Genomic DNA, 557,761 nt, shown 5'->3' with positions numbered 1-557,761 from the left:
GGTATAGACATAAGACAGTTCTTTGGGAAACATAGTAGAACTAAATTATGAAATTTGTCTCTCAGTATGACCTCCTCTTTCTGAATATGTTCTCCTTCCCACAATCCCCACACTCTGGAATCTCATGCTACTAATTTATGATCAATTAATTTATACAGATGGATAACAATGTGTTTTCCTTCTTAAAAGCACCTAGGCCTTAAAAAATGCTATTTTGTTTAACTCAGGAAATGCATTGCAAATCGGGCCATTCAAAGCCATGGAGAAAAGATCATTTGCAGGACTTTTGGAGAAGGCCAGCTTTAGAGACTTTTGCTATAATCCCAGGCAGGTAGAAGGAAGTTTAAAGGAACAGGGAAGCTGTTCCTATTGGGGGGAGGGGTCCATAGTACGAACAGAAAGGATAAAAGTGCTGGATAATACCAATGGATGCAAATGGGAGGAAGGTAAACCAAGGTGATGGTGTTGGGAAAATGATCAGCTTTAGCTCTGGAGATTGGTAAATTTTGTCCTTAAACTTTTGAAGGACAAGGTCATCCCTTTCCAATTTCATGCTGCACAGCTTGGGTTTAATAAGAGTGTCCTCAATCCAGGTCTGGAGCAGATCCACGAGGCCTTCTGAGAAAAGGCCAGTCTTCTCTAGAAGTCAGTCGTATCTTCTTAGTCTTTAGTCCTGGCAATTTTCAACCACATAGGTGTTCTTTAGGTACTAACCATGAACATTTTTCAAAGCTTTTTACTGTGAGAAGTTTCAAATACACACAAAAGTAGAGAGAATAGTATAATGAACCCAATGTACCAGTTTCATCTAATTTCAACAGTCACAAACATCTGTTGGTCTCGTTTTCTCTATTATCATATAATACTCCCCTCACTCCCCTATTTAAGCTAAAGTGTTTTGAAGTAAATCCCAGAGTGCATGTCATTTTACCCATAAAGACTTCAGTAAAATCATGGCCATCTTAATAACCATAGTTATAAGGATGAGAAGAGAGAGATTATTATAGTCTACATTTATTATGTTCTACTGTGTTCAGAACTCTCTGCCAAACACTTAGCATCGTGTTATTTTAGGTCATCCTTTCACCATTCAGTCAATGAGGCATAATGGTCCCCACTTTTCTGATAGGGAAACTAAAGCTGCAAGAGGTGTAGTAAATTGATAAAGGTCGCACAGCTAGGAAGTGATGCTACTGGGATTCAAATTTTCTTTGCTTACTCTGTATCCTGTGCCCTTAACAACTGTATACAAATGTCTTACCACTGAAGCATACTTGTCCTCTGAAAATAGACCCATAAGGAACACCTTTGCATGGGTGAAAGAATTGCTTTGCATGAAACTATTTATCGTATTGCTTTGTGCCCTTGTATGAATTCCTTGTTGACTGAGAATGTTTGGGCCGAAGGAGTGTTGGCTTTGGAGTCATACAGCTTTAATTTGGACATAATTGTTTCACCACTTTCTGGTTGTGAGCCTTTAATAAGTCACTAGGGCTCTGGGTCTCCATTTTTTTTCATCAACTCCTGTGAAGATTAAATGAGACACTTGAAAGTTTTACAACAGTGCACTTTATGGAGACTGGAACCAAGAGTATTTTGGTACTCTGCCTCTACTTTGTCTTCCTTCCATCTCCCCATGACATCTCACTATGAATGTATTTTCGCTTCTCTTTCCACCACCTCTCTTCCATTCTATACAGTCAAGGCTATAGTTATATCCATATGTCCTATGTTTCGTCATTTAGCATTTTGGGGGGTTAATTTCTACTCTTTTTACTTCATCTCTTATAAATTTTAAAATACTCAAGGCTGGCTTTGCCTTATATTAATTTTGTGCATTATTCTTACTGCATTTTTAACATAAGCTACCTAAAACTTTCAGGAGTTGGCAGGGTATAAATGATCTATCTCATTATTTAGTGTCACATTCTCTATGGGATTATGAAGTAGTATGTGCTGCATGAGCCATGGCACATTTTTGTCATCACTGTGTTGTCAATTTCAATTAAGGCTGAGAACATCTGATGAATAGATGGGGTGGCCAGGGTAGGGAGGAGGGTCAGATAGGCTTATGGTCATTTTGATAGCCTGGCATATTCTTCAAATCAATTTACAAGGCTGTTTTAATTACCTTGGCAACTGTCCTTGGAGCCCTTTCCAAGTTCCTCACATTAAAAAGTCTTCTCATCAGCAACAACCAAAATTATCAATGATTAAAATGTCATAAACCTCCCAGTTCTCTGCTGGGCTCATCTTATAGATGGACTCTAAGGTTTTTATAGTCTGAGGTGTCAAGCTGATTCTCTTGTTGCCATTGGTAACAGTTGAGATCTCTTAAAAATACTGAATAAGCTCTTCAGGTCAATGTACCATATTCATATTGTGACTACTGAATGAATCAAATTGGATTAAAGAATTTTTTTATAGAGGAATAAAGGGGCTTCTTGTTGGAAATTGGTACATTATTACTCGGCACTGAGAGATAAATAAAGCGATCAGACATTTATCTTGTATGATTCAACCATGTATAGAATTAAATGTAATTTTGACTTAGTTGAGACCTAAGGAATATAAATGAAAACCAGTACATGCACACATATAAATATACACATATTTACGGATCTTCCTCAGGCTAAAAAATAGCCATATAAAAATTGTGATTTTAGGTTCCTTGAGGAAAGAACAAAACTGGATATGATAGTGGTCTTAAAATTATGAGGTAGAGATACGGAAAAATAAAGCAGAAATGGGGGAAATCCTTAGAATTTTTTCTGAGGCAAAAACAAAGTGGAAGTGGGTCAGGGTTGGCTTGGGAAATGTTGACAGGAGGTAAGTCTACTGGTCCATTTTGTTTCCAGGTTAGCCCTTTCCTACCTGGGCGTCATTTCCTGGCTTCCTAAAAGACCCAGAAAGATGAGATCTGGTGTGTGGTTGAGTGATAGAGATAAAGAGGTGGGGAAAGAGACGGTTTATCAGGTATCCATTGCTGCATCAAAAACCTCCTCAAATCTCAGGATTTTAAAGCAATGCTCATTGATTGCTTACAATTCTACGGGTCAGGAAATCCTGACAGGACTCCGCAGAGATGGCCAAGCTCACTTAAGCAGCTATGTTCATCTGGGGCTGGGAGAGGCTGTAAGTCCAAGATGGCCTCACTCACATGTTGGGAGCCTTGGTGGTGCCTGTCAGCTGGGTTGCTTTGGTTTTCCTCCACCTGACCTTTCTCTTCATGTGCTTTCTTTTTCCATTAGGATAGCTTGGAGTTCTTTATGTGGTCACTCAAGGTAGCAAGAAAGCAAAAGGGAAGCTTCCAAGCTTAAGACCTAGGCTTGGACCTGGCAGTGTCAAGTTTACTGCATTATATTGATCAAAGCCAGTCACAGGACCATCCCAGATGTAAGGGAGGGGCAACGGACTCCACCTGCTGCATAAGAGGTGTGGTGTGGGACAAGAGAGATTGGTTGTGGGCATCTTTGCCCTCTGTCTCCCACAGACGGCCACCCAGAACTGCATTCCAATGAATGCCTGCTGCCTTTGACTTCTGGTAAGGAGCACTGACAGATTTTCCAAATCTCACAGGGGTAGATACTGACATTCTGATCCATTTTCCTTTCATTGGGAAGATGGTGCAGGAGGAAGAGCACTGGTTTAACTTTGGACCTGGATTCTGATCCTTGCTTAGCCACTCATCAGATATATATATATAGCTTTGTGGCCACTTCATACCCTGTGAACAGTACTTTCCTCATCTCTAAGTTAGTAATAAATATTACTCACCTCCTACGGTAGTACTGAGATGTTACTGAAATAACTTACACAGCCTAACCCAGTGACTACCTTACTTAATCAAAGTGAGCACTCAGTAATATTCATCTACTTCCCTCTACACTTCATCTGGGAGAGTCATAACTGTGTGCTCATAAGGAGGGTGACCATAAAATTTATTGTCTAAATGAGGACACCTCTGCGTGTGCAACAAGGCATTATTAATACTTATGCCAGACAAGAGTCATATGTTGGGAGTATTCCCAGGCAAACTGGGTCACCCTGGTCATAAGGAACTGCTGGATGGGGCGAGGACAGTGTAGTAGCTGATGCCTTCAGTGAGAACTTTTCAGTCTATTTATATTTAATATTATTAAGTATACTTTAAAGGCATTATAAAGGAGATGAGAAAATTCATAAGAGGAAATCAGAATTCAGAGTTACTGTAGGACAATGTTGTCTATTACCCTGCATTTCTTTCTTGGTGATGGTATATCTTGTAGCAAATTTATCTTCTATGTGAAAGTTAAAAAAAAAAACAAAAATGATTTATAAGGGAATTAATCAAATCCACTTGAAAGCAATTTCTCCCTTTGTATCCTACTCCCCAAGCGTTTTTATCTCTAGATCCTGTTTCAATCTTAGCATTACTAAATGTATAATTCCAGGAAAGAATAATTGACCAGGGGAATTCATGTTATCAGAGTCTGGCACAGAGACAATTGTATTTCTGTACATCTTGAATGGGAATTGGTAAGCAATGCCAAAAATTCTCACCCTGTATAGAATTACTTAAAATATGTTTGATAAAGAAAAAAAAAACAGATCAATGATATTCTGAGAACCATTTTGTTTTGAGAGGTCTAAAGGAGTAGTAGGCTCTTGCATTCCATCTTAGAGATGTAGACGTGGCAGAGGAATAGAACAAGTTGAAACTGAATACAGATGACCAAGATTGCATGTTATCATAACTTCATGCCCAGATGGTTGTGATGTTAAATGTTAGGTCCATATCTCTCTTGACTATAATGAGTAGCAAGTCTTAATGTTGTTTTGTACTTGTACAGACTATGGTGTATTTAATTCTTCATTTTTTTCTGCAGTGCTATTTTCCAGCTCAAGGAAAATAAGAAATATTTAATTCCTTTGGTGGTAGATGCCGCAAATATATATTAAGCATGTGCTTAATATGTCAGGCTATCTCCAATGCATCCTCAAACAAACTAAACTATGTTTTTATAACAAAGTCTAAAAATTAATCAGTTGCGTTATCTTCTTCCTTAATAACACAAAGGTTTTAGTCTATTAAACATCTCTCCATGGGGCGTCTGGGTGGCTCAATTGGTTGGACACCCAATTCTTGATTTTGGCTCAGGTCATGATCTCATGGTTTGTGAGATTGAGCCCCAGTCAGCGAGGAGCCTGCTTGGGATTCTTTCTTTCCCTCTCTTCCTCTCTCCCTCCCTCTCTCCCTCCCCCTTTCAGCCCCTTCCCTGCTTACTCTTTCTCTCTCTAAAAAATAAACGTTAAAAAAAAGATTAAAAAAATAAACATTGCTCCAACATCTCCTTGACTACTGTTACTGTTTTCTTCCATGTTGTTGATGAGCACTACTTTGATTCCACACTGTATTTTTTCAAAAAAAGTTTATTTTTGAGAGAGAGAGAGGGAGACACACACACACACACACACACACACACACACACACGTAAGTGGGGGAGAGGTAGAGACAGAGGGAGAGAGAGAGAGAATCCCAAGTAGGCTTCACACTGTCAGCAGAGAGCCTGACTGGGGTCTCCATCTCATGAACCGTGAGATGATGACCTGAGCCAAAATCAAGAGTCAGACATTCAACTGACTGAGCACTCAGGTACCCCAATTCCACATTCTTTTTAAACATAAATTTAATTATTTATACCCCTTTATAGTTAATACTTGTTTGCATTTAAGGACACAGGGTACTAATTTGTTTATTCCTTAGCTCTGGGTTTATTTTTTTCCTACCCAAGTATAGCTTGTAGTATTTCTTTTGGCACAGGTCTGTGGATTAAAGATATTTTTAGTTTCAGGTTGGAAATATTTTCTTTTCCCCTCTGTCTCAAATGATGGGGTGACATAATATAAGATATTAGGATCTATATTCCATCAATATTTTGGAGATTTTTATCATCTCTGGGATTATTCAGTAATGTTTTGGTAAATATTTTCTGGATGTTGAGGAAAGAACCCTGATTTGTAGCCTTTGTCAATATAAATATTCCCACTGTGGTGATGTCAAGCTACTGCCATAGTGAGTGTCTGACAGGATTCCTGGAAATTTGACAACCAGCTTTTTGAGCTGGTACAGGCCGCTTCCGGCATGCCACAGCATCTATTGTGGCTGATTAGAATTTATGTCAGTGTGATTATCTTTCTATTCTAGGAAATCTTTTTCCTTGGGAGCTTTTAAGGCTTTCGTTTACTATTGATGTTCTGCAGTTTCAAATGATATTTTGGCATGAATTTACCTTTGTTTGTACTGCTTGGGACCCAGTATGTCTCTTCATTTAAGAAATCAAATCTTTCTTCTGCTCTTGAAAAATCTCGGTATAATGAGAATAGCCATTACCTGTTCCCTATTCTCTCTAGTCTCTCCATCTGGAATTCTGATTAGATATAATATGGAGCATCTAAATCTAGCTTCCATGGCTTTCGTTTATTGTTTAAATTTATTATCTTTCTTGTTTCATTTAGGGTTTTTCTTCAGACTATTCTTCTAACTTATGTTTTAAATGTTATTATTATTTTTTAATGCTTATTTATTTTTGAGAGAGTGAGAGAGAGCAAGAGAGGAAAAGCATGCGTGAGGAGCAGAGAGAGAGGGGGAGACAGAGGATCTGAAGTGGGCTCTGTGCTGGCAACGGAGATCCAGATGTGGGGCTCAAACTCATGAACATGAGATCATGACCTGAGCTGAGGTCAGATGCTTGACTGACTGCAGCACCCAGGGGCCGCAATTCTTCTAATTTATTCTCTTTTCACCAATAATTAATGTACTGCTTAACATATGTACTAAAATTTTATTTCAATTATTATACTTTCCTATAAATATCTTTTGTGGTGCCTGGGTGGCTCAGTTGGTTAAGTGTCCTATTACTGACTTTGGCTCAGGTCATGATCTCACAGTTTGTGATATTGAGCCCTGCTGTTGGGCTCTGTACTGACAGCGTGGAGCCTGGTGGGGATTTTTTCTCCTCCTCTCTCAGCCCCTCTCCTGCTAACATTCTTGCTCAATCTCTCAAAATAAATAAACTTAAAAAAAAACTTTTAAATAGTCCATTGATTGTTTTTTTTACAAATGTCCTTCATAAATTTCTGTTTTTATGTTCTGAAATACTTTTTGAAGCCATTTATTTATTTATTTATTTATTTATTTATTTATTTATTTGAAGCCTTTAATTATACTTATTTTGGAGTCACTACTTCTGTTCTTCTAGTGTGAATTCTTCTGTTTGTTAGGTCTGTGGGTTGTCTCTTGGCTATGGGATATAATAGTTAATAATTAGTGAGTGTTCATTCGGAAGTTTTGAGCACTTTATTTGTATTATCTCAATCATCTCAGTAAACTAGTAGATAGATACTGTTATTTCATTCTGTAGATAGTGATGCTGAAGGGTTGAGAAATTAAGTAACTTGCGTAAGGACGTGTAGATAGGAGAGGTAGGGCCAGGAAGAAGTCTAGATTTAGAGTACATACTTCTAATCATTATTCAGTGCAGCCTCTTTATGTGTCTTCCCCCCCAATAATCTTTCTCCTGAAGTATGAACATACATGTATAAAAGTACAAAACAACGCCATAATGGAATGGCTTTGTGAATTTTCACAAAATCGATACACTCACACCTAGATCAAAGAACAGTGTATGTCCAGTACCTTAGACTCTCCCTTTATATATTGTTAATGTGTTTTTATCTTGAATTATTAATTCTAATAGTTTGTCTCCAGATTGGTTTCTTTTCTTGTGTGCATATCATCATTTTATGTGTGAATAATTTTAGTTTTGTTTTTTCTCTTTCCATTTTGAATATTTTTCCTTTGCTTTATGGATAGGGACTCCTATACAATGTTGAATAGAAATAATGCTAGAAGACATCCTTATCTCATTCCCAGTCTAAGAGAGAAAGCTTTAAACGTTTCATTGTTAAATATGTGAATTATTTTAAATTTTTGGTGGATACTCTCTCTCAGATTAAGGATTTCACTTCTATGCCCAGTTTGGTAAGAGTTTTTATCATTAATGGGTTATATTAGATTTTTGTCATTGCTGTAATAAGTTGCTACAAACTTAGTGGCTTTAAAGGACATAAATTTGTTATTTTATAATTCCTTAGGTTAGAACTCTGCCAGGTTTTGGTATTAAGGTTATGCTGATATGAAAAAAAAAATGAACCTCTCTTTTCTTAGGGTATAGGTGAGTTTTTGTAAAATTGTTGCTATTTCTTTCTTAAATATTCAAGAAAAATTAACCAATGAAAATATCTGGGCCTGGAGATTTCTTTGTGGGAATGTATTATTAGATTTAATTTCTTTTACAGATCTAGATTGTTAGGATAATCTCTTTCTTCCTATGTCACTTTTGGTAGTGTTTTTCTAGAAATTTAATTATTTTATTTAAAACTTCAAATTTACTTGCTTAAACTTGTTCATAATAGTGTGTTCAGTTTTTTAAGTCTGTGTCTTTCATTCTTGATGATAGTAATTTGTAACTTTCCCATTTTTTTCTTGAGTAATCTTGTCAGAGATTTATCAGTTTTATTAATCTTTTCAAAGAACCAACATTTGGCTTTGCTTATTTTCTGTGTTATATATATGTTTTTCCATGTCCTTGATTAGGTTCTTATATTCATCATTCTCCTTTTTAAAAAATTTTTTTGATTTAATTTTGAGAGAGAGAGTATAAGCAGGGAGGGCCAGAGAGAGAGGGAGACACAGAATCCGAAGCAGGCTCCAGGTTCTAAGTTGTCAGCACAGAGCCCAATGCAGGGCTTGAACTCACAGACCGCAAAATCATGACCTGAGCTGAAGTCAGATGCTCAACCAACTAAGCCATCCAGGCACTCCTCATTCTCATTCTTCTATTCTCAGCTTGATTAAGCAATTGAATTTTAACCCTTTTCCCCTTAAGGGATGCATTTAAAATTACAGATTTTACGCAGCACAGCATTAGCTGAATTTCATATTATTAATATGTCATATTCTCATTATCGTTTTGTTAAATATATTTTATAAATATCATTATAATTTTTCTTTTATGCAGGTGTTATTTAGACGAGTAATGCTAAATTTACAAATATTTTGAGATTTTCTAAGTATTTCTTGTTATTGATTTACAGATTAATTTTACAGATATCCTCTGAATGATGTTAATTTTTTGAAATTTGTTGACTTGCTTTATGAGCTAGCTTTTTGTTCATTTGAGTAAATATTTTATTACACTCAAATATTTGTCTCATGTTTGAGTACAGCATTTGTTCTGGTTTCCTGTTGCTGTATAACAAACCATCCCAAACCTTAGCAATTTAGAACAGTATTATTTCTTCTGCACTTAAATCTTCAATTTGGGCAGAACTCAGTAGGTACAGTTTGTCTTGGTTCATATGGTATCAGCTGGGATGGCTTAAATGCTGCAGGCTAATTTATATTTATTATATTTAATTTGTTCATTTTATCTAAGAAGTTGATTTATTGGTGAAAAATGTATCCATATATTTTCTCCATTAAACTTTTGATATTAATGGTATCTGTGGTGATGGACTTCCATTAATTCCTGATACTGATTTTATGTCTCCTCTCTTTCTTTCTTGATCAAACTAGCTAGAGCTTTATCAATATTTTGAGATTTTCAAAGAATCAGATTTTGGTGCCATTGATTTTTTTCTATTTGCTTTATGTTTTTAACTTTATTGATTTTTGGTTTTTATCTTTATAATTTCTTTCCTTATAGTTGATTTGTTTTGGATGTAATTTTCTCTCTCTTATTCCTTAAGTTGGATCATTTAGTTTGAGACTTTTCTTCCTTTTTAATATTAGTATTTAATGCTAGAAATGTCTAAGCACTGCTTTATTTATTTATTTATTCATTTATTTATTTATTTATTTATTCTTTTTTTTAAATGAAATTTATTGTCAAATTGGTTTCAATTAGAAACCCAGTATAAGCACTGCTTTAGTTGCATCTCACAAATTTTGATATATTGCATTCTCATTGTAATCAATTAAAATATATCTTAATTTACTGTTTTGTTTGTTTTTGTTTTTATTTTAAGCTTTTTATTATAATTCTAGTTAGTTTATATATAGTGTTATATAAGTTTCACATGTACAATATAGTCATTCAGCACTTCCATACATCACCCTGTGCTCTTCAGGGCAAGTGCACTCTTTAATCCCTGTCACCTAACCTTGGTAACCTAACCACCTCCCCTCTGGTAGCCATCACTTTATTCTCTATAATTAAGAATCTGTTTCTTGATTTGTTTCTCATTTTTTTACCTTTGCTTGTTTTTTCTTCAGTTCCACATATGAGTGAAATTATATGTGTTTGTCTTTCTTTTTTTTTTTTTTTAAACGTTTATTTATTTTTGAGACAGAGAGAGACAGAGCATGAATGGGGAGAGGGTCAGAGAGAGAGGGAGACACAGAATCGGAAGCAGGCCCCAGGTTCCGAGCCATCAGCACAGAGCCCGATGCGGGGTCGAACTCGTGAACCACGAGATCATGACCTGAGCTGAAGTCGGACACTTAACCGACTGAGCCACCCAGGCGCCCCTGTGTTTGTCTTTCTCTGACCTACTTCATATTCTAATTTCCTTTGAGACTTCTTCCACTCATCAGTTTGTTAGGCATGTGTCGTTCAATTTCCAAATATTTGGAGATTTTCAGATGTCTTTTAGTAATTTATTTTTTTCTTCCAAGATTTTATTTAACTCAAGCTAGTTAACATATAGTGTAGTTCTGATTTCAGTGCTCATCATAACAAGTGCCCTCCTTAATACTCATCACCTGTTTAGTCCACACCCCTACCTCCCTCTATCAACCCTCAGTTTTTTCCCTATTATTAAGAATCTCTCATGACTTGTTTCCCTCTTTTTCCCCCCTTCCCATATATTCACCTGTTTTATTTCTTAAATTTCACATATGAGTGAAATCATATGGTATTTGTCTTTGACTGACTTATTAGCATAATACAGTCCGGCTCCAACCACATTTTTGCAAATAGCAAGATTTAATTCTTTGTGATGGCTGAGTACTATTCCATTGTATATGTATACCAGATCTTCTTTATCGATTTATTAGTGAATGGACATTTGGGCTAATTCCATAATTTGCTGTATGCTTCTATAAACATCGAGGTGCATGCACCCCTTTGAATCTGTGTTTTTGTATCCTTTGGGTAAGTACCTAGTTGTGCAATTGCTGGGTTGTAGAGTAGCTCTATTTTTAACTTTTTGAGGAAGCTCTGTGCTGTTTTCCACAGTGGCTGCACCAGTTTGCTTTCCCATCAACAGTGTATGAGAGTTCTCCTTTCTCCACATCCTCAACTAAGGGTTTATTAAAAAAAAACATAATTACAATACCATTATCATAATAGTTCCTTAGTATGACCAAACAACTACTTAATATTATTTGAGAAGATAGGAAGCACATACCTACCTATACATATATTAAATCTACACAATAATAATTGTACATAAAATATTAAATAATAAATATTATTGTTTATTATTAAATGTTATTAATAACGATTATATATTAAATTAATATAAATTATATATTAATTAATATTATTATATGTTAAATAATAAATAAATACTAAATCTACACAATAATAAATAATTATTTTTTGACAGCATGCAAGCAGGGGAGGGGCAGAGAGAGGGAACAGAAGATCTGAAGCAGTCTCTGTGCTGACAGGCTGACAGCAGCAAGTCCAACGTGGTGCTTGAACCCACGAACTGCGAGATCATGACCTGAGCTTAAGTTGGGCATTCAACTGACTGAGCCACCAGCCACCAAGGTACCCCTATTTTTAGAAACTTTTTTTTTTGCAGATCACCTTTTCTTTTCTCTTTTTTTTTTCTTCTTTTTTTAAATGTTTATTTATTCTTGAGAGAGAGAGACAGAACTCGAGGGGGGAGGGGCAGAGACAGAGAGGGAGACACAGAATCCAAAGCCGGCTCCAGGCTCTGAGCTATCAGTGCAGAGCCTGATGTGGGGCTCGAACTCATGAACCATGAGATCATGACCTGAGCTGAAGTCAGACACTTAATCGACTGAGCCACCCAGGTGCCCCTAAAAATTTTTAATAGATGTTTTCCTGTCTCTTTTTTTTTTCTCTCTCTCTCCCTCTGCCTCTCTCTCCTTCCTTATTTATTTCTTTCATCTTGTGCAGTTTGTTTGTTAAAGAAACAGGATCATTTGTATGTGTGTGTGTGTAGTTTTATACAGTCTGTACTTTGCTAAGTGCATCCCTGTGATTTCTCTAACAGTTCCAAGGTTCCTGTGTTTCCAGTAATGTAATGGGTGCGTGCAGATTCAGGCTTTATGTTTTATGTTTTGGGCAAAAATACTCCACTGGTGGAATTAAGTTCTGTCAGTATGAGTCACATGATGTATGGTGGTCTCTTTGTAATGTTTGCAGCCATTGGTGCTCAATGTATAGAGAGCATATAATTAATTAGAGTTGCCAACATGTGAATTTCTATTATTCTTTATTTTTTTAGTCAGAATTCTATCTACTATATGGTAACCCAGTGATAGTTTATATAGGAAATGCAGATAAATGCCTGATTCTTTCCCTTTACTTAGGAGTTTTCAAAATAATTTAATGCTTTACTCATTTCCTTGAATGATGTTCACTTTTATTTTGGTATAATTTCATACAAATGTAGTTATAATTTGCACTGACCCTCAAATTGTGCCATATTTGCCCATTGGCAGGTTTTTAAAGTTACACAAACCTTGTTTCATTACTGTGTAAAATAATTACATGGCTGTAAAATCAAAGCTACAAAATATGTTATATTTGACATAACTTATATCCCTTATATTTGACTCTAACTTATATCCCTCTCCCCTCCATCCATTTCCTTTCTTCCCCTATAGATGATCATTTATATTTTTATGGTTTTCTTTTTCATTTAAAAATTAATTAAAATATATAGTCTTTACCTCTCTCATTCCTTAATCAGTAACACACTGTACAAACCCTTCTTTTTCCAGTTAATGTATCCTAGTGATTATTCTATGAGAGATATTCCCCATTCACTTTTAGCTCCAGTGTACTCTATTGTATGGATGTACTGCAGGTTGTCCAACTGCTCCATTATTAATGCAGATTTGTATCTAGTTTTATGCTCTTTCAAATGTTTTTGCAATGAGTAGCACAGGGTATCTGTCTTTTTGTATTTTGTCCACTGTATCTTTGGGCTAGATTCCTGAAAGTACATGTACTTCTCCCAGATTTTGTCAGATTCCCCTCCACTGGCATTGTACCTTTTTTTTTTTTTTTTTAATTTGATAGAGAGAGAGAGAGAGAGAGAGAGAGAGAGAGAGAGAATGCAAATGGGAGAGAGGGGCAGAAGGAGAGAAAGAGAATCTTAAGTAGGCTCCACACTCAGCATGGAGCCCAATGTGGGGCTTGATCCCATGACCATTGAATCATGACCTGAGTCGAAATCAAGAGTTGGACGTTTTAACCGACTGAGCCACCCAGGTGCCCCAGCATTGTATCATTTTGAATTCTAGTTAGCAACATAGAGAGTGCTCGTTTTCCCACAGCCTCACCAACAGAATATGTTGTAGAGTATTTGGTTGTTGTCTGACTTAATATTTTTATTTTTGGTTTTCAGCAGTTTTACTATGATGGGTCTATATATGGATTTCTATATATATATGTGTCTTTTTTGAAGTTTGTTAATATGTCTTCAATCTATGGTGATGTCTTTCATTTATTTTGTAAAATCCTCAGCCATTGCCTTTTCAAATATTTCTATCATGTTCTCATTCTTTTCCCTCTTTGGGACTGCAATGGCATGTAAATTAGATTTTTACTATATTTTAGATATATTTGTAGTCATTTGTCTGTTATTATTTTTTTATCCTTTGTGGTTTACCCTGACCCATCATATAGTTCGCAAACAATTTCTTCTGCTTTTAAACACAGATGCAAAGTTCTTAATTTGAATTACTGCATTTTTCAGTTTTAAAAGTTCCATTTAATTATTTTTCATAAATTCCAGTTCTTTAATATTCTCCATATTGTCATCTATTTTCTTAAACATATTAATCACATTTATTTTAAACTCTGTGTTGTATAATTCCACTAAGTGGGTCCTCTGTGGGTCTATTTTTATTTCTAGGAATTCCTGGTCATTTTCAATTTAAAATTGAGTATTATATTTGAAAAATTATAGAGGCTCTTGATGATACTATCTTTCTCCAAAGAGGCCTCACACCATTTTCTGGTAGGCAGACAGGATCGATGCAGTCAGTATTCATTAACTTAGCAACTGTTCTTACAAGTTTAGGATGTGCTCCTTCTAAGGCTTTATGATGTTGGTTTGTCCCTGTCCCTGGGATAGAGCCATTTTAGGATCCCAGCTGAGAGTCCAGATGAGGTGTTTACTGGGGCCCTTACACTCTTTAGGCCTTGAATTCTTATTTTTGCTTCCTTAGCACTTGAGACTGCCCCAAATTCATTTTTTATTTTCAGCATCTTTATGTTCAGCTTCTTGATTTTTGCCCTATGCAGTGTAAGCATTCAACAAATGCCTTGGGTGGAATGCCATCATGTGTTAGACTTCTCTCCCTTCTCTTTCTTTAGGAACTTGGTTACTCAATTATTGGCTGCCTTAGGAGACCCAGGTTCTGATTTTTGTGTCTTTATACTGATGAATCTTCAGAAGCTCTATTTTTGTAGTTCTTTTGCCAGATTCAGACACCATGCAAAGTTTTTGCAAGTGCTTTGTTGGTAAAAGTGGCTTACTTGGGTTACCTTTCTGAGACCTTGGCTTCTCAAGTCCTAATTGCCTTGGTGGCTCTCTGAGCCTTCAAATAGGTTTTCTTTTTGGTATTGTATTTAGTTTTTCTAGTTGTTTTTGGAGGAAGGGTTGTTCTTCCATAACCTATTGTATCAAATCATATCACATCAATTATATCATATCATGAATACATCATCTATTATGTATTTTTTGTCACCTGAATTTTATAACGACATGAATATCTTCTATATTTTATAATTTCTATGTGTTCTTTGATGTAAATTATCTTCTTTTTTTGGGGGGGAATTATCTTCTATACACATTTATATGTATTTTGTGTGTGTGTGTTTACAGGGGGATCCTGTGTATTTTTTTAGTGCTGGAGGCCTCTCTGCAGGGCAATTTTATTTTTGCTTTGGCTAGAACTCCATTTTTGTATCAGTTTTCATATTGATTTCTGTGATTACATGTTTAGGTAGTTCATATTTGATCCTCACACATGCATATTACAAGATCTGATTTCTTTCAGGTTATTCTGTCTCTACCTATGGCTTGAGTTGGGTGACTGATTTATGCTGCAGTTTTGGGCTGGTGGGTTGAGATTTTCTGATCTTTTTTTCAATGAAAATGCATTGTTTTCCTTGTGTCTGGATTTAGTTGATGAAATTATAATGTGGATCATGTGAGCAGAATTGTGCAGTAAATCACCATGTCTTTAAAAAAGGACACTTGATGGGGCGCCTGGGTGGCGCAGTCGGTTAAGTGTCCGACTTCAGCCAGGTCACGATCTCGCGGTCCGTGAGTTCGAGCCCCGCATCAGGCTCTGGGCTGATGGCTCAGAACCTGGAGCCTGTTTCCGATTCTGTGTCTCCCTCTCTCTCTGCCCCTCCCCCGTTCATGCTCTGTCTCTCTCTGTCCCAAAAATAAATAAACGTTGAAAAAAAAATTAAAAAAAAAAAAAAGGACACTTGGTGAAGCAAATTTAGACCCATTATGTGGAAATACTGTTATTTATAGAAGGTAATAAACTATCAACATATTATCCACAAGAGATTTATAGACTGAAATTAGAAAACCTTGACAAAGTATTTATAGAAATCAGTGAAAGTGGGAAAGTTATTAATAAATCTAATATAATAATTCTAGCTTCAAGGCTAAAATATAGTAGTGGTGTTATTGTTGGAATGTAGAGAGAAGGGAAATGAATCTTAATATATTAATTATTATGTATAGGTACTTCATATATTTTATTTCATTTACTTCTCAAAACAATCTTATGAGGTAAATATTAGTTTCTTAATTTTGCTGGCAAGGAAACTGTGACCTACAGGAGCATCTCATTTAAGGTCACAGAATTCCTGTAGATGTAGCTTATGTCTAAATTAAATTAAACTTATTTCAGTTTGATCAGAATATATTGAGTGGAAACTGAGGTACAATGGTGGAAGAAGACAGACCGGCTCCCTGACCTTTATAAATGAATGAGATGCCCTTTTGGCTTCTTTTGAAACACCTGCTTTCCTCTGCCATTGCATATCTCATTCTGTACATAATAATCTTTTTAGATGTTTTCTCTTACTCTGGCTGTGAATTCCTTGAGTGTAGTGACAGAACCATACCCATCTTTGATCTCTAGTGTTAAATGAATGAACAGATAGTAATTGCTAAATCTAATGTTCAAATGGAGGTTAATTTTATATAAAAGTTGTTCACCTTAATCCACGGGGCCATAGAAAGGGGAGAATATGTTAAGAAAACCTGCTTAATGAAATATGCCAATAATATGCTCTTCAGTACATGAGCTATATGTCAGCAGGGTTAGAATGAGTAAGTTTGCACTTTGATTTTGGAAAGAGAGTTGGCTTTGATAATTTATACAAATAATTTCCCCCTTTCATATCACATATCATCTTTTTTTGAACAACAGGAAATAAAAATGACTGATAGTGATATAAATGGCCATCTTCAATTTCTTTTAAAATGTTTTGCCTTTAAATATATTTCTCTTATTATTTAAAGCATAATGATTTAACAATGACATAAATGGCTAACTTCTCCAATCTTTTAAAATAGTTTTGCTCATAAATACATCTTCTTTTATTATTGAAAACACAATTCTAATGGATGGTTGGTATAGTTTCCCTAGGATAGTTTGAAATTGCTTTATCAGGTTAATTTAGTAAGACTCAGTTTTTGACAGCTTCTTTAGAAAGCTATGGCAGTGGGTACACACAGGCAAAGCTGTTATAACATGGGAAGTGTGGAAAACCATGGTGGTTTACAAAAGACTGTGGTTTATTTAAATCTCATAAAGGAGTTTTGAGGTGAGTGGTCCAGGTGAGGACAGCTCAGCCCCACACAGCCACTTAAGGACACAGGTTTTCTTTCATCTTGTGGGTTCCTCTACATTCTAGGGCTTTGTCTTCATCTATATGGTCAATCTTAGGTACACCAGACTGGGAGGAGTGGATGACCAGGGCAAGTAATCCTTTCTCATAAATTAAGTGGAGCATAAGTTGCGCACTTTACTTCTGCTCATGTTAAATTGATGATGATTATATGGCTATACTGAGCTTCAAGGGTGATCAGGCAATATAGTGTTAATTGGGCAACGATTGCTTAAACCCTATTACTATAGAAGAACAGGAGAATGGACTTTGCAAGATAATTAGCAGTCTCCACTGCCAGTGGCAACACCAGAATTGGCAGGGCAGAAAATGAGTGTTGGGGGGTTGGGTGCCGGAAAATCTTTGGTATTTATTGTTCATAAATGAATTCATGTGGCTAAGCTGCTTTCATGAATTTGAGGTTTTACACATTTTAATATTGAGAAGATTTTGTTTAGTTAGTCCTGAAAAATCTCTATTCCAATATGGGGTAGCTAACACAACATAATTCCCGTGTCTTTTTTTATGAATCGGCCAGAAATACATTACTTGTCCGTTGCCCATGTGTCTGGTTAATTGGTTGTGGATTCCAAAGCACAGACACCAGGAGTTTTGCTTTACTGAGTGTTGAAACAATAGCAGACATAAATGACTTTCTGAGCCATGCAGGCTGGAGTTTGAATTTAATAGAAATTTATCAAGTGTTGCTCATTGAAGATGAAACTTTTGATATCAGCTGTTGTCAAACCATTCTTGCTTGGTCATTTTATGTTCTTTGACTGTTGTGTTCTTTTTTTTTTTTTTTTGCTTGATATGAGAAATTTCTTTAACAGAACTTTAACTGAGACATGTGAAGTAACCAATCTAGTCCAGGACTTAAAGTATTAGTTTTAAGAAGAAAACCATTTGTAAATTTTATTTAAAAGTCCTTAGAATCTTTTTGTCTAATAAGTTGCTGAGTAAATGTAAAAGTAGAAACTAAAATATATAAAGCATATAACCCTGCTTTAGAAAATATTTTAGGTGTTTAATCTTAAATGTGAATTGATGGAATAGAGCCCTTTTGAGCCCCTCATGAATCAAAAGTGGTGTTTATATTATGTCCTGTGTGGGCCAATTTATCTTTATTGAAAATATTGGCTTGTAGTGAAAAAATATGAAAAGTTGACTGTTTATCTAATATGGCAATTCAACTTGAATGGAACATTTTATGGGCCCTCCTCATTTATTTCTGCTCTCCTCTACTTCTAATCCCAGTTTGTGACATGATATGGGTTAAGGTATTTAGAATGCTGATAATGATGTTGTAGGACAGACTCGACAGTTTTTCTTTTTTTTTAATTTAAATTCAAGTTAGTTAGCATACAGTGTAGTCTTGGCTTCAGTAGAACCCACTGATTCATCTCTTACATATGACACCCAGTGCTCATCCTGAAAAGTGCCCTCCTTAATGCCCACCACCTATTTAACCCATCCCATCATCCATTTGCCCGCCAGCAACCCTCAGTTTGTTCTCTGTACTTAAGACAGACTGAACAGTTTTATGGTTGGTTCTAGAACAGTTAGCTATAAATTGGGGAGTGAATACTCACTTGTTTTTGTTTTTGAAACTATTCTGTCTCTACTAGTGCTTTGTTACTTAAAGTGTGGACTCTAGACAAATAGCGTCTGCACTACCTGGGATCTTGTTATAATGTAAAAGTTGAAACTCTACTTCAGACTTGTTGAATTAGACTCTGTGCTGTGATGTGCTGTGCACATCTCTAGATGACTCCCTATATATTTAAACTTGGGAAGCACTGTGCTAGAATATCAGTCATCTGATGAAGCCTAGTTATCTATCACTTAATGGGACTTTAATAAGACAACCTCAGATTTACAGTTCCATAGATAGCATATCTCAGTTGACTCTAGTCTCCTTGAGACTTTGGAAACATGGAACACATGGTCATCAGATAATTGCAGTATCTCCTTTTAACCTGGTTTAACAGTCTGAGCTGACAAAAATGGAGATGCAAACCATTAACAATACAGATATCTCACAAAGGAGTTTTGTCCAGAATATACAATAGATTCTATGACTGGATAATAAGAAGCTAAATAATCCAATAAAAATGGGCAAAATATTTGTATAGACACCTTACAAAGAAGATATTTGAATGCCACCCCTAAGCACATGGAAGATGCTAAATATCATTAACACAAAAAATACAAATTAAAGTCATAGTAAGATTGCTTTGCATGCCTACTCGAATGGCTAATTAAAAGGGCGACCAGTACTAAGTAAGTGTTGGAGAGGATGTGGAGCACACATACACTGCTATTGGTAGTGTAATATGGCGCAGCCGTCTTTGGAAAACAGTTTGGTAGTTTCTTATAATGTTCAATGCGTGACACAATAACTTCACTTCCAGGTATTTACTCATGGGAAAAGAAAATATATATCCAAACAAAGAATTGTATACAAATGTTCATAATGGTTTTATGCATATTAGCCCCAAACTGGAGAAAACCCGAATGTCCATCAATAGATAAATGCGTAAAGAAACTATGGTATATCCATACAGTGGAATATTACTCCACAATAAAAAGGAAGGAACTACTGATACATGCAACAACATCGATGAATCACGAAAGCTTTATGAGGAAGGAAGTTTTATCCCCAACCATTACATACTGTATGATTCCATTTATAAGAAATTGTAAAAAAAGGGAAATCTCACTTACAGTGGCAGAAAGCAGATAAATGCTTATGTGGGGCCAGGTGTTCAGAAGAGAGAGGGAGAGAGAGAATCCCAAGCAGGCTCCTGCACTATCAGTGCAGAGACCAACGTGGGGCCCAATCTCACAAACTTTGAGATTATGACCTAAGCTGAAATCAAGAGTTGGATACTCAACTGACTGAGCCACCCAGGCACTCCATTTTCTTATTATTTTCTTATGGAGTGCTGAGTCCTATTTTAATGGTGAGGGTTAAGCCACAACTTTCTGTATAGGAGGATAGGTGCATATAGATCATAGTCACCTGTCTGGGGAGCTAAATGCTCAAGTTATATATCATGCAGGATTCCTCATAGAAGTGCCCTTCTCTAGAACTTTCTAGATGATTTGAAAACAATATGCTTTTATTAAAGGCCTGTTGCATTTCTTAAAAATCTCCTATTGTGGACATAATTTACAAATCTATAAATTAACTTTTGTGTTCCTTATTTGGCTTCACCAGTCCCCACCCTTATACACTGCTTTGTAGAAGGCTTGTATTTCTCTTGCATTTCTTTGAAGAAGCTATTAATTTCTACATCTGCATGTTTGCTGTTCCTTCTGTTTGAAATACTTGTTCCTTTTTATCCATTTGAACTTACGCTGATCTTTCAAATTTCCATTTCTCTGGGAAGTTTTGGTAGCCAACTATAGGCAAAGTTAGTTGCCTTTATCTTTCTGTACTATAGCATCTTGTACATAGTTCCATTAGGAATCTTAACCAATGTCAGTAGTTTATTTAGATACCTGTTTCCCTTATTATACTATGAAGACATTGAGGGCAGGAAATGCTTTCTATTTCTGTTTCCCTATTGCCTAACAGAGGCACAGATGCAGATCTTGATAAACAAATCCATGTTGGTACTAATAAAATTAGTTTCAAGTCTTAGGGTGAAGCAAGTGTTGAATCTTTGAAAAAAATTGCTGTATTTTCTTCTAATAATAATGAAAGGTAAACAAAAATAATGAAAGGTATATAACCTATTCCCTTATTTCTCTGTTAGAAGCTGAGAGCAAAATTTTTGATGAACAATTGTACAGCTTCTTGATATTCCCTGGTTTGCTTGTATCTATCTTTGGTCCTATTTTAATCATCTTTGATCTTATTCTGCTTCTGTTTTTATTGTAAGCAATCCCAAATGTATTTTAAGATGTAAAGACCTGAATAAAAAACTGAACGCTATGAGGCTGGATTCAAGGGGAGGGGATGCCCTTAGAACATCTTGGGGCCAGGAAGGGAGCCAGTGCCCTTGATGTTTCTGGAGGAGGGGAGAACATTCAGTGTTCATTCATCAGAGGCAAAGAGGAATCTCCCTAAACATTTTGTTAAGTCCTTAACTGGGATCAGTTTAAGGAAAGGTATAGAGATTCTCTGATCTGTTGGGTGTATTAGTACATTATATAGTCAAATTTGGATAATGTGATTCTCATATTTTCCAGAAGGCTTTCAGTTCCAAAAAATTTAACAGTAATATATTTAAGCATCTTGGTTTTTTAAAACTGTAAGGCAATTTTACATTGGAAATACAATTGGCTTTCTAATTGCCAAGGGGAAGAAACACACTAGTGAATTAGAACCTGAAATCTTTATTCTTTAATCTTTATTTCCTTTGTTATACTCATTTGCCTATCCTCATCTCCTTGTTTTCTCTCCCACATGCTCCCTTTTCTATTAATCCGACTTACACATGCAGTTTTGGTTTTCAAATACTTTTCTTTGGAGTGAATCAGGAACACATGGGATTTTGCTCCCTGCCTCAGATATTTCCACGCACTGCCAGTAAGCCCCATGGAAACTTGAGCTTCTTGATTCTTCACTTACCTTTTAGTTTAGGAAATGTGTGGCTCAGAGGAGTCAGAGAAAGAAGGGCCTTCATCTTCAGGTTCTAAGATACTAATTCACTTATATAATGAATTCAAGTCTTTGAAAGTCTATGCCTGGGATCTCACTGCATCCTGAGCTCTGAAAAACCGAATTTGTGTCACCTGATTTATTCTTTCTTTCCACTCCTATGAAATTTTTCTACTTGTCCTACATAGTCCTAAAAAACACTTGTTTTGCTTAAATAATACACAAGAGAGTTACATAAATCTAGATTGGGTAAAAAGAGGAACAAAGAGGCCAAGAGGGTCTGCTAAGGTAACTAAGAAGCTACTTAGAGTCCACTATATCTTTATTATACAACTACCTGGACTTTGATGGAAGTTATCTATATGGCCACAGGTACAACTCTATCTTTACGGACTAGCATGACTTCTACTCCCTGGGACAGTCTGAAGATCTTCCTATGATTTAACTTATACTTTATATCCTATCCCAGGGGATGGTAAATTATAGCTCATGGGCCAAATTTTATGTTTTCATATGGTCCATTAATTAAGAATGGCTTTTACATTTTTAAATGGTTGACCAAAGAATTAAGAATAATATTTTGTGGAACCTAAAAAATTATGTGAAATTCTAATTTCAGTGTCCATAAATAAAATTTTATTGGAATATTCTTTTTTTGTATGAAGCTTATTTTCAAATTGGTTTCCATACAACACCCAGTATGAAATACTCTTTTACATACGGTCCACAGCTGCTTTCATAGGACATTGGCAGAGTTGAATAGTTGTGACAGAGACGATATGGTCCACAAGACCTAAGATATTTACTGTATGGCTCTTTACAGGAAATATTTGCTGAGTCTGGGACTAGACTTGTATTTCTCTTGGTTCGTGTACTCCCTTGTTACACCCTGGATGTATCCCACCCAGTCTGTTACACCCTGGATGTATAAGCTCATCCCTTCATTGCTTCCACTGGAACAAAAATCATTCCAATCAAGTCTTTATATATTTTTGAGGATGTTCACTGAATTTTGGGAGAGAGACGTAAGAAGGGATCACAGAACACACTGTATGTATATCTTGCTTCTTGCTTACTATGGCCCTTTCTCCTCTTTTTTCTTACTTTCCCCCTTCTCTATCTAGTATAACTAAGACTTCCTTGCAGGTTACTCCTGTACACTCTCAAGTTCCCTGCAGGTCTCAGCCTCTACCCTAGGCATGCTTGTGGAGGAATTGCTTCCAAACAAAGCTAGTGCTGTCACCGGAAAATAATTCTGGTGAACACAATTTTCGCTACTCATTACTATGGGAGAACAATATTTCTCTAGCGATTTAGCTGAGGCTCAGAGCCTTCTCTAGGTGCAAATGATTTTGCTCTTTAATGCTCTTAAACAGGATCTCAGTTGGATCATAAAGTCTCTGCACAGTGCACTTCATCCCTGCGTTCTTTCAGACATCAGACCTCTGGATGGTCTTTTGACTTTAATCCTCTTGTCTATATCAATGAAAGAAGAGATCAGAGGCTGTTCTTTCAGATGCTTTCAGCTACTTAAACCCGTAATTAGAGTAGTCGATTTTTATTATACAATGCTTAGCAATTTAGTTTTTAATCAAAACATCACACTCAGAACTTTAGTCAGAGTGGTGGATCAGTGATCTATTGTTACGTGGAAAGATTGCCTAGTGAGTAGCTGGGTTATTAAAATATACAGCGATGTCAGAAATTCTGGCAAGAGTCCTGATTGAGAGAGATTAGAGGATATTTATCAAATTCTTCAGAGGGCTACTCTTTGTTCTCTTGGTCACGGTTGTAAAAGCTTTAAAAAAGTTCTTGGTAGCATAGTTACAAATAGTAAAATATGTATGTGAAATATATAACATTTTCTCCTTTCAGCATATAGAAGCATGCAGAAGGAAAAGCAGCAAAAATATTTGCATATCGCTATATATTTCTGGTCAAGATACAGTTGTAAATTTTGTTTCAAACATGTTGGAATGATGGATACAAAATAAAAGACATAGATGGGCTCAAAATATAGAGGAACATTTCTATGGGCAGAAAATCAAAGCTTTGTTTGAGGTTCACACTGGGGATTTTCTGGGCTTTGGGTGAACATGTACATAGGGACTTTTCTGGGCTCCCTGTTTAATGTCCCCTGCTCTGGAAACGATACAGAAAGAGGCTATTGTGGGCTTATGAATAATAGGAATCTATGAGCTTGGGGAAGTTGGGATTCAGCCTCATCAATAGAAACTGAACAAGCCTCCCACTGGCTCAGAGACAGAACTGGATTTTTTTCTGTTTTCCCAGATCGCTCTGGGATAAGCACTTTGATTCAGCAATATAGGTCCACCTGGAATGGAGAGAGAAAGAGAGACAGATACAGGGAAAGAGAGAGAGAGAGAGAGAGAGAGAGAGAGAGAGAGAGAGAGAAAACCGAAGCTCCCACTTGGAGTCTGAGACTCAAAATTCTACAACAAATGAAGAAATTTTAAGCAAAGAATGAAACTAAAAGAAACCAACAAACAGGTTAAAAAAATTAGTCCAGGTAAAAACAGCAGACAACAAATTTCAAAGCTATAAAGCAGATTGATAATCTTCACTGTGTAAAGATAAAAGTTTATATTGTAAAAGTCACTGCACTGATGGTGGTGGTTAGGATTTGTTTGCTAAAGAAGATTCACAAGACCTCATATGAATTTTTTTCCACCCTACAGTTCACTGTGGGAAAATAATATAATATAGCAACAGCATTGAGATAAGGATATGCAAATCTAAGAGCAGCCTGGCAGCAAGGGGTCTGGAGAGGCCTGGTGCCAACTCTCACTGTACCCTGTCTAGCACACTTTATCTCCCAGATCAGTAACCACTGACGTGTGTGAACAGATCTCAGAACCAGGGAGCCTCAAATGGAGTCTCAGATGGGGCTTCTTTTACATTGCTGATCATATAAGAAAAAGAATGCAATACTACAAAGTTGACATTAGGCACAGAACCTTAGAATGGGCTCATTTAAGTGTTGGGCCCCAAAATCTAAGTTTCATAGCATCCTGGCAAATCACCTCCGTGGGTGGTATTATGTGGGGTGGCTCCAACAGTAGTCTTGGCAAGAGACTGCAAGAACTTGACATGGAAAAGGCATAGGGAATTGTGAAGAAGGGATCAGCATCAGAGTCTATAGAGGTTAAAGCATAGAGCTTCGCAACTAGAAACCTAAAAATACACAGATTTACATCATCTGCTGGAAGCAAAGAAGAGAAGACAAAGACGGATCTGAGATTTACAGTTTAGAAGGTGGTAATGACATGAATAGAAAAAGAGAACACAGAGGAAGTGCAGCTTTTCAAAGGAAGAGGATGCAGTCGATGTTGAACAGAGTGAGCTTGAGATTGTCTGGGTAAAAATATCTAGCAGGCCATTGAAAATGTGAATTAGAGATTGGAAAAGAAGTCTGAACTTGGGGGTTGCCCACACCAACATGAGTGTTGTGAGAGAGTGAGAGTATCGAGGGAGGGGTTGCAGAGAGATCAGATGTCTTTGGATGGAGTGACCTCCTCATTGGGTAGAGGTTAAAATGGAAAACTACTGCTGAGAGAACTGATTCGCTGTCTGGGTGTTCTTATTTGCTTTCTGACTACCAAACTTTTCTTTGGATGTCCCTTAACTTTAGCAGATTATTTGGAATGAAACTACTTTCTGTGCTACTTTATGATCCATTAGAAGTTATAGGTATTGCCCTGAAATGTAACATTTAAATAAATTATTTAAATTCATTCTGACTTTAAGCACTTATTTCTTAAGATGACATTCACTGTGTTTTTTAGTCTCTTTTCACGAAACTACAAAAATGTGTGAAGTGTATGCCCCTCCTCCTGACAGATAACCTTTAAATCTGTCTTTCTTCCCTAGTATTTATAATTACTGTACCTCAGAAGGGGTCAGAGCTCTAGAAAAGGAAGGAAAGAAAAACTCTTGAGAAACATGTAATTATAAGTTATAGTTATGCTCTTTTACTGTAATTACTGTTCCATTTTAGAGCTTCTATCTGTCCCTTCATGATTCCTTCTGACATTAGCAGGATCTAAGAAGTTTGGTACAAGTGTCTGGAAAAAATACTTCTCGAGAGCATTTGCTTAATTATCTGACCTCAAATGGCTGGTACAAGAAACCAGGATATTCAGGATGTTGATATCCATCTGATTACTCATCTTTCCTTCTTTAAGAAACCTAGTCATAATACATGTCATGCTTTTTCCCCTTTTATTACTCTAATGCCTTGATGATTTTTCTTTCATGAATTCCCCCAGTAATTATTTTCACTGAGTGTTTTGAGAAGCATATCCCCTTCCCAGATTTCTTAGAATTATTTGAAACATGGGAGAAGTACTTTTGCCAGAGAGTTTATTAGAAAAAAATATTATAAAACTGTGGGGGTGCCTGGGTGGCTCAGTCGGTTGAGCACCTGACTTGATTTCAGCTCAGGTCATGATTTCATGGTTTGTGAGTTAAGTCCTGCACTGGGCTTGCTGCTGTTAGCATGGAGCCTGACTCAGATCCTCTGTCTCCCTTTCTCTCTGCTCCTTCCCTGCTTGCGCTCCCTCTCTTAAAAATAAATAAAACATAAAAAAAAGAATAGGTAGGGGTGCCTGGATGGCTCAGTTGGTTGAGCATCCGACTCTTGATTTTGGCTCAGGTCATGATCCCAGAGGCGTGGGATTGAGCCCTGCATCAGGCTCTGCACTGAGCATGGAGCTTATTTGGGATTCTCTCTTTGTCTCCTTTGTCCCTCTCCCCCACTCGCCCTCTTTCTCCCTCGAATAATAGTAAAAAAAGAATACACGTAATTATTTACTAACACTGTTGAAGAAACAGGATACATGCTTTGTATGAAAGGTTAGGGGTAGTGGTTGTTGGCACATTTGTAGCATGGCTCTGAATACTGTTGGCTCTGATGGATTATGTAAGCTAAAACAATACTTCTCTGTTGTGTGTGTGTGTTGTGTGTGTGTGTTTTTAGATTCTATATATAAGTAAAATCATGTTATTTATCTTTCTCTGTCAGACAGAGAAAGATAAGTATCATACCCTCTACGTCCATCCTTGTTGTTACAAATGGCAAGACCTCATTCTTTTGTATGGTTGAGTCATATTCATACACACACACACACACCACATCTTCTTTATCCATTCATCTTTCGATGGACCCTTAGGCTGCTTCCAAATCTTGGTTATTGTAAATAATGCTACAACATGAAACATAGAGGTACATATATCTTTCTGAACTAGTGTTTTTGTTTTGTGGAATTAGTGGATCATATGGTATTTCTATTCTTAATTTTTTGAGGAACGTCCATACTGTTTTCTATAGTAATTGCACCAGTTTACTTTCCTACCACTGTATCACGAGGGCTCCTTTATCTCCATATCCTCACCAACACTTGTTATTTCTTGTCTTTTTGACCTTCTGACTGGTGTGAGATGATTAGAAAAAATAAACAAAACAAAATAGAAACATATAAATACAGAGGAAAAACTGATCAGCGTCAGAACGGGGGAGGAAATAGGTGGTGGGGATTGAGAAGTACAAACTTCTAGTTATAAAATAAGTCACAGAGATGACAAGTACAGCTTAAGGGATATAATCAATATCATTGTAATGTTGTGTGGTGACAGATAACAATTACACTTACTGTGATAAGCATTGCATAATGTATAGAATTGTCAAAGCACTTTGTTATCCACCTGAAACTATGTATGTATGTCATCTACAAATTTAAAAAACCCCAATGCTTCTTAAAAATCTAATGTGACTATGAATCACCAGGAACCTTGCTTACATGAAGCTGCTTATTTAAGAGGACTAGGATGTGATCTGAAATCCTGCATTTCTAACAGGTTCTCAAGTGATGCTCATGCTGCTGTTCCTGCACCACTCTTTGAGTAGCAAAGGGTTAGAATTTCAGTAATGTAAGTTATATCCATTGCACCAATATCCCTGTAGCCTTCTGATGGTTAATAGACTGAATTGTAATCATGCCCAACTGAATATCACACAAAATTCACTGACACTTAAAAGAAAACCCTACATCACAGTTGGTGCTCACGTGTCTACTTTAAGAGTTAGATACCCCCTGTACTGTCATTCTGGGGACAGATTAGGGGTAACTTCTATAACTCTTCTGGAATTCTGGGTGAGGAATAAGTTCTTATAGAGTAGCAAATTGAAGCTCTGGTGACGCGGAGAGCCCAGAAAAAACACAAAGGATAGAAGTGGAGAAGCTGCAGAAAGGAGATAGTGCTACTGAAGATATAAGTTCTTCCCAAATGTTGAACACTAGTGCTAAAATAAATGACTCTTGTTATTCAAGTGTAGAAGCATCCTTGGTACATAAAAGCCTTAACATTTATATTTTTAAACAGTGAGGATTTTCTTTGTTTCTTTTTTTGAGAGTGGGAGTTTTATTTTTCTCCCTATCTTTCAAGCTGATTTCTTAGGAAAAGCAATTCGCTTTATCTGTCTTTAAATAAACTAATTTCAGGGCTGAGAACAATTCAGATCTCTGAAAAGTTGAATATCCTGGAGTTCCTTTAATAATAGAAGAAAAAAAAAAACTACCCAGTGCTGGTAGGTACATAACAAAATTAGTGAGGTGTGATGTTTTATGGGATTTACAAAATTGAAGTTTTGAAAAGGTCTGCATTGGGAAAGGTTATATGCTTAAAACTAGTAATTCTCCTTTTAACTGGGCCCATGGGACAGTAATACTCCTTTTCTCTTTTGGCAGCATTGTAAGGGCAGGAAGAGGCTTTGAGGGTGAGGAAGAAGAAGGCAGTTCAGAGTAATAAATGTGAAGATAATTTTTTTGTATGAATAGGGTTGAGGGCAATTTTGAAGGTTGTAGTAGGCATATAAGCAGAAGGGATTAATTTAAACTGAGCACAGAGAAGAACCTTGGTGGGCAGTCCTGAATTATTTTCAATATTTCAAAAGAGCCTGAAAGAAATTCTTTGGTGATTAGGCAATAGAGACTTGTTATAATATCATGGCTCCTTAATTTTGGCTGGTATTATAGAATTTAAAGAGAGAACACTGGTTGGAGGCAGCTGGAAGTAGATTGGGATTTATTTGCCTTTGTTTAAAAATGAGATACATTATTAATTATAATATAATAGGATGAGTCTCAAAATAAGGGATTGATGCGCATTTGGAATAATGACAACACTTTTGAATATTGAAAAATTTACGTACTATTATTAAAAATCAAGTATATTGCCCCTTCGGAGCTATGTCTTGAACCGATTACCTTATTTGTCATTAGTCAGCAAATATTTAATGAGCATCTTCATATGCCAGACATTGAGCCGGGCATTTTGGGATACAGTAATGGAAAAGTCATGGTCATTCCTCATGAAACTTGTGGAAGAAAGGGAGAATATTAAAAAATAACCAGCTGTTAATACAAGCTATTCTAGAGTCTCCTGATGCTAAATAAAATGTTAATACATTTTATTTCCTTATTTATATATTTAAGATAAGAAATTCTGAGGAGAAATCAACAAATAGTTATCTGCGAGTAATATAAGCAGTGAATGACTCTTGGTGCCCATCTGATGCATGGACGCTAAATTGATAGAACCACCCAGGCACCCCAACTTTATTTTTTTTAATGTTTGTTGTTTATTGTTTAATGTTTATTGTTTAATGTTTATTTATTTTGAGAAAGAGAGAGAGAAAGAGAATGTATGAGCGGGGGAGGAGCAGAGAGAGAAGAGAGAGAATGCCGCTGTTAGCGCAGAGCCTTATGCGGGCCTCGATCCCACAAACTGTGAGATCATGATCTAAGCTGAAACCAAGAGTCGCACGCTTAATGGACTGAGCCACCCCGGTGCCCCAGAAGTGTTTTATTTCTTAAATAACTTGATGAATGCATGGACACAAACGAGTTCCTCTGTTGTTCCTCTTTATGCTTTACAAATGTTGTATAATTATTCCTTTGTATCTATTAAATATTTAATAAAAATAGTAAAAATTAAGTTGAGATTGGAGGCTATTATCTGCAGTACTAGGAACCTGGAGAAAACAATGGACATGAGAACTTTTGACAATTTAAAGGTCACAATTAAGCATTACATTTTGTTTCCATTGACAACACATTAAAAAGCGAACACTTCCATAGTATTTACCATGATGCTGAAGTTAAATCAAATTTGTTTTGTTGAATTTATGTCTGTTTCCAGAGATTTCCTACATAGTTGAAAACTTTATTGTAATAATTCAAGGACTGGGTTGTAAGCCCGAGTTGAATGTTGTGGGAAAATTCATTTGTTACAATGTTTGTGGCGGGAAAAATTGTATTTGTTCATTTTAATTTGTAAGTTTGCAATAGAAAGTTGGTTTTATGCATTGACTTTGTAATAATTAATTCACTAACCTTACTAATAAATTTGAATGAATCCAGCTATTTAAAAAAGCTATGAGGATTTTTCTCTGCATCAAGAAAATATCAAAAGACCTTTTACTTTTAAAACTTATTTTCCAAGTAAATAAGTAACATTGTAATTTAAAAACAGATACAGAATCTTGGTTTTCTGAGAGATTATCAACATTTAAATTTTAAGGTGAAGTTTTCCTGTGATCATTGAATGTTTAGGTATTCTTTGACTGAATATAAATAGATAAATATTACCCCTAGCTGAACTTTGGAAATATGGCTTAGAATTTTTTTTTTTTACAGATAACTGTACACACACACACACACACACACAGCACATGTGTGATTGGTGTTACAGAGAAAAATTAAAACCTGCAAAAAGATTGTGTCACATGGGACTTAATCTAGTCTGAGTACATCAAAATTAATTGTTTTGTTAGAGAGCAGGATGCGAAGTCACTGAAACACAAGTTAAAATTTAATTGGGAAACAGGCTGTTGAAAATAGGCTGAAGCAGGAAGCCAGGATGGGAACACCTGGGTTGTGCAAATGAAAAAAGGAGAGTGGGAAACCGTTTTGAGGTTAAATTGGCTTCTTCACAGCCAAGCCCATGCTGTGGCCTTTACTTGGATCATTCTTCCTCCTGTCACTCTACACCCTGTCCTTGCTCTCTGTGTGGATGACTTATTTTACTCTTCAGATCTCAGGTCTAGTGTCTTCTCATCAGAAATGCTATTACTTTACATAAACACCTGTCTCCACCAAATGACTCCCAGGACCTGTGTCGGAGTACTTACCACAATTTTCAATAATTTATTTGTTTGCTTATGTTGTGGTTGTCCGCCTCCCTTCCCCATTGCCCACATCCATTCTGTTTCCAATCTCTAAACGCCATGAGGAACCATTGTCTGTCCCAGTGCCTCCTAGCATGCCTGGTACACAGTAGCTACTTGGCAGCGATCTGGTTCCTCTTACCGTCTTCCGGTAGCAATACACATAAGTCATCTCTGACATGAGAATCAATCTGACTCTAAACATTTCTACATAGGAAGATCTGTAGGTCCTTTTATCCTTTCTCTCACCCACACAGTGTGCCCCATCTTATTTCAGGCTTTTCTATCAAGTTAACATATGACATATGGGTTTTTAGTGGAAGAGCATATTTACTATTAAAGAGCTTTTGTAAGTCACTGGCATTGTGCTTCACAGGCTCAGGAAGACTTCTGTCTCTTTCACCAGTGATATGACTAGAAGGCTAGAAGCTTTCTATCTGCAGTTATCTCAAAGGCTGGTGTGTCCCTATTCTACCATTGTAGAAAGCCTGGTTTAGCCTGGAGCTACTTTCAGTGTTAGTTCAGTGTCCCTTGAGGACTTATATTTCTATAATTAATTTTTAACTTATCATTAGGATGTGTGTTTATTATTCAGAAAGCACTCACTAAATGTAGATGAGTAGGGAGCTTTGTACAGGGGAATCACTCTTGGGACATAAAAATTGAAGGTGACATCATACTTGTATTTGAGTTGATTAAAAACTAGGTAGGAAGACCACATATTCATATATGGAATAATTAAAGGCAATTACAAGTTGTTTAAAACAGTGGAAAATTAGGAAAAATACAAATGCTTAATAATGGGTGAGTAGTAAACTGTGAGATTTCTACATTTTGAAATTTGACTTTAAATTATGTTAATAACATAGATATAATTATATCTATATTATATGTATTATAATATACATATATGTATATTATATGTATATGTAGATATGTATATGTATTATATGTGTATGTATATGTATATAATATATATATATATATTACATAGATATAATAACATAGATATAATTATATTTAAGGTTAAGTATGGAAAAAAGTCAGGATTCAAAACACCAAAAATTTAAATTTCAGGTTTTATTTCATTGCTTTTTCTCTGTAGCAATGAACACCACTTAACATGCTATATAGTTTTGCTTATTTATTTTTTTCTGTCCATTACAGTATAAGCACCATGGAGGAAGAGATTTTGTCAACTTTTTGGGCTATAGTTTTTATTGTATAGAAAACAGTGCCTGATATATAGTAGATATTCAGTAAATATTAAATGAATAAATGTGTGATTAGAATATGGAAGAGAATAATGGAATAATAGAACTATCAGTGATGGTTGTCTTTGGTGTGGGATTATGGGGAATGTTAACTTTCAAACTTATGTTTTCTTGTATAATAAATATGCATTAATTTTATAACAATACTCTTTCCCTACACACACATATATATGTATACACACCAATAAATATAAAAAGACTGGATGGAAACACAGCCAAAAAAAGTAGCTTTTTTAAAGTAGACTTTAAAGTAAATTTTTTAAAAATTTGCTTTCCACATAAAATACATTAAAATTTGTTAGTTTAAAAACTTTTAAAAAAGGGAAAAGTATTTCATTTGTGGTGGTAGTGGTTTGAATCAGAATACAGAGAAAAACACACAAATAATAAATATTTCACCTTCATGTTACTTGTACTCAATAATATGAAACTTCCTAAAAAATCAGGAAGACAGTTATGAGGCTTAAACTATATTTTGATTATTAGCAATAATGTGTACATTGGAGCTTTTACAGTGAAGGGGTTTAAATAATGTAGAGAGAAGGGAAACCAGAAGACATTTGATTTCTCTGGGATTCAAGAATTTTTACTTTGTTCTTACTGTGACCCTTTGGCACATAAATCCTTTCAAATACCAAATCTCTTAAAGTGGTTTGAAATAAATCCTTGGAAATTCAAGTTTTAACCCAGAATGGCCTTCCTAGCAAACAGTGATTAAAGAAAGAGTTCCCCTGATAATAAAACTGGAAACACCATGGGAAGGAGTGTCACAACATAAAGCAAGAAACCCTTTAATCAAGCTATCAAGGGTTTTGAATTGTGTAATTAATAGTTAAAATATAATGGTTAAAATATCATTAAAATATAATGGTTAAAATATAATGAAGAAGGTACTCTCTATCAGGACCATTTCAAATCTAACGGAGTTTAGCTGTGTTTTTCATATCAACTTAGATTAAAGAATAACATTTGAACGTTAATTGTAGTTAACTTGGCAGTTGTTCTAAGTGCATTCACTGCAAGGTGGAAAAACTCAGCTGTTTTTGCTAGGTGACTGGCAAACAGCATTCTATTTCTTGCCTCTTCAAAAAGAATCTTTTTAGATCTCTTAGGGATACCAAAAATGTTTTGGTCAGGTTACTTTCGTAATCCATGAGCGAAGAAGAACTTTAGTAGGCATAGTTGCCTACTCAACAATATAGTTGTTTCTGTCCATCTAAAGAATAAAACACAAACCACATATGCTTATAGGTACTGGGATATAACGTGGTGTGGATGTGCAAACAAGGAGATCATTTAGAGATAACCAGTGAGAAATTACAGGCATGACCCTTTCTATTTCTAAGGATAACAGGATAACTTTAAAGAGTTGTCTGTGAAAATCCTAATGTTCTCCAACAAGCAACATCCGGAGGGCGCCTGGGTGGCTCAGTTGGTTAAGCATCTGACTTCAGCTCAGGTCACCATCTCATGGTTTGTGAGTGCCTTTGAGCCTTGTGTTGGGCTTTCTGCTGTCACCACAGAGCTTGCTTCAGATCCTCAGTCCCCCTCTCTCTTTTCCCCTCCCTCACTGGTTCTCTCTCTCTCTCTCTCTCTCTCTCTCTCAAATAAATAAATTTAAAAAAACAACATCCATGTATTTTTTTCCATTTAAAATTTAAATAGAAAACAGCTTTCTTTTTTTGACATTCAGTCCCATAGAGAGGAAGAATTTCTTAATCCCTCAACCACAGTGCTTCTCCAACTTTAATATGCACCACCTGCCAGTTTTGCTAATGCAGAGTCTGATGCAGTAGGTGTGAGTGGGGCCCAATTCTGCATTTCCAACAAGCTCCTAGTTGGTACCAATGTTGTTGGTCAGTGCTCCACTGTACTTTGGTTCCCTGGGTCTCCCACCTCTCTTGTCTCTTCCCAAGTGATCCAAGACTATTAGAATATAAACTATTTAAGGAAAAAGATGGTTAAAAATTTTCTCTACACATCTAGGATTGTCTTGTCCTCCTCTCTCCAATCAGTAATGTTCAATTAATACCAACAGCCTGTGCCACCAGGAATAGTTAAAATATATCTGTTTTCCTTAGTGTGACTTGGGGCTACTTGCCCAGAATTTAGCACTATTCAGATGTATGTTATATACACGCAATATTCAACTCTCTAAAAGTGGTAGATTGGGAAAAGCATGGGCCTGGGAGACAAACACCATGTGGGTATGAAACCTGACTCAGTTATTTAGTACTTGTGATACCTTAAGTATGTAATGTCAGTTCTCTGAGCCTCAGTTTCTTTATCAGGAAAATGGTAAAGTTAACACCTACCTTGCAGGGTGGTTGTGAAAATTAAAGGAAAGGGTATATGTTCAGCATGTAGTCCAGGTTTTGGAATATAGCAGGCACAGAGTAAACACTAGTTTCTTTTTTCAACCCTTCTATTCTACTCTGTGGTCCTGAATCAGAGGAGTAAAATTTCTGCAGGTTTGGAAGTCATAGACAAGACAGAATTAAGCAATAAAGTCAGAGCAATGCATATACTTCTCTTATTAGCATCCACTTCAGATCTATATTTACCTTCCATGTTTTGAAATGGAAAGATATTTTATGCAAAATGACTTGTGTCATAAAATTACCACAGTTGATATTTTGAATATAAAAGTGAAGCTTATTTAGAGGGAAATCACGACTTTGTTAACTAGACTAAAAAATTTTCAAACCTGGGTCACAATTGGAACTAAAAGTTATTCTAATTTATGAAATATGGCAGAATTAAGTGTTTCCCAATTATGAAAATCATGCTGTATTAATTTGATTTCCTGAATAACAATATTACCACAAATGTAGTGGCTTAAAAAGCACAAATATATTATCTGCCAGTTTCTAGTTGTAGCTCAGCTAGCCCTCTGCAAGTCTGCAATGAAGGCATCAAACAGTCCTGGGACTCAAGTGAGGAAGTATCTGCTTCTAAGCTTGTGTATTTGTTGGAAGAATTAAGTTCCTTGATGTTGTTAGGGTGGAGGGATCCAGTTCCTTGCTGGTATTGACTGAGGTTACCTTCTGTTCCCTAAGACTGTCCTTAGATTCTTGCCACATGGGCCTTGCTTCTTCATGTCCACTTGCTTCTTCAGAGCAAGTAAAGGAGAGAACCTTCTTGCAAGATGGAGGTCATGATCCTGTGTAACATAATCATAATTGGAAAAACATTAGTTGCAAAAAAATGGAAAAGCAAACAAAACAAAGAGAAAGTTAATTTTTTTTTTTTTTAGATTTCTCATCCCCTTCAATGTCAAGCATTATGCACAAAAAGCCTCTACATTCACAAAAACAAACTAATAGAACATAAAAAGAAAATGCCCTGAAACTCATTTGGATATAAATTTGTCACCTGGAGCTTTGTTTAATTGGTCTAATTTTAGGAGTAACTTTATCAAAAATTTCTACTTTGCTTCTTTAATCTCATGATGCTCAGAGTACTGAAAACAAAACTTTTACCCATTCAGGAAATACCAATTTCTCTATTAACAACTGATTTGGAATATGTTTAAAGGTGGAATGATTTGGAATGTTTTAAAAGATAGTACCCTGTGCCAACTAATTTTCCAATTGCAGAAAAGAATGAAGGAGGGGACTTGTCATCATAGTTTGATTAAGAGGTTTGGAAAAATTCTGGGCTACCTTTTCCAACCCCAAATAAGAAAGTCTTCTGCATCTGTATCATTTGATGGTATTTTCCCAAATCACACTCTATGAGATAGCAATTCAACATCCAGATTTATTCATTAGATAAACCTACACATTTACAAAATTACATATATACAAAGGTATTTATTGCATCTCTGTTTTTAGTAGCAAAATCTCAAGTAGTGACTAATTAAATACTTAGATCTTTTGTTTAATTTTTTTAAGCTTATTTATTTTGAGAGAGAGAGAAACAGAGAGAGAAATTAAGCACAAGTCTGGTAGGGTTAGGAAGAGAGAGAGAGAGAATTCCAAGCAGACTCCATGCTGTCAGTGCAGAGCTCGACATAGGGCTCAAACTCAGGAATCATGAGATCTTGACCTGAGCCAAGATCAAGAGTTGGATGCTTAACCGACTGAACCACCCAGGCACCCCCTAAATGTTTGGATCCTTTCAATAGAATACTAGAGCTTTTAAAAAGATTAAGAAGACTCTTTATGGTGATACGGAATGATCTCTAGGATCATTTTTAGGTGAAAAAAGCAAGGCTCAGACTGTGTATATAGTACACTGCCATATGTGTAAAAAGGAAACAAAAAAAGGCAAGCACATTGCCTACATCGGAGTAGAGTGGCTCAGGTAGAACAGTGGGGCATAGGGACACGTGTGGGAGGGAGACTTCCCCCTGTGTACTCTGTTGTACTGTTTGAATTTTGAGTCATATGACTGTATTCTCTATTCAAAAATCAAATTAAAAAACAAAAGAATTGCATGTGTGTGTTGTCTTTGCTTTCCCTCCTCCCATTCATTCCTTGATACACCAAAGCTGACTTCTCTAGTATACCTTTAAAAACTTAATTAAATACTTAAAAAATTCTTTTGTTAAGGTCACCGGTGACTTCCATATTGCCATGTGCACTGGTCACTTTCCAGGGCTCATTTTGTCAAACTTCTGGGTAACATTAGACCTGGTTTACTATTTTTCCCTCTTGAAATATTTCCCCCCCTCGGGCTTCAGAACAATACTCTCTCTTGGCTTCCTTTGACTTCTTTATTCCATCTTGCTCTTTGCTAAAATGTTACAGTCCCTGCTAGTGGTCTTATGTCCTCCAACCTCCTCTGTCTTCTCTCCCTAGGAGAACCCATCTATATTCATTGTTTAAACATCATCTGTACAAAGGTAGTCTAGTTGGGTTTCTCCTAGTTTTTCTTGTCTCATTAGATTTCTTTATCTCTTTGTTACTTGAGTCATCACTTTTTCAGCCACCCATGGCATCACATCTTATCCATTAATAAGTTCTGTTGTTTCTACTTCCACAATATATCTCAAGATAGATCTCAAATATATCTCCCAATATCACCCACCTTCCCCATCTCCATCACCACCATTGTGGTCCAGCCAACTCTTCTTGAAGCTATTGCACAGAATTCTCTGAATCTTTTCCACAGTTTTTCCCATTTTTATTTTTGCTACCCTACACTCCCAACATCACTTTCCCACATAGCAGTCAGAGTACTTTTTCTTTCAAAGACTCAGATCAGATGACATCATACTTCTATGCAATGGCTCTTGCTGCATTTAGCAGCAAACAGCAAGGCCTACAATGTGTTGTGTAAACCAGGCCTTCCTGACTCTCCAAGTTCATTTCATCTGGTTTTCTCTCCTGTTGATCACATTGGCTTTCTCTGAGTTCCTAGAATATGATAGTTTCTTTCCTACCTCAGGATCGTAGTACATGCTGTTCATTCCTCTTGGGGAGTTCTTTCCTTGCCTTTCTCATGACCAATTCTTTATCTAACACACTTAGCTTAAATCCTTCTTCCTCAGAGAGGACTTTTCTGGCCAGCCCATATAGAAATGGTCTTCTACTATGCTATCATAGTATTTATGACATTACATCTAACCACTCTGTTTTTGGGTTCTTTTGAGGTTCTGTGGTGTTTTCCAGAAGGTTAAGGGTGATGATCATTTGACTATAGAAATGGGCAGAGGACAGACAATACTGTGCGCCTTGTTACCAGTAATGGATAAGAGAGTGTACATCATTTTCAAACTATATGTGCAATAAAAGAGGCAAGAACAAATTCAGGAAAGGACTAATGATTATTATCTTGGCTCAAGGGAATTAGCAGATGGGGGAATAATATCCTTTGAGAGAAACAAGCATCCATTTACCATCTTGCAATCCCAAAAGATACCTAATTATCTCAAGCAGCAGCATTCATTACAGTCTAAATATGGCGCATTGCATTGAATTTTGAGCACAGTTAGGACTGAAAGAGGTCTTTAGAGTGTATACAGTGTATCTTTTTCTAATAATCAAATCAAGAACTGGAGAAGTTAATTGATTTGCTCAAGGTCATCCCACCACTGAATGGACTTGCTGCCTTCTGCTCCAGGGAGGTTTCCACAATATTCTATTAATGCCCAAGATTTGAATTCCCAAAGGCAAAGCCCTGAGAAGTATAAGGGCCCAATGAAGCCTTAAAATATTTTTCCTAGATATCCCTGAAGTTATAGGAACATATCAGCTTCTTCTTGTTTATTTTCTTACATGCAGATTTTAACTCTCCTTTCAGAATGAAACAATCTTTAAAAATATCTGTAAGACAATCATTTAGAAATAGGAACTAGAGACCATTAAAAATGATAAAGATAAAAATCATCCACAAACTTGTCATCATCCCCCGAATAGTAGTATTTTGATATCATATTTCATCTTCTTAAGGATGGCTCAGAACAAGAGAACGGTCTTTAATCCTAAGTCTACCACTCTGCTACCAAGGAATGTCGAAGAGAAAAGTGGAGCTCAAGTTCTCAAGTTTTTCTGGAATCTAAGACAGAGTAAGACAACAAAGCAGGTACATATTTGGGTTTAACTACTTCCCCACCTGTTTTAAGACATCTTCAATGAGACCTTGAGTGTTTTCATTACATATAATGAAGTAGGTGAAAATCTTTTTTTTTTTTTTTTTTTAACTCTAGGTCTGAATATATGAAGCCCATTCTCAGTTATTCACCTCATTTGATTTTGGCTTCTTGAGACGGATGTGTGGGTAGGCTGCTATGGTTGTTCCTTTTGTTGTTGTTGCTGTTGTTATTTTTTCCCCAAGCACAAACACATTTTCTTTGCCTAGAATCCAGTTTAGGAGCTTGTATGGGAAGATGGCAGCTGAGAAGTGATGTTAGAGTGCGTGTGTGTGCTGTCCCAGGTGGTTCCCTGATGGATTAGACTTCCAAGGAAGGAAAAAAAATTCAGTTCATTGCAGCAGGTTCAAGATGCCAACATGTGTTGTTATTTCATCCCTGGGGAGTAAATTAAAGTGATACTGTTTCTTCGATATACCTTGGAACCAACAAAGAGAAAATAATGACTTGTAGTGTGTTAGTGTGGGTAAGTTGCTGGAGGTAGCAGGATCCACGCCCCCACCCCCAACCTGTGCTGAGGTCATTATATCAAAATCTTCAAACATTGAATTTGCTCCTCAGGGTGCCTGGGTAGCTGAGTCGGTTGGGCATCTGACTTCAGCTCAGGCCATGATCTCGTGGTTCGTGGGTTCGAGCCCCGTGTAGGGCTCTGTGCTGACAGCTCAGATCCTGGGGCCTACTTCAGATTCTGTGTCTTCCTCTCTCTTTCTGCCTCTCCCCTGCTTGCACTCTGTCTCTCTCTCTAAAAAATAAATAAATATTAGAAAAAAGGAAATGCTTCTTTCTCCTTACGGTCAAACAGAAGGCTTTTGAGTGTAAATTTTGTAATCAGATCTGATTATGATCTGTTCTTCGGTAAGTTATTTATCTGCCTGATCCCCAACTTCCCCTCAGTGTGTGATTATGAAAATAAAATGAGACAATAAGGCTAATGGTTTTGCACAAGGTCTCGGGCTTAACAAATAATCTCTTGGGTTTCTCCATGTGCTGGCGTTGAAGGAAGATTTCATGTAAATCCCTTTCCTTGTTTTCTCCATTTTGAAATTTTCTGTAACATTTTCTTTTAATGAAGAAACTCAAAGCGTAAATAACTTTCTCCCTGAAGGGAAGGTGTTTCTCAAACATGAACCTTATTTTTTGTTAGTTTTATTTTTTATAGCATCAATGTTTTATTTATGTGTACATTAATATATATATTCAAATACAGTATAACATTTTTCTATAGAAATTAGTTCTTTGTGTTTTATATATATATATATATATATATATATATATATATATATATATATATTTGTCATTTTTTTGTTGAAAACTACATACCTGGGGAGAAGGGGTCTCTTGGAAGGAAAGAAAATACATTTGATAAAAATTAAAAAAAAAACCCTAAACAAATATCTCCTGGCAGATGAGAGGAAGGACAGGGAGGAGGAAGTCAAGAAGAGGGAGGAATGGGATTTTGAGCATAAGTTATGAACTAGGACTGGAGAGTTGCTATGCTATTAAGATAAGGTTAACTCAGGGTTTAGCCACAAAACCATGGTGACTTTGTACAGCTTCTTTTGTTAAAAAATTTAATTTCAAGGAGTAATGATTAAATTTGTTTGTGATAAGAGCAAATGTGAACAATAAATCTGGTATTTGAGAAACTGAAAATCCTTCTTTAAAACCTGGCAGACTTTGAACATCAGCCAGCATCATCCTCTATAGTGAAACGCTTGTCCCTTCCAATGACTTTGGAGCCTTTAGCACTCTTCTCCCCCTCTCCATCACCCCCTGATGTGTCCCTTTGCTTAATCAGGAATGAAGCTGAACTTTTCTGCCACCCACTGCTTCTCAATGTATATGGATGGCTTTCTTTGAGTTGTGCCCAAAATAACATCTGATCTGAAAGCAACACTAGGAAATTCAGTCATCTATAAAAAGAAGAGTGAAAAATAAAAGCAAAGTCATGCCCCTTGAAAGTTCAGCTTCAGCTCTGGAAAATATAAAAAGGGGATTTGGGCAAGTCTATTTCTGGAAATCTGACTGCTCCAGCACAATGTGCTGAACAGTGAGGGGGATTCTTTTGTGGTTAACGTACACATGGAGAGCCTCGCTCCACTGTTATCAGCCTTTTAACCTGCTAGAGGGCAAAGCCAGTCTCAGCTGCCTGCCCTACACTGGGGCTAATCTATCACTTGAGAGTTCTTTCTAGTATAATTTACTATAGCACCCACTTTGGTGTCCCAGATCTGCTGGGTGTTGGCAGACAGGAATTTCGAATCCAAGACAATATACCCACACTGATTCTGGAGTTTCTTTTTTGTTGTCTGGTTTATTTCTCCTCCTCACTAACTAGTCTACCAAATACACTTCTCTCTGGAGGACATTCTCTGCATCAGGGCATCCGGATGTATGTTTTCCACATTCTAATGAGACTTTCTCTTAGGACTGTTGGAGAGAAATAGGACAAGTAATGCAGAATGGGCCTGCCAGTGCCTACTAATGTGAACATAAGCAGTAACGTGGATGGGTGCTGCTGCTGCTGCTTTTGCAATTACAGCCCCCTCCTTGGCTCCTGACTCCTGCCTTCTTCATACACCTAATATTGACAGCTGGGCGTGAGGCATCATCCAAAGCCTCTGGGGGCCCATCATATTCATCACAGGCAGACTCCAGTTCCTGACCAGTCCTTCTGCACTTTTCTTTAGTTTTTTTTTTTTTTAACTTTATTTATTTTGACAGAGAAAGAGAGAGTACAAGTGGGGAAGGGGCAGAGAGAGAGAGAAGAAGAGAGACTCCCAAGCAGGCTCTGCAGTGATAGTGCAGATCAGTGTAGGACTTGATTTCACGAAGTGTGAGATTGTGACCTGAGCTGAAATCAAGAGTCAGACCCTTAACCGACTGAGCCACCCAGGTGCCCCATGCACTTTTCTTATCTATAGCTATACTTAAGAATACGTTGAGAAAATAAGCCCTGGCAATTAGCTCAACTCAACAGAAAATAATAACCAAAAAATGCTTTCACTTGGAATTATCTGGCTGTTTCCAGGTGAAAGATTTCATTTTTGCTTTGGACCATCAGGGTAATTGCCTCATTTTCTCACTCTGCTTTGCGAGTGGCCTAAATGTTACTCTGAGCTTTAAATCCTTTATCTGGTTTGATTTTTTATTGAAACTATCTGTGTTTCAAATGTTTCTGCTCCTCCCCCTTTCCTTTATTACCTGTAACCAAGGAAACTGATACATACTAAAAGCTTTCAATTGTTTTCTTCATTCCTGGATGTTTTTAGTTTGTTTCTTTTTTCTTTTCTTTTTTTCTTTTCTTTTCTCTTCTCTTTTCTTTTCTTTTCTCTTTTCTTTTCTTTCTTCTTCCTTTTTTAATATTTATTTTTGAGAGAGAGAGAGAGAGAGAAAGAGAGAGAGAGAGCACACGAATTCAAGAGGGGCAGGAAGACAGAATCTGAAGCAGGCTCCAGGCTCTGAGCTGTCAGCACAGAGCCCATCGCAAGACTCAAACCCATGAGCCGGGAGATCATGACCTGAGCTGAACTCGGACATTTAACTGACTGAGCCACCCAGATACCCCTGTTAGGTTATCTCTTAAATATTTTCATTCTTCTCAGGATTTTATAGGAAACAGCACTCCTTTGAAGGGAGAAACCATTGGTTGAGATAAACCCAAGGTGCAGATGTGAGAATAGAAATAAACTTTGGCAGCTCATGAGGTTGCTTGGGACTTATGTTGCAGGGAAAGATTTATTTTTGGCAGTCTGTTTTATACTTTGGAGTGGATCGTTAGGGTGAAGCAGTGGGAGGCAAATGATCTTAATATCTCAGGTGAGCTTGGTTGACATCACTCACAGTAACAGAAAAAGTCATGGCTGGTTTTCCCCAAGTCCTTTGAGCATATGCCATACAATATGGTAACCACTAGCCACAAGTGGTTGTTTAAATTAAAATTAATTTAAATGAAATAAATTAAAAATTCAGTTCCTCAGTCACACTGACCACATGTCAACTGTGCCATAGTCACATGTGGCTAGGGGCTAGTATATTACACACATATATAGCACATATATAACACTGGGCAGAAAGTTCTATTGACAACACTCTTCTAGTCATGACTTTGCTTAAGTTGTTTCCCATCTAAGAATATCACCTTCCCATAATCCCTACCTCTGCAAAACCCACAGTCCTGCTAAAACTTGTCTTGTTCTTACCTCCGTCAAGCATTGAAAGACTACCCCATACTTCATTTTCCAGTTTTTAAATTTCTTGGGCAGTATTTGTAGGGTTTAGAACATAATAATATGCAGTCACTATTCTTATTATTTTTTGTGTTGTCCTAGATTTTTAACTAGAAGAAGAAGACCAAAGCGGGAGGCATCATAATCCCAGATTTTAGATTAATAATTCCTTAAAGACAAGAGTTATTTATTTATTTAATTTTTTACACACTCTTACATTTCATTTTTTTTTTCTTTGAAAGGAGCAAGTTGTGTGCAGGGGGGTAAATGTTTTATGGACAAGAAAAACAATTGCTCTAGAAGCAACTTATTCATCATTTTTATCTTCATCTTCCTCCTCTTCCTCCTCCACTTCATCTTCCTCCTCTTCCTTCTTTTTCTTGCTATTTTCAGCCATGATGACTCCTTCTTTTTTTTTTTTTGGCCACGTGAGGCTTTCCTTTCCTTGGTATGGAACAACATCCTTTTCCTGTCTGTCCTTCGGCTCCGCAGCCTTCTTTTCATGGGACTGCGTGTCATATGCATGGCTGTGATACCACATGTCTCTTCCTAGTTTCTTTGCAACATCACCAATGGACAGGCTGGGATGCACCCCTTTGATTTTTGGGTGATCCTCAGAACAGAACAGAACAAGAAAAGGGCCAAAGGAGGCATCTTGGGTGCGTTGGGGTCCTTGAACTTCTTTTTTGTTTCCCCTTTAGCAGGGATATAAGTTTTCATTTCTCTTTCATAACAGGCCTTGTCTACCTTTGCCATGTCTTCAAATTTTCCTGTCTTTTTGGCAGACATGGTCTTCCACCTCTCTGAGCACTCCTTAGAAAACTCCGAGAAGCCGACTGAAGCCTCTGGGTGCTTCTTTTTGCTCTCTTCTCAGCAAGTTTGTACAAAGAATGCATATCATGACATTTTGCCTCTCGGCTTCTTAGGATCTCCTCTGCCCATGTTTAATTATTTTCCCCAGCGAAGCACAGAGTCGCCCAGTGCCCCCATCTGGCTCTTGCTTGCCCTGGGGCTGTCTCTGTGGAACTCAATGTATTGCCAAGACCAAATATTTTTATACATTAGTATTTTTTTTATTTTATATATATTTAAAAAATTTACATCCAAGTTAGTTAGCAAGTAGCACGGTAATGATTTCAGGAGTAGAATCCAGTGATTCATCCCCTTACATATAACACCCAGTGCTCATCCCATTGAGTGTCCTCCTTAATGCTCCTTGCCCATTTAGCCCACCCCCCACCCACAACAACCCTCCAGCAACCCTCAGTTTGTTCTCTATATTTAAGAATCCAAGAATTATGTCTTATATGTACAGTTATTATAGTCCCTCAGTGCCCTGTATAACTTGAGACCATATTATTATCATTATTAACTTTTTAAAGTATAGTCTGAGACTAAGCTCAGGGATTTATATGCATCTTCTAGAATGTAGGCTGTTATAAAGCAATGTTCATAATTTATTTACTGTTGTATCTTCAGTGACTTGCACCTAGTAGGTACTCAATAAACTTAAAGAAGAGAGAATGATTTCATTTGATTTTCATGTGTGTGAAATTGGTATTCTCATTTTTATAAACTCAGAATTTGGAGTTCAGGGAAAGTTCAATAATTTGATGAAACACAGTGCTGATAAACAGTTATTTTGCACGCTGGTGCTTTGCGTGTGATCTTTCTCTCCACCTGGCATCTCATCTTTCTCTCCAGCAGGGTAACTTGGATTTCTTACATGGCAGCTCAAGGCTCCTTGAGGGAGTAAGGGGTTACCAAAAGTCTACTTCCTCATTATTCAATTGGTCGAATTGATGGAAAATCCAGCACAGATTCCTGGGACAATGGTCTGAGCATGCAGGCTTGGTTTGTGCAAATAGCAGGTAAGAGACTGCTAGAGAATATCCTTGGAGGCTAGCTACCACATAAGTAACCATCTCTATAGGGTCCCAGTTTCCTGGTAATAGGATTCTTTCAGTAATAATTCCTCACCTCAGAATATTCCTCTATGAGATTTGAAAGCCATTAAAAGCAAAGTTATAAGTTGTCAGAACATTCCTATTAACAGAAGTAATGTGGATTTTATTTCTAGAAATAAGCAGACTTCTGAAAAACCTAAGATGGACTCTTATTCTAGAAGGAGGCAAATATCATTGTCAGCACAATGCACAAGGAACTTGTGCTCTTATCTTTCATGGGGATGCTTATGTCTCCCAACGAGAGGCCTTTTGATTAGTGCTACTATCCTGGGATTCTGATAGCTAGAATTCTTGCCTCTAAGGTAAAGTCCCTCAAACTGTGAAGCTGAGACACTTGCATCTTCCTTCCAAAGTGAAAACAAGCAATTTCAGGAAAAGATGGAAAAGTCATTTTCCCTCAAAGGATCCTTTTGGCATCCTTCTGCAACCCACTCAGCAACTTCAGAGTTTTACAATCAAATAATGTCTGTTAGCACATAGTCATCTTTTATGGGGAGCTGGGCTTTTATAGTTGTGTGAGTTACTCATGTTGGAAGTAAGAAATAACACTTTAAAGAATACCTTCTGAATTTACTGGGGTGATATTCTAAACAATTACTTTGAAAGAGGAAAGTATAACACAGGCTCATGGATGTTTTTCTCCCTGTTGCAGTCAAAGAAGACTTAGAGAAATGTTGCTTTAGGGACCCAAAAGGAGCAGTGCACGTAAGAACATGGAAGACCATACAAAGTTTGACTTCATTTCAGTTTCTGTCAGCTAAATTGTATTTTGGGGAGCAATGAATTATTTGACGCAATTGGTATTTTTAACGGCTGCTCCCTCAACCCCTTTATAGGTTTTTTTCCCCCTCAAGTAGTCCAGTGAAAAAAGAAAACTACAAAAGCAACTGAGCAGAGCATACTTTCAGAAAACACGAAGTGAAGCAAAAGTAACTGAACCAGGCTCCGTCTGAAGTTTGGCTGTGTCAGTTGCTCAGAGATGCAGCGGGCATGGCTGTCTTTTCTGTAGGCTCTCTCTCTCTCTCTCTCTCTTTTAATTTTTTGATGTTTATTTTTGAGAGAGAGAGAGAGAGAGAGCACACAAGTGGGGGCAGAGAGAGAAGGAGACACAGAATTGGAAGCAGACTGTCAGCACAGAGCCCGAAGTGGGGCTCGAACTCATGAACTGTGAGATCGTGACCTGAGCCAAAGTCGAATGCTTAACCAACTGAGCCACCCAGGCGCCCCTTGATCCTTCACTCCAAAGTGGCTGGAAAGGTTTTATGGCCTTGATTGGAAAAATATAGACTCAAGAAACAACTCACCCCAAGTGGGCAAACGCTGATTCTGAATATGCATCATCCTGAGAGCAAATGAGTAGGCTCTCAGCCTGGAACTAGTAGGCTGGGATTTAGATACTAGCATTCTCTGGCCTTGCTCTGACATGATCCACTTTGCAGCAGAATTTAGAAATAAGACTCTAGACCCCAGTCCCTGGAGGTCTCAGAAAAATTTGGTTAAACCTCTGTTCCATTTACAATTGCTGTGTAGTGATCCATTCCAAACTTAGTGGTTTAAAATAACAGCTGTTTATTATGCCCCAAATTCTTTGGTTTGGCAATTCAATAAGGACATACTAGATATTTCTTTGCTTTGTGATGTCTGGGATTTCAGCTGGGAAAACTTACATGGCTGAGAGCTACAGAATCCATTTTCAAAGATGGCTTCTTTACTCGTGTCCTGATGTTGGTGCTGGTTGTTGGGCAGAAGCTTGGCTGGGTATGCTAAGTGAAGCTTCTGTATTCAGTCTTTTCATGGGGGTTGACTTCTTCACATTATGGAGGCCTTTGAGTAGTTGGACTTCTTATAGGATGGTTCAGAGCTTTAAATGTGAATGTCTCAGTGAACAAGGCAGAGGCCACATCATCTTTTATGGTCTAGCCTCAGAAGTCATAGAATGTCATTGCTGCTATAGTCTATTCATCAATGCGGTCATGGGTCCACTCAAATTCAAGGGGAAGGGAAATAAATGCCACCTCTTGATAAATTATTTGCAAGGTCACACTGTAGAAGAGAATGAAGAATGGGAGATTTTTTTTTTCCAGAAAATACAATCTTCCACATTGCTATTTCTCTGGGAACAAGGCTTAGGACTGAGTATTGTGACTTACCTCAAGAGTCAAATTCACCTACCAACTACTGAGATTCATACTCTGGACAGGTAATGGACCAAAGAGATCACACACCATGGACATGGAAGATTGTAAATACCTTCTGTTCTCATAAAAGAGGCACAAGAACACAGCCATTGAGTTTTGAGGAGGTTTGTAGCACATCTCTGGCTTGCTGATACAGCATATAAATTCAGTGTATATTGTTTAATTATCGTGTATATAGCAAATAACTACTAGAATATATAATTTTTAAATAATATTACTTAAATATCGACACACTTGTGTGTATCTATGTGTATGTTTATGTAGAGAAATCTAGAAATAAATCTAACAGAAAACATGTAATACTTTTACAAAGAAAAATATAAAAATTTGTTGAAATATAGAAGATTCCTTAATGAAGAGATAAATTTTTATAAGAGTTTCAAGATAGTTGATATGATGGCTTTCCTCAAATTGGCCTATATATTCAGTGGATTCTAATGAAAATCCCAGTAGGGATTTTTGGCTTTGTGGTTGTTTTTTGTTTCTTCTTGTTTTGCTTCACTTTTGTTTTGGTAACCTAATTCTCCTTTGCTTAAATTAGCTACTGGGTTCCTGTCAATTGCCATCAAAGAACCCTAAGTCATAAAATGGGTTAGTCTACCATCTGTTCTCCTTTTCCTCAAGTCTAACTGCTGATGGAGATGATATTTTGATGAAGGCACAAAAATATTTGAGTAGTAAACAGATTTTTTTGTTTGTTTTTACCATTCTACTTGTCAAGAATTAAGAACCTGGGTTCCAATGGCTCCAACTCAGTTTTGTCAGTATCTCTAAGGTTGGCTAACAATATAATTAAAGTCTTCCAAAATGACTTTTTTTTTTTCAGTTCATAATTATTCATCATTCACTTATTCTTACCCCCAGTTAATAATTGAGTGTCAGTTGTGAGAGAGGTGCTGAGGTAGGTGCTAGAGATAAAATGGGGAGAACAGGGGTGCCTGGGTGGCTCGGTCGGTTGAGCTTCCGACTTCAGCTCAGGTCATGATCTCGCGGTCTGTGAGTTCGGGCCCTGCGTTGGGCTCTGTGCTGACAGCTCAGAATCTGGAGCCTGTTTCAGAGTTTGTGTCTCCCTCTCTCGCTGCCCCTCCCCTGCTCATGCTCTGTCTCTCTTTCTCTCTCTGTCAAAAATAAATAAACATTAAAAAAAAATAAAATAAAAAATAAAAAAATGAGGAGAACAAACGAAATAGAATTTCTGCTCTCAGGGAGTTATTATTCTAGGTAGGGAGACAGTGTATAAATAAATAAAGCAAAATAATCCTAGACTGTGGCAATAGCTATGATGGAGATCAAATGAATGCTCTGTATCTTATTGGATGCAACCATATGGACAAGATGTTGGAAATTTTCAGTGTAAGCCTCTGTGTTTTACATTCTTAGAAGGGTGTAGAATTGTTTTGCAAACATTTGTCTTCCAACAGAATTCACAACAGATTATTATATATTGATTTTTATTGCTCAGATATCATGGCAAGCCTTTGCCTTTATCATATCCCAAATTACCAGTTTATTTTTTAAATGATTTTTAAGTTTATTTATTTATTATTGAGGGAGAGAGAGAGACAGAGAGCACAAGCTGGGGAAAGGCAGAGGGAGAGGGAGACACAGAATCCGAAGCAGGCTCTAGGCTCTGAGCTGTCAGCACAGAGCCCGACGCGGGGCTCGAACTCACAAGCCATGAGATCATGACCTGAGCCAAAGTCGGACGCTTAACTGACTGAGCCACCCAGGTGCCCCCCAAATTATCAGCTTATTAATATACTTAACTTATTGCATTAAGTGACAATTAAGTAAGATGGTATCTAAGCCTAATGTGCTGAGAAGATAACTCAGCCTTTGGGAGTATGTTAGATTAGAGAGAGTGATTCAGGAAACATAAATGTAATGATTTTGATGGAAAAGTATCTTTAGGAAAACAGAATAAACATTAAAAGGTAACTAATTGGGGGCGCCTGGTTGGCTCAGTCAGTTAAGCCTTTAACTTCATCTCAGGTCATGATCTCACAGTTTGTGGCTCAAGCTCCGTGTTGGGATCTGTGCTGACTGCTTAGAGCCTGTAGCCTGCTTCAGATTCTGTGTCTCCCTCTCGCTCTCTGCCCCTCCCCCACTCATGCTCTGTCTCTCTTGTCTCTCAAGAATGAATTAACTTAAAAAAAATAAAAGAAGCTAACTGATTTGTAGATAAATGTCATTATTAACTTGAATGAAGGTTTACAATATTTTAATGCTAATTTTTTTTACAACTAACTTCTTCATCTATCATTCAGCTCTATGATTCCCACCTCAGTCTCTGTCACTTTCTGTAATGAATTCCAGACAGCATGAACTTCTTCCTACTTCCTGAACAAAAAGACTACTTTCCTTTTTTGGCTTTGTCTCTGGTTCTTCCCTCCCAATATTTTCTTTCTTCATAGAATACCTTTTCTTTCTACTCTCATTTAAGAAGGGTTTCTCATAATTTTGGGTTAATTTGCCAGTAATTTTCCAGAACCACAAGTTATCTAGGTCAGAATTTGGTTTCTTCAATCTGGTTATGTCTCTTTATATTACTAAAACATCCCCAGTGAGCTACTGGCTGGGGTTATAGCAACAGAAAGTTTGTAGGGGGTAGATTAGTATGTGTAACTCTGCAACCACATGTTTTCAGACTTCTAGAGAGCACTTGAAGTATTTGAGGCAGCTGAAGGGTAGGCACTGAGTTTTGTTCCCTCTTCTTCCAGTGTTTCTGATGATTGGAGTCTTCACCGTCTGTGTCTTATATTTAATCAACCAATATTTATTGAACAGCACTCCATTCTACGCCCTGTGATAAAGGTGACAGGGACAAGGCTCTCACAGATTGGTTCCCTGAGAAGCTGACTCTGAGACAGATGTTGGTATATAAGAGGCACATTTGAGTGGGTTCTTAGGATCAACCCCTGTGGAAGGAAAGGGAAAGAGCTGGATGGGGTAGATGGAAAGGTTGAACCATGAAGAGGTCTCAGTGGAGGCCTCAGCCAACCATTTGGGGAGTTCTGGAGAATGACCCTTCAGAGCTGTCCTGCACTAGGGCAAGAAGGCTGGCTGTTACACATCTGCATCAGTGGTGATTCTCTCTAGTAGGGGGTGCAACTTTGGGCAAGGTGACTCTTATTTCAGTTTTCCACTTTTTTTAGTCCCAAAAGTGGCAGGCAGAAGAGGGATCATTGCCAGTAGCTGTCCCAGAAATCGAAGTACTAAGTCCTTTATTTTTAAAGAGATACCTGGGAAGCACATCACAGCATCCATCACTATTGGCGGCCAGAGAGTTAAGTGTCTACTGAGGGTGGCAGTTGAATAAACACCCAATTCCAATATTGTGTGATAAAGACAAGAATAAGTGTCTCACAAGAGGAGAATTTAATTAGTTTAAGGGAAGTTTGAAGAAGCAGTAGCATCTAAGTTCCGAGAGATCATTGGGAATTAGAGGGACAAAGATGAGGTGGTAGTAAGGAGAGAGATTGAAAAGTCAGGAGATGAGAAAATAAGGAATGCTTAGGGAACTATTTCCAAACCAAATTCTTGGAGCCAGGTTGGATATCCTAAAAGGAGTAAGGTATAAACTGAGACTAGCTAGGTGAAAGAGGTGTGTGTGTGTGTGTGTGTGTGTGTGTGTGTGTGTGTGAGTGAGTGTGTGTGTGTGTTGGGAGAGCAGGTGTTATGGATAGAAGAGCTTATGAGAAAGTTGGGAAGTAGAAAGGGAAGAAAGGCAGGGAGAGCTGGAGGAGGGGTGGGGATGAGTTGGAAGAGAAGGGGAGGGAGGAAAGGAGAAAGAATTGGGTAATTGTTGGCATTTTCAGCTTGGCTGGAGAGTGGAATTTGTGACCACGAAGATCCTTTGTGTGCTACATTAACAGGTTTAGACTTTATCTTGAGTGCAATGGGGAAGCTGTAAAAGATTATTAATAGAGGAATGACATCATCATTTTCGCTGTCACCTGTACTTTATCTCAGATGCCTCACATTATTATTTATTCTCTAAAGGCTTATGTATTGCACTACTTAGGTACAACTGGGTCTGAAATAGTTTCATTTTAACATCTTATCACATAATTACCACGTTTCATTAGTCAGATTGTGACATAGAATAAGGGATTTATTACTGGGTTAGACATTATGTAATTGTGGGAGCTGGTGGGATATGCTTTGCAAGCTGTTGCCTCTGCATCCGGTATAGTATTTGGCTGGAAGTCTTCATGGTTCAACCAGATTTACAATCAGGAAGGAAGACTGGATGCAAATGATAGCAAGAAGAGATGGGATCCCATGAAGATGAACTGGAACCCATGACTGTCTCTCATCACCTCCAATCTTGACAATGCGAGTAACCTGCATGAAAAGCTGGTGCCCTTCACCACGGAGCTGCACATGCATCTGGCCCAGGACCTGAAGAAGCTAAAGGAGGAGAACCAGTGGGAGCTGGAAGATCTGCAGATCTGGGAGCTACCCCATGCCAACCACACGGGTCAGAGGTCAGTGAAAGTGTGTGTGGTTGCTAGTGCCTGGTGCTCTACACCGACCTTCAGAGTGCAATAGCTACTGCTTCACCTCTGCCTTCCAAACCTTGTGTGAATTTCTTTTGTGGCCAATGCTAACCTAAAATCAAACAGAGAAGGGAATTCTAGAAAGCATTATTCCAGCTCTAGTTGTTAATACTGTACAAAACTGTCATACCTCATATTTTGGAGCACACTTAGAACTACTAAGCATTCTGCCAAACAGTACACACACACACACACATCATATATATGATCATATATCATATATGATCATATATATATATGAATGTATATATTTATGTATATATATGTATATATATTCATATATATGTATATATGTAAATATATATATTACAATATCCTCTGAAGGATTATTATCATCATTTTATAAATAGAAAAACAGAGATAGGTTGAATAAATTGCTGTTAGTAAGAAGCAAAACTGGCATTTGTATTTGCTCTAATTCCTATCTTATACTTTTACGTACTAAGCAAAACCTTCTCTGCCAAGGATTGTAGGAAGGTAGACAGATGCTAATTTTTTAAAACACTGTTTTTGTCAACATAGCATATTTTGATACATCTAGCTCTGAAATTAAGCTTGCCAGTGACCCTCACTGCCTGATACTAAGATTTCTCTGTGGTGCTCTGATAGGCATCTGGCATCCATCACTGCTGCCGTAGAGGCATTGAAGCTTAAGTGGCTTCCTGATATTCTGAGGCCTACAGAATATTCTAAACCATGGACATCCAGATTTGGCACATCCATATTATCATTGGCCGTATCCTGAAGTCCTTGAACGACTGCATCTTAAAATGGAGGCCTCCCCTGATTTGTTTTGCCAGCTGTTAACACCTCAGTACCACTGATGGAGGTCATTTTTATGATGGGGGAAATAGAATCTAGGGAAAGAGGACAGGAGTGATAGCTTTTTTTAGTACCCCATCCTAGGGCTTTATAACTTCAGTGTGTTTCTGCCACTTCCAGCTGTCAATTTCTGTATCTCTGCCTCTTTTCCCAAGCTAGGGAAGACCTCAGCCTGAGTGCATGGCAGGTCTTAGGTGGCTGGATATTAACTTCCTTAGGGAAAACCCTCAGCCAATGACTGCTGAGAGGTGGTATATAAATACTCCAGCTCCCTTAACTTAGCTCTAAAGATCTGAAGCATGTGATTTTATATGGTTTTCAGAATTTTCTTCCTTCCTTCCTTCCTTCCTTCCTTCCTTCCTTCCTTCCTTCCTTCCTTCCTTCCTTCCTTCCTTTCTTTTTTGGTTTTCTCGAGTTGTTTTTTTTTTTTTTTTTAATTTTCATCCAAATTATTTAGCATATAGTGCAACAATGATTTCAGGAGTAGATTCCTTAATGCACCTTACCCATTGAGCCCATCCCCCTTCCCACAACCCCTCCAGTAACCCTCTGTTTGTTCTCCATATTTAAGTCTCTTTTTGTCCCCCTCCCTGTTTTTATATTGTTTTTGCTTCCCTTACCTTATGCTCATCTGTTCTGTGTCTTAAAGTCCTCATATGAATGAAGTCATATATTTGTTTTTCTGACTAGTTTCACTTAGCATAATTCCCTCTAGTTCCATCCATTTAGTTGTGAATGGCAACATTTCATGCTTTCTGATTGCTGAGTAATACTCCATTGTATATATATATAGCACATCTTCTTTGTCCATTCATCCATCAGTGGACATTTGGGCTCTTTCCATACTTTGGCTATTGTTTATAGTGCTGCTATAAACATTGGGGTGCGTGTGTCCCTTCAAAACAGCATACCTCTATCCCTTGGATAAATACCTAGTAGTGCAATTGCAGGGTCATAGGGTAGTTCTCTTTAATTTTTTGAGGAACCTCCATACTGTTTTCCAGAGTGGCTGCACCAGCTTGCATTCCCACCAGCAGTGCAAAAGTGATCCTCTTTCTCTGCATCCTCGCCTGAGGATGCATATCTCGTTGCCTGAGTTGTTAATGTTAGCTATTCTGACAGGTATGAGGTGGTACCTCATTGTGGTTTTGATTTGTATTTCCCTGATGATGAGTGATGTTGAGCATTTTCTCGTGTGTCGGTTGGCCATCTGGATGTCTTCTTTGGAGAAGTGTCCATTCATGTCTTTTGCCCATTTCTTCACTGGATTATTTGTTTTTTGGGTGTTGAGTTTGGTAAGTTCTTTATAGATTTTGGATACTAACCCTTTATCTGATATGTCGTTTGCAAATATCTTCTCCCATTCTGTCAGTTGCCTTTTAGTTTTGCTGGTTGTTTTCTTGGCTGTGCAGAAGCTTTTTATCTTGATGAGGTCCCAGTAGTTCATTTTTGCTTTTGTTTCCCTTGCCTCTGGAGACGTGTTGAGTAAGAAGTTGCTGTGGCCGAGGTCAAAGAGGTTTTTGCCTGTGTTCTCCTCAAGGATTTTGATGGCTTCCTATCTTACATTTAGGTCTTTCATCTATTTTGAGTTTAGTTTTGTGTATGGTGTAAGAAAGTGGTCCAGGATCATTCTTCTGCATGTTGCTGTCCAGTTTTGCCAGCACCACTTGCTGAAGAGACTGTCTTTATTCCATTGGATAGTCTTTCCCGCTTTATCAAAGATTAGTTGGCCATACATTGGTGGGTCCATTTCTGGGTTCTGTATTATGTTCCATTGATCTGGGTGTCTGTTTTTGTGCCAGTACCATACTGTCTTGATGATTACAGCTTTGTAGTATAGCTTGAAGTCCAGGATTGTGATGCCTCCTGCTTTGGTTTTCTTTTTCAAGATTGCTTTGGCTATTCGGGGTCTTTTCAGGTTCCATACAAATTTTAGGATTGTTTGTTCTAGCTCTATGAAGAATGCTGGTGTTATTTTGATAGGGACTGCATTGAATATGTAGATTGCTTTGGGTAGTATTGACATTTTAACAACTTTTGCTCTTCCAATCTGGGAGCATGGAATCTTTTTCCATTTTTTTGTGTCTTCTTCAATTTCTTTCATAACTTTCTATAGTTTTCAGTGTATAGATTTTTCACCTCTTTGGTTAGATTTATTCCTAGGTATTTTATGGGTTTTGGTGCGATTGTAAATGGGATCGATTCCTTGATTTCTCTTTCTGTTGCTTTATTATTGGTGTATAGGAATGCAACCGATTTCTGTGCATTGATTTTATATCCTGCGACTTTGCTGAATTCATGGATCAGTTCTAACAGTTTTTTGGTGGAATCTTTTGGGTTTTCCTTATGGAGTGTCATGTCATCTGAAAAGAGTGAAAGTTTGCCCTCCTCCTGAACAATTTGGATGCCTTTTTTTCCTTTGTGTTGTCTTATTGCTGAGGCTAAGACTTCCAGTACTAGGTTGAATAACAGTGGTGAGAGTGGACATCCCTGTCTTGTTCCTGACTTTAGGGGGAAAGCTTTCAGTTTTTCCCCACTGAGGATGATATTAGCAGTGGGATCTTTCATATATGGCTTTAATAATCTTGAGGTATGGTCCTTCTATCCCTACTTTCTTGAGGGTTTTTTTTTTTTTTATCAAGAAAGGATGCTGTATTTTGTCAAATGCTTTCTCTGTATCTATTGAGAGGATCATGTGGTCTTGTCCTTTCTTTTATTGATGTGATGTATCGCATTGATTGTTTTGCAGATTTTGAACCAGCCCTGCAACCCAGGTATATGCCACTTGGTCATGGTGAATAATTCTTGTAATGTATTGTTGGATCTTGTTGGCTAGTATCTTGTTGAGGATTTTTGTATCCATATTCATCAGAGAAATTGGTCTGTAGTTTTCCTTTATAGTGGGGTCTTTGGTTTTGGGATCAAGGTAATGCTGGCTTCATAGAAAGAGTTTGGAAGTGTTCCTTCCATTTCTATTTTTTGGAACAGCTTCAAGAGGTGTTATTAACTCTTCCTTAAATGTTTGGTAGAAGTCCCCTGGAAAGCCATCTGGCCCTGGACTCGTTTTTTGGGAGATTTTTGATGACTAATTAGATTTCTTTACTGGTTATAGATCTGTTCAAATTTTCTATTTCTTCCTGTTTCAGTTTTGGTAGTTTATATGTTTCTAGGAATTTGTCCATTTCTTCCAGATTTCCCATTTTATTGGCATATAGTTGCTCATAATACTCTCTTATTGTTGTTTGTATTTCTGCTGTGTTGGTTGTGATTTCTTCTCTTTCATTCTTGATTTTATTTTTTGGGTCCTTTTTTCTTTTTGGTCAGACTGGCTAGGGATTTATCAATTTTGTTAATTCTTTCAAAGAACCAGCTTTTGGTTTCGTTGATCTACTGTTTTTTGGGTTTTTGTTTTGTGACTGTGTGATTTCTGCTCTAATCTTTATTATTTCCTGTCTTCTGCTGGTTTTGGGTTTCATTTGCTGTTCTTTTTCCAGCTCTTTAAAGTGTAAGGTTAGGTTGTGTTTCTGAGACCTTTCTTCCTTCTTTAGGAAGGCCTGGATTGCTATATGCTTCCTTCTTATGACCGCCTTTGCTGACTCCCAGAGGTTTGGGGCTGTGGTGTTATCATTTTCATTGGCTTCCAAGTACTTTTTAATTTCCTCTTTAACTTCTTGGTTAGCCCATTCATTCTTTAGTAGTATGGTCTTTAGTGTCCAAGTATTTGTTACCTTTCCAAATTTTTTCTTGTGGTTGATTTCGAGTTTCATAGCGCTGTGGTCTGAAAATATGCACGGTATGATCTTGATCTTTTTGTACTTTTTGAGGGCTGATTTATGTCCCAGTATGTTATCTATTCTGGGGAACATTCCATATGCACTGGAAAAGAATGTATATTCCACTGATTTAGGTTGAAATGTTCTGAATATATGTTAAGTCCATCTGGTCCTGTGTGTCATTCAAAACCCTGTTTCCTTGTTGATTTTCTGTTTAGATGATCTGTCCATTGTTGTAAGTGGGGTGTTGAAGTACCCTACTATTGTGGTATTATTATCAATGAGTTTCCTTATGTTTTTGATTAATTGATTTATATATTTGGATGCTTCCACATTTGGAGCAGAAATGTTTAGAATTGTTAGATCTTCTTGGTGGATAGACCCCTGAATTATGATATAATGCCCTTCTTCATCTTTTGTTACAGTCTTTATTTTAAAGTCTAGATTGTCTGATATAAGTGTGGCTACTCTGGCTTTCTTTTGGCTACCATTCGCATGACAGATGGTTCTCCATGCCCTTACTTCAATCTGAAGGTGTCTTTAGGTCTAAAGTGGGTCTCTTGTAAATAGCATATAGATGGATTTTGTTTCCTTATCCACTCTGTTACCCTGTGTCTTTTGATTGGAGCATTTTGTCCATTGATGTTTAGAGTGAGTACTGAAAGATATGAATTTATGCCATTATGTCACCTGTAGAGTCGGAGTTTCTGGTGGTGTTCCCTGGTCCTTTCTAGTCTTACCTGCTTTTGTTGTTTTTTTCATCTTTTCTCACCTCAAAATGTAAAATTTCTTGCAGGGCTGGTTTAGTGGTCATGAACTCCTTTAATTTTTGTTTGTCTGGGAAAATTTTTATCTCTCCTTCTATTTTGAATGACAGCCTTGCTGGATAAAGAATTCTTGGCTATACATTTTTCTGATTCAACATATTTAATATATCCTGCCATTCCTTTCTGGCCTGTCAGCTTTCTGTAGATAGGTCTTCTGTGAACCTGATCTGTCTTCCCTTGTAGGGTAAGGACTTTTTTCCCTTGCTGCTTTCATGATTCTCTCCTTGCCTGAGTGTTTTGTGAATTTGAATATAATATGCCTTGTTGATGGTTGGTTTTTGTTGAATCTAATGGGAGTCCTCTCTGCTTCTTGGATTTTGATGTTTGTGTCTTTTCCCAGGTTAGAAAATTTTCCACTATGACTTGCTCACATAAACCTTCTACCCCTTTTTCTCTCTTCATCTTCTTGGACCCCTATGATTCTGATGTTACTCCTTTTTAATGAGTCACTGAATTCTCTAATTCTTAAATCGTGCTTTTTTGCCTTAGTTTCCCTCTTTTTTTCTGCTTCATTGTTTTCCATAAGTTTATCCTCTATATTGCTGATATGCTGCTCTGTGTCATCTATCCTTGCCATCGTGGCATCCATTCAATATTGCAGCTTAGTTATAACATTTTTTTATTTCATCCTGACTAGGTTTTACTTCTTTTATCTCCACAGAAAGGGATTGTAATCTATTTTCAACCCCAGCCAGTACTCTTATTATCGTGATTCTAAATTCTAGTTCAGACATCTTTAAAAAATTTTTTTTATTTTTAATTTTTTTAATGTTTATTTTTGAGAGAGAGAGACCGAGCATGAGTGGGGGGAGGGGCAGAGAGAGGGAGACACAGAATCCGAAGCAGGCTCCAGGCTTTGAGCTGTCAGCACAGAGCCCGATGTGGGGCTCAAACTCATGAACTGTGAAATCATGACTTGAGCCAAAGTCAAATGCTTAACTGACTGAGCCATCCAGGCCCCCTTCTAGTTCAGACATCTTGCTTGTATCTGTGTTGATTATCCTTGGCTGTCATTTTTTCCTGTTCTTTCTTTTGGGGTGAATTCCTTCATTTCATCATTTGGAAGGAAGAAAAGAAATTAATAAGGTAAAAAAAAATTAAAATTAAAAAATTAACAACACACAAAATAATCAAATAAAGGATGCTAGATCCTAGGTGTGTTTTGGTCTCGTTGTTGAAAGGAGCTTGATAGATTAGAGAAGAAAGGGAATGTTAAGAAAAGAACAAAAAAGGAAAAAGAAATGAATACATTTGAAAATTTGAAAAAATGAATGCAATGAAATAGAATAAAATGAAATGATGGAAGTAAAACAATTTGAAAAATTTACAAAAAAGTAAAAAAATATAGTGGAAAAAATTAAAGAAAAATATTTTTCATAAATATAGGAAATAAAAATAAATTCTTTCTGTATTCAAGAATAAGAAAAGAAAAAAAAATTGAATAGACTGGCAAACAGACTGAAATATGATTGAAATTATATCAGTTTCCCTAGAAGTCAGACTGCAAAGCACTTTATCATCTGTAAACTAAGCAGGTGGAGAGACACGTGGTGTTCCTGAAGCATGAGGTTGGCCCAGTTGGGCGGGGCTTAGGGTATGGCTCCCTTCTCTGCTAGATGGTGCTGTTTAGCTTACTGGGGTGAATTGTTGTGGTGCATGTAGGTGTGTGTTCGCATGCGTGGGAGGGGTGAAAATGGTGTCACCTAGCTACCCAGTCTCTAGTATCAGAACTCTTCTCCCTGACCAGCAATCGCGCACCCCTTCTTTGTCTCTGGCTTTTGTCCACTCCCCGCTTTTACACTGTCTGTGACCAAGCCGTCAGGTTGCCAGGCAGCACCTCCCTCCTGAGTTTTATCTTAGATGTGTTTCCCAACCCGTCATTTTTTTTTTTTTAATTTTTTAACATTTATTTATTATTGAGAGACAGAGCATGAGCATGGGAGGGGCAGAGAGAGAGACACACACAGAATCTGAAGCAGGCTCCAGGCTCCAGCCGTCACCACAAAGAGCCTGACGTGGGGCTTGAACTCGCAAACCACAAAATCATGACCTGAGCTGAAGTCCGGGGCTCAACCAACTGAGCCACCCAGGGCCCCCCCCACCCCCCAGCCCCTCACTTCTGAGGGACTGTGGCTTTGACCTGCTCAGACCCTCTCTCACTGATCAATGGCCAGGTGCCCACCCACCTCTAGGAATGTTTGTGAGACTGTGCTACTGCTGATGCCGAGACTGCAGCTGGCTGCCAGCCCGCCCCAGAAAAAGTTCACGCAATCGTGTAACAGCAGCTTTTCAGGGATTATGGCAAATCACAACACACATCTGGCACCAGGCTTCCCCCTTAATGTCCTTGTCTAGCACCAGCTAATGTGGTTGTTCTCCTGGGTCCGCTGGGGTGGCCAGACAGCCTGTACCAAATGTCCTCCCAGCAGGGGAACCACCTCTCTCCGTGTGGCCCTCGGACCCCTTGGACCTCACTCTCTGCTCCTGGGGTTTTCCCTTCCCACCAGAGCACCAATGGGTATTGAACTGCAGAGTTTCAGACTCTGTTTATAGAGTGTTAATGAAATTTATTTAAAAAAATTTTTTTTCAACGTTTATTTATTTGTGGGACAGAGAGAGACAGAGCATGAACGGGGGAGGGGCAGAGAGAGAGGGAGACACAGAATCGGAAACAGGCTCCAGGCTCTGAGCCGTCAGCCCAGAGCCTGACGCGGGGCTCGAACTCACGGACCGCGAGATCGTGACCTGGCTGAAGTCGGACGCTTAACCGACTGCGCCACCCAGGCGCCCCATAGAGTGTTAATGAAATTTAAACCCCCTCCTTTCTCCTTTCTCCCTTTTTTGTTCAGTCCCTTGTGTACTCTTTCTTTTCTCTCTCACTGCTTTTGTTGGGGGGGGGGGGGTGGAATGCTTTCCTGTACTCTCCCCCCTCCCATCTCTGTCCTCTCTTCGCAAGCAAAAAGAGCTCCCTGCCCTCTGCAGCTTCTCTTTCTCCCAGTTCACCTCTCCTCACCGCATACCTGCCAAGTTCTGTGGTTCAGGTTGTGCAGATTGTTGTATTAATCCTCAAATTCATTTTCTAGGTGTGCGGGATGGTTTAGTGTTGCTTTGACTGCATTTCAGGGACAAGAGATGAAAAAAAACCCTTCCATGCTCTTCTGTCATCTTGGCCCCTCCCCCATAAGAGACTCTTAAATACAGAAAACAAACTGATGGTTGCAACAGGGGTGTTGCATGGGGGGATGGGCTAAATGGGTGATGGGCATTATGGAGGGCACTTGTTGGGATGGGCGCTGGGTGTTATATGTAAGGGATGAATCACTAAATTCTACTCTTGAAACCATTATTATGCTATATATTAACTAACAAGGATTTAAATTTAAAAAAGGAGTTCTAAAGATATTGCATATACAGGAAAGAAACAATTAAGAAAATTTTACATTTAAAAAATCTTTCACCAGCCCTCACCATCTACAGAAGAAGTACAAATTCCTTAGCATCAGACTCCAAACTTTCTTAGACTCCAAACTTTATCATCTGGTCATCCCCTGCCTATCCAAATTCATTTCATATTTGTTTCATTTTATACTTTGCACCTATCAGTTTAAAACTAGGTTAATTCCTCCAAACATATCATGGAGCTTCCTACCTGTATGACCTTATAAATTATGTGGCCTCTAGAATGCTCTTGCTATTTTTCTCCATATGATACATATGATCTCTGTATCATCTCTGTATGATAGTCTTTAAAATATGAATTAGGCATCATGCCTCTTTGAAGCCTTGTTGGCTGCCTCAATCATTTCTTCTGTTACTCGATAATCTTTGTGTTACTAAGCTTATCACTTTGAATTATGATTATGTTTGTCTGTCTCTTCCACAAAACCCTGAGTACCATGTGGGCATGGACAGTGTCCATAATTTCTGGTTCTTAGCACAGTGCTTGATGTATAATAGAATAGATAGTCAATACGTGCTTTCTTGGCTGAATTAATGTTATGGAAATGATGTAATTTTATTCAGAAGTGTCCTAGTGGAGATGGGGAAGTCTCACAAACTCACTTAGGCAGCTCTTAATAATAGCCAGGGCTGGAAGGTTTCCCTCCCTATTCTCAGAGGCCATGTGTAGTCAGATGGTCATGTACCTTGAGCAGGCTTCTGGAAGAGGGGTAGAGTGTGAAGGGATTCAGGGAGAAGTAGGAGGATGGGTGGTAATGGATGTGATCTCTTTCCAATATTACTCATGCTTTGAATACCCAAATTGTACTCCTGAAATCATGAATGTGATTGGTTTCACAGCCAAAGGGCTTGCTGTACAAGAATAAATATTACTGAGGTGTTACTCCCAAATGAAGGGGCTGAGACAGAGGAGACCCTGCAGAAGTCAATTTGGAAGTTATAGGAGTTTGGGGGTGTGTGTTTGAATTGAGCATGCTCTGAAAGAGGTTCCAGGCCTACTAAACTGAAATCTCTGAGGTGCAAAGAGTCACATCTAGATTACAATGCATTTTTATAGAGCTTATGGAAAGTTAAAATATTCCAAAGTGTCTAGGAAAAGGGAATAGCATTTAGTAAAGTAAAAGAAAGTTTCCTTCCTCCCCAATTCTTCCTTCAGAGGAAAGAGAAAGAGAAGTACTTTCCCTGTTTAACTATCTTAATATAAGCCTAATTAACAAACCTATATTTTTTATGGCTTAATGTCAGTTAAAACGCAAATACCCTCTCTATCAAGTTACATATTAAATATCCTAATAATGAAAACAGACAACTGACAAAGTGAAATCTAACCAGTTCTTGAAAGTAAAAATAAGGAATAATACTATTGTTGAAATGCTTGTTGATAGGTGTGTACTCTTCCTCATAGCCTCCTGGCCCACTTTTTACCCCATTCTTTCCAATGGCGACCAGCTTTGTGCTGGTGTGACCTCCCCTCAGGCATGTCACATACCTTCAACTTTCTGCCATGGAGTTTTCTGACCCTATTGCCTGGGAAGCTTGTGGGAATCCAGCAAGTATTTCTCTATGGGCAAACTGGAAGTGCAAGAGGGCTAGCATCCCATGGGCAATCCCTGACCAACAGGAAGTGGGATCCAGGAAATAGATGCTCCCTCTTTATCCCTGAGGTGTTAAACTCTGAGGCATGGTCTACAGAGCTTCTCAGAAGGTCCCAGCAGTGCCCACGACAGTGACTGAGCCAGGATGAACACTTCAACTGACTTTCTCCCTTTTCTGTTTCATTTTACTGGTTCTCCATTTCTGTTGTCCAAATCACATCCCCAAATAACTCTCTGCATGTGGGCCCTGTCTCAGAATCTGTTTTACTGCAGAAAGCCCAGGCTAAGATAACAAGCTGTATTGGACACATATAAAGCACTATCTTAGATTCTCTCAGAACCACAGGTCTATGGCCCTTTAGCCAATGGCTTGTGGGAAGCCAGTTGCCAACACCATCAGAACTTCTGCTAAAATGACTCCATGGCACCCACCATGGTGTGAGCCCAGGCCCGTCTTATTCATGGACCCTGGTTCCCATCTTTTTCACTGGACTCAGAACAGATTCCATCCACAGGGCATGGGACCTGGCTTCCACCCAAAATGTCAAAGGGACCAAATAATATAAACTGGAAGAGCAGAAGAGTTGATTTTCTATGGGGAAAGTTTGATCAAATGGGAGACAGGAGATGGGGATGAGGGGCCATCAGATAAATTCCTCGTCCTTTTTCCTTTTCGTGGGCGGTACCAAACATAGTTTTCTATGCAGCTTATTTAGAGAAGTTCATACAGCTGAGTGACTGTGGCTTATGAAGCAATAGATGGTATGGTGATGTATCACCTTATATTTACTTCCCATCTTTCTCTATCTCTCTGTTTGGGGATTACATCTCTCAATAAAGCACCAACACTTAAACCTTGTCTTAGGCTTGTTTTCTAGGGCACCTGGACTAAGACATAGGTCATTGAGGGCTTTTTCTAGGTTGCTGATAATACAGAATAACTGGGGGCAAGTAGAAATCAACTTTGAAAAAGGTTATACAACAGGAAGTAGACTTTGGAAAGGTCTCAGGATTACACTTCCTACTTACAGCTCAACACAGAAGACATTAGTTCCTTTGATATGGGATCAGTGATAATAGAGTTGAGAACTGTACCTACCTCAACTTTGCAGGGAAAAGGAATCCACCCATGCGTTTCCATTCCTGTGGTGCCTCATCCCTCCCTTAAACAAGGTAATAAGAATATCTGCTTGGTCTGGTTTTTGTTTCAGCCTTCACCTTTGTTACCAAGGGTGCACAAAATGCTTTGGAAATGGAAAGAGTATTTTCTGATTATGAAGAAAAGTATGTGTACCATCAAGAACTTGAAGATTTCAGAAATTTTTCAAGAAGTGAAAAAAATCCCCTGAAGTTCTTCAACCCATAAATAACCAGTTAGGTTTTGTGCATTTCTTTCTTAATTTTCAAAAGTGTATGCATGCTTATACATGTGTACACACAGGCTCACCTGTGTAATTTTCTTTCTGGAAATCTCCTCCCACTCTTCACCCACTGAAACTCTCTTTGGCCCTCAAGATAAGATCATCTGGAACCTCTTTTATGAAGGCTTCTCTGGTTTTCCATATAATATATTCTTCTTAGACATATCACATTTGGTTTATATTATGTTTATTTTTGTTCATCTGTATATATTTTCCCAAACTATATTATAAGCTTCTAGACTAGAGGACAGAGACCATATTTGATTCTTCTTTGAAATCTCACATTACCTAACAAGTATTGAATTAATATTTGATAAATGAACAAATATACAATTCACCCTATAGTTATTTTTCGCACCTTTATCATAGTATTATTTCTTACACATGATTATCATTTTATGACTTTCTCATTTGTTAATTATTTCATATGCGTGTGTCTCATTTCACCAATTAGATGGTGAAATTTCCAAAGGCAAGGACTTTGCTTATGTTTCTTTTATCATATTTATCACATTGTTGAATATAGAGCAGGTATATAGCAAACATTTTTTGAGTTTGCCCACTGATACAGTTTAGCCATCAGATGCTGCATATTTCCATCCCAAACAGTCCAAAAGCAAGTGAACTCTAGGTTTGGAAAATGATTGGAATGTATATCCATGATGTTCCACGGCAATCCATTAATAGGGCTTGTCCATGCATATCTGAGAATTGTTATAGCTTATTTCTGGTGATCAGTCACTCTGAGATACAGGACCAAATAAATAAATATATCTTTCTAGACATTCAGTAGCTCCAGAGAAGTCACCGTTTGAGAGAATGTACTTTTCATTGTTTAACGTTAGAAACTTGTGATATGGGGACATGCTGCTCTCATGAGACTGAAATTCACTTATGTGAGAGAAAATACTTAACAAATTCAAAATTTGAAGAACACATTATCAGCGATGCTGACATTATTGAAAATGAGATATGGCATGGGAAAGTAAATTCTGGAATGGGTACTGCTCTTCTCCCCCTGAATGGCATGAACATTTTTTAGGACATTCCCATGAGCTTTGAGTTAATCCAGGTTCCAGTCACAGCTTGTCCATTTGCTTCATGTGTAACCTTAGATAAGTCACTAAATCTCCTTAAGCCTCAGTTTTCTTCTCTATAATAGGGATAACAATTCTTCCTATTTTATAAGATTATTAGAAGGTAAAGACTAAGATAAAGGCAGCCTGTGCAAAAGATTTTTTTAGCAAGATGCCAGCCTATCACTATTATTTAATAAATATTGGAATTTATTATTTTTGTGACTTTTTGCTCAGACTGTTCCAAAAGGAAATTGGCATTCATTAGTATTAAATTATTTTCTCTTATCAAAGACAGTATGCATTTCTTTTTCCTCTTTCCTCCCATTTAGTTCCTGTTTATGCCTCTGCAGTAGCAGAGCAAAGGCAGCCATTCTTACCAAGGCTCTTAGGGTTGAAGAACAACAAATCCTCCTTCCATGCAGCAAATATTAATTAGTGACATTAGAAATAGAAGGGCTGTGAAGTAGATAGAAGTGCATGTGAAGTCAGTCAGCAAGGCCCCACTCTTTGTTGACAGGCATCATAGAATCATTAATTGTTCTAGTATGGGACAGGCTCCCAGCTTCTGAGCACAAGACTATTTATCTTAAAACTGGCAAAGCACCTTGATTAAATAGTATCATATAAAGACATGTGAAAATAAAATGTCATTAATAATTGTTATAAATAGTAATAAGAGCAATGCAACACACCCTCAATAACTTTCCATGAGAAAAAAAAAGAGAAATAGAGAACAAATTATATAAAAATAAAGTAATTTTCAGGTAAAGTAATTTCCGCAAGCACTTCCATTTAGTTAATAACAGCAAAGTAGACAAGCTAATAAATGCAGTATTATTAGGACAAGAGAATGCATACTGACTTTGATAAGAGAAAACGCTCAATTTAATACTAACGAATGCTGACTTCTTTCTTTTTTTTGACAGTCTGAGAAACTCTGGTCTCTGTGCTGCAATGAAGCTCATTGATTCCGTCTTCAAAGGCTTTTGGAAAAAAATATAGAAACCTTTGCCTCGTGGAGAAGACAATGCAGACGACTATTAGGAATTTTTTTTTTATTTCCCTGATTCCTGTTCTTTTAAAAAGAGGTATATGATACCTCTTGCTTCCCACTCCCTTAACAAATAATTGGCTGACCCTATTTTTCTTTTCTTTAATCTGCTTACATCTGCAGAGCATTCCAGAATTTGTTTGATTGGAAAGATCCTTTCACTCAAGGGATTTAATTAAAGAAAGAACAATGCTCACAGTCAGCAGTGCAGGAGCAGGTGATTCGTAATATAGCCTCAGTATAAATAAAACTGCCCAGAAGCCCTCATTGTAGGACGTGGGGGTTCTTCTTACCACTGCCTGAGAGAGATGTAGGTAGGTCAAGCTGATGATCAACTATTAGGTTTATACTTGAAGCCCGTTAGGTGGCCTCATCTGTTGATGTGTTTCCTAGGGAACGAGTCATGTGCCTAGGGAGAGAAACATGCCGCTTCTCTGAATGAAGAGATACTTTTAATCATTTGTCTTGTGGCAACTTTTTTTCATTTTTGCACAGTCTGCCTCTGGCAGTGATGGTTTCATGGCTCATGGTGGAAGACAGGGTTCTTTTCTCATCTTCATTCCCTGCCTTTAGGTAACATCGAGTTTTTGCCAAATTGACTATCCCTTTTCTAAAGTTGTGGTGCTCAAACCTTAGCATCCAGCAGAACCGTGGTGAGCTTTTTCAAAGCACACATCATGGAGATCCTTCCCACCCTTACTCAGTTAGGAGTTGGGAGTAGGCATGTGTGTTTTTTGGGGAAAGAAAGGTCTCCAGGTGGTTCCTGTGTATACCAAGATGAAGAACCTCTGTCGTAAGCCTTAGCTTAGGTCGATGTGCAGGAGCTTCAGCTGCGGCTGCATATTGAAATCACCTGGAGTCTTGAAAGCCCAACTGCTGCGATCTACCTCGAGAGATTCTGATTTAACTAGAAACTGGGCTTTGAGATTTTTTAAAAGCTCCCCAGGCGATTCCAGTATTCAGCCAAAGTTGTAGACTTCTTCTCTAGCTACATACCCAGCCTAGGCCAGAGGCATTTTGATCCTTCAAAGTGCCATATTTCCATCTGAATACCTACTAGCATGAATTTTTTCTTACCTATAATTAATAGCTCCCTTGATAAGACGCTTATACTGGGAGTGCTACATGTAAAGCTGCTATACATAAAGGATAACCTGTGTTCATTGGCTCATTCATTCAATCATTCATTCATACATTCATCAAATTTAGTGTCTACTGTGTGCTGCACTCTGTTCTAGGGTTTGTGGCAGTGGAAGAGAAATACATGGTCATTGCCTTTGTGGTGATTAATGGACAGAAATGGCTGGACCCCGTATTTCAGATTCTCTTCATCAGTAGGCTGCTGGGTTTGTTTATGTCCTCTTCTTTTGTCCTTCTCTTTCATGTCCCAGATGCTCCATTTTTATTAAACTTGTGCTTCCCTGAATCACATTTTCCTTCACTTCTGGGTCTTGTCCCTGTTGAGATCTCTGTGCCTGGATGTCCTTTCCTCTTCTTCCCTAACCAGCTAGCTATCCATCTTTTTCGGAAGGCTTCTGGGGTATGTGTCTCTCCTTCATTCCCTACAGTCCCTTGCACTGGGTAGGATTGGTCAAATGAGAAATCAATTATACAAAGAGAAGAAAATGTATTGTATTTGATGTCAAAATATGATGTATTTGATGTATTTGATGTCAAAATGTTAAGTGAATTCTTGGTGGACATTTGGAAAAACAAAGATGATGAGGGTAACATTACTGTGTGCTTACAATCTTGTGGCCATGCACATCAGATAAGTTAAGGGCAGCACTGGAGTTCAACCTAAGGATCAGAGAGTGTAATGAGGACTGAAACGTATAGGTTTCTCTCTCAGCTGCTCTTGTCCCTCCTTATTTTAGCGATGTTTAATGAAGAAAAAAACAAGTGCACACCCCTCTAATTAAAGGCTTAAAAAAGCAATGATCTACACGACCCTATCTAATTAAAGGAAGTAGTTTTAGAGGATTCTGTGGGGTACACTAAGGGATGAGTAAAAGAGAAATATTCTTGGGTGTTAAGTAAATGGTTGAATGGGGCATGTGAACTGGGAAATTTTAGAAATACCGCATATCTGTTGTCTTTTCTCCCAAAGTTGTTGTGACCAGGGTAAATAAACTAAATGTTTGTGAACTTGCATTGCCTCTGTTGTTCCAATTGGAGCCATGTTAGATGGGAGAAAACCATCATTACATTCTTTACCCCTGCTGCTGCTGAGGGTTGAGCTTCTCCCAAGGTGTTAAGTATTTGCTTTTCAAAAGTGCTTTTCATCCTCTATTCCAATTGTTGGTTTATTTCTTCTGCCTTCTACTTTAGAGGTAAATTCTTAGAGAGGTATGACCATGACCTTAACTTAATCTTGCTTATAGATACAAGAACTGGCATATAGTTGGTACTCAGAAATATACACTGGTTGATATGTTCCTATTTCTACAGTGTTCATTAAAAGTTTTGCCATTTTGAAATATCTTGAGTAAAGTAAGGAGAGCACTAGGCGAATTCAAAAACCTAAGCTTAGTTTCTTTATCACCACTTCTTAAAACTTTATTTTTAACCTCTAGAGACCAACTTCTAGAGGTCTTTATGATTTATACCTTTCTATTACTCAGGGACTTTCTGATTTTTTGGGGAAGACTATTCTTAGACTGCTGTTCAGTGCCTTGAGGGAGGTCCCTCAGGTTTTTCAAAAGACAAGTGTAGGTGAATTTCCACCCTGGAGAGGAAGTGGATGGTGGTGTAATAGGCAAGCTGACATTTCCTTCTTTGAACATATTCATTTGGCTGTGTGAGGGGGAAGGGGAGTCGTAACAGTGAGGTGCCTCTCAAATGACTTAAAAATAAGAGGAATAATATATAGACCCTGGAGAGTGAAATAATAACTTTGGATTATAGCACAGTTGGTCCCTTCAGAAATATGTAAAGACAATTTAATAAGATCGAATAGCCCTTAGGCTACTAGTCTTGACTGAAGGTATTTGCATATATAGGAAAAGAAGATAACAAAAAGAAGTAGCTAGTCAGTTTGGTTAATGTAGGAAAGGAAGGTCAGAGATTATAGGGACTCTATTCATGCCAACAATGGCTAGGGTAAGAAAAATCCTGTATTCTCGCAACTAACGTGAGCACTTGACATTAAATGCATGTATAATCCTATTGTGAAAATGGATATTTGGGACTATCGTTTGCCTGATAACAACCAAAGCAAGAATTATACAGTTAATTTCCCTACTTTAGTCCCATGCTTACCATATACACTTCTTTCTATAACTTGACTTTGCATGAAGCTTTTACAGGTTGGAAGCTAATGTGCTTATCACAACAGAATGGGTATTTTAGGCTGAATGAAAGTAATATACATAATTATAAATACAACTGGTGTCCTGTTTATCCATCCTTTTCTTTTGTTAATGTATACTGGATCCTCCTGGTGATCATTCTACTTTTGATATTTACCTTCCTTCACATTCTGTTTTCTGTATTCTGTACCAAGAAAGTATTTAATGTGATTATTCATGAAAATGAACTAAAACATTGCTGCAGAGACAAGTGCATAATTGCCATATATCTACTTCAGATTGTAAGAGTAGATCATCCAGTGCCTTTCAATAAGTTTGTGTACCTTCTCATGGGTCTCCATACTTTAATACATTAAAGGCTTCAGTTATGTCTCCTAGTTTATAAAGCTCTTATGTATTTATTATTTCATCTGACCCTCACACCAACCAAGTAATGTAGCTGGAACTGATTTCAATTTTTACATGAAGTTCTAAGATGTTCTTGTTTATTTACGGTCACAGGTCAATGTACTGGATAAGTGGAAATTGAAAAGAAACTTCTGTATCCAAGACCAATAAAATGTGTACATGTCAAATGATGTGTCAGATTGGGGAAATGCATAAAAATTCCACCCCCCCCCCCCATCAATCTCAATGAAGAATCCCACTAAATATTCTTTGTGGTCACTCTTCCCACTTTTGAAGAATCATACTCTCATCACAATATACAAAACAGAGTTTCTGGCTTTATTTTATTTGGTTCACCTTCAGTTACTTCCTTAAATATTTATATAACAAGGAGAAATCACTATTGAAACTTAGATATTTTTAGGAGGGAAGATCCTGGTAAAGGAAACCTTAGGTTTCTGCTGGCTTTTTGTGTTGACAAGAAAATAGATTGACCATTTGATATCTTTAACACATGATCAGTTTGGGATTCATCAAAGTAGATTTGGCAGTAAATTTAGAAATAGCCAGAGAGAACTGAATACACTAATAAATGGTAAGAAGAACTAGTATATTTTAAGGACATTTCAGTAGGGAGTGGGAAGAGACAGGGGAGAAGAGGAGTAGTAAGAAATTGGCTGGAGTCTGGGACATAAACTGGAACACAGCAGAAAGTAAACAGTCTGTAGTGGCAGAATCAATAGAAGCACCTTAAAAAAATTATTGCGTAATTTATTTTAACTTAAAAAAATTTTTTTTGCATTACTGTGATGCTTAAATACCTCCTTTCCTGTCTCCTCTGTAAACCTCCAGTAAGGTCAGCTCTGCACACAAATGCTCCTTGTGAGGGGTTTGTCTTTATAGAAACCAAGAGATGAGGCCAAGTTTCAAGTTTGGCTCAACGCAATGTTGGAAGAAAGTAACAATATGAGGATCATGGTGAAATTATTAATAAATTGAATACTTTATTTACAGCAGAAACAGATAGAGACTAGATGACCACAGGAACCCAGGCTCCCAGTCCATTTGCAGGTATCTTAAAGAGAGCATTGGATTTCCTACTGCTATGGCATGGGGTTTAATCCATTCTTATCTTCATTTTAAGGGGCAGTGTGACCCTAGCTGGCATCTGGATTACTTAAAAAAAAATCCTTCTAATGATTGGCTTATTTCCCCTATAATCTTATTTGATTCACATTTTATTACATTCTGGCCAAAGCCTGTACATTAAAAGTTTTATTAAGTTGGAACATAAAGGATTAATTTGTTCTGGATTATTGCCCATTTTAGTCAGTAAAGCCAATAGGAGGAAATGATTGATTTAAGAAATGAAGCTCTGAGACTTTCTCAGAAGTAGTTCATGTTAATTTAAACGCTCATTTCAATATAGTAGGCAGTTTTGAAATTTCTTCTAAGGATTGAAAATATCAGGTAAATTACATACTCCTCCTTGAAAACTGAAGCTAGTACATATTTTAATATTGGTGATGACCGTTCCTATTTAAAGAGCAGAAGCAGAAGTAGACATGTATGATTGATTATAAGCCATGAATTGACTAAATGTGCTTGTGAGAAATATCACATCCATGTGATGGTACTAATAGCTACTGTAACTAAACATTTACTATGTGCCAGGAGCTGGCTAAAAATTTTTACCATTTATATAATTTAATTTTCAAAAATCCACAGAACTAAGTATTATTATTCTTACAAAGTTTCAGAGAGGTTAATAAGTTGCCCAAGGCCACGGAGGTAGAAAATATTAAAGTCTGGACTTGACCTCAGGTCCGTTCCATTCCCAAACATGTATATACTAGCCAGTGTGTCCTGGCAATATCATGATCCAGGTGGACTGTTTTAACAAAGCTGTATCACTTGGCCTAAGATCCAAGGGGTTATTGCATGCCACTGAGTTTCATGATTTGAAATATACATCTACTTAGGAAATCAAATCGCCACCAACAACTTAGCCTTGGGAGAGCTGCTTATTTTATATAAAAGTCAATTTCCTCTTTCTACCTCTCATGGTCTATAAAGCCTAAACTATATACCACGATTCCAAGTGGTAGAAGATTCCTAGAAATCTTACCAGATTAGGTAATCTAGTCACCTCTTATTCTAAACCTCTCCTGATCTTTCTTCTAGTTTGTTTACTCACCATTATTTCCTGCTTCTTGTTCTGTAAACTTTTCTTATTAATCCACAAATATATATTGGGAGATTATCACATGCACTAGAGGGGATAATAAAGAAGCATGAGACTTTTGAGGTAGATCCAGAAATTTGAGTAGAACAAGAAAAAGTAAAGAAAGAAGATGGGAAGGGACAGGATAGGATGGAGAATAGAGGGAGTAATTCAACAGTGGTGCCTGACAGAGAAGGGACTTAGATTTTCTTGAATGAATACATGAATGAATGAGTGAATGAAGAGTCAAGTGAATGGACAGATGGTTGAGTGGATGGATGAGCAAATAGATGGATGTGTGAATAAATGAAAGAAAGGATGGATGGAGGGGCGCCTGGGTGGCTCAGTCAGTTAAGTGTCCAGCTTCAGTTCAGGCAGATCATAATCTCACGGTTCATGAGTTCGAGCCCTGCATCAGGCTCTGTGCTGACGGCTCAGAGCCTGGAGCCTGCTTCGAATTCTGTGTCTCCTCTCTCTCTGCCCCTCCCTGCTCATGCTCTGTCTCTGTCTTTCTCTCTCTCTCTCTCAAAAATAAATAAACATTAAAAAAATTAAAAGAAAGAATGGATGGAATAAGTTTATTTGAAAATAAGTTTGGAAATATGGATACAACAGAATCCCATCTTGCCTCTATGTCTGGGTCCTTTTATGGAGAATCTGCTAAAAATTTGGCAGTAGTTCCAGTCATCTTAGGAGGGTATGAAACAACAGATCCTGACTTATGTTTCTCCCTATTGTGTAGGTTTGAACAAGCCAGAAGACACCTGGGGACTAGTTGGTGGAATAAGCAGACTCTTCTGTGTTGGGTACCTCGCAGGAAAGGTTATAGAGATAAGCAAATGAAATTAAGTTTGTTTGATATAGAAGAGTCTGGTTGTTTAACTAAATCCTAAATACCACATAAATTCTGGTATTAAAGAAAAAGAGTGCTGAATAGAAAGAAGAAAGATGTTTACAGAAAAGCCCTGGTGATACCAAATGAGAGAATGGGGCAAGGATAGATAAACAGCTTAGCAAGGAATAAGCTTATGGCTTTGGAGCCCAAAATACAGAACGATGCCAAGCGGAGTCTTGCCTGTGCAGCACCAGCACTTTACATCTCCATCAGTAACAGAAGATTACCCCCCAGGGTGTTCTGTCAGTCTCCTGGGCCCCAAGAAATATGCAGAGCTTTTCTTTTCCTTTTTTTTTTTCTTTCCTTGCTTCTGAAAGACTGCTGCCCCAGTTTTAGAATGCATATTGCCTTTAGCCAGACCTGTGCAGATTTTTGAAATATTGGCCTTTTTTTATGTCATTGTCCGACTTTGAACAATCATTGCTAATTTAAGTATTGATTAAATACCATATGTTGTAATGAAAAGACACTTTTATGACCCCTGGCAAGTTACTCAGTCTTGGTTTTCCTACCTTTAGAATGAGGGTGGTGAGGCGAACTAATAATTTACCTTGAAGGATTATATCAGGTAACCTTTGTGAAAAATGTTTTAAACTTACTGTGCCCCCTTTTATGAAATTCTGTGGTCCCAGAAGATCATATTTATATTAAATCCTATATCTTGGAGGCTGGGCTGATCACATAGAGTTGCCCACTATTTCACTATGTAGAAGACAACAAATCATTTGCCAGAAAATTTTCTTTGTTTTGAGAAGGATGTAGTGTTTCCTCTTAGATATGTAATTGTAAGGACAGTAGGATTTCTTTGTAACAGGTCAAAGGCTGGAGGAGGTCATAAGTTCTAAGATCATGAAACCTCTATGAACCAAAGGTTCAAGGCCAAGACCATTTTATGATAACTTAAAGAATGGATTATGAAGATCTTTACTGAAGACCTGAGGTGGAACAAAATACATGATAGGAAGAGGGAACCTGAAACAGAGACCGAATTTCAGGGCTAAGACTTTGAGAGGTTGAATTTGGCATAGGTGTGGCCAGTTGTTAACCTCAAGTTATTAGAGTTGCCTCAGAATTTAGGATAGATAATCCTTCCTCATAGCAGGAGATGGAGTGGGGGGCAGCCAGAGTATGTCTTTTCTGTGTTTCCTTGAAAATTTAGAGGTGGAACAGGCATTAAAAGTAAGCAAAATGATTCTCTGATAATATGGCATGTGAAACCCAGATACTTCTCTTGGATATTAAAAAGAGAGGATTAAAAAAAAAAAAAAAAGAATCAAGCCTGAATCTGATTAGGCCTCTAGATCTATGGGAAACTTAGAAATTAATATAAATTTACAGGAAAGATAGAGGCATAAAAACATGTTATATGACAGCATGGGTAATGACCAGTAAAATGCAGACAGGGAGAAACTCTGCTGGGTGAACAACTTGCTTTCCATAATAAATAACTTGCAGGGAGAGGAGAGAGTGAAAAAGACATTGAAAGAGACCGAAGGACATAGTGACCTACTATTGACCTGTTAGAATATATGACACTCTTAGATCCTGGTTTGAACACACAGACTGAAAATGAGGAGGAGAGAGACAGAGACAGAGATGGAAAGGAATCTAAGTAGTGAGGAGATATTCAATAATATTAAGAAATTAATAATTTTTCTTGGGTTGACCTAGTATTATAATTTTTAGAAGGAGCTTTTATCATTTCATTCATAAATACTTGAAACTTACACATTTAAATATTTAGTAGTGAAATGATAAGAGAGTTTAAGTGAGTGTGCGCCTTATTGGCACCAGAAGCTAGTGTAGCAGGTCATGTGTATGACACCGAGAGTATTCTAGGGTACTCTAGAGAACTTCTTCCAGGTGGACGAAGGACGTGCTCCTTGGTTCTTTTCCTCAATACTCCTTTCTTTAGCAATATCAGAGTTTATTCCAATGCATGGTTTTCTGTGTTTCAGATATTGTTTAATTAATTTCACTTGTGCCTAAATATTTATAATATTTATATTATCTAATATTTATAATATATACTATTTATGATAATACTTTTTCTAGAATTGAGGTAACCTAGAGTTAATTAGGATGAGAAGGAACAAATATCATTGTTTATCATTATGTGGGAGATTAGATGTGTTAGATGCCAATGGCATGATTGTCACTATGGGTTTTGACTTGTATTGCACAAAGCTCTGCAGTGGCTTTTTGCATTGTTTACAGTGTTTCTGCAACAACGTGAGATGTATCGGTGGAATGCAGCTGGGACAACTTTGAATTTGGAAAAAGATCCATTCCTGTCAGGAGTGATTCACAGTTTTTCATTTTCTGGTGAGATTGTATTAGGCTCCCTATTTTAGCTCTGACGGAGAAAGGAAATGTTACATTTTCAGCCTTTTTTCCAGTTACTGTTCTCTAATGCAGACTTTGACCATTTGCTCTAATGGAAAAAGCAGTCCAACTCAGATTCATAGAATCCATCCATCTCTCCAACCATCCATCTATCCATTGATTTTTATTATATATTTACTTTTTACCTATATATCTTCTTTGTAATTCTTTGGGTATTTTATGTGACAAAATGATTTTTATTTGATATTTGTCACAATTATTGATCAGCAACTTAAAACATTTTGGGGGACACCTTCAGATTTCAATATAAAAAGGTCAGGAGTAACCTTATCTATCAGGAGTGAGAGTAATCTTAAATATTAACTTACTATATAATCTCAGATAATTATAATTTTTTGTGTTTAAGTTTCCAAATCTATAAATTATCTATAAAATACCATTCTATATGGTATCTGAAAAAAAACCTTTCCCATGAAAGATTCACTAATAATTTCATAGCATGTTCAAAAACTATTTAAAGAGATGGGATATCATTATATTAGAGGAAAAGAATGCAGTACTTTTCGAGAATAATCTGTAATTTGTTTTTTTTTTTTAGAATCTGTAATTTGTAATATACAGAGTAAAACATACTAAATGCAAACACACTGAAATTGTGTTTCTCTAATAATTAATTCTCTAATCAATCTCTGATTAATCTCTCAGTTTCCTATAATTAAAATACACTTATTTAAAAAAAATTTAAAGTTTATTTATTTTATTTTGAGAGAGGCAAAGAGAGTCGGGGAGAGGCAGAGAGAGGGGAAAAAGGGAGAATCCCAAGCAGGCTCTGTGCTGTCAATGCAGAGTCCAATGCAGGGCTTGATCCCACAAACTGAGATCATGACCTGAGTCGAAATCAAGAGTCGGATGCTTAACTGAATGAGACACCTAAGCATCCCTAACATACACTTATTTATGAACAGAAAAGAATGTTAAGAAAGGGATCATGATGATATAATGAGGTGACAAGTGTGAAAAGCCTAAAAAGCTAATGTATGTTGGATTTGTTTATAAGTGTTATTTTGTTTACCAAGTTGCTGAAGATCAGAGAAGAGTAATCCAATGGATAGATAAATTAGATAGATAATGGTGTCCTATTATAATGTTTCTATCTATATTAAATTCAGCAATCATCTATTAGGTGTATTCTATGCACAAGATACTAGGCTAAGTCCAACAAAGCTATATAAATGAAGGAAGGTAAATCAAAAGAATGAATTTAGCTTTCAGGTAGGTTATTTGACTTGAATTAAGCAGATTAATTGGAAAAAGTCCAGTTTGATAAGAAAATCCAATGGAATGTCAGTGCTGGAAGGGGATTTAGAGTGCATTTAGTCCAGCACTCACAGTTAACATCAAGGATAGTGAAGGCAGAAATACACATGCAGAGGGTAACACACTTCAGCCTGCATTTCATTGTCAACACTGAGCCAACATGGTTCCTTCTAACCACCAGAGTCTGAAAAGGTGAGCTTTTAACCTTCTGTCAACTGTAGCTGAGAATGGAATGGAAACAGGGTATGCAACAGATGTTACGTGAGCCAGTCTCAAGTACTAGCTTTCTTGATTCTGAAAAAAGAATTCATTAACCCCTTACTCCTTCCGCTGAGCTTGGTTCTAAAAGACTGCTTGAAAACAAACAAACTGCTGTCTAAAAACTATTTAGAAGAGGAGAGAAGAAGGGCCTAGCCACCTTCTTTGGATCCTAAAAGTTTTGTCACATGAAAGAGGAATTGAGCTGTAAATGCCAAAGAGAGGTCTAGAACCAGCAGGTAAGACAATGGGAAATAAGTTCCAATTCAAGCTAACTAAGAACTTTCTTCTAGTCAGAGGTATGCAAGTGGCATGGGCCTGCTAGGCAATGGAGTATATTCCTCAGTTCCTAGAAAATTTAGGGATAGGCAAGGAGACCGCTAAGGATTTACAAAAATGCCTGAAATTCACCATAAGTAACATCCTGCAGACTTCTTCCATCCTGCATAAGATGGTTTTCCACCATTTTAGTAATGAGAGAACTTTTAAAAAGCATCTCAGGATGCTTTTTTTTTTTTAAGATTATTTATTTTGAGAGAGAGAGGCAGAGAGAGAGGGAGAGAATCCCTTGAGGCTTAACTGACTGAGCCACCCAGGTGCCCCTCAGGATGCTTTTCAAATGCAGACAACAATCATAATATTTATTGACGGCTTTGTATGTGCCATTTACATGCATTATATCATTTAAACTTGAAAAAAATCCTATGAGCTAGGTACTATTACTTTATCTAATTTGTGGATGAAGAAAATGAAGCACAGGGAGGTTAAATGACGTGTCCTAGCCACACAACTAAATGATAGACATAAATACAGGGATTTTGATGCCTAAGCTTGCTCTCATAAACCATTGTACTATTCATGAGTGAATGAATTTCACTTCTCACCATTTCCACTGCTATTACCCTTGTGTCAGCCACCATTATCTCTTGCCTGGGTTATTGCAGTAAATGCCTAATGAGCCTTTCTTCCTCCGCCCCTTCCACCTTCAGTCTACTCCATCCAGCAGCCAGAGTGACACTGATAAAGTTGAAATCAGATCACGCCATTCCTCAACTTTAAAACCCTTTCAGTTGCTTTCTATTTTTCAGAATAAAGGCCAGTGTCTTCATGATGGGCTACCTAATCACCTGTCCTTTATACTCTGCCCTTTGCTCCAACTCCTCTCCCCCAGGACAGGCAATCTCCTAAGTGCTTTCTTCTTTCTCTGCCTGGAATGTTCTTCCCTAAATATTTAGATGGTTAGCTCCTTCACCCCCTTCATGCCTTTGTTCCAATACCACTTGTTTCAGCAAAGTCTTCCTTGACCATCCTGTTTAAATTTCAGTTATTCTACTTTACTACTAGCTTTCTCTGTGACTCTACCCAGCTTTATTTTTCTCCATACTACTTAGGTTGGTTTCCTGTGTCTCCCCTGACTAGCATGTCATGTCCACAATACCAGCCATTTTTGTCCATTTTGTTCACTGCTCAACCCTAATTCTCCAGCAAGAGAGCAGTGGAAGGGAAGAAGAGAATACTTATTGCCATGGCCTTTGGATTCCATCCTATGGGGTCGCCTCAAGTTAGCTGTGTTCCCTGAAGTCACTGCTTCTGTCAAGGCAGACCTCTATTACCAGACTCTCTCCCTATAACTTCCAGTAATGCCACCTTCCCTTTTGTACCTGTGGATTTATAATGTTTTGAGTCCAGCATTACTGCACTGCTCCTTGTGGTTTCCCTTCACTCTGCCCACACTTTTGTAATGTGTCCCTAACTGAAGACATCCTAATTTGAGCATGCCATCTGTTTCCTGCGAAGGCCCTGACTTATACAGTGTTTGATAAGTATTTTTGAATGAATGATTAAAAAACAGATTTTTAGGGGCAAAAGGGGGCTTTCGCAGGTTTATATTAAATTTTACACATATCTTCATATCATGTCCGATGAATGAGACTGTTGTAATTTTAACTCTTAAAGAAAGATTCAATGAATGTTCACATTGTACAGAATTTAGAACATTTCTGATTACTTTTAATGAATTTAAATATAAAGTTCTGAGCTACTTGGTGTGCAAAAATAGCTTTCTTGTCTTTTATTCTTCTAAATGTATTTTACATTCATAAAGATTTAATTTCTTAATAAGCTGCAGGGAGCTGAGTCTACAATAATTAATTTAAAGCAAAGCAAGGAAATACCACTTTTGACACTCAATCATTGATTGAAGATACCTTGTTAGAAGCTAAAAGACTAATAATTTGATTTAATTTAAACCAACATTTTTATGTTACTTGTTAGCATGAGACCTGTGGAATTTTATTTCAACCTAGACAAGAACAAGAAAAGAAATAAAAATTAGCAATAAAGAAGCCCTGTCCTCTTATGAGATTTTAAGAGCTTGAGAAGTGCTTGCTGATTAATGCTAATCACTGGCATATAGAAATAGTTTGAAAAGGTGGAATATAGATAGAGTTGACTCTTCTTTCTCATATTGAATCTTTGTTTAGGTAGTGACCATGTTATGATGGTACCTATTTAGATTACTAAAAGTTGCTATCACTTTATCTTTGCCTCCTAGAAAGTTCACTTAGATTACACAATATAGAAATAGGTGGTCCCTTCTTAAATTGGAGTGCTGTGGAGTGGCTGGTGAGGTGAGACAGAGTCTTCCTTTGAAAATTTGTGGAATGGGACCAGGCCATTGATAAGTTAAAAATCTGTCAAATTGGCAAGGTGTAATTTCTCAGAGTTCCACTATAGGGTCCATGGGTTGTCATCTTGATTTCTATTTCTCCTCATTTCTGTCTAGTTACTTAGATTGTGGGTGTGTGTGTGTATGTGTGTGTGTGTGTGTGTGTGTGTGTGTGTGTGTGTGTGTGTGTTCATATCTCATCTGCCTTTAAAATATATAGTAAAAAACGTATGTCATCAATGCATTATACCTTGGTTTGAAAGTCCAATGTTTTCGGCACCTGGGTGGGTGGCTCAGTTGGTTGAATGTCTGACTTTGGCTCAGTCCATCATCTCACTGTTCGTGGGTTTGAGCCTCGCATTGGGCTCTGTGCTGACAGATCAGAGACTGGAGACTGTTACAGATTCTGTGTCTCCCTCTCTCTCTGCCCCTCCCTCCCTATCTCGCTTGCTTTCTGTCTCAAAAATAAACATTAAAAAAAAAAGTCCAATGTTTTGCTTCTATCTGGCAACTTGATTTCAAGAGGAGTTAGACCTTAGCTTTTCAAAATAAATAAATACATAAATAATTTCAAATGGATTTAAGTTAATATTTTTATAGCTTATATATTAGACTGGATTGGTTAACTATTGTTAAATAACAAACAACTACAAAGTCTCAGTGGCCTACAATAGTGAACGTTATTTTTCTTCATGTACCTACAGGTCAGCTGGGAGTCAATTGATCTAGACTGGGACTGGCTGTCCAGCTTTGTTGATGTTGACTGGACTCATTCTTGTGTCTGTGGGTTGGCTTGGGGATCAGTTGATTAAGGTTGGCTGATTGGAGCAGTTTGGGTGAGTGACTCTGCTCCACATGTTGTTCATCCTCTCTTAGGGCTAGTGGGCAAGCCGAGGCATGAATTTCTCACAAAGGTGCCAGAAACACAAGAATGTAACTCAAGATATTTTAAGGCCTAGGCTAGAACTGTCTTGATTTTACTTCCATCTCATTCTTCTACTGGCCAAAGCAAGTCATATTTTTTAGTGTGAGTAACTGCAAAGTCAGATGGCAAAAGGTGTTGACACATGGGGATGGACATAAAGAATTGAGACTATGCAATATTCCACAAAGACCATCTAATCCAAGATCATTTAATGTAAATTAATTTTCTCAGTTTTCCATTTATTATATATATATGTATATACATATATGTATATACATATACACATATATGTGTATATACATATATATATATATATATATATAGAGAGAGAGAGAGAGAGAGAGAGAGAGAGAGAGAGAGAGAGAGGGAGAGAACGCATGAGCGGGGAAGAGGAGCAGAGGGAGGGAGAGAGAGAGAATCTCAAGCAAGTTCCACACTATGCACGGAGTCCAATGCAGGGCTCAATCCCGTGACCCTGGGACCATGACCTGAGCTGAAATCAGGAGTTGGATGCTTAATCAAGTGAACCATCCAGGTGCTCCAGTTTTCCATTTAAACCCAATGGTAGTGTTTCTTTGCAAAGTACTAGGGCTGGTTCATTCTACATGATGTTTCTTTAGAACTTCATTTAACAGCTGTATTCTAAAATTCAATCTACCTTATCTTAAGCAAATTAGGAAAAAGATCTTTAATTCTAAGGGTTGTTTTACTCCTTTGCAAAGAATTCTAATCAAAATGCTTGCTGTTTTTGATCTCGCTTTGGTAAGTGCAATTAAGACCTTGTAATTTGAGAAATATAGAAGTATAATAATTACAGAAACATTGAAGACAATATGCAAATAATTCAGTCCAAAGGCAACATATCCGTCTTTGCTATTTTACTGATTACATCATAAAAGTAAAAACAACTAAAATATCTTTTACTAGCGGTCCAGAATTTAGGCCTAGACCCACAAGGGCATTTCCCTAGTTGATGGTTATGTAAACTCTGAAAATAATCAGAGTCAATTGCCTGGTGAAAGAGTACAAGGGGTTGCGTATATGAGAGCAGGTTTATATTTCTATGAAGTCTTAGGCCCAAAAGCTTTGGTTATTTCTTTTATGGCAAAAACTTTTTGGCAGGTATAGAGGTCACACATATGTCTAGAACAATGTAAATATTTTTGTAAACCGGACAAAAAGTAAATATAGGTAATACAAATGTCTGCAAGAGATAGTTTATGATGGAACTTGATTTTGCAGCAGAGCCAAGGTTGTGCTTAACCTAGATTAAGGTGTGTTGAAGACTGGAGGGGAGGGCTTGCCAGGAATCTGGAGGAGTGTTAAGAGACCTTTTGAGAAAGAATTGTCCTGAAAATGTAGTGTGCATGTTGATACAATAACACCCCCCAAGCATTGGCAGGGAGAAGGTGACTTTACTCTCTTTGTGATTGGTTAAGTTCTGTAGTGTTACATCTGGCCTTCTTTCTCTTTATCTTTTGCGTATTTATTACAGGTTTTGGGTTTGTGGTTATCATGAGGTTCATATAAAACATCCCAAGTACATAGCAGTCTGTATTAAGTTGATGGTCTTTTAAGTTCTACCACGTTCTGGGGAAAAAAAAAGCAACTTCCTTTTTTTTCGTCACTCCCTCCTCCACATTTTATGTATATGCCGACATATTTTACATTTTCTTACTCACAATTTTTCTTATGTCTAATTATGGCCATTTCTTTTCAACTTAAAGAATTCCCTTTAAACATTTCTTGTAAGGCTAGTTTATTAGTGATAAACTCCTTTAACTTTTGTCTGAGAAACTCTTTATCCATCCTTCAATTCTAAATGATAACTTTGCTAAGTAGGATATTCTTGGTTGTAGGTGTTTTCCTTTCAGCACTTTGAATGTATCATGCCAGTCCCTACTGAACTGCAATGTTTCTGCTGAAAAAAAAAATTAGGGTTTCCCTTGTATGAAACTTTTTGCCTTCTTTCTTGCTGCTCTTAAAATTCTCTCTTTATCTTTAACTTTTGACATTTTAATTATAATGTGCTATGGTGTGGACTTCTTTGGGTTAATCTTGTTTGGCACTCTCTGTTTTTCTTGGACCTGGATGTCTATTTCCTTCCCCAGTTTAGAGAAGTTTTCAGTTATTATTTATATAAACAAACTTTCTGCCCCTTTCTGTCTCTTCTTTTTTTTCTTGGACCCCTACAATGTGAATATCCACTTGATATTTTTCAAGATATCCCTTAACCTATCCTCATTCTTTCTAAATTCTTTTGCTTTTCAGTACCCTGTTTTCCAGATTACAATACATTCTTCTTCATTCACTAATCTACTGTTAATTCCCTCTAGTGTATTTTTATTTAAGTTACTGTATTCGTCAATTCTGATTGGTTCTTTTTTATTGGTTCTATTTATCTTATTTTTTATTTTCTTTTTAAAAATTTTTAACGTTTATTTATTTTTTGAGAGACAGAAACAGAGCATTAGCAGGGGATGGGCAGAGAGAGAGGGAGTCACAGATTCCAAAGCAGGCTCCCCTGATGTGGGGCTCGAACTCACGAACCGCGAGATCATGCCCTGAGCCGAAGTCAGATGCTTAACCGACTGAGCCTCCCAGGTGCTCCTATTATCCATTTCTTTATTGAAGGTCTCACTGAATTCTTCCACTCTTCTCTCCTACCCAGTGAGTATCTTTGCAATCATTACTTTAAGTTCTTTTTTAAAATTAAACTAAATTTAATTTTTATTTCCTTTTATTTTATTTTAATTCCAGTATAGTTAACATGCAGTGTTATCATTACATTCTTTATCAAGCACATTGCTCATCTCTGTTTCATTTAGTTTTTTTTCTGAGGTTTTTGTCTTGTTCTTTCTTTTGAAGCATATTTCCCTGTCTTCCCATTTTGCTTGACTTTCTGTGTTTGTTTCTGTGGTTTAGATGGAACAACTACTTCTCCTAAACTTCAAAGAATGATCTTGTGTGTGGTCATCTATTATGTGGATGCTTGACTGGTGTGCTTCGTAACTTTTGCTGGTTGGCTGGAGTTGTGGCTGGTGTGGGCTGGGGGTCCCAGAGCTCTCCGTGTTAGTGGGCACCGTGTAGTAGGACAGCTAAGTCTACAGTGGGTGTAAGCCAGAGCGTCCCAAAGTTCTACACACATAGGATGCCCTTACAGGGCAGCTGGAGCTGTGGCTGGTGCAGGCCAGGAGGTCCCTGGGCTCTCTGTGCAGAGGGTGCCCTGGCAGAACAGCTGAGACTAAAGGGGTACAAGCCTGGAAGACCCAGGGCTCTATGCACAGAGGTCACCTTGACAGGCTAGCTGAAGCTGGAATAGAGTAAAGCAGGCTGTTCCAGGGTTCTCCATACAGAATGTGTTCTGGCGAGATGGCTGGAGCTGAGGCACAGTACAGGCTGAGAGATCCCGGGGCACTGTGCATGGGGTGCCTTGGCAGGCCAGCTAAAGCTAATGTGACTGTGGGCCACTCACATGGGTTGCAGCTGGGTTGGGTGTAAGCCGGGGTGTCCCAAGGTACTCAATGCATGGGGTGCCCTGGCCGGGTAAGTGGAGATGAAGCCAGTGTGGTGGGAGTGTTCTGGGGTGCTCTGCACAGGAGGCACCCTGGCAGTGTGGCTGGATCTGAAACAGACATCAGCCAAGAAATCCCAGAGTGCTCTGCACCGAGGGTGCCCTAATAAGCCAACAGAAGCCGAAGTAGTGTGGGCCTGGAATGTTCCGGGCTCCTTTGTGCCTCCATCATCTTGGCAAGAAGGCTGAAGCTGTAGTGAGCATTAACAGGTGGGTACCACCCGGTGGCTACCTGGTGGGATGGCTAGGGCTGGAGTGGGCTAGGGACCTGGGCTCCCTGAGGTGGCAGGCCCATTAAGGGGCATCCAGTCTGGGCTTTTAAGGTGGAGGGGGAGTATAGAACCTGTCAGCCCCTCCCACCCGAGAGCTTTTCATCTGGTAGAGTTCCAGGGCTGGCTCTTTTATATACTAATTGCTTTTCTTAAACTTGGCTTTTTTTTTTCCTGTGCCCAAGGAAAGAGGGAAGAATCTGTTCCTACTTCCTTAGTACTATCCCTCCCCACTGCAGTTTAAGGCGTGGGGGGCGTTTTTGCTACCACGTCTCCAGCTCTCTTGCTGTTCTATCTTTTCTTGTGCAGAAGCTCTTCAGTTAGCCCTCAGCAATTCCTCAGGAGGAACTGCTCTATAAATAGGGGTAATTTGGTATGTTCCCAGGAGGAGGTGAATTTGGGGTGATTTTAAACACCATAGGCAGATCATCCTTAGTTATTGCCTGCATCGATTGGCTTGACTTCTAGTAAGGAGGGAGAAGAAAAGAGAGAGGGGAAGGAGAAGACTACCAATGAAACTGAAAGTTACATTTCTCCAAAATTCTAAGTGGTATGGAAGGCATAGGTATTGACTCTTTTTAAATCTGTAGGAGGGAACATTTGTGCTTCATTCCTCAAGTTTCTGTCTCAGAATATAATGGGCTTGAGGGTTGAATGATCTTTTTTTTTTTCCTCATACCCCTTGAGGGAATGTAGAGTTAGGGGAGGTGGAGGGGCTAATCTTACGGGGAGAATTTGTTCAGTGGGGCTTATCTACTAGTGAGCAGTTTGCTTACATGTGATACACCTTCTCCAGTCTTACTTCCTGGCCTTTTTGTCTCCATGGGCTTAGCCTGCAAAGAGCCCACAGCCCACATTCTGAAGGTGCTATGAACTAGACCAGACACAAAAGGTGGGTCTAGATTTAGGATTAGCCGGGATGATTTCCTTAATTAGTCCACGGTTACAATCTCTTTGTTTTACTCTGGTTTCAGCAAGCAGTGGAAGGGACACACATGAGATCAGGATACCTGGTGGTGTACATCAAGGCAGCTCCCTGCCGCCTCCATAGTTCTCATGGAAACACACCAGAAGCTATGTCTCAGCAGCCTGTGCAGAGTGAAGAGTCCTCCAGGGCAGAAGAACACAAGGTAGGAGGAAGATGGGCAAGTCAAATTACCTAAAACGAATGTCTTGATGTCCTATATGTGCATACAATTCTCAGCTTATTTCATGCCATGTCGTTGGGGCAAGGCTTCTGTGAAGCAGTACTTGTGATTGGCTTCCCTCCTCATTCTCTAAGCTCTCTCTGTTCTGTGTGTAACTGGGTGTGCAAGGTAAGACTGTTTGTGTGAGTGATGTGGAGTCACGTTTTGCCTCTGTGTGAATGCCTGGAGCCTGCGAGGGCTAAGATCTAGGTTTAGAATGGGAAATAGGGAGGATCTGCTTCTCCCTCCTACGCTCACCAGTGGCACAGCATTTTGGATATTCCCATACAAATGAACTAGTAATTTATTTCTTATTTGTCTTGTGTGTGTTGTTGGCATTCTGAACTACTAACCAGGCGTAGTGGAGAGTAGCAAAGGTGAGGCTGTCTGTTTTATGCACTGCAGTAGAGAACATAGAATGCCACTGCTCCATTGAGTACACTGGGCGATCGGCAGGGGAGGGCACCAGCCATATTGGAAATTTGGCAGCTTCAGCAAAGCACAACATGAGCACAGCATGACTTCAGGCGACATTGATAAAAGATGTCATCAGAGGCAGCATCAGTGAAATTGCACTTTCACCAGGCTTCACAGAGATTGGAGGCTTGCTGATAGTGCCACATGGAGCCAGAGCTAAAGCCAGAGCAAAAGAGGAGGCAGTTGTAGCTGAGAGGCCTTGCTTTTCAATACTGGTGGGGCATCTCTAGGGGACATGCAGGAGTTCTTGGGGGAGGCTTTTAAGAGGATCTGGAAGGTATTCAATAATAGGTGAGGGAAGAATTAGAAAATGACTGTGTTTCTATAAATATGACTCTTTGTTACTCCCTAACTGGTAGGACCTGGGGAAACACTGGTGCTAAGGAGTTTGAACAGGTGTTTGGCATACCTTTTTCCTAATTCTAGTCATATCTAATATGATAGACAACGTGGGTGCTTAAAATAAATGCTTTGATTGGTTTTGTGATCCTAAATCTTTTATTTTCTTTTCATTGTTGTTGACCGTGAATGGGGAACTTTTACATTTATTTTTAGCATTTTGACAGCTTCTGTATTACTGATTACTAAATCCATCAAGTAAAATGATACTGATCTATGTCCTGTGTACATGTGACAGGAGATGACGATGGGCAGTGAATATGTATGATACAGAAGAAAGTGATGAAGGGACAAAGGGAGAAAGATTTAGCAATGATATAGGAGTATCAAGTTTTAATCCACATTACTTTCTAAACCTCACAAAGACTACTTTTTTTAAATGTGTATTTATTTTGAGAGAGAGACAGAGAATGTGAGCTGAGGAGGGACAGAGAGATAAAGGATCCAAAGCAGGCTCCAGGCTCTAGAGCTATCAGCATGGGCTCGAACTCAAGGCCCATGAGATCATGACCTGAACTGAAGTTGGACACTTAACTGACTAAGCCACCCATGTGCCCCAGCACTACTTTTTTGATTAACATTTCCAATTTGAATTCCTAGCACAGTGTATGACCGATACAATATAGAAAATCAGTTTTTTGATGATTAAATATTTATTGCATCTGTGAATTAATATCAAAAAGAAACATTCCACAAAAATTGTACTTTGGACACGGACTGAGAACAGGAAGTACAGGAAGTAGGATGATGAAAAAGCAAAGAAGAATTGAATTGAACACAAAGGGTTTTGAAGAGGGAGAGTGGCAGGAATCCATCACATTAAATCTTAGAGCCACCCTCAATTTAGCTGGTTTTCTTGGGTTTTGCTCTCTGTACAACATTGCCTCTTCAAACAGTAAGAAAATGTGCTTGTATTTTCTGAGAATATTTGTTGAAGGAAACTAAGGGCATAAGAAAGAATAGACTCTTGGCTGCATATGAACAATTTGTTCCAAAAAAATCAGATTTAAATGTTATTTTAGTGATAAAATGACAATTTCAAGGTCCACCTTACTGAGCCCCTAGCCTTTTATGCTAACTGACATCCCTGCTTCATGATAATGTCCCTGTCTCCTTTGATGAGGCCATCTGAACGGGAGCAGGGGGGCTGGGGGAGGTGGGAAAATGCTGAAATGGCAATGGCATCTACCCATTGTTGTCCCCATGTAGTCACATCAGAACAGCAAAGAACTGCCAACAGGTATGTTCAGAGTCATTGTATGAGTTCTGAGTATCAAAAACTAAAAAGATGTCTTTTCAGAATGGACAGTGGCATAAGCTCTCCAAAGGGAACAGAAACTATAGCCAGCCTGATGTATATTCTCAAGGTGAAAGCTGGGTGGTGCCTTTTCTTCCCTAAACATAGACCTTTGCTATAAAATAAAATGCCACAATCAATTTTTGGATTTCACTGCTACAGCATGTTCAGTTCTTTTAAATTAAATTGTGGTTAAAACCCCAAACAAAAATAAAATGAAAATAAAGGATTGATAAGGAAAAGAAAGAAGTTGTGAATGTCCCTGTCCTTGTGACTGGGCGTTGATAACAATGACAGTGCACTTTCAAGAAATGATAAAGGAGGTTTTGTCAATCTCAATGCACTCAAAAGACATCTTGTGTTTATTTGGGATGTGCTTATTTTTCACAAATTCTTGCCATAGGAGTTTTTTTCCTTTGAGAGTATTTTATGAAACTGCTCTAGTAGAGATATGTCTATGTTCTACTGGAATTATTTCATTGATGGTTTCCTGCTCTCCATTTTCTCTAAACTTTTTTTTTTTTGGACCTGTTGGATGGATTGATCTTTTAATTTCTTCTCTTTTCTCCCCTATTTTCTATTTCTTCATGTTTTTTTTTTTCTCTCTCACACACACATTATATATATCCCTGACCTTATCTTCCAACCCTTCTCTTGACTTCTTTATTTCTGCTGTCATGTTTTATATCTCTATGCTTTCTTTCTTATTCCTGGAATGTTCCTTTTTTTTTTATAGCATCCTGCTCTTATTCCATGAGTGCAATATATTCTTTTATGTCTCTGAGTATATTGGTGTGTGCATATATGGGTGAAAAGTTTCTTCACCCATCAGTCTTGTTGTTTCCTATTTATTTGTTTCAGTTCTTATCTTTTGGATTAGAATCTTTCTTCAGATGGCTGGCAATCCTTGTTTGCCAACTCTTATTTAAGAGTCAGGGATAAAAAATCCAATTTAGAAGCTGTGAGAACTTTTGTAGAAATTGTTGACTGTGAACTTCAATAGAGGATGATCAGGGTGGAAGTTTGTTAAGAAATCCATCATATCAATATCCTTGGTTCTCCCCTTTGGTCTGTTCAAATTCCATAGACAAAATTCTCATTTTCCTGCCTGAGAGCCTGGTGGGAAAAGTATTGGCTTTTTTTCCCACTCAGCATAATTCTCTTGAGTTCCACCAAGTTGTTATGTGTATCAATAGGTAATATAATTGGAATCATGAAATTGGCCTTTTTTACTCAGCATAATTCCATTGAGCTCCACCAAAGTGGTTGCATGTATCAATAGCTCACTCATGTTTATTTTTTTTTTAAAGTAAAGTTTATTTATTTATTTTGAGAGAGAGAAAGAGAAGCAGAGAGAGAGAGAAAGAATCCCAAGCAGGCTCCCGTGCTGTCAGTGCAGAGCCTGATGCAGGGCTCCATCCTATGAACCATGAGATCATGACTGAGCTGAAACTAAGAGTCAGATGTTCAACTGACTGAACCACCCAGGCGCCCCTCATTTCTGTTTATTAATGAGTGATATTCTGTGAAATGGATGTAGTATACTTTGTTTATCCACTCACTCACTGAAGCGCATTTAGGGTTGTTTCCAGGTTTTAGCTACTATGAATAAAGCTACTATAAACTTTAACGTATATGTTTTTGTACGAATGTAAGTTTTATTTTCCTCAGAGTGTCCAGGAATAGGATTGCTGAGTTGTATGGTAAGTGCATGTTTAGTTTCAAAAGAAACTGCCAAACCATTTTCCAGAGTGTGGTGCCATTTTGCATTCCCACCAGTGATGCGAGTGATCCAGTTTCTCTGCATATTCTCCAGCTTTAGACATTTGTTCACTTTTAATTAGGGTGTTTATTTTCTTATTGTTGAGTTGTTAGATTTTTAAAAATATTCTGGGTAGAAGATCTTTATCAGATTTATTTTGTAAATAGTTTCTCCCAGTCCGTGGTTTGTCTTTTCATTCTCTTAATAATATCTTTTACAGAGCAAAAGCTTTTGATTTTGATGAAGTATAATTTATCAATATTTTCACTTATTGATTGTACTTTTGGTATTTTATCTATGAATGATTATCTTATTCATGGTCACAAAGATTTTTTTCTGTTTTCTTCTAGAAGTTTTAGAGCTTTGGGTTTTATATGTATGTCTTTGACCCATTTTCAGTCACTTTTCATATATAGTACAAGGTATGGATCAAAGATTCTTTTTTATGAATATTGAATTGCTTCAGTACCATATGTTGAAAGGCTATTCTTTCTCCATGGAATTGCCTTGCATTGTTAAAAAATCAATTGGTCATAGTTTTGAAGGTATATAGACTGTCTATTCTGCTCTCTTGGTCTATGTATGCTTTTGCAAATGGCACAGCTTTATATTGGGACTTGAAATCAGATAGTGTGAATCTCTCAACTTCATGCTTCTTTTAAAAAATGGTTGTGCCTATTCTAGTATTTTACCTTTCCATACGTGTTTTATAATCATCTTGTTAATATCTACCAAAAATCTTGCTATGATTTTCATTGGGATTATAATGAATTTATAGGCCAATGTGAGAGAATTGACATCTTAACAATATTGAGTTCTAATCCATTTCGTATTTTTTGTTGCCATTGTAAGTGGTTGTGCCAATTATCAATTTGTTTTCTATAGCCCAGGTTATATTTTTCAGCTCTTAATCCTCAGGGGCTAGGATGTTGTCTAGCATAGACTAAGCACTCAGTAAATATTTGTTGACCATTGGCCTTAATGGTAGAAAATTTGGGTTCTATTCCTGGCTCTCCTTCACTTATTATGATAGCTTGAGTAAGACACACAATGCTCCTGAGCTCATTTTACCTTTTACTGTTACATACTAGATAGCATGTAAACATATTTGAGCTCTATTTATTCTGTGAGTCTACAACTGAGCCAATTTGACATAGTTGCTAAAACAGATCTTCCCCCCTCCTATTCTGGGTGGCTTATCTGAGGTAGGCAGGAGAATTAAGGCGAAAAAAATTAACTTACCAAAGTTTTTCTTAATGTACTCCATTGTTCAACTGAATTGAATACCCTTAGCATTAAATGTTTGAAACTTTATTTTTTTTATTGAAGTATAATTAACATACAGTGTTCTATTATAAATGTTCGAAAACTTAAAAAATGTGAATTTATTGAGATTGGTGGGTCGAGATGGAAGGAAAAAAAAAGTCATGGTGATACTTGCTCATACCTCCCTCCATTTCACAGTCTTGTAGGAGTATAATTTAGGGTGTGATATTCTCATAATCTGGGCATTTCTGCAAGGTGGATGTAACTGGCATTGAATGCTCTGATAATGATCACTCCTATGTGGTTGACTTAATTATACATAGTACTCTTTAAATTGAAAAGGAATCAGGTTGGCCTTATGGAATCATGCAAAATAGACAGTTGTGGCAACCAGAGCAATTCCACTTATATTCTCCCCTCCCTCATCCACCCCATCCATCAGCAGTGGTGCCTGTTTCATTACTTACTGGCCACTTATTGTCTGAGCTTGTTACAGCAGAGGAAGGGATTTCATTTTCATTGGCTTTTTACTCCCAAGACTAGTTCAGAGAAGTGGTGGCCTAATTATTATGGGCTTAAATATTTTATCTTACTTAGGGAGACAACATTTAATAATCTTGAATTTTAATCATTCTTGTGGTCAGGTCTTGCTGACCCATATGAAGTTATATCCTTTCGTGTACTCAAATGACTGCATTCTCAATTAAAACTTTTGAGTATAACTCTCATACTATTCCAAAGGGAAGGTAATTGCAATTGTATTTTTTTTTTAGAAAAAAAAGTAAAAAATTGTCATGTTCACTACTAGTATTCCTACTCTACTTCTGCAGTTAGAGTTGTGTATCTACCACTCAACAGAAACTGTTCTTGCAAAAGTTTTTTGTAGCTCCATTTTGTTCTTCCTTTACTCTTAGATTTGTCTGAGTTACTTAAAGCCTCTGACCACCATTGCTGTTGGTGTTTTCTCCTCCTTTGGCTTCCATAACACATCTTTATGTTAGTTCTTTTACCTCTCTGGTTACTGTTTTCTTCCTCCATTGAAAGTTTTGCCAGACGTGGAGTGGCTTTGCAGTTATGGAAGATGCAGCAGTGACCTGGAGTAACTGTCAATCAGAGACCGGTTGGGGGCAGTCGTGGCAGATGTCAGAGGCCCAAGTGACAATGAAGACCACCCCAATGCCTTGGCATTATGCAGCCCTTCTGGGACCAAGGGCACAAATGTAGAAGAAATAGAAAAGGACCTGAATTGACTGATGTTAATTTTTCATATCCAGAAGAATGAAAGTTCAAAATGGAAATTAAATTCAACTGTAGAAATAGTTATATCTTGGCAAATCTCAGTTTGTGGCCTGAGATTCAAGTTTACCAACATATAGCACTTTCAAATGGTTCTGTCTTATATGTCATTTGACCCTGATAATATTATGACGAAGACAAATAAATTACAGTTGCTTTCCATTCAGAGTTAACTGAATTCCATGCAATCCAATAGCATTAAGGCAAGAATTGGATTTCAGGGCCTCAGCTCCACAATGCCTTGCTCTTTCAACTAGATCACATAACCTTAGGAGTTGACTGGTTATTTAATAATTGCAGAAAAAAATTAATGATCCATCATCAATGAGACTAGTGTCAAGTCAGATCCAGAAGGAAAGAAGTGCTATTCAGTAGCAATAGAAACTATGTTTATATGAAATACTTATAAGTCAAACTAGTTGACACAGCCATCAATAGAACTGACTACTATGAGATATAAACTGAGCCATTCTACTTTGTCATTTTAGTGTCTAATAATGATTGCTTCAGACTTCAGAGTAGAGAAATAGCATTGTAGGGTTGGATTTAACCTCTTGCGAAGTTCTTTTATTTTGCAGGAAAGAAAACAAGGTTATGACTTTTTCAGGGTTGTATAGCCGGTTATAGTGATAGAAACAGTGAGCACCCAGGTTTAAGATTCATTAAGGTTTTCATTTTCCCTTGCACTATTTTACTTTGAGAAAACTAAAATGGTAGGATTTTTACTGTTTTGGATGAGCTGTAGAGGCTGAAGGAGTGTTAAGACATTCAAAGGAAGTCAGATTTTCTTCGTTCCGTGCTTCCTAGGCTAGATGTTCCTTCCTACCCATTACTAGAGTATTTCAGTAAGCCTATTAGAGGGTATTTGTGTTATCAAGGTAATAACCTTTCCTTGGAAAATATGAATATTTTTAGCTCCTGAAAGTAGAGTTTGTTTCAGAGAGTATTTGCTTAGGATGTGGTAGGTGGTGAATATAACTTTAGTCCATTAACTTCTATCTTTCATCATCATTTTCAAATAATTCTCTTTAAAAGACTTGAAGGTTTTGCAATTTTTGCCAGTCCTATGAGACACCCAGGTCTTAGACCCATGTGTTACTCTGCTGTGGGATGGTTATGTAAATTGCTGCACTTCCTCTTTGCTTATTACTCTTTATTTTTTTTCCTTTTCCTAGTGCTTTTCATGATTTTTTATCTCAACTTCAATTACCTCTTCCTGTTTCTCCTCATCACCACCCCTGACAAATTGGGGAGTAAGTATACTTTGTTCCAAACAAGGATACTGTCTTAATTTATCAACCATGTGGTCAATTAATTAGCCTAAATTCTTGAACACCTGTCAAGTCTTGCTGAGTTGGCAGGTTCTTTTCCTTCCTTATTTTCATTTTATGCTTTCTCTTTTTGACTAGTCATTTGGTTAAGTTCCAGTGATGAATAATGTGGTTTTGCTCCAGGTTAGAATGTTTTTAAATTGAAATCTGACCCTGTAGTCTCTTTCTGTGTCATATGAAAACAGATTTAACCACATTTAGTCTACCTTTACCTAATCTACATAATTTCCCAAGATTCGGTGTCAATTATTGAAGTGTTGTTAAGGGTTTGGATTCTGGCTGTTATTTCTGAAGCCTGGGCACTTATCAGCCCTAAATAAGGCTACTGCATTAGCCTCCTAACTGGTGTTTTAAGTCTTTTTATGTGTAAGGACTATATATATATCCCTAACCCTTCAAGTTTCATATACTCTGGCCGCATGAAGACACTTGATGTTCCCCAAGTATGTCTCGTGCCTTCTTTTGCTTATTCTATCTACATAAAATGCCCATATCCTTTTCTACCCATTGAACATTAGATGCCCAGCCATGTAACAAGGTTCAACTGAAAAGTCATCTCCTCTATGAAATTTTGCTAACTCCTGCTATCTTAGATTGGGTTTCTGAGAAGCAGAGCCCAAGGCAGGGATTTAGGTGCACTTGATTTTTTAGGTGGAAACTTTAAGTGAGTGAGGAAAGCAGGACAGAAAAAGAGAAAGCAAGGTTGTTATCTTAGGAAAAGTTTGCCTTGGCCTAGTCCACTGGTGGTGGGGTAGGTGCCTCTAGAGCATTAAACATACTACAAAGTTTTCCCTCCACAATGTTGGTGGGGCCAGCCAGTCTTTTGTACCCCTATATTGATTAGTCATTAACTATCGGCTGTCTTGGGGGTTAGTGAATATTTCCTGTGACTGCCATCAACAGAGGGTAACTCTCTTGAGTAAGGGGCATTTGTGAGCTCTTAATAGTCAACACTATCAGCACCCAGGACCCAGTAAATATGATATGGAGGTGCCCCAATAGCATCTAAAACATATTCTAAATTAGACTTTTCTCACCCCTCCTCTGTGCTTATACTTTATATAATTGTAGTTTGTGTATCTCTTATCAACTATCCCATTCTTCTTTAATCTTTGGAAAATTAGAAATATTCAAAGGCACCCAGAATAGTTTGTTCTTATGTGAATGCAGCATCCAGTGATTTCAACAGTAAAATTATAGCTCACCTTTAAAAAATGCCTTTGACAAGGGAAATAAAAGCAAACGTGAACTATTGGGACTTTATCAAAATAAAAAGCTTCTGCACTGTGGAGGGAAAAATTAACAAAACTAAAAGGCAGCCTATGAGATGGGAGAAGATATTTGCAAACAACATATCTGATAAAGGGTTAGTACCCAAAATCCATAAACAACTTATTCAACACCCAAAAAACAAATAACCCAGTTAAGAAGTGGGCAGAAGACATGAATAGACACTTTTCCAAAGAAGACATCCAGATAGCTAACAGACACATAAAAAGATGCTCGCATCACTCATCATCAGGGAAATACAAATAAAAATCATGATGAGATACCACCTCATACCTATCAGAATGGCTAAAATTAACAACACAAGAGACAACAGGTATTGGTGAGAATGCAGAGAAAGGGGAACCCTCTTGCACGGTTGGTGGGAATGCAACCTTGTGCAGCCACTCTGAAGAACAGTATGGAAGTTCCTCAAGAAACTAAAAATAGAACTACCCTATGATATAGCAATTGCACTATTAGGTATTTACCCAAAGGATATAAAAATACAGACTCAAAGGGGGCACATGCACCCCACTGTTTATAACAGCATTACCAATAATAGCCAAATTATGGAGAGAGCCCAACTGTCCATTGCCTGATGAATGGATAAAGAATATGTGGTGTGTGTGTGTGTGTGTGTGTGTGTGTGTGTGTGTGTGTGTGATGGAATGTTACTCAGCCATCAAAAAGAATGAAATCTTGCCATTTGCAATGACATGGGTGAAGCTAGAATGTATTTATGCTAAGCAAAATAAATCATCAGAGAAACACAAATACCATATGTAGATTTAAGATTTACATATGATTTAACCCATATGTAGAATTTAAGAAACAACAGATGAACATAAGGGAAGAGGTGGTAAGAGAAGAGAGGGAAACAAACCACAAGAGATTCTTAATGATAAAGAACAAACTATGGGTTGATGGAGAGAGGAGGGTGGGAGATGTGCTAGATAAATAATGGATACCACGGAGGGCACTTGTTGCAATGAGCCCTGGGTGTTGCATGAAAGTGATGAATCACTGAATTCTACTCCTGAAACCAATATTTCACTGTATGTTAACTACAATTTAAATTTAAAAATACCTTGGACTGTTTCAGTTTGTAATGCGAATATGAAAAAAAGGTAACCTTTTAAGGTTTATGACACTTGGGTTAAGGATATGAACTAGCAATTCATAAAAAATAATAGAAAAATCCTATAAGCATATGAAAAAACCAATAGCTTCATGATGATCATAGTATCATTGTATCATAAGTAATACAATAAAAATTAAGATACAAAAAACACTCAAAATTGGCATCTAGTACAAATGATCCGAGTACCTACTGTTGGTATGGATGTGGGTGAACAGATACTCTTATACATTATTTATGGGAGTTTACATTGGCACAGTCTTTTTTGTTGTTGTTGTTTTTTGTTTTTGTTTTTGTTTTGGAGGAGATATGTCTATCTAAATTATATCTAAATGTATGTCTAAAGTACACGACCTTTGATACAGTGATTTTAAATTTTGGACTTCAATCTAAAGAAATGATTGAAAGGTACCCAAAGAAAAGATTTTAATGAGTAAGATCTTCATTTCAGTACCACTTATAATAGTGAAAATTTACAAAAAATATGTCTAAAAATCAGTGATTGATTAATTTTAAAATACTTAAATGCTAAGAATCTAGCCTCTGAAATGATATAACTACGTTTATTGACATAGGAAGATACTCATGTTACATTGTTTAAAAAGCAGGTTATTAACAATAGAGAACTGCCTTCTATCATTTAGATATGACTCCCTGGCACTATAGCAGAACAACAGACTAGATAAAGGAAGAATATGGATATGTATCTTATATCAGCTATGTTATATTTGCCAATTATGTAACTGCTCTGATAATTAATATTATCAACAGCAAAACAGTAGTAGAAATAGTACTATTCACTTGGCAGAAATGTAAGAATTGGAAAAATGTTTTTAAATGCCTAGCATAATGCTTGGTGCTTAGCAAACTTTTAGTAAATGCTAAGAGCCATCACTACTCTTACCACAACTACCACCAATTCTATGCCTGTATCAATTAAAAAGGAGGCACACCTACATGTAGAACAATATGAAGGTGATTGTGGAATGAGGTCTATTTGATACATACACATTTTTTTCAAATTTTTTAAATTATTTATTTTTAAATTTACATCCAAGTTATTTAGCATATAGTGCAACAATGATCTCAGGAGTAGATTCCTTAGTTCCCCTTACCCATTTAGCCCATCCCTCCTCCCACAACCTCTTCAGTAACCCCCTGTGCATTCTCCATATTTCAGAGTCTCTTATGTTTTGTCCCCCTCCCTGTTTTTATATTATTTTTGCTTCCTTTCCCGTATGTTCATCTGTTTTGTATCTTGTAAGTCGTCATATGAGTGAAGTCATATGATATTTGTCTTTCTCTGACTGACAAATTTTGCTTAGCATAATACCCTCTAGTTCCATCCGTGTAGTTACAAATGGCAAGGTTTCATTCTTTTTGATTGCCGAGTAATACTCCATTGTATTTATACACCACATCTTCTTTATCCATTCATCCATCGGTGGACATTTGGGCTCTTTCCATACTTTGGCTATTGTTGATAGTGCTGCTATAAACATTGGGGTGCAGACACATACACATTTTCTTTGTAATGCATATCAGGTTAAATCAAAGACTCATGGAATGTTTATGGTAGAAGAGATCTTTAAAGTCAACTTGGCTAACACTCTCAAATTATGAACAAGACTCAGAAAGTTTGGAGGATTTCTGCAAGATCCCTCATTGTCAGAGCTAGGAGCAAATTCAGATCTTCAGATTCCCATCTGCATTCTGTCTGCTTTAACACAAATGCCTCCACAGAAAAAAAAGAAGCTCTCAAAGATGCACAATGAGGGGTGCTCAGGGCACTGGGACTCTTTCTCTATACAATTCCTGAACTCTTTTGTCCTGTGCACAATTGAATGTTTCTTATTTTCATTTGTCCAGGACTCCTTTCATCTCTTCTCTTTATTCTTTGGTGAATTCTTCCTTTTACTCTAATCCTGGAGGAGCCACCAGTAACATTATCCTGCACCTCCTGGCCACAAATAATTGGGGCTGTTCTAAGTCTGGCCATCCACGGCACCCCATCTCCCTTGTCACACCTCTAAGGCACATGAGCTAAGCAAGGTCAGTAAGAATCCTTCTATGAATTTTTAATTGGAGAGAGAGAAGCTCTCTCTTGACAGGAAAGAGAAGCTCCACCTTTCCTTCCAGAATGCTAAGTTGGGATGCCATATGCTTGCATTTGTCTGTGCCATGTTCTCCTCTTACTCTACCAAAAGGACAAGATCCAGATATGGTCGAATAGAATGAATGAGACACACAGAGAAGAAAATCCCAGAAATGGTGCAAGGAAGTCTAGATAGTACCATAGGAGTTAATGACATCCCTGAATGTAGTTACAATGAATACTTTTCCCATTCATGGACCAAGTTCTTTCTCTTGTTCCCTTTCCTTATTTTTTCCTCATTCTCTTTCTCCTCTCTCAGTTCTAAAATTGTGTTGAGTTGATGTTTTACCATTGAAAGCAACAAATCTGTTCACACCACATCGCTTATTCTGGCCTTCAGTAACTCCCATCTATGTTTTTAAGACATCACACCCATTCCCTTCTCTATCCTCAGTTATTAGCCAGAACAGAGGAGCCATCCTGCATCCCTAGATTTCCTCCTGGCTTTGTCTTTCAGTTGCTCATGCTGTGGTGAGATGAGCTATTTGGAGGTGAGACTGAAAGTCTATCAGAGGAGATGTCTCTGATTTTCATCTTTTCCTCGTGAACAGAAGTAGAGATTTTAGAGGTAAGTGAATGTAACCCTGTCATTTTACCAATGAGAAATCAATGTTTTGGAAGCATTTCCTGAGGTGAAATGTAGCGCTTGATTCAAGTATCTACAAATTTATGGTCCAGGGATTTTTCCTCACTGCAGCCTGTCCCTCCAACCTCACTGGGGTGATTTTCCTCTCCTGGAAACTTGTGAAAGATCCCTATTTCCTTGGTTCTGATGAGTGAAAGGAGAGCTTAGATCACGTTTGGAAAATGGACCCATCCCTCTACAGTAATAAATTTAACCTAATTGCATGAATGCTAAATTCTGTAAAATTAATGTGAATAAGTGTGGAGTCTTTCACAAAGTCTGTTGTAGTTTCCTATGTCAGTTTATCCAAAAATATTCAAAGATAGAATGTTCTGTGTCTTTTTACGATTCCAAAACTAACCATCTTTGTCAACTTCTGAATGGCTATAATAACATGACTATTTCTGATATCATTTCTAACATAAACATTAGTGTTGTGTTTAATTTTGCTTGTCATCAACAACCAATAAGACAGATCACAAGTCTGAAAAATGCATTAAAAATTTTTTTAATGTTTCTTTTTGAGAGTGAGGCAGACAGAGCATGAGCAGCAGAGGGGCAGAAAGGGAGACACAGAATCCGAAGCAGGCTCTAGGCTCTGAGCTGTCAGCATAGAGCCCACTGCAGGGCTTGAACTCACGAACCAGGAGATCGTGACTTGAGCCAAAGTCAGATGCTCACCTGACTGAGCCAGCCAGGTGCCCCCCAAAAAGTGTATTTTAAAAATAACAAAGTTAATTTGTTAACAGCATTAGAAGATTTCAAATCCACCACAAAATCTTTGTTAGGAGCCATACGGAGATGTACCTCACTATTTTCATTAACTTTTTTTTATTAAGTTATAATTGACATATGACAATATATTAGTTTGGGATATACAACATAATGATTCTATATTTGTATATACTGAAATGATAACCACAATGAGTATAGTTTCCTCCTGTCACTACATGGTTACATAACATGCAATATAATGTTATTGACAATAGTCACCATGTTGTACATTCTATCCCTAAAGACTTATTTTATGACTGAAAGTTTATATCTCCTACCCCCTTCTTCCATTTTCCCACTCCTCAAACTCTCCCACCCATAACCATCAAATTTGTTCTCTGCATCCATGAGTTTGGTTTTCTTTTCTTTTTGTTTTGTTTTTTAGATTCCACATATACATGAAATCACATGGTATTTTACTCAACATAGTATTCTCAAGGTCCATCCATGCTGTCACGTCTTTATCCATTCATCCATCAACAGACACTTAGGTTGTTTCTATATCTTGGCTGTTTTGAATAATGCTGCAGTGAACATAAAGGTGCATATACCTTTCCAAATTAGTGTTTTCAATTCCTTCAGATAAATACCCAGAAGTGGAATTGCTAGATCATATGGTAGTTCTACTTTTTAAAAAAAATTTTGTAATGTTTATTTATTTTTGAGACAGACAGAGCATGAACAGGAGAGGGGCATAGAGAGAGGGAAAACTAGAAGCAGGCTCCAGGATCTGAGCTGTCAGCACAGAGCCTGACGCAGGGCTCAAACTCACATACCGTGAGATCATGACCTGAGCCAAGGTTGGACGCTTAACAGACTGAGCTACCCAGGTGCCCCTCTACTTTTGTTTTTGTTTTTGTTTGTTTGTTTTTTTGTTTTTTAGAAACCTCCATACTGTTTTCCATAGTGGCTGCAGCAATTTACAATCCCATCAACAATGTATGAAGGTTCCCTTTCTTCCACATCCTTGCCAGCACTTGTTATTTCTTGTCTTTTTGGTAGTAGTAATTCAGACTGGTGTGAGGTGATATCATGTTGTGGTTTTTATTTGCATTTTCCTGATGATTAATGATGTTGAGCATCCTTTCATGTGTCTTTTGGCCATTTGCACTTTGGAAAAATGTTTATTCACATCCTCTGCCCATTAAACAATTTGTTTAAATGTTTATTTATGAGAGAGGGGGAGAGAGAGAGAGAGAGAGAGAGAGAGAGAGAGAGATTGAGAGCAGGGGAGAGGCAGAGAGACAGGGAGACACAGAATCAGAAGCAGGCCCCAGGCTCTGAGCTGACAGTACAGAGCCTGATGTGGGGCTCAAACTCATGAACTGTGAGATAATGACCTCAGCTGTAGTTGGATGTTTAACTGACTGAACCACGCAGGTGCCCATCCTCTGCCCATTTTTTAATCAATTGTTTGGTTTGTGTTATTGAGTTGTAGAAGTTCTTTATATATTTTAGTTATTAACCCCTTATTGGATTTATGATTTGTAAACATGTTCCTTCATTCAGTAGGTTGCCTTTCAGTTTCATACTGCTGTGGTCAGAAAAGATTCTTGGTATGATCTCAGTCATTTTAGATATATTGAGACTTGTTTTGTGACCTAACGTGTGATATATCCTGGAGAGTATTACATGTACACTTGAGAAGAATGCATATTCTTTTTTTTTTTTTTTGAACAAAATGGTCTGTAAGTGTCTGTTCAGTCCATCTGCTCTAACATGTCATTTAAGACTGATGTTTCCTTATTGATTTTCTGTCTAGATAATCTATTCATTGATGTAAGGGGGGTATTAAAGTTCTGTACTATTATTGCAGTGCTGCAGTTTCTTTCTTTTTTTTTTAATATATGAAATTTATTGTCAAATTGGTTTCCATACAACACCCAGTGCTCATCCCAAAAGGTGCCCTCCTCAATACCCATCACCCACTCTCCCCTCCCTCCCACCCCCCATCCACCCTCAGTTTGTTCTCAGTTTTTAACAGTCTCTTATGCTTTGGCTCTCTCCCACTCTAACCTCTTTTTTTTTTTTTTTCCTTCCCCTCCCCCATGGGTTTCTGTTAAGTTTCTCAGGATCCACATAAGAGTGAAAGCATATGGTATCTGTCTTTCTCTGTACGGCTTATTTCACTTAGCATCACACTCTCCAGTTCCATCCACGTTGCTACAAAAGGCCATATTTCATTTTTTTCTCATTGCCACGTAGTATTCCATTGTGTATATAAACCACAATTTCTTTATCCATTCATCAGTTGATGGACATTTAGGCTCTTTCCATAATTTGGCTATTGTTGAGAGTGCTGCTATAAACATTAGGGTACAAGTGCCCCTATGCATCAGTACTCCTGTATCCCTTGGGGAAATTCCTAGCAGTGCTATTGCTGGGTCATAGGGTAGGTCTATTTTTAATTTTCTGAGGAACCTCCACACTGCTTTCCAGAGCGGCTGCACCAATTTGCATTCCCACCAACAGTGCAAGAGGGTTCCCGTTTCTCCACATCCTCTCCAGCATCTATAGTCTCCTGATTTGTTCATTTTGGCCACTCTGACTGGCGTGAGGTGATATCTGAGTGTGGTTTTGATTTGTATTTCCCTGATAAGGAGCGATGTTGAACATCTTTTCATGTGCCTGTTGGCCATCCGGATGTCTTCTTTAGAGAAGTGTCTATTCATGTTTTCTGCCCATTTCTTCACTGGGTTATTTGTTTTTCGGGTGTGGAGTTTGGTGAGCTCTTTATAGATTTTGGATACTAGCCCTTTGTCCGACATGTCATTTGCAAATATCTTTTCCCAGTCTGTTGGTTGCCTTTTAGTTTTGTTGGTTGTTTCCTTTGCTGTGCAGAAGTTTTTATCTTCATAAGGTCCCAGTAATTCACTTTTGCTTTTAATTCCCTTGCCTTTGGGGATGTGTCGAGTAAGAGATTGCTACGGCTGAGGTCAGAGAGGTCTTTTCCTGCTTTCTCCTCTAAGGTTTTGATGGTTTCCTGTCTCACATTCAGGTCCTTTATCCATTTTGAGTTTATTTTTGTGAATGGTGTGAGAAAGTGGTCTAGTTTCAACCTTCTGCATGTTGCTGTCCAGTTCTCCCAGCACCATTTGTTAAAGAGACTGTCTTTTTTCCATTGAATGTTCTTTCCTGCTTTGTCAAAGATTAGTTGGCCATATGTTTGTGGGTCTAGTTCTGGGGTTTCTATTCTATTCCATTGGTCTATGTGTCTGTTTTTGTGCCAATACCATGCTGTCTTGATGATAACAGCTTTGTAGTAGAGGCTAAAGTCTGGGATTGTGATGCCTCCTGCTTTGGTCTTCTTCTTCAAAATTCCTTTGGCTATTCGGGGCCTTTTGTGGTTCCATATGAATTTTAGGATTGCTTGTTCTAGTTTCGAGAAGAATGCTGGTGCAATTTTGATTGGGATTGCATTGAATGTGTAGATAGCTTTGGGTAGTATTGACATTTTGACAATATTTATTCTTCCAATCCATGAGCAGGGAATGTCTTTCCATTTCTTTAAATCTTCTTCAATTACCTTCATAAGTTTTCTATAGTTTTCAGCATACAGATCTTTTACATCTTTGGTTAGATTTATTCCTAGGTATTTTATGCTTCTTGGTGCAATTGTGAATGGGATCAGTTTCTTTATTTGTCTTTCTGTTGCTTCATTGTTAGTGTATAAGAATGCAACTGATTTCTGTACATTGATTTTGTATCCTGTAACTTTGCTGAATTCATGTATCAGTTCTAGCAGACTTTTGGTGGAGTCTATCGGATTTTCCATGTATAATATCATGTCATCTGCAAAAAGCGAAAGCTTAACTTCATCTTTACCAATTTTGATGCCTTTGATTTCCTTTTGCTGTCTGATTGCTGATGCTAGAACTTCCAGCACTATGTTAAACAACAGCGGCGAGAGTGGGCATCCCTGTCATGTTCCTGATCTCAGGGAGAAAGCTCTCAGTTTTTCCCCGTTGAGGATGATGTTAGCTGTGGGCTTTTCATAAATGGCTTTTATGATCTTTAAGTATGTTCCTTCTATCCCGACTTTCTCAAGGGTTTTTATTAAGAAAGGGTGCTGGATTTTGTCAAAGGCCTTTTCTGCATCGATTGACAGGATCATATGGTTCTTCTCTTTTTTTTTGTTAATGTGATGTATCACGTTGATTGATTTGTGAATGTTGAACCAGCCCTGCATCCCAGGAATGAATCCCACTTGGTCATGGTGAATAATTCTTTTTATATGCCATTGAATTCGATTTGCTAGTATCTTATTGAGAATTTTTGCATCCATATTCATCAGGGATATTGGCCTGCAGTTCTCTTTTTTTACTGGGTCTCTGTCTGGTTTAGGAATCAAAGTAATACTGGCTTCATAGAATGAGTCTGGAAGTTTTCCTTCCCCTTCTATTTCTTGGAATAGCTTGAGAAGGATAGGTATTATCTCTGCTTTAAACGTCTGGTAGAACTCCCCTGGGAAGCCATCTGGTCCTGGGCTCTTATTTGTTGGGAGATTTTTGATAACCGATTCAATTTCTTCACTGGTTATGGGTCTGTTCAAGCTTTCTATTTCCTCCTGATTGAGTTTTGGAAGATTGTGGGTGTTTAGGAATTTGTCCATTTCTTCCAGGTTGTCCAATTTGTTGGCATATAATTTTTCATAGTATTCCCTGATAATTGTTTGTATCTCTGAGGGATTGGTTGTAATAATTCCATTTTCATTCATGATTTTATCTATTTAGGTCATCTCCCTTTTCTTTTTGAGAAGGCTGGCTAGAGGTTTGTCAATTTTGTTTATTTTTTCAAAAAACCAACTCTTGGTTTCGTTGATCTGCTCTACAGTTTTTTTAGATTCTATATTGTTTATTTCTGCTCTGATCTTTATTATTTCTCTTCTGCTGGGTTTAGGCTGCCTTTGCTGTTCTGCTTCTATTTCCTTTAGGTGTGCTGTTAGATTTTGTATTTGGGATTTTTCTTGTTTCTTGAGATAGGCCTGGATTGCAATGTATTTTCCTCTCAGGACTGCCTTTGCTGCGTCCCAAAGCGTTTGGATTGTTGTATTTTCATTTTTGTTTGTTTCCATATATTTAATTTCTTCTCTAATTGCCTGGTTGACCCACTCATTCATTAGTAGGGTGTTCTTTAACCTCCATGCTTTTGGAGGTTTTCCAGACTTTTTCCTGTGGTTGATTTCAAGCTTCATAGCATTGTGGTCTGAAAGTATGCATGGTATAATTTCAATTCTTGTCAACTTATGAAGGGCTGTTTTGTGACCCAGTATATGATCTATCTTGGAGAATGTTCCATGTGCACTAGAGAAGAAAGTATATTCTGTTGCTTTGGGATGCAGAGTTCTAAATATATCTGTCAAGTCCATCTGATCCAATGTATCATTCAGGGCCCTTGTTTCTTTATTGACCGTGTGTCTAGATGATCTATCCATTTCTGTAAGTGGGGTGTTAAAGTCCCCTGCAATTACCACATTCTTATCAATAAGGTTGCTTATGTTTATGAGTAATTGTTTTATATATTTGGGACCTCCGGTATTCGGCGCATAGACATTTATAATTGTTAGCTCTTCCTGATGGATAGATCCTGTAATTATTATATAATGCCCTTCTTCATCTCTTGTTACAGCCTTTAATTTAAAGTCTAGTTTGTCTGATATAAGTATGGCTACTCCAGCTTTCTTTTGGCTTCCAGTAGCATGATAAATAGTTCTCCATCCCTTCACTCTCAATCTAAAGGTGTCCTCAGGTCTAAAATGAGTCTCTTGTAGATAGCAAATAGATGGGTCTTGTTTTTTTATCCATTCTGATACCCTATGTCTTTTGGTTGGGGCATTTAATCCATTTACATTCAGTGTTGTTATAGAAAGATATGGGTTTAGAGTCATTGTGATGTCTGTATGTTTTAGGCTTGTAGTGATGTCTCTGGTACTTTGTCTCACAGGATCCTCCTTAGGATCTCTTGTAGGGCTGGTTTAGTGGTGATGAATTGCTTCAGTTTTTGTTTGTTTGGGAAGACCTTTATCTCTCCTTCTATTCTAAATGACAGACTTGCTGGATAAAGGATTCTCGGCTGCATATTTTTCCTGTTTAGCACACTGAAAATATCGTGCCAATCCTTTCTGGCCTGCCAAGTTTCAAAAGAGAGATCAGTCACGAGTCTTATAGGTCTCCCTTTATATGTGAGAGCACGTTTATCCCTTGCTGCTTTCAGAATTTTCTCTTTATCCTTGTATTTTGCCAGTTTCACTATGATATGTCGTGCAGAAGATCGATTCAAGTTACGTCTGAAGGGAGTTCTCTGTGCCTCTTGGATTTCAATGCCTTTTTCCTTCCCCAGTTCAGGGAAGTTCTCAGCTATTATTTCTTCAAGTACCCCTTCAGCACCTTTCCCTCTCTCTTCTTCCTCTGGGATACCAATTATGCGTATATTATTTCTTTTTAGTGTATCACTTAGTTCTCTAATTTTCCCCTCATACTCCTGGATTTTTTTTATCTCTCTTTCTCTCAGCTTCCTCTTTTTCCATAACTTTATCTTCTAGTTCACCTATTCTCTCCTCTGCCTCTTCAATCCGAGCTGTCGTCGTTTCCATTTTGCTTTGCATTTCGTTTAAAGCGCTTTTCAGCTCCTCATGACTGTTCCTTAGTCCCTTGATCTCTGTAGCAAGAGATTCTCTGCTGTCCTCTATACTGTTTTCAAGCGCAGCGATTAATTTTATGACTATTATTCTAAATTCACTTTCTGCTATATTATTTAAATCCTTTTTGATCAGTTCATTAGCTGTTGTTATTTCCTGGAGATTCTTCTGAGGGGAATTCTTCCGTTTGGTCATTTTGGATAGTCCCTGGAGTGGTGAGGACCTGCAGGGCACTTCCCCTGTGCTGTGGTGTATAACTGGAGTTGGTGGGCGGGGCCGCAGTCAGTCCTGATGTCTGCCCCCAGCCCACCGCTGGGGCCACAGCCAGACTGGTGTGTGCCTTCTCTTCCCCTCTCCTAGGGGCGGGATTCACTGTGGGGTGGCGTGGCCCGTCTGGGCTACTTGCACACTGCCAGGCTTGTGATGCTGGGGATCTGGCGTATTAGCTGGGGTGGGTAGGCAAGGTGCACGGGGGCAGGAGGGGCAGGCTTAGCTCGCTTCTCCTTAGGTGATCCACTTCAGGAGGGGCCCTGTGGCAGCGGGAGGGAGTCAGATCCGCTGCCGGAGGTTTGGCTCCGCAGAAGCACAGAGTTGGGTGTTTGCGCGGAGCGAGCAAGTTCCCTGGCAGGAACTGGTTCCCTTTGGGATTTTGGCTGGGGGATGGGCGGGGGAGATGGCGCTGGCGAGCGCCTTTGTTCCCCACCAAACTGAGCTCTGTCGTCCGGGGGCTCAGCAGCTCTCCCTCCCTTTGTCCTCCAGCCTTCCCGCTTCCTGAGCAGAGCTGTTAACTTATGACCTCCCAGACGCTAAGTCGCACTTGCTGTCGGAACACAGTCCGTCAGGCCCCTCCACTTTTGCCAGCCAGACTTGGGGGCTCTGCTTGGCCGGTGAGCCGCCCCTCCGCCCCGGCTCCCTCCCGCCAGGCCGTGGAGCGCGCACCGCCTCGCCGCCTTCCTACCCTCTTCCGTGGGCCTCTCGTCTCCGCTTGGCTCCGGAGACTCCGTTCTGGTAATCCTCTGGCGGTTTTCTGGGTTATTTAGGCAGGTGTAGGTGGAATCTAAGTGATCAGCAGGACGCGCGGTGAGCCCAGCGTCCTCCTACGCCGCCATCTTCCCTCTCTCCTCCCTCAGTGCTGCAGTTTCTTCCATTAGGTCTGTTAATATTTGCTTTACATATTTAGATGTTTCTATGTTATGTTGGGTACATAAATATTTACAAATCTTGTATCTTCTTGCTTGATTTACCCCTTTGTCATTATGTAATGCTCATCTTTGCTCTATCTATCTACCTACCTACCTATCTATGTAAGTAATCTCTACCCTTAACGTGGGGCTTGAATTCAAGATCCCAAGATTAAGAGTTGTATGCTCTACTGACTGAGGAAGGCAGGCACCCCTCTTTGTCTTTTATTATAGTGTTGGTTTTAAAATCTATTTTATATGATATAGATATCATTATCCCAGTTTTCTTTTGGTTTCTATTTGCATAAAACATCTTTTTTCATCCCTTTACTTTCAGTCTGTGTGTGTCCTTACATCTGAAGTGGGTCTCTTGCAGGCAGCATATTGATGAGTCTTGTTTTTTTAATCCTTTCAGCCACTAGATGGCTATATGATTTTTGATCGAAAAATTCAGTCCATTTACATTTAAAGTAATTACAGATAGATATGTACTTACAGTAAAACCTTGAGTTGCAAGTAACTTGTTCTGCGAGTGTTCCTCAAGACAAGCAAACATTTCTAGTAAATTTTAACTTGATAAATGAGTGATGTCTTGCAATGCCAGTAGTATGTGATGCTGAATGTCATGTGATCACAACTGAGCCAATGGTTCTTCTCTCTCTCTCTCACTGCAGGATTGTGGGTGATCATCTCCCAGGCTCAGAAGCTCAGTCTCAGGCTGTGGTGTTTGGCAGAGATCAGTGATTTCTCAGAATGTTGGAAGGTGCCTTCAATTGGCACTAGTGTATTTTTTGTCCCTTCAAAGCACCTATGGACAGTCTTGCTTTTCTATACAAAAGTAAGCTTAGGAATGCTTCACTTCATTCTAGGTCAGGCTGCCTGCAGATATAGGCCCTTTCCTCTGCTGCCTTATTGTCAGTTACATTAAACACAGTATATTACAAGAGTATTAATACTGTACTGTAGTCAACATCAGTATGAGCATAGACAATACAGATTCCACTGAGGCAATAGACAGCAATGATTCTGTTAGTGATAGTGAAAATCGATCTACACAATAACCCTCTTCTCTCTTGTCTCCCTCACACCAGCCACGAAGGTGTTCAAAGGTAAGTGCGGGTTAATTTGTTTATTTCTCTTTATATTTTGTATTTTCCATTATTTCGTATCATATCTAGTATGGTAATCATTTTTATATAAATATTTTTGGGTTGTGGAATGAATCATCTGAGTTTCCATTATTTCCTATGGGGAAATTCATTTTGATATGCCAGTGCTTTGGATTACAAGCATGTTTCCAGAACAAATTATGCTCACAGACCAAGGTTTTACTGTATTTCCATTTTGTTAATTGTTTTCTGGCTGTTTGGTAGTTTTTCTCCGTTCCTTTCTTCTCTTATTTGTGGTTTGATGTCTTTGTTTAGTGTTATGTTTAGATTCCACACTCATTATCTTTTGTGTATCTGTTATAGGTTTTTGCTTTGTGGTTACCATGAAGCTTACATATATCAGTCTATATATAGATACATCTGTATATCTGTATATATATATATCTACCTAGATAGATATATCTGATATATCTATATAGATATATAGATACATAAATCTATTTGAAGTTGATAGCAAGATAAGCTTGAACTCATTCTAAAACTCTATATATTTACTCCCACTTTCACATTTTATATATTTGATGCCACATTTTACATCTTTTTGTGTGTCCTTTAATTGTAATCATAGCTATTTTTACTATTTTGTCTTTTAATATTTATGCTAGCTTCATAAATGATTAGTCTACTACCTTTACTATATATTTACCTACACCAGTGAGATTTTTACTTTCATGTCTTCTCTTGTTACTAAGTAGTGCCCTTTGTTTTTGACTTAAAGAAATCAATCTAAATTAGCTAAATTTCTTGTAAAGCCAGTTTAGTGTGGTGAACTCTTGATTTTTGCTTGTCTGGAAAACTCTTCATCTCTCTTTCAATTCTGAATGATAACCTTGCCAAGTAGAGTATTCTTGGTTGGAAGTTTTTGTTTTCCATACTTTGACTACATTATGCCCCTCTTTTCTGGCCTGCAAAGTTTCTGCTGAAAAAGCAGCTGAAAGTTTAATGGGGGTTTCCTTGTATGTAACACATTGTTTTTCCTCTTGCTGCTTTTAAGCTTCTTTATCTTTCCCTTTTGGCCTTTTAATTATAATGTATCTTGATGTGCATCTCTTTGGGTTCACCTTATTTGGAACTTTTTGGGCTTTCTGGATCTGGATGTCTGTTTCCTTTCTCAGGTTAGGGAAATTTTTAGCTATTATTTCTTAAAATAAGTTATTTGTCCCTTTTTCTCTCTTCTTCTGGGACCTCTACAGTGCAAATTTTGTTCCACTTGATGTTGTTTCATCGTTGCTTAATTTTTCTTTATCTTTTTGCTGCTCTGTTTGGGTGAGTTCCATTTCCCTGTCTTCCATGTCACTGATCCTTTCTTCTGATTCATCTAGTCCACTGTTGAACCCCTTTAGTGTATTTTTTTTTTTTTTTTTTTTTTTAGTTCAGCTCTATGACCTGTGTTTGGTACTTTCTTATATTTTCTATTTCTTCATTGAAGTTTTCTCTGTGTTCATATATTCTTCTCCTAAGATCAGTGAGAGTCTTTGTGATTATTACTTTGAGCTCTTTGTCAGGTAAATTTCTTATCTCTCTTTCATTAAGGTCATTTCCTGGGGTTTTGCCTTGTTCTTTCATTTGGAATGTATTCCTCTGCTTCTTCATTTTCTTTGACTCTCTATGTTGGTGTCTATGTATTAGATAAAATAGCTATTTCTCTCAGACTTGAAGGAGTGGTTGCAAGAAGACTGAGGGTGTTTTAGTTTGCTGTCTGTGCAGCACCCTCAGTGGCAGCCTTCCAAGAACTGTCTCTCCAATTGTTTTACTTCTGTGGTTCAAGAAACAAAAGCCCTACTGGCTACCAGAACCAGATATTCAAGGGGTATCTCCTGTGTGGACTGTGTATACCCAAAAACTTAGGTGGGTCTTCAGGAAAGCACCAGTCCAGGGTGTGCCCTCTCATTGGATTTAGTGGGGCAGGGCAATGGGAGAGTACAGGAGTGAGACTAGCGGCACTAACAAGGTATAGGGAGAGTATAAAAATGGTGCTGATGGAGACAGTTCCAACAGACCTCTGCCCTTGTGGAAGATGCTTTATGATCCAATGCCAATGAATCTTTTTTCACATATGGTCTAGGCACTTTTTAAGCTGCTGCTTTACCCTGGGTCCCAGGGCAAGTGAGTCTGTATGTGAGCCCTTTAAGAGTGGAGTCTCAATTTTGTATAGCCTTCTTTGTCTCCTAGCATAAGCCCCATTGTTTTTAAAAGCCAGATGTCTTGAGGGCTCTTTGGTGGATGTCCCAAGAGTTGGGATGCCTGATGTAGGGCTCAAACTACTCACTCTTCAGGAATATGCTCTGTATATGTGAGGTCCCTCCTGCTTGTTGGAGATGGGGTTAATGGACAGACCATGTCTCTACATCTCCTGCTCATCTTGATGTGGCCTTTTTATCCTTTGTCATGCAGGAGCTGTTTAGCTAGTTTTCTGAAAGAATTGTTCTATATGTAGCTGTAGCTTTAGTGTGTCCATGGGAGGAAGTGAGTTCAGTGTCTTCCTATGCTGCCATCTTGAACCTGCCTCTAAGCCTCACTCTTGTAGCCAATATTTTACATATATTTGTTGACCTGGTGGAGACACATCAACAGCAGATTAACTGGCCACTCAAAGCTGGAAGGCAGTGTAGAAATTATTTTCTCATTCTTGGAAATAAATGGTTCTCTTATTCACATTTTTATGTACTGATTTCCAACATCATTAGCACTGTCTAATCTCATTCTTTTTCTAGTGCCCTTTTGGTTCCTTGCTTCATGAAGGGCAGGTCCAGTGGAAGAACTTTGGTGGGGAGGATAGGTAAGAGACTTAATCCTCTTTTTTTGTTAGCATGTCCATGTGGGCAGGGAAGCCAAGTCAAAAGCCTCCATGTGAATTCCTGGGAAGTTTCTGAGGCAGGGAACCAACAGCAAAATGACATTTTATTTCTTTCTAATGAAATTCTTTATTTTTTTAATCCCTAGAAAGGACAAAGATCATATCTTTGGTGTTTAGTTACAAACAACTTAGATGATTAGGCTTTCTACATTTTGGGAAAATACAGCTTTATGGTATGGGAAGAGTATTTACTTGGGAATGTGGAAACCTAGTCTGTCCTTAGATGCATATTAGCTGAATGACATAAGACAAGTTGATTCTCCAGGTTTTGGGATTAGAGTACCTCAAAGTTCATGTATTGGTATGATGTTTCATGATTATTCTATTATAGTTGGAAGTATGGGGCCCAGGCAAAGACATGACCCTGGATGTTTCTACACAGACTGAGCAGGCTAAAGAATTTTTCCATGTGGCTACTTCCTCCATCTTCCACTTCTTTCCACTTGCTCCATCTTGTTTAAAGAAAACAAAAACTCAATACGATCCTGGAAGTACCTATAAAACTATTTTCATGTGCTATTAGAGACAGTCTACTATTTTCATGATTTTTGATTGGAAAGATTATTTCTTTTTGAGACATTATTTTTCCATTTCCAACAGTGGAATTTTAAAATTCTGTTCCTTGAAACAGTGCTAATAAATGTTACTCATAAAGAAGTTCTGTAATGACATTTAATAAACATTTAATTATATAGATTTAATAAACAGTATATCATGTAGTCCCCTAGCACTTGATTGTTCTTTGGATCCTAAAAATTCACTAAAGTTCTGCTACAGAGATCCCTGATTAATTTTGTTTAACACAGCATGATAGGCAGAATAATTGTCTCCAAGGATGTCCATGTTCTAATCTCCAGAACCTGTGAAAACATTGTTATATGGCAAGAGGAAATTAAAGTTGCAGATGGAATTAAGGTTGCTAGCCAGTTGACCTTGAAATGAGGAGATTATCCTGGATTATCTGAATGGGGCCAATATAATCATAAATCTTTAAAGGTGGAGGATAGAAAGAGAAGAGTCAAATTTAGGTCAGAGAAAGAATTGACTGGCCATTGCTGGCTCTGAAGAGGGAAGGAGGTGACTTTCAAAAGCTAGAAAAGCCAAGAAAATGATACTACCCTAGATCCTCCAAAAAGAACACAACTCTATTGACACTTGATTTTAAGCCATAGAAACCCTATTTGAACTTCTTGCTGGCAGAATTGTTAAAATAATAAATATGTGTTGTTTTAAGCCACCAAGTTTGTAGTAATTTGTTACAGCAGCAATAAGATACTAATACACACAGTGTTTTACAAAATCATCTGACCATAGAACACCTACTAATATCTCTTAGATCTTGTATCCAAATTTGGGACAATACGTGGGAGGTATGCTGGTCTCAGCCCTTCTTTATTCCCTAAATTATCCCTATTCAATAGAACTTTCCACACTGATGGAAGTGGTTTGTATCTGTGCTATGGTAATCACTAGCTACTGGTAGTTACTGAGCACATGTATTGTGACTGGTACAACTGAGAAAATGAAATGAAATGAAATTTTATTTTAATTAATTTAAATTTAAATAATTCCATGTGACTACTGGCTAAAATATTGGACAATACAGCTTGAGATCAAAGTTTTCAGATTCAGTTGCCTATAGAGGCCAGTGTATATAAATAAAAAAAGCTTACCAAATGTAAACAATATAGCAGTAGAAGAATTATGGTGAATAGCACTGACTTTGGTTTCAGTGTTCCAGAGATCGACAACGGAATCTAGGAAGGGTGTTCTTCAGCGTGTGTGCCTTGGCTGTAAGGGAGAGAGCTACTCTGCTCCTGCCTGTGGTAACAATGAGGAAACAGATACTTATTACCAGAGAAGCAGGTAATCTGGGTTTTTATCTTAACTACTCTGATCTCTCAACGTTTCAGATAAAAGCAAACATAGCTATGGGGCACATCAGCCTGTAGAGTTCTAGTTTGGAAGCCCTGAAAGGAATGATACAGGAATTTTTCCTTTATTTTAATTCTGAGACCCTGGCCTAAGGAGAGATGTGTATATGAGCTGTTGAATAAAGTTGTATAGACTGGGGTACTGCACAAGAACACACATATTGTGAGTCACCATTGACACAGCACACATGAAGAATGTAAGTAATTACTCAGATGACTTTTTGTCAGATAGCAGTAAACCATTTTGTTCTAAAAAAACCCCAGCACATTATGACAATTTTCCAATAGATGGAAGTAAATTGCCTTGAAGACAAGAATGTTTTCTTTGTTTTTATATTGCTGTATTTGGGCTAGTGGCAAGTCTGATAAAGAGAGGTATGAGTTCAAGGGAGAATATCTAAGAAGGCTGCCTATCAGATAAAATTCAGCTTTATGAAACCATTGTTTGTAAACTCTGAGCTTTTTTTTTTTTTTCTTACACATTCATTAAAAGAAAAGATCTGTAACTTTCCCTAGAAGGTGCCCGACCAACTTATACCAGCTGGGTATTCCTGCTATGTTCTTCTCAGAGAGCACTCTATTTTGCATGTCACTGCTCTTCATTGCATTAACTTATTTAATTGATTTCTTTACTGTCCCAGTGCCTGCTAACACAGAAACCTCACATAGAATCTGCTCCATAGTTTCTTATTGAAGGAATATTTTTTCTCTTGTATATCCAGTACAGGTATCCTTTTTCTTTCTAGCTCTACCTGTTTTTTTTTTCTTCCTCAGTCCCTGTCTTTACCTCTCTCTGTCCCCGTTTGTGTCAGTTTCTCACTTTCTGCCTTCATCCATCTGTCCTCACTTCTCTCATTGTCTCTTCGTCGCCTGCTGAATTGCTTCTGTCTCCCTCTAGTTCACTTTTTCTATTCTCTTTCACTTCTCACCCTGCTCACTCTTGCCACCTCTGTCTTTGTCTGTTCCCCTAAGTGGGGCTTTAGAATCCAAAAAATTGAGACAGCAAAAGGTATGACACATCAACTTTAATTTCCCAGTTGTTTCCTTATCAAGCAGTTTCAGGCTTTTCTTCTTTTCAAGATGAGGAAATATGTTGGAGAATGAGTGACAGGTGCTTTCAAATACAAAAATGCTTCTGAAAAGCATCAGGGTTAGGCCACTTAAAAAGTCATTGACCTTCAGCAGCAGGAGTCTCCTTTCCTCTTCCTGCTCTCTCTTTCTTTTATCTTAGAAAATAGGCTGGAAGCATCAAAGTGGAATTTCCTGCGGCAGATGATAGTCAAACACCTGCCTCTTTTAGTTTCCATGGAGTCCACTCTTCTTGGGTCAGAAGAAGTGGTGAGCCCAGCATTCAGAGAGATGAGTCTACCTCTCACATCACACCAACAGCGTCAGGGAAGACAGTTGGGCCAAGAAGGTGTAAATGAAGAAAGGAAACTGGCTGTGCTTTGCTTTCTTTCAGCATTGCTTTCAGACACTCAGCTGTGAAGAGACTTTGCTTTAAATTGTTCTGGCCTGGGTTACATGGGCCAGTCACAGGTATTCAAGTGAAAGGCTTACTCACTTTCTCTTCAGAATGTTTCAGCAATTTTTTTTTTTCCATTTTCAATTAAGCACCTATTATTCTGTGATCCAATGTATACTTGCTGGACTCAGATGTATGGCTGGCAGTGACAATAATAATTAGAAGGTCCCAGAGTCCCTTTTCTCTGATGAAGTAGAGGGCAATCAGCTAGTCATACCAATTGAACTTGATAGTTTGTTTGCAGAAGGTGGGTGCACCAAAATCTTTTGCTTTTCCATATATTATAAAAGGAACTAGTTCAGGGGCCAGCTATAGGACTGCTTGTTTTAATCACAATTGAGTTCAGCAAGAGGGTTTCTCTGCTGGCCACTTGCTGAAACTGGTCTCAATGATTTCCTTCTAACCAGTCAAAAGGAATTCTTTCATATGAGTGAAATCATATATTTGTCTTTTTTTTTTCTGACTGGTTTATTTCATACATATATATATATACATATATATGTATATATATATATATATGTGAACACACACACACATGCACACATACACACACACACCACATCTTCTTTTTCCATTCATTTATTGGGCTGCTTCCATAACCTTGGGATTGTAACTAATGCTGCAATAGACATAGCGATGCATATATCTTTTTTACCCCATCACATATACATTTTTTACTATTGGAGAAACTAGACCTTATTTTTTTTACTCTTAAAACTTTTTTAAGTTTTTATTCAAATGCCAGTTAGTTAACATACAATGTAATACTAGTTTCAAGTATAAAATATAGTGATTCAACACTTCCATACAACATTCTGTGCTCAATACAAGTGCACTCCTTAATCCTTATCACCTATTTATGCCATTCTTTCCATCCACCTCCCCTCTGGTAACCATTAGTTTGTTCTCTGTAGTAAAGTGTCTGTTTCCTGGTTTGTCTGTCTCTTTTTTTCCATTTGCTCATTTGTTTCATCTCTTAAATTCCACATATGAGTGAAATCATATGGATTTGTCTTTCTCTGACTTATCTCACTTAGCATTATATTCTCTAGCTCCACCCATGTCATTGCACATGGCAAGATTTCATTCCTTTTGATGGATGAGTAATATTCCATTTCACACCCAATATTCCATATCACACCCATCGACTGATGAATGGATAAAGAAAAACAAAAGTAGGTTATTCATTTTTTGAGTGTTAAATTTTATAGATTCTTTATATATTTTGGGCACTAATCCTTTATCAGATATGTCGTTTGCAAATATCTTTTCCCATTTAGTAGGTTGTCTTTTAGTTTTGTTGATTATTTCCTTTGCTGTGCAGAAGCTTTTTATTTTGATTTGTCCCAATAGTTTATTTTTGCTTTTGCTTCCCTTGCCTCAGAAGACATACGTAGAAAAATGTTGCTATGGCTGATATCACAGACATTACTGCCTGTGCTCTCTTCAAGGATTTTTATGGTTTCAGGTCTCACATTTAAGTCCTTAATCCATTTTGGGTTTGTTTTTGTGTATGGAGGACTTTTTCTTTAATTAAAAGTTCTGTTTTGACTTACATTTGATTGAGCAAGGCTCGGGATTCAGTAGGTAAGTACATATGCTCTCCCTTGCTCTTTCTGCTTCAACCTCACTGGCCATTTGTATTCCCTGGAATTCCTCCCATTTGTTCATGGTGTTTATTTTTTGTGGAATGCTCCTTCTTATCTTCTTCGACTACTTCAGTTCTGCTTGTCCTTCAGTTCTCCTCAGGTGTCACTCCCTTCAATAAACCCTCACTGGTTTTCTGACTATTACAACATTATGATAGCATTCCAAGTATAGGATTTCACCCATATTGGAAATATACCTCTCCTTTATATGTCCTAGTTGTGATTTAATGTTTCTTTCTGTGATTATTTGATTAATGTCTGTCTTCCCTACCAATCTAAGCAATGGACTTAGTATATGGTAAGCATTCAATAAATATTTGTTGAGTGAGTAAATGGATGAATGAAAAACAGGACCATAGCCCTGCAGTGTCATTACAGTGAATCAACTTAGCCAGGGTCTTTGTGATTATTTAATAATCACAGGGAACAACTTAGCAAGTTGGTACAGGCCAGCCAGGCCCAGAAAGAGAGACATCCCTGCAGTGGGACATGGATACTCCAAGGGTTATTAGAGGTAACTCTCTGGGAGGCAAAGAAAATGGAGAGGCTCAGAGAAAGAAAGGTCAATGGCTCTGGTGAAACCATTTGAATTCCTACTCACTGATAGGAATAGTTCTAGTTAGCTGCCACTGCTTGAGGGCTTCTAAGCATCTAGAGTTTTGTATATCCAATGTAGATTTTGAAAAGAAAGGGATTACAGCAGCGTGGAGTGCAAACCTCCCTGAGAGAGGTTCATAGAAACAGTGAAAATGGATCAAAGGTTTCTTTCATTCTAAATGCAAGGGCTAATAAATGCAGATGAAATGTCTTAGAGATTTCGATGAAAGAATGATGCAAAATTACAATGAAATTGAAAAATATTCATAAGAGAGTTGGGGGTCAAGCGTCCAGAGGCAGCAAGAGTGTGCAGTAATTGTGGCCCCAATAGCTGCATATTAATCAGACTATTCCTGTAAATAAAGTATTGAATAGAGATGGAGTCTCTCTTTGCTGTTAACTATTTTCTGAATCTGGTTTTTCAGTCTTCCCGTGGACAGTGTGATCTTCCTAGTATCCTTTCTGGCAATGTTCCAATAAATTATTTTTCTGTTTGCCCAGAATCAATTCATACTGCTTGTAAATAAGAAATCTTGCCCTATGACAGTGACAGAAAAATCCAGGAAAAGGCTCTGTCTGGTGGACTCCATGAACAAACACCAGTCAAACCAAATGCAGTGTCCAAAGGTGGGAAATGGCCAAAGGTGGGAAAGTGGGAATGCTCTTGGCAGATCAGCAAGACCTCAGCATGCAGAAATTCCACAACAAACCCCTTGTGGTGCAAGGTTTCTTCTGTGGCATGATAATTTTTTTTGGAGATAAGTTTTCATGAGACCCACTAGAGTGTTGAAGTCCCAAAACTCCTGCTTCCCAAAGTTGAAAGTGATAATGAATTCAGTGGTTTTCAGTGGGGCAGTTTTACCCCCCCAAGGGACATTTGCCAGTGTCTACAGACATTTTTGATGTCACAACTAAGGAAGAGGGTTGATACTGACCTATAGTGAATAGAGACCAAGGTTGTTGCAGAACATTCTATAACACACAGGAAAGCTCCCTATGACAGAGAATTATCTAGGCAAATTATCCGGTCAGTGTGTCAGTATTGAGAAATCCTGGTCTAAATAATGTGCTTGAAACTCTCTTGCTGCTGATTTTTTTTTTTTTTTTTAGTTCTTCATTATGTTATTTTTTTTTTTTTTACAGAACTATTCACTTTATTTTTTTTGAAGCTTTTATTTATTTTATTAATTTATGTCCAAGTTAGTTAGGATATAGCAACAATGATTTCAGGAGTCAGTTCCTTAATGTCCCTTACCCATTTAGCCTATCCCCCCTCCCACAACCCCTCCAGTAACTCTCTGTTTGTTCTCCATATTTAAGAGTCTCTTATGTTTTGTCCCCCTCCCTGTTTTTGTATTATTTTTGCTTCCTTTCCTTGTGCTCATCTGTTTTGTGTCTTAAAGTCCTCATATGAGTGAAGTCATATGATATTTGTCTTTCGCTGACTGACTAATTTCACTTAGCTTAATACCCTCTAGTTCCATCCATGTAGTAGCAAATGGCAAGATTTCATTCTTTTTGATTGCTGAGTAGTATTTCGTTGTGTATATATACCACATATTCTTTTTCCATTCATCCATCGATGGACATTTGGGCTCTTTCCATATTTTGGCTATTATTGATAGTGCTGCTGTAAACATTGGGGTGCATGTGTCTCTTCGAAACAGCATACCTGTATCCCTTGGATAATACCTAGTAGTGCAGTTGCTGGGTCGTAGGGTAGTTCTCTTTTTAATTTTTTGAGGAACCTCCATACTGTTTTCCAGAGTGGCTGCACCAGCTTGCATTCCCACCAGCAGTGCAAAAGAGATCCTCTTTCTCTGCATCCTAGCCAGCATCTGTTGTTGCCTGAGTTGTTAATGTTAGCCATTCTGACAGGTGTGAGGTGGTATCTCATTGTGGTTTTGATTGTTTTTCCCTGATGATGAGTGATGTTGAGCATTTTTTCATGTGTAGGTTGGCCATCTGGATGTCTTCTTTGGAGAAGTGTCCATTCATGTCTTTTGTCCATTTCTTCACTAGATTATTTGTTTTTTGGGTGTTGAGTTTGGTAAGTTCTTTATAGAAATTGGATACTAACCCTTTATCTGATATGTCATTTGCAAATATCTTCTCCCATTCCGTTGGTTGCCTTTTAGTTTTTCTGATTGTTTCCTTCACTGTGCGGAAGCTTTTTATTTTGATGAGGCCCCAATAACTTATTTTTGCTTCTGTTGCTCTTGCCTCCAGAGACATGTAGAGTAAGAAGTTGCTGTGGCCAAAGTCAAAGAGGTTTCTGCCTGCTTTCTCCTCGAGGATTTTGATGGCTTCCTGTCTTACATTTAGGTCTTTCATCCATTTTGAAAACTCTCTTGCTTCTTAAGAAAATTTTGTATTGGAAGAAAAACCTTGTATTGGAAAATGTTAACTTTATATTTTGAGGTAGTATATAGGACTGCATTGTCCAGTAGAGTAGAAACTAGCTATTGAGCACCTGAAATAGGAATAGTCTGAATTGAGATATGCATATATGAAATATACCCTGGGTTTCTTAGTGTGGAAAAAATGTAGAGTATCTCATAATAATTTAAAACTATTGTTTATGTGTCAAAATTATAATTTTGAAATATTGAATATAGTAAGTTGTTAAATTAATTCTACCTACTTCATTTTACTTTTTTTCCCTGTCTGGTTACTAGAAAATTTAAGTTATATATGTGGCTCATCTTATATTTCCATTGGACAACACTACCTAGAAAAGGAGAAGCTAGTGAATTAGAGATTTGGAGAGAGAGATTCTGCTCATATTGAAAAGAACAAAAGCTAAAAAGAAATAATCTTTCATTTATTCTTTCATTTCTACACCCAGTAGACATTTTTGAACACATGTTATGTGCTAATGACTGCATATATTGAAAATAAGTATGTCTTCCTTTGTGAAGAACTCATAGTCTGTTGAAAAAGTGAGACAGTTAATAAAAAGGATTGCAGAAAAATTTGTATACTGCTGTGTATATATAGAGAAAAGTGTGATTAGCTACCTAGAGGAGTCAGGGGACATGCCTACAGAGAGGTGATGAAGTTTCATTAGGATCTTTCCTTCAACGTTTTTGAGTATTATCTGGAACTTACCACCTGGCATGTAATCTTCACCTCTCTCGGCTAGCTAACACCCTGCCTATCTTGAGCTGAATGACTGAACTCTCCTGGGAGAAGTATAGCCCAAAGTGATGCCTGGTGAGTTTGAACTTCTAAAGGTTTTGGTTTGTTGATCTGAATGGGTACTTCATAATATAGGTCTTCCCAGGGCTCTCCCATTCTATCTCCTGTAAATTACATGAAATACTGAAATAGAAGTACACAAATATGCTCATTAAGTGCAAGAATGACCATTCCAAAGGTCATTCAATTAAGTCCTGCTTGTAATTCTTTTTTGGATTTATAGGACAATGCAGTAACACACAGGCTTTATATTTTCTTCACTAAATGATGTAACTGTGGACTCTGTCCACTCTGGCCCTTTGCAGTTCATGTTCTTTTTGCACTTTCCACACTGCCTTTTGCATGGGTAACTCCTGTTATTCAGCCTTTAGGTTTCAGTTTCAATACCATTTCCTCTGGTGAGCCATCTGTGACAAGTGTCACTCTACAAGATTATGTGTTCCTTCTCCCAAAGCACTGTTGGTCTCTTTCTTGAAAGAGTCCTTCTCACAGTATACTTCAATGCCAGTTCAGTGTCTCATCTTCTTCATTAGACTGTGAGCCCTAATTGGCTGTTTCTGTATCTGGTTTGCTCACCGTTATGCTCTTAGCATTCAGCCCCAAGTATGACACATCATATGTTTAGGTTAGGTTGAACAGAAGCAGACACCAGGGTAAGGATTTGTGTGCAGATGATTTTATTAGAAAATGACCCCAGGAGAAAGAAAGTGGGGGGAACAAGACAGGGAAGGGGCAGAAGCCCAGCAAGGGTGTCATTTCAGCTGATGTCTCACCTGAGAGGAGTATGAGGCAAGCCTCATCCTGATCTCAGTGAGAACTCTGGAATCTTACACCTCCTATTTTCCCCAGCCCAAGTCAAGAGTTAGCTTTCCACTAGTCAATCATTGGAAATGAACACTCTTGGGGGACATAAACTCATAGACCCTTTTGGTTCTCTGCTCTTGCAGAAAAACAGGCCAAGTGCTTCTCAGAGCCCAAGGTCGTTTTATAAAGAGGATAGTAGGAGCAGGCAATTAAAAGCAAAGCACAGATATTGGAGAAGGGGTGTATAGAAATTGTAAAGGGAATCTGAGGAATCCAGAGGGAGCAGAAACAATGTCGGCTACATAGTAAATGCTAAAAAATTTTTGTTGGACTGATAACTTTAAAATCCTCTTTCAGGGGCGCCTGGGTGGCTCAGTTGGTTAAGCGATTGACTTCGGCTCAGGTCATGATCTCACAGTTGGTGAGTTCGAGTCCTGTGTCGGGCTCTGTGCTCACAGCTCTGAGCCTGGAGCCTGCTTCAGATTCTGGGTCTCCCTCTCTCTCTACCCCTCCCCTGCTCACGCTCTGTGTCTCTCTGTCTCTCAATAATAAATAAAAACATTTAAAAAAATCCTCTTTCAAATTGACTTGCAACAGCACAATTAATCCAAGCAGTTATGTGGATACTTATGCTTAATATAATTGACAAAAGTAGCAAATATGGGATTATGCCTTGCTAATTCTGGAACTGAAGAAATTTGTATGTCAATTTATATAGAATGAATGATCAGCAATTGATTGATCTACCTGAATATAGTTTTAAAAGAAACTTGGATGAACACATTAGTTATGAATCTACAATGTGGTTTTTGAGGGGGAAGTCAGGATCTTTCAAAAACCTTCGTCTGATATTTTAGCTGATTTTAAAGAAAGAAACTACAATGTTCATCTATAAATCTCCTCTTCATACAACAGTTACAGAACTATTTTGTTTGCCAAACCAGTAGCTGAAACCATTATGGAATTACTTATGGATATGACCAGTGTAGAAAATAACCCAGTATGATAATATTCATAATTATGATCATTGTAAAAAAAATAAGTGATATGCCATCTTACTCTGATCTCAAGGCTGAATAGAAAAACCTGCTGAATGAAATCTTTGATCAGTATTTCCTAATTTATATGGCAGCTGTAACGCTTCTCTTGAATTTATGTCATGGTGCTGCACCTCGTAGAGGGATCATTATGCATCATGGAAACAGTTCAGTGTCACTAGGATGGCTTCTGGTGGAGATTTACACTCCCAGAGTTTGTCTTTAAACCTGAGTGCATAACAAAATATAAATCAATTTACTACAGAAAAAAGAAAGCCATAAGGGAATGATCAATGTAGTGAAGATTATAGAATGAATGATTTCAGGTCAAATAAGTGATGTTTCCTATAGCAGGAATCTTATTTTTGCCTATTTTTAAAATATTTATTTATTTATGTTGAGAGAGAGCATGAAAATGGAGGAAGGAGAGAGAGAGAGGCAGAGAGAGAGAATCTCAAGCAGGCTCTGCACAATTAGTGCAGGGCCTGACGTGGGGCCCAAACCCACAAACTGAACCCTGAGATTATGACCTGAGCCAAAACCAAGCGTCAGTTGCTTAACTGACTGAGCCATCTAGATTCCCCAGGAATCTTATTTTTAATACTTTTCACAGATACTAGCACTGTGCATGATTATTTGCAGCTGTACTGACTTTAACTTTTCATTTTTTAACTGTAACAAAGTAAACTCTTTTCAGAAAATAGAAATTAAAATTGGGATAAATTAAGGGGAAAGTAATTCCATCTGGGCGGAATCACCAACATCACCTCAGGTTTTATCTTTACTTTTCTACTTCCTTGTTAATGAGTGAACAAACTATTTTATCAGAAGAGTGTTGGAGAACACATATTAATACATATTCCATATTTTCTGCAATGTTTCATTAATCTGGCTTTGGAGGAACATAGTGTACAATAATAAAAAAGGAACATTTACTCACTCCAGGTAAAATTAATGTTACAGTCTTATATGACAGAAATATTAAAGTTTGTATATTTATAGCAGTGAAGTAGTTCTTTAATTAAAAACGCAAGAAATTATGAAGTCAGGTAATATGAAAGAAGAGCATGTGTATAGAAAAGCAATCAATACATTTAAAAAATAATTCCAATCAATGAAACAAACTTTAGACTGTACACAGGTAAAGAATTAGAGAAATGGAAAAGAATTTTGAGTAATTCACTTTGAAAACAGCACAGAGAGATGGATATCAAATATTAAGCAGCAGTTGAGAGCTATGGAAATAAATTGAAAACTTTCAGCATACACTTACTAAGATTTCTGGAGGAAGAGAATGGAAAGAATGTTGAAGAAACAAAATTTGAAACATTAGTGACAGGAACAAAGGCAGAGAACTCAAGATGAAAGGACACTATAAGTAGGGGCTGGAATAAAAACACCTGCATCCTATAGTTGGTGTTGAAACAGCAGAATATCAAGAGAAAAAGAGATTCTTAAAAGCTACCACAGAGAAAGGACAGACTACCTAGAGTGTCAATGAATGAGACAACTAACTTTACATCATTAACAAAGAGATGCCAGAAACAATGGTGGCATCTCTTGAAAGCAGTGAGGGAAAATACCTGATAACTTAAAATTTTATATCAGCTTGATTATCATGAAAGAGGGAGGAGAGCATAAGCTAGACATTTGAGACATACAATAACTAGGAGAGTTTTCCAGCTACAGTCTCTCATTGAAAGAAATATTAAATTATTTTCTTCAGCAAGAAGGAAGTTAACCTCTGAGGAGAGTGAGATACAAGAAATTAAATATATGAGCACAGAAATTAAATATGAAATTTTGATAGTATTAATTAACTATTGGATATAACAACAATGCAGAACAAATACGTGTGAATAAAAAGGAAAAGGGTATTATTCTAGGAAGCAATGCAAGTATTACTATAGGAAGTAACAGGGGCACCTTGTTTTGTGAAAAATTAAAGGGTGTTGAGGTCAGCATCATTTTCAAAAGGAAGAAAGGAATCTTGAAGAGCTTCAAACTTAGAAAAACCAAGACCCAAATAAATATGTTAAACAATATAAGAGTACCCTGCATTTTTCTCCAGCAGAGAGAGAAAACAAGGAAGTATCCAAACATTTATTAAAGTAACAAAAAGCTACAAAAGAGAAAGTGAAAAATAGGGTGGTAAAAAAAGAGAGTAGCTTATAACACAATACCTACTGATTCCTCTGGTGACAGCTTTAGTTCTTCTCAGTTTTGTCTATCATAGAAATAAGAACATGTGATTTCACATATCAGCATGTTTTCAGTCATATTGGTAGCTCTTTCTGACTCTGGTCATTGCACTAAAGAAATGCTCTAGTATCTCTTTATGGTCCTACTCAAAGATGCACTGTCCATTTTTACTTCTCAGTGGAATCTGAAATTAAGACGAGAGGATTTGGTGGAGGCCTCATATTCTCCTTCATCCACCTTTCTTTTCCATCTCCACCTCTCCCCCTGGGATTTTCAATCAGTTTCCCAGGAAAGCGAGGCAAATTAAACCCCCTCTGAAGGTATATTCTTTGAATCCTAAATCAGATCACTTGAACTGTTAAGTACTGGTTCCTATATGGGAATATGGAACCATGTCTTCGTATTAGAGGTGAAAAGAGAGCAATATTGGACTTTACAGAAAGAAAATAAAAGTATATTAACTTGTTAATATGAAAGAACGATAAAACATACCTTATTTTCTGGATGATCAATAACTGAAATATTGAACAACCAGTTATTCAGCCAATTGCTCTAGGTACTATAGAGATGTATTTACCTGTGTATATGACTTTCATCTCATCATAGTATGTCATCTCATCATGAGACTTGATTGAAAAAAATAATAACCTCTTTTCAAACTAGCAAAATTTTAATTTATTACATTTTACTCATTGCAAGATTAAGCATATTTTGGCAGAAAATATGGAGAGAACAGAAAAGATTAATGAAGATACTGCTTGAGACAACCCCTATTAAAATTTTGGAATTTTTTTTCTTTCAGTCTTTTATTTAAGTACTTGAAAAAAATGTTGGCTCTCCCTTTTAGCTTAAAAACAAATTTAATCTTTAGTGGGTTTCTGTATTATACTTGGAATGCTCAGTGACAAGACTATGGCAAGCACTCAGTGAATGAAAGAATGGATGGATGGATGCATGCATAAATAAATGGAGTCATGGATCAGTGAATAGACTGTGAATGCAGTTCATCAGGGGAAAAATCATGTATTCACATTCAGGGCTCAATCCCAGAGACCCTAGTGCACCAAAGGATGAAATGCAAACAATTATGAAGGTGGGTTATGGTGGAATAATCTAAATACCAAGAAATAATAATGTCCACTTTACCCTGAAAATAATAACAACTAATCCCAAATACAAAATTCATGCTTTGGGGAAAAGAATAGAGTGATTTTCAGGTGAGTACTAATGTCATCTATGTCATCTTTATGCACCTCGGCCTTGGAATTACACATGACATGTGCAGGAAATGTAGCTGTAATTAGGAAGTTTCCCCATTCTGTAATATTACTGTTCATTTTACATTATAAAATGACACCATTACATATAATATAAAAGATATTTGAGTTAAGCTGGGCTTCTTAGATTCTTCTCTCCTCTAGCTTCCTCAAGATATAATTGACATATAAACTTGTGTAAATTTAACTTGTACAACATTGTTATTTGAAATACGTGTGTGTACACGTATTAAAGTTTAAAGTTTAAAGTTTATTGATTTATTTTGAAAGACACAGAGACAGTGCAAGCAGGGGAGGGACAGAGAGAGAGGGAGAGAGAGAAAATCCCAAGCAGGTTCTGGACTACCAGCTGTGGAGCCTCACATTGGGCTCGAACCCACAAACTATGAAATCATGACCTGAGCCGAAACTAAGAGTTGATGGCTTAACCAACCATCATCACCTCACATATTTACATTTTTTGGTATGTGAGGTGAGAACTTTTAAGCCTTACTCTCAGCACTTTTAAGTGTGTAATATAGTATAGTTAACTATAGTCACACTATAGTCACAATAATGTAATGGTGTACATTACATCCCCAGAATTTATTCATCTTATAACCGGAAGTTTGTACCCTTTGACCAACTTCACTCATTTCTAACCCCCTCCCACACATTCTCCCAATCCTGGTAACCACCAATCTGCTCTCTGCTTCAGTGAGTGTGGTATTTTAGATTCCACATATAAGTGAGATTATACAGTATTTGTCTTCTCTGATTTATTTCACTTAGCATGATGCACTCAGTTTTCATCCATATTGTTGCAAACGACAGGATTACCTTTTTTATGGCTGCATCTATTCCATTGTATACATATGACATATATTCTTTATTTATTCATCTGTTGATGGACACTTAGGTTGTTTCGATGTCTTGACTATTGTAAATAATGCTGCAGTGAACATGGGGGTGCAGGTATTTCTTTGAGATAGTGATTTCATGTCCACATATACTCAGAAGTGGGGTTGCTGGATCATATGGTAGCTCCATTTTTAATTTTCTGAGAAACCTCCATACTGTTTTCCATAGTGGCTGCACCAATTTACATTCCAACCCACAGTGCACAAATGTTTCCTTTTTTATACTTCCTTGCCTACACTTGCTATTTCTTATCTCTTTGATAATAACCATTGTAATTTGAATAAGGTGGTATCTCATTGTGGTTTTGATTTTCATTTCCCTGATTATGATTAATAATGTTTAGCATCTTTTTATGTACCTGTTATGCCATTTGAATATCTTCTTTGAAATAATATCTACTTGGATCCTTTGCCCATTTTTAAAACAGATTATTTGTGGGGCACCTGGGTGGTTCAGTGGGTTAAGCATACGACTTCAGCTCACATCATGATCTCGCAGGTTCATGAGTTTGAACCGTGCATCGGGCTCCATGCTGACAGCTCAGAGCCTGGAGCCTGCTTCAGATTCTGTTTCTTTCTCTCTCTCTTTGCCTTTCCCTTGCTTGCACTCTGTCTCTCTCAAAAATAAATAAACACTAAAAAAAAATTAAAGCAGATTATTTGTTTCTTTTTTGCCACTGAGTTGCATAAGTTCCTTATATAATACGGCTATCAATCCCTAATCAGATATATGCTTTGGAAATATTTTCTCCCATTCTGGAAGTTGCCTTTTCATTTTTTAAATTGTTTTTTGTTTTTGTTTTTGTTTTGTTTTACTGTGCAGAAGCTTTTTAGTTTGATGTAGTCCCACTTGTATAGTTTTGCCTTAGTTTGTATTTTTTGGTGTCATATCCAAAAAATTGCCAAAACCAATCTAAAGGAGCTTTCCCCCTGTTTTCTACCAGGAGTTTTATAGTTTCAGGTCTTAGGTTAAGTACTTAATCTGTTTGACTTTTTGAGAGATGGATTTTTTTTTATTGATTTCTTCTTTGACTCATTGATTGTTCAGGAATGTGTTAATTTCTTAAAAAAAAATTTTTTTTTAATGTTTATTTATTTTTGAGACAGAGAGAGACAGAGCATGAACAGGGAGGGTCAGAGAGAGAGGGAGACACAGAATCTGAAGCAGGCTCCAGGCTCTGAGCTGTCAGCACAGAGCCCGACGCGGGGCTCGAACTCACGGACCGTGAGATCATGACCTGAGCCGAAGTCGGATGCTTAACAGACTGAGCCACCCAGGCGCCCCTGTTATTTAATTTCTATAAATCCATGTATTTGTGAATTTTCCAGTTATCCTGTTATTGACATTTAGTTTCACACTACTGTACCCTGAAAACTTATTTGATATAATTTCTACTCTTTTGAATATGTTGAAACTTGTTTTGTGGTCTTTCATATGATCTATCCTAGCAAGTGTTCGATATGCTTGAGAAAAATGTGTATTCTGTTGCTGTTGGATAAAATGTTCTGTATATGTCTCCCAGCTTCACTTGGTCTATGGTGTTGTTCAAATCTACTGTTTCCTGATTGATTCTCTGTCTGGATGATCTGTCCATTGTTAAGACTGTGATATTAAAGTCTTCAACTATTATTGCAGTGTTGTTCATTTCTCCTTTTAGTTAGGCTAGTATTTGCTTTATATGTTTACATGTTCCAATGTTGGGGATATAAATATTTATAATCGTTATTTTTTTCTTGATGGATTGACCTTTCTGTAATTGTATAATGACCTTCTTTGTTCCTTTTGACCATTTTTAGCTTAAAGTCTGCTTTGTTGGATATAAGTATAGTTACCTCTACTTTTTTTTGATTACCATTTATTTGAAATATCTTTTTTTATCCCTTTATTCACAGTCTGTGGGTATCCTTAGAGTTGAAGTGAGTCTCTTGTAGGCAGCATATGGTTGAATTTTGTTCTTTTTATCCATTCAGCCATTCTTTCTTTTGATTGAATAATTTAATCCATTTATATTTAAAATAATTATTGATAGATAAGACTTACTATTGCCATTTTGTTCATTGTTTTCTCATTGCTTTGTAGGTCCTTTGTTTTTTGTTTCCTCTCTTGCTGTCTTCCTTTGTGATTTTATGATGTCTCATAGCAGTATGCTTTGACTCTTTAATCTTTTAAATATCTACTACAGGTTTGTCTTTTGTGGTTATCATGAGGCTTACATAAAATAGCTTATATTTATAATATCCTGTTTTAAGCTGATAACAACTTAGTCAATAGCATACAGAAACTTAATACTTTCTCCCCCCCCCCCATTAGGAGATTGATGTTACAATTTACATCTCTTTTTATATCAAGTAACAAATTATTGTAATAACAAATATTATTGTAATAACAAATAATAAAAAAATATTGTAGCTATGGTTAATTTTAATATTTGATTTTAACTTTTCAGCTAAAGTTGAGGTGATTTATATACCACCATTACAATATTAGAGAATCTGAGTTTGGCTATGTATTTATTATTCTCAATGAGTTTTACACATTTATGTTTTATGAAGGTAATTAGCATTATTTTATTTCCAATTGAAAATGATGCTTTAGTGTTTTCCTTTAGACAGGTCTAGTGGTAATGAACTCCCTCAGCTTTTGTTTGTGAAAATTTCTCTCTTTTTCATTTCTAAAGGACAGCTTTCTTGGGTATAGTGTTCTTGATTGACAGAATTTTGGTTTCAGCTTTTTTTTCCCCCCCAATGTTTTGAATATATCATCCAACTCTCTCCTGGCCTGCAAGATTTCCATTGAAAAAATGCTAATACTCATGAGGGTTTCCTTGTATGTGACTTGTCACTTTTCTCTTGCTGCTTTCATAATTCCTTCTCTTTGACTTCTGACAATTTAATTATAATGTATCTTGGTATAACCCTTTTTGGACTCATCCTATTTGGGGTCTTTGGGTCTCATGAATCTGGATGTCTGTCTCTGCATGTTTGGGAAGTTTTCAGCCATTATTGCTATAATAAACTTTTTGTCTCTTTCTCTTTCTCTTTTCCTTTATGCTAGGTAGTTAGCTAAGGACCCAGAACACTATTGGGAAACCTTAAAAAATGTGATCGAATAAGTGCGTATCTCTAGTATCATGCAATGATCTTCCTTTCTCCCTATTGTTGTTGCTATTAGAAAGAAAATTATGAAGATATGATTGACCTCTACATCAATATTGCTGATGACATACATTGAATGTAGGTAATATCAGTGTTGAATAAATCAAAATTAAAATTGACATGAGAAATTGGACTATGGACCAAAGTGATCCATATGAAATCTAATTTTAAAAACTTATTTTTGGAGGAAAATATCAATAGTACAGTAGAATACAAATATGGGCAAGGGTAGACTTGACAACAATTCATGTGAAAAACATGGATTTTATAAGCTGTCTGGTCACCACAAGCTGATTTTATGCTTTGATTGCTGGAAAAACAAATATGATAGGAAATAGAAATATTATATTACATTAGGAAGTATGCCTGAGACTTGTTTGTTTAAACTTAAAGAGAAACATCTGAGTTGCTGATGATGTGCAGTGTGAAATGATATAACGCCTCCCGAAGCAGTGAGTTATGTGCCACTGGCAGGGTTCAAGTCAAACCTGGAAGTTTATATAAGAAGGATAAAATTCGTTTAGTAGAAAGGCTGAACTATGTGACCTCAAGGAGTGCTTCAATTCTGAGGTTCTAAGATTTTAGTGGAAGTTCCTTGAACTTTAGTTCATGTTATCCATAAAATGAGAGGGCTTTCAGAGCAAGTAAGGTATATCTAATGAAGTTTTGTGCAAAAATATTGGACATGTTTAGACAAGTTCAAAATGAGCAAGATCCATGGTCTATCACAACGAAAAATTTTCTAAATTACGGTGTTATTTTAATTTTTATTGTCATGTAATTAATGTACTGGTTCTGGAGCTTTATACAGAGTGACATGGAATTTGTCAGTATAGTGACTCACTCAGTTCTTCTGTTTTAAAAGAGATAACAAAATTTTTATTTTATTTTTTCTCTAATTTGACAATATTTGAGTTTGCTCATGCCATCAGGCAACTAGGAACCCCAGCTTTCCAGTCCTCAGCTAGATCTTGAAAGAAAAACTGAAACCAAAGACATTAGGCTCTTCTAAAAAGGCTTTTTCAGACTGGTCCTATTAAATAAGCCTGGAATTCTCTAGAACAGGAATTCTCAAAATATGATCCATGGGCCCCTGGGGTACTCAAGGCCTTTTCAGGAAGTCAATGAGGTTAAAACTATTTTTTTAAATATTTTATTTTATTTGTTTGTTTATTTATTTTGAGAAAGAGAGAGTATGCATGTGAGCAAGGGGCAGAGAGAGAAGGAGAAAGAGCATCCCAAGCAGGTTCCGTACTGTCAGCATGGAGCCTGACATGGTGCTTGAACTTATGAACTGTGAGATCATGACCTGAGCCAAAACTAAGAGTTGGGTGCTTAACCAACTGGGCCACCCAGGTGCCCCTAAAACTATTTTTGTAATAATATAAGACAGTGTTTGCATTTTGCATTGCATTGATATTGTGCTGATAGTATAAAGTCTGTGGTGTATAAAACTAAGTACAAATCAAAGCAGTTTCACCAATGTATATTAATAATCATGTTTTCCTCATTGCTCCACACTCAGAAATGTCACTTTTACTTAAGAATGTCCTTTATGAAGCAGTAACATTGTTAATCTAATTAAATCACTCTAGAGTATACTTTCTAAATATTCAGGGTGACACAATGAGAGGTATGCATAAAGCAATTGTATACTTAGAGTTGTAAAGCTGTTTCATGGAACTTAGAAGTTCCATTTTCACTTGAAAAATCTATTAGCAGACAAAATATGGTTATCTAGACTTGGGTATTTGCAATTATTTTCTCAAAGTTTAATGAAGTAAGCTGTCACTCAAGTTTTCAAGTGAAAATTAGAATTTTAGAAAATTTGGAAAATGGCATTCTTTTTTCCAAGAGTTTTTGGTGAGATCAGTGGTGATATTAACAAATATTAGTTTTTGATATTGCATATTAAAATCTGTCAACATTTTGAAGATCTGCATAGCTCAGCGAACCAGTGTGTTCCAAATGACTGTGATGTTACAAAATCACTCATGTTAAAAGATCCATTCAGAGTACAAGAAACACCAACAGTGTAACATCACAGAGTATGTGAAGTTCATTGAAATTGTTTCAGATTCCTTACTGCAATTTCCATTTAAGTAACTAACTCTTGTTGAGTTTTGACATAGCATCAAATAAGAAAATCCACAAATATTTGAAAGGCTATTAAAATGCTCTTCTCTTTCCAACTACATAGTTTTGTGAGGCCTAATTTTCTTCATATACTTTGGTGCAAAAAATGCATGGCATTGGACAGTGCAGAAGCTGATATGAGAATACAGCTGTATTCTATGAGGCTGGACACTAAAGGGAAGTGCAACATGTAAAACATGCTACTCTTCTTCATTTTTTGTTTGTTTTGGGAAATACAATTATTTTTTTCATAAAATGTTATCTATGCCAACAAATAATGTATTTTAAAAGAATAAATATTTCCCAGTTTTAATTTCTAATACTACAAATATTGATAGGTCCAAAAACAAAAGTTTTTACATTTCCTTGATAATTTTAAGTGTAAAGAAATTAAGAATATGCTGGGGCTGCAAAAAGACGATTCTATCAGGACCTTCTTTTTAAAAAGTGACTCTATTTGCCATGACACACCCTTTTCTTGACTTTGCTCATGGCCTTAAAATAAGTTGCTAAAGTTTAGGTCTTGATCACTGTAAAAGCTTCACTAAGTTTCCTCCAAATCCATGAACTTCACTGCCCTGAGTAAACCCCCTTTGGGAAATTATAGCTTGTGCAGTTGAAAGTCCTCTCAGCCTGTCTTGGACGGGAAATAGTTCATTTCAGTGGTTGCATTTCGTATGGTGTGAAATGATCCCTACATCAGCCCCCTGCTGTGGGAGCCATTATCAACCTGGAAATGGAAAACAAAGCCAAAAATAGGGTACAAATGTGACCTACTAAGAAAAAAAAATTGAATGAAAACTCAAACTTGAATTATTATGGGATGGCTATCTTTAGAAAGACCTAAATTTAAAATGAATACATACAGATTTCCTTTAACACATACTTTCCTCTGGGCAGGTAAATGCTTGTGTCCTGCTCAATCACTAAATAGAGAATCTTAAACCTAATGAATAGAAGTCACAGTCAATTAATGAGCCATTAAAAATGGCTTCATGTTTCTAAAAATTCATGTTTCTAAAATTATAATGTAAGTCAAGGGGATAATATTATTTGATTTATAATAATTAGATTCACAGGAAACTTCTCTGGAAATCTCTTTACTAAATGATCTACAAATAGTGTGCATGTAAGAGCCATTGACAATGATTTTATTTTATTTAAAAATATTTTAATGTTTATTTATTTTTGAGAGAGAGAGACAGAGAGACAGAGTGCGAGCAGGGGAGGAGCAGAGAGATTGAGACTTAGAATCCAAAGCAGGCTTTAGGCTCTGAGCTGTCAGCAGAGAGCCCAATGTAGGGCTTGAACTCACGAGGTGTGAGATCATGACCTGAAGCTAAGTCAGGTGCTTTACCAACCGAGCCACCCAGCCACCCCAACAATGATTTTAAAATGAGGCTGCTCAGAATGGCTTTTGTGGCCATTGAAATGATTTCTCACATATTGGAAATTTCATTAAACTATAAATTATGGAGGAAATGTAATGCCTTTTTCTGAGAAATTACTTGAATACTCAGAAATATTATTAATGCTAATGACTGGCTAAAAGTCAAACTAATGAACCAAGTTGTGGCAAAAGTCTATGCTTATGATTAACATTCTATCAAATTTATTTTTAATTAATTCAGGTACTGCATACTGAAACTTCCTTATAAGTCATAAGCCCTAACTTTCAATTAAGGAGCTATTATTGTACAGCTACAAAATATATAACAATAGGTAGCATTGATTGAGTGCTTGCTATATATGCAAGGTACTACTTTAAGTACTATATGTTGTTTTATTTAATTCTTTCAGTGAACACTATGAAGCTTATACTATTGTTATAGTCTCTTTAAAGATAAAGAAGCAGACTCTTAAAGGCCCAGAAACACAAAGGCAATAAAGTATAGTTATGATTAGAACTCAAGCAAAAGATTTAAAAGTGAACTACCATAAGATCCATCAATCTCACTTGAATATATATCTGAAAGAAATGACATGACTATTTTGAAGAGATATCTGTACCCACATGTTTTTTACATTATTAGCAATAGCCAAGACATAGAAACAATCCAAGTGTCCAGCCATGGATGAATGGATAAAGAAAATGCGGTATATACTTATATTTAACAGAATAATATTTATCCATTAAAAAAGAAGGAAATCTTACCTTTTGCAACAATATGGATGAACTCTGAGGGCATTATGATAAGTGAAATAAGTTAGACACAGTAAGACAAATGCTGTATGATCTCACTTATATGTGGAATCTAAAAAGAGCTGAACTCATAGAAACAGACAGCAGATTGGTGATTACCAGGGGCTGGAGGTGGGAAATGGGGGGATGTTGGTCAAAGGGTAACAAACTTCCAGTTACAAGATGAATAATTCTGAGGATGTTAGAATTATAGTGTAGTGACTATAGTTAATAATACTGTATCATATGCTTGAAAGTTGCCAAGAGAGAAAATCTTAATGCTCCCATCACACAAATTCACAAAAATTTTGCATATGTGTGGTGATGGAGATGTTTACTAACTCTATTGAGATAATTGTTTCCCAATATTTCACAATATGTGTGTATATGAAATCATCACATTGTAAACCTTATACTTACAAAATGATATATGTCAATATGATCATGGGTTTACAAACATCACTTTGAGACCCTGCTACATTTTTTGACATATACCCAAAAGTGGAATTGCTGGATCACATGGTAATTCTTTGTGTAACTTTTTTTTTTTAATTTTTTTTAACGTTTATTTTATTTTTGAGACAGAGACAGAGCATGAACGGGGAAGGGGCAGAGAGAGAGGGAGACACAGAATCGGAAGCAGGCTCCAGGCTCTGAGCCATCAGCCCAGAGCCCGACGCGGGGCTTGAACTCACGGACCGTGAGATCGTGACCTGAGCTGAAGTCGGACGCTTAACCGACTGAGCCACCCAGGCGCCCTGTGTAACTTTTTTGAGGAGCTGCCATATTTTTTTTCCACAGTAACTATACCATGTTACATTCCTATCAGCAATGCACAAGTGTTCCAATTTCTCCACATCCTCACCAACACTTGTTATTTTCTGTCTGGTTGTGTTTTTATAATAGCCATCTAACATGTGAAGCAGCTTCATATTGTGGTTTTGATTTGCATTTCTCTAATAATTAGTGATATTGAGCATCATTTTCTGTGTTTATTGGCTATTTTATGTATCTTCTTTGGAGAGTGTCCCTTCAAGACCTGTCCCATTGTTGAACTGTTGGTTTTTGCTATTGTTGAGTTGTAGTTCTTTATGTATTCTGTATTGCTTCCCCAACTTTGCATCTGTTTTCTCTTTTTAATTACTCTCTCTGTAGGTTTTCGTTTCCAGAATCAGACATAGAAACAATAGCCTTAAATAGAGTGCTTAACCAGCCCAATGATTGTGTAAGATCAAATCCTATAATAAGTTTCTTATTATAAATGTCTCTTAGGAGGTCTGCTTCTCTGTTTATACCCTGACTAATATTAATAGTTCTTTACAAAAGCCCCATTAACAAAAGAAACACGATCATTGTGTTCCATATTATCCACAACACAATGACTTTGTCAGGTCAAACTCCTGGTAATTTATGGAGTCTGGACTCAGGTCTACTACCTCTGAGTCCGTGTTCTTTCAGCAGGACTATGTTGTCTTCTTTATTTTTTATTTATTTATTTTTTTTAAAGAATTTTTTTTTCAACGTTTATTTATTTTTGGGACAGAGAGAGACAGAGCATGAACGGGGGAGGGGCAGAGAGAGAGGGAGACACAGAATCGGAAACAGGCTCCAGGCTCTGAGCCATCAGCCCAGAGCCTGACGCGGGGCTCGAACTCACGGAACTCACGGACCGCGAGATCCTGACCTGGCTGAAGTCGGACGCTTAACCGACTGCGCCACCCAGGCGCCCCTATGTTGTCTTCTTTAAAGCAAGGAAAAACGTGAGTGTCTCAGCTCATTAAAGTGTCTCAGCCTTTCCTATAACATTTCCTTTCATGAAGTGTTAATAGTAATAACCACTTTTTCAATGACATGGTTTCTGAGTCAGTCACAAAGTATTTTCATTATCCTCCAGGTTACCCAGATGACCTGACTGTTGTCTAGGGCCATCCTAGCCATGTCAATCATGGCCAACGTGAAAGAAAATGAACACTTTTTCCTGCCACCATTATGAATAAACATATACATGATATTCCAGGTGTGATAGGCCAAAAATAACAGGGTCACCCTGTCTAGTTCTGGTCCCGAAAATAAATGAAACTTTAAACATTTCCTCTAAATTACTCACTCCCTAGCAAAATAACGATAACCCTTTTGCACAATTGATTTCTAAGGTTATGTGATATCTTTTGTGGATATAATAACTAGGTGAGAAAGTTGTTTTACTACTATAAATAGATTAATTTAAACTATATAACTGATAATTTCACAGGTTTCTTCCTTTAAGTTCATGTTGTAGGCATTTTTTTTGACAAGCTAATATTTCTGAAGTCTGACTTTTGCCAACTTTTTTATAAGCAAAGCTCTTTTCTAAGTACTTTGATGTCTGAGTCTTCCTCTCACATGAACATTCTTTTATGTTTCTTAGGATGGAAATATCTCTGATTGTTGGTGGGAGAGTTTAAAAAAGGGGGTGTTTTTCTCTTTGATTGACTCTACATAACACAAATTTGTAAGCAAACTTTATACCAGTATTCCTGGTAGCTTACTACATAACAAGACCCAGCTCAGGAAATTCATGTTCTAATTTGGATCATGGGGCTATGAGAAGGGAGGATGGAACAAAGCTGAAGTCTGGAATATATGCTTTATTTCATACCCTTCCTAGTATTAGAATGTAGTCTCTAGTGTCATAACTATTTGAGTTTAAACTTGAACTCTACAGCTTATTAGCCATAAACTTTCAAAAGTTTTATATAAATGTTCTGTCTTAGTTTCTTTGTCTCCTAGCTAGGGAAAACAACACTACCAACGTAATGCCACAGAAAAAATGAAATGAAATAATGCAAACATTGAGTTTAGCATAGAATCTGTCACATAATCAGTGCTCAGTAAATGTGAGCTATACTTGTTAAATCTTGTGGTATTTTGGAGATTATTTGAGCCTGTTGGAAAAGGGTGAAAAGTGGCCTGATTACTTAATGAAAAGAAGTGTTGACCATATCTCTGGTGCTAGGCATAAAAATTCAAGGGACCAAATTAAGTACATGCTTAATTCAGCTTGCTTTGGGGATGGGCATCTGAGAGGGTGTGTCATATAACAAACTCCTTTTGTGATATTGGAAAGTAAAATGCTGTGGAGAACAAGCATGAAATCACATAATATGTCTGAAGCAGGATCAAATTTGCGATGGTGAACAATCTGGTGAGTCAGAGGAGAATGAGTTTAGAATGAAAGCTGATTGGTGGGGGAAAAGGAGCGTCACAGGAAATATTTGAGATCAGTCTATCTTTGCCTTTATTGGATGATAGGAGAATGATTTATAAATTATCCAGTTGCCTTGTAATCAAAGCGATGCAGAGTGATCCTAGTTTGGAGAATCTTTGAATGGGTTGTGTAAATCCTCACATTAATTGGACATGGTAAGGAATTAATATTGAACAGTTGTCTTTTCTGATAGTGAAATGTTTGGCATTTATTACAAACTTATGCATTATATATTTGTCTTCTTGGTTTTGCAGGTGAGAAAACCAAAGCTCAGTGGAAGAAATGTGTTAATTATGGCTTTTTTTATGGCAGAAACTCAAAACCCAGTTGGAACTAGCTTAAGCAAAATGGGCAACTAATTGGCTTAAATACCCAAACCACAAAAAGGGCAGGAACAAGGCTGAGTCCCAGAGTTTTTTTGGAATAAGGGAAGGTAGTGATGCCAGGCCCTATTCTCCTACTGGCTCTTACTCTCCCTGCATTTTTCTGCATATCAACTTTATTCTTGCATATTGGCTTTTGCCATTATGGCTGGGAACATGGTCCTGGGCAGCTCTTTCCCTTACAGTTCTGCAATCCCACCCAAGAGACATAGACGATAAGTCTGATTAGTTTCATGTGGACTATGTGCCCATTCCTGGACCAATGAAAGTGGCAGGGGTTTGGGTACTAGATTGGTTGCTTCCACTACAGCCTCAAGTTTGGAGTCAGGAGAGAAGAGGTCCACCTCAGCTTCCCATAATAATTTACATTTAAAAAGGGGAGGACGAGGAAAACAAAACCAATAATTGAATGCTATGGGTAACTTGCCCATGATATTACAAATCTATAAATGATGAAGGTAGGATTGGAACCAGTTCTGTTTATGCCTTTGTCTCCAAAGCCTTTGCTATTTCCCTGTATGCCTCCATTGATCTAGTTAATGGCCAGCAATATATGACTTGTTTCAGGACCAGAGTAGAGGGGGGATAGAATATTCCATATTATGAGTTTTACCACCAAAAGTGATTTTATCTCCTTCCAACTTCTACAACACAGCATCTACATCACTTTATAATACCTGTCACTTCTGACTCCATGTTATTTATTCACATTACAGTGTGCATGAACTGGTACTGTACCATTTTCTCTCTTTTATTGAATAGAAAGCTCCTGGAGGAAAGGAAGCCCTGTGACATAGCACCTAGAATAGTTCTCTGCTCTTATTTAGTGCTTCATAAATATTCTGATAGTCTTCCCAAAACAGGTAAGATAGTATTTTCCAGTAGCCATCATTTCTTTGCTTTTAGTGACATGCTTGTTAAAGTATGAGTACACATAGAAAAGTGCACAAATCATAAGTATACAGTTCGATGTAGTCTCACAAATTGGGAAACACCCATGTCAGCAGCCTAGATAAAAACAAAAGAAAACAAAGCAAAACAGAGCTAGTAACCCCAAAAGACCCTTTCTGCCTATTGCAATCACTGCTTGCTCCAGGAATAATATAAGATGCTTGTTGTTCTTAACGATGTCTAACAAAGGTATCATATCTTTTAAATATGCTATGCAATGATATAAACTCCCTCTTCAATGCTCTCAGAAGGCCCCCATCATATAACCTTTTGATATTTTGCCTGAGTCTAAAGCTGTGGTATGGGGAAGAATCTAGCAAGAAATAAATCCTGCCATTTGCAACAAAGTGGATGGAACTAGGGTGTATTATGCTAAGTGAAAGAAGTCAGTCAGAGAAAGACAAATACCATATGATTTTGCTCGTATGTGGAATTTAAGAAACACAACAGATGAACATAGGGGAAGGGAAGGAAAAATAAGATGAAAACAGAGAAGGAAGCAAACCGTAAGAGACTTTTAAATGCAGAGAACAAGTTGAGGGTTGGTGGAGGGAAGGTGGGTGGGGAGATGGGCTATGTGGATGATGGGCATTATTAGGAGGGCAATTGTTGGGATGAATACTGGGTGTTATATGTAAGTGATGAATCACTGTGTTCTACTCCTGAAACCAATACTACACTGTATGTTAACTAACTTGAATTTAAATAAATAAAAATTTTTAAAAGTTTTTATTTTTATTTTGAGAGAGAGAGAGAAGGGGAGGGGCAGAGAGAGAAGGGGAGGGGCAGAGAGAGAGGGAGACAGCATTCCAAGCAGGCTCCATGCTGTCAGCACAGAGCCTGATGTGGGGCTCGAAACCACGAACTGTAAGATCATGACCTGAGCCGAAGAGTTGGACCTTTAACCAACTGAGCCACCCAGGTGCCCCAGAATTTAAATAAATAAATTAAAAAAAAAAAGAAAAGAAAAAAATCTAATGAAATGTTCAGCCAAGAATACACTTGTGAAAGGATGTTAAAGTTGTACAGATTATCTAGCTCCTGGAACAGGCTTGCACACAGAAAACCAAAGAGGTTTTCTGACCTCTTACTAAGATCTGTAGTGGCCCAATAGAAAGCAAGGCATCACTCCTATGTTTTATCTGATTGGATGGGGGTTTCCTCATTTGGTTTTTTGGTTTCTTCCTGTGATATTTAATTTTCTTTCTTCTTTTTCTTTTTTTTTTTTTTAGCAAATACTCTTTTTTCCTGTAATCTCCTTTATAAATTTTGTGGTACATGAGAAGGCTGCTTATGGGATCTCTAGTGTTTGTTGTACAAATATAGCATCTGGATCTTCTGTCTTCACCTTTATCTCTTTAGCAAGTTGTCCAAGCCTCACACTTTTTCATACCACTCTCCCTGGAAAGCTTGATTCATGTTTGTGTGTTCTGTGTGTTCCTCTTGTCATTAAGGTTCCAGTTAGAGAATTCTGCTTAGTCCATAGTTCTAATGTAAACAAAAGACCAAATATCTGATTTCTTTTCTGCATTTTACTTTTCCTTTAGGTTAGTCTGACCTTCAGGTCACTTAATATTCACCTGTTATATGGCTTTAAATTTTCTTCTAGATTATTTAATTTTCTATTATATATATATTAATATATATATATTTTTTTAATTTTAGAGAGTGAGAGAAAGAGAGAGCATGAGTGGGGGAGAAGGGTAGAGGGGGAGAGAGAGAGAGAGAGAGAGAGAGAGAGAGAGAGAGAAAGAAAGCGAGAATATCAATCAAGCAGGCTCTGCACTTAGCGCAGAGCTGAACGCAGGACGCAATCCCATGACCCTGGGATCATGACCTGAGCCAAAATCAAGAGTTGGATGCTCAACCAACTAAGCCACCTAGGCACTCCTGGACTATTTGATTTTTAAAAAATTAGTTTTATATTTGTTTAGCTCATGCATTTCATCTCATGTAAATTCACTAGTGAGGCTTTCAAATAATGTGAACTATGAACCCTAGAAAACATAAGTCAGATTCTGAAGACTAAAAAGATAGCTCCACACATTGTGTCCCATTCTCAGTTTGAGAACATGGAAACCCAAAGACATTAGACATGTTGTGTTGGGTTATTTGAGCAAAGCTTCCTTCCTGTGCAGTGGGCGTTATGTTGTGTTTTTATAAAATATCTAGAATGAAATTCTTTATTTTTGTATCATATTATCCCCAGATATATTCCCAGTTTTCTAAAAAAGTTTTATTTATTTATTTTGAGAGGGGGGGGGGGAGAGAGAGAGAGAGAGAGAGAGAGAGAGAATGCCAAGCAGACTCCACACTGTCAGCACAGACAGTGCACAGACAGAGCCTGAAGCAAGGCTTGAAATCATGAACCATGAGATCATGACCTGAGCTGAAATCAAGAGTTAGATGCTTTAACTGAGCCACCGAGGGACCCCTACTCCCAGTTTTCTTAATTAGTCTTTCACCTTAACCACTTCTTATTTTCCATTGATCTACAATTGTTACTAAGATTTAAAATATCAAAGCAGAGTGGGAGTCAGTAGCATATTGTTATTATGCTATGGTGCCACACAGATCTGGGTTCAACTGTAGGCCCCACCCTCACTAATTCTGTGGTCCTGGACAGTTTCTGTACCTGTTTAATCGTGATGATAATAGTAGTTACTATGACCTTGCACTTATGAATCCAAATTCAAGGGGCTGAGGTATACTCGTGTCAGTGTAGGCTCCCCAAGTCTGCATTGATATTTCCAATCCCAACTCAACAATCCATTTTATTTTCTGCCCTGAGGGCAGCCATGATTATCTTCTTTTTCTTAGCCTTGATTGACTTTGCCAGAAATGGAATAAAGGTGGCTCCTTGGGTCTGTGATAATTAGTAGTTCTTGGTTATAAACAATGATGTGTTGGTAGATGTTTAATAGTTGACTCGTTGGGGAAAAGTCTGTTTTGTAGTATTTGCTAATTTTGTTGGGGTAAATACTCCCACCATAGCCAATTTTTAGCTATCAACTTCACTACATAGATTGTGGAGATGGGAAGAAGCGTACACCATAGAATCTACCAAGCCCCTTGGAGCCAGCTACTGTATACCACTGGTTATGTATAAATCACTTGGATTTGGACTTGATCCATGCTTCTCTGATTCCATAAGCCATGGTCCACAGTCCCGGTGAAGAGCACACTGTCGAAGTTTAGACATAGGAACCAAAGATGAGACATTTCTCCTTGGCTGCTTGACCTGAATCTCTACTATTTGATACCTTGTGGGGTATACTTTCTAGAGTGCAGAGAAACTGGCCAATGAAGTGGAAGTCCTAATCAATAGTCTTAAATTTATAATTAACCTCGAAGTTTAAACTCTGTTATTATTATCTAGCATGTAGTATTTTTCAGCATTTGAGGTGTTACAGTTATGACAACCACATTAGTTATCAAATGCTGCATGACAACTCATCCCAAAGTTTGGCAGCTTAAAACAGCATTTACTGTCTCACAATTTCCATTGGCTGGGAACCAGGTGTAACTTATCTGGGTGCCTCTGCCTCAGCACCTGTCTTTAAGCTGCAGTCAGGTGTCAGCTGAAGCTACAGTCATCTCTGGCTGACCTGGAAGAGAATCAGCTTCCAAGCTTTCTCATGTGGTTGTTTGCAGTCCTCTGGTCTCCCCTAGATGTTGAATGAAGACCTTAATTCCTTACCATGTTGGCCTCACCAGAGAGCAGTTCACAACATGGCAGAGGCTTCATTCAGAGCAAGGAAGCAAAAGAGTCAGAGAGGCTTCCCAAGATGGAGGCCACAGTCGTTTTGTAATCCACCTTAGACAATGATGTCAGGTTGCGTTGGCCATATTCTACTCACTACAGAGTCACTAGGTTCAGCCCACACTCAGGGGGAGAAAATTACATTAGGGCAAAAAGGAAGTAGGGATCAAGGGGATGTTTATTATCCTACAACATTTTTTTTTTTAATTTCTGGTATCAAAACTTAAATACTGTGGAGCAATAATAGTGCACAGTATTTTATTTTATTTTATTTTATTTTATTTTATTTTATTTTATTCTATTTTATTTTGTTTTATTTATTTTTTAATATGAAATTTATTGTCAAATTGATTTCCATACAACACCCAGTGCTCATCCCAACAGTTGCCCTCCTCAATGCCCATCACTCACTTTCCCCTCCCTCCCACCCCCCATCAACCCTCAGTTTGTTCTCAGTTTTTAAGAGTCTCTTATGGTTTGGCTCTCTCCCACTCTAACCTCTTTTTTTTTTCCTTCCCCTCCCCCATGGTCTTCTGTTAAGTTTCTCTGGATCCACATAAGAGTGAAAACATATGGTATCTGTCTTTCTCTGTATGACTTATTTCACTTAGCATCACACTCTCCAGTTCCATCCACGTTGCTACAAAAGACCATATTTCATTCTTTCTCATTGCCAAGTAGTACTCCATTGTGTATATAAACCACAACTTCTTTATCCATTCATCAGTTGATGGACATTTAGGCTCTTTCCATAATTTGGCTATTGTTGAGAGTGCTGCTATAAACATTGGGGTACAAGTGCCCCTATGCATCAGCACTCCTGTATCCCTTGGGGGAAGTTCCTAGCAGTGCTATTGCTGGGTCATAGGGTAGATCTATTTTTAATTTTTTGAGGAACCTCCACGCTGTTTTCCAGAACGGCTGCACCAGTTTGCATTCCCACCAACAATGCAAGAGGGTTCCTGTTTCTCCACATCCTCTCCAGCATCTATAGTCTCCTGATTTGTTCATTTTGGCCACTCTGACTGGCGTGAGGTGATATCTGAGTGTGGTTTTGATTTGTATTTCCCTGATGAGGAGTGATGACTAGAGGCTTTAAAAAATAGTGGTAATCATTATTGCTGGGGCTCCAGGGGCAGAACAAGCATTTTTATTCAATACAGAAATCTTTCTATAAATATCCTCTTTAGATTTCTCCTTGTTCTTGAAGCAGGCAGCTGCTAAAAACTGTTAGCTTTCACAAAGTCCCATCACCACCTCCCTGTGTCCCATTGACTTTCTCCTCCCCAATTGCACGTCATATGCAATATACATCTCCAGAACAGCTGTGTGTGACCCTTGAGAAAATGGTGTGGTCTCTTTCCTAATGGCCTTTCTCATGATAACCAGGCATCAACTCCACTTTGGAACAGTGATGAATTATCACTATACAAAGGGTTGTCATCAAGAAATTGAAGTTTGGATTTTGATTCCTTCTTCCTTTAGTGCCTTTCTCTAAAACTCAGTTAAGGAGGAAGTGAAGAGGAAATCTATTCAGGGGACAGTCTTGGGAGTAAGAAAGTGCTCTGGAAATGCAATATTTATTCTAAGAATCAGCCTTAAATTATCCATTTTAGAAGGTCTGAGTTGTTCTCCCAATTCCCTTCTCCTTTTTACTAAGTCATCAGAGCTCAAAAAAATCAATAGTTTTCAATGTTCAAATCATAAAAAGTTATATTTAATATGAACATTTATTCCTTACTACCTACTGTTTTTGTATCTGTGTGATTTTTGAGCAAAGAAGTCTAAAACCTGTTTTGGGCAAAAATATTGATGTAAGTTAAGTAACAGCAGAGTTTGCTGGAAAAAAAAAAGGAAAGGAGATAGATTGTATCTTTTGAAAAGTTTTTTTTTTCCATTCTACAAAAAACACAGAGTGAAAGAAGAAATAAACAAATGTAGATTATCCAGATCATTTTTCCTCCCTATCTGGGTTGGGCATTTACATTAGCTTAGAGACTGGTTAGTAACCAGGCATTCTGGCTCTCAAATTTGAAGGCTATTATTTGTATTCTGTACTTAGGGAGTGTACACATTTGTTTTTAATTTAGTGTGTTTTGCCTCCTCACTTGGTTTTGGCTTGTTTTCCTGTCTACATAGCAGCAGGTGTTTGGGTGATAATAACATCTAAAATAATTCTAGGAAAATGTGCAAATTGGCTGCAGAGCAGCAGGAGCTATCACAAAATGCACCCCCCTCCTCCCATAATTTAGTTTAATCAGGTTGCAGCACCAAAGCTGTTATGTGCTTGAGACATCGTAGTTGTGTGTGTGTGTGTGTGTGTGTGTGTAATTATGTGGATGTTTTATCCATGGTAACAGGCATATATAAACGTTTTGAAGTGTGGGAGATACATTGCTGCAGTGTATAAATGCCCACTGCTAAGGATGACCTCATTACAACAAGAGTTAGGAACAAAGAATTTTTAATTCACAAAATTTGAGCTTTGAGATATGTATTCATTAATATTTATATCAATTAGCACTACACTCTGCTGAAAGGAGAAGAAAATCCATCAAATGATGGCTTAAATAATGGATTATTCTCTTCACACAGAGTCCAGAAATCATTCAGTGGGACTCTGATGCCATGAGGGTCTCATGCTTCTTCCACCTTCCCACTCTACCATCCTTTGCATGTGGATCCCCTTCTCATGGTCTCTGGATGGTGTCTGCACCCTCAAACATCAAGTCTATATCCTAGCCTGAACCAAAATGGGAGCAGAAAAAAGAGGCAGCACCTCTATCAGGAGAGAGAAAACTCAACATGAACTTTGTACCACATTTCCAATTATGTCTCATTGGCCAGAACTGGGTCACAGGATTACCCAGGGTTGCAAGAATGGCTGGGAAACCAAAATTTTGGGTTGGAAAAATTGACACCGCAAGAAAATCAGACTTTGGGTTGGCAAGGGAGAAGGAGAGAATGGATAATTACAGAGCCTCACAAAACCTATTTTCAGAAAATAAACTTTCTCATTTGTATATTATATGTGTATATGTATGTGCATATGTGTAAAGTGTGTGCATGTGTTTCCTGAGCATGTTTAGAAGTATGAGCTTTGGTGTCTTACAGAACTGAATTTCTATTCCTTTCTACTGCATGCTAGATGTGTGACATCAAGAAGTTATTTCACCTCTCTACATCTCCTATTCCTGAGATTACAATAGTACCTGCTTTATAGAATTTTTTGAGAACAAGAAAGATAATATGTGTAAAGCACTTGGCACAGTACTTAAAACATTATAAGATTTCAATAACATTTATTATTGTTTTTATTATCTTACAGTATTATGTTACTGCTATTCCTGTTAGCCTCTAAGTTTTCCAGACTGACAAGCATTTGAGAAGCTAGCCAGGAGCTAGGATAGGGACCTGCCCACATCTCTTAGGAAGGACATCCAGAGATGTGTGGTTCAGTTGCAGGAACATGAAGATGTGTCAGGTTCCTGTCTTAGAGAGAGAAACAAAAAAATACTCATGCATGTATCTGTTTGTTCCCCCTTTCTGTTGGCATCTGTCAAGTAGGTCATTGCAAGTGATGGCAAATATGAGAAGGGAACACTTGTGCAATGTGTGGTGAGGCAGGTCGCATGGTTTAAAAGACACATCCTTCACCACGGGGAAATCCACCCAGTCTGCTAGTGAAGATCTGCTGGTCTAGACTAGGGCTTATCCTGCAATTCCATTGTTCCCCAGGCAGGAACCATTTCTGTAGGTTTGCAGGGTAGTGGGACCAACAAAGTATAATTTGTGATGGAAGGAGAGTCATTAGTATATCTACCTGGCTACCACATTCAAAGCCCACATCTAAGAGCTTATAATGCAGATCTCCTGCTAGGATTACTTGATAAATTTATCCTTATGTGGACCTTTGGTTTGAGTATTTCTGTAGCAACTATGATAGAACCACAAGAAAACTGGTTTTCTTTAATCTAAATTAATTTTAATCTAAATTAAAACTTTGGTTTTAATTTAATCCAAATTAAATTTGGATCCCAATAAATGGAATATGTAGGCCATGTTCAGTTTAGCCAAGAAGTTCACATGATGCGAAGAAGGTAGTGGCCATGTTTGAGTGTTCTCTGTAGCGTATTTGATGGGCACCTGAAATCACCAGGTAGGTGTCTTTTTGTCTAGGCTCTATTATATGGGAACAAGTGAGAATCTCATCCCAGGAAGGTTTCTCCATGGATATTGAGCCCTAGTGTCCACAAGTACCAGAGTCTGGCTGAGATTCAGGGACATATAGAGAGGCCTTAGAAGAGCTGTGTATCAAAGGGCTTCTTCCTTCATTGCTATAGCCTTGTCATTGCCACCCCAAAGGGATATGTCCGCCCACCAATGCTAATATAATCCCCAGAAGTCTTTGATGCTCACATCCAACATGACATCTCTAGCACTTCAATTTTCATAACATCTAGGCCTGTGTTACAGACAAAAGCAGTGGGCCTAGAGGGAGCTCTGAACTCACTCTAGACTCCTTAATCCAATTGAAACGGTATCACAATACATTTTATTGTGCCATGACATCATCCTGAAGGCAGTGGACACTGACCAGGACTCTGCACACCATTCTCTGCCTCACATTCCTCATTCATATGAACCACTTCCATCCTGTTTACATAAGGCATTTATCTCATTTCAGTAATATAATTTTGACAGATGGAGTTTCGACTCTCAGCACAGGAGGAGATTTTGTCTCAAATTGGGTCCAGCATTTATTCTCCCAGCCACCCCCACACACTCCTCTGTGTTGGTTTGCACTGTCAGAATTCTCTGAATCCTGAGTTTGTTTTCTACTTTTTTTCTTTGCCTCTGAATCTTTACTCTTCTTCCATTCCTGGTATTATTCCTGACAAATGAAAGTATCTCTAAGTTATATGATGAATATGAAATACTGGGCCCATGTAGCAGCTTGAGAAAAAAATAATAAAAATGAATAAAGCTTCTACTAAATGACATGACAATCAATTTGGTATACACAGGAAATAATTCTGGAAGATAACTGTTATAACTTTTCTGACAGTATGTAGTCACGCTCTGATTGCTCAGCCCTGATTCTTGCTACCACATTGTCATTCTTTATCCTTCTTGTTTTCCTAGTTCCTTTGAGCAATGACAATCATATTGAAGGTAAAGAATAAAGAAGAGAAAAGAAATGCTAAAAAGGTGACGATCTGTCTGAATGTCAATGACCATTTCCAACCACCAGAGACACAGCCACTCTGACTGCACTTGAAATTCCAGACTCAGTGTGGCCTCTGGGTGATGCAACTGGGGCTGCCAATCTTTCTGTATCATAGAGAAGAAACTTTGGAACGAAGACTGCTTTTTTTCCAGTACCCAATGATCTGCTGGGTTTACTGGTGCTAGAGCTGGATTTACTGGAAACTCAGTAAATGGCCTAATCCATTTCATTTAACCATGTAGAGATAAGAGCTTTTATGATTTCAGGCCAATGAGAAGTATTTTAACATAGAATTGAATTTGATGGCAGAATAGTCCATATAATATATTATGTGTAAACCTAGTAGAAAGATTTATAAATTTGGTCTAAAACATAACATATATATTTTTTTAAGTATCAGTTCAATTTATTTCATCAAGAGTATTTTAATAATAAAGGGCCTTAGAAATCATTGCTATCACAGGAAATAACTGGAATTGATGATGTTGCTGAAAACCACATTCTTCGGCAAAACTGATCTTATGTCCATTCATTTATTCAGTTATTATTCTATAACCGTTTGCTTGCACAACCACTAAAACCTAAGTCCTATTAAATACTGGAATCTAATGAGGTGAAACTTTGGAAATGAAGGCATAGATGAAAGTATTTGCATGAAAGAATTCATGCCACAAGAAAAGCATTAAAGATAAGCAGAGAGAATGAGTACCTTTGAGAGTTTCCATGATTATTACCTTTAACTGGCATGACAACTACAGGTGGGTAAGACTTTTTCCACTTAATTTAGGTTGACTACCACCAATTGAATGAGTGTGTGTGTGTGTATGTGCACACACTTGCCTGTGTGTATGAATGCAGAGTGTGATAAAATGTTTGATCAGCCAGTGAAAGTCATATAATTACTATGATGTTGTCTTGAGTATTCCTATGAGATGTTTAAAAATAGAAATGATATCAGTGTGTTTGTTATTACTTCCTTTTAATTTGACTGAGACTGGCAGGGAATTGTTTTTCTGACTATAATCCCTAATGAATGATGTCTGGGAAGATGGTTGAGGTAGGGAAAACCAACAGGCCTTCTCTTCTAATTTCTTAAGAAAAAGTGTAAGTAATTATTTAATCTAGAAAGAAAGTTTTCACTGGCTTATTAATTAAAATAAAAAAATTGAAGAATATTTAAAATTAAAGAAGGGATTTCTATTTACCCCTTACTGAAGATGCAGGATTAAAACCTATCAGTAATATCTAGCTTGGTCTAATTCCTAACTTGGTACCATCCGACTAAACCGTAAGTATGGGAGGATTGCTTCTGATCCAAGCAAAGACTTTACTTGACCTTTTGCCAATCTGATGTCCCCTACTATTGTGGGTTGAATTGTATAAAACGATGTTGCAATATTAACCACCAGTACCTGTGAATGTGACCTTTTTTGAAAATAAGCTCTTTGCAGATGATTAAGTTAATACAAGGTCGGTAGGGTGGACCCCAATCCAATATGACTGATGTCCTTATAAAAAGGGAAAATTTGGGGCACCTGGGTGCAGACTTTAGGTCAGGTCATGATCTCATGGCTTGTGAGTTTGAGCCCTGCATTGGGCTCTCTGCTATCAGTGCAGACCATTTGGGATCCTCTGTCTTCCTGTGTCTCTGCCCCTTCCCTGCTTGCACATGTGCCGTCTCCTTCAAAACCAAATAAACATTTAAAAAAGGGAGGGTACATTTGGACACAGGGGTAGATACATACACAGGGAGAACACCAAATGAACATGAAGGCAAAGATAAAATAATGCAACAGCAAGCACAGGAAAGCCAAAGATTGGAAGGCCAAAGACCCCAGTGGCTTCACTGTGCTCTCTGCTTCAAGAAAGAGTAGAGGAGAGGCCTTTCAAAACTCTAGCCCCAGAGGTGCCTGGGTGGCTCAGCTGGTTAAACAACAGACTCTTGGTTTTGGTACAGGTCATGATCTCACATTCGAGCCCCACATTGGGCTTTGTGCTGACAGTGCGGAGCCTGCTTGGGATTATCTCTCTCTCTCCCTCTCTCTCTGTCTTTCTCTCTCTCAAAATAAATAAATAAACTTAAAAAAACCCTTTAGCCCCAAACTTGAGTGTATGGAACCAGTGTGGTGTGATGAGATGGAATAGATGATTCCAATGCCTAGTCTATAGATAAAATCCAGAAGTAATTAGGACTTAGAGGTGACTTCCAACACTGAGAATGCTTATCCTTCAGTGATACTCCCATGGAATTAAATTGAGTTGAATTAAATTAATAATATAACCCCTGTAATGATGTATGAAACATGTATAAAAGAGAAGGAAGATAACATTTTTTATTTTCCCATTTTCCTTTTTCATTTGTAGTGTAGAACTTACTTATGACTGAAGACAGATAATTGCTTTTCCCCCAAATTTCCTAAGATTTTTTTTTCTTTTTTTAAACGTTTAGTTATTTTTCAGAGACAGAGAGACAGAGTGCAAGCAGGGGAGGGGTAGAGAGTGAACGCAACACAGAATCCAAAGCAGGCTCCAGGCTCCGAGCTGTCAGCAAAGAGCCCAATGCGGGGCTCGAACTCACAAATTGTGAGATCATGACCTGAGCCTAAGTCAGTCGCTTAACCAACTGAGTCACCCAGGCACCCCCCACCCCCGCCCGCCCCACCAAGGGTATTTTCTTAATACTCAGATAACAATACTTCAAATGGATTTTGTATAGGATTTTAGAAAATAGTAGTGATCTGTTTTTCAGTGATAAAAGAGAATGTGAGAGTAGTGGAAGGAAAAGGTGGGGCTGTGCTAACCAATTTACATCATCTCTGAAAAAAATCGACAGAAGTGCCATGCGGCAGAATGTCAGACTAGTGGAGTATATATAACGTAGTGGAACATAAGAGTAACTAAACGATGAGTATGAGGGAAAAAAGTAAGTTCAGAATGAAAAGCCAGAATGAAAGAACATGTGGATAACCAATGGCATACATGAAAAAGAAATAAAAATGGTAAAAAATAACTTAGGTAGGAGACAGCAGCGTCTCACTCTATCCTAGGTAAATTTTAAAAAGCAAAAGCACTTTCCAAGGCATACTCTGGCTATTTCCTATCTTTCATGGCATAATTTTTTTCCTTCTCATCTTAAAGCTAAAGACAATTATCAAAGGAATCAAAATTTGGAGAGCTCCTACTTCTTTATTTTCCCATCACAAATTCAAAGGTGATAGAGTAGTATATGAAATATTCTCAAAGAAAGAATGTGATGCAGGAATGCCGTGCCCAGCTGAGGTGCTTTTACTATGTGAAGTATAGTCCAGCACATTTCCGGAAATTTGCCTTCTGAAAAGTTATCTTTAATCTTATCTATTAGCATTAAAGGATGATTTTCAGATTTTCAAAAGTTAGCTAAAAAGAAAAAGGAAATGATTGAATTTAGAAGTTTGTGGGAAATACATATATAGAGTATTGAAATCAGTTACTCCATTTAGAGATAGGTGAATAATTCCATGAGTTAGGTTATAAAACAAACGTGGCATAATTTAGAAGTGAAGATAGAAAGAAGAAATTTGCTTTTTTTAACTACACTAAAATTATACAAGGAAAAAGAACATGATCATACATAAAAAGGTTTAATAGGAATAGGAAAAAAAGAAAATGCACTTCTCTAGAAGAGCATAAAACAGATGTAACAAATAATATAAGCATTTTTTATTTGTGCATATAACACAGAGTCTTGGATTTTTTTTTTTGATTGAAGAGGCCCAGTGATTTTTTGCTCTTGGAATATGTACTGAAACCAATAGGCCAAAGGTATAATAAGGGAGTAAAAGCGGCAGGGTAAAATGAAAAAATATAGGTGAAACATAATCAATGACAATATGATACAAGGTATAAATGTTTCAGATACTATTTGTGCACTAATATATGCACAAAATAGCAGCAAAAATTGTGTGAAATATACAGAAAAGGAAAGTTAGAAGATTTTAACCTACCTTATCTGCTATAGATCTAATAGAAAAAATTAAAAACGTGGAAAAGTAAATATTACAACGAACAAAGTAAATGATATGTTACATAGCTCATTTTGGAAACCTGAGGCTTCTGAAAGTTTCTGTAGAGCAAATGTGATCTTCGGTCCCTAACCTGATAAAATATCACAGTGCAAGAGTTAAATCGGGGGGGGGGGGAACCCCTCACACTAAAATTAGTGGAAACACTAAAATATCTTCAATTAGATTTATTTTTACAAGTTTTGTGGTCTTCTCTGTGCTCGTTTTTCTGGTTTGGAGCTGGGTAAACATCTAAATATTTTAGAATTCCTATTATATTTTGTCCAGCTTTTCTAAGTATTTGCAGCACTACAGTCAATTTTCTACAGTAAGTCAATGCACCATATTAATTATAAGTCTTCAAGTTTTTTAAAGAAGTATATTTTATGGTATTTGCATCAAAATCTCAAAAGGAATTTTAAAAATTCAGTAAAAACTTCTAAATCACTTGAGAAATGAACAGGTAAAAAAAATCAAGAAAAGTGTATTAAGGGACAACACCAGGGGGATAAATACCTACTCGATATTAAAACCCATAGTAAATCAGTAACATTTAAGGCATTTTGATATTGGTAGAAAAATAAAAATATGAAATAATGGAGTATAAATACACCACAGAGGTGAGTAAATTTACTAAAAAATGGATAAGGATGTAAGCTATGATTATGATGTGTATTGCAGGTTTATCAATTGCAATAAATGTACCACTGTAGTGGGAGACTGTTGATAATGAGGGAGGCTGTAAACGGGTGGGGGCAGGGGGTATTTTGGGAATCTGCACCTTCCTCTCAAATTTGCTGTGAATCTAAAACTACTCTAAAATAATAGTCTTTAGAATTAAAAAATGTTTTAAGTGGATAGTGCAAGAAAAAATTATTAACTATGTCACACTGAAGTCATTGGTTAGCACTTTGAAATATAAAAAAAACATCACTTTATACTAATCACTAAAACAGCCTCCATTTGAATACGGGCAGTGATTGTCATGCGGGTGGGGCTCAAGGAGTGGGTGGTGAGGTGTGGAGCGAAGTATTCTTTGCAGAATCATGCTGCATTCTTTGCTGGGTGCAAGAAAAAGCAGTAGCTTTACAGCTATACTGAGAGTGGGGATTGTAATTTATCTGTTTCTGCTTATGTCCTGAAGAAGAATGAAATGTCTAGAAACACCAAATTAGAGGGTTAAATATAAAACATCAAATTAGGGAAGAAGTGGCAGAAAATAGAATAGTTTACTTACTTATGGAGGAATGATAATGTTTTCAATATCTAAGTAACAAGAAAAATGAAAACAATTTTGTAATATCCTTATGAAAAAATTATAAAGAAAGTGTACCATAAAATATTTATATCAGACACGACACGATTTATCTATAAAATATTAAGGATGCACACAAAGTTATGAACAAAATATCAAGACTTACACCAAAAATAAGCAAGCACGTGACATGGGCTGACAATTCAAAAGAGGAAATAAAATTGGAAAACGATAATGTGAGAAATTATTCATACTATCAATGATAAAAATGTACAATAGAGCAACATTAAATGAGCAAATTATTAAAAAAATGGTAACACCCTCTGCTGATAACTGTGGGGTAGAGTTGGTATGTATATTTCAGTTGGTACACCTCAGGGTGCCTGGATGGCTCAGTCAGTTGAGTGACCTACTCTTGATTTTGGCTCAGGTCATGATCCCAGGGCCATGAGATCAAGCCCTGCATTGGGCTCTGCACTGAGTGTGGAGTCTACTTGAGATTTTCTTTCTTTCTCTCTCAATCTCTCTCTCTCTCTTTCTCTCTCTATCCCTCTCCCCTGTGCTCGCTCTCTCTCTCTCAAAAAAAAGTTGGTAACCTTGATTTAAAATGGAAGTTACTGGATTGACAATCGGTATTTTCTGCTTCAATTACATTTCAAAAATATGACTATTATGACAGTTTATTATTGAAAATAAATTTGTAAGTGGACAATAAATTTATCAATAATTTTGTATCCAGTTGAGAGTGGGTTATAGCTTCATATGAAGTCTATATTAACATGTATAAAGTTTCTACAGAGCAAATGGTATGATAAACCAATGTCAAAAGAAGGTGGTCATAGTGGCACATAAAATTGTGGTTTATATTTGGCTTTTTGCATCTTTATAGCTGTGTATGTTTGGGTAAATTAATTTCTCTAAAAATAAGGACAAGGGTTGGCTCTATTATTACAGGAACCAGGGTAATGATCACGGAGATATTGGCATCAAATCCTGGAATCTGATGCCTCTTAGTTTATGGCTGGAATTGTCTGTGCAGTCACCTGAGATTAAATCTTAAGGTGGACCCTCCACCTCGAGGATAGATGGTTGTATTGTAACATCATCTTCCTGACTCTTCTGTTGTCTTAAATTAACTTTTCCCATTAACTGCCAAGGGGTTCATTAATTTGCTGCTGAATTTTAAAGACTTTGGTGGATATTCTAACAAGATTTCCAGCTAGAGAGTTAGTAGAACAAAAGCTTTATTCCCTGAGTTACCAAAGGTTTAGATCATAAGTGGAAGCTAATCAAAGATCTTCCTTTGCTCATGTGGCTTTCCATACATGACTCTGTACCCTTAGAAAAACTTGAGCAATCTCTATGGGTCTGAAGAAGTTTCTTGTTTGAAATATATCATATATCATATATGTGTGTGTGTGTGTGTGTGTGTGTGTGTGTGTGTGTATTGGTATTTTTATTTATTTTTTTTAAATTTACATCCAAGTTAGTTAGCATATCATGCAACAATGATTTCAGGGGTAAATTCCTTAATGCCCCTTACCCATTGAGCCCATCCCCCCTCCCACAACCCTTCCAGTAACCCTCTGTTTGTTCTCCATATTTAAGAGTCTCTTATGTTTTGTCCCCCTCCCTCTTTTTATATTATTTTTGCTTCCCTTACCTTATGCTCATCTGTTCTGTATCTTAAAGTCTGCATATGAGTGAAGTCATATGATATTTGTCTTTCTCGGACAGACTAATTTCGCTTAGCATAATACCCTCTAGTTCCATGCAAATAAGATTTCATTCTTTTTGATTGCTGAGTAATACTCTATTGTGTGTGTGTGTGTGTGTGTGTGTATATGTATATATGTATATTTATACATATATACATACATATATATGTATATGTATATATCACATCTTCTTTATCCTTTCATCCATCGATGAACATTTGGGCTCTTTCCATACTTTGGCTATGGTTGATAGTGCTGCTATAAACTTTGGGGAGCATGTGCCCCTTTGAAACAGCATATCTGTATCCCATGGATAAATACCTAGTAGTGCAGTTGCTAGGTCGTAGGGTAGTTCTACTTTTAATTTTTTGAGGAGCCTCCATACTGTTTTCTAGAGTGGCTGCAGGAGTTTGCATTGCCACCAGCAATGCAAAAGAGATCCTCTTTCTCCGAATCCTCGCCAACATGTATTGTTGCCTGAGTTGTTAATGTTAGCCATTCTGATAGGTGTGAGGTGGTATCTCATTGCAGTTTTGATTTGTATTTACCTGATGATGAGTGATATTGAGCATTTTTTCATGTACCAGTTGGCCATACGGATGTCTTCTTTGGAGAAATGTCTATTCATGTCTTTTGCCCATTTCTTCACGGGTTATTTGTTTTTTGGGTGTTGAGTTTGGTAAGTTCTTTATAGAAATTGGATACTAACCCTTTATCTGATATGTCGTTTGCAAGTATCTTCTCCCATTCTGTCAGTTGCCTTTTAGTTTTTCTGATTGTTTCCTTCACTGTGCAGAAGCTTTTTATTTTGATGAGTCCCAATAGTTCATTTTTGCTTTTGTTTCCCTTGCCTCTGGAGATGTGTTGAGTAAGAAGTTGTATCATATATTTTTAATCCTGAAAGTTTATAAAAGCTATTTCTTGGACAATTGGGAGTGACATTCTTTTTAGCGAGTATGAAATATTTTCTGTATTCTTTGCTTTCATCTCAAGTTAGACTACTCTCATGATCTCCTTTGTTGTTGATAACTTGGAAGATGGGTGCTCCATTATGACTGGCTAAAAGTCATTTGAAAAAGAACCCTCACCTAAACAACTTCTGCCACACAACTTTTTCTCACGTATTTGCTAGTGGAGTGAGAGATACTTCTAAGGTGATTAACTGGAAACCTTAGGAAATGAAGATGATTGACTTTAATGGGTTTCAGCAGAGCAGAAGTCCTAGAAGATATCTATTTTCCAAGTTTTGTATATTTTTTCAAAATCTATTGCCCTTCTCTTTGAAATAAAATAATGGAAGATGACTTTGTAACTATAGTTTTCTTCTCCCTCTCCCTAAAACATTTTTGGTGGCATTCCTGCAATAAAAATCCTTTTAACATATAATAGTAATAAAAACCTTTTTGACAAATCTATACCTCTTTCCATAGAGTGATGGTGATACCCAGCCATTACAAGCAATTAAATCTCTGATCTGAATGAACAAACTTGATGAAATGATTTTATATGCCAATGGGATATCACAATGCCACCTAGAAAACATATTCTTATATAAAAATATCTACGGGCACTTGGTTGAGAATGTTTGTAGAATAGCTTTCTAGAGATGGAAACCTCCATCAAATTGTATATGCACTTAAAATCTGAAAGATGGGGCATCTGGGTGGCTCGCTAGGTTAAGCGTCTGACTCTTAATTTCAGATAACATCTCTTATTTTAATTAATATTTAAAGTGTTTTCATATACAAAGAAATTAGCACTTTGTCCTTGGTTGCATATATTTTCTCCAGACTGTTCACTTGGTTTATAGCATTTTTTCTGGTACAAAAGTTTTCATTTTTATGGTGTCAGGTTTACCAACCTTTTTATCTTTACACTCTTTTTATCTTTATGGTACTAGGTTTGCATTGTATACTCCAGGCTTCATACATGGATTGGAAAGGAATTCTGTGCACAAAGCTTTTTATGAGTGTGTGTATGTGTGTTTGTTCTTCTGGTACTTTTATTATTTTATTTTTTAAGACTTAAATCGTTGATCTTCTGGGATTTATGTCTTAGTGTAAGGAGTGAGTTGGAATCCAGCTTATGTTTTTCATGCTTGTTGTTTTAGTATCATCTATTGCCCATTGGTATGAAATATTAACTTTATCATATACGAAACTCCTACCATATTTATGAATGATTTTGGTTTCTCTATTCTTTATTCTTGAGTTCTGTATTCCATCTCAAACACCAAGCTGCTTTAATTACTATAACGTGCTTTCATACCTGGTAGGTCTCATTTTTATTCATTATTGATAATATGTGTGTATATGGAAGGAAGGTGTGGGGACTTGGTGGAATTGAGCAGAATTTTGTAGTTCACTAAAGCTATAAATCCTGGAACCTCATTTTTTTTAAATACTGCTGTTGTCCCTAAACATCTTTTGTGTAGCACATTTCAGGCGTTGTTGTGTTTCTCCATTTTTTTTTCTTACAACATTATATGTGGATTATGCCTTTTAGACAAAATGAGTCTGAGATATTGAGACTGATATCAACTGCAAAACCTAGATCTCTGCTCTTAGACACAGATTTAAAAGGATAGTGCAAGCGAAGCTATATTTTAGCATTCGTCAGAGTATCAAGATTTTTCCTGTAGAGGAAACACTTAGGAATACCTGTATAAGAATTATATTAAGGATATAAGAATGGCATCGATATTGTATGTTTTTCATATTGAGTGACAGTGGCACTATGGTTTCACAGGACATTATGTGAACAATGAGCCAGCTGTATCCATGATATCAAGAGTCCCAAGGAAGCTTAATAATGAATGAACTTGTTCAAGTGGCCCTCAAATACATTCAGGTTTCTTGTTGATGTTTGCTGAAATCTTAATTTTCTTTTGTTGTTGTTGTTTTTTAAAATTATTTTATTTGAGTATAGTTGACACACATTAGTTTTAGGTGTACAACATAGTGATACAATTTCCCTATACATTTTGCTATACTTACCGCAAGTATAGTTACCATCTGTCACCATTCAACACTATTATAATATTATCGACTATATTCCTTATGTTGTGCCTTTTATTCCCGTGACTTATTTATTCCATAACTGGAACCCTATATCTCCCACTCCTTTTCACCCATTTTGCACATCTTTCCACCTCCTTTCCCTCTGGCAACCCTCAGTTTGTTCCCTGTATTTGTAGATCTGATTCTGCTTTTTGTCTGCTTATTCATTTGTTTTGGTGTTTAGGTTCCACATGTGAGTGAAATCATATGGTATTTGTTTTATTTTACTTAATGCCTTCTAGGTCCATCTATATTGTTGCAAAGGGGAAGATCTCATCCATTTTTGTTGCTGTGTAATATTCCATTATACAGATAGATGATAGATCGATAGATCAATCGATTGATAGAGAGGTAGAGAGATAGATAATAGATAGATAACAGATACACACATCACATCATCCTTATCCATTTATCTATCAGTGGACAACTAAGTTGCTTCCCTGTTTTGGCTAGTGTAAATAATGCTGCTATAAATATAGGGGTACATGTATGTATCTTTTCCATTTAGTGTTTTTGTTTTCTTTGGGTAAATACCCAGTAGTGGAATTATTGGATCATATGGTATTTCTATTTCTAATTTTTTGAGGAAACTCCAAATTGTCCTCCACACCGGCTGTACCAATTTGCCTTCTAGCCAACAGTGTACAAGAGTTCCTTTTTCTTCACATTCTCACCAACACTTGTTATTTCCTGTCTTTTTTATTTTAAAAAGGTGTGACACCTGACAGGTGTGAGGTGATATCTCATTGTTGTTTTGGTTTGCATTTCCCTGATGATGAGAGAAGTTGAGCATCTTTTCATGTGTCTTTTGGCTCTCTGTATGTCTTCTTTGCAGAAATGTCTATTTAGTTCTCTGCCCATTTTTAAACCATATTGTTTGTTTTTTGGTGTTGAGTTATATAAATTCTTTATATTTTGGATACTAACCCCTTATCAGATATATCATTTGCAAATAACTTCTTCCATTCAGTAGGTTGCCTTTTTGTCTTATTGATGGTTTTCTTTGCTGCAGAAGCTTTTTATTTTGATGTAGTCCTAATAGTTTGTATTTGCTTTTGTTTCCCTTAAGTCTTGACAATTTTCAAGGCCAGATTTGAAGTAGCTTTTTCCAGAAACATTCTCTGATTCTTTGGTTAGATATGTTCTTTTCCTCTTCTGTTTTCTTACCACCTAGCCTCTCATGTTATATATCTTTGTCTCTTTTGCCCTCTATTCTAGCATGTGTTTCCTTTCTTTGATTATAAGTAGCTTGAGCTCAGATCTACTTGAAGTCTTGTTTATAATACTCCCTCATTAAGTACTTTTATGATTTGATGGAATTTTAAAAGTTGTAAATGTTTGGGATTTTTTAAACAGTATTATAGGGGCACCTGGGTGGCTCAATTGGTTAAGCATCCGACTTCAGCTCAAGTCATGATCTCACTGTTTATGGGTTCGAGCCCTGCTTTGGGCTCTGTGCTGACAGCTCAGAGCCTGGAGCCTGCTTCAGATTCTGTGTCTCCCTCTCTCTCTTCCCCTACCCAACTCATGCTCTGTCTCTCTGTCTCTTTCTGAGAAATAAACATTTAATTCAAAGAAATATAACATTTTTAAAATCCTGAGTCTATTTCTCTATTTGAAAGTGAAGGGCAAGATAAAAGGCTCTGTCAGTGCTGACAAGGGTTTGGTAGTAAGAGATGAAGAATGTATATATGTCATATTTATTGAATATAATTTACAGTCAATAAAATGCTACATTTTAAATGTTCTAATGGGTTCTGATAAATTCATACATTCCTATAATCACACCTACATTCAATATACAGAACACTTTCTATCACCCTGCAATGGTCTCTTCTGCTCTTCCTATTGTGATCTACTTTTTGTCATTACAGATTCAATTTGCTTTTTCCAGAGTTTCACATAAATATAGTCACACAGTATGCTTCTTGCATTCAGCATAATGCTGTTGAGACTCATCCATGTTGCTGAATGTATTAGTATACCATTCCTTTTTATTGCTGAGTAGCACTGTGTTCGTCTCCTGTTAATGAACATTTGAATTGTTTCCAGTTTGAAACTATCATGAATAAACCTGCTGTAGACACTTGCATACAAACCTTTATGTAGATATATGCTTGTTTGTTTTTGTTTTCCTTCCTTACATTCTATCTGCCTATTTTATTTTCCACAGCTTCAGACAGCCATGCTTTGAAATGGGCAGATATGAATAAAATTAGTAATAAATGTGGTGGCAGTGCTTGTGGGCCTGCCTGCCTTTCCTGTTTCTATTATGGAGACACTGAGAGCAGTCATATTGAAGAAAAAAATTCTACTTCTGTTTCAGTTAGGATTTAATCCTTTCAACTAACCAAGCAGACAGTAGTTCCATTGAGAGAACAAAATAAATTGGAAGGGATGTAAGAGCTTGGATGTATAAGCAAGTAATTATCTGACTCAATCAGAGGGAGGGCCAACCTTAATGGGGTATTGCTTGCTAAATTAAACTGCAGGGAATCAAACATGTAAATCTAACTTGAGATGTAACCAACTTTCTAAGCCACAGAAAGTTCAGGCTGAGTTAGTGTTCCTTGTTCTCTCTTGCCATAGAACTCTTAGAAGAGCCTCTGGACAGATGGTATTAATATGGAACCGTCAGTCAATCCTCTGGTTGATTCTTTTTCATACCACAAGTGATTTGATGATGATTTGGAATATCAACAGTCAATGAATTCACACAGATGCTACATCTCAGTGGTTGAGAGAATATTTGAGCTAATCCTAGCCCAGCTTCTAACTTATGTTTTAATACCAGGAAAGGCACTGAATGCATGAAGCTCTCTTTGAGAGGAGGAAGGTAGAACTGAACATTTTAGCTGCTATGGCAACAGGTACCATTTACATCTTACGGTTTTGTTCTTGGGGAAAATCTACTCAGTAGCAGAAATGGGGACAGGATAGGAGGGGGAAATGGAACATGTGGTTCCAAGACCTTCTGGCCCAACCTCTGTGCAGAGGATTTAATAGCAATAAAGCCAGAATTCCCAGTGCAGGGAATTTCCATTCCCACCACTAATTATATCTGCATACTGAGATACAGCTGAGAAAATCTGAGGTATTCTAAACCACAGTGTCCTTATTCAATTTTCCCCTGATAGATAAAACATAGAAACTTATATTAAATATAAACACCAGGTATTTTACTCTCCTCCCAGTAGCAACATATTGAACTGTAAGAGATAATACCAGTCTTAATATACTTATCAATTTAAAAAACCTAGGCTTTGAGAGATGTGCTGTAATTCTTTGGTAATTATGTAACAATATAACTAGTTACATAAGAATTATTTTTTTCCCTTTATTTCCAAAGATTGTGTTTACAAAAATGAATGCTTTCTTACGTTGTCTTTCTCATGCCTTCCCTCCTTCACGTCTTTCCGCTGTATTCAAGTATGGTTTAATTTTAGGTCCAAAACTTCTTTCAGGTTTTGGGATAACTCTGATCTAATGCACATCATTTCACGTTCTTTAGATAAGAAACCTAGAAGTCTTGACTGTTGATAATTGTCTTCTAGTCCACCTCGCTGAGTCAGAACCCAGAAAGACTGAGGAGGCTAGAGATTGGATGTGCATGTAAGGTAGCAGAGAGCTACTGCTATGAATTTCAGGTGGCCTCAAAGAACTTCAAGTTAGATCCACTATCCTATGAAGTGGAAAACATGACAAATATTGGGAACACACTTTAGAATTTGGGTTGGTGTCAGTAAGATTTCTTATGGACACAGAAACTGTACAAAACATATACAAAAAAATTGATCCTGACTCTATTCATTGATGCATTCTTTCCTTCATTTATTCTCTTATTTAAGCATACATTTATTAACTTCTATGTTGTCTGCAGATATAATGATGAGCCATGTAAAAAAGGTGCCTGCTCCCAAAGAGTTGATGGTTTGATTATGAAAGAGGCATTAACCAAGTGAATAGCACATAGTTTTGTTTTATTGAAATCCTATGAAAGAAAATCTCAGAGAGATCTAAGAGTAGTATAAACCTAAAAAGTGACAAGTGACATTGAGATGGCATCTAAAGGGTGAATGGCCATGTGTCTTATTGAAACTTCCACATTCATATTAAAATTTTTATAAAAACTAGTCCAGTCTCTGCACACAGGTTGTAAAAAAAAAATAAACAATGATTCAATGGGGAAGAGACTAAAGAAAGATGACAGTACCTGACTTTTCACATAGCAATTTTATTAAGAGGGGATTCCAGCAGTTCTTAGAACCCTTAAGAAAGTACTCAAAGCTTAAAACTTTACACTGAATATAAGAAAGCCATTTGTATCATCTGAATAAGAAATCATTGAATAGGGATTTGGAAGTCTTGAAGATAAAGGATGAACGTTTGTCCTGTGCTGGGCTGTAAATCTGTTGATGGGATGATTAAGTCGTCAACAGGCTTCTTCCCAGGCTCCTCTTTGGTTCTTAAGTGAGCCTAGCATCTGTGATGTGTTACAGTCTAAAGGTCTGAGTGAAATGGAAAGACATCCAAACTTTAATGCTCAGAACACAGTTTCATACAAAAAACTGGAAGCCTTTTTCCTCTACTACAGACAAAAAGCAGGAACTCATCAGAAAAATGAGTAAGCACTATTAAGGACAAATTGTTTTTTGGAAATAAATATAGGATGACTATCACATGACTTGATGTGAAAGGTCTGAGATCAGGCCTGGTCTGTGAAATGTCTTTCTGATGCCACACAATGTGAAATCTCAGCAGAGACAAATGGACTCAGAAGAGGACACATGCTAAGAAACAACATTTGTCACATATTATCTGATTCATAATCTCACACTGACCATCTTTGGACTTATTTTGGGTAAGTGTCAAACACTTCCTATAAGATGAATCTACCTGGGGGCCAACATTCACATTAGGTGGGATTTAATATCATCATCACCAATGTCCCCTTACCCCAACACTTTGAAATGCTATGTGGTTGGTATCTAACACACTGTGTCGTATTCTTGTGTGGTGATATTGAAACGAACTTAAAACACAACAGAAACAACACAACAGAAAGCCTCAGTCCCTGAAGGATGCATATATTTTAAACATTGTAATAGTGGTCTCAAGTGATGTTGGATTTTGCCAAGGTACAGAAAGAACTAGTTAGGCAAGAAAAATAGTTTATTCTCTTCTATTTATGTAGGAAAGGCTATGGAGGAGATAATAGAAAAGAGGGTGACAGGTAAAGAGAATTAGGAGTTGCTGAGCACTACATTGTGGCACTCTGCTGATGTTTTGTATCTAGCATCTTATTTAATTATTTAAACACACATGATTATCCCCGCCCCCCACCCTCACTTCACCAATCCCCCAGAAACTGTTAGGAAACTGAGGACCAGAGATATTATGCAACTTTCTCAAAAGCCACACATCTAGAGGGGTACCTGGGATGGCTCAGTTGGTTAAGTGTCCAACTTCAGCTCAGGTCATGATTTCGCAGTTCATGAGTTTGAGCCCCGTGTCAGGCTCTATGCTGACAGCTTGGAGCCTGGAGCCTGGAGCCTGCTTCAGATTCTGTGTCTCCCCCTCTCTCTGCCCCTCCCCTGCTCACACTCTGTCTCTCTCTCAAAAATAAGTAAAAACATTTAAAAAATTAAAAAAACAGGCCACACATCTAGAAAATGGTAGAACTAGAATTAGAACCCAGGAATGTCAGACTTCAAGATCCGTGCTTTTCCAGAGCCTTTCAAGGAAGCAAGAGAGAATGTTTGGGGAAGATATTAAGATTCTGTATTCTAAGATTCGAAGACTCTGGGGAGAGATCAGAATGAACTTTTGAAAGCACAAAGCTGGGGGAGGAACGATATGACCCAGGAAGTCATGAGGCTGGTATTAAGTACAAGATGTTAGTGTAGAAATAGATAGAACTAGGAGCTATGAGCACTATTCAATGTACGCATCTTGCAATTTATTTTATATTACCACAAACAATCCAGAAGGAATGGTATTGAGAAGCTGAATGATCCAAGAGTTGAGCCAGAGAGACGGGATTCTGTTCTGGGCTCTTCCACTCACATGTGGAAGATTTCTTTATAAATAAACAGGAGCTAATAATACTGCAGTTATTGGGGTAAGTTTGAGATCAAAGCTAGTAACAATCAGCATAAGATGGACAGTAGAACCATCTGCATGACACTTGGAAATCATGTAAGCCAATCAGTGTGGTCAAAGGTTTGTGAATTCAGAGAGATAACTACAGAAAGCAGAAACCTAATTAACTGTATTATTTACTGGCAGTCCGGGTGTAGGGCTGTGTAGAAGAAAGGACAAAAATTATAAGTGCTTTCTTGTCCTGTCCAAAGAAGAGAACACTTTTTTTTTCAATATATGAAATTTATTGTCAAATTGGTTTCCATACAACACCCAGTGCTCATCCTAAAAGGTGCCCTCCTCAATACCCATCACCCACCCTCCCCTCCCTCCCACCCCCCATCAACCCTCAGTTTGTTCTCAGTTTTTAAGAGTCTCTTATGCTTTGGTTAAGAGAACACTTTTTTAGTCATTAGACTAAAAGCTGTTCAACTTTGGGTGAAAGAGCTTTTAAGGCCAGTGGATTCTTTTTTACCTTATGTCGTGCTCATCAACCCCCATGACCATGAAATGTTTGGCAGGGGGCGAGGGGTGTTTGTAGCTACTTTTATACTGAGAAGGGGTGTTAGGATGTCTGCTCAATTTAAGGGCATACTCCCCAATTCTTATTGTATCAGTTATCTGTTGCTGGATAGCAAATTATCCCCAAACTTATTGCATAAAACAATACATGCTTACTATATCACAGGGCAGGTCAGGAATCTGAGCACAGTTTTGCTGGGTCCTCTCTGCAGGGTCTCTTATAAGGCTGCAATAGAAATATAGGCAGAAGCAGCAAGGATCAATTTGGGGTTCAACTGAGGCAGGATCAGCTCCAAGCTCACTCTGTGGTTGTTGGTGAGATTCAGTTCTCTGTGGGCTGTTGGGCTGAAGGCCTCAGTTCCTTGCTGGGTGTTGGCCAGTGACTACCCTCAGTTCCTAGCCTTGAGGTGCTTTCCTAATTAAGTGAGAAGAACCTGAGAGAGAAAATAGCAGCAAGAGAGAAGTCACAGCCTTTTTTTTTTTAACCTAATAATGGAAGGGATAGCATATCATTTTTACAATGTTCTGTTTATTAGAAGAAAGTCACTAGATCCAGACCACACTTGTGGGGAGGGGATCCCACAAGGGCATGAACCTCAGGAGGGAGGGAGTCCTGGGAGCAAAGTCGGAAGCTGCCTACCACACTTAGCTATTGACAAACTGCTGTAGGAAAGCTAGGACTCCATCGTGACTGCTGAAAACTAGTGTAGATGACTTCTGAGGAAAAATCTGAAGTCCCCTGTCAAACTTCCTTTCTGTAAATGAAAAATTTAGCCACCTATTTTTCAGTAAATAAATCACAGCAAGTGAATCATCTCTTCTGATATCAGTTAGGGCCAAAGGAAAGCAACCACCCTGTAGCCTTGCTCTTCCTGTAGCCTCAGGCATGGCCCTTCTCTTTGAGCAGCCTACTTGTGAACAGGCCAAGTGAATAATGTAAACTGAGGTCCCTTGACGCGTGGTTTCCAAAGTATATTTACACTCCATGTGGGTCAACAACCTTGATATTTGGCAGAAGTCTCTGAGCAGATGATGGAAATATTTTACCTCACATTTAGGCCAACTCTCTTATGTTGATATTTCAATTTAAGAGTATAGGGATGAAGTGAGGGAAGAAAGGCAACAGTGAAAGGATGGGAGGAAAGGAAGGAAAAAGGAACAGAGACGTTTTTTATTAAGTCTCAAGCTTTATAAATAGTAAGGGCTTGGTTCTAAAGGAAAGCTCTAGTCGCAAACATAAGGACTTTGGGACCTCAGTAAAAAAAAATTCATGCTTAACCCAGAATAGTTCAAGTGAGACAAGAGTTGCATTTAACTTGTACCTGCTTCAGTGAGAGACTAAGGAAAGAAAGACTAAGAAAGGTCTCTGCTTGTCTTGAATGTTTGTGTGTGAATGCCTCACGGTTTTGGTTTGGGTAAAGGAATAAAAATCTTTTGTGTGTATTTCTGTTCTTTTTACCACCAGCAGCATCTGAGCTATTGATTGGGGGCAATTTGAAGATCTTAAGCCTAAGAAAAGAGGCCATTTCCTTTGACTTCCATTTCTTGGAAAATAAAGATGGTAATGCTAAGTACTTAGGCTATTGATTTTCTGGATAATTGATACTCTAAGGTATACAGTTCTCACAAGGTGCCTCAAAGAGGGCTACATTAAGTTAATAATGATTAAGAAGATTGTACAGAATGTGCTGAACAGAGATTCTACCCATCTCCAGGTTCCAGTTTGGAGCACAGATGCTGCACCCTCTCAAATCCTGTTTACAGCTCACTTTTGCTGCATAGTTGGGAGATCTGGAAGGACAAGAATAGACCTTTTGGAGCAGCTTGTTTAAATGTCATTTCAGTTATTTGCTTTGAGTTCTAAACATGTCATGTGAAGCCTTATAATGACCAATCTTTTATTCGTTCCCATGCAAATAATGGTCAGTGTTGAGATTATATGGCTTTTCAGTCACAGTTTTGCACCGGCCATCTTATGTTAGGCTCTGTCCTGGCTGCTGTGTGGGGAATGTGTATGTACTGAAAGACTGGCTGTCTTGGAACGCCTTCTAACCTGCAGGTAATAGACAAGCATAAAACTGGAGTATGAAGTAGAGCTAAGAACAGGATTCTGGAACCAATATAATTAGGTTTAAATCCTAGCTCATCCACTTATTAGGAGCGTGGCTTTGTGTGTGTTATTTAACTTCTCGTTTCCTCAATTATGAAATGAAGATAACAGCAGTAACGGCCTGATAGGATTATTGTTAGGACAAAATGAATTGATATACTATCAGACTCTGAGTATAGGTCCTGTTACCTGGTAAGTTTCTGCTAAATATTAGCTACTTTCATTTCTTTCGGTTTAGACTGCTTGTTCAGCCTTGCCTCAATATCCTCATCAATAAAATAAGCCTAATATTATAAGCTCTGACAATATAACAGGTTAACAAGGAGACTCAAATAAAAGTAGGTACACTTTTAAGGGAAGACAGAAATGTGTATGTTTATTAATAAGATTTGTTTTCCAAGTTCAAGTTCAGGACATGGTTAAGTATGTGTTTCTAAATGTCTAGGAAGGTCCGAGGGAGATCTAACAGCACTGTGAAGTTCTGCCAAGTGTGGTCTTTGAAATCTGAAAGGAAATCTGTACTTCTTTGTGATGAAAATTGCATAGTTTCTCGGTCTCTGCTTTCTTATTTGTGATAAATGGATAAGAAAGGATATACTATGGACTTGTTGGGAATATCAAAAGACAGCACATATTTAAGGTACCCAGCATATAGCAGGCAGTCAATAAAAGTCATCCTATGTTGATATGAAAAGAAGAGGGGAAGGTGAAACATGCAAGGAGGAACATGGAAGAAGGGTACTGAACCCTAACATGGACATTCGTTTATACAAACCCCAGTAATCCAACTCAAATCTCCCAGAGCAATGGACATCCTGGGTGCATGTAGGGGGCATACTCCCCAGTTCTGCTACTTTTCATTTCTACTCACTTTACATCTACCTACTGTATCTTGCTGCAGCCCCAGAATGTGGTTGAACACCAGAGTCAGCTTAAGTAAACGGCCAGAATCAGTCCTAGTGTCGGACAGAAGAGGGGATGCAATTCTCTCTGGTGGTTCTATAAGCTGAGTTTCTTTAGCTTATAGAAACATGAGCTTATAGGACATGAACTAATTGGATATTTACTATCCAAGCTGTTTCTCACTCTTGACTAGACTGTTCCCTTCCATGCCTCTATGAAGTATCATTTTCAATTTTGGTCACATCTGAGTAAAGTCCAAATGACCCATGGAATTTTTTTCTTAGCCTTACTTTTCTCCCTTTTCCTCATGATTGGAGGATCTTAAATTAGAAAATGTTTTAGAAGGTGCCTAGTCCAATTCAATTCACCCTTTACACCTTGCTTCCACACTGGGCTTGACCAGTGGTCATCTATTAACTCTTTGACCACTTTACCATATCCTTCAAAATGCCAATTGCTCTGCCATGGGCCTAACTCTCAAAAAAAGGGAATGTATCTCCATCCATGGTCACCTCTTATCATTAGGTTTCTGTGCTCATGAGTTATACTATAATCCTTTGAAACTTCATGAAGCAAGGAGGAGGAGGAAGAAAGAAGGATGCTCTGACCCAAGACAGATTGTTTTTCTATTTTTAAGAGTTGTGAGTGATTATGAACATCAATGGTAATTGAAAGGAAACAATAAATTAATAGCCAGAAGCATATTGATAGGTTAAGAGATTAATTCATTTAGTGGAAAGGTTAATTAATTGGATGTGTATGTGATAAAGACATCTGAAGGTGATATGTTAATTGACAGTCATATCACTGGTGGGGAGGAGAAGAGAGAAAAGTGTGTTATCAGAGAATATCACCTCGGTGTTTCTGATTGCACTCTCTCTGACTCTGTACTAATGAGGGTGAGAGAGTGAGATGTGGTTTCCTGAGGGTCTTTGAGGAGAGGAAGCAAGGACATTCGTGCTGCTCAGCAGATGCTCTCTCACTCTATACTGCAGCCATATTCTTCCCTTTCCCTGCTCTCTATGAAAATCTGCAGCAAAAAGTAAAGATATTCTAGAGTCCTTCCAGTACAGACATTAAAATAGATATATTGCACTTGTCATTAATTGTAGAAGAGAGACTTGGTCTCCATTAAAGGAATTTTAGGCAACAAAAGAAGTGTGTGGAGGCAGGAGTCAGTTTACAATATTCTTACACAGAAGACAAACCTTGTTAAGAAGATCATGTGCTAAAGATTTTGTTTTAGGAAAAAAAAGTAATAAATCAGTTGTGTCAGTGAAAAACATGGTTTTACTGTAAAGAGTAATTCTGATGATGTTTTTTAAATAAAAACACTCCTTTAAAAATATTATCAAAAAGTATCTTGATATATGTTATTCCATTTACTTCATATGGAATGGTATTTTGTAAATAGCATTATTTTGTGTCAGATTATTGCCTTTCACCTTGAAATCCACCTGTTATTGCCCTGCTTCATTGCCATTACAGATGCTGGACTGCATCTTGTAAATATTTCCCCTTTGCCAGTGAGGGTGTTGGGGAGACACTGTGGAAGAGAGGGCTTCTGGTTTCTGTGTGCTGCTTCTTGGTTGGCTCCTGTGATACACGAACACCCATAGTGTGCTGGACACTCAGCAAAGCTCACTGTCAGCTTGCCAGTTCTGGCACCAGCCTTGGTCCTCCTGTACCCAGCAGGGTTTCCTGTTTGCCCTGCATGTACTTCCTTGCCCCCTAGCCTGAGTCCAGCGACTATGGACATTTCTGATCTAGGCAATCAGGTAAACCTTGCGGCCATTCAGTGGGTGATGTCTACAACTCCAACAAAGTCTAGATTCTAGCTTTGGGGACCTCTTTTCCAAATTTGTTCCTCGTGGGAACTCTCCTTCTACCATAGGATATTCTTTAGCATTCTCTTTCATCTCTTCTTAGGAGGTAATCCTCCATCAACCATAATTCCTTATAGGAAGTATTTTCTCTTGTAATTACTGTGAGGTTTCTGTCTTTGAACTGGACCTGATACATACTTCAGGTAGGAAATGCTCTGCACATCTTCACTGAGCACACACCATTCCACTCCTTGTGTAAGGCGTTCTACTGCAACCATCTGTGACTCTGCTAAAGGCTCTGTCTTTGCTTTTGCTTGGGGCAAACCAGGCATACTGAAGAGTTAACATCTCTGGGAGCAGCCCTTGGCCATTGACAGATGGGAGCTGGGGAATGAATACGCCAACTTCTTCCTCCTCAAGTGGAGCAACTCACAGTCAGGTTCTATCCCAGAGCAACTTAGGGCTTTTGAGCCTCAGTTGCTCACAGTGATTATCTGCTCAATAACACATTTTTATGGGCTTCTGTCCCCTCCTTGTCTCATTTCCCCATCCCCCCCCCCCCCAGTGTTTCCTGAAGTCATCCCTCAAACTATTTCACTACAACTTTTATCTCAGGATATGCTTCTAGGAGAACTCAAATGGATACATCCCATTTCAGAGATGAGGGAATGAGTAGGAGAATGTAATTGTCTAAAGTCAAATAGTTGAGTAGAGGAATTAAAAACTCATTTCATCTCAGCCCAAATCTTATTTATATTTACTTCAGCAAGTATCTCTATAAAGATAATTTTAACCACATATTCGATAAATTCAGACCTATTAATCTAGTATAAATACATAAATGTATGCAAAGCAGCCTAAAATTGCTCTTATGGCTTATTTACACAGCTGGTTGTATTGAAATACAAAGCCCTGATTTCTAAACACAACTACTATCTGTAATTAAAACTAGGAAAAACATAAGACTGGTTTTTCTCAGGATACATTGTCTGTACTCTTGGGGGAAAAGCTTCTCTCTCAGACCATGGTTCACTAATCTTATAATTTTGACTTGATGTTGTCACCAAAACTATTCTTTGACCAAGGTAGGCTTGTAAAATTGAGATGCACCAGTGCTATCATAGGAATAACATTTTTCACATGGTTATCATTTGCTAAACTGTAGAAATAGAAAAGATGGCAATGTAAGGAGCCTATTCTAATTAGAAAGTGACATGTTCACAGTCAGAGAAAGACAAATTATCATATGACTTCACTCATATGAGGACTTTAAGATATAAAACAGATGAACATAAGGGAAGGGAAGCAAAAATAATATAAAAACAGGGAGAGGGACAAAACGGAAGAGACTCTTAAATATGGAGAACAACCAGAGGGTTACTGGAGGGGTTGTGGGAGAGGGGATGGGCTAAATGGGTAAGGGGCATTAAGGAATCGACTCCTGAAATCACTGTTGCACTATATGCTAACTTGGATGTAAATTAAAAAATAAATTAAAATTTAAAAATTATAATTATATATAAAAAAGTGACATGTTCACCTGTTAGTTTGGTTTTAAAATATAGGGGGATATTTGAAATAGATAGAAAATGAGTCCCCTAGAAGAAGGTTGATGTTGATACACATTTTATCAGATATCTAGTACATAACAACAACAACAACAATAATAATAATAATATAATAATAAACTATTATATTCAAACTCCTTCCTGCTTACAACCTACTTCAGCCCATGCTGGTTCCTTTGCTGCCTAGACTAGAGCAGGAATCTCAAGCTTTAGCAGGCTTTAGGATCATCACAGGTTATGGGGACCCACGCCCAGAGTTTCTGACTCTGTAGGTCTGGGGTGGGGCCTGAGAATTGACATTCCTAACTAGTTCCTGGTGATGCTGATGCTCCTGGTCAGGGGACCACATTTTGAGAACCACTGTTCTAGAGAAGTGTTTTTTCAACGCTGGGTGCACACTGGCATTATCTGGGGAGTTTTAACCATTACTGGCCTGTGGGTCCCACTGAAACTAAATCAGAATCTTTGAGGTCAGGGCCAGGAATCCGGTTTATAAAAGCTGCCCTGGTGATTCTAACGGGTAGTTGAGTCAAGAACCAATGTTTATCCAAGTGTTTCTAAAAAAGTGTAATGTGTGCACCTGAGGATCTTGATAAAATGCAGAGTCTAATTCGGTAGCTCTGGGAGGGGCTCTCAGATTTTGCATTTTTAACAAGCTCCCAGATGAAGCTGTTGCTGCTGCTCCAGGACCCATACTTCGAGAAAAAAGAGTTAGAAATGTTGTCTCCTTTATCCCCCTTCTGTGGATGTGGTTTTTCTGCAAGTCAACCACATGTCTACTAAATGATTCAGGTCTGGGCACACATAGTTTTGGGTACTAGAAGCTGGAGATACCAATTTGATTTTGCTCTACAGGTCCCCTGACTAGAGCATGGACTCTCATGACTCATTTTGGGCAATGGGTTACCATGGCAACTTACAGAAACCTGCGCTTCAACCTGGGGGCTCCTGAACATCACTGCCAATCCCAGCAAGGGACCCCGAAGACACTGGAGAGTGTTAGCTGTGTAGCTGCAGCCGCTCAGAGAGCTCTGTGTTCCTTGAGAGATGCGGCTGACTTTGAGGCTCTTTCTCAGTAGCAGTTAACACTGACCCCTGTGCTGAGTTCAGAAATAATTCTCCCGCAGGACAAATAAACCACAGTGAAGAATGAACTGCCAGCTGGAGTTCAGGAGCCTTAGAACTGGTGAATTTACCACTGAAAGCAAGAGTACCAAAGGGATAGAGTGCTCTTTACCCCACAGGAAATTTTTAAATAAGAATGGTCCCTTCAGGTTAGTATATTGGTTTCTTACAAAAACAAATAGCATGCACACACTTTTAAGTTCACTTCCTCCCATTTTATTCTCTGTTGTCCTCAAATATCACATATGTACGTTCTATTTTTATCAAGCCAACTGCAAAAACAAAGACCCAAAAATGACCCAAAACAGAGCCTTAAATTCAGTATTAATTTCCACCCCATTCCCAGCTTCTTATCTCCACAGGGGGGAAAGCCTAAGGCAGAAGGAAATAGTCTGAGGAGGCATAGTTTTGCCCATAGGAGACATCTTGCCCACCCAGCTGTTTTTTCCTAGAATCTAGTTTATTTCATTCCCTTGAACCACAGGTGCGGATGTGCTGGTCTCTGCCTCACTGGGCTGTCCTCATGTCTTTTGTGAGCTCTTTATTCAGGGCTCTGTTGAATTTCACAAGCCAAGGAACAGGTTCTTTCAGGACACAAGCTGCAGGGACTGACATTTAGCTTATTCCCTCTGGTGGGACCTACTCTCTCCACGGGATGACAAGGAGAACCTTTGAAGGCATCCGTGTGAAGGGGCAGACATTTCATCATCTCCGCTTCCAGCTAGAGGAGTTATGGGCAACAGGGCAAGGCCCCTTGCCACAGGGAAAGCTCTGAAGCTTTTGGCTGACAGGTTCAGGTCTTCTGTGTCCCAGGGTGGTGGGTGTGACAAATCTATGTGTCTGAGTTTTGAGGCAACAGTAAATTTCTGTAGAACAACTTTATGGGCAAGAAAAGAAAATCCATGTTTATGAAACATATTCATGTTAGTGAATAAATTTCCTGGATCTTTCTGTAATTGTAAAGCGTTTGAAATAAGGTTTTGATTACTAAAATTTGGATAAGAAATCAGAAGCCACACAGGTTGGGGCTCAGATGGGTAGGAGCAGGGATGGCACATTTTTCCCCCTGGTGCTTCCCCAATTACTTTTTTTAAAGGTCAATGTTGACTTGATTGTTAATACTGTAAGGAATGGATTGCAGGTGACATAGTGTAAAAGCTAGATTGTGGCCTCCGCAGAGGAAATGTCAAACGGGACTCATTTTTCAGAAGTTAGCCTGGGATTCTTAGGAGAGGGGACAAAGGAGGGACAGAAGATAAAGGGAAAGAGGGACTGGAGATGTCACGGGAGGGGAGAGTGGAGAAAAAGGGAGAGCTAGGAGGGAAGGTGGGGAAGAAGAGGTGGGGGAATTAAAAAGGAAGGTTGGTGTGCATGTGGTGGGGGGTGGGGAGATGAGAGGAGGCAGAGGAAGTAGCAGAAAGCCAGGGGAGACCAACTGACATTTACTTAGCATTCACTGTATGTCAGGCAGTGGGCTTTCACATAAATTACTTCAATGACTTCTTCACAAAGACTCTGCAAGTTAGATATATTTTAATACTCAGTTTTTAGATAAAGAAATGGAGGCTCAAAAGTGTTAAATAACTTGTCTGAGGTCACAGAGCAAGAAAAAATGGTTGGAAGTAAACATTTGTGTCCTTCCCAAACTCCTGCTCCTTTCTCAACACTGTATTTATTTGGAACATCGCCTTTGCATAAACTGAAAGAAACAGGCAAAGGAAAATCCTTTTGGAACAGTCTTTCATTGAAGCTGCACAGGTGCCAAGGCTGTTTTCAGTGGTGGTGGTGGCGTGGGGGGAAGACTACATTTGGAACATTACAGAATTCTACAGTAAAGGCGAGGTCTTATAAGGGTGACCTTAGAAAAGAAACTATACACCTGATGAGAAGCAGCCCTAGCAAGAACTGTTTGGAGCAAGATATTTTCATTGCTCTGGATAAAGTCATAATCTGGACATGAACAGTGCCATTTCACGCGGGAGCCATGCATAGCAATTATCATTCTCCAACCAAATAGTCGACTTGCTTCACATCCAAATAGGATCCCAGTATCTGGGAAGAACTGACTGATTTATGAGACTTCAAAAGGCATTTTCACTTTTTTATTCCTACTAGAAAATCCAAATAAAGTGAGAACAAAGACCTACAACAAATCAAGAGGTACCAACGCACGACACATAGTAGGTGCTCAGCCATTACTGGTTGAAGTAATGAAAGAGTGTTCAAAGCATTCTTGAAGAAAGGGATCAATTATTTTCATGGAAAAAATCATTGCTGTATTAGGAAATCTACAGAAATAGTATTGCACATAAATGTCGTTTTTAATTGGCTTGATTCTTGCTGGTCCACCTCCCACAGAACCAGGTCATCATAATCTACAGGATGATTACACCACTTAGGGCAATGTCTCTGGAGTTTGCTCTCTGGAACATCTATCTATATCAGAATCACTTAGGGATCAGGTCCCTAAAATCTATTTTATTAAAATCCCCTGGAGATATGCCATTCGAACTAAAGTTTGACTACTGATATAGGGGTTGACCAGGTCTTTCTTATATACAATTAAAGATTCAGGCCTATCTTTAACAGAATTTAATTTTTTTAAATGCTTATTTTTGAGAGAGAGAGAGAGAGACAGAGACAGAGACAGAGACAGAGACAGAGTGCAAGTGGGGGAGGAGCAGGAAGAGAGGGAGACACAGAATCTGAAGCAGGCTCCAGGCTCTGACCGTCAGCACAGAGCCCGATGTGAGGCTCAAACTCACGAACTGCGAGTTCATGACCTGAGCTGAGGTCAGACGCTTAACCGACTAAGCCACCCAGATGCCCCACTTTAACAGAATTTAGATGCTATGTATAAATTAGCTAAGACTCAGTTTGTACTGCTATAGATTCCAGACCAATAGTTCCCAATATTTAGTATATGTGTCACCCCGGGAGTTTACTAAGTGGGAGATTCCCAGGCCCCACCCAAAGGCACTAGGTTGAAACCAAATCTTCTAAAGTTTAACCAAGTACCCCCATGTGATTCTGATGCATGTACTCTGATATGCTCACACCTAGTACAGATTTCCAACTGGAAAACAATGTGCCTGTCACATAGTTATACAAGCTCCGAAAGGACACTTTGTTAGGACTTTTACCACATCTCAAGGCAATAAACTCCATTTGTAAGTGGCTTTAATTGCCAGAAACTTCTTACGTTGAATTACAATAAAGTCCTGTTAATCTGTCTGTCTGGTTCTCTTAATTAGAACTACACAGAAGACTTTAGTCCTCAATATTATTTTTAAGAAAATATATTTGACCAAGAAAATAAGTGTTTTTCTTCCTTCTGGATCCCTGTTTTGCCTCTTCAGCAGAGTGGGTAGGTGAGGAAAATAGACAGATCTGAACACGCATCCCTGATGAGAAGATACGGGCTTCTGCTACGTATGCTACAACGACGTTTCGAAAATCAAACACCTAGAACAACTTGGAATTCTCATTTCCTGGAGTAATATCACAATACACGGACACAAAACAAAACATGTCATTCTGAGCTGCCCAGGATGTGGGGCAGTTCTGTTTATCAGAATAATGAATAAGGAGTAAGGAGGGGCTCATTCAGATGAGGCAGGTGTCCTCCTGTTAGAAATCAGTGGGAACCCTCACGTATCCCGGGCACTCATTCATTTTTGTCCAGCTGCAGACATACAAGGGCAGGCATCTGGTTCTTACACCCGTGAAAGTCAGCTGTTAGGAGTAGATATGGAGAAGGGGACTGGCTGGCTGCCCATATTTTTATGGGCATGTTTCCAGGCATTTCACTGGGGCCTCCTCAGATCCTCACATTTGAACTAATTTGTCCCATGTGTATGCTTCCTTAAAAAACAGATATTTTATTATTCACAGACTTCAAAAAGAATTAGTTACTGGTAAAGTTTTAAAAAAGACAGCAAGAATAGCTTTGGACATGAAGGGAAGGGTACCCAGAGCGGCCATGGGGGTATTTGGTTTATCATTTAAAACGATGTGACTGGACAAGTTAAAAGAAGTCCGTGGCCCAATTATTCATTTACAAAATGGGGATAATAGTAAGTCACTTTTAGCATTGGCTATTATATGAGGAAACATAACATGTGTTCATTTCTCAACATCTGTTGGTACATAGTCACTACTCAAAACACAGAATGCCAGTCATTATTTGTCAGCATCAGTAATAGTAGTTGGTAGCCTGCCACACACTAACACCGGTTAGTTCTTTTTGAATGGTACTTAAAATGATTATCTAGGTCAGGATGAGCTAAAAGGAGAATACAAATGAATACAAACATAAATACATTAAATCTAGAAAATCGCCTTTGCCTAAATTTTCCATTCACGTAGGTAAGGAGAGATTGAATTTTGGCAGTGGAGAAGTAAAAGGCATTGTCTTGAGTAACTTGCCTGCTAAACATATACTGTTTCCCTTTTCCTTACATATTTCTTTCTGCTGCTGTAGCCAATTTTAGGGTACAAGACTCACACATCAGAAGTTTTAGTTTGTTTAGTTGTTTTTAATGATACAATTCTTGGATCGTTTATTCTTTGTGATGCGAAGTAAGAACACGGGGGACTACAGAACATAAATGCGATGTTTTCTAAGAATGTCTGGGATGATTTGGCCTTAAATGTTTTCAAACATCAAGATAAAAGTTGAGCGAAGGCGTTTAAATCATTACCAAGCCAGCATCTGAATTTGCATGTTGGCTGAGATGCAGGGAGCATTATAGGTTCTAGACCATCTCCGGCATCTGAGCTCTGTAATCTCTGTTACTACTTTTTTTTTTTTTTTTCTGTTTGCGAAATGAGAATGGAAACACCTGCTCCGCATAACTTATGGCATTGTTGAGAACTTTACAGAAACAACAATGAAAACGCTGATCCGATGTAAGCTGGCTTCACTCTCACAAGTCATTGCTCAGAAGTCTTGGCTCCATTTTGGAATTTTCACTGGTCTACAACCTCTCCTGCAAGAATAGCACAGAGGAAGGATACAGCCAAGGTTCTCTCCCTCATTTTGAGGCCAAAATGGCTTACAGGAGTTGTGATCTGATATTCCACACACCAAATTTGGGTTCCTGAACAACACTGAGTTTGATGCCTGAAGGAGAGACATTTATGCTAGCACAGTGGGGCAGCCTTAATTCAGGTCGTTGGTGTGAATCAGCGGAGACTAACTAGGTGGAGCCTTCCCTACCACCGTGCCAAAGCCCACATATTTGACACTCAGTCTATGTTTTTATTTCATTAATAAAATATGACCTCACTGCTCTTTTGTAATCCCGAAGCGTGAGGGTACATTTGTTGCAAACTGCATGCAGATAAAAGGCGGGTTCCTTTTGAAACTACATCCTCTTAATAAATAATTTTTGATCTACTATACATAATAACAGTAGTGCATTTCTTGTTAAAACGGCAAGCTTTTTCTTTTTTACCAAAATGAAAAGAAAACATTCATTTCTTTATAAATATTTTAAATAGTTTAAATACATATTTCATACCAAGGATATAAAAATAGCCTCTCTTTTTTTTTTTCCTGATAAATAAAGACATGTTCATTTACATGGCAAATAACGTGCAATAGCTAACCACTGGCCACCAGCTCTATTTGACTGATTGTCTAGATGACATGCAGTGATAATTGTCCCTTTGCCTTCACAGAAAGAAAAATAGATCAGCGGGAGCTGTGCACTCCCGAGGCCACCAGTGCTATGGATATTGTTCGGGAATGACAAACAGGCACTCAGGAAAACCTTCGCTGCACTTCACAAAAGTCACCTAGGACAAAACGAATCCACCAATTCTTTGTCTGGGACTTCTAGCTGCTCAGACCCTCGGGGTCTCTGGACTTTTAAAAAGTCGGTCACACAGACCAGGAAGTGAATACCTGTAGAGGAAACTGCTTCTGCTAGGTTTCTAGGGTCTGGCAAGTGTTTGCTACGGCACGGATGTGGCTGTGCCTCTGGCTGGCTTCTGACGGCGCTCTCCCGCGGGACCCCCCCGCTTTGCCCAGTCTTCACACCTGCCCGGGCAAAAAAGGCAAACTAAAGCTGTCATGCAGTGGTGGGTTTGAGACTGGCAGCTGCCGCACGTGCGAATATCATACGTTTATGGCTTTATTATCTTTCATTTCTGCTGTGCTTGTGACAACTTCCAGTGGAAAGTTCTCCAAGGGTTCAGTAGAGATTGAGGCCGCTCCTTCCCTGTCCCAAGATCCCGGCAGGTTTTCCAGACTGAAGGGGCTCGTGGCTCCCTGGCTGAAGCTGCCCTCCTCCGATCTGCTGGGGAGAACCAGGTGCAAAGAGGTTTCCGACGAAGAGCAGACGGAGGACGAGAGAGTCGCGGAGATGGACTGCAGAGGCGTCAGTGTGGAATCTGAATGTGGAGAGATGCACCTTAAAAATTGCAAGTGACCTTCCTGGACAACCTGGCAGTGGGCAGGTGAATAATCGAGGTTCGGAGAGTGGTAAAGTTCACTGTCTGCAGGATTTTGCTCATGAGCTCCAGTTCGCTGGGGGCTGCTCCCCACAGAGGAGGGATCCACACTCCAAATGTCTGAGGTGACATTACCGTGACAGAGTTGTGCTTGAGTATAAGCAGCTCCACCTGCTTGTAAGTGTAGGCAAGGCTGGTGCGCACTCCAGGTCGTCCTGGTCTGTAAGCTGTCCCTGGGGGGACACACAGAGGTGGTGTGCAGAGAGCAAAACCGCGACGGCGGCTGGGGTGACAGAACGTTTTCCAGAAGTTGCATCACATTCCTCATGTCCTTACCTAACTGGGAGACCTCCTGAGTCAATGTCGTCACCTGTGTGGACAAAGCAAAGCAGAAGGCAATAGTCAGAGGTGCGTGGTGGTGATTTCAGAGCAGCGAGGCAGGGAAATGAGATTTCTCAGTAGGAAGGTGTGAAAGGCCGCTCCACCGCCAACTCCAGCCAAGTCCAAGGGGTAGATGGAGAGGCTGGGCACCTGAGGTAAAGCCGTCCTTATTCTGAGGGGAATCCAGGGAGACATTCATAGTCAGGCCTTCTGAATCAGGGACTCTGGGGTTCTTGAACAAAATTAGAGACATGGGTCAAGTGTCTCTCGTATCTCTTAAATACAGGCAGTACCTCCTGCTTACTCTGAGTTAGTGGGATACACAGTGGTGCACACAAATCATCCTGGATGCCTCAGAAAACAGTATGGAGTGGTGGGGTTGTGTGTAAAGCACTCAATACACTACCTGTCCAGAGTAGATAGTAAATGATAGCGCTCACTTTTGTCACATGTAGTTGAGATCCATGGTTACTGTAGGTTCAGGGACAAACTGGCCTTCAGCGATGATGAAGGTGGTAAGCAAGAACCTACACCCCATTTGCCAGAGACAGAGTTTGCAAAAAGAGGGGAAACCACAGAATGGGAGACAGAAATAAGAACGACCTACAAGGCGGGTAGGTACAGATCAACACTGTGGGCAGCTTGGGGGCACGGGGGTCCATCAGTGAACGTTGAACCTTGTGGAATTATAACTCAGATTGTGTGGCATGTGTTTTATCCACTTTTCTAGGCAAGGCATTCAGCTTTTGTAAGATTTTCGAAGTAGACACAACTCTCAAACACTTAAGAACCACTGAAGAGTCTCCATGATTCATTTTACTCTTAAAACCAATAATAAAATTCGCTAGAGTTATTTGTTTTCTTACCGACCACATCACTTTTTTTAACCAAGGAAGCCCACCAGAAGATTGAATCTAGCTTTTTTTTTGGGGGGGGGGGGGGTTACATTCTTCAAAGTGAAGAAAACCTGGATTTCAGAAAGCAGGATACAAACATGTATTTTCTAATCTTTGGTGAGCTCTGTAACACTAACATGATGTTGTAATACTTTGCCTTGATTGCTTTAAGGCGATATTTTATAAAGGATCTTCTATGACTTGATTTACTATCATGAATCCTAAAACTCCAATATAAGCAGCTGAACCTACTGACTAAATATCATCAGAAAACAAAACAAAACAAAGAGAAGTGCAACTTCAGTGATGCCAAATCCAAGATTGCTGTTTTGTGCCAACTGTTTTCAACATTTACGTATACATTCCTAATTCATCCAGCAGCTTAATTCATTCCACTTCCTGCGAGTGCGTTCTGAAACTAATTCTCCCTGGCAGGCCCATCAGGAGGCAGTGCTGCTTGAATCAGGCATTTAAAAAAGGCCAGAAGGAGGTGTTTCCATGGTTCAGGCAACCAACTGGTAACACCTGCCTTGAAATTGCCAGGCCAAAAGTATTTCTGCCTTGCTGCTAGCATGGAACTCGAGGGACTCGATCGAATGCTTGTCCAGGCTTTTCAGCAGATCCGAAACTTCTGGTCATAAAAAGATACCTCTGAGCCTCCAATTTAAGGAGCAAAGTGGTGACCCTGAGAAGGGTGCTATGCATTTTGAAATCTTCACTGCAGGTTGTCTAATTTCGTAACCTGCCAAGCCTCAATTTTAAAGTGCATGGATCACACTTAAATCTGGATCTGGATCTTGGCACATGCAGACATGGGTTCCATCTTGAATTGATTAGCTCTTCTATCAAAATTTCAGAAGAGAAGGCTGACACTAAATGAGATGTTTGAAGGGATATATTAGCCGTCCATTTCTGTGGATTGTCTAAGTTTCATTCCTGTATCAAACTGACCAGGAGCATACTAGTTCCCGGTAAAAATGCTTTCAATAGGCCTTTTATTAGGATTGAATAAAGACACAGTCTTTGAAGAACCATTTTGCATTTTTGGCACACCAACAATTATGCCATTCAATAAATGTTTGTAAATTTATAATACAATATGATTTTGGGTACCCTTTTCTCTACTGGATCTATAAACAGTGCTAAGATAGGCATTGATACATTATTAGTTCTCTACCTGTAAAGTGAGGACACTGAGGTCCAGAGGTTAAATGACATTTTTAAGGTCCCTTATTTCATGAGGGACAGTCCTTGATCTAGAAATCAGGCCTTCTAAGTTTGGTGCTCTTTCTGTTATAGCATATTACCACATGGAAAAGGTGATATTGCTTAGGAGGTGAGAGAGTTTGCTAATGTGGTCAGAATCTGTGAAGAGCCCAGATGATACAAAAAGGCAGCTTCATGTGTCAAAGCTATCTGAAATGTCAATTCATCATCAAGTAAGTAATTGGCATCATCTCTAAGAAAGTCAGAGACTGATTAAGTACAGCAAAATCTCATATCAAATTATACAAATAAAACCACAAAAATGGCGTAAAGCAAGGGGAAATCTGGAGCCAGACAATGGTGCAACGGACAGATTTCTGGTTAACTATTTGTTCTAGATTTCAAAATAAATATTTTTCTATGGGCGAAATACCTTTCCAGGGCCACATTCTTGACATCTGACTTTTACTGTGCGTTTGCCACAACTTTAAGGTCATGAACTTTGAATGGGAATCCTGAGTCTTGACTGGCTCCAGGACTGTTAAAAAGCATTAACATTTCCAGAAAACAAAATTACCGTATCAGCTTGAACTCAAAGGAGCAAGGAACCTAAGGCAATAGAACTTTCTTTAGCTCTGGAGGGTAATAATCAATTTATATTAGGGAAGATTTCTGTCAGTGTCACTGAGGAAACCCCACTGCACCTTATTAAAGTTACATGAGGGAATTAATCCCTGTTGGGTAAGGGATCTCTCCCTTCACAAAGACAAAGGCAACTGTCACAAGGAGAGATGGCATCTCCTGGAGGTGGATACTCTGGTGACACTGAAGGTGACAACAGACTGTCACAGAAAGTGCAGAAAGATTCACTGTATTTTTATTTACTGTTTTCTGCTGGGTTTGCTAACTAAATTCATTCAGACACAGGGAAGACCTTATTTTCAATCAAATGTGGAAAGCAATGAATGCAGTGTCTCTACTGGTGAGGATCAATGCTTTTTTATAGCATGGTAAGAAGATGTGCATTTGGGGGCACCTGGGTAGGTCAGTCAGTTAAGTGTCTGACTTCGGCTCAGATCATGGTCGCACAGTTGGTGAGTTTGAGCCCCGCGTCAGGCTCTGTGCTGACAGCTCAGAGCCTGGAGCCTGCTTCGGTCGGATTCTATGTCTCCCTCTCTGTCTGCCCCTCGCCCACTCACACTGTGTCTTTCTCTCTCAAAAATAAATACACATTAAAAACATTTTAAGAAGATGTGCATTTGCTAAAGAGAAGGTTGTTGGGGCTCCTTTGTGAACAAGGCTCCATCCATTTAAGGAGATATGTCTTCAGAATACAACTTAAAAGCAGAGTACTACAGAAATAGGTCAGTGAAAACAAACAAAAGCCATCCAGATCAAATGCACCAAAGTTTTCCCACCTAACTCAATACTACTTAAATTCTTTAAATGTTTTCTGTTACTCATGTTAGAGGAGACAACCCCCTTTTGAGTGGATACCACAAAGCCCTTCACAAGCCCCATCTCATTGGCTGGTGGCTCCACGTCCTGAAGTCTCCCCCTTGCACACCATCGGACTGAACACAGGGAGCTTCTCAGCCCACTTCTCAGCATGCACAGAGTGCTCTTCTCTCTGACCGGGGGCTCTTCAGTTCTGCCCCTTTCAGCCTGGTGAGTTTCTTCTCTCCCTTCAAACTTCTTCTAACCCCTCATTTTCTCTGCAGAGCTGGCTCCCGACAGCTCACTTAACCTCACAAAGCAGCCTGAGTATCATGTGGGACTGTCTGCCCTCCACTGACACTATAAATTCCTTGAGAGTAGATAGAAACTGTTACTTATCTCAGTATCTCCTGGACTCAGGGCAATGCCCAGAATATGCCGTGTACTCAGTATGTCTTGGATGTCTAAATGAATGCACGTCCTGCCATTTTGAAGGACTTGGCTTTCATATCACCTTCAATTTTTATTCTGTTGTGTCTCATGATTTTACCAGAAATATCCTGGGAGAGAGCTGCCTACTACAAAATTATACTGGGAAATCTGTAACTAACCTTCTTTGTCCCAAGTAAATATGTTTAAAGTAGGTATTATGACTTAAAGGTTTTATATATAAATTCCTTGGGAATTCCTTAATTTTTAAGAGCAGGTGGCATTTCCACTGTTAAGAATCTCTTTGATCTTGTGTTCCCTTCATAATTATAGAAAGGGGTCTCTTTTGGCCAAGACTTCTGCTAGACTTTATTTACCTTAGTGCCTTGTCACTTGTCCCAGCAAGTGACTTGATTTCCATGGTAGCTTTAATTTCCTGGGGAAATTGTCCCTATGTACTGACTCCCATGTTTCATGATTATATGATGCCAAGTGACAAACTTAATAAAGTTATCCAGAGTCGTTTTATCAGTTGAAATTTGGTAAGCTTCTTTGCATCCCTGGTTGCTACCCTAGCCTATTTTAGATGTGGCCTTCTGATTATTTGTACTTATGCAGACAAAATAGATAAACAAACCATAACCTAATACACATTATTCTCTTACTTGTGTATTCAGTTGCATTTCCTTTCTCCATTTTCCCCCCTTCCTTCCTCCCCATTCTCCTAATTCTTCTGTGAATAAAAACCCATCAGTCCAGGATGTAAAACTGTTAGCCAAACCAGCTCACCATCACCATCTGCAGAGCCAATTGTTCACATCCAAGATTTCTCCATCCCTTCCAAAGTCCCAACTGCTAGAAAGAAGAAGTGTTGAAAACACCATCTGTGCTCCCAAGTGGTTCAGTCTGCTATCCAAAACTTTGGAGCATCTAAAGATCCTTCCCTCCTCTGTTGTCCCAGTAACATGTATTTAACCATCCAAATCATTAGGTGTTTAGCAGGTTTTTGGGCAGTGCCTTTGGTCTTGTTGAGCAGTACCTTCTGTCATGAATAGAAATACCCATGTGACAACAGACTTTGTCAACTATCCCTGACAATCCACACACTAGTCTTTCTATACTTCTAAGAAGGGAATCATTCATCACCACAATTTTTCTACTTTTGCCAGATCTAGGTTTTCTCAGAACTTCTATTGGCTTGGAAACTGTCATTGTTGCCCACATTTCCAGAGTATCTGGTTTTCCCCTCTTATGTTTAATTTGCTCCACTGATGTGATGCTACTTCTCATCCTCCTCTCAATCATATTTCCACAAATGCTTTGTTGTGAGGACTAAATAATAGAGTGAATGTTACAGTTTGGTCCCCATATAACTGATAATTGGTCAAGATCCCAGTATCTGCATTTGATGATGCAACACAGCTTAGTTGAAAACTTCTTCATGATAGGGAATACTAACCCAGGACTGACACTTAGCCCAAAGAAAATAAAAGCCAGTTATCTATATAACTGCTCTTCAGCCTCAGCATGGAGAGAGAAACCGCTCTGTTCATGCTTTTACATAACTAATTTGGAAGAAACGGAATCTCCAAGTTTTAGCATTGCCTTGCATGGATCTTTGCAGTAACTAATAGTAACAGCAATAACTAGCAATAACTAGAGTCTTTGAAAAATATTGATTAAGATCCTGCATTTCCAGTGTAAAGTTTGGGTAACTGCAGTCAAACGGGTTGAGAATTCTCTATAAAATACGTGTGAGTCAAGATACAACAATGTGCAGCTTCGTGCGGATCAGCATTGAATAAGGACCAATGCGGGGCTAGATGGGGGCAAGTATGACTAGTCTTTATTGTTTTTTTAATAATAGCTCCAGTCCCTGCATAAGTCCTGCCATTTAAAATCTTTGTTGATGCCTGAGTAATTTAATGAATATTAAGTTGCCTGGTTAATTTCTTAATATGAGTTTCTGGTATTTTCATTTGAACTTAAATAACGTTTTAAAAAAAATGTTTCTTATTTATTTTGAGAGAGTAGAGAGAGTGTGCATGAGCAGGGAAGGGGCAGAGAGAGAGAGGGAGAGAGAGAATCCCAAGCAGGCTCTGCGCTGTCCGTGCAGACCTGACGTGGGGCTCGACCTCATGAAACCATGAGATCATGACCTGCGCTAAAATCAAGAGTCGGGATGCTCAACTGACTGAGCCACCCAGGTGCCCCTTAAATAACTTTCACCAACCCCCCCCCAAATAGCACCGCAAGACACAGAAGTAAGTATCACTGTAACTCTAGCAGGTAAGAATGTTTTATATGATGTCAGTGTCTCATGGATGCCCCCACCACTTTAAAATGGGAGATTTTTAAGCCACTGTGTTATTACATAGTTGAAAAAATCCATCTGTGGTGCTGCTGACCTCCTGTCCCAGTAAGACTGCACACTGCCAGTTTTTACGGTTAGATTGTGTGCCTTTTGGTGTACACACAGATACGGTATTCTGGTGTGACTTTGGATTGTGCCTTTGGGGAACAGCAGTGTGAGTTTCCTAATGAAGACCAGAATGTGTATTTGCCAATACCTTTTATTTTATATGGAAGATAGCTAACTTTTGTCTTCTGTTATTCATGTTATTACATTTTTGACTCTTGGCTATTGGCATGGTATGATTCATGGCCTCTGAGTATAACTGGAACTTCAACTGATAGAAAAAAATGTCACTTCCATTTTTGTGCATTCAGTGAACAGATGGGGAATGCATCTGTTGATATAATCTTCTTAGCTTGAAGAGTTCTTGACCCGTCACTAAATTTTTGCCAAACATGTACACATTTTCCTGCTAGACACAGTTTTCCTAAATTCCGGGTACTAATTACACCAATCCTCTCCCCCTGCCACGAACACATATACATTTCTACAAACTCTGATTCAGGTAATTAAATGGTCTTTCATTGAATCTTTTGTTATGTTGCATATTTACCATGGGATTTAGACAAGTTCAATCAAACTCCAGAAGCAGGCAAAACAAAAAGGACGATGGGCATAATTTCATCCTTGTGTCTTTTGCTTCATAAAGCATTCAAAAACAAGTGACAGTCTTTTTATCTGTCAGCTAAAATAATAATCCTACTCGGCACTTGCATAAATTTCATCCGAATGAGGATCTCAATCCCATTACTAACAAAAGTTGTAAATCTTGTTCTACAGCTGGAGAGACTAGAATGTTGAGAGGTGATGTGGCTTATCTGAGGTCACACAGAAATAGTACCAAGGGGTTCACTTTTGCAGGTGCATCTGTTGCCTCTTAAATTATAATAAGAGAAGAATTACAAGCCTTGAAAGTGATTATGCCAATGGTTTCATTGAATTTCTGCAAGCTCAGGCCTTCGGACACAACTTTATTACTTTAGCTGTATTATTGTAATCCATTATTTATCAACTCTTTGATTGCTTTTCTCATCTATTTCCCTGCTTCCTGTGACGAAGTTTGATTAGTATCCAAATTGCTGTCTGGCTAAGGGATCCTCACTGCTAGTAAAGAACACCAAACAAAAGTCTGTCTCCTCTCAGAGTACCAACTGTATAGAACAGTGCTTATTAAGACTTAAAGTATATAGGAGTCACCTGGGGATCTTGACACCATGTATATTCAGATTCAGTACATGTGGGGTTCTGGGATTCTGCATTTCTAACAAGCCCCCAGTTGATGATAATGCTGCTGGTTTGTACTCCAAGAGGTCAGATCATGAGTTCTTATTATGGATTTAGTCCCTTTGGTTAACTCCAGACGTATTATAATTCTTTCAGTAAGAGCTGAGAATTTAGATGAAACAGCCTTTTCCAATTCCTCTGGCAAGTCGGTAATTGGCATTTACGATTTGTTTAGATCTTCTATAGTTTCTTCCATCAATATTTTGTAGTTTTTAGTGTATAAGTCTTGTGCTTACTTGGTTAAATTTATTCTTAGGTATTTTGTTCTTTTTGATGCTACTGTAAATGGGACTGTTTTCTTTTTCTTTTTTTCAATGTTTATTTTTGAGACGGGGCGGGGAGGGGCAGAGAGAGAGAGAGAGGCAGACAGAATCTGAAGCAGGCTCCAGGCTCCGAGCTGTCAGCACACAGCCTGACACAGGGCTCTAACTCGTGAACCATGAGATCATGACCTGAGCTGATGTCGGATGCTTAACCGACTGAGCCACTCAGGTGTCCCGGGACTGTTTTCCTTAATTTCTCTTTCATTATCAGTGTATAGAAATACAACTGACTTTTGTATGTTGACTTTGTATCCTGCAACTTTACTGAAATCATTTATTGGTTCTAACAGTTTTTGGTGGAATCTTGAGGGGTTAGGGTCTTTGTGATTATCAAAGCTGTTGTCTCTGTTCTGGGTGGTTCCCAGTAGTTGAGGATGTGCCAAGATCTGTCAGTGTCCCAAAGTGGAGGATCATAGACAGCATGTAGGTGCAGGTGGATTAGAAGCTGAGCAGCTGGGAAAGTATGCAGTCATTTCCCTTCCAGAGAGAAGCTAGAAGGGCATTTCTGCATGCTCCCTCTCTGCTGAACCTGGAAATACAACCATAGATACGTTCTTACAACCATTTAAAAACTACTTTACTTGCTCCTGTGGGACTTGTGAACTTAAGCTCGTTTGGCTTTCAGAGCTAGGTGTTTTGAGGGCCCTAGTTGGGGGCACTGCACAAGGTCCAAACTTTCCAATGCTAGGATTTAGGGGTTCCCTATTGATTGTATGGTAGTGTACCTGGGGTGGGGTTTATGGTTTTTGTGTCCCAGCCTTTCCTATCTGTTTCCATGTGGGGGTTTTCTCATTCACCTGATGTGTAGAAGTCATTTAGTTTGTTTTTATTATTTCTTATTTTTATATTTCTCCGATGGAATTATTCTGTGTACATTCAGTGTGTCTGTAGGAGGAGGGAAATTCAGAAGTTTATTATGCTGTCACTTTGGTGCATTTGTTACTTATTTTATGTAACTTATTTTATGTTGTAATCCCATGTATTTCTTATTCTTACCAATATTATCCCATCTTTGGCCAGTGGAAGACTCTTCATATTGGCTCCTGAGCTCTTTTGATATCATCCTAGGAGGGTGTGATAACTTTCTTGCTGTCTTGTACACTAAGGTGTTCTGGACTGATGTGTATTTCATGCCTCCAAAAGTGGAAACAGCTATTTCTCCAAGAGACTGTATTTATCCAAGAGCTTCTTTTAATGGGAAATTTTATTTGAGGCCATAATCAAGGCATATTCACTGTTATTGGGCTGGTAGTTGTTTATACTCCCTTTTTGTTGAAAGAGCTTGGAAATGTATGCATGTATATGATGCTACACAGGTTCATACTAATATTTCTAACTATTTCAGGACTATATTTGTATCTCCTTTACACTGTGAATTCTGGTTATTGAGGTACAGAAGATGACAGAATTAAGAGATCTCATAATTACTCATTTACTTTATCCCCCATTACATATTCAACAATTGCAATATATCAATACCAGTACCACCATTACAAATTATGATTACTGAAAACAGTTAAAAAACTGGAGGAGACATATTCTATTCTAATTCTCTTCCCACTCCCCTTTCAATGGTTCATCCATATTTACATTGTCAGAGCATACCTTTGACAACTTATACCTTCTCTTCTTTAACTTTCATTTAGACTTGGTACTATAAATAAGCACATATTTAATGCTGATGAACTTGTCCAATGACAATGCCTTTCAAATCATCTTGGTTTTTCTGAATCTTGTTCTTGAGGGCATTCTTCTGGAAATATATATGGGAACAATATTCCTTGAGTTCTTTCATGTTAACAGGTTGTACCTGATGGTTATTATTTTTTTTAATGTTTATTTATTTTTGTGAGACAGAGAGACAGAGTGTGAGTGGTGGAGGGGCAGAGAGACAGGGAGACAGTATCTGAAGCAGGTTCCAGGCACTGAGCTGTCAGCCCAAAGCCCAATGCGGGGCTCGAACTTATGAGCCATGAGATCATGACCTCAGCTGAAGTTGAACGCTTAACTGACAGAGCCACCCAGGAGCCCCCCGTGATGGTCGTTTTTGTTGGATATAAAATCTTAGTTTACACTTTCTTTTCCTAAGCATCTTGTATATTTTGTACGTTACTTCATCTTGCATAAAATGTTGCTGTCTAAAAGTCTAATGACGGTCTAGATTTTTCCCTTGCTAGTCCTTTATAAAAAGATCTTTTTTGTCTAAATAACTAATGAATTTTTTTTCTTACTTTAAAGTCTAGTAATTTCACTAGTATGTGAAATTGGCAGTAGGCGGTTTCAAAAATTTTTTTGTAATTTTAGGGGAGTTTATTGGATTATTGTTCTTAGTGTTTGTTTGGTTCCCTGAATTTGGCATTCTTATTCTGAGACTTACATTTTTTTGTTATGTTAGAGCTTCTTTGTTTATCTTAAATATTTGACACTTTCCTCCTAATCCTTTTTAGAAAAAATTCTCTTCATTTAGATAAGATGCTTTAAATTTTCCTCCCTTTTCACCACCAATTTGGCATTATTTGTTTATTTGTTCTTGTGTTGTTTCTAATTTAGGCAATTTCTACAATGATCTTTTTCTCACTTTTAATTTTTTAATGTTTATTTATTTATTTTAGGTGGGGGGGGGGGGAAGAGAGAACACGAGTGGGTGAAGGGCAGAGAGAGAGAGAGAGAGAGACAGAGAATCCCAAGCTGGCTCTGTACTGTTAGTGCAGAGCCCAGCATGGGTCTTGAACTCATGAATGAGATCATCATCTGAGCTGAAATCAAGAGCTGGACACTTAAATGGCTTAAGTACCCTATTTCTAATTTTCTACCCTAATTTCTAATTTCTAATTTTTTCTTAAATGTTTTTCTCTAACTCTTGAATTCTATTATTTATGAAATAGGAAAAAAGAGCTTGAAAGGATATAAAATTTTAAATTTCTTTAAAGCACAACATATGAAACCTGGAGACATGTTATTATTTACTAATATGGCTAACAGTTATTTGGATATCTGTTATTATATCAATGTCTGTATGTTTAAAATTGCTGATGATTAAAAAATAAAAACAAAATATTCAATATGCACACTAGAACCTCACTTAAAAAATACATCTATATGCATATAATTTCTTTAAAAATCCCCAAAATATTTTACCCTAAAAAGAACACTGATTTTTTCATTAATTGTTTCTCCTTTATCTCTGGTTGTTGTAAATTTCAATGACCAATTTTTAACTACTGCAAATCAGTGTCCAAAAAAAACATCAAAATGGTAAGTTCCTATCTGAATTAATGCAAGGGTTCTTCTTTTAACTCTCACAGCAATTGAGCACTGAACACGCCAGTGAGAAAGACTGATCCAGCAAGGTGTAGTATAAAGCATCATGGAACATGGTACCTAAAACTTGTTCAGAAGTCTAGAAAGGATTTTCTTTTAACCACTGGCAGATACCTTCCCCAAATTAAGCTTTTCTGATAATGGGGTTTCAAACAAAATACGTTTCCCTAGCAAACGTTTTAATGAATGCTATTTGAATAGAAACTCCTTTATTTCCAAGTCGGAGGAGATTTATTTTAGAAAGTAGGCTTGCAGATTATCAACTGAAGTAAGTGTAAGTCTGTCGTAACAGTATTTTGTTACCAGTTATCATATTTGATTTAAAAACACATTTAAAAAGTCAGTATATTACAAGTGGACTCCCCCCAGCCACCTCCTTTGTCTCTTCTTAACACTCTATCATTTTATTGGCTTTAAAATATACTTCTTTTCTTTTCTCTTCTCTTTATTTTCCTTTCTTTTCTTTTCTTTTCTTTTCTTTTCTTTTCTTTTCTTTCTTTTTCTGGATTTCAAAATGCCAACATGTGGAATAGTCATCAATGGGAAACATATATGGGAAAACATATATTTTCCTCTTGAATAAACATATAGTACATTTTATTAGTCTTTTTTTGAAAGCCCTTTCTAAAATTATCATACCTTAAAATGAGCTGTGCATGATTAAATCAAGTATTGCACTTACATACATATGGGTAATTTAAGAGACCAAAGACTCAAGTCTTGATGTGAGTTTCTGATATTTCAGAAGGAAATCTTTTCATTGCAGACCAAGGATGGTCTTCTTTGAAAGCTAACCCAATAAAAGAAAACTACTGAACTGGGATTCAGGTCTTGTTTCTAGGCCTTTCTATATCTCTTGCTGCATATGTGATGATCTCTGGGCCTCAATTTACTCATCTGTGATAAGAACATGTAACATGACAGGATTTCTAATGTCTCTTCAAACTCAGAAGTGAAATTCCATTTTTCTCTTCAATGTTTTAATGCCTGATGGTTAAAATAGATATAATGCATAATCCAGCATTTTTTTATGCATTCTCACCATAAATGTATGTCTACTGTGTGCCAATCATAGCAAAGAAAAAGGCAAATAAAGACTCTTGTCCTCATAGAACTGACATTCTAATGGGGGGGCGGGCGATAAAGACAATGACAAATGTAGATAAATAAACTATGTAGTATAATTGAGTTTTGATGGGCTATGAGAGAAAACAAATTTGGAAGTAAATTTGGGGAGTGGGGCTTCTATTTTAAAAAGACTGGTCAAGGAAGACTTCACTGAGAAATTGACATTTGCACATAGGCTTGCAAGAGGGAAGAGAGCTGTCCATGCAGATATCTTGGAGAAGAGCTTTTTGAACAGAGAGAACAAATTCAAGACCTCTAGGTGCTTTCATAAGCTAAAATATGTGGACAATGTCTGTTCTGGAAATGTCCTCTGTAGGACAGCTGGGGTCATTTGTGATTGCTTTAAGAAATTGGAACAGAGGAAAGGGAAGAGACAAAGGAAGTTAATCATGATGATTAAGGGTCTGTACTTCATGTCACATGAGTAAAGTTTCAAGGAAGAGAGAACATTTATAGAAGAGAAAAACATGCCACAGAATGGGGAGGAAGAAAGATATTAGCTACCTCCAAAATTTAAAGTATTTTCATTGAAAAAACATTTACATAGCTTTTTCTATTCAACTCAAGAGGGACAGAAGTAAGAAAAATTAATAAAAGTCTTTACAGAGAGTTATATGAGCTAAATATAGAGAATAGGTTTCTAAGAGCTAAAGTAATTGAGAAATGTGGTTGGTGGTCATCAGAAGCATTTGGAGAATTAAAAAAAAATACAGATACCCAGTGACAAGTCGAGAGGTTCTGAGATTTAGTTGGTCTATGCTTGGCCAAAGGAATAGTTATTTTAAAAGTAGTCATTATTTTATATATTAATTTGTAAAAATATCTGTAATCCTGTAAAAAACATTCCTTGAGAATTTGAAAGCACAAGTAGGTTTGGGAACCAATTTCTTTGAGGCATAGTGAGTTCTTACTACAGACAATACTCAGGCAAAATAACTTCTTGCCAATAACCTCAGAAAGAAAATTCTCATATAGGGTGAAAAGCCAGAATAGGTGGCCTCTGAGATAGCTCCCAAATTTCAGATTTTATGATTCTACCACAATATGAAAATACAATAATATCAAAGCTGAGGTTGCTTAAATATTTGTTTCAGAATAATTCTTCTACTCATTATTTATAAAAAATTGATTACTTCAAAATCTATCCTATCACATGGTCATATAAGCATAAAAAGGAAATGTGACTAATTTAGTACTGATTTATGATATTGTGTTTATTTATAATTGTGCACAAGTAAATGGGAAGTGTCAGTGTCCATTTCTCTAGGTGCTTAATTGTTCTCCAATAAAAAGACTTAAAAAAAACCCCAAACGTTCACAAGTTCATATGTGCTTATTTCCAAGTCCTTATTTGAGATACAGGATATTCTCTGTTGCACTTCAGTAAAGTTTCAGTATTTTAACAATAACAAAAATAGTGACAATTTTGAGGCAATTCACAGAATTCTTTGGAGACATAATCCAAGTTCTCAAGAGCCTTGGGGAAGGAAGAAATGTACATGTGAAAATAACGTAAATGTACATAAAAAGTAAATACTGAATGGCAAGTTTAGAAAGCAGGTGTTAAAGCTTAAAGAAGGGACTTAAGAATTGGGATTCATCATAGAAGAATCAAAAAAATTCATAGGGTATTGGAGGCAAAATCATAGCTCTTTTGAAAGATGTATGAGGTTCTCCTTTTTACACCGGGAAATTCATGGGGGCGCCCGGGTGGCTCAGTCAGTTGGGCGTCTGACTTCGGCTTATGGTGGATTTGAGCCCCGCATCGGGCTCTGTGCTGACAGCTCAGTGCCTGGAGCCTGCTTTGGATTCTGTGTCTCCCTCTCTCTCTGCCCCTCCCCGGCTCACACTCTCTTTCTCTCTCTCAAAAATAAATAAACATTAAAAAAAATTTTTTTAAAAAGGGGGAAATTCATGTATTGGGGGAGGATAGGAAAGAAAATTTCCCTGTAATCACTTCCGACTATAAGATTCTATTTAAAAAATTTGAATACTATTTGTAGCTGTTGGATTGGATCAATTATTGAACTTAATTTTCCTATTGATGAATGGAAAATGGCAGGGGGGCATATTCTTTTAAAAACATATCAACTTACAAATTATTTAGCAAGTATGGGAGGGGAATACCCATATCCATCTTTTTAAAAAATAACCAGTTATTCTGAAACTATTGGTTAGTAGTAAGTAAATAACTAGTTACTACTAACTGGCTAATTACTAGTAATAAGCAATCAATAACTAATTGTTTAAATTTCATTTGATTTTTTCTGTACTTGCTTGAATACATAGTAACTCATTTTACTGAATATTTCCCACTTGTATTTTTAGAACAGATTCACTTTCCAACCAGTTTTGCTCCTTGGAGGCTGACTTGTATGAACTCCATCAACAGGCTCATTGGTTCTTTGGTTTCTGGTTGGGTTTGGCCATTGTAGAACATTAGCAGATCAGAGGGGGGTAGGAGAGGGAGGTTGGGGTATGTGTTCCTCTGGCTGCTTCCCTGCAGGGTTGAGGTGGGTAGAAGATCCCAACAAAGATCACAGCTCCTTTCAGGTGGCTTTTCACCCACCTTCCTCTGACTCAAGATTCTATAACCAGTCTCTACTCTGGGCCCTTTAGACCTAGGTGTTGTACTGACCTTCTGTTATTATCCCCACGGTAGGAGCGACTGTTCTATCCTTTGTGTTTTCTCTATACTCAACTAACTTCTTTGTAAGTACTCCTTTTATTCAACCCTGCTCAAATTGCCCATTTGAAATATGGCATTGGTCTCCCTGGGGACCTTACCAATATGTCCATTTAGTCTCCCTATTCAAAATTAGAAGAGGTCTATATGTAAGTGATCACAGGCCTGGAGGACCGAAACAGCTAATATCCAAAACTACATGAATGCGAAATTCACACTTCACAGGAAAAGCTTTTGAGCGATTTACATATATTTTTTTCTTTTGGGAGATCCTCATTATTCTTTAGAGTATTTATTTATTTATTTATTTATGATCAGTAAACCTCTCACGAGAGATACAAATCTATCTATGCATACAGGCCTGAGAACTGAAAATAAGCAAAAAGTGTCCTGTAAATCATTAAATAGTTGGGTATATTCCAGTTTAGAAAGCTGTATCCATGAAATGAATCATTATTGTCAATAATACTTATGTTTTAAAATGAAAAATGCAGAATGGCTTTGCCAGCAGTTAAATGGATTTTGTTTTTCTACGTCAACAAGTGAATGTATAGCTTTTTTTTTTATTTTGCTTTTGAGAATTGATGGTCAAGAGTTAAATAGGATCATGATGAGGAAGGAAAGAGATTGTATAGTAGGATCTTGGAATAGTCTTGCAATTCTGTCAGTGTGTTTCAGTTGAACCAATTTTCAATGAAAAGATATGATAACAGTAATTCAGAGGATTAAGGAATACCCTTTACCATAGGGTATTACTCATGTAGGTTTCCTTGTGTGAATTATTAATAGAACTCTAAATCTTCATAGCCATTTAGAAAAGTAGTAAAGCAACTCTTAAGAACAACTTCCATTATTGTTGTTTTGTTTGACTGAAGCAGACTTTACTGATCTCATGATAGAAATTTGTACATGTCACCTGAAAGTCACAAAGAACAAAAGAAAAAATACATAAAATGGATATCACCAAAATTAATACTTTTGTGCTTCAAAGACCAGCATGTAGGGAACGAAAAGGCAACTTAAGTAATGGGAGAAGAAAACTGAAAATCATAACTTGTATCTAGAATATATAAAGAATTCTTACAACTCAGGAATAAAGAAACAGCCCAATTTTAAAGTGGTTCAAGGATCTGGACAGACGATTTTCCAAAGAATGAACACATGGAAAGATCCTCAATATTAATAGCTATCCAGGAAATTCAAACGAAAACTACAATGAAATACTGCTTCACACACACTAGTGTGGTTAGAATAACAAAGTCTTATAATAACAAATAAAAAATTGTTGGCAGGGAAATAGGAGCCTGGAACCTTCATATGTTGCTGAATGTAAAGTGCTGCTGCTGCTTTGGGAAACAGTCTGGCAGTTTCTCAGATGTTTTAAACACAGAGTTACCATACGATCCAGCAATTCCACTTAATTACCCGAGAGAAATTAAAACATGTCCGCGCAAAAACTTGTGTGAATGTTTTATGAATGTTCACAGCAACATTATTCATATTAGCTGAAAAGTGGTAACAACACAAATGCCCATCAGCTGATGAATGAATAGGCAAAAAGTGGTATATCCATACAATGGAATATTACGTGGGTGTAAAAAGAAATGAGGTATTGGTATGGCCACAACATGGGTGAGCCTTGAAAACCTCATACTAAATGAAAAAAGCTGGTCACAGAGGGCTATAATGTAAGATTCCACTTAAAGGGAATGTTCAGAACAGGCAAATATATGGGCAGAGAATGTAGATTAGTAGGGCTGAGGGTAGGGGATCTTCAGGCATCACGGGTGATGGCTATATGGTATAGGGCTTCTTTGTGGGGTAATGGTTTACAATGGTTGAAAATTGAGTATGGTGATGAATGCACAACTCTGTGAACATACTGAAAGCCTTCAGATTATACACTTTAAATGGATGAATTATATGATATGTTAATTATATCTCAATGAAGTTGTTTGTTTTTTAAACAAAATAAAATTCTAAAAGTGTCAATCAGAGAATTCCAGTCAAAATGCCCTTTGTTGAGCATGGATGATTTCACAAGTCACCTGCATTTTTTCATTTTGAAAATGAAGATTTGGCTATGATTATCTTTCCTGTAAGCTTCCATTCTGCCTAGTTTTATAATCATTTTGCTATTTATGTTTAGTGTAATATCAGGTAATGATTAAACATTGGTAAACTGGCATACTTAAGGTCTCTTAGCCCTTAAATCTTGAAGTCTCATAGAACAAGTGTTGTTTACATTAATACACTGACACTATTACATCAAACTATTTAGCTAAAATAAGATACACTGAAATATAAACAATATGCCCTTTCATTTTTCTATTTTAATTTTCTATTCTTTTCTTTTTTTTAATGTTTATTTTGAGAGAGAGAGGGAGAGAGAGCATGAGTGGGGGGAGGGGCAGAGAGCAAGAGGAGAAAGAGAATCCCAAGCAGGCTCCTTGCTGTCAGCACAGAGCCCAAAGTGGGACTCAATCTCACGAACTTTGAGATCACGACCTGAGCCAAAATCAAGAGTTGGCCACTTAAACGACCGAGACACCCAGGCGCCCCTATATTCGGTATTTTCATAGCAAGAGAAAAGTCTCAGGTAAAGAGTAGTCACTTTCATGATCAAATGTTTCCCTTAAGTCCATTCGTTTTCATTTTCTTCCATAAACATGGACTAATTAGTCTGCACTGGGCGGGGAAGAGTAGGGGGGCGGGGGTGCTAACTTGAGAGTTACCTTTTGTTGGATAGAAGTACAACCTTATATAAGGAGCGAATGAGTATTTGACCCCTTATTAACAGAAGACATCACGCTGAATGGTTTACATATGGTATTAGGTCCTCACAACAATCCTATATTGCAGATTTCATCATTACCATTTAATAGAGAAAAAATCTGAACTTAGGGAAGGTGAATGCTTTGCTGAAGTCAGAGAGTTAATTTTATGAATAGGGATAAGAATATTTTTCTTTCTCTAAAGCTCATTCTCTTTCTCTACTAGTGTGTTTTATGTCTTATGCCTGCTGTGGCAGAGCACGTAGGTTCCCTTGGTAGGTTTTGCCGCAATGTCTTTCTGGGTCAGGCAGATTTCAGAAATGAGAAAACATTCTAACCCTTACCTACAAACCTTTTCAGAAATGGAGCATTTGACTTACACAGCCCATGTCCCCCACGGTGACATTTTGTTGTTATTTTTAAACAATTTCCTTAGAATTGCACTATTTCTTTGTCCACTGTAGAGCAATGACAATGTTTTCAAAAGCGTTCTAATATTAGCAGCTGCCCTACATCTTTTAAACCCTTCACTGTTCTGTGAATGTAGGTTATTACCAACATTATTTCCTTTCTGATTTTTGTTCTGTATTTAGCCAGCTGATTATGAAATCTACACATCAATGAACAATGTCTTTATATCTTAAATGTCTGGGCAAATATCAGAATGGGGTTGTTGCTATGTTCTCAAACTTTACATAATGCTCGACATGCCTCGCATGTATTGGGGATTGCCCTTTTTATTAAAGAGTTATTATTATGCAGTGCATCCCATGTTCATTATCAATTCTTCTCTTGTTTACTCAGAACAAGGAAAAGAATAAATGAAGAATAAAGCAATCAAATGATCACATGGGTGAGTGGCAGGATACAGGGGAAGTGGAAAAATTAGGCTTGGATTTTAAAAGACAGATTTTTTTTGGCTACATAAACGACATTATAGGAGATAGGAGGAAAAAAACAAGTAGGTCGGAAGAAAAATAATTTTACACTTTGAAGCCAATTTATATTTTCATTCTGCCTGTCTTAGTGGGTTTTAACACACTACCCAAAGAGTCAAGACTATAAATTAAATTATGTGCAAAGGATAAGATTTTTCTAACTTAAGCTTCAGCCATGAAGAAATCAGATATTTTCCTATAAGGAAAAACTAATTCCTCAGGGAAGGATAATTGGACCATTGATATATTTTACCTTGCCCTTTTTATTTCAATATATGGCAAGATAAAAAGATTTATATCCTCTCACTAGAAAAGCAATCATAAATACCGAATCACATTGGGGAAATATTTTGTTTTCCAAGTGGTTATCTGTTTTAACGTATCTACCACTAGTTCACATGGTCAAAGGAAAATCGTAGAGGGTGTGGATTTACAGCTGTGATTTGGGAAACTATGTACATTCCAAAAGGTGAAGATGTAAACACATTTTTCCCCAGAATAATTACTGACTCTAGTATTTGAGCTAAGACATTGGTCAGTCAGTTCTTAAAACCATTAAATGATCTCACATATGAGGGAAAAGAATTCAAACAGTTAATATTAATTGGTGCTTTTAGCCAAGAATAATATTTGAAAAGAAATTGTTCAATAGAAAGTTTTCCAACAGGGTATTTAGGTTTGTTTTGTTGTATTTAACAAGATGTTATTTACGAGATCCAGTGTATGGCCAAGTCTTTGTGATTTAAGGAGTTTCAATCTGATTAGTTTTTCATTCCTATATTGTTAGTCTGCCCTTTGTCTCTCTTACATCTTGTTAGCAACAATCTTACTCCCAGAGAAAGTGAGCGCAGAAGGAGAGACAGCAGTAAATCATAAATCTTCACTAAGCTGAAGATACACAGGTTTAAGAGAAACCTCTGGGCTTTATGACAAACTACCCAGTTTTCCATTGTTGCAGATAATTGGAAACTGATATGATAACATGATTTCATTTTCCACAAATCTTCCCAGTGTCAATAACTATTGTATTTTTCGACGATCTCCTCAGGTAATCTTAGTCCTAGAAAGGGATTCTATTACACAATCTGTGCCCATCCATGTGCCCTTACCCTAGGTGTACCCGGAAGGTCCAGGTCTTCCTGCGTATTTTTGTCTGAAGAACCTTTCTAGTCTCCTCTGCAGCAAGGCCTGCATGAAGAGCAAGGGAGTCAATCTCTCAGGAACCACCCCCAATTCCATTTTTCCTTGCCTTATGGTGGAACAGTTTTGAATTGTCCTACATACTCTCTCAGTGGTCCCCAGCAGGATTGAGCCCCAGTTGCCCACAGAGTTAATTATCTTATTAACACGCCTTTCTTTCTGTGCTTCCCTTTCTCTTCTGCCTTACCTCTCTATCCTTTATGTTGCTTCCTGGGCCACCTCCCAAATAAACTATTTGCCTCCAAATTGTCTCGAATGTTTTTATTCGAGACAAAATTATTAAAATTTTTCGGAAGGGCACCAAAGTTAGGATAGTGATTCAGATATTGCCTTCTCTATTTATATGAGATGGCCAGAAAAGGCAAAAAGTAGGTAAGTGGTGACCTAGGGCTGGATGTGGGAACAGGGATTAATCATAAATGGCTACGAGAGGTCTTACTGCAGGGATGCAGGTAAAAGCATTCTAAAACTGATACGGTGACGGTAGAACTGTTCAATAAGGTTACTAAAATCATTGAATTGTACACTTGGAATGAGTGAGTTTTATGATATGCAAAATATATTTTCATAAAGTTCCTAAAAATTACCTTATTTCACATGAATAGATGGCAAGGTCCAGAGAGGTAAAGTGCTCAAAGTTACACAGCAAATATATGTCAGGGAAAAGAAGCGCATTTCAGGCCATTTGATTATTCTGAGAAATAGCATTCATCTTTGGATTAATCACCTTGCTTTAACTCATTAAAAATTAAAGTACATGAAAAAAGTGAAAAAGCACCAGTTATACCAAGTATCAATACATTTATGAAGCTAATTAGTATAATTATCATTTAGTTAGTGCTCACTTTATGCTAAATGATTTGCCTGCACTATCTCAATTTCACAATGGACCATAAGGTAGGCATAATCATTACCCTCTACTTACACGTGGGGAAATAGAGCATGAGAGAAAGTAAGGAACTTGTCAATGGTCACATAACTCACATGAGGCTTAGTGGGAATTCATCCATGGTGGTCTGACATCAGAGCATATGCCTGTAATTACTACATTATACTGCTTTTGCTGGTAACTAGGATTTATAGCTCTTACCACTCCAGCATGACCAAAGGAAGAGAAAGCTCCATACCTCACTGTTGAGTTTATTTATTTGCTGCTTGGTCTCCTCTGCTTTGATGAAGAGGACAGCAGCTCCAATCTCTGAGTCTGAAAAGTGTAACACACACAGAATGGGTCCTTTAGTACTAAACTTCATATGTGAGGATTAAGGCAGTTGAAATGGGTAAGGAAACCTAAGCTACTGCCTTTAACTCTTCCTGATGCCTGTGCACTGTAGGTTCTGTCTCCCTGGGATTGAACATGCTTCTAGTAATCCTCTGGATCCTGTCTGATACACGCCTTGAAACTGGGCACGTATCATGGTGGGGACCATGACCTCACTGATGGGATGTGTCCATGGCAAATCACCACCATGTTTCAAGATGACACATTTCCTCTTTTGTTTTTAAGTTTTTTTTAAATGTTTATTTATTCTTGAGAGAGAGAGAGACAGAGAGACAGAGAGACAGAGAATGAGCAGGAGAGGGGCAGAGAGAAAGGGAGACACAGAATTGAAAGCAGGCTCCAGCTCTGAGCTGTCAGCACAGAGCCCGACACGGGGCTCGAACTCACAAGCCATGAGATCATGACCTGAGCCGAAGTCGGACGCTCAACTGACTGAGCCACACAGGTGCCTGACATTTCCTCTTTTTTGACCATTCTCTAAAAATATATCAGAGCCAATGACTAAACCATAGAAAAGGGATGTTCTGTTCCTCCTCCTCTTTTTCTCCCCTAAATATTGATTCCTGTGTCCATTACAGCCTCCCCACCCCTACCCCGCCGCCACCCAACTTCTATTTCAGGTGCTAAACTCTACTGCAGATTTCCTATCTCTTCCTGAATTGCTCTAAAAGATAATTTCTCCCATTTTCTGGTTCTCTTATCTCCACTTTTTTTTTTTAAACCTTGTTCTTCCAAATACATTTATTTCTGTCAGGGACAAAAGTACAGATAAATCGTTGCTAGCTGGAGTAGAAAGGATATATATATATATATATATATATATATATACATACATACATATATATATATGTATATATATATATATATATATATATATAATTTTCATTTTGCAAAGTTAATCTATTAATTCAATGAATGATTAGAGAACATATATGGTAGGCTAAGCCTCCTTTAGAGGAGAGAACAATGAATAAAGAAAATCTAATTGACCCTCATGGAGTTTAGAATCTAGCAGGGAAAAGAGACATTTAAATGGCAATTAGGTAATAGGTTTGAATTTCACATTAAGGGTAATAGGAAGCCCTGTCAGTGTTTTACGCATAGGATCAGAGTTATAAGAATAAATTTGTATTTTTAAAAATGTTTACTCTGAATGGAGAGCAGTGTGAGACCAGGGAAGAGACTCTGGTAGCAAAGCAGGCAAGAGATGGATGTGGCAAGGAAAAATATGGTGGCAGTAAGGATACAAAATCTTAGAATTGAGGGATATTTACGAGATAGAGCTAAGAAAATCTGTTGCTTGAGGGCATGAGTATTGGGCTACATACTGGGAAGAGGAGAAGAGAAGGCTAAGGAGATGGTGGGAGCAGAAATAGGTGGATAGACATGGTGAGGTTCTGTGCATCATCTCCAGGTCTAGGTGAGTCAATAAGGAAAACGTCCGGTTGGGACCTTCCATCAACTTTCGCAGCAAATACATCAGTGTGGCTATATGCTTTCTGTGCCTCTTTCCCCAGAGTAATATCAGCACATGTAAGTCAACTGAATGAATGAATCAGGATTGCTCACTGACATCTGCACTCCTTTCCCTGTCTTCCATTCCCCCTACACACCTCCCCTCCCCCACCCCACAGCAAGGAGGCTTGCAAGGACCCTTCCGTTTCCCTAGACGATAATGAGGGCCAGGAAAGACTGCTGAGATGGAATACTGCAATTCCACCAAAAGGAGACACACACACACACCCAGGACCGTACATTCAAAAGTCTTTACTGGGCTTGGCTTTGTTCATGGAGGGATTCACTAATTAGTAATGGATCCTGACACAAGGATCTCAGAGCTGAGTGGGAAGGGGAGGACAGAGCTGGCAGGGGACTGCTGGCCTTTCATCTTACAGTTTTCTGGTAATTGTTTTGGATAGCCTATGCTTGTTCAATAGTCTCCCTTTATTAACTACAGGTGCGTCTTCTTTACAATTTCTTTGTCATTCCGGCCTTCATTATGTTGACAGATTACTTTTTATGGGCAATGAGCTCAAGAAGGCAAGGGAGAGAGAGGAATCTGGGTTGGGTTTGGGAGTACCCTTACATTAATCTACCATTGCTAGAGCACAGTGCTTCATATAGATCTCCCTCATTTCCAGCCTTCAAACATCCTTCTGAAGTTGTTTTATCCTTTGACAAAATGCAAATACAGGATCTCTCCTCAAGAAGTTGGATAAATATAACCTATGTTCCTATGGTATACAACCAACACAGCTTTTCTTCTTGGTAATGTTATTTTTGTGGATTAATCTGCATCTATCCTCAGAAAACATGGTCACCCTTTAATGAATAGCAGACATTTGAGTCTCCTAACACACCATTTACCTGGGCTGGTAAATGGCAGGGCATCTAGGCTGGACAGAGGAACAATTACAAATGATATCTTAATAACTTGGAGATGGCATAGGCTCAAATCAAATTTTTCCATGGCATGGGTAAAGTTCTAACATGTGGGAAATACTCAGAGAATGTGAAGGCAAAAAAGGGTCAATGCCAAACATTACAAGTTAAAAAGAAATACCACCCCTTGACAGAAGACTAAATATAGAGCTTACCTCCTAGAGGAGGAGAAACTCTGGGCTCTGGTCTGAGGCGTTCAGAGCCGAAGTCAAAAGTCTGGCTTTCCTCACTGCTGTTTCCATCTTCAATTCCATCAACGATCCTGTTTAAAATAAAGGAAATTGGCTAGTTGTGCATTTTTGCTTATAGGTTCCAGTATTTCTAGGAGACTTAAAAATATTGTATTGATTTCTAAATTCTGCAGTCTCTAAAGCTGTGCTCTCCAATATGGTAGCCATTAGCTTTGTATGGCTATTGAGCACCTGAAATGTGGCTCATGCAAGTTGAGCTGTGCTGTAAGCATAAAATGCACATTAGATTTTGAATATTTGAGTAAAAAATGCAAATGGTTTTATTAGTAAAATTTTACTATTATTTACACTTGAAATTAATTATTTGGGGCATAGTGAGTCAAATAAAATATATTATTAAAATTAACTTCACTTGTGTATGTGGGTTTTTTGTTTTGTTTGTTTTTTAAAAATGTGGCTACTAGAAAATTTAAAGTTACATATGTGCCTCACAATTTTAGCTCACATTATATTTCTATTGGACAGAAATGCTGTAGAATTTGCAAGCTTATTTATTCTTAGATTCAACACCTTAAGCTACTGAAGTCCTCTTCTCTGAATTCATATTAAATCACCACTTCATCCAGAATTAAAATCTTTTAACCTAATTATTATGGCATCACATTAAATAACCTTGACGACACCTTTACTCTGAACCTGGACAAAACTCTGAAGTAAGAGTTAAAGAATTTCATATAAACGACTATTAGGACTTTGGCTAGTCTTCTTTCCTTGCTAAATGCTATTTAATGCACTCATTATTTAAAAAATATAAGTCTTTTGTAGAAAACATAAATATAAAAGTAACAAAATTAGAAAATAAAAATCACCTGTAATGCACCACTACTGTTAGCATTTTGATGTATGTCCTCACAATCTTTTTCTATATATAAAAGGAAAAATGTTCTTCTTATAAGTTCAGGATAAACCTTTCTTTTTCAGTTCTGATATATTTCCCCCCTATTTAAAATTTCCTGTCTTTCTTCTTATTACAAATTTAGGAAGGAGAAGAGTAAGGCAATGTTTTCAAATTACCATCCTCAACTGAATTCCTGAACTTCTAAGTGTGTTTTGCTTATTTAAAAAAAAAAATCTCTCTCAATGGATGAATTGTGTTCTTCAAAAGAGTAGCTAAATATATTTAGAAATATCACTTGCTTCACAAGTAGAAAAATAGAATTTGAATACAGATTTCCAAACTTAATCTCTGAGATTTTGGACAAAATAGTATAGATAATATGAACTACTTTACAGGACTCTTGAGAAGACTAAATGAAATTACCTAGCAGAGGACATGGGACATAGGAAGCACTCAGTATTTTTTTTTTCTTGCTTCTATTTATTGTCAGCTATGATGTGATTTTTTACTGTTGCTTTTATGCTCCATAGACCACTTCTTTCACATTTCTGAGTCAGGATTTTTCAGCCTCTCAATCATCTTTAGTTAATCCTAAAGAGAATTTTTAAAATTAAAAATAGAGCTATGCTGTGTTACCTACGGAAGAGGCCAGAAATGAAAGTAAGCTTCAGTTATCCACAATGATAAAGAAAATAGTATTGAGAATGAACATCAACACTTAGGTAGAGCTAAATGGATGAAGGGAGTGAAGAAGGCCTTCTGAACATTCAATGGACCCTTTCAAGAATATAACTAAAACTATTGTCATACTGTACACACCTCCACGCAGAAGCAAAATTTACACACAAAATTCAGGAAAGCGGAAGAACCCAGGCTAGGAAGCTGTGTGGTTGAGAGGCCCAGAGGGCTGAATAATTTACTAACTAGGTACCAATTTGAATAAAAGGCAGCCATTTTTACCTAGGAAAGAATTATATGATGTGATTCTTACCTTGGACTGAGGTCTGGGGGTCCAGAACTATTCAAAGCTGAAAGTTGCAATTTCAAGTTTCTCTCTTTCCTTTTTCCATGGTTAGGGGGGTCAGTTTCCTGTTTGTTTTTTGGGGAATTTGAACTGGAGACTCTGATAGGTGAGTGAAACGGCACTGTTCCTGAGGCCAGCTGCTTCAAGCTCAAGCCTAGATAGCTTTTACTGCTTCCCACCTTCTTGCTGCGTGAAGAGGAGGATCCCCTTGTGTAGATGGGAGACAGGGAGGCTGTCTCTTCTTCCTCCCCTTCCTCCTCCTCTTCCTCATCTTCCACAATGGACGGGAGTCTTTTGTTGATGCTGCCATTTCCCTTGGGCTCTGACTAAATCAGTGATAACATAGATTAGTACAGATTGCAAAGGCCGCTTGAGAGGAATATCATTCATGCTGGTGGTCCTATCGAAACAACGTCAAATCTTTTAGAAACTTACGTCTCATGAAAACTTAAGACTTTGCAGATTTTGCTATTATTTATTCAGGTGTTCAATGTCTCGCCATTTCTGCTATTCCCCGGGTTTACCCTCTCTGCTATCCTGGTGTTGGTCGGCTAACACCTCTCTTGGTCTTCTTAAACTGTCCTGGTGGGAAGGGTGCATTTTACCAGCTTGGCATCTAGATTTTAATCAGTCTGTCATCGGTAATAGGATATGATGGCATGCTGTTAGGAGTAAGGACATTTTCAATTTTACTGGAAGGTCTTGGGCCTTGTTATTTTAAAGTTATGGGGTCTTCAGTGGAACTTTATATGGAGGTCAACCAGAAAAGTATATTATCTTTGAGAATAAAAACCTTTCCTATTTTGGATCAGATAGATGGAGTAAGATCCACGGCATCCACAGCTACTCTGCTTCCTGCTATCTTTACTTTCAGATGTCAGTTGGAAGGAAATGGAGCAAACCATTTGGCCTGCTCCCCTTGAGAACCTTGGGAAAGGAAGAAGTCTTGCTAAACCCCATCTTAGACTCTGGTTCCATCCATGTTGTTGGAAATGGCAAGATTTAATTCTTTTTGATGGCTCAGTAATATTCCATTGTGTGTGTGTGTGTGTGTGTGTGTGTGTGTATACACAAACCACATCTTCTTTATCCATTCATCAGTATATGGACATTTGGGCTCTTTCCATAATTTGGCTATTGTTGATAATGCTGCTATAAACACTGGGGTGCATGTGCCCCTTCTTATCTGGGGTTTGTATCCTTTAGATAAATATTTAGTCATGCAATTGTTGGACTGTAGGGTAGTTCTATTTTTAGGATGGAACTAGAGTGTATTATGCTAAGCAAAATAAGTCAGAGAAAGACAAAGGACAAATACCATATGATTTCACCTATATGTGGAATTTAAGAAACAAAACAGATGAACAGAGGAGAAGGGAAGGAAAAACAAAATAAGATAAAAACAGAGAGGAGGCAAACCATAAGAGTCTCTTAACTATAGAGAACAAAATGAGGGTTGCTGGAGGGGAGGTGGGTGGGGTGACAGGCTAAACAGGTGATGGGCATTAAGGAGGGCACTTGTTGAGATGAGCACTGGGTATTGTATGTAAGTGATGAATCCCTGAATTCTACTCCTGAAACCAATACCACACTATATGTTAACCAACTTGAATTTAAATAAAATTTTGGAAGAAAAAAAAACCCATCTTAGACTCTTGACTGGAGTCATTCAACCTTTTAGACTCAGAAGAAGTGAGGGAGAGGTTGGATAAAGACAACGAAGATGATGATGGAGCAGGGCAGAGAGAACAACAAAGGCTAAGCTAGTGGCCCTCAATGGAGTCACTAGAAGAGTGGGTGTTTCTTGCTCTGCCCCAGACATGGCTTCTCTGCTCCAAAGGCTCAATTCTTTTTTTTTTTTTTGGTGCCTCATTTTCTTTTGAGGATACAATTGTCTCTACTTGCTCATCAATAATTTCTAATAGAAATAAGATAATAAGCTGAAAAGATCTAAGTGTGCTATTTAAATCTCATGAGCTGTCATGGTTATTACTTCATATTAATAAACAGTTGGTTTATTGGTATCTATTGATTTTCCCGTAACCATTATAATGATACATACAACAAAAAATGAACTTGAACATGTGGTGACTTTAACAGGCAACAGCCCATCCAGTTTAAAACTGGCCAAGCTAAGCAAAATAGTTTACTCATGAAACTGTTTAGTAGCACTGTAGAATAGAAAAATTAGCTCACCCAGTTAAAGACACACGGGGCAAACTTATCAAAGAAATGAAGAACAATGAGTGAATTCTTTAATTGAACTTCTGTTTACATTTCCATTGGCAGTTTAATCATTCCTTTGGTTCAAGGAGGTTCCGCTGGTCCTGATGTAATTCTCTAATAATCTATAGTGTTTGTACTTCTACAAGTTTGTTCGGATTTCATACTTCCATTTTATTATGGAGACTTGGCACTTGGGGAAAGTTGCTTAAATACTGACCTTTGTGATCAAGGCAGCCAACATTACCTACACCAAGAATTAATTATTCCCCCTACCATTATTACAGACAGGACCCAAATATATTAGATTATTAAACACCCAGCCCCACATGCAGCGCCCATACAGGAGTTCCAGCTCCTTTCCTTGGGCTATCCATACAGAAATGCTTGCTTCCCTCGTGCAGCTGGATTCATCCATGTATACACTGCCATACATTTCAACCACAGATTTCTTCCTTGTCTTCTGACCCACCCCTTCTTCATTTCCTCCCAACAGATGCTTCCATGAGGGCAATGATGTTCTTTTCCCCATAGTCAAAGGAATCTCTAATTTAGCTCATGACATTCTATGGGATAGCCATTTCAAATGCACAGTGGACTAGATTCAGTCAAACCTGCCATGACTACAGGGGAAGCAGAATAAAGTCTAATGGTTGAATGCGTGAACTTTCGGTCACACAGTCCTAGAAGTCTGGAGACTTCTACCTGCAACGGTGGCCAAGTAACATCATTTAAATCCTTGTTTTCCTCATCTGTAAATTGGGAATGGTATGAGGATATAGATATTAGATAATGGAAGTTAAAACACTTAGCAATGTGCACTGAAAGTACTTAAAATAGATGCTTGCCCTCATGATGATGATGATGATGATAGTGAAGAAAATGGAAACATTTGCCTCAGGGCAGGTTCTACAGAGAGTGCTGGTTACCCCTTTTTATATAATCTCCCCTTCTTTGCTAGTTAACAGAATTCTTAGGAATGTACCTTGCCCAAAAATCACCTTTCTCAGCTTCCTTTGCCTCTTGGTTTGGCCATGAAGTTAAGTTCTGAGGTGATAGCAGGCAAGTGGACAGGTTAAAAGGAACTTACAGGAAGACTTCTGGAAAGAGGGAAGCCTCTATCCTACCCTTCAGTGTTTTTGTTTTGTTTTGTTTTTAGTTTCTAGTCTGGAATACTGATACAATGGATAGATCTCTAGCAGCCATCTTAGAGAATGAGGAGGTCTTAAAAAAGGAAACCATGTGTTGAGGATAATGAAACCAAAAGAAGAAAGCTCAGGACCCTGTTGACACAGTTATATCACCCACCTCTGGCCTTGTTCATGAGAGAGAAATAAATATCTTTTGCCTTGAAGCTGTTATGCTGGTGACTTTGATGCTGAAGCCTAAATTATACAGAAGATTTTTTTTTGAAAGTTACAGATGTTGTGTTCTTAGCAGGGATGTTCATTTTCACTGTGCTATGAAGGAGTGAGGAATTCAAATTGGAAAATCCAAAGGAAGGCAGAATTTCTCATGAGAAAGAGAATATAGGAGTGGTTGGGGACAAGGGGGTAAAGTAGTGAGGAAAGGCTGCCTGTTGAGAAGAGTTGAAACATAATGGCCATTTTGCCAACTCCTGAGGAGGGATTTTGTAGAGATGAGAAAGAAGACAACTAGTGCCAGAGAGAAACTCAGTTGAATGCTCTGAGATGTTTTAAGGGCTTTTAAGAAGTTTCCCAATAGTATTAAAAGTAAACCCTGTCTGTGCCCCAGCTATCTTCAGTAAATTATCAATGTCTTTTACGTGTGTTATATGATTGGATTGGTGTTTCTCTGTATGTACACGTGTCTGTGTGTATACACGTGTGTGAAAGGTGTTGGGTTCTGCTTCAAGGAGAATACAGAGCAAAAAAGGGAGCTATTTCTAGGTTCCTGTCACAGTATCATTGGTAGTAAAAGTCTAGGTAATAAATCTGATAAATCACTGTTTCTTGGGAAAGTTTTCTGTGAAATTGGAGGATTCTAAAAAGTTGGGATTATCTTAAGAGTTCAAGTGAAATCCGTTCCAGAATATCTGAGACATTTTTTTTTATACTATGGATAACCATGTTGTACCATCATCGGAAGCTTACAAGAAAACATTTGATTATTAACTTTAAACATAACAAATGTACTTCCGAGGTCAATTCCTCGGGATTTTTCTACTTTTGCCAGGTTCTGGTGACGACTGCTTTTCAACAACAATAAAACCCTTAAATAGATGAGTTTCAATACTTCTCCGCTCCAAACTCCAGAAAGTCAGTCAATACATTTCAGTGGGAAGCATTTTAGGGAAAGTAGAAAATAAACACATAAAACCCTGAAGTGGGAGACAGATTTACAGGAAATCCTACAGATTTTAGATAAAGATTCTGTTCTTTGGCAAAAGCCATACCTGTGAGACTGTAGATTTGTTCGATAATCTTGATATCACCTGAAAGAACAAACAAACAAATAGAAGTTGTAACAATCATTTAAACCTTCCCAGGTGCTTTGGGACTGAGTAAAATGTAGGAAGCAGGGGAGAGACCATGTGGGGGCGATTAATCCGCTTGGGTAGGCCAGAGAAGGAAAAAATACGTCCTAAAAGAGGCAGAAACTGCCTTCCTCATCCCAGCCTGTAGGAGCTCTACTGACCAGTGTGTGAACTAAGAAAAGGAAGGAGCAAATTGAATGTAACACCTAGGAAATAATGATCGAAATAGTGGCTGTGTTGGTTATAGTTTCCATCTTGATGCTTTATTTGCTCCCCTTTTGTTTTCCATCTCCCTTTTCCCTCTTTCCTGCCTTTCTGCTATATTCTTGCCGATTCTATGACTTTTCTCTCTGGCTCTGTGAAAACGGAAACCCATGGAATCTTTTCTTATTAAATCTCATTTCTTTGCAGTTACCCACCTCCCTTTCTTATTTGAATACAGGTGGGGGTGATGTCTCCTTTCTATCCCATGTCTTTCCTCACCATCAGGCTCCTTGTGGACTAGGATTAAGTTCACCGGGGAGTCCTGATCTCCTATTTGATCAAATTTAAATCCCATCAATTGTAAAAAGAAACAAGATGCTGCTAAACAAATTGTGACATGCCCATCAGTTATAAGACAAATCTCAATTTCAGAGATGCTAAAATGTGAAAAACAATATGTATTGTAGAATCACTTAAGCTGGGTTTCAGAATACATCTTACATAAAATCAAACTACAGGACTGTGGAGAAGTCCATCACAAAACACGCAGCTTTCCATGATGGACCCAGAAGCTTTGGAACTTATGATATATCTTGGAAACATGCTTCAGGTCTCATCCACACTGTTTTCTGCTCAAATACACTTCCTTCATCTGAAAGTGGTAATAGATGCTATAAATTAGCATAATTTTATTCACATGAAAAAAACTTCTACACTCAAAAATGATCTGCCTAGTAAGTGAGACATATTTAGTAATTCTCTCAACTCTCACTGTGGTTTTTTTCCCCCTAGATGATTAGGGAAATAGATGTGTTATTATTTATACAAATGCCGGCATCATTATTGCTGTGCAAATATATGTTTCATCAATGTTTAATATTATCAAAGAAGTCAACCCATTCTACATCTGCTTAGTTGCCTAAATATGCATTAATCAGAAGCATTGTAGACATAAGTTTTGTAATAATTCCCTGAGTGGTGACAAATAAAACAGCTGAATAATTAAAAATGTGAAAAATAAAATTACAGTGCTGTTGCTACGGTGGTAGACAGTTACAGCCCGGATGAGAGAAAGAACATCTCAGTGGGACTCAGGAAGCCTGAACATCTCCAGCTCAGAGATGCCATCTGAGGTGTAAGAAAAACTCCTAGTTCTCTAGTTTACTAGTAGTGTGAGCTCTGGCAAGTTGCTGAGTCCCAAGTTTATTTGTCTACGTCAGTGCTTCTCAGACTTTACTGTGCACACAAATCACCTGGGGATTTCACTATAAAACGCAGGTTTCGGTTCAGGAAGTCCGGAGTGAGGCTCGAGACTGTATTTCTAAGGAACTCCCAGGCAACGCTGATGTTACTGGCCCACGAGGCACACGCTGAGTAGCAAGATCTCATAACCGACATCACTGCTATTATTATCCTATCACCGATGAATTCATTAAGTGTTCACTCTGTGACAGGCACCCTGACAAATGCTCACAGCCATCATGTCCATTAATTTTTACTGTAATCCTATGAGATAACAAGTATACATCATATAACCAGCACTGCTGTGATAGGCTCTCTGAATGAAGTTATTTCATTTGCGTACAGCATTTGAATCACATGCATTTGAAAAGAGTTCTATGATATATTAGTTCTACTGACTAACCTTTCACACGGATCCAGATTCTGCCAATTGCGGAGAATATTAGTGTAATGGAAAGCCAGTGTTTTAAAGCTAGAAGTCACCCTAAAGAGTGGCTGCTACAATGGTTTGTAACCTGGCAGACAGTAGAATGCTTGAGAAGGATTCCTAAATAAATCAGATTCCAGAGCACCAACTCCAGAGAGTCTCTTCCAGTTGGTGGTAGGTGGGGCCGGGTCTTCGGCTCAGGGCTGAAACCACTGAGTTAGTCCAACTCCCCACCTAGACATGTGGAAGTGGCTGTCCAGGAAGATGAAGTGACTTGCCCGGTTCACGCATCAGGTTAGAGCTCTGGCAGAACCTCCCAGACGCCAGGTGCCCTGACTCTTGGTGTACCTAACGCAGAATCCAAACCTGTCTCAGGTGCCTCCCCGGCAGTTCATGCTGTTACCTGAGCTGAAAGACTAAATGCCTCACATATGGTGGAACTGAATGTAGCCCAAGGTTTGATGACTGCCACAAAGCAGGCCCCAAATCTTGTGATACTAAGTTACCCAAGCACCTCGTTAGCCTTTTCTGGGTTATAGATCTCTCCGGAAAGAAAATGAAGTCTAGTCATTCTATCCCAAGGGAAAAAAATGCACAGATACAAACCTTTGAATAAGTAATGTTTATCGATCTCCTTTTCTTGTTCCGGTAACTGGAAGACTCAAAGGTTTTGAAAGTTTTGAGGAAGACAGTTTTCTCCAATTTGAGTCCCTCCCACATGAACTTTCAGACAGGAGGAGAACGGCTGGTAATCTCTAATGGGGATGATTAAAAAATAAAAAGACCGAAGGAATAGAGGTTGGGATGATAAAATGTTGTAAATCAGACATAAAACAAGGAATGGAGTCCTGCGATGAAGTCAAGGCTGACGGTCAGCCCACTCAGACCCTAGAATTGTATCTTCACTTTGCCAGGACAGAAGAAGCCAAGTGTGGGCAAGAAGGACCTAGGACATGTCTTGGCACAACATTATCATGAATGAAAGTAAAGCTTGATAATCTTGTAGACTAGGAAAGAAACACATTCTCAGTGATGTGGAGTTGGTTTAAAAAGTTTCTGCACAGCTTCTCTTCTTTTATTCCCCTGTCCTAACCACTTAACTTACTCTATCACTCTATAAGTCCAGTGGGAACAAAGAGAGAAGACTCTTAACATCGAAAAACACCGCTCCTTGGTATGGAGAACCATAAGGAGGAAAAAAGTCTCTTATTACTCAGACAATCTGCTATGAAAAAGCAAAACAAATTCGCAATCGTCTTTAAAAGAAAAACAAAGTGTAAGGAAGGCCTCAAAATTATACTATTGAGCTTGAATTGCAAATGGAAATCAAACATGCTAAAATTAATGGTGGTTTTAGATGTGAAAAATGCCATTGTGTTCTTTAATGTTGTCTATTTTGCTGAATGAAGATATGCTACCTTGGCCATCCAGCTTACCTTTTCCTTAAGTTCCTAAGTTCCTCAGTAGTAAATCTTCCTGCTGTTAGGACTTTCTTTTAGCTGAGAGGGAAGCTTTTTGATTTCTTTCATCTATGTCTACCCACTGATTAAAGTGTCTCTGAATTCTGACACATGGTACCATGACAATGAAGTTTGGGGCCCAGCCTTCACTGGATGCTAATGCCCCACCCTCAGAAGCTGAGTGTATTCTCAGTAGTTTTTCAGTAGAGGAATTATCAATAAGCTTTCCTTACTCTCAAGATCTTTTCCAGAGACTGAACCACCAAGACGTCGACTGGTACGAGGTAGGAAGGAAGCAAATGTGAATGGAACCCACTACATAGGCCTAGGAATCCTAAACTGTAACCCAGTGGCCCAGTGGCCCAAGGGAGGCATTCTCCTGGTTTACTTGGTTTGCAGGTCAGAATTATAAGCCCCCATGTGAGTCTGAAACTGTCCTCTCAACTCGGGAATCTTCTAAGACACTCAAGTGTTCTGGTAGGACTGTTACCTACAGCTGATTGCTCAACTGGGAAATGAGATGTGAATTACAAGGCTCTTCTTTCTGAGTGATTCATGATATTCTCTGCTTTGTTAATAATGCCACATTGATTAAGTCACAAAGAAGACTGAAGGAACATGTGTCCTCATTCAGAAAAAGGAATCCTCACACGTTTTCTCTTGTTCTCTGGACGGCAACATTACCAGTACTGGTGGCTGTTTGGGATAAATAGAGCATGAATGAAGGACAGTCACATGTGACTCCGTAACTTTCATAGTTAAAATGCCCATTCTTATAAAACCATAAGTAATTGTCATATGATATGGGCACGTAGCAAATCAGTAGGTCTCCTTTTTATTTCTGATCTGCTTCTTTCTCTTGTAGATTCAAGTGGAGGTACCAAGAAGTCATGAATGCCACCAATGGCAGGAGGAAGACAGAAAGAGGAACTGGAAAGCTCTGGAGAAAAGACAGGCTTTGAATAAGGGGGCATTCATTTTCAACTAAAAAAAGGCTTGGGAGTTCACTACCATCTAATCTACAGAAGAAATTTTTGAAGCTGGTGTGAAACCCTAAGTGGGTAATACAGTGGCTAATATGTTTCCTTTGCTTGTTGTATAACTGAGAAACAGAAATGAGATTATAATGGAAAAACTGATGATTTTGAACTTTTCCAATTTCATCCTGAGCCTTGAGGTCGAGACAAACTATTAAGATTTAGAGGAGAATTCTTCTCCCCTAAGTAAATACTATCACTTCTGATGCAGAAAGCACAAGTCAAGTAACCAAGACTCGAATTTAGTGTTTATTGACTGCTACCACTGGAGAGTTCAATTATTGAGCCTATTGTATAAGAAGCACCAGGAAAACCTCTTCATTGCTGTGTGTTATGATAAAAGGTCTATGTGTCAGGGGTGATAGGACCCATTTCGGAGCTATGATAGCATAGTGGTTAAGAGCTGGGATTTTCCTAGTCTTTTTACTCATTAGCTATGCAACTTTGGGAAGCACATTAATCGGGATAAAATAGGTAAGGCTGAAGGAACAAATAATTTGCTGACTTTCAATGGCTTAACCCAAAAGAATTTTATTTCTCATTCTTCCTCTAAAAAATGATAATAATATTTAAAGTTGTTCTGAGAATTAAATGAGATATATATATGTAAACTGAACAAGTTTTCAAGACCCAATTGGCTACATCTGGGTGGCATTGTGTCACATTAAGATACATGTATAGCAACCAAAAGTACTGATGGCCCTTGAACAGCACTGGGTGTTGTTCAAGGGTCAGTGGACCCCCTCAGTGGAAAATTGTGTATAACTTTTGACTGGCCCCAATGTTAACTACTAATAGCCTACTATTGACCAGAAGCCTTACAAATATATAAACAGTTGATTAACACATATTGTGTGTGTTATACAGTATCATATATCATATTCTTACAAGAAAATAAGCTAGAGAAAAGAAAATATTATTAAGAAAATCATAAGAAAGAGAATATGCACTTACAGTACTGTATTTACAAAAAAAAATCCACATATAAGTGGATCTGTGCAGTTCAAACCTGTGTTGTTCAAGAGTCAAACTGCAATTTAAAAATAATCCTAATCTTTAGTGTGCTTTCAGAAACCTTAAAGGTGACACGTGTATTGATGAACTACAGTAAGGCTTTTTAAAATCACCCCTCCCTTTCCATTCCACTAGCAACAACAAAGGTGCCTCTCTCTCAGTTCTTTCACTAAAACCCTGGATCCCTTCTGCTCACTCTTCCCTTCCTGCTTCCTTCTGGCCATAAAGCCCAACATTCCTGCCAGAGCTGACCTCTGGGTGGTCCGTGCCATCCAGCCCTCTTGTTTCTGGAGAAAGAGAAAGCATTTAGAGGCTGCTGGGCAGTGTAAGTCTCTTACCACTTGGACTTCATGGTACACAAGGAATTCTCACATAAAGCTTATGGTGAAAAGAGCCCTCACACCGTTGCACTTGCTAAGTACTTGGTCCAGTGCCTGGCATAAAGAGTAATTAAATTCCTGTTAACAAATGTTAGTTATATTATTATTGGCATAGTGATTATGAAGAAAAGTTTTCTTTGAATTTGGTGAATGGGAAATAGAGCATTTTTAGCTATGGATATCCAAACATTCACACAGATGAGTTCGTCCAACTGAAACTAACAGATATGTAGATATATAATAAAGAGACCATGAACTTGTTAAACCTGAGTTTCCCCCCAGATGGATCTCCCAGCAGAGACCTGTCATCCCAGGCCACAAAGCTCTTCTTTGTACGGCACTAGGTACCATACTTTACATAAAGTAATAACTTGGTATTCTATTCTTTTCTCTCCCAACCCTTTTATCTGCTTCACTTAAATAAAATAAGGCACTTTCAAATTGTCCATAGGTATGAATACAGTGAAGACATTGATAATATATGCAAATTGACTCAAGCACAATTTTAACTTCCTATCTCTAAATTCTAAATTCAAATGTATGAACTACAAGGCTTTGGAATTAAAAGAAAACCCAAAGAGTCTCCAATACTTATGTAAGAACTTGGAAAATGCAGGATGATTTTTGAGGGAGAGAGAGTTGTTTATTAATATGTGGTTCACATCATTCTAGAAAGACAGAGGGGGAAAATACACACCATTATGTGAAGAAAACTCAAAATTTCTCAGCACTGACATAGAGTTTTAATGATTCCAGGCTTAAGGAGCTAGCTCTGTACCAACTCCATGATTTGGGAGTTCAGCAGTTAATCAGTGCTAAAAGAATTTGCAGTCGAAACTCATTATATTGAACTGAGATTCCGTGCCCCCCAAGGACCTGCTTCTGATTAGGGTACAATGGCTCCTGGTTAGCTTGTAAAATCAGCTACTATGTAATTGTAAGGAAACACAATAGCTGGTTTCATAAGATTTTCCGGATACACGCTGAGTACTTTGGTTCCAAACCAGGTCGGTGAAGGAAGATGCTCAGTTTGGCATGAGAAGTTTTCACATCATAACTCCTGACGGCACTTCTAAAGCTAATGCGAAATGCCTAATTTGCTACCTAGGAAGCTCACTGTCAATTATACACTGTAACAAAAAAGGTGACCGGCCCTATATGATGAAAACAGTGTTTGTAGCAGCAAACCGAGATGAGCTACTCTGCTTATTCGAACCACAGTGACTTGGTTAAGCTCACTTAGCCAGAGAAAATAAGAGGACTATAAAGGACGGTGATAGAGGGCAGCTTCTGAATGACCAAATGCATGCCTTTCTTAATTAAAGCACTCTTTGAAACGTAAGCATGAAGAATATTGTGTTTCAGAGCATTTACACTTTTGCTGAATATTCAACAATTTCTAGGTGAAGAAGAAAGTCTCACAGTTAGTAGATCAGGGCTGAACTTAGGTTACGGTTTTGTGGTACTCAAAGGTGATGTGTGGCCTGGGTGGCTCAGTCAATGAAGCTTCCGGCTTCGGCTCATGTCATGATCTTGTAGTTTGTGGGTTTGAGCCCCACATTAGGCTCTGTGCTGACAGCTCAGAGCCAGGAGCCTGCTTCGGATTCTGTGTCTCTCCCTCTGCCTTTCCCCTGCTCGCACTCTATCTCTCTCTCAAAAGTAAATATAAAAAAAAAAAGGTGATGTGTGGAGCACTGTAAGGAAGATATTACTGATCAATTATATATTGACTGAAAACAAGTCTTCGTGAGAATTCACAGTAGGCATACAAACCACTGAAATTTAGGAAGAAATGTGTCTGATTTGGTATTTTGTCTCCGCTAGTGGTGCTCAGGGAAGTCCCCAGAACAATAATTGTCATAGATCAAATATGCCTGATACATCTTGTTTCCTTCTCTGGGTCTCTCTCCTAACCACACTGTCATCCAAAGTCTGTGAAGAAATCATTCCCCAGTTATTTATACAGTGGTATGTCTTTTTTTATTTTTTTCTTATGTAAATTTGTATTTTGAGCCTGAGCTTTCATCACAGGATAGACTTTTCCTTAACCTGTTAAAATAAACAGTGAGGGACTTAGGGGAGAGATTCGTGGGGAGATGTGAGACAGTGGCCCTTTTCCTGAAATTACACCGTGTGGACAAGATTTTAGGGCTATCATGTGGCAACCTAGTCACAGAGTAGCCATGTGCAAGTTTGTAGGAAATCACAGTGGTATCCACTGTGTAACCGCTCTGCATAAACATGTGAACACTGAATAAAGCATATCCATTTAGAATGGGCATGACTTCTTAGAGTAGGGCATTCTAAACTTTGAGCTAAGTCAGTTACTTATGGGTTCATACAAAGACATCATTCTTTTACTTACCTACATGAAACCTATACATATAAGTCTCTTCAGAACATGGGGTGCCTGTGTAGCTCAGTCAGTTGGGCATCTGACTCTTGATTTTGGCTCAGGTCATGATCCAGGGTCATGGGATCAAGCCCCATGTCAGACTCTGCACTGAGCATGGAGCCTGCTTGGGATTCTCTCTCCTTCTCCCTTCACTCGTGCTTTCCCTCTCTCTCTAAAATAAGAAATTAAAAAAAAAAAAAGAAAGAACAAACTTTCCTCTCCATGTTTTAAGGTGATTGTGTCCATGATTGCAAAATATGCACCAGTGACTTTACTGGAAGATGATGCTTTCACAGTTATTTACACAAATTTGCACAGTTCTGGTCCTTCAAGTTTCTAATCTCCTGGATCAGGCTGTGCTTGTTAAGTCGTGTCTTTGGGGATGGCAGGAAACTGGCATGTGGGATTCTTTGAAGGAACAATTCTGGCCTTGGTTGTACTGTAAAGACATACTACATTTAGGTAATAAAGATGCTTCCAAAATAGGTCACTTGGAGGATGGGCAGCGCAAGGCGGGGAGGGGAGAGTGGGGAAAAGAAAAATAAGTCATTTGGAGTCCCACAGTGGGAGTCATATATTTCCTATTAGTTTCCATTAGGTCTTTAGAAGGTGTAACTTCTACTTGAAACTGGCTCTAAATCATTGCCTTTAAGCCTCTCCTCTGGTCACCGTTCCCTTTCTGCTAATTAATTCAGAATTTCTATTTTTTTAATGTTTCTTTAGTTTGAGAGACAGAGAACATGGGTGCACGCATGAGCACTAGTGGGGAAGGGGCAGAAAGAGAGGGAGAGAGAGAATTCCAAGCAGGCTCTGCGCTGTCAGTGTGGACCCTGATGCGGGATGTCATGAACCGTGAGATCATGACCTGAGCTGAAACCAGGAGTCGGATGTTTAACTGACTGAGCCACCTCGTCCCTTGTTCAGAATTTCTAAATAAACATTAACTTTTCCTTGGAGAAGTAACATTAAACATTACCACGGTAACATTACCACAGAATTACTGGTAAACTGAAGGTCTTCAATTATTATTTATTTAGAAAAATTGAAGAAAATTTTAAGGTATGAATACCCTCCTATTTATCAACAAATTTGGAATAAAAAAATAATGGAGGGGAGCCTGGGTGGCTCAGTGGGCTAATCAGCTGACTTCTGATTTCAGCTCAGGTCATGATCTCATAGTTGTAAGATCAAGCCCTGCATCAGGCTCTGTGCTGAGCATGGGGCCTGCTTAAGATTTTCTCTCTCTCCCTATCCCTCTGCCCCTCCCTGCTTATGCTTTCTGTCTCTCAAGAAAAATAACAATTATAAGGTAATACTAGAAGGGCCTATGGCTCAGACTGGTGAGTTGTTCACCAGCCGGTTAACTGTTCACCAGGACTTACGCATCCTGTTAGTCGCACCACTTGATGGGATTTCCCAGACTGCTTGCACTTAGTGTGAACCACATGACTCATTCTGGCCAATGGAGTGTGAGCAGAAGAGATCCATGTCATTTGTGGGTCTGGCCCCTGAGTCATACAAGGGCAGCCTCTATTCTCTGTCTCTTAAACTGATTGGCTGGCTGGATACAAAAAGCCTAGTGAGTTCCAGATGACTCTGAGGCCTGGGTGGTGGGGGGTGATGGGGCCACCAAATAGAGGAAGACTGGCTGCCCGAGTCATCAAGTGAGAAGCTGCCACCTGTACACAGATACGAATGAGGTTTACTGCATAACCCATTTATTCTACTTATCGTATGAAGTCACGGAAACTTGGCGTTATTTGTTACAGCATTTAGCCTGACTCAACTGATGGTTTCTTAGTGATCATCCAGGCCGGGGATGAGGAACTGGAGGCCCACAGAAAGACAGCAACTTGTTCCAAGTCATATAACTTCTATGTGTATTGAGTCTGATACCTAGCATTCGTGGGTTCTTTTTGACAGAATGCTGTTTGGGTTTTTTGCTTTTTTCCTCAAATATAATGCTAACATTCTGTCCTGTCAAGATGAAAGTGTGATTAATAAGAGAAAAAAATATATAAACAGTACAACCTGGAATAGAACCATGATGCGTTAGCCCTAGTCAGACTTGGGACTGTTTACAAATCCTGGCAAAATGCAGTGACACAGATCGGTGACCATATGCTCTGCTTTTAAAGAACTTAATCTTCCGGGTGGAACATATAAGTGGGATTACCACATCACTAAAAGCTTAGCATCTTGCAGATGTTCATCGAAGAATTTTTGCTTAATCATTTTCCTCAATGACATGGGAACCAAATCCTTTAAACCCCAATTCATTTCACAGAACGGTATCTCCACGGATCCCTCCGCCCTCCTAGAGTTACCATGAGTACCACACGCTGGCCTTCCAATTCATAATCTTGAGGCACTTCACTCCCCCCCTCCCCCCACTTGGCATCTCGTTTGCTTCCTATTTCTGACTCCTTGGCTACTGTTTCCTTCAGTCAAAGCCGCCACTCTTTTGGCATCCCAGAATGCTGGGTTTAAATGGTGAGCAAATAGATGCCTACAATGTGATGAGACCGGAGGCCTCCAGATCTGCCTGCCGAGCACAGTCTGTGCCGCGGTGTAAGCAGACTGTCTCCACCATATGTCATCGTCTCTGCTGTCTACACCCTTTTGGGGAACTTCATGGGAAAAGCGTTATTAGAAATGTTTATCCTAGGATTTTGTAATTTGCTTTTAATTTTAATTTAATTTCTACCAACTTAGCTCATTTAGAGCAGTTTTAATCATACCACCCACTGACTCGGTGTTGTATCTGTCGAGTTTATGTTTGGGATTAAAGGGCTAACTGAAGAGATGTCTTACATGCCCAAGGATGATCTTTGAAAGATCCCACACGGTGAAATATATACTGTAGTAAAACATTCAGGATTATTCTAACAAAACCCAGGAGATCAAATGTTCTTGAATAGAAAAACAGAATAAAATTATGTTTTCAAAAAATCCTAACATACACACTGGTAAAATATTTGAAGACTGACTGAGAAATGTTAAAAATATTGCTGCTTTCATCTATATTCTTAGTCCTCCTCCATAACTGTCTGTATGTGCACATAAAGGAAGGATGGAGAACATTTTGTTTCAATTGCTAAGAAGGCCTCCAACTTTTTTTTTTTAACGTTTATTTATTTTTAGAGAGAGAAAGAATGAATGTGTGTGTGGGGTGGGGGGAGGGGAAAACAGAGAGAGGGAGCGAATCCCAAGCAGGCTCCACACCTCCATCAGTATAGAGTGTGATGTGGGGCTCAAACCCATGAACCAGAAGATCAAGACCTGAGTCAAATCAAGAGTCGGACACTTAATCGACTGAGCCACCCAGATGCCCAGCTAAGAAGGCGTCCAACTTCTTACAACAATGAAATGGAGTCTGAAAAGAGTTGAAAAACTATTTTGTACATCTGAAATGACAGTGCACGTCTGAAACTTCAGATTTACTTTCCAACATGGAACAAGGGAAGGATGAAGAACGATTATATGCAGAGAAGACTGAAAAGCATGTACTTGAATGGGAAGACATTCTCTCAGAGCTAGTTGGTGACCAGGGGTTATTTAATAAATAGATGGATTTAGGAGCACATGACAGCACACATACTAAGGGAAAGGACAAGTTGGATGGCCAAGCTACAATACTTGTGCTGTCTTACTCATTCTCTTATTAATGAGAGATCTTTCCGGAAACAGGCACAGGGGGTTTTTGATGAGACATGACAAGTAATAGCATTAAGGTTAAGAAGATTAAAGTGAATGTTATTCTGGAAATTCAGGATAGCTTCTGCTCTAAGTCAGGGTGCCTAAAGGAGACCAACCCTTTTTAGGAGAATTATGTTTTGATTTATGGTAGAGTGCTTTGGTGGACAAATGTACTAGGCTGGGATTCAGAATACCAGAATTGGACTCAATTTTATACTGTTTGATTCTTTTACTAATTCTGTAATCTCAGGCTGTGCACTGCTTGGATGCCCGGTTCCTTCATCTGTTAAGCAAGGATTCAGGGGTGATGCAAAGATTAAAATTTAAATTAAAGGAGGTATTGGAAACAAACTCCCTTGCTTATAATACTTAAAAAAATCAACATCTTTTCTTGGTCAGAAGATGTGCTACTAAATATGCAATTGACAAAAGAAAACCTGATGAGATACATTTTGATATTTTTACTGAATCTTATTTGAAACGCATACTCAGAATGGTTGAGGGAAGACTTCATCCCAAAGTAAGAGTCTACTTTGTGCAAAAGGGAATATTCTAATACATTTAGGTATACAATTCACTTAAGTTATATACCTAACCAATGACTAGATTTTTCGTTCTGTGAATGAATACATTTTCTTTTCCCCTCCCTTTAAGTCACTTGTCATCACAGGAAAAAAACGGAGTTTTAATAGATGGTACTTAAGATCCCTTCCAATTCTAACATTTTATTGTTCTGTGGATATGGAAATATATATGAGTGAATGAATTAAATTCCAATAAGCATTCATCAAGCACATACTTTGTACCATGAGTTTTACAAGGAAAATGATTACAAAGATAAATAAACATAGTCATGGTTCAGAGAACTTATATGTATACAACTGAGTCTTCCACTTATAATTTGGTTGAATCCTTTAATGATTTATTTTGTAAAAGCTTTCTCATTAAAGTACAGCATATGGAAAGAACATGCACGAATAGAAAGTGTACCGTTCAAAGAATTATAGAAAAGTTCTGTGGCTCATTTTCTCTTATGTGTAAATCTTATTTTCCTATGGAAACATGTTTCCCATGAATCCACCATTAATAAATAGAGCTGGCATTCACTGCTCATAGAATTAAGGGACAGAGGAAAAACATATCCTTTGTTTTGATGGATCAGCTTACACTAAGTTTCCACTGGGTTTAGGCTTCAGGTGGTTTGGGACTGCAATTGCAGTGCCTGGCCTCCCTTGCTTCCTTGCTGAAGGACTCTGGGCCAGTTTCTACCTCTCTCGTCTTTAACTAGTCTTCTTATCTAGTACATGAACTCAGCAACTTATGTCCAAGAATTTTATGAGAGTAACGTAAGGCAATGTTCGTAAAGTGCTTAGCCTACAGCTTGGTTCACAGGAGTGATTATGCCGTCAGCAGTGTCAACATCAACTTCACATCACAGAGCCTTGTCATGAGGGTGGGCTCTGTGACCACAGTCTACCGGAGAATTCAGGCGCAGACTCTGTACTTCCACAGATGGCTTAGACAACCGTTCAAAATGCAGTGTGGAATGGAGGATCCTGAGTAACAGTGGGGCAGGGTTGAGTATTCCTAGTGGATGCAGCCTAGGTAACTTTTCATTTTCAAGGAATGTGCAGAAGTTCAGTCCTGCCTCTGTGTGTGTGTGTGTGTGTGTGTGTGTGTGTGTGTGCATGTGCAAATCTGACACGTTTTATTACAGGCTGAACATCTGCTGCTCCCTGCAGGATGGGAACAACCAAGGAAGTAGGGAAAGAAACACTTTTCTGTCTTGTTTATGGGATGACAGGTGGCCTTTTTATCCTCTGACTTTCCCAACTCAGCTAACCCCTGCTTCCCCCAAAGAGCTTAAAAATCTAACTTGCAAACACGAGTTCAACTTGCAAACACGAGTTGAAATACCCAGATGTCCTCAAACTGTGGTTGATCTCTTTGCAGGGTATGCCTCATGCTGTTCGATTGACAAATGGCTACACAGGAGAGAATCCAGAGGAGATGAAACAAGAGCCCATTCAGCGTCCTTTAAAGCCTTTTGTGTGTTCTTTGCTTGTTTTTATTTTTAATTTATATTTAAATAAGATTTGACTTCTAAGAAAATATTGCTGAGATATGTTTGTACAACCTATAATGATGTGATTACCCACAGTTCATACAATCACTGACTTTGCTTCCTTTGTCCAACAACTACCTCTGGCCACCCCCCATTTTTCTGGATCCTTCTTATCTCAACTCTTCAGTCTATGGGTTGCCATGGAAAACACCATGTTACTTCAATGTGCTCTCCTTCCATCCCTGATGCCTCATGCAAATACTCCCCCACACAATAACTGATGAAACCTGGGCAGGCACTTGACATGAGCTGAACCACTCATTCTTTTTTAGGAATCTAGCATCAACTAAGAGAGTCCCAGTTTAATCTGCTCCCCACTCAAATTGAAGAGTTGCTACCTGTGACCATTTCTTGCCATTTGGATAAAGAAAGAGGGCATGATGACTGAAGGAGAAAGAAATGGAGAGGAAAAGGAAAGTAAGAGATGTGGAGAAAATCATAATGTGATTATAAGAATTTCTGAGATCCAGATGTGTGTGCACATCTGTGTGTGTATGGGGGGCGGTGTGTGCAGGTATGTATGTATATTTTATTTAATCCCATTAGCTACTTGGAATACTTAAAATAAATCTCTGCTTCTAGTGATTGATTCAAGTTGAGTTTTTATTGCCTACAGTCAATGTCCTTATTCTGAATTGCCCTAAAACTTACCAGAATTCTCAGGCTGGCCCTTTTGCCAATGCCCCACACTAGCTCTGTCCTAAAATAAGAATTTAAAAAAGAATCAGTCTGTGGTTTGAGAAGAGGTAAGAATAACCTTTCTTCAGTTTTCATTTCTCTGAGGCAGGGGACTAGGCAGGAGAAAGAGAACTTCAAGGTTGGAAAGGAATGTAAACTTGGAGTCCCGTGGAGTCCATTCCACCCTGAGATCTTTCGGGGGAAACAGATGGGGACAAGACTGATAATAATGGAGGGAACGAAGCAGTGAGCCTAGGTAATCACTTAAAAAGAGGACATCGGGTCTTTTTGCTGCAATCAGAGCAAGTAAGGTGTTCACTAAGTGCCATAAGTTCAACAGCAATCTTCATTTACTGAAAGCCATGAACATAAACACAATGCTGGGCTCTGGGGATACCACCCAAAACACAATCGTTTCCATCAAGGTAATATGTTTGCCACCAAAACTTCTGAATCCATTGGGAGAATGGTATGAGAAGAGTTTCAGAACACAGAAAACATACTGGATGCAAGTAAAACTTCCAGGCCATTATTTACCGAGCTTTTCCTAGCATATCTGACACCATATCTTAAGCGCCATGAAAGTGTATGCTGGGTAACACACTTGGCTACAAGATATTTTTTGTTGGGAGAGTATTTTAAAATACACAACTGAGAAACAAAACATGTCTTGCTCCCAGGATCATAAGGAAAGCTGACATGATCAAATGACACGTGAGCCCTTCATTATGCAATTTTCTAAGAACAATTATCTCAAAAAGGTGCAGAATTAATTATGTTCTCTTATTACACAAGACTGAGCTAGCAGATGCACACCTACACACAGGCTACTCTCGAGGAGCTAAGTAGGTGGGCTGTCAGATAGGATTTTTTAAATTATTACTATTCGGTAAATCATTTTTAAGAAAATTGCTTCCAAGCAGCCCCATCTTATTCCAGTCTGAAATGGGGACTAAATTTAAACCAACTCCCTCCTTTGGAAACAGCTCCTTTTTCAGTACAATCTCGAATTAAATTGTAATATAGTCACATAGGCGGCAAGAAAGAGATGTTGGCAAATCCCAGACTCCACTTGAAAGATCTATTCAGGCTTGTTTGTATCTAAGGGAGGACGCACAGAGTCAGACCTCCTGGATGCAGTACAGCTTAATTACATATGAGATGGTCCAGTGGACACATCTCAATAATGCTTGGGAATTAGATGCTTTTTCCAATGTTATTTGTATTTAAGACAGGGGCTGTCTTCTGAGAACTTTAAACAAAATAAAGATTCACCTTGGCAGATGAAAGACGTGGGGTCCAGACCCAGATGGAAATATAAATTCACATTCAGATGCCACTGAAACTAACGCTAACTAAGGAACATGAGCTTTACTTGACCAGATTCCACCACACACATCAGAGACCCTCTACATCACAGTTTCCCATGAAGTGCAACAGATCCACGTGTTAGATTTTGATGAAGCATTTCACAAAATAGATGAGCTGCTTTACTAGACCCTGGCATTTTCCACGTGGAAATTCATTTCACTCAAAAAGTTTGTAGCTTCATTCCCCAGGCAATAAATGTGAGCTGAATAACAGTCCAGAGTGATTTAATGGTTAAAAGTATTGATTCTCTACTTTCTGGGGGTATTAGTGTTGTAACAGTCCACCTATTTGTACAGAAAATGCGCGTGTTAGCTTAGATTTGAAGGCAGATCCTTTTTCATTTAAATACAACTTACTATCCCAAACCCCACCTGGAGGATTACATTACCTATACTGCAAGAGTTTTGTTTTTCCTTGTTATTTGGCTTAAATTCGTCCTACGGCTTTTGAAAATCTCTTGCTTTGAACTTGGGGGAGGCGAAAAATTCCATTTCCAATTTACCTATTCTTTCAATTTGTTCTTTTAAATCTTACTATTGATACTTCCTTCGGCTTTGTAACTTCTTAGAAATACAATTCTGAATTCCCTTAACTTTTTGTTCCGTTTTATTTTTTAAGTAAGCTCGAGGCCCAATGTGGGGCTTGAACTCGTGGCCCTGAGATCAAGTCATATGGTCTACAGACTGAGCCAGCCAGGGGCCCCTCTTAACTTTTCATTTTAAATTCCATTTACTGGCTAATTGGTTGATGCTTTTAGGACTTTATTAATTTTCTCAAAATTTCACAGAAGTTCCAGATCGCAAAGTAAACTTTTTGATGTTCATGCATTCAGTCATTGAATATATATTAAATGTTAATTCCACATTAGGCTCTGACTTAGGCACTGGAGATATAGAATAAAACAACGCCTGCATAAAGCAGACATTCTGGTAGGAAGAAGTGAACATGAACAAGAAAATATACATATTAAAATAACTGAAGATCTTGCTAACTACTATGAAAATGATAAACAAGATTCTTTGCCAGAGGATAACCTGGAGAGGCAAACTCCAGAGCAGGTGGTCGGTCAGGTAAGGCAAGAGGAATACCATTGCAGGAAGAAAGAACAAATGTAAAGGCCCCAAGAGGCAGGCAGGAGCCTGGCACATGAAAGGAAGGAAAAACAGGCCAGTTTGCTAGGGCGTAAGGCTGGACACAAGATGCCATCGGATGAATCTGAAAGGCAGGCAAGTGCTGGAATGCCTAGAAACTTCAAAGTTACGGTGGGGAGCCTGGATATTCTTAATAGTCCATGAGGATCCATTGAAATATTTTAAGCAATGGAACGACATGATCCAATTTATAATCTGAGAAGATTGCTTCTGTGGCCTTGAGGTGAGAGAGTGGTGAGGAAGTAAGAATGGAGGCAAGAGAAACATTCATTATATCGCTTCTCATTTATCATGGTCAGATATCCTTCCGCACCTACCATACCTACACACACACACACACACACACACACACACATGCCTGCAACCCCCAGGGATGGAAAGTTGACCCTTCCATCAGCAGGAAACTTTTGCCTTAAATTCATTCCATTCTGTTTATTCCATTCCATTATGTTTATTTATATATGTCTTAACTATTGCCTATGACCACTCTGGAACTTCTGAAGCAAATTATGACTATATATGCATTTGTTTCACTTGAGGGTCACTTGAGACTTTGAAGTATTCTGTTTTATAACTACACTATTTAAGCATGGTTCTTGGTCTACCCAGAGAGAATATGTCAGTTGTGGGGAACTAGGATGTTATAACGTTGAGGCTTGAGGCAGCTATGATAGGTCAGCACCTCAAACCACCCACGTATGATCCCATCAGAGTGGAAAGAAGCTGCTGAAAGTACATGCTCCTCACGGGCTCCCTTGTCTCCACCTCGGGAGCCTTCTCTGAACTCTGGGGTAACCTGTTGTGCTGCATGGGAGATGGGCATTCGAAGACCTTCACCTCGAGGTCACTGACCCTCAAGAAACTGGGGGAAATACCCCTTCCTAACGAGGCGGGAAGCCTGAAGGAAGAGACTTCATTTTTTTATGCTGATCAGATTACATGACAATAATGAAAAACTGAGGAAAAAACACACTGAAAACGTAATAGGTTTCATCACCGACAAGCCCCTCAGTAAGAAGGTATCATCCTTTTTCAACAACCACTGTGGTTTGTTGCTCCACAACCACAACGCCACCACCAAGTTAATGTGGACCATGTGAGAAGCACTTAGGTATTTGATATGTAGCCATCGAGCCCTGATTTTCGGTGCATTAGCGTGAGTAATTTTTGAAAGCACATATTTTAGATACACGTCTGTCATTTCATCACAAATTCAAAATTCTTATATTAAGGCACTAAATTTCACAACCAACAATACCTGAGTGTGCTAAAATCAATTTTATAGAGTTTACCGTGAGAAGCAGTGAAGCAAATTTCTCATAATCTGCATAGACAGGAATAACTAAATTAATCTCTGTCCATATTGGAGCCATCCAGAAGATATAAATAAGGCAAATATAGAAAAACTGGGTGCATAAAATGCATAATTAGGTCCAAACCATGCTAGTTAGCCTTTTCACAAACTTAGAGTATATTTTACAGATTTCAATTAATTTTACTATGAGAACTGGATGAGCGGTCATTCGAAAGTTACATCATTTATCATAGTTCTAGGAGTTATATCTTGCATCCATATCCCCTTCTAAATTTTGACTATTTCTTAAAATGCTTTTATGGCCTTTATTTCAAAATGGGTTGACCATCAGTCTTCTCTTTACCCAGATGTTCCATGTCACCTAACAGGGTAGTAGGTACAGGGACAAAAGGTGAACCCAGAAGGCAAAATCAGAAAGGTGACAGACAACCAAAGAGTGGGAGTTAAACTAATATGGATCAGCAATAACGGGGAATCTGGAGATGAAGAGAGAGCAAGAAGAGTGATGACAGCAGCAAGAAAGGGCCGAAGGATATATAGACACATTACATTTATATCGTTTGCATTTCCCTTCTGCAAATGTTCCTTCCTCTACAACCCACTGGTCAACCTTCCACAGAGGCTTCAACCCACTAAAAATCCTGTGGGATTCGATATTTTTATTTGTGTGAACATGTAAGGAAAGGGGCTGGGTTTCACACTGGTCTGACAGCAGAGTTGCAAAGCAAAGCAAGAATCCAAAATCTTGGGTTACCATCAGAATACGAACTTGCCTAGAAGTTGTAGTATCTTTAGAAAGAGCAGAAGACTTTTCCCCAGGGTATGGAATTATGGGGAAGGGTGGTCCAAATTTAACTAGCCTTCAGAAGGCATAGCATCCCAAAATCTATACAGAGAGAGAGAGAGACAGACAGACAGAGGGAAGTTTTGAGTGATAAATGATTAGGAAAAACAAAGCAATAAGGGTTTTGGAGGTAAGCTTCAGTTCCCCTTTGCCTTTAAAATGCAGCTGATAAGGGACCCTCTGAAAAGAAGCAATACTTATGACTTAACGAAATGGCTTATATTGAACTAACCCTCTAGTAAAAAGTAAAGCTGGACAAAATACACAAAACAACTGTTTGAAAGCACTGGAGAACAATCCGCTGAGGGAAGACTTGAAGGGTTGTGGTCCCTGAGAAAAGAGGAACACACAGGTGCATGCTCTGCATTTACCCAAGTATCTTCTTGAGGGAATTTGCTATTTCATTGTGAGGTGGAAGAGAGTAGAATAGAAAGGAGTGGTCTTACTGGCTAAGGAGACAGAAGATGGAGTTCAGGTGAACAAACCACCTGGGATTTGAGGTGTGAAATCCCAGAGAATAGGTAACTGCCTCAGTGTGGCCCTGGAGGCATGAGCCTAACATGAGCCTGCACAGGGCAGCGCTCCAGGAGACTCAGGACAAAACAGCAACCGGGAGGTTAATGGCAGAGTAGAGGTCTCGGCCACCACACAGTCTGGAGGAGAGGGAGGGTGGAGTTCAAGCCCCACCTGGGGAGGCGCTGGTAAACATCTAAGGCTTTTAGTTGAGATCCCGGAAAAACCATGTCTTAGAGCCCTGGAGGTTGGGTGAAGCTGAAACAGAGCAACCTAACAAGCCGAAGAGGAGCTCTGGACAGAATGGGAGTGATCTTGATCTGCCTGCCAGAAGAAAACCTAGGCCTGTTTGGAGGAAAATAGTAGAAACAATTTTCATAAGTGACATCTATATTCAAACAAAAGTATGTCATCTGGTAAAAAGAAGGAACCGAATGACCACAACGAAACAAAACAACGCAAGAGAAAGAACAGTGCATGAAAATAATCCCAAAGGCAATTCAGGTATTGGAGTTCAAAAATCCCTATGATTACTGTTCCAGAAAATAGGGAAAAAAAGGATAAAAAATTCAATCAAAGATATGGTATATGGATCTTTAAAAAGGAATCAAATAAAAGGAAGGCAGGGGTTGAGATCCAATATTTTCTACTTTACTATGCTGAGGCATGTTGGCTATTACTCTCTGCCCTCATTTCTTCTTTCCTCTTCAATTGCTTCCTCTAGCACACCTCCACTTTTCAAAAATAGTTGTCACGTTAGGCTGTCGTAGCGACTACAAAAGACACCTGTTGTTTTAAAAGTCCATCTGTTGAATTGGAAGATATGGAAGTGTCTTCAATAAGAGACAATATAACCAACAGTTAGTGTATAGATTTTACAGTGACAGATATCTGTGCTCAGGCTCTGTCCCTACAAGTTCATGAGGTTATAAACATGTTACTTAGCCATTCTGAATCTGTTTTCTGCTCCATAAAAATTGATGGATACTTACCTTAAAAAGTCACCACAAGCACTAAATGAGAGGCTTTATCTAGGCAGAGGGCAGAGCACAAATAAGTTCCCCCCAAATATTGATACCTCCTTTGCTGTTTGCTACCGTTAACAGAGAGAAGCACACATTCAAAACTGGTTAATCTTGAACTTCGGAATGGTGTGCCATCTACATATTGACTGTCATTTGAGATCCTCAACCAAGATGAAGTAATACACAATTTGTATTCTTTCTCTGTCTTCCAAAGTGAGGAATATTAATGCCTAACAAAATGCCTGCACAATATGGGTTAGTCAAAACAATAGTTCCTCAGGAAAAAAAAGAGTATTGCAAATATCTGGGACAAAACTCAAGGCAGCAGATTAAGCCTTTGTTGTTACAGAATGCTATGCATGCTCTGGCTTGCCTTTCAATAATCATTCCTATTAAATCATTTGTGTCTCTGACACATCTAATGAAGTCATGTTCGTGATCAGCTTAATCACAGGATGTAGCATAGTACCTATTTTGTTAGGAAAGCTGTTTGTATAAACTGAAACATGCAGCAAATACATAATTTCATAAAATACTCATTATGCTTTCAGTGTGACAATCTTTGGCTTGAATCCTTTTATGCATATTTAGTCATTTTAAGATAGACTGTTTTGGGTACTGGTTAACAAAAAGATTATTTTTGAGCAAACTCCATAACAAGCAAGTGGAACGGTAAACAATTACTAACATAGCAAACCCTGAGCCATTTTTCTAGCTGAATCTTGACATCCGGGAGAAATCACACATCGGTAGCTAAATCTTATGTATCACTGAAACGGATTCTAGTCAGAAGCACGTGAAAATAAACAGGAAAGACGCTGAATTAAGGGAGGTCATCTACAAATAATACTTTCCTAGAGCATTGATAACAAACTGCAGGCTTGACTTCTGGCTAATGATTTCATTGTTCGACTAGTGGTCGAATAATCATACTTTATTCATTCAGAGACTTTTACAAGTGAAGTCATGACATATACTTTTTACTGTTATAAATGATCTCCAGGCTCCATGTTTTAGGTCTTGGCACTAATTAGAAGTGAGACTTACATCACTCTCGTGACCTTCTCGAAGGTTGTATGTGAGGTCATGCTGAATATCTTCCACGAATTTGTGAGCATATTCTGGGTAAAGGTCTAGCACTTCAAAGAGTCCTTTGAGGATGATGCACTGAAGATCACAGTAAGTTAAAGCCTTCACATCTGCGTTGGTCTTGATCACTTGGTCCTTAATTGATAGATTTGCTCCAATTAAGTCTCCTTTCCCTTGAAACAGTGAAAAAAGAGACAGGTTAATTTTAAAGAAAAGCAAGCTGAGACTGGCGACCTCATCTGACTTACAGGCATCACTTGGCTGAGATGACACCACAAGGGAAACAGAAGCCTTCATCTCAGCGGTGTTGAGATTCGGGGCCTGGTAATTCTTTGTGGTCGGAGGTTTTCTGCACAGTAGAATGTTTAGCAGCAGCTCATATCCCCGACCCCCAGTGGTGACAACCCAAAACACCTTCAGATATTGCCAAATGTCCCCTGGCAGGCAAAACTGTTCCCAGCGAGAACAGTAGTCTAGGGGGTAAGGGCTAGGAGAGCCAGAGTTAGGAACTGTTAGGTCACAGATGGGCTCCAGACAGTCCCTCAGCATCCCATAATTGACTTTAGACAGAGAAGTTGACATCTGTGTCACAGTTGCCTCAACTCTTCAAGGGACATAGTAATGGCTCTGATTTTTTTGAGTGCAAAAAGGCTCGAAACGAGACCATCGAACGTATATTACTACTAATTTTCATTCTAACACAGTAAGGTGGGATTCATCATCAGCTTTCTAACATACTCAGGTTGTTTCATCTACCTCTAAACATGTCTACAAGACAGGAGGGCGAGGAAGGTGAGCGTGCCCTGCCTCCCTCTGCTCAGAACTGGGAGGCAGACATCAAGTATTGCGCGTCATGGACGGTGAAATCTACTACATAAAAATGTGAAACATAAGCTGCAGTTCTAATACTCTGTGACAGTGTGAAAGCCCAATTTTCCCATCAAAAAAGAAAGCGAATAAATAAAAGCTATGAGCTTTTCGCTTGTGCCACTGCAGGGAGAGAGACGTATCACCATTTGGTGGCCTGTGCCCACCCCACACCCAGCACCCCTGATGCTCTGCGTGTAACACCTCAGCCTATCAGTCTTTGGCTGGATTCACCTGCCTGGAACTAGCTGGCTTCCTTGCGTTTATGATTAGATAATATTGGCCAATGTATTTGAATCTTTAAAATCTTTCAACTGATTTGAATCAGTTTCGCTTAGCAGGAAGGTGAGCATAAATGTAAAGAGCTAACAAAAAAACCCTGATTACAGCTTCAGATTTTAGACACAGCCATTATCAGCATCCCTGTGAGAAACATGAAAGAAAATCCATTCAGTTCTCACACAAACTTAGGTTAAATGCTGAAATAATATGACCTAAGTTCACAGAGGATACTGGCATTAGATTCATGGCTACAACTTAGGAGTTTCTTTGCTTTGTCCTTCTGCATGGGCTTTAAATTTCATTATTTTTTTTAATGGCCGCCTGTTCCATTTCAGAGGGAATCAACAACCAACAACTGATCGACAGAAAACCACCAAGCAAATAGTATCTTTGGAATGGTATACAACAAATTGCCCTGTCCTCCATTCAATTAAGTTTTTAACTTCTACATTTTCATTCCTTTATCGTGCCCAGCATTTCAGGAAGCAAAGCCTCTGACTTGTATCAGACTTCAATAAAATTCTGTTTTATTGAATTTCACAGGAGAAAAAACATGCCAAATTAACCATGAACACCTGAAATGTTCATAAATATGTAACAGATAAAAATTGAACATCTGGAAATTATTGGATTACATCTAAATATTATCTCTGAATTAACATTAAATTTAAACTTTGAAATTGAGCCTAGTTGGCCAAAGAAAAAACAGGGCTAAAATCTATACTTACAGATGCTAAGGGAGTAAACAGCCACATGGTGCTAGAGAAGTCAAGTTGGATTTAAATGTTGTCACCAATAACGCTAACCTTGGAAATTGTTTCTTACATATTTTATTAGAAATCTAAATTAGTGCTCGAAAACTCAAAGTTGGGCACAGATGTAAATATATAGCCCAGATGCTCTGAATACAGCAAATTTTGAAATTTGTATATCTCAGGAGAATTTATCATGATGCAGTGTCTTGCCACAAAGAAGATTTACATTTTTCTGTGAAGCAACTGCTGTTTGGAGTGACTTTATTTATTTAAACATTAAAAAAAATGTTTATTTATTTTTGAGAGCGAGAGATAGAGTGCTAGTGGGAAAGGGAAAGAGAGAGAGGGAGACACAGAATCCGAAGCAGGCTCCGGGCCCTGAGCTGTCGGCACAGAGCCTGACACGGGGCTCGAGCTCGCGAACCGCGACAGCGTGACCTGAGACAAAGACGCTTCACTGACTGAGCCACCCAGAAACCCCTACAATGACTTGAGAGTTATCAGACTTTCCTACCTAGGGTGACTGTAGCATGGCTATTTAAGCCACAATGACCCCAGCTATAAAACACCACCAACATCTTGCCAAACTTGGCATCCTAGAAAGAATTCCAGTTTATTTATTCATCGAGTGAATATTTATGCAACACTGACATGTGTTGTGGACACTGTTGAGCCCTGGCAAGGTGAGCACTGGTAAATTACAACATGGTTTGCATCCTTGCTGATTGTACGGTCTTATGAATTTCTCACTACCGTGCATTAGGACCTTCATCTAAGTTGCCTAATTACTCTAAGTCCTGGTATCCTTATTTCTAAAAGAAGAGCAAGATCTCTATGGTCCCTTACTACTTCCATTTTTCAGAATTCTATTATTGATATTTGCTAGCCAGTTATTCTTCCACAGGGGGTGGGGGTAGCTGATGAGATGTATCTGCAAACCGTCCAGGTTAGAGCAATAACATGTTTAATTATAATTAGGCAGACTAACACCATCCGTGCAGAACACATTTATCAGTGCTTTGTCATTTTCTTTTAAACAACAATGAAGAAATTGCTGGAAAAACACAATTACCAGGACATGAAATGAAGGTGTGCAAAGCAAACAATTTCTACCCCCATAACAAATCCTTGCCTCTAAGTCAACTGCCTCCCCAGGCATCAGATTAAGAAATGCCTTCATGTATTGATTGGACAACTGAGGTGCTTGAATAAGTTATGGCTTGACAGCTGTTTGGTGATACTTCCTCCCTACAACATTATATATTAATTCATTTTGTTGGCAGAGTGAACATGTATTAAATATCTACAGATCAAATGTGAAGCCATGTGCTTAAGTGTATCAAAGTCAGTATTGATTTTAATTGGCCCTATAAGACAGTATTACCACAGGGAAACTAAAATACTCAATCTCCACCGAAATAATGTTAATCACAGGGATAAAATATTAATAATTCGTTATCCTTGTTTGGGTTTAGTCCCAATACCACACAGGAGTATTTAGAATGGTCATGTGGCAATTTGCACTTAAATCATTTTTGATGTTGTGGAAACGAATATGTGAAAATGCTAATCATGAAAATCATAATTTATGGAGGAAATCGGGGCCAAGAGCAAAAGGCAACGGATTAAATCTTTCAGCTGTGAGTAGAATGTTTTAAATAAGAAAATCCAGTTGAATTATGTATTACAAACAATGCTAATTACCTAGAAGCCATCAAATTTGTACCTATTATGTTCTAATGTTATGGCGGTTGCCTTCATATTCCATTCCTAGTATCGTTGCTAGTTACCAAATGTAAAAATTCAGCACAATTATGGGGAAAAACCACATCATATGTATTTAAACATCATGCATTATTTTGGCTTACAAGCATATGAAGCCATATAGTTCTGGAAAATAACTATATGCCCTTTTAAAAGCAGGCTATGTCAATAGGCAGGCTACAAAACTTACATAGTCCTAAGAAAGCCCATGGAAAGGTATGTTATGATTACAGTTAAGTTTTTGAAGCAAATTCAGAAATAATTATCAGTTGTAATTTAGAGCCATGAAATAATAGAATGATTGGCCTTTAACTTCACAGAGTTGAGAGTGAGCAGGAATGTTAAGTGTCTTCTTAAAAACACACAAACACAGAGAGCCTCACTCTAACACTGATGATGAACTGGCCAAGTTGAAAATAAACCCAGTCGCTCTTCTGTCAGTACTTTTCTGTTCAGGAGAAAAACATAAGAGGGTGAGTCAAGAGTTGAGCCAAAGCTCTGAAAGGCAAGCCCTACCTTTTCCCTGGTACATGGCCGACTGAGTAAACATGAAGCAATGGGAAGCACCTGTTTATTTCACTATTCCCTAGCCTCCACTCTTCACCTTTAATTGGAGATAATCACAACAACCTAACGGGGCAGTAGGATTTAAATTGGATAATGGATATAAAACACCCGGCTCATATTAGGGAGTCTCTAAATTTTAGTTCTCCTTTCCTTTTCCAAAGTATAATCTGTCTTGAAGCTTACAAACTAGAATCCAGTGATGGCAGGCTTATAGGGATGAGATAGAAAAATAGGCGTTGCTTAGACGTGGAAAAGAGCGCCGGAGATAGAGTCAAAAAACCTAGGTTAGCTTTGACTTTGGAAAAAACAGAAAACACCACTCTTATCTGTCTCTTTGTGTTAGGAAGGCTTAAGCAAGACCCGATATGTAAAAATATGTTATAAACGGTTAAGTTGTTTCTAAATCTTAGCTCTTGAATATATTCAATATAAATTAGCCCCTTTTTATGAACACAGTGGCGTACTACATTGGTGTTCAAAATATATTTAGATCACAACCTGATACGTTCGTAAGCCCCAATAAATATTTGAATAAACAAAAACCGAGTGATTTTAAAAGAAGTACACATAAAATTGTGGGTAGGAATTTTTCTATATTCACTCTACATGACACCTTTTGTCAGCTGACCTTTATATTTCAATGAACACCAATTAGGTCTTAAAAGTTGGGAGTCAGTTTTGTGGTACAAAATCTTCACAAACTATCTTGTGAATTTTCTTTGAGGAAGTTAAAAAAAATAAAAAAGAGGCCTCTGGCCACCTTGACAATATTGGGTTAGTGACTGCAATGAGAGCTCATCTTCAGTGCATAATCACTTTTGTGTTATTTCTAGCACAGATGGAGCCATTTTCATGTTCTTCTCTGACTTTGTTCTCCACAAAAATACAAAAATGCCCCTTTAAAATTGACCAGCTATTTCACTAAGAGGCAGCAGGCATCACGACTAATAATCTGGCTTTAGGAATCAGAAAGAACTGCGTTCATTTTCTTATGTTATTTGGGACAAATTAAGTTAACATACTATTTAGTCATTTGTAAAATGGGGTTAATATTCATTCTGCTGGATTTAAACAAATTTTTTTCATGTTTATTTATTTTGGGGAGAGAGAGCGCAAGAGAAAGTGGGCGAGGGGTAGAGAGTGAGAGAGGGAGACGAAGGATCTGAAGCGGGCTCTGCCCTGACCGCAAAGAGCCTGCTCTGGGGCTCAATCTCACTAACAGTGAGATCATAGCCTGAGCCAAAGTCAGACACTTAAACAACTGAGCCACCCAGGTGCCCCTGGATTTGTTTTTAATCCAGCACTATGAATCCAGATAGAGAGTGAGCACGCATATGTGAGCAGAGGAGGGGCAAAGAGAGTGACGCTCCACCGACTGAGCCACCCAGGTGCCCCAATACTGCTGGATTTTTAACAAGAATGAAATGATATGTTGAATGTGGAAACTCAGTATGTGGCAGAACAATAATAATACATAGTTGGCAAATTAAATCCATTCAAATTTGCCTGATTCCATATATTCATCCAGAATTTTCTTACAATAGCAGTACCTCCCTCCCCCCTTTTTTTCTTTTTAACTTATGCTCTAGGGTAAAATTTCATGAAGATTTTCAACTCCGACGTACCAAGAATAGCCAGCACCATGCTGTCTTTAAGAACTTCCATGGAGCCTGAGCATACAAAGTAGATGGCCTGCAAAGCATCTCCTTGACGCAGCAGATACTCCCCCGGAGCACAGAAAGAGGTTTTGATGTGTAGAGACAGAGACCTGAGGCAGCCCCGGCTGGCACACTCAAAAAGGGACAACTGTAAGATCTCCTTGTTCAAATGCATAGTGATGTCAGAACGCAGCTCATCTGGAAAGTCTTTCAAAAGCTGTCAAGATGAAAGAAGAAATCAAGTTGGGGTAAGTCTAGTCTAATTGATTTACTCTGCAAGACAAGGGGGTGTTCTTCCCACTGTTTGACCAATAAGAGTATAGAAGAGGAACTATATGTATGTGATAGTCCTGGAGAGATTTTTTTTTAGTGACTGTGACCCCAGTTAGGTGCTAATTAAAAATTAGCTGATAATAAGGCCGGGGAAGTAGAATACATTAATAAAAGATTCTGGAACGAAAACGTATGGCATACTGTGACATGCTTCTCACAAAGACTCCTATTCAGGACAGAAGATATGGAATTTGGGCCCACTGGTGTTTCCTCTAGATTATGATCACACGAAGAGAAAAGAAACCAAATAATTACTTAAAAGTATGGATTACTAGCTTGATTGGGAGGGAGCGGTTGTAGCACGTTTGTTTGATTTATAGGATACCTTTCTTACAGTGGTGGTCTGGAGTATTCCTGGGAGTCTACAGATAACACGTGTGCTGGAAGATATTTTCGGTTTTACTTTGTTGGTTCTAAAGGCACACATTAACTTAGTTAATCTCAATTCCGAGATGACACCATTTAGTAGTCATAAGAATTGGTTCCTCCGAAGAGGGCCAATGAGGATGAAAGTTAGGCAATCCAATTGACCAGAATAGCAAATTAACATAAAACACTGGTCAATCCAAAGTGGCGTAATGAAAACATAAGCCAAAGCAGATGAAAGAAGATAGACGGGTTTCACGAGGGATTAAAAAATAGGGATGAGGAAGTTGGTAGATGTGTACTTCACTTCCAAGACCTGAATCTGAGCACCTTGCTTTTACCTAAGAATATGTGCTTTCTGCCTGAAAACCTCAGCATGAGAAATGAACATTACCTCATTTGAATCTATTCCATTGTTGACTGACCAGGTTGTTTGGAAATATTCGAGCATCCTCTGCTTGAGCTGCTGGGGCAGGTGATGGACTCGTATAAAGTCCTTCAGATCCTTAGTTCTAGTGTGATAGAGGGACCATCTGGAATACATCCTCTGTATGATCGCGGTCACGTTTCCAAACACCAAGGCGTGCATCAAGGCTAGAGAAGACAACACAGCATACAGTGGGAGAGAACTATGACGGAGGGGCTCACCCGTTAAGTCTAAATTTAAGTTTATAGATCCTGAATTCAGCTGAGTATGTTTATGTGGCCATGTTGATACAGCTGTTTTGGTACAAGCATTTTGGTACAGCCACTTCACCATAGAGTGCATCTTAATGTCGTCATTTTGATCAGAGTTAAAATTGATCAGAATAAAAATATCTGCCGAAAATCCTCAGTAGTAGGCAAAATTGACCCACACTTAATCCGTTACCTGCCATTCTGGCCAGGACAAACTTTTATTTTGTACTTTTCGCATCTACATTTTTAACAGGTAAAGTTTAATAGCCATGATAAAATAATTTTAATATAATTTCATAAAATAAACTATAAAGTTATAGGTCAGTGGTTATCATAACAAATACATTTTCAAAATTAGTCTAAGTGGTTAGCCCTAGTCTTTTCCCCTAAGCCATCACTTAAAATTAGTTTTATGATATTAAGTGTGACACATTTTTATTAATAAAGGTATGCAGAAAGTGGCTAGAAATGTAACAGGATTTTCTGAGCAATCTGAAGCTGAGATTAATATGGCTCCAATCGCCAACCCCACTTTGGCTCTGTGGTTACTCCGTGGTTAAATTTTAAGGGAGATATCAAAAAATCTGAGATCATTAGAGAAACAAATACATTCACAGAGGAAAACTGGTATTCTGCCTAGTGTTATGTTGCCATCCTGAGAAGAACCAGGTGGTACATATACATAGGACTCCTGTTTTGATGAGCTTTCTCAGATTATATTTAATCCCCAATTTCTTTTTTTTAAATATGAAATTTATTCTCACATTGGTTTCCATACAACACCCAGTGCTCATCCCAACAGGTGCCCTCCTCAATACCCATCACCCACCCTCCCCTCCCTCCCACCCCCCATCAACCCTTAGTTTATTCTCAGTTTTTAAGAGTCTCTTATGCTTTGGCTCCCTCCCTCCTGAACTTTTTTTTTCCTTCCCCTCCCCCATGGTCTTCTGTTAAGTTTCTCAAGATCCACATAAGAGTGAAAATATATGATATCTGTCTTTCTCTGTATGACTTATTTCACTTAGCATCGCACTCTCCAGTTCCATCCACGTTGCTACAAAAGGCCGTATCTCATTCTTTCTCATTGCCACGTAGTATTCCGCTGTGTATATAAACCACAATTTCTTTATCCATTCATCAGTTGATGGACATTTAGGCTCTTTCCATAATTTGGCCATTGTTGAAAGTGCTGCTATAAACATTGGGGTACAAGTGCCCCTATGCATCAGCACTCCTGTATCCCTTGGGCAAATTCCTAGCAGTGCTATTGCTGGGTCATAGGGTAGGTCTATTTTTAATTTTCTGAGGAACCTCCACACTGTTTTCCAGAGTGGCTGCACAAATTTGCACTCCCAACAGTGCAAGAGGGTTCCTGTTTCTCCACATCCTCTCCAGCATCTATAGTCTCCTGATTTCTTCATTTTAGCCACTCTGACTGGTGTGAGGTGATATCTCAGTGTGGTTTCGTTAATCCCCAATTTCTTACTGAACCGTCCCCTTTCTGAAACCACCACCCAATTATAATAAGATAGAAAACTTTGTTCACACGAATTCAACAGTTGGTGGGGATTGGAGATGGGTCTTCTACCAGAAAAAAAGGGATTTCTAGGAGTTGCCCAATGTAGGGAGCGGTCAGGAATCTTAAAATCAGAAAATTCAGGACAGGAATTTGCACTAAATAGTCATCAACCAAACAGAACTGGAATGGCCCCTGCAGATGCCATCAGATAGTCCAAGAAGGTCTTCGACCCACCTGGGGCTGTGACATTGGAAGACGTGAGGGCTGGGTATAGTTACATTTATGGGCAGATCAAGTCTCAGATATTCAGATTTCAGCCCAGCAGTTTTCGGTTAAAAAAAAAAAAGACTACAAGTCTAGTAGTTTGTCTATTAGGAGCTCTCGAAGTGTCCCTGTACCAAAATCTCAATGTCCAAGGAGCTCTGTTAAAGTTTCTTACATCAAAATGGATACATTTATGCAAAAACACCAACATGTTACTGCATCTATCTTCCTGAATCTCCATCCTATTTCAGGATAGCCCCAAATAAAATTCTTTCCTCTACATTTGTCAGAAATTATGGATCACTGGCATACTAATTTCGATCTAATCTAACATTGGAATTAAAATTCTTTTAGGTTATATATCATCATTTCTCTATGAAAGATAGGATCACCATGCCTATAAAGACAGCTGGGAATAATAAGGAAACACTCAATATTTTGGAAAAGTTACTAGAATAGGGTTAAACTTAGGGCCTACATACAGGAGGAATATAATGTTGCAGAGAGAATATGGACTTCAGAATCAAACACATAGGGATATGAAACCTGACTTTGGCACTTCCTAATTGTGAACTTGGGAAGATACATAATTCCCATACGTGGATGCAGTTCCCTTATATATAAATGGGCATAGTTGTCCCTTATTCATAGGGCTTTTTTGAGATTTAAAGAGTTAATATATATATTATATAAATATAAGTATGACATTTATTATTATTTAAATATAAAATTATATTAAATATAAATCTACATTTTTTAAAGTGCTTAATGTTTTGTGTGAAAAACGGGTGCTCATTTTATGTTCATTTTCCCCATGATAGTGAAAAGCATAATCATGAATTTTCAACACGCTCCGTGGCGTAAAATATGGGGGGAAAGACTCAGGCAAGGTTTTCCAGCAACCTCGTAAATATTTAAGAGTGGTTGTTAGTGGGAATGACTTCTTGATGAAAGAAATTCAAGAAATATTTAGTAAGTTCCTGCTCCATACAAATGTAGGCAAGTGTATATTCTCCCCAAGTTTTCAAAAATGAAACGTTTTCCAACAGGTCAAAACTATCCTAAGAAAAATGTGCATTACCTAATAACTTACTGTTGAATGGCTCTTGGTAAATTCCAAATTGAGATCCATTCTTCTGTAGGAGCACAGTGGCTCTGAGGTCAAATATTTTGTTTGGAAGAAGAGCCCTCTATTTATGATAAACACTCAGCAAAGAAGAGAAGCGATTCTGCTCCAAGTCAAAGAAATTAAACACCAATTTCAGGCTCAGTTAATATACTTATGGGCTCGGTGTGTGGAAGGCCCTACCGTCTGTAAAAGTATGTAATGGTCTTTCATCGAGATTAAACTGAGTACTGAGAACAATTCTATTTCATTTATTTTAACACTGCCTTCCTTAATTACGTGTATGATTTTAACTTTGCTTTGCTTAATTATAATGTGTGTAGAGCACTTAAAGTAAGAGAAGTGATATGTTCAGACCGTTTAGCATCCTGATTGTACATCATCAATAAAACGAATTACTGGATTAATTGTAGCATTCTCAGTGTTGTTGGAAAGTCCCAGTCTATGTCCGAGTCACCATAATTTCAAAGTCTCATTTCAGCATAGGCAAATACTTCTAATTTAAGTAGTTAAAAAAATAAAACCCCAACTTCCATAATTTTTCAGTTTCCAAAGGTATTTTGCCTCTCTGTCACCGGTTATCATTTTCACACCGGTGAAGCATATATATAACTATCAGGCCGAATCATTCCGTCTGCTATGAAAGTTTGACTCAAAAATGGCAATATCCAGGTCAGTTTGGAAGTTATCATTCACTTTTCCTTTTACTCCTAGCAAATCTGACGTATATAATTCTTAAAGTAGCATGCTGGGGCTGCTGCTGAGTGTGTGGGAGGCTCTTTTGCTTTGTGTAGGCATTTTGTATAGAATGCATTTTGTAAAATCTCGCCTTAATATCAGGTCTTGGAGGAAGCTCGATAATTGGGATCTCAGAAGAAAGTAAACAGACCTTCGGTGAAAGAGTCCTCCGAAAGGGCTGCCTGGCTTTCTCTCTCTTTGTATCCTTTTTCTTCCTTATTCTTCTCCTTTCCCTTCCCCCTTTTCTTCCCTTCCCCTCCCTTCCCCTTCCTTCTTTTTTTTCTCGCTCCCTACTTCTTTCTCTGGATTTTGGGCAACATTGCTCTCCTGAGGTATACCATCGTTGCTGAGTTCTTTAGCCAACCACTTCGCGTTGCCTTCAGAGTCTACAGAGGGACTGTTTGCTCCTGATATAAAAGGAGACCAGAGCTCAGGCTCTGGGTAATCTTAGCTGTCCTCCTCCTCTCTCCCACCTACTCACTGACCTGGAATTTTCCACTCCTGTCAGAGTACACTGGGTTGTGGATGGCAGATGGCAGAGAAAACAGAGTGAGAACAATTTCCTAAATGACAAATTCAAATGGCAGTGTAGACGTCTTTAAAAAAGCCTGAATTTGTGAACACCATAGCCCATATGGGTCCAATAAAATTATGTCAGGAAAATATATATATAGGATGAGAGGACCCAAGGAAAGCCTTAACTGTTACGAATTTCACTTTACCTTTTTCGGGACAACGACGCCTCATTTAAACCGGACATGTCCTCAGTGGTGAGTCACCTTCGCTAGGAAGCTTTATCTAACCTCTGAGCTTGAGCCGATGGACCCATCAACTGGAACCTATTCGTTAGGTGACTACTGGACAGCCATTACTAAGTGTGACAGAAGAACTTTTAAAGTGTGGGAACGTGTTCTAATATATTTTGTTTGGTGGCAAACACAATATGCAGAATAGATAGAAATGTTGCCAAAAAGAGGGCTATATATATGTAAAAAGACTGCAAAGACTGTCTTTTGGCGATGGGATTTTATGTAATTCTAATTTTTCCGTGGATTTTTCAGTCTTTTCTAAATGTGCATTATAATAGGAAAAATTAAAGTGGGAAAAGAAAGAACATCATCTGCCCAAGTTCCTATTTCCATTACTAAACTGTGAACTCCTCGAAGGAAAGTATCATGACTTAGTCATTTTTGTTTCGCCAGCATATAGCACAGTGCCTGGCATAACTTAAGTGTGCCATAAATATTTATGGCACTGAATGAACCTCTGGTCGTTTGATACTTCCTGTAAAAAGTTTTGTAATCATAAGCAATTAGCTTAGAAAATGAACTCTGAAGCATTTAGCCCCAAACCCATCCCTTCACCCCCACCCCACTCCCCAAAGGGAATCTTTTAAAATTATTTATTTTAGGTCTCGTGATTTTTACCAATATTTTAGACAACAAAATTTTGCTTCTATTGCTTGGCTCATCATGTTGAGATAAGACCTAAAAACAACCTGCCGTGAAAGGTGAGAACTCAGCTCACTGCTACCTACCTTCCCATCCCACACTTGGTGGTTATTATTTTTAGCTCATGTATTATGATTTTACAAGGCAAAATTAATATCAATGACACATCAAGAAAATTACACAAATATTTAATGTACAGCTCACTATACTGAACCACCCCCCAGATGAATATATAGGATGTTATCAGCACCCCAGGCCTCCCTTGTGTCCCCTTCACAGACACTAACCAGCCTCATTACCACAGGTAACCACAGTTGTGAATTCTGTTGTAATCTATAAGCTTTGCTTAGTTTTCATTTCTTTCTCTTTTTTTAATTTTTTAACATTTATTTATTTTTGAGAGACAGAGAGAGACGGAGAACGAGCAGGGGAGGAACAGAGAGAGAGGGAGACACAGAATCTGAAGCAGGCTCCAGTCATTATAGAGCCCAGTGCGGGGCTTGAACCCACGAACCCTGAGATCATGATCTGAGCCGAAGTCAGTTGCTTAACCGACTGAGCCATCCAGGCGCCCCTCTCTCTTTTTTTAGGTTTATTTATTTATTTCATGTGTGTGAGAGAGAGTGCACGCTCACACCCTCAGCGTGAGCGAGATCAGGGGCTCAATCTCACGAACTGAGAGATCATGACCTGAGCCAAAATCAAGAATCGGACTCTTAGCTGACTGAGCCACCCCGGAGCCCCATGTTGTCATTGTTTTTAAGTATCTCATTCTGGCGAATATAAATGCTATCTAATCTTGATCTTAATTTACAAGGCTTTGATAAATGACGTTGAACACCTTTTTTATATTTTTATTGTCTATTTGGCATGGGAATCTGTTTGTGAAGTACTTCTTTTTTATTTTTTATTTTTTAATTTTTTTAACGTTTATTTTTGAGACAGAGAGAGACAGAGCATGAATGGGGGGAGGGTCAGAGAGAGAGGGAGACACAGAATCAGAAGCAGGCTCCAGGTTCTGAGCTGTCAGCACAGAGCCTGACGTGGGGCTCGAACCCACGGACCGCGAGATCACGACCTGAGCCAAAGTTGGACGCTTAACCGACTGAGCCATCCAGGCGCCCCTGCGAAGTACTTCTTAAAGGTTTTATGCCTTTTTGGGTTGTCTTCTCATACTGGTTTGTATACAGTCTTTATATATAATAGGTACGAGCCTTTTATCAGGTAAGTGTTTGCAAATACTTTCTCCTATCCTATGGATTGCCTCTTCACACTCTTAAATAATGTCTTGGAAAATACAAATTCTGTAGTTCAATTTACCCATTTTTTTCTTTATGGTTAGGGCTCCAGCGGGAATTAATTTTAATGCAGTTTTAAGAGGAGTCCAGGTTGTTTTTCAACATGCAGGTATACATTTGACCCTGCAACATGTGTTGAAAGAATCGTTTCCCCTTCGTACGGCATGTCCCCTGTGTCATAGAATGTCCATACGAGTGTGGGCCTATTTCTGTCCTCTTCCATTCCACTGGCCTATTTGTTCCTGGGCTAACATGTGCTTTCTTAATTGTTGGAACGTTACAGTACATCTTGATAACTGTTGCACAAATCTTCCAATTTTGTTCTTCTTTACAATTGCTTTGGCTAGTTTTAGCTCTGCATTTCCACTAACCCGTAGAAAGAGCTTGTCATTTTTCAAACACACACACACATATCCACCAACACACATGGACACACATCTACTAGAATTTTCACTGGCATTGCACTGTATCCTTAGATTAATTTGGGTAAAACTGGCATCTTTATAATATTGAGTCTTAAAACCATCATCATTGTATATCCTTCTGCTACTCCCCTTGTAAATTTTCTCACTAATGCTTTGTAGTTTTCTGTATAGTAGAGTTACACATTTTAAAAGAGATTTTCCTACATATTTGATACTTTTATAATCATTTTTTAAATGTTTATTTATTTTTGAGAGAGAGAGAGAGAGAGAGAGAGAGAGTAAGTGGGAGGGCGATACAGAATCGGAAGCAGGTTCCAGGCTCTGAGCTGTCAGCACAGAGCCCGATGCAGGGCTTGAACTCACAGACCGCAAGAACATGACCTGAGCCAGTCAGGCGCCCCTGTAATCATTTCTTACATTTAATTTTCTAGTTGTTTGGCACTAGCGTATAGAAATACTATTAATTTTTGCATATTGAACTTGTACCCATCAGCCTTACGACATTCACTTATTAACTGTAATAGTTGTTTGAAGCTTCTAAGGTTACTTTTGTTTTGGGTGTTCTCAAAATCCTCAAATCTCAAGATTGTCCGCATATGTTTTTTTTTCCTTTTCTCATTAGTATTGCTGGACGTCTTTGATAGTTTTTAATCGTCTTCCCATAAATCAGTGGTTAGCACACACTGTAATTACTGATGCTCACACGGAAGCTTCCCCTTCCTTCCTCCTCCTCACTCAGCCAGTGAATGTCTCTGCCCTAGACATTTATCTGGGGTTTGGGCAGTCACCTGCAACATTTAAGATTGCTGCCGCCTGCTTTTGTAGTAAATATTGCATCCCTGTCATTAGTAGTGTCATCAGCCTTGGGTGGAGATTCCTAATAAGATGCCTCAGACTTGATTCCTTAGGAATATATACCTAAAATTTAAAAAAAAATAATTTTTTTTGAATATTTGTAGAAATCATGTGAATAAAATCAACTCATAGGATATAATAACATGGATATTGTGTTAGAAGTTTGCTAGGTCTCAGTGAATCTTGGCAACGGACTCACTAAAACTCTACTTCTTTATGTCTAAATGAAGGTGTTAGTAACTTCTATCTCATGGTGTTAGGAGAATTAAATGAGCATCATGTTGGGGAGCCTGGGTGGCTCAGTCGGTTGAGCGTCCGACTTCAGCTCAGGTCACAATCTCGCGGTCCGTGAATTCGAGCCCCGCATGGGGCTCTGGGCTGATGGCTCAGAGCCTGGAGCCTGCTTCCGATTCTGTGTCTCCCTCTCTCTCTGCCCCTCCCCCGTTCATGCTCTGTCTCTCTCTGTCTCAAAAATAAATAAACGTTAAAAAAAAATTAAATAAATGAGCAACATGTTCCATATTATGAGCTCTTATGATTAGCTCTCAAGGTCTTACCAATAGTTAGTTAAATAGAAAATACTAAAATGCAGACATCCTTTCTTCTAGCCTAAGGTAATTGTCACAGTAATACAGAGTTGTTTCCCACAAACACAAATTTGGGAAGCTTTAACTAATAAATTCAAGTTACTTAGATGCCGTCTGCCATTCAACAGCAGTGGTTTCCCAAGTGCTGTCCAAGTCACCCAAATGCTTAAAAGCCACTGACAAATGAGCACCGGTTTTGCACCAGGATGATGTGATCAATGAGCATTTAACAAGTGACAAAGTAACATCATCTGATTACTTCCCATATCTTTTGGCCCTGTGACCAGCATTGCTTTCTACTTACAGGGAACAGCAGGGAATAATTTATGCCATTTCCGATTCAGGACCACTCACAGTATTTTATGTGGATCAATAGAGAATAAAAGCTCAATTATCTACACAGATTCTTCAAACGTCAAATCAGTAGGTTAATCCTTGAACATTTGAGCATTTCCCCACCTTTCCATCAGGAGTAGAAGAAACACGGGCAAATATTAAATAAGTATAAGCTGTGTATATTGGCAAAATGCCTGTAACTTTGCTAAGCTGAGAGATGGGCAATCAAGGAGACTCGCAATTATAGAAGTCATAATACTGGGTATAAAACAGCCACCACGGCGTCTGGCACATTGTAGCTCTTCGGAAAATGAGAATTCCTGTTCTCTGCTCCCTAGGCTGTTGCTGCTGTACATCAGCCAAGACTGTTAGAATTGCTGCAGTCCCAGGATGCCCCTTCAGCAGCTCTGTCACCAGCACAGCCTTTCCAAGAAATTCCAAGAAATTCTCCCGAATTTCTGGTTTTCTCACTGCTTTGGAACTTCCTAACGGATTCGGCACTGAGAGCTTTACTGCCTGGTGTTAGTACAGCTCTTTCCACATCTTTCAGCCTATCTCTTCCAGACTGGATCATAAGTTCCTTGAGGGAAGGCTTGGCTTTATACTTTGATTTCGCCATAAGCTGGATGAGTCATTTCTTAAAGCCCTGCACAGCCATTTGACATCTCCCACGCAAGGAACCTGTTAGGAACCATCCTCTATTATAAGGCTCAAAAATGCTAAGGGATAGCTGGGATTAAGGCCATTAAAAGAACATGGTAAAACAGGCTTTTGGGGAGAACTGTGATGGGGCAGAAAATACTGATACCCTGCTTTAAGAATTCCAGTCTAAGAAGAATGTTTACTCGATCCAGGTAAATATCCACATCTCCTACGACTCCATGAGAGAAGTCTTGTGATTTGGTAAGTTTCCAAATATGTATTTATATAGGAAGGAAACATTTATCTGGGTTCAAACCTTGCCTCTTTTCCTTACTGATCGTATGGCATTGGGAAAGTTACTTTATTTCTCCAAGCTTTCGATATATCATCTGAAAAATGTGGATAATAACAGTGTTGATCCTGTATCAGGCGGTTTAGACAAGGGAAATGAACCTAAATATTTCAACAGAGGAAATTCACTGTAGAGAACTGGTTTTCCTGGGGCTAGAGAGCTAAACGAGCAAACAGAGATTATAGAGGTAACGTGGCTATACTAACTGCAGGAAGGAGCTTCTGTCCTCGGAGATGGAAAAACGAAAGGAAGAAGGGGGCTTAGCAGAACACGAAGGCCCCAAAGAGGAGCGGTGAGGAGCCGTAAGACACGAAGGCCCGACTTTGGATGTGGGGGCGCTCCCAACTGATGCCGGAATCTCCAAGAAGATACAATGGGTCTGGTTCTGGGAGTGACTGAGGAGGCTGAACACGAGGACCACTTCTGCGGCTTGAGGTACATCATACGCCTGAGAAGCAAGCAGTCCCCTGTCTCCACCTCCTGCTTTCCAGTCTCCCTCTGGCGCCCCTACCGGCAGGCGCAACTGAAGTCGGCTGGCAAAGAAAAGTGAGGTTTGCAGCATCCAAACTCCAGCGTGACAAAGCATAACACGGAAGGCGGGTTTGGAGCTCAGGGACAATAGTGTAATAATTTGTCTGTTTGTTAAATGGGACAGGAATCGTGCCCAACCTATAGACAATGACTCAGGATGTTGTACTGAAGCATTTAGCACAGAAAATGGAATATGAAAACAAGTTTAAAATGTTAAATATTTATTATTTATTGGGTGTGTTTCTTTGTTTTTGTTTTTATTTTTAACTAAGTGATCTAGCAAGCATCCTTAATTCACTATGTTAGTATTAATAAAATTTGATAACACCGTGTTCGAGACTGTCAAATGGGGTTTCAAACATACACCTGCAATTCAAACTCCTATAAGTTACATGAAAACAAAGTTCCTGCCCTTTCAAAATTGGTCATCAAGTTAAAGGTTACTTCTTCATCTGTCCAGAAAATGGAATTCTTTGACATCACAGACTTTCATTGCTAATCTCTATGTATATTAAAGTGTTTGTCACCGATTTTCTAATTAGCGCTTTTTGACTCTTCCCATTTAAATGCGTTTTAGGACAGAACAAACGTAACAGAAATCCTGTGGCAGATATTCGTTCCCTGTCTTGCTATGAAGAAGAGTTTCCCTTACCGCCGATCAGCATGGTGCAGATGGAGAAGATCTTTTCCGCATCTGTATTAGCAGAGACATTCCCAAACCCAACACTGGTGAGGCTGCTCAGAGTGAAGTACAGAGCGGCAATATAGGCACTTCGGATGGACGGGCCCCCCAAGGTATTGTTGCCGTAGTATGGAGACTCTAGTCTCTTTCCCAACTCATGGAGCCAACCTGCAATGGAAGAAAGAATGAGAACTTAAAGCCACAGAGTAGAGTCCCAGGATTAGCACCTGGGGAGGGAGGGAATGACAAATGAACATTGAGGGACATACTGATTTGTTCAGGAAAAAGAAGAAAGAAAAATTAAAAGGGAGTTCAAGGCAAGAAATAAGATTCCATTGCTACGAAAGCAAAAATATCACTTTTATGCAAGCTGTTCTATATAAGACACACAGCAGAGAAGTGTGCATCCGAGAGCAGATGGGTGGTCAAAGCTAAACAGGTTACCTTCATGCAGGAGACTCTACCCACAGACACGGAAACTGGGATTGCTACGGTCGGTAACAGTGTGGTGTATTTCTCTAGTGGTTAAGCTCCTTTCTTCCTTCCTCACTTGGAGTCTCAAGAGACAAATGGGCTTAATAGGTATTTTTAAACCCTATGTGATGACACATAGCAACAACCACAAGGAGCTAGACTTCACATAGACGAGATGGGCTTTATTTCCACCCAGCACGACCTTGCCCCGTTTTATCCACTTGGGCTGACATCTAGTTGGCTTAGGAGTCTCAGCTCATGCTACCTCCTCAGGAAACCTCCTCTGCAGCCCCATCCTGCCATGTGGGGGTGCAGGGGGAAAACCGCACAACTAAGAGGTACCTGTAATAGAACTGGATGTCCCCTGCAGCTGTTTTATAATACTGCTCTATATGTGAGCCCAAACTGATCAAATTAAGAGCTTTAAGTACATGCAGTTTATTGTATGTCAACTATGCTGTCATAAAGCTGTAAAAAAAGCTACATTAATAAAGATGAGAAACAGCAAGCATGACATTCACGATAATAGAATGGAAACAACACAAACACTACGTTAAAATCCTTCATTGGAAACATTTATCCTTTAAGATTTTGTATTTCAAAATTCTCTCTTTCTCTTTCTTTGTAGGTGACTATGTTACAAACCACTGTGACAATTCAGCTGAACCCATAAGGTTCATAAGACTTCTGTTAAAAGATGTTATTCACGGACCGCTACTTTCTTGTAAACGCTTCATTTAATGGCTGCCCAAGAAGGGATGAGAGTCATCACACTTTTTAAGTAGTAATAATGCTGTCATTATCAACTAAAGTTATAGGTTATGGAACTGTGCTAGGTAATTAAAATGCATATTTTAAACAACTGGGAATTCCTCGAGACCAAGGAGAATTGTTTTGTGGCAAGTATTATATCTTATTCATCCTGTGTCTTCAGAAAAGTGTTTCTCAACCTTTAGCTTGCCTCAGAAACATCTAGAGGGCTTGTTAAACAGGGATAGCAAGTCGTATCCCTGAAAGTTTTTTAAAACTGCTGTGCCCTCTGCCACCTCCACTAACCGCATCAAAGTTTCTGTTGCCAAGACCAGGTACTGGTATTTTTTAAAAGCTCCCAGTAGAATGTAATGTGAAGATAGAACTTAGAACCGCTATTCCAGATCTTAGCAAAGCACTAACAATAGTCAAGTTTAATAAATGCTATTTTAAAAAGTGAATGAATTAATGAATGTATCAATTGTTCTTGCACTCTATCGTAGTATGAGATAATGTGACAGTCTTGAGACGATAACACAACATATGTGCATTTGTAAATTTGTACTAGGATAAGAACATATGTTTGGACGATAGAGAATAATAATGAAACGTAAGTTATACGCTATAAAAGGTGATGCTGTTAGTAAGTTATGACCAGGTACTCTGTCTGGAAAGGCTTTGCGAAGGAAATACGCTCTAGTGATGCAGTTCAGGGCAGGCTGGCACACAGGAATGTGCCACTTGGGCATGGGAATTAGTTGAGCTGAAGGCAATCAGGGCCTGACGGACTCAAAAGAAGCTTTTTACTCCCCCCTCAACAGCCTAAAAGAATTTAGATAGGGGGCCTGTACCAAGAAGAGAGCTATTACCAGGGATAACTTTTTACATCAGAAAGATTTATCTTCATGGCATGGCAAACATTTGTTTACTGAACATTTGCTCTTCTCATCTTCCAATGAACAGTCTTTCTTCCCTTTGAAGCCCCCTTGGCCTTAGCTCAGGATGGCCTCGAAGCCTCAATTGCCCGACTGTCTTTGACCCTCTCATGTCTATGTGAAACTCCTACAGGTACTACATTAAATTTGTTTTTCTTCGGTTTTACTGTCTCACATCAGTATAATTATTAGGGCAGCCAAAGAACCTAAAAAAGAAGAGAAAAATAACGTTCCTCCCCAACACTAGATTCAACACAGATTTAAATGTGGGCTCCTCCATTTATAGGCTGTAACAACGACTAACTTCTCTGAGCTCCACTTTTCTCACTTGGAAAAACAGGGATACTAAGTTGTGGAGCTGTGATGGATTAAAGGAGGTGCCACATATGAAAATGCCAACCATTGTTACTGGCTGAGGTTTAGTGTATCTCTTTTCTCTCTCTTGCTTCTCTTACTTTCATGGGAACAAGAAAGCACAGAAGTCCAGGAAGGTAAGAGAAAATAAGAGCCCAGCACTGAACTGTAATGGGAGAGGAAGGTGGTGACTCCATGTATTCAGTAAAAACTACTGTAGGGATTAGCATTTCCTAACTAATAGAAATAAGAGGGAGAAAATCCAGATGACAGCAGCTCTTAAAACTGGGGAAGTTACGAGGTGCCTGGGTGGCTCAGTCGGTTAAGTGCCCAACTCTTGGTTTTGGCTCAGGTCATGATCACATGGTTTCAGTTTGGCCGCAGGTTGGGCTCTGCCCTAGCAGCGTGGAACGTGCTTGGGATTCTCTCTCCCTCTCGCTCTGCCCCTTCCCTGCTCATGCTGTCTCTCTCAAATAAATAAATAAACGTAAAAAAAGTGGCGGAGTTATATGCCCATTTGTGAATCTGAAGAAAGACGCGATTCTTTGGCCAGAACAAAGTACATGTGGAGACTGTGGGCCACTCTGTACTCATTTTGTCATTTCATGGCTTCCTGAAGCCCTTTCATACATATCAGATTAAAAAAATCTGTTCTAGAATTTTAAGCGAGGGGGAGGATGCAGTGATCAAGGGTGATTTGATAGAACATAGCTTAATCTTGAATGGAAAAAGATTTAGAAATAACGGCAACTTATCCAAGATTAATTGATGAGATATCACAAAAGCAAATCACATGTGCATTTAAAAAATATTACTGGTATATTTATATGCACCGTAGGAACAGAGTGCAGCCACAAAGGCATAATCAGGAAGCAGAGAGAACATCTGAATTTATTGTCATATTCAGGATGTCGATTTCTGCAGGATAGTGCCCCCATAGGCATTTGATCCAGACGCCGTCAAATATGGAGAACCACAGGATGCTGAATGGCTGGTGGGCTTGGTATTTCTCAAGTGTCTTCCCACTTGTGCTCTAAAAGGGATGCTGTATTATTTCTTCTGGACAAAGAACTGATTAGAGGGGCTTGTCCTTTTGTTCCGTATTGGTCATTCCTGCTAATTACTGGGAAGCTGAAAACTGTCCTCTTACCCAGAAAGTAAATATTGCATGACCTAATTTCTGTTTTAGCTGATGCACAGAGGAAGAGAAAAACCCAGAAACAACTGAGCTACTTACTACTTCCTCTTGCCTGAATCAGCTGCACCATCAGACCATGAAGAAACAACTGGACCCACCTATTGATCTTCAATTAAGGTATTCATTACCTTACGGAACCCAGTTTTCTCACTTAAAAAAAAAAAAAGCAAACAAACCCAGTCAATATATTTGGTTGAACTTCTTAATTGGAACAAAAGTGAAATCCTGAAGAATTCTCTGAAGCAAATCAGTTTTCATACGGATTGATTTCTGTAATCAAATAGGATGAAAGTTTGTATCAGGACATACAGATTATATTAGATTATATCCTCATCCAGGGCCTGTTCATTTACAATGTGTGAAGCTATCTCAGAAGTGATTCAGGGCGCAAAACACAGAGGAACAACAGACCTACTTTTGTTGATACCTCTTTTCCGTCTAGCCAACTGTTCTGTCTATTTTCAGAAACATCTTGTTTTTTAAGAAAGGTTGCTACTAAACTGTGTTACAGCTGACGGAGCAAAAGCAATAATGATGATGACAAAACCTGGTAACACGCAAAGGAGGTAACACCCACAAATCCTGGGATTGGCTCTGTGGGCTAAATAAAACTTTTTCACAGAACAGCTCGTCCAAAATGAGAGCACATGTTCACTGTAACAAGACAACATGTCACTGTACTGTATAGAAGAAACAGTTTAACCAATTTGGAAGCCAATCTTTTTTTATGCTGAAGAAACTCATCTCTAAAGGAAGGGATGTCCTAGAACAGTCTGTCTGCTTCTGCTCATTTTTTTTTCCTAAGGAACATTTTGAGGAAAGACACATACACAACATAAAGTAGAATCTAAATATACCAATACATTGCAATTTGATAAAGACAAAAGATATCATGAAATAATCCTATCATTACTAAAATTGATTAGATAAATAAAAGAGTAGGTTTATGAAACAAAGATAAATTTTAAGATAGAATGACTCCTTTTTTTGAGAGAGAGAGAGAGAGAGAGAGAGAGAGAGAAGGTGAGTGGTGGAGGGGCAGAGAGCACAGAGCCTGGTGCAGGACTGATCTCACCACAGTGAGATCATAACCTGAGCCAGAATCCAGAGTTGGAAGCTTCACCAACCGAGCCACCCAGGGGCCTCAAGATAGAATGACTCTTAATGACCACGCCCAGAAGAGCATGGAACTTAGCACAATTCAATCCATATATTTTTCATTGCATACTTACCATGGGCCCAGTATTTTGCTTAATTACACACTTCTAACACTGAATGGGAATTTCTGATTAGTTTGCTCTTTAGGCTCCCTACAATAATTTACTTACTTTTCCTATGCATATTGTGTGCACAGTTTATACAAGTGTGACCTGCTTTATACAACATATGCAGTCTTAAAAAGTTTAGTTTAGATTAGCATTTGGTAAGTGAGCAGATAGTTCAGATTTAATAAAAGGAATGGGAGCATGTTATTTAAGGAAAGCCTATGGTGAATTTCTTTGGTCGTATAAAATACCTTAGTAATATGCAAAAGTATCCGGTAAAATATAAGCTTATTAAATCATATTTATATGTGTGTGTTAAGATGTGTTTGTATAGACAGAGAAAAGAGAGAGAGGATTAGCACATGCATAATCACACCTATAATCCCAAATGGTGTTTTACTTAATTTGGAACGCATGAACCATGTTGCATTAGGGTGTGGCGAGAAGCAAGAAGGGAAACCATGCCAGGGGTTTTCTTGTTACTAGGTTGGCACACGCTTTACATTCTACCGAGGGCTTCCTGGGCTCCAGACACTCCAGTAAGGCAGTCCATCTCCCATCTCACTTACAGGCACTAATTGTATGGAATAGGTACGCTTATCATCCACATTTTGATCCATTATTTCATTAATCATTATAACCATTTAGAAATCATCATCCTCATTTTAAAGACGAGAAAACTAAGGCTCCGAATGATTAAATAGCTTGCTCAGTACGGCAGTATCAGGGTTAGAATCCAGATCTGTGTGCTGTCAGAGCCCAGGTTCTTGACCACTATGTACAGTGGTCACGTAATATACATATACCCATTTAATATACATATAAGCCCAAGAATACTACTGTTGTAGTGTGGCTGAATGTCTTTACAAGCGAGATGCCATTTGTTATTATGGTGTACATACGTGGCAAGAAAGAAGTAGTCTTAGGCCTCCCCAGAAGCAGACCCTGAGGCATGGCTTTAACTATAAGTCATTTATTTAGGTGTTAGGTCCAGCACACATATTTAGGAGACAGTAGGGAAGGGACACAGAGAGTGGAGGAAGCCAATGAAGCATGCCCAATCAAGCAAGCTATCACTATAGGCAACTGGAGCTGAAGCCCACTGGGGAACCCCGGGGAGGAGTGGAGAACACATCCCCTGTCAGAGCAGGGGAGTATTAACCATCATTGATTGAGGGTGGCTCTAAGGGAGCATGACTTCCCCATCGTGGTCATGACTGTAGCAAAGGAGGCTTCTACATCTCAAGACAGTGCCTCAGGCATAGATACAGATCCTAAGGATAGGAGTCATACAGAGTGAGGGGGCACGGTGGAGTACCAACAACATTTGCGACAGCAGCCAACACTTACTAAATGCCAAGTATTTTGCTAGGCTTTCACATAACACTATTTTCATACAACTATCACAACTACTCTGCCTTTTTTTTTTTTTTCTTAAACTGATAGAGTCCAACAGAGAAGGTCAGAAGTTTTCTCCTGTCTTTAGGGACTTTTAGAACTGAGAGGTAAATCCATGCCTTTCTAACTAAACATCCATCATCCTTCCCCTATAGTACACTGCTTATAAAGAAGTAATCATTTTAAATGATCTTTTTAATTGCACTTGTTGAAACCGTTATTAAATAAGTTTGCATTTCCAGCGGCCTCTTTTGCTTAGCGTGGGGGATTGTGTCCCAGAGGCACACATCATATCAGAGAAAATAGAAGAATTATCCAAACATAATCCACAATGTAGACATGGGATGACATGGTATTTAGAACCTGAATATTACTTCAACAGGGATCAAGAGGTTTCTAATGTAAATTCCAAGCATAGAAAATACTATGGTTAACATTGGCTTCCCCTCCCTCCATACTTAATCCTTTTGTACTTCATTCAGCTGAGAGGTAGGAAAACACTGCGAGTCCTAAGGTGGGAGGTGTCTGGCTGGGAGAGGCAAAACAGTGGGAGACGATGATTGTGGGGCACAGCCTGAGAACTTCTCTGGTTGCTTAGCCTCTCCCCAGGGGCTAATGTGTGGGTCCGCCCAGCTGCAGGGGTGATTGAGAGATATCAAAAAGGGTGTCAGAAGTCTGAGTGCCTTACATGTGTCTATGTGGGTTTGTGGGGGTGGTGATGGTGTGGCAACAGAAAGACAAAGATTTGTGTGAGGTATTGTATTTACTGTTATACACTCTAAAAGAGTTGTTAGTCTGAAACAGAATATCACAAAAAAAACCTTGAGATTTCATCTCCATTGTCTCTCTCTCTCTCTCTCTCTCTTTATTTATTTTGAGAGACACAGAGAGAGTGCAGGTGGGAGAGGGACAGAGAGTGAATCCCAAGCAGGCTCCTCATGCACAGACTGATGTGGGGCTCGAACACAGGAAATCGTGGGATCATGACCTAGGCCAAAATCAAGAGTCGCTCACTCAACCAAATGAGCCACCCAGGCGTCCCTTCACTATCTCTTAAAATATCTACATATTTATCTCCATTCCTTAAGGTTCAACTAGGGCCTGCCACTACAGTTTTCTGTTTTGTTTGGTTTTTGATTTAAACAAACTTTTTATTTTGGGATAATTTCGACTAATACCAAAGTTGCAAAGAGTACAAACAATCCCCTTTGTATCCTTCACCCAGCTTCTCCTAATGTTAGCATCTTAATGTTTATCAAACTATGAAATTAACATTGGCACATTATTACTAACTAAACTATGGACTTTCTATATTTTAATGTAAGAATACAGTTAAGGAGGAGTTCAGAGGCTTAGATTCCAGAACTCACTCTCTACCTTCCACTCCATCCCCATATTTCAGGGTGTGACTGTGGATAAGACTAGAAAGGCACCAGGCTACACTGGTATTTGATATTGATTGATTTGTTGATTCCACTAAGGAAAAGGTCATTAGTAAATTTGGGGTCCTGTCCGAATTTGACCAGGAACTCCATTACTTGGAGTTTCCACAGATCTCACATTTTGGTTCTCATAAACTAAGAGGTGTCTTACATTTCTGAAATGGTGTAACCTACTTTTGAGGTGAAAGTCGGAAGCAAAAAAGATTAATCATAAAAGAGTGGAGATTGGACCTAGAGTCAGGAAATGGAGGTCGTAATCTTGGCCTTGCCGTTAATTAAGTTGATGTCTGATCCTTTATGCACCAATAGCCTTTCTAGTCTTCCATTTTTCCATCTTGAAGATGAGGTGATTGGATTGAGTAATCTCTTTTCCTGTAATCTTTTAGTAATCTTTCTCAGATCGAAGACTTGATGAAACAAGATCCTGTGACGTTTCCTCACGAATGGTTGATTTTCCGAAAGTAAAATGCTTGTGTAATAACCCATGATCTTGTAATTCATCCTTTATTTGTTTTTAATTATTTGAGTGATGACCCATCAGCAAATGTTGATGGGATAAGGATGGAAGGTGTTCACATCTTGATGCATGTATCATTTCTGCTCTATTTCCAGCGCTGAACAATTACTCAGAAGCAATATTATGTGATATTGGTACCGTCAGGAAAAAAAATGCACCACTTGTGCTAAACCAGCCTGGAGTTTGCCAGTTCTCTAAAGTCTACTTAAATATGAAGTATTAGTATACTAAGGTACAGCATTCCACATAAGCAATGAATGTAAAGATTACATACTACGATAAACTACCAAAATAGACCATCATCACATGCAGCAAAGAAACAAAACCCAAACTGGGGCACCTGGGTGGCTCAGTCCGCTAAGTGTCCAACTTCAGCTCAGGTCATGATCTCACAGCTTGTGAGTTCAAGCCCCTCCTCGGGCTCTGTGCTGACAGCTCAGAGCCTGGAGCCTGCTTCGAATTCTGTGTCTCCCTCTCTCTCTGCCCCTCCCCTGCTCACACTCTGTCTCTCTCTGTCTCAAAAATAAATAAACAAAAAAATTCAACAAAACAAACCAAAACCAAACCCAAACCAACCAAACAAAAAGACTCCAGAAAGAACAAGAAATGTAAAACAACCTGAAGTCACAGTTGGGCATCTACGATAGAGCTTTCTGACTGATCCTAAGAAGAGGCAGTATAGGCCATCTGTTTCCAACCAGCTGGGACACTTCCAAATGCCTCTCAAATCTTGGCTAAAAATAGAGGAAATTCTAACAAAGATTAGGCTCATGGCTAAGTTAACAGAACATAAACAATAAACTATTTACCTTTAACTGTCCTATATAAAATGCTCATACAATTCACAGTTCACAATTCAGATCTGCCTCAACATGAGCATTTTTTCCTGAGGAATTATTGGTACGTTTTTCAGGGCTTAATGAGTTTGTGAGACAAACATTCATGGCTGAACTCATTTACAAAGGCAACTTGTCACTCAGGAAGAAAATTCTAATCCAAAGCACTCCTCCTTTGTGCCAAGGGACAAAAACCTAGCTCAAGAAAATAATTTAGGATAAAAATAATTGAATCCAGCCAAATTATTTTACTTTATTGGTAAGCTCAAGTTTATTTTCATTACCTGCCCCCAATTTCCTTCTTATTCTCTCCTTTCTCTCAAAGATTTAGAATTGCTGCAAACCTAGGGAAGAAAAATGAATTGACACATCCCACATTTGCAAACCATTTCTCAGGGGTAGTACTTGCCTGGCAGTCATTTAAATTAGAAGGATAGGCTTTGACATCCATTAAAAAGGAATCTCAAGTTTCTCTGGTTTGCAGAACTTCAAAATAAAGTTCTAATTACATTTCTTCCAAATGCATTAAAGGAGATATGTTTTCTAACATCTCAATTATAAAAGTAACTCAAATAAATTAAGCCTCATAATATGCTGGAATGTTGCATTCAAATACAGTAAACCTTGTTTTGCGAGCATAATTTGTTCAGGAAACATACTTGTAATCCAAAGCACTTGCATATCAAAGCGAATATCAGGAACCATTGGCTCAGTCGTGATCATGTGACATTCGGTGTCACTTACTACTCGTGTTGCAAGACATCGCTCGTTTATCAAGTTAAAATTTATTAGAAATGTCTGCTTGTCTTGTGGAACACTTGCAGAACAAGTTACTCACAATCCAAGGTTTTACTGTGCTTCATTAAAGAGTCCTCTGGATTTTATATACCGTCACTTGGTATTGAAACTGTTCCAAAGGCAGATTCTTCAAGTTTCTAGGAAGTGCTCAAGTCTCCAAAATGAAACACCAACTTAGAGGTGTCGGCTTTTGTTCTCCATTTGAAGAGCTGATTCTGACTCATATGTCCAGTAATGCATTTAAAAACGTATAACTAACTTTGTTTGATGGCTTGATGGGGAATGGAATACATGGTGGGAATCTGCATGAGTGTTCCAAAATAAGTTTTTAGCCAGCACGTGGCTGAGTGGTTGGAGGTGAAGTAAACACAGGGTGATAGGGGTGTGCCCAAGACACCCAGAGGTGGCATGCAGAGTTTTACAAATGCGAAGTAGAATAGAGGACACAGGGCAATGAATCGAGGAACAAGATATATGGGAGGAATGCAGAAGAGAAACAGGACAACAGAGAAATGTGTCAGACCAGGTAGTGTAGTAAACCTGGGTGACCCAGCAGGCAAGCAACGCAGCATAGGAAAGTACTACTTAGTTGTGTGATGTTGGCTAAGTTACTCATCCTCTTCGGGCCCACTGTCCTTCTTGCTACAATGGAGAACATGACAGTACCTCACCTCATAGGCTGTTGTGACATCAAGTGACCCAATTCACATAAAGGGCTTAGTAGAATGCTAAACACAACAAGCACTAGTAAAGAGCTATTCTTGTTGCTGCTGTGGTTTGAAAGGAATGAAGGTTTTCTGTCTTACTGAAAGTAATACAGACTTCTAAAATCCTTCATTACTGAACACTGGTATAAAACACGAACCCAGCATCTCATTTCCATCAGTAGAAAATAATGAACACAATAGAAATAACACACACAATCACATCATTCTTGCAGATCGGAGATTTTGCGCCATTGGTATTACAAATGCCACTTCTCATCGTGAGGTACTGAAAATACAAAATGGATAGGACGTAGGCTCAGAATACTTTGTCATCGATCTGCTTTGCTGTTACTTGGCTTGTTACGGTACAAAGAGTGTGTTGTAGTACTCTTGTTTGTGCCTTTGTAGCTGAAGACCACAAACTGATCGCCCAAGGCACAGAATAGTTTATATATTATTTAATTTAATCTTATATCGTGTAACAATCTCTTCCAATTCTAAGAGCCAAGGGTTATAATCTGAAATGTTGATATTAAAGTGTTAGGCTAAATCAAACATGATCAAGAGTAGACACGTGTTAAGGCTAAGGACCAGCTTTTCGGTCTGGGTTTGTCTGAATTTTTAGTCTTTACACCTGTTAATATGCCATAGTACCTCCTGATCCTTCTTGTTGGTCGAAGTTTGGATATTAACACACTCTTGATTCACTTAATCTCTTTCACACGAATGGCTGTTCCAGTTGACTTTTCTCTGTAATTGCTGTTCACTTCCACCTGGTCCCTATCACTTGCTTATAGTCACCATTATCAAGGACATGTGGTCTGGAGACGTGGCGTCATTTTTATTTTGAGCATGGAAACTTTTGTGACACTCTTCACCTCCCCACCACCCCTACCAGAAGCCCTAGCTATTATTCCAAAGGCAGTTGGCGGGAATTGATGTGTTCATGGTCAGTGTATGCAAAAGCCTGGGGAATGTGAAAGCTTTTTGGAACCATAGACTGAACTCTCAGCAAGTCCCCAAGGCTTCATTTTCCAGGAATAGAACTCTTTGGTTACATTCTCTTGTGGACTTTGCAAGAGACTTTATATAGGTCAGACCCATGCTGTGGAGAAATTAAAGACCACAGAGCTTTTGTTTTTCTTCTGAAAACCCACTTTCCTACATAGGTTTTTAGACCTTATTAAAAATATTAAATAAGCTAAGCTTTGAATCAGGCTTTAACCATTCCATTCACCAGCATCTAACTTTTAATTTCACCCACAGACACCAACTCTGTATGCATATTCATTATTTGGCGACCATAATGCCTTTTTAATGGATTTAAAGCAATGGAAGCAGGGGCAAAAGATGGTTTAGTTTCCAGCCTGGCACACAAAAGTTGGTTTAACTCATATTGTAATCAAAGTACATACAGTACATAGCTTATTTGCACATTTGCTTAAATCTTACCCTAACAATTTGCAGGAAAAATGTGTTTATGCTTTCATTGGATGGTATCTTCTGAAATACTTACAGTCCAGTTTCTGGGAAACAGGTTTCAAATGCCATGGGACAGGTTTTGTAGAGGTTAGGGAGAAAGCTGTCCCACTCTGGGCATATGACAGAGGCAGCAAGAGGCACACAGTAATGACAACAGGGAAGTCCAAGGTACCAGAACACCCTGAGAAAACATGGCAGGAAGCAGCAGCAGCAAGCCTGGGCAGAGCTGAAGGAGCAGGCAGGGCCTCTCAGAAAGAAACTAAGCAGCCAGGGCTCTAGTGAGCCCAGGCTATGGTCGAGGCAGGATTTGGCTCCCAGTTCTAACTGCTGAGGACCCAGGAACACATGAGTTATACCCTGTAGTCAGAGCCCTGATTCTAAGACTAGGATTGAGCCCAATCTGCCTCCCCTGGTTCCCCACTCTTCCAAAATATGGCAGCATTTCTAGTGTTTAAAAATCCAGTTGTCCAATAGCTAAATTATGGAAAGAGCCTAAATGTCCATCAACTGATGAATGGATAAAGAAATTGTGGTTTAAATACACAACGGAATACTACTTGGCAAGGAGAAAGAATGAAATATGGCCTTTTGTAGCAACGTGGATGGAACTGGAGAGTGTTACGCTAAGTGAAATAAGTCATAACAGAGAAAGACAGATGCCATATGTTTTCATTCTTATGTGGATCCTGAGAAACTTAACAGAAGACCATGGGGGAGGGGAAGGGGGGAAAAGAGAGAGGGAGGGAGGCAAACCATAAGAGACTCTTAAAAACTGAGAACAAACTGAAGGTTGATGGGGGGTGGAAGGGAGGGGAGGGTGGGTGATGGGCATTGAGGAGGGCACCTGTTGGGATGAGCACTGGGTGTTGTATGGAAACCAATGTGACAATAAATTTCGTATACAAAAATAAATAAAATTTAAAAAAATCCAGTTGTCAAGGCCTCAGCTACAACTTCACCCGCTTTAGGAGGTTGCCTTTTTCAAGGTCATATGACGTCACTCCCTATGCTTGGTTTCCCTTTTCCAAACATCCTGCAGATTGTTAATGTCTGTCTTTCGGGTTTTGTCTCAGACTTGAATGTAGTCAGTTTTTGTTTTGGAGGTTTGTTTGTTTGTTTGTTTGTTTTGCTCAGCAACTGCACCCTCATGAAAACACTTGGTTCCTGAACTCTCTGTTCTCACATCCAGTTCCCAGCCAAGAGTATATTCAGATTAATTCTCTTTCTTTACCTCCCATCACTCCTGAAGAGAAGCTTTTCTTGACCCAGGAAACTAAAATATTACTTTCATTATTTCCACCTGTTCAGTAGTCTCTCAATAGCCCCTAAGTCATTAATTCACTAATTCACTCACTTGGCAAATAGGTAGTGACCATGCATAGTGTTTGAGATGCTGCGTGAGATGCAAAGGTCAGGGAGTTGGGTCATCATTGCCTTGCAGTCTACTAGGAAACTCTAATAATAGCGGATGTTTGCTCGAACTAAGTGCCCCTTCCTGGAGCAATCAGAAATGGTTTAAAGGAGGAAGAGTATTCAAATTGTACTGCACAGAATGAGTAGGATTTAGAAGAACAGAGATGTAGGGAAAGTGCAGAGGCACCAGGCCAGGAACACTTAATGCACATATGGAGAAAAGGAATTTACGCAATTTGGCTGGAGTGAAGGGTACGAGCCAGAAAGTCATGTAGAGTACGTTTAACCTGCAAGTTTACAAACTTAAAAATATCCTTCTTTTCTTCCGAGAAATAAAAAATCAGCAAAAGCAATCCACCAAAAGAGAAGCTGGGTTTAAACTGCTACATCGAGGACTAATATTTCACATAATGGATAATACTGTGGCAAGAATGTTAAGCCTCTGAGTAAATCAACAGGAAAAACTGTCAAATCATTCTCCCCCTATGGATATGCATGTGTGTGTCTGTGTGTGTGAGAGAGAGAGAGAAAGACGAAGAAATCACAAATAATATGGGGATGAAGTTAATATAATTCTTTGCTAGAGTCGGAGGAGGAGTTCACCTTTATTTTGAGAATATTTATAATGCAAAAAGATAATGCACATCCTTAAAATCTAGAAATAACTTCTGAAGAAACAATAAGGCAATAGGTACTGTGGCTTTGAGAAAGTGCTGGAGAAACCTTTTGGGATTCATCTCAGGGTCATTCGCTCTGACAAAACTCAATACATGTAGAAGGAGAAACACTTTTCAGTCTTCAGAGAGGCTCATACTGAAGAGTTCAGGTTGTTGGCATTCAAGCCTTACACGGGTATCTAGATTATAATTTCTAATCATTACGAATCATCATCACTATGATGCAACACTTAACAAACACTTTTAAGGATCTTGCAAAACTCTCGCACCTCCAGTGATTTCATTTAGGTCTTATTTTTCTCCCCTCTCATTTTGCAGTAATCTATGTAATCAATTTTTCATCTCCATCCCTTAGCCCTGTTTCCCACCCCTCGCCACTGGAGGCCTGACTGCATTTTAATCTCATCTGATTATCTGCCTGCAGTTCCCATTAGACCGCTGCTTCTTGAGGGTAGGAATTATCGTCTGTCTCACACACTTGATTTCCAAGCCTAGCTCAGGGTGTGGCACCTAATATGCACTCAACACATATTTATTAAGCGATAAAGCATATCTTTCTCAATCATAAAGACCACAGAATAGATACACTTGTCATGAATACAAAACAGGCTTTGGGTTGGCAGAATGGCTTCGACGGCAGACCCATGACTACTTAACAATCTGACTTCAGGGAAGCAGGCTCTCTAAACTCCAGCTTCCCCAACTAAAAAAGGAACTAAAAATGCCTTCGTGTTTGTTGAGAGGCTTGAGGAAGATAATTTTATCACATCTGTCATGGTGCCTGAGGTATGATCACTGCTTAACATGCTGAATCCTGTTCACCTGTTTTTGCAGTCTTCCATCATTTTGCCAGAAATAACTAGATTATTCCAGAACGAACTTGCTCTCTAAATTGAAAGATGAGTTGACAATTAATTTTCATCTTATATCATGTATATAACTAAAAATGGACATATGCCAGTGGGGAAATTTGGGCGTTAGAATAAAGTGATCCATTAATATAGACAGATAATAAAATAAACTGAGGCATCACCATCACTTAGCAAAACCATATGACTCCTGATTGATTCCACTAAAGTGTCTAAACATTTGAAGGATATTTTGACCCACTGTTTGGATTTGACATTCGGTGCCTCTCTCCATCTAGATGCCATCCCTGTTCTACCTCATGTTCTTTGCTCCTTGTTGAAAGAAACAAACATATTTTAATTATGCTATCCGGTAAGCATGGTTAGTAGAAATGGAACAAAAGCAGTTGATGACATTTAAACCTGAGCATGTTCAAACTGGCTAGTTCCCAAAACAAAATAACTTGATTGAAAATAAACATTTTTTAGGAACACTGAAGACAGCAAACATTGATTGGGGACAAATTAGACATGGTAGAAATAATGAAAAAAATATAATTCACAATAACTAAAGCGGCACAAAGTAAAATTGTTATTGACCAATGAATGATGGAAGAATAAAATATTTTAAAAAAATTTTTAATGTTTATTTATTTTTGAGAGAGAGAGAGAGAGAGAGAGAGAGAGAGAGAGAGAGAATTAGAGTGCAAGCAGGAGAGGCAGAGAGAGAAGGAGACCCAGAATCTGAAGCAGGCTCCGGGCTCTGAGCAGTCAGTGCAGAGGCAGATGCGGGTGCGGGGCTCGAACCCACAAACTGTGAGATCATGACTTGAGCTGAAGTTGGACACTTAACTGACTGAGCCACCCAGGCGCCCCAGGAATAAAATCTTAATAAAAATTAGTTCTCTAAAACTTGCATTGAGAAAACCGGACTTGCTAGAAATGTCACAAAAGAAAACTCATTCCGTCTGATGTGGAATTTGACAAAAACCTGATTGATGAATTAAATCTTTGGTATAAAGTTTACGTAGAAAAGAACTTACCTTGGTAAAAATAATTTCAGTCGAAATTTTAAAAAGGAAATGGAAAGAAATTATTTGACATTGCTGTATAGGTATTCATTAAATTAAATTAAATTTAAATTAAAGTAAATTTAATTTAATTAAAATTAAATTTTAATTTAAAATTAAATTTGTGCCAGAAGTTCTAGCAAGTACCTTCTAGATGAGAATCAGAAATGCTGCTCTTTTAGTGAAAATGTCTGTATTACTAAATATACAGTGGAAATGTGCTTAGGGGTCAAGAAACACAAACAAACATCCACAAGGTTAGTAAAAATGTGAGGTTCAAAATAGTAGGATCAGAACATCTGCCCTCATCAAAATCAATTCAATATTTGGTCAAATAAAGATCTTTTAATTATTTGATTGGTACCTCAATGCAATTATTGACTCATAGAAAATAGAGACTTTCCCTAATATAATTCCATTGAGCTTGCCACCCAAAGATGGAATCTTTCCCTCCCAAAGAATGAAAAGTATTTAATTCACCAATTTTAAAGAATGCAAAATTCTCTAGGTTGGCAGTGGCAGTGAATTGCTGTTTGTCCCCCTCCCCCCTCTCTCTGTCACACACACACCCAATATGGCCATGACAATTGTAAAGAATGACTACTGGGGCGCCTGGGTGCCTCAGCTGGTCAAGCTCGGGCTCTTGGTTTTGGCTCAGGCTATGATCTCACGGTTCGTCAGTTCAAGCCCTGCTTTGGGCTCTGTGCTGACAATATGGAGCGTACTTGGGATTCTCTCTCTCCTTCTCTCTCTGTCCCTCCTCCACTCACGCTTGCTCTCTCCCTCTCTCTCAAAATAACTAAATAAACTTAAAAAAAAAAAAGAATGACTACTATAACATGACTTGCTTACACCATTCATCAAGCATGTTGTGTACAGAAAAATAGAGTCACATATGTTTACTTGTTAACAAAATAAATACTGGATTATTCATTTAAGAAGATCTGACTCTTCAGAATCCTATTACATCATGGTATTATTTTTGGATTTTCGCAAATATATTTGCATTGCTATGGACAAACAGTTTCTGTATGAAACGTATAAAACACTGTATTGGAGACAGGAATCATGTCTCCTCAGTTATGACATGTCTTTTTTTTAATGTTTATTTATTTTTGAGAGAAAGAGGGAGAGATACTGACAGGAAGCGAGTGGGGGAGGAGCAGAAAGAGAGGGAGACAGAATCTGAAGTAGGATCCAGGCTCTGAGTTGTCAGCACAGAGCAGGACGCGGGGCTCGAACCCATGAGCCGTGAGATCATGACCTGAGCCGGAGTCGGACACTCAACCTACTGAGCCACCCAGGCGCCCCAATTATGATATGTTTTTAAATCATGCTAATTTACTCTTTAAAGTCATTTCATCAGTTATTTCCTAGTGGGTCAGAGTCACCACCTATTCTAAGATACACCATTTCAGCCACAGAATAGCTTTGCAACCTATAAACCTAAAGCAATATATTTTAAAAATTAATGGGATTAGCTAGCACTAAAAACATGATTTTATGAGCAAATGATAAAATTAGAAATACCACCCTTCTGTGCATCACACTCAAAAAAGCCAACCTTGACAGAATTCCATTTCAGGCTAGAAATTCTGCTAAAAATAAGCCTGTAATCTCTGACCATCAGCAGCAGATTTTCAGTAAAGACTGCAGGCAGTTTGGGTGCTGGCTTCAACATTGAAAATCAAGTACATGAAGTTCCTTGAGAATAAAATCACCTGCCATGGTCATGACCTTAATAAAATATCATGTGTCAATAATAGAAATAATGGTAGCTGAAACAACAGCAGTAGCCAGGGCAGCCAACAGCCATTCACACGAACTGAGCATTCCATAATTACTTTATATCATTTAACCTTCATTATAACCTGGTGAAATAGCTAATTCTCTTTCCGTTTTACACTTGAGGAGATAGTGCTTTAGACAGGTAAGTGACATACGCAAACCAACACAGTCAATGACTAGAGGATCCCGGTTTTGAAGTCTGAATCTAGAACTTACGATCTTTTTTTTTTTTTTTTTTTTTTTTTTAAGTAGGCTTCACCCCCAACAGCACGGAGCCCAACGAGTGGTGTGAACTCGCGACCCTGAGATCAAGACCTGAACTAAGATCAATACGCTTAACCGACTGGACCACCTAGGTGCCCCTATAACTCACATTCTTAAAAAGCATCATATAACATCTTATCCTTTGGCATCAAATAAAGGTTCACAGGAAGCTGTCCAGCCAAAGGTTAATTTTCGCTGTCTTCAAAAGAGAAAATGGATATAGATTTTGAAAGCTGCATAAAACTTCATGGACATTAACTTTTCTTTCTGTCTTTAGTATTTCAATGGAGTGAATCTTCTGGTATCCAATCTCTGCCAGTCTAAATTTTTGAGTAGAGGACAGGGGCATGGACAAATATACAGGGAAACAAATCTACCACTTGTACAGAGACTTCATAAATCATTTCTATCTTGAACAGGTTCTGGTCTCTGAGTTTCTGAGGAATTAAATTTAGGATTTGTCTTTTTTCCTGACTAATGTCAGTGGAAAAAAACAAAACCAATAGATTCCTATCCAAGTAAACGACATGTCAGCAAGGAGGTTTTAACAGTAGCCTCTGTAGGGTCTTAGACTACGAAGCACATTTCAATTATTTTTTCTGTTTGTGGCTAGTTAGAGAAACCCTAACTACAAAGCAAACACCCACACATACACGCGTGACAAGAAAGGAGAAAAGAGGTATACACATTTTTATACCAGATGTCTAATTGGTTTAGATAAAATGTTTAGTTATCTCTTATGTCCTATCGTCTATCTATAACTCACAGTCATGTTTGTTAAAATCTCAAATGGAACTAGTGCTTAGTGGAAATTCTTTATAGAATCAATACCACTTTATAGAAATAATCACACAATTAGGATACCCAACAGAAGGAAACTTTTCATTAGTGCAAGCGTATAAAGCATGAGACCAATCTCCTAAAAATAGCGTGTGTATTCCCTTTCATGCAAATACATGTACAGCTGGACCAAACAGTTTGACAAACATCACAAAGAGTATTGTCTGCATTTCTCCCTTTTGAGTTTGGAATACAATTCCTAAAATGGTCTATCAATCAGGTCACACCTTCTCTGGTCTCGTCTGTCTTAGAGATCCCATCTGTACATCTTGGCCAAGACTCCAACCCATTATTTTGGTCTTATCTCTTTTCTTACTCACTGTGTGTCTGAAAAAGCAAATCGGTGACCTATGGACTGGATCGGGCCCACATTTATTTGCACTATGCTTACCCTGTGCTTTTCAAGTTCTGAATCATTTGCCAGTGTTTAAATGCCAAAAAATCCCCACTCTCAAATTCTCTGGAAAAATCAGATATTGGAGCTGGAGTTTTCTCATGGCTGATTCTTTCACATAGGCCTTGTATGTTCCACCTTTTTCAGAATTTAATTTCAGCAAACTTTAGTTTAATACCTGGCCTTCTTCACCCATGTATTCTATGCTCCATTCTGTTGTTGGCATTTTATTTTATTCAAGAATGTTCTACCCCGCACAAACTCATCCACGAACTGTTCCTCAAATGCATTGTGAGATTTCATACTTCCATGAATTTATTCACGCTATGCCTCTCACCTAAATGTTCTCTAAATGTTCCCCACCAAAATAGTCTTCACCTTTTGAAGCCCACCTCCAATGCCATCTTCACAGAGATTCAGTTAAAATTACTTCTACTTCTTTCTAAACTTTTTAGGAAGTTTTTGCCTGTGCAAATGTACAACAAAGCAGCATTTAAAAAAATAATTTTTGTGTAGTTTTGTGTCTACCTCTTGACTTTCTAAGAGAGTACACTTCTATCAGGCAGGGCTTCTAATTTCCAATTCTTTGTATTGCTTGCAGCTCATAGCATTGTCCTTCTTTGGGCCTCAACAAATATTTATATTTTATAGTAAATACTGAAAACCTCGTAGAGTTTAAATGCAACAATCTCCAAGACTCAGTTCTTTTTCTATCCTATTTTTCTCTATATCTATAGTGTCTTAGGAAAATAATCAGCAGTACATTAAACTGTCAACTATTCCAAAAGAATATGATTAATATAGTAGCTGGAAAGAAATAATTCTATATTAAGCACATTTGATGATGTCTTCTCTAGACAGCAGCGTAATTTACTTTCCCAGTAACTGAACAATTCTGTCTGAAGGATTGGAGATTCGAAGGCTTATGTTTAAATGATTTTCCCCTATAAAGGCACTATAAGTAGGAATCGGGTCTTCAGCAATTAACCTTATGGCTTCTTAGGGTTAGATTACGACCGTTCTTATACTTCAAAGAAAACATTCAATGAAATCATGCTGGCATTGAGGTTAGATTCTTTGGGGCAGAAATTGATACCATAGCTCTGGTAAGATTATGAACTCGGCTAATGTGTAAGCTTTTCTGATATAAACACCCAGAAATGCTGGTAATATATATATTCTTCCAGAAGGAGAAGTGACATCTCCATATGCAAAAATGAGGAGAAGCAAATTTGAAAGCTGACAGGGAGAGAGGGATAGGCAGCCTAGCCAGAGGTACTGATGTCAGTGGGTTTGAGTTTCATACCCATGCGGGCCCAGGAGAGAACACTTAAATCCTACAAACGCTGGAACTGCCACCTGGCATACAACCTTGGCGCGTGCATGGAGAATGGTAGAAATAATTTACCCAACAGTTTACAGGGATGACAAGGAAGTTGGAGTCTGAAAAAAGTAGTCTCTTGAGAGAAACTTTTAAAATTCAGACTTGTGCCTGGCATACATTTGTGTCTGAACATACACTAGCCATGAGGTGCCTTGAATGTAAGAAATTTTTAAGAATTTGATCCTAGGGGAAGAGATAATCTTACTGTCCTTGGCAAAAGCAAACAAAATAACAACCAAAATTCTGTATATTCCCATACCTCAATCTGTACAGAATTTCTACAGAAAGAAGCCCTATGGAAGATGAGCTGACAATAAAAATGAAAAAAATTACATGAGAAAATAGTTCACCTTTTGCAAGAATTAGGTGATAAGAAAACTAACACACAATGGATGTGAATTAATTAAATAAAGATGGGGGGCGGTGGGCCTGGATGGCTCAGTTGGTTAAGCATCTGGAGGACTCTTGGTTTTGGCTCAGGTCATGATCTTGTGGTTCATGACCCAAGTCCTGTATCAGGCTCCATGCTGAGAGTGTGGAGCCTGCTTGGGATTCTCTCTCTCCCTCTCTCTCTGCCTCTCCTCTGCTCGTGCTCTCTCTTTCTCAAAATAAATCAACTTTAAAATTAAATTAAAATAAAATAAAATAAAATAAAATAAAATAAAAATGGGGAAATACAATTAAGATAATATATTTAAAATGCATAAATTCAATTCAGAAATTTGATCTAATGGACATAAAATAAGGAACCAGGAACTATTAAAAGGAAAATAGACACCGTGGAAAATGAACAGAGATCTGAAAGAGCACCAAATAAAATTTCTGTGTATATTTGATAGAAAATAGTTAATATTTATAATATATGTATAATTAAATTCAGAATCTTGACCCAGTTGACATATATAAAACCTCGCAAAATTATATGCAGAAAAACACATGCATGTTCTATCCAAACACACAAAAAATATATTCAAATTGAGCTTCAGCAAATACTGAACAATCAATGTCGTAGACACCACATTCTGTGGCAATGAATGCATGCAATTTGAAATCAATAACACTTAACTTCAGAGGTCACATATACAGTGGATAATAATTTTTAAAGACTTTAACATTTCAAAATATAGACCATCAAATAAGTTATTTAGGAAAGAAGAGAACTTGCAAATTAATAAGCTAAGTGTCTCATTCCCAAAGAGGAGACTGTAGTAGCCAAAAAGGAAAAAAAAAGTGGTGGTGGGGGAGACAATATGTTCTACTTTACTTACTGAGGGAAATGGAAATTGGAACAAGACACTACTTCTAACCCCACTCCTCCCTGCCCCCAAGTTTTCTCAAATTTAAAACCATTGGTAATAATTGTTGGTGAAGATCTGGGGAAAGAACACAAATATCACCACTACCAAATAAGATAATGGAAAAATGTATTATTACTAACATCCACCACTACCTGCTCCTTAATTATCTGCTGTTATTACTACTACTGCTTCTACTATTACTACTGTGACTTCTATTTGTGTTTATTTATATGGAAGCTAACAAGATGAAGTAATACATTGTTTTACTAATACACTTGGGTAGTAAAAAATAGCATCTAAGAAAAGCTTATGCATCCACTTTAGTAAGGAGGGAGCAGACGGGAGTTAGGGGGTCATGGGGTTTTGGCTTTATCTGTAATATTGTATTATTTTAAAAATACAAGTGAAGCAAATATGGTAAAAGATTAAAGGTATAATTTCCAGTGGTGTCTACGACATTTGTTCTAAATTTTTTGGATGTTAAAAAGTATTTTATTTCGGGGCGCCTGGGTGGCGCAGTCGGTTAAGCGGCCAACTTCAGCCAGGTCACGATCTCGCGGTCTGGGAGTTCGAGCCCCGCGTCAGGCTCTGGGCTGATGGCTCAGAGCCTGGAGCCTGTTTCCGATTCTGTGTCTCCCTCTCTCTCTGCCCCTCCCCCGTTCATGCTCTGTCTCTCTCTGTCCCAAAAATAAATAAACGTTGAAAAAAAAATTTTTTTTAAAAAGTATTTTACTTAAAAAAGAAATTTCCAGGACACCTCAAACTTTTCAAGCTTTGGTTTCTCTTTTGTGAATGGGGTTGAAAATATCTGCCTCATGAAAATGCAACAAAAAATCGGATGAGATAACGTACACAAATATATTAAGCACTGGACCATGTGTGTAGTTTGTACTAAATAAATGTAAGCTAGATATTAATTTGATGTCAGTCAAGTTTTAAAAAAAATGTAAAGAAAAAACATTTACAAATAATTCCACTACTTACTGAATTTATTTCTAGTCCATGTGTGCGTATTTCACTTTTTATCCCAAACAGGAATCGTATAATACATAGAAATCTGTATCCTGAGTTCTTCACTTGAAATAACCTGACCTTTTCCCCAGGTTACTACATTTTCATTAAAACCAGGTTTACTAGTCTATTATTTCTTACATTTCTCCATACTTCCTTTTTTCCTGTCTTTTTCTGCAGGTTCCATGGTGTGTGTGATTTACAAGGTATGCGTACTATTTTCAGTTCTATTTGCAGGTGGCATTTACTTTTTCAGAAGCCCATCTCAGCTATACTTTTCTACTTAAGGGTTAATATCAGCAATTTGCCATTGTAGTACCTCCTTTCCGTGGCCTTCATCTCTAAGATGGGAAACTTTCTCCTAATCTCGGATGAAACAGAAAAGCCACTGAGCCTGGCAGAGCTGCATCCTGCTTTAAAGCGATGTGTGCACACCAACTCCTCCATCTCCTTACAGACCTGCGCTCTCAGAATCAGAGGGCAAAGTGTGAGTGTGGAAAAAGGGGCTTCCTTGTGTAGGTCTCTCAAAAAGCTCACGTGGTCTGTGCGTTTTGTTTTAAAATCCAAACCTATTTATGTGTCAGTTAGTGGAAATTCTTCCTGTTTCTTGTACTAGGACATCAGTGGTTGACCCTAACTTTCAGTGATGGTTAAGATGTTTAAGATGTCTTTATCCTGGTCTTCACATAAAAGTTACTGGGAAGACGGGAGAGGCCTCAGCAAGGGTTGCTATTCAGAAGAACTGTTATCCGGATCCAATCGTCTTAAATTTATTTATTTATTTATTTATTTATTTACTTACTTACTTACTTACTGGGGAGGGGCAGAGAGAGGGATAACGAGAATCCTAAGCATGGAGTTCAGCATAGGGGCTCGATCTCACAACTGTGAGATCATGACCTGAGCCAAAATCAAGAGTCAGATGCTCAACCAACTGAGCCACCCAGGTGCCTGCCCCTCAATCTTCTCAAATTTAGTGATGAGGGCAACCCAAAGACAGGTAAAAAAAATACTAATTTAAGGAAAATACTGACAACCTGATTCTTTTCCATTGAAATCACAGGTTATTTTCTATTACTCCTTAAAAATACTATCTTTACCCTTCAGCTCTGGAAATGCAAAAATATTATACGTGGACTTGAGGAAAGGAATATATAGACTAAAATGTAATTTCAAAAACACACACATCAGGTCAACCCTACCGTCTCTTTGGAGCAAGGGCTAGAAACCACAAAAACCAGTTCACATATCTTTGGAAGTAGAAATATGTATTTCTATCTTCAGAAATACCTTAGAGTAGAAAAATCTCTGTCGAACGTCTTTTGTATCCCTCTTCTTTGCATAAAAAAGAAGTAAGCTGATGTTCTGAAGATTTTGGAGATCACCTGTTCTGACCATCTCATTTTACCAAGAAGAAATATGAAGACTGGAGCCCGGACTGGACTCTTAATTTCATGACTCCCAGTCCACTCTTCTTCCCAGTACATTATGAGAAGCAAGCAACTAAGTAAAATTAGAGGTTTAGAATATTTCTCTCTCGGGCTCCTCCTTCCACTAACATCCTGTGATCTATGAACCAAGGTTGGCTGGAATGAAATAGTTACTCAACTGGAGCCAACGCCATTGTGTAAGGCTGCTGAGTGCAGGGGTTACGAGAAATGCTGGTCGATGTTAGAGCCTGTATTGAGAAGGGCCTCACCAGCTGGGCTAATCAGAACGCCGTCCAAATGACCGAAGTTGTAAGATATTAGGAAGTTAGCTTTGCATCTGACTATCCCTTAGAGATTAAGTCAGAAATGAAATTTTGAACCCTCTAATCACAACCTATTTATGTATCCAATCTAGACAGTGGTAGTGCTTTCTCTCAATTTAAGAAATCATTACATTTCTGTAAAGTTGCACGTAAAGTGAAATTGTTTATTGAGTTTGTCTGCATCACAAAATTGACAGTGCGTGGCTGTGGCTAAACTTCTCCCATGGTTAAGAACCTTCAGAAGAAACGGATTAAAGGAGAGGATTGTTGCAGCATGTATATTATTGTACAAAATACAATTACACTCAAATGGTACAAAACCTGGAAAGAACAGAAAGATGAAAAAATGTTCTACTAACGAGTTAGGGCAGCTCTGACTGAGTCTCATGAACGGTGAAAGATAGGTCAACAGACTGAGGTATTGTTTCTTCAACACACCCAAGTTGCAGGTGCAAGGCAGTTTTCTTAAAGGAATTGTAACTAAATCTTCTCCAAGTTGAAAACAATCTTAGAGATTATCTAGCACTGGGGCATTTTCGTTTGTTTTGTTTATCAGCTACCCATGGGAAAGCATCATGGAATATACAGACTATAACTTTATGCAATCTATTTATATGCAGGTATGAATTTATGATCAGAGAGCTATAGTTTCCATTCACTTTCCAAAAGGGTTTATGACTCAAAAGAATTGAGACTTGCTAAGAAGCAGTTTTGTATTTCATTTCCGCAGAGGTAATTGGGACAGATATGGTTTGATAAAATTCATAGGTCATACAGTTAATTAGCAGCAGGGCTGTGGTTAGAACCGAGGATCCCAACTTTCAAGTTAAGAATTGTTCCATTATACCACATTCTTTTACAAAATATATTTCTGAGGGCCATAATTTAAAGTTTGGTGTGACTTTGTAGACTGTCACATATCAATAATAACATATATTAGTAATCTATAAAATATATCTTTTCTGTAACATCTAGTGAAGTTAGAGTATTTAATAAAATAGATAATTTTTCTCAAATCAAGTGGCCAAAAAGAGTATAGGCATTAGGTAAGTCGGAGAGAAATTTATTATCTCTTTAGATAATATGATTATCTTCCTAAAAACTCAAATTAATTAAAACTTAGATACATATTGACATATCTATACAATATTATTTCCAAGTCACTAGATTTTATTATACCAATAATAACTGGAACAAAATTAATTGAAAATGGAAACCACCCACGTAAGCGCAAAAATGTAAAATAGTTAGAAATAAACTTAATAAGAAATATGTGCAACTCCTATGAAGGAAACTACATAGTTTCTTAGTTATGTAAGAAAAATTTTTTAAGTAAATGGAGATTGAGTACCCTACCTTGGATGACAAAAATATCTCTAAAAGCATTACTTTCCCTAAATTAATTTGTGAAATTAACTCCAATTAAAATGCCATTTGGATTTTTTGGAAGGGGGATTTTTTCTGATATTGATCTAAATGAGTAAATGAGCCAAAGTGGCCTCATTCTACTTGCTGTACCAAAATTTAAACAGCACAATAATTCAATTCTACAATACTGGTATAAAATTAGACTGTCAATGAAAGAAAAATGAAACCTAGTAACAGCCATAAGTATGCATAATAATTGAGTATGATTAAATGCCAAATTTAATTAGTGTGAATAAATGGATTATTCAATAAATAATACTGAGAAACTATTTGGACACTTAGAATATACATACATACAAAACAAAAAGGAAAAGAGAAAAGAAAAGAAAAGGAAAGATCAGATGCAAGCCTCAATCCGCTATATTAAACTCCCCCTGATCACCTTTCTTTTCTTTAGATGCTCACATTACCTTTTGGGCTACCCTAAAATTCGTGGCTCCAGCTTTGAACTAATTTAAGAACAGAAACATCTGGGACTGGGGGAGCCAGAAACACATTACTGTCCCTGATCTTAACAACCACACAACTCAGAAAAGTGCTATAGGCTAGAAAGGAAGAAGTCAGAGGTAGGGATATTTCCAGTGATTAAGTTATAGGCTCCTTTGGTAGGAGCTTAGAAAGTCAATGAGTGGTCAGCAAAGCATCACCTCAAAACAAAGCCTCCTTTGAGAAAATACTCAAAGGAGATTCCCTCTTCCAAAGTCTAGGTCCAGGGTAGGGCTCAAGCTAGTCGAGAACCAAGCATATTCCTCCAGGACTGAGAGGCCAAAATGGGACTAGGAAGCAGCTCATTGGAGGGTTTCAGATCCAATGAGAGCTATAAGCAGTACCAACCCAAATTTATCTCCAGCTAGAAAATAGAAGCATGTTTGAACCATTTACTAATTCAGGAAACCCAGAAAAAGAATCAGGATAGGGAAAGAAAAAGAGTTGAAATGATTAGCCATCTCTGGTATTCCTGTAAGAGTGAAACCATTGCTTATCATAGTCTTATTGTAAGAACTCAAAAATGTATTAAGAACTGACTTATTCACTGCCACAGCACACGAATTTCAAGACCCTAAATGAGGAATATGGCCTCTAATACCTACATATTTGAACAGATATGTAATATTGTGATTTATAATAATAAATATGTATTTGGAGAATTTTGTTCTTTAATCGTATACCTGATGAGATGCTATAAGGAAAGACAGACCTGGTGTACCTTATTTCCAAACACTGAATAAAGACTGACTTCAGAACTTCTTCCTGTTTCAATCTGAGTGCGATGATCTACTGATATGAGACAGAAGCCCTGGTTTGTGGTCTACTCATTTATTCCTGCATTTACCCAAATATATGTATTACGCACGGGTTCTCTAGATACCCACACCAAGACCAGTATCGTGGGAAGAACACAAAGACAAAAGTTTGTGACATAGACTATGTGCATAATGTCTCTCTGGAAAGAGGGAGACATACATTTATACATATATACATATGCATGTATGCATGTATGTGTGTTTATGTGTATGTTACTAACACAATGACCTGTCATAATTCTACCGCACTTTTCAGTTTGCAAACTCTTTTTATGTACGTTAGTTTTCTTGAGCTCACCTACCTGATGGGGGATAGAAGCAGAAAAATGTTCAGCTTTAGCCCAGAAAGCTGACCTATAGCCTGCATAGTTTTGATAAGGATCAGAGCTGGTTGCTACATTTGTTTTTTTTTTTTTTTTAGTTTATTTATTTATTTTTGACAGCGAGCAAGCATGAGTGGGAAAGGAGCACAGAGAGGGAAACAGAGAACCCAAAGCAGGCTTCGTGCTGTGGCGCAGAGCCCCGACATGGACGTGGGCCTCAAACTCAGGATGAGCTGTGAGATCATGACCTGAGCCGAAGTTGGAAGCTTAACTGACTGAGCCACCCAGGTGCCCGTGGGTGCTACCTTCTTAAAGGTCCCTTGACTGCTTGTACATCTCACGTATAGTTAATACTGAGCTGAATGATAAGCACCAAACCACTCTGAAGAAAGTAGTTTTATAAGAAGAAATTCAAAGAAACATTTATGATCCAATACTCCTTGAATTTCCCCTCCCCTTTGAGCACTAAGCGTATAATCACCAGCCTCATACAGCAGAAGTGCAGCTCTTTCTGTCTACGGGTCCTGTTCCCGGGCTACTTAAATAAACTAACTTGCACTGGAAAATGTCTCATTGTTGACCATTGTGCTCAACGATCCCACATACAACTAACTCTCTGAGGTAGGTATTTTGTATTATTTCCATTTTATAGATGAGGAGAATTTCTCATTCTTGTAGATTTACTGTGAAATGACACATGAGGTATCCCATATTTTTAAAAAGATGAAAATCATTATTATTCCTCCTCCTATGACAGAGTTTAGTAACTTTGACTAAGGTGTATTTTTTTTAAGCTCTGAATTCATAGAATGTTAACAGAATATTAATAATGTGTAGTACAAAAAGGAAGGGTTATGAGGTAAAATAAATTTATGCAACATTTGGGTTAAATAAAGTTTAATCGGTTTCTCTGGGATTTCTCTGAGTTCATTCTGTGCTAATTGACCTTGTCAGTCCTTCAGAATGGGATGGAGTGGCTTCATGTCTCAAACTTTATGACAATAGAACCATTTATTGCTCAGAGTATATGGTCTGACCCGTGAATGTATTTGGAAACTCTGGTACGAGCATATTATGAGTATATTTCAGCTTCAGCATTTTCTAACTGTGAAGTGTGTCCTCTTACTGAGAAACCCTGGCAACCTGAAGTCATATTAACCCCCAGTCGGTCACCTGAAACCCAGAGGTTCCCTATCAAAGGATTGAGAACATTATGCAATTAAAATCTAATTTTGTGCCGCTTGCTCTCTAAATACCCAAATATTTTTAAACACACAAGGTCAGACTGCAGAGATCATTTGACTTGAGAATTGGACATTCTTTATTTCCTCAATTTTCATAAGCATGATTTACCATTAGACTTAGAAAATACGAGGGAAATCTGAATTTTAGGAATAAACTACTGTAACATTGTGTGTCAACTATACTCAAAAAAAAAAAAAAAGAATAAACCTTTTGCTCTTTATGGCAAAAAAGTAAATTAAAATTTTTTTTTCAGAAGAGTGAAATCTTGCTCTGAAAACATGAAAGCATTTCTGTCTTCTAGAAACCTTTATCAAAATAGAATAGAGCATTGGCAACATTTTAAAAACTGATGGCGTTCAATTTTAGTTTCTCATAACTACTAGTAATATAAATTGTTTCTGATGATAGTTAAAGCACTGTGTTGTATTGCTTCAGCATTGAGGTTAATTCCTTCTCAATGGACCTCCCTGGTCCATTAGGAATGGCCTAGGTCTAAATAAATTCACAGATGTGATGAGGATTGAAAAAGGATAGGAATGTGGAAAAGGACAGAAAGGACAGAAAGGACTGAGTTGTTACTGGTTTAGGACTGTTTATAAACCAGGGGTATTAAAGTCACAGAAATTCCTGAGACTTTAAAACCTGGCTACTCGATGTGTGGTGGGGAGACCAGCAGCCCGGACTTCACACGTGGGCTAGGTCTCAGGCTCTGCCTTAGACTTACGGAATTAGAATTTGTATTTTATTTCTTTTTTAAAAATGTTTATTTTTGAGAGCCAGCGTGAGTGGGAGAGGAGCCTAGAGAGAGGGGGGACAGAGGATCTGAAGCAGGCTCTGTGCTGACAGCAAACAGCCCAATGCAGGTTCACGAACTATGAGATCATGACCTGAGCCAAAGTCGGACACTTAACAGACTGAGCCACCCAGGCAGCCCTAGAATCTGTAGTTTAATACAATCCTCAGATGATTTAAGTGTGCACGAAAGTTTAAGATCTTGTGTTTAGTGGCTCAGTCAGTTAAGCGGCCGACTTCGGCTCAGGTCACTATCTCGCGGTCCGTGAGGTCGAGCCCCGCGTCGGGCTCTGTGCTGACAGCTCAGAGCCTGGAGCCTTCTTCAGATTCTGTGTCTCCCTCTCTCTGACCCTCCCCCATTCATGCTCTGTCTCTCTCTGTCTCAAAAATAAATAAACGTTAAAAAAAAAAAAAGATCCTGTGTTTAAAAACAGCAACAACAAGCAGCCCGGGTTTCCCTCACCAGGGTCCATTTTAATGTCTGGAAACATTCATTTTAGTAAAGCTTTTTCTCCCTTTCTCTATTTCATGTATTCCCAAGAACAAGAATCTACAGATAAGGGTTATCTAAAAAAGTTTTTATAATCCTTTATACAAAACCTGAAAATGTAGAGTTTGTCAATTCTACGTCCTTGAGGAAAAATTGGTATAGTTATTGAAATAACCAGCTCCCGATATCATAAGACCATTTTTTTCTTTCCAACTGCATGAGGCTTGGCTTGTAAATTTTAAGCAGTTAATAACCAGAGAGCCTTTCAAATGAATCAGCTTTTATGATGTTTCATCCAACAAGGATCAGGAGATTTAGGATTAAAATTGTCAATGAAAATTTGAAAATGATATCTCACTTATCTCACTTAATCCTTTTCTTCCCATTCTAGATTTCGGGGCTTTTATTTTTTTCCTTTTTTTTTTTGGTCTCTGGTACAGATACACTTTTAGGCATCCACAATGGATAAACGTACTCCAGCCAAAGGATTAAAAGATAAAAAAGCTTCTCCCTATTACAGTATACTCTCATCTCTAACCTTTGTAGCAGACCATCTATTTTCAAGTTCAGCATGTCGTAGCTTTGGAAATAGAGATAGCTTTGAGAAAGAATATGAGGATGCATTTCAGCTACAAATGGGAGCTACTGACCAAGAAGCAGTCTAGCCGAGGAGGCAGAGCTCGGGAAGCAGGCTGCCACTGTGATGTTTATGTGAGCATCACAGACTGTATTGTAGTAAGCAAGAAGCATTGATAATTACCACATCTCCATTTTTCAGCTAATTCCATTTGACATGACCATGTCTGAGAAGGGTATGATGATTCATTGAAGCGTTTTATTCTAGTTAAAAAAAAAAGTTTTTTTTTACGTTTATTTATTTTTGAGGGAGAGAGAGACAGAGTGTGAGCCGGGGGAGGGGCAGAGAGAGGGGGAGACACAGAATCCGAAGCAGGCTCCAGGCTCCGAGCTGTCAGCACCGAGCCCGTCGCGGGGCTCGAACACACTAACCGCGAGATCATGACCGGAGCTGAAGTTGGTCGCTTAACCGACTGAACCACCCAGGTGGCCCCACTTAAGTATTTTAATAAATGTTTTTGTAAATCGCACTGTTTGGTTTTAGATGTGAGGGTACAGATGTTATTGTACAAGACATTTTTCTTCTCTCTCTTTTTTTTTTTTGGCGGTCTAAAATCTTCAGTGAGGGGGTATACTCCATAGCGCATAGTAATGGAGAGATACAGAGATACACCAGGGTAAGGTGGGGAGGTCCTCCTTACCCCCAGCACTCAGCATTTGAGCATGTGACCTAACCTTGTGGATTGGATTCTCCCTTCAGGGACTGTGGATCAGAAGCAAACAGAAGGTTAGGGCTCTCTCATAGCATCTACAAAGACAGAAGCATGTCTAGGCCATCTTTGCAACATGTCAGCAGCAGCTGTGCTTCCTGCACTGGGACACGTGGAGCTGCCTTGGATCATGTTCTTTCCAAGTCTTGTTCTCTCTCTAAGTCTGCAGGTCCTGCTAATGAATTCCTTTTCTGATTTTGCTTGCCGCTAAGAATCACGACTGTGACAGAAATATCGCCTCTTCGTTAGACTTGAATCGTATTGCTATCAACTCTGCATAGCTCATCGAGGTAAGTTTGAGCAATGGCTGCAGTCTGAGAACAGCCCCAAGTAAGCAGTAAGAGTGGAGGACGTGGTTATAAATGGTGGTAGTTATCAGCTGCAAGAACCTACTAAGAACCAGACTATGTTACGTATGTCCACTTCAGTAACTCTAAAACTTAAAACCACTGAGGGCTAGTACTACCACACCCATTTTACAGATGAGGACACTAAAGTTTCTTGTATAAAAAGTCACTGAAGTCATCTTGGCCAAAATCACATGCCTAGTATATCCCTGAAGCAAGATTCAAATCCAAATCCTTCTAACTTAAATCAGACTGATTATATTCTATTCCGTATCCTTAATGGAGCTCTTTAAGGACTAATTCAATGTCATTAATTGAACTTTACAACTGATACTTAAAATCATATATCCCTACCTTAATTGGGATGTACATAAATACTCGGGTCTTCTCACACATTTTTGGCTGGGAATTTATTTAAGTCTTCTTATGGTAAATAAGTAAAGACCCCCCCCCCCCCCCCACCAAAGAGATCATTCTGAAATCTTTCTTGGCAGCCAAAACAAAAATTTTAATTTAAAAAGCAACTTGGACTCAGTTGTGATAGGTCTCTTTAATGTATTGTTGAATCTTGTGCTTGAAGCACCGTGTCTAAGTTCCATAAAAGTGTTCTTTATCCCAACAAGCTTATAGGGTAGATGTTAAACTTGTCACCTGTATTAGCCTTGAAAGGGAAATCTGTGTGTGTGCAATTATGAGGCTATGTGAAAGTTACTAATTTTTCTGAGACTGACTCAAATATAAGGTGTGGGCTTTTTTAGTTTGAAGATAGGCAAAAGCACACAATTTGTTGTTCAGCACTACAAAACTACAGCTACACTTTAAGGGCAATACTTTTTAAGCCATTTCTTAATACCTTCCCCATATAAAATCGTAAGTATCACTAGTCACAGCTCATGGTACTTTCTTTATTAGAAGGAACTGTCATAATAAAATGAGAATGATGGCTATAATAGCTACTATTTATTGAGAATTTATTAAGTGCCAGGCACAGTATAAAATGCTTCACATAGATTTCCTAATTTAATACTGGCAATCTTAATGAGGGAGGCACTACTATTATTGCCCTTTTATAGGTATCGAAAATGAAGCAAGCAGAGCAAAACATCTCCCCCTATTCTCTGGATCACTGCTTCAGAGAATTTTATGCTTCTCTGTGGCCTTAGGATGAAGTCCAAACTCTAAAGCTTAGCATGAATGGTCTATAAAGATCTGGTCCCCGACTACCTGCCTCTTTAGCCTCATCATTTTACTACCCCATTCATCTTTTATGCTGGTTTTTAGTGAACTGTTTCATATAACCACGTTCCTGCTCCCACCCATGCCCGTACCTCAGCATCTACAGAGACAAGACCTACTCATCCCTTCAAACTAGTTCCTCTTGGAAAAGCCTTTGCTGATATTCCAGCTAGATCTAGCTGCCTCTCCTCTGTGCATGTTCCAGTTACAGAACTATCACACTGTCATATATCTATTGAACTATTTGTCTCTTTTTCCTACTGGACTTCAAGTTCCATGACATTAAGTATAATATTTGTTTTGGTTTTCTCCAGTGTCTTACCCGGGACAAAGCAAGCATGCAGTGGGCACTCAAAAATATTTTTTGAATGCACAACCAAATCTTAAGTGATCACCCTATTCATTCTTCTCTCAATCTCACTGCCTGAAAATATTTGCTACACAGCCATTTCCTATAATTTCATAATATTCAAAAGTATTAGAAGGAGTTCTACATAAGGAGTTAGAGTATCTAGGTTCTTGTCCCATGACGGTCATTTAGTAAATGAATGACCTTGAAGGTTGATTCATTCCACATTTCCCCCCCCCCCCGACATTTGCCATGTTCCAGGAACTATATACCACAGGGACACCACAGTGAACACAGCAGACCATACCCTTCCAGCACGGAGCCTGCATAGCCTAGAGCAGGATTTCTCACGAAGTCTAAAATGCCATGAACCAATAAGCCAAACCTCAAATCCCTTAAAATACAGTAAAGAAGCACATAAAAGTAAAAATAACAGCAGGCAAATCAGTTCAAAATCAGCCTCTGGTATAATTAGTCCATGAGTATTAATTCCACCTTCTAAAAATAGATATAGATAAGTGATATTACAATCTTTTAAAAATATTAACTGTGCTTTGATCTGATACAAAATACCGGAACTCTCTCTAACTCTAAGTAGTAGACCTGCCAAGGACAAAAAGTGGAAAAAATCATTTCAAGGCAATTAACAGTGACTAGAAAGGAAGTTCTATTTTATCCCTTGGGAAGACGAATCTGTTCTATACATCTAATGCTAGTCACAACATAAAGAACGTGTCTCTAATCAAACTTTATTTGTGTGAAGAATTTTTGATTCATGGTAACTGGACCAAAAAAGGTAAAACATAATATTAGTGTACAAATTACATAGTAAAAACTAAATGAGCCTAGACTCTCAGCTGCTTCATTAAAAGATTAGGTAGCGAAGGTCATAATTATTTAATTTGTGTCCAAATCTCAGCTGGAGAATGTTTTGAATGAACAATGAGGTAAGTAATTTTAAGGGAAGGGAAAGTCCTTGTAGCCAAGCCTAGAAACTTGATATTGACAGGCAGAGTTAGCATACTCCCTTTCAGATTGTCTTCCAAGAGGTGTTTGGACAGGAAATCTAATTTTCTAAAGATACAGATTCAGTAATCCTTACTATAACTGAGTAAAACATATCAATTCTTTGACAGACTGTGCCTCCTGACACATCCTTTTTCTTCAAACTCTTTGACATTGGATGGTTGCTGCTGATGGTTTATGTGGACACTGAATTATGACAAAAATAAGCACACAATACTGGGTTTGTTCTTCCATTAAAGTCATCAACGTGGAAACTGAAATAGACTTTCGAGTTATATGGTGAGGTTTCTCATGCTCTAGGTGAGGAAACGGAGGCCCACAGAGGTGAATGAAATTACTGTAAATCTCACAATTGGTTAGTGGTAGAGCCATGATAACAGGAGAGTTCTGTGGCCCCAGCCCAACGTTCTTCTCATCACTGTGTTACGTATTATGCTCTCTTTGTGGGTTGACTTCCAGCTCACAAGCTCCCATTCATTACACTGAACCACAGCACCAAGTTTAAGAGTACAAGTGGTAGGGGGCAATACTGAAGTCGTTCAGATGGTTGGCTTCTTTTTCTTGGAAAATCATTACCTCTGTGTGTTTGTGGGAAGAAAAACAACAGCTAGTTTGTACTTCTGTAGCAGAACTGGTGTGCTGGAAAGGACACAAAAAAGCTTTCCTCATCTAACTAAATTTGAGAGCGTGAATAAGCTGAATTTCCCCATCTGGAGCCTCTCAGACTAGACTAGCCTTACAAATTAATATGAGTGTATAGGTCTGGGGCCCGAAGGAAATTAGGTCAGGCCCAGAAAGGAATCAGGTGGCTGACCACAAGCAAGAATTTTAATATGGATTCAAAACAAAGGGCAGAGATCTAATGCGGCAATTCACTGAATACCATTAGGACTATATCAGAGCGTGTGATGAGGGAGCCTTCAGGACAAGAAAATAGAAAGGGAAACAACACTAAAGGACAGAAAATGTCTTAATCCAAGTATAATCCAGACTTTGATTCTTCTTTTAATCAACTCTTCTCTTTCCTCACCATGCTGTCTTCTCCTCTCCCTCTCTCCCTCTCTCTCTCATCTCACCTCATATTGTCTTCATGTAGGATATTTTTGCTTTCACTCTGCCATTCTAGCTCTCCCTTTACTTCATTTCTGAGAATTGAGATCCATAGCAAGGCACAGAAGAAGTACTTTGATAAGGAGAATAAAACCAGTCTGAGATGAACATTATCAGAACACAGTCCTTGCTTTGGTGTAGTTTAGGGTCAAAATTGAGACGTGTATGTAGGAGCATTTTTAGAAGACTTTAAGGAGAGTCTGTTTTCTTAGCGTCTCCAGCTCGTTCTCCAAAGATATACTTTGGAGGCTTTGTATACTGCCATGCAGCGAGAGGACGGCATTATGAGAGCCAACCCAGGGATGTTCCAGATGCATCCTGCCATTAAGTGCTGGTGTGAAAAGTTAGAGCATTTTTCTCTCTCAGGAATCTCTTGTGGCTTCATCCCTGTGCAAAGGTCTGTGCTTCCAAAAGTTCAAGATTGATTTTTTGGAGACAAGAAGTGAAGAATTTTCTAGCCAACCAAGAAACAGATTCTTTTGACGAAATGTCAGATTAAGAAAAAAAAGAATTCTACATGGGGTACCATGACAATTCTCTAAAGGCAATGACTATGAGAATAATGCAGATATTTTTGGATAGAGGGTTATAGCCCTCGGAAGTTTCATTTTCTGTACAGTTCTTGTGGTTAGCATAAATTTAAAAATGTGTTCATGTGCAGAACATTTCAGATTCATTTATGCAGAATTATGTAGCACACGGAAAAGTCTCCCTTAAATTCCCATGTATAATGGGGACACAAAATTCTACAAATTATATCTGTAAACATCCAGTCCCCTCTATCATTACACATTCTCAAAGTATACTAGATATGGAAAGTGTGTTATTATAATACACTCACTCTCTGTCTCACTGCAATGATTGGCCATAGGCCAGTTGCCCAGGGATTCAATGGTATTAGCCCTGCATTGGATATGTCAGACAAGATCACACATTACTTACCTATCTTCTACAGCCTTGCTGGTCATTTTAAACATTTAGTCCCTTGAAAGCTTAACCCATTACTCTCTCTCTTTCTCTGTCTGTCTCTCTCTCTATATATGCATACACACACACACACACACATATACATATATATGGATTTTCCAGAAAACTTTCTCAAAAGAAATCACTTGTATCATAGACCCTGTCCCCCCACACCCTTCCCCTCCCAGTCCCTAAAAAATATTAGACAAATCGACAGTCAGAGGACATAATTATGGAATCATCTTTCACTTCCTCCAAATTCTAGACAAACTTCCTTTTCACTTAAAAATGGAAAATGTGACAAACATAAGCCCTTACCAACTTCCCACTTCAGAAGGCTGTTGTCTTCCCTCTCCATTTTTCCAATGACATACCAGATACACGCCATCCAGTGTGCAAGGAGTGCAAACATGGACATGAGCAGAGTCAGGACGATTGTGCTGTGCTGGGAATAGCGGTCCAACTTCTGCAGGAGACGCAAGAGACGCAGCAGCCGGACGGTCTTCAGGAGATGCACGAGAGACACCTGTGGGAGGAGACCGAGCGGCACCGCGTGGCTCATGGGTTCACTCCGCATCATAGCGGTTGCTTTAACTTACAGCCATTCTGGAAAGTTCTTGAAGTCAAGCATAATCATGACTCCAACGCGATGGTCATTTTTATGACCTTGCCAATGTCGTTTCTCGACATAATGCTATCAAGAGGTGATAGGATAAAGGATGATTAGACAGTTTACTTTCCTTGAATTGGTACTTATTTTCCTTAAGGTTTATCTTTTTTTCTCAACCTATTTGACTGAATATGATTTTGTATATTCTGATACACAACTGAAACACATTATGGTCTCAGGATTGAACATAAGGTGTCTCCACTTCTTACACACATTTTCTTTCAATTCCATGTCCCTTCCTCCATGCAGGAGTGACATCATAACAATAATTTAGACACACTGAACCCTGTGAAGTGGTAATAAAGGTAACTTTAAAAAAAAATAGTGATTAGATGTACCAAACTTGAGTAAGATTTACTCACAAATGCCAGTAATACCTCCTGTCTCATGTGCTGCACTCTCTTCTTTGTAACATCATCGACTGACAGAAAAAACTCACGCCTGAAGCATATACTTTCTGAGCTCTCTGTCAAACACACAGGCTGAGGGAACCAAAATCAAATGGAACACCGTTTTTGAAAACTCTCCTAGGTCTTGTCTTTGGACACACTAAAACAATACACTTGTGGCCAAGGACTTATTTTCCTGACTTCAGTGCCCAACACAAACATGTGCACCACTGGTGTCCACAAGAGTGGTCATTGTCACTATTAACAACAGATGTGGTGCCCTAATGCATACTCTTTCACACCCTCGAATAGCCTCAAGGAGCATTCTAAAATAGAAACGGCAAATAAAGTATGACCTCATCCGTAAATAGAGTTTAACAAAGTACTTGACCTTTTCTAATTTGGAGGCCGGAGGAAGGAACTATAAATACAAGGGAAGAAAGTGGTTTGTATGACTATACCTAAGAACAGTATTTGCTCTAAGGACTCAATCATAAACACGGTCGGCATCTTCTGGAAGTTTGCCTTTATAATTATCTGGAGTCAGTTGACATCTAGCTCCTTCCTCCATGATCTATTTCCCCTTCTGTCGAAGAAAATTGTACCTGGAACAGTGCTTGACACATAGTAAGTGCTCCGTAAATACGTGTTAAATGAGAGGATGGTTAATAAGATGGAAAACGCTCTAAACTCAATATAATAGAAATTCAATAAAAACCTTTTCAATTGTAATCTCACGAATTATTCTATACTGAAATATAATAAAATCATAAGGTCAGCTGAGGAACTTGCCAGCTACCTGTGCTTTGATTTCTTTTTCTCATTCTTCTGTGTCAAATCTTATTTTCCTCCCTTTCACAGCCCAGTCCTCATCTGTCATTTCTCCAGCTGACTGTAAACCAGATGATTTCCTGCCAGGACTTTGCAATATCTGCCTCCTGGCTTAGAAGAATTACTGGGGGTGGAGTTTATTTTATAGGAGAAGAGTTTGATAGATGCATGACAATTTGGTACTTGAAATGAAACCTCAAAAAGTCCCAAAAGGAGGAAGACAAGTTGATTAACATGTATTGAGGTCTTTCTGGGTGTTTGACACTCAGCAAGGTATAGTATAGAAATGCTTTTCAGGCTGCTGAGAACCTTGTAGGGATTTTTATGCTTATTTTGCTTATTTTGCCTATTTTGATGTCAATTTCCCCCAAGGAAGTCACTCAGATGGTAAGTGATTAAGACTGGGATTTCTACTTTGCCTTTTTCACTCTGTCATATTTTCTATGTCTCATGCATAACTTTGTCTCTCAGAGTGCCTTTCATAGTGACTTACACACACTAAATTTTATTAAAGAAATGTGGGAAGTATATATAAAACATTTACCATCAGCAATTATGGGCAGAGTCAAAACTAAAGCATCCAATACATTTCTGATGGTTGTAATGAGTTTTTGAATACCATCTACAGAGATGTGCTAACTGGATGTATTTTAGATCTGGAAAACCAACATCTGTGTTTGCTTATTTATTTCTACCTTTCTTTTTACAAGTTTGTGCAGTATAACAATAGCATAGCTTATAAACTTTTCCTCATAACTTATGTTGTCTTGGGAAGTAAATATAATACTTTGAACAAATAGAATATTTCATCATGACTAACTTATTTGGGGCAGAGCAAATTTATATGCCAACTGGTTAATGATCATACGCTCACTCCTGTGAGACACAGAAAAATTATCATTGATAAGAGACAGATTCCATTCTTTCTTCCTCTTTTGTCTTTCTTTCTAACATAGATGTTTATTTATAACTTGCATTTATTAGGTATTCATGACAGGTTTCATGAGACAGAATGAAGAAAGGGAGCAGGAATGTAGTGAAAGTGTACAAGTACTTAAAATTCATCAAAATATGAGAATTAGACTTTAAAAAAATCCTTTGTGTTAATTTTAGACAATGAGCATGTTAATGGCAGATAAACATGTATTTTAAAATTTTGTATATTTTACAATACAATTATATAATATATATTTTAAATTATCCTATTTGTTCAGTGCCCAAAGAGAAATGGAACGTAAAAAAAATTATTAGTATTTAGTCACAAAGCAGCAAGTTAATTTAGAGAGGGGTCTATCAAACATGATTCATTTAACAATTCTCCAGGAGAATGTGGAAAATTTTTCTTAGTATTTTGTGAATTATATACTTCTTTTGAAATTTTTTTGGATGCAGTCTTGCAAATACCTTGTTTTAAGTCATTACATGTTCATTATAGTACACTTATCTAGTCAAATTCAATTTTCAAAAGCACTTTTAAAAGCCTGGATAACAATTCTCTGTAGCACTGATTGATATTATATACTAAATTTTTCCCCAGAGGTTTCCTTTCAGTTGACTTATAAACCTCTTAAAGATGTTGATACCCTCAACTTTCCATCTTAAGGAAAAAATGGTAAGGAAAAGAAAAGAAAAATGCTATTGTATAGACAATTACCAAATGCACAAATTTGTACTGAATAGTCAGGATTACAGTTCAGTCTTCATCCCAAAGTCAATAATGACTGTATTTGAAACACTGATCATTTTAATACTGAAAACTAAGCTTTTAAATTCCTGATAGAGAATCTCAAGGTCTTGTCAACTGAGTAAGAAATAGGCTTCATTTGAACTAATGTTTAGTAAATTTTTGCCTGCTAAAATTGGTTACTCTAGCAGCAAATTGCATTACTGGCCCCAAAATGCTATTATACCTCCCTAAAAGTCTCTCTATTTATAAGGGAGCACTTAATGCTTTTACGAACATCAATCGTTAAATAGTAAAAATAGCTACTACAATGAGTGGACACACTTTCTTTCCTGTGATGAGACATGAGGATAAAGGGAAGAAAAGAGATGTTACAAACATCAGTAAAAATCCAAAAGAGATCTCAAGTTCAAGTGGCCATTGTATCATTGTGTCATTTCTTCCCCATCCAACATTTTTACAAAGACTTCTAAGAAGTGGTTGAATTCTTTTAACTTCGGTACTACTCGGTATCTTGATTGGTCTTTTGTTTTGCTAATGAAGAACTCAAGAGGTAGAGAGTAAAGGTCATAAAACCAGAAGAAATCTCAAACTCTCCACTAAACTTCTGAGGCAAAATACCTGCCAAAGTAATACAAAGTAATGCTCATTACTTTTGGTTTCCTTACCAAAGGATTTCTTCTGTGAGCGAGTATTGATGATAAATGCTTTGGGTATATCCTGGTTCTAGATATTTAAATAACTAAAACAGGTCATGTAAATTCCAAAAGGAAGTAACTTCCTCAAGTGGAGAATTTGGCCTGCGTACCATTGGTCACTTTGGTGTCTTTATTCAGGAGGCCACAAAGTCCTGGACATACAAACTGCTACAAACACTTAAAACCTGAATGCGTGGAAAATAAACACAGGATTAAAAATAACCTTCAAAGTCATGTGGAAGGGAGCTCTTTACTCACCACTGTGACGTTGAAAGCATACAGGAGATCAAAAGGCAGGGCAGCAATTAAGTCAATGATGAACCAGGTTGTAACATAGTGGATGCAAATTGATCTTGCTTCAAAGATAACTTGGCCAGACTTGCTGACATAGGTTGTTCGGAAATTTAAAATAATATCTGCTTGAGAAAAAAAGATAAGAGAAAAAGAAGGAAGGAACAGAGAGAAGAAGAAGGAAAGACGAGGAAAGAAGGAAGGATGAAAGAAAACAAGCATGCAGCAGGGGGGGGGGGAGGAAAAAATTGTATAAAATTACATAAAATTAGACAAACGATAACCTCTCAATGTATTTCTGACTGATAATATCTGAAATACTCCTCTTGACAAATCCAGTTCAATTCAACAAACAGGTATTGAAGGGTGAAGAAAATAATATTTTCTGAGCGCTGAATACACTCCAGACATCGGACCACATGTACCAAAAGTAACATGAATAAAAATAACAATAATAACAATAGTCATCATTACTAAATGCTCACTAGTACCAGGCACTGTTCTGAGAACGTAGCAGAGGTTATTTCACTTACTCCTCAGAACATGTTCTTAAGTAGATGATATTATCTCCATGCTAAAGAGGCAAAAACCAAGTCTCAATGAGGAAAAGTAACGTATCCGTGATCATAATGTCAATGGCATCAAAGAGGATTTTACACACAGATAATTTTTAGTCTCTGTTCTTTTCTTAAATACAGGGGCGCCTGGGTGGCTCAGTCGGTTAGGAGGCCGACTTCAGCTCAGGTCCTGATCTTGCAGTCCATGAGTTCGAGCCCCGCGTCGGGCTCTGGGCTGACAGCTCAGAGCCTGGAGCCTGCTTCATATTCTGTGTCTCTCTCTCTGACCCTCCCCTGTCCATGCTCTGTCTCTCTCTGTCTCAAAAATAAATAAACGTTAAAAAAAAAATACAATTCTATTTTATTTTGTGAACAAAGTTTAACTAATCTCTCTGTGGACACAGAATTCATCTCTGCCCTAAAGGCACTTATATTAACAAAACACTGGAAGTTACTTTGTTTGGATTTCTAGGTTAAATTTTCTCATTCCATTTTAATGGATGATGTAATCATTTTCAACTTTTCCCTGCATCATTCTTTTATTATATTTTTATTTTATATTCTATTTAATATTTATATTTACTTTAAATTTATATTATATTTTATTATTTATTGAACTTTTTACAATCCATGAGGCCCTCAAGGGCACTGGTCAAATGACAGCCATAGCCACAAGGATCGTCTTAGGCTCACTTCTGCTTCTATGACTAAACATCTCTGTGTCTGTTGTATTAGTCTCTGGGTTACATATCATTAAAGCACTGGAAAACATTACCTTTCCCTTCGTTTGTTTTTCAGTTGACTACAGCCAGGCCATTGGGAATTTCAGGATTGCTGCATACATGTAAGGGTGATAATGGTTGAGCATTTTATGGACTAGTGAATCCAATGTAAACATATCTCTCTGTGAAACTTTGTTCTTGGGAGGTGCCATGAGCCACTGACTCAACGATTAAAGGAGGGAATGTGGGAAGTAAATATGCAGGTCAAAGAGAACAGGAATTGGGAGAGTTATGAAGCAAATGTAAAGCTCTGAGCTACATGGTTATTGGGTGAATTGGAATACTCTTTATAGCTAATTTAAACCCTTGAAAATAAGTAGAATAGTGTTATATGATGATAAAAACTTGATATCATGATCATGATGATGACAACGATAAAACATACAATAATGTGCACCTTGTATGTCATTTTTACTTTTCATTTCATGTTCACATTTGTGGTAGGCAGAGTTCAAAGATGACCCTCGCTTTCATATGGTCTTCTCTCCTTAAGTGAGGGTAGAGCCTGTGAGCATTATCAGATATCATGCCATGATGCTGTTGTAGTATATGGCTAAAGGGAGATTAACCTCAGTGGCCTGACCTGATCAGGTAAGCCTTGCACAAGCCAGTTTTCTTCAGCTGGTGGTAAGGGACTGGAAGAAAGCAACCGCCACATTGTGGAAGGGCCATGTGGCAGGGAATGGCGGCCAGTCTCCAACTGCTGAGAGTGGCCCCTTGCTGACATCTAGCAACAAATGGGGACTTGTGTCCTATAACCCTAAGGAAGCAAATTCTTCCCACAGCCACATGAGTTTGCAAGAGGACCTACGCTCCAGAAAGAAACACAGTTTAGCTGACATCTTGAGCTCAGTCTTGTGAGGTTGAGCAGAGAATTCAGCTAGGCCAGACCTAGATTTCCCACCCACAGAAACTGAGATAATCAATAGCTGTTGTTTCAAGCTGCCAAGTTGGTAGTAATTTAAAGTGAGGCAATACAAAAACAAATACAACATTTATTCTGCATTAGGTTCTCATTATAGCCTTGCAAGGAGAGATAATATAGGAATTACAACAACAGATTACTACTACATTTTTATAGATACTACCTTAGCATGGACCCAGTACTGTTTGGGGTCCTTTAAAATCATAATCTCATGGACTCCTTACAACAATACTAAGAGGTAGGCCCCTTCAATATCCTTTTTTATAGATGAGGAAACTGAGGCCCAAAGGAACGCAAACAACTTGTCCAGAGTCACATACATGGTGTAACTGAAGCATAGGATTACACTTCTTTAGCTAGTTAGTGAAAGAACACGACCCCAATCCAAGTCTCCTAATTTCCAATTCAGTGCTTTGGCTTTTGGTCCCTTAACAGAGGCCAGTCACATCTCAGGTCTGGAAGCAAGTTCTAGGTGACTTAAAAAGAAAACAATAATTTTTCCAGTCTTTTGTGAATGATCTAACTTTTTAAAATGGCATTATTAAAAGTCATATGTTTGTTGAAAAATAAAAATACTAAAAAACTTTTATTGCTAATACTGAGAATATGAAAGTAAGGAGCAGTGGCTAAACCATTCAAAAAGGATGAAAACAATGCCAAGGTGATTTCTATGCAGAGTAAAAGTGCTACCATGGCAAAGTATCAATGCATCATTTAAGCATGGCCACCAAGAAGGAGCAGGAGCACAGCGGAATACCATCAGGCTGTTAAGGTAGCATGTGAACTTCTCATTCTTTCTCTTAACTTTCTGGGCTCATGTATTTGTTTATTAGCAAATCAATTTAACAGGTCAGGCCACCGGCTGTTGAAATCAAGCAGAGATTTCAACTTGATGGTTTCTAAAAGAAAGCGCAGGTTAGGCATTTGGGTTTTCATCTCATGAGTAAGAAACCCAGAGTTGTTTACCAAGCCCTTGAGTGATCTGTGGTTTCCATAACTCAGGCTGAGATAAGTCTGCATGTTCATTGTAAGACTGGAGGGACAAATTCCTTGCATATTTACCAACTGATCACCAGTTCTACCACAAATTTCACAGAAAACTCACTGCCACCATCCAGGATGCCACCCTCCACATTCCTGGGGCACTCCATGAATGGCTGAATGAGTGAAATGATTGGTCTTTGGTTGGTTGACACAGCAGACATTTTTGAAACTGTGTAGTAAATTATGTGTTTGACTCAAAAATAAAAGAGGTGCAGACTTCTGAACAGAAAAGATATTTTTGTGGATGAGTCATTACAGAATATCAGTTTAGCTTTTAAAAAAGCTTTAAAAAAATAATTTGTTACTCATTTGAGTTAATTGGGTGAAAAGAAGATATGCTAATTTTAGGTTTTAAAAAGAAGTAATTATGAGACTTTTATATTTAAATACTAATAATAGTAAAAGAATATAAAAGGGACTTTTTTAGAATCTATTTTTTACAAATCTATTTTTGAAATACATGAATTCTTTAGGTTTATTTTCAGAGAGAAAAAAACCTAAATATATATTATATTCTAAGATTTCTAGGACTATGGTCCTATCGTGCAAAGGCTCTAGGTTTATTCAATGATCAGTATTATTTTTGGATAGTTGATTTATAAGAAACCTACTTTTGTCATATGCATAAAAATAGGCATAATTCTGGTGTATTATAATTTACAAAACATTTCCAGGCATTCATTAGTTCATGTGACAAAACCAACTCTTTCAGGTGTACTATTTTTACCAAAGACTCAGGAGATTTAAGAAACTTATTTAAAGCCATGAAGATAGTAAGCAACAGAAAAACGGGACATCTATTGACAGTTGATTCCATTGTCTTTCCATTATCTTAAAAACTTACCACACTTCCAAATATATTTTGGAGGGAATAACAATAGGTTGGTGCAGGGGAGTGATTTTTTTCTTTTTTCTTTTTTAAAATTTTTAATTTTTTGAGAGAGAAAGAGGACAAGCAGGGGAGGGTCAGAGAGAGAGGGAGACACAGAATCTGAAGCAGGCTCCAGGCTCTAAGCTGTCAGCAAAGAGCCCAATGTGGGGCTTGAACTCATGAATTGTGAGATCATGACCTGAGCTGAAGTCAGATGCTTAACCGACTGAGCCACCCAGGAGCCCCAGAGAAATGCATTTCTGATCAGTGGAAATGCCCTTAGATCTAACTCCATATCAGCACCACCCAGGTAAAAGAATGTTAAATAAGAGTCACAGAATTGAAAATAAGGAAATTAGTTGTCTCTTGATCTGTCTAGGGACAATGGAGAATACTGTTTTCTCTCTACTGATAAGAATATGGTATTGGTGTTCGAGGACCAGGAGAATCCAACGCTCGTAAATATTCCCTTAAATGGAAGGGTAGAGATGGCTAGACTGTACTCTAAGAGTCAGGGAAGCACGGAATGAATTCGATTCTGATGAGGAGGACAAGAGCGCTCCTTCCAGATCTGGTGTCCCTCGGTAGAGAGTCACGGAGGCAAAGTGGAGCTTGGCCAACACTAGCTGCAGCTTGTCTCACTTCCCTTAATGGTTTTGTCTCTTTGGCAATTAAATCAGTGACTCATTCAAATGTTACAGTAAGAATGAGGTCTCCTCCAGACAATCCACAACCTACCTGAAAGACAACAGTAGAGTTTCTATTCTGACACATCTTGAAAACATAAGTGTAATGTGTCTTTGACTTTATGTTGAAAAATACATGAAAGCATACTCAGTAATATCCAATTTTTTACATGTAATTTTCTCATTAATTCCATTTATTATTAATACGTGCAACTGTCTATAAATACACACACACACACATACACAGTTTGAACCAGGAAAAGTATTCTAAAAACCATAACAAATTAATTCATAATTCACCACCTCAAAACCTTAAAGTCTCATGTGTTTGTGCATGCATAAATAATCCCTTGTAATACATGGTGCCAGTATCAGGTGTAATGAGTAAATAAGCAGGGCAATAGAGAATGATCATACATATTGTATGTGGCTTATAGAATTTCCCAAAAATTGGTCGTAATATACACCACCAAAATGAGGTGAAATATAAATGAATTCTCTGATGATTCAGATGGCACTTAATTCCTTTCAGGATAACCAATTTGCCTTGTTGTATTTCAGTTCTACATAGCATGATTACAATAAAGACAAATAATGGAGAGATGGCTGTGTACATATGCGGTTTTCATATTGTTAAGGCCTCCAAAAATAAGTATTTCATTTAGCTTTTACACTAAAGGGCTATGTATGTGGCTAAAAAGGCAGGAAGGTTGAATCCATTTTTTCCAGTTGGATTTCTTCAAGAACTGTGTAATTAGAAAGTAAAAAAAAAGGGGGGAGATGAACTTGATATGGCACAAATTAGATTTCTTTTCTTTACTGGTACACATGCCAGATGGGAAATAATTTAGAAATCATATTGGCTTACTTGTTAAAAAGTAAATTAAAACATAATGGTGTGCATGCAAGCATAACTACCACATACAAATAATTAATATCTTCATTTAGCCATTTCTTTAAAAATTAATCAATGTAGTACAGCGTGGGTGGAAGGATATTTAACTAAACCAGCTGCCGACTCATATTCTAAAGGAACCCTGTCTTTTTCATTGCTTGTGAGGCACTCTGAACACAGTATGATGTCACAGCAAACTGAGCTAGAAGGTGTGGGAAGATGAACTGAGAGCTAATTAATAAAGAAGTTTGAGGGACTAATAATCCTAAGAATGTAATTGATTGCCCATGTTAGCGGAGGAGATTTTCATAACTATTCGAGACTTGCACATTCGTCAGTATTTGTTCCTCTTGCTTACTTTATTTTTTAAAATTTATTTATTTAATTTCAAGTTAGTTAACATACAGTGTAGTATTGGTTTCCAGAGTAGAACCCAGTGATTCATCACTTACATATAATACCCAGTGCTCATCTCAACAAGTGCCGTCCTTAATGCCCATCACTCATTTAGCCCATCCTTCCCACCCACCTTCCTCCAGCAACCCTCAGTTTGTTTACTGCATTTAAGAGTCTCTTATGGTTTGCCTCTCTCTGTTTTTATCTTATTTTTCCTTAATGTTTATAAAAGTGCTATCAACAATAGCCAAATTATAGAAAGAGCCCAAATGTCCATTGACTAATGAATGGATGAAGATGTGGTATATATAAACAATGAAATACTATTCAGCAGTCAAAAAGAATGAAATCTTGCCATCTGCAACAACGTGGATGGAACTAGAGTGTATCATGCTAAGCAAAATAAGTCAGTCAGAGAAAGACAAATATCATATGATTTCACTCTTTTGTGGAATAGTCTTGCTTACTTTAAATGAGAGATCTGTGGAAAAGAAAAAGCAGCTGACTCAGCAAGAAGTAACGTTTAAGAGCAACTGCCTGAAGAAGAAGGCAAGCAGGCACATCAAGGGGTGTTTGATGCTGGTATTAGCTTCTGTTTTGTACCAGTGGCCAGCATTATCATGGTGGGTCCCTATAGTGGTTTTGACCCTCAACATAAACATCACTTGGACCCATAGAGAAGGGAAGGGGCCTAAAAGTCACTTTCCTCTAATAGCTGCCTTTCTCCTTATTACTCCCTTTCCTTGGTTCTAGTTTTGTCCTTAGTAGCAACACAGAATACATTGTTCTCTCCCACCCAAAACCCCTTTCTATAAATATTAGACATCAGTCATCAAGTTCTCTCTGTGGCCCAGGCTGAGTATCTCCATTTTGTTAAATGGTCTCTTACTGATCTCAGTCCTGATGCTTTTCTCTAGCTTGGTGATTTTCACAACAAAATCTCATGGAAGACAGGATTTGGGCGTTCACTTTCTCCTTTCCTCCCTTCCTCTTTTCCAGCTGAGCTTTTACTCATTTTTAAGTGATGAGGCACACATGTCCATTTTTATTTTGAAAAGGAATTTCAAGTCCTTAACACAAAAAAGAAAATTAAAGAAATCTATTCAAGTATTTAAATACTGTCCTTTTGGAAGGAAGGTACTGAAAGGGTAGAAGAATATACCAAAATATGCCACTTTGGCATAAGAACGATTTTGAGCTGAAGGCAATTGAGAAGCAAAAGAGAAAAGCTCCCTGCACTCCCCCCATTTGCCTAAAAGCAGGGCATAAAGGTGTCGCTTCTCAAAGGTGTTGCTCCTCTCCTGTCTACCAGGAAGGACAAAAGTTCATCCCCAGATCGTAGCCTGGCTGGTGTGGTGGACAGTGGGAAATACGTTTACTGCCACCAGTGTTTCCAGAATTCTCATTACTCCACTATCTTACCAACCCTTGATGTTATTAGACCTTAAAGTTTTTGCCAATTGCGTGGGAATACAATGCTACAGATAACACATTTAGAATTGGTTCCATTTCTAGTAATGCAGACTTAGTAAGTTGTTGGCAAATCTTTGAAAAAAACTTACATTACTATTAGTTGAAGTAAACTATTGTCAACTCATATCTCCACTCATTCTTCACACAGACTGCTCCCGAATGACTGCTCCTATTCTTTATTGAGAGGGCTAAGGGTGCCTGGCTGGCTGGGTCAGTTAGGCATCCGACTTCTGCTCAGGTCATGATCCCACAGCTCATGAGTTCGAGCCCCACAACATCGGGCTCTGTGCTGACAGCTCAGAGCCTGGAGCCTGCTTCAGATTCTGTGTTTCCCTCTCTCTCTGCCCCTCCCCCACTCATTCATGTTCTCCCTCTCTCTCTCTCTCCCCCTCTCTCAAAAAATAAACAAACATTAAAAAAAAGTTCATTTGTAAAAAAGAGAGAGAGCTAAAGCGTGGCTGTCCCTTTTAGCTATGCAACATCCTTAAGCACTATAAAAAATAACCCGATTGATGATCCGTTGTGCTCTGCCCTGTGCTGTGCCCTTGGCATGTAAAGATGGACAAGGAATGCAAAAGAAGCATGGCTTTGCCTGGGAGCCACAGACTCTCATTTTTACAACTTGTTGTCCTTCATCTTTCAGTACATAAGTAAGCCCCATCTGTGACTATGCTGGCAGGTGCAAAGAGACAGCACGCACTCCCAATACGTGTCTATTAAACCCACCATTTACTGTCTCTAAACTAATGATTTTATTATATTGGCTTTGTCCATTGCTTTCATTTTATTGTATAAAGTTTACCACTTCAAAAGACTTCCACCTCACATGTACAATTGGTATGTGTAAAGCCTACCAATTTTGGCTCCCGATAAATGATTCACACTGTTTCAGTGCTATGTAACTCTAAATTAGATACTGAACTTTGAACTTACTGGATCATTTTTTAATAAAAATAATTTAATGATTAAAAATAAATCTACTGAAAGACCATGACTCACACATATGTCACTTAATTGTAGAAATCCTTTTGGCATACTTATTCTGTCCTTAGTTATAGTTGCCAGGTGGTAAAATTTCTAAATTTAAAGTACAGTAGAGGGGTGCCTGGGTGGCTCAGTCGGTGAAGCATCTGACTTCGGCTTAGGTCATGATCTCATGGTTTGTGAGTTCAAGCCTGCGTCGGGCTCTGTGCTGACAGCTCAGAACCTGGAGCCTGCTTCGGATTCTGGGTCTCCCTCTCTCTCTGCCCCTGCCCTGTTCGCACTCCGTCTCAGTCTCTCAAAAAGTGAATAAATGTTTAAAAAATTTTTTTTTAAAATAAAGTAAAATAGAAACTAGAAGGATTATCGTATCTATAAATACCCAGTTGTGAAATTTTAAGGAACCCTAAACACTCGAGCTTATTAATTTCATATGAAATAAATATTGATTACCTAAGTAATAAAACCTAGAATTGATGAAACTTGAGATAAACACAAAATGTGTTGATATGATTAATGTTTGCCCCAAAGTGAAACCCAGCACATATATACTCATTAGAGAGAAAAATGTTAGATTAAATAAGGGTTTTATAGTTACATATTATTTTACATTTTAATTGGGACTTTCACGATCACTTTTATATTTGAGGAAAATAATATCTTTACTTACTATTTATGGTAGTTTTCACTGCTGTTTAGCAAATATTTCTGGTTCTCTACCTCCTGGTATGATTATCTTTCCCTACCACCTGAAGAGACCGTATGTCTCTGTGATTTGCTTTGGCTGTAATTATAAGCCGAAGTAGCCTGAAACACTTTTGGGCAAAATTTTGAGAGCTAGTGTGTAATTCCTCACATTTTCTTTTCCCTGCTTTGATGATCATGGAAATATGAGGGAAGATAGGATCTCTGTCAGCCTGGGTTTCTGAGCAACCACAGGGGGCAAAGATCACGGCTGACCCACAATGGACACATAGCGTGAGGGAGACATAAACCTTGTGTTATATCCCACTGAGATTTTGAGGTTACTTGTTACCACAGCCCATCCTGATACGTATTCCTAAAGGCTATCGAGCAGAGTGGCTAAGAGTGAGAATCTGGAGTCCCATCTCGTGGGTTGTAACCCACTGAGCAGGTATCAGCTGCATTTAACTTGCCCATGGTTACCCAACTAGAAAGTGGGGGAGCGGGGATTCATACACGTCTGTATAAATACCTGTCTCTATTCATACCTGTCAGTCTGTATAAAACCACAAAGCATTTTTTATTATAATTCTTCCCCTTCTTGAAGCCTAAGAACAGAATTCTTATGGTGAGATATATGAACTACTTCTTGAGCTCTAGGTAATTCTTAGAGTCATAAGGAGATAATATGTAGTATTTTGACTGTAGGTTGCCATTTATAAAATTATTCAGCATATTTAAAAAATGTTTTAATTTGGGAGTTTATTATTTTTGAGAGAGCACAAGTGTGGGGGTGGGGGCAGACAGAGGGGGACAGAGGACCCAAAGCAGTCTCTGCACTGACAGGTTGACAGCAGCAAGCCCTATGTGGGGCTCTGACTCACGAAACATGAGATCATGACCTGAGCTAAAGTCGGACGCTCAACCGAATGAGCCACCCAGGTGCCCCCAAAATGCACTGGTCTTAAGTGGACAAGGTAATGAATTTTCGCAAAGTTGACCATCTTGGTCATCACCAATGGATAGAGCTATAACTAGGACCAGAACACCAGAAGCCTCCTTTATGATCTTGTCCAGTGATCAACTCCTGAAAGATCACTATTGTCCTTATTACCATTGATTATTTTTGCTTAATTAGGAACTTTATATAAATGGATCATACAGTATGTATTCTTGTGTATGGATTCTTTCACTACACATTGCATATGTGATTTTTATCAACTTGGTATCACATTCACTGTTTTTTATTGCCATATAAAATTATATTTTATATATATATTTTATTATATATATAATATATATAATATATATTATATACATATATAAATACATATTTCATTGTATGACTATATAGAAATTCATTTCTTAATTTTATCGTTGGTGAAAATCTGGGTTGTTTCCAATTTGTTACAGTTAATGCTCTTAGAAATACACACACACACGCACACACACACAAACATCATACCTTTCTTTGTATAGTTATAGGTAGACTTGTTGAGTCTACAAGCAGAATTGCTGGGTCATAAAGTAATTACATAAGTTACTTTAGCAGATGCTGGCAGAGTCTAATAAAGATCGTACTAATTTGCGTTCCTACACACAGTGTATGAAATTTCACGTTGTTCCATATCTTCCTACAACCCTTGGTAATTTGTCTTCTCATTTATTTTAATTTTTTGCACTCATTTTGGTGGTGGTGAAATTATTTTTGTTTTCCCAATGATCCCATGCATGTGCTAACTGCATACTTGGATACCCTCTTTCATGAAGTGTCAGTTCAGGACTTTTGTCTAATGAAATAGGTTTCCCTCCTTTTTCTTTTACAGATTTGTAGGAATTGTTAGTATACATTCTGATTATGAGTTGTGTTCTGTTTAAGTAATTGATGCCTATGCCAAGATTACTACGCTATTCTACCATGATGTCTTCTGGGAGTTTTATTTTTTGACTTTTACGTTTTCTCTACAGTCCATATGCTGCAAGTGATTCTGTGTGTCGTGTGACGCAGGAGTCAAGATTTATATTTTCCCAGGAGGGAATCTGATTGATCTAGCACCAGTTTAGAAAACATTACCATTTCCCCCAAAGTATTCTAGTCACGGTTTTGTCATAAATCAGGTGATCATATATGTACAGATCTGTTTCTGGTCCCTACATTTGTTCCAGCGGCCTGTCAGATACCAGCTTTTCCAGCACAGAAGAAATGGATATGCGTAAGCTCTATCAAAGTATTCTCAAATGCATTTAAAATGTGACTAATACGTTTGACGTTTAAAGCACAAGTTGATTAGTCACAAATCTGAAGAATTATATTTAAAAAACTAAAAAAAAAAACCCTAAATGGAAAAAACATTCAGTATTTGAAATAATGGAGGCATGCTTAAGAGAAAAATAGATTCTCACTTTAGCACATTATGATTTCATAGCTATTTTTATGAGTGTGATCTGTAGAAATTGCTCATATATTTGTGTTATGCCATAATTGCATTTCTACTTGTGGTTTCTATAATTTAGTCTACTTTTAGTCTTGTGAACAGTAAAATCATAAAAAGATCAATAGTGTCAAACCACACTTATCTGATTTCGGCAAGATATGAGTAGGATCAAGCAATAATGACAAAGTTGGGGCACAGAGTGGTTCTTTGCTCTAGTTGTATTATAATCCAGGTCACTGAAATCAAAAGGAAAGTTGGGAAGTAAGATGGTATATGTTTTATTAACTCTCCCTCAGGGTTGTTTGAGTAGAGAAAGTGGCCCAAAGACAAATCAAGTCAGCATCACCAAGCATGGTGGGTTACCAAAACCAAGAAGGAAAATCACAAGGCAAACAGAAATTGCATCCAAAAAATCACATGTGGAACTCAAAAAGAGACCAGAGCTAGAGTGGGCAGGAGGAAGTCTGGAGCCAGTTAATACCCAGGTGCACTTATCGTCAGAGTGGAACATGCCCTTTAGGAGGTTAAATCTATCCTTTGGAAATGTACAAAATCAAAGGCCACCAATTGGAGCTACAGTCTTAAAAGAAACAAAGTTTCTCATTATTTTTTTGGTTCATATTTCACATTAAAAGTTTTTCATTGTTGTTAGGTTGTTGTTGTTTTTTAATAGTTTTTACAAGTTTATCCTTTAAACTTATTGCAGAGTATTTCTGGAGGGGAGCTAGAAACTGCTCCTGTCTCTGTTTATATAAATAAAATATAGTGTCTAGCGTTTCTGTATCTGTTTATATAAATAAAATTTAGTGTTCTCAGGGATATTCTACAGACAGTAAAACATAACTCTCAAAACCTACCAACTCTGTGTTTTTCTACTTATTACATTTTCTACATATTTTAATTACCTAGTTCTACTTATTTTCTATTTAGAGCGTGGTGGTTTTTGATGTAAAGATGAATAAAATTTTACAAAGACACATCCATTTGTTAAAAATCATCTGCTCATGTATTCAGGAAAGGTCTTGTCCTCAAATTAACCTTTCAGTATTTACTGCTGTTTTTCTAGCAATATGGATCAAAGAACATTGTCTTTGTCAGGGTTAAAGTCAGCAGGTGCTACAAAATTCAGTTTACTCAGGATTGAACATTGCCACAAATTAGAAGTCTAAGGTTTTATTCCAAGAAGTTGTTTTCTAAGGCATCACTCAAACAGCTGAGTACTCCAAATGTGGTTATTTGGCTGTCACTACTACATTACTTGACTTGGGTTTGGTTTTGATGAGTTCTATACTCAAGCTAATGTCGCGTGCTTTTTTAGCATTTGAATGTCCATTAGTGCTGATGCTATTCTGAATATGTATTTAAGTGTAAGCAGTAATGTCTCCTTTGCTATTTGAGAGATTCAAACATAACTGTTTCTCAATGTGCTTCAAGATTACTATTGACCATGCATTCTGCATATTTCAGTTGTTATCAGACTACTCATATGTGCGGTCAGTTCAGATTTTCAATCTGCTATGAAAATAAATCTCTTAGTGATAAGGATTCACTTGTATTATCTTAGTAAAGATGTCCAAGATAGAGGCTGATCTGATCAAATATCATCCTCCAATACCTATTCACTATTCTTCCTCTTTTCCTTTAGGTAGTACCTGTAATGAGCGTGTAAATTACTTCATTTGCTTATCTATAAGCCTCACCGCTTGTGAAGAACTGTTTTGGTGTCTTAAAATACATTCAAGACTTGAAATACATTCAAACCACGTAACGGCACAGCTCTTAATAAATGACTGTGGAGAAAGAGCATATTTATTTATTTTGCAGGTAGAAGATTTGCATATTATGTTGATATTAGGTTGTGAAGTCAGTGAGTAAAGAGTAATTCATATGGAATCAAACTATACCCAAAAGAACTTTAGTCACTCATAAAGTTATCATCTCTAGTTAAGTCCATTCTGTCACCTTTTTCTTTGACATTAAAAGAGATTGTGGCATCTTTTTTTTTTTTTTTCTAAATTTTTTTTTTCAACGTTTATTTATTTTTGGGACAGAGAGAGAGACAGAGCATGAACGGGGGAGGGGCAGAGAGAGAGGGAGACACAGAATCGGAAACAGGCTCCAGGCTCTGAACCATCAGCCCAGAGCCCCAGATGCGGGGCTCGAACTCACAGACCGCGAGATCGTGACCTGGCCGAAGTCGGACGCCCAACCAACTGCGCCACCCAGGCGCCCCTAGAGATTGTGGCATCTTAAGTTAAGTAGCAGGTGAAACAGCTGACCTGCATCCAGTGGTCATGTTGTAACTTCTTCAAAATACTAAAATCACATTCAAATCAATAAAACCCCCACTGTACAGGAGAAACAAAGGAAATAAGACCTATCTCACATCTTATCTTCTCCTAAACTGAATGATGGTGGTAGAGGGAGGGCACTTGGGTAGCTCAGTCGGTTAAGCATCTGAACTCTTGATTTCAGCTCAGGTCATGATCTCACAGTCTGTGAGATGGAGCCCTGAGTTGGGGGACTGCTTGGGATTCTCTCTCTCCCTCTCTTTCTGCCCCTCCCCTACTGTCTCAAAATCAATAAGTGAACATTAAAAAAAAATAAACTGAATGATGAGGAAAACTACCTTTGCTATTTAAAACAGTACTTGTTTTCCTTCTCTTTCTCTCAATCTAACAGCCATGTAGTGCAACTCTAGTATATCATGCAAAATACAACAAGAAAAGATGGCTGTTCACCAAAATTCATACTCCTTTTAATCCAGGGTAACAACTGCAGCTGGGTAATAACACCCACCCGCTTTGCCACTAGTGTGGTTGCAAGTGAGGCTCTTACAAGTGGAAACACTGTATGCAAATTTTATGCTTTGCACATAAAATTATGCATATCTGCTTTCTATGCTCTTTGTTTTTCTGTTCCTGCTGGTTGGAATGAAGAACAGAATGACCTTAGAAGCCACCCACTAAAGATCGTAGAGCCATTGTCAGTCTCAGTCCTTAAACGACTGCATAAGACAAGCACTTGCCCCTCTTCTCTCTACCAGCCTTCCGGACACTCCCCAGAACGTTAGGTGAGACAGAAATAACTCTCTACATCTCAGAAGCCACTGAATTTTTGTTGCAGCTCTTGTTATAAGAGCTTATTAAATCTAACTAATACACAAAGCAAAGCCCACTGTTCTGATTCCTCCATCAACTTAGTAATTTAACATTTCCCATGAAATAGTGCTTTAGTAGCTGGTCTTGACAGGGCAATCAAAATGTGACTTTTTATCATTATGGCAAGGAACTCTCCCAGTGCTCCAGCGTCTACTAAGGATGGCAGCACCCCTAAGTCCCTAAGTGGTTTTTCTTTTGCCCTCTTTAGCCAAAAATTGGTCAGCCTCATTTCAGCATAAACCCTTCTTGCAACAGCTCTTGGGCATTCAACCTCCTGGTGTTGCTTGCTAAAGCCAAGGCATTAGTATGATCCATTGAGTTCATCCCAGCGGCCAGATGTAGCACAGGACAACTTTAATTTCAGATAAAGAATGAATTTTTTTTTAGTATAAATATGTCCCAAAGAAAGAAAAAGTCCTTTTATTGCTACAACCATCCTTGGACTAGTAAGCCTTTCAAGGGACATCCAGATGATCTGAAATTGACCACTCTTCCCCATGTCCCTGACATATGTGCACAAATCACAGGAACCTTAAAAACGCGTGTGTGTGCACGCACGCACACACACTCACCACCAGATGGATCTGGATGTGTAATTGCAGTATGCTGAAGTAACGTATTTCAGTACCACAAAACATGACATATCACCTCCTCATGTGCCTCTCTGCCACGAACATCTGTTGTTCCCATTCCTTGAGAAATTATATCTTTGTTGGCTGCTACAGCTATTAACTTTCCTGCAGTTTCTTCCTGTTTCATCAAATTTATACAGCTTACATTCTAGATCCTTATTTCTCTCATCAATGTGTGCATAGCAAGGAACATTCCATCTACATTTTCCCATCAACTTTTATGGTTTTACATTCTCACACCCTGTCTCGTACACTCATGGAATGACCTCATTAGGTTTTCACACTTTTTTTAAGAGTTGCAAATATTAGACATCACCCCTTTGTTCACTATTGGTCTCCCCAAAAGATGAGTGAGAAGAATTGCTTCTTGTTCGGTATTCCAGGCTTTTGTTCACTCCAGATTATTTTGAGTTTTTCTACACTTTCTATAATACCTTTTGGATGATGCAGTGTAAATAAAATTGTTTTGAAGGTTCCAAAGGAATACCACCAAAATTACTGGTTTCCATGGAAACTGCAACAATAATTCTGCTATGGGCACAACATTAGCAAGTTTAAAAAATGGGTACTTTTTGGGGCGCCTGGGTGGCTCAGTAGGTTAAGCGTCTGACTTTGGCTCAGGTCATGATCTTGCAGTCCATCAGTTCGAGTCCCACATTGGGCTCTGTGCTGACAGCTCAAGCCTGGAGCCTGCTTCGGATTCTGTGTCTCTCTCTCTCTCTGCTCCTCCCCTACTGGTGCTCTGTCTCTCTCTCTCTCAAAAATAAATAAACATTAAAAAACTTCTAAAAAAATGTGTACTTTTTTGATATTTTATTGTTTAAAATTATAATCGTAGTTTGGTTAAATGTGGTGATATGATAATCTATCATGACTCTTCGGGATGAACACTGGCTTTTAAAAAATATAATCGGGTTCTAATTTCAGCTCTCCCCCTTACTAGCAGCATCTCCTTTGAAAAGTTTTGTTTTTACCATTTCTAAGTTCTAATTTCTATTTAAGGAAAACAGAAATAATCATGATTGCCCCTCATTTATTTATTCAACCAATATTTATGGACCGCCTAATATGTACATGTGTTGGCTGGATACTGGGAGTACGAATATGACTAGGGCTCTGTTCATGCACTCAAAGAAACTGTAATTTAGGAGGGAATATAGGTGAGTTCACAGGAAATTATAAAGCTACATCATGAGCGCTCTGGGGGAATAGCTATACTCAAAGAATAGCTGACTTGGAAGATGAAGACTTGGAAGGTGAAGTTTGCTACAGACAGGTGGGAGATCACATAAGGTGTGTCCTGAAGGGTGAATACGAGTTAGCAACACAAAGGAGAAAGAGGATGGAGGCTGCCCGGTATGCATTGATTTAGAGTTCAAGAAGAGAAAGTGTTTGAAGGGTTTTAAGCAGGGAGATGACATGATCAGATATACATTATATTACAATAACAACAACAGGAAAGCCTGGGTGGTTCAGTCAGTTAAGCGTCAGACTCTTGATTTTGTCTCAGGTCAAGATCTCATGGTTCCTGAAATCGAGCCCTGCGTTGGGCTCTGCACTGACAGTGTGGAGCCTGCTTGGGATTCTCTCTCTCTCTCTCTCTCTCTCTCTGCCCCTCTCCTGCTTGAGCATGCTCTCTCTCTCAAAATAAATAAATAAACATTAAAACAACAACAACAAAAACCTGACTCTAGAGTAGTGAATAGATTCCAAAGAGTGTAGGCAAGGAAAGTTAGTGGGGCTGTAGTAATCCAATCAGAACTGATGGTAACTGGAACTAACGTAAGGGCAGTGAAGAGTAAGAAGAGACAGTGTATCAGCAGATGGTGAGGAGGTGGGCCACACAGGATTCTGAGTTTGATTTTATTGGGGGACTAAGGGAGAGGGAGGAATCTGTGAAAAGCCCTATGTTAATGGCTCATGGGGTCATATTCACAGACACGGTAAAATCCAGGAAGGAAAGAGGTGAGTACTGTAAGAAAAGAAGACAATTCAATTTCCAATCTGTGGTACTCAAAGAAGTCATGCTTCATTGGAGAGATAGTCTGTAGACAGCTGAATACACATGCATGAGGTTTTAGAAGCAATCAGGTTCAAAAGATTGATTTGGAAACCACCGACACTGAACTAATAGGAGATGATGCAAACACCCCATGGTGAGAGAGTGACATAGACGAGACGGAACAGAGAGCCAAGGGCAAATCCAGGGAAACAATGCCACTTAAAAATACAGGCAAAGCGGGAAGAGCTCATGAAGGAGATTGAGTAGAAATCTGGAGGAAGGAGAAGGAAAACTAGATCACAGTATGCCATGGAACCCGAAGCAAGAGAAGAAGCGATCACTAGCATCAGATAGGAAAGAGTCAGAAAAAAAGACTATCAAGCTCCATTTGACAAAAAGGCAACAGGCAACTGGAGAACTCTTCTCTGGCTTTGTTAAAATCATTGAATGAAATAATAAATTGAAAAATATTTTATCTTGAGTCTACTCTGCAAATATAAGTTTGGTCTTAAACCAAAAAGATGGAGGACTGCCTTTGGAAAAGAAGGCTATTGTTCCAACTCAATGAGCTACATTTCGTATTTTATCTGCACTACGGTAGTAGGTAAACGTTACTCTGTTAACTATGGGTCAGACACTTATTACCTGGAGGAACTAGAGAACTAAACATCCAGTCCGTGTCCTCTGGGCACTCCTAGTTTATTTATGGTATGTGCGTGGAGTGGGGGAGAAATAGACCATTATGATATAGGGCTGAAGAGTGGGGAAGGGAAAGCATGTAAAGAATGCATGAGGGAAACCTACCCCAGACCATGGTGATAGGGTTAGAAGAGTTAAAAAGAAGATTTTGTAGAAGACATCAAAGATGATACCTCAAGGAGGCAGATTTTATTGGATAAAGAAGAGCTAAGAAGATGTCTAGCCATTTTTTATTTTCTGAGAGTAGCAACTACAAAAGATAGGAAAATACAAAGAATGTAAGGAATGGCACAGTTGAAGAACTACTGGTGGTCTCAAAAGGCTGCAGCCACAGGAGAAAGGAGAAAGTGATGATACAAAAAGGGTAAGAGGCCAGAGGCTCCCAGGTGGCTCAGTCGGTTAAGAGTCTGACTTCGGCTCAGGTCATGATCTCGAGTTCCTGAGTTTGAGCCCCGCATTGGGCTCTGTGCTGACAGGTCAGAGCCTGGAGCCTGCTTTGGATTCTGTGTCTCCTTCTCTCTCTCTGCCGCTCTCTTGATCATGCTCTCTCTCTCTCTCTCAAAAATAAACTAAAAAGAAAAAAGGATAAGAATTCAGACTCTAGAGGGTCTTCTATACTATGCTGAGGAAATGCCATATGCAATCACCTCAGTGACATCATGATTGGTCCTCAACAAATATGTAATGAATTGAAGAATACATAGTGAATTACATCTGGGCCCAGGTGGCCATAATTTTTTATGTTATCTAAAATATTCAAATAATTTCTCAGTATATTTGGTTTTAAAAAATTATTTATGTATTTATCTTAAACCTAATGGGGTAATTGGAGAGATTATACCAACGGCAAATGTTAAATGCATGGGTTGACATGGGAAATAAAAACCACATAAATAATGCCACTTTTACTTAGAGAATATGATTTTTTTCATATTGCAAGAAAGCATACTTGAAAAAGTGGGAAAAGGAGAGAATGACATAGCAGAGTTCATGTTTGATAAGTGGCAAATGGAAAGAAAAAAATCCCTCATTACTTTGCAATAGGTTTCTAAATCAAGAACTCACAATTTTCTCCTGGGTTTCTAAATTTAGTAATATTCCATTTTTAATTTCCTTGCCTTGTTCAAAACAAGCACTATTGTTTCATATTTTATGAGCACGTGCTCCTCATAAGTCTATTTACGGTAATAGGTAAGTCACAGGGCAGCATCATTCTCGGAGTGTGCTAAGACAATTTTCCTCCAAATCTACCATCTCACAAATATTTCAGATGTAAACACAATGGATTCAGGTACATCATGTAATATATATCTACTTTCCATATATATCTAATCTCCTAAGGAAAACCAAAGCAAAAATAAGCAACAATGATGCAATATTAATAACACTATTTTATCTGAATTACTCCATTAAATGAAATGACTGTTTAGGAGTAAAACAAATTCAGAAAGTGACATGCATCTATAACTTTCTACAATAGCTATTACTATAAAAAAATATTAGCATGAACAAATTGCATTTCAACTTGAGCTTTACTGCCCAATAACTGCTCTAAGGGTAATGTGATTTTAAAAAATGAAACGTTGAAAATATGTTATAAGCTGTATATATTAATATTTTTTGGCCCAGTAATTCCACTCCTTAAAATAATTCTAAATGTATGAGTGGGGTCTTTTGCATTTGATGTTCTCTTTGCTTGTAATGTGCTTCCTCGAGGCATACAGTTGACTATTTCCTTGCTTCCCCTCTATCTTTATTTAAATGCCATGTTCTTAATTCACATCCCTGACCACTTCATTTAGGATTGCAGCCCATTTCTCCCCCTTCTCACCTTTTCTACTCTTTATGTAACTCACCACTATCCGACATGTTATATATTTTACTTATTTGTTTTGTTTCCTGTTTATCTCTATTGGAATATACATCCTATGAAGGCAAAGATCTTTGTTTTGCTGTTCTATCTCTAGCAACTAAAACACTGCATGGCAAACAAGCATTCAATATAAATGTGTTCAATTAATGAATAAATACATTGTTCACAGAGATGTTCATTATAATTTTTTAAGTAGCAAAAAAAAATCATCTCAAATGTGTAACAACTAAGACATGGTTATTAAGTAAACAAACTAGTTCATTTACATGATGGAATATTATGCACCTATTAAATGTTTGTAAATATTTATGAAACGCAGATAAATCCTTACATTAAAATCTTAGGTGGAAAAAAAAGTCACCAAAATTTGTGTAGACTATGATCACAACCACATGAAAATAAAAGAGAGAAAACAGCAACCAGAAAGATTGAATGCAGAAGCAGTGGTCTTGCTGGGATGGGTGTGACTGAGGACCATTTCTTTTCTCCACGGTTTCTATTTTGAAGCTTATGTAATTAGCATGGTCTATCCACAGAGGAGAAATGAAACTAATCAAAGAAAATGCTTGAAAATGTAATCTGTTGGTTTGTCAGAACATTGTCATTGAGTATTTCAATGATTTCAGTCACAGTGAAGAATGGTGGGAATATTTCTAAAAATCTTTGTGTCTAACAGGAAAAGATAGTGAATAAAGTGCGTTTTAAAATCAAACGTAAACCTATTATTCTAGCCTAAGGAAAACATTAATTGCTATTTTTGGCCCAATCCAATGAAGAAGCACTGTTTCCTAGTTTCACATAGTTCAGGAAAATACAGTGGCCACATATCCTGGGTATCTGCTCGATATTTGATTTATTATAGTACTTCATCTTCCCATGGGGAATTTTGACAAGCCTACAGAAGCAACAGGGAAACTGACAGTTTATTTGCAAAAATAAATGCAATTTTAGTCTTTGCTTTAGTCTAGTTCCCGAGTAGGTACTTTTAAGTCAACGAATTTGGGAGCCCTTAATAACAATAAGGAAAAAAAGTACCTAACTTTTTCAGTGCACTCTCTTTTTTTCCAAAGGCATTCTGACAAATAAAATCTCTTCACTTTTGAGATAAGATACTGAGTATGTTACACTTCTGTGGCAATCTGAAGTGGCACACTCGTTTTCTGTTTTTTTGTTTTTTGTTTTTTGCTGTTGTTGTTTCATTATTGCTGTATCCTCAGGCTTAAATTTATTCATCAGAAATTAGCTGGTCTGCAGCCAAGTGAGTCCTGATTCATTTCTAGTCAATGGTTAAACACATTCCATTTATTCACTACCCCAAACGTATTATCTGGGAATGGAGAGACTGGGATACTCTTACAGTTGGGTTAAAAATGCCCACATGAGACAAAGGTCCACTGTGAGCCATGGCTATGAATACCGTCTTGAGTTCCTCTTATTAAGAGATGCTATTACTTACGGTGCCTGGGTGACTCAGTTGGCTTTGGCTGAGGTCATGTTCTCACAGCTCATGGGTTTGAGCCCCATGTCCGGCTCTGTGCTGACAGCTTAGAACCTGGAGTCTGCTTCAGATTCTCTGTCTCCTTATCTCTCTACCCCTCCCTTGCTTGCACTCTCTCTTTCTCTCTCATAAATAAGGAAACATTAAAAAAAATCTTTTCTAAAAGAGACGCTATTACTCAATCCAAGATAAGTGTGAAGGGTGAGGATGTGGGGGTGTAGGCTTCCATTGCTACCCTATGTTTGAAAGGAAGAAGGAGAACAGGAGAAAGAAAGTACGTAAGTGGCAGGAGAGGAAGAAGGGAGCAGATGGAGGGAGAGAGGAAAGGAGGGAGGGCCTTAAATGCTAAGAGATAAATGAATGCTAACTCAAGCCTTCTAAATATGTAGTCTAGGAATACCAGAATGCCCAAACCATTCAGTGGTAAAATTTGAGTTCCCTCATCACCATGGAACTTCAACTTTATTCACTGAGAGAAATCTTTCCCTTCAGGGGCCTCCTGGCTGGTTTAGTTGGTTGAGCCATCGGACTGTTGACTTTCGGCTCGGGTCATGATCACACAATTATGGGATCGAGCCCTGCATTGGCTTCTGTGCAGACAGCACAGAGCCTGCTTGGGATTCTCTCTCTGCCCCCTCTCTGCCCCTCTCCTGTACGTGCATGTGCTCTATCTATCTATCTAATCTCTCAAAATAAATAAATAGACATTAAAGAAATCTTTCCCTTCAGTATCCAAGTCTGTATCTTTAATATCAGTGACCTCACTAAATGGGAAAATGACATACCTCTGTTTGTAATTTTCAGGAGATAACTCTAAGTTGGGGTTTGCTTGTACAATGAAATAACAATCAAATGTTTATGGTTTTCCAGGTTCCACTGAGATTTAAATATTTTACTCTAACAGAAAAAGATACCCAAGAATACTGAAACAAAGTATTTCTTGTGAGTCTTGAGTTTCTGTCGGAGAGTAACAAACTGCAGTCAAATGGTATAAGAACATTACTCTTCAGTTCCATGTTAAATGGGAAAGGCATATCAATAAAGATTATACACAACAAAGAGAGGCTTTGGGAAGAAGTCTGATAAAACAAACGGGTATCTAGAGGTGCTTGAGTGGCTCAGTCAGTTAAGCACCCAACTCGTGATTTCGGATCAGGTCATCATCTCGTGGTGGTGAGATTGAGCCCCATGTCGAGCCCTGGGTCAGGCTCCTAGGCGTGGAGTCTGCTTAAGATTCTCTCTCTCCCTTTCTCTCTGTCCCTCCCCTGCTTTTTCTTTTTGTCTCTCAAAAAAGTACCCATAATTATCATTAGAAATTAAACACAGATCCAGTAAAATTATGAATCTGTTGAATAGAGAGAAGTCTTAGTCACTTTAAAGCTAGTGATTAAGCCTTCAGCTAATGACTTCCTTCTAGACTGTTACTGGAAGCACAGCTAGAGCCTTTCAGGCCTCATCAGAGCAGGGCAGGAAAAGGGAGGAGGAGCTGAAATGCAGATCAGCTTATTTCCTTGTTCGGACAAGTGCTGATGGAAGATTGGATGGAACACGCACCTGGAATGATGGCCTCTAATATTATTAGTGGTCATTTCAGTGCACGCCAGACAAGGGATGCTTGACTTAGGTAGACGTAAGAGACCTTCTCTAGGCTTTTCTAAAAGGATGCTAAGGCAAGTCTGTAGAAATCACTATAAAAGCCTTAGATCTTTTAAGCAGTAAATGACTCCCCAGACACTCGTGTTCTCGAAAGCTAAGGGATGTGGAATGTTCTGGTCTACCTTATTCCCATGATTAGCTGAATTTTCAGTTTGTATTAAATAAAGAATGCTTGTTTTCCAAAAAAAAAAAAAAATAGTGGATATTAAAACAAACTGAAGAGATAGGGGCTTGGTGACATTATTGAACAATACTTATCAGTAATGATTAAACAGCAAGTAAACTTATTTCTTGATACAATAACCTCACTAAATCCTCATAAGAATGCTAATACCCATTTTACAAGTGGGTTTAGAGTTTTAGTCCTAGCTTGGTCAGTAATCAGCTAGATCTTGGATAAACTGTTTACTGTTTTCGCTCTTTTCCCTCCTATGTGTAAACAGATATACCCGATTTAATTATGTCACAGGGTTATAATAAAAATTTAGTGATAGGAAGAAATAAAGATTCTGCGATAGCAAAATTTGGTGACATGTAAGTGAGTAGAAGCATTAGTTAATAAAGTATTACAAAAGAGAAAGAGAAAAATAAAATAATCAGAAATGTTGAAAATATAAATATATGATTATAAGACATATTACATATAGAGCAAATCTGTTCATTTGGAGTAAAATTATTTGTAGGTAAGTTACTTGTGATCGAACAGCATTAAAACCAAATGATGGTAGTGCTGATTAAAGTCTAACCTACATATTTCTTTCTTAAAATTAAAAATTTTTTTAAGTTCATTATTTATTTTTGAAAGAGGGACAAACAAAGCATGGGGGGAGCAGAGAGAGAGGGAGACACAGAATCTGAACCAGGAACCAGGCTCTGAGCTGTCAGCACAGAGCCCGACATGGGTCTCAAACCCACAAACTGTGAGAGCATGCCCTAAGCCGAAGTCCGACACTTAACCGACTGAGCCACCCAGGCGCCCCTAATCTACATATTTCTAAAATGGTTCCTATGTGTGATTCTGTGCCTATTGAGAACCTGTGAAATAGAACTACCTAAATCAACACAGAATATAACTTTAAAAATAGAACACTGAGGGGGGGGCCTGGGTGGCTCAGTCAGTTGAGCGTCCGACTTCGGCTCAGGTCATGATCTCGCACTCTGTGAGTTCGAGGCCCGTGTGGGGCTCTGTGCTGACCGCTCAGAGCCTGGAGCCTGCTTCGGATTCTGTGTCTCCCTCTCTCTCTGCCCCTCCCCTGTTCATGCTCTGTCTCTCTCTGTCTCAAAAATAAATAAACGTTAAAAAAAATTTAAAAAAATTAAAAAAAAACAGAACACTGAGGAAAAACTTTTGAATATGTATGGAGTGTTTGGGTTGTCATAATAACTGACGGCATTGGTGGTGAGCAGTGGGTAAGGATGCTAGACGTTCAGGCCTGGCCAGTATGGTCTGCATACTGCATGATTGCCCTTTATCCCACATGACTCTCAACCGTCCTTTTATGACTAAGGTGAATGTAGAGTAAACAGAAAGTACAATTGTATCCCATGTTTCCTCTGACCTTGAGCTTTCTGAGGATTCTTAGAGAAACCAAGCCAATCAGAGTTGCAGCTTTATGGCATAGCCTACGATGCTCAGTCTTTGTGATTATGACAGCAGATATGTGTGGTATGTGCAAACCACTTCCTAGATAGGCTCACAGTGGAATGACAGGATAGAAGAAAGAGGATTCTGTTCCCCTGGAAAGGAGTTATCATTGAACCTCTGAAATGGCCCAATTTTTCAAAAATTTTATACCAATATAACTATCAATAACAAAATATCCAAGTAACAGTGGCCCCAGTAATAGGAACGTTATTATATCACTCAACAAGGAGTCCACATCTTCTTCCCTATGCACCTCCTTGTGATTATAGATGGCTACATAATTACAGTACATCATACCCTTCCATCTACACATCCTGGGGGAAGGAAAGGAATAGTGACACAAATATGTCCCCTCACATGTCTCTCTTCTTTTTTCAGGGGGAAAATAATACCCAAAAGGCCCCACAGAAATAATCTCTTTATATTCTATTGGCTAGAACTGGTCACGTATTTACCCCTATGTCTGGAACTGGGTAAGGGGACAGGAACTACCACTGGCTCGGAATACTCACAACTCATCCCCTGGGTCTGGGATACTGCTGCCTGCACAAAACTGGGTTCTTTAGGTTTTTGATAAGGAAAAGGGTTACGTGATTATCAGACCTAATGGCGTATCACAATGTTTGCCACCAAGATTTCAGAGATTAAAACTATTAATTTCTGCATTCATGAAAGAAAGAGAAGGAAGTTGGTACTTCTTTCTCTCACCTTCTGCCTCATTGCTATAAATAAAGGAAAACAAGTAGAGTAGAATTTTTCAGAAAATGGAACCATATTGGTTACAAACTCTTAAGAAACCTGATCCAACGACAAGGAAACCTGAGTGTGCCACCAGGATTTGGGCATACCACTAGGGCTCAGTAGGCACCCCCCTCCCCATAAATTAAGAAAGATTGGATTAGATAAATTACTAGTAGGTCACTTCTCGTTGCAAGTTTCCATGAGGCTTTGAATCAGCAGCTAAATTATACATGATGGTTTTAAAACTAAAATTAATTTTATAACCACTTTGTAACTTATAGCCAAACCTTGTGCCCTACTGATCCTGAAGAATTAATGTGGTTTACAAAGCAATTTACTTTAAGGTAAAGAGAGTAGTTAGGAGAGATTCAAGCTCATCATTCATATTTGTAGTTTGACTAGCATAATCACACTCAGATACTTATAGTGAATTTATCAGGGAAGAATGTTTTCAAGTCAGTCTTCCCAAAAGAGTGTTACCAAGTGGTCTGGGAAGGAATGGGTTCCGAGGTAAAAATAACTTTAGGAGGTGCTGGGTTAATCATGGTTAAACAGATTTCTTTATCACTGAATTTCTCAGAAATGTATAAAGTTAATGTGCATGATGAATCACCAAAAGAGATATATTATCTTTCAAGTTCCATTTTGACGATATATTCTTCTTTCATGAACACTTAATTTTCCCCATGTAGAAAATAATCACATCACCTTACTTGTATAGAGGGGTTCAAATAACAAAATATTTTGAAAGCATCATGTTTTGCAATATGAAAGCCTTTCCTCCCCAAAATTCTTTTTAAACTACTTTTTAACAGTTCTGACCAGGGTGATTATAAGATACTAATTTAACAGCACTTATCTACAAAAAAAAAAAAATAAACATGTTTAAAAATACATATAGAATTGTCACGCATACCAATTTAACAACTATTAAATGATACAAACACTGCCTTATTAGTACTGTGAAAGTACAGTATTATAGGCAATGCACGCTTTTATTCCTACTGTTTTGATTTATTTCTCGGTGATCATTTTCACATCACCTTTGTGAAATATTTCATACAATAAAGGCTCGGGGAAACATACTTGGAGAAATTTTCAACTACTTTTCCAAATCTGTTATAATAAATTATAGACACATTTAAACTCATTTAAAAGAAGAAAAAGCAGGAAGACGGCAACAGTAAAGCGCAGTAAAGTTTTTACTGCTTATAAAAATAAGTCAGTCAAGAAGGGATTCCAGGCTGGCAACATTCTAAAACTGTTAGCAGGCCAAAATCTCAAATTGTAATCTTTGTAGAAGGTGAACTGCATAGAGTGAATTTTTATTTCTTTATCATGCTGCTGGTAAGTGAGGGGTATTGCCTACCCAGAGGAACATCTTACTGCCTGGAGCACAGCAGAAATGTGAGTCACAAAAAACACAGCAGACTTAGGGGCAACGGTCAGAGGGCAAGCCAGACTCCATTGGTTTAGTAGAAGAAAGAAGCCTTTAAAAAAAAACAACCAACCAATTCAACCCCCCAAAATTGTACAAAATATCTTTCTTACAGGTGTCAGTTCTGAGTATGAACACATCACCATCTGCCAGTGAGCATATAGTACCAGAAGTGGCTTCTAAGCCCTTGGAATTTCAAATATCCTAGAACAAGGAACAGTGGAACGTTCAAGATATAACCGTGTCCCTATGGCAGAGTTGTAAATAATAATAACATTAATAATAATGATATGAAATGTTTGTTAAGTAGATACTCAGATGTAATAGACATTTGAGTACTCAAGTTCTTGAGAACATTGAATGGGGTCATAGGGAGTTTTTTTAGAGCGTTAATTTACACATGTATTATGGGCAGGTAGGAGAAGACAGGGAAGTTTGGGAAAGTAAAAGGATATCAAACCACAGTGGATTGGCAACTGGACACACCCAATTTGTTTGCAAGCTGGAATGTTGTTATTTTCCATTTAACAGTGAGTTTTACATCCCTTTAGGTTACACCTTTCTAATGAGGAATGGTTTAAGTTAAAAAAAAAAAAAATTAAAGGTATGTTTTCTTGACTTTGTAGTCTTGCCAAACTACCTACGTAGACAACATTGCCATCTAGTGGCCTAACCATACCACAGCCACCACTTTTAGGTTGGGAGCAGGGGTCCTGACATAGCTTTGAGGGGGTGCTCAACAGATGCAATGTTAATAGTGGTACCCAAGCCACACCAAGAGCGTATAAACTCATCCAGAGAAAACATACTAACGGTTAGAGAACCCACTCTGGCCCCAAAACTTTACCAGCTAGCTCCACAGAGAAAAGGACCACCACCATTGAAATAAGTGTTTGATCTGCCTCATTTATTTTCTTCCTTTGAACTTTTAAGATTCATTTCTCATCCTTTGTTCACCTACCTGCTTGAAAATATTTTCCAAACATTCTTTCATCTTTATAAAAAGGATATTGCCCTATATCACCACGACCACGTAAAGAATCAAGTATCAGGTTGCCAATGATGGTCAAGAACTCAAGAGGGATGAATGAAAGGGACAAGGGACATTTCTGTACTATCTTTGCAATTTCCTGTGAATCTAAAAAAAGGAAAAAAAAACACAATAAAACACCTCTGCAGGGGGTCGGTCTAAGCCTTTAATGGAAATATAGAATTTGTCTTAGAAAGTATAAGAAAGAGCTAGGCTTAGGTCTAAATTGATTAAGATTTAAGGGACAGGGAAACAGGAAGAGGCTTACAAGAGTGGGGTAGAGACAGCTTCAACTGAGGTTGCCAATATTCTGGAGATAAATATTCTTAGCAAGCATCCCTTGGGGACTTTTTTTTAAGTTAAAATCAGATACTCCCTGCTTCTCCCAATTGACTGGAAGGCTTGTATAATCCTTTGCTTCCACAACCAGGCCACCTACGGCAACAACCACCAACATGCCAAAAAGGCATGAAAAGGTATGGAGAACCATGCCCAGGACTGGACCATTATCAGATCACCATTGATGGGTTCTTGCCAAGCCCCATCTTTGACCCTGCACAATTAAGATCAGGATGGATATGAGAGTACCAACAAAATAGCCATTAAGTCTTTGTTAGCCCATAGTTGATGAAACAAGGATAGAAACACAAGAAGTGGGTTTAGATCTGTTTGACTAAAGGAACGGTGGGAAAGCTGGAAGAGGCAATTTTCAGAAATCCAAATATGTGCTTCTCCAAAATTTGCATCAAAGTCTTAGTCATGCCCATGCAAATGGATCTTAGTTCAAATTCATGTCAGGAAAATCTGGAACACACTTACTTCCTCTATGCAAATCTCCTAGGAAAGCAGCCGTTGGGTCTTACCTATGATAAAAAGGATCTCCACTGCAATGTCACTGACTGTTGTGCTCCGCGTCGTGGACAGATCATCGTTGCCAATAAAGCAAACGTTGTAAGGTACAGTCACGGCAACATAAAACGTCGCCAATAGAATAAGCCAGTCCCAGCCAGCTTTAAAAGTGCTAAAATGCAAAAGTATGAATTTGGACTTTTTTGCATCAGAAACTTTATACTCCGGAAACGCTGGTTTATCTACAAAAACATTCTGTGGATAAAGACAAAAAGGAGAGAAGGGAGACACAACATTAGAAGCAAGGATCACACAGCCTTAAACACACTTCTGTGAGGAGCATGATTCATACACACAATGCCAATGTCTCTTACAAGTGACTTTTGGGAGGTGGTGATGCAAAAAGTAGAGATGTACACACTAAAATTGAGCGGAGATCTTGGTTATAAGTAACAGGAATGTGCAGAATTTAGTCATGAATGTTAAGCGAGTAATCCAGATTTTGTTCACGAAGAACAAAAAGATCATCACCTAAAACGTCACCTACAAACATCCACAGTTGCAAGTATAATCTTACATACACTGGAAACACAAACATACATTTGTATTCCTATTGTCATGGAGACATTCCACACACTTATAGTTTTGAGACAGTGGTCATCATCCAAAGGATATGTTTGACCTGAAATTCTTCTAATAATACCAAAGCTACCATTATTTTCCCAGAGAGGATAGAAATATATGATCATCATTCTATGGTTAACGCGACTTACATTTCTTCCAAAATATAACCAGGTGGTGCTAACTACATGCATTTTGCATTGTGGTTTTTGGTGAAGTTTCAAGCTGGGAACCTGCATCTCACACCCTTGACTGGCATGGATGCATCATGACACTAGCTAGCCCTTGGTAAGACGGCAAAGTGAGAAACAGTTACTTAAGAGTCATTCAGGTCATAGGAGGAGAAAGGCAGTGTTCGCTGTGCAGCTGATTAAATGCAGAACTGCTGGAGTTCTATAACTGCAAAAGCACGTCACTTTGAAAGCAGTCCAAATTGATGAACAATTCTTACTGTTAGGAGACAAAAGGAGGCCCAACAATAGCGTGTGTGGAAATTTGACAAGCCTACGGCCAGGTACTTGCAGACCTTGCTTTGACCTCAATTAATGAGAAACACAAGATCGGTAATGGAAACTTAAATTTGAAAGTTAAGTTGAATGAAGTGAACAGTTAAAAGTTTTAGAATACATGTTACTTGCAGGTCATGGTATGTTTTCTTGTTTCAGCCAATGGGGAAAGAACAAGTTGATGGGGTACGTTCAGGAATTCCTGAAATACTAGAGGATTCAAGAAAGGTCAGAGCCATCAGGAATGTGTAGCTCTTTAGTGGCGAATGTCAGTGACCAAATATTTTTGCTGCCTTAATATTAATGCACCCCCTATCTTATATCTCTCCTCGGTAGGCATTCCCACCCAACACAGGCTTCTACTTCCTATTACTATTCTCACTCAGCTCACACAGGCACCTCATAATGCCAGGATTTCATGGTAACGGACTGCTATACCACTTCTACATGGCCCTTTGATGCCCATCTGTCATTACATCTACGTTCCATTCAGTTCCCTGGTATTTGACCTGCCTCCTTCACCTCATTCTCTGGTTTCTAGAAACAAGTTTAAGGGTGGGCTTTGGCATAAAACTGGGAAGAGGAGAGTGAAGTATACCTGTTGGGCTTCTTATTAAGGTGTAGGCAAGTGCATAGGAGAAGGGAGAGTTAGGGTTGGTAAGTATTAACTACGTGAAGGTTGATAAGTACTTCTGTTTATAGAAGGACATGATGGATTCCCATATAATTTTTTTTTTTCAAATATAAAACAGTAACAGAGAAGCCATGGGGGAAGACCTCAATTTCTATCTGAGGAAGTCTTTTGCTACCGTATTACAGAGATTAAAATTTTAACTTGTTTGAAGTTGAGGCCAGCTCTAGGAGTGAGGGTTGGGAAAACTCAGGAAGTATTTTCTTTGGATTACGCTGATTACATGAAGCATTAGTGAGGCCGATACAAAAAGTCAGCTATGTGTTACTTACTTTCACAAGTCAGAAAATAAGTGACACTATTTCATCTTTATAGGTTATTTAAAACACATTTCTTAAGATTATTTTAAAAGATAAAAATTCATTACATCTCAGATTAGGATTAAATTGTGAAGGGTTTGTCTTTTTTTTTTTTTTTTTAAACTCAGATCCCACAAACATCGTGACACAGGAACCTGAGTGAAAAAAATAGAGGCTCTTGTCCTCCCACCACCAGATTTGTAAACTTTTATCAAAAACCTTTTGAGGGGCACCTGGGTGGCTCTGTCGGTTAAGCGTCTGACTTCGGCTTAGGTCATGATCTCACGGTTCGTGAGTTCCAGCTCCGCGTCAGGCTCTGTGCTGATGGCTCAGAGCCTGGAGCCTGCTTCGGATTCTGTGTCTCCCTCTCTCTCTGCTCCTCCCCCTACTCATGCTCTGTCTCTCTCTCTCCTTCAAAAATAAATTTAAAAAAATATTAAAAAAAAACCCTTTTGAGTGGAAGAAAATGTCTTACAATTGGAAAGTATGTTTTTAGCAAGTACGAGGAAGAGAGACTTCTTATTTATAACCCTGACACACCGAGTTTGCCTAAGGAAAAATGCAACCAACTATTCTGAATTTCAGTTCTAAGTTATTTATTAATTTTGAAGCATGTTCTTTAGTATCAATGGTGGGTTTTTTTGCTGTTTAACCTCTACCCTATGAATTATTGAAACACAATGGCTAATGGCTAAAACCTAACTAAAGTAACTGCTCCCTAAACCATTCCTGTCACCTTTCTTTGAAACTAACTTTTGAATGATAGGAAAATGTTTCTGTAGTTGCTGCACTAAGTCCCAGGCCTTCAAGGACCATTGTTACCGAGCCGGTAATATTTGGGCATTTAAAAGACTTTGCTTTCAAGCTCCCAGGGTTCTCATCAGATCTTTACATTTCTTTGCGCTGGAAACAGTTGCATCATCAATTGTCATTTAAATGAGTAACAAATCAAAACAAAAGCAGAAATTAAGTCCCTTTTCCGAGATGTACCAGGCAGTTAGAGCCAGGAATGAAAGGTGTTACATCCTGATTCACAAACGTTGCTTAATGGCCTGATGAGTTCATTTGCCTAGGGTTGAATCATACATTCCTATTCCACAGAACTGTATCACAGAGCCGCAGGGCAGGGGGCAAAGGCATAGGGCTTTGAGTCAGAAGATTCACAGCAGGGTCCCATATCCTGCTTCTACTTTTGAGATCTCGAATAAGTTCTTTTGCATCATAAAAATGGAACTAATAAAAATCATACCTAGTATTGGCTTGTTGTACAAATCAAATAATATGATGTCAGTAACAGGAATTTGTAAATAGCAAAGTTATAAAAATACTGAGAATTTGTGTTTGTGTGTGAATTATAATCAGAATTCCCCCCAAATGGATTGTTCCGCTGATAAACTATCCAGATCATTTTTTCCTCTTCTTCCTTCTCTCTTCTTACTGTCTTTTAGCCATTCTATTCTGTCCTCCTTGAAAGAGATGGTGAACAGGGCCGGTCCTGATTCTACACATTAGAAGTAAGATACTACCTGTATTGCTGAAGTCGCTGTGTTGATTAGACATCCTTAATTACTAGGTATTATTTTAATGCTCCCCCTCATGTTTGTATTTCTTAGATGATTGGCAATTTAGCAAATTAGCGAAGCAGTGAGAATTATGATTTTTTAAATCCGATTTTTAAGTACTGTTCTGTACTTTGTTGGATCTAAAGGGAAAAACAGGATGTTCAGCAAACACATTTTGAAGCTTAGTTATACTTGCTGTGTTTAAATGATTCTCAACTAAAGGCTACATGACAGTATCTCTGGCTAGTATTTGTTTAGGAGCTTTGTTGGTTGATATGCATACAATCAAGCCCAGATGTGGCTACCTTTGTTTCTTCCTAGAACTTGTTTACTGTCACTAAGGCTGGCTTGGTAACTGAAGGCGAATGTAAATAGGAAACAGTGGAAGGATCCATAGATCAAGTGGTGTCCACCCTTTCAAGTCTATCCCCGGACTCTCTGGAAATCAATGACATCGGGGCACAGGGATCCCCAGAAAAATCTTTATACTAAGTCAGGCCAAAATAAACAGCGTGTGACTCTTAATGGTGATGCCTGGCAGATCATCACCAGCATGGGTGGTGGTCCTAGAGCACAGATGGACCAAAGCAGTTTGTTGTGGTGTCCAGAGAGAAATCACACTGAAGCAGGACTCGGTTTGCAGCACTTTCTTGTCAGATCTCCCACTCCCCTTAGCTCAGGCATCTTTCTTTGTTCACTACAGAGAAACGGATACTTTATATTATCAGATGCATGACTATTTTGCCAACACATGTGTATTAGGGAGTCTGGAGGTTTCTATGGAAAAAGTAAGATGCCAAAGAATTCCCTGTGTCCCTAACTCCCAGACCTTCTGGATCTTAGGTCGATTCCAAGACAGCTCTGCTTGTTTGATGTAATGTTTCTAATGCCATTGGTAAGTTAGACCCTAAGTATTTGTACCTGCTACCCAGAGTCCCATCACCCCTCCACCCAAAGATTTATGTTCTGAAGAATCCACAATGCAAATTAATGATATTACCATCATTTGCAAAATTACCTTTGAACATCCATAACTAAACAGACATAGTTCTGGGTTTCTCAGTGAAATCTCTCAGTGCTAAGAATCAGTTATGAAATCAGTGTGAAATCCTGGAACTCATGTAAAACTCTGCACAGGATCATCTTTTTAAGGCACAGTTCTTCGTTGCGGCTTTTGACAGATAAGCAGCACCAGGTTTCAGAAAGTAGCCCTTCTGTCATTTACTAAGAGTGCAACTTTCGACAAAACTGTATGATATAAAGCATAGAATTTCACATCCAATGTTCCACTGTGTGAAATTTCCAACTCTGTTTTGTAGAAGATGTAAATTTTTAAATGGAGTAATGACTTTGACTTGCTCATGGTCCTTCTGGATAAAAGCATTAAGTGAAATTAGATAAAGTGCAGAATAAATGGAACTAAAATTAAATCAGAGAAATTTTAACCAACAAACTATGAATGTGTAATAGGACTTGCTGCATCATCTTGTTCATAAAATGTAACCAGTATGTCCCCATTCGTAGCGTCCCTAGTACTGTATTGTACTGGCCACGGTAATATTCTAATCTCTATGCTGTGATAACACTGTGATTAAGCACTTTTATAACAGAAATGCTTCACGACTGCTGACCTTTCCTAGTTTATTCTTCATAGGAAAGCACAAGCCAAAGTGCAAAAAAATCTAGGAAAGCCAATAAATAATTGCAGCCTTTCTTTGGTGAATCAAATATCGTACCAGGGGAAACTCTAGCATTCAGAATGTACACACAAACCACTTACATTATTTATTTTCAGTTTGTTCTTTTCTCTTCTTTGCAGGTGCCCAGAGATGTGATAAAGGACCGCTCGACTCCGTCTCCGGGCTGAGTCAAAGTGGGTCCCTGCCCTTGATCTTCCTTTGGCTTTGTCTGGGGGAAAATAAAACTCATTAAACACCAACGAAAGCATCATTTCATCCCAAGAAAGTCAGGTTTTGACAGTTCCCTTTCAAGACACACAGTACATGTTTCTCAACACTTAAAATTATCTGCTGGCTCCTAATGACAGTTAATTTTGGTCCTTTACAATTTATATATTTTTGTCATCATATTAACTGCATTAATTTTTGAATTACAGCAAAACATACAAGAGCACTGAGAAAATTTCAAACAGTTCAGAAAAACATTAAGCCAAAAATAAAAAAAATTTTACTCCTATTTTCCTGCTGTTCTACATTCATATCCCTAATTCTGCTCCCAATGTTTTTTCTTGACATTTTTCCAGAAAAATATCTAATATATGTCCTATATCCACATTTATACTCATTTTACTTTGCATAAATGGAAGTTTACAATAAAAACGGTTTACAAATTCTTTTTTCAACATCAAAGTAACTTGCAAATCATTCTAGATGTGCACATTATAGTTCTCTCACATTCTTTTTAATAGCTAAGAGCATGCCGTATTAAGGATACAGCTAGATTTATTTATATTACTATTTCCCTATCATGCACACTTAGGTTTAGTCAGGATTTTTTTAAAAATCTGTGTAGATAATCTTGCAATTAAATTCCTAAACACATAGGGCCTTGCTCTGGTGTGCCAGGATATTTTGTAGATAAATTACTAGGTGTGGGTATGTACATTTTAAATATTGGTATACATATTCCAAATTTCATTCTAGCAATTTAGGCTCCCAGCAACAGTGAATGGACGTGCCTGCTTCACCAGACACACATCAAAATTATGAAATCTATCAGTTGGTATCAAAATGCCAAGTGGAATTACAATGCTAACTACCAAAGGGACCAGATTAGAGATTTATGACAGTTAATAAGCCAAGTTCCTTCTCAGTGAAGAAATCTAATCAATAGCTGTGATTTTCTAAATAGAGCAACATCAATTTTACAGTCGTAAAAAGGGGGCCCTCAAAGGGAAATATAAACAAAACAAAACAAAACAAAAAGCCTATCTGTCTTGATCTTGGCTCTGAAAGGAAGAAAAGTTTTCCTTGAAAAGTTTTAGTCACAGTTTAATCCTTGTGCAGGATTGGGGTTGAAAATCATTCTACTTATGAGATCTAAAATCTCCCAAGCAAAGAAATGAATTTAAAATGTCCCTGGGTTATTGGCTCCTGAATCACACACACACACACACACACACACACACAAATAGAATAGGGAGCAACTTATTTTTTAAAAAAATATATATATATGCGGGGACTCCTGGATAGCTCAGTAGGTTGAGTGTCCAACTCTTGGTTTCGTCTCAGTTTATGATCTCACAGTCCGTGAGATCGAGCCCCATATTGGGCTCTGTACCGCCTGCTTAGGATTCTCTCTTTCCCTTTTTACTCTGCCTGCCCCCTGCTCATGCTCTCTCACTCTCTCTCTCAAAATAAATGGATAAGTATTAAAAAATATATACAAAGAATTCATGATAGCAATATTTGTAATGTTCACATATACACAAATACATAAATAGATGCATATATATGTAATATAGACATGTGTTTGTGCATATAACTAAAATATGCCAAATGTCCATAAACAAAATAATGTATGAACAAACTGTGGCAGAGGTATGACACAGGATATACAAATTCTATTAATGGACATATGTGGGAATAAATGTGAAATGACTGAAATAGTGCCTACCTGTTACCATAGAAATGTCTCAAAAACATAATAATGAGTTCAAAAGGAAGAAATACAAAATAGACAACATGGCAATATTTTCATAATATTCATATACATGCAAAACTAAATAACATATATTTAGGGGAATGTATGTGCTGTACTAAACTACACATAATCAACACACATACATGTGCGTTGGAGTTGCATCCAGGAACCAAATTTACATATATCTTATATATTTAATATATATCAATATATAACATAATATATAACATTATGTATATTTAATATATCTATTAAATATATTTATGCATATTTAATAGAGCTATTAAATATATTTATGCATATTTATCATATAATAGATCATATATTAAATATCTAATATATTATATATTATTATGGGTATATAATATATAGATTATATATTAATATATTATTAATTAATTATATAGTGTTTAATACATACATTAAATACATTAAATATTATATATAATATATTCTATATTAAACATTATATGTAATATATTAAATATTATATGTAATATACTCTATATTTAATATATATTAATATATGCATTAAATATAAACAATATATATTATATAATATAAATAAACATATATTTATATATATAGTATTTTTTAATAAAAAATATTTCACAACAACAAAAGAACAAGACTAAAGTGGTAAAGCTGTGTTACCTGACCCAATGCTCTGGAGAGGTGGTTGGCTCGGGAGGGTGGGGACATCAATTGCTTAAGAAACGTGACTTAGGGTTAAAATCTGAAAGAGGACTAGTTGTTAATAAGACAAGATGAGGGGTAGCAGAGGGAGGAACATTTCCGACAGAGAAAATAAAAGGTGTGAGGGCCTTGGGCACAAAAGAGCTCAGCATCTCTGAAAAACTGAAAGAAGTCCAGGAGAGTCAGGATACAGAGGACAGGAGGAAAAGAAGTAAAAGGGGAGGCAGGCAGAACAGACGGATCGCCCATCACCCAGGGCCTCTGAGGCCACAGTAGAATTTTGGTTTTTACTCCAAAGGCAATGGTAAAAGTATCAATCAGGGAATAGCTTAGGCTTGAATAAGAAAATGACTCTCTTTCTGTGTGTGTGTGTGTTTCTGTCTCACTGTCTTTTCCTTTCCTGGAACACAGTGCAGGATGGCAATGAAAAGTGGTGGAACAGCTCTACCATCCTTTATAAGTGGCCTCCATGTCTGAGTCCAAGGAGCCCCCCTGGGGGAGGAGGAAAAGGAGGTAAAGTAGAGGGCATAAAGCATCCTGTCAGGAGCCAGAGGTCACTCACATCACTTTTACTCATACAACATTAGCCACATGTGGCTACAAAGAGGCTAGAAAATATAGCCACTAGCTGAGCAGCCTTGTCCCCTGTTGAATCTCCACTGTAAGTTGGAGAGGGTTCTATTACTAATGGATGAGTTCTGGGGGATAATTAACAGTTCAGGCACATGAACCCATAGCAAAGTTTTAAGCATTCAAATGACATCAGAAAATTTGAGTTTTCAAAACAGCACATTAACTTGCAGTGTGGAAACTGATAGAAAGCATCCACAGAGGTCATTAGGAATCACTCAGGTAGCCATTTTGGTAGGTCAACTGAAACAGGTGGTAGCAGTAGAGGTAGGACAAAGCTGACACTTGAAATATTTAGAAAAGTTGCATGGCTTTGTCACTTGATGGATTATGAAATTACTTTGTAATAGAGTTCAACGTGGCAGAAGAAAATCTAGGCCCTCCAAAATGTAGTAGGCCAACCGTGAGGCTAAAAAGAGTTTGAAAAAGAGAAATACAAAAAGGAGGGAAAGGATAATTGTGGTGTCAGAGAATCTGAGGGAAAAGAATGTTCCAAGGAAGAGAGAGGGGCCAGAGGGTCTTCACATCTCACTTTGAGTGATTGTCCTTAGGTGGAAGAGACATCCCATTCCTCTCTTTTATCAGGAGGCAAGGAGGACATTGATTGTGTATACATGGAGGGGGACATTAGGTTTGAAGACAGGAAGATGAAGTAGCTCCTGTCTGAGAGGTCCTTCCTTCCTTCCTTCCTTCCTTCCTTCCTTCCTTCCTATCTCATTGACTTTGGAGGTGAAGTCAAATGTTAACAATGATGGGTAATTAGTAGGAGCTAGTAGTTTGAAGACAAGAAGGAATGAGTGAAATGTTTGTTGTAGAGGATGGACTGTCAAGACCAGCAGGGAAAGTGATAGATTTCTTGGGGAATTTGACTGCCCCATTTGAGGCTGCTAAAAATAAATTTGGAGGGATTCCCGTCCTCCCTAATGTAGGTATTATACCAGCAGTTCGTAGCCACTTGTGTTCAGGCCAAAGAAAAGGTATTGTTGGTTCTCATGTTGAGTTTGCAGCTTTGTCAGATGGATATAGAGAAAATTTGGAGGTACAAGAGAGTTTAAGGGTACATGCACAAGGGACTTTAAAATGATGAACCATGAAAGCCAAGGTAGAAGGAAAATGAAAACGGTCGTGAACCAACAAAAGGAAGAAGATGAAGATTTCACTGACCTGGAAGTGATCATCAGTTCAAAAAAGTCAATGAGTAATATGTGAGGGGACGAGGTGCTATGTCCGTAAGCAGCACGATTAAAGAAGCAATTTCAGTTTTTGAGCAATACCGAGTGAGGATCATTTCCAGGAAGAAAATTAAAAGTTATGCTTATACTCCAGTGAGTTAGGAATTCTCAACAAAACACTGTGTATTCATAATATTGCCTTAGCTCCTCTCATGTTCTAGGCATCAGGCTAGGAATGCTGTCTTGGTTCTCATAAAGCATCAGTTTTTGCATTTACTGCAAAGCAAATGAAAGGTCACTGAAATCTTGTAACTTGCCCAATTTCAAAATGGGCAGAGGGTGGACGGATATTTGAATCCTTAATGATCTTACTTGAAATCTTGTGTGCTTTCCACCTCACCATGGATCATGGTTAACTAAGCAGTAGCCTCTGATTACATGTTTGCACTTATCCGTGTTATCCTGTTGAGTCAAAATAGATCTATCTCCTACATAACCCTTATTTTCTCTGCTTTATTCCTACCATTTCACTCTTTTCCTTGCATCAAAAGCGACATACACTGGAAAACACACATCCCCCGTTCTCAGTTTTGAGCTCCATTTCTTTCCCACTTCCCTTCACATCCCCTCTTTTACACTGTAAAATACTTTTACAATATATTTGTTTATATTAGAGCCTTAATGTGTTCTCCTGTTCTGACTACTCAGAGCCTGGAGCCTGCTTCAGATTCTGTGTCTCCCTCTCTCTCTCTGCCCCTCCCCCACTCATGCTCTGTCTCGCACTTTCTCAAAATTAAATAAACATTAAAAAAAAAAAAGAAATTTGTAAATGAACTTACAGACTTTTGGAAATGAATGAATGTTGTTTTAAAAAATAAACAATACTACCAAGAATATTTAATGTCTAAACCTAATGGATGTCACTGAAGATGGATCCGAGGAAAATTAACACTTAAAGTGCGTGTGTTCTAAAAGTTATCATATATAAATTTCCAGTACATAAAACAAAATAGATATTTAAAATGTAAAACATGTAGAGGTTTTCTTCAAGCCACAAAATATAATTATTTACAAAGAGAAAGCCGAATAAAGTAAACTAGAATAATATAGAAATGAAAGTAGAAATACATGAAATAGAAAACAAAAGTTAAAGGGCTCTTGGGTGGCTCAGTCAGTTAAGTGTCCGACTCTTGGTTTCAGCTCAGGTCATGATCTCATGATTTGTGAGTTCGAGCCCCGCATCAAGCTCTGATTTCCCTCTCCCTCTCTCTCTGCCCCTCCCTTGCTTGATCTCTCTGAAAAATAAATAAATAAACATTAAAAAATTAAAAAAAAAACAAAGTCAAAAATATATGATCAATAAAACCAAAGGAAGATAAAAGAATTAAGCTCCTGGCAACTGTATGCAGAGAAAAAAAAAAAACAGAGACAATACAAATAATATTAACAATTTTTAACAGTGCAAGGATTTAGAAGAGTTTAAAAATTGTAACATTACTTTGTGCAAAATGTTATCAGCATAGTCTTCTAGATTAAACAAATACTTTGAAGGAAAGGTAGCAAAATCACCACAACGGGCTCCCAAAATAATAATCACCTTGGATAGACCAGTAACTTTGGAAAGAAGTTGACAAAGAGACCCTCTAACCCAGACTGCTTGTCACTCTCCACTAATGCTTAATTCAGACAGTTTTAAAGGTCAGCATTATTAAACTTTAAAGGAAAAAATAATTCTTTTAAAGCTCTGGAAAGCAAAAAAGCCTGCAAACTTCTGAATTTAATCTACAAGTCTGGAAAACTCTGACCCCAATACTAGATGGGCATAATACAAAAACATACGTATAAATAAGTATAAGTTTGAATATAAATCCAAAGATCCTAAATAGAACATTAGTAAACTGAATACAGAAGTGTATTAAAAGAAAATGAACCATGCTTATGTGGCATTTATACAACCATGGGTCCAACTTGGGGATCTTTATTCAGCAGATTTATAAAAAAGAAAAGGCATAGTATCATCTCAATAAATAAACATTTCTAAAAACATAACAAATATTCTCATTATTTTAAGAAAAACTTTATAATAAGCATGCAGCAGGAGGAATCTTCTTTAACTTGATAGAGAATCTGTCAGTAACCAAGGGAAACCTCATATTTAATGGAATGACAGAAGTTTCACTTGGAAAATACAGAAAAAAATTAAAAATATGCTTGTTTGTTTTCATTATCAAGGGTTTCCTGCATTTTCTTCCAAATTTTTATTGTGTTTATTTTTTACAAACTCAATTGCAATTATATAGTACATGCACTTTTTTCCTTGAATATTAAAAACTAGTATATGTACATTTTATAAAATTTAGAAATGCAAAACAGCATGAAGCAGGAAATGTATGTCTTTCATAACACCTTCTTCCAGAAATAATTTAAATTTTGGCAATTTTATTCTTTGATTTTGTTCTAGGCTTTTTTTTATTTTAATATTACTGAACTCATATTACATAAACCAATCTCAAACATAATTAACACAAGAATAATCATAGATCCTAGAAATGAAGAGGGCTGAGGGGAAAATATCTTGTCAGTGGACACAGGCTGGATTTTTAGCTTTCTTGACCCAATTAAGAAAAAAAAAAGTGTTTAACTCAGTTCATTAAATATGAATGTTACAATCTGATGGTGACTGGAGGCGCATGGGTTAATTAGGTAATGGGGATTAAGGAATGCACTTGTGATGAGCACAGGGTGATTTATCATTACACATTACACATAATGGAAGTGTTACATTACGATATTGTACACCTGAAACCAATATAACACTGAATGTTAACTAGGTGGAATTAAAATTAAAAACTTAATGTAAAATATGTAAAAATATGAATTTTAAATATACCTATAATCATTTTTATTTTTATTTTTATTTTTTAAATGTTTATTTATTTATTTGGAGAGAGACAGTGTGAGTGGCAGCGGGCAGAGAGTGAGAATCCCAAGCAGACTCTGTGCTGTCAGCACAGGGCCCGACGCGGGGCTCAAACTCAGGAACCGTGACCTCACGACCTGAGCCGAAATCAAGAGTCAGACACATAACCTGAGCCACGCAGGCGCCCCTAAAATCATTTTTAAAAGATTTGCAATGCAAATGGTTACTGGCCACTAATTCAGCCTTGCTTCTGTGATGGGAAGTGAGAAAGTCAGAGATGCTGCTGACAGAGTCGTCCTGAATGCAGCGAGCACTGCCCTGCCCAGAGGCCCCCTCAAAACGAAAAGACGGACCTGCGGCTGCTGGGAGTGCCTTCCCAGAGGCCTCACCTCAGTCCTCAGACCACTCGGGAGATGCTCCCAGCCGTAGAAAGTGACCTTGACCAAACTGACCCTCTTTCCCAGAGGAGCTTGCATCCAATGACCGGTCAATATGGGACTGAAATGGGAGGCCCCCCTTGCCCACCTCAAAGGCCACTGTTTTCAGCCGGTGGTGAACTTGGGAGTCTACACAATACCTTGTTGCAGCTGCCCTGCTGGCCAACTCCCCCCCTCTGCTCTGCCCTCCCTTCTCTTCCTTTACTCAAGCACTGTTCCTAAGAGGACTCCCTGGTAAAAATCCTGCACTGTCCTTCTCAGGGCTGCTGCCTAGAGATCCCGACCTACATCAGCAGTGTTACCACTTGACCACTGGTCGCGGAGGCAGGATAAACACAACTAGTTGGTGTGTAAGTAGTGATCGGACACGGTGAGAGTCACTGTCTGAACTGTGGAGTAAGGACGTGACCCAGGACAAATATTTACTGATACACAGAAATGACTAGAAGTGAAAGAAGAAAAATGCAGCGAATTGCTATTCGGCCTGGTTTACTCCAGGAACTGAAGAATCCTCGACTAACATATAACTAGTCCCAACCGATTATGGAAAACACAAACTTGTAACTTCCATATTTTTTACTTTATAATTTTGAATCCTTTCTATTGGCTGGGATACATCTTCAAGTCATTTCTTTCAAGAGACACCATATATTTTATTATGGTTTTCCAGATGATGAACTGTACAATCCTCTACTGTGAATTTTCTTACTCTGAGAGTCACAAAAGCCTGCTGATCTCTGGGTCTATCGAAGCCATGGGACACCAGGACAGGGTGGTAAGAGCAGAGCAAACCAAGTGTAGACGATAAGAGGAAGTGTTGTCTATAGACAATCTGAAACTAACAATAAACCCAACTACGTTTGATCAGCTTTTGATCACCATGTGCAGGCATTTCTAAGTAATTTCGGGGACACAAACACTGTCTTCCTCACAAAAATCTTTTGTTGGTCTTGGTTCAAAACAGCTGCTGTGGTTATTGTTGAATTTTAACACTATATATATGCTTCAAAATTAGCACATTTATAGTAGAAATTATGGGCTGAGAGAAAATATTTTGAAATCACTGACAAAAGACTGATACATATCTAGAATATGTAAAGAACTCTCAAAACTCAACATCATGAAAGCTGAAGAATCTAATCAGAACATGAACAAAACACATAAAAATACATTTCACTCGGGGTACCTGGGTGGCTCAGTCAGTTAAGCCTCCAACTATGGCTCAGGTCATGATCTTGCAGTTTGTGAGTTCAAGCCCCACATCAGGCTCTGTGCTGACAGCTCAGAGCCTGGAGCCTTCTTCAGATTCTGTGTCTCCCTCTCTCTCTCTGCCCTTCCCCTGTTCTCTCTCTCTCAAAAATAAACTAACATGAAAAACATTAAAAAAAAAAAGGACATTTCACTAGAGGATGTAAGAATGTCAAATAATCATATGAAAAAGTATGAACATCACTAGCCATTAAGTAAAAACAAACTGAGCCTAAAGTGAGATATCATTCTACTAGAAAAGCTGAAATGAAAAATCGTGACAACACCAATTGCTGGTGAGGACGTGGAGAAATTACATGTTTCACACATTGTTGATGGAAATGTAATATGATACAGTCACTCTGAAAAATAGTTTGGCAGTTTCTTGAAAAACAAAAATAACAACTAAATCTATACTTAACCACACAAGCCAGCAATTGCATTCCTGGGCAATTATCCCAGAGAAATGAAAACTATGTCCACACAAAGGCCTGTGCAAAATTGCTCACAGAGGCTTTATTTAAGAACAGTCAAGAAGTGAATTTTTAAATAAATTGTGGTATATCCACCATCAGTGAATTTTTAAATAAATTGTGGTATATCCGTAACATGGAATACCACTCAGGTATAAAAAGGACGAAACTATTGATATATGCAGCAACTTGCATGGGTCTCCAGGGCATTATATTCAGTGAATAAAACTAAGCTTGAAAGGTTACAAATATATGTTTCTATGATCCTAAATGTGACAGATGAAGGACAGCTTAGCAGGAGTCAGGGGTTAGGAATGATGGAGGGTAGGGGGTGAGTATGACTATATAAGGGTAACAAAGGAGAGATATTTGTAGTCATAAAGTAGTTATCCATCTTGAGTATGGTGGTGGTCACACAAATCTACCCAAGTGATAAAATGGCATAAATTAATACGCACATATTGTACCAATGCCAATTCCTTGGATTTGATATTATAGTATACTTATATAAGATATAGCTATTGTGAACAGTTGGGACCTCTTTTTCTTTTTCTACTATCTTTGCAAATTCCTGTGAATCTATAACTATTTCAAAATAAGAGTCAAAACATTATTTTTCAGAGTGTGTCTAGGTATTGGTCTGATTTTACTGATTCTGAGTGCAGCATATTGAGGCCTTTTAATTGCTTTCAATACTTGAGAATCTAAGCTGCATGAAAGCCTGGAGCTGGTGTTTTACGCTCAGTGATGCTGGACCATCCTAAGAGTTTGTCACTTTGGAAAATGAGTCCTTTGTCAAAACATATTATTTCCATCTATTATAAAACTGTTACAAGGAACCCATTTTGTTAGATGACACTTTACTGTCATATGCCAGAAAATTTATCACTAACAGCATGCAAATTTACACATCTATAAGGCAAATGTGTGTATTTTTACATGTGTCACCCTTGCACATCCTGTGTCTTACTGTTGTATTACCAATATTTAAATTGGCATCTGGCACATAATAGGTATTTAATTTTTTTAATGAACAAAATAAAAATACTTCCCCATTATATAATAGTATGGCATTATATACTTGAATATCTAGTGACTACTAGGAATTTGGCTAGATGCTATGCTTATTAAATAATCATTGTCACCATCAGTGTTTTCATCTCTTATCTTTTTTAGTCTATTTTCCACAGAAATCCTCAAAAGACTGCTGTGCATAAAACATGATTCTGTACTCTACAAAATCACGTATCCCACTTCTGATGTAATTATTTTCAGTTTATTTTATTTACATATTGAAATAAACATTTTATTAGGTACCTCATATATTACACAAGAGAACAGACAAATCAAAAGTGTGCAGCTGGGTTTATTACTTAAACAAGTATGAATACATGTATGGTCTTGTGTAACTCCACCCAATCCACTCCTCCAGTTTCTTTTGAGGAAAATTCAAGGCATCATGTCCGTCTGTCCACCTCTCCGTCTATACACACTCTATCTCTCTACATACATGTATACATAGATATATAATAAAAAGTTTTAAAAACAAATCACAATATATATCACATAAATATATAACCACATTCTTTAATATCATCAAATATCTAGTCATTGAGGAACTGGGGCTTTTAATTGGGATCCTTAGATTTCCAGAGTTAAGAGGAAGTGTCACAGGATGGAAATGTGTTTGTATGGGACAGAAGAAGAACAGAAAATGCACTAGGTCAGGAAGCCCCATTTCTTTGTGTCTATTTTATAAAACTGAACCTTGGAATATTTTATTCAATGAGAGAACTCTATCATTTAAAGAAAATGAAAATTACTAAATAGGTAATCTTAGGTCAAAACAAAAAACTACTATTCTTTCTGCTTTTCTCAAACTAGAAATAAAGGTACACGTAGTAGAGAAGTATACTGGATAATGCAGTCGGTGCTTGGGCTTTCCACAGTTGCTCGTCTGGAAGATGTATTATCAGGTTGTTTGCAAATCTTGCTACTCATTACTTAGCACATGGATTCAGGGAAGTCAGTTACTAACTGTTGTTAGAGTTACTTAATCAGATTCTTTATTCATTTAGTTGATAATATTCACTTCAATTGTTCTGTGTGAGGCATTTAAGTCACTGATTGTGGGAAGTTTAGGAAGAGCCTTTATACAAGAATTGGCTAAAAAGACAAAGGAGAATTGTTCCAGAATTCAATGGCAGAACTTGATTTCCTTTGAAAAGACTTCTGATTGAGTTAGAAGACATCAGAATAATGCCAGAGGATTATTACAAGAACAAGTAGCTTTCCCTTGAGAGTGAAAGCAGAAATAACTAATTTTTTTTAAAGTCTGAGAAGTCCAAGCAGTGAAACAGCAGGATATAAAGTGAGGGATTAATACAAACTAATATTAAGAATTCCAAAAAACAACTTATTTTAAGTAACCTCTATACCCAACGTGGGGCTTGAATTCATGACCCCAAGAACAAGAGTCACAACTGAGCCAGGCAGGCACCCCAAGAATTCAGAAAATTTTGAAGTACTAACAATCACGATAGATACTAAATGTGAAGATCAGGTTTAGTTTAAATAGCCATAAAAAGCAATCAAATTCATTTATGTAACTTACATCAAATTACAAAATGACTTGAGAATTACTTACTTTGATATTTGTTAGAGCAAATTTATATGTATCTATTTAAAAAAATTTTTTAAGGCTTATTTAGTTTTGAAAGAGAAAGAGTCAGAGTGCTAGCGAGGGAGGGGCAGAGAGAGGGAGACACAGAATCTGAAGCAGACTCCAGGCTCTGAGCTGTCAGCACAAAGTCCGATGTGGGGGTCAAACCCACAAACCACGAGATCTGACCTGAGCCAAAGTTAGACACTTAACTGACTGAGCCACCCTGGCACCCTTATATTTATCCATTTTTAAATATTAATATTTTCCAGGTAAATAACTGCTGTATGGGGTTTATTATAATCTCCTTTCTACTTTTTTGTTTGGATTTAAATTTTTCTTTTTCCTTTTAAAAAAATTTTTTTTAATGTTTATTATTTTTGACAGAGAGACAGACAGACAGACAGAACATCAGCAGGAGAGGGACAGAGAGAGACGGAGACACAGAATCCAAAGCAGGCTCCAGGCTCTGAGCTGCCAGCAAAGAACCCAACACGGGGCTTGAACTCATGAGCCATGAGATCATGACTTGAGCCAAAGTCAGTCGCTTAACGGATTGAGCAACCCAGGCGCCCCCCCAAAATTTTCATAATAAAACATTTTTTAAAGACATCCAAGTTTGTGATTATAGATCTATGGAGGTACCAAACCATTAACCATTTTAAATCTTAGAAAGGGACCAATCCCTCCATTTGAAAATTAAGATATGTAAATTTTAAAATCAGAAAAAATATCCACCAAAAAGTTGACAGAGGAAGAACGGCAAATGGAAGAGTAAATATTTCTATTTTTAAAAAATTCATGCTTCTTAATAACACTGGTGGAAACAAATATTCTGAAAATATCAGAGAAATTGAAAATGCCTTGATGAGTGATTCTTTGAATTCATGACTGTCTTTCAGTGATAAATTCAAATAACTGGACCAAAGCTAGAGTAATTATCCTTTAATGAGCACTAATAATTTCACTAAAAGAGTTCCACGTACACAAATCAGAAATAACAAACATACCGATCTGCCATAGGACCATGCATTTCTACTTTTTACTCCATTTCTTCCAGTTAAGTTGAGTGTTGCCAGGTTAGTAGAAAACAGACAGAGAAAGCTTCTGGCTCAGTTTATTGGGGGTCATGCTAAAGAATTTAATTTTAACTCTTAAATGAAATATCGGAGTAATCTAGAAGGGAAAGATGTGACTTGACTTTTGCTTTTGGATTCAAAGTGAAGTATGCACTGAAGGAATATTTTAGAGGCAGGAAGAGCAAACAAATGGTGTCTAGCCATAAAAACTAAAGGATTGGTAGGAACATTCTCTAATTATTTACTCTTCTAGGACATAATTCAAACAATATTTATCAAGGAAATAAGGAAATTAGCAGTACCACACTAAAGAAAGAAAGTCCTTGCATATTCTAAATATAATAAGTATTATATATAATATGGTATAAGAATTCTCCCATTCATGATTTATTTATTTTTAACCCTTAGTTACATGTTGGTTAGAAGTTTCTTTTATGGAAATTCTGATCACACAAAATAATGCATGAATCAAGCAAGATAATGTGTTTTCTTCAATTTTTTCCTCACCAAAATTGTAATTACTCAGTTGTCCTAATCACTGCAATTACGCACACACACACACACACACACACACCACGCACATACATATACATATACATATACATATACATATACATATACATACATACACACACACACACACACACACACACAGAAGATTTATCAAGACATTGACTCATGCAGTTTCTGGAATCTTTCATAGATGAGGTAGCCCTAGAAACAACTTTTTAGTGCTTCTTTGGGTGTTCTGTAAAATAATTCAAGTCAAGATATTGTTATTGAAAAGTTGCCGATGGATGAATTCTAGTTACAGTGTGTGGAATTTGGAGTGGGTAGTCGGGGGGCTGTGTGGTTTAAAAGACCCCCCAAATCATTGTGGAACATAAAACTGATGGGAAAGGATTCAGGATTAAACATAAAATAGATTAAACACAAAATAGATTAAAACACAAAGTTGTAAATATTAGGCACCAGCAACATTAGATAATGCTTCTAGAAAAGAAAGGATCCCGTGTGGATCTAGGAGCAGACAAAGGTGGATTACCAGGCAAGAGGCAAATGCAAGCCAAGGCTTACGGGTAGCAATAACATGGCAAATTCAGGAAAGAATAGAGCAATCAGCATAGGAGAATAGTAATTTTCAAAATTCTCTCTAAATCTTGAAGCATTTTTTGGAAACATCAGAAGGCTTAGAACAAATGTGTTTGATTATTACAAGCAGTGTTTAGAAATTTTCGAAAACTTTTCCAGAAAAAGATAACAGATAGAAAAACTGGGAGAGAGAGGTAAAAACAGAAAGAATTAACATTAACTGAACATCTATTGAGTTTCAGTTAATAATTCCACAATATAAACTATATTAATATAAATTTCATGTTAACCCTAGAAGGTAGGTTTGATCTCCTCTATTTAGTTAGCAGATGAAAAGACTGAGGTGAGAGAGCTCATGTACCTCGCTCAGCATTGTAAATGGGAATAAGTTGACCTAGCATCCATTTGGAGGTCTATATGTCGCTAAAACCCCCGTACCTTCCACTAAACCTACTGTATTAAAGAGAATGATGACAAACACCACTCCTTATAAACTGAGAAGCGATCAGTTCCCCTGATCCTGATGGAGGAAATATGGAAAGGAGAAGGAGACAGTAGACACTGGGGTGAAATGGAATGGTTTCCCAGAGAGTGGTACATTGTCTATAAATATAGCCACCTAATGGATCCTCACATTCTTATTCATACATGACTCTCTTCCTGTCAAAACACAGAGTCTGTTTCCTCTCCTCTTGAATTTGGGCTGGTCCTGTGACCAACAGAATATGGCGGAAGACATGGTGTATGACTTCTGGAATGACATAGCTTCCATATTTGCTGAGCCAGCCTTTATGCAATGTAGCAAGAGCTCAACTACTCAATAATGAGATAGAAAGATAGAGAGAAGGATAGGGAGAGAGGGATAAAGGGAAAAGGATAGAAGAAGAGGGAGAAGGAAAGAAAGTGAGAGAAACCTACACAACCCTGCCACTCTCTCCTCTTCAGTTAAGGCACCAGGTATGTTAACTTCTTAGGACCTGTCAGCCTCACCCGAGTTTCAAGACGATAGCAGCTACATGAGTGACTTCAGCAAATATCATTTGGAACAGAAGAACCACACAGTCTATCCAAAGAATCATGGCTAACAATAAACTGTTGTTATTTTCATGTGTATGTGTATTTTTAGTGTAACTGATACTCTTAGTTTGGGGATCCTGGAGTGGAGAAAACAAATCATCAGGAAAAGATAGAGCAATAGGGTAATATCACCTTAGTCAATCTTTATTCAGATCCGTGAGCCTATATATGACATTTAAAAATACCACTATTAAAATATAAATACTCCTTGGAAAAGATACTTAGCTGCTCAGCAAGGATTCAATGACAGCCAATAGAGCATAACATATGGCACAGGATAGAGGGAAAGATTCTATTTAAGCCTGACCTAGAAAAGGGAATAAGAAAGGTACAAGACACTTCGTGATTTTGCAAAGGCTTGGCCCTGTCCCTGTCTAGTTAATACCACTACCATCATTTTCACAATGACCATCCATCATGATCATTTATTGTGATTATGACTGACTTACAAATACCTGCTTCATGCAAGTATCATCCTAGATCAAGTTTAATTTTATGTTTCTCTAATTCTCAGAGTGACACTTAGGTAGACATTGGCCCATTTTAAAGATAGTGGCACTAAACTGCAATAGGTTTAGATAACTTGCGCAAATCCCTGTAACTTACAAAAGGCAGCATGACAATTACTACTTAGTTCTGCCCAATTCCAAAGCCTTTGCCATCTGCCTTTATCAGTTTCTCATAATTTGCAGACACTTTTTTCTTGAGGTCCGCCAACCCCCCCAAATTAAAAAAAATTTTTTTTAATGTTTATTTATTTTTTGAGAAAGAGAGAGAGGCAGAGACAGAGCATGAGCAGGGTAGGGGCAGAGAGAGAGAGGGGGAGACAGAGAATCCGAAGCAGGCTCCAGGCTCTGAGCTGACAGCACAGAGCCCGATGCAGGGCTTGAACTCACAAACCATGAGATCATGACCTGAGCTGAAGTTGGATGCTTAACTGACTGAGCCACCCAGGTGCCCCCGCCAATTGTTTTAAACAAGTGTTGGTAATTGATTTTGAAAAATAATCAAGTTCTATAGGAAACTGGGCCATATTTAGAGTTGTAGAATACATTAAAAATTACTGAAGATGAGAAACAAGCTTATAGGAATTCTGATGTAGAAATCAATTAAAAGTAAAAAAAATAATGATTGAAAAAGTTTTGCCTTTATAATTTGTAGCAGTAACATTATCACAATGACAGTGGGTGGTGAAGTGATCCAATATTTTTCTCACTGGTATTCCCCAGTGTCCTACATTAAAATTCCTTAGCGCTTTTTTTGTTCCAGTCCTTCTCAGGTTTACAGAAGGCAAAGCAACATCTTGACCATCTTTTGAATCACTGAAGGAATAAAATAGAATATCTGTGAAGAATTCAGGCCAGCAAGAACTGGCCAGGAGTGAAAGCGTAGGAATAAAGGAGGAAGAAGGAAGAACAGAAGATGTTGGAAAAAATATGCCAACTCCTCGTCTACAAGATCAACAAATAGATTTACCCTACTCATTCTATTTTAAAACATCTATTTATTTTGTGCCAGCCACTCAGCTGGGGAGACAAAGATAAATAATTCACATTTCTTGACCTTAAGGAAAAGTAAGCAATCTGATTTAGCCAGACAAAAGGTGTGCTGGGAGGTGTGAAGGCAATCCAGCTAATTCACAGAGGTCCCAAGGTAAGGCCCAATTCACTTTCTGTTCTGAGATGCAAACTCAGTCATTGCTACTACGCATGCGATCTCCAGTTGAAGAATAGGGTCACTACTATAATCTTCTTGTTACAACCATAGCATAAAATTGATAACATGATATGCAAGAGCTGGAGGAAGACAGAGAGAGCCCTTTATGGAAGATTCCTCTATTTCCTTTTTTTTAACGTTTATTTATTTTTGACAGAGACAGAGACAGAATGCGAGTGGGTTAGGGGCAGAGAGAGAGGGAGACACAGAATCTGAAGCAGGCTCCAGGCTCTGAGCTGTCAGCACAGAGCCCGACGCGGGGCTCGAACTCACAAGCTGTGAGATCACGACCTGAGCTGAAGTTCGGACGCTCAACCGACTGAGCCACCCAGGCGCCCCAGAAGATTCCTCTATTTCTAAGTGAACGTCTTCCTTAGAAAATCTATGATGTGCCACTCAAAAATACTGAGTAACAAATTAATTTACATCAACACAAAAATACAACTATTAAAAAAACTTACAGTATTAATATGATCTCTCAGCTTTGCCTTCATGATGGCTTGATTATAGAATGATGGCTTGATTGCTTATACCAATGCTTCTCAACTGGGTGAGATTTTGACAATGTCTGGAGACAGTTTGGGTTGTCAAAACTGGCGGAGGGTCGTTACTGGTATCTAGTAGGTAGGAACCAGGGCTACTGTTAAAATCCCGTAGTACACAGGACAGCCCTCCACAGCAAACAATTATTTGACCCCAAAATGTCAATAGTGCCAGGGTTGAAAAACCTACCTACCCATATGCCCATTTTACATGAACTTTAAAACCTTTTCATATAATTCAGTCACAAAATGATGCAACCATCCATACACAAAAGATGAACTAAAAAAATGTTTAGGCTTATTTATTTTTTCAAAATAGGGAAATAAAGAAGTCAAATGACTTGGAGTCAATAAATGACTTAATTCTTTCTAAATCTTTGGGCATTGCTTTAATAGTCAGTGTGACATTAAATATTCAATTCAGAGACAGTCAATTCTCAATTGGTCCATATTTCTTCAGTCATGCCCATCAATTCACCAAATAATGATCTAAGCGTCAGGTAACTTCAGAGATTTTCTTTTGAAACAATTCTCACAAACACACTGGCCAACTAGAAGATATTCTTCTGATTTTTCCTTAAAAGAAAAATGACAGTGTCTCACTTGAGTCCAGATTTTGAATTTGTAATAATCTCAGTACAATCTAAGATAAATGGCCCTGGGTCTCTAGTCTTGATTCTACGATTCACTAATTAAATTAAGATCATAAAGTTAGTTCATATACATCAGGGAACATACTTCCAGTGCACAAAGAACTATTATTGAGGCATGCTAAAGCATTCCAGATGGGTCAAAATAGTAGCAAACTACCAATCGGCTATTAACACATATTCTTTTTTAGTCATCAAATAGATCCCCAAATGATCTCTGTGTGTTAACATTTGATAGTTCTGCCTCTTATTAACATGTGTCAGATGCCAGAAAACGCCTAGGTGCCTGTAAGCTTTATGAGACAAGAACTGGCAACAATAGAAGCTTAATAAAAGAAACTCTTGGAGAAGAAAGAAGCTGACCAGGGTTCGTAGAGCTATCACAGATTCCCATTTCTCATTATTTTGGTTATTCTAACCACATCATTATAGTTGGGTGTGTCCAACAATTTCCTAGGCTTTTAACGTTGTCAGTTTGACTCTAGGGTCTCCTCAAACTCCTTAAATAGACCTGCCTCTCCCTCTTATCATTTGAGTTAGAAACCGAATCCTCATTTTCTTTACCATTTCTTTTCTTTTAAGTTTTTAAAATGTTTATTTATTTTTGAGAGAGACAGAGACAGAGACAGAGTGTGAGTAGGGGAGGGGCAGAGAGAGAGAGTGAGGCACAGAATCCGAAGCAGGCTCCAGGCTCTGAGCTGTCAGCACAGAGCTCAACACGGGGCTGGAACTCACAAACTGCGAGATCATGACCTGGGCCAAAGTCCGACACTTCTTGACCAGCCAGGTGCCCCTTCTTTACCATTTCTGGTACGAACACCTCATTACCTAGTTTTAACAATGTACAATTCTGTGCCGTTGTTTAATGATTCTAGAATGGGACCACTTCCAGGACCCTATGAAGGAGCTCTCTTCCTTCTTCTCTCTCCTCCGGACCAGAAACACGGCCCTATTAATCGTCCTAACATGACCCACACTTCTTAAGGCTACAAAAGTTCCTGTGATTTGATAGTTAAAGTATTACACAAGATATAAAGCACAACAATCTCATTAGCTCTTAGCTAACACATATTAAGTGCTGAATGTATAATGACTGAAATAAGACCCATGTCAATGAGACTTTCCAGGATATCATGTCTAGTAATTCTAAGTGCCATAACTGGAAGGTATTCAGATCCCCTATTCCAATGCTATTTCTAGTATAAAATAATTTAGTTTTGGGATGCATCATTTGTTAATTTTAATTGACTAGATCAGGAATCTGCAAACTTTGGCCTACCAACCAGTCATCGGTTTTTGTAAATCAAACTTTATTGGAACAGAGCCACACTCATTTGTTTACATATTGTCCATGATTGCTTTTGTGCTATAATGAAAGAATTAAGTGGTTTTGAAGGGGACTATATATGGCTCACAGGGCCTAAAATATTTATTATCAAGCCTTTTACAGAAAAAAATTTGCTGATACTTGATCTAGATCAAATGAGAAAGAGCAAATGAGAATGAAAATGGGAACTAGCCATTTTCCCAAATATATTCATACTTGAGAGCTAACTCATTAGAAAAGGAGAAAGTATAATGGCCTAGCTTTAACAAAACTTTTAAAAATTAAACTTTGCATAATTGATCCTAGGTTTATGTATGTAGGTGGTTTAAAGGAAAAAAAAAAGCACACCAGCAAGTACATTTGAAGTTCAAATATTTCCCAATTCTATTCATTTCACCATTATGTAACATCAAACACTCCATAAAATGTAGGGTTTATGAGAATCAAACCATTTAAAGACTGGCATTGAAATGCAAATTCCCATTAACTTCAGTATGGATACTAAAGTCTATTTTTGCCTTTCTTCTTCCTGAATAAGACCATAAGGTAACAAGGGACCTTTGGAAACTCCATATGACCATCTACAGTCTAATACATGACACTCCTCAATAAGTGCGTCTTCACTTAGCCACAGAGCTATTTACGGGGTTTTTCCAATTGAATCCGTGGGAGCGTCAGAAGCAAAAAAGTATACACTTCAACTTCAGGAACTTAGGCCAGAATAAGAATTTTTCTGGCTGGTAATACTGCATGTGGCAAATGCATTGAGTGTCCTTTTCCTCTGGCGAGGAAGATTTGGAAAATAGAGTCTCAGTTCAGTCTATGAAGAGGGTCCGTGACCCAGCATACTATAAGATTTGCCGTCATGTAGTATAGTTACAGAATTACAGATTCTAGCAAGAAGCTTAAAGAAATTACCTAATTATTTTATTTTTAATTTTTTTAATGTTTATTTATTTTTGAGAGAGAGAGAGAGAGAGAGAGAGAGAGCACGAGTGGGGGAGGGACAGAGAAAGAGGGACACACAGAATCTGAGCAGGCTCCAGTCTCTGAGCTGTCAGCGCAGAGCCCAACGCTAGGCTCGAACCCACGAACCACGAGATCACGACCTGAGCCAAAGTCGGATGCTCAACCGACTGAGCCACCCAGACTCCCGAGTCTAATTATTTTATACTGTAGCTTGAGAAACTGCAATTAGGAAAAGCAAAATGCCTGGCCTAAGGTCACACTGCTAGCTAGTGGCAGAGAGAGGACTTAAACCTGTAACTCCTGAGATCTCTTTACTATATCATAAAGTTATCCAGCTGACCTGCACCGATAAAATTATGAAACAGAGGAAAGCTGTCCTCAACCATAAACAATGTCAAACTCCCTTCTGATTGCTTGACTTGACAGGAGGCACCCAGCAATGAATGGGCTTTCATATATTCATATATTCATTCATCTCTAAAAACAGGTAGAAATAGTACCTTCTCATTTGCCTTTGGTGATAATTCAATGACATAAACGCATGTCGTGCTTAGAATAGCCTGACACATGGTAACCACTCAATCAACACTGACTCTCATGATTACTATTATTATTATTATTATTGGATATGAGAGGCAAACAAGGTAAGTATTTGAAAGATTAGAGGAAGGAGCGAACACTTAACAAAGGAATTAAGAGTGGGATAAATTGTGACACCCAACAGTGAGGGATACAGAGAGGGGGGAAGATGGCATTCTGGGTGATACAAAATGTAATGGTTGAAAAGAGCAAAGGGCACACAGTAGACCGATCTGACCAGAGTGAAGAGGCAAATGGTAGTAAGGTCTTAACTGCCAGGATTTTTTTTCACAAGTACTGGGCATGGGCAAATCAGCCAGGCTGTGTTCCTCCTAAAATGCAATTTTAAAAAATTTATTTTTTTCATTTTGGATTCATAGGTCCTTTATTTGTGAAACAACTATAAATCTACTGTTTTATTTAGGACATTTACTAAAAACAATTTTATATGAAGGCATAACCATGTGATGTTTATGACGTATTTATAAAATTACTCCATTAAGAAATAGATTGTAACAACTGAGCCCTTTGAACGCAAGAACAGCAATCTATCTTCCAATATGGATGTGTTGATCTGTGGGTTACTACTCCCACTTCAAAAGACTCTTCTCCTCCTGATGGTTTTCATCTTCTCCAGACTTGCTAACCCTTTTCTCATAGCCTCTCTTCGGAGACTTCAGAAAAGCCACGCGGTTATGATTCCTAAGTTACAAGAATCCATAAATAACACAAAAGTGACATTCTTTATATTGACATTTCATGATGTTTTCCATCCATCCCTGGATAGGACTTAGCAACATTTTGTAGAAGGTAAGAATTCTGAACCTAGGCAGATAATTATTTCTGTGAGTTGCTTTATGTTAAAGAAGACATTATGTTTTAACAAGTCAAAATCTTCTAACCAATGAAAGTGGCACAATTAACTAGCTTTATAACAATCATTTATATAGAGTAACACTGGAATTTTACTCAGGTAAAGAATAAGCACCAGGAAAATTCTTTCATCCCATAATGCCTTAAAAGTCAGTATGTTGGCTGTTCGTGCACCCATGCAGTCCAAAATATGTTGTTGTTGCTGCTGCTTTTCAAATCCATGCCTACTATGTAGCAGGCACTGTACTAGAAGCTAGAAAACAATGAACATTTCTGAGGTACAAAGTCCACATACTTTCCTCCCAGGAAGTTCCTGAATATAGAAATCTAGGGGCACCTGCATGGCTCAGTCGGTTAAGCATCTGACTTTGGCTCAGGTCATGATCTCGAAGATCGTGAGTTTGAGCCCCACGTCGGGCTCTGTGCTGACAGCTCAGAGCCTGGAGCCTGCTTTGGAGTCTGGTCTCCCCCACCTTTCTCTGCCCCTCCCCCACTTCAGCTCTGTCTTTTCCTAAAATAAATAAACATTAAAAAAATTAAAAGAGAAAAGAAAGTCTAAAAAGCTTTTTAAAGCAATAAGCAAGAGAACACAGAGATTATGGGTGAGAGAAGACATTTAATTCAGCCCACCAAAAAATGGAGCCCCATACCAAAGCAAATCGCCATATTCCATCTCTACTGTGACTATGGATGCCAGATTTCCATGCAGTTTCTAGTTCAACTATTATACTCAGTGCTTCCAATAAGACTGTGACCGCTCATTACAAGAATCTGGGTGTTGGTTTATGCTCCATCATCTTATGCAAATTATATTTCTGAAACTGTCATCTCCTTTGAGAAGCCTTCCCCTCCCTTCCTCTTTCATTCCCACTCAGAAATAATCACATTACTTTCTCAAAAAACTTTTCCTACAGCTCTGCTTTACTATATAATGTATTTTAGTTATTTGTGTCACTCCCCAATAGACAGTGGTTTATGCAAAGGCAAAAGTTTTCCTTTTTCATCCTTGTGTCTCTAGATGTTTGATGAATTTTTGCTGAATAGGTAAGACAACGAATCCAGGGGTAGCATTTTGGCTAAATCTTAAGCTTTTAAACAGTACACATATGAAGCTGTGCTTTCTGACTTTATGAAACACCATTCAACCTCCAAATAATTTTTACACAGTCAAATTTGATAAGCCCTTCAAGACAGCTTTTCCCTCTCCCTCAATAATTTACATAAAAAGAGAGGTTCACTCTCATTTTGAGTGGGCACTCCTCTCTTAGCTACAGGGAAACCCTGGTGTCTCACACAACAGTGGCCCTTGAGGTTGGGTCCTCTGAGAAAGAAAACAGAACAACACTAACAGATTGAAAAAGTTTGGAAACCACTGAGCTCAGGTTATGTAGAATCAAAAGACAACCAAGCTTGCCAAATCTAAAAGAGAGATCAGAAAATCAGCATTTGGCTAGTATGAAATTTTAATCTTGTCACATTTGGATTCCACTTGAACCCTGAAGACCTGTGATTTGCTGTTATTTCCAGTTTGGGCACTGTTGCTTATATTAGTAATTTTTGCTTGTAAGCATGATTAGAGTTTACATTAAGGCAGTCTGTCCTGGTCCGTTGAAAACGGATTTAATTTAATCCTTAGCTTCATTGGAATGGAAGGCACATGTGGTGTGTGTGTGTGTGTGTGTGTGTGTGTGTGTGTGTAAGAGAAGGAGAGGGAGAGGGAAAGGGAGAGGGGAGGAGGGGGAAGGGGAGGAGGAGAGGGAGAGAGATTGGGTTGAGTTCCCCAGGTAGCTGACTAAAGCAGAGAATTGCATTTAGGCAGATCATTAGGGAGTGTCCTCAGGGTCAACATCTGTTGGGGAAGGGAACAAAGCAAGACTGGACTGGGAGAAAGCAGGGTTGTGCTACAGTCTCAACAGAGTAATTTCCGGAGAGTTCTGGAGCTGGGAGTATCCTTCAGAATTGCCCCACGTAAGAGGAGAGGACTAGACCTTCAGACTCACTCTCCCCTTACCATTGACCAGTCATTGGATGACGGTTGCCTGGGAAGGGGTGTCACCCTGGATAGGTCCTCTTTTCAACTCAGGTAATCCCTGTAGGGAGCTAACAGCTCAGCACTGTGGCTTCCAGAAGCTGCAAACACTTCAGTCCTGCAGGGGGCATCTGGTGTCACAGCAGAAGGTCCATGACAATTCAATAGCATGAAAGATTACATGTATCATTTCAAATAAGTGTTTTCTGTACAAATCTTGTGTTTGGGAGATGGCAGTAGGAAAGATCACTGAGAACCAGCAAATCAATGACTTGAATCTTCCATTTTTCCTCATCTATAAAACAGAGTTGATAGTGCTGTTACTCCATAGAGAGATACTTAAAGGTGTTTTGTTTCTTTTTAGTGTTTGATTTGGTTCTGTTTTCATCAGCTCTCACTGGTCCTTTGAAGTCAAAAACATCTTTCACTTTCTATTTATGAAATTAAAGACTCTATTTTTCATAGAAAGAGGTGGGGCAAATTTGTTAGTGTCATTTCTTGTGAAACCACTTTTGGGTTTTAGTTATCAAAGAATTAAAACTAAAAATGATCATTTATGCCTTTCTCAACAAAGTGCTTAGACTCCAACCCCCTTCTTGGGGATGGTGTGGCTGATTTCTACCTAGAGTTGGAAGAGACTTGAAAGGAAGAAGAATGTGTGATGTTAGCGGTTAGCACAGCGTTTTGAGGTTTGCTGATAATTTGCTCCTGCAAGATTCCCTTGAGATGAAACACTTACTTGATCACTTAGCGGCCAGTGCAGGACCACTCCTCCCCGTTGAAATATGAATGGAAAGCTTCATCATGGGCTGTCATGTATCACAACTGAAGCTGAAAACCCGCTATGATCAAAATCTTGAGCTTCTTGTAGAAACAAAGGCAACACTCAGAGGTCTCATTGTGTGTAAGCCTGATATGGACTGAATGCTTGTGTCCTCCCAAATTCATATGTTGAAGTCCTAACCCCCAATGTGATGCTGTTAGGAGGTGAGGTCTTTGGTAGGTGCTTAGGTTTAGATGAGGTCATGAGAGGGAAGCCCCCATGATGGGGAGAGACCAGAGCTCTCCCATCTCTGTACCTTCCATTTGAAATCACGGTGAGAAGCAGCCACGTGTGAGCCCCCAAGTGCAGGCTATCACCAAAACCTGATCATACTGGCACCTTGATCTCAGATTTTCCAGCCTCCAGAACTATGGGAATTAAATGTCTACTCTTTAAGCCGCCCAGTCTAGGGTATTTTGTTAGAGCAGCCCAAGCAGACTGAAATAGGGCTCGTTGGAATTTCTGAAAACATTCAGATTCTTTGATCATTTGGAAAAACTCCTGCTACAGGGGAATTGAATTGAATGTGGCATTCTAGTTTTCACCCAAATATAAACATTGTGATGGAATCAGCAAAGGTTTTATTTTCTTGAGTTCACAGACCTTGAAATATCCTTCTCCCAAAAGGTAACTGATCAGACTCTAATCAGGCAAGGGGTCACTCAGGCCGTAGGTAAGGTAGGAGAGATGTTGATTTGAAGTTGTTACATGCAGATTAGTGTAAAGCCTGCTAGTATGAGGCCACACAAATTCTAATTATCATTTGAGGGAATATTCCTTGTTTTTATGTCTAGAAAATCTATAGGCTTCACTGGATGGCCTTCAATACTATAGAAGCACTTTTTCCCCTGGTGGATCCAGGAAACACTTGAAAAATGGACTTTTCACTAAAAACTGAAGGACTTAAATGATCTATGATATTTCATCCTGAGACTATTGCACCTCCTGGTAGGCAAAATGAAGCAAAGGAGGCACCTCTTCTCATCCTACAGACTGCTTTACTTTATTGGTAAGGAAGATGGAGCAACAATTCTGGCCCTGGGGCTCCTCATCCAGTGCTCTCCCCACTAACTGGTCTATCTTTGTGCAGCCCTGATATTGCCTGTTCTTTAGAATAAAGTGTCCCCTTCTGGCTTTGGAGTCAGACCTGTGTTGGGCACCTTAGCCAAGGCTGAAATCACCCACCATTATGCCTGCTGGCATCCAGCAGGGACTCGGACATGGGCTCTCCATGTAAGGACAGCTTTGGAATGTCATTCTTCCCTTTTGGGTAATACGTTGCTTTTTCTTTATATGAAGAGCCATCTCATCCCCTTAAGTACCTGACAGGGAGAAAAGGGAAGTGCTTTTTGCTTTCCTTTGTTTTGTTTAGGTTTCCCCAAAGATCTCGGGAAATTTCTCATCATTTACCAATCCATTCGGGCATGTCTGGATGAGAGCTGATGGTGCAGAATGTTGACTAACAACTTCCGAGTGCACCTGGTACAGTTAATTGAACATGCATATTCCTCTTAAAAAAAAGATCAAAGTTACACATGCATGTGGTTGTCAGTAGTTCAAAAGTTCTTAGAAAACCAGAATTTTCCAAATCCTCCCATCCCATTTTTCCTGAATCAGAAACAAAACTTTTCATGCCTTTTGGCTATCTTGTTTTAAGGAATCACTTCTAATACCTATACTGCCACTTTCTCGATTTTCCAATCTGGGCACTTTTGGATTGTTTCTCGCTATAAAAGATGAGAATTTAATTCTTATACATCCTGTCCCCCAAGCACGCACAACCTCATTCTACGCCCCTTCCTCCCAGTATGGTTACATTGTTACTTGGGTTAGGTCAATCTTCAGTGTTCACGATATTGTGATAGTTGAGTCATTTGTTGTATGATAAATATTTTGTTTTCTTTTCTACACAAGTTTTTGCTTTCTTCGGAGTTAATAATTAACTGGATTTTTTTTTTTTGGCTTGGTTTTCTATATATATCACGAATAAAAATCCAAACTCTTCACCAAGTATGTGTATTTTCCCTCAGTAAATTTTAATGCAGCAAGTGGAATATCAACTAATCTTGAAGGCTTCTCCCAGAGCCTTCTGCTTACTCTTATCTGGACAGGATGGCTTACTCAACCTAGGGCACAGGTCTCATCCTGAGTTATCATCCTAAAGATAATATACACTCTCTCAAATTACATCTGCATTTGCTAGATCTCATGTCTTCATTTTTCCTCATTGTCTTCATTTTGGTTTTTTCACAGCCTCTAGTAGATTCCTGAGAAAAGGTCCATGGAAGTGTAGTAGATTTTTAGAGACTTTCATGTCTGAGAAAAAATATATGTTCATTTTTTACGCTTGACTTTATTGGCAATTGGCTGGGTATAGATTCCAGGTTATTGATTAGCAGGCTTCTCTAGCCCCTGGTAACCATCATTCTGTCCTTTGCTGTTCTCAGTTTACCTACTTCCATATCTCCTGTAATTGGGATCATGCAGTATTTGTGCTTCTGTGACTACCTTATTCCATTCAGCATAATGTTCTCAAGGCTCATCCATGTTGTCGCATGTGGCAAAAGTCCCTTATTTTTAAAGACTGAGTAATATGCCATTGTATGCATGCGCCACATTTTTCTTCTTATCCATTCATCCATCAGTTGACATTTACGTTGTTTCTATATCTTGGCTATTAAGGATAGTGCAGCACTGAACACAGGAGTGCTAATATCCCTTTGAGATCCTGATTTCATTTCTTTTGGATATGTATCCAGAAGTAGAAATGCTGGATCATATGGTAGTTTTATTTTTAATTTCAGTGGAACCTCCATTCTGGTTTCCAGGAGGCGGTATTTTGTATTCCCACCAACAGTGCACAACAGCTCCAATTTTTAAGGCAATGCTATACTGTTTTGTAGTTTCCAGGATTTCTTTTCCGAAGTCCAAAGTCATTCTGGTTTCTGATCCCTTGTATGCTTTTTTCCTTTTTTTTCTGGAAGTCAAAAAAATCATCTTGTTGTTTGCAGTGTTATGAAATTTCAGTGTGGAAACTCACGTCCTTTAGTTCTAGAAACCTGTACTCATTGATTAATAGACTCCTTCCCTCTAGTTTCATTTTTGCCCTATTCCTCTCTCTCTCTCTCTCTCTCTCCCTCTCTCTCTTTCTTTGATACTGTTTTTAATCTGTGCTGTTCAATATCACAGCTGCTAGACACCTAGGGCTTCTCACATTTGCATTTAAATTAATTGAGATTTAATAGATTTTTAAAATTCAGTACCTCAGTCTCACTAGCCTCCTTTCAAGTGTTTGATAGGCACAGATACTTAGCATATATACTGTATCAGCACACATATAGAACATTTCTATCATCACAGAAAACTTTAGGACGGTGTAGTCCTAGATGGTCCTCTAATCTTACCTCTCTTTTCTATTTTCCCCATCTTTGTCAGTCTGCTCTAATTTCCGAAAGATTCCTTAACTTAATCTTCCAATATTCCTACTGAAGTTAAAAAAAAACCATCATTATTTTTTAATTTCCAAAGTTTTTTTTTATTTGGATGTTTCCTTTCTTTTCCTACATCACCTGTATTTATCTCATGGATTTAGTATCTATTCTTACATGTCTAGAGATATTATATGTCAAGCTTTGTTATAGCTAAAGGGTTTCTTCTTACTCAAGGTAGATTTTTCCTCTGTGTTCATATTGGTTCATATCCTTTATATTAAAAGATTTCAGTAGAAGTCTAGGCAGTTTTTGATATCTGCTCCTATTTAAGAGTGGACATGATAAATCTGAATGGAAGGTCTAAACTTATGGGTAAGGTGTGTCAAATTTGCTCTTTGTTGTAGGGTTATATGGATGAGCCATTTCCATGAGCAAGTTCTGCTATCAACAGATTCAGAACTTTCCTCTGAATATGCTGACCAGATTATTTTGAAAAGATTCTTCCAAACTCTTATCAACAGAGTATAGACTTTGCTGCTAGCATTCCGGGACCCAAGTTGAGAAAGAGAAGTGAGATCTCAGTACTTGGGATATACACGTTTACCTCCTCCTTTTTTAGTACTGCCCCTGTATCCCCAAATGTGCCTGGTTTTCTTCAGTTCAGAGACCTCTGCTCTCACCCTCACAAAAAGATAAGTGTCAAGTTTTCAGCAAGGGTCGGGAGGTGTGCTGTGACTTCCCAACCAAAAGATCTATTTCGCAGCAGTTGGGAGTGCCCATGGTTGAAGAGGGTTACTTGCCCATGATCATGCACTATTTTGGGGAAAAGTTTGTCTACAATGATTGGTTAGTGTGAATGGCCAGGTGTCTTATGCAACTCAGGAAAGTTCTGAAAGGTCATCCTATTACTATATCAGAACCCAAAGTCTTCCACTCCATCCTGCTTTCTCTCCTTCTTACACAGATATTGATCCCACTAATACTTGCTTCCCAAGGAACTTAATGGTGTGGGAGGGGCAGTTGTCTGGTTGCACAAATTAAGGAAAGAAATCTGTGGATTTAGCTGCTTCTTAAAAATGCTTTCAGGTGCACCTGGATGGCTCAGTTGGTTAAGCATCAAACTCTTGGTCTCAGCTGGGGTCGTGGTCTGGCAATTCATGGGATAGTAGCCCCCCCTCGGGCTCTGCACTAACAGTGCAGAGCCTGCTTGGGGTTCTCTCTCTCCCTTGGGATTCTCCCTTCCCCCACTCAGGCTCTCCCTCCCCTCCCTGGCTCTCTCTCTCAAAATAAAAAAAAAAAACTTACAAATTACTTTTGTGTTTTAGCTTTACCATCCTTGTCACTTTCAAAGGGAGGTATTCTTGAGCTTCTGGAAGGTGCTACAGTGGAAATCACACTGTTTCTAAGCTTTCTGCTCTACTGGTTAGGATTTAGGTTTCCCAGATCCATTCAGTCAGTTCACACTCTACAATTCACTTTTCAGTAGATTTTGTTGCTATCATTTTTGACCCATAGGTTTATGTCTTTTTAAAAAATATATATTTTCATTGTCATTTTAGTGACATTTTGGAAATATGTGCCCTTAATCTGCCAGTTTCTTGATGTAGACTTCACTCTGTATCTGGAGCTTCTGACATTTTTATTTGCAGGTCATAGTGTATGCACTATGTTCATCATTAGAGCTTTCTGGTTGCACTAATCCCAGAAAGGAGAGTTAATAGGTAAGGGATTGTATATCTTGAAAGCTGATATAGTCTTAAATGATGGGAAACTATCAGAATGAAGTTCAGTATGGAAGGAGTTATTACAGATTTTGCAATTATAAGATGCTATAAATGACTGAGTATAGATTGAAAAATAGACATTATCTCCAGAATCATGGTGGCTTGTGACTGGAATGACAGTCATAACTATCTTTAACAGCCATCCTGATGGGGTAGAATACATCAAATGCAGGCACTCAAAAGCTATCCTTTTATTAAACTCAGTAGTGATAAGATATAATATGCATTAGTATGTACTGTTCTAGACTCAAAAGGAGTAGAATGAACTTTGAGAGGGCTTAATGGAAAATGGCAAAAATGATTACAGGGTTGTAGATAGGGGGAACCTGAGTGGTAAGCAGAAAACCACGCAGTTTATTCAGAAGAGAAGATGAGTGATTTTCTAATGGCCCTAAAACCTATAAAGCAATACTCAGTCGTTTTCGCATTTTTAAGTGCTTTTTCTGAGAAAATTTAATGGGATAACTGGTGGGTAAAAGTACCTTCCTGATAGCAGGCCATTCAATGTTAGTTGTCTTCCTTCTTAAAGGATCCAAGCATGATAAAATGGTCTTTAACTTCAACAAAAAGGAATGAAGTTTTACATAAGAATTTCATAGAAGTGAACATTATTATAGAATGGGGTTATTGCTTTGAAAACATGTATTGAAATTTACATAGAAAAAGGAATGGATGGATTATATCAGTGAATGTGTGCAAGACAATTTTCTCTGCATAATGAACCTAGGAATGATGTATTTCTTCAATTTTTTTCTGTATTCTCTTCATTTTTCTCATAAAAGACTATGTGACATTTTCATTATGGATACAGTGGTTATATATTCCTTTATACCATGATGTAGAGAACTTATAATGTGGACATTGTAGGAGATCAAACTCTGAAACTAAATAAGGCTTGGATTTGAGCCCTGGCCTTGCTGCTTACCAGCTTTATGACCTTGGGCACATTATTTAACTTTAAACACATTGAGGATAATATCGCCTACACCATTGGGCTGTGGATAGGATTAAGTTTATAAATATATGAAAAACATTTAGAAGAACAATTGGCTTATGGTAAACATTCAATAATGTTAGATATCATTTTTATTCCAAAAAACATCTAAGGTGCTTACAAAAATATAGATTAGGAATATTTAGAAAAATAATGAGAAGAATTTAGGCAAGAAAAGAATGAAATGGAGCTCAAAAGAGCTAAAAATTTAATATTATTAATGGGGGGGAGGGAGAGGAGAGTGGGAGATGGGCTAAATGGGTGATGGGCAATTGAGGAGTGCACTTGGGTTGAACACTGGATGTTACATGTAAGTGATGATGAATCACTAAATTCTATTACTGAAACTAATATTACACTGCATGTTAACTAACTTGAATTTAAATAAATAAATTAAAATTATATTAATTTGTTGATTATCAAATATTATTATGAAATTTCTAGCTCCTACAAGAAAGCTTTCTCCAGGATTCTCATAAGGAGTGGATTATTTTTTTAGCACAAAATGTAAAAAAGTTAATCTCCACTCTTATATACATTTACAACTAAATTCTAAATATTTAAAAACAATTTTTTTAACATTTATTCATTTTTGAAAGGCAGAGAGAGACAGAGCGCGAATGGGGGAGGGGCAGAGAGAGAGGGAGACACAGAAACAGAAGCAGCTCCAGGCTCTGAGCTGTTAGCACAGAGCCCGATGTGGGGCTTGAACTCACGGACCGACCGCGAGTTCATGACCTGAGCAGAAGTCAGCTGCTTAACCAACTGAGCCACCCAGGGGCCCCTAAATTCTAAATATCAATGAGTTCCCAAGGGTCCAGAGTTTCTTATGGTAACTATGTTTTTTTGTTTTCTAAACTACAGAACTGCATGACAAAAATGCCCCAATGCAGGAATCTACATTTCCCCCAGGGAGTTATAGGTAAAGAAATCAATAGCTCAAGAAAGTTGTACTGCTTTTGAAGTTAACTGTGCGTTTCCATATTCTGTATCCATCACCTTACCCTGTAGTGAGTCTTCCTGAAATTGATGAATGTGTCCCATATTATACTCATTTAAGTATTGTTTTCCTTACGTTATCAAACTTATAGAACATTTGTACATATTTTTAAAACATTTACTTCCAAGTAACTCATTTATTTGTATTGAGACCATTTTAACAACACCTGCACATTGATTACATTTCCTAATCTGCATGTTAAAATAGTATACTATTTTTACTTAAAACGTGTTTGGATGTCCTTTAGAATCAATGTGCACTACCAGCAATATTCATGACTTCTACTGCTTTTTGGGAAACATTAGATTAAAATACTAAACTTTGACATACATATTCACATTAAAGTTTATTTTTAAATGTGTAGCAAATAATACCTAATAGAAAAGTAAAAGTTATATTCTTTTGTTAAACGAAAAAACAAAAAGGGGAATTTTGAGGGACACATCATCCACTAAGATCAAGCCATGCCTACTTAGTTACAATGGTTAAGCTGCTTTACTAGGATAATGCATTTTACCCACAAATTTCAGCCACTGTTAACAGATCAAAATTATCTAAGGTAATAAACTGAATGAATCACCCCTATTTTTTTAAATTGTTTATTTAGCATCATCATAGCTGTCTTTTAATGAGTCTTTTATTTTTTAAGTTTTTATGTAAATTCCAGTTTGTTACCATACATTAATAATTCGTTTCAGGTATACAAAATGTGATTAAACATTACCACACAACACCCAATGCTCATCACAAGTGCACTCCTTAGTCCTTAACACCTTTTTAACCCATCCCTCTCCCCTCCTGGAACCATCAGTTTGTTCCCTGTTAACTGTTAAAGGCCAGTTCCTCGGTTTGCCTCTCTTTCTCTCTTTCCCCCCACCCCTTTGCTCTTTTGTTTTGTTTCTTAAATTCTGCATGTGAGTGAAATCACATGGTATTTGTCTTTCTCTGATTGACTTATTTCAGTTAGCATACCACTGCCAAGCTCTGTCCGTGTCATTCTAATGGCAAGATTTCATTCTTTTTCCTATGGCTTAATGAAAGTCTCAATAAGTAAAAGAACCAGTTGTGTCCTGTGCTCATTTTGCCAGTATTGTAGGCTTGAAAGTCTATCTGTTTTTAATTTGAATTTTCCTGATTAGTAATTAGGCTGAGTCTTTTGATATATTTATGACCAATTCATGGTTCATCTTCTTTGACTTATTTATGCCTACTGACATTTTTTTATATTGAGTTGTATTTTTATTTATTTGTAGGAATCCCTTACATATTCTTAATGTTAATTATTAGTCATCTTTTAGAGGATTACAAGTATCTTCTCCACTTTTTTTTTAATGTTTATTCATTTTTGAGACAGAGAGAGAGACAGTGTGTGTGAGCAGGGGAGAGGCAGAGAGAGGGGGAGACCGAGGATCTGAAGCAGGCTCTGCACTGAGAGCAGTGAGACCAATGTGGGCTCAAACTCATAAACCCTGAGAACATGACCTAAGCTGAAGTCGGGCGCTCAACTGACTGAGCCATCCGGGTGCCCCATCTTCTCCAAATTTTTGAAGGATGGGCCTACAGTTGGTCCATAAACCTAGGGCAGGGCTTGCATTGTACCCCAATTGGACATCTCTGCCTCCCAGAGATGTCTGAGTAACTGACCCTTGTTTTTGTCTGGCAATTCCAAGTTCAGGAGGGTATTTTGACTAAGGCTGTGTAACCCAGGGGAGCCAAGAGTGGTAAGAGAGGGCTGTATTCAGTCTGAGGGTGCTATACTCCACAGTAGTCTGATTTATACTGTATAATATATTACATGAAGAACGAGACTTCTGCTTCCTTAAATGAGGTGGATTTCTCCACACACATCCAGATTATATGTCAAAGTGCTCTTGTCTCATGTATGGAGGACTGGTTTGAGAGACACAGTTGAGCTTCCAGAATGTTTGATCTATTAATCACTAATATCTTTTTATCTGCAATGGTGCCCACTGGTCTGACCCTTTTGCAGCATTCCTGGAAGCTTTCATCATATTCTGTCATTGAAAAGTAATTCAAGTCCTCTGCTAAGGATCTTGAGTGATCTAACTTCCTCCTCTATCTTTTATTTTATTTTAGTAAAAAATTTTTTTTAATGTTTATTTATTTTTGAGAGAGAGACAGAGACAGAGACAGAGCACGAGTGGGGGAGGAGCAGAGAGAGAGGGAGACACAGAATCCGAAGCAGGCTCCAGGCTCTGAGCTGTCAGCACAGAGCCCGATGTGCGGCTCGAACTCAGGAACCATGAGATCATGACCTAAGCCAAAGCCAGACGCTCAACCGACTGAGCCACCCAGATGCCCTCCTCCTCTATCTTTTAAATAAATGACCCTAGTTTCACTTACCCAAGTGGTTTCTATGTATGGAGCTCCCAATGGTATTTGTCAATTCAGTAATCATTCATCTTCTTGTTAAGAGTTCCAAACTTAATGTAGTCAAATATGTTATATTTTTAGTATCAAGTTTAAGAAAACCTTTGGGGCGCCTGGGTGGCTCAGTCGGTTAAGCGCCTAACTTCGGCTCAGGTCATAGTCTTATGGTTTGTGGGGTTGAGCCCCATGTTGGGCTCTGTGCTGACAGCTCAGAGCCTGGAGTCTGCTTCAGATTCTGTGTCTCCCCCTCTCTCTGTCCCTCCCCTGTTCATCCTCTGTCTCTCTCTCTCTTTTTCTCTCTCTCAAAAACATTAAAAAAAAAAAAAACTATTACACCCAAGTCAATAGAGATATTTCTTTCTTTAAAAAATGTGCTTAATTCTCTTTGAATTGATTTCTGTCTATCATATGAGTTAGGAATCCAAATACATTTTTACTTAAAAATGGATGCTTAATATTTCCAGGAGCATTTTATTAAATAGCCCACCTTTTTGACATTACTGTACTATGCAAGCTCTATCATGTCAGATTTTCACATATGTATATGTATGGTTCTAGACTCACTATTGTGTTCCATTGGTTCATTTTTTAATTGATGTTTGTCTACAACACTATATTATACTATAAATTTAGTATAAATACTGATGTGTGTGTCCCTATTTGGTTCATCTTTGTCAGAACTGTCAGCTCTTTTTGCAATTCTGTTATTTCATACAAATTTTAAAGTCACCTTGTTGGATTATTCTACAAGCATACATACATACATACATGCATACAAAAATAAGAAAAAGAAAAGAAAAACCTAAAGAAAAAGAAAAGAAAATCTTGTTGAGATTCAGGATTTTCATTGGAATTTCAGTGGATCTATTAATTAAGGGTTAACTGATATTTTTGTGATATTAAAACTTCATATCTATTGATGCATTCAATAAATTTATTGAATTTATTTATTTAGACATTCTTTAATGTCTTCTAATAAAGACAATTTTTTTTTCCTAAAGTTCATGCACATTTTTTTGCTAGGAATCTTTTGTTTGCTATTACGTATAGATTTTTTTTTAATTACATTTATTTATAATTTATTGCTCATGTTCAGCAATGTAATTGACTTTGAATATTTTTCATGTGATTGTCAATTTTGCTAAACTCATTAATAAAATATCGGTAATTTCTCTGTAGATCATGTTGGCCTTTTTCTGTAACCAATTATATCATTTGAAAATGTGGCAATTTTGTTGGTTTCATAACAATCCTTACTTTTATATTGTTTTCTCTTCTTATGGCACTGGTAAAGACTGGTAGTGCTTTGCTAAATGGAAACAGCAACAACCATGTGTTTATTTATCTTGATCCTGATTTTTAGAGGAAATACTTTGAGTGTTTCAATTGATTATTATATTGACTTTTTTTTTTTTATTTTGCCATGAGCTCTACAAAAATGTTTTTAATGTGCACTGTGGTGCAACTCCTGAACTTACTGAGATGATCCTATTTCCTCCTATAATCAGTTAATATAGATTTATTAATAGACTTTCTAGCATTGAACCTTTCTTTGCTGTGATAAATTCAATTTGCTCAGAATGCATTGTTCCTTCTTCCCATTGCTGGATTCAGTTTGTTTCTATTTTTTGTTTAGAACCTACATCTACATTTATGATATGATATTTTTGTGATATTAGCTTGTCATTTTCTTTCCCGTGCTTTGCAAGCTATCCTTAGCTGATGTTAGTGTGAAGGCTATACAATTTCTCTAGCCTCCGAAATAATTTAAGATTGAGTTTATATGTTTCTTAAACATTTCGGAATACTCAACCATAAAAATCACTTGAGTTTAATATTTGTGGGGAAAATTTTTAAGCAAGTGATTTGGTATGTTTAATGATTATAGGATAATTCAAATTTTCTTTCTTTTCCTGAGTCCATTTTTAAAAATACTGTTCCACAAACTTTCCATTGCACTTAATTTTGAAAAATTGTTGGCATAAAGTTTTTATTGTATTATCTCCTTAATTTTGGATGTATCTGTTGTCATTTCCTCTTTCCATTTCTAATACTAAAGTTTCTAATAGAAAAGTTCTGTTGTTAGGGAATGATCTATGTTTTGGGCTGAGGTTTCGATATCTTATCTCCGTTTTTTTCAAGAGTTCAAGTGGATAAAACATTCTGGGTTGGCACTGATTCTTATCAACACTTTGAAGATAGTGTCCCACTCTCTTCAGGCTTTTCTTGTTGTTGAAAGGACAGCTGTTAGTCAAGTTGGCTCTCCTCTGCAGATAAAGTCATTTCTTGAAGCCTGCTTTTAAGATCTCCTTGTTGCATCTAGTATTCTTTAGTTTTACACCAACATTTCAAGGTTTGGTTTCTTTACATTTATCCTGTTCAGATTTTTTGGACTTCCTAAATCTGAATATTGAGTTGTATTAATTTTGAAAAATCCTCAATAGTTTATTCCCCATCATTCTATTCTTCTTTTCTAAAATTCTACATATTTTAGATCTTTTTACTCTAACCACTATTTCTCTTGACTTTTTTTTCATGTGTAATACATTGGATTTTTTTCTCTTCTAGATTTTCTTTTCTTCTCTCTTCTTTTTTTTTCTTTTTTTCTTTTTTTAAGTAAGCTCTACGCCCAACGTGGGACTTGAACTCACGATCAAGAGTCTCATGCTCTACCAACTAAGCCAGGCATGAGCTCCTGGATTTTTTTTTCTCCTCTAATTCACTGATTCTTTCATATTTTGTGACTAACCTGCTATCCATCCTTTTCATCGATGTTATTTTTTATTATCATCTTTCTCATTTATAAAATTTCTATTTGGTTCTTCAAATAGTCTTTGATAGTCTTTGTCACTCCATCATATTTTATAGCCCTTTTGAATTTTCTCTAAATAAATTAAGCATACTTATCTGATAATTTCAATATCTACAGCCTTGAAGATTTCATTTTGTGATGTCTTTTTTTTTTTTCTGGTGACTTTTGCTCATGATAGTTTATACCATGGCATTGATGACTTTTCATGGTAAGCTCATATTCCTTTAGAACTTTGTCTCTGAGGATTCTCTTTTTTTTTTTAAGTTTATTTATTTATTTTGAGAGAGAGCACACGTGCACATGCACAGAGGGTAGGGAGAGAGAGAGAGAGAGAGAGAGAATCAAAAGTAGGCTCCATGCTGTCAGCACAGAGCCCTACCCCAGGATCGATCTCACGAACCATGAGATCATGATCTGAGTCAAAATCAAGAGTCAGATGCTTAACTGTGGGAGCCACCCAGGTTCCCCCTGACGATTCTGTTACAACTGCAATGAGAAATACCCAATCAGAGAAGATTTGTGTGCCTAGTAACAGACCAGAATCACTTAAAAAAATTTTTTTTAGTATTTATTTATTTTTGGGAGACAGAGAGACACAGTGCAAGAGGGGAAGGGCAGAGAGAGAAGGAGACAGAATCTGAAGCAAGCTCCAGGCTCTGAGCTGTCTGCACAGAGCCTGAGGTGGGGCTGGAACCCATGAAGTGCAGGATCATGACCTGGGCCAAAGTGAGACGCTTAACTGACTGAACCACCCAGGCGCCGTGACCAGGATCAATCTTTAACTGATCTTTAATCTTTAACATTTCAATTAAATATTTAGGTAGTTTTACTCCATTTCCAAAGGATATTACAAATTCAGCCTCACATCTAAATGAGTGTGAGATTCACTCAGATATCACCTCACGCCAGTCAGGGTGGCTAAAATGAACAAATCAAGAGACTATAGATGCTGGAGAGGATGTGGGGAAACGGGAACCCTCTTGCACTGTTGATGGGAATGCAAACTGGTACAGCCACTCTGGAAAACAGTGTGGAGGTTCTTCAAAAAATTAAAAATAGACCTACCTTATGACCCAGCAATAGCACTGCTAGGAATTTACCCAAGGGATGCAGGAGTACTGATGCATAGGGGCACTTGTACCCCAATGTTTATAGCAGCACTCTCAACAATAGCCAAATTATGGAAAGAGCCTAAATGTCCATCAACTGATGAATGGATAAAGAAATTGTGGTTTATATACACAATGGAGTACTATGTGGCAATGAGAAAGAATGAAATATGGCCCTTTGTAGCAACATGGATGGAACTGGAGACTGTTATGCTAAGTGAAATAAGCCGTACAGAGAAAGACAGATACCATATGTTTTCACTCTTATGTGGATCCTGAGAAACTTAACAGGATCCCATGTGGGAGGGGAAGGAAAAAAAAAAGGGAGGTTAGAGTGGGAGAGAGCCAAAGCATAAGAGACTCTTAAAAACTGAGAACAAACTGAGGGTGGATGGGGGATGGGAGGGAGGGGAGGGTGGGTGATGGGTATTGAGGAGGGCACCTTTTGGGATGAACACTGGGTGTTGTATGGAAACCAATTTGACAATAAATTTCATATATTGAAAAAAAAAATAAATGAGTGTGAGATTGTGATTAGGAATTCTTATGAAAAATGTTGTTTTTCTATTTTCATGCTCTACCTAGATCCAAGGTTTAAACAAACAAGTCTTCTTCTTTGAGGTCTTTCACCATGCCACCACCCCAGGTGATAATGTCAATTTCATCTTTTGGTTGTCCTAGATTTATGGTGGTATCTGCAATCTGACCTTCCACTGTGCTCAGGACCTAGGCTTTGTCTCTTTTCTCTCGCCAGCTCCAACGCACCGTATTGGTTCATTTCTTCCTTTTGTTCCTCAAATCTAATTCTTTCTCTTACAATGGCACCAGCACAGCCATATTGTAATTTTTTTTCTTTAATGCAGCGATTTTAGGTATTCTGTATTAGGGTTTCCTTTCTGCACCTCTAGTTCATCAATGCTTCTTAATTTTACAGATTTTTTTTTTATAATCATAAGAACTCAACCACCCACCACAATGGGTGGATTGTTTTCATTTCAAAAATATGTGGAAGATACACTATTTCAACTTAATGGTTTAACTCTACAAGAGAAAGTTGAGGTCTTCAGTTATCTATTTGTTATAAAAATAATAATTCCTTCCTCAACAGAAGGTGTGGAAAATACATCTGGTTTGCTTGTGACTACCGCCTTCTATTCTCCTATTCACTATGGCCTTGGCAGAGTTCAATAACTGATTATAGCATCCTTCCCGTGAGACAAGATGTCGACTCAAAATGCTTTTCAACATAAAATTCTAGGTAGTTATTGCCAACCATATGGCATTAGGTCATAGAGTAACTCTTATTTGCTATCCTTGTCTAGATAATCTGATTCATTGGGTATTTTTTCTCATGACTACCATTGTTATCCTCACAAATTAACAGCTTATCTTTTAGTTCTAACAGTGATATGTGATTGTACAAGTCACTATGAGAAGACTCAGCATATACATGCATTCATTAACATAGGTAATGGATACAACTCCTGTCCACAAATCTAGAAATGGCTGCACAGAATAAAATGGCCAGGTAGCAGTGCTTCTGCAGATGTTGACACGCATTCTTGGCTTTCAAGTTCTCATGTAGTCCCACGGCTGCCAATGAACTCATCTAACTGAGGAGAAAATTTTGTGAAGCCTTTAAGATACTCCCTTCACCATGTTCCTGTTTTTTGGTTATATGAGAATTTTTGGATACCCTATGGTCCTTTTCTACTCACTGATTTCCACCATATTCCCAGGAACTTTGCAGTTAGACTAGATCATTGAGAATCAATTTTCCAGGGCACTATATCCACAGCAAATAAGCTTTGGGCTTATGTGAAGTTCTATTCCTTCACAGAAGGTAATGACAGAATATTACTCAAAAAGTCATGATCCAATGGTATGATTTGGTTCTCTGTCCTTATGTTGTAATGTATGTAAATAAGTTGTTAAATAATTTGTTAACTTTGTTAAGTAAGCTGTTAAATAAGTTGTTAAATAGTTTGTAATTTCAGCAATCTATCATTTAGGTCTTGCAGAAATTCTATTGCAAGGTGAAATACAGCTGGAATTCCATTTGGCCTCCATGATTTAATTACTTCTCTCAGCTCACACTATGGCACCTTAACATGTTAGAGAGTAGGTACTTGAAAAATAACCCCAAATCATGATACTCAAACATTCTAATGGTTACTTCTTAATACTGTGCTCCAATGTGACTCAGGGCTCTGTCATATCCCCCCTTTCTGTCCTGGGTATTGCACTTTCCTTTTGATGCTCTTATGTTTCTTAGTGATCACATTACTCTAAATCACTTTCTTAAGAGATGGACACTCACAGATGTTTATCTCCTACTGTATTATAATATGTGGACTTTCACATTCCATCTAGTAGTCAAATTTACCCATCTTTTCCCTAAGGCTATATTAATAAATGATATATTTTGTATCAGATATATCTGGAATATCCCATTTCTCATTTTTATAAAGGAAATAAAGGAATCACTGATTTTCTTCATTAGCCATTGAAAGTTGCTATTTTCCTTTTCAATACCTTTACTGTCTCTGCCCTTTTCTGCTACTTTATTTTACCCTGTCATCTATGACCTCCCATATGCTTAAAAAAATCCCCACTCACCCCCTAAATCTCAGGTTTTGGCTGGAGTTCCCCTAGCTCAAAAACTCTTTCAATAAATACATTTAAAAAATTATTCTAACCTGATTCCAAATAGCCACCAGTTCATTTTTAATGAATGCCATGCATTCTTTCATGTATTTGTTACACCCTAACCTAAATTCTAGTGAAATTCACTCAAAAGTGAATCAGACGTGGTCTCTGCCTTCACACAGCTCATAGTCTAGAAGGGGAAAAGCAGCATATGAAAAGACAAAGGCATAAACTAATGTGCTCATAAGCACCATTTATAACTTCCAAAGTTTCTCATCAATATAATCCGCCACTTTAGCAACTTTCTAGTTAATATATATTCATCTCACCTCCCATCTTGCATCAACATTAATACGAATGTCTGCTATGAAGTGCTAATACTTAGGCAAAAAATTTGATTCTCCACATCGAGTCCGTACATATTTTTCTCAAGAGCTGAAAGATGTATTTTTAAAGTAGATTAAACAAAATTGAGTTACCATATAATTTCAAGAAATTGAGGCAATTATATGAACATTTCAGTAGACATTCATCTAGGGAAACTTCTATGTTGTCTCTAAGCCAAATCAATCCCCATAAAATGTGTCAAATAAATACATTCAAAGCCTCATGGAATGTGGGGGAAGCCCAGGGTGGAGACAAGGATTGCCCAGTGGGGTTCTCAGACATCCTCCTTGTCTGCAAACAAGCTGGCTGGGATGGACAGCCGATTTTCACTGAGTGAGAGGCAGAAACTAACCTCAAACCCTCTGAAACTGGGGATCCAGTCTCTCCTCTTCAGGGCACCCAATGTTTCTCAGCACTTCTCTGAAAAGCTGACACCTAAGTTCTTGGCACTCAACAGCCTGTTCTTTCTCACACTTGGCAAAGCCATCACCACACTAACCTATATAAAAAGAAATGCAAAAATGCAAAATGGGAAACCACGCCCACACCGCCACCCGCTGAAGCACAAACCCACAGGGTCCTGCCTGTCCTAAGTTCGCCTCCTCATCAGATACTGACGTCAGAGACACAGGTACTTGCACACCTTTCTGTGCATGGTTTCCAGCCTGTCCCAAATAATTGTACCACATCATTCATGACAGTGTCGTGACAGTGTCATGACAGCTATAATTCCTGAATAGGGAACTTTCCCTATTACCAACATCCAGGTGAATCCTGTGGGATATAGAGAATATGGCTAAGAATATAGATATCCAACCAAGAGGTCAAGTCATATGGCTTTTTAAATTCTCAGCCTGAATTTGTTAATCTTCTTTTCTTTTTAATTTTTTTTTAACGTTTATTTATTTTTGAGACAGAGAGAGACAGAGCATGAACAGGGGAGGGGCAGAGAGAGAGGGAGACACAGAATCTGAAACAGGCTCCAGGCTCTGAGCGGTCAGCACAGAGCCTGACGCGGGGCTCGAACTCACGGACCGTGAGATCATGACCTGAGCCGAAGTTGGACACTTAACCGACCGAGCCACCCAGGCGCCCCTGTTAATCTTCTTAATACATATTTGTCTAGCATTTCAATTAGTGGATCATTCAATGCAAAAAGCTTTTAAGTGTTAAATGCATCCCCCCAAGATGGTTAAAATCATGCCTCCATTCTTGAAGTAATAAAACTCTAAACACCTTTTATCAAAATCAGACTAATAAGATATTAATTTCATAAAGATTTGTGCAAGGATGACAAGCTACTGACCGATAGAAAAAAATTCAGTCCACAGATATGTTTTAATTGGCTGCAGAATACTTAAAGGTTTTCTTTAAATGGAATGACTTGGTGAAGCATATCATGTGTATTATGCTTCAGTCTCCACCATGGTCTATCACAGGATTTCACTCATCCTATTATCCATGGTCTCTAAAGGCAACTTACTTTATAAATCCCAGCTTTCACTATTTGCCTTTAGAAGATTATTTACAAAAAGGATGATAATGAGAATGTATAGAAAACCCCAAGTTATTTTTTTCTTTTAATATAGATAATATGATAAAACATAGATGAGATTAAGATTCTTCAATCACTTCAAGCATCTGCCTGGGCTCTTCATTCCTATTCCATCACACAGTTGATGGAAAGAGTTGGTGTAGATCTCATGGATGGCAGAAATCTGTCCTCAGAAAAAGGATCAATTTTTACAATAGTTCTCTCATTAGACAACTGCTCTCTATTAGAAGTTTTACATAGGTTTCTTCCATCATGCAAACAAACAAACAAAATCAGGCAGAATATTTCAGAAAGTGAAGGGAACATTATTATGATGTTCCACATTGAAAATTAAAATATACATGTATACACACATATATTTTTTAAATGACTACAGTTATCTTTAAAATATTGACCAAATTGAAATTTCCAGAAACTGAAAGACAAATAGAAGAATCAATAAGAACAGTAAATTAGCCAACAGCAGAGATTCTATTTGAAGTGAGAGGGCCATTCAATACCAGCAGTAAGAACACATTTTGAGAGGGAACTGACTTGGGTAAACACATGTCAAGGCATCTTTGACTTACGTCAAGCCCAAGAGAGCTAAACAATATTTTCCTCAGAATGTACACCTGAGAGATGCAGCTTTGATAGCTATATGATGATTTTGAAAAAGCGAGAATGCTATGTTGTTTCCTGTCTCTGAATAATCAAACTTGCTAAACTGGACATTATTTATACATTCATTTATCCATCCATCCATCCATCCATCCATCCATCCAATACTTCTTGAGAACTTGCTGAGTGTTAGACACTCTCACTATACATGCTGGGGATATGGCCCTAAAGGAGTGAGGCAGAGCCCATTCCCTGAAAAAATGGAGGACAGAACAATTGCAACAGAAACTAGCTTTCGAAAAAGGTTTTTGCAGATCACAGTAAATGCTATGAAGACGATGACCAAGCTGATGGAAGAGAGTGGCTGGAGGCGGCCACCTTCAGGCCAGGCAGTCACAGAAGGCCTTTCTAGGAAATGTATATGACACAAGGCTTCTCAAATTCTGATGTACGGGTGAATCGCCTGAGGATCTTGTTAAAATGCAGATTCTGATTCAGAGGGTGCTGTAGGTGCCTGGGATCCTGCATTTCTCATGAACTCCCAGGTGATGCTGATGGGTCAGGTGCTCGGACCTCACACTGAACAGTAAGGGCTCTAAATAAGAAATGAGAATGGTAAAAAAAAAAGGGGGCAGGGGCTTTCTGTCTCAATGACAATTACATATAGGGGTTTGGGGAAGGAACTGCCACAAGCCCAGTCTCTGGTCCATCTCATTTCCAAGTTTCTATCGTATGTTTCATAGGAGGCCCCAGGGCATGGTGGAAAGATACCTGCTCTGAGACCAGGCAGTCCTGGGCTTCAATCCTGTCTCTACCTCCTCACAGCACTGAGGTTCTGGACAGGTCACTTGCTTTCACTGTTTTTAAGTTTCACTCTTCTCCATTCTAATAAGATCCTTGGATAATCTGTCTAGCTTATAGAAAATCATCAATAAATGACAGACACTCTAGATTGGCTGATCCAACCTCACTTCCAAGCCCCCTTTTAAAGGCTATTTCTACTCTAAAGGCGTGAAAACTTTAAAAACCTTGATCTCCCTGCCTTTCTTGCTAGAGATGAGCTATGTGAGGGCCATGTGAAAGAGTTACAGTCAATGACATCTTGAGGAAATCCCTGCACATTCCTTCCTGCCCACAAAGGCAAAGCCTCAAAGGGAGAAGCCTTTGCCCTCTGTCTTTCTCTATCCTTTCTGTCTCAACAGAGGCTCTAAAGGCTCGTTAGGCATGTTACAACCATGAGGTGACAAGAATGGACAAGGAATGAGATGCCTGATTGGCTCAGTCGGAAGAGTGGATGACTCTTGATCTTGGGGTCATGAGTTCAAGCCCCGTGTTGGGTGCAGAGGTTACTTAAAAGAATAAAACAGAAAAAAGAAAAGAATGAGAATGACAAGCAGTACATTAAGACAGCAGAACAGAAGGGCAAAAAAGAGCCTGGGTGCCTACCAGTATTGCTGTCACCATTCCAAACATGGGCTGCTCAGCTCCAGACCCTTCACAATATGAGAAAATAAAGCCCTTAGTGGCCAAGCTTATGTTGTTAGGTTTTCAGGTTCTTGTAGCTAAATGCAATTGATATTTAATTGTGTCGTGCAGCTATTCATTAGTTTTATTTATTCTGAAGCCACTTGTTAAGAGGAAAAGGTAGATGCAATATAAAACTTGTCAATGTACTTAATACTGCCACCCTGCGGCAGCCTGCGGAAAGTTAGGCTACCAAGGACGCCATTGCATTTGAATACTTGTTTGTATTACCACCGAAGATAATGTGAGGAGTTTCACATGTCAACCCCTAAATTCTCAAGACAAATTTGAAGTGCCAACTTTTTAGAAATTACAATTAAAATCCTCCAGTTCTGGGATAACTGATGATGTTGTTGCTACATAATGAATAGGCCAGCGTCAACCATCATTTCAAATCATATCTGGGGCATCCTACAAGAAATAAACAAAAATAACTGCCTTGGGCCCTGTGCCTGGAAAAATAAGGCACATATGATTATAGTCAACTGGTTTGAATAGAAAACCAGATTAGTACAATGAATGAACTGCTGTGAAATGAAATCTGGAAAACTGAGACACATGCAGCTGAGTATAGGGGAAAGGAACTTTTTCTTTCTTTCTTTTTTTTAATGTTTATTTATTTTTGAGAGAGAGAGAGAGACACCGCGCAAGTGGGGGAGGGGCAGAGAGACAGAGAGAGAGAGAGAGAGAGAGAGAGAGAGAGAGAATCCAAAGCAGGCTTCAGGCTCTGAGCTGTCAGCACAGAGCCCCATGAGGGGCTCAAACCCACAAACCATGAGATCACAACCTGAGCTGAAGTCGGACGCTTAACCGACTGAGCCACCTAGGTGTCCCTAGAGGAAAGGAACTTTTAAAAGAAGCTGAAGGTCCTTTCATAAATTAGTTAATCAGCAAGTATGTCCTCTGTGTCTCCTATGTGCAAGGCAGTATAGGTCTTTCAAAGACTCTGAAGCAGTATGCCAACTTCAAGGCCCTTCACAGCTCGGGCAAGACAAGCCAGACGAATGAAGCCAGCAACAAGCACAGAGCGGTCCAAGGGAAGGACCCCCACTATGAGCTCAGGTGATTCAGGTAAACTGATGACAAAGAAAAGGGATGGGATTCTCATGGTGAACAGGAGTGACAAAGATGATCCAAGTGAGGGAAAATCTGAGAACTGGGCGTGGAGAAGAAAGAGGGTGAACTGTATTAGTTGAGCGTGAACAGACCAGCTTGGTTTGTCCAGAGCCTTCAAAGTTAGCGTGGAACAGTAGTTGGAAAGGGGGTTGTGGGAGTATTATAAGTTGGTTCTTGAGTAATTCGAGTGTAAGACCTGCTTTCCTAAGAGCACATGTGTTTAGAGTAAAAAGTGGCGGTGCCGCTCCCCTGCTTCCTCACGTGGTCTTTCTTCTGTGCATTGCACGCCCCTCATGTGTCCCTATGACCAAATCTCCACTTCTTACGAGTTTACCACCAGTCAGACTGGATCAGGACCCACTCTAATGGCTTCATTTCACCTTAACTACCTCTTTAAAGGCCCTATCCTCAAATGCAGTCACATGCTGAGGTGGTGAGGGAAGGGTTTCAACACATGATCTGAGGGGCACACAATTCAGCCCCTACCTGTCCCCAAGCCAGAAACTGGAAATTTATCAGTCTTCCTTTGACGTCACCTTCCTCTGCCAAGTCCTACTTTTCTGTGAACTCTATTTCCACACCATCTAAACTCCTTAGAAAGACATCATAAAATGTTAACTAACTGAAATTTAAATAAAAACTTGGAAAAAAAAAGAAGACATAATAAAATCTTTAAGAGCTAAGCTCTGCCCATCCATGTAAAGATAAACTTTAACTCCCTGACTTTTATAGTCTACTTCCCCAAAAAAGGTCAACTATTTGCTAGTCCACCTCCTGAAATTAACAACCCCTCCTTTCAGTGCATCGAACTCCATTCATCTCTCAAGATTTGCTTCAGTATTAACTTCCCCTTGAAGATCTTGTTGACTCTGCTCCAATTCTTGCTGGCTCCTATCTCTTTCCCTTGTCCAGAAAGAATTTACCATTTCTGCCACTCTATCACTCAATATACCATATCACAAATACTGGATCTATGTCCTTCTTAAGATCACAAGCTCTTGGGAGAGGGAAAAAAACTCTAAATAAAAGAATGCATACTCCGGAGTTTGATTATATGAATGTAAATCTTAGTTCTACTAAGCTTTTTTTACTATGTCAATTTATCAAGTTACTTAAATACACTGGTAACTGGGAATAAGAATAATACCTAATTCATATGGTTATAGGAAATACAGGCAGTTTCTGTTAGTATGATGTAGAGACTCAATAACAGCTAGCTATTAAAATAAAACAGAGAGAATGTGGCAATGGCCACATCTTTTGTTGAGTTCATTCCAGATGCTCTGTCCTGTGCGATTTGTATGTATTACTTCTTATAAACCTTGATAAAATTGATTTGCGTATTGGGACTCACAACACGGGACCCAGTGGCCTGACATGTAAACCTACATCAGCCTGCACTTACGGGAAATACCTGTCAAGGAACCCTAACAAACACTATGCACAATCCTCCAAATCAGCTTTAGCTAGCTAACCTTACACTAAAAAGTAGGACCTTGCTAGCCTCATAAGGAAATCCCCTACCTCCTAGGCCATCATGCCCTGTTTCCATGTTGCCCCTTCTAACTCTCTATAAAACTTGCTCAAAATCCCTCGGGAATAGCACTCCACTGCTTGTGAAGCACTGTATACTCTCAATCCATGGAGTGCTCCCCTTTGAATAAAGGGCATCAAACTCATTACTAAATTGTAATATTTTTGTCATTGGACAATCTGAATCAAATGTAGACATGTATGATTACCCCATTTTATAGAAGAGAGTACAGTCTGTGACAGGATAAGCCCCTAGTCTATACCAAACATGCGGTAGAACCAGGATTTGAGCTAAAGTATAGATGATCCAAAGCATCCGGTCTCCATTTTGACATCCCCAAACAATAGTTGAAATCTGAAGACAGAGTGGGTACTCACTAAGTATTTGTTGAACTACTTAATCCACTATTAATTCACTTTTAAATTGTATTAAAGTATTACTTACTGAGAGTGAAAGATCAGTAATGCACTCAGTAATATTAGACATGGATAGGAGTTAGTGGTTTACACACTATTTTTAGAATGGAAGTAAAATGTGTCAAAAAAAAAAAAAAAGGAGGATATTGGGTAGTAAAAAACACCAGATTTCTGCTGACGTCCCTTACACCCTCCCTCCCTCCCTTTCCTGCCCTCTCTTCTGCCTCTTCCCCCCTGCCCCCCTCACCCTGACACACAACCCAGATCACTGGCTGAAAGCTACAGAGTGCACAAACAGAACATTGCGTTTTATGCTAATCTCCCATCAATGCTGTTTATTGTATCCCATACCTTGCTAGCCTTTTCAATAAAATATGCTTTACCTCATTTCACATAAACCCCCAAACAACATAGATATTAATGATTCAAGTAGTTTTTAAAAATAGAAGTGCACATATACCTCTTATAAAGTCCATCATCTGAGCCTGGGTAGGAAATTAACACAAATCTTCTTTCTATAAGTCAGTGAACTTCAGTGATACATTTGTATGAGATGCAATCTTGGGTCAAGTCAGGCTACATGCTCACTTACAGTTTTCTCGTGCTATGATACAATACTGCTCCGATTCCACAGTGACATTTTAATGATTTTCAAACACTTATCTCAAAGTTCTAAAAATACCATATGATAAGATGTGCTTTTCCTACAAGACATGCCATCAACTGGTGAATTTAATGTACTTTCCTCTATTAAGTGCAAGTAAAAAAAAAAAAGAAATATACATCTATTTTTTATGATCATTTTATAGCCATGCTGGCTAACAATAGTTAGTTGGCCTCTATAAAAATACTACATACTTTTGTGGGACATTTATATTAAGGCATTAACAGAAAAAAATGTTAAGTTTTCAGTACCTATTTAGAAATAGTACATAACTTCCTATGAAGTAATAATCACTTGAGGAAGAAGATATAAAGCTACAAAAAATTTAGGGATTTTTTTCAAAATACTTCAAAATTCATAAATCATATTTTGCATTATCTAATTAATGTTAAAAGTGTTTCATTGATATTTTTTGCTTTACACTTTGCAAGAGATAGAAAATGATTGTATATGTTCCCTGAACAAAATTGGTCTATTACTGAACAGAGATGAACATATTCATTTTTTATTTTTTTATTTTATTTTTTTATTTTTTATTTTTTTTAATATGAAATTTATTGTCAAATTGGTTTCCATACAACACCCAGTGCTCATTCCAACAGGTGCATATTTATTTAAATGTAAATGTAAAACTCATTTTTAAGATGGGAGTTTGAATTAGTAAAATTGTTACTGGTTCCAGAGTATTCAAGTTCATGCCCTCCTCCACCCCCAAATGTCAGGTACAGTCTTTCATGTGCAAGCACTTCCGTTAGTGTAACACACTTGGCCTTTCCTGCTCCTTCACTCACTTCTTCCCAGAGGAAGAGGAGGAATTTAATCGGATTGAGTTTGGAAGGACACATAGGTATGCATAGGGTGGCCCCTTCCTCTTTAAGAAGCAGCTGTATTTGGGGAGCATCTGTTCTGCTCTGGTCCTCCAACCTTGAAATTATAACTTGGGGAGCTCTGCCTTTGCCTTTTTATAGCTCTGTTTGTGATCGAGGGGTGACTTTCCCTAAATCTGGAGCTCACAAGAGGAAGCCCACTTGCTGTAGATATACGTCACATTCTCTGTTATCAGTTTTATCAGAAATCAAGGTGATATGCTGATCTCCCATCTGCCTTATTCTTATTTCCTTCTGAGTTGGCCCAGTACTTGGGTGGAAAAAGGAGTGTTTTAATTGAGCTCTTTCAAATCCCAAGTGAGTAAGTATATTTTGCTCCTTTGGTCAATTTCAGTCTTCCAAAATAGGGATTTCTCCCCTATCTACAGACATGACAGGACTAAGACAAAGGTGACGAGTTAAATTTTATAAAACCATTACACATGATTCTCCTGCTCAAAGCAAGTCAGGATGATTAAATTACTCCCTTTAAAGCAAAAAAAAAAAAAAAAAAAAAAAGTAGTCATATATTACTCTTTAGTTTTACACTTCTATCTACACACATATATAAAGGTATATGATATACACACATATATATTTAAGATGTGAATAATAATTTTATTCAAATAATCCCTATTGCGGCATAATAGAAAATATGTATTTGGTTTTTACCTCCTGCAACTGGCAAACAACTCTATAACCCTTGGAATCCCTGGGATGATGAGTATCTTTTATATGCTAATGATTGATTGGTGGCTGGGAGTCCCTACATGCTTCCATGGTGAAAGACCCAAAATCAGAGAGTTGGAACTTTCACCCCACCCCTAACCTTCTGGAAGAGGAGAGGGGCTGGGGACTGAGTTAATCACCAATGGCCAGTGATGTAATCAATCATGTCTACATAATGAAACCTCCATAAAAACTCCTGGACAGTGGGGTGTGGAAAGCTTCTGAGCTGGTAAACACACTGAGGTTCTGGGAGTGTGGCACACCCAGACAGAGCATGGCTGCTCCACCTCCCTCCTCCCCATGCCCTGCCCCATGCATCTCTTCCATTTTGTTTTTCCTGAATTGTATCCTTTGTAACCATATAAATAAAGTGTTTCCCTGAGTGCTGTGAGTTGTTCTAACAAATTATTAAATTTGAAAAGGAGGAATGTCGGGGAATCCCCAACTTTATAGCCAAATTGAACAGACGTGTACAGGTCCCCTGGGCACCCAATATTTGTGACTGGCATCTGAAGTGAGGACAGTCTTGTGGGAATGAGCCCATAAGCGTGTGGAGACTGACACTAACTCTGTAGTCATCACAGAGCTGAATTAAATGATAGGACACCCAGTTGGTGGCCAGAAAGTTGTAGAACTGGTTCTTGGTGGGGAGAAAACCCACATATTTGGTGTCTCAGTGTTGTGAGCAAATATAGTTCATACTCACCTTCTTTATTCCTATAACACACACAAAAAAAACCCTAAAAACAAAATCTATGCATACTGACTCCCACGTTTTCTTTTTTCTCGCTGGACAGGCATTACACTTGCTGTAATATCCGAGTAACTTTAATTGTAAGACTGCTCTTTCCTTGTGTATGTAAATATGCCACACTGTTCAGTCATGCAAATACATAGGAAAATAGTTGTGCATTTGCAAACATTTCAGATGATGGAAGTGGGGGAAGAGGCACCACACCACGATAGTTCTCCATTTGGGTTGTCATTTCAAGAGACTTTTATATGTTTAAAACACTCACATATGTGTTTTAAACGAGTTGAAATAAAAGAGTTCATTCTGAGCAAGTCATAATTCTTGAAATGTCAGATAGTCGGTTCTCATAAAGAACTTCACACATAGGAAGTCCCTTGCAATGACAATTGTTTATTCTCTGGTCACCAAAGTATGTAATCCTACCCCTGTTTAAATGAAATAATATCAACATTTTTTTCAGTGCCAGTTTTTGTCAGCTTGCACGAATTTTAAGGAATTTCTTAACAACTATAAACCAGAAGGTAAAAGGAAAGCAATATAAAATCGTAGAATCCTTCAAAGATCATTGAAAAGCTTGTCTGTGCCTTAAAACAAATCATGATAGTGTTATGTACGATAAGATACAGAAACACATTTGTCTGCAGCAATCCACTCTAGCAACCACTAAACACTGGATTCTTAATTTTGCACGTGAAATTTTCACGTCTAAATTTTGAGCAACTGCACTTTAGATGAAACTGAGAGAGGGATTTTTAATCACATCATTTTAACTTCACTCATTGCTACCGATTAATATTTTTCCCTAATAAAATAATGTGGTGTGACTCTTTATATTCTAAGCTGTTTTTCCATCTTTATCTTATTTGCATAGGAATATGAACTTCTGGTTCCTGTCAAATGAGTCTTTATTACAAAGACGAGGATGTAAATTCATGTGAGTCTCTGTGATTTTGGAATAGGCACCAAGCGCTAACTGCTAACAGTTATGAATATTTATCAGTTGCTGTTATTAAAAAGACAATTTTTTTTCCTCCTAGAGATTCTGAGTAAACAATTTCAAAATGTTACTCCATCTGTCAATGTTTTCTGAAAACAGTACCAACCTTCTTTTTTATCTTCTGGAGTAATCTTCACTTTTGTATCTGTTATGTCTTTGAATGAGGCCAGAAAAAGTACCACATCTCCTTTCTCATTCTTTATAGGAACAATATCCAACAGGCACCAAAATGGAGACCCTGCAACAGTAATAAAAATACAAATCAACCACTGCCTCATGTTTTTTCTATGAAAATCTCAATCATTAGTGGTGCAGTTAATAAAGTCCTTACTGTTTTCTTCTATCCCACACCTCCCCTCCAAAATCTTAAAAATGTCAGTTTTCAGATTCCATAAATGTCTAGCCCATATGCATATCTCTTCATTCCCAAATGAAATGCTTTCTTTGAAAATAAGGCTGTATTTTAAACAAAACCACTTGTCTGTGCTGAGATATTTCTGCTTATGTAATTCAAAATGTATTTCTTTTTTGAACTTGTTGATGTTGAAGCATTCCGCTTTATGAAACATTGCCCCTTCCCACCCCCAACACACACGGGTTGCTAAAATAAAGACCTTTGTTTGGTATGAGATTGCTAGAGGTTTATTTAGTCAATTTAAAAATCAATGATTGTCCACCAGAACGGCTAAAGCTGTTAAAAAATAAAAGATGAAAAATACCAAGTTTGGGGGGAAATGCATAGTCACTTAAACTCTCCTACATTGTTGGCTGGTTGCAAATTAGTATCTATACTGTAAAAATTGTACAACAGCATTAAGATATATTCCCACAATACAAAATTACGCAGCAATGTGAATAAGAGTTTTACAATAACTGACAATCAGATGGATGAATATCCCTAACATCATAATGAGCAGAATGCATATATATTAAGTACAAAAACAGGCAAAACTCATCTACAGTGTTAAACTCATCTACAGTCAGGATGGTGGTCTGGGAGATGGTGACTAGAAAGAAGGGGACACAGGTGGGGCACCTGGGTGGCTCAGTAATTTAGGAGTCCGACTTTGGCTCAGGTCATGATCTCATAGTTCGAGGCACGCGAGCGGTGCTGACAGCTCAGAGCCTGGAACCTGCTTCTGTATCTCACTCTCTCTCTGCCCCTCCCCCCTTCAAAAATAAGTAAACCTTGAAATAGAAAAACTAAAAAAAAAAAAAAAAAAAGAAGGGGACACAGGTCCTAGAGATCTGGCATGCTGGTCATGTTCTGCTTTATGATCTTTCTGTTGCTTCCATCGGAGTGTTTAGTTTTTGCAAACCCATCAAACTCCATGTATGCATGTGTATTTTTCAGTAGGTGTATATTACTTCAAAAGCGTATTTTAAAAAGCGATAAGTTCAATTCTATTTTTCCAGCAAAAGAACCCTGAGAAATAATATTAGCAGCTTCAAGTTCAAACCTAAGGCTCATATTTTGAAATGTTTTTATATATATTAAAATATACATTTTAAGACTATATTAAAGTTCTCATACTAGATTTCCTCCTAAAAAACATTTCTGGGCAAAAAAAAATTGAAAGTGGCAAAAAAGTTATTATGTGCTTAAACACAAAACTATTAATCTATTCACACATATTTTTTCCATCATTTTTCTTTTGATGAGCAAAAAAATCCCTCAATACTGTGAATTTCCATCTTATATGGGAGTTGATTTCACAGTTGGGTATAAGACAAAAATAACAGTCAGAAATACCCTCGATATTTTAAGTTGTTTTGTATATACTGTATTAGATCTCACAGTTTCCAACACAGCTGATGTATCCATCCAGCCTTGGAATCTATCCCAGATAAAGGAGCTGATACAGGGGCCATCTGACAAAAAGATCACATTTTGTTTTAGCTGCTACTGTACTTTTTGAAAAGTGTGGTTGAATACACATGCAATAAACCTGAGTACGATGTGCTTCCACTATATAAAGGATGCATGGAATATGTACCTGTCCCAATGGATCCTCCTAAATAGCTTCAGCATCATAAGTCAGAAGTTCCTCCCTGTCCTTCGGACTCAGATCTATAGTTTCCTTTCATTCGTCTTCCCAAATATCTATGCCACAGCAATTCTATTTCAATACCACATCACCAGGCTCCCGGAGAACGGGATCTAACCATACCTCCAACATTAACTAGCTCCGGACCATGGGGGAGTCAATTAACTTCTCTTCTCCAATTAACTTGGTTCCCTCAATTGTAATATCCTCATATCCTTCACTCCAGTGATGCGTAGAGTAACCCAAACACCATGAGACAATATATCAACTCTATTGTCTACAACTAATGGGGAAACCTCATCAATGAGCCGTAGTCCTGGCCAAACACTACTATCCCCATTATCCCAGGATGGCCCTTAATTCAATTTTTTTCTATAGCCACCATTTCCAGTTGGGAGCGGTTTGTGCTAATGCTGTAGCTATGGTAGGAACAAAAAGAATCATCAGGGCAAGCTGTCAACCAGACCCTGGACATATTAATAGTGGGGACCTGGGAAAGAATATGAATCTGATAGTCGGATCACATTTTTAAAGCATCTCTGTCACTTGTCTTGCAAAAAACATCACCCAAATCAGAACAGAAGCTATTATTTTTCCCGAAAATACATTTTATCTATGCACTCAGACAAGCCTCATTATTGTCTCCACAGAGCCTTTGCACAGGTGCACCAAAGTATTTTAGAGAGAGGCGAAAGCATATCAGGTGAGAGCCAAGCAAAGAGCTGCCAAATGTCAATATTCTCGAATCAGCACAGCAGTCATTTTACATGGTGTTCTGGGAGTGTTGAAAGAGCACTTTGAGATTTATCTTTTAAGTGAGATGTAATCTTTGACATTTTATAAATTCAGTAAAAGTCCATTAACACGGGTCCTTTTAAATTCAGATTTTTGTAATAATTTGGCTTGGACTAGGCTGACGTCTGCCTTCCCATTGCATATATGACAAAAAAATGTGTAGAGGTGTGTATCTCAGAGATACTGCAGGTTTGGTTCCAGACCACCCCAAAAAAGTAAATATCACAATAAAGTGGGTTAAATGAATTGTTTTAGATTCCCAGGGCGTATACAAGTTATGCTTACGCTATACAGTAGTCTATTAAGTGTGCAATAGCACGGTGTTTAAAAATGCAAAGTACACGTTTTAATTAAAAATACTTAATTTCTTTCAAATACGCTAACCATCATCTGAAGGCTCAATGAGTTGTAATCCTTTTGCTGGAGGGTATTTGCCTTGATGTTGATGGCTGCTGACTGCTCAAGGGAGGGTGGTTGCTGCAAGTTGGAGTGGCTGTGGCAATTTCTTAAAAAAAGAAAACAATGAGTTTGCCATATCAATTGAGTCTTCCTTTCATGAACGATTTCTCTGTAGCACGTGATGCTATTTGATAGCACTTTACCCGCAGAACTTCTTTCAAAATTGGAGTCAATCCCCTCAAGCCCTACTACAGCTCTATCAACTAAGTTTATGTGATACTCTAAATCTTTTGTCGTTATTTCAGCAATATTCCCAGCATCTGCACCAGGAGTAGATTCATCTCAAGAAACACTTTCTTTGCTCATCCTAAGAAGCAAGTCCTCATCTGTTCAAGTTTTATCATGAGATTGCAGCCATTCAGTCACAGCTTCAGGCTCCACTTGTAATTCTAATTCTCTTGCTATTTCCACCATATCTGCAGTGACTTCCCCACTGAAGTCTGGAACCTATCAAAGGCACCCATGAAAATTGGAATCAACTTCTTCCAAACTCCTGTTAATAGCGATATTTTGGGGGTGCCTGAGTGGCTCAGTCAGGCATCCGACTTCAGCTCAGGTCATGATCCCACAGCTCGTGAGTTCAAGCCCCACATCGGGCTCTGTGCTGACAGCTCAGAGCCTGGAGCCTGCTTCGAACTCTGTGTCTCCCTCTCTGTCTACCCCTTCCCCACTTGCACTCTCTTTCTCTCTCAAAGATAAATAAACATTAAAAACACGTATTAAAATAGTGATGTTTTGACCTCTTCCATGAAACACAAATGTTCTTAAAGGCATCTAAAATGGTGAATTCTTTCCAGGAGGTTTTCAATTTACTCTTTCCAGGTGCATCAGAAGAATCACTATCTATGGCAGCTATAGTTTTATAAAATGGGTTTCTTAAATAATAAGACTTAAGTCAAAATTGCTCCTTGATACATGGGCTGCAGAATGGACATTGTGTTAGCAGGCATGAAAACTACATTAATCTCACTGTACATTTCCATCAGAGTTCTTAGATGAACAGCTGCATCACTAATGACCAGTAATATTTTGAAAGGAATCCTTTTTCGGGGCGCCTGGGTGGCACAGTCGGTTAAGCGTCCGACTTCAGCCAGGTCACGATCTCGCGGTCCGTGAGTTCGAGCCCCGCGTCGGGCTCTGGGCTGATGGCTCGGAGCCTGGAGCCTGTTTCCAATTCTGTGTCTCCCTCTCTCTCTGCCCCTCCCCCGTTCATGCTCTGTCTCTCTCTGTCCCAAAAAAAATAAATAAATGTTGAAAAAAAAAAAAAAGAAAGGAATCCTTTGTACCAACCGTGGGTTTAAAATTAAAACAGATTATAAACATCGGTTGTAAACAGATGTGCTATCATCCAGGCTTTGTGGTTCCATGTACAGAGCACAGGCAGAGTAGACCTAGCATAATTCTCAAGAGCCCTAGGATTTTTGAAATGGTCGATGAGCACTGGTTTCAACTAAAAGTCACCTGCTACATTAACCCCTAACAAGAGAGTCAGTCTATCTTTTGAAGCTCTGAAACCAGCCATTGACCTTTCCTCACCAGCTATGAAAATCCTAGATGGCACCTTTTTCCAATGGAAGGCTGTGTCACCTACGTTGAACATGTGTCATTTAGTGGAGCCACCTTCATCTTCTGGGTCACTTGCTGCAGCTTCTCCATCAGCACATGCTTCTTCACCTTGCCGCCTTCTGTTATGGAGAAGGCTTCTTCCCTTAAACCTCATGAACCAATCTCCACTGGCTTCAAACTCTTCTGCAGTTTCCTCACCTCTCAGCGTTCATAGACTTGAAGAGAGTTAGGGTCTTGTTCTTGTTTAGATTTTGGCTTAAGGGAATGCTGTGGTTGCTTTGATCTTCTATTGAGACCACTTGAACTTTCTCCATATCAGCAATGAGGCTGTTTCTCTTTCTTATGATTCTTGTGTTCACTGGAGCAGCACTTTTAATTTTCTTGAAGAACCTCTGTGCATTCCCAACTTGGCTATTTGGCACAAGAACCCTAGGTTTTGGCCTGTTTTGACTTTCAACATGCCTTCCTCACTCGGCTTAACCATTTCTAGCTTTTGATTGAAAGTGAGAGATGTGCAACTTTTCCTTTCACATGAACACTTGGAGGCCACTGCAGGGTTATTAATTGGCCTGATTTCAATATTGCTGTGTCTCAGGGAATAGTGGGGCCCAAGGAATGAGAGAGAGATGGGGAAGAGCCCGTTGGTAGAGCAGTCAAAACACACACATTTATTGATTTAAGTTGGCTGTCTTCTATGGGCACAGTTGGTGGTGCCCCCAAACAATTAGAATAGTAATAACAAAGCTCACTGATCACAGATCACCATAACAACTACAATAATAATGAAAATGTCGGAAATAGCGAGAGAATTACCAAAATGTGACACACACACACACCAAGTGAGCAAATGTTGGGAAAACAGCTCCAATAGACTTGCTCTATGCAGGGTTGCTACAAACCTTCAATTTGTGAAAAACACAGCACAATAAAGTAAAGCACGATAAAAGGAGGTATGCCTATATGAGGGAAACAGTATAAGGGAGATATAGGCCTATTTCCTTCCTCCTTCCTTTCCCTTCTTCCTTTCTTCTTTCAATTGCTCTTTCAGATTGATCCACACCGATTGCCTTATAAATACGATGTTAGCTGGGGCGCCTGGGTGGCTCAGTTGATCAAGCATCTGACTTTGGCTCAGGTCACCATCTCATGGTTTGTGAGTTCGAGCCCCACAACGGGCTCTCTGCTGTCAACACAGAGCCTCCTTCAGATCCTCTGTCCCCCTCCCTCTCTACCCATGACCTGCTTGCATGCTCTCTCTCTCTCTCTCTCAAAAATAAATACTTAAATAAATGAAGAAGTAGCATGGGAGGAGGAACTATAAAAAAAAATGACGTTAGCCACGCCTAACATTAGAAAGCAAAACATTTTCCACTTGCTTCTTCCACAAAAAGAGGACAGATGCAAAGCCTTGCCAAGCAAATTCAAAGCAAGAACCCCCACACTTAATTTGCTCACTTATCCATCCTTTCCCTGCTTTCCTAAATCTCTCTACCAGGACCTCTGTCCTAGCTCTGTGACAAAATCTCTATCCTTGCATGACTATCATAATTCAAAGCTATTCCCCAAGGTCGGCCCCTTCCTCTTTTACCCATGGGCACAGTAATGATCGTGCAACATCTTTCAGTCAGCAGTAAGTTGGGCCCAGTGAAATAAATCTCTCTTAGGGTTAAGGTGGGAGGCAGCACACCCTTCAGCCTAAAACCCAGAGATGCGAAGGATTCTTAAAAACAGGGTAGAGGGCAGAAATGTTATGTCAATTTTAAGTTCTTCTGTGTATAGCAGCAGTAATTATCATGTGGGTTGGTGAGTGTTAAAACAGATGAGGTTCTGCCAGGATTTAAGTTAATAACACCTTTGACTTCCATGGATAAATACAATTCATGGGGAGAAAAGAGGGTTTATACCCTATATGGTAAAATGTATTTTCGGAATTGCATAAATAATTACACAGAGCTTAATTCCGGTGGAATGTCCCATGTCTCCCATTTTGGCACTTCCTTTTTCTCAGTTGGGACACAAGTGTATTGGAGAATTTGACTTGCTAGTATTTACAATTTTAAGAAGACTGATGTGTTTTCTACACAGCCCCCAAAGATTCTACTTGGCAAGAAGTAAAAACGAATGATAAGGTTTCCGGTATGAATTCAAGGCTCAATAACTTAATATAAGGAGGTACAGATATAAAGCAAATTGAGTTGTGAGTTGTTCCCTTCTCTGTAATGTCTATGCTGTCATGATGAGCTTACAAATTGCCTTTCCCCATGGAAGGTCAGTAGCAGAAAGTGGGATGTGGACCCTCTGCATATCCTCACGTTTCTTAAGTAAGACGTTGCTTGGATTTCAACGAGAAATATGTGTGATGTTTAGCTTTTAAAATTATTACTACAATCCTATAATATCCTAAATGTTAACAGCATCAATGTCATGTGACTGAAACATTTTCAGGTGCTCTTCATATTTCGCATCAACTCTGTTGAGCCTTATTCCTAACAACCATTGTCTCAGTGCTACTTACTCGATGATGGGGTGACAGGTTTGACACTTTTTTTAGAAATTAGTCCATGGGGTGAAAGACCTAAATATGAGTCTGGAAACCATCGAAATCCTAGAGGAGAACACAGGAAGCAACTTCTTTGACATTCGCCGCAGCACCTTCTTACTAGACACATCGCCATAGGCAAGGGAAACTAAAGCAAAAATGAACTATTGGGGCTTCATCAAGCTAAAAACCTTCGGGAGTGCCTGGGTGGTTCAGTTGGTTAAGCATCCAACTTCAGCTCAGGTCATGATCTCATGGTTTGTGAGTTCAAGCTGTGCACTTGAGGCACCTGGCTGGCTCAGTTGGTGGAGCATGTGACTTTTGATCTCAAGAGTCATGAGTTCAATGACTACTTTGGGCATAGAGATTGCTTAAAAATAAATAAATAAGGGGCACCTGGGTGGCTCAGTCAGTTAAGCATCTGACTTCGGCTCAGGTCATGATCTCATAGTTCATGAGTTCAAGCCCCATGTCAGGTTCTGTGCTGACAGCTCAGAGCCTGGAGCCTGCTTCGGATTCTGTGTCTCCCTCTCTCTCTGCCCCTCCCTAACCTGTGCTCTGTCTCTCTCTGTCTCTCAAAAAATAAATAAATGTAAAAACAAAACTTTTAAAAAAGACAAAAATCTTCTGCACAGCGAAGGAAACAATCAACAAAAGTAAAAGGCAACTGGTGGAATAGGAGAAGATATATTTCCAAATGACATATCTGACAAAAGGTTAGTATCCAAAATCTATAAAGAACTTATCAACCTCAACATCCAAAAAAACAAATACCCAATTAAGAAATGAGCAGAGTACACAAACAGACACTTTTCCAAAGAAGACATACAGGGGCACCTGGGTGGCTCAGTCGGTTAGACGTCTGACTTCAGCTCAGGTCTGATCTCACAGTCTGTGAGCTCGAGCCTTGCGTCGGGCTCTGTGCTGACAGCTCAGAGCCTGGAGCCTGCTTCAGATTCTGTGTCTCCCTCTCTCTCTGCCCCTCCCCCACTCTCACTCTGTCTCTCTCTCTCTCTCTCTCTCTCTCTCTCAAAAATAAACATTAAAAAAAGGGGGGGAGGTACCCAGGTGGCTCAGTCGGTTAAGCATCTGACTTCGGCTCAGGTCATGATCTCACGGCTGGTGGGTTCAAGCCCCGCATCAGGTTCTGAGCTGACAGCTTGGAGTCCGGAGCCTGCTTTGGATTCTGTGTCTCCCTTTCCCTCTGCCCCTCCCCCATTCATACTCTGTCTCTCTCTGTCTCTCAAAAACTGAATAGAAAGTTAAAAAAAATTAAAAAAAAAGAAGACGTACATATGGTTAACAGACACATGAAAAGATGCTCAACATCGCTCATCATCAGGGAAATACTGATCAAAACCACGACGAGATACCACCTCCTACCTGTCAGAATGGCTAAAATTAACAACACAGGAAACAACAGGTGTCAGCGAGGATGCAGAGAAAGGAGAACCCTCTTGCACTGTTGGTGGGAATGCAAACTGGAGCAGCCACTCTGGAGAACAGTATGCAGGTTCCTCAAAATAATAAAAATAGAACTACCCTACAATCCAGCTATTGCACTACTAAGTACTTACCCAAAGGATACAAAAATACAGATTCAAAGGGGTGCATGCACCAATGTTTATAGTAGCAGCAGCAGCAATAGCCAAACTATGGAGAGAGCCCAAATGTCCACTGACTGATGAATGGATAAAGGTGTGGTATACACACACACACACACACACACACACACACACACACACTGGAATATTACTCAGCCATCAAAAAGAATAAAATCTTCCCATTTGCAACAATGTGCATAGAGTTAGAATGCCAAATGAAGTAAGTCAATCAGAAAGGCAAATACCATATGATTTCACTCATATGTGGAATTTAAGAAACAGAAGAGATGAACATATGGGAGGAGGAAAAAAGAGGAGAGAGAGAAACAAACCAAAAGAGACTCTTAATGATGGAGAAAAACTGAGAGTTGATGGAGGGAGGTGGGTGTGGGATGGGCTGGATGGGTGATGGGTATTAAGGGAGGCTGGGGCACCTGGATGGCTCAGTTGGTTGAGTGTCTGACTTCGGCTCAGGTCATGATCTCGCAGCTCGTGAGTTCGAGCCCCATGTCGGGCTCTGTGCTGACTGAGCCTGGAGGCTGCAGTGGATTCTGTGTCTCCCTCTCTTTCTGCCCCTCCCCCGATTATGCTCTGTCTGTCTGTCTGTCTGTCTCTCTCTCAAAAATAAATAAAAGCATTATAAAAATTCTCCTTCTCCCTCTCTGTGCCCCTTCCCTCTTCAAAAAAATAAATAAAAACTTTTTTAGAAAAGGAGGGCATTTGTTGTGATGAGCACTGAGTATTGTATGTAAGTGATGACTCACTGATTTCAACTCCATTAAAAGAAAAGAAAAGAAGGAAGAAAGGAAGAAAGAAATTAGTCCAGGGGGTACATATATTGTGGTTGGGGTGGGAGAGGGGCTGTGGATGGGTAAACAAGGCTACTGCTGATGGTGATGGGTGATGGGACACTTATATCTGTAGCAGAACGGGTGCAGCAGTAATGGGAGTACCAACGGAGTCTATCATTGAGCTCTTACCTGCCCTTCCTCTTTACTACACTTGCTACTGCCTTGTTCCAGCTTTAATCATCTCTCACCCACTCTTCAAAAGGGTTCTTCCTGTCTTTAGGTTTCCTCCCATGCTGCTTCCAGTAAGTTGTGAAAATATAGGGTATCAATTGAAAACACCCAATGGCTTTTCACTGCTTACTTAAAATATTAGCATAACATTCCAGATTCTTTTTTTTTTTTTTAACGTTTATTTATTTTTGAGACAGAGAGAGACAGAGCATGAAAGGGGGTGGGTCAGAGAGAGGGAGAAACAGAATCTGAAACAGGCTCCAGGCTCTAAGCTGTCAGCACAGAGCCCGACACGGGGCTTGAACTCACGGACTGCGAGATCATGACCTGAGCTGAAGTCAGCCGCTTAACCGACTGAGCCACCCAGGCGCCCCAACATTCCAGATTCTGTACCAATATGGAAGATCTATTTTCAAGGGACTAGGGAAAAAAAAAAAAAACAACAGGGATGGGATGGATAGTGTGAAGAGGTGAACTCAAGGGAGGGGTCACATTAAAAGGAAGTCCTCTGAAGTACCCAGAGCTGCATGAAGGACAAGCCCGACAGCAGGCTCACCAGCTCTTCTTGGCATTTGCTCTACACCAAGGGATGAAAGCAAGGATTCTTTGGTGAAATATCTGGTAAAGGCTTTACCCTACCTGCAGGGCACAATCCTCTGAGGGCCATCCGCCTCTAGTGCAGCCCATACGTGTTTCAAGTCTTTGTTGTGTCCCCTCTGGATTTGCCTGCATGGACACCCTTCCTCCATATGCCCCAGGATCTTGGTGACGCAAAGTAAAGGGCACTGGGGCCCTTATACCTCGTGTAACAGCTGAGGGTAGAGTGGAGCTGGTGGGAGATGAATAGAACCAGCTGGAGACCCCGTGAGCTGGGCAGGAGCTAAATGGTACCTTTCATTTCAATATTTAATGAAAAAGGAAGTTCCAGAAAAGTGTTTTAAGTTTGTTTCTGTATAGAAAAAAAAAAGACTGGTAAAATTCACCCAAAACATTAATAGTGGTGGATTGTGGAACTATAGTTGCTTCTTTTTTCCTTTCTTCTCGGGATCCTTATTTGCGGTTTTTCTAGAATTCAGCATAAAGGAATATATAGTGGGATTCTGGCAACTCTAGAAGTAAGAAATGGAAGAAGTTCAAGACTGGGCAATCAGAGTGATGAGATCTTATTTCTGGGGAGCTCGCTTTTTACATAGTCCCATGATTTAAGTTTTGATAGCTGGGGCACCTGGGTGGCTCAGTTGGTTGAGTCTGACTTCGGCTCAGGTCACAATCTCACAGTTCATGGTTTTGAGCCCTGCATCGGGCTCTGTGCTGACAGCTTGGAGCCTGGGTCCTGCTTCAGATTCTCTGTCTCCGTCTCTGTCTCTCCCTCTCTCTGCCCCTCCCCAGCTTGTGCTCTCTCTCTCTCAAAAATAAACACATTAAAATAAAAAGTTTTAACAGACATCCCAAGGATAGCTGAAAAAGTAAGATGGGGGGGTGGGCAGAAGAAAAAGAAAGAGAGAAACGAAGGCAATCAAATCAAGCAATGCTTAACTGCCTTGAATGTGCCAAGTTTTGGGGTTTTTCCCCCCCTTTCCATTTTGTTCCAAGTTCCTTTTCTCCTTAAATAAAAACCGTATTCCTCTCCCAGGGGTACGTATAGCTCTCTTTAGGAAATCTCTAGTCATTAGGAAAAAGAAGAGCTTGGAAACTTGAGATCTAAAAAAATACACCCAACATGTGCTTTTATCAATAGTTGTACCAACCTTGCTCAACAAATCATTGAGTATATCATTGATCAGTAGAGCTCTTACTTGCTTTAAGAAAACCAAACTGCTTCTGGCGATAAACATAGATAATTGCTACCTAGAACTGAAAAGATTTTCCACATATGGTTAAACACAAATTCAGCAGGGAGAAGTGTAGAGGGGGAGCCAGGTCAAATGGGTACTGCCTAATGAAAAAGAGAGGTAAAGGGGTCCTGATGATGTAAACAATACAATGCATACAGCAAGAGCTTAGTAGTAGCTGTCACTTATTACGGTCCCATCATGTGTCAGACACTATGCCACATGCTTTACATGTATTAAACCTGAACTTCTCACCAATCAACCTGACCAGTATTTTACCAAACTGAACTACATTTTACAAATGTGGACATTGAGATATGCGGTATTTTCTTCAAGATCCCGCAGCTGTTAAGCGCCAAAGGGATGAATTTAAACACAAGTCTGAGTTTGATTTTCTAATTTTGCTTTATATAATATTCTGGGAATGATCTTATTCTATAAGCAGTGCTTCGGGGATTGAGTTTCGCTGCCGTTTAATTTTTCTTCCCATGCCCTGGGACATCATGGAACAGATGCTTTCTTCAATGCCATATCGTAAGAGAAAAAAAATGAAAACCTTAGGATGATCGACAAATTTCTCTGTCAGCCAAGGTTAAGAGTGGAACTTCTTTTTGAAACAAGATTCGACTACTTCCGTTTAAGACTGGCCCCGCATCCTTCATGACATACACGTGGCTCTAACTCTTCAACGTGCTTCCATATCTAATGAGAGACTGGGATCCGAAAACCACCACTGGGGCTGCTTTCAGTCCCCGTGTTGAGACGGAGACAATGTACTCAAAAAAGCTTCCCGATTCAAGTTTTTAAGGGTAGCAACCTAAGTTGCTAATGTATGTAGCACCATATCCTCTCCTCATTCATAAAGCGTTTGCCTGACACATCCTCCCAATGTTGTTGTTTCTTGCTTTCTTAGGAAGCTTCAGAAATGGCGATCTCCGTACCATGGCAGCCCTAGGTAGGACACACAATGACATCCCCTGGACTCGTCTCTTCTAAGACTAGAACAAACAAAGAGCACACAGGTACTCAGCCGAAATCAACGCTGGGCCGTGGCTCTCTGTATCAATAATCCTCTGGGGGAAAGAAGGCCAAATGTGAAGGATGATTGTTCGTGAGCACAAAAATGTCTGATCCAACAGGCTTCGCTTCCTGACTGCTACTTGTAAGCTACTTCCTTCTGAGAACAAGACACTGAAGCAGACTTGCTCCCTTGATACCTGACTTTAAGAAAAGCAATTTAAGATTTATTCAAACTTGTTGTTCAGTGAAAAAGAACTTGCTTTAAATGAGAATTTGAGGATCAAGTGAACTCTAATTGCACAAGGCTTTAGTTGGAGGAATCTATGGTCTTTTGGGGGCAATGGGAATGATTGTTGGGGTCAATAATAATCATAATGTCCACATGGATTCAGTATGGGTAAAGGGGTCTGGGACTCTAGGCCTTCTTATTTAGGACCTGAAAGAAAATATTTGGAGATAAATTGCAAGCAATTGGAAATAAAGATAGTCACTTATTCAACAAATATTTATTGAGTGCCCTCCATGGCTGAAAACTGTTTTAAGTGTTTGGATACAACACAACAGTAAACAAGACAGAACAGATCTCTGTCCTATGCCTCAAGAGAACTTATACTCTGGTCTGGAGAGAAAACCAATGATAAACCATCGTCTACTTTATTGGAAGATTTCAAATGCTACAAGAACAGCAATAAGAGCAAAAGAAGGATAAAGAATGTGCGAAAGGGAGGATAATAATTTTAGGGAATTGTTCCTGAAAGTGCTAGTTAATATTGCTTTTGAATATTAATGACTATTTGTGTGCTATATTGAAGGTCCTCTTAGAAGCAAATGATGAGAAGGCCATGACGCAGGTCTCAGGTCAAGCAAAGGAGAAAGGGGAGGAAGAAGAATTGGACAAGAGCACCGTAGACCGCAGCGCAGCTGTGAGGAAAGTTCACCAAGGTGATCAGGGACTCACCCAGCCAAGGTGCCCATCAGGGCAGTTCCGTATCTCCCAGGAACAGAACTGGTCACCATCCAGTTTGCACCTGACTGTTTCCCTCGGTCATTGGGTGGAAGCTGCCCATAGAAAGTTTGGCCTCTGTGCCAACACAGTGAAACAATTTCAGAGCACAGCAGCTGGGGTCATTGGCCAGTTACTATCCTGTAATCAGACATATGAGATGCACGTTCTCATGGCTGCCGCAATTAGTTGAGTAGATTATCTCACATTTTTGGCAGAACAGCATCCATGCCCTTCCTCTTGTCACTAAAAACCTCCGTATTCGACCAGAAACCAAAACACCCCTCTGCATGTGGCCCTGGTAGAACCATCAAAACCCCGTGCTCTGACTCACCCTCACAGGAGGGAGGGGCAAAGCGTCCACACTGGACCAATCAGTCTTTCTCTACTGGTAGTTTTGATCATGAACAGAGATCAAGATCAAAAATGGAGGAAGCAGATTCATTGAACAATGAAGGCCAGAAAAGTCTTTCCAGTCACTCCTGCTACCTAGACCTTACAGAACAGTACTGCTTCCTGCCTGTTTCAAAAGCTGGTTGCTCACTCCTTTCTTTGCTTCTATAAGTTGTAATATATATTGCTAATAAATGAGTATTTTTGCATAAGACAACCAGAATCAATCTGTGTTGCTTATGAGGAACCCTAATTACAAAAATGATATATTTAGAAAACGAGTCAAGGTATAGTGGAAAGAATGCAGAGTTTAGATGACCTCGCATGTGATCGAGTCCTAGATTCTTCATTTACTCACTGAGTATACCCAGATATAATTTTTACACCTGTCTGCACCACATGTGCATCTTGGACATATGACCACATCTCATGGTTAAGAGCTTTGAAGAGGCCAAAATATGCAAAAGCATTGTATACTTTTTTGACTAGTTCTATAAATTAAGGACTTTACCTGTACATGTAATGCTTTCATTCTTTATTAAAAAAACAATCAAGCTTACCTATGGCTCAACATTAATACTTGTTAAAGCAAGGTGATGGTACAGGGTGGGTACTGGTTATAAATATCTCTGTGCATATATATGGAACATTTCATTTTTTTTTTTAATTAAGGAAACGCTTATTACTTTGGAAAATGGAGAATTAGTCAGCATTTATTTGAACATCTAAGCTAGTATTAAGTTGTAACATACAGTCAGCTTAGATTGCTGGGGTTGACAAAAGATCTTTTGGATGATGAGATGGAACTCTTTACTGGAAAGCTGAAAATCCTGAGTTCAGAGCAGTTGAGTAAACCATTCAGAATGATTAATGTTAATTGTCACAAGAGGAGGGCCTAGCCCTCAAGTCATATGACTTTTAGTTTCATGGGCTTTGTGCTAAAACACAGTGCATTTCTCCAAACATTAAAAGAAATCTCCAAAGGAATAATGATCACATGAGTGGATAATCTAGTTTTGATACCTTAAAAGAAAAAAATCATACTTGCATATCTTATTGATATTGATAAAAGAACCCAGGACACAACAAATTTCAGCATTGATCAGGGTTGTTCTGTTTCGTTTTGTTTTGAAGTAGATTTGGGATTAGAATCTGTGTTTAAAAGATTGGGCAAGTAAGGTAAAATGATGGAAAGTACATTCTAGGGGAGAAAGCAGAAATTTTGGGATGAGAATTTGGAAACAAGGAAAGAGAAATGGAAAAGGAGTGGTTAAGGATCTCATGACAATTCTCCAGTGTATAAATACATGGTTGCAGTTTTAGGTGTCGTTTTAGCACTTTCCAAGAACATGCAGACAACAAACATACTGAACGTTTCTTCCATTGTGCAAACTCGCCTCTTAGCAAAGGCTCATGAACACAGCGCCAGATTGCCCTGAGTCACAACTTGGCAGGCACGTTGAAGTAAAACAGTTAGAAGCTTCCTCAACGTACTGCTCCTCCCCTAAAATGGAGCCGATACCTCATCAGAACTTGAGGGCAAACCCCAGTGCCCAGGGGAGCACTGCCCTACCCTTCACGCTCAGGTGAGGTATTCGCACCGGCAAGCCTGTCCCAAGACAGACACTGTTTTGTGAAAAGTGAATTCACGCGTAACCTCTTCTCACTAGTTTCCATACGTTTGTAGGCATTTTCCTCCAACAACAAAAAAAGTACATGTAGTTAAAACATGACAATTCAGAACTCTTCTAAACTACAGAGGGCTCCAATTTGATATTCAACCTGAAAGATTTGGTACATTCATCTTCAGAGGTCAACAAACTTTTTCTGTAAAGGGCCGGATAGTAAATATTTTTGCAGTTCATAGAGTCTCTGTCTTAACTATTCTACTCTGCTATTGTAGTGCCCAAACAGTAATAAACTGTACATAAGAAAATGAGCATGGCCATTTTCTAATAAAATGTCCTTTACAAAACAAGCATTCTGCCAGATATGATCCACAATCCACACTTCGCCAACCCCTTATGAAGAAGCCTGCAAATTACTGTGTTCTGGGAGTTAAGTCTTCATGCGCTGGGAGTTTTGACCACACTGTGTATTACCAGAGTATTTAAGCACTTTTTGTTAAAGCGAGAATCAGGTAGAATCAAGGCTGTGAATGTCATACTGGTACATTCTAAAAGGAGATTAACCAGACAACCTTTCGTAAATAGAGGGTAGTCATTCCCGTCCTCTTTTGATAATGAAAATACACGTAATTATCCTTCACCTGAAAAATAAGCTTAATGACCTTCGAGGGATCTCTGACAAGGCATGTCTTACAATTCCATTAACAGAAACTACAGTGGGGATTATGAAATGGAGTAGAAACTTTGTGAGTTGCATCACAAAAGCAAAATATATGCCAATCAGGAGGTAAAGGAGTCAAATGGAGACTGTGGTCAAAGAGTGAGGCCAAAGCAACTAGGAGCTTAAATATGTGAGAAACTTCTACTCTGGCAATATCTTTTATGGGGGAGAGAGAAACAGGTAGTTTTCTAAATCATTAGAGATCTTATATGCGAAACAACTTCGAGCAAAAGGAAAATTTTTTTTTAAACCACAAGACACCTTCACAGTTCAATGTTTTCCCTTTTAATGGTACCTTCTCTTAGTAGCACTGTTAACAAAATTTCTTTTGCTGGTTGACTTCTGCTGTAATTTCTGAAACACAGTGCTTTTTTTTTTTTTTAAGATCATTTAGGGGACTCAAACTTGAAGAATTCTGGGGAAGTGAAGACTTGAAAAATCGCTGTCCTTATCATAGATGAAATCAGTTCCCCAGTTATAGCTTGGTTATAGTGCCCATCCCTGGAGATGTTCCAAGCCATAAGATATTTTTTCACTTTATGTCATTTTTTTAAAAATTTTTTTAATGTTTATTTATTTTTGAGACACAGAGAAACAGAGCATGAACGGGGGAGGGTCAGAGAGAGAGGGAGAGACAGAATCCGAAGCAGGTTCCAGGCTCTGAGCTGTCAGCACAGAGCCCGACGCGGGGCTCGGGGCTCGAACTCACAGACCATGAGATCATGACCAGAGCTGAAGTCAGATGCTTAACCGACTGAGCCACCCAGGCGCCCCTCACTTTATGTCATTTTTAGTAACGATGGTTCTTGGATCTGATCATCAGTGCCCTATGGATTAGTAAATATTAGAAAAACAAACACACTGAAACAAAAAGCCATACGCCAGCCTTCCCTTCCCTCTCATCTCAAAACATACACCCTCAACAAAGTATAAAAGGCCAACTTGGATGGATTCGATTGCAAATACACATTTTAAAGTCATTCTTAACACTTCCTTCTTTCTCTCCCCCACCCACACCCAACCCAAAGAGACCACCACACCCTGTCAATTCCAGTAGATAAGCCTTTGAAATTGGTTTTAAAGCTTTTCACTCTTGCATCTTTATTAGCCACATTGTAGACTCAACCAGGGCTTCAGCAGAAAACTCCAGAATGTCACTCCCTCTATCTCTGCAAGATAGAGAATGAGAAGAGGTTCTCCAAATACGAAAAAAAGAGAATCATCCTAACAAGGGAACCAATGTCTAGAAACAGAAAGCAAAGGGGACGGCGAGGTCAGAGATCTGAGAACCCTTGGAAGGAGAGGTGATCACGAAGCTGACACAGAAGAGCAAAATGCGTCTGGAGTAGTAGCGTGTGCGGCTAGACTCAGTGTCTCAAGGCTCTTCTGGTAGGGGAGCCATCCAGGGCTCCATCTGAAACAGTAAAACAAACATTTTGACTCAGTCAGCAAGTACTGAAGCATTTCTTACGTGCCAACAACTGTTCTAGGCACTGCGGACACCATGATTAATTAATACGGCACCAGAAAAACGAAAAAGAAGCCACCCTCGACCATGCACAACCTCATGAGAGAGATACATGGATAAAGGGAAGGCTGTAACAAAGGGTGCGTTAGGCCGTTTGGTCTGCTATAACAAAGCGCCACAGACCAGGTGGCTGCAGGCTGCCAGGAATTTATTCCTCACAGCTTTGGAGGCTGGAAGTCTGAGACCGGGGTACCCGCGCGGTCAGATTACAGTGAGTCCTCTTCCGGGTCACAGGCTGCCAAATTCTTACTATGTCCACACATGGTGGGAACACAATAGGCTAGCTCCCTGGCCTCTTCTTTAAAAACAAAAACAAAAATAAAAATTTTCAGTTTATTTATTGATTTTGAGAAAGAGAGAGAGAACATGTGGGGGAGGACAGACAGAGAGAGAGGGAGAGAGAATCCCAAGCAGGCTCAGCATTACCAGTGCAGAGCCCTACGCTGGGCTCGAACTCACAATCAAGAGATCATGACCTGAGCCGAAATCAAGAGTCGGAGGCTTAACCGACTAAGCCATCCAGGGGCCCCTCTGGCCTCTTCTTATAAGGGCACCTGGGTGGCTCAGTTGGTTAAACATCCAACTTCAACTCAGGTCATGATCTTACGGTTCATGAGTTTAAGCCCCGCGTCGAGCTCTGTGCTGACAGCTCGTAGCCTGGAGCCCGCTTCGGATTCTGTGTCTCCCTCTCTCTCTGCCCCTCCCCCACTAGAACTCTCGTCTCTCTCTCAAAAATAAATAAACCTTAACATTTTTTTTTCTTTTTTTAAATAAGGGCACCAACCCATTCATGAGGGCTCCACCCTCATGACCTAATCACCCCCAAAGGCCCCCACTTCCTAACACCATCACATTGAAGGAAACAAACATTCTCAGCTTGTTGCAGGATGGTACCTACCATGAAGGACAGAAGCATGATGCGAAACGAAGGTCCCAGTTGGCAAAGGCCTCCCAGATGAGACAGGCTTGAACTGAACCATGACAAATTTATTGGCCTAATGGAGGGCACGGGCAGGGTGGCAGCACCATTCCCTGCAGGGCGAGGGTCCAGTAAGAAGGCACAAGGCGAGTTCAAACATGGGGCATTTTTCAAAAACTATGACATGATGAAGCAAGGCTCTGCTGGAGTAGGGATGATGAGGAATGAGGGGGGAAGGGAGGGCAGAAAAGAGAAAGGATGAGTCTGAAGAGGGAAACCGCTGACAAGAGCTAGCTCACGAGCGCCTCCACATGCCAGGCTAAACAGGTTGCATTTACCAGGGCTTTGTCACAAGAGAGCAGCGGGGCAGATGTGCACCATAGAAAGACGACATGGCGGCAGGGAGGGGAACCGACTGTAGATCGGGCAGCTGGTTGAGTGGACCTCTTGCAACTCAGGCCCCTGGCAAACTCTTGCAAATCATGGCAGTCTGAACTGAGGCAATGGCAGGAAGAATGACTTCATCGGGGCACAAAGGTCCATGTGGATGCCCCCGAGATTTGAATTTCTGGTACCTGTTAGTGTGCGAATTTGGTGAGTGTCATGGAGTGCAGGCTCATCACTGAGAAATAAAACACAGGTCTATTTTTATGTAATTGTAACTAGTCAATATTATATCATCACTCATGGTAAGAGGATGGCATGTCTAGAATGGCATACATTCTCATGTGAGTGTTGTAATTCTACAACTTGGAGGACATACGGCGTCTTGGCTAAGACATCACAGAATCTTTGCGGGATCCCTTTGAAGACGGTTAGATAGTTAGATGTCCATGGCTTTTCTAGTGAGGTGATGGGGGGATGAGAAACCGGGCCACAGGCCAGGGCCCAAACATTGGATTCAGACATCTAAGTGGGAGGTTCTGAGGGCCCGGCACGCTGGGAAATGAGAGCAGACAGGTTCTTCTTGTGAGGGAAACATGCCATGGTAAGAAGGGATGTTTGTTGAAAGGCTATAATGTTCAGAACCGGCCTCATGGGCATACAAACAGTACAGTCGCCTAGGCCGTGCACTCAGGAGAGCCCCGGGCTTTGATTAAATGATCCACGGTTGCTATCTTGAAATTTTTAGTAGATCTCTTTAAAGGCAAGGTACTCTACAAATTAGAGTCCTAATAATGGGTGTGAGCAATGGTTACCTCGTAATGGGTTACCTAATAATGGGTGTGAGCTTGTCCTAATAATGGGTGTGAGCAATGGTTACCTCGTTTGGTCCTTCATCAGACCTCTCTCCCTCAGAAAAGGTCAAGCTGAGGCTCAGACTAGCCAAGTCACTTAGCTAGTACTTAGGGAGTACTTACTTAGGGAGTGTATACAGCAAAGATTCTACCCCAAGCCCTTCTGGTTCTAGCTACTGCTCTGGTTATACTAGCCGGTCCTTGGCCTGGGCACAGTAAATATCGTGGGAAGATCCTTCCTTACCAAGGCTTGATTCTCCAAGCTCCATATCTCCTTCTCACCACAGAAAGAGAACCTTTAAAACAACAGGTTTTTCTCATTTCAAAGGGAACTTGTTTAGCTCCAAAGATTCTCAGACACTGCTGGTGGTTACATTTCAATTCTGGCTCATAAAGATGGAATATGAATAGCCACAGGTACAAAAATGAGTAACTTAATAGGTTCTTTCCTTGACTGTTTGCCGGTTCTTCCCGGACATACAGCACCTAGGAAGCCCCTCTCTCCCTCATAGACCAGGAGCTGGTGAAGGCTCCCTAAGTAGGAGGCTGAGGTCTGCCATGCCCGTGAGCATGACCAAGTGTCTGTGAGTGCAGCGATCAGGAGTCTTGGACCCTGGCCCTTCCACTTAATTTCTCTGGGAATGAGTTTCTTTAACTGTGAAGTGTGGCATTAATAGGATTTGCCGCAAAGGATTGATGACAGGTATAAACAGAGGTAACAACATGAGCAAACAGCGAGCACGGGGCTTGGCCCGCAGTGAACGCTCCGTTAGTTGTTAGTACTGTATGAAGTCAGGAAGGCTGACTGTGAACAAGTGGATGTGCAGGGACTAGCAAGGCAGCAACCGTGACCGCTCAACCTGGACAGGACAGGCAGACCTACGCAGGTCCCGATGAAGGCACTGATGCCTGATCTGCACCTCTGTCTCACTTTGCTCCGATCATCCTGGCTGGGCAGCCCGGGGTTAGCCCGTCAAGTACAGACAGAAGACTCCTGCTCATTGACTAAACCATGCAACCTGAACCATGGGCATGGTTCCACTTAGAGTAGCGTGTTCGGCTATGTGGGAAAGAGCCCAGGAGAGCTGCCTAGGCTTACAAGGACGAAGCCCGAATACGAATAAGTGAAAAGATAAACTGCCTGGCAGCCTCCCCCTTAGGCTGCGTGTGCTTGTCCTCTCTGAGTTCTCTGCCCTTCCCTTCCGGCTGCCATCCCTGAAGGTTGTTTACTGTATTTGCATTTCTGAGCCTCGCTTCTTGAATGCAAAAGACACAGGAGGGAAATATAAAATACTAATCTTCTATCAAGACTGAACAGGCATATTGGAGAATCATCATAAAATCATAAAAGCATCATAAAATGCTTTCTATTTTGGGGCGTGCCAAGTCTGAAGTAAAGGCTCAGAGGAATCAGACTGGAAAGTAACGGAAAGTTAGCAGCAACAGTCTGACCCGCAGGTCCCTAATACACTTAGCTGTGGGAAGCACGGTCCCTATTTGTGGCCCTTCAGACATTACGAAAACTGTAAATTTTATAAGCGTCAGAATTAAATGTCCTCTTGCCTCCTGCTGCTCTCCCTCTCTCTTTCGACAAACACATTGCAACAAATCTAGACCTGAAGTCTGTAAAAGATGGTTGCACATTTTTTTTCATCACTCTTTCTATCAAGAGTTGGGATTCAGGTCCCCTTCTCCCGAATGTGGGTAGACTTGCAGCTGCCCCAACCACAGTACTGACATGGTATGGAAGTTGCACAGGTGACATCCTAAACTAGGTCACAAAAGGTCTCACAGCATCTGCCTGGTTCGCAGAACACTAGACTACCTGGAGGCCTCCAGAAGGCTATGTGTAGGCACTTCAGGCCACCGTCCCAGTCAATCCCAGACTTCTAACAGGCCAGACATGCGAGTGAAGCCGTCTCAGGTCCCCCAATCTGAACATCCAAGCATCTCCCATCTGAACACCACCTACCAACCAACGTCTGCCAACCCTGAAAGGAAGAAGAATCGTTCTGCCAAGCCCAGCCTGGATTCCTGACCCACAGTACTGTAAGCTGAGACAGCCACTATTTTAAGCCACTAAATTCTGAGGTGGCTGTTGCACAGCCATGGTTAACTGGGACACTAGATACACTGTGCTGTGCCTCCTTGACTCCACGAGCCTGGGAGGAAGAATATGCTTGTATCCATTTCACAGGGAAAAAGCTTCCCAGCTCCTACGTTCACTAGCTTTTCAGTAGACTTGAGTCCCCATTGGGCTCTTCACCGATACTTCTAAAACTCACAAAGGGGAGGTCTCCATCATCTAGTCCTCTTGCCTTCCAAGAATGCAAGACTCTAAGCTCTGCGTCATCCTCCAGGCTCACCGTGAAGCTTTTAGTGGTTGCCAAAGGACCATCCCAAGGAAGGCTAATGCCCTGGGCTCAGGCAGTCTCAACAGCCTGAGGAGATCCTATGAAAGGATGGCACCTCCTTTGTGCTCCCTTTCTCATGGACTCTGGTCTGAGTCCATGGGAGGGCTGGCAGGAAAAATGCTCTGGCTTCACTCAGAATTTGCTTTTCCTTTTGCCCCAGATCTCACTCCACCTTAAGATAAAGTTTCTTGTATTGCCTGTAATCTCAAGGCTGGTTCTGTAACTCTTGTCGAAATAGGTTCCTGGCTTACCTCACTGTTCTCTCCATGTGGTGGAAATCTAAAGCTACTGTGAGTGACGCCCAGTCTGGGAACGCCCACAGCCACAAAAGACAGGCGCTTAGACGCTACACTTTCCATTAAAGAGCATTTTCTTGTTTTTCACTTATTACATGGATGGGAATGACACCTCTTGCTCTGAAATTTGGATCTTACACGAAACCATTCTATTTGCAACGCTGCAAGCCCATTTCTTAATAGTACTGGGGAAGTAACTAGGCTACACATTTAAAATGGTAATTTTGGGGGGCACCTGGGTAGTTCAGTCGGTTGAGCAACCGACTTCAGCTCAGGTCAGGATCTCACGGTTCGTGGGTTTGAACCCCACATGGGGCTCGCTGCTGTCAGCCTGTCAGTGCAAAGCCCACTTTGGATCCTCTGTCTCCCTCTCTCTGCCCCTCCCCTGCTTGCGCTCTCCCCAAAATAAATAGATATTTAAAAAAAATTTTTTTAAATGAAATGCTAGTTTTGGGGCACATGGGTGGCTCTGTCAGTTAAGTGTCTGACTTTGGCTCAGGTCACGAACTCACGGTCCATTAGTTCGAGCCTTGTGTCAGGCTCTGTGCTAACAGCTCAGAGCTTGAGCCTGCTTCTGATTCTGTGTCTCCCTCTCTCTCTGCCCTTCCCCCACTCACTCTCTGTCTCTCTCTCTTTCTCAAAAATAAATAAACATACATACATACATAAAATGTTGATTTTGAGACTCATGTGACATTCTATCACCCCAGGGCTTTGTCTCTTTTCCTGTATGGAGCTTCAATTCTCAAATACCTACAGGGCATAATCAACTATTCTAAAAATCATCTGCAGAGTCATTTGAAAAACTGAGTGTAACTGAACTCACTAAAAATATCTTACATATAAACTCAGTGTTAGAAGGAAAGCGATGGTCCTTACTATGACTATCTGCCATGAGCAGATCACTGTAAATAAAAAAGAGATTTCACGAAGAAATCTGCTTCCTTTTGTCTTTGACCATGAGCTGACCTCCTAAGACTGAGTATGCATATGCCTGGTTCAGACTGTTTATGTGTACACAGAAGTAAACGCAGTGCTTGCTCAACTAGTGGGATGCATACTCTTGGTAGAACAGATTATTTTAGCTAGTTCATATAAATATCTTACATTTTAATACCTATTAGCTTTAATGCATATTGAAACAAATATCCGGCCTATCTTCAGACATTTTGAGGGAAAGGAGTTAAGACACCACCTAATATCTCCCATTTCTCTAGCTCTCCCCGTTCTCTTACCTTCTCTTCCTGTCCCCCTGACCTCTCCCTCTCTTCTTCCCCCCCATTGCTACTTACGAGAAGCCTACCCCCACTCACCACCACTTCGTATTTACTGAACAATTTAAGTTTTCCGCTTCTGATTTTCATCTGAATATATATCTAGCAGCTGAGTAAACAAAGGATTCCCCAACACATAGAAGGCATCCTCCCTAAACAAACAGTAAATTGTAAATAAGTTGTTTTTGTTGTTACAAATATATATGTTTAAAGTTCAAACCACAGAAAGTTGAAAATCGAACTATATTTAAAAAGAAAAAAAAAAGCCTTGATTTTTCTAAGCATTTGTCCATGTCATGACAAGCTGAGGACTGTCTATCATGAAACACACATAAGACACGTCTGTGTTCACGCTATTTTTCTGCATCATACTTTCCTTATCTGTAAATGTGAGAAAATTCATACTTACTTGAATTCTTACTGGGAAAACTAGATAGCATTCATTGGTTGGCACACCATAATCAATTAGATTTATTATTATAGATTTCACAGTATACTTTTTTCCTTAAGTTTCAAGACTTGAAATTACAATATTTTCATTGCATATTTATTTATGGTTACCTTTCACTTGAGGCTAGTGATCCTGGTTTTCCATTTAGAGTAGTGATTTAGCTTTCTTTTGCTTGCAATTTGACTTTTAAAAAAAGTGAGTCAACTTAAAAACATGAAGCAGGCCCGCCTGGGTGGCTCAGTCAGTCGAGCATCTGACTCTCGACTTCATGATCCCAGGGTTGTGAGATCAAGCCCAGTGTAGCTTTCTGCACTGAGCATGGAGCCTGCTTGAGATTCTCGCTCTCTCTCCCTCTGCCCCTCTGCCCCATTCACGCTCTCTCTCTCCCTAAAGTAAAAAAGTAAAAAATAAAGAAAAACATTAAGCAATAGTTCAGAAGGTACGTGGAAACAGACGGCAAATCTTGAAGGTGACCTGGGAATGAGTTTATTTGTGAGTGAGAAGAGTTATGCAAAACTATCAGATTTGGGATTCCCTTTTATAACAAATACTTGTATTTCTCTCTTCTCTATTTAAAAGTGAAAAAATCATAATTAATATTATACAGGTTGTTTTCAGAAAAGCAATACTGTATGTTATTACCAGTAAGCTTACAGAAAAATCAGAGTGAAGCCATCTCTGATAAACTAGTATGCATCTCAACACGAAATGCTCAGGCATGACTGGCTTCAAGAGAAGATGCACTGTGGCAGCTGGATAATTGGACCCGTGTACAGAATCTCCCGGAATGTAAGAACTCTGCGTGCAGAGCCCGGGCACATGTGCTTGCTGCACCCAGGACAAGTCCTGTGAGTCAGTGATGAGATTTTTCAGAAATGGGTGAAATTCTGAACAAGATGAAATTGAATCATTCCTCACTGCACTATGGTTTTATTCTCGGAAATTCAGTGGGAAATTAAAGCCTTCCCCAAAACAGTGTGTGTTAAGTTCTAAGTTCAGATAATTACAAACCAGTGCTTTACTTCCCGGAAAAGCTGATGGGGCATTACAAAGTCAGGCAGTACTCGGTACTGTATTGTTAACTGTGGCTGCTCTGGGGTATAGATCTGTCCAACTTACTCATCTTGCGTAGCTAAAACTTTCTACTCAGCGAACAACTCCCTTTTTCCTCCTCCCCTTAACCCTCAGAAACCACCATTTTTTCTCTGCTTCTATGAGTCTGATTATTTTAGATACCTAATAAAAATGGAATCCTGCAGTCCTTCTACGACTGGTTTATTTCACTTTGCATAATGTTAAGAGAATAGATCTCACGTTAAGTGTTCTTACCACAAACAAACAAACAAACAAACCATAAAAGAACACAAGGAAATTTTGGGAAATTTTGCAAAGTATGAAACTTTGCAAAGTATGAAAATACTTGCAATTCTTCAATTGCAAGACAATCCCGTTTATTATAGTACATTTAGGGTCCTTGACTCCTGCCCATTAAATGACAAAACAACTTCTTGAGTCAAATATCCCCAGAGATTTGCAAAATGCCCCTGGGAGGTGGTACCCATCCCCGTTTCTACAGAGAGCCAGTGGCTTAAGAGCAAGGACCTTGAAGTCCAAGAACGTTTATGTATCTTGGCTTCTTTATTTACTAGTTTACGATCTTGGGCAAGTCACTTAAATTGTGATATACCTAATGTAAATGTAGCCAGGTGTTTTTGGTGGATATGTTAGAATCCTAACTTGGAATATGACCTTATTTGGAGATAGAGTCTTTACAGAGGTAACAAGTTAAAGTGGGATCATGAAGGTGGGCACTAATCAGATATGATAAGCATTCTTATAAAAGTGGGGAAATCTTGACATAGCCACTCACAGAAGGAAACGCTATGTGAGGACGAAAGTAAAGATCAGGATGATGCTTCTACAAGCTAAGAAACACTAATGATTGCCAGCAAACCACCAGAAGCTAGGACAGAGGCATGGAACAAATTCTTCCTGACAACTCTCAGCAGAACCAACTCAGCTGACCCCTTGATAGTGGGCTCCTGGCGCCCAGAATGGTGAGACAATACATTTCTTTGGTCTAAGCCACTTGTGTGTGGTACTTTGTTAGGTCAGTCCTAGCAAACTAACACATCACGATACTGTATCTGCAAAATTAACTGTTATTTTCATTTTCTTCTTAAATGTGTGCTCTCCTCCCACATTTTTCTTCCTGGGATCTATTTCGTATGGAAATGGGCTTGATACAATGGAGTATTACTCAGCCATTAAAAAGAATGAAATCTGGTCATTTGCAACAACATGGAAATAGCTAGAGAGTGTAATGCTAAGGGAAATAAATCAGTCTGAGAAAGACAAATATCATATGATTTCACTTACATGTGGAATTAAGAACAAACAAAACAAATGAGCAAAGGGAAAAGAGAGAGAGAAAGAAAAGCTAAGAAGCAGACTCTTAACTCTACAGAGCAAACCGATGGTCACCAGAGGAGAAGTGGATGGGGAGATAGGTGAGATAGGTGATGGGAATTAAGGAGTGCACTTGTCTTGGAATGAGCACTGGGTGATAATATGGAATTGCTGTGTTACCATATCGTAAACCTGAAATATAACACTTTATGTTAACTATGCCAGAATTAAAATTTTAAGAAATAAAATCAATCAATGAATAAAAGAAAATGGGCTTAAAAAGATAAGATTTCTGTGGAGAGGATATGCTAAGATTAACATCTAACAGTTGGGGCCCATAGAGCCAAGCATGATGGTCTTCTATGACAGTGAAGAAACAACTTTCTACCATTAAAAAACTTGACCCAGAATCTAGAATCTGGAAGATGGCAATATGAGATGACATCTTAGCCTGTCCCTTCTCAGCTTGTGGATCATGAGAACAAGTAGGGGAAGCCAGAGATAATCTCTCCACTCAGAGGTTTCACAGCTTTGAAGACAAAAGAAGCTGCATTGGATTGTTTTTTTGGAAACATTGAAGATATTGGAGACCTTTTCCCTTCTCTATTTCGGACTGGAGAGAAACTGCTCGTCAGACTACCTCTTTATCAACATGGAGGTGGCTGCCTACTTTTGAGGAAATGTGAGAGCATAAAGGATGCTCCAGTTCATTTCCCCGGAGACTCCCTTTGCTTCTATGTGTGAAGGATGGGTGTGCTCACCTTGCGAGAGCATCAGACAGATGGGCCATGCATGAATCAGTGGTCAACAAGAGGTCAGGGGTCCTTTCCTCACTATGCCTTTGGTTCAGATATTCCCCTCACACCCCAGCCATACAAATGGCAATTTAGGAAGAAAAAAGAAGGAGAAGAAAACTCTCAGAGATTGGGCTTATATCCCCAAAGCAACTGTACATGGTCTAAAGAGATTGTTTAAACAGCTACGTGAAAAAGCAATGGTGGTGAAGAGTTGTTGGTCTTTGAAACATCCCCAATCCTTTCACAAAATTAAAGTAACTAAGGTAGCAAAATCAGAAATACACCCACAAAATCATGGCAAAACTGTATAACAGTGTGCCCCCCGGAACCTCAGAATACAGAGTGATGGGGCAATACCCCCAGTAATTAAGTTTTATTCCATTTTGAGTTGACTTTTGTGTATGGTACAAGATTGTGGTCCGTTTTCATCCTTTTGTATGTGGATATCCAGTTTTTCCGACACCATTTATTAAAGTGACTATCTTCCCTCACTACATTTTTGGCTCCTTTGTGACAGATTAGTTGACTTAGAAGCTAGATCGTTGCAGGAGTAGCAACTGCAAGGTAAAAACAGGACAGGAAAAGGAGAATTCTCACAGGCCTAGGAGCTTGGAACCTCTTAAATCTTCAACAGGTTATCCATTTCCAAAAGAAGAAATGCTCTGAGAGTGGAGGGCTCTGGAGATCTGAAAACAACTAAAACTAGAAAGGAGGGGCGCCTGGTTGGCTCAGTCAGTGGAATATGTGACTTTTGATCTTGGTGTTGTGAGTTTCAGCCCCATGTTGGGTGTAGAGATTATTTAAAAATAAAATCTTAGGGGCGCCTGGGTGGCTCAGTCGGTTAAGCATCTGACTTTCCCAGGTCATGGTCTCACAGTTCGTGAGTCCGAGCCCCGTGTCAGGCTCTGTGCTGACAGCTTGGAACCTGGAACCTGCTTCGGATTCTGTGTCTCCCTCTCTCTCTCTCTGCTCCTCCCCCAGCTCATGCTCATACTCTGTATCTGTCAAAATAAATAAACTTTAAAAAAATTTTTTTAAAATCTTGCAAAAAGAAACTAGAAAGGAGCTCCATTTCGGGTGAGTGCAGGTGGGCTACACAAAGATAGGATGGTGTTGGGGCTGCCTGAGCCTTCAACGCTCCGAGAAAATCTTTCTCGGAAGCTGCTAGAACCAGAACTCAACTTGGTCAGAGCATGAAGATCAGGGTAAAGAAGGGAAATGTTTCAAATACTAGTGTAGGAGAGGCCACCCTAGGAGAGGGAACCTACCTCAGAAAGTTGCAAAAATGTAGCTATACTAAGAAGTGATTCATAAAATAACTTTCTGGTGATGGCAGAAGGAACCTTAGAGTTCGACAAGGTATACACAGTCCTACAGGACACACAGTGTGCAGAACAGTGTGCAAAGTATGCTGTGCGTAAGAAAAAGAGAGAACCACATAGATATTAGTATCACTCATATAGAAGAAATGAGAGGATGAACACAGAATTAATAAAATGATTACACTCAGTTAGGGTAGCCATACCTCTGTTTGCCCAGAACAGTTCTGGTTAATGCCTTTTGATATCAACAAAACTGGAGGGTGGCTCAGCAGGTTAAGCATCCAACTTCGACTCAGGTCAGGATCCCGGAGCTCATGAGTTAGAGCACCACATCAGGTTCTGTACTGACAGCTCAGAGCCTGGAGCCTACTTTGGATTCTGTGTCTCCCTCTCTCTGCTCCTCCTCTGCTTGCACTCTCTCTCTTTCTCTCTCTCAAAAACATTAAAAAAAAAAAAACCCACAAAAGTGGAGGAGTCTGCTTTTTGAAAAGGCATCTATTTCTGATATATGGGTAGACCCTTGACTACCTAGAGGGAGGACAAGTGAGGAGAAATGTCAACTCCGTCTGAATGTGAAAGTGTAAAATATTACTATCTCTATTTTAGACAAAGACAAGTTTACATATTATGCTTTTTTACGTCTGACTTTTACTTAGGTATTTTACTTGAAATAAGTCAAATTCCAAATACAATCATACACAATATGACAATGCAGTAATGAACAATTTCTAGAAGTGGATGATTAGTGCTTTACGGTAATTATACAATCACTTCATTTTTTTGAAAATAGATGATTTTACTAAAGTATGGTTGACACATAATGCCTTATTAGTTTCAGATGTAGACTAATTTGACAATTCTACATTTTGTTATGTGCACCATAACTGTAGATTTATGTTATGTTTACCTGTGAAACTATTTGTCTTCCTAATTACTACTTAATTAAAAAAAACTTATTCTTTCTGTATATTGGTCTCCTCATCTGCAATATGATAATATAAGAGTATCTATTTTTTAAAAAGTTCTAGGATTAAATAGGCTAATATAAGTAAAAGTTAAGTATGTGAGAAAGTTCTTAGCACGTACTAAATATTGTTTAAGTGTTAGCCATTATTATTCTTCTAGCTGTCATAATTATTGACCTTTTAAAAGACTATATTCTCTTTGATGACTATATTTTCAGAGAGCTGTGTGTGTACATATACTTCTACGTATGTCTGTTTTCTATTTTTTTGAAGTTTATTTATTTATTTTGAGAGAGGGAGAATGCACATAGGAAGAGAGGAGAGAGAAGGAATCCCAAGCAGGCTCCGTGATGTGGTGCTCAAATCCATGAGCCGTGAGATCATGATCTGAGCCGAAGTCAGATGTTGAGCCAACTGAGCCACCCAGACACCCCTCTAGATATGTCTATTTTCTATCAGTTACCTAGAAGAAACCACAATAACCCAGAGAGAAGGGAGCAAAATGTTGGAGCAGAGATAAGGAAAGGGATCAGATGAAACCTATTCTTCTCCATCCCTTTATGGTTTTATTTTATTTTTATTTAGGCTGAATTACTCTGCATTGCAGGATGAATTCTGGAGAATGCTGTGTCCCACACTTTTCTCTAGTCAGGAGAGGACAATACACCCTTCAAGGAGGACCAGTCTAGTGGGTAGACAGTAAGGTTTTCCTAAAGAGGACTAGAGCATTCAACCTTCATGCTTTATGAAGCATACTTCATAAAGTATGAAAGAAGGATCTTTAATGGAGGGGGGGGAGTAGAGAGAGGTAGGAGGCAGACTTACAGACTCAAGACATGACTAGGAGCTGGGGTTCTGACAGGTGGGTAATGTCAGTAAGAACTTCCTCTTTTTATTTTCCTCTGAACTCAGTAAATAGGCACATTTGCTATAGGATCGTAGTGTGTCTTCCTTTACGATAAGTCCCATGAGATGCCCTAAAACCTTGAGAGTATTCTGATGCACATCACCAGCCTCCGGTCAGGTTATTATAGGCCTGAGCAGGAAGAGAAAAGGCAGTGTTGTCCCATGAGGTCAGTGCAACACTGAGGGGCCAGTAAGCAAAGAAGCTCAGTCACAGATGGTCAAAATGTATCAGGCCAGAATAAGAAACAAGCACTACTTTCGAAAGTAAGTTAAAAGAAAGGAGCTTTGGAGGAGAGAAGGAGGACCCTTGAGGGCATAGCTTATTTTTAAAAATCAGAAATCCAGACAGTCTCTGAAGTATCCATAGGTCCCTCTAATGTTCCATTTCAATTCCATTCAGCAAGCATTTACTGAGGAATGAACATTTGATGGACACTGCTCTGAGCTCAAGCTCTACACGCTGGAGATGCAGAGTAAACTAATGCACAGATTGTGCCTTCAACGGTTCACTGTTGTGTGTGCAGACAGATTCTTCTAAAAATAGCGAAAATACAGCACGATTATCATAGGAGAGGCAGCAATTTTCAACCACTTGTAACTGGATCAATTTGTTTGCTCACAACGTCAGACAATTTTCCATATTGAATGGCATAGAGGCAACTGATGCTTTTAATGATTTCCATCCAAAGAGGTCCAAGGCTGCAGACATCCTATAAAACATTGAACTCAGGAAATTCCCACCCTGTGCTCCATAATTTCCACTTTTCTGGCCTCTCAAATCTCCATTTTTGGGGCTTCTCCTCCTTGGCCTGAACTTTCCTCAGTGCTGCTACATTCAGAACTTTAGAGGTGGCTGAAAAAGGGAGACACCCAGATGGATTTGGAGTCATCTATCCAAGGTGCCTATCCTGAGAAGGACAAGTCTGCTGTCAGCAGATATTTTAGAAAAAAGATATCCCTTTTCTCTTTGTTCCACCAGATGGTGGTTTTATCACTCCCTACCAGTCTGCATTCTCAGTGGCATCTTCCACTTTTTTTTTTTAATCTCAGGCTCTCTTCAATGATTGTGCTATAATTAGAACCGGAGTCCTTTCATTTTATCATATTTGCTACGTAGGCCTTATCTATTGACACTAGGAAGGACACAATGGTCTGAACTATGTTCCTAATACCAAAGCATTGGATATTCTGTGCCTCCCAGGATGGTACTCTCCAATATTTCATGCCCGCCGTGAATCCAAAATTCACACGCGCAAAGAATATCTTCCAAAGACAAACCCGTTATAAAAGAAGATGAAGTTCCCATGTTTAGGCCCTCACTTCTCTGCCTGACAATGACCCCAATACTAAGTGTTGAGAGCAAAATATAGAGGCCTGAAATGCTCCTTATCATCTGCCATGCACAGGACAGCCTTCCACAACAAATGATTACCGACCCAAAATGTCAACGCCACCAAGGTTGAGAAACCCTGCGTTAGAACGCAATTTAGACGTTGTAACAAAACGACCCCCAAGTGAAATGATTCAAATAAGATGGGCATGTACGAGCTTCTGTCTGGGGTGGGGGAGGATGGCTCCTTTCATCCTGTTACTCTGCGCTCCTCTATGATGTTGACCTTTGCAAACAGTGGAAGCTGGCTTTCCAGCTTTGCCTTAACGTTCTGACCCACATGCATTGCTTTGCTGGGGCTGCCCTAACAAAGTGCCACAGACAGGGTGGCTTCAACAGAAATTTATTTTCTCATGGTCTGGAAGCTGAAAACGGAGATCAGGTGCTGACAGCATTGTTTTATTGAGGCCTCTCTCATTGGCCTGCAGACAGTGGCCTTCTCTCTGTGTGTTTGCATCACCTTTCCTGTATGCCCGTATCCTTGGTATCTCTTGTTCTTATAAGGGCACCAATCGTATTGGATTAGGGCCCCACCCTTACAATCTCATTTGACCGTAATCACCTCGTTAAAGGCCCCATCTCCAAATACAGTCCCATTGGGGGTTAGGGCTTCAACATATGAATTCTGAGGATACATCATTTAGTCTGTAACATCATGGGAAAGGAGAAGAAAAATTAGAGGGCACACAATTGTATTTCTTTAGGGATTTTTCCTAAAGGTTGCACAAATCATTCTCTTGCGTATTACTGGCCCAAAACTTTGTCACATGTCCAGCCCAACTGCAAAAGAGGCTGGGAAATCTATTCTCTACCTTGGCAACCATGTGCCCAGATAAATCTCAGAAGGCTATGTTACTTTAGGGAAGACTACTAAAGAAAGAGATAAAATTTTAGAAACTGAAAAATGGCAATTTGTTCTAATTTTGATTTAGCATTTCCCCAAAATAATGCCTCTTGGATTCATCCCAACCACCAGGGCCCATGAGATAATGATACTGATTCCTACATAGGACCCAAGCACTGCAGATACTACACCCATCCCTAGCGATCTTCTTTTATTTAGAGAAGAGTCACAAAACTGCAACCACAAGAAAATGCTTCATATTTCCTCAGTGGCAGTTTTGAGCCAGGCAAATTTACTCCCACCTTGAATTATACCATGTGTCTCTTAGTTTGTCTTTAAAAAGGTAGCGAGAGGGGCGCCTGGGTGGCTCAGTCGGTTAAGCGTCCGACTTCGGCTCAGGTCACGATCTCGCGGTCTGTGAGTTCGAGCCCCACGTTGGGCTCTGTGCTGATGGCTCAGAAACTGGAGCCTGCTTCAGACTCTGTGTCTCCCTCTCTTTCTGCCCCTCCCCTGTACATGCTCTGTCTCTCTCTGCCTCAAAAATAAATAAAAACATTTAAAAAACATTTTTTTTAAATAAAAAAATAAAAAGGTAGTGAGAAAGGCTCTGGGGCCAGTGAACTGGAAGAGAAAAATGCCTATGCTGATGTGCTTTAAATTAACTTCCTTTTCTGCCAGTGAACACCGGATCTCTGTCCTTAATGACTGTGGTTGAGATGTGGTTCTGAAAGGCATACAATTTGGAAAACATCCCCGGATAAGATCATCTATTTATACTATATTAACAACTACTGTATCTACTATGTATTTTAAGAATGACCATAGTAAAACTGTAACACACTTTATTTTAACTTATATTCACTCAGTTAATATATTAACATTGAGCAGTCATAATTCTAATGCTAAGTTTTCAAGCAGTTTACGCTGCTAATGGCTAAAACAAGGCTATTGCCCGAGTCACTAGCAGAACTTCAGTAACAGCCTATATTTACATGAAATACCATTAAGCCTTAATGGGAGTTATGAAGTAATTACTGAGTTGGGAGAGGGTGACCCTTCACAACTGCCCAATGAGCACCAGTCTAAGAAAGGCACTCACCGTTCTTCTTGTAGAACATAATTTCTCCTTTGAATTCTGTTTTCTCCTCCAGCGACTTTTCTATTTGAAGCATCAGCTGCTCGTTGGTTTCGACTCCAAATAAGAATTTGCAGCTGCAACTCTTCTGCATGACTTCAGTCCGGGCGAATCCAGCCAGCTCACAGAAGCCATCAGAACAGTAGACTATGGGGAACCCCTTGGCCACCTGGGCGTTCGCGAGGATGAAGTTGCTGTCTGTAGAATGACAAGAGGACATTCAGCCACTACACGAGCACGAGGAACTGTTTCATAAATCACAGTTTCAGTAACAAATGAAGAGGACACGGGTTTAGCTTAACCGTGCCTAAAATGCATGTCCTGGTGTGCCAGGGCGGGAAAGAGACTGTCCAAAACAAAATGGCAATGACCAGCAGAAGTATTAAGCTCTGACGCTGGCTTGCATTTTGAAACACACTACAGAGGGAAGTCAGGATTCATTGGTCTGCTTCGAGGCACGTACTCTCTAGTTAGCAGTCATGTAGGGCACTTTTGGGTGTGGCTTTGGGCTCAAATCCTCAACCTGCCACTCGATGTATTGATAAACTTGAACAAGTTATTCACACGCTAAACTTCAGTTTCTTGACATTTCATTTCCCGAAAAGCAGACCCTGAAGGAGGATGTGAGTGTAAGTCACTTATTTGCCAGGTGATTTCAGGAAGGAAGCAATTGGAGAATTGAGAGAGGGAAGGGAGGAAAGGTAATAAAGAGTAGGAGAAAAGGGTTTTACTGCCATGGCAGCTGAGGCTCAATCATACAGACCCTGCAAGTGACAGAGGACCACAACTTGGAATTTTCCCACTAAAGGGAGAGAAAGGTGTGTTGTAGGGATTAATGGGAAATGCACCTAAAGTGCTTAGTGAAATGTCTGGCACAATTAAGTATTCAATAAAAGCTGTTGAGTATTACACACACCTTTATGGTTATGATGTTAACAAATAGGAATTAAAGGACAATCAAAAATAACAAAGTGTTAAGTGCTTGAAGATAACTCCTGGAGGACAGTGTGAGAGGCAATATTCAAGGAAGATTCCTGCCGGATGAATTTTGAGACTTTTTGAGGTTTCGATAGGATACTTATAAGCAAAAAGATGCAAATTAAAGATGGGCTGTAAGATAAGGCATTTTATAAAATCTGATGGTTGGTGACTCTAGGTTCAGAATGAATTAGAAACTATTATTAAATCATTCATTCATTTTCTCATGAAACCAATATTGGACAGTATATCAGACAATATTAGAGGCTGGGATTCTTTAAAATAATACAAGAAAAAATGGAAAGAATTCCAGCATAATGTCTTAAATGAAAAAAATCAAGATTCAATATAATATGCTATCAGATGAACTATTTGTCTGAAAATATAGAAACAGAAACAAGTATATGTATATCTACATGTGAAATGTTTGTGCGTACCGAAACCTCAATGGAATGACTTGGTAACCGTAGATGTCTTTAGAGAGAGTAACTTTGGGCAAAAGTGGTAGGCACACTTATTTTTACCATATACCCACTCTACCCTTTGATTTTTATACACTATGCTTTATATATTGCCGATTCAAAAACCACTATGTTTAAACAAGGTTTGCAACAGACAGCCTATCTTGCATGCCTTGAGAAGGCAGGAACCCCAGCTACTTCTCAATGGCCAGCGGGACAAGCACTGAAGATCTATTCCATGGGCTTCCTCGTGGCCTTTTAAACATAGTCCACTATCAGCTGGCAGAACCAAATCCACTCTATCCAGCTTTGCTCCAATCAGCCCCTAAGCCCAGAGTACAAATTCTAGTGCTAACATCTGCATCCTGCCTGGGCTGGGCTGGCTCCTCTACCCTCCCACTCACCCTCCCCGCTGTGGAGAAAAGCCAGAGCTAAAGACCTGCGCTTTTGAAGCCATGGGAGTGAATTAAATTATCCCAGACTAAAATTTAATTCTCTCATACCTTGCAAAAGCATTTATCGACCATGTACTACATGTTGGACTTTGTTCCAGGTGTAGAGATAAAAAGTTTATTGGATGCAGTCTCCACCCTTAAAGATCAGTTAATGAACCTGCAGGAGTTCCCAGCTAGGTCCAGAGGTGGGCACCCTCCTACCAGGCTATGGTCTTCACCTTACCAACTCTACACAGCTCCTGGTCACTCTCTAACCATAGTGTCTCTTTCTGTCTCCATTAGAGAACTTTGGCTGAGAGATTGTTTAGAAAATGTAAATATAGGGGCACCTGGGTGGCTCAGTCGGTTAAGCATCTGACTTGGGCTCAGGTCATGTTTTCATGGTTCATGGGTTTGAGGCCCATATCAAGCCCCACATCAGGCTCTGTGCTGACAGTGTGGAGCCTGCTTGGGATTCTTGCTCTCTTCTCTCTCTCTCTCTCTCTCTCTCTGTCCTTCCACCACTCATCCTTTCTCTCTCTCTCTCTCAAAATAAATAAACTTTAAAAAAAGAAATTATGTTAAATTAAAAAAATGTAAATACACAGCATTGCCAAAGCACTCAAACATCCTAAAACAGCTTTTAATGCACTTTCAGAAGCCATTTTTCAGTTGCGCTGACATGTTTATTGACTTTCTACTGACTTTCTACATGTTTATTGACTGGATTCTACTGCATGGCAAATCTTAGGAGGAGGTGATGCTGGGTGTTAAAAGACGAAGAAGGTATAATCTATAGCTCTAGATTATAACAATTTAATTGAAGAAATGCGTGAATACCAATAACATTAAAACAGAGCCTATGATTAGTACCAAATCAATGGTACTCAGATAATAAGTACTACCAGAGTTGAGAGATTAAAGATTCTAAGCTTTGAAAATGGTTAGCTTGGAATAAGAAATAGGCAGAAATGATTTATCAAAAGTCTTGCAAGTTCAGAAGGAGACGCCTGGATAAAATGGCCTCAGGATGGAGAAAGAGTAATTGAAGACACAGAGAGAATAAACAACACTACATTTTATCCTAACGTCCGGTTTCCCTGTTATTTAAAGGGCTACAATAGCTTTCTTCTGTTAGTATTTGATGAGGGAGCATAGGGCAGCTGAGGGCAGAACACAGGCTGGCACACCACCCCCACCCAAGCGGGATCTGTGTGATATTCCTCCGACGCTCCTGGCTACCCAAGAACAAGGGAAAGGGGGTTTAAGTGCTTGCCATGGTGATGTGGGAAACCAAGGCAAATGCAAAATTAAATTCCCTTACTGCCTAGAGCCCACTGACAACTCCTTGAAACCAGCAGAGTGACCTCCCTCTAGGAGCTCATCTGCCTTGATGATGATGACACTTTGCTAGGGGCAAAAGGGAATCTTGACTTCACGTTATCCTGACCATGCCCCCGCCCCAGGAACCTGTAAGTCTAATTTAACCTAGCAACATTCCTTTGGAAACTTCCTTTATCTCAACTCCCCCAAGATATACGCTGGCAATCATACTCCGAGCTTATGACCCCCACCCCATATTCATCCGAAGGGACTCATGACTGAGGTCTTATTAAATGGTAGTAAGTGGCATTTCCTTAGCAATAGCTAGCCCCTCAAGATCCTGGAAACCTTGCTTCCAGAACACTCTCTCCCTGACGCTCTGCCAGCCTGAGAGTATGTAATGAGTGGCCTGCCACAATCCAGTGCATGCAGCAGCTCTTCTGCCCACGGGTCCTGACCCAGGCTTTAATAAAATCACCTTTTTGCCCCAGGGATGTCTTCCAGAATTCTTTCTCGGCCATCAGATCCGAACCACCACATCATCACCCCAAAACTTCATCAGTATCTATCTGCTATACCCTTTCTCATCTTTCCATTTCCAGCCCTTCTAGAGATCTATTGTGGTTGTGTCTTGCGCATGGCATGTATTTAAATCTTTTAAAAGTACAATATGAGGATACTTTGATCAACCCAAGATTAATAAATTTACTTTTTATCATTATTACTATCTTACTTTTTTTTTTTTTACCAACCTAATTTGTGCTTTTCTTCACTGTGTTCTTTTGACTTTTCCATTCTTACAGATTAAGAAATGTAACTTACCTAAAAAATTACATAACAATATTTAACATCAGCAATGAACACCCATAGATCATACATCCAGCAAAAACCCCTGTGGGTACCGCACAGACTGTATTTCCCTCCTTCCCCAAAGAAGAAACCCCAAATTTGAATTTTTGTAATACCCATTCCCATTCATACAGTTTTTACCGCTTACGTATGTATCCTCAGACAACATACTCCAATTTTTTTCTGACTTTATGGCATACATTATAGTATTTCATTCTACATATTTCTTAGTGACTTGGTTCTTTTATTAATTTCCTTAGCATCCTTACAATTGTTTATGTAAGAAAAGACCAGTTTCGCAAGCTACAATAAGCTTTTGAAAAAGGCTGCTAAAGGCTTCACCAAATTGCCTGTGTGTTTCAATTAAGGATTAGAGTGTGTTTGGGGTATTGAATTCTTCCTGCAAATATACTGCAAAAACAAAGCAAAAAAATAGTCATGTATTTGGCCTTTTCTGTTTATATTTAGCACTTGTCCTCGATATGTAATTGCATTTCAATTCCAAAGAGAATTTAGTGGCAGTCAGTGCCTCATAAAGCTTAGCGTACTAGCTACATGAATAGTCCTTCTGTTTGGGAAAGAGTAGCTCCTTTTACCCTGCTATCTACTTGGAAACATATGCTTTTCTGAATGCCAGTCCTGGAATTTCCAAAGAAACATGGCATTTACTTTAGAATTCTGTAAAACAAAGCCATTGCCATAATAATTATGAATCCATCATGGATATACCACTATCCCTACATATGCTAAGAGTATTTAACCTTTTGAGGAATCAATTATGCATATGTGATATGCATCTAAATGCCACACAGCTTTTTCCTGCTTGTTTCTAGGTCATCCTTTTGTGCACATTCAGTTTTGAAGCCAGTAAACAGTAGGATCTAAATGTGTTTCTACTTTAGACAGTTGATTATTTTTCTAAATGCTTCCTTAGCAAAAAGCTTTCGTAGATCATCAGAGGGAATCTCAATATTGGGAAAGACCCAGGTCCTTTGGGCTGACTTCTTTTTTTTTTTTTTTTTAATTTTTTTTTTCAACGTTTATTTATTTTTGGGACAGAGAGAGACAGAGCATGAACGGGAGGGGCAGAGAGAGAGGGAGACACAGAATCGGAAACAGGCTCCAGGCTCTGAGCCATCAGCCCAGAGCCCGACGCAGGGCTCGAACTCACGGACCGCGAGATCTTGACCTGGCTGAAGTTGGACGCTTAACCGACTGCGCCACCCAGGCGCCTCTGGGCTGACTTCTAATACACAGCACCACTTTCCCACTCGAATGGTGAGGTACTACTCATTGTCAACTTCTAGGCACTAAGGGAATGGAAGAAGAAATGGAAAGGTATCGAAGAAAAAAAAGAAGAGAAGGCAAATGTCAATCCACATCTAACTCATTTCATCCTTGTACTGGTCCCACTTCTCCTGTGAGAACACTGAAGCCTGGAGAACTTTAGCTTCCTGCCCAAGGTGGGAAGCTAAGGATTAAAACTGGTTCTCAATGATAGACTCCATTCAATACATCTTGTATTCCCTCTGTAAAGAAGTGACTTGTTCTCTACTTCCAGCCAGAATGGGTTAATTCTAGAAAAACAATTCTAGAAAATAGGGTAAAGTTAATTCTAGAAAATGGGTTTTTCTAGAAAATTTTTACCTTTTCTGCTCAGAAACAGCCCAAATCAGCAGCCGAAACGCTGCTGAACAGCCCAAATCAGCAGCGTTTTCTCTACAGAGATCATTTATTAGAAGTTCATTAACATGTATCAATTCATAAACCAACCAACCAACCAACCAACAAATAAATAAATAATATCAAGTTCAGCTTTGAAAATAAGTTCATTGATGACCTCTCTTAAACCAGTCGGAGTCTCTCAGCAACCTCTGTGTCACCTCATTACCTCCAGAAAGTCAAGATTTCAAAAGTATCACAGCAACTTTCTTGATTCCAAAATATTTTGCACACACCCACTCCAGAGGCTTGAAGGCGGCAAAGAAAGGTAGCTACAATTCAAAAGATCAGGGTTCTGATCTCCTCATGCCCTTTCCGTGTAGATCAGAGTACTTCTAAAATTCTTCCATTAAAATATCCCTCCTTTGGCTGAAGCCATAAATTTGCATTCCAAGGGACCTGGAAGCAGAGACCTAAGCTCAATATTGCTTTGAAATCTCATGTTTGGCAAAAATCTATCAGAATTTTGTATTCTCCTGCGTTGTCTGTTCATGTTCGAGTGTTTCTGATTTGTTTTCATATGGGCCTGCCCAATTTTTAACTCAGCTGGAACTTCAGGAAGGTGTGCTCTTTGCTTTCTGCGACTTAGCACACTACTTAGCATGTACCACATAGCACACCTCAACATAGCACCTCGGTTATGCAACACCGAGGCATAAGGATCACGACGCAAGGTAGACGAGTGCATGATCAAGGGGATTAGGCAGATCCAAATCCATCTGTCCCCTGGAATCATTCAAACCAAAGGGGTCAGTGACACACACTAACTTGGCCTCAAGGAGGAATCCATATTCCTCTGGCTCTTTCTGCCAATCACATAGAAATTGAGATTTTTGATGGTCCAGATCTTTATTTCTGAAACGTGCCTCTGGTATCGGTCCTCTCCTAAAACCAAACCTTGCACCATGTGAACAAGTATTCATAAAAACATACTCTGCGGCCACAGTAGACGGGCAAATTTGAATCCTCTAGCGCTCACATTCTTGCAGAAAATAAGAAACGAACACGAACTTTTAATCTTCTTTTAGGAGCCGCCCATGTTTTCTGAGTAACATTCACATACAGGTCCAAGAAAGATAATGTCCGTACCCCTTGCGATATTGATCACGGTCATCTCCAGAGAATACTTTATTCAGGCAGATAGAATGTGAATGTCTCTGACTTTAAAATATTTAGGCCATCTCTGTACTTTATATTGATTTTGGGGAACTTCATTGTATCATTTCCAAGTATGATGGCATCTTTATTAGATAGATGATACTGGCTGCAAGCTAAAATCCTCAGTGTGCCTTGTACCCAAATTTAGGAGGTTGTTTGGATTTGAGGACTTTTCTAACCTTATAAAAAAAAAGGCAGATAAAAAAATTTGCCAAGAGGGATTCTCATAGTCCTCACGATTTACGCCTCACCTAGTGCCAGGCTTCAAATGGTCATACTGACAGTTTTTAACAAACTGTATAAATTATCACTCCAGACAGACAAAAATTAGAAGAAAACTGTCACAAAGCAAAGCTCCGAGCGGGAATTCTACGGCTGAAGTTGTAATAGAAAGCAGTAAACTGTATCAGTGTTTGAGAATATCTTGCTCCTTTCAGTCCAATAAACAAACACAGAGACAAATACAAACAAGTGTGCTTCTCCATTTTGCCGCTGGGAGTGCGGTCCGAGGCCAGCAATATCAGACTCAGCTGAGAACTTCTGGGAAATGTGGACTCTTAAGACTGCCCCCACCCCCCTAACTCAGAATCTGTATTTTACCAATATTCATATGCATATTAAAGGGTGAGAAACTTCTTTAGAATATCACTGGAAAGATCTACAATGGTGGCTCAGGATAACAACAAGAAAAAAAAAGCTTTTCATCGTATACCTTTTTACGTTTTGAATTTTGTCCCATATGCACGTAACACCTATTCAAAAAATTTTCTTCTTAAAGTTTATTTCACCATTCACCTAAATGGCTGAATAAAAATAACTTGGATAAACACAAATAGCAATCTTGATGAAGTTAAAAGTATAAGCAAATTTTTAAGTTCCCAATAAAGATAAAAGCTCATTGAGACAAATGCATGTTAAGCAAATTTAGTACACTCTTTTTTTTAATGTTTATTTATTTTGAGAGAGAGAGAGAGCAAGCAAGTAAGGGAGGTGCAGAGAGAGGGAGGGAGAGAAAAATCTCAAGCAGGCTCTGCACTGTCAGCACGGAGCCAGATGTGGGGCTCCAACCCGGGAAAGGTGAGATCATGACCTGAGCCGAAACCAAGAGTCAGACACTTAACCAACTGAGCCACCCAGGCGTCCCAAGTACACTCTTTATCATTACCTGGTAATAGTGAAATCACTTAGTTTTGCAAATTCCACTTTTTCAGGGGTGTGAGCTTCAGTGTTGAGCTAATTCTTCTCAGGCATACTATTCGTAAGAGTTTAGGAAACATGGGGCACTTGGGTGGCTCAAGTGGTTGAGCATCCGACTTTTTAAAAAAATATTTTAGTGCTTTTCTTTATTTTTGAGAGAGACAGAGACAGAGCATGAGCAAGGGAGAGGCAGAGAGAGAGGGCGACACAGAATCTGAAGCAGGTTCCAGGCTCTGAGCTGTCAGTGCAGAGCCAAAGTCAGGACTCGATCCCACAAACCAAGAGATCCTAACCTGAGCCAAAGTCGGACATTTAACCAACTGAGCCACCCAGGCGCCTGGAGAGTCTGACTCTTGATTTCAGCTCTGGTCATGCATGTTCCCAAGGGCTCTGTGTTGACCTTGGAGCCTGCTTGTGATCCTCTCTCTCTCTCTCTCTCTCTCTCTCTCTCTCTCTCTCTTTCTCTCTCCTTCTCCAGCTTGTGCTTTCTCTCTCTCTAAAATAAAAAACTAAGTTAAATTAAAAAAAAAAGAGCTCAGGAAATGAGTTTAATCTTGAAAAAGAATGATTTTCACTTATGACAGGGTGACAGTACCTATCGAAAATAAAATGAATGAGGGAAAAACTTCAGAAATCTCAAAGATAATAATAAAATGTGTTTCATACTTTATCCACAATCAACTTCCTATAAACACTTTTGAAATAATACTAAAATATGCCCTACTTTTCTGTAGCTCTTGTCTTCTAGAGTTAACCTTTTAGACAAAATGGTCTTTTCACATCATCTGTTTACTTAAAAAAAAATAGTATTTATACTTGTCATAGAGGATGTACACGTCAAAGGATAAGGCCTTGGTTTATTTATTAATGTAGTCACAACCTCTAGAACAGTATCTGGGATTTTATTAGATGCTCAACGATTATTAAACAAATGAGTGGAATAAACTTGTTAACCTATAAATTTTTATTAACGCACCCCAAGTGAAGACAATGTTTTTTAGCTCTATTATTTTCACATTTAGCAGAGATCCTTTATAACTAGGATCTTTGTTTTAAAGAGAAAATAAAGATGACGATAAAGATAAAACAAAGATAAATATCTGGTTTTAAAGATAAACCCTAATGCTGTGGGAAACAAAGGCAGAAGGAAATGGCAGATAAAATTAAATTTCCTTAAACCTGCAGCCCAGTGACAAATACTTAGGGCAGGCCTAGAAAAACGTGTCTCCAGGAACTCCTTGCTGTCTTAATGCTAATTCTTTGCTAGAGGGAAAAACAACCTTGGCTTGACAATAGCATCCTGGGAGTCTTCTTTAGCATATGAAAATCTCACCGGAAACTTCCCCTGGACTTTACCACACCCCCAACCCCATAGTATAAAACCAGTCTCTCCTCATGGTCCCCAGGGCAGCTATTCCTGCCCACGGGTACTCTCCCAGTGTTTGAATAAAATCACCTTTTTGCACCAAAGACATTGTCAGGAATTCCTTCTTGGTCGTCAGCTCCAAACCCCCCATCACCCCAAAAACCTCATCACCTAATAGCTCATCCCGTTTTTCATCCTGACATGTTACTTTTAATAAAGTCTTTGTTAAGCAGAAATAGAAAACTTTATTTTCTATTAGAAAATCAATTAAGTAGAAACAGGTTAAATAATGTTAAACAATGCCCTTTCTCCAAAATACAAAGTGAAAAAATTATGAGGCACTTCTTAGTAAAGAAAACTACCGTATGAACAGCACGAATCAAGCATTTTGGACTCGTTAGGGATTATTTAGGGTCATTAAGAAGCTACTTTGTAATTTTGTGATCCAGGATGCTACATCTTGGCCACTACCTTAGTGGGCCTAGTGAAGAGAAGTAGGTAGGATGTAAATATCTCTTCATTTGCATAGCTGTATCCCTTCATTTGCATATTTATAATTCCTGTCCCACCCTAATTCCCTCCCCTAAATTAAATATGAACCATGGGTGAGCCCTCCTGGGAAAGACCAGTTTTTTTTTTTTTCCTGCTTTTGCAAAGAGCAGGGGAAGAGAAAGCTTAGTGTTCACTTTACGGTTTCCCCCGTTCCAACATACACGACTGGATGATACTACAATGCAACTCCCCGAGAGGAACGGGAAGTCAGAGTTAGATGAAAAAGGGCAGGGAAGGTTTTGTGCCTTGGCAATCGTAGGGCCTGGATTTTCTGGCCCAGGTCTCATTTAGTATAATATTATTCTCTTAAATAAATGTAACTTACCAAGTATGTAACTAACTGTGGTTTAAATTTTATACCTTCGTAAAAGTTTTCTTAGCAGTTTATTTAAAGACTAAGACCACGCGACAATATTTTTGCTCTGACAGACTTATTTATTTCGGTATCTTATTTGTCCTACTGAAAGGCAGATTACATGGAACCTAGCAAATGAAACCAGCCATGTTCTATGAATACCCAGATTCCCGAAATATTTAATGTAACGTGTCCCCTGGTTATCCTCTAGCACAACCTAGAGTTCCATGCAATTATGGTTAACTCAAAGAATATTGCCTTTTAATTTCAAACAGACTGGAACAGGATCTTTAGTTCAAACATACTTTTAAAAAGTGATTAATTCAACCAAAATGTATTATATTTTTACACTTAAATTTGATTTTTAAAATTTGACTTGAAGACAACCTATATAAATTAGTGTGCACAGTGCCGCAGAATGGACTGACTTTTCTCTCCCCATTTATGCTTTGCTTACATTCTGTGGAAGCTAATGCAATTCAAATGTTTTTCATAATTTGGTAGCATTTTCCAGAACCTCATCTGTCCACTGCATAATCTTCTCTGCTTCGCAGTACTCATGTTAGATTAAACAGAAAAGATGAGTGGTTTTGCAAGAGATAATTGTAAGTTAAATAGCAGGAAACACAAGAATAAACTAATTTGATAGTTACAGATATTCCATGGCTGTAATATTAGTGTTTTTATTCTAGTGTCTTTATAATAAGGCAGAGAGAGTGCAAAACTGTAATTAAGGTGATACTGCTCGAGACTGGACTGAGAATTTGTAGGGGAGGTGAAGGCCCAGGAACAATGGCAAAAATGGACAAACCAACACCAAACGTGTTGTTCAACCAAAGGTGAATGTTGCCTCTGCATTGGAAAACAGGACTAGAAAGGAGGCAGCCAAATAACCTAGACAGGCAGAAATAAAGCAGAGAATAGCTACTGTTTAGTAAGCAGCTGTGATGTGCCAGGCGCTCAGGTCAGCATTTTGCATGTTACTTACAGCATCTTACTGTGTCATTATAGATGTAGGGACTTTGGCTCAGAAAGGCTGAATAACCTAACAACGTTCCACAGCAAGTTAAAATATCCTTAGGGCTACAATAGTCCTAATCTCAGCAGATGACAGGCAGAGGGAGGAGAGCTAGGATCTCAATAGGGGTTCCTTGTCACCAAGTCAAGTGCTTCTCCAAGTACAGTCCTGGTCCACCTCCACTGGGTTTTCTTGTTTGCTTATTAAGGTTGCAGTTTCTCCAGGCCTCTCCTCAGGTCTGTTAAATTAGAATCTCCAAGCTATGGGAGCCTGGAATCTCCACTTTAAACCAAATCACTAGGTAGTACATGTTACACAAAAAATGTCTTAATGGAAGGAGATCCTGATTATATACCCTAGCCCCAATTTGGGAAGGTGGTATCCCCTTTGTAGATGAGAACATACTCCATTTCTAAGGTGTGGGAAGATTCCATCCTAGATAATAACCCCTTTGATTTTTGTGGTTTTCTATAATTCCTAGAGAGACTTTCAATAATTAGCTCAGTGCACAGGACTGTAGAAGCTCAAAGTTTGGGGGGATTATGAAAGCCAATATATAATCTAATGCCCAATCTATAATCCTTTCATCCTCCTCTACACTATTTTGTCTTGTGGTTGCACAATACCCTAGTGACAGGGACTCACTATTATTTTCTATCATTGTAGCTTTTTTTTTTCCTGTAGGACTGAGTATTACCACTGTTAATGATATTTCAACACATTAATTTATTTATGATTTGTTAGTCCTCACACCCAAGCCCTGTATGCACAAAACCACAAACAGACACTAAACTGTAAACTCCATAAAGAAATGGTCTGTCTTGTTGTATATCCTATCCTCAAACATGAGAGTGTGTATTTTTTTTCCTATGGAATATTATCTAAGGCATATGCACACACACACACACACACACACACACACACTCGCATTTCATCCCTCCGTGAATGGTATCAGTACGTCTGAGTTCTGCTGTTTTGACACTATGGTGGCCACCTAACTGTCAACAGAGAAAACTGTTTTTTCATAAGGAAACTAATTTCTATTGATGTTTAGATTTCAGGTGAAGCACCTTTTAGACCTAAGTCATGAAGAGGTATCAATATGGAGTTTAACATATCCAGTGGACAATTTACACTTTAAATGAACATGGTCTACATGCCAGATATCTTAGAATTGGATTCTAGCTCTCTCAGTAATAAGCTGTGTGATTGTACCCAAGCCATCTCCCCTTTCTGGGCCTGACGTATCTTATATAGAAAGTGAGGGAGTTTATGTTCAAGACCTTTCCAGCTCAGACATATGGTGGTTCAATAAATTATAGTCATAGAAATACGTGTCAACATAGACTAGAACTTAATGACTGTAATGAAGGATTTAAAACACTACATACAATTTTAACCTTATGAATCACAGATGGAGGGATGGAAGGAAGGAGAGAAGGAAGGAAGGGAGGAAGGGAGTAAGGGAGGGAGGAAGGAAGGAAGGAAGGAAGGAAGGAAGGAAGGAAGGAAGACAGGCAGAGAAGGTGGGAGGAAATTTGAGTCAGATGGAAACAAATGCTATGAAAGCAAAATACAGCAAAGTGGGAAAATTAGTAATGGTGAGGAAGAACTTTTTTCATTAGTGTAATTAGCATTATCAGGAAAATCTTCCCTGATAAAGTAACATTTGAAGAGACACCTTAGGGAAATGAGGGGTGATCCATGTAGATACATAAAGGAAGTATCTCCAGGAAGAAGAAAGAACACATTCAAAGGCATGAAGATGGGAGCATGCTTGGTATGTTTGTGGAATAGCAAATACAGTCCATAGGGATGGAACATAGTGATCAAAGGGAACCTTGGTGGAGATGAGGTCACAAAGGCAGTGTGGGAGAGCCTTCCAGATCATTCAAGGATACTAAGACTTGGTAAGGGCTCTAGATTTTGTTGAGTGTAATGAGACGGCTTGGGTTCAAGTCAAGAGGTTACTACCCTGACTTCTATAATGAAAGGCCCACTCTGGCTATTTTGTTTAGAATAGACTGTAGGAGAACATGGGCCAGACTGAGAAGACAAGTCAGAGGCTATCCCAAGAATCCATCTAAAAAGAGGTGATTCTACCAGGGTGGTAGCAATGGAGATGGTGAGAAGTGGCCAGACCTGGCATCTTTAGAAGGAGTAACTGAAAGCATTCACCAGTGGATTCAATTGCAACGGGAAAGGAAAAAAAGGAATCAAGAAATGATGCCAGCGGTTTTGTTAGAAACTAGAAGGGTAGAAGTACATTTTATGAGATGGGAAAAAAAGGAGCCCTGCAGATACGAGAGATTTCAAGAGTTTGGTCTTACATACGCTAAATTTAAGAAGCCTATTACGCATCCCAGAGATGGAAGCAGGCAGTTGAATAAATGAGTCTGAAGTTTAAGGATGATATCAATGCCGAAGATATAAATATGGACTTGGAAAGAATTAGATCATTTAGGAAGTGAGTATAAATGGAGCAAAGATGAGGTCTGAATACTAAGTACAGGAGATATCAACATTTAAAGGTTAGAGAAACCATCAAACAAGAGGGAGAAAGAGTGGCCAGTAAGGAAGAAGGAGAACCAAGAAGGAGGTCATGAAACCAGGGGAAACTAATCACAGGTTTCCAAGTCAGTGCTAAGCATATTTTATGTTTTAAAAATGATTTGTAGTATAGATTTTAAAATTAATCAATTTAATCATGTCTTGAATCAGGAGACACTGGAGAAGATGCTCACTGCCACATTGTACACAACCTGCTTAAAAGAATGACCATAAAGATACCAGCAGGACTTCTCCACCTCTTTCCCTGCTTTGGTTAAGTGCAGAGATGGGAAGTGAGATGCGGTGCTGGATACATCAGTGAGTCTTTCTGCAAAAGTCTGATTACTCTTAGTTCAGATGAATTTCTTTTTATTATAAAAGCATGTTTATGATCAAACTAATTGAGCCATATTACAAAGCATTAGGAAACCAGAGAAGAATTAAACATATTACTCATCATTCGACCTTCTCAGTTACTGGTAATAAGTGTAAACTAGCTTTTGAAACTTTTTGCCATTCCCATATTAAACAATCATGAATAATCATAAAACAGTGAAACTTTTTTTCCCCCCCACTTGTCATCATGCGGCCAGGTTAGTACGTTCTGTCCGGTGAGACGTTTGGTTAAGTCAGTTTTGAAGCTATCCAGTCAGATGTTTTCCTTTCCATTAAGAAGCGTTATGAAAAGAGAAACACTCTTCCCTTCCAAGCCACCGTGCCTTCTACCTTCTCTTCCTCCTCATTCCTGCCTTGGAGTTTACTTTTGGTACCTAGAGCTACCGTCGTCATTTTGAGAGCTTGAGACAGCTTTTCTGGATAGGGCAGAACTAAAGGATTGGAAAATGCCTGGAAATTTTATAACATCTCTGAATAGCAAAACTACCACCAGTATTATATTTAAAGTAAACGTGGATAAAGCACGTAAGGATGGATGTACTTATTGTCATTTTGTTACATGTTTTCTGGCTGTTTCTTTCTCCTCCTCTGCCTTATTTTGTGGTATGCTTCGATTCTCTTCTTTCTCTGTTGTGTATTTACACTGGTTTTTGCTTTGTGGTTACCATTAGGCTCACCAATTGTTTGCAGTAATACTCTTTTTTTTTAATTGTTGTTGTTGTTTTGTTGTTCACCCCCTTCACACACTTCTCTGCAACGCACCCCCCCCCCCCCCCGCTCTGGCAACCACTAATCTATTCTCTGTATCTATAAACTTCATTTTTTGTTATTGTTTTCTTTGGGGGGGGATGCTTTAGATTCTACATACAAGAGAGATCATATGGTATTTGTCTTTCTCTGTCTGACCTATTTCATTTAGCATAATGCCCTTGAGGTCCATCCATGTTGTTGCAAATGACAAGATTTCATTCTTTGTTATGGCTAAAAAGTATACCACAACCTCTCTACCTATTCATCCATCAATGGACACGGGTTACTTTCCTATCTTGGCTTTTGTAAACAATGCTGAAATGAACATAAACATGCACATACTATTTTGAGTTAGCATTTTTGTTTTCCTCAGATAAATACCCAGAAGTGGAATTGCTGGATCTTATGGTAGTTCTACTTTGAATTTTTTAAGGAACCTTCATACAGTTGTCCATACTGGCTGCACCAATTCACATTCCCACCAATCGTGTACGAGGGTTCTCTTTTCTCCACATCTTTGCTAACACTCTTTAAATCTTGTCTTTTTGATACCAGCCATTCTGGCAGATGTGAAGTGATATCTTTTTGTGGTTTTGATTTGCATTTCCCAGAAGACTAACGATGTTGAACGTTTTTTCATGTAACTATTGACTATCTGTATCTTGTTAGGAAAAATGTCTCTTCAGATCTTTTGCCTGGTGTTTAATTAGATTATTTTTTTTGTTTGCTTGTGTGTTTATTTTGCTGTTGAGTTGTATGAATCCTTTAGATATTTTGGATATTAGCCCCTTATCAGATAAATGACTTGCAAATATTTTCTTCCATTCAGTGTGTTGCCTTTTCACTTTGTGGATGGTTTCCTTTGCTGTTCAGGAAGTTTAGTTTAATATAATCCTACTTGTTTATTTTTGCTTTTGTTGCTTTTTCTTTTGATGTCAGATTCAAAAAAATCATCTCCAAGACCTATGTCAAGAAGCTTACCACCAATATTTTCTTCCAAGAAAATATTATGGTTTCAGGTCTTATGTTCAAGTCTTTAATCCATTTGGGGTCAGTTTTTGTTTATGGTAGTTTTATTCTTTTCCATGTGGTTTTCCAGTTTTCCCAACACAATTTATTGGAGACTATCCTGCCCTTTCCCCTTTGTAGTTTCTTAGCTGCTTTGTCATAAATCTCTATGTGTGCATTTATTTCTCGGCTGTCGTGTTCCAGTGATCTATATTGTCTATTTTTCATACCAATACCATAGTTTTAATCACTTTAGTTTTATAATACAGTTTGAAATTAGGGAGCGATGCCTTCAGCTTTGTTGTTCTTTCTCAAGATTGCTTACACGCTCAGTGTCTTTTCAGGGTCACTCTTCAGGGTCTTTTGTAGTTCCATGCAAGTTTCAGGATTATCTTCTCTATTTCTGTGAAAAATGCCATTGGAAATTTGATAGGGATTGCATTGAATCTGTAAATTGCTTTGAGTCTTACGGACATTTTAGCAATATTCTTGCACACCATGAGCATGGGTGATTCTATAGTGTTGTGTATAGAACACAACTGATTTTTATGTATTGATTTTTGTATCCTGCAACTTCATTGAATTCATTTATTAGTTCTATCAGTGTCCTAGTGGAGTCTTCAGGATTTCCTATATATAATACTAATGCATCATCCACAAATAGGGACAGTTTTACTTCTTCCTTTCCAATCTGTATGCCTTTTATTTCTGTTTCTTGTCTAATTGCTGTGAATAAAAGTGGTGAGAGTAGGCATCCTTGATGTTCCTGATCTCAGAGGAAAAGCTTTCAGCCTCTCACTGCTGAGTATGATGTTTCCTGACAGCTGTTACATATGGCCCTTATCACGTTCAGGTCCATTCTCAATACCTACTTTCTTGAGAGTTTTTATCATACGTGGATGTTGAATTTTGTGAAATGTTTTTTCATCTCTACTGAGATAGTGATATGATTTTTCCCATTCATTGTGTTGAAGAAGTGTCATCACATTAACTGACGTCCTGACATCCCTGAATAAATCCCACCTGATGATGGTGTAGGATCCTTTTAATGTATTGTTGAAGTCAGTTTGCTGATATTTTGTTGAGGATTGTTACATCTATGTTTGTTAGGGATGTTGACCTGTAATTTTGTCTGTGATATCCTTGTCTGCTTTTGGTCATCAGGGTAATGCTAGCCCCAAAAAGTGAGTTTAGGAGAGTTACCTCCTCTTCTACTTTTTGGAAGAATTTGAAAAGGACTGATATTAATTCTCCTTTGAATATCTGATAGAATTCACCAGGGAAGCCATCTGGTCCTGGACTTTTGTCTGATGGAAGATTTTTGTTTAGTGATTTAATCTACTTTCCAGTAATTGATCTGTTCAAGTTTTCTATTTCATCATAACTTAGTCTTGGTATGCTTCTGGAAATTTATCCTTTTCTTCTATGTTCTCCAAATTGTTGGCATAAAATTATTCAAAATAGTCTCTTTAGATACTTTGTATTTCCGTGGTGTCAGCTGTAACATCTCATCTTTCATTTCTGATTTTATTTGAGTCCTCTCTTTTTCTTTGGAGTCTAGCTAAATATCACTCAGTTCAGTTACTCTTTTCAAAGAACCAACTCTTAGTTTCACTGAGCATCTCCATCGTCTTTTTAGTTTATATTTCATTTAATTTCTGCTCTAATCTCTGTTATTTCCTCCCTTCTAACTTTGTGCTTTTGTTCTTTTTCTAGTTCCTTTAGGTGTAAAGTTAGGTTATTTGAGACTTTTCCTGTTTCTCCAGGTAGGAAGTTATCACTATGAACTTCCCTCTTAGAACTGCTTTTGCTGCATCCCATGTTGTATTTCCATTTTCATTTATCTCAAGGTATTTTTTTAAATTTCTTCCTTAGTTGCCTCCTTGACCCTTGGTTGTTCCATAGCATATTGTTTAATCTCCACATTATTTGTGACTTTCACAGTTTCCTTAGTAATTTCTAGTCTCATATTATTATGGCCAAAAAAGATACTTGATATGTTTCCAGTCCTGTTAATTCTATTAACGTTTGTGGGTTTTTTTGGCCTAACATATGATCTATCCTGTAAAATGTTCCACATATGCTGGAGAAAAATGTATATTCTGTTGCTTTTGGATGGAATGCTCTGTACATGTCTGTTACACCCATCTGGTCTAATTTGTCTCTTAAGGTTGATGCTTCCTTATTGATCTTGTCTGCATGATCTATCCGTTGATGTAAGTGGAGTGTTAAAGTCCCCTACTATTATTGCACTGTTGTATTTTTCTCCCTCCAGGTCTATTAATATTTGCTTTATTTATTTTGGTGCTCTTAGTTGGGTGCATAAATGTTTACAAAAGTTGTATCTTCTGGTTGGATTGACCCCTTTATTATTATGTAACATTTATCTTTGTTTCTTATACAGTCTTTGTTTCAAAATCACGTTGTCTGATGTAGATAGATATGGCTACTCCAGTTCTTTTGGTTTCCATTTGTATGAAATACCTTTTTCCATCCCTTCACTTTCAGCGTGTGTGTTCTTATATCTGAAGTGAGCCTCTTACAGGTACCATAGAGATGAGTCCTGTTTTGTTTGTTTTTTATCCATTTATCCACTCTATGTCTTCTGATTGGAGAATTTAGTACAACAAAAACCTATATCCACACTTCATGAGGTACAAAAAATAAAGTCCTATGTATTTAAGTCACTAATATTTTGAGTTTTCTGGTACTTGAAACTGGAAGCATTCCTAACTGACATATACAACATCATGAATATTCCCCCCCTTTATTGTTGTTTTTAAAACCCTAATTTGAACGGTGCTATAATAATCAATATACCAAAAGTTACTAAGCTACATCGTCTATTCTGGGAATCATATATGTTTTCTGGAGACTTCCTAGGCCTGCTCCTTAAAAGATTTCAATGTTTACATGAATTAAAGGTAGTATTTTGGATACATCTTCTACAATTAAAATGGACTTTAAAAATACCCTCCCCTGTCTTCTATTTACGGATACCAAATGACCTTGAAGACTTGTACCAAATTCTGTAATTTACAACAGAAGTCTAACAAGGGAAAAAATTAAGATGTATATCTCATGATATAAACATATGGTATGAAGTAACATCATCCTAAATGCTTTTTTGTTTCTGGTTGTTTTATGTTAGACTACAATATATGAGACAGGGTTGTTAGGTAATTGGTTCTTTTGCCCTTGTAAAGGCTCTTCTGGCATTACTATTCATCCATAATAGGAAAGCAAGGTGTATTTGCTCAGCATGTGGTGATTAAATCACAAATAAGAATTCTCAGAGAGGAGTGCAAGTGTCTGCAAAAACAATGACTTGGAATAATCTCTACTTAGATTTTTTCTCCTTTCTCAGTTTGTTTTATGATTGTCTAGTCTACTATTTTCTCGGTGCAGCGACAGGAAAATTATACCATTTTATGTATTTGTAGCATTGCCACGTAGAAGAGAGAAGTGGTCTTGTTCTAGATTTGTCTGGGAAGTAGAAGCAATGTCCATGGATTGACATCACAAGGGAAAAGATTTCATCTTAGCCTGAATATGATTGTATCTAATAGCTAACGCTACCCAAAAGGTCACAGGCTCCGTTAAGTACAGTGAGCTTCCTGTTTCCAAGAGCACTCGCTGAGGTGGATGACTGACACAGATTCAACCAAAAGGGGACTACAGCGAGCAGCAGAAACCTGGCCTAGAGGAATTCAAAGGTCATTTGAAAAAAACTAAGAGATAATCTTGCCATGATTTGTTGAAAGTTTTCCCTCCAACCGGGCCTTGAATTCTGATCTTCACTTCTAAATATAGAAATAAAGTATCCCAAATCTAAGTGCTAAATTTCTCATCATAGAATTTATAGGATATTTATAAATTATAAGTTATTATAAATATTATATATGTATTTACCCCAAGGTAAATTTCAAAAAGTAGTTTCAAAAAGGACCCTTTAAAAATATTTTTCCTGGGGACACCTGAGTGGCTCAGTCAGTTAAGTGTCTGAGTTTGGCTCAGGTCATGATCTCACGGTTTGTGAGTTTTAGTCCCACATCAGGCTCTGCGCTAACAGCTCAGAGCCTGGAGCCTGCTTCAGATTCTGTCTCCCTCTCCCTCTCTCTGCCCCTATCCCACTTGTGCTCTCTCTCTCTCTCTCTCTCTCCCTCAAAAATAAATAAACATTAAAAAATATTTTTTTTCTAAGCAATAAGGATATGATTTGGATTTAAATTGTTTTGAAATGAAAGGTATACACACAGACACACACACACGCGCGCGTGCACACACATGCACGCACGCACGTGTGCAGGCCCTGGATCTACACTGTGGGTCTCAGAATAGGATCAAGGGACATACTCATCGCACAGATTCCTTACTGTGGCTGTTTACATTTGCTTCAAGCTCAGTATATGAACTACAGGATCTTCATTGCCTGCATTTTTATAGCCCTAATTATTTACTGATATTTGTTTCTGTACAGATTCATGTAAATCGCTAAAATCAATGAATGCACTGCTATCCAATATGTGTGCCTACTATGGCTGCCCTCTAATTCTCAGGTGTGAAGTCCTTGTGTTAATATCAAGGGTAGAGTTTTATAAACCATCATGTGTTTTGGAGAGAAGAACCAGGTTGCCACATACAATTGAGTAGGTCATGTCCTGAGCAAGTATGCCCACTTGAGGGTTATATGAGGACTGAAATCTAGCCTGCACGTACTTCACCAAGCCATGAGCCTAGGTATTGGGTATCACGTCCACTGGACATATGACCTCCCATCAAATGGCTATTTCCAGGAGATTTACAAACAACAATTACAGAAACAAAACAAATGAAAAAGGTCCATATTGTTCTTTGCTGCACTAACATGTATTGTTTAACTAGATCACCAAAAATATATTTATATCCTGTAATCTCATACCCTTCGATAATACAGGTAAAGATATTGAAATATAAATAAGTGACCTCCAGAAGAATTACAATTAGCCAAAGGAGAATAATAAAGTCAAGTTCAACTGGATTTTAAAACTAACTGATTTTTTTAACATTTGTATTAAAATACTTTTTAGTATATGTAGGGCACACAGGATATCGACACCTATTGTCAACACAAAAAGGTATGAATAGTTTCTATATTTAAAATTACATCTTTATATTCTTTTCTCTTGTCTTAATTATCTCCATTTAGTCATGTTCTATATAAACACCTATTAATGGAGACCATGTCATTCTAAGGCTGCAATTTGGATGAATAATTTTACCCATTGCTCACACTTACAGCATATCCTCCTTTCCTGATACTGTGAAACAGGTATATAAAATGGCTATATTGTAATAGTTCTGTCTAATTTCAAATGTGAGGTTATGATTCATAATGAGAAATATATATGGTCTTCTTGGCACTCAGCTCCTAAAACTCCTATAACTTCCTAAGCAATAAGGGCAATGGGAGAACTTTTGTTATAATATTTGATCTTTTGTCCTCAAAATCCTGTAGAATGAAGTAACTCCAGGATGAAATGAGTGAGTGGTAAAAAACGTCTTACTCTTCAGAACTAACTCCTTTCAACCGCACCTGAGTTTATGCTAACGAGGTGAATTTTGGAAAGCCCCTAAGGATGGGGGCTGCTCGCCAGTGGAGCCAACCTTGTGATTAGAGGGTTGGAACTTTCAGCCCCACCCCCACTTCCAGAGAGGATTCAGGACGTGGAGGTTGAACCAGTCATGAATGGCCAATGATTGAATGCATCACGCCTCCATAATGAAGCTTCTATAAAACCCCATAAGGATGCAGTTCAAAGAGCTTTTAGGTTGATGTATATATAGAGACGTTGGGAGAATGGTGCACCCGGACCATGGAGAGGGCCGTGAGTAAAGGATGAGGGGAGAAGAGAATATACGATATGGGATTTAACAGGGTACGAGTATCCACACTTTGTTACTGTTGTGGTGATGGTTGTGGTTGCTAGCCACAAAGCTGCACAGACCAAACCCCACACAAAGGAAGACTTCTAATGATTCAAAGAGAGACCAACAATTTAAATTTCTCTGGGGAATCTGTGGAGCCCTTTACATACTAGTAAAAGATGCTCATGTTGGCTACACTAAGAGGTCCAGGACTGTGCCACCAGGCTTCTCCCTGCCTTCCACCATCCCAATTCCCGATCTGGACACAAACATTATGTATTCAGTGACCTTTTTTTAAATTGTTTATTTTACTTTATTATTATTATTTTTTTTACTTATCTCTCTAATAGGCCCCCACGTTGGAATCCAACTACTGTATTAAACAAATATGCAATGTCTATTTCCCACAGTGTATACAATGGTATCTTTGCCAAAAGCCAGTGTTCCTATTTTTAGTTAGCCATTTTCCCTAATTATTTTTAAAAATCAGGTCACTCAACTAGCATACTTTTCACTAAGCACCTTAGATTACTGTAACTCCGTGAATTCAAAGTAGCTGAGACAATCTAGAGGCATTAGAAAGATTCGCAGTCAGCTCCTGCACTCTTAGGGAAAATCTATGGTAATATTGATCTTTTTAGGTTATAACAGATTTATACAGATAATCATCGTTACATGGTTTTTATTATTAAATATTCAAATATAAAAATTAAGGAGTAGTGTGACCAACACCTAGGTCCTTATCATCCAGAATTAATGAACATTAAAATATTTCCATATTAATTTCTAATTTTGCAATATTGTAGCTGCAGCTGACATGCCTTTGTCAACAGTAGTCCCTCTCTTCCTCCCCTAGAAGCACACAAAATCCGGGAGTGGGCATGTACCCAACTCATTTTGGTTTTTACATTTTCACCATTTTTGTGTATATATAAACAGCATATAGAAATGTTTTATGTGTTTGTAAAATTTACAAAAATTATATGATTTTTAAATTTAATTATATGATTCTTTATGGATCATTCTGAAGTCTGTTTCCCTACCCCTAGTAAATTTTGTTTTGCAGATCTATCCACACTGATAACTGTACATCTAATTGTTTCATTTTAACTACTCTACGGTAGGTATACACCACAGTTTATTTACCCATTCCTCTATGGATGGATATTTACCTTCCTTCCTTCCTTCCTTCCTTCCTTCCTTCCTTCCTTCCTCTCTTACTATAATTAACAAAGTAGCAAAGCACATGAGCATGAGTGAGTTTCTCCAAGTTCATTGTTACATTTCTAATAGCAAATGGAATAACCTTCCTTAGTAGGAGGCAAGAATTCATTGATCTCATACAAACAGCCAAACCATAGCTAAGCATTATAACCTACAAAAGCACTATATGTATTTTGCAAAATATTTATGCAACAATTAATCCACTTACTTTCATTTTTCTAAGTATAATCAGCAAATGATGCTGGTGACTCTTCTAACACAAACTTTCCACTTAACAAAAATTCTTCACTTACTATGGTATCCTGAAATTGGCACCCTCTCAGTGGGCTGACAGTAACAATAATTATCAAATCAAAGTCGTTTTCAACAGTATCAAGAGTTAACATTAACAGGGTCAGGTGGAGATGGAAGGCACTTAAGATACCAGCTTGGTTTACATATAGAGAAAGAATATCAAGGCATGAGGTGTAAGGATAAGAGGCAAGTAGCATCTATAATCAGAACATCAAAAAATGGCCAGGTGATAGAAGGAGCCATTTAGGTTGAACAACAGGAAATTGCCATTTTGTAGGTCAAATACTAGCAGTATGTCAAAATGGGTCGTTACTCATACTTTCTGGATTTGGCATGAACAGGATTGGTATTCTGAAATAGTCAAGACCTATTTCTAAGAGACCTGTAGGTACCAAAACATGTGTGACCCATGCTAATGGAGATTTGGACGTGTTCCTTTCCTACCATACCTCTCCGATGCTTCAGACAATTCTCACACTAATGGGTGGAAACTCACCCTTTATCCGTGGCCACCATCCAGAGCTGTGCATTGGTGACTTCACAGAAGATCCCAGCCAAAGGGGAGGTAGAGGGTTGGTGACCATCCTCATGCCCCAGGGTGTTACTTAATCACCCACGGAGGTCTCTTTTTCTAAAGAATCTACCCAACAGGTGTGCCTTTTGCTAATTTTCACAAAGCCTTCTATAGGCTGCTATGGATCATCTCTCGATTCTATACAAGCCTGGAGAATAAAATGAACTGGGTATACCAGGGGAATGGTGGTTTGGGTCTTACATGCAAACAACGGCTCTCTTCTGTTAGAAGGGACCCTTGGTTTTCTTGTAGCTCAAATCTTTCTACATCAGAAATCCCTCTGCTGAAGTTGTTGAGAGGTTGTTTGAGAGGTTTTCAGTTCTAGATTCTGAATGAAGGATATGGTTGGGAAAATAAAAGCAAGAGTCAGATTATCTTCTTGGCAACCAAGCAGAGATGACGTATTCCAGTGACATTAGGATATCTGCAATCTATTGATTGAAGTTAATAAACCTGTAAGGTGTGTTTTGTTTGCCAATCATGCAGAAGGCTTCCATGTGACCATGTATTTTTCTTAAAAAAAAAAAAAACCTGCGGCACTAATTCCTCTCAATTATTCTCTTGCTAAAAATAAATTCCAACTGAGATACAGGAGCAAACATCTCAAATGTGTGATTCAAAATTTTTAAAGCATTTCAGCAAAGTGACCTCTGACTTTAGCTGGGTATTGTGTATTCACTTGTGGTGTCAAGTCTCAACTCATTACAATTAATCTGATGTATTGATTTAATATCTCAGGCAGAGATGTATTTACCTGGCTAGGGCACTGTGGAAGACGATTCTAGGAGAAAAGGAATGTTTGCAAATGAAGATGAACTCTGATGAAAGAAAAGCTGACAGTGAGGAGCACTCACAGAATGAGACCCCAAACACTCATTACCCCAAGGCTCAATCCCCCAAATTAGAGCTAATAATGATTCAGCATTGCATTGTTGGGTACTTTCATTCTGTAAAAGAATACCTTGGGGTAGAAAGGAAGCCAAGCAACATTTGTTCCTGTAGGCTCGCCCATTAAGAGAGGGTTATTTAAACTAGAGCCAAATCACAAAGAGCCATTTCCACAATAGATACCAGCAATTCTACAGAAAAGATACTTCCTCTCTTCTCTAACCTATAAATTTACTAATATTTTCAAAATTGTCTGCTCTGATCATACAAGTAATAAGGTACTAAATAAAATGTAAAATATACAAAAATCATGATTCTGTTAAAGACAACCAGATCATTTTCTTTCACCTTTATTATTCATCCAAAAAAAGGTTAGATTGCCTACAACATACCAAGCGTTATGCATAACAAAAGGAATACACTGAATAAGACAATCCCTGCCCTCAAGTTGTGTCATCTAATGGGGAACATGTATAAATATAAAGGAAAATGAAATACATTTTGATCAGTGTTATCATACAGGTACAGACACATATCTTATATTGAGATATGATCAAATTTTTTAAAACTCTGCATCCTTCATTTTCAGTTAATGTACATTTTCTCCATTACAGCAGATACACGTTTTTAACATCATGTTACTGATTGCAAAGTAGTTCACGCACTGGATGTACCATAGTTTGTTAACCATTTTCTTATGTTTGTATGTTCTGAGTATTCAAAAACTTTCACTCTTTCACTAACATAATGATGGGCATCTTTCACATTTGTCCTAAGGCAAATTCCTAGAAGTTAAAGTTTGAGTTGAAAGGGTAAGAACATTCCAGAAATTTCTGGCACATATGGGAAAATTGCTTTCCAAAGAACAAAAGCATTGTGCCAAATTACATACCCACCAGGAATTGAGCTTTTTAAAAGATACACACGCAAGTACACACTCTCAAGTATTCACAGTCTGATTTCTTCAAGGTTTGAGAATTACCTAAATGTAAACAATCTCTTTGTTTATGGGCAGAAGTAAAGATACGTTTATATTACATAAAGAGTCAGAGATGATTGGTTTTGTCTGATTGTAAAAGATACCTATTTCAAAATTCAAACTTTTTTTAAAGTTTATTTTATTCATTTTGAGGGGTGAGGAAGGGCAGAGAGAGAGAGGGAGAGAGAAAGAATCCTGAGCAGGCTCTGCACTGTCAGCATGGAGCCCGACATGGGGCTCGAACTCACAAACCGTTGGATCATGACCTGAGCCAAAATCAAAGGTCAGGTGCTTAACCAACTGAGCCACTCAGGCGCCCCAAATTAAAACTTTTTTTTAAAGCAAAAGAAAACACAAGTTTTGGTATCAGACCATCAATGACACATTATACATTTTGCTGTAAACTTTTATCACAACCATCTACACCCATGAAGTATCAAGATGGCACGGCGGCTGACCTGTCTTCACTTCTCATCAAGTCTAGTAGATATCTGGGTTATCTGGTTCCAAACAAGGTGAAATGGCCCAATGATTATTTAGACTTTATTAAACTTTTATATTTATTCTTTACAACTATAAAATGGAAAAAAACCACCAATACCAAGTAAAAATTAGTCACATACATGGAAATGAAGAAAGCTGTCTCTACAACTTTTATACAAACCGGAATGAAATTCATTGAAACTCTCAAATTATTAGAACACATTATTTTTGGTCAACATCTTCGGCTCTTCTGTGTGTGTGAGATACAAATTGATGGCACTATTGTTTACTTCCTCAACTGCTTTCCTACCTTTGAATAACAAATGAACTGCAAACAGAAGTAAGAGGGCCAATAATGGCTCTTCCCACTGGAGGAGTAATTCTACATTAGTTTACAACTTGAAATGATAAGTGTCTTCCAATTTGTTTTATAAAAAGATGTCAAGCTTGAAGTTCAGAGATCTAGTTTTGACTTTGTCACTTACTAGCTGACTGGACTTGCAGCAATTACTTTACCTCTAAGCCTCGGTACCCCTATCCATGAAATGGTGTCATAGGAAAAGAATCGGTTACCGCCCCTAAAAGTGCGTGGCACACAGTAGGTGTCTTGGAGATCAATCTTTTTTCATAGCTAGGCTAATTCCTTTCGCCTCTCTTATAGGCCTTTTTAGCCAAACCATTAAGTGTGTGGCTTTATTCATGACTTTCCGGCTCATCTTCTGCTTTTTATCTATTTTCGAAAATAACCTGATGAATACAAATGAATACGAATTAGCTAAATGTACTGGTGATGTAGCACATGAAAAAACCTCCTTTTTATTTGTCAATTGGGATAAATTTTTTCTAATGAATCATAGAGCTAGCAATGGTGTGAGTAGAACATTTATTATATTTCCTATAATACAATAAAGAACCTATTTTATGGTTTCATTAGGCTGCTTCTAAATTTCACATCTGTGCCACTCTCATCCAATGGGTACCAGATGATCATTATTTTCATTTTGAAACTCTCATGTGATGCAAAATAATCTAGAAATTCTAATAGTACTCAATACCAGCCTAACATGGTCTAATGAAAAAAGTATAGCTTAGGGGCGCCTGGGTGGCTCAGTTGGCTAAGCATCCGATTCTTGATTTCAGCTCAGGTCATGATCTCACTTTCATGACTCTGAGCCCTGCATCAAGGTCTGTGATGACAGGGCGGTGTCTGCTGGGATTCTCTCTCTCCCCTCTCTCTCTGATCCTTGCTCTCTCTTTCTCAAAATAAATAAACTTAAAAAATTAGAAAAAAAAAGTATAGCTTAAAGGTTAAGAATGTGGCTCTCAGAATAGGAATCAGCAAACTTTTTCTGTAAAAGGCAAGAGACTAAGTATTTGAGGCTTTGAGGCCCATCTAGTCTCAGTAACAAATACTCAACCCTGTCAACGCACAAAAGAAACCATAGAAAATACGTAAACAATTAGTGTTATGAAATATTTGTTGTATTATTTTCAACCATCTACAAATACAAAATACAACTCCTATTTTTTAGCTCACGTGTTGTTCAAAAACAAGAGGTGAGCCAGATAGGGTTTGCAGGCAGCTGTTTCCATACCCCTGCTCCGTAGTCATTCTGTCTGGACTCAAATTCTGGCTTATCCCTTGCTGGTGGTGTCACCTGAGCAGAGTAGTCTCCTCTCTCCACTTGGATCTAAGCTGGAACCATCACCTATATCTCATTCGTGTGAGTTTCGTATGATCTGAACGAGGGATACCCAAAAGTGCATTACGTTATGCACAGAGGGTTGCGGCACATGGTAGGTCCCTTCCCATCTAAGCGTTTTTATTTTCACAGGCATCCCCTATGGTGGCAACACAAGACCCTCGAATCCAGACAGACTTGCACCCCAACGCTGGCCACTAGTTTTTACCACGTTACTGAGATGTGACACAGAGCCTACGAGCAGGATTGCCGTGAGAACCTGTTGTGTGGTACGTGCTAAATGTTCCACAGAGTTGCTGCCATCAACAAGATGTTTTTAAAGTTTGGGGGTTATTGTTGTTTTATGCTAAATTCTTTTCCCTAAGTTTCATAGGACATAGTGGATATGCTTTACATCTCTAGGTTGCTTATAACCTGCGTGTGCCCCTGTGTGAGGGTGTCTCTGGTCAAGTTCCGTACAGGGAACAAAGCACTCACATTCAGATTTAACCCACGGTGACCTGGGAATTCTTGAGTTCTCACATATATGCTGGTTCCCGATCTAGACAATGGGTCACTTCTAGGAGCAAAAGTTCTCACTGGGGAAGAAAGGTCAAGTAAAACCATCTTACTCCCTCTGCATCCTCCCCATCTCTCTTGGTATCAGAAGAGAATAAAATCCTGGCTCACTAGAGGCACAGAACACTAATACTATGGAGAAGGGCAACTTCACCTGGCTTAGGAAGAAATGAGTAAAAGGAGGGGAAGGGCAAGATAAGCTAAAGAAGAAAACATAGATGGGGGGATGTTTTGTCTAGTCTTCAAGATGAGGGGGAAAACCAGATTGAGGCACCCAAAGAGTGATGTTCGCTCTAGAGGAGAACCATGACCCTTCACTATATTATAGCTGAGTGAGGAGAAGCAACATTTTCCAGGCAGTGATTTGAAGGAGTCACGGGACGAATTCGGTAAAAAGAGCCCAGTGGAGAATCCAGGTGAAGACCCATGAGGATGGCTCTGAATACAGATCCTAAATCTTGTGGTCTTGTAGGAACGTGGGACACTGTGGATCTTCAGAACTGTGCATCAACTGCAGATGTCACGCGTGCTGGTGTTGCTTCCTGTTACTGGGACTCTTTGGGGAACATTTTAAGATGAGTACTGCTTTTGCAGAGCCCCACAGGCCTCCAGGAGGCACGATTCAGAATATAGTCTAGTAGCCTCGTGTGAGTGGCACCTGCTAGAGCTCTGCAGAGCACAGACTGCATAGACTGACTATTAGAGACTAGACAGCTGCCTTCCCTACAGAGGGACTCTTCTCCTGGTTGTGTGCATGTGCATGAGTGTGTGTACATGTGGTGCTGGAACAGAAAGCATAATGCTAAACAAAGCACCATGGCCCCAAGAGTGACTTGCTCTCTTAGTGCCAAGGCCTTATCAAGACAAGGAGTATAGAAACTATACCTTCTTCTGAAGGTCTTGTTTCTCACAAAACACCAAGCACCAAATACCAATACCATTACCAATACCAAGTACCAACACCAAAGTCTGAGGCAAAAAGTCTCTGGGTATTTCAACCATGACTGATCAAATCTACCTCTTGTAGGACCCAGGAGGGGAATTTCGAAGACACACACACACACACACACACACACACACACACACACAAATTCAAATTTATATAATTGTACCAAACATATGCAGACATTTTATAAAGTAAATACTGCAGGCACCGCCTTTCCTAAAGCTATCTTCCCCACACTGCTGCTAACTGAAGCACTGCTCAATGAAATCTGTATTCCCAGCATGAAGGCTGGAAGCAGTTTTCAAATTATGCCTTACAAGAGAAGCATTTGATATTTACACCATTGGAAGGAACATCCAAGAGTAGAGGCAGTTCCACATGGTCACAAGGAATTTCAAATCAAAAAGATTATTTCAAAATTTATATTTGCAGCTCCTCACAATGTGGTCTACTCATGGTATCACTTTTCATAGGCAGCAAATTCATAATAAACATCTGTGAATATAAAACAGTAAGACTCACTTAAAATCACTGGATTGTCCGTACACCTGACCTACCACAAGAGCCAAAATACTTTACTGGAGAAGATAATGTTTATCCTCACTTTCGTCCTGGATCATGGACATAGTATCCACATCAATTATCTACAAATGTAAGAGTACAGGAAACAAAAGGAGTCCTAGAATAGATGAGAAAGCCTACTCCAGGGGTTAAGGCTCACAAGGAACTCTCAAGTCCACATCAATAAAACATACTACCTTCCACAAGCCATGCAGTAAGCCAATCATTTTGTAAGGAGAACTGAACTTTACACATGAAGGGCAAGCTATTACAGGAAATATACATACCACATTCAGGAATCAGGAAAAAGGCTATGATTCTTAGACGTCCTTAGGAAAAAAACAAGATACTAAAAAGACAATGACCATTAGGTCAATCTACTACTGCATATTCAAGAAGCAGTCATATCTGAAGTCTTTGACCTTGAATAGCCTCGAATAGCATGATGTGATGGAAAGATTTCTAGGATGGGAGTCAGCAGACAGGTTTTTGCCCTTACTATGTTACTAATATTCTATGTGACCTCTGGTAAGTCAATTAACCTCTGTCTCCTCGGTTTCCTTGTTTGTAAAACAATGGGTTGGATTATTATGGACTCTTCCTTCCTGTTCTAACACTCTGAACTCTATTATGTCTCTTCAAATCTTCCTCCACATTGGCATTTAATTTCAGAGACTGGGAATAAGGTTAGCATTCAATTCTCTCAGGTTAGCATCCAATTCTCCGTATTGCGACTATAGCTTTTGCCTCCACCTTTATCTTGTTTTATTCCTGAAACCACATCAGTGTTGATTCAGATCCTCTTTTTCTCTTGCTTCTTCATCATGGTTACCTCTGTCTTTCTTCACTTTTCTTCAACTGAACTGTCTTTTACTCTATTCTTTTTCCATCTCTTGTTAGAGTTCTATATATCCAACATAACTATAAGCTATATGTCCCTCAAAATGTCACAAGCTGGGCCATTATGCATGGATGCATCCATTAGTACAGTACCTAGCAACACCTTGTCCAAAATATATCCTTGAGAATGACTGGTAATTCCAATCTTGGTAAAAGAACTGAAGTCTGTTCATACTTCTGTTAAAAATCAAAACCAAGTGAGCCTTAAAATAAAAAAGACAAGAAATAACAAGTGTTGGCAAGGATGTGGTGTAAAAGGAACCTTTGATGTGCCCTGTTGGTGGCAACATAAAGGTACAGCCACTGTGGAAAACAGTATGAAGGTTCCTCAAAAATTAAAATTATAAATACCATACGATCCAATAATTCCACTACTGGGTATTTACCCGAAGAAAACAAAAACACTAATTCAAAACGATATATGCACCCCTATGATTACTGCAGCATTATTTACAATATCCGAGATATGGAAGTAACCTAAGTATCTATCAGTACATAAATAAAGATGTGATACACACACACACACACACACACACACACACACAATATGGAACTACACAACCATTAAAAAGTATGAGATCTTGCCATCTGCAAAAACACGGATAGACCTAGAGGGTATCATGCTAAGTGAAATAAGTCAGACCGAGAAAGACAAATAGTATATGATTTCACTCATGTATGGAATCTAAAGAAAACAAAACAAATGAATAAACAAACAAAAAGCAGAATCAGACCTATAAATACAGAGAACAAACTGGTGGTTGCCAGAGAGAAGGGGAACGTGGGATGGGCAAATAGGTGATAAGGAGAGGGAGATACAGGCTTCCGAAGTTATGGATTAAATAGGTCACAGACAGGAATCAAAAGCACAGCATAGGCAATATATACAGTCAGTGATATTATTATCGTGTTGTGTGGGGACAGATAGTAGCTATACTTGTGGTGAGTATAGCATAACATACAGAGAAGTTGAATCACTATGTTTTACACCTGACATGTTGTAACATTGTGTGTCACCTACACTCAAATAAAAGTTAAAAATTAAGAAAATTCATAAAATTTTTAAAAATCAAGGTGAACCTTAACAAAAGTCAATTCTTCTCATCCTGAAAAGGACAGAGAACAACATCTCAGATCACTGTAAAAGTCTTACTTATCTTTAAACATAGAATAGCTAAGATTCATAATTTCCAAGGCAAATATAGTTCAGGAGACAAGAAAAACATTACTAGTCTAATTTTTCATAGACTTCACAAGCACTTCTTAATGGATTACATTGTCAAGTGCTTCACTAACTTAATGGCTGGATACATTTAAATATTTTCTACATTGGAACATATAATGTACTCAACATTGAAACATGTCAGAATTTGCTTTTATTCAATGTCCAAGAAAAAAAAATGGTCTCTTGTGTGAGTTAGGCTGTTCTGTTTCCCATATAAAAAAACTTTACTAAGAGAATAACCACTCAATGCCAATTGATCTTAACAGAAATCTTGGCTCTCTCTCAAGATATGCACACATTCTCTTACAAGGAAGCACAAGTCAATGAAAGATGTTTCACCACAGGCCTTCATCTGCCTTTATTAACTCCTCTGTGCATTTCCAAATATGATTTATATGATTTCAAATAATTTTTGATCTTTCCCACCCTTGACTTTGCATATCTTTTTTCCTAAGAAAAGACATTAAAGATTAAAATGAGGTGAAATTAGAAAGTAATGTAGCAGTACAACCTTTAAAAAGGCAGAAATTATTAAAAAAATTTTTTTTACAGAAAAATACCAGAAAATGGTTAAGTACATGGTGAGCCCTTGAGTGACTGGGACAGAAGTTTGTAGTTTCATGTTTGTGGTCCCAAACGATCATGTAAGATGTAATGTAATGTGTCCCTAAAACGTAAGGCAACTACGTAATTTTTTATTAGAGACTCAACTCAAGAGTTCGTTACCTGTTCAATGCTGGGGAAAATCTGTGATAGTAAAAGACAAAATATCAGTCCACAATATATTTACTTCATAGGAGACAGTGGTAGATAATTTTAGCTATATGCAAATTTAATCTGACATAAAGATCTTAGCAGACAATTGCTGTATAATGTGAAACTCTTCTAATGCCCTATGTTTGGAATTGTTGTTCTCAAGCCAGAATTATCCTCTCCAGTAGCTCTTGCCCAAGTGCCAAGCAATAATAATTCAGTGTAATCTTAAGGGCTCCAGGGGTATCTACCTCTCCCACAACATCTACGACACGTAGAGTGCTAATTACTCTCTCCCTTAGGAATCTGACCCATTTAGTACATAGGTAGAGATAAAGACCACAGAATATTTGTGTCAGAGCTGGAAAGAGAGTTGGAGATGGGGCTCCAAACCTTTGTTTTATCAAATAAGGAACTGAAACCCAAAGAAGTTCAGGGACTTGATCAAGGTCTACATGTGCATAGGGCAGTACGCACTGGAGTCACTTGGGAAATCTCTGGGGACAGGAAATCCAGGTCTTTTTCATTAGAAAAGCATAATATGGAGGCTTTCTGTCATTCCCCACATGGGCTTCATCCTAAAATGTATCCTCAACAAAATGGATGCTGCTGATCTTGCCGCAGAGTTATCTGGTCAAAGCAGAAGTTTCAAAGGTTTCAAAGTCCTCAACAAAATGGATGCTGCTGATCTTGCCGCAGAGTTATCTGGTCAAAGCAGAAGTTTCAAAGGTTTCAAAGTCTCTACAACTGGCTTACACTCGAGCTGGAAAGTTCTTTTGAACCACTTACGTTTATCAAAGCTTACTATCACTATTTTTCTTGGGGTGCAATTTATTTCAAGGGTGAGCTGGTACTATTTGTCACACCGCAGCCAGTTGTACAAGGCGTTACTGAGGTATTCTGAAACCTTTACTACAGTTATGCTGATGATTGGACACGCCAAACGGAATTATCCTTGGTACACAAATGCACATGCTTTGACCTATCCTAATTAATCAATTCTAGTTCAAGTAGAAAAGATTAAACATGTCACCACTGTCTTTTATCCCCAAATATTTGAGGGTTTTTTGCTATATCATTTATTTTAACTGACGTATCTGCAATACATATGGAATAAAGGCATTCAGCAAAAATGGCATTTAGCAATTTTCTCATAATATCTGCAAATAATTAGAAAAAAACATTTTTTAAATTTTTTAATGTTTATTTTTGAGAGAAAGAGAGAGAGACAGACGGACAGAGAGACAGAGCATGAGAAGAGGAGGGCAAAGAGAGAGGGAGACAGAATCCGAAGCAGGCTCCAGGCTCTGAGCTGTCAGCACAGAGCCCAACGCGGGGCTCGAACTCATGAACCGCGAGATCACGACCTGATTCGAAGTTTGATGCTTAACAGACCGAACCATGTAGGCGCCCCAGAAAAAAAAAACATTTTCTAATGTAAAAATGTAATTTTCTATGTAGACAAACATGGCTTCATTTGGAAGGCACATAGAAAAGAACTCAGGTAATTTATAGAAGCTTTAAGGCTATGAAAACCTGTTCAAGTCACCTGACTCCACTTGGTCCTATAAAAATGGGATGTTAATGTTATTTTTTCTTATACTTAGAGACTTCATAAAGATTAATTATTTAACATCTACACATTTTTTAGAAGTTGCAAAAGCCAGTGGAATTACTAATATTAAGTGAAAATGAAATTAAACTTTACTTGAAATTTTTGTACCTTTGACCCCAGAGGACGTGTAAAAATGCAGCAAAAGCAAAAGAACTGATAAGGCAGAGGCTGGGAAGATGCAGGTTTTGGAAGTCCTAAAGCTTTTTTAAAATAGGGGGAATTTTGTAAGAAAAAAATAAAAATGCAGTTAGGATGAGAATAATCACAAAAAAGACAAATTGTAGAAGGTGGCAAACACAAACATCACCAAATCCTGAAGAATAACAGATAGCTCGGGGCACCTGAGCGGCTCAGTCGATTAAGCGTCTGCCTTCGGCTCAGGTCATGATCTTGCCGTACACAGGTTGGAGCCCTGCGTCAGGCTCTGTGCTGACAGCTCGGAGCCTGGTGCCTGCTTTGGATTCTGTGTCTCCCTCTCTGCCTCTCTCCTGCTTGTGTTCTCTCTCTCTCAAAAATAAGCATTAAAAAAAAAATTAAAAAGAAAAAGAATAACATAACGGCTTTATTAACAGACTGCCTGACATTTTCTTTGTGATACTTTTTACAGACAAGTTGTTGGTTCTGTCTGTTTCAACCTCCTTTCTCCTCCTATGTTCAGATAAGTCCGATGTGGGGCATCATAGCATTGCGCGGCAAGGTCCCCAGCCCTGCTCCTGGGTGTCCTAACACCTGATGACTCACGGAGTGGGTGGCCCGAATGTTCTCACAAACCATTCATTCCTACACTGGGATAACTAGCAATAGCTACCCTTGGAAATTACTGCAAACTACATAAATATATTCTGCTCAACCCAAACTAAATAAATATTTCCACGTTGGCTGGATCCCAAAACTGCCTGCAGCAAACAAAAGGAAACTATGGCAATGGCAGAGGAAAAATTAGAATGGAAAGAGACAGTACAATAAGCCTATTGTGGTTAAAATATATTACTTTTGAAAATTTTATAAACAGAAATGATTAATGGGGCACGCTAGGGCCCCTACCAAGGCAAGTGAAAGGCCCTGAAAGCTTAAGCTTCATTACGTTCCTGATAAATCCTCATCTCCAGAAAAGAATCCATCCCTATCATAACGAACTACCTCTGTAGTCAAACACACCCAGTGTTTTCTTCTAGATGGATTCATGTGGACAGCACCAACAGGATAGAGAGAAAAAGGAGACATTGTTCAGGAAGCAAACGACAGGTGGCTACACAAGGAATAAGACGGGTTTATTACCTGTGGATTCAGGGATCAAATGTGTTGCCTCAGTCAGCTGCTACCTCCTGGTACCCCTGCTGTTTTATGGTCGGTCATGGATAATATTGCCATCCATGAATGAATGTGGCTGGAAGAAGATCAATGGCATGTTTCCCACATCTGTGTGGCCAGGCCTTCCCCTGTGACGTCTGCTTCGTTTTTGAAGCCTTGTTGAGAACGTTCACCTCCTGGGCCTCATGATGTCAGAAACACGCTTCCAGGCTCTCCTATAGACTGCCAAATCTTCCACCTGACAGGTAAATGGCTTAAAGTGGTATTTCAGCATTGATTTTTTATTTCAGGTGGTATTTTAGCACTGATTCCTGAGTTCGAGGAGAAACTAAACCAAAATGGCCAAGGCCAGGCTCGGTGGTGATGCAAACTGCATGAGACGTGAGCTATGCCCTGTGGCTGTACTTCGGCTGGAGTTTAAGAAGCATTTCCAGGCATCTACTACAGGCCAGCATCCATGCGGGCGCCAGAGTGAAAACCAACATTGGGTAAGACATGTTTGCCATCATTAAACTCCACATTCTATGAGGACAGAGGCTCATACCAAACAGACAATATTTGTGAGGACAAGGGATGCTCGCAGATAATTTTAATATAAAACGATGGAGTTTAAGACCAAGAAATGCACAGTGAGTTGCCTAACTCAGTGGTTCTGCTGGGAATCACTCCTGACATTTGGCTACCAGGGACCTAGGAGAGGCCTTGATGAGATTATTAAGAAAATTGGATGTGACATCTGTGGGCCATTTAAACCTCATCCACTCTAGTGAAGCCAAAGAAATGTCTCCCAGAGCACTCTGTGGTCACTTTAGGAGCTTTTTGCTTTTTGACGCTAGTAGGAAAAATCACAGAAAGTCATGATGCCTGACTTCTCAATCTATCAGTTTCTTCCAGGAGCTTCAATGACTGCTTCTCTACCTACTAAATGACAGTGGAAACAGGCCCAGAGAGGCCTCTAATTGCCCCATTGGGAGGATTTTGATTTCATCCCATATGGGTAAAATGTCTTGATCTCTCAGAAGGGAGGGACAGCAAGCCCCCTCCAGGATTGGCAGTCATCATGAGTGTGACATTTGGCTAAAAGTCCCAATCAGGGTACTACGAGAAAGCCATGCCACAGTGGTGGTGCTCAATAAAAGAGTTTAAGATATGTTTCACCCTCCCACCTGTCTTATTCCAGTGTATTAAAATACGCATTTCTACAACTAAACCCACAAAGTAAAATGAGAAAGCTGCACACATTTTTTGAGCTGCTATTACGTCCCAGGGACTGTTGGTCTAGGTGTCTGGAATACACCAGAGAATAAAACAACGAGCCCCTGATTGGGCTTACCATTCCAGTATCAGGGTGGGGAGAAGACAAACAATAAACAACAAACCTAGCAAGAAGCAAATCATCGAGTATGTTAGAGGATGGTAAATAGTACAGAATAAAAAAAAAAGCAATAGACAAGGGGAACTGGGGGGGTATGGGGAGTTGTTGAGGCATGACTTTAAATAGGATGATCAGGAGAGGGAAACATTACTGAGGACTTATCTGAAGGCAGACTTAAGAAGGGGGCACCTTGTGAATCACATGGACAGCTGGGGTGTGAGGATGCTCCAGGCAGAGGGAGCAGACAATGCAAAGGCCTTAAGGGAAGAGCACATCCAAATATTCAAGGAGCAGCAAAGAAGGCAGCATGGCGCCCAACAGTGAGCAAGGAGAAGCATAGTAGTGCTAGCAGTTCAGCTGTGTGTCTCCAGAGCTCATATGCTGAGGTCCTAACTCCCAGTACCTCACAACGTGACCTGATTTGGAAATAGACCCAATGCAGAAGTGATTAATTAAAATGACTCATAGTGGGATTAGGGCAGGCCCCTAGTCCAGTAGGACTAATGTCCTCGTGAAAAGAGGAAATTTGGACACAGACATGCACACGGGGAGAACACAGTGTGAAGACTGGAGTGATGTAGCCCCAAACCAAGAAAGAAAGCCAAGAGACAGGCCCAGAACATGGCGTCCTCTAGAGCCTTCAAGAGGGAGGCCTGCTGACACCTTGATCTCAGACTTGCAGCCTCCAGAGCCGTGAGACAATATACATTTCTGTCGCTTAAGCCACTCAGTTGGTATGACTGTTATGGCAATGCTAACAATCTAACAAAAGGAAAGGAGGCCAGAGAGAGAGGAAGGGCCAGATGATAAAGGGTTTTAATACAAGGACTTCAGATGAAGAGTCAAGACAGCACTGTCAGCAGAGGAGTTACATGATCTGCTCAAAGGCTGAGCTCTGGGACACTCCAACTTTATGAAGTCTCAGAAAAGGGGAGGACATGGCAAAAAAGCTGAGGAAAAGTCGCCAGTGACGTAGGAGACAACCCAAGAGAACACACAGCCAAGGAAAGCTCATGGTACTTTTCAAACTAAGACCATGGCCAGATGGTCTTGTAAAAGCATCCCAGTGTCAGTGGGTCAGGGGTCATCACTCAAGAGGGAAGACAGAGAAGTCCATCACCGTCTTCAAAAGCATTATCAAGCCAGTTGAAGCATAAGAAAATCCCCTAAGTCCATGGAGGGTTCATTATGGTTGGTGGAGTTTTTTTTAATTTCTTAAAATTCAGATATTATTTATCAGAAGGAAAGAAAGAGAAACTAAATGGTAATATCTGGTCTCATTGTAAGGGACTTCTACTCTTTGTGCCGAACAGAATTCCTTTGAATCATGAAGCAGAGATTCATAAGGTGATTCAGAACACCGAAGGCCTCAGAATCTAGTTTAGATTCATTTAGATCGATGAAAACAGCTTCATTCACTCAACTCCAGTGGCTCCTAATATGTCACACAGATTCTGAAGATGGAGTCCGTAACCCCACTTTACGGCGTTCCCTGCTTCCCTAACTCTGTTGCATGGTCTCACGCAAAGAGAGAATTACTGATTAATGCCATAGACCTAAACTGACTAAAAAAGGTGACTGTATGTCAGCCCCAAAATCTCATATTGAAAGATGCACAGAACAAGTTAAATAATCTCAACTCTTGTCATTAGTTTTTTTAAATCCTTTTTATTGCATCATTTGCTTAAATACTTCTAATTACAATAACTCAAAGGGAAGCGCGCTTTGTAAAAAATATACTTTTCTTTTTAAAATTTTTTTAATTTTGTTCCAATCCAAGTTAGTTAAAATACAGTGTAATAATGATTTCAGGAATAGAATTTAGTGATTCAGCACCTACATATAACACCCAGTGCTCATCCCAACAAGTGCTTCTTTAATGCCCATCACCCATTTAACCCATCCCCCCCCCCCCACCTAACACCCCTCCAACTCCTGTCACTTAAAAGTCTCACAATACAAAAGGGCTAGACCAACCTATTCTGACACCTACAAGCACAGACTCTGAAGCCAGCCTGCCTGGATATGAATCCTGCCTGGAAAGCTCACTACCTACAGGAGGATCTTAGGGAACTTGCTTAATTCCCTTCTGCCCCAATGTATGTATTTGCAAAAAGGGGATAATAATAGAAGAGACTTTATACTATTATAATAAGGATTAACTGAGTTAATATTTGTACGGCCATAGAACTTGCTTGGCACTCAGTAAAAATTATCTAAGTATTTCTTATAAATACATAAACAAGTATGTATTTTTCCTGGACAAGGGTTTTGAGGAACAAATAAAAAAAAAATAAAACTGCTTAGAAAAGAGAATATTCATCTACTAAAGGCAACCTTTTCAAACTCTTAAAATGCTTTGTCTCCGGAAAGCAATGTACGTGTTAATTACAACTACTCATATCTGTGTATGAGTGATCACCTGGTTTCAAATTGGTCACCCGCTTTAAAAGTTGGAACACAACAGATTTTGATAAATTACAGAAATGCAAGGTGAACTTTCTTAAGCCATAGTGACCAGACACACTGAAACAATGTTTTTCAACCAAAGCAGATTATTTCCCCCTTGACCTGTATTAGCGGTGATGATAACAGTACATAAGCAGAAACATTAGCCACCTACAAGGGGCTGTGCTAAGACTTTACAATGAATCCCTCAGTTGATCCTCACAATGACCTCATGAGGTGCACCCTGTCATCATTTTCTAACTCAAGATGAAGAAACGGTCTCAGAGATATCAAATACCTGCTCTCTGCTCACACAGCTACAACGTAGTTGGAAAACCCACAGTTTGAGCCGTTCATCATTATGCTTTGCATGCACAGAGCCATGCTCTCAGCCTGTCACCCTGCCCTCCAGATCCCTGACTGCTTCTTCATCTTTCCAGGGTGCCTCAGTGCCCTGGGCCTGGCCCGCCGCCATCTTGCTGCAACCTCAGGGGCCAAATGGAAAAATCAATCCTCCTGACAGCTGTTTCCTTGAGAACACCACTCTAACCACTGGGGAAACAGCAGAGAATGCAAAGCGGTTCCCAATGTATTTGGGAATGGGTATCTCCTTGAGGGGCTGACACTTCTGTTGGATGGGGAAAACAGAAGTTGTACAAAAGGGGCTCAGAGCGTGTACATCAAGATGGCAGTCAGACTCTAACTCGCTTTCTTAGTATGAGGAATCACTATAATTGTTAAAATTTTGAAGCTGCCAGTGACATTTGCTCATGTTCAGGAAGTTAAAATCCACTGTAGTCAGAGAAGTGAGCACCATGGCCTGTGCAGATCTACTAAGTAAAAGGGTCAAGAACTACCAGTAGATATTGATCATATTTGGGAATTTCAATTGAGAATATCTGCCCTTTCAAATAAACGCGGCACCATTTGAATGTCATCCATGACCTGCATAAAATAAACACACTTCATCCCTGAGGTAGATGGAGGCCAGCTTGCCTCAGCTGGTACTAAAACCTCTTCTTATTTTTTTCTCTCTCCATTCCTTGCCTGCATGGAGAAAATTAGCTCCCAGAGCCAGCAAGCTAAGGGAAAGGGCAACATTTGATGGGAAAGTGATAATTCAAGTTGTTTGTGAATGACGGGTTCACTAAACATAGACAAACTTTATTAGCAAAACTGCTCATTCAAATTACCAGAGGAACTAGGTTTCTGAACCCATAAATGGTTCATTGCGAGCATGCCCATTATTCTACATTCCTATTAATTTCTCAATTCCCAGTTGGATTCGGCTGCCTTCAAAGGCACATTCGATTTGTAGTTGCTGACACTTTGTAGGGATGGCTAATCATTTCACCTAACTGTGGGACAACTAAAAATGCGACTGAATTAGCTAGCTACAGCTACATTCCATCCAGCCACAAAGAAAATGTGGCAATGCTGAAGAGTGGAACCACCTTCTTCAGTGGAATACATTGCTTCTCTAAGGAAATGGAGAGCCTACTAGGAACAACAGTTCTTAATTTATTAGTTTGTTTTTTGAAGAAGGGAGAGAATTTGTGTCACTATTAAGTAATTGCTACCAACTGAGAAAACAGGCGTCACCTCGGGTCAACTGGGGAGCGTTGGCTAGACTGAGAAATCCCCCCAAAGAATCTGCATGTGGTGGTCAAAGAGCACGCCACAAAACCAGAATACATGTTGGGATCATGGAAAAGAGACAATTAAATCCAGGACTTGTTGACTTGTCTGCTGAATCTTTCCCTATGTGTTAGAGCGCCTGAAAATGGAATGGGCCGAAACAAGCTGTTCTCATGCAGTGTTGCCCCAATTATCTTCAAGACTGACACAATCTCTCATAAATCCAGATCCTTCCAGCTCTCCTATGTCCCCGAACAGCCTTTTGACAGTCTCCCCCCCAACAACCTATTAAGTGCTAGTGTATGGTTAGCAGAGTTATAAATAAACCCACTGCTATGGCCCCCAATAAAAACTATTATTTACTAAAAGGCGGTCAAGCTGTCACCTTAGTTTCTGAACTTTAGCAAATGCCAGTGCACAATTCCTAACGCACAGAGAACTAGTATACCCTGAATAAACATGATTGGAGAAGCACGGCATGATTTTGCTAAAGAAGCAGACTCACTTCAGGGAACTGGGAAGGTAGAGCTCCGATCAGGACGTTGACCCACACTCGTTGGTAGAGGAAAGGAGTGAGATACAGGGCCAAGGCAATAACGGCAGGGGGTATGTAAGGCTCCGTGGAACGGATAAGGGGCTTGTGGACCTTTCATAACAGTGGGCACAGGCCTTGGATATTGCTGAACAGTGATCACAAACTTCACTCTGAAACAATGACAGTCCATCCTCAAAGCCAAGAGGGCTCAGCACAGATGACATACTGGGTCAGGGAGAACATGCTAGAAGTGGGAGATCACCTCAATCGTGAGAAAGTAATGATTAAGAATATAGGATCTGGAGTCATATAAGCCTAGCACAGTCACCATCTTCATTATCTTCTAGCTCTGTGGCCTTGGTACATGTCTGAGGTTAGGTTCTCTAAATGCAGAGCCTGAGACAAGGATTAAGATATACCTAATTTGTTGAGGGAGTACTCTCAGGAAAAGCTTCTAAGAGAATAAAGGGAATAGAATTGAGGAGGGGAGAAATGACATGATTTCTAGGAAAGTTTAAACTTGACCTGATCTGTAGGGGAACTCTGGAAGGTAAATGTACCACAGAATTGTCCCTGCCTGTAGTCCAAGGAGCTGGCTTCTGTGGGTTAGTCACAGGCCCTGGCCCACAGGTGGAGGGGAAGCATCGAGGGGTGTGCTAACCTCCTGGACCAAGCACCTCCCACTGGCCGAGGGCAATTATCTGAGGAAGGAGGCAGCTGTGAGTTTGCCAGCCATGCTTGTAGCGGCTATGAGATGGGTCTATAGCAATCTGGATCCAATCTGGATACAGGAATCACGCAGTAGGTTAAACAGAAAAATTTTAATATAAATAATTACTATGATAAAACTGTATCGCACACTAGGGCTGAGGGAGAGAATCCAAGGAAGGGCAAACTGGAAGAAAAATGTGGTTCAGCCCCCAGATAGCAGGGAAATGCACTGGTCTGGCCCAGCGGGATGCGGTATGGGTTGCTGGGCAAGCAGGAGGCCACCACCCTCTGGAGTGCAGAGGGCAAGCGGGGAGCAGATGAGCAGCGACTGATAATGTGGGTGGAAATCGGGGTGCTGGCAGGAGTAGCGGGGTCAGGCGTGAGCCATGCTGGTTTCTGTCAAGAGGCCTGAGGAAAGATTAAGGCTAGGCTAAGTCTTCACCCACACCACCAACCTCCAACACCACTCTGAAACGGGCAAAAGAGCTCTCCCCCTACCCCCTGTCCAACGCACACACCTGCAGCGCAGCGTCCCTGCAGCGCCCTCTACTGGAATCCACTGAGCACAGAGCATATCCCGAAAAGTGCTTTGGAAGCTGAGGCAACAAAACTGGTAACGGACATAGTACTTCCAGCCCAGGAAAGGAGACCTGGATGGCGTACCAACTGTACCCTACTAATACCCACCCTGCACAGTTTCCTCTCCTAGAAAGCAGGGGTAACATCCACTTTATAAAACTGTTGTGCACGTTAAATGAGATTTTGTACAGTGCCAAGCACAGTGCCTGGCATACGGTAAGTACTCAACATGTAGCAGCAATCGCTATTGGTCTTTTCATCATCGCTATATGATGCCAAGCTACGGAAAGCATTCACAGAAATGGCGGCGCGCTAATCTCCACTGCTGTTTTAGAAACGCCAAGCATCCAGTTTACCTCCAGCACTGCCATAAAGTGGCTAAGTAGAGACCACTCTGCCCAAAGCTGTAGACTTCGGTCATTGGAAGGAGTAAAATAATATTGTAAAATACTTGGCAGAATAATAATCATGTAGATGTTCAATATATGGTAACCGCGGCTAATATTAACAATCATCATAAATTAGTGCAGGATGGGGGCCCCTGGGTGGCTCAGTCGGTTAAGCGTCAGACTTCGGCTCAGGTCACGATCTCGCGGTCCGTGAGTTCGAGCCCCGCGTCGGGCTCTGTGCTGACAGCTCGGAGCCTGGAGCCTGTTTCAGATTCTGTGTCTCCCTCTCTCTGACCCTCCCCCGTTCATGCTCTGTCTCTCTCTGTCTCAAAAATAAATAAAAACTTAAAAAAAAAATTAATGCAGGATGGCAAAACTCCAGATTGAGGGAGATTTTGCCAACTTTGCCTAACACCCCAAACTAAAATTACGGTATTGATTAGAATAAAGGCAAATTCCCGCCCACGAGTTGCAGAAATAACACAGCACAAATAAAAGACCTGGCTAAATGGCAAAGTTGAAGGAGAAATTCATTTAACAAATATGTCTTTATTGCACTACATTTTGCAGACACTATTCTAGATGCTGAGGAAAACTGCAGGAAACAACAAAAATAAAATGAACTCCCAGCTCTCATTGAGCTCACACTTTCTGTGTGATATGCAGAGGCTAAAAAAAAAAAAAAAAAAAAAAGCAAAAAACAAACATGTCCAGGCATAATTTGTCAGATAGTGATAAATGGAATGAACATAAATTAATCAGAGTATTGGGATAATGTATTGGAGAGACGGTAGTCAGCAAAAACTTCTCTGATAGGTGGGTATAGAAGTGAAGGCGTCTGAGGGAGCGGGGGTGGGTGGACATGACAGAGGGAAGAGTGTGTTGATCAGAGGGCCGGCAAGTACAAGTGCAAAGAGCTGGAGGTGGGAGTTCGTGTGGCACATTCAAGGCACAGTGAGGAGGCATGGTACCTAGCCAAGCCTGAGTGAGAAACAAAGACAGAAAGCTGGAGCTTTCAGATCGTGGTGAGGAGATTACAGACCACAGTGAGGATTTTGATTTGTTCCAGCTGCCGTGAGAACGGTTTGTGCGGGCAGGGTGGTGGGGGAGTTGTCTGTGCAAGACAAATTGATAGCCTGGACTACAACGAGAACACTGGAGTTGGTGAGAATTTGTTGGACCCTGGAAGTAATTTTACAGTTGAGCCAATAGGGTAGCTGACGGTTTAGATGCACAACGGAAGAGAGTAAGACGCATCAGGAGGACTTCAGGTTCCTGGACGAGGCAACTGAAAACATAAAGTCTCATGAGATAAAGAAGACTGTGGGGGAGGGGGGAGCTTTTTCATGGGAAGGTATAATGATGACTCTGTGTTTTGGTATTAAATCTGAGATGCCTACCAAACATCCAAAGGCAGCTGTCCAGCAGGCAGTTGCACATGGATCCAGAATTCAGAGAAGAATGCTCTAAAGACCTGGATTTGAAAGTCTTCAACAGCTAGACGTAGTTAAGGTCTTACGACTGGCAGGAATGCAAGAGTGCATGTGGATGGAAAAGAAGACAGCTTCAAGACAAGGGAGCCCAGGAAAACTCTGGTGTTTGGAACAACAGACATGACTGTAAAGTTACACTGGATTTAAAAGAGGGAACTTTAGGGGCGCCTGGGTGGTTCAGTCGGTTAAGGGAACTTTAGGGGCGCCTGGGTGGCTCAGTCGGTTAAGCAGCCGACTTCGGCTCAGGTCACGATCTCGCAGTCTGTGAGTTCGAGCCCCGCGTCGGGCTCTGGGCTGACCGCTCAGAGCCTGGAGCCTGTTTCAGATTCTGTGTGCCCCTCCCCTGCTCATGCTCTGTCTCTCTCTGTCTCAAAAATAAATAAACGTTAAAAAAAATACTATATTAAAAGAGGGAACTTTAATTTAAAATGGAATAGATTGCTTCAGAGATAATGAGTTCCTGCTCCATGCTCACAAGCAGCACCTGTTCCCATCAGTCAGAGATGCTATAGAGCTTCCAACATTGGGTGGAAAGAAGGAGCACATCACCTCTAAGTTCAAAGCCATCAATATAGGAGATAATTTACTTGGAATCAAGAGATCTTCAGTTAAAGGTCGGCCCTTAACTTGCTCTGTGGCTTTAAGGAACTCACGAAACCTCCTTAGTCTTCACTCTCCTCGTTGATAAAATAAAGGAGTTGGATATTCTTCACCATTCTCTTCTGAGACCTAAAAGCCTGTGATCACCAGGTATCCACTTCTGTTCTTTTTATCCCAGACATTATAAAACTCAGGTATGAAAAAAAGTGATTTAATAAATCCAAAGAGTTGCTGATTTGCTCAAAATTAATTAATTAGATTCTTGGGAGTCTGACAAAGGCAAAGCCTTTCCAGGTAGTTCCTGAGATATCTTCGCCAGAGCTCCTGTTTCCACGTCCACTCTGAGGTGATGCAGGTGTATGTCTGTGATAAGCCATAGCAAAGGGAGAAAACTTAGCTCAATTCAAACAATACGAGCCTTGACCCAGAGAAAAGTACAGTGCTGGATGCCTTAGGACACGTGAATAGGTCTTCTGGGCTTTCACAACCTGGTCATTAGAAGCTGGATAAGCAATTCTAGCAAAGGGGAGAAGATAATTAGTACGCAGAGATGAATAGCACTAGCTGCAGAAAGACGGGTAGGAGATTGGCCATCTGTTGGCAAGCTGGGCTTAGGCAGAAAAAGCTGGTATTCATGTGAGGGTCTGAGATGAGTAGGGTTTCTAGGTTTGATGAAGAATAGAAGCTTTGTAATCAAATGGGCCTGGGCTCCAAACTCAACTGTATTAGCAATTAGCTGTGTACCCTGTGGTAAGACTCTTCACTGTAAACTCAGGCTAATACCTTCCCCCGACTGTAGTTGTGATGAAAAATGTGATAATGATATGTAAAGATAGTTAATACAATACCAGGCATATGAGAAAGGATCAGTAAGCCACAGTTAGTGATATCTGAGTAAAAGAGGTGGCAATGGCCTCTCAAGAGAAGATAAAGCATGAATAATGTTCATGAACCTAGTATTCCCTGATTTCCTTGGCCTACTCACAGCCTGTCTTTTCAATCTTATTCTGGCTACTTTCCCTCATGACTATCCTGTTACCACCTGCAACTACTTACCAATCCAAGTAAAAATTATATTAGAATTTAATGTTTTCCAAATGCATTCATGTACCACCCAAACTAATTCTGCAATGTCTACACAACACCTGCACTAGTAATTTTGCCTCCATTTTTCCTTGAATTACTGAAGTTTTCACCTTACTGAAGTTTTCACTTAAAATACATCTATTTGGTTAAAACATTTTATACCACAATGTTAAATGGAAATCTCTCATTACCTTCCTTCCCATAAGGTGAAGAGAACTAAAAAATAAATGCAATCTGAAGCCCTTTTTACTGCGTTCCAGTTACTGTTGTCTGCCATCATATTTGGGCCTATATGTTAGAGTAGGGGGAGAGATGAGTGTCTAGTTAGCTAACAAGGATGCAAAGGGGTTAAAGATGCATTAGTGTGAAATTGAGGCCTTTTTTTTTTCCTGAATAAAAGTATTGAAAGATGATTAGAAAGAGAAAATCCTCTCACTGTGTAATTCAATATTATTTAATGTTACTTCTGCATATTGCGCATATCAGCAGTGGTACAGCACCTTTGAGAAACATCGCCTTGATTCATGCCATCCAGACTTCTCTGTTTATCCCAATCCATATCTTACGATGCTTTCTCAAGCCCCACCCCCTCCGCGGAGCCTCCCTTGATTATTCCATTCAGCTGTAAGCTCCCTGCCTTTAGATCAAGGTGCTTGGTGTTAACCCATTTGGAAATAAATCCACGCACTTCCTTATGACATCTGTTCCATGACTGCCACACTGGCATTTTGCTCTTGCATTTTTATCACTGTGTAGGTTTTTCTTGCCCCTTCCCCTATATAAGTCACTGTGGGTGGGGACTCTGTCTTTTCTGCCCACATTATCCCATGCATACGTTGAAAATGGTAAGCATGTGGTACATATATGTAGAATGAGTGGCTAAAACATGTGGTCCATGAGAACGTCAAGTACTACGGCCATACTGGAGGACAGAGATAATCTAAATGAGGGCTGAAAATAGCGACATGAACTAGGCATTACTGGAATAGAAATATTTGAATATTAGGTAGCAGGAAAAAGTTTTCCTGAGATAATTTTGGTTTCATATAACTGTGAAAAAGATGGTGGGTAGCACCGTCATCAGAAACTCACCATGTCCCCGGAGTCCAGTACTAACAGGGCTCTATCCAGGTGGTCCTATCAAAGGAACCAATCATCATATTCTTGCCAAGGTCTTTTATCTCTCATTTGACTCACTAGGAAACGTGAATGACTCCTTTTAGGATATAGGTTTTATTACCCCTTTTTACTGATAGGTATATGAAGCTTAACCTGCTATAACATGAAAGCAGCCATTTCACAATGTGTCTGAATGCACCACAGTGGAATTTCAGAAATATAAAGACAATTTTGAAGGCAGCAATGTCGAGAAAAAATAATACCATACAAAAGAGGGTAAAACAGTAAAGTGAATTCTCTTGCATCCTACACTTTAAATGAGATTGGAACACCAACTAGAAGGCTTCGTTCAAGCTAGCGGTAGGGCTCTCACATTATTTTCTATGAGGCCCTGTGTAATAATCAGGATATTAATCACCACATAGCTAGGTGTGCAGTCTGAAAGGATAGAATTTCATTTTATGCATTTGGGGAATGTCACTTTAGAGAAAATCAGATAATAGGCAGAAGAAAGTGAAGAGATAGAAAAAGGAATCATAGTTGAGAGCTTAGGGCTGCTGTCCATCCCTTGCCTTTCTCTCCTTATTCTTAAATGTGGTGGCAAGTTTCTTCACTCATGAAGTGTTAAAGGCTTTCTTAGAAGCAAGTGGGAAATTCTAAAAGGGGCTTTTGTTAGAATTGGGAGAGGTCTTGGAAATCGTCCAGCTCAAACTCCACATTCTGTAAAGAAAGAAAGAGAACACCAGAGAAGAGCATAAACTGTCCGAGGTCACTCAGTTACTTTCGGCAAAGGGAGGTCTGGAATGCTGGTCTCTTGAACCAAATCTCCAGCCTCAGCCTATCCAGTGCCTCCCCAAAGAACTCTCTTCTTGGAGCTCAAAGCCTGAGGCCTTTCCTTCTCATTTCAGCCCAGGCTGTAGTAATAGTGAGAACACAGGAGTATACATTACAGAGATCACAGATAATTCATCAGATACCTGTGACTCTTCCACTAAGAGCTCTGCCAGCCACTTCGGCAAGCATATGGCTCACGGAGGTGACTTCCCTCCTTGGCAACTGGAGTGAACAAGCACTACTCCTCTCCCGTTTCACGCTACCATCGGCACTCCATCTCCGTCTAAGCAAAGCTGCTTTTTGTTTAGAATTGAGTAGACGGAGTCGTGCTTTGAGGACAGATGTGAACATATGATCATTTTCTTTCTTCTGCAAGAGAATTTAAATCTCTTGGATAATTTGCGACAGTCCGCATGACTAGTTTGAATGCTTTACAACGTAACAGCCAATCTCTAGGTAAGTGTTAAATAACCCTCCAAACTCACAAAGATTAAATTAGCTTTGCTTGCAAGAAACTATGCTATTTTATTTTATTATTTTTTTTTAAATATTCATTTTTGAGAAAGAGAAACAGACAGACAGAGTGTGAGCAGGGGAGGGGCAGAGGGAGAGGGAGACAGAATCTGAGGCAGGCTCCAGGCTCCGAGCTGTCAGCAGAGCCCAATGTGGGGCTCGAACCCATGAACCTCGAGATCATGACCTGAGCCGAAGTCGGATGTTCAAACGACTGAGCCACCCAGAAAACTGTGCCCCAGAACCTGCGCTATTTTAAAATGATCCAAATCTTTTCTTAAATTTATCAGGATTACTTCCTAGATGAATATACTTCATTGGCCTTATGAAGTACAATGACATTTGTTCAAGAAATACAAATTATTCTACCAAATGAAAAAAGTATGTTTTAGTGATTTATTTTTATTAGTAAATAAATTTCTAAGCACAAAAGAGATTATTGATTTGCCTACAATGGTGATCACAAAGAATCTTTTAACGTAAAAAGTCATATGGGGCTCCTGGATGGCTCAATTAAGCGTCTGATTGTCGGCTCCAGTCATGATCTCATGGTTTGTGAGTTCGAGCCCCTCATCTGGCTCTGTGCTGACAACTCAGAACCTACTTCAGAGCCTCTGTCTTCCCCACCCCCACTCACATGCACGCACACGCTCTCTCTCTCCCTCTTTCAAAAATAAACATTAAAAGAAATAAAGTAAAAAGTCATAATGCCTTAAAACACCAAAGAAAAAGCTATTACCAAAATAGCTAAGGGAAGGCTTTGGGAAAATATAAATATACATAAATATATTTAATTTTTTTTTAATGTTTTTATTTATTTTTGAGACACAGAGAAACAGAGCATGAGCAGGGGAGGGGATATAGGTTTTATCCTATAGAGAGATATATATATAGAGAGAGAGAGAGGTATATCCTATAGAGAGAGAGGGGAGGACACAGAATCCGAAGCAGGCTCCAGGCTCTGAGCTGTCAGCACAGGGCCCAACGTGGGGCTCAAACTCACAGACTGTGAGATCATGACCTGAGCTGAAGTCAATTGCCTAACCGACTGAGCTATCCAGGTGCCCCTACATAAATATATTTAAAAGTAAGGAGCCACTTTCCTACTACTGCCAAATCTCAAAGGATTGAGTAAAAATCAGGTATGCTCATAGCAGAACTGTTCTGTTTCCTGAACAAGGGAACTATGGAAAAACACCTCCCGGGTCCAAAAATGTTGGAAGATTTGTTGCCTCTTGATTCCTTGCTTTAACCCTGAGCTCTTCTGAATGGCAAATTCAGTTCCTCTTTTCCTATCTCCCACTCTCATAAAGGGAATTCCAGTACAAACTGGGAAAAACAAATTTCTCTTTGGGACTATTATCAACCACAACAAAAATAGGAAAAAGAACATCTCCCTCATGAAGCCCCCTTGACTTCCTTTGAGTCCATGGTTGTCCCCCATCCTTAAACACTGTGACACATACAGGATGCTCTAAAGTGCTCAGCACTTGAGGCACCTGGCTGGCTCAGTTGGTGGAGCATGTGACTTTTGATCTCAAGAGTCATGAGTTCAATGACCACTTTGGGCATAGAGATTGCTTAAAAATAAGTAAATAAGGGGCACCTGGGTGGCTCAGTCAGTTAAGCATCCGACTTCGGCTCAGGTCATGATCTCGTGGTTTGTGAGTTCAAGCCCCACGTCAGGTTCTGTGCTGACAGCTCAGAGCCTGGAGCCTGCTTTGGATTCTGTGTCTCCCTCTCTCTCTCTCTACCCGCCCGCCCCCCCCCAATGCTCTCTCTCTCTCTCTCTCTTAAAAATAAGCAAACATTAAATAAATAAATAAATAAATAAACAAATAAATAAAGCAAAATTTGTTCACATGTACCTATTAAAAGAATTATTTTTAAGCGTTCAGCACTTAATTTGTCTCTTGCTGATTTATATATGGTTCCTTCTCTCCAACAGGCTTGCAAGGATTATAATTTATGTATATTTGTGCTTTGTAGTACTCAGCAGTACTGCAATACAGATAAGCGTTCTGTCATACAAACTTCACGAAGAATCAAACATCACTGTTTTCAATCTTTCGGGTCCTTGAAAACATGTCCAAATAGAGTTAGGGTGTTAATATGGCCCTAAGAGTTATTATTTGGTAGCACCCAGATGATTTCTGAACAGATCATTCACAATATTTTATTATATACTGAAGATGCACAGTAGGAATAAAAGTGATGACACTTGAAACGTCCAGTACGTACTCTCTGAAAGCAAATGCAAAAACTGAAATGTCGGGGCGCCTGTGTGGCTCAGTCGGTTGAGAGTCCCACGTCAGCTCAGGTCATGATCTCGGCAGTTCATGAGTTCAAGCCCCACATTGGGTTCTTGTGCGGAACCTGCTTGGAATTCTCTCTCTCTCCCTCCCTCTCTGCTCCTCCCAGATTCGTGATTTCTCTCTCTCTCAAAATAAATAAATAAGCTTTTAAAAAAAACCCTGAAATGTTCCCTTATGAGTAAAAATATAATGCAGAAATTTTCAAACTGGCTAACTTTGGCAGAGCTCCTCTCTTGCAGCATCGACAAGAAGAGTAAATGACTAATTTCCTTAAACTGCACTCGAATCTTGGGAAATTAATTTCTATAGCATTCAGCATTTGACTTTTGTAACTTGCAGAGTAACAAGATAAATAACTGAAGGCGGTATTGTTTGAGTTTTATTAAGTTCAACTGTAATTAGCTTCTTATTTTTAAAAATCTTGGTAGAATTGGTAGAAATTACACCGAATACCCTGAACTATACACAGAAAAAATAATCCTTAAATCCATCCAATTACATTAAAATTTCATGCAAGAAAATAAATCTCCCTTTACTCCACCTCTGATATCCAGAACACATCATGCCGGTGATGACTATTATATCTATTTTTTACGTTTTTGGTGAGACAAGCCATTAGCTACATAAGACAGCTGTTCACAGCCTTCTAGACACAACTTGGCATATTTCAGGACATACAAACGATCACTTCTAAATTAAATGAGTCCAATTACACATTGGACTTATTTTGTCACTGGCATAATTCAGTTGTCTATGTGTGTATATTGGTTTGGAAAGAGGCATAATAAAAATACATTCCTGCAATGCCTACTTCTGAGAGTCTCAAAATACGTCATAGACATCAACAGACTATTTTGCATTGCCATAACATAATTAAGCGAGAAGTGTTATCAGTATTTTCTTAGATATAACATTTGATACAATGTTAGACCATTATAATAATCTAGGCACAGCGACCTGCATCTATATTCTCAAGAGGTCCTTTATTCAGTGTAATTCAATATGCAATGACCCTTGAGCAACACAGGTTTGAACTGTATAGGCCCATTTATATGTGGATTTTTACAGTACTGTACTATAACTTATTTTCCTTATGATTTTCTTAAGAACATTTTTTCTCTAGCTTACTGTAAGAATACAGTACAATAATACGTACAACATACAAAGTATCTGTGAGTGTGTTTACATTACTGGTAAGGCATCCAGTCAACAGTAGGCTATCAGTAGTGAGGTTTTGGGGGAGTCAAAGTTACACATGGAATTTTGACTACACAGGGGTTGGCAACCCTAACCCCCACCTTGCTCAAGGATCAAATGTAATTTACTTCTTTATTCTTTCATTGTCTCACAGTTTTTCAGCATCCATTATGTGCCAGTCACCAAGTCTACACAGCAGAATAATACTATCTACATTCAACCTTATATCTTCCTCTCAAACTAACTGCCCTGTCCAAAACACATTTTTCATTTCTTATTCGAATGTACCTCTCTGTAGACTGTTACTAAGATGGCTTCCTTCTTGAAGGGTCTCTTTGGCAGATGTGATGTCACACTTCCCTTGCTTTTCTCGTACCCCTGCCCATTCCTGGTCTTGGATAGTTTTCTCTTCTTCTGTCCACTCCATGTCTTCGTGTTCCCAAACTCAACTGTGGGCCCCTTTGTTTCCTTCTCTACCCACCTTCAACCTCACTCCAGCTAACAACACTCACATCCTTCATCCAAGGGCAAACGGCTTCATGAAGTCTGAGGTTTGTATATTCAACTATCTGCCAGATGAATCGGCCTGGATGCAACTCGGGTACCTTGAATTCTCGTGTCAAAAACAAAACCCAGGATTTCTCCCAGCAGCCCCCTCCTTTGTTTTTCTGTATCTTCCCATGTTTTCTACCACCACGGCTTTCAAATCATCTGCCAGATCTGTCTGGTTTTCCCTCTTATGTCCACCTCCATATTCAGTTCTGGTTTTACTGCTTCTCTTTCCTTCTGATACTCGTCTTCTGGGTGATTCATCTAAAACTCAGGGTGATTTTGCCCCCCAGGGAACACTGGCAATGTTTGAAAGACATTTTTGGTTGTCACAACTGGATAATGGTACTGGTTTCTAGAGGGTGTAGGCCAGAGAGGTTGCTCAACATCCTATAACACACAGGACAGCCATCGCCCTCCCTTAACAGTACAAATAATTATCTGGCCCACATGTTAATATTCCTGAGGTTCAGAAACCTTATCTAGATAAAACAAAAACAAACAAAAAAACTGACCCAGCCACTATCCCTTTCCCTACACCACTTAAAATCATTTCAATAATGTCTCAGGCCTCAAGCTTCTTTTTTTTAAGTTATTTATTTATTTTGAGAGAGACCGAGACAGCATGAGTGGGGGAAGGGCAACCAAAGAGGGAGAGAGGATCCCAAGCAGACTCTGCACTGCCAGCACAGAGCCCAACACGGGGCTCGAACCCACAGTCGTGAGATCACGACCCGAGTAGAAACCGAGAGTCGGATGCTCAACCCACTGAGCCATCCAGGAGCCCCTCAAGCCTCAAGTTTCTTGAAAGCCCACACAAGCCTCTGCATGACAGACCCCAGCCCTCCACTCCAGCCCATCTCCTGCCCATGATGTCAGCCTCTCTCTTTACGCTTTTGCACACATTTGCTTGTAATTCTCTACCATATGTTTTATTGCCTTTGTGCCTCTGCTCATACATCTCCCACTTCTGGAATGCTCTTCCCTCCCTATTTTTATCTGCTTCATTTTCATCCATTCTTTAAGACTTTTCCTACAGGTCTTCTCTGATGCCATTTTCCTTCTCCACCACTCTCAGGTCAGACTAGGTGCACCTTCTCTGTGCTCCCACAGTACACTGAGCACATCTTGGTTAGAGCATCAGTGGGGTGGTTTTCAGATTATCCATGTGCTCTTGTGCTCTCTTTGTTCGTGTGCAGAGGTGGTGTTTGCTCAGTTTTCTCTATACCCCCATGACTGGCTTACAAGTAATCAATAAACATTTGTTGAAATGAATTAGAAAAGTTAAGTGGAGATTAACTGTACTTACCTAAGGATGGGGACATGGCTAATATAAAGAGTAACTCTATGGTAATATTTTTCTGAGTTATCAGAAAAGAACTCATCTGGCTCAAAAATAGTGGCATATAAGCAGAAATCCTCTAGCCACACTAAAATATATTCATTGACATGTAATCCTGGCATTAGACTGTACACAATTTAAGATTAAGGCCAGGTGTTCATGTTTTTGCTAATGAAATGTGTAAAAAATATGCACTCATTAACTATTAGTTGAACATATGAATGATTGAGTGAATGGATAGGTGGGTGGAGAGGTGAATGGATGTATGGATGCGTGGATAGATGGGTGGGTGAGTGGGTGGAGACATAAGTGAATTGATAGGTAGATGGATGAAGGGATGGATGGGTGGGCGGATGGATGGGTGAAAGGATAGGTAGATAGATGAATGGATGGACGAGTAGGTGGATGAGTGGGTGGATAGTGTAAACACTGTATTCATTAGATCTCTTTTGGTTTCTTTTTAACATCCTATACTCATGAAATAAGGCTAGGAACACACTCTTTGTACCTCATTACTTGGTCTCCTTGTATATACATACTTGTATTCTATTTTGACAAGATCCAGGAAGACCAAGTCCAAAGATTTCTTGGGGCATTTGAATGAATAGTCCAATGTTTCTGAAGTTCATTAACAAGCATTTTGGTTTCCTTTACAATAATGAAGCTAAGATCACCTTTAATACCTCAGTTACAATGGAGTATGATTCTCCTAACACCATTTTTTTTTCTCCCAACTAGTTTAAAATGTTCTGGTTAAATACTGTAAAAATTATTTTCAACAAGTTACCTATTTAAAAGGAAAGAAAACCTGACAACCATTTGTGTGATGTGTTTTTTAATTTTTTAATCTGTTTTTTTTTTAATCCCTTGAGAACTCTCTCCCTCTCTCTCTCTCTCTCTCTCTCTATTTGTGGAAGAGGGTGTCATAGTTTAAAACTATCATTTGCAATTTCAGCTCAACTTCGGGGGCTTCTATCCAGCCAACTCTGTTCCATTATAGAGACAGATGGGCTCTAAGCCATGTTCAACTAATGTAACTGCATTTCTAAGATCATAAATGATTATGACAAAGAGGAGAGACGGAGAGTGGCAAACCTCAGTTCACAGTAGAATCAAGTTCCTGGAATACCCTTCTCTCCTCTCTCTCTCTCTCTCTCTCTCTCTCTTTTTATATGGTTAACTTTCATATATTCTTTCTTTTTTTAAGTAAACTCTATTCCCAACATGGGGCTCAAACTCACAACCCCAATATCAAGAGTTGCATGCTATACAGAAGGCTCCAATTTTCATACTCTTTAAACATGAGTGGGGAGAGCATAAAATTTTTCATGCAAATCAGGGCACATTTTCCAGTGAATAGGAGCAATAAAAATAATTAAATTATATAATTTACAAATAATTAAGGACTAACAATTTGGCTTTAATATATTGGTGAACCAATGAAAAAGTTCTACTCAATAAAAATTTTCAAAATAAAATTCTTCTTAAAAGTACAAATAGTATGTATCTTTGTAGTAAAACAACATTAAAACACTTTCTACCTTATGAGAACATTAAATATAAGCAAGGTTCATTTCCAGATTCTGATAGTTGTACTGGTTTCATCAGCAATTATCCTTGATTTTATGAAGTACACGCTGAAATAGGAATTTTTTTTAAATGTTGCAAAGCCCTATAAAAATTTACTAAGAGAAATAAGCTTAGAAACAACGTCAGCAGAAAAAGTACTCGTGCACATATTTAGATACTTTGAACGGGTTCTTATTCATATATATCTCTAGTACCCTGTAACTGGTATTATTTTAAAAATGAATTTTTGGGGCGCCTGGTTGGCACAGTCGGTTGGGCGTCCGACTTCAGCCAGGTCACGATCTCGCGGTCCGGGAGTCCGAGCCCCGCGTCGGGCTCTGGGCTGATGGCTCAGAGCCTGGAGCCTGTTTCCGATTCTGTGCCTCCCTCTCTCTCTGCCCCTCACCCGTTCATGCTCTGTCTCTCTCTGTCCCAAAAATGAATAAACGTTGAAAAAAAAAATTAAAAAAAAAAGAAAAAAAGTGAATTTTTTCAATATGGTCTTATTAGTTTCAATTTTGTGTAAAAGTACCTGCAAACGTCTTCAAAGATGCATTTTATAGATAATACGTAAGAAATTGGGGACATTTCAATCTTTTTTTTAATACAACTTAGAAATGTTAACTGAAAAAAAATACTCCCTCTACAAGTGCTACAGTGCCTAGTAAATAGAAAGCAAATTATGCTGCATAGAGTATAATCTGGATTTTAATATTTTTTATTGAAATATGTAAATATTTTCACACATATTGGGGGTTTGGGTTGTATTTATAATGACCTTCTTTGCAAAATATTTCTATAGGACACATCAAGTCACCTGTAATAATGTTCTTTTGAATGTTGAGCCAAATTTATATATTTCAAATATATACATTCAATCAGAGTGGAGTGCCAGCAAAACATTCTTCCCATAACCTAAGAGAGTCCAAAGTGCAATTATAAAATTCTAAAATTAAGCCTTTTATGCTGGTTGAGCTCTCATTATTTAGTTTGTTTAGTCACCCCTTTTGTAAGGAACCATTTCAATACGTCTTGTTTGCAAGAATTGTTTCCACAATCACAGTTTGTTACGTGTCCAAAATATGAATATTTTTTGCCTCTCCCCTCTTTGAATACTTTGATTCTAAATTTCTAACTAATTTTTAACAAATGGCAGACAGAATTCAAAGTAAACAGTGGTGCTTCTTCAGCAAATTTTCATCTTCTGGTGGTCATACGGTTAGTGACACGTCTGTAGTCCCCATAATAGGTGGTAAATATCAACAAATTTTTTTTTCTGCAAGCTACATGTTTATCATCAATTCTTTTAAGACTTGTAAATTCAATACCTAACATTTGATTGAACAATTCTTTTTTTTTTTTTTTGCTGCCAAAGGAGTTTATTTCCAAATAAAGTTTTTCAAACCATGAAATATGATTGTAGACTCAAGCCATACAATAAATGACAACAGTACAGACACCCTCTATGAAACAGACTGCTCATCCTCTATTTTCCATACACATTTCCCACACCATGAGCAAAACTGCCACATTTCCTACTAGCCCCAATTACTGGTGTGTTGGCAGTATTGTGCACCTGACACAGAAGGAGTCAGCTGTCACTAGTCCCTGAGGCCTGAGAGCTCTTTGTTTTATCAGCACGCACGATCCATACAGTCTCTGAAGGGAAGATGGAAAGGCTTGGGAGTAGAGAGACAGGCAGGTCATGGTCTTTCAGATTTAACCATATGTTAGAGTGAGAATCTTTCCACTGCACAGGATTTCACAAACTATTAGACCAGACTAGGGCGGAATCTGTAAGCAAAGCCGGAATCTATGAAACCCAACCCAGCTCATCTTAAAATGAATAATAACGGCATTTTCTTAAAAACTGAAAAATTTGGATGGATGTTAAACCAGCATGAATGACAGGGCAACAGCCAGAAGCCAACACTAGACAAGGAGAGTATATGATCAACACCTCATGAGGCTCACTTGCACGTCCAGCTCGAATTCAAGAACTCAGGTTCTCAGGGCACCTGGTGGCTCATTTGGTTGAGCATCTGACTCCTGATTTCAGCTCAGTTCATGACCCCAGGATGATGGGATCGAGCCCCACATCGGGCTCTGTGCTGAGCACGGAGTCTGCTTAAGATTCTCTCTTTATCCCTCTCCCCCACTCGTGCCTTCACTTTCTCACTCTCAAAAAAAAACAAAACAAAACAAACCAACAACAAACCAAAAACAAAAAACCCCTCAAGTTCTCCTAACTTACTAATTTGGTGCAGGAGATCTGTTAATGAAGTTGATATTGTCAGTTTTTATCTTTAAAATTAGTGATGCCAAACCCAGTGTGTGTCAAACCCAATGCATTGACATCTCATTTCATTTTCTTCCGTTAGTGTTATTTTAGAATAAATAAAACACTGTTTTTTAGAATAGAAAGGAATTTAATGAGTTGCTTTCAGGGAATGTAGACTCACATCCAATGGTTTTGATCTAAAATATGAAAGAAGTCAACTTGTTATCCCCTGAGTAACAATATAAGTGAAGCATTTAAAGAGAAAATGGAATAGAACTTAATGAAGAGAAAACTCATGTTTTAAGGTGGGAGAGTTGTGATACTGTGCATTTGTTGTCTTGGACTGAGGACTCAATGAATATTAGTGTGGATAGCTCTTCAAAGCCCCAAGAGATCACTGCATTAAGGTCTGTGGCCCAGGGTTAGGGGCATAAAAATTCGGACTTGACTATGGCATCCACTAAGGATATAACTAAGGGGAAGTGTGCTATGTAGCAGTTAGTAGGGTATTATACTAAAAAGTGTTTGCAAGCTTGTGTTTAATTATCTCTCCTCTGTCACTTAGTATAATCCTTTAACATTGCTGGACCAGTTTTCTTATCTGGATAACATCCCTGGGGGAGAAAAAGTGAAGTCAAATGACACAATGGCTCATAATTGGCCCTTAAAAAGTATTTGTTAAGATTTGAATGTCGAAAATTAATTAGATGGCAAAGAATTGGAGAACAAAATAAACATATTGTGATAAAGATGTTGTTAGCATCTGTGATTATCTAATATAAGTTTTAAGTGAATAATTGTTAATTACGTATTATGCATCAATTAAACAACACAACTTTGAGGGTATAATTTCACCAATGAAGTTTCACTGTACAAGTAATGGTTTGGAAACTTCATGTCTCTAAGTTCGTCTTTTTAAAATATATAAGCCTCGGGGCGCCTGGGTGGCTCAGTCGGTGAAGCGTCCGACTTCAGCTCAAGTCATGATCTCACAGTCCGTGAGTTCGAGCCCCGTGTCAGGCTCTGTGGTGACAGCTTGGAGCCTGGAGGCTGTTTCGGATTCTGTGTCTCCCTCTCTCTCTGCCCCTCCCCTGTTCATGCTCTGTCTCTCTCTCTGTCTCAAAAATAGATAAACGTTTAAAAAAAATAAAAAATAATAAAATATATAAGCCAAAAGTACTATTCCCATAAATTGACATTAGTACATATTACAAGGTTAAATGAAACCTATAACAAAAATTAATCGATAAAGATGAAGCTGAACTAACATTAATTTAAAATTTTAAAGGACATAGGTCAAATCGAAAACCATAATTAGCTGAGGATAACACTAATTATACCCTGACAATAAAGCATTTTTCCAAAAAGAAAAAAAAAAACGTGGGACAACCAATTGTGTATGCAGTAAAGGCTTTGAAATTTTCCTCAGCTAACTTATTGTTTTAAGTTTTCTTTTTTTTATATAATATATGAAATTTATTGTCAAATTGGTTTCCATACAACACCCAGTGCTCATCCCAAAAGGTGCCCTCCTCAATACCCATCACCCACCCTCCCTGTTTTAAGTTTTCAATAAATTCTAAAAACATGCCATTTTTTTCTCTTCAGAATGTAAAACTTTAGTAAACTTTATTCACTTAATAAGTTACTATTAATTATTCCCTAATTATCTTAAAAAATAAATAACAATAGAAAGCTGCAAGTTGTTTGTGCTTACTCTTTATTTGATCTGGATAGAGTCGTTTGGGATTTTTTTTTAAGTTTATTTATTTTGAGAGAGAGAGAGAGAGAGAGAGGCAGCATACACGCGCAAGAGAATCCCAAGCAGGTTCTGCCCTGACAGCATCGAGCACGATCTCACGATCCCTGAGAACATGACCTGAGCCAAAATCAAGAGTCTGAAGCTTAACCAACTGAGCCACCCAGGCGCCCCTGATCTGGATATCGTTTTGAACCACACCTATAGCAACTTCACAAAATCATCTTTCACATCAAGCTGATCCTTAAGGCGTTATCTTATCTTCTACCTTTATTTTTTCCTCCACAGTTATTCCTTTACCCATGTTTTTCTTTTGTTTTTCTTTTGTGTATGGGAAACTATTTTATTCTTAATCAGTTGTTTATATCTCTGAAAGCTGCCTCATATTAGTTTCTGCAATGATGTAGGGAATAAATTGATTAATTAGCTTTCTTAAAAACAAGGCCTAATAAGCAACTCACTGAATAAGATATTATATTCCTCAGCTTCACAATAAAAATTTGTACCAAGTTTTTCATAACACATCAGAGTAATAGCAAAACAGTTTTAAAGGCTCCTAACTCCGTCATTATTAACTGTGGCACAAGACCATGAAAGTAGCTGAAGAAAACCCAGTTCATCAGGGCAAACAGGACTACTCACTTTTTAAATTGAAAACAGCAATATCGCATCACACATTACTGTGCTTTATTACCACATCTGTCATTTGTCATAAGATTCTTGGTGATTTACACATTTTACTGAATACAGCCTTGTTTGTGAGGATAAAAGACAGTTCTTTATAATTAGAAACTTCAGGTATCTGTTGCTAAGGAACTTTAAAAATATATATCTTTACGTACATTTTTAAAATTTTATGTTAAGTATATATATAGAATTGTTCCCAGGAACTAATGACTTAAGCACATTTCTGCTGCATGAATTACATGAGTTAACAATTTTTATATGGCAGCTACAAGAACTTTTAATATTGCAGGCTAAGAACATGTATTTACAAATTTGAGGGAGTGTTTTTTGTTAGATGATTGAAAAGTCTGCCTCTTAGGACATGACGTCCTTTGTTTCCCATCACAGTTCATGTGATATTAGGGAGCTGCTTCTGTAATGAAGGTTGGTTTGTGCGTTGACATTTGTGGAACTTACTGTTCTAAAAGCACCCTGTCAGATGAAACAGAGAGGGTAGAATTAAGCTCAGTTTAACACATAACAGGATTTATTTCAACCTGATTAGCGATGAATAACTATCAGACTTTATATGTTAATAGGACGACACAATAAAATCAATACAAGAACATGCAGCGTGGTGGAAATTGAATATTTGAGGGAAGAGGAAAAACAGCTTTCAAAATGTCAAGCCATCCCTCCCAACAGCATTTTCTATTTCATAATTTTTTGCCATAAACCTGAGGCTGCTGACAGGTAGATGTTGGTCAGCCAGCCTGTCTTCATCATCTGCTCACCTGCCTCACCCCTACCTGGAGGTTCTGGTTACCCTGTGGCTCTCCCAAGTAGTGACCTCTCTTCCCATCTCTCTTCCCTCCATCCATTCTGAGAGTCACCTTATTTTTGCAAACCCCTAGTCTCAGTGGAGCAGCTAAAAGCTAAGGCATACTTACTAAGATTCCATAGTCTAGAAGACACCCTAAACACCAAATATAGTGTATTTCCCTGTGTTAAGGAAACACTGAAAACATCATTGAGGAGTGGAGACAGGTATTGGTTGTTACTGTTTGGGGAAGTTTGTTGTCCCTGGTATTGGGGAATCCCTATCGTATCAGTTGTGCTCACACAAGAGACATACTTATCTCTAGAATATTAAAATGAAGCATAACTCAGAATCACAACAGCCTACAAATGTTATTAATCATTTATTATAGAAATTCCAATCTCCACACATCCTCTTTTTGCCATGGGCAAAGGTCTGAATCTTTTTTTATGGTAGGATAGAGCCCTGTTACTTCTCCAGCTTCGTTTTGTGCTATAGCCAATCAAGCCTCATCCCCCTGAAGTTCTCTTACACTGCCATGTTGTCCTGGCCTCCACAAATGTGCTCTGCTTCTCAGAACACTCCCCTACCTTTACCTTCCAGTGTCTTCTGTTTAGGACTGGCTTAAGAATCACCTCCTTGGAGAAATCCTTTCTGTCATTACCTTTGTTTCCCACTGTATCCTGTGCTTATGCATACTTCTATTACAAAGCTCGGAATGAACTGCTTCTGTTCGTTTACTTATTAATTTTCCTGTACAGCATGTTAAATGCTTTAAAGTTTGGGATGGTTACTTGTTCATTCTGAATCTCTATGATGGATGTCTATGTCTGGTACTTGGTGAATACTCAATAAATGTCTGTTGTTTAGAGATGAATTTTAAAAAAAAAAAACGATTGCATGTTTTGACTTGCTGAAGTAGTCCTTGATTTAATCTTTCCAATACCTTGCTGCACAGTGCTTAAATCCTGCCTTGGACACATAGAACCCTATGAGAAAAACCTTTGGTAACTCCCTTTTACCAAGGGATTAAACGTCAAATTTGTGACAATACACAGTATAAAACTTTTTATTTAATAATTTTTTTCTTGGTGCTCTTCAAGATGAGAGCATAGGAAGATCTTGACCTCGCTTCCTCCCACAGATACGACAGATCTACAGCTACATGTAGAAAAACAAAACACTAATTTGAAAATGTATCTCCACCCCTATGTTCATTACAGCATGATTTACAATAGCCAAGATATGGAAACAAGCTAAGTGCCCACTGGTGGATGAATGGAGAAAGATGTGGCACACACACACACACACACACACACACACACAAACACACACTGGAATATTATTCAGCTATAAAATTAAATAAAATCTTGGGCGCCTGGGTGGCTCAGTCAGTTGAGCATCTGACTTTGGCCCAGGGCATGATCTCGCAGTTCTCAAGTTCGAGCCCCACATCTGGCTCTGAGCTGACAGCTTAGAGCCTGGAACCTGCTTTGGATTCTGTGTCTCGCTCTCTCTCTGCCCCTCCCCCATTGGTGCTGTCTCTCTCTCTCTCTCTCTCTCTTTCTCCCTCTCTCAAAAATAAAAACATTTTAAAAAAGAGAATAAAATCTTGCCACTTGCAACAATATGGATAGACCTCAAGGCTATTATGCTAAATGAAATAAGTCAAACAGAGAAAGACAAATACCATATGATTTCACTTATATGTGGAACCTAAAAACAAAACAAAACAAATGAATAAATAAAACGATACAAAATCAAACTCATAGACACAGTGAACTAGTGGTTGTCAGAGGACAAGGTATTTGGGGGGTGGGGGGCAAAATAGGTGAAGGAGATCAAGAGGTACAAGCGTCCAGTTATAAAAACAGTAAGCCATGGGCTTATAATGTATAGCATGGGGACTATTGCAAATCTGAAAGTTGCTAGGAAAGTAAATCTTAGAAAGTTCTCATCACAAGGAAAAAAATGTCGTAACTTTGTACAGTGACAAATGGTAAACAGACTTAATGTGGTGACCATTTTGCAATGTATATAAATGTCGAAACATGATGTTGTACACCTAAAACCAATACACCGTTGTATCTCAATTATACTAATTCAAAATTATTTCTTTTCTCAGTTTAAAATTCAGTTGAGAAAGTAAGCCAAAAATGAGTAAAACAGAAATAATGTCAACCACAATGGGAAAGTTTATAATGATATTTATTTTGAATCAAACATGTTTATAAACACTTGACATATATTAACTCAGTTAATTATACAGGAATTCTCATTATCCTGTTAGAAGTGAAGAAACCAAGCCACAGAGAAGTTATAGGACTTTCCCTAGGGTGTGGAGGGAAGAAAAGGCAGAGCTGAGATCTGTAGTCAGGCAGCCTGGCTCCTATGTTCTTAACTGCTACACCATATTGCCTCCAAGAACATGAGACATAAATCCTCCTTGGCCCCGAAACAATTGCAAGGTTGACTGCCAGATGGCTGAACAGACACATGCTGTAACTTTAGAGTGGGGAACAGTGGCTCCACACCACTCAGATCTGGGGAGACTTCAGGGGAAAGGTGGCAATGGAATGGAATTGACTTTTCAGGATTTGCTGGACTTGGCAAATCAGAGCAGAAGAAGGCCTCACAATAGAGAAAAGAGATGAGTAAATACAATGTATGTTGTTTGTGAGATAATCCCAGAGGATGTGCAGAGCAAGATGGGGTGGGTAGTTAAATTCTAAAATCAGTAGTTCAGAAGATTTCTAATTGACCCTGGAAGTCCCAAAGATAAATGAATAAAGCATTGTTTCAGGATAACAATCTGTGAGTGGCTTACAAAACAAAATCAAGGAGAAAGATACGGGAAACAGGAAGCTCCTTAAAACACTGTTTTACAGGTTTGGACAAAAGTGATAGGATCCCTGTTTGCCCTATGTTCCCATGTAACTTATTAATTAATGAGATGACCAGTCAGATGTTATAACTATGTCAAAGGAGAATCCAAAGGACCATATACGCAGGCAGCAAAAAATGCTGAAATGAATTTACAAATAGATTAAAAACTGGCTTCTTCCATAGTGGGAAAAGGAAGTCAATTTAACCTCACCAGACAAAATTTATTTGTGTATCCAGGGATAAGAATCATTTGCATTGCTATTAATTATCTAAAATTTCCAGTCAAAGACAATGAAAGGCACAGAGACCTCAATATAATCAGATAACCAGGAACACTGTGTTACTAAACAGCACCTAGTTTTCCACTGAAAACAGTCATTTTTTTCCCATTTCAAAGTCTCTCACTGGGTAAAAAGCATCCATTTCGACACTGGTATGAGCATGAAAATATCAGTGATATTGGACCAGGACAGGAATTCAAAGCTCCTAACACATGGAATTAGGTGGTACTTTCCTTTTCCTCCCTCCTTGAGTAGAACTTAATAATTTTCTCCATATACCTGTGAACCAGCAAGTTCAGAAAAGGAGCAGGGCTGTGTTTCATGAGATCAGGCATAGACAAGGGAACCTGGCTACTTCCGGGGCCATGCAGGAAAATGACGGCTCAACAAAGGGCAGGCTAGAGTTCTCTTAGGGAAGTTGTGGCAGTAGAAAAGTCAGCATGGCCCAGTAAGCCAGACTTGGTGACAGGGTCCTTTGTTTCCAGTCAGACTGCTTTGTTACAAGAAAAATAAATTAATCGGAGCTAAACATTACAATAATACTAAATATTATTAACATAATAAACATAATAAAACAGAAATAACATGATAACATAATAAACATGATAAACATAAAATGTTCATTAAAATGAACATTTTCTAACATTCTATCCTTCTACTATTTGATAGAAAAATATCAGGCTTGGCAGAATCCACAAGAAGGCTGGAGGAAGAAGCAAACTGAAAAAAGAGCAGGACACAGAAAAGATCTGAGTTGGAGGACCAAAAAGCAAGTAAGTCCGATGACAAGACTTCGATGCTTCTGCAAAATACCACCACTGCTAGAACCCACTGCCATCCGTGCCTGAACCTTGCTACAGTCGCCGTGGCTCCTAACTGACCCTTCCTTCCTGGGTCAGTTGCTCCAGAATCAGTCTTAGGCCGCAGCCGGCTGATTGGCTGAGCTTGGGTCACGTGCTGTGCCCTGGCTCCTGGGGAACTATCAAGTAGATGGAGCGTTCTCCTCCTTCACTTTCGTGCTGAGCAGCAAAACACTGCAGCCAACCAACTCAATACACAGCGCTGACCTCTGCTAAAACACGAAGAGGGTAATAGATGCTCCATTGTCAAGTGATGGAGCAAACGTCCAGGACTATCTGGGTGTGGAGACCAGAAGAAGTCCTCTGTTGGGTATGGAGAAAGGACGGGATTTGAATGTGTTCGATTCATCTACTCGGTCAGCGTGAATGTACCCTGAGGAAGAACAGGGCTATGGGAATCAAGGAGGGGGAAACCCCATAATGCCACAGGCAAGCAGCTGTGCAGTGGGATTTCTTCTACAAAGGTAAAAACGGGCAGGGAAAGGAAGCATTTCACAACCAGCAAAAGGAATGATCATACTGGAGTCTCGAAACTGCACGTTTCACACGTCGGTTACAGGTTAAACAGTTCATTCAACTTTTGATCCTTACTTCTTAAGGAGGTCAGGCAGCAGCCTGTGAGCAGGTGCAAGTGAGGGTGAGGACAGAGGAAAAGGCGCGCGGGCCTCTCCAGGACCTCAAGCTGGCAAAAGAGGAGTGTTTCTATGATCCTAGCTTGTGAGGCGCAGGGAAACATTTGATTATACTAGTTACTGATATTCTCCCCTAAAACACATCATGTTTTGATTAATCGGTCTTACTGCCACTCTCAGTTATGATGGCTTTTCTCATAATGCGCTTAACCTACCCTGAAAGGTCTCTACTCCTTTTTATCTTTTTAAAATAGACAATCCCACTTCTAAACAAGAATTCCCTGAGCTAAACCAACCCACACTGTTTTCTCCTTTAACTAACAATGTAGTACTTAAAATCAAACACTGCCTATGACATTCTCCAATTCCAGCCCGTAAGATTTGTCTCTCCAGTCAATTTGGGAGCCCTATGAAGAAACTACCATCACACTTTGAAGTTTCCTAACTCTATAATAGGTGTTCCATAAACACTTTCATCAGGGACTTAATCATGATGGAGCAGAAAGAAAACTTAGAAGAGAGATACTGAGTTAAGCCAGTCACACGTCGGTTACAGGTTAAGTAGTTCATTCAACTTTTGATCCTTACTTCTTCATCAGTAAAAAAGGAATAATAAAGATGACGAGGATAAAAATACCATCACCAACACGTAGCTCAAAATGTTATCATAAGCTAATAAAAATAGAGCAATACTCTTTCACATGTAAAACCACTGCATTACAAAAATGCTACTTTTGAACATATACTATTATCTAGGATTAGCATCAAACAGAAGCAATTTCCCTAACAGAATTTCAAATGCCATAGCAGTTTGTAGAGAAAAGGTATTTTTGGAAATAAAGTCCATTCTAGGATACTTCAAAATATTTCATACAAGTCGTTCAGATTTTGCTTAAAACTTATTCTGCTGTCATTTCCTGTCCCAATATGGCCCATGTTCTGCACCTTATCCAAATTGGTCCATAGTCTCTTAAAACCACCTCCCTTCATAATAATGGCACCTCATATTTATACATCACTTTACAGTTTACAGAACACTTTCACACCTATGGTCTCATTTGGTCTTTGCACACACACTAACAGAAACTACAACAGCAAAGTGTTAATACCTAATAAGCTCCCCAAAATGTTTGAAGCCTTAAAGTCAAAGCAAAATTTCTTCAGTGAAACAGCTCTTTCTTTAAAGAGTCTCCTCTTGCAATCGCATAATTATCTTCAGTTTAATACTCAGTACTTAAGAGAACAATCTGAGAGCTTTTAGGGCAAATTTTATAACTTGTTTTTACCTCTACTCAAAATTTAAATTGAATAAGTCCTGTACCTACTTGAACCTTCCATGACACCCTATATTTATAGACCACTTTACAGTTTACAAAGCATTTTCACACCTATGACTATTTTTATAATTTTTTTAAGTTTATTTAAGAGCTTAAAATGGGGTAAGGCAGAGAGAGAAGGAGAGAAAAAAATCCCAAGCAGGCTCCATATTCTCAGCATGGAGTCCCATGTGAGGCTCGAACTCAAGAACTGTGAAATCATGACCTGAGCCAAAATCAAGAGCCACTTAACCGACTGAACCACCCAGGCACCACCCCACCCCCATCTCTTTTGATTTTGCACACACTCAAAAGTTAAGACATGAAGTCAAGAGGCACCTGGCTGGCTCAGTCACAAGAGCATGCCACTCTTGTTCTCAAGGTCATGAGTTCAATCCCCACAGTGGGCGTAGAGATTACTTAAAAACAAATAAGTAAATAAACTTAAAAAAAAAAAGACATGAGGTCAAAATCATGCTTATTTATTCATCTTTGTATCTCTTGGGACGAACACAGTGCCTGGTATCTATGAGAGATTGAATTAATGTTTGTTAAATTAAATGTGAAGGAAGAAGGTGAAGAAAAACATGGAAGAAAGGGAGAGGAAGATATGATTCAAAAGCAAAGAAAGGTTAGTGTCCATGGAGATACAGAAGACTGTTCTTATTTCCCTCTGTGCAGAAACTTCATTAAGTTACATTCATATTCAGTTCTCACACATATACTTTGTGTTGAGCACTAAATTACAGGTTTTGCAAAGAGCGGACTTATTAAATATTGGAATTAGAAGATGTTCTCTTCACTATTTTTAAAAATGGCATATGTTTAAGAATCTAAAACTCAGTCAAATAGGAACTGAAAATAATACTTGCATGGGATCAGCCTCAGCTTTCAAAGTAAAACTTTCTCTCATTACGGATGCTTTAAATGAGAAAGTTTCAGTGCCTCTATAAATGAGTCTTTCTAAAAGGTGACGTGGAAATCTTAAATCTTTCATGACCATCAGTGACAACCCTGAACTTACAACAGTAAAAAAAAAGTGGAGAATAATTCTTGTAATAATATTTCGTTGGCTTAACTTTCCAGCAAGTTTGCAGACCATTTCTAAATATACCTACTTCAAACTCAAAACAAGGTGAATAATCATGTCTTTTATTGGAATCAGACTGAGTGAAATAAATACAGTGGGATCAAATTCAACCACAAACCCAAGCCAAATCCATAGAAAGCTGAAAAGGAGTAACTTGGAAAAATATAATCAATTGATCAAAATGAATGCATCATTTGTTTAACTAGAGACCTTTTATGGCAATCATAAAAGAAGTGTGGTCTTCTTCAATCAAGTTGGAAAAGAGTGGACAGAACAAATCTCTTCACTCCCCATATCCCTTTGAGAAATAAAAGTAAAGAGAAGAGAGCCCTGGAAATTTTCATCAATTATGGACTTCCTGCAAGATATAAAGCAGATAGGAACAGACTGATGTCAAAATCCAACCAAGTTATGATTATCTCTACCAGAGAAGGCCTTAAACAAGGCATTCTTTGGAGAAGAATTGGCTCATAGGCAGTCCAGGGAAAAACTACAGCATATGGGAATGCCAGTGACTCTTAAGATTAGTAACTATTGTTTTTGCTACCTGGAAAAAACAGGAACAAACAGTCTATTCTATCAAAGTAGGAATTCTGCATGGGAGACGGCTACTGGAAATATGAGACAAAATCCCAGGTAAAGCATTTTCTAGGACATTTGAGGAAAGCTTAAACCGGTGGGTGGTCACCACCTTGCCCACTTTCCCCTCTGCATGACAACCAGAGGCAAAACTCCCACCTTTAAATCTTGAATTTACTGCAAAACAAAGAGCAGTTAATCTCGCAGTCTAAGAAGTACACCGACAATTTGAGACCTATGGAGGAAATCCAAATCCTTCAAAAGGAGGTGAACAACTTACTATCCCAGAGTTACATCTGAATAAACATTTCGGAACAAAACTGAAGCATGACTAAAAATGAGTACAACTAATGCCCTCATAACTAACACCCAGGTGAATAATGAGAATGAACTACTGTTTTAAAATTAGCTTCTTATAAAAAGGTAGTTACACAAAAAGCATAAAAACTAAAATTAAAACTAAAAATCTGTAGAAAACGAAACAGCAGAGTGGGCCCTGATAAAAACTGGTGTCCCAGAAGACAGAACATGGAAACCTCCCTGCTGAATGCAGTGGACAAGAGTTGAACAGTATGAGGAAAAAGTTACAAGACATAGCCAGTAGCTATAGAAACACTAATATTCATTCATATAATGGGAGTTTTAGAGAGGGACAACAGAGAAGAAAAAAATAATCAAAGGGGGGAAAAAAAGAAAATTTCCTATGCCTTAAAGAAACTGCATAAAATAAAATTAATAATTAAAAAATAAAGTAAATCCGCCATTAATTAAAGACATAAATGGATAAGAAAAAACTAAGCTAATGAACAATTAACATGTGAAAGAGATTCAATTCCATTACTAATTGCTGGTTCCCAGCATGGCCCCTCACATTATGTGGAGGACAGGGAGAGACAGAAGACCACTCCAGATTGGTCAGGGACAAGTTTAAGAAGCAAGGGAATTTACTTGTGAGGCTTGTCTTAAGACAAGACATCCACCCACCAGAATTTTAAAAGTTTATCTAGAGGCCTTAACATGGATTCAGTCATGTATACTTTCCAGTTAGTCTCAACACCTTACTCTTTCAAAGCTGCATCTTTGAGAAGTGCCTGACTGGCTCAGTGGATGGAGTGTGCAACTCCCGAACTCAGGGTCGTGAATTCAAGTCCCATGTGGGTGCAGAGATTACTTAAAAAAAAAAAAAAGCTCCTCCTTAAAACAGCTCCCACTGTGGGAACAGTTTTAAAAAATGAAGTACAAAGGGGCACCTGAGTGGCTCAGTCAGTTAAGCATCTGATTCTTGGTTTCGTTTCAGGTCCTGATCTCATAGTTCATGGGATCCAGCCCCACATCTTTTTCCAAGCTGATAGCACAGAGCCTGCTTGGGATTCTCTCTCTCTCCCTCTCTCTCTCTCTCTCTCTCTGCCCCTCCCCAGCCCGCATGCACACGTGCGCTCTGTCTCTCTCAAAATGAATAAATTTTTAAAAAATGAAGTAGATATATATCATTAGCATAGAAAGATTTCTAAGATACATGAAGTGGGGAAAAACCTTGCAAAATATCAAAGTATGAACCCATTTATGTTATACACATGAATGCAAATGCCTAACAAAGTGTGTAAGGATGCACACTAAAACCTTTGGCAGAGGGGAATAGAATTACCAGGAATATGTGTGTGGGTGGGGGAAGGGGGTGGGAAGAAGCTATGGAGTCAGGAGAATTCTGCATATATACATGTATATATGCACTCTTTGAATTGTACGCTCGTGTTTTAATTTTGTATTTTAAAAATATTTTCCAATGGGCAGTTTATTACTATTTTACAAAGATAAAAGTTCCTTTGAAAGTTTTAGGATATGATCATGGCAGTTCTTCAAAATAATTTTGTCCACAGGGTTGATGAAAATCATTCTATAAAATTAAGGACAATTGTAGTATTGAAAACCGCTAATTAATAAATATCAACAGCATTATTTTATATAATATAATATATATCTATATATATCCTTAAAAATAAATATATATTATATTACATATATAGCCTTTAAAATTAAGACATAACATAGTTAAAATAGGCTATGCGAATTTGTAGAAGCCATCTACTTCGAGGAGGCTACCATTTGAGAGATTTAAACAGAGATTGAAAGAAAAGGTTGCCAATGAGTATTTGTGTGCCCCATCCTAAACGCTGCCATCCCCTACATAATGTGAAAGCCAAGCTATGGCTACATTGTCAATTTCACTTGTTGCTTTCAGAAATTAGCTAACCTCCAATAGCATCCTATTTTCTTTCATATTAAAGTCACCAGGCTTCTTGTCCATGCAGCTAATGTTTCTTTGGCTATAAATAAATTGGACACATCTTATCCCCCACAAAGCTATTCCAGGAGAAAAAAAAATCTCTTCAAAGCAGCTAGGGAGATAAATTGTATTCCTTTTACCTCATCAAAAGGTCAAATTAATTTCACCTGGGTTGTTTACACTTTTAAAGTACTTTCAACTTACACTCTTGACAAGATGAGGGAAGATGAAACAGAGAAAAATTTCATAACTATCATAAAGGAACCATGGAGCTTCTAACCAGGCTGCAGCACCACAACTAAGAGAACGGAATGATGGCAGCCTGAAAATAGCACCTGCAGACCACTCACGAAAAGGGCTATTCCACCAGGGAATGTGTGAGAAGGGATTTAGGATTTCCTCTGAGAACTACCGGGAAGTAGACTTGTTACCAGCACAAACAGCTGCTGGTACAGGAAAGAGAATAAAATGTTTAGAACTTCAGTAGGTGAAAAATGGCAAAAGGCATTTATTCGTTTCCTGAATTGGTAGAAAACCTGTGAGTACCAGTTTTTAAAATGTTGGGGCACCTGGGTGGCTTAGTCAGTTAAGCATCTGACTCTTGATTTCGGCTCAGGTCATGATCTCACGGCCCAGGTCATGATCTCACAGTTCAGGAGATGGAGCCCAGCCTTGGGCTCTGCACTCACAGTCTGGAGCCTGCCTGGGGTTCTCTCTCCCTCTCTCTCTCTCTCTCTCTCTCTGCCCTTCCCCTACTCTCTCTCTCTCTCTCTCTCAAAATAAATAAATAAACATTAAAAAAATCAAAATTAAGATGTTCACTTGAAAACAAGACTTCACAGAAATATGGATTCTGGTGTCCCAACTTAGGTTTCCCCCTCAAGACAAGCAAAGATGTTTTCTCTCCTTAAACCAGGCCATCTCTGCTGGTTCTAGATCAGTTTTACTGAAAGTCAACTAATTAAATAATCATCAACACTCATCAAATGTATCAACCGTTACAAGGAATATGAATTTTTAAATTATGGTCAATGACTACATATTCTTTTTATAAATCTGTTATGAATATATCAGCTTTAATTTTGTATTTATATCAATTAAGATATAAGATTTCAGTAGTTTATATGTGATGGAAATGTTCTGGGTTCTGGGCTTTTTTTTTTTTTTTTGGTTCTTTCACATTCTTTACAATTCTATTAATTCTATTTTTTATACTTCAGGCTTTAAGTTTACCATTATCTGACCAACTGGCATATGCACCATAATTTTGTAATTAAAAACAAGATCGCTCAATGTTTCTGATTTGGAATAGTCACAGGTAAACCACTGTAAATCAGATTTGGGGTAGTAACTGTCTAAATTTTGGCTGCTGAATATGAATGACAAATTTATGAATATTAAGCATATGTGTAAAAAATGAATTCATCCTATGACCTTTAAAAATATTACCTCTCAAACAATTAATTTTTATTATTTTTTCTTTAAAAAATTTTTTTAATGTCTATTTTTGAGAAAGAGAGGGAGAAAGAGAGAGAGAGAGACAGAGCATGAGCGGGGGAGAGGCAGAGAGAGAGGGAGACACAGAATCTGAAGCAGGCTCCAGGCTCTGAGCTGTTAGCACAGAGCCTGATGCAAGGCTCGAACCCATGAACCATAAGATCATGACCTGAGCCAAAGTAGGACACTCAACCGACTGAGCCATCCTGGCGCCCCCACAAGCAAATAATTTTTAAAAGGCTTTATTTCATTGAAGCATAATTGACTTATAATGTTATATAATTAAGTTTCAGATGTACAACTTAGTGACTCAACAATTCTATGCATTCTATACATTTGTTACCACCTGTTGCCATACAAAGTTGTCACAATATTATTGACTGTATTACCTGTGCTACAATCTTACCCCTATGGCTTATTTATTTTATAACTATGAAGACAAAAAAAAAAGCCAACAAGCTAAAACTTACAGAAATATTTAAAAACTATTAATGTAGCCCTACAAATGAACTGCTATAAGACTTATAACTTTATAAAGAATTAAATAACAAGCTAAATCAATGTTAATTGATTAAAAATATCCTTTGAAGGCAAAAAGATCCTTTAACAAATATATAATCAAAAATGACTTTAAAAGGAATTTAAGGGGCTGCTGGGTGGTTCAGTCAATTGAATGTCTAACTCTTAGTTTTGGCTCAGGTCATGATCTCACGGTTTGTGAGATGGAGACCAGCAACAGGCTCTGTGCTGAGCAAAGAGCCTGCTTGGGATTCTCCCTCTGACCCCCCTCTCTCTCTGTCTATCACTCTGCCAAAATAAGTAAATAAATATGAAAAAAAAAAGTTCATCCAAACACTTTGTTTTGGCTGACATCTAAAAATCCTACACTTGCAAGATGAGCATGAAAAGATATGTCCTTTAACTAGGGGTTTGGTTAACTATTTAGTTACTAAAATATGAAAATATGTAAATGGTTTATGGCTGAATCAAAAAGAAAAACTACCCATAGCTGTGAAAAAACTTGGAGAATGCAAGTCAACTTTCTTCAAGAATTAACTTTTTATTAAAAACAAATTTTTAAACCTGGAATTCTTTGTTTTATAAAGCATTAATAATGACCTAATTTTAAATTAGACTTCTAGGGGCACCTGGGTGGCTCAGTCAGTTAAGTGTCCAACTTTGGCTCAGGTCACAATCACACACAGTCTGTGAGTTCAAGCCCCGTGTCGGGCTCTGTGCTGACGGCTCAGAGCCTGGAGCCTCCTTGGGATTCTGTGTCTCCCTCTCTCTCTCTCTCTGCCTCTTCACTGCTCATGCTCTGTCTCTCAAAAATAAATAAGTGCAAAAAAAAATTTTTAATCATACTTCTATAAAGGAAGGATCATGTTGTCAAATAATGGCTTCCTAAATTTATTTCTAACTTATAGGATAATCTTGTTAAAATAGTATATCATTTTGATCAGTTTTTCTTAGACTATTGAGAATCATCAGATGCTCTTGGAAAAGGAGTTAACCAAACTAAGGCTCTTAGGCTTAATTCACCCCCTCACCTGAGTTTGTAAATAAAGTTTTATTGGAACACAGCCACACTCATTCATTCACATATTGCCTGTGGCTGCTTTCAGGCTACAACTGCCCCGCTACATAGTGAGGATGGTGACGTTATGGCCCACAAAACCCGAAATATTTACTACCTGGCCCTTTACAGAAAGATTGCTGACCTCTGCTCTACAATACATTTGTATACCCTACAACAAGGAGTCAAAGGTCCTAGTTGCCAATGTTATGGTAAAGATTGACTTTAAATATTTAAAAAAATCCACCAAACCCACTACAAAAATAAACACAAGTATATAAACAAAAATGGTGCAGCAGTACTTGGTCATAAATGGAGAGTCCAGACAATAGGAAATAACTTCATAATTTTATTTAAGCATGCCTAACAAAAATACATATTAAAAACCCATTTGCAAAATTGGTGCATAACTCATAGACCCCAAGAATATGCCTGATGACCCACGTTTGCTCATAGCAGTTGTAAAGTACAATAAGAGATTATATAAATATAAATATATTTTTAAAATGTGTAACTGTTCCTGATTTATAGAATCATCAATTTATTAAGCCAGTGGGTAGATGAGGGCTGATAAAAGTTTACTCTCGGGGATTGTTTTGATTGTTTATATGTGCAATTTAAAATATTCTTTAATAAAAGGAAAATATTCATATCTACACTACAGTTCAGCTTACATATAGGACTGTAACTCTTAAGCACTAATTAACAATTGGGTTCTAAGTGTTGCCATATTTCCCATATACTGTGGAACGTTACACATTCCAAATATATTTGGAGCTCCATGTGAGCTTGGTAAAGGCAGCTCTGAAAGAGAATCACTTCAGGATCTTTACTTTCCAAGCGATTTCAACTTGATCATCTGGAATTCAGTCTTATGTGCAAACTGGGTGATAAACTGGGTGATACAACTGAAATCATCAACAGGTGCAGTAATCTTTACTTAGCCAATCACGGCTTTTCCACTTATTTTTGCATAAGGCTTTACTGTTGTTCTTTTATTGCTATTATTTATTTGCATTTGTAGATAGATAAATAGATATTAAATATATTTGCTATTGGGGCGCCTGGGTGGCTCAGTCAGTTAAGCGTCCGACTTCAGCCCAGGTCACGATCTCACGGTCTGTGAGTTCGAGCCCCGCGTCAGGCTCTGGGCTGATGGCTCGGAGCCTGGAGCCTGCTTCCGATTCTGTGTCTCCCTCTCTCTCTGACCCTCATGCTCTGTCTCTGTCTCAAAGTAAAATAAACGTTAAAAAAAAATTTAAATATATTTGCTATTGTGTGTGGTAATTTATTACCATAAATCACATACTCTGGAAAATCTGTGCTGATTTTAGTTATGAGTTTTTCAAGTTACTCTCTATAGATGAGTTAGAGGTTAGCCAAATTTCGCCTGTAATCCCAACTTGGTTGGGAAAAATTAAAAACAAAAAATAATATTTCATGGCACATGAAAATTAATATGAGATTCAGATTTCAGTGTCTATAAATAAAGCTTTATTTAATAATCATTCCCATTTGCTCACGTATTATCTATGGCTGGTTTCATGTTATAATAGAATTGAGTAGGAGCTCATAAAACCCATAAGCCTAAAACATTTACTAGGTGGTATATTAAACAATTCAACAAACCCTGCTTAAAACTATACAGAAATTTGGAATAAGCAAAAAAGATTACTGAATGTCTCCAACGCAATACCATGCATTGTCCCCCACCCCTTCTCTCCCCATGGAAAAAGCCAGGTTTTTTTCACCTCTTCCTGTGAATTCATTTCAATATTTTGTTACTCCATATAAATTTGAGATTCGCTGACTTTTCCTTTGAACCTGTCATGTGTGCATAGTTCTCTTTTTAATAATAGGTTAAATAAATCCTTAAATACATGTTTATTTTATATCTGTATAAATATATCTATTTATTCATATATCTGTTTGACAGTTATGATTTTTCCTTTTTTAAAATTTATCCTTCAGCAGAACAAAAAGAACACATCAAAGAATCTGTATTATTCTCTCTGCCCCTCCTTTTACATCATGTGAGGGTAGAGCATACAAAAGTGATCTGTTTATGCTCTGCCCTTTCAATATAGGAATAAAAGACAAGGCCCAGGAAAAGTGCCCTTAAGCAACACAATAATTTGTGAAATGCCAGGTGTTTATACAAGGTTTTCTTTTGGAGAGACTTTTGAAAATGAAACAAAAGGCATATTCAAGTGTAAAGGACATTCACTTCAAGCCAGTAAGGGCAAGTTACAGAATTTTTTTTTTTTTTAAGAGGGGCACTCTGCATAAAGTAAAACTGGGAGAACGCACTCCAGTGGATTGTGTCAATGCAGCAATGTCTCCTAAATAGTCTGAAAGGGTGATTCGGGAGGAGAGTTACCTACCCAGCAAGTTTTAACGCTGATTAATCGAGTTCCTTTTGGAAGGATTTGACTTCTAGAATTGTTACTTACTGTTGTTTTTTTAAAGAATATTTAGGAATAAGTTTTATTGTTTTGTCACTAAATCTGTGCTTTGCATGAGGCACAAATCGTGCCAACTGGAGTCTGCCCAGCTACTATGAGGGTAACATCGCAATTGGCAAAACGGTGACTTCTATTCTGAAGCAGAAAAAGTGAACCTGTATAAGTCTGTGTGTGTGTGTACATTGTGCACAGGGGTTCGACCTTGGCTCGGAATGCCAATCATGAGAAAACTTCAAACAATGCTTTGAATAATAGTTACATTTTTGGACTACATGTGGACACTCAAGTGTAATTACGGTTGACCTTTGAACAGCACACGTTTGAACCACATGGGTCTGCTGATATGTAAGATTTTTGTCAATAAATACCGTACAGTACTATAATGTATTTTCCTTATGAACTTAATAACATTTGCTTTTCTCTAGCTTACTTTATAGTAAGAATACAATACATAACATATATACAAAACGTGTTAATTGACTTTATCGGTAAGGCTTCTGGTCAACAGTAGGTTATGAGTAGTTAAGTTTAGGAGGAGTCAGCAACCTTAACCCCTGCATTGTTCAAAGATCAACTGTCCTTTGACAGAATCACCAGTAATTGGAAGGCATGATTTCTAATAAGTGTGAATCTGTATTTTTCATAGGATTCAAAACTCCTTTGGAAAGAAAAAGGGCAAATAAATCAGAGGAACACAAACATGCTAACTAGCTGAACTATCAGCTATAGTGATAATGATCCTCTTTTACATTGTCTTCTCAGCAGTACTTTCTGTGCAAATGAAGATCACGGGAGAGATACAGTACACAAGAAATAAAACCCACTTAAAATTACTTTTTTCTTATGGAAGGAAAATACTTGCAAATCTGGTATCTGATACAAGATTGTATCCACACCATAGCTCTTATAGCTCAATAAACAGCAATAATAATAACCCAACTTAAAATACAGCAAAAGATCTGAATAGACATTTCACCAAAGAAGGCATCAAACAGCTAATTAGTATGTGAAAAGCTGTTCAACATCATTCATCATTAGAAAAATATACATTAGGGGCACCTGGGTGGCTCAGTCGGTTAAGCGTCCGACTTCAGCTCAGGTCACGATCTCGCGGTCCGCGAGTTCGAGCCCTGCGTCGGGCTCTGGGCTGATGGCTCAGAGCCTGGACCCTGCTTCGGATTCTGTGTCTCCCTCTCTCTCTGCCCCTCCCCCGTTCATGCTCTGTCTCTCTCTTTCTCAAAAATAAATAAACGTTAAAAAAAAAGAAAAATATACATTAAAAACATACTTGAGGTGCCACTACATACCCACTTGAATGGCTGTAATCAAAACACAGACAGGGGTGCCTGGGTGGTTCACTCAGTTAAGTGTCCGGCTTTGGCTCAGGTCATGATCTCATGGTTCATGGGTTCAAGCCCCACGTCAGGCTCTGTGCTGACAACCTGCTTCAGATCCTGTGTCTCCCTACCTCGCTCGTGCTCTGTCTCTATCTCAAAAATAAACATTAAAACACACACACACACACACACACACACACACACAGACAACAGCAAGTTTGGTGAGGATGTGAAGAAACCAGAACCCTCTTACATTACTATAGAAATGTAAAGGGGTGCAATCACTCTAAAAATAGTTTAGAAGTCAAACATAAACTTTTAATGACCCAACAATTCCACTGCCATGAATCTACACCCAAGAGAAATGAGAACACATGTCTGCAAAAGACTTGTACATGACTATTCATAGCATTGTGACTCAGAGCCCAAAACTGGAAACAATTCAAATGACCATCAACTGGTCAATGGATAAACCAAAAGTACCATATCCATACAATGGGCTACTACTGAGCAACAAAAGGAACAAAATATTGACACACACACAACATGGATAAACCTCAAAAACATGTTAAATGTAAAAAGCCAGATACAAAGGACTACATATTCTAAGATTCCATTTTCATGGGCTATCCAAAAAACGGCAAATTTATAGAGACAGAAAGCAAATCAGTCATTGCCTGGGATTGGTAACAGGGATTGACTGCAAAGAGGCTGGTGGGAATTTCATGGATGATGGAAATAGTCCCAAACTGGACTATGTCATGGTGGTACAACTGTATCCATTAACTAAAAATCATTGCATTGCACCCTCACCATGGGATATAAATTAGAGCTCAATGAAACAGTTAAAAAAAAAAGTATGAAAACTTTTTTTATGGCCCAAGTTCAAATAACTTTTAGATTAAATGGCCCATAACGAAACCATACATAACAAAGCCTTGCCCATTTGGTTAACTATTTTGACCAGAAGGTGGATGTTTGTCCAGACCCTGGGGACCTACTTAACAAAGTATTCCCCAGCACTGTCCATCTCTAGATTTGCCTTTCTCCCACTTGTTCTGCAGTAATCTAGTGTCTCCATATATATGTTCAAATTCATTCCCTCATCGAAGGTGTTTGAGAGCACTGCATGCGACATTCACCTCTTAGAGAGTCACAGGACATTCCAGTATAACAAAGATTCTGAGAAGTCCTCCATCAGCAAAACACAGTTTGACACTATTTAACACCATTTTTTTTTATGAAGCAGCATTCACCATTCAGAAAGCTATAGAGAATGACATGTCCTTGTATTCTTCAACCGGTTTTACTGAGCATTAAAAATTCCCGTTATACTTCAGATTTTATTGAATAAAGTATATAAAGCATATGGTTGAAATGCTTATGTATCCAAATTCCATCCCTTCTTCTTCAGCTGTATTCACTATCTTAAACTGGTGTTTATCATTCCCATGCCTATGATTATGCTTTTACTACATAGATACATGTCTATAAATAATAGACGGTATTTTCTACATATTTCTAAACTTTATATATACTTGCCTTTTCTCCCTCAAAACAGTGTTTCCAAGATTCTTCCATATTATGGATGGTTTGCTTTCATAGGTAATATTTCACTGTATGATTACATCCAGAATTTACTAGTTGAATTTAGAGTAAGTGTTGCTATTCCCAACCATGATGCAATAGGCATTCTAGACATGTCTCCTTGTGCATTGGTGCACTCCTTGTGCACTGATTATTTTCTGGAACATATTTTTAAAAGTGGAATAGCTCTGTCCAATAGTTCCCTTGTTCTTTCTCCTACTGACTTATCGTGAGTTTCCTCCTCTCTGATTTGCCTTCGCCCATCTCTTTTCCAGACTAATAGAAGGAGTTCTTTTAAAATTCGGGATGCACTCTTTTGTCAGCTGTATGGGCAACAAATATCTCCTTCCAGTCTGTGGTTTGCATTTCAGCTATGTTTACGGTAGGTTTTGCTGCGGTGGCTGTTAAATAAGTTTTTTTAATTTTTTAAAATTTTTATTTTTGAGAGAGAGAGAGAGAGAGAGAATGAGCAGGGGAGGGGCAGAGAGAGAGGGAGACACAGAATCCGAAACAGGCTCCAGGCTCTGAGCTGTGAGCACAGAGCCCGACATGGGGCTCAAACCACAAACCGCGAGATCATGACCTGAGCCGGTCAGCCCCTTAACCAACTGAGACATCCCAGCTCCCCCAATAATTTTTAAATTGTAATTCCACTGCATTTGTCGATCTCATTTTGTCAATCTCTGTTTGTGCTTTTTGTGTGTATTTGTAAATGCTTCCCTCCCTATAATCATAAAGATATTCTTCCATTTTTCATTTTTAAAGCTATTTATTTATTTACCTAAGTCTTTAGTCCCCTTACAATTTAATTCCTCCCTATAATAGATTTGTATAAATACCTAGATATTGGTTCTGTATTCTTTTCCACTGGTCATTTTTCTAGGCTTGTACATAACACTGTAATCTACTTGATGTAACTTAACAAAACAATAAATGTTGCCATCTGGAGAGGAGGTCTCCACACTTTGTTATTCTTCAACGTGTATTCAAGGTGAAGTTTCTGTTTTATTTGTATTTACATTCTCAAGGGCTTGCTACATTGGCAATCATATCATCTGCAAATAAGGACAGTATTTTCTCTTCATTTCTAATCAGTATATCTCACTTCTCTTTTTATTATTGGATTACATTGGCTAGAATTTCTGGTAAATATTAAATACAAAAGGCAATACCAGGATTCCTGATGGATTCCAAATTTTAGTGGGGTTGCTCCTAAAGTTTCACTACTAAATATATTATCTGTAAGTTTGAGATAATTACCTTTAGTCAAGCTAAGAAAGTTCTACTGATATTTTGCTATGGCATTCCCTAATGAAGATGCATCGAAAACAAAACAAAAAAAAATTTCCCAACATAAGATCATGCATTAATGTTTTATTTAACCTTTGCAGAGTAACACAATGCCCCAAAATTCACTGGCTTGAAACAACGATTTTTTTTTTCATGATTCTGTGTGCTAGCTGAATGGTTCTGCTGCTCTCGCTTGGGGTCGCTCAGGAGGCTATCTTTGCCAAGCAGGCCTACTAGGTCTCAGCTCAGACTACGGGCGCCTTTTTCCTTTTGTCTTTTCATTCTGCAGGAGACTGGCCCAAGCTTCTTCACAAGATGGCATCGGGGCTCCAGCTAAAAGGAAGGGGCAGACCTGATGGAAGACCACTTTCTAAGTCTCTTTCATCATATTTGCTAATGTCCCATTGGCCAAAGCAAGTCACACTGCCAAGCCCAGGTTCAAGGGTGGAAAACAGATTCTACCTCTTGGGAACAGCAACAGACAATGTTTGTCATTCTCCATGGTCTAGCATCTCCTTTAGTAATGTAGTATGTTACATTAACAGTTTTTGTTCTGAATTGGAAACACTTTTCCTGTGACACAGATATCCAGGCGTTTAGTCAAAGAGATTTAAAAAGTATCTATGTGGGGCGCCTGAGTGGCGCAGTCGGTTAAGCGTCCGACTTCAGCCAGGTCACGATCTCGCGGTCCGTGAGTTCGAGCCCCGCGTCAGGCTCTGGGCTGATGGCTCAGAGCCTGGAGCCTGTTTCCGATTCTGTGTCTTCCTCTCTCTCTGCCCCTCCCCCGTTCATGCTCTGTCTCTCTCTGTCCCCAAAATAAATAAACGTTGAAAAAAAAATTTTTTTTAAAGTGTCTATGTGCCACTTTTTATTCCAAATTTCTTTCTTTGTTCTCTTCTCTTTTTCTAGATCAATCCTGACATATATTTATGTATCGTTAATTCCTTCAAAACCCCAAACTTTTGGCTTCGCTGATCATCTCTTTCTTCGCCTTATGTTGAAAATTCCTGATCCACCTTTGTTCTTCCTCCTTTTTGTTAGTTTTATTCATTCTTTTCCTAACTTCTGGAGTTGAATGAAATGTAGACCAAAGCAGGAGGGTGGCAAGAAACGGATCCGAAAGCGAACAGAGCAATGACTAGCACACAACCCTTCGAGGTTCAATTTTCTCTTGATAAAATCTATCCTTTGAAACTTATTTTCTGAATGGTTATTGAGGGTGAGTTCTCTCAGTCTTAGTATGACTAAATATGTCTTTCATGAAAATGGACTCCAACAAATAATGACATTCCATGTTATTGGAAATAATTACAACAGCATAAAGATGTTAGTCCTCCTTCAGTTAGTTTATATTTGTTAAGATAATATTCAGATCATCCCCCAAATTGCATATATTTTATACCACTGTGTTATAGTCTCTATTCAACCAAAATAATTTAGTTTCTATTTCATTCCATTTCCTCTACCCAATATCCTTTTCCTATAATCATTCCGTGAAATTAAAAATGCCAATCACTTATCAGCGTAAGTATTCAATGAAATAAACATTTTAGACTTGGTGCAACAATCTAAAAATAAGCTCTCACAGAATATTTTACAAAAAGCACATCCTCACAGCCTGTCAGATAGTTTTGTGAGGAGATTTAAAAAGCAAAAAACCTAAAATTTTAAAACTAAACATCTTGGTACTGACTTGCTTTATACCTAACAGTGAATGTACAGAATTGTTAACTTACTCTGTTGTAAACCTGAAACATTGTATGTCAACTATACCTCAATTAAAAGAACAAATTAAATAAAGCCACAATGCGTATTTTGAATGTTTGAAGTCAAGCTGAGAAGACCTAGGAACCCGCCCAATATGAAACCACTTTGACAAGGGTCAAACTTAATAAAAGTGATAATTGCTTATTCTTGTAATAACCCTAGAAATTACTAATATCCAAAAGGGCAATATTCCTAAGGTTAAAGCTAACCTTCCATTTTGACAGCTTCTTGCTTATCTAGTGATATCAGGCAGTTCAAGAGTGGTTTTCATAACCGTTTCAATAAGAAGCTCTGTGAATATTTTGAAATATATATACTTCAAAATACCTTTACTTTCATTGAAAAAACCTGCGTTGGCCCTGTGGGCAAAGGTAGGTCACACCTGGTCACCTTTACGAAGGTCTAAAAGTAGGAAGTGGGTAGAAATAACTGATTTTACAGTGTTACATCCTAGTTGTCCTAACCTATGTTTTCAAATTTTTCAGGAGAAAAGAATGATTCTGATGAATAGTGATGATTTTGACTTTTAAATGTTTTGGAGTTCAGTATCAAATGGTTGGAACAAATTGATGAAAATTTCTTGGTGCAAAGCCTCTAGGTTTTTCCTATGTACTCTCACTCTGGCCATGTTTAAAAGCGTCAATCTCATATCAGATACCCAGCTGTCTTTCTGTGCTTTGTTACATACTTCTAATAGTACCCCCCATCTTAGGAAGTTTCTCTTCTTCTTATGCCTCTACTCTACTGCAAAACCACCGTGAAAGCCATTGACATCATATCCATCATTCTGGTCTTCTCTACAGTGATTAGAGTTGAGATAAGGAATCCAATGTGTTTGGATGCAGACTTCTCTTTCTAACTTTTAGCATTTTCCAACAAACAATACCTGTTTCCCCATGGCGTTAATTAAATAACAATATTATAGTGGTGCCTGGCTGGATCAGTTGGTGGAGCATGTGACTCTTGATCTCAGGGTCATGAGTTCAAGCTCCACATTGTCTTATTATTAAAGTCTTATTGTCTTATTAAAGTCCAACCACATTACCTAGCTTCCAAGTCATGACCCATTGTGTCCAGATTACCATTACAGCATTCCTAGTGTTTGCCACCCTGACGTTTACCTTCAAGAATGCTTTGGTCCAGCAAAATCTGCTGGAGAACAACCTCCCCTTCCTATCCAACAGATTCTACTCAGGATACAAACCGCAGTCTAAATGTTCCCTTCTCTGTTCTCCTTAAGAATCAGCCTTCCCTTTGCTTATCAATTCACAGTCGTTAGTCCCACAGTTCTCTCCAGTCCCAGTTCCCATTCTACCATGTGTTCTAGTCATACCAATCTTACCTCTCTCACTAGAGTATAAGTGTCCTGAGAGAGGGAACAGTTATCCTTCTGTTCCAGCACCCTCCCTCAACACCACATAACACAGTGATTTGCCTAAGTAGTTGTTGAACTGATGTTAGAGGCATTGAGCTAGAGCCTCAAGATTAGGAGATGGACAGGGCACCCACTTTCTATAGCTTATTCTCAAATTATTTTTCCAAATGAAACAAAACTTCTAAACGCACCAAGTATTTCTGTTCTCCAAAGACATGGAAATGAAAAATCTTGAAGTGCAAAACATAATACAAACCAGTGAATTTATTTATTTGCGAGAGGCTTCAGTTTTAGATCTTATTAACAATCAAATACAGAATTTCCTGGAAAAAAGCCACCCAATTACTCTATTTACTTTCCTGTGCTATTCAGTGCTCCTAGAAGGCATATATTAATTTTGATGAATGAGCAAAGAATTGAGTTGGTAATACAGTAAGCAAATGCTCTTCTGACTTTCATAAGAGGGAGGAGGGAAAAAAAAGCAAAGCAAAGCACCAACCTTCTAATATATAATGGCATGTTCAAATGCAGTAGCTATAAGTGTGGCAAAAAGTGAATTAACTACGTCAGAAGATGGATGACTTCCCATTAACTGCATTTTAAGATAATGTTAAGATTATATTAATTATGAAGGCTTTTCATTTTAATTGTCTATAAACAGAAGAGGTTAAGTCGATTTTATGTACTTCAAAGAATTTTTAAGCAGGCTGCTACGCTAACACATGAATAATTAGGACATTCATTACTTTTAAAAATGACTTTCTTCTGTACATCAACATGTCATTACTCTCTCTCCTCATTCACTCTTGCTCCAACTCTGTAGTATATACAAATAATACAGGTGTATTTAAATATGCATGTTCTTAAATCTCAAGTATTTGGCACACATGTATTTAAGGATAATAAATATTACACTTAGAGGTATTTGCCTAGAACTAACAATAAAGCCCACAGAATGGGCTTGGCTATATACCAACTATTAGGAATTAATTAGAAGATAAAATGTAACAAGATAATTCCTACCCTATACTAACCAAAACCTGTTACGGATACGCCCTTCTCCGGTCAATGCTCGTTACTGGTGGATTGCTTATTTGGGAATTTGTCCCCTCAAATCAACACTCGCGGTGCTTTCACAGACACGCACAGAGCACCGAAAAAATGTGAGTTCCCTGACATAGTCCCACCTGCGGTTGAACAAGGTATTTCTCTGTCTTCTTGCTTCAGCTCTTATTCTATACACAAGTGTCTTTTTCAGTCTGTTTAGTACTAAGTGAAGATTTTCATGCTTTCTGTTGGTGGTTTTGTTGTTTAAGATGCCCCTCCGAACCTGGTGTTCTCTGTTGCTCCTAAGTCCAGAAGGGCTGTGATGGGCATTATGGAGAAAATGCCTGTGTTAGTTAAGCTGCGTTCAGGCACGAGTTATAGTGCTGTTGAACACGTGGTGAACATGAGTTCAATGCTAATGAATCAACTGCATAATAAATAAGATGTCTTTAAACAAAGACCCATGCAAAATAAAATTATGTACTGATTGTTGCCAAAAACGTTCTGACCAAAGGTTCACTGGAACCTAACCCTGTATTTCGCCTGGGAGCACTGGCTCAGTATTTGCTAATTCAGTGTTCACAGCAACTTTATAGATCATAACGACTGCAAATAATGATCAGCTGTAGATCACACATGCACATATACTTACACTCAAACATGCACACGCAGTCACACACTCACGCACACATACTGAATAGAATAGTTTAAAATGAAGTTATGAAATTAAAAAATCAAAACAGATAAGTTAAAGAAAAATTACTTCTGTTTAACTATATAAAACATCCTACTCGGGGCACCTGGGTGGCTCAGTCGGTTAAGCGGCCGACTTCAGCTCAGGTCATGATCTCACGGTCCGTGAGTTCGAGCCCCGCAACAAGCTCTGTGCTGTCAGTTCAGAGCCTGGAGCCTGCTTCAGATTCTGTGTCTCGCTCTCTTTCTGTCCCTTCCCACTCACATTCTGTCTCTCTCTGTCTCTCAAAAAATGAATAAATGTAAAAAAATACATATCAATGAGATTGCTTTCATCTACAGTGATGTAGAACTTTTCTCGTTTAATCAATGGGATAATGGAGAAAATGTGCTCCTAAAAATTTATCATAATTTAAATCATTTATCAAAATTAAGTTATTTAATTAAGTCATTAATTACCTTTATCATAATTAAATCTTCAAAGTATTGCAAGGTAATTGTCATTAGTAATATTATAATTGGCACCATGATAGAAACTATATAAGACAATTTATAGAGACAGTCTTCATTCCCCCCAAATGGTTACATTTTAAACTTATTAGTTGCCATTGTTTACTGAGTTCCTTTATAGTAATCTATCTCTCAATATACAAATATGTGCTTTTACAGATAGGACAGATATTTGTAAGCAGGAGTCACCATTCCTTTTCTTTTCCTTTTTTTATGTTTATTTATTTATTTGAGAGACAGAGAGAGAGAGAGAGTACACGTGCAGGCTTTAAGGAGGGGGAGAGACAGAGGGAGAGAGAGAATCCCAAGCTGGCTCCACACTGTCAGCACAGAGCCCAATATAGGGCTGGATCCCATGAACCGTGAGATCATGACCTGAGCCACTCACGCGCCCCAAAATGAGAAGCTTTTTCAAAGCTTAATACAAACTCCCTTCTGCGAACCTCACCCGAACTGATGTGAGCCTATCTGCATTCTTAATGTTTCCCGTATTGTGCAAATAACAAAATGGTTTGCTGCATTTTGTGCTCATGTGTTAGATTACAGGGTGCCTCCTGAGACTCCAATAGGGAGGTAGGTCATAGCTAGCATATGCATCTTATTATCTAAACTAACATCTGAAAACTTCTTAATTCCAAACACGTCTAAAACCCCCTGGGTTGTGGATAAGGGGTTGTGGAGTGTAATGCCCCAATTCCAAATTGCTGGGGAGAAATAAGTGACAATGCAGGTAAAGTACATACATGTGCTTTATACATATATGTGACTATGTTGTATCAGACCACATCCCTCTAGCCCATATTGCCTTTGGCCCAAGAAAAGGAGGAGAAAGGAAGAAAACATGAAATTTCGTAGTGCTCATTCAATTATCCCAAGTTGAATGCAAACTGGTGCAGCTGCTCTGGAAAATGGTGTGGAGGTTCCTCAAAAAATTAAAAATAGATCTCCCCTATGACCCAGCAATAACACTGCTAAGAATTTACCCAAGGGATACAGGAGTGCTGATGCACAGGGGCACTTGTACCCCAATGTTTATAGCAGCACTTTCAACAGTAGCCAAATTATGGAAAGAGCCTAAATGTCCATCAACTGACAAATGGATAAAGAAATTGTGGTTTATATACACAATAGAATACTACGTGGCAATGAGAAAGAATGAAATATGGCCTTTTGTAGCAATGTGGATAGAACTGGAGAGTGTTATACTAAGTGAAATAAGCCATACAGAGAAAGACAGATACTGTATGTTTTCACTCCTATGTGGATCCTGAGAAACTTAACAGAAGACCAAAGGGAGGGGAAGGAGAAAAAAAAAAGGTTAGAGAGGGAGGGGGCCAAAACATAAGAGACTCTTAAAAACTGAGGACAAACAGGGTTGATGGGGGGGGGGGGGGTTGGAGGGGGGGAGGGTGAGCGAGGAGTATTGAGGAGGGCACCTGTTGGGATGAGCCCTGGGTGTTGTATGGAAACCAATTTGACAATAAATTTCATATTAAAAATAAATAAAATAAAATAAAATAAAATAAAATATCCCAAGTTGACCTTCCACCCACACCCCCACCCCCCACCTTAGTGAATTCCCTGCCTCCCGGAACTGAGGTCAGCAGCTCTTCCTTTGCCTGGGGTCCTGCTTGCTCCGTCACCCCGGCTTGACTTCCTTTCTCAAATACACACACACATGCACACACAAGATCTAAAGAGACTCACTAAGTAGATTCCTTGCCATCTAGATCTATAGAAGATAACAAAATATATGAATAGATGGCTTCTGCTCATGTCCATCTACGGTGCTTTCTTCACATACAACCCAAGTGATATAATATTACTCCATTTCTTGAAACTGTATCCTGGCTTCCTATTTCAGTTTGGAATTGAACTCCAAACTCCTTGCCATGATGACTTACACGGCCCTACAAGACCCAGCTTCTTCTTACCACTTGTCTCATGTGATGGTCCACCCCCTCTCCCACCCCCCCCAACCTTGCCACATCTGTTTGGATGTTCCCTTCTCACCTCCAGTATTTCCATTGCTGGTTTGTTCTCATTATTTAAGCATTAGTTTAAAGGTCACTTAACAGGATGTTTATGATCATCTTACTGAGAAAAATAACCTCTTTTCCCTTGGTTACCTTTCTGCTCGCTCTTCTCTTAACATTTTCTTATTATTGTGACTCTCTCTTTGTGTAAACTCATTTTACTTGTCTGTTTAGGATTTCCTCACACCCCCACCATCAGAATATAAGCTTCATGAAGGAAGGGACTTTTCCTGACTTACTGACAGTCCTATACCCAGTACCTAAAACAGTGCTGGGGATTTGAAGGGGCTCAATAAATGTTTATTGAATGAACAATTGCTCTGAATTGGCAACAAGTTAACAAATGCCTGAACTTACAAAAATAAAACCACCATTCCAAAAAAGTTTATAGTATTTCACCATACTTGGTAAGTTATATGTATTACAAAGTAGTACTGGATAAAGTACTATGGGAATTGGGGAGAAGTGGAGAGATTCTTGTGAGCCTAAGTGGTCAGCAAAGGTACCTTTCAAGAATAGCGCCATGTCCACATTCATATGCCTGCCCCCAAAGGAAAGCACTAGAATGGTATCGGATGAACTTCTGTAAGCTCATAGAAAGAAGAGTCACCATATGGCTAAGACGTGACTATCCACAGAGACAACAACAGATTGATGTCACATGGAACACAAATATTTACCTTCGTTTTTTATTACTTTTGGATATCAGAGCCTTAACCCAAGTCCCAAAACACCAATTCAATAAGGCACATTTAATTTGCCAAGATTAAAATTAAAAAGTGATTTTTCTTTCCCTGCCTCTTGTGCACCTTCAGGGATGGATACTCAAAGTCATTTTTGCTTCAGAGAGCAAAAAGAAGATTCTAACCTAAAAGAACAATGGTGCCCAATAGAACATGTATAACTTTCAGCATAAGGCTTTACGTTCAGCTAATGATCAGGGATGTTAGTATCTAACTGAAAAAGAAAATCATAGAATGTGCTCGTAGGACAATTATCACTAAGGTAGTCACTGCCTATATGGGAAATCTGAAAAACTCAAGAATAGTGTATAACCTTAACAGTTCTTCTGTTTTTCAGAGCCCTCATTATGTTTTCATTTTTCTACCTTTGCCTAACCTCAATTTCACAATGTCTACAACAAGGTCATTTCAAAGAAAATACTAAAAACGTTAACATTGTAGTCACTGTTGTCCAAGCAAATCTCATAACTTCTAAGATGTTTATTATCTTAAAGGTCAATTCCCATGGAATAAAAGTCAATGTAGAAAAGACATTTTAGAGTCTCAAAGTCAAATATTCTTTCCAATTTCACTCATTTGTTTATAGATTGGTCATGACACTAGAGAAGCATGGGTTCCAACCAGCTGTGTGGCCCTGGACAAGTCATGTTGTCTTTCTTTTCTTTTCTTTTCTTTCTTTCTTTCTTTCTTTCTTTCTTTCTTTCTTTCTTTCTTTCTTTCTTTCTTTTTATGTTTATTTATTTTAGAGACAGAGAGACAGAGCACAAGCGGGTGAGGGGCAGAGAGGGCCGGAGACAGAATCCGAAGCAGGCTGCAGGCTCTGAGCTATCAGCACAGAGCCCGATGCGGGGTTTGAACCCACGAACCATGAGATCATGACCTGAGCTGAAGTCGGACCCCAAATCAACTGAGCCACCCAGGTGCCCCATGTTGACTTTCTAGCTCCATTTCCTTATGTTGAAATCAGAAGTTGAAACAAAAGAATTCTTCAGGTCTCTTTCAGAACTTAACCAAAAAAAGGCTTTCTGAGTCTACATGAGAGTGAAACCAGACTGAAACATTAAAGGACAAGAGGTGAACAAATATTTCACCCTAAACTTAGCAGCATACATATTCTGAGAAAATTCTAATAATAGAAAATAAGTCCAGAGGAAAGTATTGACGTCATAATTTGGAATTTTAGATTTCAGGAAGCATTATTTCTAAAGTTTTTTTTAATGTTTTTATTTATTTTTGAGGCAGAGAGAGACAGAGCACAGGTTAGGGAGGGGCAGAGAGAGAGGGAGACACAGAATCAGAAGCAGGCTCCAGGCTCTGAGCTGTCAGCACAGAGCCTGACACGGGGCTCAAACTTATGGACTATGAGATCAGGACCTGAGCCAAAGTCGGACACCTAACCGACTGAGCCACCCAGGTGTCCCAAGGTAGCATTATTTCTAAACAAGTTAATGTAGCTAAATTGATCCTATACTCCCACACAGCTGCTGGAAATTTATTAGTTGAAGAAAATGTCTAATGTGAAGGCTGAATACAGAATGAGAACTGGAACTTGAATTCAAATGTAAATATAAACAGCTCACAGATTTCTTTCCCCTCTGAAATGTCATAGAGGGTATTAGGAGAACTAGTTTACATTCAGCCTTTATATTTAATTGGATAAATATATGATCATCAGAAGAATCAAAATGACAAACCAAATTTCATTTTAGAAGTTATGAAAAGGTGATATAGCATTTCCAAAGGAAACATACTAGGAAGTGTGCAAAAAAATTCGTCTTTATGTTTTCATGAAGCTTATAAAGATATTTCCATAAAATAGCATCTCAGTTATTTAGAGTCACATAAGGTATAACATATTCATTGAAATTTTATGGACCAATATAAAATAAAAGAATGAGTACAGAAAAAGTGTGACTCATAAAATAAAATAGTGTACATGTTTCAAACCACTTCTTTAGTGTATATGTGTTTGACTAAATATAATTAGAGTATTTCTGGATTACTATATTTAGACCAGGCTAATTCACTATCAAATGTTTGGACTCAGAAAGTATACAGGTGTGATAGTGTCCATTGAAACTCATGACACTTCATCTAGGGTGAGGAAGCCAAAGTCATGACTAAAAAAAAAAAAAAAAAAGATTATACTATAGTTTCACTAATTGGTCAAAGACTCTACATAATAAAACAAAATGACTGGTGTTTAATTCAAAAGGGTAACATTAGCACATTTCTTTCATTCCTTTGCAATATTTTCTACTAATAGAAACACAACAATTATGGGTAGACTCAAAATTCCTTTTCTTAAAGAAAACATGCACAAAGTTTTTACTATACAGAAATCAAAATAATTCAAATTTTATACATCTCTCCATTATAACATTCTCTAGACTTTATGGGTGGAAATAACATTCATATCCATCCCTTATGCTAGACATCACCTCCTTGAGATAGTGAATATATTTTTATTAATCACATTCTAAAGCATGGAGTGGATGTCAGGCAAGTATAAGGAACATGCTTTAAGACACAATGGGAAAAATGAACTATTGAGAACATCATCAAAATAAAAAGTTTCTGCACAGTGAAGGAAACAACAAAACTTCAAGGTAGCCTACAGAATGGGAGAATATATTTGCAAATGACATACCAGATAAAGGGTTAGTATCCAAAATCTATAAAAAACTTATCAAACTCAATACCCAAAAGACAAATAACCCAGTTAAGAAATGGGCAGAAGACACAAATAGGCATTTTTCCAAAGAGGATATCCAGATGGCTAACAAGATACATGAAAAGATGCTCAACATCACTCATCATCAGGGAAATACAAATCAAATCCATGACAAGATTCCACTTGTCGGAATGGCTAAAATTAACAACACAGGAAACAATAGGTATTGGTGAGGATGCAGAGAAAGGGGAACCTTCCTGCACTGTTGTGAGAAAGCAAACTGGTGCAGCCACTGTGGAGAACAGTATGGAGGTTCCTCAAAAAGTTAAAAGTAGAACTACCCTATGACCCAGCAATTGCACTGCTAAGTATCTACCCAAATCATACAAAAATACAGACGAAGAGATACATGCATCTCAATGTTTACAGCAGCACTATCAACAACAGCCAAGCTATGGAGAGAGCCCAAATGTCCACTGAGTGATGAATGGGTAAAAAAGATGTGGTACACGCACGCGCGCGCGCACACACACACACACACACACACACACACACACACTGGAATATTACTCAGCCATCTAAAAGAATGAACTCTTGTCATTTGCAATGACATGGATAGAGCTAGAATGTATTATGCTAAGCAAAATAAGTCAGTCAGAGTAAGAAATACCACATGATTTCACTCATATGTGGAATTTAAGAAACAAAACAGATGAACATATGGGAAGGGGAGAAAAAGAGAGAGGGGAAAAAACCATGAGAGACTCTTAAAGATAGAGAACAAATTGAGGGTTGATAGAGGGAGGTGGGTGGGGATGGGCCAGATGGGTGATAGGTATTAAGCAGGGCACTTGTGATGAGCACTGGGTGTTGTATGTAAGTGATGAATCACTGAATTCTACTCCTGAAACCGATATTGCACTGTATGTGAACTAACTCGAATTTAAATAAAAAAGACATAATGGGAAATTCAACTTACTAAAATACGAAGATTCAGCATTAATTTTGTTCTTAAGATGGAGAACATAAAAAAAAATCACTGTTCCTTAAAAATTTGAAGGAGGCACAAATTAAAGCTTTTTAAAGTAAATCCTTGACTACTAGCTGGCTCATCCAGGATTTTTTTCCATTTCCCTAAAGGTAGAGGAAATACTGAGATTTATGAACTTGCCAAAAGAACTATATAAACTTAATTCTTTATAGAATCATTCAGAGGTTTTTTTGGCTTTTTTGTTTTTGTTTTTTTTTTTTTTTTAGAAAACCACTATATTTGTTTTTAAATATTACTCTGTTCAAACATATTTGGAAATATATAGAAAATAAAATCCTTCGAAATACTTTCTATTTGTTTTCTAAAGCCTAGAACTACGGTCAGATGGAAATGTCAAAACACCGCTGAACTAAAGGAAGAAGCCCATTTTATGTCAGTACAGAGCCTAGAGGAAGCCACAGAGAGTAAGGAGGGAACATCACAAATCTTGGGTACCTGCTCCAAGTCTTTCTTCCTTCCTTTCTTTCTTTCAGCCACAGAAGAGAGAAGAAAGAGAATGAGACGGTGGGGGTGGAAGGAAGCAGGGGTGTTGAGGGGCAGGGGTCATTGAGGTGTCACTATGGTGATGAGAGGGAAACAGAAGGGCAGCATAACACACTGGTGCTACATCCTGGCACCTACCAAAGAGTAATAAAGTCACCTGTGGGCACTTTGGGGCACCAAACCTGACAAACACAGATGCCCAGAATTTGCTCACACAAATCCTGGGGAGGCAAAGAGCATTATTTTCTTGCGGATGAATATAAAGACGTGTATATAGAATATATATAAATATATAGAATATGCAGTGATCAAGAGAGTCATAGCTATATATTATATATGCAATTCTTTGTCCTTAGGTGAATTCATTTAAATATTGGTCTAAATGTTCTATCATTTTCTCACAAATCGTACCCTGTAAAGAGTTTATGTTAATGAGTGTGCTCTTCTTCTATGATACGTATGTCCACATAGAGTTTGTGTTTTTCTCTTTCTCGTGTCTAAATCCTTTATCTCTACAACATTCACAAACTGAGCACAGAACTAAATAAAAAATGAGAAGCTGAGTGAGCTATAGACATAGTATATCTACTTCATAATTTTTAATTAAAAAGAAAACTAAAACAGTTCAATCGATTTAACTATTTCCTTCTTTTTACACTTGGAGAAGTATAAGTTCCCACATGTTGTTGGGCACATAGTAGATACTCAACAAATACTTATAGAACAAAAGAACTGGGAAAAACGAGCTGTCCAGGAATGTATCGCTCAAAGCACCACCACTCGCATTGATGATGGTCCATCGCTCAGAAGGAAATAGTTTCAAAGCCCCATCTCACAGATCCAAGCCATGATTTTCCACCCCGGCTGCACATAACACGGCATCTGTTTCTTTTTAATCAGATGCCCAGGTCCCTCCTGAATCAGACATGCTGATCCAGCAGCTCCGGGACAGAGCCTGGCAATCTGCACTTTTCAGTTGTTCACGAGGCAATTCTGTTTTGCAGCCAGGGCTGAGAACTACTTAGAAGGAAACGAATCTCCTAGGTCTGTTAACATATAAGTTTAGATCTGTTACCTTTAATTCTTCAGTCACCCTAACTCAGACAACCTTCTTTCTCTTTTCAATATATAAAATATGTCCAAGGAGGAGGTAACTAAGCAAATAGCACGGGATGGAATTACAGGAATTAAGAAATGAACAAATAAAAAACTTATTCTACAATCAGAAATTTGAGTGGAGGAAGGTGCCTTCTACCAAACTACCCAGTGGCTCGGACCTGAGTTTGCATCTTGATTCTGCTACATTTGCAGTGTGACACTTGGACAAATTGCTTAACTTCTCCGAACTTCAATTTCTTTATTTGTAAAATGGAAACATGGCTAATGCCACATAAGGTCGTTTTGTAAATTAAATGAGCTTATGTATAAAAAATGCTGAGCAGAGACTGATACTTGATAACAGATCAATAAATGGCAAGTGTAATGACATAATGTTGGTGACAATGATAATGATTCCTGAATACAGTGATCAAGGAATTCTGAAAAACCTAGGTAGTGGAAAAGAAAAACACCTGCTTTAAATCTTCTTTCACACTTATCAGGTTGAAACTGTCATTAATGATGTTTTTGTGTATCTCTTGTGTTTCTGGCACTCTGCAAGGCCAAACAAAGACAGACAATCAGAAAAAAAAGAGGTATCTCCAAGGAGTATGTACTTTTCTGTGGGAAACAAGTATATAAGTAAAAAAATAATAACAGGGGCGCCTGGGTGGCTCAGTCGGTTAAGCGGCCGACTTCGGCTCAGGTCATGATCTCGCGGTCCGTGAGTTTGAGCCCTGCGTCGGGCTCTGTGCTGACAGCTCGGAGCCTGGAGCCTGTTTCAGATTCTGTGTCTCCCTCTCTGACCCTCCCCCATTCATGCTCTGTCTCTGTCTCTGTCTCAAAAATAAATAAACGTTAAAAAAATTTTTTAAAAATTAAAAATATTTAATAACAAAGTAATACCATAATGAGTGTGAATATGGCTACATCGTTCTCTAAGCTATAGTGCCAAATCAAATTTTTGTTAAGACATCTAGGTACTAAAAGCCAACATGATTTACAATAATATTGTTCTTTGGCAACTTGCCCAACCCAGGAAGATAGTCCAAGCATTCCCATTATTGTGAAGTAAAAATATCAGGAAAAAAAAAGAAAGACATAATTACCTAGAAAACTCATTGACAGAACTACAAAGATCAGAAGACTTCCCCTCTCCTTGTACATGATTACCAAAAGGAAGGATTACTTTGCTGCCACACTTTTGGGTGCGAACACAGTCAAGTTCTCATACACAGGCAGAATGAAGGTCCTTCACAACTGAGTGAGCAGAAAAAACTCAATCAGCTAACCAACACCAGCACACCAACACAGCAAAATGACCTGTGGGTTATTCTAGATTTCAAAACAATCTCAGCTTCTCACTTTGCATAGGCAACTCAGAGCCATGTCTCACTCTGGGTTAATGGAATATGTCTCATCTTATCTGTAAACTCAGCAATGGAAGCAATTAGCACGTTTCCTTGCTGACTTCAAAACATGCCTCAGACACTTATTTAAAAGTATACATAAAATCGCTGAAGTGAATTTAGTAATCAGAGAAGCGGATCTGTCATTCATGGTGTCTTACTTCTGATAGGCTCATTTGTATAGATTCAGTCTACTGAGTACCTATGTGAATACTGAAAAAAAATTGAAGAAAACCATGTATCCCTACCATTTGCGTCAACTCTTAAAAAATGACATCCTGAAAAATATGTTAGAAGCAGGAATCACTCATTTTCTCCCTGTTATTACCCCTCTAGTCACTGAAAAATAAGATACATAGGAATGAATAGGAGCAAAAAATATGAGCTGTATCCTCCAAGGGACCTAATTTAACCTAGAAAACTCTAAGCCAGTGAGGAAGTTTCTCAGGAAGTCAAAAAACAAGTGTTCCTAAAACTTATGTTTATTTATATGATGAGCTGTTCCAGAAAAGAAATTATTCATGTGTCTCACAAAAATATATATAATTTATTAAAATAAATAAATAAATGAAATTAGAACAAGAATAAGAAAGAGACTATGTAGCTAAGAATACTATTTTTTATTTAAAATGTATGTCACAAGAATTTGTACAAAAAGGTAAAGGAAGGCTGAACATCTAACTTTGAGTATCCTTAAGCCTGTGCAAGGAGGAAACATGATCTTTCATAATATTCCCCAAATCTCTTCCCCATCTAACTTTCTGATATTGGAAAATGTTGTAAATTCTTTAAGCCCAAGACACTATTACATTATACAAGATACAGTACTTTGGGAGCAATTAACATTTAAATGAAGTCATACTAAATTATAAATAGTTGTGTGTGTGCATGTGCATGTGTGTTGGGGACAGAGCTAGGGGAACCGATAAGGAAGGGAAACAAAGAAATAGGAAGGTAAGAGTACAGCACGTGAACATTACTTAAGAGAAGATGCCTTTTCTTCAATATCCGTATCTGTAAAATGAGAATGATGGCATTTCTTTCAATATATCACAAAAGACTGATAGAATAAAATATAACATAAAGTGATAGTGATACAAGGAAAGAATTAAGATATAAGGTTGGAACGCACGGATATGAATCTTCTCCATGGATTGAAAGCAGAAATACATCTAATTCCTACTCAAACTTTAGTATTTGTAAAATAAATGACTTAATACGTGTGACTTTATAATAAAGTATTTATGAATGCTTTCCATCAATATAATATATAACACAAAATTGATGTTGAAATTCTTTGATGAGAAAACAAAAGATATTTATAAACAATCTTTTAGTAATAAGGAGAATATTTACTGATTCCTGATAGGATCCTAAGACTCACTTTAGCTGAAGTTATCCATTTATTGAAGGACAATTATATGCTAAGTATCCTTGTTATATAAGAGGATGATAAAATGTACCCATATCATTTCCCATTTCTGTTGAGGTCGTAAAACATTAGGTGTTAATGTCTCCACATTCTAGAAGAAAACTACACACAGAATTTTTAAATGACGCTAACAAAAACCAGTTTTGCACACTCTTAACCCCTCATCAACACTGAGGTTATAAAACAGTGGGGTTGGGAGACCAGGAAGGGGTTTCAAGAGATGAGGGGCTTGGCTTTCACCTCAAGCCCAGGAAATGGACCTTCAATAGCATTGTCAACGAATGTCCTCTAGAAATTTGGGGAAAACAATTTAAAAAGTGAGAGATGGTAACTGGCCAGCTGAGCTGCTTGAACAGTGAAAGGAGATTACCGTATTGAACGTGACCTGCAAAGAACATGAAGGTGTTTCCTATGGATTCCATGGATTCAGTTCAGGCCCACAAGACAGCCATCATGGGGTCGTCAAAGATCCTGTACAAGAAGTACCCTTGTAGGGCTGAAATGATCCCCTTAGAAGAAGCAGGTGATAAATCCCTTGGGATGTGCAATGTGCTGCGTGTGTGTGTGTGTGTGTGTGTGTGTGTGTAAGAGAGAGAGAGGGAGGGTGGGAGGGAGAGGGAGAGAGAGAGAAACAGACACAGAGACAGAGAGAGAGAAAAAGAGAGAAGAGGGCTTAAGAACTCAGGGAAGTGCCCAAGAAGAGAACCAGCTTCAGTACAAACCCCAAAACACATGTCATATTCCAAAGATTTAACAACAGATGGCACGCCCACCAAACAACCAAAACAAGGCAGTGACCAATCAACATGGCTTCTACCAATTTGGCTAGAGCAGTACATATCAAATGAACACCAGGTTTGCTCCAAAATGCCAATGGCAGCTTTCAATATTTGTCAGCTAAGAACTTTTCTGTCCCACATCTCTCCCATCTCCTCCAGGTTCAACCCTGGAAGAGCCCAAGTCAGCCTAATGAATGGGGAAGGAGAATCTCGTAAGTGGGGAGCTTTCGGACTGTAGGCTCCCAGGCCAACCTGGACCCATGCTGGGAGAGGAAAGAGCTGTCCTTTCAAAGAAGATGACAATTGTGACACTGGATCTTTATTAACTAAAACTAGAGTAACTAAAAGATCTTTTCATTTCCTAATATTAACCAAAAGTGTCACAGAACTTGACCTCAATTTCATCCACATAGAAGGAAACAACTGGTCCCGTTAAGATGGGTTTAAACAGGCAGTAAGGTGGTAGTGTATCATCATACAGTGATAGCTACAATTATATAACGTTTCAGTGCCAGCTGTGATGTTTCCAAATTTGTTTTTAACCACAGAGCTTATTCTTCACTGCAAAGCTGATGCAAAATACAATGTATAAAATAGGTGATGTCAGAGTTGCTCTAGTTGGGGGAGGGATAGTGAGGGGACCAAGGAAGGACACTACATGCCAGGTCCCGAAGGAAGATGAAGCATAGGTTAAAAGCCAGCCCTGAGAGTCCCTTCATCAGATAAGTCCCCATCATCCCCCAAAAGTTTCCTCAAACCCCTTAGTAATTCCACCTCTCCCACCCCATTCCCACCCCTAAGCAATGACTGATCGGCTAGAAACACTTTTAAATTCAGATTAATGTGACACCGTTCTATAGAAAAGTCTGAATCAGTTTTAATATTATCAAATGTCTGGGCTTGGGGCATGGCTCTCAGGTGATCTCCAATGCCAGTGGGTCATGACCCCTCAAGTAACAAGAATCATTTTTGGTACTTATTCTAGCAAAGGAGGTAAATTCTTGGATAATCCAGGATAACAGTCCCGGATAATAATGGTGTGTTCTTAAACAGCACAAAAATGGTTTGCGTCTCAACGTGAAGTCAACCATGACTGTTAAGATCTTAATCATCTAAATGTAACGCTTTACAATTTAGCTCCAAGTTTTTGCCTTTTTATTAAATATAGACTACTATGGTCAAAACTATTATCTATAAATTCCCGCTTCACTATTTATAAAGTGTGTGACTTTTAACAATTTATTCAACTTTTCTGGGCTTCAATTTCTCTACCTATAAAGTAGGAATAAAAACATCTAACTTGCTGTGTTGCACAGATTAAATAAACTAATGTAGGTGAAAATACCAAACACAGCATTGGGTGCATGGTTGCTCATTAGATGTCGATTCTCTTCTCACTGTTACAAATTAAAATCAGAGTAAAGCTGAAGGAAGAACATGGGTTTTGGAATTAAAGGACAAGTGTAAGAGCCCAGCCCTCCCATATACTAGGAGTCTCTCTAGGTTCTCTCTAAGATCCTCTGTCTCCTTGTCTCTAAAGTGAGGACAATACAAATATCTAGGACAATCACAGGTCAATAAAAACTCAAGTCACTTCCATTTCAAGGTTTCTGTCCAATTAAAGGGATACCAAAAAAGGGTTATATAAATCACTAAATATTTATTTTAATATTTATATTAACAACAAAAATTGTGGGATAATTTTTTTCCTGAACTCCGTCAATCTACTTTAGAAGATAATATAAAAAGTAAATTACAGGGCACAGGGGTGGGCAGTGGCTGGCTGATTCAGTTGGTAGAGCATGTGACCCTAGATCTTGGGGTCATGAGTTCAAGCCCCACATAGGGAGTAGAGACTACTTACAAAAAAAGGAAAAAAATATCTTAAGAAGTAAATTACATAAAAAGTCTGATTTAAGGAAATTTAAGGTAGTTTGGGGTAGGGCAAAAAGTCCTATTTCAAAGAGCCATGAAAAATCCCAATATGAGGTGAATATAACATAGGATGATGCTGGGACTCCTTTGAGAGTGAAGACAGGTACTAAAGAATACAAATATATAATTTTAAAAGTATTTGTTTTTTTTTTATTTTTTTAACATTTATTTATTGTTGTGAGACACAGTGCGAGTCGGGGAAGGACAGAGAGAGAGGGAGACAGAACCTGAAGCCGGCTCCAGGCTCATAGCTGTCAGCACAGAGTCCTAAGCGGGGCTCAAACCCAGGAACTGTGAGATCATGACCTGAGCCGAAGTTGGACACTTAACCAACTGAGTCACCCAGTCACCTCAAAAGTACTTGTTTTTTAGATTTGGTTTATTTATGTTAATGAATATCTAAAATTTATTTTTTCCAAAGCTATTTTGAAACATAAATTACTTCTGTAAAACAATACTTGTATTTTTATATTACCAGAAAATAAAATAATAATCTAAGCACAATCATCTTTTCATTATATTTTCACAAACTTATATCATGCACTTAGCCATATCTGTCTCTTTCACCAAGTTGCTGGTATTTTTAAAAGAAAATGTCTTTTTCCATCTAGATAGCATTATTACTTTTAACTTTTTTCATAAAATTGCCTGAAATTTTCCTCAATGGTTCATTTTATGGTTAATAAATTTGAAATTGCGACATCTTCAAATAACTCTTCACTATAGACCATAAAAAATTTTAATTGAAAAAATACTCCGTAATTGCTGAAATACCTTCTAGGCACATACAAATTTTGCTAAATAGATGATATTCTCAATTCTGTTTTTCCCAAAATTTTGCCTCATGAAGAATATTTCAATTCTTTTATATTTAAAAGTGTAAATATTTCAGGCTGAAAACTTCATAGGTTCTCATTTTGCCTAATTCAAAGTAGCTACCTTCAAAAAAAATTCTGTAATACAAAAATTTGTTATGTGTCTTTATGGGGCACCTGGCTGGCTCAGTTGTCAGGCTGGCTCCTGATCTCAGGGTTGAGTTCAAGTTCCACGCTGGGTGTGCAGCCTGCTTAAAAAATAAAAAATAAAAGGTGTCTTTATGATTCTTTTTAGTATTTTGCCAAATATTCGTGCTGCAAAATCGTAGTTCTTTTCAATTCCATTCAGTTTCAGTCTGAACCTAAATATACCCAATTAAAAATAAAACCTGCATCAAAAGAGTCTTTCAAGTTGAAATATTCCAAAGGACAATTAGAAAGTTTCAAATATTAATCTAGTACATAGTTTGAGCTCTTATTGTTTAAGTTTTTTTCCTTTGCTTTGCTTAGAGCTGCTTTTAAATTTTGCTTACCACAAAAATGAAGTTTTTGGTACTCTATTAAACATTTCAAATATCTTCAAATGCTCCAAATAAAATGAAAAGAAAACACAAAAGACTCATTTAGAAAATGCTGATAACTTTTGGGGGCACTTAGATTATTTACAAATCATTAATTCAAAGAGTCAGATATTTTAAAATTCTGACTGACAGGAGGCAGTAAGAGAGAAACCATTCTGTGTGCCATGCCAAGTATTTCTCTGCGTTTCACATTATATATCATGAAGTGTAACCACTGAAACGAATTCTTCATATATAAAAATATTTGGTAATTTTGACCACTACAGCTTCTTAGTGATTGATAGAATATCATTGTTTCCTGACACAGAAATGAATTATATGCACACCACAGCCAAGTCCAAGCACATGGTGGCTTCAAACATTTTTTAAATTCAATAAACACTATTTGTACTGTGACACTGCTTTACCAAAATTTACATTTGTCTTGTCACCGCAAAGGAAGTAACTATATCTTTAATGATCCATTTAATTGAATTTACTTACAGTGACATTTATAATAATGTATGACTTACCTTCTATAGAATAAACTTTGTAAAGCTTTGCTTATATCCATGAATTAGATGCAAAAACTCAAGCGTTACTAAAATTAACTGGTTTCCCATCAAAAACCCTGATGGTATTTACACTTGCTAAGTTCTTCTTCTATTGGAACAATACATTAAATGCTGTTGTTTCATTTTTCTATATGTATAAGAAAACAAAATCAAAACTGAATGCAATTTTCAACAGTAAAATAGAACAAACTACTGATACATGAAAAAACTAAATTAATTGCAAAAGCTTTATGCTAAATAAGCCACACCAAAAAAAAGTAACATATCATATAATTTCATTAGTGTTACAATCTAAAAAAAGCCAAAACCATAAGGAAAGAGAACCGATTAACTGTTGCTAAGAAATATAAGTAGGGGGAGGGTATTTGAACCTTGGGAGTAAAAATACTATTCTAAATCTCGATTACAGTAATAGTTACATGACTGTATACATTTTGCAAAATTCATTGAACTATGCATTTAAAGGGAGTGATTTTACTGTATGAAAATTATACCATTATAAACCCTACCAAAAAAAAAAAAGATAAAGAAGAATGAGTGAAGTTCACTTAGAAGAGCAGTCCTTCAATCTAAGTGAAAAATCACGCTTCACAGGGCAGTATATCCAAGATACTTTCTCAGAATGAATCATTATTTGCAAACATAATCTTCTTAAATCAGTTACTAATTTTTAAATAACACGTTGATGCTTATTCAACAGACTTATGGCTTCCGAGTTAACGTGGTTATAGTGACACTGCCCCAACGTGGGCACCATGACAAATGCAAATGTCAACATTTTCTCCCAGCTACACACTCACATCAGCTTTCTTAAGAAATGGGAATTCAGTACTTCATTAAACACATTTTTCATTTTTGTGAGGTCACTGATGGCAAAACAGTTTCACTGCAAACATTTTTTAAACTACCAAAAATAGATACATTCTACCTCAAGTTCATGTATCCCTAAGCTATAATTTCCCATATTTCCTATGGACTCCACCAACTTGTGTCCTGGTAACTTCATGCATCTCACAGGACTTGGTGCTACTCGTCGGTACATAATGCACATGTCGTGCTAGGAAAGGATAGATAGATAGATAGATAGATAGATAGATAGATAACAGATAGATGGATAGATAGATCTGTAGGTACACACAGTATTATTAAGTATTTTGTATCTGGAAAGGGTTGAGATAAAGGATATTTTTGGCATCTTTCAGATTTAAATACACATTAAAGTAACACTTACATTCACTACACAGGCATCCTAGACATTATTAGACAAGACTACAGTCAAAACCTGTAAGAACTAACTGAAGATCTACCAACCCATTTTGGCTTATTTTAATGCAAGTGTTAATAGTGATACTTTATTGAGGCACCTGGGTGGCTCAGTCGGTTAAGGGTCCGACTACGGCTCAGGTCATGATCTCACAGTTTGTGAGTTCAAGTCCCACATGGGGCTCTGTGTTGACAGCTCAGAGCCTGGAGCCTACTTCAGATTCTGTGTCTCCCTCTCTCTGTGCCCCTCCCTCACTCGTGCTCTGTCTCTCTCAAAAATAAACAAATATTTTAAAAATAGTGATACTTTATTAAAATATGGAAAAGTTGGTACAAATGCTAAACTACATGGAATTACATTAATAAGCACAAATACGGATATGTGGATCCCCCACCAAAATTCAGTAATGCACACATACGAAAAGAGAAAATAAATGTCAGTGTTTACACATGCACATACACGTGTGTGCCTGTGTGCATTTCCAGTGAAAGATTCTAAATAAAACATTAACAAGTAAAATCCAGCAATATGGCCCAGTAACTTCTACTGAAAGAATGCGAGGATAGTTTAATTGAATCTATCACATTAATTGATTCATTAAGAAACAGAATTGTTTGGATAGATGCTAAAAAGACAATTTATAAAAATTGTTTAATAAAACAGGAATATGTAACAAAATCTCTTATTAAAGTGGAAATATATAATAAAATATCTATCTCTCAAACTAAAAGCCAGAAAAATACTTATCAGAAAAACACTAAAATAATTTCCATTAAAGTCAGGAAGGATTTTCTCTACTATCACCACACCATTTTTAATAGCATTTATAATGCTTATAGTACTAGCCAAAACAATTAAATAGAAAAAAATTAAAGGGACAAAAAGTAAGAATTATAAAAATTAGAAGTAAACAAGAAAAATGTGTTTTATTTGAAGACAATATTATGTCTTAGCTGAAAACTCCAAGAAACCAACTGAAAAATTATTACATTGTAATTTTTTTATTTTTTTTAATTTTTAAAATGTTTTTTATTTATTATTGAGAGACAGAGACACAGAGTGTGGGCAGGGAGAGGGGGAGACACAGAATCTGAAGCAGGCTCCAGGCTCTAAGCTGTCAGCACAGAGCCCGATGTGGGGTTGAGACTCACAAACCACGAGATCATGACCTGAACTGAAGTCGGATGCTTAACCGACTGAGCCACCCAAGCGCCCCCAACTGGAAAAATTATTACAAAAGATAGTAGAAACTCAGCAAGCTGGCTGGTTAAAAAATAATAGCACATAAGAGTCAATAGGCTTCAAGTAAACATGACTGAATTAGAAAAACAAAACAATGGAACAAAAAGATGAATAGGAAAAAAACATAGAAAAGATGAATTAATTGAGTAATGTTGTTAGGAAAATGGATAGTCATGTAGAAAGAATAAGTTTTGATTCCTACAGCACATTCAATAGATCAAACTACAGAACTTATTAATGGAGGAGAATAAATTTGAATATACAAAATGAAACCATGGAGAGCACTTAGGATATTTTTTTTAAGTTTATTTATTTATTTTGAGAGAGAAAGCGAGCATGAGTGGGGTAGGGACAGACAGAGAGAGAGAGAGAGAATCCCAAGCAGGCTCTGCACTCTTAGTACAGAGGCCCACGTGGGGTTTGAACTCAGGAACCATGAGATCACGACCTCAGCTTAAGTCAAGAGTCAAACACATAAGCGACTGAGCCACCCAGGTGACCTTTTAGGGTATATTTTAAAAATAAGTTTACCATAGAAAATACCTCTCTTAGTATGACACAAAAAACAGAAATCAGTAAAAGAAAACTGATTAATTCATCTGTATAAAAATCAAAAGACCAGCCAAAAATATACACAAAAACTTATACAATTCACATCAGGAATGTAATATTAATTTTGTAACTATGTAAAAAGCTCATAGATGTCAAAAGGAGAATCCCAACAACCTAATTAAAAGGGGGCAATAAATACGGGTAAATAATGCCCAGAAAAGGAAACTCAAATAGACCTTAAATATATTAAAAAATGTTCAACTTCATTCATAGAAAACAAATGTGCATTTAAAATTAAAATAGGGACCCACATTTTAGCTTAAATTCAAAAGTAATTCAAGTGACGGAATAAAAAAATGAATATATTGACATGCTATGCAAATATTAACTATTATTACTATCTTTCAAATAATTTTATAACTTTTGGGTTGTTTGAATGAAAAACACTACACATGGGGCGCCTGGGCAACTCAGTCGGTTAAGCGTCCGATTTCAGCTGAGGTCATGATCTCACAGTCCATGAGTTCCAGCCCCACGTCGGGCTCTGTGCTGACAGCTCGGAGCCTGGAGCCTGCTTTGGATTCTGTGTTTCCCTGTCTCTCTGTCCCTCCCCCCCATCACGCTCTGTCTCTCTCTCTCTCTCTCAAAAATAAATAAACATTAAAAAAAATATTTTTTAACTACGCTACACACTATGGACCACAGATGGACCAGAGCCCTCAGTGATTATTAGTTCTATATTCTAAAACGTGGACGCATACATTGTTTGGGAGAAGGTAGCAGGCTCATTTTCAGATGACTGAAATGTAACCTAATCAAAGATGTACCAAATTAATACAGTACAAAAGCTGCAGTCCCAAGACATCCATTCTTTTCCACCATTTATAGAATCATAGTAGAAACATTTATTTAGGTGTGAAGGTCCAAAGTATGCCTGCTTTTATCTTATTCTTTTATTCTCTCGATTGAAGAAATAACCGGAACACCACACTTAAAGACAAGTCTACTTCTTGTCAAACTGGGTGTTTGATATTTTGATAACATGTAAACTTCTTGTGTGGATCCTTTTTTCTAGAAAATCAAACAAAACATGGAAAGACTGATAACTGCTCTGGTCTCAGTTCCCTTTAGTTCAATAACTAGAATGAGAAATTGGGTGATTTGGACTGACAAGTCCAAGTACAATAAGGAAGCCTGTCCAAAAGACTTAATAGAACAAAAGAAAACATTAAGAAAAAAGAAAAGGAAAGAAAGAAAGAAAGAAAGAAAGAAAGAAAGAAAGAAAGAAAGAAAGAAAAAGAGATTTAGATTATTTCTGAGATTTGGAGAGCCAGGTACCTTTATTTCTTCCTGTAAATTCAATACGGAGAAAAGGTAAAGGTAAATGATCTCTCTTAAAAGATGTCAACAATCCCTGACAGTGGAGAATATATTTCTCCCAATAAAAGCAGACTCAAAGTAGGTAGAAGAATTTCTTCTGTAAGACAAGGTAAAAACACAGAATGCTGTCACTACAATAGCTAGGAGATTTAGAATATCTGCTATAGAGAGATTAGCCTGACAATAAAAGAATTACAAATTCTAAAATCAGCAAATTCTAAGCACCAAATCTCAAAGAAAATGGATTTCTTTATTTTTTTAAAAAAGATGGACAGTAGATTTTCTTTGATGAGCAAAACTGCTTTGCACAATGAATGCATTTAGTAGTTCCAGATATGAGTCTTAAATTCCAATTTAAAAACATTCTTTAAGCGACAAGTACTTAAAGCATAATACAGTATATCAAAAGAAAAAAACGGCATATATACTAGAAGGGGCTAAAAACTTTAAAGCAGAGATCCCTTTCTGCAAAAGTTAGACACTAGAAATGATCCCACAGATTGCCCTAGTTTGTTTATACTTGCTATAAAAAAACACATTTTAGAGGCAGTGTGATATAGTAGAAAAATCACAGGCTATAGTAGAAAAATCACAGGCTAGTGTGATAAAGTAGAAAAGTGCTGAGCTTGAATTTTGTCATCTGTAACAAAAAGGGGGGCTGCCTTCCCCCTTGCTGGGCTGTTGAGTTGTGGCAGGAACAAATAAAGCACCAGCATCGTATACAGGGTGCATGTAGACATGCCCAAAATGCAGTCACTATTATCATTAAAGTTTAATAAAGGAAATCAGTACTTGAACCATGTGAAAATGAAGAGCTAGAAGCCAGTCTAGAGTTACGTTTGAAAACTAGTTAAACAAGAGAATACGGAATAAAAGGAAAACCAGTTAGCACCGAAGGAAAAAGAGAGACAATGAATACACAACCCCACCCTTCAACGAGTTTGAAATTCTTTTACCCAAAGAATCGCTTACTGAGCCATGACTTTGTTCCAAGCGTAAGTCTGAGCAATGAGGATAGAAAAGAATAAAGACAATCAGGGCTTGAAGGAATTGAGGGTTGAAATAGGAAAGCACATAAGCAGAGCACATGTGAGGAGTGGGCAAGAGAATACGGAAGCAGAGAGTAAATGCCACCTAACTCAATTTGGAGCCTCACAGAAAGTCTTTAGATACAAGGCAACCCTCAGGATGGGTCTTGAAGAAAATAAAGGATCTTGCTCTTCAAGTGACAAGCAGAGGCCCAGAGATATGAATGAGCACCAGATTCAGGGTGAGTATGTCTATAGCCTGGGAGGCAGTGGTTGGAAAAAGAATCTGCAGAATCACCTTGGGATCATAGGACACTAAAGACCTCGGACATTCTCCAGGAGGTAGCAGGGAGCTGATGGGTGGCTTTAAGTAGGAGGGTCAAATGATTAAATCACCTGGCTTTTATCGGAAATCACTCTAGAGACAATGTAGACTGAAGGGTAGGGAGTGAGCAGGATAAGGGCCTGTGGCCACAGAAATCCAGTTAGAGTAAGATTACAACCACATAGATAAGAAACAGAAGATCCGAACTAAAGAAGAAGCAATGAAAAGGAGGTGAAGAGCCAGATTAGGGCATTTCTAAAGTAAAATCTCAAAGACTTGATAACCAATTAGATGTGTGGGCAGTCCAGGGCGACTCAGATTTCTAGCTCCAAGAAATGGGTGGGAGGTGATGCCAATAATGGAACCAGAAAACAGAAGAAGGCAAATAGATTTCAGAGACTAGGAAAGATTATTAGTTCATCTGGGGACATGTGAATTTTGAAGGGTTTAAGGGAGATAGACAGTTGCATTAACAGCTAAGAAAGAAAACCAAAACATATCTTCCAGGGAATTTATAAGCCAAGAACTATATTTGACTGTTTAAATTACTGAGAAGCTCTTCAATTGCTCCACTTGCTAAATATGAACTGTGCCGTAGGTAAAGTTGAAGTCTCATCTTTTTTTTGTTTGTAGGCTCTGCTAAACCAAAATGCATTTAAAACTTCGTATTTAGACTATATCAGCAAATATACACTGCCAGGGTGAACCCAACTATCTCTGCAGCAATTGCAATTCTGTGCCTTTTACTGTTGGCACTTCTCGCATCGACTTGACTAGGACTGAACGCTAGCACACCCTCAATTCTTTTTATTCTCCACAGGCATAATTCTAGAGTATGACACAGCCCTGGAGGAGAAGAGTACTCAGCTATGTGGCCAGAAATCAATCTCTCCCTTTCCTAAGGGGTGAGAGTTAGCTCCCTGGGCAAGATAGATACATGCAAAAGAAGAAAAAGGGAAGAACACATCAATTCCACTGCATTCTCTGGGACCCCTGTTGAAGTGTAAAGGCATTTTTTAGAAGAGATAGTAAGAAGAAACACCTTAGGTTTCAACATGGACGTCAGCCTGTGGAATATGGAAAGGTTGAGAATTTTTACATCAGGCACAGATGGCACTATACTCCTACCAAGATATTAACCTATCACCTCTGATGACTTACTGTGACAAAGCACTCTGACTTTAAAGCCATTCCACGCCTAGCCTAATTGACTTTCCCTTCTCCTCCTGCCTTTACCTTTCGCCCTTCGCATCCTTAAAGATCCCCGTTAGCCTCAATGACAATGCTACACAAATTGGCAGAGCAAACAGAATATTGTCTTTGTCCTTATCATATACGTGCCAATCATTCCCACCCAGAAGTCATAATCATTATATAAAACGTTCAAATCATTCACCCACAGAAATTCTTCTTCTCTCATCCAGTGGTACACAGCCCATTCGTTGCCTATACCTCTTGAATACTCTTACAGATTTCCAACCTTTACTACAGTAATTTTTGCATACTTTTATCATCCTCTTTGAGAGAAAGACAAGCCCGATTTATTCCAAAGATCCTAGTATAATGGTTTTGTATATAGTCAGTGATGATTAAATATTAAATATTGTTGAAGAAATGATTGAATGATTGATTATTGATGAATAAAGTAAAGATTTCATCAGAGAGACTACCACTCTAAAAGTGCGTTGGGTCTAGCACATCCCAGACACTGGTAACTCAGGACTTCAATGCTTTTTTTCATGCCAGAAGAGGGTTCATGCCTTGGCCTTTGGTCTATAGGTGATACCAAAAGCCAGAGCCTAAAAAAAATTACATTGTGAGCGTAACCTCCATTTTTAACATATTAGTTATCAATTTTCCTCTATATAATGATGTCAAAACAAAATTATCTAATATTTTTAAGGACTGTATAATAAAGCTTTTCTTATTATTTGTATATTTCATTCATTAAAAGAAATGTACGTGTGATAAAGACATAAATCCAATTCCTTGTTTTTAATGTTTCTTTTGAAAAAGAACAAGAGCACAAGTGTGGGAGGAGAATGGACAGAAAGAGACAGAGATTCCCAAGCAGGCTTGGTACTCTCAGCACAGAGCCACACAGGGGGCGCAACAGCACAAACCGTGAGATCATGACCGGAGTCAAAATCAAGAGATAGACACTTAACCAAATGAGCCACCCAGGTGCCCCAAGACATAAATCCACTTCTTATAAATCAAACAATTTGATCACTGCATGGAAGTTATGAGAACTCCTGTGATAAGCCCTCTATAGAGTAAAGAATTCATCTACAAAGTCAAGGAATGAGAATAAATAATTCCCTCCTCCCTCTTCTCACTTCTCTCCTCTCTCTCCCCCTCCGTCTCTCTTTCTAATTTTTAGTAAACCTAGAATGAAGTTTAAATAAAGAACACTATTTAGTTGACCACAGCCAACCTCAATGCAAGAGTGCATAGTGGGGAGTGTCTTAAATCTAAAACATGGTTAGAAGCATGAGAAATGGATGGAAATCATCCCATTTCAAAGCAGTTCACAAGGTTTGCCCAGAAACAGGCCTGGTTAAGAAGTTAGTAAGATGGAAGCAGCCCAGTCTAGAGTGTGACAGACAACCTGTCCTGGAGATCGTTCTTTGCAGATATTATATTCTTGGATTGGTTTTCCATCCAGTGAAGGCTAAGATATCCATAGACACAGACTAACAGACCCCATTCCTTATCTGTAAAGAGGGAGCACCCTGTTGAGAGACTGGCGTTAATATTCTGAAAATAATCTAACATCTTCCACGTTACTTGTAGATGATGAGGAGTCTGAGAGTCTGATGGGACAGCTGACTAAATGTGACTAGCTCAACTAGGCTAGGTTTACCCCTATGCCCTTGGCAAGATGTGAAGCAAAACCCTCCGTCCGGTAAGTTGGGCCTTATATTCACTAAGATTTCAGATGTAAACTCAGCAGGGTTTCATGCATACAGAATTACAGAGCGTGCTTAGTAAATCTACGTTTTAGAAGAACAAATGTGAGAACACTGGGATTTGCATGAATAGCAACTGTAGTACACAGAGTTCCAAGACGGCTCCCAAGATTCTCAACTCCTTGTATATACACTTTGATCCCTTTCTCTTGAGTGTGGACAGAACAGATGACTTTAGAGATGTGATTAAGATCCATAATCAGTTGACTATGAGTTGATCAAATGGGAGATTCTCCTGGGCAGCCTGACTTGGATGAACTCTTAAAGGAGAGACCCTCCTGCTGCTCTTGAAAAAGTAAACTGTTTGGTTGTGAGAGGGCCTATAAGAGAGGACACGTGGCAACAAACTGAGGGCAGCTGCTAGTTGCTGAGAAAAGTCCCCACCTGACAGCAAGAAAATGGAGGACTCAATCATAAAATTGCAAGGAATTAAATTCTGCTAACAACCACTCGACCTTGGAAGAGGGCCTTGAGCCTCAGCAAAGACCATAGCCCCAGCTGACAACCTGTTTGCAACCTTGTGAGACCCTGAGCAGAGGACCTAGTTAATCCTAGATGTCTGGCCTACAGAAGATATGACATAATAAGCCACTAAGCTTGTGGTAATTTACTACGCAGAAAAAGAAAACTAACAAGGAACTGGCTCCCTAAACAAAGAATAATAAAAGAGACTACTAGTAGCATATAAAAAATTTTTTTAAAGAGTCTTTATAAACTATTTGGGAGAGATATCTCTAGAATGTTAGCTATTTCCTTGAATGTTTTCATGTAATAGCCTTTTATACACAGACCCATACATAATGGAGCTCATTCTTTTTTACTGGCTAAGTGCCTTTGCTGATATTCTCCAAGCTACAAGCCTGCAAAGACTTAGGAAGATCCCCACTACTGTCCCACCTCGTTCTTCCCTCCTCCTATAGCACTGGGTTCATTACCCTTCTCTCTATGCTTCTGATGTGAAGAAATCTATGTATTTGATGAAAGCATGAAAAGAAAGATGGAAAAAAGAAGAAAAGAAAGATGAAAAGAAAAAGCATTGCAATTGCCTCTCTAAAGGAAGCATTTCAATTTTAAAAAATCTCCTTGGACCATTTTAAACAGTCTATACAGGAGTATATAAAATATATGTAAATATGAATGAGTTTCTAAACCACTGTTATTCAGAATACTTTGGAATCTCCTTGATAAAGTCCACTGAGCTACGAACTTCCTTTAAACCTTAAATCTTATCTCACTAACCCCAAAGGAGAAGTATTCTGGCCAAATTTTAACGTGACTGGAAAATGTATGCTAATATACAGCTATGAAAATGTAGACTAGGGACGCCTGGGTGGCTCAGTGGGTTAAGCATCCGACCGGCTCAGGTCATGATCTCGCGGTCCGTGAGTTCGAGCCCCACGTCAGGCTCTGTGCTGACAGCTCGGAGCCTGCAGCCTGCTTCAGATTCTGTGTCTCCCTCTCTCTCTGACCCTCCCCCGTTCATGCTCTGTCTCTCTCTGTCTCAAAAATAAATAAACATTAAAAAAAATTTTTTAAATAAAAAAAAGAAAATGTAGACTAATTATATTTGAAAATGGACACTTCCTTCTGAAAGTTTTATATGAAGGAAAGAAAAGAGTTCTTCTCGAATGGTACCAAATATTTGTACTAAAACTATTTTTAAAATATGTACTTACCTGTTTTCTACTACACTTTCCCTTTGTCCAGATTTATATTCATGTGCTTAGCACAAAAGTCTACTCAGAAAAGATTTTTTTAAATATATTAGACATAATAAATGTGGGAAAAGTAAACTAGATACAGATCATAATGTTTTAACATTCATTGTGTGTGTGTGTGTGTGTGTGTGTGTCTGTCTGTCTGATTTAGAGTGTTCCCAATGAGAAGTGTGGTTACATGTAATGAGTCAAAAAAATTCATTGGCATTACTTTTTTGTCCTAATAGGGTATAGATATTAAAATGTGCAAGGTTCTGTTTTTCTAACTCTCATTGCACTTCAATTAAACAGAAGCCAGAAGAACATATGTCAAAAGTAAATGTATTATAGAGTAGTTTTATATAACAAGATTTATATTTTCCAATAGTTTTTAAAAATTGCATATTGGAAAAAATAATTTCCAATTAAGGGTTCATGATTGTCTTTCAATCCTGAGAAAGAATTCACTTCTTAAATACTAAAAGTAAGAAATGACCTATTATATAAAACAATAATGTGTCACCAGGTGATAAAATATATTGTTAACTTCTTTTATGTTGCCCTGTGATACTATTTCGACTGATAAATTAGTAAGATTATGTTATAAGCTTTTATTGTTGTAAACTTATTTTTTTTCTGGGAGAAGTTTTGAATGATGTTTTGTTTTATTATTTTCCATTACAATATTAATTCAGTAGGGCTAATGATAACACTGTATGGTGGTTAAGTTAGCAAGGTGGTTTGCCAGGATTATTGTTTGTTCTCTTATTTTTTCATCAGGATTACCCAATATAAAATGAAATAAGAAACTAACATGACTGTAAAGTATACCTAACAAATAAAGCAGACAATGTGCCAGTAAAAAACACATTACATTTCAAGTATAATAACATTATTCACTTTCTGTAGAGATTTTATTTGGGCAGGTGGTAATTTTGCTAATTTACAAATGGTTTCATCTTGCAAAAAGTTTTAACTTGCACAAGAAAATATATACTATAAAAAATCAAGAGAAATAAGGATGATCATAGGAAGAGTTACAGGGATAGTACTTACACTTAAAATTTTGTCAACACAGAAACATAACAGAATATGATAAAATACTTAGCCAAGGAAATGGTATGTCCATGATTGTAGATACAGCAAAATTTGAGGCTAAAAATTTATTTAAAGTATTTTTTTTAAGTTTCAGATTATTTAAACCATCCTGCAATTCAAAAGAGAAGTAAATGAAAAAATACAATCCTCTTTCCTGGAGTGGGGTTTGTTGGGACGGGTATTCATTAGATGTTGTAAAAAAAAAAAAAAAAAAAAGTCTTGCCAAAGTAAACCATTATGTTACTCATCATTTTAAAATTTGTTTCACTGATTTTCAGACTGATTGCATGCATAGTGGTTCCCTCCAGGAATCCCCCAGACCCTGTGGAGCACAGACCAAGCATGTTCTCCAACAATTTTTGGGTTTTTTTGTGATTTTTATTCTAAATGCTAGTATATAGTGATGGTCTTCTTAAATAAGAACTTAAAATTTCTAATCTTCCATTTTATTAACGTTAATGTTTAGTTTTAAAAACAAAGGCTATTCACTAGCCCTCTGCTTACCAAATGTTACAGTGAGAGAAAGAGGCAAAGGTATCTCATTCTGATGATCGAAAACCCCTCTCATTAGTAAATCATACCTAAATATATTGCTGCAGTAATTCCCAGGGCTGTGCTGGGATGATTCACTACACACTGCACTTCATTCAACTTTAAATGACAATGAGATAAGCAAATACCATTGATCAATTACCTCATTTTCAAAAGATGCTTTTGGGATCCTTGTTGAGTCTTTGGGGTTTAAATTTGCAACTTCAAGAAGAAACATTCACATGAAACTAATCAGTTCCTAAGGAAATAATTAGTAGTACCCTCAATCACATATGGTTGAAGTCAGCAGTGGTGATTTTGGGTGGTGGAGGTAATGGCAGTGGCAGGGACTAGAAGTTTTATTACAATATTTTCTCTTATTATCTAAAGAAGGCACATACATAATTGCACTGCACTTCACCAATATGACACAAGTCGAATATAAAAGGGGAGAGAATGGTTAAAGCTAAAGTTAAAAACACTGGAAGAATATCCACACCTTCTACCATGAGTAGGGTGGATATCAAAAATTAAAATTAAACAAAATCAAGTAAATGCTTCATTTCCTTCCTATGAAAACTTTCCAACTATTCCTAAAGCACAAAGTCCAGGACTTTATCCCTACATAATAGAAACGTGTATATTTCACAGTATATGTGCATGTGTATATTTCACAGTGTGCGTGCATATGTGTGTGTGTGTGTGTGTGTGTGTGTACACACACTACTGGTGTGGAAATAGAATTAGATGTGCTCTCTCATGTCAGCTCCAAGAAATATACCATCACAGTAAAAAACAATAGTACTTGAACCACAGAAAAGCCTTTAGAATAAATGACTTTCTGGGAGTTTTGTGAAAGAGGCAGAAAAAGGAAAGACGGCACATAGAAGCAACAGAAGCTAGGAAGAAGGTGGGGATACTCATAGTGAAACCAACTGAGAGACAGAACTTGTCAGGGGTAAAAGTACAGACTCCTAAGCCTGTTGGGAAGACCAACGGGCTCATGAGGAGAGCTTGAGAAGCCCGGGAAGGAACGGGGACCTGACCGTGGTCCTGAAAGAGAACAACTTGCAGGTGATTCCCAACAATCTACAAGCATTCACACAACACCATATCCTTATTTTCAACTGTAGCTTAAACAAGCTAAACGTCCAATAATACTCTCCCTCAAAGAAAAAAATGTCTACACTTTCTCATATGATCAGATGTGCCTTTATAATGTCCAGCTCTTCCCTGCCCAATAGTCTCTCCTAAAGGGTTAGGATAATTTCAGGAATGAGAGGTGCGCTATTCTAGCATAAAACCAGGAATCAAGATTCTGACAAACTCACAACGCTTCAAATTCTACAGACAGCTTACACCTGGCAATCCTGAATCTGGTTTGAATTTCTTGAACTCTGATGGGAAATCATGCCTATCCGAAAGACCTGAAGGAATGATGCTCATGGGAGCATAACATTACAAACTCACCCCATAATCTAGACAGACTTGAAACTCTAAAAAGATAAGGTGGCAATTCAGTAACATGGGCATTCCCACTTTCACCTCATGAAATTCATTAAAAAGAAAAACAATTCCATAAAGAGGTACCAAAATACAGGTCCCACAGTGAACATGGGCATCGATCTTCAGGCTCTTTTCTAGCCCTCACAAACCCAGCAAGTCAAGGGGGCCAACTACACCAATCCAAAGTGTTAATACTACACCTAACCATGGGTGGAAGGAAATGTCTCCGCACAAAAGACACCTCTGCAAAAACGGAAGGAATTTCACTCCGCTGGTGCAAAAAAAAAAGAAGGTGGGAGAGAAAGTAATCTATACGTGGAAAATCATTCTCAGAAAATACCATACAACTCGTCGAAGTGCAAGACTTACGTGTTCCGTCAAAACGGGTGGCGATGGTGTCGAGGAAGGTGTTCTGGGGCGCCAGTAATCCTTTCATAACCGGCATTTTTCCAGCGTGGTGTGAAATTCTCCATCAAAGTTTGTCCAGACGGATGGTTCAATAGGAAAGTGCCAAGAAGGGAGAAGGGGAGCGTGCTGACGGCAGCGGAGGGGGACTTGGCGCGGTGCTGGGGCTGATCAGGAGGTGGAGGATGGAAGGAGAGAGGGTGCGCGTTCCAGCCGCCGCTGCTCCGGCAGGAGCCTCTCCGCGAGCGCTCGGCGAGCCCGCCCCGCACCTCCAGGCTCAGCCCGGCGCAGGCTCCCTCTCCCGCCCCCTCCACCTCCGCCAGCTGCCGGAACCCCCCACCGTCCCTCCGCGGGCAGCAGTGCCCGCCGAGCGCCGCCTCGCCTCCCACCCCGCCCGCTCGGGAAGAGCCCGCCTTGGCCCGGGGCGCCGCGCCCTGACCTCAGGCGCTGGGGTCGCGGAGGACGGCGCTCGCCGCAGGGCGAGGCCGGGTGGCGCCGAGCCTCCCCGTTTCCAAGGGGCGCGGGGAAACGCGCGCGAGCACGACTCCCACCCCCCAGGAGCCAGTGAACAAAGACCCCTTTGTTCCCGCTCCGTCCCTCTCCCGGGGAGACCGGAGTCCCGTGGGTGTGGTACCGAAGAAGGGGAGGAGACAGGTTGGGGCAGGTACCCGGCCACGGCCTGGAGCTTGGGAGGGGGCAGTTCCCCCAGTGGTGTCCCAGGGCGCTGAGGCAGCCTGGCGCCCCAGGGGGAGGTGGCCCCTTCCGGCACACCTGAGTGCCCGCGATGGGAGCAGGGCAGCTTGGAGTTACTTGCGCGGCCCCCTCCCCAGTCACCCGGGTCTTTCCGCCTGAAAACTAGTCCAAAGCTCCCGGGTTTTTCCAACTCTCCTTGCCGGGCTCAAAAAGGGGGTGTTTCGGCCCCTTTCCCCAAATTGCCATTGGTCTCCCCAATCCATTCTTAACTAAAAGAAAATAATGAAAGGGCTTTTTTTTTTTTAATGGACAATGATGGTTTCTCACTCCCTGGTGAAATGTACATAAAACATTACTAGAAAAGTTTTGTTTTTATTGATTTGCAAAATACAATGTAAGTAAACCCTGTAAGGTTGTCTTGTAAAAAAACAACTTCAACACCAATCAGCCCAGCCTGCCCCCTCTCCACCACCCCACCGCCCCCACCCGCCCCTCAACAACCCCACATCCCCACCCAAAGGCTACGCTTCCGCCGATATTGGAACCTCCGGGTAGAAAGCCCGGCCGCGAGTCCCCGGAACGGCAGGTGTCATGGAAAACGAAAGCGGTCTCTCCCTGCCCTTCTCCCCTTTGCTCATGCGGGGACTCCCGGTCTGCTAACCTTCTGCCAAGGAAAACCTGGGGCGCAGCCCCGCCGGGCGTGGAGGAGGACACCCGAGCTGGCATTCTACAGAAAACCCTGGAAGTAAGGAGACGTGACGGAAAAAGTTGAGAGCCCAGGGATAAAGCAACACAAAACAAAAACGTAAGCCCAGGTGCTGGCGCACCCGGAAAGAAAGGAGGGGGGGGGAAGCGAACAGGTGTGTGAGCTTCGGCGAGGGGCAGCTCGCCTCCCCGCCGCCTGGGAACTCGCCTCCCACTAGAGTTGGTAGCGAGGCGGGGGGCGGGGGGCCCTTGTTTGCTCCAGGCTCCTGGGGCGAAGAGGGGACCCTGAGGGTTTCGTCACGGCGGCCCAGGGTTCCGGGAGGGCGGGGGTGTATTGAGGGAGGGAAGCATCCCCCTCTCCCCGCCCCCGGTCCCTCTTTCTCCGTGATGCACTTCCTGCGGCCGAGGATTCCCTTTGTGTTGAAATTCGAGAAGATCCGGCCGCCGCGTGCAGCTGGCGGGGCGGGGGGTGCGGGTGCGGGGGCCGGGGAGGGGATTCCTGAGTGGGCGGCGCGGGGCGGCAAATCCAGAGGTCAGGCCTTTGGCGTGGGGTCTCCCGCCCAGCCGAACTCGCCGCCTGCCCGCCCGGCCGCTCCCACCCTTCCCCTGCAATCCTTCTGTCCGCAGCCAGCTGTGCTTTGCGGAAGCCGGGCTTACGTGGGCGGTGTCCCCCACGCGGCGCGCGGAGAAGACTAAGGGTGGCTCTGTTGGCTCCCTCTTGGGCAGAGTGGGGAGAGAAAGAAGGGGGAGCCTCTGCTTCTGTTTGGGCGGTGCATTGCGTCCCAGAAAACCCAGACTGCTGCTGTCGATGTAAAAGCCTGAAAACCGCCTCGCGTCAAGTAGCTTGAAGTTCCGAATGAAATACATTCGGTGTAAAGCAGGATTCGGGTTCATGAAATTTGCACTGTAGCGCTGTGTGTGTCTTTGTTGCCTCATGGGCTTGCTCTACATTGCTGGATGCGTGAAATCACTTGCAGGAAACTAGCAACAAAAGGGGCTTAAGAATGGAAACCCAAAGAAAGCCTCCGTTTTATGGCGGGGGGGGGGGGGGGGCGGGAGGGGGGGAGGGGTGAAGACCAGCATTTCTTACTCACTGTCTTAGTCTCTTTTCCAGTACCTATTATGTACTGAGGGAGCGTGCTGGAAATGACAAGATTCCTGCCCTAAAATCATATCCAAGCCTGGATCCTCTTAAGATTATCATCACCACTCTGATCTTGGGATCTAGGGATATTGAGTAAATATCCCAGGAGTTAGGAATTAGGAGCTACCAGTTTCTTAAAACCTTGTCCAGAAATTTCTAGAACTAAAGCAGGCACAGAATCCAGATTCAGTGGCAGGGGACAGAAGTCCGTATGTTAAAATCTCCACATCAATTTCACTAATTCTAAATATTTCCCTAAGAGTTTAGGATATAGGGGTACAAGATCTGGGCTCAAGTCAAAAAATTTTTAGAGGGAAAATGTTAAGACACAAGTAAAAATACACACTGAAATCACCTGAGACCTAAAACCATGTGTGAATGGCAATTGTTACTGTTTTCTTTCATGTTGATTTCATGTCGAGTCTCTCCTGTTGGTGGAGGTCATCAAGAGGATGTGACCCCTGGTTGACTTCAAGTCTGACGCTCCTCTCTGCTTCCCCTATCTTTGTAAAGTACTTTCTGCCTACCTTTCCCAAACAGCCTGGAGCGGGCTCTTAAGAGAGCAAGCTTCTAAACCACAGTTAAGGCCTCTATAAAAAGTTTTTTTATATATGCGGGCACCTACTCATTTTGCAACTACTCAAGACAAGCCTCCTATGTAAGTTCCCTTGCTTATCAAACATGCTACCTTCCAATTTGGAGTGGCCTGCCTTTTTCTTTGGTTTCTCCTTGCCCTCTGCATACAGGACCTACTTAACATTTTACGTGGGAACTCCTCAGGTTTCAAACATCTCAGCATTTCAGGCTGTCTTTTCAGTCTGGATCAGACTGAAAAAGGGCTTCAGAATCCCCACATCTGTTTGATAGTTTAAGTCTTCTTCACATCCATTTTGGAATTACAGCATTCATTCAATACCATGGCACAAACAAATACTCCATTGATGTTCGTGTATTTGACTATAGGCTTTGAAAACATTATTAAACATTTTCTGGCAGCAAGGATTTTAGCCCTCAAGAACAGTAGCTATTTTGATTTGTAGGTGGGTATGAAAGAGCATCTACTCATATGTGTTGCGTTTTAGTTTTGTCTCTACCCTTTGTGACTTTGACACTACCTTGGGCAACTCATTTAATCTTTGTGACTTTCTGCTTCTTCATCTGTAAAACTGGGGTAATACTTTCCCTACTTTCTTCCCTGAGTAGAAGAAAATATTTCTGAAAAATCTTTGAAACCTGTAATGTGTGGCACAGGATATAAGGGATTGTTACAATCATCTAGTTCTCCTTTTTTTTTCTTCTTGTCTTCTAGCACATCTAATTCAAAGTTCTTTACATACGATAAATATCGTTCACTGTTACAATGTATGGTCTTATTAACTCAGAACACACTCATGTATTAATAACCTGTCACAACCTATGGCTTCTGAGTGTTTCCTTGTAAATATAAATGACTCTAGAAGCTCAGAAGGAAAATCAAGTTGATTCATTTCTTTTACTAATGCTTTTGAGTTGTCCTGCTGTGTTGTCCTACCAAACTGGATTCTGGTGGTTTGGTCACTGCCTCCTCTTCCCCAAATACTCTCAATGTGTATACATACAGGAATATTCTGGCAAAAACCGCCAAAGTTATGATCACAGTCAGGATAATCTAGATTATGCTTCAATAAAAATATAAAATCTCAGTGGCTTATTCCAGCAATGCTATTTTTTGCTCACACTACATTTCTGACATGCTTGGCAAGTACCTCTGCTCATTACTAGAGTCCAGATTGATGGAAGCTGTGCTCACAATGTGTTTTCCTTGATAAGAAAAAGATAATCTGACAGAACATGCACTGTGTTTTAAAACCTCTACTCACAACTTAATGGTTAAAATGAATCACATGACTATCCGAATTTGAAAAGGGTGATAAAATACAATTTGCTTTGTGCCCAGTCTTAATTTATAAAGGTGACAACAGAGGGGCGCCTGGTGACTCATTCGGTTAAGCACCAGACTTCGGCTCAGGTCATAATCTCACGGGTTCGTGGGTTCGAGCCCCACATCCGGCTTTGTGCTGACAGCTTGGAGCCTGGAGCCTGCTTCGGTTTCTGTGCCTCCCTCTCTCTCTGCCCCTCTCCCACTCACGCTCTGTCTCTCTCTCTCTCTCTCTCTCTCTCAAAAATAAACATTAAAAAAAAAGTGACAACACAGAAGCCCATGCCACTGAAAGAGAAATTTAATGTTACTTACATTTACCCTAGAAATGAGAGATATGACTCACTACGCAGAACCACAGGAGGAATACCGGATTTTAGCCAGAAAGCAGAAACAGGAGTAAGGGGAGCTCTTACACAGCTTTCATTGGGATTTCTGTGGGAACGCAGGGCAGAGTTTAAGATTGGCTAGCTTGAATAGTTCCGGTGGGCTTTGGGCTACAGGGGTGGTTTTTAGTTGCCTGGCACCTGGCCCTGTGGTGATTTAAGGCAGGGAAAATACTAGCTTGGTGTTGAGAGATTAAGATAAATTCATTGACAGTTATGCATATGGTCTGTCTCACCTATACAAGAGAGAACTTGGGAAACACTATGTAAGCCCTCCTCTACAAAAGAGAAATAATAATACTCTACCTTGGACTTTGTGATAATTAAATGAGTTAATAATATAAAAAACATAGAATGGTGTCGAAATTATAATAAGAGCTCTATAAATACAAGATATTATTATTATTTTAGGCTGTCCTGTATAGACTCTCCCCTTAGGAACTTAGGCGACTACAAAGGACCTTGGGTAATAGGTGGATCACTGATTCCTAGGAGTACAGGGATTTATCTAATAGCATCCTCAACACTCGGTAAATTTTCACGATAGTCAAGTAACACAGCCAGACAATCCAGACCACCTTGCCACTCAGTGAATGTGAGCCTCTTCAGGAGGGGGACAGTGAAAACGGGAGCTAATATTTGCCTTATTTATTTATTAAATCCAACCACCTTGCAAATAGTCTGTTACAGGAAATTTAACATCATGTCTCTTAGTGCTTATCCAAAGTTTTCAACACTCTCCTCAGGCCTCTTGCAAAATACTGCTGCCCCAATTTCATCAGATCTTAATGGTAAGCTCCCTTAATTTCCTGCTTTTGCATCTGCCAGTGATTTTATAACTTCATTCATCCAACCATCTTTCCTTTTGTCCCAGAAGATGAAGTGTTCTCTGCAAAAGTATCACACAACCCCCATAATTCTAGAACTGTGCTTCATTTGTCAAGCCCTTCTCTCCTATATGTTTCTCTGCTAGTTTATTCTCTTAATATGTAAATATTCTAGATTCTGTGATCCTAATAAATACCCTTCCCTGATCAATGTAATCTTTCAGGTTTCCTTCACAGGCAGATTTCCTGAAAATTAGCCTATAATCACCATGACCATTTTCTTACCTCCCTCATCAACACTTTATAATCTGGATTTTTCTTCAACCATTCTACCGAGGTGTCTCTTTTGAAGTCATTGATTACCCAGTTGTCTAGGCTAATGGACATTTTTCAGCCCATATATTCCTGATTTCTTTTCCCTGCATTTGACTCTGCCAATTAATTCTTTCTTAAAACTCTCTATTCCGTAAATTTATTTTTTGTGTGTTTTTATTTTATATTTGAGAGAGAGAGAGAGAGACAGAGTGTGAACAAGAGAGGGGCAGAGAAATGGAAACAGAATCCAAAGCAGCTTCTAGGCTCTGAGCTGTCGGCACAGAGCCTGACATGGGGCTTGAACCCACGAGCAGTGAAATCATGACCTGACCAAAGTCGGACACTTACCCGACTGAGCCCCTCCATAAATTTCTAAGAGAGCCAATTTTCTTGTCTTGAACAAAAAGATCTTACCTGTTGAATGTTTCATTTTCATTAAAAAAATCCTTTCCTTCAACTTGTCTTCATATTCCCATGTTCTTCAAGATTCTATAAACTAGATTACTGAACATTTTCATGTCAGTAACTGTCATATCTTAAATATCTTCTCTTTGAGAACACTTTCAAAATATTTATCTGAAGCCCAGGCCTCTCCTCTAAGCATCTGACAATATCCAACCATGGGCTTTTCATTACACTTTGAGTATTTCTCCCACATAAACTTTTGTATGCATCATTAAATAAGTCCCCAGAGAGACATCCTTCTTGGATCTTAGTCCCATTATCCATCAAATTTTGAGGCCTTTATTTTATCTCCTAACTATATCCTGAAGACTCTCTAATTTCTCCATCGAGTCAATGTCCTAGTTTGGGTCTTTTCCATGACTCGTGGGAACCCCTGCCATGCCTCCTAAGTGGTTTCCTTGCCTGAAGTTTTTTCTGCCTCAAAGTCATTGATCTCATTAAAGGTAAATCTGATCATGTCAGTCCTCGTGCTGCCTAGGGGGTAAGGTCAGAGGTCTATGTCCTGAGCTCAGCTTTTCCCTTCATGATGCATTTCTCATCATACATTTTCTGTTCAAGGAAAACAAAATTCCTAGAAGTTCCCAAAACATGCAGTGTTCTTCAAGAGACTGTGACTTTGATCATACTATTCTCACTTCCTGGAAAGCACTTTTTAAACCTCTTTCGCATGACTAACATATACACATACCCACGTTCTACTCCAGCCTAATTTGGATGCCCCTTAAAATGGAGTCATTCTGCTTTCACAACAGCTGTTGTATATCAGTTGTATATAATCCGGCCTACTTTTACTTCTGTGCTTTTAAGTAAGTTACTTGTCTTTTCGGAATCTGATGGGAATTAAAACAACAGACATGTCACAGAGCAAGTGTGAGGGACAAATGAGAAAAGACACAGAAATTGACTAAGACACTGTCCACTGTTTACTCATCATTGTATTCCCAGTGACTAACGTGGTCTCTGGCACATTGTAGACATGTAAATATTTGTTGAAAGAATAAATGTTTGTTATCACAATTATCATCTCAATCATTTTGCCATGTATTACTTTATATTTATTAGTTTATTTCTCTATCTCTTCTGTCTCTTGCCCCACTGAGCTTTGAAAGGTTTGTTATCTTTTTTTCTTAAGCAGAAGTGCTGTTTTCTTGATTTCAAATCAAGTCAGTTAACATCCAGTGTCATATCAGTTTCAGGTGTACAAGAGAGAGATTCAATATTTCCGTGCAGCACCAGTGCTCATCACAACAAAAGCACTCCTTAATCCCCATCACCTATTTCACCCATCACCTCACTCACCTCCCTTCTGGTAATCATCAGTTTGTTCTCTAGAGTTAGGAGTCTGTTTCTTAGTTTACTAGTCCTTCTCTTTTCTTTTTTTTTCCTTTGCTCGTTTGTTTTGCTCCTTCAATTCCACCTATCACTGAAATCTTAGGGTATCTGTCTTTCTCCAACTCTTTTCACTTAGCATAATTCTCTCTAACTCCATCCAAATGGAAACTTCATTCTTCTTCATGGCTGAGTAATATTCCATTGTATATATACCACATCTTCTTTATCCATTCTTCAGTGATGGGTACTTGGGCTGTCTCCATAATTTGGCTATTTTAGATAATACTGCTATAAACATTGCGGTGCATATGTTTTCCTTTGAAAGAGTATTTTTGTATTTGTTGGGTAAATACCTACTAGTGCGGTTCCTGGATTGTAGGGTAGTCCTATTTTGCACTTTTTGAGGAACCTGTATACTGTTTTCCAGAGTAGCTGACAAATTGCATCCTTACCAACAGTGTAAGAGGGTTCCCCTTTCTCCACATCCTCACCAACACCTGTTGTTGGTGTTAGCCATTCTTGAAGTCTTATTATCTTAAGGAGAATGTCTTATCCAATCTTTTATTTAAAGTATCTGGCATAAGATGTATATAAAAATGTTTGATGAATGACTGAATGAACAAATGAATGAAAAAAATTATTCTATGGCAGGTCCTCCTCGTAGTAAGTGTCGACACTGACTTCATGGCTCCTTCATTACCATTCCTTTTGCTATCCTATCTTTTCTTCTTTCCCTGGTTCATTGATATCTTGAATGTAGGGGTGTGTGTGTGTGTGTGTGTGTGTGTGTGTGTGCATTTTTATGGATTTATAAGCCACACAAATTTGAACTTAAAAGAATATTCTGAGCGTTTTCCCCTAATACTGTTGGATTGATCATTTACAGGCAGAAAATGAAGGGAGGAGTTGGTATGTGATCCAAACTTCTCTTATCAAATTATTGAATAGATACTTTCTAATAATGTGTACATCCTTTAAATCACAAAAATTTCAAGCTACAGAATCTTACTTACTTCTATAACCTTTCACTATGAGCCCAGGGCAGGCTCCCATGCCCCTGCCCTGCCCTGGACTTCCATCTCTCCAGGACAAACGTGTTTTTTTTCCCAATATATGAAGTTTATTGTCAAATTGTTTCCATACAACACCCAGTGCTCATCCCAAAAGGTGCCCTCCTCAATACCCGTCACCCACCCTCCCTCCCTCCCTCCCACCCCCCTATCAACCCTCAGTTTGTTCTCAGTTTTTTTTAATTTTTTTTAACGTTTATTTATTTTTGAGACAGAGAGAGACAGAACGTGAACGGGGGAGGGGCAGAGAAATAGGGAGACACAGAATCGGAAGCAGGCTCCAGGCTCGGAGCCATCAGCCCAGAGCCCGACGCGGGGCTCGAACTCACAGACCGCGAGATCGTGACGCGGGCCAAAGTTGGACGCCCAACCGACTGAGCCACCCAGGCGCCCCTATTCTCAGTTTTTAAGAGTCTCTTATGCTTTGGCACTCTCCCACTCTAACCTCTTTTTTTTTTTCCTTCCCCTCCCCCATGGGTTTCTGTTAAGTTTCTCAGGATCCACATAAGAGTGAAACCATATGGTATCTGTCTTTCTCTGTATGGCTTATTTCACTTAGCAGCACACACTCCAGTTCCATCCACGTTGCTACAAAGGGCCATATTTCATGCTTTCTCATTGCCACGTAGTACTCCATTGTGTATATAAACCACAATTTGTTTATCCATTCATCAGTTGATGGACATTTAGGCTCTTTCCATAATTTGACTATTGTTGAGAGTGCTGCTATAAACATTGGGGTACAAGTGCCCCTATGCATCAGTACTCCTGTATCCCTTGGGGAAATTCCTAGCAGTGCTATTGCTGGGTCATAGGGTAGGCCTATTTTTAATTTTCTGAGGAACCTCCACACTGTTTTCCAGAGTGGCTGCACCAATTTGCATTCCCACCAATAGTGCAAGAGGGTTCCCGTTTCTCCACATCCTCTCCAGCATCTATAGTCTCCTGATTTGTTCATTTTGGCCACTCTGAATGGCGTGAGGTGATATCTGAGTGTGGTTTTGATTTGTATTTCCCTGATGAGGAGCGACGTTGAGCATCTTTTCATGTGCCTGTTGGCCATCCGGATGTCTTCTTTAGAGAAGTGTCTATTCATGTTTTCTGCCCATTTCTTCACTGGGTTATTTGTTTATCGGGTGTGGAGTTTGGTGAGTTCTTTATAGATTTTGGCCCTTAGATACTAGCCCTTTGTCCGATATGTCATTTGCAAATACCTTTTCCCATTCCATTGGTTGCCTTTTAGTTTTGTTGGTTGTTTCCTTTGCTGTGCAGAAACTTTTATCTTCATAAGGTCCCAGTAGTTCATTTTTGCTTTTAATTCCTTTGCCTTTGGGGATGTGTCAAGTAAGAAATTGCTACGGCTGAGATCAGAGAGGTCTTTTCCTGCTTTCTCCTCTAGAAGGACAAACATGTTTTTAAAGAGGGCTCTAGTTGGTTGGTTGTTAAGCTAAATGGTCTACACATATTAACATGTTGGTGAATATTTGTGAAAAGCGGTGATGTAATTTCTGCTTAATAAAACAAATTGTTCATAAATAATCTCGTCCTACTTCTTAAACCATTTCAAGGCAGTTCACAATTAAAACACACACAGAAAGTTAGCTTAAATGAAGTACGTAATATGAGTGGTGAGATTAGAGGAACTTTTATTTCTTCTTTATAGTTGGATATGTTCTCCAGATTTTCCAGAATGAATATGTATTACTCTATAATGAAATCTGAAATATACTCAGGAAAATCAGAAATTATATAAAAGAAAGAGCAATTTATTGTACAAGAAATGTGCTTTACTCACTTGAGCATTAAATTAAGCCCTGGGTTAAGTAAAGGCCAAAACAGGGCTTGGGCATGTTTATATATTGGGTGAGATCAAAACCTTTCCTGGTGCTAAATTCCAAGAAGAAACCGTCACTTAGTTTTATGGACAGAGCAAACTATTGGGCATCAAAAACTCAAGTTCCACTACTGGCTCATTCTCAACTAATTTTGAGACTTTGAACAAATCATTTAATATCTCTGGGATTCATATATAGACAGAAGGAAGAGTACCTTTGGATCTCCAATGTCCCTTCGAGCTTTAATATAATGTGATCCATATTTAGGGAAAATATTTCAAATTAAGGTTGGGGGTCATGTATTTACACTTGAAAGCTGAACCCCTGCAACAATCCTCGCTGCCCCTGAAAACTTAGAAGAAAAACTGTATCCATTTGCTCACATACAGATAAAGACAATGCAGAGTCTTGCCTAATGCATTAAAGATGAAAAGAGTGACTCTTCTACCCTCCTTCTCTTTTCTAGATTCTATCCTGGTTTCTGTTTTTAGACTTTCACACAAGAAAATATATATATATATATATAAAGTCGATCTTTTTCAAGTCTCCTGCTGCTCTTTTGTATGTATTTAAATCCAATGTTTTAGCAAAAGATGAGAATAGATGCTGAGTGCTGATGTAAATGGCAATGCCGTCATCACTCAGCTAATGGAAAACAGAAATAAAAGGGTAGAGAGGGGGAAGGAAGGGGTTGAACATTTCTAAGTGTTGATGAAGTAGATGTTTAAAAGTTATAAGTTCCCGGTGGTCAGACACCATGCTGTTAATTTCTTTTTTAATCTCATGGTGCCGGCTCAGTGATCTCTTTCTTTTCTGAATTGTAGTAGCACTATCCAAATTTTGTATTTGGTAAGGTCTCGTGAAATATCAAGACATGTCTTCTTTTGGTATCTTCTTTCTAGAAAATTTAGTCGTATTACCCTTCAATGTCTGCATGCCTTGGGTCTTCTACTAGATCAGAGATATTTTAGGTGCCAGGATTATATTTAAGATGCTTTGTATCTTTCATGGTACCTGGCTTGAACTTCGCTCTTTGTAAGTTTTCAATATAGACTTATGTGTCCTCCAAACATAGTGGGTTATTTACACAGTATGGATTGATTTCAAGAACTTAACTATGATCTGCATGTTGCCAACTTCTTCAACCCACTACTTCATTCAAAATTCTTGAACTGCAGATTTACTTCAACTGTATTTTTTATTACTTCCCCACTTCCACGTCTACTTTTCCTTCCTTCCTTCTATTGCTTAGCTGTCATCTTCTCCCCAGATTCAGCTCAAAATGCATCTTCTCTGAAAGATTTCTATTACTCCTTTTCCACCTTGGCCATCACTTTGACTGAAGATTCAGGTTTTCCGTTGCTGCTTCCCAGTTTTAAAGTGTTTCATATGTAATTCCATTCTACAGACTTTGCTCCTAAATCATTTATAAGGAACAATGTTGAGTCATTTCTTTCTTATTGTGGAATATGCAATGACTGGCATGTTGTAGTAACTCAGTAAATGCTAGCTTCTTCCCTTTGTAGCAGCTGAAAAATTGAAGGCAGTCAAAACATATTTTCCAGTTACACTGCTGGGGCGCCTGGGTGGCTCAGTCAGTTAAGTGTCTGTCTTTGGCTCAGGTCATGATCTCGTGGTTTGTGAGTTCGGGCCCCGCATCAGGCTCTCTGCTGTCAGCACAGAGCCCACTTCAGATCCTCTGTTCCCTTCTTTCTCTGCCCCTCCCTGCCCTGTCTCACTCTCTCTCTCTCACTCATGACCATTAAAATAAATACAATCACAGTGCTGAGGCCTTTTTTTGCGGTGAACTTGGCACTTGGGGATCATTGCCGCTCTACCGTGTTCATTAATTCAAAGTGGAGTGCAGTAACGTGACAAGAAATTCGGTACAATTTTGAATTACAGGATGGCAAAACTAGAGAAGACCACAGAGGACATGCACTCACTCTAACAGAGGGAGAGTGGAGAGTGGTACAAAGGAAAGGCTATGACTTTTCCAAGGTCAAACAGCCAATTCAAGAGAGAACACTTAAATCTAAATGGTCTCGGCGGAGTACTCTCGTGACTTTTTCTTTATAACTCTGCTTTTCCCATATTAATATTTTTTTCAAACTATTAAGGATTATCAAAGTGTATAGTCTGGATGCTCACTTGCTAAACGTGGCCACAGAAGGTTAATTTCCTCCTTTTCTTTTGAGTTGTAACTCTTCTGATATTCAAGGGGCGCCTGGGTGGCTCAGTCGGTTAAGCGGCCGACTTCAGCTCAGGTCATGATCTTGCGGTCCGTGAGTTCGAGCCCCGCGTCGGGCTCTGTGCTGGCAGCTTAGAGCCTGGAGCCTGTTTCAGATTCTGTGTCTCCCTCTCTCTCTGACCCTCCCCCATTCATGCTCTGTCTCTCTCTGTCTCAAAAATAAATAAACGTTAAACAAAATTAAAAAATAAAAAATAAAATAAAATAAAATAAAATATTCAAGGCAGTTCATCTTTTGTACATCACCTTTAAAGCTTCTCGACCTGAAGTGTTTGTGCCTCTGATGAATCATCGTATGTGGTAAAGTTACTTCTGAAGCCACAGGATAAACGAAGCACAACTTCCAGAAACTTTACTTTACTATTGAAGTGCAGCTATATATTTCCTTTTTAATAAAACAATTTTTTAAATTTCAATGTTGTGGCTACTCATTAAGGCTATTCTTTCTAGAATATACATTCAGGCTACCTTGAGTTTAGCAGACCTCAAGAAGAAAAGTTGATGTAGAAAATATAAGACGATCTAGTGAGTCGCAAAACATCTGCAATATCAGTTTATAAAACTGTCTGTGATTATTGTGTAACTTGTGCTTCAGTCTTGATTCTCTGTCAGTCTCATCTTTGGGGTTCCCTACCGTGTAGCAAAGTACTGAGCTCAGTACATGTTATGGCCCAATAAATTTAGAACATATATTGAGGATGACAACTAGTTATTGAGACTGTTTGTAGGGGTAAAGGAGATATTAGTCTGTCCCAGGAAATAACAAGACCCAGCTTGTTATTTGGCTTGTTATGCCATAGCAGAGAATCACAGGAATTGAGAAGGTACAGCACTTTGAGAGTATTTTAAATTCTAAGAAATATGAGAAAGAAACAATTCCAGACTACCTTGAGGAATAATTTCATTTTAAATTGCTGATGTGAGAAAAAAATAGATGGAAAGTTCAATAAAGCCTATTATCATGCACACAGGTTATAATAAGATCTAGCATTAATAGCTCCGAAACTTTAACATGCACATTAATTGATCATTTTATTACACAGTTACATGATCTGATGTGCTGTCTGATTTTATTTTTTTCTAAGAGAGACACACATAAAAATCCCTCTTTATAACATTAAAGAAAAAATAATATTTAAGTTTTAATTAAAAGGAAGAAAGAAAAATACAGTTTCTCAAATAATGAAATCATTAGAATTTTAAATCTTTACAGCTGTGGGATTTATTTTCTTTCACCAAAGAAAACTGTCAACACTTTCAACATTGTAAGGCAAAGATTATGGAGAAATGGTTTTCTAAAAATTGAAATTGTCAGTGTTTTAAAGAGGATAATTTCTAGTTAACTTTTCATTTCTTTCTTTTCGCTGGTAATTTCACATGGTGGTCACAATCTTTTGTGGGGAGGTGGGAGGTTAGCTCTGGAGAAACAAAGCACAAACATCATTGGACATGCTAAGACACATCTGAGTGGGGTAAACCCCCAATGGCTTAGTCCTCTCATTAAATATACATAAAGATCAATATCACAGCTATACTTAGCGCACAAAATGATTCTAAATGAGAGCCATTCACGAAGTGATTCAGGTACCGTAGAGATTGTGCTTGCCCCAGTGCAGAGTGAGTGAGTGAATGAATGAATGAATGAATGTGTGGAGTCAAGTATTTCTGGATCAAGTGGCAGGTGCCTTGGCTCAATGTGCTATTTCTGTACAGTGTGGTGCAGAAGTGTGGACTTCTTGAATTTTGGAAATGAAGAGTATTTTTATCGATCAACAAGCCCGCACTGCAGCTCCTTTAATTAAGTCCAAATTTCAACAGTTCAACACTCCCCTAGATAGCATTTTGTAGGCTTACTCATTCTTCACCGCCAAAGGCAACACAACAGGAACATCTACCAATTTCAATTGCCATTAAATGCTTATTTAAGCACATGTGGAAGAATTCCGGGGAAAGTAGCTAAAATCACCTCTTATTCTGTATTCCTTTTAAGGATTAGATCCTGTATAACAGTTTTACTTTCTTTTGAAAAATGTGTAGGGGGCGCCTGGATGGCTCAGTTGGTTAAGTGTCTTACTCTGGCTCAGTTCATGATCTCGTTGAGTTCAAAAGTTTGGGCCCCCCGTAGGGGTCTCTGCTGTCAACACAGAGCCCACGTCGGATCCTCTGTCTCCCTCTTTCTGCCCCTCTCCCACTTGCACAAGCTCTCTCTCTGTCTCTCTCTCTCAAAAATAAATAAACATTAAAAAAAGGAAAGAAGAATGTGTGGTATATTATTATAGTCAAAGGATGAATAGTCCTTAATTATATTGATTGCATTCAGGAAAATTATAAATTGTATTACAAACCAGATAGCCAAAAGTTAATAGTTTAATTGAAAATTTATCTTTCTCATCTACAAATGTCAAGTTTCGTTGCTTCCTGAGACATAATTTAAACAAATCAAACAACTGGGGCTTTCTGTGGGTTATAAATGCAAAAAAATTCAAAAGCGTAACTTGACTTGCCAGCTGGGCTCTTTCCACGTAATTATTTTTATGTGGATAATGGTTGCATTCTCATAAAAACTGTGTTAATAACAATTTTAATACACATATTTCAAAAAGTAAATGGGGTGAAAAGGGCATTCTACACATGGTGATATAATTGATAAAATAGCGGATTTGGAATACGGAGACTCAAGTTCTAATATTAAAAACGTAAGGCACATGAATCATATTATAAATGCTTGGACTCTTTAGGTTGTCACGTAAACATGAAACTTACACTGAGTATATTCAATACTGCTCACTTTTCTGTGGAAATCTCCCTGTAAGACTGACAGCAGTTTTATAGGCCTCCAGTAGTTCTCAGACTATGAAACTGAGTTGTGTGTGGCATGATTTTAGACTATATTGTATTGTGTGTATAGACAGATAGATGACATGATATTATTTCAATAATTATCTCTTATGAAAACACGTATTTTGAGAGAGAGAAAAAAATGGGTGTGCACAGGGGAGGGGCAGAGAGAGTAGGAGAGAGAAAATGCTAGCAGGCTCAGCACTGTCAGTGCGAGCCCTATGCAGGGCTTGATCTCAGGAGCCATGAGATCATGACCTGAGCCAAAATCAAGAGTCGGAGGTTTAACGGACTGAGCCACCCAGGCGCCCCTATGAAAATACATACTAATAAAGCTTTTCCCATTTCAGGAGTCATTAAAATATTATTTGATGTTTACGTTCTTAAAATATTTGTTTTAAAAGAAGGTATATAAAATATTAAATACCTAACACTACGGCTGATAATAAACAGATTTTTAAGTGATGGAAGAAGCTTGATTGCTGAGAAGCAAAGGCTGCTTGAGTATGCAAACCTCAGTTTGAGAAACAGTGAATGACATGTATTTGAGGTTCTTTCCCGTTTTGAAGTAATCAAAGTGAACCACATTGCTTCCTAGATGGTAAAAAAAAAAAAAAAGAAGAAAGAAAGAAAGAAAGAACGAACTGACCACACGGCAAGCATCCTAAGTAGGCATTTTCAGGACCCTTATGCTAAGTTTTACTTTTCTTCAAAATGTAGTTCTTTATGCCTTGGGAAATTCCTCCTCAGGAGTTATTCAAGGGCTTTTATGTGGACCACCACCCAGAACACCCCCGAAGAGATTACTCAATCAATTCCATATGGTATTGATGCAAGGACAGACATATAAACGCAAGAAACAAAGTAAAGGCTACAGAAATAAAGCCATTTATGTAGGGTGAATTGAATTGCAATACAAGGACCAGTGCATTTCAATGGGGAAAGGAAAGTGTTTTTAACTTTCAACTTTAACTTTTAATAATACTGAAACAACTGGAAGTCCATTTAAGGAAAACAGTCTTGACCCTTAACTCACATCATACACAAAAACTAATACAAGACGCACCCTGGTCCTAAACATAAAAGCTAAATCTACATTTCTAGAAGACAGCAAGGAGAAAATCTGTGTTAACGTGGAATAAAAAAAAAAAAGGCCTCTTAGATAGGTTACAGAAAGCATCGATGATATAAGAAGAAATTGTAGATTGGACATAATCAAAATAAAAAAGAAACTCCTCTTTGAAAGACATTAATACGACCGGGAGAAGGAAGGCTGTGGACTGGGGAAGGAATTAACAGTGCATATATCTGATAGGAGTATCCAGCAAACAAAAAACTCTTATGGCTTAATAAGAAGACAAACACCCTAATTTTTAAAAGACAGGTAAAATATTTGAATAGATACTTCACCAAATAAGATACACAAGTGCTTAATAAGCACATGGAAAGATGTATGATATCATTAGTCGTCAGGGACATAAAAATTATAAAGTGATGATGTACCACTACATACCAACCAGAATGACTAAATTAAAGAAAATAAAAAGATGGACAATAGCCCATGTTGACAAAGAAGTGGGGCAAATGAAAGTCTCATACATGATGGTCAGCATGTGTAAGCACTTTGGAAGTCAGTTTTTCAATAAAGGTCAAGCTAAGCATATACTTACTATATGATACCTCATTTCTGTCCCTGGGTGTTTATCCAATAGAAATAAAAGATAGGCCCACGTAAACCCTTGTACAGGAATGCTCATAGCAGCTGTAGTCATAATAGCCCCAAACTGGATGCAACCCAAAGTTCACCAGTAGGTGAATGGATAGAAAAAGTGTATCCACACAACATAACACTACTCAGCAATAAAGAAGAATAAACTACTGCTACATGTGACAACATACATAAATCACCAAAACGTGGCACAGAGTAACGTGGCCAGAAATAAGAGTATATGGTATATTACGAGTCCATTAATGAAAAATTCTAAAATAAACATCTATAGCAACAGAAAGCAGATCAATGGTTGTCTGAGGCTGGGGGGGGGCGGGGGTGGGGGCAGGAGGGGGGAGTGGAGATTGAATACAAAAGAGAGGAATTTTTGAGGTAATAGAAATGTTTCTTGGGGCACCTGGGTGGCAGTCAGTTAAGTGCCCGACTCTTGATCTGGGCTCAGGTCATGCTCTTGGGGTTCCTGAAATCAAACCCCGCATCTGGTTCTGCATCAGCGCAGAGCCTGCTTGGAATTCTTGCACACGCACTCTCTCTCTCTCTCTCTCTCTCTCTCTCTCTCAAAATAAATAAACTTTAAAAAAAAGAAATGTTTCTTATCTTCACTGGCATGTTAGTTACACATGCGTATACATTTGTTAAAGCTCATTGATGTGTACACTTAAAATAGCTGCATTTTGATATCAATTTTGATAAAGTTGATGTTTAAAAACTATAAAATCATAATAACATCTGCTTATGAGGGAGAAGTGACAAAATATACACAACAGAACCTTCTGCAATTATCAAATATTTTACCTCTTTGTTGGGGTGGTGGTTAATCTGTTACACACATTTGTCAAAACTTATCAAGCTATAACCTTAAATTCTATTCATTTTATTTTGTGCAAATTATTCCTCAATTAAATGAAAAAAATTACTTCAAGAAATACACAGACATCTAAATTAAAGCAAAAAGAGTATTTTTACCTCTCCCCAAACAGCAGAGATATATTATATACATGTATATATCATGTATGTATGTATATCAGCACTGATAAAAGTTAGGCAAGATAGAAATGTTAGTATACTGATGGTGGAAATGCAAATTAGTACATTTCTAAAAATAAATTTACCAATATTTATTAGCTTCTGAATATATATACCCTTTGGTCAAGTAATTGTACTCCTTGGAATCTATACTAATGAAACACTCAGAACTCCAAAGATTTATATGCAAATATGTTTATTTCCTATATCTGTAATTTAGCTATAAAATTGGAAAGAAACCTAAATGTCCAAGAAGCAGGATATAATTCTATACATTATGGCACATCCATGTGGCTGATTGAGTAGCTATTAAATGATGTTGACAGATGATTTTGAATAGTATGGGAAAATACTATATTAAATATTTAACAAAATGAGGGGCGCCTGAGTGGCTCAGTTGGTTAAGCGTCCAACTTCAGCTCAGGTCACGATCTCACATTTTGTGAGTTTGAGCCCCGCGTCGGGCTCTGTGCTGATAGCTCAGAGCCTGGAGCCTGCTTCACATTTTCTGTCTCCCTCTCTCTCTGCCCCTTCCCTGCTCATGCTCTTTCTCTCTCTGTCTCAAAAATAAATAAACATTAAAAAAATTTTTAAATATTTAACAAAATGAAAAGATACCAAATGATATTAAAATATTATGGTTATAATATATAAACTATGAAAGTGAATTTTAACAAAAAAATGTAAATGCTAACCATGGTTGTAAGTGGGAAGCAGGATTATGATTCTTATTTTATTTCCTTACAGTTTTCTGCTTTATAGTTTCATAATTTACAAGTATTTTGTGAAAAAAATAGGATTAAAATTTTAAAACATAATTTTAAACATTAATCTTGTTCATATTTGCAAATGTAAGTGTTTATGGTATTAATGTTACTAAAATTTTATAAGGTAAAGGTGTGTAAATATATGCCTTATACAGTTATAAATTATGCTTAATGTTTTAGCCATACAAATAAAACATGAATATATTTCTCTGAATATAAGGTATTGATTATTCTTTATCAGTTTGGAAAGTATCCTTTTAACTTTTTCTCTTTCCTTGCTATGATTTATGAAAAATAACTTCCGTTGCTTTTTCCTCTTCTGAGAGTGGCAGAAATAACATGAAAGAAATGGATTTTTATTTTCCAATATAGTGCTCAATACTTATCATACATAAGACAGAGACATTTCATACTCACTAAATACTCCCAAGCTTCCTCACCATTGCCAGCTCCCTTTCACCTAACACAGCCGTGTGATGTGATAAATTCTGGCTGCCTATGTAATTCTGCAGATCTTTCTTCCCCTTCTGCGGTAAACTGGAATCCTCATCATAAGGTTGAAAGTGGAAGGAGTTCTTAAGGGACACCTGCTAATCAGGTCAGTCACCAATAAACAACAGAACGAATATGCACTTATGAAAAGCGGATCTTTGTTATGTTAAGCCGTTGGGGTTTCAGGATTTGTTTCCTACTTCAGTTTCAACTGCTGTACTTACCAGTACAAATATTGGTACCAGACGTGAGGCCTGTTATAGAAATAAAACAGGAAAAACAAAACCCCAAAATGTCTGGCACTAGCTTAATCGTTTTGGGGGGAAAGAAAGTATACAGAGGCTGGAAAGATGGCGAACCATATTATCCCATGGCAGAACACAGGGTAAAACTTTCTAGTATGAGGTAGTGCTATTTGTTTTTACATTTAGCAAGTTATTTCAAGGAAAAAAGTGAAAATTTAAAAAAAAAAAGTGGCTCGGATGTAAGTGGAAATATAAAGGGATCATGAAAATCCAGAAATTAAGTGCCTTATCGGATTGGCAAAGTCACGAGTTCTAGACACTAACCCATAAGAGGTGGCATTTAAGAAGGCACTTTTCAACAAATTTAAAATGAGCAGCTGGTTAAAATGACTCAGGGCGAAGATCCAAGAAAGGGTATGACCTTCATGTCTACTGATATGACAGCTTAAGGTACCACCGTTAAGCCAAACAAGAGAAAAATAGGGGTAAAAAGGTAGGAAAATATAGCAAATCTGAGAGCCATGGTTGTGGCACATTGATGTGACTTCAAACAAATAATGGGTACGTATATCGAATTTTTAAGAGAGTCTAACTATGGGGTGCCTGCCTGGGTCAGTCAGTAGAGCATGTGACTCTTGACATCAGGGTCATGAATTTGAGCCCTGTTGATTGCAGAGATAATTTCAAAAAAGTAACTTAAAAAAAGAGTTTTACTTTTATAGAGATCAAGGGTTTGATCCAAAAAATTTGTGACTGTTCAAGACATAACAATCATTAGGATCCCAAAACTTCCTAGACCGGAAGCAACTGAAAAATGAAAGCCACGAGTAACAGTGGTCAAGGGAATTTCTCCTTGACAGTTGAATCAGTCTGATAAAGGTGCACCAGGATAGGGAAGCCAGCAGGATTTCAAAATTGCTGTCAACCAGTGCAGGCTTGTCTCCATTCTTTCCTTTTCTGGAGAGAGATTTTACTGAGGTTATCTTGTCTCTGTTCCACCAGTTATACTGGGTGAGGGAGGAGCCGATTACTTTCTTTTTAGTTGAGAGATGTCTGGCCCGAGACGAGTCACGACCAAATCTGAGGGAGAAACAGCATATAAGCTTGTACGTAGAGCTGAGTGAAGTGACTGTTAACACTGAGTTGTCTTGTTTGGGAAAGGTTGAATGTGTTCTGTGAGTGGAAAGATATTAACAAAGGCATGTTTATTGACCAGAATGACAGATGGTGGTGGAGACACTGACCAATTATGGAATAAATCTGATCTCACCCCTTTTCCCAGTTCCCTTACATGCAGTGCCATGTGACTAGTGGGTAGCCAAGAAGCTAAAAATAGAAATCAGGTGTGTACTTTAATGTGTTAAGCTGCTGAACATTTTGGGTTTATTTTTTGTTGCAGGATAACCTAGCTTATCCTGAGAAATAAATATATTCATAAAGTAGATTTGGAAAACAGATAAAAGTTGGAAGAACAAAAAATAACATCCATAGTACATTTACAAAGCTTTTGTTTTTGGTGGCAGTTAATGTTTGTTGTTGAAATTCAGAGAATACTTTCCCAAAAGAAAATAAAAAATGAAATCACTTATATTCCTACTTCCCAAATATAATTACTGCTACGATGATATATATGTGAAATTTTCAATAGTAGAGTTATAACTTGTATATTTTATTACCTGCATTAAACAATGTATTATGATAATCATCTCAGTACAAATGTATCTGTTTCGTTCTTAGTATTACAATATTATAATTTGTTTTATTTTTGATGAATTTTTAATTCTAAAATCTCATTCCATAAAATTGAGTTGTTTATTGTATGGCACACCTACTTTATATATTTTAAATATATTAAGGATACTAGTTATTCCATTGTTATATATGTTGCCTATATTTTCTCCCAATGTATGATTTAACCCCAAACTTAGTTTATAAAATCTTTCATGGGCATGTATTTTAAAAATACTAGTAGAATCTTTTGATTTTTTTCTTCTTAAATTCTTCCAGGTTTCACGTCTTTTTAAAATAAATCACATCCAATGACAACAGAAATTCAGTTTCATTTTCTCCAAATATTAATATGGGATTATTTCTCTGTTGTTTTATTTATGTTTTTTAAATTTCAGATCATGTAAGTCCCCAGATTGTTTTCAGTTGCCTCAACATTGTTTACAGAATTTACCTTCCCACTCACCAGTTTGCAATGCTACTTTTAACCTATCTCAGATTTCTACATAAATGTGTGCTGTCGCCCCTCTTTTCTTTTTTTTTTTAATTATTTTTTTTAATGTTTATTTATTTTTGAGACAGCGAGAGACAGAGCATGAATGGGGGAGGGGCAGAGAGAGAGGGAGACACAGGATCGGAAGCAGGCTCCGGGCTCTGACCATCAGCCCAGAGCCCGACGCGGGGCTCGAACTCACGGACCGCGAGATCGTGACCTGGCTGAAGTCGGACGCTTAACCGACTGAGCCACCCAGGCGCCCCTGTCGCCCCTCTTTTTTGTGCCATTCATTTTACTTGTTTCTGTCAGTGCCAACCTCTACTGTTATCATTAATGTATTCTTACAGATTATGCTGTATCTTTTAGAGAATTTTTTTCACTTAAAGAAAGGCTACTTTTGTCCATTGTCTCTTTCACAAGAATCACCTCACTAGCTTGTTGAGATCTGCAGAAAGTTATGTTTGGATTTCACTGAATTCAGAGGTTAATTTACTGGAGATTGAATTTGTTACACTATTAATTCTTCATAACCAGAAATTGAGTATGTATCTCCATTTATTTAAATCTCATTTTGTTCAAATTTTTTTAAAAAATGCCTAGATGTTAGAATATATTTTAAGGACCATCATTTTCTCATGTTTCAAAGAATTAAAAAAATAAAGAACTATATCAACAACAAAAACTTAAAAAGGATTCTAACTACAGCAATGAAGTGGAAGGAGAAAACATCTTCATTGAAATAAGGCATGACCATATTGAAAAGAAGACTAGAATAATAGGGAGGACTTGATTTTGTATTACTAAGTACGTGTTAACATATTTCTTCTATTTTAAGAGTCAAATCTTTTTATGTGCTTACTCTGGAATATCTCTGAAATTGCCATGTGTTATGCAATCTATGGCATCTTACAATGGCTTTCAACAATCATGACATAGTTATCATTGCTTGTGTGCATGGCCAACACTTGGTCATAGCTGGTTACTTGTTATGACATCAACTGAGACAATATTGAAATATACTGTGTATACTGAATTCCATTGCAGTTTTTAAAAAATTTCACTGCAGCTTAAAGGTGGAAAGTTATCATGTACCTAGAAAGGCAACAGAAGAAAGCAATGGGGACATAAATTTGCCATTTGTAAAGCAGATATTTCTATTGGAAGAATAAGCTCATTCTGCATTTTCTTGCAAAGCTGCAACCAAATGCTTCCTGAGAACCAAGAAAGGAAGAAATCCATGGTAGATGATGTGTGAGGTTTTGTTACTAATATATACGCTATAGTATTGTCTATCATAGGCAAGGAACAGTAAGCACCAAAATTTTAGAATGGATGTGTAGGACTTAGAGAAAAATTACAGAGACCACCGTTGGGCATATAAAAAAGTTATGTCACCAAGGATAATATCCGGTAGGAACATATGGGTAATGATGATGACCGAGATGATTTCAGAAGAGTTGAATACTAAATAGGAACACATTTTAACTAGTGTATGTCATTTATATGCCCTAGTGAATGCCTCCCAAACTTATTTGATTGATAAAAGTCTAACAGAGATCTTTGAAAATGTTAACAAAAATTTTATAACTTAAGGGATGTAAAGCAACAGTTTCTAGTTTAATTGCGCATGCTTTTTCTCAATAGTATATAAGATAATTATGATTCTTACAATGGATAGTGATTTAGAAGAGATGACATATTTCATATCAGTTAGAATCCTTTTGTTATAAGTTAAAAAATTAAAAGACTGAAACTTGCCTAAACCCTAAAGGTGATTATTTAACTATGAAGTCCAGTTTTTCAGCTTGATTCAGGTAAGCTCTGAGCCAGATGTTCATAAGATCACCAAGCAATCGACTTCTGTGTCCTCACCCTACCTTCCACTAGGAAGTGGATAGGGTAACCCGCTATCCATCGTAAGAATCATTATTATTTTATATACTATTGAGAAAAAAAATGTGCATTATTAAACTAAGAACTGTTGCTTTATACTCCTTAAGTTATAAAATTTTTGTTACCTTTTTGAAAGATCTCTGTTAGACTTTTTTCAATCATGTAAGGGAGGCATTCCTTAGGGCATATAAATGACACAAGCTAGTTAAAATGTGTTCCCATTCATCTCCAGGTTAGCTCTCTGTATAGTGTCAAGATGACTCCAGCGGCTGCTGAGACAACCGTCTTCTTTTTCCTCATCCATCAGGATAAAGCGGAAACTTCCCTAGGAATTCAGAAAAAGTAGATAACTCTAGACCAGCTTAAGTCATATGCACGGCCCCTGGGCCCCAAAGGTAATAGGGAACTCTTACACTGACCAGAAGAAAGAGATATGGAATGCACACAGGGAAGGTGATTAGAAATGATGAGAAAATACACTTATTTACCAAACGTAGCAGACCCATTAATTTCCCGTCCATATGATCACGTCCATCAGTTCTCTCAGGCCTGATTTCCAACTGCCCGTATCCACATCTCCTTTCCTAAGGACTTTTTTGCTCTCCCAAATCCTCTTTATCCACAGGCTCCATGAGCCAGTAGTTCTAGAAGTTAATGTCTCCAGTGTTGGTAGATAAATACTCCAGCTCTTAGTTCTTTTGTAATTTGGGTGGGAAACTTCTAAAGTGCACATATGACCCTGGTTCCCAGAGCAAGATTACATCCCAACAGCCGAGTGGTAAATAAACTGATAACACATGCATTATTGATTGCTTTTTCTTCCCTATCTCCACTCCCCTTCCAGTGTTTTCTTCTCCCCCCAAATAAACTCATTACCCTTAGATCTATAGCTCAGGATCTGCATGTGAGGAAACCCAAACTGAAGACAGTGATGTTAAGTCTTCACCTTTCCCTACTCATTTAAAATCAAGTGTTTCTTTTGCAAGACGTATCTGAACCTCGGTTTCTCCTTGAATAAAAAGGAGATAGTCATGCTTGTGCCACTTTCTTGACATGAGTCAGATGGAGATCAAATGTGAGCACATATATAAAAATCTTTTGTAAGATGCTGCCCAAATGAGCATAGCTATAGTTATAATCATTATCTGCTTTAGAAAAATTAATCCCTTCAATTTTGCACACGTAAAGAACAAATAGTATTCATCAGTGGTTGGATCCTAGGCAGTGCCGTCTGCCTTCTCTTGAAATCAAAAGGACAAGAATTAATAAAAAATTAGATGATTCATCACAAAGGGATTACCTAAGGCATCCCTTTGTGTAGGCTACAGCTGCCTATTTATTTGTTAATACCAGAGACTTCTCAGCAGGAAGAGAGCAGAAAGTAAACAGGGAAAACTGCTAGAAAAGGGCAAAGGGAAGCCACCTGCTGGGCACTGCTCACTCAAAGGCTAATGTCACCTGAACTGACTCACACTTCGGGCTCCACAGGGCTGTTGATGGAGAACACAACCCACGCCACAGTCACTCACGCAATACAAAATGTGGGTTTCCGGAAAAAAATTCAGATCGAATTGACAATTAACGGTTGCCAAATTTATGGTCATTCATCTTACTCAAGTTTGGAGCTCAATATGCTTTACTGTGTTGTATTTTATTTTTATTATTTAAGAATATTATTAAATTCCAACATACATGCAGGAAAGTTCACAAACTGAGGAGTTATCACCATGTGAATAAGCTGGTAATCACCACACGAATCAAGAAATTAGCAGCACCCCTCTTGCCCCTCCCAGTCACTACCCTACTCTCCTTCATAAACATAACCTCTGTCTGGATTTTACCACCAGAGATTAATTTTGCCTGACGTTGAACTTCATATAAAGGGAATCATATGGTAGATACTCTTTCCCGTCTGGCTTTTTCACTAAAATTTTGATAACGAGACTCATCTATGCTGTTGCCTATAGCCATATTTCATTCATTTCATTGCTCTATATTATTGTAATGTATGATCTTACCATGAGTTATTTATCCTTTTTACTGTTGATAAACATTATGTTGTTTCCTGTCTTGGGCTATTATTACTAAATCTATAATGTATATTCTCATATGTCTTTTTATGGATACATGTACTCATTTCTCTTGGGCATATTCCTTACAAGTATTGCATCATGGAGTGGATGTATGTTTAATCTCATTAAAATGACATTTTCCCAAAGTAGTTATGCCTTTTACAATTCCACCAGCAGTTTATGAGAATTCTATTGTTACATGGTCTTGTAAACACTTGGTATTATCAGTCTTTTTGTTTGTTTGTTTCACACACTGCGATCGTATCTCATTTGGTTTTAAATTGCATTTCACTGATTACTAATGACTTGAACATCTTTTTAAATATTTTTGGCCATTTGTATATCTTTTTTTGTAAGGTATTTGCTTAAATTTGTTGTCCATTTTCTACCAGGTTGTCATCTTTCCCTTAACTGAGTAGAAGTTTCTACAGACCACGGATACAAATAATTTCTCAGTTAAGTATATTATGGCTTGCTTCTCCCATTCTGTGGCTTCCCTTTTCATTCACTTAATGAATTTTAAGAAACGTAAGTTTTTAATTTTAATGTATTCTAATCGATCAAACATAAATATTACATACCATGAGGTCAGGACATAGTCTTCTGTATTATCTTCTAGACACTTTATTGTGTAGATTTTACGTTATTTAAAAAATCTACCTGGAATTCATATTTGCTTATGCCTAAAATCATAAAGATTCACCTTTTTTTCCTCTCATGGATATTTGTCCTGTGCCTGAAGAACTTCCTTTCCCTCAGTAATTTGTCCTGTGCCACAAGGATTTCCTTTAGCATTTCTTGTAGAGCAGGTGTGCCAGTAATAAATTCTTTCAGTTTATGTTTGTCTGAAACTTCTTTCTTCTTCTTCTTTTTTTAATCAACCAAATGTCAGACTATTGTCTTCTGGTTTGCATTGATTTTGGTAGAAGTCAGTGGTAATGCTTATCATTGTTCATCCATATAGTATGTTTTTCTCTTTCTGACTCATCTCAAGATGTTGTCATGACATTTAAAATAGACTTGTCTGAAGTGTGCCAGATGTAATTGATTGTTCTGGAAAGATAGATTCAATGTCATCAGTGGAGGGTAAAGTTTCAGCAAGGATGTCAAGGTAAGAAGAAGCTGGGTTATTATAAGAAAATGAAAGAAAGTTGAGTGAGGTACTAATTTATCCTTCTGTGCCTGGGACTGTCTCAGTTTCAACACTAAAAGCCCCACATCTGGGAAGGTCCTCAAGTCCCTAAAAATTGAACAGTTTTCCCAGCAATATTCTGGTTTTAAAACTGAAAGCCTGGGACACCCGAATGGCTCAGTCGGTTAAGCATCCGACTTCAGTTCAGGTCATGATCTCTCAGTGCATGAGTTCGAGCCCTGTGGTGGGCTCTAAGAAGGTTCTGTGCTGACAGCTCAGAGCCTGGAGCCTACCTTGGATTCTGTGTCTCCCGTCTCCGCCTCTTCCCCACTCACTCTCTGTCTCTCTTTCTCTCTCTGTCTAAAATAAATAAACATTAAAAGAAATTAAAAAATAAATAAATAAAGCTGAAAGTCCTACATCTCAGAAAACCTCTCAGTTCCACATAAATCAAGATGGTCATCTGACATCAGCTTATCTCTTTATATATCCTTTCCTCTCTATCCCTTCTGTTACTTAGTTCATCTCCATTTTCCATTTGGATTCTTATAATGGCCTGCTAACCAGTTCCCATGTGTTTATCATTGCTCCATCCTTGTTCATTTTAGTAATCATTTCCAAGTTTGTGAACCCAGAGTGTGCATGGCTTCTAAATTATATTCCTTGCAGCTAGCTCTGTATTTGATTTGCCTTAGTACTGAAGTTTCTCTATGCTATAACCTTGGTATCCGTTTGTTCTAACATGTCAAGAGACCATTTCAGGACTGTGGGAAATGATTTATCTTGATGATATAAAATGCTCGGTATTTTCTAGATCCAAGTGCGTGAACTTCCTGCTAAAATGGCTGTAGAGCAACTTACTATTTTCTTTAGTGATCTGACAGTGCCTAATGGTTTCCAGCACTCACTATGTTGGATGAATATCTGTTGTGCTCTTTTCCAGGCCAGGAGGAATTCGAGTGACCACTGGCTTCTTGGGGTGCTACTTTAGGAACAAAAGTAAATTGTCCCAAGAAAATAGTGCTCGTTAAAATCGTAAGTTGAAAATAAGGTTTGGATGCAAACAAAGTTAAACTAGTCAAGAAAGAGGAATATATTTTGAATTAAGTGTGAGCTGTGGCTACTGAAAGGCTAGGATAGTTTCTATTCTTTAGTGGATCTTGATTATATTCCAGTTTTTCTTGTCCTCTACTAATTTCTTGGATGAAGTGTCTATGCATTTCTTATGTACAATTTTCCAGAAAGTTAAGAACTTGTCTAGAGAAAATTGTGGGCATCTTAACTACCTTCAACAGGTTTTGAATGAGATAGTTATAGCAGGGCAAAATATTTATACCAGATCATCATCAGTATATGGAGGGAAGCGTTTCATTTTTTCTAATATTGTCTATTTCCAATTAATGACATCATTGCCAAAAACTTTCACAAAATTAACCACTCCAGGAATATATTTAGTATAGATTTTGGCAAATAAATTACTTGGAGACTAGAAAATCATAGACTTTGTGGCTGAACTTCATGGCTTCAAGGTCATTTAGTGAGACAGCTTTGAAGCTGTATTTTACTTTCACAGCTGATAAACTTTCTTCGAATAAAATCTTGTGCGGAAATGCAATATATAAAAGTAAAAAAGAAGCATTTCTCTGGATGAGGTCTGAAAGCATGACTGCTCACCATTTGCCCCTCCCTCAGCATTTGCAGTATAATGAAGAATCAGAATTATTAGAATTTATAATAATATTGTGCCAAGTTTGCAGAAAATTGTAATGTAACATGCCCACCAAATGTATGGAAAAATTGTTCTCAAATTATATCCTTGCAAAGCGCACAGAAGAAATGTACAGTTCCCCTTAACATTTCAAAAGAGCTGGAAGGGAACCTTCCAAAAAAATATTATATTTTTAAAATAATATTTTAAGATCACTGTATAGAAATCACCCTTAGCTTATACACAAAATACTTATTTGAAAGGGCAAAGTTATCTCTTTAAAATTTATCTTATGTACAAAATAATAACACCAAGCATAAAAACAAACTTACAGTTTTTTGACTATGTGACAGATCTTAACTTGGAGAGATACAAACTCATTTTTGAATCAGATACTTGTTTTGTATACTTCGTGTTGTAAATCTGTGGAATCCTTTCTTCAAATCAAATTTTGTGGAAGCTCTGTGGGTACAGAAATCTGACGTCGAACCCTTCTGATGGAAGCAGGGGTAGGATCCTGGAGCCCTGACTGCTTTTGTCTCCAGCAGTGTGCCTGCTTTCTAGTGCTCCAAGAATCGGTCTTGGAAGGGCCCAAACCTCCTCCGTCAGTGTGGAAGCCTCCACAAGAGAGGCTGTAAAGCAGAGTGCTTAACGACGCAGGCTTTGGGGTCCGTGATAGCTCAAACTGAGTCACATCTCTGCCATTTATTAATTTGCCAACCCGATCTCTCTGTGCTCCAATTTCCTTGTCTGACAAATACGAGCAGTTGGGGCAGATAGTCTCCAAAGTGGGATGCCATCATTTTTCTCTCTCTCTGTGCCCATTGTTGCTCC

The 557,761-nt window shown here is 38.5% G+C and overlaps 1 protein-coding gene and 1 pseudogene across 1 annotated transcript; both read right to left on the bottom strand.

The window, feature by feature from the left end:
* Positions 1-43,265: 43,265 nt before the first annotated feature.
* Positions 43,266-44,076, bottom strand: LOC106982550 (high mobility group protein B1-like; annotated as a pseudogene).
* A 131,397-nt stretch (positions 44,077-175,473) lies between these two features.
* On the bottom strand, positions 175,474-528,217 carry KCNH8 (potassium voltage-gated channel subfamily H member 8). The gene is made up of 16 exons (XM_053221505.1): positions 527,825-528,217; positions 411,307-411,540; positions 376,931-377,062; positions 324,636-324,763; positions 319,191-319,431; positions 290,191-290,348; positions 285,979-286,186; positions 248,773-248,970; positions 237,713-237,912; positions 236,587-236,836; positions 230,685-230,899; positions 208,677-208,715; positions 204,005-204,363; positions 202,080-202,186; positions 199,328-199,404; positions 175,474-178,151 (listed from the first exon to the last, which is right to left on the bottom strand). The coding sequence occupies exons 1-16, from the start codon at positions 527,898-527,900 to the stop codon at positions 177,447-177,449; spliced, it is 3,327 nt and encodes a 1,108-aa protein (XP_053077480.1). The 5' UTR covers positions 527,901-528,217; the 3' UTR covers positions 175,474-177,446.
* Positions 528,218-557,761: the final 29,544 nt, after the last annotated feature.

This window comes from Acinonyx jubatus, chromosome C2 (genome assembly GCF_027475565.1).
Source record: "Acinonyx jubatus isolate Ajub_Pintada_27869175 chromosome C2, VMU_Ajub_asm_v1.0, whole genome shotgun sequence".
Lineage (NCBI taxonomy): Eukaryota > Metazoa > Chordata > Mammalia > Carnivora > Felidae > Acinonyx > Acinonyx jubatus.
The sequence above is the reverse complement of the archived record's forward strand: the minus strand, read 5'-3'. Positions and strand labels throughout refer to the sequence as shown.

Bases quoted from the DNA above. Each gene is read 5' to 3' on its own strand.
- KCNH8 (XM_053221505.1), bottom strand. From the start codon at position 527,900: ATGCCGGTTATGAAAGGATTACTGGCGCCCCAGAACACCTTCCTCGAC. The intron at 286,187-290,190 runs GTGAGTAAAGAG...CTCCTCCCACAG, and splicing joins ATGCTTTCAACGTCACAGTG to GTGTCTCTCGTGCATCTCCT. The intron at 208,716-230,684 runs GTAAGTCTCACT...TTGTTCTTTCAG, and splicing joins GAGAAGGTCACGAGAGTGAT to GTGATATCAAGATTATCGAA.